Consider the following 568,245-nt stretch of genomic DNA (forward strand, 5'->3'; position numbering starts at 1 on the left):
CATGCTTTTTAAATTTTATTTATTGATGCATGTCAGATAGGCCATTATGATTTTAGATGGTAGTAGGAATATTAAAAACTACACATCAAAATGATATACAGTCACTTGTACCTGCTGACTTTATAGAAAAGTTGATTATATAAATGTGTGTATATATGTTATATATACATAGATTCAATACTGCTTTTTGTTTCTGTTTTGTTTTTATTTTGTCCACAGTATCAAAATGGGTTGGAGCGTGAGAAGAAGGATGTTGCCCCCCCAACACCCAATTAAGAGTTTTTGTTTCTGTTTTCTTTGTGTATCAGTGAACAGTGTAAGACTCAGTCTGTTTTTGAAGAAAAAGCAATATTCCTTGGAAAGCAAGGACTGAAGGATTATGTTTGCAGTGAGGAAATAGATTTTCACAACTAGTTTGTTTTGTACTTTGAAGGTTGCCATCTTTGTGGGCCTTATATACTCGAAAACGAACTTAGTCACCTTGGTGCTTACGGGCCATTACTTGACCTATGAATCTTTAAGGCACAATCAGTTGTACTTTACATTTAAAGATCACTTAAGTGATGGCCCCCTTTCCCTCCGACCCGCCCCTTCCCCACACCTGCCAGGATTAGCTGAGCCCTCGAGTGTGTGTAACCTCCCTTCACCCTCCTCGTTGCCATCGTAGGTCATGTTAGGGGTCTCGCCCTCCAGGTGATTTGGAAGTGGAGTCACATGGCAGCCCTCACGCAGGTCGCAGTACCCTGTACTGCTGCTTCACCAAGTGTGTGTGACTCTCCAAGAGAGCCCTGCTGCCTGCTGAAGTGAACCAGTACCCAGGAAGGAGACTGTGAGCCATCTTAGTTTTCACTCACTGTTCAGCTAAGCTCTTCGGCCATGAAAGGGGGGTTCCCAAACCTCTGGTTATATCAGAGTTCATGAGAAAGGAAACACTCAGTCAAGCCAAATCAAACAAATTGAGTTTTATTTTTTATAATGAGCTTCTGAGAGCTAATTAAGATTTGAAAGATGTCTGAATCAAAGTATTTGGCAGCAAAATTGCTACAGGGAATGGCTTTGATAAACCATTTTCAGAAAGGATTTATAAAGAGGCTGAACAGCAGGTCTGTGACAGAAATGGACCTGTTTTCAGACCAAACTGCCCAGCCAAACATCTGGACACAGACACTACTCTGGGCTTGGTATACTTGCTGGAGTCCATGAAAATCTGTTTGTTTTACAAAACACTTTCCTCCCCAATCAGTGGGGTAAGACAAGAAGAGAGAAAAGTCAGCTGCTTTTCTCGCATTTTATTGTGTGTGTGTGAGGGCTGAGATGCATGATTTTTCTTTCTCGAGGATCATGGCGGGATCACAGAACTCTTTTATACAAGTGAGATCCAGGTCTCTGAATATCTTTTTGTAAATAATAATAATAAATAATAATAATAAAAAGCTCCTCACCAAATTCAAGCTTGTACATTATATTTTCTTTCAATGTTTTTAAATTTAAGTTTTATTGTTTTGTATGTAAATATGTGGACCCAGGAACTGTTATTAATGAGCAAAAAGTTACTGTTCAGGGCAGTGATTCTGTTTAATAATCAGACAAAATGTAGACGAGCTTTTTAAAGCCATATAGTTTTAACTCTGTACAGTAGGTACCGGCCTGTATTATTGTAACAATAACTCTAGCAATGTATAGTGTATCTATATAGTTTGGAGTGCCTTCGCTGCCATGTGTTTGTTTTTTTTGTTGTTGTTTTTCATTTTTAAAATTTTAATTGGTTTCTCTATCCATGTCTCCCGGTCCCACCCTTTTCCCTTTGAAATAATAGCTCACTCATCACGCGGTGTCTGTGCCCCTTCATAGTGAATTTCAATAATACCGTGCTCAGGAGTGGAAAGAGGAAACCATGTTCATAATCTCGTTTCATTCAAGCCCTGCCTTTGTTTTGGTTCTGAGCATCTGTTTCCTCCTCAGAAGCAGTGACCGGTTTCATTTCGGACGTAGGCCACCCAGGGACTTAGCTGGTGCCAGGGAGCCCTAGAGCTGGAGGATACCAACAGGTTCGATTTTGCTCGTCTCTTCCCCAAACCCTAACCATGGGTCTTACACACAGCAGATTCCATGCTTGCTTTCTCTCCTCGTCGCCTTCCCTCACAAATGAGAGAGAGAAAAAGAGAGAGAATTGGCTCTTATAAATCAAAGTTTCTTCCTAGTTCCAGGTTTTGGTTATCAGGGAGCTAACCTGCTTTAGTGCATCCCTGGCAGTGGCCGCGGGTAGTGCTGGGGTGGTGCTGCCGCGCGCCGGCTGCTGTTCCCACGGGGGAGCTCTTAGCCCATCCCCTCCCTCCTGCCTCCTCTGCCCATGTTCAAGGAAACAGCATTTTCATTTCTTTTTCAAAATCAGTTTAATTCTCACTATGTGCCCATCATGAAGGCCTTTTTTGAAAGAAAAAAAAATCAAAATCATTTGTTTTGCCTCCAAGTACTCCATGTAAGATGTCTTTGAGTAGAAGAAAACAAACTTTACCAAACCAAAGGTTGCTATTTTTGAAACATCACGTGTTCATTCCAGCAAGGCAGAAGACTGCACCCACCTTCTTTCCAGTGACGTGTCATCTTTTTTAAGTCCTCTTAATTTTTAGATACATATTTTTGGTTTGTGTTTTAACAAAGCCTACCTAACCAGTCATCTTGTCTGCACCAATGCAAAGGTTTCTGAGAGGACTATTGTATTTCTCTATCCCTGTGGATATAAAGACACTGGCATTTCATTTCTTTTTCCCTTCCTTTTTAAGGGATTTAACTTTGGAGTCTTCCAAAGGAAGTTTGGCCAATGCCAGATCCCCAGGAGTCTGGGGTTTTCTCTTTGTTTTAAACCAAAATTGTATCTGATTCCTGTTGTCATGTTAGAGATCATGTAATCACAGAGCCGAACACTTTCTCCCCTATATAGAAAAATAAACTAAGCATGCTTTACAAGAAAATCTGTCTTTTCTGGTAGAAACCTGAGCCACTGAAAATAAGAGAGACAACTAGAAGCAGAGTAGAGTCCCAGACAGGTCTACGTTTGAGAGGCTTTGAAAGTAATCCCTAGGATTTGGGTTATTTTCACAAGGGTGATAACGTATTCAAGTTTGTTGCTCCATTTTGCACCTCTGCAATAAACGCAAAAGGACAACCAGTGCATAAGGAGTTAGCTTGACAAAGTAGACTTCCTTGTGTTCATTTTTTAAGTTTTTTTTCTTACTATATCTGTCTACAGGCAGATACAGATAGATGTATGAAAATGTGCTTGCCTGTAAAATTTGCATTTATAAATGTGTTGCCGATGGATCACTTGGGCCTGTACACATACCAATTAGCGTGACCACTTCCATCTCAAAAACAAATCTAAAAATTTATTATATATATATATATATATATATAAAGGACTGTGGGTTGTAAACAAACTATTGCAAACACTTGTGCAAATCTGTCTTGATATAAAGGAAAAGCAAAATCTGTATAACATTATTACTACTTGAATGCCTCTGTGACTGATTTTTTTTTTTTTCATTTTAAATATAAACTTTTTTGTGAAAAGTATGCTCAATGTTTTTTTTTTCCCCTTTCCCCACTCCCTTGTAAATACATTTCGTTCTATGTGACTTGGTTTGGAAATAGTTAACTGGTACTGTAATTTGCATTAAATAAAAAGTAGGTTAGCCTGGAAATGAAATAAAAATTCACAAGTGTGTGGTCTTTATTTCAGTACCCCACCCTCTTTTTTCTTCACCCTACCTACTTTGTCACTGCAATATGTAGTCACGTCACCATCACCGTTCCTCCAATTAAAGAAACATGGATCTTTGTTACAAAAATCAAAATATGAACATTAGTTCTCGTTCTTTCAAATGATCTTTTTACATTGTGTAGCCCCAAGAGGTGCAGCTTCCGTCTCGGAAACCTTTGGATTTGATGTAGAGGAAGCTTTGCAGGCACTGCTTTGAAAAGAAAGCAAGCATCCCTGGAAGGGACAAGTTTTTTAAAAGTGTATAAGCTGCTGTCTTTGATTACTGTGTTCATGGTTTGGTGTAGCTGTATTTTCTTTTATCTTTCAACCCATTAGTAATGGTCTTTGGGAGTATCTGTAAAATATATGAACACCACAAACAGTGGGGCTGTACCTCCCAGGTAACCAACACATGTTGTATTTGAGTCTGCTCATTTCCAATACTGGATGATGTATGTAAACATGTAATGTCTCTTAGTGCAAAAAGAAACCTTTTTTTAGGGCTGGCTCACTCTGTCAGGCCTAATCTAAAGACTAGATATAAAGTCATGTGACTGCTGCTTCAATAAAAACAAATTTATATTGGATAACATCTGGTCCTCTTTTTTTATTTCTTTGTGGTGGGGTGTTGGCTAATGTAAAATAGAGACATTTGCCAGTTGCAGAGGGGAATAAGCACAAACACGAGGTGTCACTTGTGGGATGGGCCTCTTGATGGCATTGAAGTGCATTTGTTTGGGATTTACTAATATCTTATTTCCTGCTCTGTTTGAATTGGGTTTGAGCAAGATATCCTTTTAACTTAAAATACTGGAAGACAGCATTTTAAATTTCTAAGGTCTTCCAAAAAGCACTGACCAGCCAGTGCTTTGGGATCTGTAGCTGTACGAGCACTTTGGTACATCTATCCTTGAATATTAACTTGGACTACAAGTTATAATACATATTATAATACGTAAGTCATGTTCATATCAACTCAATCTTTGGGGAACTGCCCAGGTATTTTTAAATCAACACTGGGAGATGGGAGTTTACAGCCCATCTTAATCTCAACTTGCCCTCACCTTACTCTAGCCCACACTTAACCATTTCAGGCTTTTGAATGAATTTCAGGAGAGGGGTGACAGTGGATGCCATTTTAGATGTTCTAAAAGGGTAGTGATGAGAGGGCGAGATCAGGTTGCAGGTCCCATTCACAGAGAAGTTTGTGAAAGGAAGAGAACAAAAGTGATGGGGTGGTCGCCCATTTCTCAGGTGTAGGAATATTTCACTTACTACCACCTTCAGATGTAGGAGAGTGTGGGTATGTTAAGGGACCGTGTCCAGGGCAAAACAAGGTGTGGGGGAAGATGGCACGATGAGGCCGGCAAGTGGTCAGAAGCTGGGAAGGGATGGTCAAATGTATGTTTCTCTTTACATCCTGTTTTCTCCAGAAAGGAGAAGCCACCCTGGGCCTCCCCACAAGAAGACTTGATGTCAAGGCTTTAATTGGATCCTTAAAGTCTGGGCCTGCTAGGGATTGGCTGCTGAGTGGCTCCAACTAATGCGTGAGCCAGAGGGTAAACACTCAGAAGATCTTTTCTCCTGAGCTTGGAGACTAACTCCATCCTTGAATGACAGAGGCAAGACCTAGAAAAAGAACGGTGGCCACAGGGATGCCTAGAAACTAATGTTTAGTTCTACATGCTCCAAACCTCTGGGAAGGGAGCAATAGGGAAACCCAACCGCTTGAGAGTAGGAGAGTGGAATCTAGCTCATAGTCCTATAAACTGGAGGTCCACAAAGCTGCTGAAAGGAGGTAGTATCCTGTATGAGCACTTTGGGGTGTCTAACCTTGAATCTTAACTACACTTGGACTACACTTAGTTTTTAATAATACATAAATCATACAAGGCAGACAATTAAGTTTGAGAACTCATCTCCGAAAAAGTGCTACACACCTCTGCTGAATATCATACAGTCACTTCCCCACTTGGGAAGCTATGCACCGACGCCAGCCCTTATTCCACCCTTCAAAGCAATTTTGGGACTCTTTTTCTGGAATGGCCTTTAGAGCTGTCGTCGTATTACCCTTGATGTCCTGAATGTCATCAAAATGTCTTCTTTCAATATTTCCTTTATTTTCAGGTAAAGAAGTCATTGGGGGCCAGATCAGGTGAGTAGGGAGGGTGTTCCAATACAGTTATTTATTTACTGGCTAAAAACTCACAAACAGTGCTGCGTGAGCTGGTGCATTGTTGTGATGCAAGAGCCATGAATTGTTGGTGAAATGTTTTGGTTGTTTTAATCTAACTTTCATGCTACCTTTTCAGCACTTCCAAATAGTAAACTTGGTTAAGTGTTTGTCCACTTGGTACAAATTAATAACGAATAATCCCTCTGATATCAAAAAAGGTTAGCAACATCGTTGCAACGAGTTCGCAAACTTAATTGTCAGACTTCATCTGTAAGTATTAATTCAATGTTTGGGGACCTGCTGGGTATTTTTTTAAATCAACACTGGGAGATGAGAGTTTATATCCCATCTTAATCTCATCTTGCCCTCACCTTACTCGGCCTACACTTAACCATTTCAGGCTCTTGAATGAATAGCACACACAAAATCATTCCAATGGGGAAGAAAGAGATACATATGATTTATGAATACAGTTGAATGAAATTTATATTTCCAAATGAGACAAATTCCTTGGAGGCAAAATCTGTATTCACTATATTTGCAGAGAGGAGCATTTATTCCACCTCAGTTTCTTTTCTAAAAATAAGTTTGTTCTATAGCTCCTTGATGCAGAAGAGCCTGGTAAATCTGGAGGGAAAGCAGGAAATAGGTTTGCTTGCTTTGCTATATGGTATTGATGATTTCTTATGTTCTCCAAGTTTGGCCTGCTTCCTGTAAAATGGTAAAAGCTAAGCGAGTATCTGTTTTTTAAAAGTCAGTTAACTTGTAGCTTCATTTGCATCAAAATATTAGACTTTTAAAAGTAATTCAATTACAACATTTTAAATTATGGGATAATATATAAGTTTTATAATAGATGAAACAATCATTTTATGGGAAAACCAAGTGAATGCATTTTTATGTCCTTGCACCAACAGTCTTCAGCTGTATAATGGGCAATAGTAAAGTAAGTAGTAAAAAAAAAGAAATTTATTATGTATATGACATTTCTATTTTCCCACCCCCATGTCTTCTTCCCCTGAGAAGAAGGCAAGAAAAGGTTTAAACCTCTAGTGGAAAGTTACTTAAGTCCTCTTGCCTTGATATGACATTAAATCTAGGAACAGATTTGCTAAGCTTAGTTCTTACCTGGGGAATGCCTTGTGTAAAATTAGTTAAAATGTAATTGACAGAAAAAGCAAAAACGTTTTTACTCAAAATGGTACAAACAGAGCAGACACTTCCATACTTTTTAGCTTTGAAAATAGACGTGTAAATGGGAACATACGTACATGCCGATGGAGCACGTTTATTAACAGCCTGTCAATGTAGCCTCGTCACAACGCACCAGTGTTCCAGCCTCAGGAGCAAACCCGAGCCCCAGGGCAGACGAGTAGACCCACACCAAGTCACACACATGTGCACACAGCCAGTCAGTGCCTTCCTCCCGCAAACACACGTCCCAAGGACCCCTCACTTGGGTCCCCGGGGGGAATGTAGAACCGCATAGCTTAGCGTCCACACAAAGAAATTTCTTCATAAGATTTCTTCACCTGTCGTTTCTCCTTTTGATTGAAGTCGTTTGTGTTTCTGCTTTGTTTTCTCTCCTGAACTATAAATTTTCCAAGGTCAGGATCCATGTGTGAGTTAGCGTGTATACCACACAGCAGGTCGCATATTGTTGGTACTTAATAATGTGTTTGAGTGGATGCAGACACACGGAATGAGGTGGCCAGAAGGAGGGAAGAATGGACATACAGAGTGGTCCTGACAAGCTCCTAACATGTGGTGCAGGCTTTCTGGCTTCTTTCTAGAAAACTCCGAGACACTAATGCACCTGCTGATTGACACAGGCCTGGAACTCACCCAGCAGCTCAGGAAACAAGGCTGCGAGTGAAAATGAGGGGGAAGCAGGAGATGGGAGCACCGGAAGTAACAGCAAAAAGACTCAAGAAGCTAATGAATTTGGGTGTGGGTACAGACTGTCCGATGGCACAGCCCCGGTCCCCCTTTCCCCTCTCCCACCACAACACGAAATCCCCAGACCACAGGGCCTTTTCTAAGGGAACAGTGGCCTTGCCTCTTCATGAACCTGACCCATTGGCCAGTGCACTCTCCATATAAGGATCTGTGGCTTTGCTCTCCACAGACTGAGCTGGGGGCTGGGGGCCCATGTCCCCTTCCTGCGGCTCACTAGCTAGTGTCGTCAGAGTGGTTGTGAATTCCCTGAGAAGGCAGGACCCATAGGACGCAGTCGGCTCTCAGCGACGTCCGTCAGTGTAGGCCCAGCAGCCGTGGCCCCCATGGCCCTGGCTGTGGCTGCCCCAGGGAGACGAGCCCCCGGGCAGGCGCTCAGCCATCCGAGATGCTGAACAACTCCCGCATGAGTGGCGTGGCGAAGGGGTGGATGTCCTGGATGCGCAGCAGCCGCCGGGTGTGCTGGGCGTTGATGCTGCGCAGCTCTGTGAGCATCGCCATGATCTTCAGGAACAGGAACCTGCAGGTGGGGTCACAGGAAAGGTTGGGGGCGGCCCCTTGTCCCCACCCACCAACCCTGGGCCCGCTCTGAAGCTGCACGAGTTTAGGGGGTGAGGTGTTAATCAGGACATCTCTGGTCAGCCAAGAGACAAGGCTCGGTTGAATTTCGTAAGCTTCTCGTTCAGCCTGCGACAAGGAGGACAGAACAGACGGGGACTGGAGGTGTGGACCGGCCCTGCCATCGCACCTCATCCTCTGGGCTCCAGTCCTTGCACACAGAGACTTCCATGAGAGCACCTAGGCACTGCAGATGCCAAGTGCATAGCTCAATTTTGGGGGAGAAGGCCACTGCCTTGGCTAATGGCTGGGGGTCAGGACTGAGTGGAGTGGTTGTGGAGGCAAGGGCTGCAAGCAGCAATCCCTTCCTGACTCTATCTCGGGATCTAGTGGAGGAGACACACCTCGTGCCTCAGTATCCCCATGATGCCGCCTGGCTCCATACCCGGGAGGACTGAGCAAATAAAGACACGGCCACCACAGCATCCCAGGATGCTGAGCTCAGAAGAAAGCTGCGGCAGGCCAAGTCGGGACTCGAGGCTTTAAGTTCACGTTACATGCCCAGTGCTGGCCTTCACCTCACGGCCCAGGCCTGTGCCCAGCAAAGGACGGAAGCCCCTGTCTAACCAAGCACTGAGCGGTCTTCCTCCGTTAGGGGGGTGACCAGAACAATCGAATGAACAAGCTCATTCCTGCCCCGTTTTGTCTTTGTTCTGGGAGGCGGTTAGGCAGTGCTCGGGAGGGAGGGCTGTGGGCTTGGTCAGCCTGGATTCACCTCCAGATCCCACCTGCCTGGCTGTGGGACAGTCAGGGGCAGTCGCCCTAAGCCCCAGGCCCCTGTGGGATGGTGGTGGCACCCACATGGTGGGGCTGTTTTCAAGACTAGTGGTGACAATACATATAAAGTGCTGGGCACCAGGGCTGCCACTTCTCGATACGTGGTAGCTATTACAGACTTATTTTTATCATCATTATTGCTATCTTTTTTATCATTATGATTATTGCTGGCTATTGCTAGAAGACCCTGTAGGAGCCTCAGGAGAATACCTGGCTGCTCTCACCCCCTGATGACAGATGCTCTGAAGGCCCTGGGCAGATGAGAGCTGTGCCTCAGGCAGCAAAGTCCCATGAGCTGGGCATGGCCTCAGGCCCTTTTCAGGTTTCTCCATTGTTGGGCTGGAGCTCAGGCTGACTGGGCAGGAGGCCTCAGTGGAGGTCATAGAAAAGGGCGCCAAAGCCCTGGTAATAATCAGAGGCTGCCCCAGGCGTGGTTCCATTCTGCTGTCCCACAGAGGCCCAGAGCAGGTGGGAGCTGGGAGGGCAGGGCTGCCAGGGGACCCCTCCCGCGCCTGCTGCCTGCTGCTCACCGGTGGGCGGGTTGGGGCCGATTGCACTCGATGTAGTCCTTCAGGGCGATGGCGAATCGTTCCTGCAGCTGGTCCACCACACCGCGCTGCACCACACCTGGCCGGTCTGGTGGGAAGAGGGAGGCAGGGTGGTGCCAGCAAGGCCATGGGGGCAAAGACACGCTCAGTCCAGCCCAGAGAGGGCACAGTGCCAGGCAACTACCTCCCAGGGCCAGAGACACCCAGGCAGGGAAATGAGGGGAGCACTGCATCACCCCACCGACCCAAGGAGAAAGTGGCGGAGTCCCCATCCCGGCTCTGCAGTGACTGCGGGTTGGGTTGAAGCCGCTGTTGGTTGGGACCTTCCCTGGGGCAGGCAGAGGAGGGGCTGATAGGAGCTGCACTAAAGTTGAGTGGGTGTGAGCAGGCGTGGGGCGGGGGCAGGACAGGTGGGTCCTCACCTGGGGAGAAAAGGGAGATGGCCTGCATCAGCACATACTCTTCCTTGTGCAGCTGCAGCTTCTTCAGCATGTAGTGGAATTTCAGCACAGGCTCTAGGAGAAGCTGCTGGAAGCCACCTGGGGGAGGAGGGAGAGGGGGAAAGAGGAACGGAGGAGGGGGGAGGGGCAAACTTGTCAGGAAGTGAGCCCAAGACCCAGACTCCCCTTATCAAGCTCTTTCTTCCCATCACCGAGGCTTCTGCCCCACAATCCCAGGGCAGGCACGTCCCAGTGGCTCCTGTCCTCCCTCCCCAGTTGTCTTTCCCTCCCTCTGCCAGGGCAGGAGGGCAGTCAGGCACCTGCAGGGTCTTCCAAGCAGTAGGACAGCCGGCCGCACTCCCAGGTCCCAGTCTCTGCATTGAACACCGTGTTGAACCTTAACTGGCACAGCTCAAAGGTGGCCCCCTTCAGCAGGGAGATCTGGTCCTCGATGGGCAAGTCCCTGGCAGCAAGGATGGGAGGGGATGCCAGCTTCCTGGGGAGCCTCACAGGCCAGCACCCACTCCCATAATCCAGAAATCGGGGGAGGGGGCAGGGAGGGAAGAGCAGGATGTGCTCCTACTGCAGGGGATTATGGCAGCTGCTGTTCATTGCTGCCACCCTCTCCCCCTCACAACCCAGCCAAGCACAGGACTCCCTGCCACCTTCCTCTAGTCTCCTGCTACCGTCAGGGACGCCCCTGCCGATGGAGCTTGGCGTCCAGCTCCCTCACAGCCTGGCCCCATTTCCTCCAACTCCCTGTACAGCCACTGACCCACAGCCGAGGCCTTGGCTCCTGGTCCCTGGCCTCAGCCTTGCTGCCTCAGTTTCCCCACTTGGAATGATTGCCCTGTTAGCTTCACTTAGGTAAATCCTGCTAGTCCTCAGGCCAAGTTGTCTTTGCGCCTCCTAGAAGTCTTTCCAGAGTACAGAGTCTTTCTATTGCTGCCCCTCCTTTAGTGTGAGTTCCATGCAGCAGGGGTATTTGTTTCCTGAGGTCTATTAGGGACATCAAGCCTGGATGCCTTGAGCCCCACTCCCAGCACTGCGCACAAGCCTAGCCACAGGAACTGCCCCTGCTATTCATGGTTAGATTGACACCCCTCCTAACCTGAGAGGCCCTCCGCTTTGCTCTCCTCGGAAATTTAGTCCCTTGTTTTCCTCACACCTCCCTTCTTTTAGATCCATAATACTGAGCTACACATGCCACAAAATTGATCTTATTCTCATCTCCCCAGTGCCCAGCCCAGCACCTGGCAGGTAGTGGCTCTGACATCTGTACTCTGTTCTTCCAATCTGGCCTCTCAATTTAACTGCGACCCATGCAAGTTCCTTAACCTCCTTAACCAATTTTCTTCCTGTAGATTGAAAGTGATAGTCATGTCCGTCTCCTGGGTGGTTGTGCTCAAAACTGTGGCCACAAGAAGCAGCAAGTGACCTCCCACCCTGGGGTTAAATTGTGGGTCATCAGATGTCAGTGGGGATGGCCAAGTGCCCCATGTGTAAGGAGGCCTCTCTCCCTGCTCCCTTGACCTAATGTGGCACAATCTGAACCCCACTCCAGCCTGTGGCCACCCTCCCCCCATTAAAGATGTCTTATGTGTGGGCTTCTGGAATATCAGCTGCCCTCTGTCTGCTGATGAAATCAGGGGCTCCTTGTATATGACTCAGCTCCGCCTGACCGGGCCTGGCAAGGCCAGGTGGCCAACCCCAGGACACATATGCCCAGGGCCATCTCCAGCCGTGACACACTACATATTATGGGGCTGTGGTTGCCACCACACCAAGAGGTTCCCGGGTTTCTCACTAAATGTTGTTCCATGGTTGTTGCCTGCATGCCTAGCTCTGGGGAGTCCCGACCCTTTTATTGTCAGGATCAGACCTCCTCCTCATGGCCTTCTCAACTTTCTCTTGGTGGCAGACTGCTGGAGACTGAGCGTCTGTTCCTGTCTCTTTCCTTCTTCTCCCTCTGCACCTCCTTCCCTTTTCTTCCAGCTCCTTCTTTGTGCTGGACTTATCAACTTGTGATTGCTGCCCTTTTGGCGGGAAATGGAGGAGGGAATTACTATCTCAATTTCTGTCATGTACGAGCTAGATGGTCTTCAGATATTTTCTTATTTCATATGACAGCCCTAAAAGATCGGAGTTCTTAGCTCCCTTCTAGCAGAGCAGACTGAGACACAGAGAGGTTTAATGGCAGGCCCACAGTCCCAAAGCTAAGGAGCCATGCAGCCAGGGCGCCATTCCCTAGAGGTTCCAGGTGGCCTTGGGGGCAGAGATAAAAGAGGGTCTTTGATTACCAACATCCTCCAACTTCACAGAGATCTACCCCAGACCCTTTGAACCTGTTGGCCATTTCCTGCTCCTTCGCATACCCATCCACCCAGCCCAGTGTCCTACCTGAAGTGGGAGATGACTTTAGCAAAGTTGATGATGCCTTTGAACATGTAGGTTGACATGTCAGCCATGTGGGGCAGCAGGGAAAAGATCTCTTTCCCGCTGCTGGCGGCTGGGGGTTTGTAGTTCCAGACGCTGCCATCTTCCCCCCGCAGCTGCAGAGAGACCTTCAGTGAGCACAGATCTTCCCTGATCTTGCTCCACTTGGCAGCTTCTTCCCCCAGTGGAGTCTGCAGAGACTCTGGGATCTCACGGCCACTGGTGAGCACCTCTGGCAGCTGGGGGAGAACGGGAGGTAGGACAGCATGTATTCTCCCAAACAGGCCCCAGATGGGTACCACACAGCCCCAGATGGGTACACACAGCCACAGCTGCAGCCTGAGAGGATGCACCATTGCACGCGCGCGCACACACACACACACACACACACACACACACACACAGAGAACACTTGTATCTGCTCTCTGCTCTCATATCAGGTGGTACACTTTCTAGATTTGTGAATTGGTCTTTCACATCCTCATCTGGGTTTGCTCCCTTCCCAGGGGAAGGTGAAGGGGCTCCGCCAATGGGTGTGTCCCAAGCATCTCAACCTTGTGCTCAGGAGACTCAGAGAGAAGGGTCTGGGAGCTGCAGATGGAAAGAAAAGGCTTCTGGCGCCATTGGCTACCAGTTCTATGAGCAGAGCAGGGCACCAGAGAACCTGTGAGCACAGGGTGGGAGGAGGGTGCAGGGATCTAACATGGCCGTCGGTGCCGAGATCACTAACGTTTCTTGGATCAGTAACAGCAGATCGCAAACATCATACCCGCAACAGGCCCTGACCCTGTGTGTCCTCATAAAGCCTTAGGCAACTCAGCTTCCCAAATGCCAGTTCCGGCTCAGACCCAATTCCTACCCGTGGTGCAAGAAGAGAGCAGAGATTCTCAAACCTGAGCATGCGTCAGAATCACCTGGGGGGGTCTTGTCTAAACACAGACTGCTGGGCCCACCCTCAGAGTTTCTAATTTTGAAGGTCTTCTGCATTTTTAACAAGTTCTAACAAGTTCCCAGGTGCTACTGCTGCTGGAGGTCCAGGGACCACTCTTTGAAGACCCCTGGAAGTGAGATTGGGGTTTTGAGGAGCTAGCATGGTTGCTGAGCCAACTCTAAAGCCTCATACCCGGAAATTCTTGAAGTGGGAGAAAGTAGTGTCAAAGGTTTTCATCTGAGCGTCCATCAGCTCCCTGATCATCATCTGCTGCTCTTCAGTCAGACCCTTGGCTCCGGGGGACTGCGTTCCGATCCGTTCTCGCTTCTTCCTCCTGATCAAGGCCCGCCTCTGCTCCACGGCTGCGTCCGACATGATCACTGCAGAGACAGCCAGGAGCAGGCTCAGGAGCCAGGCCACCCTCCTGTAACCCCTGGCAGCAGTAGGGGGCGTGTCGGTGACAAGAAACCCGTCCTTCTCTAGACTCCTCTGAAGAAACACTTGGGCAAGGACGGAGGGCTGTGCTGCCTCCAGCGGTGGGGTTTGTGATCATTTTGTGTAAGTGGAAAGAGCTTGGGCTTCACAATCAAAAGGTGCTGGGTTTGAATAACAGCCTTGCCGCCACCTAGCGGCAACCTTGAACAAATTCCTTAACCTCTCTGCCTTCAGTTTCCTTCTTTATAATAATGAGTGACAGTGCTCACCTCCTACTGCCGCGACAATGAGGCATTGCATGGAAGTGCGTAATATAGTTCCTGGCTATATCGTAACAAGACTTCTCAAAGTCCCCCAAGGTCTCTCGGTCTCCGAGCCCCTGGAAAGCTGGGGCTACTGCTTAGCAAGAAATATCGACTCAGCCAATTCCTGTGTAGCCTACAGCTTTAGGGCCTTCCATGCATTTCTGGAGCCTACTTGTAAATGCAGAGCGAAGCTATGGGATCCTTGGAGGGAAAAAGCAGGGATAACAGGTGAGGGCCTGGCCCTCTGCTCGTCAGCAGGAAAGGATCTCTGCCCACATGCCCGGGAACTTGTCCCTGGAAAAAGGCTGCCCACTCTGTGACTGATGGAGACAAATATGCACTTAAAATTTCCAGTCTTTTCCCAATGAACTTTAATCTCAGAGTGACCTGGGAGCACCGTTATACCAAAGATCGACAGGTAGAAGGAGACCACCCTATGTCACCTGTCTGCAAACAGGTCCTCTGTAGGATGCCCAGTCTGCAGCAGCTGAGGGGTCCTAGCCACTGGAAGATTGGGGGTCATATCACACCATGCGTCTCTGGCTTCCTGCTCCTAAATTCACCTCCCCCAATATGGCTGAAACAATATAAGAACATTATGAAAGAGACAAAAGGAATCATGTAAGGGCAACTAAGGGATGAGAGGGGCTCGGCCCTGGCCAGAGACGCCCACCACACCCAGAGCAGAAGATAAGATGCCCTCCGTCTGTCAGGTCCCCCAGGACAGGCTGTGGTGGTGCAGGCAGATGGGCTGCAAGCTCTGCTCCATGTTCCTGCTCGGTTGCACACAGTCCACACGCTGCCACGGGCACCTCTGCACATGCACACACGCGCTGCACACATGAGAATCCACATGCTCACGGCCCGTTCTTACTTGGCCCCGGGCACACCTGAATCAGGCTCCCAGCGCCTATGCACCCCACCCCCTGCCTGCCCAGGGCACATCACGCTGCTCACTCTCCTTCTTCATGCCGCTCTCCAGGCACTTGCGCAAGCGGCAGGCCTGGCATTGCCGCCGGGTCTTCCGTGTGATCTCACAGGTGCCCTTCCGGAAGGGGCACCTCAGCCGGGCGTTTCGTTTCATGGCCCTCCTGTGAGAGAACAAAGAGCAAATGGTAGGCCATGGGGAACAGGCCAGGGAGCTCTGGGCCACCCCTCTCTGTCTGCCTGTCCCTGCCTAATTCAAGGTGAGGGGACACTAGCCACACCCGCTGTGGGCTCTGCCTTTACCTCTGAGTTGAGACCGGTTCATAAGAAAGGACGTGGCAAGGGCTCCTCAAGCTTCTGGTCTGGAGTCTGGGTTGGGCTTCCGGGAGGCCCAGGAGGAGGTTGGGGGATGAGGTGGGGAGGAGGAAAGCTTTCCTGCAACATTCACCCTGTGCGGTGCTTTCAATAGCCCCCTCGCCCACCCCTGCAGCCAGAGCTGCTTTCTGGGATGCTTCAGCTCCAGGCTCAGGCCCAGCTCCCTCATCACCACAGCCTATCCCCTCATCCTTGTTACCAAGGACCTGTGGGATGTTTCCATGTAGGTGGCATCTTCCAGGATTGTGCTGAGATCTCTAAAAGGCATTGACCCCACTGCCCCAGACACAGCCGTGCAAGGGCCCATGCCTGCAGTGCCCACACACCCCACTATTACAGGGTGCTGAGCCGCTTTGCACCCTAGGCCAATCAGGAGAAGCCACTTCCAATGGGAAAGCCATTGTCCAGTGAGGTAGAAAGCCTCCCCAGATTTACTTGTCCCTCCAGCGACCCCAGGTCCCCCAGTCTAGAGTAAGGGCTGGGGAAGGGAGGGGGCTTTCTGCCTCCAGGCTGAACACTGTGCTCCCTGCCTGTGGCCCCAACACTATGCTGCCCCAAGCGGAGCAGGCTGAGGTCAGAGCTCTCATGTCGGTTGGCAGGAGAGAAAAGCGGACAGAACTGAGCTGCTGAACTCACCAACCCCGAAGCCTTCAGACTGCTAATCACAAGAGGTAACGTGTGCTCCTTATTGATAAACCCTTTTGAGTGGAGTGTTCTGTCACTTGTAACTAAATGCAGGCTGGTACTATCACTGTGTCTGGCCTCTGTTATAATCCACAAACACAGATATTCATTTCCTGCAGGAACGTTGGTGTCTTCGGACCTGTCCTAGGCCCACCTGACCTCGTGGGACCTGAGAATGGCTCAGGCTTGACCACATCAGACTGAAGCTGGGGTTTCTTCACTGGGCTGGAGGGCGCTGGGCTATGGGACAGTGAAATGCTGCGGTGCCTCCCTGAGCTGATCCCTGCCGGGAAGCCCTCCTGAGTTCTGGCCCCTGCCCCCCACACCCCCCAACACGCTAACTCGCAGCCCATCTTTGGGACTATAGGGTTGGCCCTGGCTCTAGGGTTCATTTCCATCTGCTTGTCCAGCCACCAGGAAGAACTCTGCAGAGGGCCCAGTCAGGCTGGCTGTCCTGAGAATGTATGCGAGTCCCAAGTGTGTCCCTGAGGTGGGAACTGCTCTGTCATACCTGGTCCTTCCTGAGAGCTGCCAGAGACCTTTCCTCACACAGTCCTTCCTCCTTTTCTGGCTGGCTTCTCTTTCTTTTGGTCTGAGCCCTGCATTGAGCTTTGTTCTTCTCTTTCTTCAGCTGGAAAACGTGAGCCTTTCTGTCCGGGCCTGTCTTGCTTTGAGCTGGAACTTTCTAGTCCTTCATTTTTTTGGACCTCCCTGTCTGCCTGTTTCTAGATGAGCTTGTTTTGTCATAGTCTTCATTTATGTTATACCATTCTTTATTTAACAACCACTCCCTGAGACGGATTTGAACACTTGCACTCTGGACTTTCAAATTCTTTCCTCTTTTATGAACTGATTTTTCTATTTTATTAAAGAATATGTAGAGGAACAACAAGGTATCTTAATGGAAGGAGACCTTTCTTGGGTAGGAAGACAGCAGATAAAGGATTCCTCTGAGAGATAAATGGCTTTCCTGAGACTAATGAAGGGGACTTTGAATGGGCCACTGGCCCACATTTTGAACCTTGGAGAAAGGTCGAGCTGAGGCCCTGAGATGGTACCCCATGGACTCATGGTAGAACCCTAGTTAGATGTGACCCAGTGTGTCAGAGGTGGCTAATAGGTGAAGGTTGACAGGTTACTCTACCTGAAAAAGCCCTTGCATCCTTCACATGTCATGACATTGAAGTGATAACCAGTGGCCTTATCCCCACATACACGGCAGATTTGGGGACCCCCATCTCCCTCCTTTGCATTGACTGTGGGCTTTCCAGGAGCGGAGGCTGCATCTCCGCGGTGCACGAGGTCAGCATGGTGCCAGCTTTCTTCATGTCTCACCTCCAGGTTTGCTTCTGGGCCTCGGGGACTAGAAGTAAAACAACCACAGGGAATTACAAGGGATATGCGAAGGCGTCCTCCCTGTGCGTCACTCACATTTGGTTCTGTGGACACAAGAGACGACCTATCATGGAAGAAGTGGGGGCAGGGTTGGAGTTGTCATAAAGAAAGATGAAACAATGTCATTGTATACACACTAATAGGGCCTTGGAGTAAAACCTGTGAATAAGAACATGGGAGAGAGAAACATAAGAGGAAGAAATGAGAAGTAAAAAGAAAAGGATATCTGAGTTAGATCGTAGAAGTAATTCTTGAATGGACTGAGATTAGGAGACCATGAGCTGGTCAAAGGCCTGAATAGGGAGCAGCCCATGAGACAAGCTTCTTGTTCAAAATGGCTTCTGTGACTGGGGAGAACCAGGAGGGGTGGCCCCTCAGGTGTGTTGTGGCCCCGTCTTCCAGAGAGAGCTGGAAAGGATGGGCAGAAAGATGATTTTCCATTGACCAGATGGGGAGAAACTAACCAGATGGGGAGAAACATAGAGAGGAGCCAGGTACAAGAGGCGGGAAGAGAATGGTCTGGGTGCCAGTCAAGCTGGGGTACGAGTGAATAACCACAGATTTTTTTAAAAAACAGGACTTTATTGGGAACAGTGTGTACTTCCAGGACTTTTTTCCAAGTCAAGTTGTTGTCCTTTCAATCTTAGTTGTGGAATTTGTACCTATTGATAGAGCTATCCTTAAGATGTTCACCAGGCAAATTTCACCTTGAGAAAGTGACCTAAATTCTACCTGGGATGGGCACTGAGAATGATGAGTAGAAATTGTGAACTGTCCTATTCACTACTCTTCCCAAAAGTATCTCTGGGCACTGATTGCAAAGGGCCACCATGCCACAAACGATGTAGCTTTTTCTAAAACCAAAATAAAACTTTTAGTAAAATTGCAACACAAAAATTTCTGTGTCTAATAGCATGACAGATGAAAGGTGACAGTTTTACCTGTAAGGATGAACTAGAAATTAATCTGTCCCCTGACGCTGACCCTCCAGAAAACTGCAAATAAAATAGGCTGACTGGGAACTTGAACTGAAGAGGTGTTGGGTGGGGGGGAATCTCCTCCGATTTTTCAAGTCATAATCCTGACCTCATATAGGTTTGCAGACAAAATGTATACTTCAGGTGTTCACAAAAACTCACGCCAAGAATTTGACTTAAAGTGTTCTTGGGGTGTAGTGCTCCCAGCCCCCCACAGAAGCAGACACATTCCTCCTTTCTACGTAACCTCACTTTCCACTTAGGCACAAAGACTCACACAAGCAATTTTCAAGAAATATGAGCAAAAACTCATAAATCGTGAATCAAAGATAACACAGTACCATGAGCAAGAACCAGCAAGCAAAAGCAACTTACCGAAGAATTAGACATGCAAAGACTCCTGAACTACTTAACACAGAATCTGTTTAAATAAATGGTAGAAGAGGTTGAAGAATTAAGAAAAGAGCCAGACTATAAAGCTGACCAAGCAGATTTGAAAAATGAATAAACATTGACCATAAAATCTGAACAAACTATCAATTTCTTGGGAGTTAGAAAGAGCAAAACACAACCGAAATGGCAATAACATGTAAGTCAGAAGATAGACGATCACAGTCAAAGTTTTCTAGGGTTAAAGGAGGAAAAATAGCAATAAATAATCCAGATTTTGATTAATAAAATATGCTTGTTAAAATATCTCGGTAACCCCTAAAAGTCTAGAAATAGAATGTATAACTTGGAAGTTAATAGAAAGGAAAGAAATGGAAGGAGAAAAAAAATATCCAACTAGAGATAAAAAGAAACTGAAAGAGTGAGACAAATAGGAAGCACAAGACAAGATGGTGGAAGTAGCAAATACATTGATAATTAAATGTAAATATATTAAATGCCCTGTGGTGACTGGGGTAATCTAAGGTTTGGGATTAGTATTTTGGGTGCAGACTTTGTGTCAAAAAGTAAGCGATGGTGATGGATGTTAACCAGACCTATTGTGGTGATTGTTTTGCAATATATGTATACAAATATTGAATCATTACATTGTATACTCAAAACTAATATAATGTTATATATCAATTAATACCTCAATAAAGAAAATAAGGGAGGTGGCTGGTTATCTCAGTTGGTTAGAGCACGGTGCTGGTACCCTGTCTCCCCAAAAATAAGACCTAGCTGGACAATCAGCTCTAATGCGTCTCTTGGAGCAAAAATTAATATAAGACCAGGTCTTATATAACATTATATAAGACCCGGTATTACATGATATGATGTGATATAATATGATATGATACGATACGATATGATATTATATAAGACCCGGTCTTGTATTATATAAGACCGGGTCTTATATTAATTTTTGCTCCAAAAGACTCATTAGAGCTGATTGTCCGGCTAGGTCTTATTTTCAGGGAAACATGGTAGCACCAAGGTTGCCGGTGCGATCCCCGCATGGGCCACTTTGAGCTGCGCCCTCCTTAAAAAGAAAAATAAAATAAAATAAAATAAAAGGAACAAAGTAGTCTTTAAAAAATAAAATTCCCTGGAAGTCATGTGCTGACCTCAGCACATTAGAAAAATATATTTGGGGCAGCAGGTTAGCTCAGTTGGTTAGAGCACGATGCTATTAACAAGGTTGCCAGTTCGATTCCCCACATGGGCCACTATGAGCTGCGCCCTCCACAACTAGATTGAAACAACTATTTGACTTGGAGCTGATGGGTCCTGGAAAAACACACTTAAATAAAAGTTTTAAAAAAAATAAAATAAATAATTTTTTAAAGGATGGGGTATATACTAAAGTGGTAATTAACAATTATTGAAATTCACAGTGTTATAGGTCCTTTGCAAAATGTTAATTCACTTATTCACCATCACAATTATTAGAACATTTATCATTTCATTCAACAAACGTGTGTTGAGCATCTATCACATCCTCTGTTATATTGGGTTCTTTTCCAGGTTCTGCAAAAGCTGGAAGTGACTGTTTTGGCAGAAATCCAAGGCCAGCCATAATACTTTCTAACTGCTAACAGTCAAAAAGACTGTTCCAAAATCAAAGGATACTGTGTTTCCCCGAAAATAAGACCTAACTGGAAAATAAGCCCTAGTGTGATTTTTCAGGGTGATATCGCCTGAATATAAGCCCTAATGTGTCTTTTGGAGCAAACCTTAATATAAGACCCGGTGTTATTTTTGGAGAAACATGGTATCACAGGAAGGGAAATTTTTATGTGAAGGTGTTGTTTCAGAGTGCACATTAGAGGAGAGCAAGCTTCCTTAAGTTCACAGCTTCATTCTAGAGCCATTGGGAATAGCAGAAACTGGGGCTATGCAGACGGATGGCAGAAATTCTGCACATAAATGATCAACTTTTGGCAAAGGAAGACAGTGGGATGGCACTCCCTCCGCCATCAGTATAAATGCTGTTCCCTAGTAGGGAAGCAAGACGTAATTACAACATGATGCGCGAATTACCTAAGAAGCTCAATAGATGACACACACCAAGATGAAAGAAATGTCTCCAAAGAGACAGAGGAGAGGCCTTTACTTCAACTGTGTCTGATTAATACACTCCCCAATTCTGTAATGAGGAGGTATTAGAATTAATGCCAGAATCCCACTCCCTAGCACTGGTACAACTTACTTTATTTTGCCAAGTTTTCTGCTGTTAAATAAACAGACGCTGGTACAATCCGTAGTCCGTTCTTTCCTATTCTTATGAAATCCCAGGTAGAGAACTATGGCAGCTGTTCTCCAGAGATGATCCCGGGATTCCCACCCTCGTGACAGCAACTCTCATGATGAATCTGGGATGGTCTGTGACTTGCTTTAAGCAATAGAATGTAGGGAAGTGACACTGTGCCTGTTCTGGGCCTGAACCTGAAGAAGGCCTGATAACTTCTGCGTTTGTGCTTTGGGGAGCCCTAAACCACCATGTGAGAAATTCTGCTGGCAAGGACAACACAAAACAAAGAGAACTACAGACCAATATCTCTGATGAATACAGATGGAAAATCCTAAACAAAAAAATTCTAGCAAATTGAATGCAAGAATGCATTAAAAAGATTATTCATCACGACCAAGTGGAGTTCATCCCAGGGGCACAAGGATGGTCCAACATCCGCAAATCCATCAATGTGATACATCACATAAACAAAATAAAGGACAAAAACCATAGGATTATATCAATTGAGGCAGAAAAAGCATTTGACAAGATGCAACATCTATTTATGATTAAAACACTTAATAAAATAGGTATAGAAGGAAAATACCTTAACATAATAAAGGCCATATATGACAAACCCTCAGCTAATCTCATAATTAACGGTGAAAAACTGAAGCCCTTTGCTCTATGTTCAGGAACACGACAGGGCTGTCCCCTATCACCTCTGCTTTTCAACAGTGTTGGACATCCTCGCCAGAGCAATCAGGCAACAGAAAGAAGTAAAAGACATCCAAATTGGGAATGAGGAAGTTAAATTGTCATTCTTTGCAGATGACATGATGTTGTATATAGAAAACCCTAAAGACTCCACCAAAAAACTACTAGAAACAATCAACGAATACAGTAATGTGGCCGGCTACAAAATCAATGTACAAAAGTTCATTGCATTCCTATATACTAACAATGAAATCTCAGAAAAAGAAATACAAAAAACAATTCCTTTTGCAATTGCAGCAAAAAGAATAAAATACCTAGGAATAAACTTAACCAATGATGTGAAAGACCTATATGCTGAAAACTACAAGACATTTTTAAAGGAAATTGAAGAAGACACAAAGAAATAGAAAAACATTCCGTGTTCATGGATTGGAAGAATCAACATAGTTAAAATGGCCATATTACCCAAAGCAATATACAGATTTAATGCAATCCCCATAAAAATCCCAATGGCATTTTTTAAAGAAATAGAACAAAAAATCATCAGATTTGTTTGGAACCACAAAAGACCCCGAATAGACAAAGCAGTCTTAAGAAAAAAGAACAATGATGCAGGTATCACACTCCCTGACTTTAGCTTGAATTACAGGGCAACAGTAATCAAAACAGCATGGTATTGGCAGAAAAACAGACACGGAGACCAATGGAATAGAATTGAAAACTCAGAAATAAAACCACATAAATATGGATAGATAATTTTTGACAAAGAAGCCAAAAACATACAATGGAGAAAAGACAGCCTCTTCAATAAATGGTGCTGGGAGAATTGGAAAGCCACATGCAAAAGAATGAAACTGAATTGCTATCTGTTGCCATGTGCCAAAATTAATTCAAAATGGATCAAAGAATCAAGCATAAGACCTGAAACAATAAACTGCATAGAAGAAAACATAGTTACTAAACTTATGGACCTTGGGTTCAAAGAGCATTTTAGGAATTTGACTCCAAAGGCAATGGAAGTAAAAGCTAAAATAAATCAATGGGACTTTATTAAACTTAAAAGCTTCTGCACAGCAAAAGAAACCATCAACAAAATAAAGAGGCAACCAACTGAATGGGAGAAGATTTTTGCAAACAGTGCCTCCGATAAGGGGCTAATATCCGAAATATACAAGGAACTCATGCAACTCAACAACAACAAAAAAACTGACCCAATTGAAAAATGGGCAGAATACCTGAAGAGACATTTCTCCAAAGAGTACATACAAATGGCAAATAGACATATGAAAAAATGCTCAACATCACTAATCATCAGAGAAATGCAAATCAAAACCACAATGAGATATCACCTCACCCCAGTTAGAATGGCTATCATCAATAAGACAAATAGTAACATGTGTTGGAGAGGCTGTGGAGAAAAAGGAACCCTCATACACTGTTGGTGGGAATGCAGACTGGTGCAGATGCTATGGAAGGCAGTGTGGAGATTCCTCAAAAAATTATGAATAGAATTACCGTATGACCCAGCAATCCCTCTCTTATTTGGGTATCTACCCAAAAAATCTGAAAACATTTATCCATAAAGACACGTGTGCTCCAATATTCATTGCAGCTTTATTTACGGTGGCCAAGACATGGAAACAACCAAAATGTCCTTCGATAGATGAATGGATAAAGAAGTTGTGGTATATATACACAATGGAATACTATTCAGCGGTAATAAAAGACGATATAGGAACATTTGTGACAACATGGTTGGATCTTGAGATTATAATGCTAAGTGAAATAAGTCAGACAGGAAAAGCAGAGACCCATATGATTTCACTGATATGTGGTATATAAACCAAAAACAACAAAAGAACAAGACAAACAAATGAGAAACAAAAACTCATAGACATAGAAAATAGTTTAGTGGTTACCGAGGGTGAGGGGTGGTAGATGAGGGTAAAAGGGGATCAAATGTATGGTGATGGACAGAGAACTGACTCTGGGTGGTGAACACATTATGTGATTTGTGATTTATAAATGATGTAAAATAGAATTGTACACCTGAAATCTATGTAACTTTGCTAACAGTTGTCACCCCAATAAACTTTAATTATAAAAAAATGAAATTCTGGCTACCCTGCTGGAGTGCCCATGCAGTGAGGCCATGTGAAGAGGGAGAACCCTGAGATGACATTGATGAGAGGGACCGAGCTGCCCCAGGCTTCCCGCCGTCCCCACCAAGCTCCAGACATGTGAGCAAGGCCTTTTGCACATCCCAGCCCAGGTAAGCATCCAGCTGATACCATGTGGAACAGAACTCCCAGCTGAGCCCTGTCAACACACAGAAAACCAAATGGTGGTTGGTTTAACCCAGTCAGTTTGGGAGAGGCCTGATAACATGGCAAGAGGTAATGGAAACGGAACGCTTGGAGCTTTGTTAGAAAGAGATCTGGACTCAGATGGGTTGGGCGTGCCAGCCGGCCCCTGGAGTCCTGACCCTATTCCACACTCACATCAGTCCTCCTTGTAGAACGGTGCCCGGTGGGCAGGGAACTGACAGTGACAGGAGACTGGTATGTGCCAGCCAGCTCTTTCTTTCATGTGAATTTAATAAGACCGATTAGACCTGCAGATTCAGTGGAAACCAGCTGCGTTTACCCGAGGCGTGGGGATGTGAGCAAGCCAGCCCGCCAGCAGAGGGCCGACATGATTGCCTCCCGTATTCTATGAAAGTGAAATCCTTCAGTGAGGCCTTTGCAAAAATAATTAATTGTAAAATCCAGTACATAGGCTGAATACCGAAGATAGGATATATTCTCAGCAAGGAGGAGCCACCAATGAAAGAATTATAAATTAGTGAATGTAGTGTTTTTACAAGACAGAGTCTTGCTGCGCGGAGCACACACATCCCACCCCTTCTCTGGGTGGGTGATCACCTCCTTACCTAGTAGGAGGTGGAAACAGAATTTAAATCCAGATCAGTCTGACTCCTAAACCTGTGTTCTTAATTCAAAGTTATGCCCATCCTTCACAGGATTTGTTTCTGAATGAGTGAGGCATTTATTAAACTTCCTTCATTTCTATGCAACATTTTCCTAGGCAGTGCATTGCAAACAGAGTCCTCCAAGGCATGTGGTTCCTTTGATGTAGCTCTCTGTTCTTGGGCAGAAAGTGATTCGCTAAGATCCTCAGTTCTCGCCGTCTCAATGCTGCTGATAGCAGAAGGGACCAAGGAACCTGGCTGCCACTCCTGCCACACCCAAAGGCATCTTGTCCCATGCCCTCTGAAGGGCTGAGGGTCCTCTCTTTCATGTCAGAGAAATATTCAAGGTCGTGATGCCCATCCACTGGATCTTGACCAGTTGCCAAGAGGCCCCATCTGTATTCCACATCCTTGGCTTTCTGAGGAGAGGTTCATGTAAGTGGCTGACCATGTGTCTAAAAGGACCTGCAGTTTTCTGGGGCTGAGGGGTGCCTGTTTTCTGCAGATTCAGTGGCTCTCAGCCTTCGGATTTTAGTCATTTATGTTGGAGGCTTTTTCTTTTGTTTCCCACTAGTCAGGCCTTTTACTAAGCTCTTAAAAATACCAGCTTGCCTTACTCACAAGAGACCTCTGAAGAGTTATGGGATGGGCCACACATTCAGATGGTCTCACAGGGTGCTGCCTAGCAAATCGCTAAAATTGCTGAAGGCTCAGTCGTGTGTGGGGGCAGCAGTGGCCTTTCCAGGTATGCAGTGATTTCCTTTGCTAAGTGCCCCAAATTCCCTATTAAATTAGGGAGGAGGGAGGGCTTCCATGAATGGACACATATACCCGTGGAAATACTAATTGTGACCAAAGAGGACACAGCTGTCCCACAGTCTCCTGGCAGTCAGAGGACTTTGTTGTTTGCTCCCTGAGGCTGGAGATGCAATGAGCACTGTCCTACTCTTATTGTTAAGAAGACCCATCCCCTGTCACTGACCTTGGACTAACTCGCTCTACTCACCAACTTCTCTGGTGCTTAGGATTCTCAGAAAGAAAATGGAAGCTGCTGAAGAGGCCAACGTGGCGTTGGGCATGAAGAGGACGAGCAGAGAGCCCTCAAGGGATCAGGGGGGATGTTGCCATAAGGGCAGATCTGACAGGGCAAGAAGTGAGGGGAGAGGAGGAAGTGTGGAGGCAGGGGCACGCAGAAGCCAGCCGGGGGGACCCCCCAGTGGTGAAGAGCATGCACTTCAGGGGAGACACATTTGGACTTGGGGAGAAAGAAAGGAAGGAGAGTGGTGCGGAGGGAAATTCTAAAGAAAACATAAATCCCATTTCTGCTCTAGGAGGAGCAAGGATCCCCGGGAAGAAGAAAAGAGGCAAGGAATGGGGGTCGGAGGGGGATGGGGGACAGCAGAGTAGCACAGATGTTGAAAGAGGACAAAGGGCTGAAAAGGGGAGCAAGGAAAGAACTGCAGAGACAGCGCTGACAGATGAGAACTAGATGGAACCCCATGGTGGGCTGGCACCAGCAGAGGACAATGGGTTACAGGAGGCTCCCACAAGGACGCTTGCAAAGTGCTGCTGCCATGGTGCTGGGAGAGGACTCGAAGCAATTTCAGGTTCCGAAATAAGGATGAATGAGACCCTGCTTCAGGTCCGCAGACTTGAGGTTTCCTGGTCAATGGGGATCAAGCTGTGAGACACAGCACACTCAGCGTGAATGTGTAAATGACCTGAGATGACTCAATGACACAGGCTAGATGGCTGATCATGACTACAAACTAGAAAAAAAATCAGAAAAATGAGTGAATATGTACACTCCTCCCCCTGCACAAGGAACATGTGAAAGGGAAGGACGAAAAGGGAAGGTGTGGGAAGCAATCAACTGGTAACCTTTGGAGTCAAATATTTAGAGACTGTGTGTGAGAACATGGGTGAGTGGTGCTCTGGGTAACCCAGGCCAACGGGTCAGAAATCAGAGACGTGGAAAGTGGTTGTCTTCACGTGCAAGAAAGGAGAAAACGCCCCGTAAGAGGTTCAAAATGATGCCTGTTAGGTTGCAAAGGTTAGCAGAGAGGTAGAGAGAAGGGGGAAATACTCACTAGAGCAGGAAAAGCAAAATGTTAGAAGAGGAATGATGAGCAGGAGAGAAGTCCTTGTCAAGGTGTTGGGATATAGTAGAGAAACAGAGAGAGAGAAAACTAAGGAGGGGAGAATAGGGGATTTTCGCTTAGAAATTGGCGAGAGCAGAGTGAAAGAAGTTCAAGCAAAAGTGAGGGACCAGCCTTGGCCAGCAGCACAGACGGTGGGAGGGGAGGCAGCATTAAGTGATAAAGATTGAGGACACAGAGAAACCACTGGTGATGGGTGTTTTCCTTATGGAGAAAAGCAGAGGGGCTGCTGGGTAATGCTGAGGCCAGAAAAGAATACTGGAGAGCAAGGCAGACAAGCTGCCATCTCGTAGCCATAAGCAAGGGCGAAAGAGTTGACTGTGTGAACAGAAGAGAATTGTGGCACTTCCCAAGGCAGATTTGTTAAGTTCCCAGTGTAACGGTTCAGGGGGTCACCCCTCTTCCTCACGACCCTCCCCCGCTTGTGAGCACACAAACCTCATCTGTTATTCAGGGCTCTGTGCTGCCCTTTGCTCACTAAGTGATGCTCTAACATCATAGACGGAAGGAGGGTTCCTGGTGAGGCACCAGTAGTCTCCACTTCCACACTAGTTTGGCTCCCTCGCTGACCTAGGCGCTGACCCACCAGCCAACAGCAGACTCTTCCCTGCTAGGGTGGGAGAAATTTCATCAAGCTCTCAGTTTAGTCAATGGGGGTGCAGTGGTGCCGTGCTGTTGGTCACCATTATATCGTGGTACATATAATGAAATACTTTCAGCCTTGCAAAGAAGGGTAATTCTGACACCAGCTACACCATGGATGAACCTCCAGGACATTCTGCTAACTGAAATAGGCCAGTCACAAAAAGATAAATATTATATGATTTCACTTACATGAGCTATCTAGAATAGCCAAACTCAAACAGAACGTAGAATACTGGCAATGCACAGCAAGATACCTATAGTGCATAATACAGTGTTAGATACTTGAAAGTTGCTAAAAGTAAATCTTAAGCATTCTCAACGCACACGCGCACGCACACACACATGAGTTCACTGTGTGAGGCGAAGGATGTGTTAATTATCATGACCCTGGTAATCATTCTACAATGTACATGTATATCAAGTCATGATGTGTACCCTTTACATATATACAATTATAGTTGCAATTATTCCTCAACAAAGTAAAAAAAAAAAAGAAAAGAAAAGAAAAGGTGCTTGCCAGGGTCTGTGGGAGGGAGGAATAGGGAGTTGTTTAATGGGTATAGAGTTTCAGTTTTACAAGATGTGAAAGGTCTGGAAATCAGCTGCACAACAATGTAAATACAAGTAACATTACTGAATTGAACATTTAAAAATGCTTAAGATGATAAATTTTTTGTTATGTATATTTTACTACAATTAAAAACCATAACATCACTTGTCACTAAATAAATGTTGGTCTACTATTTAAAGAACGTTCCAAGGGGAACCAAAATATGACTCATGTGAGTGTCCACGTGACTCAGTCTGGCCTTGTATAGGTGGCCCTTATACCAACAGAGAGAAGGCAGGACATGGAACCAGGAGAGCTATGAGGAAACAGAAGCTATGAGACAGAGAACAAGCAACAGTAATTAAAAGCACTACAGTGCGGAGTAAAAAGATGACCAGGTCAATTAAGCTGCATTTGATCCATAATGACCCTCGGTGTTTTTGTTTTGTTTCATTTGTTTTTAGTTTCAGCTGTACAAAACAATGTGATAGTTAGATATTTATACCCCTCACAAAAGAATAACCCTCCTCCCCCAATCTACTATCCCTCTGACATAGTATATAGCGGTTACAATGACCTTAGTTTTTGAACCATATCTGAATCTCTGTGAGGCCTGGGTCTGTGGCAGTTATGACTGCTGCCTCCCTTCTCGCCCACGTCTGTTTCAGAATCCCCACTGCTTAAGGTCACCTGTTGCTCACACTTATAAGCTAAGATAGTGATTCTCCAACTTTACTGTGCATACGAAGCACCTGGGGAGCTGGTGAAAATGCACATTCCAATCCAAGCCCTGGGGTGGGCCTGAGACCTCCTGCCTTTCTGACAGATGTAAAACTGTGGTCTGCAGGGCCAACCCGGTGGCTCAGGCGGTTAGAGCTCTGTGCTCCTAACTCCGAAGGCTGCCAGTTCGATTCCCACATGGGCCAGTGGGCTCTCAACCACAAGGTTGCCGGTAGACTCCTCAAGTCCCTCAAGGGATGGTGTGCAGCTCCCCCTGCAACTAAGATTGAACATGGCACCTTGAGCTGAGCTGCCATTGAGCTCCCGGATGGCTCAGTTGGTTGGAGTGCGTCCTCTCAACCACAAGGTTGCCGGTTCGACTGCCACAAGGGATGGTGGGCTGCGCCCCCTGCAACTAGCAGGCAACTGGACCTGGAGCTGAGCTGCGCCCTCCACAACTAAGACTGAAAGGACAACAACTTGAAACTGAACGGCACCCTCCACAAGTGAGATTGAACGAACAACAACTTGACTTGGAAAAAAGGCCTGGAAGTACACACTTTTCCCCAATAAAGTCCTGTTCCCCTTCCCCAATAAAATCTTAAAAAAAAAAAAAATTACAGGCTTATCTTTAAAAAAAAAAAAAAAAAGAAAGAAAGAAAGAACTGTGGTCTGCAGCGCACACTTGGAGTAACAAGGATCTAGAAATCCAACTAACCCAGATGGAAAACCAGCCGTGTAAACAAAAAAGACATGAGGGAGAAGATGACCAAATGGCAAGGAGGCTACGGCAAGAAAAACATCTGGAGGTTCTGAAAAACAGAGAAAGTGATTGTCATGCAGGGTCTCAGCTCCCGCTCCCCGCACAAGAACGCAGGATAAGGTGAGGCCAAAAAGGAACAACAACAGAGCCATAGACAGTGGAGTCATATTACTATATTCTCGAGGGCAGCTGGTCGAGACACAAAAGCAAACATCCACCAGTACCCCAACGAGGGGTCTTCCTGCACCCCAATCTCGCTGGTGGCCAGGCGAGACACAGGAAGTAGGATCAACACAATCTGCAATCCACCAACCACTTCTCTCCCAACCAACCAAACCCCTAGCGTAGCTACGGCAGTTATATCTGTGGCTAATAGCTAACCGGTAACTAGCTGTGGCCACTAGTCACAGCAGATGGCAATTTACTACCCAAGCCAGCACCTTTCCACGTGAGGCTGAGAGCCTGGAAACTGCTCTCTGGGACTCTGTCCCCACACTGATCAAACAAGCTTGTGAAAAGACTGGCATCATAAATTGTTATTTATTCAATATACATTTAGGGGTGAGAGAAACAGCCCCTTCCCAGGAAAAGGGTGTGTGGAAGCGATACAATAACATTTCATCTTCAAATGAGTCAAAGCAAAGGTTTTGGGACCAGATCACAGAGATTATGGGAAGGAAAGAGAGGGCAATAAGGACAGAGTGGGCAGAGTCTAAGTGAAAGAGGGAAAATGGTAAAAAAAAATCATGATCTTAGGGATAGAAATTATTGGAAAAAACAGGATTTTATATATATATATATATATATATATATATATATATATATATATATACCTAGATACATATATGTATATTTTATATATGTAAAATAATCCTGCTTTTTTATGTCTGTATGTCTTATGAGTGTATATATGTGTATATCTATATACACATACGTGTGTGTGTGTGTGTGTGTGTGTGTGTGTGTAGCAGAACTGGGCAGAAGATGAAGGGGAAAAAGCAGGTAAAAGGAAATTATATAAGAATTGAAATTCTAACAAGTCAACAGTGAAGCTTATAAAACTGTTGGCTTTGTTCAATGAAGGGAGAAGTTTGGTTAATTTATTAACTCACATTACACAGGTTTCGATGTTTACAAAATGATTTCAAAATCATCATCTCCTGTGAAGGTGCCTGTGAGATGAACAGAGCAGGTCTATCCCCAGTTAAGCAGGGCAGGGCAGGTCTTGTTATCCCTTTCACAAATGAGGAAATTGGGGCTTTGACATGTGTCAGAAAGGCAATAAGTGATAGAACTTCTTTTCCCTTTATTCTGATTCTTCCTGTAGTGCAAGTAGATACACTATGTAAATTCATTTTTGTCACAAAGCTCACGGGAATAAAATGAGATCATATATTTAATTTTTTTTTGATGGATCTAATATTGTGAACAAAAATCTACCCTCCCCTTCTTGGCCCTGGCATGGGCCGGCCACCCAGAGGGAACTCAGGTAGCAACAATCACATTGTATGAATTCACATATGAGCGGTCTGCTGCTATCTTCAGGTGGCCATCCATGAAAATTGGCCTTTGTGTTTCCCAGGACGCAGTCATCAGATCCAAGAGGTCAGAAGGTTCATTCCTAGACATGGATCATTAGTGAGAGCTGGCGTCAGCCCAAGTCAAAAGTACACTGCATACCCTCTTCCAATATTTAACAGGGTGCAAAGACCTCTGATTTAACTGCCTGTCTCTTACATGCATGTGTAGATTCCTCTTATTGCCTATGCTTTTATAGTTTGACTCTGTGTTTGGAATTCACAGAAACCCAGGAGAATTGTTCATATGTATCTCTTTATCTTAATTGTCAGTTGGATATTCAGTTTGTTATTTCAATGTTTCACAGAAGTTCAAGAGGTATGGCAGATGGATGAGCAGGTACTGGGTGGCAGGGAACACTTCTCAGTCCCCTTCATATCACACCACCTAGAACGCCCCTGTATGCAAGAACAGCCCCACACATAGTTCTATGTCCTGCCCAGGGTGTAACTAGAGCACAATCCCAAGCCTCAAAGAATCCTCAGAGGAGTCTTCAAGAAATATGAGCTTACAGCATGTAATAAAAATGGATTAAAATCAGGAACATGAGAAGACTACCTACGACGTCTAAATCTGAATGGTACCCCTTAGAACCGTGCAGTGCACAACCCACACGACTATACCTCAGCCCTGAGACTTTCCTCTCTCATGGCTATTACTCAGCATTGCGCTGGAAGGCCAAGAAAAGGAAATAAGAGCAAATATGTATATTAGGCTGTGTAAAGATTAGAAAAGAAGGAACAAAACTTTTGTTGTACATATATAACATTGTTTACCAAAAAATTCCAAAGGAATCAACTGATAAACTTCTACAACTATTAAGAAAATTCAGTAAGGTGACCAAAATATCAAAACATAAAATAGACTTTCTATATATCAATAAAAATCAATTAAAAACAGTAAAGCTACAATGGAAATTGGCTCAGGAATAGAAAATGAATACAAAGAGTAGAGTACCCAGCAACAGACATGTAAAAATGAGAATTTAGTACATGATAGAAGTGACGTTTCAAATGAAAAGGGAAAGAACAGACTTTTCAATAAATGCTCTTGGAATAATTCATAGAAATAAATTCCAGGTGGACCAAATAACTATTTTTAAAATAATGAAAGAATTAGAAGAAAGTATGCCAAAATATCATCATAAACTTGGAGGTTGAGAAGGCTTTTTAAAATAAGACCCAAAGAGCAAAATCCATAAAGGAGAAAATTAGTAACTTCAACTACATCAAAATAATGATAGCAGGACAATAATAGTAAATACTTCTGTTGACTAAAAACATCATGCAAACAAAGTTAAAAAACGAAATTACAGACTTAGAATATTTATTATACGTATATCAAAGAATTAGCATCATAAATAAATATTAGACTACTACTAGTAGAAAAAAAATCCCTATATAAAAGGAGTTAACAATATAACTAAGCAATTAAGAAGAATTATATTAAAAGATGGCCAAGAATTGAATAAAAAGATGGTTCACCTCACTAGTTGTTATAGGTTGACTTGTGTCCCCCAGTACCTCAGAATGTGACTATATTTGGAGATAGGGCCTTTAAAGAGGTAATTAACATCCAATAGGGTCGTTTGGGTGGCCCCTAATTCAATATGACTAGTGTCCTTGTAAGATGAGGAAATTGGAGCACAGAGACATCAGGAATGAACTCACACAGGATAAAGGCCATGTGAGGACACAGGGAGAAGACAGCCACCTGTAAGCCAAGGAGAGAGCCCTCAGGAGAAACTAAACCTGCTGACACTTTGATCTTGGACTTTTAGCCTCCAGAATTGTAAGAAAATAAATGTCTATCGTTGAAGCCATCCAGTCTCTGGTATTTTGTTATGGGTGCTATGGAAATCGAATACATTAGTAATCAGGGAAATTTAAATAATTTTTAAAATGGGTTACTATTTTCACTTAACCAATGGGAAAAGTAATAAAATGTTTAATGAATAGCAAGCATCAGGTGTGAAGGAGCACTAACGATTGCTCCCTGCTGGTGGGAGTATACATTGGTACAGACATTGTGCAGGGCGATGTGACAGTATCAAAAATTAAAATGCACATATTCTATGACATAGCAATTCAACTTCTCAGTATGTCCTCTGGTAAAATACCTGCACATGGGCACAAGGAGACATATACAGTGAAGGTCATTGTAGAATTTTGGTAAGAGTGGAAATTTAGAAACAGTTTACATATCTATCAAAAAAGAAATGGCTATAAATACAAGAATTGTACTCTGTGGAATACTATGTGGCAGTTAAAATTAATGAGGTGGAGACATATAGAGATCTGGAAAGTCTCCATATGGAATACACATATGGAAAGTTTGTTGAGTGGAAAAACAGAACGACAACAAATAGTTTATTAGTACATATATGTAGGTATAAATGCCAAGGAGACCATCTGGCAATAAATACATCAAGCTGGTTAGAGTAGTTACTTCTGGGGAAGAGGTTATTAGCATTGGCAGGATGGCTCAAGAAGAATTTAGCTTTAGCTATACTCCTTTTTCATTTTATAAGGAGCAAGTAATCATTTGTAATTTTAAAAAGCTATTACCTGCTAACAATAGTTTAGTTTTATGATTGTCCATTATGTTTATTCCATAATAATTGAGGAACAAGCTGATAACTTGAGACTAGGAGTTGGCAAACTTTTTCTGTAAAGAGCCAGAAAGATAATATTTTAGGCTTTGGGAGCTACACTGTCTCTTTTGCAACTACTCAATTCCACTGTTGTAGAGCAAAAGCAGCTATAGATAATACATAATGAATGAGCATTATGTATTCCAACAAAACTTTAAAGAAACTGTGTTCCAATAAAACTTTATTTACAAAAAATAGCTGCGGGCTCAGAACTGGCCTGTGAGCCATAGTTTGTAACCCCTGGTTTAGACTGTTTATATATAACTAAAGTTTTTAAAAGGTATTTATTTACTAAATATTTAATACTATTTTACTTATTTTATTTTTATTTTACATTATTATATTTATTTGTATTATTTAGTTATATAACTAAAGTATTTTAAGTAAGTATTTTTGGTAGATGGAAAAATTATCTTTCCTATTAACCAAATAATTAAATAAGTAGTAGCTTCTGGGGCCTTGCTTAGAATGTTTTAAACTCTGGTCATATCATTAGAGACCAAACACTCATCCCAGTGGAGATAATCCAGTCACCATGGCCATCTCGTTGGTGACCATTGACTTTCTCAGCAGCAGAGTTGCACAACCATGCATGTGGCGGGGGATGGCACCTGCCATGGCTGATTCACTGAGTCAAGGTTCAGTGACCTCAGAGGTGACTCCTGACCATCCGATGCGATGTGGAGTTGCCTGACAGCAAAGCCTCTGGCCACAGCCTCAGCCAAGCTGGGCTCTGCAGTGGGGAGCACAAGGGCAGAGCTCAGTTCTGGGGGATGAGGTGACTCCCCTCGCAGCTAGGGGTAGAAAACTCACTCGTCCAAAGCCAACTCAGCCCCAGGGGTGGCAGGGCCTCTGAGGGTCCCCTCTCTGAGGTGGTGAGGCGCTGTGACTGTCACGCTGCTGTCTCTTAGCCCTGGTTCCAGGGGCTGCTAACGCAAACCCAGCAGGCAGAGAGGAGCCAGGGCTGAGTCGTTCCCAGCTCCCACAGTCAGGAGACTCCAGCTCTGCAACAGAGAGGGGCTGATTGTATGTACAACTCATGGCGGCTCCTATGGGACTGAGGTTTCCACTGTGACTCTTTCTCGAGGAGGCAGGTACAGGATCAGAGAGCATCATTACTGGGACTCAATAGGAAGTGACTGTCTTCATGGTTTCTTCCAGCCTGAAATTGTGGAGAGCGACAGGCCAACATGACACACAACCCCTGTAATGCTGACCTCAAACATAAGAGACTGTGTTCCCTCACTTCTTTTGCATGGAGCTGGGGGGGGGGGGGGCAGTCTGCCCCCAGCAAAAGAGAAAGAAAGAAAATCCATACCTGCTGAGTGATAAATTCTTTGCTGTGACTTCTCCTTTGGGGTCCACTTTGAACAATCAGGAACAAAGGATCAATCAGAACATCAAGCCCCCCATTAGCTTAGGCACTGGCCTTTGAAGGTGAACACTTCCCTTGTAGGCAGAGCCTGAGGCAGTGCTTCCTCTTCCTCGTCTTAGAATAGGTTATTATTCCCCAGGATATGAGCCAATCTTGTCTCTCACCTACATTTCAGGCCAGGTCAGATGTCTTCTCTAAGTGGCCCCATCTGGCACTCCTAAGTCCCAAGTCCAGCACTCCAGTGAGCAAATGAACAGATTACCGTATTTACTCTTATTATGTGCCCCCACTTTTTTCTCTCAGACGGCTTCACTGAAAAACACAGAAGGGGAGGAATGTTGCTAGTATCTGCTTTGTCTCATTAGTTCTGAGCAAATTTCATGCTTCTGATGGTCTCTGTATTTTAGCCACTGGGGCAAACTTAATTTAAATTTAGATCTTTCAGCTTTTTTCCTTTGTCTAAGCCACCTGCCTGGATAGTGTTACTTGATGTGAAAGCCAGTCAAGTATTGGATTCTGTGAGGCCCACATGTTTATGTAACAGAAAAACAGGCACAGAGGAGTTGGGAGAGTGTGAGATGAGGGGACTGAGCTCGGTTCACAGGCGTGTGACCTGTGGCTCCACCTCAGGGCAGCTGGCTGACCAGGAACAAGGAGAATGGACCTCGGGGAAAGGTTCTAAGGGTTCTTTCCTCTTCCAGGCCCTGCCAGGAGCCAGCAGCTCCTCACTCCTTAGCCTGATCCTTCGTGTTCCCCAGCAGTAGCTGCGGATGGCTGTTCTAGATCCTAAGGGAAAAAAATAGACAAAGGACAAAAGCAGTAGGTTTCGCAGGATATATTTCTTCTACTTGCTTTGTTGTAAAGGATGCTTTATGACAGATGGGGGCAGTGGACTAGCCATACTTCAGACAACAGCAAACAGGGTCATCAGCCACATGGGGAAATGGGAGAGGGAGACTCACCAATTAGACAGGAAGGGAAGAAAACCAGGGATTTCCAAAAATCACAGCGATCTTCATGTGAAAATTTGGACTTCCTTACACTTATTTCCTGATTTAAGCTGTTTTTATTTTGAATTACATATCTGAATCCAGCCCTCCTGAGGAAAAAAGCAAGTCTGATTTTTTGTTTTTTAATTAAATTGGCTTCTTCTCTTCCACTTAATTTGCCTCTACCAGGGGGTGAGGAACATTTAAGTCTGGAATTTCCTAGGGTCAACATTTCTCAAGTGGTTGCTTGCTTGCTCTTCCCAACCAAATACAGAAAATAAGACAGTCCACACAGCTCACTGCCAGCAGTGGTGAGCGGGACCCAAGGTCCTGGGCCTTCTTTCTTTCAGTCAACTTTCTGACTGTCCACAAGGAATTCTGCTAGGGCTGGAGGCACTGGATTATAAACCATACTGGTTGGGAGGTTGGCTTGGGCCTTTGGCAGGGAAGACCTAGAATAAATGAAATACTGGATTCAGGTCCCAGTGGAAGCAGCCTGTCCAGTGTTCCCTGGGGACTATCTGAGGGTCCTGGTGGCACCTTTAGGACCCTGGAAGCTATGAGCAGAAGGCCATGACCACAGTCACAGGAGGTGGAAAGACTGAAGAGGGTTAGGAACTCACCCCAGGAAACTTTTGTTTCTAAGACTAAAAATAGGCCTTTCTGGGAGCATAGAAAATTTTTAGGACAGTGAAAATATTCTTGCATGATGTTATAATGGTAGATACATGTCATTATACATTTTTCCCAGCCCATAAATTATATAACACTAAGAGTGAACTGTAACATAAACTACGAACTTTGGGTGATTATAATGTGTCGGTGTGGGTTCATCAATTATAACACAGGTACCACTTTGGAGGGAGATGCTGATAATGAGGGAGCTATGCCTGGGGTGGGTGTGAGGGCAGGGAACATATGGAATCTCTATACCTTCCTCTCAATTTTGCTGTGAACCTAAAATTGTTCTTACAAAAAAAAAAAAAAAAAAGTCTTAAAAAAGAAAAAGGTAGGCGTTTTTGTAAAGACAGGCATTTCTATGTCCAGGAAAAAAAGGCAAGCTCAGGGAGGGCAGCTTGCCAGAAGTCCTTGGGTTATGGGTAAAATACACAGCTTTCGTCATCTCTCAAATCTCTCCTGGCGCACAAAGGCCTGGCCTTATCTCTCTTATAAAAATGGTGAATTATTTACAGCAGAAACACGGAACTAAGAACAGGTTATTAAGTCACTAAGACAAAGAAAATATTCTCAGGTTTTTGCAGGAATCTTCTGGATTCCCTGTCCTCTGCTGTGCGGTGTCATGGACCAGAAGGCTTTAGGACTGCCAGGCCTCTGGAGTCCATAAGGGCAGTTTTAACATTAGGCATGGCTCTGAGGTAAGAAAACACCTGGAAAATACCCTGCAGTTATTACGGACAGCATACTGATGCCCCCGGATGAGGGTCTGGGTCAACCTCAAGCACAGCTGGGAAATGGGAGAAACTTGAGTCCTTTCACGATTTGTCTATTGCAGCAACCTGAAATGTGTTGCTCCCAAGCCACTCATAAGAGAAAAGTTCTGATAAGCATAGAGTTTCCTTAATAGGAATTCATTTCATGTTTTACCTCCCTCCAAGGAATATTTCCGTTTAAAAAGAACCGAGTCGACAAAAGGAGTGATGCACTAACAATGGAATAAATTCAGACAGACCCTGAGGAAAACAGATGTTTCTCAACCAGTCAGGTGGTCTTTCTCAAAATCTCTTAGGAATCCTCTAGGCTCAGGTATGCCTGGAAAAGGGGTCAGGGCAGCATATGAAGGTGAAGCCCCGGTCCCATGAGGTGACCTTGAAGGAAGCCTTTCCCTTTTGTTCTTGGGTGGAGTCAGTAGAAAGCTGTCCAAGAAGATGAGGAATAGAAACCTTGTCTTTGGAAGTGGTCCCGTTTTATCACAAATGGAAGCAGTGACAAGAATTTTCCCATCCTAGAAATGGCAGGTTCCAATAATTGAGGGAGCTACTACAATTGAGCTTCTGCTATCCCAGATCCTATAATTGCTTCAGGACCCCATCAAACCTACCTGTGGTATTTGGATCCCCAATCTGTCTCTCCTCAGACTCTTGAAACACTTTCTATTTTAATTATACTGCGGAATGTGATACCTGTGTCTTACTCCCCAGTAGGTTACGTCTCCCTTAGGGCAGAGGGCCTTACCTGTCTTTATATACCACCTTGTACCAAATTCATTGGGTGGCTGCTCAGGTTGGTTCAATCATTCTTTTAAAGATGGTCTTTCCTAACACTGCTTTAATTAGTGTCCTGCTTTTATTGAAAAGGAGAAAAAAAATCAGCTCACAACCGCCTTGAGAGAAACTTCCCTGCTGCTTATGCTACCATTAAATGAAACCCATGCTTACTATTAGTTTATTTTTAAATGAATTAACTCTTAAATGAGTAAAACCTCTTAAATTTTAATTTGTAAAATTTAAACACATGATGATGGCAAATGTCATGATGAGATAAATTATATTTTGATAGCAAAGAGATAATTGGGTTTTAATAAATATGGAATTATCTAAAAACTAAGAATTTGGAATTTCATATTTTTGATAAAACACTATAACGTATAGATAATAATATGATCATTACCTTCGCTCATAGCTGTAGCTGTTAAATTCCTTTGCTCCACAATATTGCATGAGACTCTTGAATGAAATGTAAATTTAGGGGTCAGATGGAGAACACCTTTGACCCAGCAGTTGGCTCATCTCCTGGAAAAACTGTGCCTATTCCATGGATAGATAACCAAATACTGATCATATTTACAATTGAGGTTGCTTAGCCAGTCAACCTCAGCCAGTCAGTTGCTTAGACCTGTTTTGTCTCTGTAAAATGAGCTGTAACACTATTCCCTAAAGTAGGAATTGAAGAAATTCATTCTAGTATTTAAAATTGCCAGGTACTATTATTTTTAATTTATTAATTTTATTTTTACATTTTTATGAAGTATAATTTATGTCTTTAAATTGTTTTTATTATGGTGATATATAGATCTATAGATGATAAAATTAGTGAGGTTAAGTAACTCGTGGGAGGACACAGTGTCATTGGCCTGGGATTTCAATCCGGACCATCTGGCTCCAGCGCCTGCTCTTATAGCCTCCGTGCTGCTGCACTTCTAGGCTGCTAGCTTGGCTTTGTTCCACAGTTGGAGGCCATTCGCTGTCACTCATGTGCTCACTGGTGTTCTCCATTCTGCTGGTAACTGGGTCTATGGGCCTCCATGCGGCTTGCTGCATAAAAATACTCCAAGTTTTCTGAGTAGATGCAACTCTACTCCCAAGCGGGTACCGTAATCCAGAATTAAGGAGGGGAATGAGAGTTAGTAATGGGAGCTTCCCCTGAACTAAAATATACGCAGGCTTTAATATAAAATATTTGTCTGGGATGTCTGCACTTCAGGAATTTGGAATCTCCAACAATTTTGTACTAACAGTTTCTCATCCCAAAGAGATCCTTTACTCCCACTACACATGTCTTCCTTGGATTTCACCTTGCCTGTTCTTAAGCATTTTGAAGCTATGCCTTTGTTAACTGGCACAAGGGTTCATGATATCTGATTATGCATCCATGAAAACCGTTTTCTATCTCAGGAATCAGTTTATTGTGATTTTGTACTGCTTTTGACTGTATTATCAATAGTTTAGTCTCAATCCACTATGTGGCTCTACTTGCCATGATAACATGGCTTTAAACATAAATTTTGCTCATCACTCAAGGTGTTTTATTTTCAATGGCAAAGGTTATTAAAGTTGAAGTGTTTAAATTTAAGCTATTATAATTAGAAGGTAGCCAGTACCAGAAAATTTTTTTCCTCTCCTGGTAAACTTCAATTAGCTAATGGGAATTCTGTAGTACTTTGTAGTTTCCTTTTTGTCTAAATACAAAGCTTTTTTTTGAAGACTACATAAGGATAAAATTTTTTAGAAAATACTCTAAGTTTCATTATATGTTCTCTATAGAAGACATTTAAAATCCTTCTTCAAAGTAGGTATTGAGGTTAACTTTAGTTCATTGCTATATAGCAGGGATGGGCAAACTATAGCCCATGGGCCAACTGCTGTCTGCTGCCAGTTTTTGTAAACAAAATTTTATTGGAACACAGCTACATTCATTCATTTATTTGTTATTCATGGCTCTTCTCACCCTACAACAGCAAAGTTGAGTAGCTGCAACAGAGACCGTCTGGCCTGCAAAGCCTAAAATAGTTGCTTTCTGGCTCTTTACAGAAAAAGTCTGCTGTTCTCTGCTGTACAGCATGACTCCTCTTTCCTTCCATTCCATCATTCCTAACTCACTTCTCATTTTGTGGTCCTGATTTTTTACTTCACCAGTAAATAATACAACCTTTTCCTACTTCAGGTTAGCATTTTGAAAGGAATAAAACAAAATTCAATTGCCTCCTTACTTGTGCAATACTTTTCTGTCAGTCAGTGATCATCAAGAAAACTAAGTTGCCCAACTTTAGTTTTCCTAGGACAAGGTAAACCCTTTCAAGTTTGCATCATCATATATTTTTTTCAGCTCAGAAAATTTTTTATTATAACTTTGATTATTGTTTCTATTTTACTTGTTTTGGTTTCTTCTTTAAGCATTCCTGTTGTGTATTTCCGGTTAAGATGGCAGAGTAGGTAAATGCCTGCTTCTTCTCCCAACAACATCAAAATTACAACTAAAGTACAGAACAACCATCATTGAGAATCACCTGAAGTCTAGCTGAACCAAGGCCCTACAACTACGGACATACAGAAGAAGCCACCTCAAGACTGGCAGGTGAGGAGACACGAAATGAACTGGTCCACACTTGCTTGTAACCATTAAAAAACTGGGAGAGCTATCTCAACTGTGGAGGTCCCCCTTGAGGAGCGAGGGGTCCCAGTCCTACACCAGACTCCTCAGCCCAGGGTTCCAGTGCTGGGCAGAGAAGTCCCCATAACTTCTGGCTGTGAGAGGCAACAAAGATTTTGGCTGAGTGAGACAGAGAGAGGCTGGACTCCCAAGCACTCCTCTTAAAGGGCCCACACACTGATGGACTCACTTGCTCTGAGCTCCAGCGCTGAGGCAGCAGCTCCAAAGGCACCAGGGACTTACGGGAAGGAACTGAGTTGTCTGGCCTCAGAATGAGGGCTGGATGGGCAGCTTTATCCCAGATGGCAGAGCTGGCAGAAGCCAGTTTCTTTGTTGAGCCCTTCCGCCTCCTAGCGTGCAGACACAGGTGGCTGCCATATTTGAGTCTCCATCAATTGCCCTGCCCTGGTGATTCCCTGAGGCCCTGCCCAATCCAACTTTTGGGCACACCCAAGCCACTCCAGTGGCTTCTCCATACAAAGAACCTGTTTTCATTCATGTTGTGGCCTTTCCTAAAATCTCTCAAAGGTTCACAAAACCCAGACAAGCAGCATCTGGCTTCAGTGTGTCCTGTACCTCTTGCTGAATATCCCTAAGCCTGACATTAGCGAGAGCCAGCCTCATTCACGGCTTGGCCTCCTGAGGCACCTCCAAGCCCAGCACCAGTGGCAGCCATCTGCTGAGTGCTTTGTGGTTCATGCCAGGTGGCCCCAGGCAGGGCACAGGCTGCAGCTACATTTGGCCTGTGGTGGGGCCCCTTCCAGTGGACCCTGGGGCTGGAATGCCCAGTGGCCAGCTTTAGACCAAGCCAGAGCATCACTCAGCCACTTCTGGGAAAGGACACACCCAAAGGGCAGACTGGGCAGGCACTGGAGCCCTGCTAAAGTGAATCCTGCTCCACAGGGTCAGCCTCTGCACCACAGCTCCTCCACTGTAGTCACAGCCAGTCCTCACAACCAATCAGCTCGAGGGTCAATTGCTTCCACTGCCGTGAAGAAAGCAACAGGGCTCAATTACAACAGGAGGGCACACACAACCCACACAAGGGACACACCTGGAGCACACGGCTCAGGTGACCAAGAAGACTGCAACAGTGGGCCCCACAGCACACCTACTACATAAGGCCAAAAGAATAAGGATAGTTTAAGGGGCCTCTGGGACAGTATCAAGCGCATCAACACTCACATCACAGGGATACCAGAAAGAGGAGAGAGAGCAAGGAACTGAAAACCTATTTGAAGAAATAATGACAGTAAGCTTCCCTAACCTAGTGGAAATAGACATACAAGCCCAGGAAGAGCAGAGAGTCCTAAACAAGATGAACCCAAAGAGGCCCACACCAAGACACATCATAATTAAAATGCCAAAGGCTAAAGACAAAGAAAGAATCTTAAAAGCAGCAAGAGAAAAGCAGTTAGTTACCTACAAGGGAGCTCCCTTTAGAACATCAGCTGATTTCTCAATAGAAACTTTGCAGGCCAGAAGGGATTGGCAGAAAATATTCAAAGTGATGAAAAGCGAGGAACTACGACCAAGGTTACTCTACCCAGCAAAGCTATCATTTAAAATTGAAGGACAGATAAAAGAGCTTCCCAGACAGGGAAAAGCTAAGGAGTTCATCACCACAAACCAGTATTACAAGAAGTCTTAGAGGAACTTCTTCAAGATGGAAAAAAAAAAAAAAAAGATAAAAAATATGAATGAAAAAATGTCAATAACTATGTATCTATCAGCAATTACTTTAAATGTAAATGGATTAAATGCTCCAATCAAAAGATAGAGTGGTTGAATGAATAAGAAAACAAGACCCTTACATATGCTGCCTACAAGAGACTCACTTCAGATTAAAAGACACAGACTGAAAGTAAAAGGATGGAAAAGGAAATTTCATGAAAATGGAAACAACAACAATAAAAAAATCTAGGGCAGCAATACTTATATCAGTCAAAATAGACGTTAAAACAAAGGCTATAACAAGAGACAAAGAAGGACCCAGTAATCCCTCTTCTGGGTATTTATCCGAAGAAAGCCCAAACACTACTTCAAGGGGATGTGTGCATCCACATGTTCACTGCAGCCGTGTTTACAAGGGCAACCTGGGTCCATTGATGGATGAATGGATAAAGAGGAGGAAGTACATATATACAATGGAATATTGCTTGGCCAGGGAAGGGAATGGGCTCTTTCCATCTGCGGTGGCCTGGATGGAGCTGGAGGGTATTGTGCTGAGTGGAGTATGTCAGACAGAGAAAGACAGATGCAATGTGATTTTGCTTATATGTGGAATCTAAAGAACAAAATAAAGAAACAAACAAAACAGAAACAAATTCATAGATATAGAGAACATTTTGCTGGTTCCCCAGATGAGAAGGGGGTTAGGGAGATGCAAAAGGGAAAGAGAAGTACAAATTGGCAGTTACAAAATATTCACCGGGATGTAATGTAAAGCACAGGGAATACAGTCGATAATATTGTAATAACTATGTATAGTGCCAGGTGGGTACTAAACTAGTCAGGGGGATCACTTCTTAAATGTCTAACCACTATGTTATACACCTGAAATTAATATAAAATAATATTGAATGTCAACTGTAATTGAAAAATGTAAAAAGGGAAGGAAGGTACAGGGGAATAAGAGGTAAAATTTTCAGGTATAAAACAAGTAAGTCATAAGGATGTAATGCATCGCATTGGGAATATAGTCAATAATACTGTGATAGCGTGGTACAGTGTCAGATGGTTGCTGAACTTATCATGGTGATCACTTCTTTAGGTATATAAATGTTTAATAAATGTACACCTGAAACTAATATAATATTTTGTTGGCTGTATTTTAATAAAAATCTTTAAAACAAGAAACTTACAAAAATACCCCAAACTCCTATTGCTCATAGGATTGGTCATCCAGAGCTAACCTCTTTGTCATTTTCATCTTTTTGCTCTTTCCTTCCCATCCTATACTAGGTGACTTAACACATTGTCAGCAGCATACGAATTTTATTCTCTGCTGTGAGATTTCTGTTCTTTTACCTGCACCCAAATGAATGTCACTGTATTTTTAATCTTTTTGTGTATTTCTTTTCATGTTAGCCAGCTTAGCTTTTCTTTTCAGCCAGCATCTGTCTGGTTTTTGGCCTCTGTCTGTTCTTATTATTCCCTGCTTCAGTTTCTTAGAGGCCATTTCTTTTCTGTCTTCTATTAAAAACACCAAGCAGATACTTTCTGAAGCTTTTCTTGCTTCCTATAGTGAGGTAATATACATTTTCAGAGCAACGTACATTATCTTTTGTAAATTCTTTACATTGGTCTCATGTTAATTTGTTGTTCATACTTTTGTTTATTGTTTTTCCTATTTACTAATCTTTAAATGAGGAAGGATCCATTCAGCAATGATTCTTGTCAACACACAGGATGGGCAGACTGCCCTCCAGCATCACCCTCTTCTTAAAGGTAAAGCTCACTGGTGAGTTGATGTGCCACTGCATTGATATGCTAAAATTTATTTTTCCATTCCAATGTAGATGGATATTTCGATTTCCAGTTTGGGGGCTATCATGAAAAATACTACTATGAACATGCCTTTTCGTATACATACTCATGCATTTTTATTGGGTATGTATCTAGGAGATGAAATGCTGGGTCATGGGATATGCATATTTACAACCTTAGTAGATAATGTTAATGTGCTATGAATAGCAAACTAAAACTGCTCAAGAAATATCCAATAACATTGCTTTTTGTTTGATTCCATAGCTAGCATAGCCTCGTAGTCAATAAATGTTGAAATGAGACATGACAAAACTTTCTCTTGAAGTAGAGCACTTAGAAAACACTAAAGAGAATAAACCTCCTTCATTTGATTATTATTATTACTGAAAATCATTTTAAAGTATCGGGAGTTTAAGAAACAGAAATCTCTTTCCTCATGACACATTGACAAGCCTATAAGAGGTGCACATCGTGGGAGAAGCAGAGACTACTGGAATTCTTTATGATGATTTGTACAGCTTCTTTAAAAAAAAAGATCATAATCTGTAAAAAAAAAAAAAAAACACAAATGGTTATGACTATGTCATCTTTTTAGAAACAATCATTATCAGATCAATACATCCAAAAAATTACTGTGATACAATTACACTGAGGGTGGTTTTGAAGTCAGACAGCCCCAGACAGCCCAGCTCTGCCACTTAATGAGCCCTACGAGTCAAACCTTTCTTAACACACAGGGTCTCCAAATTCTAGCACTTAAAAAAACAACCTTTACAGTAACTAGGTCATAATTGAAAACTTAGTCTGTGTACACCATAAAAATATTCAAATTACAAAAGGATACAAGCATGAGCAAAGTCTCTTTTCCCTCAGTCTGACCTCCAGTCTCCAGTTTCCGTGCCTAGCGACAACTACTTATCAATTTCTTGTCGATCTTTCCAGGAATAGTCTGTGTATACTGTTTGCATAATGAATGTATATACATGTTTGTGAATATACATACATATTTCTAACTTTTAATTATGGACTATGACACATATAGGAAAATATAGAAAATATGTGCAGCTTAATGAATTCATGTATTCATCTGTGTAAATACCACCCAGATCAAGAAATCCTAGAAGCTCCCACTTACTCCTTCCCAATCACAATCCTCTCCCTGCCTTCTAAAAATAATCTATTCTTATTTTTATTTGATTTTTCCAGTAATCACTTCCTTGCTTTTCTTTATATCTTTACTTCCTAATTATACATTCCTAAACACCATAGTTGAATGCTAATTTTGAACTTTATATAGACTCATGCTGCAGATTTTTTTTTGTATTTGGCTTCTTTTGATCCTTATTTTATCTGTGAGATTCATCCATGTTGTATTTACTTCTACTTCATTCATTTTCAACTGCTGTAGAGCAGGAAATGACATAGTTTTTCTGCAGAGGGTCTGATAGCAAATATTTCAGCTTTGTGGGCCAAAAGACAAAATCAAGGATATTATGTCGGTACTCAAATAAAAAGAGAAAACAAATTGTCACAATTTTTTATTGATAAGATTCAAAAGATAGCAACAATGATTGACTACTGTTCTAATACAGGTCTACTAATGAGAAGAATGGAACTTTTATTTAAGGGATACCATTTTGCTTAATTGAGGTTCAAATCATCAAAATTGACTGCAGATATTCATGTGTTAATGGTGATGTGTAATGAGGCATCACCCACCTCAGCTTTGAAAATGTCTCTCACACAGATATGTGCTGCCAATACGGATATTAATCCATGAGCTTATGCTTTTAATTGTGCATATTTATTACTTAGAAGCTTTTTCGAATTCCAGTAGATTTTTCTCAATATTTGCCTTTTAGCATGTCATTGCAATGAAATGACTTCTGATTGAAGGTTAGGCAGATATGCCCCCATTGCACAGTTTAAACAGATTTTGAAGTATGGACATTTCTTTTGCACTTGTTTCAGGGTCCATAAGACACTCCTGGAAGTGCAGTTTTAAATTCAGAAAATGTATTCACTGCAAATATGTGTGGGAATTGCAATCTTGCTTCTTGTTTTAACTTTTGGCAGCACAGGAAGTATATAAAGCAGCTTACATTCCCCTCATAATGTCCCTGTGCCTTTGGCAAGCCTGAATCTTAGCTTGTGCCCAGAGTTGGCCAGTGCCCCAGGGGAAGAAAATGGGCAGTGATCTCAGATCACTTAGGAAGGACTCTTTCCCCTCTATCATTATAGTTCATATAGTCCCCTTTGTTTCCACAACTTTCCAATGTCTTTAAAAATATGACATTTACAGTACAACCATTATTTTCTCTAATTGTTGCAGCTGCCTACTACAGCCTACCTAAAATCAGAAGACATATCTATTTTCCCTTTTATTGATTTCTTTTATTTTTATTTTATTATTTCCTTCCTTTTACTTTTTTGCATCTAATTTGCCGTTATTTTTCTAATTTATTGAAAAGGATGCTTAATCCTATTTTCACCTTTTCTAATAAATGCCTTTAAGACTACAATTTTCCATCTAGTGCGACATTAGCAGCATTCCACAAGTTTGATAAATACATAACATTTTGTTATTTTTCAGTTCAAAATATTTTCTAGTTTCTATTCTGATACTTTCTTTGATGAACATTTATTTACAACTGTATTTCTTAATTTCCAAACATTCTAGAATTACCTTGTCATTGATTTCTAATTTCATTATATTTTTATCAGAGAACATACTACACGATTTAAACTCTGAAACAGCTAACACTTGCTTTATGACACATTTTGTAGACGGCTGCCTTCTAGCTATGTCCTCACATGTGAGGGAAAGACAGAGAGAGCAAGCTCTCTGGTACCTCTGATGATAAGGGTACTATTCCCATCATGAGGGACCCACTCTCATGACCTCATCTAATTTTAATTACCTCCCACAGTCCTCATCTCCAAATGCCAACATATTGGAAGTTAGGGCTTCAATATACAAATTTTAGGGTGACACGATTCAGTCCAGAGCATTCCACACCGACCCCAACTTCCAGATTCATGTCCTTCTCACATGAAAAACACATTCATTCCATCCCAACAGCTCCAAAAGTCTTAACTCATTTGAACATTAACTCTAAAGTTTAAAGTCCAAAATCTGATCTAAATATCATCTAAATCAGATACGGGTGAGACCCAAGGTATGACTCATCCTGAGGCAACATTCCTCTCCAGCTGTGAACCAGACAAGTTATGTGCTTCCAAAATACAATGGCGGGACAAGCGCAGAATAGATATTTCTATTCCAAATGGGAGAAATCAGAAGGAAGAAAGGAGTAATAGATCCCAAGCAAGTCCAAAGCCTAGCCAAATGCTATTGGATCTTAAAGCTTGAGATTAATCCTCTTTGGCTCAATGTCCTGCCTTCCAGGTCACTGGGATGGCAGCATTACTCCCATGGCCCTGCGGGGTGGCCCCCCTCTCAGGTCTGCTGTGCTCCATCCCCATGGCTCTCAGTAGGGGTCCCGACACTGAAGCTCTGCCAGGGTAGGGTCCTATGTGTGGTCCCACCCTTAAGGTTCTAGGCAGAGGCCATCTGAGGCAGTGGCCCTGGTAATCTGAATCGTCTTCAGTTATTTTTCCCTCTTCTTGAAGAATTTTGCACATTAGCAGCATAATAGCTCTATCCTCTCATCCTGTCAAATCCAAGAAGTCTGACAGGCTTCCTTCATTTCATCTCATCTCCATCCCTTTCAGTTCAAATTGGCAGTGCTGCTACTCTTATAATCCCCATAAACTCTTCATCAAATAGCTGCTCAGCCACATTCTTAGTGTTTTTTCTAGAACACATTTTCTCATTCTTTGAAATAATGGATAGGCTAAGAATCTTCAAGTTCTTCTTCCTTTTGGCTTAACAATTATTTCTTCAATTCATCTCTCTGCTTTCACGTTTTACTATAAGCAATCAGAAGGAACCAAGTCACTCCTTCAACACTTTACTTAGAAATCTTCTCAGCTAAATATCCAATTTCATTGCTTGAAAGTTCTACTTTCCATAAAACAGTAGAACAAAATTCAGCCAAGTTCTTTGCCGCTTTATAACATGGATTGCCTTTGTTCCAGTTTCCAATAACACATTCCACATTTCTGTCTGAGACCTCACCAGAATTGCCCGTAACATCCGTATATATTTTTAACATGCACCCCAAAAATCTTCTCACCTGTACTTATTATCTAGTTCCAAAGCTGCTTCCACATGTTTAGGTATTTGTTAGAGCAACTCCACTCCTGGTACCAAAATCTGTCTTAGTCAGATCGGGTTGCCATCACAAAATACCACAGAGTGGGTGGTTTTAAACAATTGAAATTTATTTTCTCACTATTCTGGAGGCTAGCTGTTCAAAGCAGTAAATATAGTTATTTTAAAATTTATGTTTAATAATTCCAATATTTTATATCCCTTTAGTCTGTTTTCATTATCTGTAACTTCTGCTGCTGTTTTTTTAAGTTGTTGTGCCTCCTCATAAGCTTGGATATCCTTGATTGTATTCTGGAAACCATACTTGAAAAATTGTTTGTGAAAATAAACTGAGGTCTAAAACTAAGCTGTCAAGTTTCTCCAAAGAGAATTTGTTTTCTGACAAATTCTTTCAGGCAATAGGAATCAAGGATCTACAATTCAATTTCTGGGATTCAGATTTTTTTATTTTTTTTTTTTTTATCATTCAGGTGATCAGATGCTAAACTGCAGTCTATGCGAGGGACTGTTTACTTCCAATTAACCCTTACAACTAGGGCATAGCCTTTTGGAGTCCCAACCCAAATGGAGGAGATTTGCCAGGGCCTCAACCTTGACTCCACTTTTTGTCCCCCTGGTTTTACAAAGCTGGTAAAAGCACTGCTCAGCCATTCAGCCACATTTTCTAGAATTTGCATATTCGCTCAGGGAAAAAAAAAAAGTGGCTCCGAATGCCAGACCCAACGCTCTGAATTTGTCTTTTCCTAGATTTTTGCCCAGAAATTCCTCACTATTTTATTAGCTTTCCTTGTCTTAAAGCTGATTAAAAAGTTTTGTTTTTAAATCAATGTCCATGCCTCCTGCCCCTTTCCCTAAGCATTATTAAATAATCTCACATCTGTCCTTCCCTCTGAGAGAAGGAAGAGGGAGTAATATATATGTGGGGGCCACTAAACATCATGTTCCAGTCATTTAATAAAGTATTAAAAAGATACTTTATGAATTTATTGGTTGCTCTTCCTTGCTGGGTGTCTGTAGTTAGCCTGCCAACTAGAATTTTTAAAAACTATATTTCAGAACTACAATATGCTTTACAGTTTTAATGAAATGTATTTTATTTCACTAAGTACAAAAGAGAAAATCATTTTAATACTCTTCTGACTTGATTTCACAGCTCACCATAGATGTCATAGAACAGGTGTTAAACTCAGAAGGAAATGCAGATATATTTAGTTCAATCTATATAAATTATTACTCTTATTAAATTTGCTAAGAAAAATGACTACCCCAACATCAAAGCTGATTTTTATCACAGTAACAAGACAGGCAAAATGCTTTGGTCTTTGAATTTCTGTTATACAGATAGTATATAACGTTATGTGTAAATACATGGTTTACATCTTCAATGATTTCAGAGGTTATTTCATTGTTAATTTAAAACAAAAGACTTTCTGCTGTGATTTATAGCCACAGCTTCATATTTAAGAGTCCTTTATCAGTTTTCTGTCTGCTCTCTTTCTTAATTTCCCCCTCCTTTCAACCATCCTTCCATGATCCTCTTTTATTGAGAATTAAGGTCCCCATAGATTCCCCTGCAGAGGGTCTCTTGGTCACATGTGCATGGACAAGCATCTAGGGAAATTATTCATATAAAATTATACAGTTAGTGGCAGACAGAGCTGGCCAATACTCAGACCTTCTAAATGCCAGGCTCAAATTTCCCCCGAAGTCTTGGTGCCTTCCCTTACCTGGTAGCACACCCTCAGGCCAAAATAGCGGATGATATTCCTCTACCATGGGAGGGCTGAGGGAAAAGGTACAGGCAAAGGGTTCACTCCTTTCCCCGTCTCATGAGATTTGTACTTTCAATTGACTCTCTAGCTCTGTTCTTCTAGTAATCTGATAGGTGGTATATGTCAACTACGTTACTAAGAAATACCACTGAAGGTAAAAATGACCCCTGATTAGGATCTAGCATGTGACTGGGAGGCATTTTAAATGAATTATTAATACCAAATAGGAAACCGTAGCTTTGAGCTTTGCTGAGTGTGCTGACTTTGGTCACTGGGAAAACCAATTAGGGAGACACTGGAAACTTTGCCTATGGAATTATTACAAGAGATACTGGTCCAGGGACATGAAAACCAGGCCAGCTCCCACACCCACCCAATGTGAATCTCTTCCCTGTGCCTGAGCTTCGTCACCCATGGGCAAAAGAAAATAGATCTAGGTCCTCTGTGTGGATATGGCAAGAGCTCCCACAGGAGGAGAAACACCTGATTCTGCCCTGCTGGACACTGTGGTTCCTGTCTTATCATATCTTTCTGAGTAGAATGATACTCAAATCCCATTAAATGTGGTCTCTGTTAGTCTCGTGAGTATGAGTTGAGGCTGAGACCAATCCCTCGTGGGCATTGCAGAAGGTCTGGGCTAGCACCAGGCAGGCTGTGTCTCGTGCTATGTGTAAAACTAGCACAACGTGATAGGGTACCTCGTGCACCTCCATAAGAACAAGGTTTTTTTTTAATATATAATCACATTGACACATTTTGTAGCTTTATTTGCAATGGAATATTGTCACATGCTAAAAGAAACCATAAAAATAATCTGGAGTCCCGTTTTCTGGTCACAAGAGTCCAATTGCTATAATATCAACCCTATTCTCTAATAATTTCAATAGTACATTCCATAACCTAGATGAAATGTGCCAATTTAAATGGGAGGGCTTCATTTTCTTAAACAACAGACAATCTTTTCACATGATGATTGTGAGAGTGTAGCACAAAGCTGAATGAGGCTACTTTTCGTCCTCTCTCTACTTCCTTTCAGATGAAAAATCAAACTCACCTTAGCTGTCTTTCTCCTTTTGAGTTTCTTCCTTAAGTAACTTGTCAGTGTTTGAGACCTCATCTTGCTGTTGCTCAGCAAAATTCCTTAGGAGCATGGATTCTGTGTGCCTGTGGACGAGCTGATGGGCTGCTAGAATATGCTTCCGCTGTGCGTTCCTCACTGTGCCAAAGTGACAGAAGAATGTTTACTCTGAAAGTCTGAATGAAATTACTCCCAAAGGTTTTTCAAGAGAGTAGTGATAGAAATGATAATTTTGCATTATAACGCAAATGTCATGATGCAAAGATCATATATGACTTAAAGGTAAGGTGTGTCATATTTCTCTTTGAGCCTTAGTTCCTAATACGGAGGGTACTAGTTGATTGGTAATGAGTTTCTGAGCTCACATCTTTAGAAAGTGGTCCTAGCTCCATACCCTAAGAATGTTTATTATCAAGGCTTAGTATGTGAAGCATCCCACATCCCTTGGAAAGGAGTGATGATGATAATGATGACGATGATGATATGTTAGCAGTCAGCATCTGTCCTTACTTTGTGCCAGGTATTGTTTTAAGCAGTTGGCATATAATTATTCATTTAAACCACCCCACAACCCTAAAAGAGAGTATTATTAATATCCCCATTTTCAGATGAGGAAACTGAAACACAGAGATTAGGTAATTTGTCCAAAGTCATCCAGCTAGTAAAGGACAGTAGGAAGTCCTGGGGATTACATTTTGTGCTACTTAGGTGTCAGCTGGTTTATATAGGGTAAATCACACAGGAACCTATAGCACTTCACAATAGCATGGTCGACTTTGGAGCCTCACAGACCATGTTTCAAATCTGCAAGTCGTATAATGTCTCTAAGCACTAATTTCCTTAAATGAAAAATGAGAAAACACCCACCGCTGTTGTAAGAAATTGAGATAAAGTACTTTTCTTAAATGTTTAGTACCTGGTCTGGAACTTAGTATGCATTTAAAATTTGGTAGTTACTGTTATTTTGTATGTATATACAGGTCTCTTCAAGGTCTTTCCAATCTATGAGCTTTTTATAAAAAAGATATCTGGAAACTGTCTGTATATAATATTATCTTAATTGGGGGTAAAGAGTATATATAGTACATATGGTTCTCTTATTTGAAAAGAGAAACAAAAGGCCCCTATCCATTCAGTATGTGTGTAAAGGGAAGAGGTAAGGACCTGCCCAGCTTACCCACAGACCAGTCCCACTGGATTTCTTCAGCTCAAGTCCCCCCCTCCAGCTCCTTCCCCTCAGAGCCAGGAGAAGCTGGGGGAAATGGGGGGGGCGGGTCACAGACTAGTAACTATTCAACATACTATTTCCCCTTTTCCTTCAATTCCCTCAGGTGGAATTGATCTGAAGCTGACCTCACTTGGGACCTAGGAGAAGTAGAAAGGAGTTGCATATATTCTTAAGGATCCAGATAACACAAGATCCCTCTTACAGTATAAGATGACACAGAAATAGTTATTATTTGATCTGAAAATCAAATTTTGTTGCTGTAGGCACTATCACACACTGTTGATGGGAGTATGAATTAGAACAATATTTTTGTGGTGGCAATTGGGTACTACCTACCAAAATGTATAATGCACATACCCTACTTTTAGCATTACACTGCTAGGAATTTACTCTTAAAAGTATGACCAGGATATGTGTAAAATATACCGATTGCAGCACCAGTAGTTATAGGAACACACAGGAAACAAACTAAACACTTATTGCTAGAGGGTACTGTTTTAAAAATTACAGTTCAATCAGACAATGAGAAAATAAGATATTTTTTTGTTCTCTTGAAATGCGTGTGAACTCCAATCATTCCTTTATCCCTGGTTACGTGATTGGAAATCACTTTTACACTTCTCTTAAACCTGTCTAGAATCCCCCTGCATAACTCTGAAACCTTCTGAGATATTATTTCATTTAAATATTGCACCCCTCCCTCTGGAATCAGGACTGAAAGCTCCAGAAGAATATTCTTTTTTTTTAAGACATGTTTGTTTGTTTGTTTCTCCTTCTCTATTGACTGAAAGCATCAATCTTTAAAAACATGCCACTTCTGACGAGTGACATATGAGGATATTTATACTTAGATACAGTCCTGGAAGAAACACAAGGTATTTGTGACACAGACAGAGCACAGAGTCAATTTAAGCCTTTGACGGCATCCCAGTTTTTCAACACCCACCTTGCATGTGCCCTGCTTAACAAAAGGACGCTATAGTTTGAAAATCTTGCACATTTTCGACATTTGCTTTAAGTTTAAAAAAATAATCAAGTCCCAAAATACACCTCTTCTGGGAACTTGGGAACTTCCTGTTAAAGAAGGTTTGGATTTTGATACTCTGTCAAACTTATTAGAACTATACTCCATTTGTACTAGAGGTAATTATACTCTGGAATCAGATGGTGTGAAGAGAACTTGACGTAACTCTGAAATAAAAAAGCTCAGTGGTTCTTCTTCAGAAATTTCTGCAAATCTCTGGGATAGTGAAAATCATTCATATCTTTAAAAAATCATAAAGTGCAGCATTTACATTGGCTTACCTTTTTCTTTGACAAAGTCCCTTTGCACCTCTGGGATCAGGAAACTATAAACCAATTCAGCAACAATTTCCTCTGACTGAAGCTGAGTTCGACTGAAAAAAAAAATTAAACTATTTTCTTTGTTGCTTAACTTGAGCTGCCTATTTATACTGAGATCCTCCTCACTTGTGTAAGGAACTCCACTGCTCAAATCCCGCCATAGCCTTTTCCTGGATTAAGTGATCTGAAATATTATATTCCTGCTGAGCTTGGTTAACTCCATGAAAAATTACTATTTAACCCTGTCCTTTGTTTGTCCTGTCTGCCTGGAAGGGAATGTTAGAGATACAACTTATACCTGGAAGCCAAACACCTTGGGGTGAAGTCCAGGTAGTGTTGCACCTACTTACTCACATAGCTTTCATGCTTGTAGTGTCTAAAAGCAAGTAATATGAAAGTGATCCAGACCGCACAGGATAACTGAAAATTCTATTCCCAGTGCTCCTACCGTACAAAGGTATAAGCGTGTTAGCTTCCAAAGAGTTATGCAAACCAAGCAATGGACAGTGAAGTATGGTGTTCTTGGTGGTAACATCTTCAGCTCTTAACGATGCATATAAGTTACGGTGAATGGGCTGTCCATCCTACCATCCACTCTCTTGGTACATACCGGCTCTCCATTTCGTAAGCAATGTCATTGATTTTCTTAGCCATCTCCTCAATTTCGGCCCTGGCTTGTTCTTCTGCAGTATTCTCTTCAGTGTTCAGTATTATGTCTTCCAGATAGGAAGTTATAGTACTTTGGTGAACTTTAACCACCTGCAAAAACGCCAAATAACCCCAGTTACTGAGAACAGGGATCCTACTATTAACAAGACAAGAAAAATGCACAAACATTGGTTGACTTTTTTTTTTTAGCACATCTATTTCCTTCATTAATTTGATAGTCACCTCACTGACCATTCCTTTTCTTTACTATCTAGTCAGTCTGTTTCCAATCCACTTGCCCACCCATTCTGGGGTAGGCAGCCTCTTCCCTACCCATTTTAGAATCATGGGTCTTACTTGCAGGTGGGCAATATAACAATTCAGAAAGGTCATGGGCTTCACAGTCAATAATGCTGTTTTGGATCCTAGCTTTGTTCTTACCAGCAAGGTGACTTGGCCAAACTACCTAACTATGGCAGAGACTTAGAGGTATTTCCCAATGTCCTTTCTCTCCTTCCCCTTAAATAATAAAGCCCCTGGATTTTAGCTGAGCCAAAGGTCCCTAGAACAAAGACTATATTTCCTAACATCCATAGTTCTGGCCAACGGAATACATACAGAAGTGATCTGAGCACCTTCCAGAAAGGATTCTTAAAGGAGAAGATCTAACTTACTTTTTTTCCTTTCTCATTTCATAGGGACCCAATGCTGGAGCATTAGAAGTCATCTTAAACTGCTATGCGGTCCATGCCTTAGGGACAGAAATGCAGAAAGCTAGAGGGACCCTGGGTCTCTAATGAATTTTTTTCAACTATCACGTCAGCTGAGCCCTGCACTGCTTCTTTTTTAAGCTTTCTTGAAACTGTGAAATATGATACATATTTAGAGAAGTGCAGAGTGCGTAAATGTAGAGCATGATGAATTAGAGTAAAGCCAGGACCCACGCAGCTACTGCTAGTAACCCAGAAGACCGCTTTGGGCTCTTCCTGACCACAGCCCTTTTCCAATATCATGATTTTATAGTGAACACTTCCTTTTCTTTATAGATTTGCTCCCTAAGTATACAACCATAATAAGACAGTTAAGTTTTGCCCATTTTACAGGTAGACACACAGGAAGAATCAAACACGGCACACTTAGTTTTGTATGGATTCTGTCCCCTCATCATATTTTGAGCTTCTTGGGTGAAGGCACTTTTCTATTTCATATCTGAATATTTCTTTGTGTCTGAGATAATACCTGGGTACCTGTTTCCTGACTGGCACTGCAGCAGGACTCTGAGTATGTAATGTTTACTGGGTATCTACCTGGAAACACCAAGTCCATAACTTTGAATTCCTTTGCCTTTCCTATGGGAGAGACCAAATGACCAGTTTAATACAGCATCAACCAAGCAAGCAGGCAACCAAAATACATTTGCTCCATATCTGTTCTATGCAGGCATCTAGGCCGGTGCTATAGAAGCCACCAAGGCCTATACAACACGCCTGCTCCAGGAGCCCTGTCTCACTCAGGAAGCAAGTCACACTTATATGGGGCGATTAGACAGCTGAGTCTTGTAATAGTTCAGAGGTGGGAAGTTTCAGAGGGTTCACTGCAGCAACATACGTATTTGTGTGTTTCTGTATATCTTTACACATATGTGAGTTTCCGGATACATTTGTGCGTGTATGTGCATGAGTGACTAAGGAACCATACAGGTGGCTATATGTGTGTCTCCGCGTGTCCCTCCATGTCTGGGATAATGAGCACACTGGATTATATTTGTGAATATGTATTTGTGTATGTGCCTGCAAAAGTGTGTATGTTTAAATATGAGTCTATATTCCTCAGTATTTATGTTATTTCTCTGAAAATATACTTAATGTAAACATACTCTGTTTTGGTATATTTATGTGCCAGTATATTTATCTTTAACAGGGCTGTATGAAGGGAGATTGAGAATTTAAATGGCAAATGGTATTTGAATAGGGGTCAACAGATGGATACATTCTTTACATAAATGATCCTTAAATCAGGTGCATGGATCATCTTAACCCTTTCTTGCCTTCCTACACATGGCTGACATTTCCTGGCATCATTCCTATTTAGGAGATACCTTCTCAGAAGCCTTTTACCAGCTTCTTCTTTTCTGTGTTTTTGAGCATAGTGGTTCCTCTGTTCCTTTCCTTTTTATTCTCACTCCCAGTTGGATACTCCCATTCTAGCTGTTTTTTTCTTAGTGATATAAGGTAGGGGATAGTAAGTTCTGATTTCTTAATTTCTAAATATCAGTAACTCTTTTTGAAGCTAAATGTGTTAGGATGGTAGGAAGCTAGAAAATGAATTATTGTATAGTTAAAAAGCTGAATTTGACAATATAGAACTCCAAACTTAAGCTGTATAAAGGAAGGACAATCTGTTTTGTTTCAATCAATTTTGTAATTAAGAAAAACATACACCAAATACTATTCATGGATCAATCCTAATTCCATGGGAATTGGGTAAATCCTTAAAAATCTCAAATCAAATATGAAGACTCCAAATTGATGTAGCAGTTTTTTCTTTCTGTTTTTAACTGAGAAGCTCAAAAGTATCCACATATACAATTCAGACAGTCATCTTGGACAAGAATTATTTTAAGTTCCAGATTGGCTCTTTCCTTCCCATGTGGCCCACATCTGGTCCAAGGGAAACTCTCACACAGTCTCACACAAGTCTTTGCCTTGACATATTCTGGGTGTGCCGGCCACCCATACAGCCTCTTCTGTGCCCACCTCCAAAGCAGCCAGCGTGCCCAGCTTCCCTCCTCTCCATTCCTAGGGGGTCTGACACCCTAACTGAAAGAATACATATCAAGTTCTCCAATGAGTACAGGAAAGGGAAGTACCACCCCCATCCTCTGGAGTTTTTTGAGGGGAGTATTAGTCACAGCATTAGTCACCCCTTTATAGAAATCTTCCTCACCAATCCCTCCAATTTCAACACTTGACCTTTTATATTCTCAATACTTGACCTTTCATATTCTCAAGAATGCTTTGAGATATTACTGGTTCCTCAAATTTCCTCTGAATTTGCATCTTGGTCACTTTGGAATTTCACATCCATTGTGTCTTGGTCAGAATTCTAATTTACCAATCGCCTGGTACCCTAAGTCTCAAGTTCATACTTTAGCCAAAATCTCTCTTCTAATTCTATCTTGGATATCTATCTGCTGAAATGACAACTCTAGTTAAGCTGTCTTAAACTTAATATAAATCAAATTCCTGCTAACCCATGCCCCAAACCTATTCCACTATCAGCTTTCCTTCCTCAGAAAATAGTACAATCATCTTCCCAGTTGCTTAAGCTGGAAACTGGACATTATAAGTGACTTCTCCAGTTTCTCTGGCCTAAACTACTTCGACAGCTTCCTTTCTGGACTCCCCATTTCCACTCTGTCCTTCCTCCAACCTGTTCTCCATAGAGAAAGCATAATAACGTGTCACTGGGCCCCATTTGTTTCCTTCATGAAACTTACTACATTTTCTAGTTCTACACTTACTTGCATGTTATGTAGTAAGCTCCAAAGTATCCACAATGCCTTTGCACATAGGAACTCAATACATATTTGTTGAATACAATGAAAAATAAAAAACAAATGCCATGTCCTATTATGAGTTTCCTTTGGCTTGACTCGGCTCCTTACAGACAGTTTCCAGACATCCCGCTGCCCCCACTTGCCTCCTTAAATATCTGGTCCTCCTCCCGCAGGCGCCTTTGCTCCACCTGGCGCCGACCACTCTCTTCGGCTTCCCGCATCCTCCGCTGTCGTTCAGCCAGCATGGCAAAGGCATGGATTCTCCTCTCTTCCTGTAGTCTCACCAGCTCTTTGGACAGGAAGTCAAACATGTCTGCCAGCGCCCTTCCTTCCAGTCCAGCCAAATGGTTTTCAACTACTGACACCTTAAAAATAACACAATTTTAAGGATGCAAATTCTGCTAAGAATGGTGATTTATAAAGAAGGTTGCTGGATTACCCAACACTCTGACAGTCACTACATGTTCAGAATGCACTTTGTTTTTATTAGTTATATTACCTCTTGACTGGCCCCATCCCAAGAGTTTTTACTAGGAAAACTTAAGACACAAACTTAGACATGAGAAAGTGGATTGCTCAGTCACTAGTAGATTGTAGTCCTCAAATTATAAGGACAATTTAGCAACACATTTCTGTTAATGTCCACACAGACTGTATTTTTTAGTTTCAAATTTATCCAGAAGGTAGGGTGCTATGTCTTCCCAATATTGAAGGGAAATGTCAAGGGTTTTATTAAAATATAATATTAGAATTTAATAAAATAGAATCTCCTAGAAATTCACTCATGATACCTTTTAATTTTTTAATGCTTGATCCTTTAACACAAGTTTGGGGAATTTTAAGATCTTGAATAACATGAAAGTAGAAAACCCATGGTACTTTTTACTCCTTTTTTTTTTGTTTTTAATTTTTATTTATTTTAAGTGTGTTTTTCCAGGACCCATCAGCTCCAAGTCAAGTAGTTGTTTCAATCTAGCAATCTAGTTGTGCAGGGCGCAGCCCATAGTGGCCCATGTGGGGATTGAACCCGCAACCTTGTTGTTAAGAGCACTGCGTTCTAACCAACTGAGCTAACCGCCCACCCCTTTTTATTCTTTTAAATAACTTCAACGTCATTAACAACTATCTTTGAAACAGAGCAGGAAAAATACACGTCTATGTGATCACTGAGGTAAAACAGAGGTCTGGAGCTCTTCACAAGGAATGAGCCACAATATCTATTTATGGATCCCTGTGTCCCGGCTTTGACACCTGGAGAGTAAATGTGTCTAAGAAGATTGTATCCTTTGAAACTTCACCCTGTTCCCTCTCCCATCCTCAACTATAAAGAAGAACAGCTCTCCTCCCAGTCACATGCTACTTTAACATTGACAGTTCTGCCACTGTGCTCAGTTCCCCTCTCGTTTGTATCTGAAAGGGAGGAAATCCACACAGGTATCAAAGGTGACATGGCTACTGGGTGAGACTGTCATTCGGGTGTTACTCACCCTCCTCCTTACCCACTGCCTAGCCCAACATACCTTCTAACCACAAAGTCCAGCTTTACCTCCAGGGAGAGGTGGAAAGAAAGGGAAAGACCTACATTTATACACCGTGGTCATTCAGCCCAGAGATCACAGATTTTCTCATGCCCAGGGATCACAGCCCCCTCACTTGGGGGGCAGACGCAATCCTTAAAATCCTGAGATGGCTACCTGTTCATGTTTAGCTTCCTCACTCAGCAAGAACTGGGGTTATGCTCAAATAGTGCAATTTAATTTGAAAATTAAGTAAAATATTCAGTGAGGTGATTCGGCTGCAGTCACATCAGGTAATGCATTATGTAATTGGGAACTGTGCATTTTCTGGATTGTTTTCCACAGAAAATATAGGACAAGGAGGAAGGAGAAGACCGGCATTGCCGCAGGCACCCGTGAGGGGCCTGTTCCCTCGGCCCCTGCCCAACACTGGTGTATGTAAGCACAGCTGCAAGTCAGCAGGGTGAGTCCTTGGCTACTATCGCTCTTCCCATTAACTCCTCCCTTAGCTCTTAGCTGACATGATACCAGTCAGGTATTTGTCCACTACATGGCATGGGTGAGTGGAAAAGCCTAGATTGGCTTAGCTGTACCTGCCAGGGTCTATAATCAGAAACCTCACAGGGCCCCGGAGGGCATTTGCCTATCCAGGTCCTGGGACCTGGTGCTTCCAGGGCATTCCGTTCCCCATCTGAACGGAAGTGCAGCCCTGCCTCCATCATTTCCAGGACTCTCAGACTCTAGATTCAGAGACTCCAGTGTCCACATTTTCTTCTTCTTTCTATGGTCCTTCTGCTGGGTCTCACAGCCCCAACCTATCTTCCTGCCTCCCCCACACTCAGGGACCATCCAGTCCTGCTGTCATGTAAAAGGAAAAACGCTGCGCTCGTTTCCGAGCTGCTTATCATTTGTGCCTAGTTCCATGCAGCACAAGAGTTACGGGTGTTACTAAAGGTGGGTCATATTAACTCTACTATAGGTTTACTTTCTTAGAACACTACAGTCTGTGCCAATTGATTCTTTGTCACATTGATTTACAGATCAGCGGGAGAGGTAGTAAAAGTGCTGCACTGCAGTCAACAACATTACAAACTGTGTGTATAGAGACGAACACCAGAAAAGAACAGGAAAACATTTACAGTTGTTGGGTTAGAGCTGCGATTACCAGCTGTTGTCTGGTGAGCAAGGCGCAGGTCGTGACAAAAGTCACAAAATAGCATGAGATAGTAACATATTTAATATGCAGTATAACCAGCATGAGCTACGTAGAGCTCCAAAGGTCATACATAGTGCTGATATTTAAAAATAAATCTCATTTTTCACTTGTTTCTTATTGCTTTTTTTACTTATTCATTCTGCTAAGCTCCCACTAACTGAGATATACACGTAGTAGAGTTGCCAAATATTTAAGAAAAATGGGAAGGGAAAAACCTTTTAAAATTGTAGTTTATTTTTTTTTAATCTTTTTCCTTTTTTGTGTGTGTGCAAATAATGAAAATAAGCCCATCTTCAATTCACTGAGGGCAATTTGAATGGGGATTCAAATTATGGACTACAGCAGCATTGTTTAAAAATGCTGACTGTGATAGAGCGATGGGATTGTGGGGGAATGTTTCTGTCTCAACATTTTGTTTATCATCATGATAATGTTGCTCATGCAATAATAAAAAGCAGGGAAGAAAACGTAACAAGAAAGTTATCAAGAAAGAAAAGGTAAGAACCTTGTGTTGGTACAAGTGCCTCTGCCGCTGTAAGGCCAAGGTGACTTGCTTCTCAGCTTTCTTCACCAGCCTGTCATCTTCTTGCAGTGCATGGGTGGTACGCAGCTCTTGGATCAATTCCAGTCGCTTTTCTTTCCCTTCAAACATCTGTATCAAATCAAATCAAAGAGAGACTTGCAAATTAGCATCCCTTGCAGCACGTACAAGGACTCACACGCAATGATTTGCGAACAGTGGGTTCTCTCCAGCCTTTGGGGATGACAGAGCAGGTGTGTTCCACAGAGCAAGTTCAGCCCTCTTTTCTACACCTGCAGCTGCTCAGGCAGAAAAGGAGCTTAGTTAAGAATGAGTTGTTTACTCAATTTCTTAAAATGCCTTGCAAAGACAAGGTGACAACTTAGGGTCATATTAAGAACCTTGAACCTTCCCCTCATTTCCTGTGCCGCTTCCCTAAGAAACCTGAGGATGGTATATTTCGTGGCCATATGTTTTTTCCCCCAATAGATCTGCCCCTGGTTTGTAAGATACAATGTGCTGTCTGAACTGTGGCATTTCTCCTGGGGAAATACTGAAAGGAGAGTAAAGAAGAATGCGGAACCCAAGCTGCACGCCCAGCTTTCCTGGACTTATTCTTCAAACCTGAGTCTCTTAAAAGTTATAACTGTCTAGGGACAAGAAAATGTTTGTAGCTGGGGCTTCATATCAGTCCATTTTTAAATTGAGTGCCTGCTCTGGCAGCACAAATGATCTGGCTAAGGCTTTACAGTTAGGGAGACCAGAGGTGAATTTGCTGGCAATTAACATCATCGCTCTCAGACTCACATTACTTGCCTGTAAAAGGGGGTAATGGATAGAAAAAAGGAGATGATATAGAGAAAGCAAAGAATATATAATGTGAGCATATAGCAGGGATTCAAAACTGTAGTTATTATGTAGCTATTTCATTTATTATTCAGGTATTGTTAGCTATATGCAAACTCAAATAATTATACTATGACTTTGTCAAAAATTAGGAAATCCACTTGGTTTGTGATGCTTTAATGGTCAAAATTCAGGTAAGAAAATTGCTGTATTTAGCAGTCCCAAGGAAGGCAGACCTTACTTTCACACTGCCTTGGTTACAACTGTGACAAACAGCAGGCGGGTCCTTGCCGTCCTTGACACAGTGTCCTTGACAGTGGACAATCCATAGCAGTAGAGGGAATGGTAATTCAAGGGTATAGTTCCACAGGACAGCAGGGTGCAAGAGGGAAGTCACCCAGAGAAACCAAGCACATACGCATTCTCTAAATCTATTTTCAAAGCAGAAGCATAGGGCCAGCGGTTGGACCCTACACACCATGTTCTGAACGACTCTGCCCCGGAGTAACTTTTGAAGGCAGATAACAGCCATTTCTTTATCTTCTTCTTCCTAAAAGAACAAAGGGAGAACCAAGCAGTTTGAGAAGAGCAGTCAGCATCAAATAGTTTTTGAAGAATCGTATCAAACAAAAGAGACTGTGCTCAATGACAAAAGGATGTAAAGAAAAAAAAACATGGTTCCTACCCTCATTGAACATATAGCATTTTAAATGTTACTGTATTTTTAAAAATCCATTATTATTTTTTCATTATAAATATCATTAATGAATCATATTCAAAAGCAAAAAGTTCACCCACTGTGTCATGCTATCACTATAAATTAAGCCATTTTGATTTTTCTATACTCCTTTCCAGCAAAATCTTTCTTGAAGTAACAAGTATCGTTGATAACATCTATTTTGCAATAGTTTTTTCATGTTTGACCACGAGTAGAAAGAAGAATACAGCTAGTCTACATCTGGGGTGCTTTTCACAAGAATTTATTATAGCTACACTGGTAAAATCAGAATATAATGTACAAAGTTAGCGATCTACAAAAATCACCTTAAATAACTGTGTCAAAGCAGGAAGAGCAGAGTCTACAAATCTAATTAAGGCACCTCTGACTGCAGAAGAAAGCAACAGCAAAATCAATGGCATTTAACACACATGAAAGTCCACGTGTTAACCAGAGGCAGTGGCTAGCACAAAGTCAAGAAAATGGGGTGCTGTCCAGAAGCATCTCCTGGCCGGTCAGTGGGAGCATTCCAGTCCCACCACAGAGCTGACCCATCAGGGGTGCTAGCGGCTCTCCTGTCCACTCCCCACCCTCTGAAGCACAGCAACCTGAATACAATCTGGCTTCTTGTGAGAATTGCCCTACACAGGGAGAGAGTGGGTTGACCTGCCAGGAGGGACATCTGAGTCACCAGGCAGTTATATTTCTCTCTGTAAAATTCTAAACTTACATTGTGACATTGCTAGCAGTTTCTTGTGGGTTTGTTTAGTTTGAGTCGGTCCTTTAAATCCTAACCAACTCTGTACCTTGCTCAAATTAAGTAGAGTGATGTACAAAGCTGAGGTATCATTCTGATCAGAGTGAACTCTGCGTCAGTCCTATCCCAGAAGCCAGCCTGTCGGGATGGCTTCCTGGCAAGTCATTCCTCTCTGCTTCCAGCTGTCATCAGCCACCTCCCAACGTGGGAAAATAGTTATAGTAACTGATCATCACTTTAACATTTTTTATTTGACATACATGAGGACTTCCCTTCTGATGCCTATTTGTCTTGGGAAATCTTTTTATTCTTTGTGTTTTCACTCTTAGGTTTCATTTCATTTCATTTTACTTGCTTTTATGTATGTTTGATGTTTGAAAGAAACATAAGGAAAAAAGGCAACATAGGTCAGTTCTTGGGAAATCAACACTCTTAAATTATTTGTTTTTAATCCAGACTATCCTAAGAATAAATGGGCAGCAGTGCTGAATCTAGCATTTCAAATAAAAAAGTTTCCAACTTACAGTGGAAGTCATTTCCAAGGTTGGAGTTGGAAGCCGAGGTTGAGGTACGGGCTTTCTTTGGAGAAAAAGCAGAGGTTTCTTTGGTTCAAGAACCTTATTCTTCTTATCTAGTAGTGCCTGAAATAACATAAACCACTGTCATTTCTTACCTTTGTATTTTCTTCCAACACCAGATCTAGGTCAAAGATCTGAATAGCAATCAGAAATAATCTTCTCTATGGCTATGCTAGGACAGTTGGAGAAAGTCCAAAGCAGGGTGCTGTATCTCCCAAGGGACGCTATGCTATTCCTAAGGAAAAATTAACCACTGAAAAAACATGGCACATATTCTAGGTGTATCCTTTTTAATCAAAGATTTCAGGGACTTACATTTTTATTTATTTTATTTTATTTTTTTGAGTTTTTAAAAGGTTCTGTCATGTGTGTATGCAAGCAAAACCCCTAACGCCTATTCTTCCACATAAGCTAGTTTGCTCTTTTAAATGACTGCCTGGACAATAGAAAATTTTCCTGTGCAGTAAGTGACTGAAATGTTTGGCATATTTTGCTGTTAGGGGGGAGCTGAGGAGCATTATATGGCAATTGTCTTAAAGTGAGAGAGAGCTTTACTTTAGCCTTAAAAGCCTGCATGCCAAGCTTTTTGAAAATGAACTTGTTTCCTTATAAAAAAGTGTGTCTGTTTCTGTTTCAATATACATTTTTTTTTTTACTTTTGATCACCAAAAGTCCTGCCAAAATTATACATAAGATTTTATTCATTCATTGGTTCCATTTTCAGCCATAGGAGGATTCTTTAACTTAAAAATATCAAAAGTTCTGATCTCTATGATTTTTAAGATCCTACTTTAGTGACTTTTTCATCAAATAATAATTTTTATATTATTTTTCCCACAAAAAACAGATAAGTGGTAAAACAACAGACGCTAAGCCAAAAGTTAAAATTAATAAGAATATGCAAATTATGAGTAAAATTGGGAACCATATGAAATTACTGTGGTTGGAATAGAGCCTCTGAGTTTCTTCAAAATAAAACTGACAGCAAATATATAATAGCTCTATGATAATCACAACTAATGAATCAATAGAAAGCAGGAGCAATCTAAAAGTAACTAATAATTCTAAATTCTGACATGTCCTTAGTGAAATGCCCTGAGCAATATCACATGAAACTATTTTAGAAACAATCATTCTCAAATATTTTTGTTGATTTTATTATGCTTTGCATTGGACTTCTTGACCTACTATTTTTCTTTTTTTTTTAAAACTAAAGTTTATTGGGGTAACAATTGTTAGTAAAGTTACATAGATTTCAGGTGTACAATTCTGTATTACATCATCTATAAATCCCATTGTGTGTTTACCACCCAGTCAGTTCTCCTTCCATCACCATATATTTGATCCCCTTTACCCTCATCTACCACCCCCCACCCCTCTTACCCTCTGGTAACCACTAAACTATTGTCTGTGTCTATGAGTTTTTGTTTCTCATTTGTTTGTCTTGTTCTTTTGTTGTTTTTGGTTTATATACCACATATCAGTGAAATCATATGGGTCTCTGCTTTTTCTGTCTGACTTATTTTGCTTAGCATTATAATCTTAAGATCCATCCATGTTGTCACAAATGTTCCTATATCATCTTTTCTTACTGCCGAATAGTATTCCATTGTGTATACATACCACAACTCTTTATCCATTCATCTATCGAAGGACATTTTAGTTGTTTCCATGTCTTGGCCACCGTAAACAAAGCTGCAGTGAACATTGGAGCACACGTGTCTTTATGGATAAATGTTTTCAGATTTTTTGGGTAGATACCCAGGAAAGGGATTGCTGGATCATACGGTAATTCTTCCTTCCTTCCTTCCTTCCTTCCTTCCTTCCTTCCTTCCTTCCTTCCTTCCTTCCTTCCTTTCTTCCTTCCTTCCTTTCTTTCTTTTTTTTCCATTTTTAAGAGTTTATTTGAGCAAAAATCTATTTGAATTGGGCAGTATCCAATCACTAGAAATGAGTTCCAAGGAACTGTACTAAATGAAAGACTCTTATAGGGAGCAGAAATAAGGAAGTTATACTGGGAAAAAAGCGGGTTGGTTATTGCAAAGTTCCTTTCCTTCAGGGAATGGCCGGGATCAGGCAGATTCTCTAGTCTGATCAGGTGAGTCCTGATTGACAAGTTTAAAATTCCATTTCTGGGAGAACCGAAACTGTAATTAAGTTTCAGTTTGGTGAGATGGGCCTTAGTATAAGCAACTCCATTTTGGGCCTGTTGTCTTGTTTTTAACACTCTCCATTCCTGCCCTCCCCCAGTCCTGGCAACCACCATTCTACTTTCTATTTCTATGAATCTGACTACTCTAAAGCATCTTATTAAGTGGAATCATGCAATTTTTGTCTTTTTGTGACTGGTTTATTTCACTTATCATGTCCTCAAGGTTTACTGATGTGAATGTTAGAATTTCCTTCCTTGTTAAGACTGAATAATATTCCATTACATATCTACCATATAAGGGCTTATCAATTCATCTATCAATGGATACTTGGGTTGCTTCCGAGTCTTAGCTACTATGACTAATGTTGCTCTGAGCATGGGTGTACAAATATCTCTCTGAGACCCTGCTTTCGATTCTTTGGTGTGTCATACGGTAATTCTATTCGTAATTTTTTGAGGAACCTCCACACTGCCTTCCATAACAGCTGCACCAGTCTGCATTCCCACCAACAGTATATGAGGGCTCCTTTTTCTCCACAGCCTCTCCAACACTTGTTACTATTTGTATTGTTGATGATAGCCATTCTAACTGGGGTGAGGTGATATCTCATTGTGGTTTTGATTTGCATTTCTCTGATGATTAGTGATGTTGAGCATTTTTTCATATGTCTATTTGCCATTTGTATGTCCTCTTTGGAGAAATGTCTCTTCAGGTCCTCTGCCCATTTTTCAATTGGGTTGTTTGTTTTTTTTGTTGTTGAGTTGCATGAGTTCTTGTATATTTTGGATATTAGCCCTTTATCGGAGGCACTGTTTGCAAAAATCTTCTCCCATTCAGTTGGTTGTCTCTTTATTTTGTCGATGGTTTCTTTCCTTGTGCAGAAGCTTTTAAGTTTGATATAGTCCCATTGATTTATTTTAGCTTTTACTTCCGTTTCCTTTGGAGTCAAATTCCTAAAATGCTCTTTGAACCCAAGGTCCATAAGTTTAGTAACTATGTTTTCTTCTATGCAGTTTATTGTTTCAGGTCTTATGCTTAAGTCTTTGATCCATTTTGAATTGATTTTGGTACATGGCAACAGATAGCAGTCCAGTTTCATTCTTTTGCACGTGGCTTTCCAATTCTCCCAGCACCATTTATTGAAGAGGCTGTCTTTTCTCCATTGTATGTTTTTTGCTTCTTTGTCAAAAATTATCTGTCCATATTTATGTGGTTTTATTTCTGAGTTCTCAATTCTATTCCATTGGTCTCCGTGTCTGTTTTTCTGCCAATACCATGCTGTTTTGATTACTGTTGCCCTGTAGTACAAGCTAAAGTCAGGGAGTGTGATACTCCAGCATTGTTCTTTTTTCTTAAGATTGCTTTGGATATTCAGGGTCTTTTGTGGTTCCAAACAAATCTGGTGAATTTCTGTTCTATTTCTTTTAAAAATGCCATTGGGATTTTGATGGGGATTGCATGAACTCTGTATATTGCTTTGGATAATACGGCCATTTTAACTATGTTGATTCTTTCAATTCATGAGCACGGAATGTTTTTCCATTTCTTTGTTTCTTTTCCAATTTCTTTTAAAAATGTCTTATAGTTTTCAGTATACACGTCTTTCACATCCTTGGTTAAGTTTATTCCTAGGTATTTTATTCTTTTTGCTGCAATTGCAAAAGGAATTGTTTGGTTTTTTTTATTTCTTTTTCTGAGATTTCATTGTTAGTATATAGGAATGCAATGGAATTTTGTATGTTGATTTTGTAGCCGGCAACTTTACTGTATTTGTTGATTGTTTCTAACAGCTTTTTGGTGGAGTCTTTAGGGTTTTCTATATATAGCATCATGTCATCTGCAAAGAGTGACAATTTAACTTCTTCATTCCCAGTTTGGATGCCTTTTGTTTCTTTCTCTTGCCTGATTGCTCTGGCGAGGACTTCCAACACTATACTGAAAAGCAGAGGTGATAGGGGACCCTGTCGTGTTCCTGAACGTAGAGCAAAGGGTTTCAGTTTTTCACCATTAATTATGAGATTAGCTGAGGGTTTGTCATATATTGCCTTTATTATGTTAAGGTATTTTCCTTCTATACCTATTTTATTAAGTGTTTTAATCATAAATGGATGTTGTATCTTGTCAAATGCTTTTTCTGCATCAATTGATATAATCATATGATTTTTGTCCTTTATTTTGTTTTTGTGATGTATCACATTGATGGATTTGCATGTGTTGAACCATCCTTGTGTCCCTGGGATGAATCCCTACTTGGTCATGATAAACTATTTTTCTTTAAATTGTGAAAATTTAATGATTTTTCTTCAAAGTTTGAATTACTTTTTTCAGATTGTTTGGTAAGGTTGTTGGAAAACAGGTACTCTCACACATTACAGAAATTAGTACATCATTGCTATAAGAAAATTTAGCAATATCCACCAAAATAATAGATGCGTGTATATTGCGGGCCAGCAATTCCATGTTTAGAAATTTAATTCTAGATTGTTCACACGTGTATCAAATTATATGCAAACAAGTTTATTCATTGCAGCATTGTTTTTAATACTAAGAAGTTGAGAACATTATAAATATCCATCAAAAGGGGACTAGTTAAATATATTATGATACATTTATACAATGATATATCATGCAAAAAATAATAAGAAAGTTTTTTTGGTAACATTGATATGGAATGATCTCCAAGCTATATTAAGCAAAAAGGGCAGAGGCAGAACAGTGTGTATGATATACTAACATTTATGTAAAAAATAATTTAAAAATATAGAACATATTTATATGTATTTGCTTACATATTTATAAATACACACATGCATGTATATATTTACACATACACATATATTTGCTTATATAAAATATCTCTGGAAGGATAGATATGAAACTAAAGACACCAGTTGCTGCGAAAAAGGAACTGCATAGCTGAGAGACAGGAATAGAAGGGAAACATTTCATTTAATACTTTTATATAAGTCATGAATTTTGAACTATGTGGATATATTTTCCAGTCAATAAACAATTTACAAATACAAGAAACAAAAAAGAAAAAAAAAAACCTTCAAACTTCGAAGGAAAAAATCATTAGATTTTCTTAAAAGAAAAATGTTAGGTCAAGAAGTCCAATGAAAAGCATTATAAAACCAACAAAAATATTTGAGAATTTCTTCAATCTCAGTCTCACCATTGCCTTGAAAGGTAAAGCTTGTGGGGTGTGGGGGGGGGAAGAAGGGGGAGGATATGAACGACTATGAGAATATTAGGGAAATGCTCTTATCAAACAGTACATTTTAATATGTTCAAAAGGCAAACTTAAACAACAGGTTAGGCAACTAAGTTTAATTCATGGTTTTCGTAATAGAAGAAAAGATTGATTGGCAGACTCTTTTAGCCTACTTTATGACATATGCAATTTGACAAGGTATCAAAGATATATTTCAACCTAAATTTCTACCAAGAACAGCCTGAAAATATTGTACTGTGGAAATTCTTTTATGCCATTCTAGACATTTCTCCTTGATGATAACTATGACATAGTTCATAAAGTCTTTTCTTAAAATCTTATACCACCCATACCTTCATATTTCTATGACTCTGAATTCTCAAAATAACGTAACCATGAGACTAAGAAGATACATTGCCTTGACATAAACCTGATATTTACTGAATCCCTTCAATTCAAACTAATATTTCAAACTGATAGACTTCATTTAACGGCATCTCATCCCAAAGCCAGGAGGGGTGATAAAAACAAGGGCAATAAAAGAAATGTGAATCCTCTGGTACCATTAGCTACAACAAACATGAAACACAGTCCAACTCCTAGCCAGATTAATATAACTCTACACCACAGCCTAATTACCTCACTTCCTATTACTTGATAACAGATGTTAGGCTATCAACAAAAAAATCAAAGTGAAGAAAACCAAAGACAGAAAAAATGTTGAAAGTAGCAAGAGGGAAAACATACCTTAGCTACTAGAAACAAAGATAAGCATTATACCAAAGTTCTAATGAGAAACCATGCCTGCAAGCAGAGAATGGAGTGAAACCTTTGAAGTGGTGAAAGAAAAAACCCACCAGCTAGAATTCTACTCCTAGTAAAATTATTGTTCAAGAGTGAAAAGAGCAAAGTTAAAAACTTTTGTTCTTCAAAAGATACTATCAAGAAAGTAAAAAGACATCCCACAGAATGGGAGAAAAACTTGCAAATCATATATCTGATCAAGGTATAGTCTCCAGAATATATATAGAACTCTTACAAATGAACAATAGACATTAAAAATAATGACTATAATAAGCAATAAAAAGACAACTTAATTAAAAAATGAGCAAAGGATCTGAATAGGCATTTCTCCAAAACAGACATACAAATAACCAATAGTACATAAAAAAATGCTAAAACTCATTAATCATTAGACAAACGCATGTCAAAACCACAATGATATACTACCTCACACACAGTAGGATGTCAATAAAAAAAGGATGATAACAAGTGATGGCAAAGATATGGAGAAATTGGAACCCTCAAACATTGCTGGTGGGAATGTAAAATAGTGTAGCCACTTTGAAACAGTCTGGCAGGTCCACAGAAAGTAAAACATAGTTACCATGTGACCCAGCAATTCCACTCCTACATATAGACTCAAGAGAACCGAAAAACACACGTTCACACAAAAATCTGTACATGAATTGTACATAGCAGCATTATTTATAACAGACAAAAAGTAGGAACAACTCAAATAGATACACAAAATGTGGTATATCCATGAAAGAGAATATTATGCAGCCACAAAAAGTAATGAAGTACTGAGACATGCTAGAACATGGATGAACTTTGAAAACATCACGTGGTATGAAAGAAGACAGACACAAAAGGCCATACATTGTATGATATCATGTATATATTATGTCCAGAATAGTCAGATCCAAAAAAAAGAAAGTAGATGAGTACATTCCATGGGCTGGGGAAAAGGGTAATTGGGAATGACTGCTAATGGGTACGGGGTTTCTTTTGGGGATGATGAGAATGTTCTGGAATTACACAGCGGTGATGGTTGAACAATCTTATAAGCACAGTAAAAACAACTGAATCGTATCCTTTAAAAGAGTGAATTTTATGGTATGTAAATTATATCTAAAAAAAAAAAAAAAAAAGGAAAGGAAAGGAAAAATAAAGACTTCCTGAGACAAACAAAAACTAAAGAAGTCCACTGCCGTCAGAACTGCCCTACAATAAATGGTAAAACAAGTTCTTCAAGCAGGAGAAAAATGACATAGGCCAGAAATTTGGATTATTATAGACAGAAAGAGTGGTGAAGAAAGAATAAGTGCGGTAAAATAAAATCTTTTTTCTTATTTTAAATTGATCTGAAAGATAACTGTCAAAGCAATACTAGCAGAAATGTACTGGGTGATTATAGCATATGGGTCAGAGAGATGAATGACAGCAATGTCACAGGGACAGTATGGAGGAACTGGGAATAATCTGCTAGAAGGTACCTGCACTACATGTGAAGTTACAGTATTATTTGAAGGTCGACTTCGATTACATTCTATGTAACATATATACTAGTTCACAAAGTAAGCCTCACTAAATTTTAAAAAATAGTACCATACAGACTAGGATCCCTGAACATACAGCAATTGAGTTAGAAGTTAATTAGAAAATGAGTTGAAATTCCTGCATATTTGGAAATTTTAAAACACAGTTAAACACTCACAGGTTCAAAAACCGTAATGGATGTTTTAAAAAATTAGATCTTAACAACAATGATAAATACTATACATCAAAACTAATGGAATGTATCAAAATTAGTGTTTTGAAGGAAATATTTAGCTTTAAATACTTATATAAAACTGATGAGTACCTGAAAGTTAATGAGCTATGTGTCCACTTTAAGTTAGGAAAAAAACTACAAAACAACTCCCCCCAAAAGTAAAAAGAAAGATATAGTAAATATGAGTGGGAATTAATGCAACTGAAAAATATGTGTATAATAGAGAAAATCAACAAAGTCAAAAGTTCATTGTTTGGAAAAACAATAACAAGAAAATAAACAAGCATCCAGTAAAACTAATTAAGGAAAAAGAATTAAAGCACACCTCAATAATATTATGTGCTATTGTACACTTAATATACTACAGTATTGTATAAAAAAATAATATTATGAATGAAATGAATATGCATGATTATAGATAAAATAAATACTAAAAAGATCATAAAATAATACTGTCAACAACCATATGCCAAAACATTTGAAAAGTTAGGTGAAATTGTATATGCAAAGAAATTGTAATTTACCAAAACAATGCAGAAAGTTCTGAAGGTTGTAAGGAAACTGCAGGAGTGGTTGGTTAAAATTTTTCCCATGAAGAAAACATCAGTCTCAGATAATTTTATGTGAATATTCTACCAAGCTGAAAAAACAGATCATCTCAAACTTATTTAAACTCTTTTCAAAAGTAGAAAAGAAGGAATACTCCCAGTTCATTTCAGAAAACCTGCATAACTCTGACACCAATGTCATATATAGTCAAAATGAGAAAGAAAAATAAGAAGGCCAGTTCACTCATGAATATAGAATCAAACTTCTGACCAACATATTAGTAAATCAAATAGAACAATGTATTAAAAATAAGATAACATACCTTGACAAAGTTAGGTTCATCCCAAGTATGCAAGGATAGATTAATATTTGTTTTTAAAAAACCAAAAACCTATAAATGTTCCTTAATACAATCATTTTAAAAAGAAAAATGTATAGTTACCTCAATAGATACAGACAACACATTTGATAAAATTCAACACAAACACATGATTAAAAGCTTCAGAAAAATCAGAATAGAAGAGAACTTCCATACCTTAATAAAGAATATCTACAAAAAACTCTTACAGAATGTGAGAGAATGATGAACACAGAGTTCAGAATGGGTAAATGGAGACAGGGGAATGAGGTAGGAAAGAACCTCATAGATGGATGTAAATGATTGTCAAGGTACCGATTTTTATCATGAGTAGGGGCTCCCACGGATTCTTATTTTATTATTAAAACCAACTGAACAAACATGCATGAATCAGTGATGAGAGTATGTCACAAATCAGTGAGTCAAAGTGTTGTTCCGACAGCATCAGCATCACCTGGAAACTTGTAAAAAATGCGAGTACTCCAGCCCCAGCCCAGACCTGCTGAATCAGGAACTTTGGGGGGTGGAACCCAGCAACATGTGTTTTTACAAGCCCTCCAGGCGATTCTGATGCATGCTAAAGATTGGGTACCACTATCACAAACCACGAAGTCTATACACCTATTGTCCAATGAACAAAAGAGAAAGCCCAGCTGGTGGAGGCAGTGTAGGTGGTTCACGGGGATGACCATCAGACTTTCTCATTTAGTTGCGTTTTAAAGTAGATGATAGAGTTTTAAAGTAGATGACTCCCTTTCTTGATGATGCCCTGGCAACAAATCTACAAGGGAGAAAAAGAGGCCTATTACACTATTAAAACCAACAGTAATTCCTAACACTAGAAACTTGCTACACCTTCATGGAGTGTCAAATTTTATTATGTAGATCCAAAATCAGAACCACTTTTAGAAAGTAGCATTCTTCCCATTTGCTGAAGAATAACCTCCAAGGGTTTTCCTACAGTTTCATATGAGGGGGAAAAAACCCATTGGTTCAGCACAGCACAAGCAACCTTCAGTAGAGAAAAATCTAGAGAGGATAAAGAATGAAAGGTGGTGTGTTGAAAACTACTGGGCACTGCTGCCCAAGACAAAGTGCTATTTTTGGAGTGCAGTATTTCTCTGCAAAGGTCCTACCAGAAGCATCTTGTCTTCCAGATAAGGGTTATACCTTATGAATCTCCTCCAACTCATGGTCCATCCTTGCTGCCCTCTTTAGAAAACCAGCTTTGGTGGTAATGACTTTAGGTTTTGGAGGCCGGATTCGGGGTTGTGTCACAAAATCTGGGAGACACGACTCAAGTTCGACTAACCCTAGGGGAAGGAAGTACATGTTTTTAGTATCCGGTGCTTAAATTTAGCATTTTGAAAGCCTATTGTTAATTTTAGTAGCTGTTTGCCAAGTCGTCTCATTTAGAATTATTGATAAGTAGTATCTCATATAATTGAATTGTCCCCCAAGTGTAAAGCAAATTTCTATATAGTTAACTCATGTTCTTTGTGACTTAGACTGTAAAATGAGAAGTGACTTCTAAGATGAAAACACTGCCTTACAAAAAATAAATTCCACAATAAGAATCCACAGAAAATGAATGATCATATGATACACGGCACCACCAGTAAAAAGCAGATGTACATCAAGTCATCACACTCTGCCCTGGAGACGGTCACCAGGGCTACATGTTCAACAGTGTAAGAATCAACTCTTGGTCTAGGCCATGTGATGTTTCAACTTGTCAACTGAAATTTAAATAATTTCAATAAGCCTCACTTGAAATTTACAACAGGGATAGCCCTCTTCATGAATTATCTCCTTGGCCACTAGTTTTCTGCCATTTCTTCTTAAAGGACTGATTTCATTATTTATTTCTTGTTTGCTTCATAACCCAGTATAGAAGCTTTTTCTATTTCATTTTTTATAGAACTTTGATTGTTAGTGACCTTAAACATATTTAACTGTGTATTATCTATTTGACTTGACTCCTTGATAAACTGTTGTATAGTGCATCCATTTATTTATTTGGCTCTTAATAGTTTTTACTTGTTTGTATCAACTCATATAAATAAAATTAAATCTGTTAATTGATATTTCTTGCAAATATTTTTATTTGTTGTTTAGCTTTTAATCTAAATTACTGTATTTTACATATTTAATTTACATTTCTTTTGTTTTCACCACTGTTGAATTATGTACTCTTATATTTGTTTAGCTAATCTTACTGAGGTATATTTTGTTACCAATTGCTAATTCTCAATACGTAATCTTAATCACTAGTATAAAAGATGTAAAGTACTGCTCATATCAAGGTCCATATAGGAAGACTCTCCTCCCCAGGATATATATAAAGTATATATTTAATTTGTATTTCTAAGATAACCCTCTTATACTAGACTTGTAATGATGTAAATTACTTACCTTCATAGGTATTGAGATAGTGGTTTTTTACTACAAAGTCCTCTGAGTTGTTGTCTGGGAAACGACCAAGGCGAGATAGAGGTCCATAGACCTGTGATGCATAATCAGAATAATCCTTGATGATATTTCTTCTCTCCAACTTCCCTTCTACATTCTTTCTCTTTCCCACAAGTTTTCTGATTGCTAAAATACAACATACCTCGATGACTATCTCCAAAATATTGTTCTGAATGATCCAAATGCAGAATAGTGGACCAATCCTAATTTTATTCCCAGGGAAGCTACTGAACTGAATAAATTTCCTGAAGACCACTCAATGCAGCCCTAATGTAACACTAAAAACAAAGTCTATCATGGGTGTAACCCAGATGGCCATGAGACAGACGCGAGTGACAGAAGCTGCATCAACTAGTGTCCTCAATGGGTACTCATCAAAAATCCTATATAAAAGCATTTCAGGTTCTGGGCCAAGAGGAGATAGTCAATAAAAATTTGTTAAGTGAATGAAAGAGACTCAAAGTAACTGAAGAAATACAAGTTCAATGGAGTCTAAGGGACTTACTCTCTCCTAGGAGAATAATTAAAAGAGAGGGAAGACTACAGGTTCTTCAACAATCTCTGTCCATCTTGGCTAACCCCAGAATAAATTAGAATATGTCAAGTATTGAAAAGAAAAAAAATGCTGACAATATCTAAATGCCTACCTATAAGCTATTAAAAGTTATTTTCTCACATCAAAAGAGAAAAGAAAACGAAAAAGTTAAAAGTTCAGTTCAGTAAAAATAATTTTTAAGGAATTAATTTTTTGTAATTGTTTGACTTTTGCTAGAAAAATGACAATTTTGAATTATTTTTAAATGTGATTATATTTCTATTATTATGTCTATAGATTTCTAATTTACATACATAATTGATACATTACAATTTTATAAGTAAATAAATTACATTAAAAGTTACTCAACACACTTGTCTCATTAGGGAGACCACCTCAGGGATGATGTAGATGCCTAATCACTGCACTGTACACCTGAAGCTGAAGCTGAACAATAATGAATGTCAACTACAAGTTTATATATATATACACATATATGTATATGTGTATATATATATAAAAACATATATAAACATATATATGTATATACTTACAAGAAGCGTTGTACAGCATTAGGAATAGAGACAGTGGAAATGTAATGGCTGTGTGCGATGTCAGAGGGGTAGTGGATGGGGGGGAGGGGGTTGGCACAGTGTGAGGGATATACATGATAAATGTCTAAGTATTACTTTGTTTTGTGCAGCTAAAACTAATAAAAATAAAAATAAAGTTATTCAACAAATTAACTATAAAATTAAGTGACATGGTAATAAGTTAAAACTTTTTATTTTAAATTTTAATTTAAAATTTTTATTGACATTTTTAATCTTCCACTGACTCATCTTTTAATGTATAAAGTACAGATACACTTGCAGTAAATAAACAGATATATAGTATGTCTGGTATTAAAACTTCATGGGAAAGGGCGAGTAGGAAAAACAATGTCTCACTGTCTCTTCTGGGGGCAATAATGAAAAAAAGGTTGAAAAACAGGACTCTCTATCCAGGGCGTCAGTCCATGAAAATGGGAGCCAAACACCTACCCCCACACACACATACCCCATAATGTCAATAACTTGACTACCTGTTAGAACATCATTACTTGATTTTCTTGGTGAGGAATTTTCCTCCACTCTCCTACTATTAAGAAATAATTCATCTCCTGTCCCTTGCCTTTTTAATAACACTAGGACCAAAAAAGAATTATATCATAGTTAAATCAGGTTTGGTGAAAGAACCAAAGCAAGGCCAACTTTTCCATTCTCTTCATTGTTCATGCCACACTAGTACCTGATACATGTGCACGTCGAATTTGTGCCAATTTTGCCTCCTTTGCTTCCTGCAGTTTAGACCATTGGGCATTCAAGTGCCTCATGTTCACTTCATTTTGATTCTCGTTACGTTTCTTCAGCAGCTCTTTTAGAACTTCCAGGCGAATTTCCTGCAGTCTTCAAATAAACGATAAAATATAAGTGTGTGGTATCTCAAACAGGGTGTTCTACTAGAAAGGGAACAACTACCATAAACAGGATCTTCTTTTTAGGTTGGTATCATATTCATGTATTCTAAAAAGACCACCCTGGCAAAAGTGTGACAAATGGGGGCCGGCGGGGAGCAACTTAATAGTGAGTCTAAATGATAGGAATAAGTATGGGTGTAGTTCTGATGGACAAAGAAGAGCGTGCCAGGTGATGGGCCAAATAAGGGCTCTCTAGGCAGATGGGCCTAAATGAACAACAAGATGTCCGTGCACAGTTCCAGGCTGAGTGGTTGCTGGAGGGCTAAATATAATAACAGAAGGAGTGAAGAGAAAAGGAGGTTGAGGCATGTCATCTTACGTAGTGAAATGTGCAAACGCCAGTGTCTGGCACATATAGGTATTCAGTCAACTTTTGTTTCCCTTCCCCTTACCTTTATTTTGTTCTCCCAGGGTTACCTTGCTCATGTGTATACAACTATACACTAATGACTTTAAAATCTTTACCTCCAGCCCAGATATTTCTGAACCAGACTTTCTGTCTATTTGAATCTCCAGGTATCCCCTGGAAACCTCAAAAACACCCACTCACTTTGGTCCCCCATAAATCCACGTGTCCTGTTACATCTTCTTCCCTCCTCTAAGGATTCCTCTTCTAAAACCCTTCTTGCATCCACTCCCTAGCTTATGTTTTTATCATCTCTCTCCTAACTTGGAATATAGTTGCTAGTCTAGTTTCTCCTTCTAATCTTTGTTCCACATAGCTGTCAAGATTTTCCCTCCTAAAATAGATATTTGAACATTTTACACCTACCTCAAAATTCACACAGTAATTTAGTCAGTCATTCATTTGCCAAATATTTATTAAGTGCTCACCATATGCCACACAGGGAACCAACAATGATGAACAAGATAAAATGCCTCCTTTCCAGAAGCACTGTTGCAGTGGAGTAGGCATATAAACCAACATTTACAACACAAGGAGATAAATAATAGACCAGAAGAATGAAAAGACTTCTATGGGAAAAAGAAACGACAGAGCATCTATGTGTAGTGCTAGTCCCAGTTGGTCAGCGGGGAGGAACGGGTTGGTGGGGAGGGCTTTCTTAGAGAAGCCATTAACTCAGCTGACTGGAGGATAAACAAGGATTGAGATTTGTCAGGATGACAACAGAGAAGTGAGGCCTCAGCAGAGGGAGACGAATGTTCGACTCAAAAGGACTAGAGACAGAGCTCCGCTGCTGGGGCTTCTCAAACTGAATATGCATGGCGGGTGGGGAAATAGTGACAAGTGAATACGGCAAGCCGAGCATTTGTTAAAAATAAGCCACACAGCAACAGTCACCTTTCTCTCTAGAGTTAGAAATCTTAGGTTCAGTTCTCAGCTTCATCACTTACCTCAATTTCATGTCATGAAATGGACATAATAATAGTATCCATCCCGCTAGGTTGTTGTAAGCATTAAATAATTTAATGTATACAACGTGCAAGAACAGTAGTTCTTGAACTTGGCGCATGTATCACATAATCGGAGGGTTGTTACGACAGATTGCTGTGCCCGAGGCCTGATTCAGCAGGTCTGGGATGGAGCCTGAGAATTCGCATTTCTAACAAGTTCCCAGATAATGCTGATGCTGCTGGTCTTTGGACCACACTTTGAGAATTACTGAAACTTGGTTCCAGCACATAGTAAGCACTCTATATGTGTTACATGCTATATGAATATCATCATCATCATCACTGATATTATCACATTATCTGTGAAACCTGATGGTTTCTTACTTACTCTGCAACACCCAGCTCAGAGGCTACCTTCTCTCAGTAGTTTTCCCAAATCTCCGAGCACCTCAAACAGAACTGATTATTCCCTCTCCTGGGTTCCCCTAGCGCTTTGTGGATAGAGCAGCACACCACCTGACAGACCCTTCCTGAGAGTTGTTGCTGTGAAGGTCTTTTGCATCATGCCCACCCAACCTCCCTTCCCCCACCCCAGTGGACCATAAGGAGCCACGTCAGGGAATACATAGCAGTTTCCTATTCATCCCAGTTTCCCCAACTCACAGCACAGAGCCTGGCACAGAGGAGGGACTCAAAACACGTTTATTAAAATTACCCTCAGTTGAACAAAAGTACTCACTTTCTCAGATAATGTCTTCAGTCTGGCCAGATTTATTTTTGATATTTTTGATGTCCTTCTGACAAGAATATACTTCTCCAAATTGCAGCAATAAATTTAAATTTCTGCAGACAGGATTGAATATCTGATACCTACTTTGCTTCAAACACTATTTTCTATAAAATTGCAAGTTTTTACCGAAACACCACACAGTCCCGATTCAGAGCTCATCAGAAGGTGTTGCAAAAAGATAAACATACTTTGAATTCAGAACCACACTGAGTCCCTGACCCTCTTTGTCCCTAACATTCTTGTATGTAAGCAACACCGTTAGCAACCTCGGCAGCTTTGCTCCCAGCACCAAAGTGCCTCTGCCGGGCTTGGAACAAAGGACAACCTCCGCGAGATCTCTTCCCTTCTCTCCTGCTAGGAAGTTGTCATTTTTTGGTTCTCATCATTTCTACATATTCCAGAGACAACCTCAATTACTGAAAATACATCAGTGAACGTGACTGAAAATGCAACCAGAAGTACCTAAGCAGACGGTTATTTATGAGCCGTGAGCTCATCTCTTAATTGAAAAATTCCACAATTTGGCTTTTAAATAGAAAATGCCTCAATAGCTGTAGCGAGAACTCCAGGTGTCCTTACTGTGACTCGGGTACCAGGGGAATAAGAGAGGATCAGCTAGGAGGCTGTTTGATGCCTGTAAAGAAGGCCAAGGCCCAGGGATAGTGGCACTGGGAAGGAACAGCAAGGGACAGTTTGAAAGACAGTTTGCAAAACTCAGTGGGATTCTGTGACAGTCTAGACCAGATACTAAAGAAAAAAGGGAAGAGAAGAATCAGAGGTGCATTGAGGGAATTGCTCAGATCTGGGTTCCACGCTGAACTTCACACACAAAGAGGGCACTATACATTTTTATATTAATGGAGAGAAAATTACAGTGTCATTATTCCTGAAAGAGCCAGAAACCCAATTTCCTATCTCTATAGGCTGAGGATTATTTTTAAACCTATACATTTGGTAAAATGCTTTACAGATACAAAGTGTTAACATTACTTCCATTGTGCAGGAACAGTTGTCTGGGTGATGGAGAACCTACTTTTCAATCTCCTGCTCTCTGAAGGCCCACTCCTTCCTCTCCATTGCATTTATCATCCTTCTCCTCTTCTCAGCCTGGGAGGCGTCACTCAGAGAGGGAAGAGTGGCTTCCCAAGCTCTCTTCTCCCGGGCACGTTCTATCATCTCTACCTCAGCTTGTCCTGCTGGGAGACCTCGACCTGGAGGATGAAGCAAAATACTTTAGAAAAACATGGACAAACTCATTTACTCCCTCTCAGTTCCTGTCCTCTTTAAATTCAAGGTTATGACAAGACGGAATGGTACCGGGAAATATCCTCCAGATGTGCCTCACAGCTGTAACCCTGCACTGCTTCTTGTTAATTTAGCTAGAAGACATTCTAGTTGCGTGTAAGATGCTAGAAAGTATTTGAAGAATATTATGGGACTACTGAATAATCACAGCTGGAAATGCCCTATCTTGGACAAATCTAAATTTTGAAATACAGAGAAATGTCAAAGTAACTTGCAGAAGGTCACCATTTATATCTTTTTCCATAAACACCTTGCACATGTTTTCATTAAGTGGTTACCCAGGTACTTTGCTGCTTGTTGGCATTAAAAACTATTTTTTTCAATATTTCTAATTAGATATTGCTCATCTATAGGAAATCTACTGAACGTTATATGCTGATTTCATAATCAGCTACCTTGTCGAACTCAAGTTCTTCTGATCATTTATTTTATTTGAATTTCTAAATGAGCACATTGTCTGTAACTAAAGATAGTTTTCCTTCTTGCTAATCCTCAAACCTCATTTTTTTCTCTTATCTTACTGCACTGACTCAGTATTTCTAACCGGAGCGCTATTATTGCCATATTGGACAGTTATTTGGTTTATGGGCTGCCTCCCCCCCCCCAGGACAGGATGTTTAACATCCATGCCTGCCTATCCCTTAAACCCCACCCACGTACTAAATGCCAGGAGCCCTTCCTAATCATTACCACATACAAAAATGTCCCTGAGGGAGAGGGGTCATAGCCTAACTTAATACGCTCTGGGCTGGGATCTTCTCTGCATTGCTGAATAATAGTGGTGATGAAGGGATCATTGTCGTTTCCTTCATGGATAAAAGCTTCTCAAGTTTCACCTTTAGTATTATGTTTATTGAAGGCTGTGGTAGATACCTTTTATTAAGTTACTCACATTTCCTTCAGATCCCAGAGTTTACATCATGAATGAGTCCTGAATGTTATCAAACACTTTTTCCACATCTATTGAAGCATTTTTTCTATATTTTCTGTTAAAATGGTGAATTACATCGGTTTATTTTCTGATATTGTATTAAACTTGAATTTATGTGACTAAACCACTTGTTATGACAAGTTATCCTTTTTAAGTACTGAAAGATTTGATTGCTGGTATTTTACTTAGAATTTTTGCATTTTCTTCATATGTGAGACGGCCCTGTAATTTTCCTTTCTAGTATTATCTTTATTCAGTTTTCAAATCAAGGTTATACTAGCTTCATAAAATGAATAAATTAACTTTTATTTTCTCTTTCTTTTTTCTGGAACAATTTGTATAAAACAAAGCTTATGTATTCCTTAAAGGAGTGGTAAACTTACCTTTAAAACTGTTAAGGCCTGGTGCTCTTAAAAGGACTTTTTTTTTTTTTTTTTTACCAACTCAATTTCTATAGTTATTCTATTCAGGTTTGCTATATCTTCTTGAAACCAACTTAAATTAATATATATTATCTTCAAAATTTTTATAATTTATCTAAGTTTTAAAATATAGGGCAAAATATGTATAGTCTTCTCTTATAGTTCTTAAATAATTTACTCTGTAGTTATGTCCCTCTTCCAATCCTAATACTGTTTATTAGCATCTTCCATCTTTTGTCTTAATGTTTCTTATAAGAGGTTTAGCTATATTATTAATCTTTATTCAAAAAGTTCCTTTATGGTCCTAATGACCATTTCTTTTGCCTTTTCAAAGCTCTATAGTATTAATTTCTGATTTAAATTTCATTATTCAATTAAGAAGATTAAATAAGTTAATCTTCATTAAAAATGTACAGCACTTGGAACAGTTCTTGGCACATAGTAAACACTTAATACTTTTTTTCTTAGTGCTTATAGTGTCAACCTTTTCCACTATCACTATTTTTCACTTATTTTCATGTACACATTTTATTAATGTATAACATACATGCAGAAAGGTACACAAATAAACATTCCACATAACCAGATCAAGGAACAGAATATTACTAGAACCTTAGATTGCCCATCATACTACCTCCCATCTCTTCCTGCCTCAAGCATGTCGCATCCCGCGCGATGAGAGTTGTGGGGAGCAAGGAGGGCTGCGCAGGGTTAAGAAAAGTCAGTAGCCATGAGTAGAATTTAAGCTAAAGCTCGGCCAAGGGACGTGCAGCCTCAAGGACTGGACGCGCCTAATTGGGCCAGAGCATTAGCTTTTATTAATTAGGTGGGGAAGTAAAGGAGATAAAGCTTGTCAGTCTCAAGATCTGTGAATCCTATATATTATAATAGGAAACTGATTCAAGCCAATCACCCTTGCCTGCAGGTGATGTCTGTACTTCCCCAAGGGACAAAACCTATATGCATATGAATAGATGGCGAGCACACCATTGAATCTCTTCCCTTGCAGGTTTTGGGAAGGAATGCAGCCACGGAGGCTGAGGCTTTCCTTAGCCAGGGGAAGGTGGGGGGGGGGCTGTGCCCACCTCTGTGAACCCCGTGAGTTCTCCAGTGGGTCCCTACTTGACTGCCCCGGTCTTAGGTTGCTTTCCACATAGAAAGTCGTACCCGTCTTTGACTGTCCAGTCATCTTTGGGGCCAAACAGGGAGACATAAGGTACAAGCACAAAGGTGAAGCAAAGTCCCTGAAAGGATCCGTCTCACAGACTCTCCTTTCTTTAAGGGCAGGTACATGGAGACAGACCGGTAGGCTGCTGCGTGGCAACACAAGCATAACCACCATCCTGATTCCTAACATATTAATTTAGTTCTGATAGGTTTTGAGCTCTATATAAATAGAATCAAAGTGTACATACTCTTTTTTATCTTACTTCTTTTGCTCAGCATTACATATGTGAGATTCACCCATCTGGTTACATGTAGTTTGTACTTTCATTACCATTGTTATTATATATAGTATTCCATTATGTGAATATGCTGTATTTTATTCATCCATTCTATGGTTGACGGATATTTGGGTTGTTTTTAGTTTGGAGTTATTATGAATAGTGCTGCTATGAATTTTCTCGCACTTGGGTTTTGGTGAATATTCACATGCATTTCTGTTAGTAGAACTAAGTACTCGCTTCTCTTTGGTATATAGCTAGGAATGAAATTCCTGGGTCAGAGGTATGAGTGTTCAGCTTTAGAAGATACGACCAATTTTCAAAAACATGGTTGTAATATATACATGCAGTATATGAAATTGTCTTTGCTACAAATCCTTATCACCACTTGGTAATGTCAATCTTTTCAATATTAGCTTTTCTGGTATGTGTGTAGTAGTATCACCTCAGGGTTTTAATGTGCATTTCCCTGATGCAACTAATCAAGTCGAACATTGTTTCATATGTTAACTGGCAATTTGAAAATCCTTTTGAATTAAGTGCCTGCTCACATCACTTGCTCATTTTTCTATTGGGTTGTCTTTTTCTTATTGATTTTTAGGATTTCTTTATGTGTTCTAGTTATGAGTCTTCTGTCATATACAGCTATTGCAAATATCTTCTCCCAATCTGTGGCTTGCCTTTTCACTATCTTAATGTGTGTTTTGTTGACTAGAAGCTCTTAATTTTAATGTGATCTAATTTCTCATTTTTCCCTGTATGGTTAGCATTTTTCGTCCTATGTAACAAAATCATTGTCTACCCAAGGTCATGAAAATATTCTCTTAAGTTTCCTTCTAAAAGTGTTATTGTGTCATCTTTCACATTTAACATCTTGATTTTGGTTTGTGGTGTGAAGTAAGAATCGAGTCACTTTTTTCAAGATGATCTAATTGACTCAGTATCATGCATTGAAAAGATCATTTTTTCCCCAATTGCACTGCAGTGTCCTCTTTGTCTTAAGTCAGATGATATTTATCTGCGAGTTAATTTCTGGACTCTATTCTGTAACAATGATCTATTCATCTATCTTTGAGAATATGCCACACTCTTTAATTATTACAGCTTCATAGTAGTTTACATCTGGAAGTATATATTGCTCTGTTTCTTTACATTTGCCGTGGCTAATTCTGAAACTTTCACATTTCCATATTAATTTTAGAATCAGGTTATCAATTTACACACACGCGCGCACACACACACACACACACACACACACACACACACCCTGTTGGGTTCTTTACAGGAACTGCATCGAAGTAGGAATCAGAATTAAAGTTTGGTTTTTTTGCACATGAATATCTAATTGTTTCATCACCATTTATTGAAAAGACCTCCTTTGTCCGACTGAATTACAGTGGCGTCTTTCTCATAAGTCAAATGACTATAAATGTAGAGTGAGGAATCTGCCAGGTCAAAGGAGCCCAGAACCATTATTATTTCCTTGCAATGCTACAGTCAAGTATTTCTACATTCAATTCCTTAATGCATTGCCAGATCTACAGCAGGTCTGGCCATGGCCTACCACACACAAATTCTTTTATGTGACGCACTTTAATCATCTTGTTCAAATTGCTTAAACTTTACAGACTTTTGACAGCTTCATCTGAAAACGACCATTAAAATCCATATGAATAGGGATTTGTCCATTTCTCCTTGTGATTCAGTCAATTTTTGCTTTATATATTTGAGTCTATGTAGGGTACGTACAAGTTCATGACAAATACATCTTCTAGTAGATGACTCCTTTTATAACTATTTCATGTCCTTCATTTTCCCTTTTAGTGTTTTTCTGATTAACTTTGGTCTAATATTAATACTATGACATCAACTTTCCGTGGGTGAGCTATCAGTACATTTTTCCACCTATTTATTTTCAAAGTTTCAGTGCTATTTTATAAATAGCAAGCTGTTTTTGCTGGGTTTTTATTAATCCAACCCAAGAATGTTTTTTAATAGGCAAGTTTAAGTCACAATTTCTAAAGGTCCCTCTTATTAATTTTTATTGTTTCACATAATATAGGTTTAGGCCAGATTTTATTACATTATAAAAGTGACTTTCTAAGAGCTGAGAGATATCAGCATTTCAGAGATAAAATCAAAGATATCCAAATCATCCGATAAGCTATGCAAGAGAGCTTTGATAAATTCCAAGTTAATCTGGCAGAGTAAGATAATATTATACATATGTTGAAAAATGCATTCTGTAATACACTCAAAAAAGGTTTATGTATAAAGAAGGAGTATGGATTGCTTAATGAAAAGGAATTGATTCAGTGGGAGAAACGGTGAGAGTAGGAAAGTGAGTAGTCAGCAAAGCAACCACAAAATTAAACCGACTGACCAATTTCACTTAACATAATACTCTCAAGATCCACCCAGGTTGTCACAAATGGCAATATTCCCTCTTTTTTATGGCTAAGTAGTATTCCAGTGTGTGTGTGTGTGTGTGTGTGTGTGTGTGTGTGTGTGTGTGACATCTTTTTTATACAATCATCCATCAATGGACACTTTGGTTGTTTCCATGTCTTGGCTATAGTAAATAATGTTGCAATGAACATAGGAGTACATATATCTTTATGAATAAGTGTTTTCATATATATATGTAAAAGCAAGAAGACGAATTGCTGGATTATATAGCATTTCTATTCTTAATTTTTTTTTAGGAACCTCCATACTGTTTTCCATAGTGGCTTTACTATTCCCACTAACAGTGTATGAGGGTTCCTTTTTCATATGTGGAATATAAAACAAAAAGTAACAAACAAACTAATGAAACAAACAAAAACAAACTCATATATACAGACAACAGAAAGGTGGTTACCAGAGAAAAAAAGGGGTAGGAGGAGGGAGAAGTGGGTAAAGAAGATCAAATATATGGCAACGGAAGGAAACTAGACTTTTATAATTAGACACAGATGTCGGATTATAATCTTGTATACCTGAAAATTATATAATGTATTAACCAATGTTACCCCCATACATTTAATTAAAAATAAGGAATATGGATTGGGAAAACAGCTCAGCCAAAATATAACTTCAGCTTCAGGGGTCACACGCAATAAGCCTCCTTACAATGAAAAGGGTGCAGCTCTCTTTGAACAAAAGTAGCAGAAAAAGTATGAGTCTATGAAGTAGCTCTACTGAGCAAGATACTTTAAACAGCAAAATTTTAAACCATAGTTGTCTCTATGTGCTCTCGATTTCCTGGAACTCAATAGCCAGCATGGTTATCAGGATTGTCATCTGCAAATATTCAAGAGAATTACCAACTCACCCCAAGTCAGAGTAGCCAGGGTCAAGAGTTCAGGGATTGAATCCTGACACACTACATATTCTGGAGAATACGGATCTGTTTGAACTTCGGCATCACGATAATCAGTCTGGGTGCCCACGGTGTACTTCGAAAAGATGGGTGGGTACTTAGCAGAAGAAGGAGGAAATGTGTATGGCTCCATCCTAAAAGGGAAAATTATTTCAAAAATAAAAACCTCATACAATCACTTATACCATATAATCAAATAAAATTAAATTATTGAACTTCACTAAATCCTTTCTCCCCTTAAACATTGACAGGCACAATGTTATGAATCTAGTGTAACCAGGATTACGCCCCGTAATCTTGAGAGAATCACCTTGTTATTCTCACCTCTGCCAAGAAACGGAAGGGGTATAAAAACCTAGGTCTATACACAAAAGTGCCTATATATCTGCACATCCTTGGGCAGGGCTGTAGTACAGACTATAAAAAAGGTAGATTCTAGGATGTCCTGAGTTACTTCTGAGTCTATTCAGAATTGCTACTTCTCTGTTTTCTTTCTTCTTTGCTTTTAGTTACACAGCCAATTTTAGCTGTTTCCCTTCAGAGATACAAATATAGGAGCAGGAAAAAGAGAAGAAAACTTCATTCCTTGCACAAAAATTAATTCCAGATAATTTAAAGCATTTAATGTAAAAACAAGACTATAAAAGTACTAATAGGAAGCATAAGTAAATAAATCATCTTTGAGTGAAAAGTCTTTTTAAGCATGGCTCAAAAGCCAGAAACTATAAAAGGAAATGATCGATAGAATTAAGTTTCAGTTGAAACTTCTATACCTCAAATTACATAAACAAATTTAAAATGTGAATGGTACACTTGGAAATAGATTTTACAATATACATGATAAAAATTAAACAGCCTCTCTCTATAAAAAAGCCCTTGGTAACCAACAAGACAGTTAAATACCCACAGAAAACCAGGTAAAGGACAATTCACAAAATAGAAAGTAAAACTTCTAAAAAAAACATATGAAAAGATAATGACATAACTAGCAAGCAAAGAAAAGTAAATTAAAACAGCAAGATGCTATTTTATTATATCACATAAGCAAAGATTTAAAAGATTGAAAGTACCTAGCGTTGATGAAGTTTTAAAGAAACAGGCATTCTCATAAACTGTTCATGGAAATACGAACAGGTACAACCCAACTAACAGGGAAATGAGAAATATATATCAAACCCTTAAAATACCTTTTTGCCCCAGCAATTGTACTCCTAGGAATTTATTCTAGGAAATAATTGGACAAGTGTACAAAGACATATGAAAATATGTTCATAAAGTCTCATAAGAGTAAAAATTGCGAATGTAAATGATCAGCATCAATAGAACTGGTTAAAATAACAATTGTTAAACAGTAACAAAGTAATCTATATTTATGAACATACAAAAATGTCCATGATTCCATGCAAAGTAGAAAAAAAGGGACACTCTATACAGCAGTATGCATAGAAGTACATTTTTATGTTTTTAAAAACTGTTTTTGTGCATAAAAAAATGCCTAGATGGTATACAATAAAATAATCACAGCAATTATTTCTGGATAGTAGGATAACAGAGAGAATGTTTTTTTCATATTTATAATTGTCTGAATTTTACTTTTTTTTTTAACCTGAACATGTACTACTTTTAAAATAAGAGGTATACTTCCATTTAAAAGAAAATATTTTTTCTAGTTGGTAGAAGAACTGGTTAAATTACATGAACAATAAACAACTAAATATAATGGCAAAAAAAGAGATTTCCATTTTGAAAACTAGTCAAAGATAATGGGAGATGCTGATATATGAGCACAGCAATCATAGTTTAGCTCTAAGAAAAATGCACCCCAAGCCAGCTAGAAAGAAACACCTATTTGGAGGTTCTACCTGTGCTGGAACAGTACGTTAAATTCTTTTTAATGCTGAATTCTAATGGATATTGAAATAATTTTTCAGCAGTTGCTATGAATTTCTAACATATGTAGACAACATCGTATTTATAGTTTCTTGTGTTTTCAGCAGAAATTATTCTATTACAAAAGTTCTACTTAAGGAAATAACTTCAAATCAGCTTTATATCATTCCAGACCATATGAATATTATTACAACACCATTAGCTCAAGTCAAGAGAATAAATTCTTGTTTTCCAAATTAAATAATTACACATTTGAACCATCATATCAAATGTGCTTAGATTACAATAAAGTCTAATGACTCCTTCTGACTAAGCTTTCTAATGACTTAGAATCCTTCCAGGTCAGTCCGAATAGAGGATGTGAAGGAGAAATGCTAATTTCACAGAAGTCCTATGGTAACTTAATACAGTTTCTTTCCTATCTAATTGGATATTTTTCCCCCAACCTATGCTTTTTTCTCCGTTCCAGTTGGATGAGGGAAGAGTAAAATGTGAAGAAGAAAGGGCAGTGAATGATTTCTTTCCCACCTCTCCCCAACCTCAATCAGGACCCAAAACCTTCTGACCCCACATCTGATCCCTCTTGGGCGTGAGCCCTGCTTCGTCCTGGATCCTGTCCGGAGGCTCATTCACTCTGGCTCTGGTGTCCTTACAGGTGCCACGGCTTCTCCATTCCCTCAACACAGGCCCTTCCTCCTCCACTACCACCCCAGGCACCAGGACCATGCACTATAAGCTACAACCATAGTCTTCTAAATTTCCCCTTCCAACTCCAACAAAACTACACACAAAGAGGGGCTGGCTACACAAAGCTAACAAATACTGTTCTGTTAGTATGCACACCACTGAACGTTTGTATTTTTTTAAAGACAATTTAAATTTTTACTTCTCTCTCTTCTTGCTTGCATGATTTCTGAAAAGATGTAATTCTTACCTTTGTTTCTTTATAGATAAGGTATTCTTGTTCTCTGGCTTCTGTTGGAAATTTATCTTTGATTTTCATTAGTTTGAATATAGTATGCCTTGGCATAGTTTTCTTTTTTGGCATTTATCCTGCTTTGTGTTCTCTGAGCTTACTGACTCTGTAGTTTGGTGTCTGACATTAATTTGGGGAAATTCTCAGTCATTATTGTTTCAAATATTTCTTCTGTTCCTTTCTCTCTTTCCTTTCCTGGTATTCCCATTACACATGTTACACCTTTGTAGTTGTTCACAGTTCTTGGATATTCTGTACATTTTTTTTCAGTCTTTGCTATCTTTGTTCCCTTTGCTTTTCAGTTTTAGAGGTTTCTATGAATATACCCTCTATCTCAGAGATTTTTTTTCCTCAGCCATGTCCAGTCTATAATGAGCCCATCAAAGGCATTCTTCATTTCTGTTACAGTGTTTTTTATCTCTAGCTTCTTTTTTTCAGTTCTTTCTTAGGATTTTCATCTCTCTGTTTATATTGCCTATCTGATCTTGCATGCTGTATACCTTATCCATCTGAGGAGCCCTTAGCATGTTAATCATAGTTGTTTCAAATCCCTGGTTTGATCATTCTAACATCCCTGCCATGTGTGGTTCGTATGCTTATGCTAATTCTTCAAATTATGTTTTTTGCTTTTCAGTATGCCTTGTAATTACTTGACAGCTAGACACGATGTGTTAGGCAAGAAGAACTACTGTAAATAGGCCTTTAGTAATATGGTAGTAAGGTGTAGGGGGAGGGGAAGCATTATATTGTCCTATAATTGGGTCTCAGTCTTTTAGTGAGCCTGTGCCTCTGGACTGTGAACTTCATAATTGTTTCTCAGTTTTTTTTCTTCCCCATTAGGTAAGGCAGATGGCTAGAGGGAGCTGGAGTTGGTTATTTCCCTTCCTCCAGGTCAGTTAGGCTCTGGTAATACCACAGGAGGTTAGGCTCAGGTTAACTAATTTTTACTGAGGGCTAACCTTGTTAAGAAGAACAGAATACTCTGGCATATTTCAAAATGGTTTCTTTTCCTTTTCCCCTGCCAGAAGCATGAGAGGATTTTTCTCTAATATTCATTATAAGAATGTGGTTGAACTCCTGGAAGTAAATCTCACAAGGTTGTGGGAACTCCCTATGACTGGGTCTCCCTCGAGTTTTTGATTCTCAGAATTTTCCACACTGAGCCTCCAGCAATTTGTCAATTATAGTTCAGGTTTTCCTACCTGGGACTGGTTCCCAGGGCAGTTTCCATTCATGAATCTCTGTTCTGAGAAGCTATTACTCCCCGTATTTGCCGGTCTGTCTCTCTGACCTTGGAGCAGCTGTTTGCCCTTCATCCTACTCTCTCTTATGGATCCAAGAAAAATTACTAATTTTTCCATTTTTTCAGCTTTTTTACTTGTTGTTAGGACAGAGTGGCAACTTCTAAGCTCCTTACATGTGGAACTGGAAACCACCATTGAACTTTTAAAAAAATATTAGCTTTTTATCCTCTTCTCCCAGAGGATCCAAAGAATCCAAAGTTATGACTCCATGAAAAGGGTGTGGCTAGAGAAGTGGTCCCCAGCGGGCCCCCAGACAAGCGCATCCCTGCTAACATAAGGTGAAATTATCCTCACTTCTCAGACACTCAACCCTGCCAGAATTCCAGAGTTAACTTCACTCAGGGATACTGATTCATTCTTTAGACATGTCTAAGAAAGATAGAGACTATCCAGAGTGGCAACTGGTTTAACTCTCAGAGGGAATCTATATCCCTTATGTCACAGTTATTTATGAAGGAGAGGGAGGGTCCAAAGTTCATCACTGTAGACCTCAGAACTCCCCACAATTAACTGAACAACTTTTAGACCTGATGTAATTAAGACCTCCAAAGCAGGTGATTCAGTGAGCCTGCTTTTAAAGAATTACCCAAGGTATCTATAGGGATCCACTTATCTCATAGCTCCCACTTTGCTCATACAAAGCATTTTATGGGAAACAAGTCTGCAGCTATTCCCAGGTAAACTGACACCACACGAAGATGCTCTGTCTAGGGGGAGAGCAGGCAATCTATTCTCCATCTATGGAAGCGCCAAAGGTGTCCATATAGTTTTAAAAATCCAAGGAGAATTGGGATCATAATTGGCAGTTATCTTGAGGATCACAGACATCTTATAACATATACCCTATTCATAAGATGATATATCATTAGGAGTAACCATATCCCTTAAATGCTTGTTTGAAAGCCAAGCCCTATTTATGCCCCCAATCAGGGAGCACCGAAATACACCAAGCAACTACTAACAGAACTAAAGGGAGAAATTGACCAAAACACAATTATACTAGGGGACTTAAATACATCATTGACAGCTATGGATAGATCATCCAAACAGAAAATAAATAACGAAATAGTAGCCTTAAATGACACATTAGATGAAATGGACATAATTGACATTTATAGAGCACTTCATCCTAAAACATCAGACTATACATTCTTTTCTAGTGTACACGGAACATTCTCAAGGATAGACCATATATTGGGACATAAAATCAGTCTCAACAAATTTAAGAAGATTGAAATCATACCATGCATATTCTCTGATCACAAGGCTTTGAAATTGGATATCAACTATTAGAAGAGGAAGAGACACCATGTACACACATACAGAGAAGACCATGTGAGGACACAGCAGAAGGCAGCCATCTACAAGCCAAAGACAGAGGCCTCAGAAGAAACCAACCCTCTGGCACCTTGACCCTGGACTTCCAGCTTCCAGAACTGTGAGAAAATAAATTTCTGTTCTTTAAAAAAAAAAAAAAAAAAAGAAAGCCAAGCCCTGTCTAAATTTCTATTGAGAAATTTGAGATCTTAGAAAAGGTTTCTTTTCTTGATCGTTTCATGAATAACTATGTTTGGTTTTTTCTCTTACAGAAATATTAAGTTTTGACACAGGAAAGAGTACAGCAAAACTTAGATTTTTAATGGGACATTCTACCTAACCTTCTGCATTATCCTAAAACAAAAGACTGGGGAACTGCAGATTAATCCCAGATTCAGCCCTTGTCCGTTGCTGCCTTCTCACCCTGGTTTACTTCCTTGTGGGACAGAAACCATGTTTTATTTATCTTTGTATACCACATTGACTTGTACATAGGTTAGGTAATTGATTATTAAATTATAAAATTCTACTATTCAAAAAATATTTCATGACTGATTAGTTTTCTTGATAAAATGTTTAAAAAAACGTGTTATGTTAAATGTGAAAAAACTAAGTGTGTGTTTCAGGGAAGCAAAAGAGAACATTAAAGGATTTTTCACCTTTTATTTTTATCATAACTCATAATAAGAAATACATTGAACATCATAACCATTATATATATGTATATATCTATCCAAAACAAATATAAATACAAAACAACTTATCTTCAATATGTCTGATGCTTTTGGTTATTTTCAATTCTATTTCATTTTTCAAAATGCTGCTCGTGACCCACTAGCAGATTTCATGACATTCTAATGGTTTGTGATTCAAAGTTTGAAAAATGTTGATTTAGAAAGCTATCTTCTGGAAACAAATATGGAAACAAACAATAAAAAAATGAACTAGAAAAAAACAGTTTTAAAATAATGGTTACTTACTTGGTTGTTGCAAAAACAACATTGAGTGGCACCTGTTGGTAGAATGGAAGGAAAGGCCTGGGGGAGAAAGGAAAACACAAACATGTAGGACTTTTGAATTATGTGCACTCTGAGCTTTCTTCCAATTTTAATACTTATCCCTTAAAATCAGTGAATTTGAATATCCTGTATATCAGTAACCCTTAAACTTTTGACACATACAAAATCATTGAGAAACAGGAACATTCTTGTTTAAAATGCAAATTCCCAAGTCTAGCCCATGAGAATCAGTGGCTATAAGAGCCAGTGAAATCTGCACTTTTAATAAACATTCCAGTGTTTTCTCTACAGATGGTAAACAAGATACACTTGGAGAAGCAGTGCCTTATAGTCGGTTGGGCTTCAGCTGGTCATTAGCTAGCTCCCAGCAACTTCTCAAGTTCCCTAAGGCATTCTGAAATTCCCAATGATTTAGTTTTTAAAAAATTCCTCCAAAACGTCTAGGAGTTGAGTTTACTATGTAAAGAATTTAACATTTCTCTGAAAAAGTCAGCATCATAAAATTTCCGTAAGGAGTTTGTTCATAAATAATAACGTGGATTACAAATTTACTTTCTCAAGGAAGCTTGTATAGATCAAGACTTTTTTCTAACTCAGATAAGACCTACAGGGAAATCCTCATCTTATTTTAATTTGATCTGAGAATATGATAATCTCGTGAGTATTAATCACAAAATGAAACAAAGTGAATGTTTTGACCGCGTTGGTTTTGACAACATTCACAGAAAGAGCAATGTCATCTATTTGCTCACATTTAACAATTTTCCCTGCATTATGACTCTCATGGTGTCTCAACTATATCACTTCATACGATGCCTTCATTTTGTTCTCAAATATATATTCTTATTTGCAATTTAGTACCTCTGAAGTCAGGCAGTTGGAATTCCAGCTCTGCTACTTGCTAACTTACATGAGCTTGAACAATTTATTGCTCCTGTCTTGGTTTCAGCTTCCTTACTGCTAAATGAGGATAATATATCTCATACTACATTCTGTTGTGAAAATTAATAATATGTTGCCTGGCACAATGCACGCACTTAAAAATGCTAGCTGTTATCATTAGCATAAAGAGGTTCTCTAATAATATCAGGGTTCATATTCATTAGTAATTACTTTTTACCTTTCAAAATACTTATAGCGATTCTTTCCAGTAACATCAGGATCTTCATAAACTTCTTTAGGAATCTTAAAAGAAGCATCAGTTCTAAAACGAAGCAGGAAAACATTCAAGTCTAACATATAATTGCCAAATATAATTTCTATTTAATATTTCCATCTCTATAAATTAGGAGATACAAGGGTATCTCGGATTGAGAGCAAAATCTTCTATAACACGTATCTGACTGATCTATATCTCAGACGAGATACAATTACTTTCCCTGAGCCAGGAAACCAGAAGCTAACAAGAAGTGAAGAAAAAAGCCAATTTATGAAATTCTACATTAAAAAAAGAAATGCCCACTTTTAATTAATAGCACATGAGAATAACAAAGTTTTAAAAGGCAACTTTTTATGTCTAGGCTGAAGGGTAGAATTTTTGTTTAATTTACTAGGTATAACTTGTAAATATAATTAAAAGAATAAGGAATTCAAGAGACTTGTCTCTGAAGGTGCTTTGGCTACAAGTCTCCAAAAAACACATTTAGATACTAGCAGAAAAGTACACTTGCAATTTCTAAGAGGGACCAAAGGAATAACAAATTCAGTCACCTCAATCTTTGGTGGCAAGATGTCATTTAATATATGTATATATTAAATCACGCCAACCTTCTGAGAACATCTACTAACCAATAAACCTATAACCATTGCTCCTGAATCAGGCTTGTTTCGGTCAAAGGGGTTAAGGGAGAGAATTTGGGGTCAATGGCCTAGGTATAACATTACAATTGTACATTTTAAAATAATGCAGAATAAATAAGTATTTTAATAAGAAAAATGCATTCATGAAGAACATAAAGCAGCAGTTGAAGCTACTTGACACTTACGCGACAAGTTGCCGGAGGACTTCTCTATGTTTCTCCCCATGTCCTTTCCATTCCCGGCTGATGAACGATGGCACGGGATCTGCCTTGCTCCAATATAGAGAATATCGTGGATGATGGATCAGATTACTGAACATGGTTCTAAATCTGGGAACTTTTTTCTAATGTTAGGACGGAGAGGCAAGGAGAAAAAGGACAAAATTATACCATCAGATTTTCTAAAATATTTTACTTATATGGTAAACATTTTTTTTTAATTGGGGAAGGGGAACAGGACTTTATTGGGGAACAGTGTGTACTTCCAGGCTTTTTTTTTTTTCCAAGTCAAGTTTTTGTCCTTTCAATCTTAGTTATGGAGGGTGCCGTTCAGCTTCAAGTTGTTGTCCTTTCAGTCTTAGCTGTGGAGGGCACAGCTTAGCTCCAGGTCCAGTTGCCATTTTCTAGTTGCAGGGGGCACAGCCCACCATCCCTTGCGGGAGTTGAGGAATCGAACTGGCAGGTTGCCAACCTTGTGGTTGAGAGCCGGGGGCTCCAACCAACTGAGCCATCTGGGAGCTCAGTGGTAGATCAGCTCAAGGTGCCGTGTTCAATCTTAGTTGCAGGGGGCGCTGCCCACCATCCCTTGGGGGACTCGAGGAATTGAACTGGCAACCTTGTGGTTGAGAGCCCAATTGAACCGGCAGCCTTCCGCGTTAGGAGCACGGAGCTCTAACCGCCTGAGCCACAGGGCCGGCCCCCTGTAAACATTTTTAAAAGGTACAAAAGAGTGTATATGGTACAGAAAGGAGGGTTATTGGTATACGCATAGAATATCTCCAGAAGGATACCCCAAAAACTGATGACAACAGATGATTTTATGAAGGGGGCAGGGGGTTAGAATTTACTTCATACTGTATACGCTTTTGTACTTCTTGAATTGTTTTAATACAGACATATATTACTTTTCCCATTGAAATAAATTAGGCTAAAATGAGTCCTTTATTCAATACCAATTAATTAATCCTCAGTTTGGCCACAAGTATCAAGATACCTTATCTCCTAGTAATCATGGCAAAGTAATTTCTGCAGAATATAAAATCCAGTGGAGATTGTTGATAAGTCAATCTCACAAGTGCAGTTAGCCAAACTAGATGGTTCCGATTCATTAGGCTGCCTTAGTGGAGGAATTAGACCTACCAGTCTGCTGCGACTCAGGATGGCTTGCATATTTGCCTGTGCCTGGTCTTTCTCACTTGACACAATAAATAATGGATCTGCAAAATAAACAATAAGGTATTATGAAGAATAGAACATATCTACTCATAGGCTGAGAATAATGACAAAGCAAGGTAATTTGTTAATTGGGAAACAAATTTAAAAATGTAGATATTGGCTAACTCTGCAACAGCTCGTAGCCTTGTTACTCTACCACCAGTGAGAGTCTCTTAGATGCATTTCTTTTCTATGTATCCCAAAGTCGGTTTACAGAACTGGAATGCAAAAAGGGCCTAACATAGTCTCAAATACCACAGCCTAAACATGCTTTCTTCTATTTTATGAACAAGTCACCTTCTGGGTCTGGGTCTGGGTCTGGGTCACCCAGAAAATAGTCCAAGAGGAAAGCACTATGCCCATTTGCAAGTAAAAAAACAATAAATTTGGACACTACCTCCCATATTCAGTACACAGAGAAGATACAAACTCTTAACAGCATGTCATCTCCGAACTGGTAGACATGGTAAGAAAATATTATTCTCTAATAAGAGATAAAATAAAATCAGCTATCTTCAGAATTCACCCCTTAAGTTTATAAGCATGTTAATGATGGGACAAAGTTATTTCTCCAAAGAAACAAAAGACTGTCCTGCTGTAATAATTATCTGCTTATTAGGTATATCTTTAAAGTGAAGACGCATATTCATGATTTTCTACCGTCCCTTAAAACCAGATAATTTAACATTAAATTCATAAGCAACCTTCAGATATAAACTTGATTTCCCAAGTAGACATCTATTAAGAAACAAATACCCTGACCAACTAGTCTAGATGACTTGGTAACATATATTTCTCCACAGAAATGAATAAATTAGTATTGTGAATTAGAAATAACTCTCTTTTGAATTTCGATAATGTGAGTCAATTCTTAGGGCTTAATAACTCCTTGGTTACCCAACAGAAAAGATTTATTGGATGCAGAAAATTTGATATTCCCACCAAGGCTGAAAAGCCACAAGAGGCTCAGGTTCTCTTTACTCTTTCATTCAAGAAATATTTATTGACTGGCTACTGTGTTCTAGGTGCTTGGAACACATCAATGACAAGGTAAAGATCCCTGACTTCATGGGAGAAAGGCAATAAACAACAACACAAGAAATTAGCAAATTATATAACAGAGTTAGAGGGTAACAAGTGCTACTGAAAAAAAAGGAGAGCAGTGTGAGGGAGACTGAGTTGCATTTTTGCATAGGGTGGTGAGAGCGGGCCTCATTCAGAAGGTGATATTCAAGGAGACTTGAAAGTGAGGTTAGAGTTGTTATCTGGAGGAAGAGCATTCTAGAGGAAAAAACTAGAACAAAAGCCCTAGGATGGTGGCATGCCTGATATGTTTGAAGAACAGCAAACAGACCAATAGGATTAAAACAGTGAGAGAGAGGAAAAACTAATGGATAAAAAGGTCAGAGAAGTTACAAGGGGCCTAGATCATAGGGCTTTGTAGGCCACTAAAACGACTTTGGCATTTAATCTGAGTAACAAGGGGAACCATTGCAAGATTTGGATGCAAGGACTGACAAAATCTGACATATGTTTAAATATTCATTGTGGCTGCCCAGTTAAGAACAGACTGTAGAGAAGCAATGGAATAGGTAGGGAGAAAACTATTAGGAAGCTCATGCAGTAATCTAGAAGAGACGATGGTGGTTTGCACCACGGCGGGAGCAAGAGAAGTGATGAAAGTGGCAGGATTCTAGACATATTTTTAAGTTAGAGCAGAAGGGACTTGTTAACGGGTTGGAATGGTGTGAGAAAGACAGAGGAGGCAATGATGGCTTCAAGATATTTGGACTCAGCAACTAAAGGATGGTGCTGGCTTCCATTGATATAGGAAAGCCTGTGGAGGAGCAGGTTTGTGGGGAGAACATCAGGAAAGCATGTCTAGTATATGTCCAAGTGGAGATAGAAAGTCAGCAATTCGATATACAAGTCTAGAGTTTGGGAGGTAAGTCCAAACTGGTGAAATAAATTAGGGTATCATCGATCTTTAGATATATTCTTTAGCTGCATCACCCAAATCCATATCTACCATTCAGGTTGGGAAGTGATGGAAAGTGGGCTGATTAGCAGTGAAGAGTCCAGATTTTAGGGCCTCAAATGACAGGCTAGTGAATTTGAAGGCAGAATGAATGCACCTGTTTGAAGAGAAAGACGAATATAGCTTCAACATCTCTGATATACTGGGAATAGTAAGCAATAAAGGGAAATTTCTATTCATACTCTTGTTTTAAGTATTTTAAAAGATATGGGCCTATGTTTGCAATTGTGTTATGCATCTGACATTAGTTTAGTGTGCATTTTCCCGGAGTCTGAATAATAAATAATAAACCATTTTACTCTTATTCCCATAAGGCGTGTGAAGACATGCTATTTATAGAAACATTCTTGCCCTTTATAGATGATAATGACACAACACTGTATGATTTGTGACTACACATTCTGCAACAGATCCTACAACTGTGATCATAATCAGTGCTGAAAAGGCAGCAGAAAGGTCTGTGAGATGCCCAAGTAAAGCAGTCACCAGGTATCGCCTGCTTACTTTTAGACAGGTAGTAAGTGCTTTATATGCAATATTCCATTTCATCCTCACAAAAACACAATTAGGTAGATACTAGGCATCCATTTTATAGGTGAGAAAACTGAGGCTTCAAGAAGTTAGCAACTCACTGATTGGCAGGATTTGAACGCCAATCCTTCTGTCCCCCAGACCTAATGAATTTTTTTAATGTTTAAATTAAAAGATTAAAAGCCCATTAATTTTATGGGGGAAATTTTCCCATGGAAATCGTGAGAGAGCCCCTCAGCCAATCTACGGGTATTGTAGAAACAGTTCTAACAAGCCCAGGAAGTTGTCACAACCAAGTAATGGTGAGAGAAAGTGTTTCAAACCCCAAGACATAATGATTACTTTTAGGGAAAAGTATAATAAATTGCAGATTTTAGTGGGAAAGAAAGAAGAAAGGAACTCATGATAAACCCAAAAAGTATTTTAAAATATTTTTAGAAGCTAGGAAAAATATATCATATTTTTAAAAGACTTGAATTATCAGGGCAGTAGTGTAGCTACTAATCCATCAACAAATATTCAGATTCAGGGAAGTGACAAAGCATGGTGAGCACTTCAAGAGAGATATTTGATATACAGCATTCACAAAAAAGTGGAGTGAAATGCAAAATGGTACATAAATGAGGTAAGATTGATAAAAGAATGATGTTAACTGTAAAGTACTATGTAAATGTAAGGTATCTGCATCTATCTTAATTGCTACGGTGATCAGAAGAGTAAAACATTTAGTGAAGATATCCAAGCAAAGCTTCCTAGAGGAGCAAAGCTTTGCATGGATAATTAACTACACTGAAAGGCCATTGGGTTTGAGGGGTGGGGGGTCAGGGGAAGGGTGACAGAGCTTGGAAAGGTGTTCGTATTTGTACCAGTGACTCCTACATCCACCCCATCACAGTTCTTTCTGCCACGATGGAAATATGACCCAAACCAGTCAACTCATAGGCTGGTCAACAATCTATCCTATTTATCTCTTCAATTTTCAGCTAAGACACATAAGAACTCTCTACAATTGGTGGTGAGCTTAAGGTTAAGAAGTCATGTAGAGTGCCACCCCAGTCCCTGTCATAGTAAAAGAAAGCATACACAAGGCTTTCTGTCAGATGGAAGAAGGACGCATATACACAGAAGGAAGCAGGATAAAATATAGGATGCCCAGTTAAATTTGAATTTCAGATAAACAACGAATAACTTTTTATATAAATATGTCCCAAATATTGCATGGGACTGAAAATTTGTATTAAAATAGTGTTCGTTATTTATCTCAAATTCACATTTAACTGGGCATCCTGTACTTTTGTGTGCTAAATCTGCCAACCCTAACAGGGTGAAAGACCGTAAGGTCCAAGAAATCAAGCAGGAGGGCACGGCACCTTAGTTCTGATCTTCCCTGTCCTGGCTATATTATGCTTCCTGTCCATGAACAGTTGTAAAACTGCCTGTTTTATTGGAAAAATCCAAACTTTCATTTGGCCTATTCCGAGTGGATTTCTGTTCTTTACAAGGGACATGGAAACATTTAGCAATCCCTCTGCAAAAACAAAAAATACTTTTAGGGATAAAAGAAACTTTTTAGGGATAAAAGGTACTTTTAGGGATAAAAGAAACACGGACCTTAAATTCTTTGCCTGTCTTTACTGAAGATGTCTGTCCTCATTCCCAAATTACCTTTGAACATACATGGTGATGTGTTTAGAGGAGTTTACTAGATTTATTTTATAAGATGAAACCAAAAATGAATAAAGAAACCCACTGGCCAGAATATAAACAATCATTACATAGCTCTTATACCAGGAAATGGGTACTCTATAGGATTCCTATCCAAAGGAAACCCTGGGAATCCCAGAGGAGATAGACATGATTAAAGGCAAGGCAAGGTTCAGGTGAAGAGCCTGGGACTACTGAGTCAAAATTGGGGGGGAATCATGCTTAACTGCTTAAGTTTTGTAAATTCAATAATTTAATAAACATTTAGGAAGCACCCAGCATACGTACCAGCACTGGAATAGGTGCTGAGAAGGCTACAAAAATGTATAGAACAAGACTTAAAAAACTCAAGAGACTTAAGGTCCAGTAGAAGAGGCAGAAGATAAATGGACAATCAGGGCATTAAAATAAACGGGCTTTATTGGCCCAAAAGGACCCAGTGGACCTAGTTTATAAGCAGTGCTTTCATGGATAAGAATAAGTTTAAAGAGAAAACGAAAAACAAAGGTGAGATAAACTCGCACTTCTTCACTGAGAATGCCAAATTTGGAGGTGCCAGAGAATGGGAGCGGGAAGGTTATTCTTGTTGGGCATTTTATACAGTTTGAACGTGGGGAGTGTTAAGTGACTCTCCAAATCTGAAAATCATTGCATACTTTTGTGGACACTAAAACTCCCGTAATAGGTTTCAGTAAAATCGCCTAGGGATGTGCAAATTATCAGAAGAAGAGAGTGGCAAAGAGTAAGGCGGCGCCGTGCTCAGAGACGCAGAGCCGCTTCCGAGGCGCCCGGGACAGCGCCGCCACGCGGACGGCTCGGAGCTGCCCCCAACCAATGAAAGGACAACTGCGGGCCAGGGATCGGTCCTGAGGCTTGTCTTTGGTTCTCGTTTTCCTGGCCAGGTCCCACCGTCTCGAAGCCCATCTGTCCCAGGAGTAGACAACTCAGGAAGGAGGTCTGGAGCCGCCCTTACCGTACAGGAAATCATATGTTCGACTGGAGGAGACTTTGCCCCAGTCCCCCGGCCTCTCCCCGCACCGGGTTTGAGACACCTGCGGCTTGGCCTGGGGCTCCTCGATGGTCACTACGTGGCTCATGGTGCCTCCTCGTTCCTCCGGCCAGCGGGGTAACAACTAGGTAGGCCTAGCTGTGGCGTTCATCGTAGCTATGGTAACCCCCGCGGGAACTCTAGGGTGAGGGGCGGGGCGAGGATGAGGGGCGGGGTTGGCGTGTGGGAGAAGTAGGGTGAGGATTCGCCAGCGGTGGGGCGAGGCACCGGAGAGGAAGGATGGGGGAAAGGGATGCTAGTGGCAGGGAGCGGAGGGGAAGAAAGGACGGAAGCAGGGCAGCTTTGGGGAGAGGAGAGAACGGGTGGGGAAGAGGAAGAGTCAGCCTCACTTCCCACTACATTCCCGAGACAGATCCTCGAGCTTTCATCCGCCCACCCAGGGTTAACGCCGCAGGGCCCGAGGCTGAGGAATAGGCTGCTACTCAAATCTAGCGATTTGCCATTTACACGCTGTATCTTCCTTCGGAAATCCCTGCAAAATCTCAGAACGTTTTGGAATATGTGGGGGCTTTCATTTCGGACATCCCCTTTCCGCGGGGCTACTGCGAGGTGAGGTATCCAAGCTCCTGAACACTGGGCCTTGGCTCACTGAACTCGGGCTCCACCGGCATCAGCGAAGGTGGGCTCGGTAATTAGTCACTGTTGATCGGCAGGCTGCTACCGCTTACTGAGAGCCCTAGGCATCAAAGCAACTGAAGATTACTTGGTGTAGGCACTAGCTCTGCTTTTTAAAACTTTTATTATGGAAATTTTTAAACATAGGGAAAAATGAATCCACTTTCAGTAATGAACCCTTATGTACCCATCACCAAGAGTCAACAGTTATCAACATTTTGCCAATCTTTTTTTATATATCCCCTCCTCTCTTTTTGCTTGAATATTTTAAAACAAATCCCAGCTATTACTTTACCCTTGAATTAATCTGCATCTCAAACTGATACGGATTTTTTTTAAAAAAGTTTAACCACCAATGTCACATCTAACAAAATTAATAATTCCTTCGTATCATCTAATACCCAATACATATTCAGATTCCCCTGGTTGAGTCCAAGATGTCATTTAATAGTTGGTTTGTTCTGAATGAAAGATACAGAAAAAGTCACATTGCATTTTGGTATGCCTCAAGTTTTTTATCCTAGAAAAATGATTTTAATACTTTCAATAATTTTCTTTATACCTGGGGTTCTTCTATTTAAAAGAAATACTTTCAGCAACAACTCATTGGTTACCCTGAAATACAGGGATCTTAGAGGAAAGATTGGAAAAATACTGGATTCTTTCACTTTATTATCAGATTTCAGAGAAATAAGTTGGTGCCCTAGCAACCTCCAATGTTAAACAATAAGGGTTTGTTTGTTTAGTATCATTATGAATGTGTGCATTTTTACATATGTGATGTTTAATCCATTATGAGCATTTTTTATGATGCTCAAATTATCCCGTCAGGCTAGTGGCACACCATAGAGTTGGCCTCTTCATCCTTTTGATGTGACCCACAGACACACTACTTAAATTAGCCTCCCAACCTGCTGTTCCTCTTTCCACACGTACACCTGGTTTTATTTTCTCTATTCCTACATGTCTGGGGTTTTTTGCAAACCAGCCTTATACCTTGTCACCTCCAAGCATGTATTTGCTCAAGCTGATTCCTTTGCCTAAAATGGCTTTTCCTATTTATTCCCCCAACTACTTTAGGTATCCTTCAAGACTCAGCGCTAATTCTGCACCTTTATGCGGTTTCCCCAAATTCCCCCGAGTGAGGCTTCATTGTTTCTTCCAATGCTGTCTAGCACCAAAAGCATCGACCCCCTTGTATTAGTAACAGTTTTCAATTCTGCTCTCCACAACTGGGAGATCACTGAGGGCATAGGTCTTCATCCTTTTGTATGTCTGAAGTAACTGCTACATGAAAGAAAGCTTAATAAAATGATTCCTAAATGAATAAACCCATCTGTTTGTTAAACAAATTTACTGTCTACTATGAAATAGGTATTAAAGATTTTGAGATAATTTGTACAACTCATTGGATAATGGAGAAAACAGACACAAACAAAATACAGTGTTATAATGGTGTAATATTTTTCTGTCTCTGGGTATAGCTACATTTCTCACTTTCTGTTCCTTCTCCCCAGAAAGCTCCTCACCCTGCCTCTCCCATTTTCTCACTGCTGACTCCTCATCATTTGAGGTCTCAGCTAAAATGTCTCCTCAGAAAGACTTTTCTTCATTCTATCAGACAAATTATCTGAAGTAGCCAATAACCAGCCCCCTACATAAACACATCAGAAGACACTAACCAATAGAATATGTAAACCGTAATAGGATATATGTGACTATGTAATTATCTTTCATAGACAGAAGAAGGGGGGAAAAATAAAATGAGGAGAAAAAAAGATGTACAAAGGTGCATTACCACTAGTTTGGGGTAATATTGTTACCCAGCAAGAAATGACTAACATGCAATCTTTATGAAATTAGGTTCTTTTAGTTTACAGTATAGCAGAAACTTTGATATTGGGGAGGGGTACTAATAATAAAATGTCATTAAAATGAACATTACACTTTGCCATATTGGGAGACAGTTCGTGGGTCTCTCATGTATCCGTTTGTCTTAAATAAGCAAGCAAAAAAAAGGGAGGGGAGAACTATTTGCCTTTTTTCCTTTGTTTGTGTAGGAGACAGCTTGCTTGAACAATAGAAACAGTGTCTGCCTCCAAAACAAAGGGTAAATTTGTTTACAGCCTTAGAAGTCAAGGATAGTGTCTTCCTTTGAACAAAGGGCAGGCGCTCTAACTGCCCATTATTAAAGACTTGGGTTTCCTAAGCTCACTGTTCCTTTCTTGTGATGCAACCCAGTGTGTAAGCAGATGTCATCTAGCCTTCTTCACATCACTCTGTGGGAACTGGGGCTCAGGAAACTGGCACAAAAATGCTGATACTTTGCTGCTACTGCTTTGAGTAATAAATTATCCTTCATCTCTGATCCAGCAGTTTTCTGGCTTCTACCACCATTCATGGAACTGTCACAGGCTAATAGGGCAAAACTTCTCGAAAAACTATAGAGAATTATGTATAGCACGTACTTACCTGTGGATATTGGAAAGCATATTTTTGTAGACGCAGAAATGTAAATACTATGTAAAATTACCTCTGAACCTAGTAACCAGGCAAGTGAGAATTCAAGTCTTCTAATTCTTCTCTCTCAGCATATGGTGTTACTCCTTCTCTACCAACTTTCACTACCCACCCTTATTTGATAAAGTCTCCACACCTGGGATTAATTAGGCATGAAAAATAGCTCAGAACACCTTTATCACGGAGGAATTTTAGAAAGTATTTCCTTAGTTGTTGCTTGTTACAGTACCAGGGCTGTCATCCCATCCACAGACTGAGTACTTGGTGCCATTCATAGCTAATGTCCACCTTCAGTACCATACAATAACATATTGTACAAAGAAAAAGTCCATTATACTCACCATTTCATTTCTTGCTGCCTACTGTATTAGCAATTATAGCAATAACAAAGAGCCCCAATGGCTTAAAATAGTAGAATATTGCTGGTTAAAATCAGAATTAGGGAGTGAGAACTTAATAAAAAAAGGTACTAATCAAACTAAACTCAGGGTTGCCTCTGTAAAACAGATGGTTGAATCCAATCTTTTATTAGTCTCTACATGCCACCTACTCTCAATTTAATCTATAATTGCAGCTCTAAAAATTGTGTTTTGAGGGGGGAGTAGGTTATTGAAATTTTTCATAAGGTAGAATGGGAAATACTGAATTTCATTGCGTTATACTCCTACTTTTCCTTTAATACTAAGACCATCCGACAAGTCTAAAGACATTTAGGCTGGGTAATAAAAGTAAAGCATGACTGTTAATGTAAAAATCAATAATTGACCTTAAAGCTTACTTATTCATAAATTAAAAGGCAAAAGAAAAAGTAACCCACATGTGTGGGTTAGCTGTACCATTCTGAAACGAGGAGAGTTAAGTAGCTGGATATAAGTGACTAAATATTTTACTTTGGAGAACATCCTTTGGTCTTTTCTTTCAAAGGCAGAAGAGTATTCCATCCCTAAGAAGCAGTTGTTTAAAGAGTTTAAGAGACACAGTGCTCAGGGAGGAAACCAAGAGGTCTTGAATAATATGTTGAACACAATAGGTTAAAAGAAGTAGGGGGGGTTGGGGGGAACTGTGGGCAAGGAGCTGTTACCCAACTTCTCTGCCTGAGGCCTGCCAATACTAGCTGACCCTGAGGAAGTCACGGAGAGTGTCGTCACTACAAGTACCCTCTCTTTACTGAAGCAGGGAAGGAGAGTGGGACATTTTTTCAGTTGCAGAAAATCTGTTTCAGTCTTTTGGTTTATAATCTGTGTCTACAGTTCATCTCAAGTTTCTTAACTCCCTAAACTTAGCTATTTCTTTCTCTTACTTGTTCATTTTCTAGATACAAAAATTAGAAGTGCAATTCAATACAGATTAATGATTAATTTTTAAATAGGTTAATATTCACCTTGCATTTAGACAAATTAAGTGGGATAGTAGATAGAACACAGACCTTAGAGGGCATGGGGTTATAAAGCATAGAGCATATAGTCAACAATATGGTAATAACTGTGTATAGTGCCAGGTGGGTAATAGAGTAGTTAGGGGGATCATTTCTTAAATTATATAAATGTCTAACCACTATGCTGTACACCTGAAATTAATATAAAATAATATTGAATGTCAACTGTAATTGAAAAATTTAAAAGGGGAGGGGAAAGTGAAGGGAAATAAGAGGTTCAAATTTCCAGGTTTAAAACAAATAAGTCATGGGGATGTAATGTACAGCATAGGGAATACAGCCCATAATACTGTGATAGCGTGGTACAGTGTCAGATGGTTGTTGGACTTGTCATGGTGATCACTTCTGTAGGTATACAAGTGTTAAATAACCATGGTGTACACCTGAAACTAATATAATATATATTAGCTATATTTTAATAAAAATCTTTAAAAATAAAAATAAACTGTACTTTTAGCCCGCCTCCCTGTTCCTGCGCAGAGGTGCCCTCTATTGTCTCATTTGGCCTCCTCTGCGCAGGCGCTCTTTCTCTCCTCGCTCACGCCCTTCCGTCTGAGAGAGGCAGAACTTCCTGTCCTTTCCGGAGCGACTGCCGGAAGTGATTGGGGGCAAATTAGCTTTTGCGGTGGCTGGGAGAGTTGAGGGTGTCTGTGCTAATTGCTGCTTTGGGCTTGAAAGATGCCGGGTGTGGTGGCCGCAAGCCCTCTGCCGTCTCAGACGCAAGAGAAGAAGCCACTGAAGCCCTGCTGCGCCTGCCCGGAGACCAAGAAGGCGCGCGATGCGTGGTCAGTGCGCAGCCTGGGAGGGGTGCTCCGCTGGGCCCCTCGCCGCTTTCCGGTGCTTCCGCTCTCAGCCGTTCCTTGGGCTAGTGGTGGCCATCGCTTTGCTGGGGGGGGCGCTCTTTGGGGTTATATGGCCCAGTAGGCTTCTTGTCGGCTGTCTTATGGATGGTGCGAGCTCGGCCCCGGAAACGGATGAGAGGCTAGGACAGAGGTCAGAATGAGCCGGCCCGCTTCACACACGCATTCCTTACTGGGAAGGGTTTTTGATCATGTGTTATGTGTCAAGCACTGCCTTTGGTCGGAAGATGTAGAAATGGATAAACTTGCTCCTTGATTTAAAAGAGCTTAAAGTTAATGGACACATATACCAGTGATTGCTGTACCACGTGGTATGGACTATGATAGAAGGTTTGGCAAGGCCAAAGAGTAAAATTTTTCCGGTAATTTCTCCCAAAATTTAGACATGGTAGGGCACAAGGCACATTTCTGAAAACACTCAAGTTCCGCTTATTTACCCTATCCCTCCCACTGCCCCGCCCCATTTTAGGTAGATAATTTAAAAAATCAGTCCCTGACTATGTGGCATAGTGTGCAGAATTAGTAATCTAGATTACCATCAGTCTACGAAAGCTGTTGTTTTCATTTTATGTAGCCTCTATTGTGGAACAAATCATATCAGCAGGAATTCTCAGATAATGTGAATGTACACCTCTCCAGCCCCTTTTTTGTCCTCGCATAAAGAAATAACTGGCATAGTGGGGGTAGTAAGAGTTGTAGGAGCTCAGTGCTTTTTCTTACTACTTAGTACTTTGCAGATAATACTGTGGAGAGAGAATTGAAAGATTACAATCTGATAACAGAAATTGTTTACACAGTAATATTTGAATTCTGGTCCACCAACTTTGACCTTGAGCAAATTATTTAACATATCTGTCTAATGTATCTGTGAAATGGGCCTAATGAAAGTATCTGCCTCCAAGATTAAGGGTTAATGATATAAGCCACATCAAGCATCTAGCACAGTATTTACAGCATGCAATAAATGGTCAGGGAATGCTAGCTACTATCTTCATAAGGAGCCCGCCATTTGCAGGCAGCCCTCGAGCTGTTGAAGAATGTATAGGATTTAGATGGAAGGAGAACCTCCCCTTCTTTAAATTCCTTTGGCATCAATTGTCTCAGACCACTATGGCTTCTCTCCAAATATCTATAGTCAAGAGTCAATTTTTTCTCATAATTGAATTTGGCGTAACTTGATTCTTGGCTAAAATTACATTTTCAGGCCCTAGAAAATAAGCTGTGTGGTCCTGTTCTTTACTTTGTGAATTTTACAAGTAAAAAGTTCTTCGATCGTTATGAGGTGGTCACATCACACTGTTCTCGGCTGCCAAATCTTGTTTGCTGTTTATGTTGTTAGGTGGCTTGTGATTAGAAGTAGATTTATTTGGGTATACTTGCATATAGGGCAGAATCAAAAATTTAACGCCTCTGTGATAGCAGGTAAAAAAATTAACCTCTCCTTTAAACATTTTATTCAGGCAGTTTATTTCATTATAGAGCAGTATTCCTTGGATATGGATGAGAAGCAATATTTGATATGCATACTTATTTCTTCTAATCAAATTCCCCCGAAATACTAGTTATGTATGGAACATCTTTATGGGCATGGAAATACCACAAGAGCCAATAAAAACAAAACCATTTGGTGTAATAGCATTTTTTAAAAACTTCAGCTACATGCCGTCAGATCCATGTTCTCTGCCTCACTTCCCATCACTGATATGCCTGCTTATTTACTACTATGTGCTTGATGCTCACTTTGTTAGATAACTAGTATATTTCGTTTTGTAGCATCCTTGAGAAAGGAGAAGAGCACTGCGGACACCTAATTGAGGCCCACAAGGAGTGCATGAGAGCCCTGGGATTTAAGATATGAAATGAAATGGTGAGCATTGTACTTCTAATTAGGAAGGTAACAACACTGAGGCTCATTACTTCACATATCAGTATTGCTTTACAGACTTAGCAGTCATTGGGCAGCATTCTCTCTGAAAGGTGGTTCACCTGGTGAATCTAATACGCTGAAGTATCACTAAAACATAACTTGCCAGTTTCTAATGTAGGGAATAAATGATTCTAATAAATTGAGAGGCATTCAGTGGATTTGGGAAGGGGAGAATTAATTTTCAAGAAAGGGCTCGACAAAAGCCTTTAGTTATGTCAGAGTCAGAAAGAATCATGGCTTAGGAAGTTCAAAATGCTCCGTTGTCTAACTTAAAGGAACTAAAAGGAAAATGTTCTCTACTCCTTGCTTCTAATGTTGTGAGTCTTTAATAATTCCTTTTAAATAGGGAGAAGGCAACAAATTGTTGCTATTTCTTTTGTACTGTTCTTTATTCTAATAAAACTAAAACCTCAGACTGTTCGTTGAAGAACTTGAAATCAAATTTTAATGCTGAAAGGGACCTTCAGTGGTGTGTATACAACAATACCCCAAATAAATGATTTTCTTTCGTTTGGAAGCTCTTCCTTGAACTCACGCCCACTCTTCATTCACGTCTGTTCAAAACTCTCCTTATTAGAGAGGCTTTCCCTCAACATTTCATCTAAAGTAGCATCCCGCCCCCATCACTATCCCAGCTCTGTTCCATAGAACTTTCTGTGATAATGAAAATGTGCTATACCTACACTCTCCAGTATTGTAGCCACTAGTCATAGGTAGCTGTTGAGCCGTTGAAATGTGGCTAGTAAAACTGAGGGACTGTCTTTTTATTTATCATTTGGATGGCTTTAGTCCAACTAGAATGGTAGTTCTGAGAGAGTAGGATTTTCTGTTTCATTCACTGTCATATCCCCAGGACCTCAAACAGTACTGGGTACATAGTAGATGCTCAATAGAAGATTGTTAATTAAATGAATCAATAAATGAGGAAGCTAAGTCCTATAGGAGTGAAATGACTCTTGAGGTGGGTCAGCAGGATCAGAACTGCAACCTCTGTCTGTCTCCAGGCAGACTCCCTCTGCTTTGTGCCAGCCCTTGCATCTACACCACACGTCTACTTTTAATTTAATAATAGCTGAGAGATAATGCCAAAGCCACATACCAATATCACAGTAATAGAGCGCCTGGGCTTCTTTTCCTTTCACCTCTTTCCTGCCTCTTTGGAATTTCATATATGGCCAGTGTTCCTCATTGAGCTGGGAAAAAGGAGGGGTAAGGAACCTGTCCCAAGCTGATAAGAGGTATCACGTTGTAATGGAAAATAGTCTAGGCTGAAAGCCCTGAAGTCTCCTGATGTCTAGCTTAGCATGTGTTTTACTTCAGCTACATTTAATGTTCATTAAGGCATTAATCCTCTCTGGGTTTTACTGTTTTCATTTATAAAAAGAACCACAGTAAATTTTGTGATTTTTATATATAATATGTATATCTACTCTGTGTACACATGATATACTTAAGTGACTTTTAGAATAGATGGTCATTTAAAGAAACCCCATGAATCATTTTGTAAAATAAGTAAATTTGGATAGGTGGTGTTCTTACAAAGCACAAATATACCTATTAATTGTTTTTAAAGACATGCAATCTCAACATTTCTACATGATTTTCATGTTCTTAGTACACAGCCCCTGGGGAAAGCCCTGAGACTGAAAATCTGCCTCGCTAAATGGAGAGCAGGGAAAGACCAAAGAAAGAGGCTGGCCACCCCAGTGTGGTAATGGAGTAAATTTATTATGGTTCTCTTTATATAAATGAAAACAGTAAAATCCAGAGAGGATGAATGTCCTGAAGAACGTTAATGGAGTTTATTAAGGGACACTTCCATACGAGGCCTGTTTTGGGTGGCTATCAGATGAAATGGATCCCCGCACCGCTTGACAGGCGCCAGAGAATTATATAGGGTAAAGGGGAGGAATAGTCATGGGTGCTAGTATGTGAAGGCTGCCAGATACAGGAAATAACTACATGCTTGACCAGGTCGAGACGACGGCCTGTTCCAGGAACCAGCACATAGCAGGAGGCAAGGGAAGGGTGCTGACTGATGTCAGAATGCACAGCAGTTATAATTAGACAATCTGTAAGGCGGGTTTGCAGAAAGCAACCTCTGTTCTGGCCCGGGTCCAGCTTGTGGGACAGACGGGTCCCGTCATGGAACTGTCTCCTCCGCACTTGTTCATAATCTAACTGTCTTCCTAGTCAGTTGTGTAAGCTGTTGGCTAGTGCTGAGCCTGCCTTGATAAAAAGGGTGATTTTTAAAAATGCTAATTTTAGGAACGTCAGAAGCTTCTCTTGGACTTAATGTGGACCACAAAGATAGTACAATTGTTATAAGTAGCACGTATGCATAAGGACCAGAAGATAATAGTTTTCTTATGTTATTAGGACAGAGAGAGAGAGTAATTCCTATGTATTTCATTTGTGTCTAAAAGAAAACACAAGAGCTTTGGATGTAGAAGACCTGATGTGTAATTGTGTGGTCTTGGGCAAATCCTTAACTTTCTGAACCTTAGTTTCTTCATCTGTAAAGGAGAGGTGATACATGACCGAACTACTTCATAGAGTCGTTGTGATGATTAAATGACATGTGTATGAATAGACTTTGTAAGCTGTCAGTAGAAACCAGAAAGGAATATACCGTATCTTGGGACTTGTGGATAGCTGACATTCAGTTGAGGTCTGTTGAATGTATGACCTAATAATGTCTTTTTGAATTCTGGTTAAAGAACAACAGTCTGAATCAATATAGGGCCTTTCTAAGAATTCAAAATGTCATGTTTTCATTTTCAGTGAAATGATACTTTTGGAAGAGGAATAGGTGTTTGGATCCCTATTGGTCCCAGCTGTCCTATTTCCCTAACCCCCATGGGAAAATGGAGAAACAGTGAAGTCAAAAAAGACTTGCTCAAGTTAAGAGGAGATAGGTGGTGGAATTAAAACAATAGTCTAGGTCTTTTATGTTCCCCAAATCACAGGCACTTTACACTTCACTCCTTGCACTTAATGCGGTTTTATTGCCAACATACTCATTTTTAGGATTGCACATAGCCTTGATCATCAATCCTAAAACTTTACTATGAATACCCATTAGAAAGCCCTGTTGTTGAAATGCATCAGTGTATATAACTCAGTAACTAGGTCATTGGCTATAGGGTAAATCCAACACTACTATCTGCACTGTTATAAGATAAACTTAACTAAATTGATGTATCTTAGACTATTAGACCACATTTTTCTGAGAACACCTTCAAAGGAAAAATAGTTTCTAAACTTAGGTCTTCCCAGTAATGATTATGAAAGTTCCGTAGTTCAAAAACCTTTGTAGACGTTAATGTTATTTCCTAAATAAGTCTTGGTTGTACCTTGAAATCAGTAGGTTGGGACTTAATATAAAAGTAGGCTACATTCAGCCAGACGTGTACCTTACAATCACCTGAGGAGTATTTTCCAAAATTCTCAAGCCTGGGCCCCCATCTGCACCTGTTGACTCAGAAACTCCTGGATAATTTTCAAGTGTTCTCCCCTTTAAGAACCACTGGCTTAAACTGAAGAAGTAGAAGGGATAATGCTAAATATAAACTATCTAAACACTCAATAGTAGCAAAGGCAGAGACTTGAAAACTCTGAAGGAAAAATAGGTGTGTGATGTGATGATTCCAAACACTTTCTTCTGTCTTATGACTGCTGCTTTCACTGAAAAAGAAAGGGGAACTGAGAGCCTGCTTAGAAATGTAAGAGGAAATGGCAGCTACGTAGTAGCTTTCAGCCTGTAGGAGTCAGAAGGAACTTGGAGAACTCAGTTTGGGGGCTAAAATCTTGAAAGAAATTAGAGAACTAGCCCTGAGTGGTGGTTTAACTGAACTTCATTTTTATTTATCTTTCCTGCTGAAACTTTTCCTTAACTGTATTCTTCCTTTGAGCCTTTTAGAAAAGAGAGTTTAGATGTTTTATTGTTGATGAGGCTGATCTTTTCTAAACCAAACTAAATAGCTAGATGAGGGGAGCACTTGCATTAATTAGACTTGAATACCTGGCTAGCTCAAATTGCTTACCTTTTTAACATTGTTCTCTGTCATCTGGAATAAGGACTGGGGGTGGCAGTGGAGGTGGGTAGGAGCTGTCTGGAGAGAAGCCTGGTACTCACTGACTAGATCCGCAACCCTATCCTTTGCTACTCTCCCTTTTTGATCTTTCCAAGTGGATTTCAAAAGGGTTACCCTTATGTTGCCCTTGGGATTAAGTGAGTAACTTTCCACAGGAAGTGGCTTGTATACAGAGCTGACCTTCTGCCTTCCACTTCATGTATCTTTGCCACACATATTTGAATCAGCAAGGAGTTTGCAAATCTCTTCTTTTGCGTATCTGTAAAAATAAACTGCCTTAGCCTTTTTGGGATGTTTTTTAGAAAATAAATACATACTTTTTACTTCAACAAAGACTTCTAAAGACTAAACAATGTAATGAACAGTTTCAATGATGTTTTTAGTTAGGCAAAACTAGACTTAAAATGTGAATCTTTTATTTCATGCCTGGTTTAGAATAATTGTGGCAGTTAGTTAAAATGTAGTACTTGGCTGAGGAACTCATTTATAGTCGTCTTAATTCCTTAACTCCATAGATCTGGCATGATGTTTGAAATCTGACTTTCTAAAATATTTTTCTGTAGGTGATCTGCTCTGTGAATAAATAATTCTTGAAGAATGAAGATGACTTAATAAATTGAAGAGTTTTTTGATGAATGTTGATAAATGGAAAAAGTATTTGTAATTTATTAAAAAAAATAGGAAAAAAACTATCCCTTGTGAAAAATCTTCAGGTGTGTTTCTTTCTGTGTTCCTCACATCCTCACATGGCATTTATTTATTTATTTTTCTTAAAGGATATAGAATAAACAAATCTTGTAATATAAATTTCTCATGTTGTTGTGTCATTCAGGGAACTCTAGGTATTTGTTGTAAGGAGAAAACAGATACTGATCTCATCCAGTGACATCTCCAAAATCAGGCGCATAGAAGTGAGAATATAACCCTTTACCAATTTGGAATGAATGTGGTCGCCATGTCCTCTCATTCAAGGTTTTATTTTTCATTTAACTTAAAGTCAAGAACTGGACAAGCCTTCAGTCTTAACATTTTAAATCTTTATTGTTGTTCTTTACTACTACTCTCTTTTGGAGAAGCAATTAGTTTAGATTTTGAACCACATTAGAGTGCCTTGGCTTGGAAGATCTCAGCTGTTTGACACAATCTGAACTGGCTAGTTATATTGTAGGATAGACTAAGATCATAAGTTTAATGCCCAGGGGCCAGAGAGAGTTGTCTCTTATTAGTTAGAAATTGGCCCAAGCCAGAGGCTGAATTGGTACAAATAAGTCACTAATGAAATAGCCCTATGCTACGCGGTGGTGATACCTGGAGTAGAACACAGTGTATTTTGCTTACTATAGCAACCCTGTGGTCCTGTTAGTTGCTTAAGGGCTAATGAAACAATTGGTCATCTTCTGTCTTTTAAGTAAATTGAGTTTCAAATCTCAACAAAAGATTCTGAGGAACATAAGAATACATAGTGTTCAATGTCATTGTGTGATGAGAAAATTGCCCCTTATATGAGATAAAGCAGCGGAATTAAATTATTCCTTAGGATTCCTTCCTAGTTAATTAAGAGCATGGCTTTGAAGTGTGATAGCCTTAGTTTCAACAGGTGGCTATGTGACCTCAAGCAAGTCATCACCTCTTTGAGTCTGTTTTCCCATCTAAAAGAAAAAAAAGCAGGAATAGTAGTAATACCTAATTTACAAGATTGCAAGTATTAATTAAAATAGTGTATATAAAACATTTGGCACAGTATCTAGCATTTAGTGTTATTAACATTCTCTGATTATATATTCATATTTTCACGTGAATATTTGGATATAATTATTTTAATACACACTTTATAGTTTGGGGAGCATTCTTCTAGGTCAAGAATAGAATCTTGGGGCCGGCCCAGTGTCTCAGGCATTTAGAGCTCCGTGCTCCTAACGCGGAAGGCTGCCGGTTGAATTGGGCTCTCAACTACAAGGTTGCCAGTTCAATTCCTCGAGTCCCACAAGGGATGGTGGGCAGCTCCCCCTGCAACTAAAATTGAACATGGCACCTTGAGCTGAGCTGCTGCTGAGCTCCTGAATGGCTTGGTTGGAGCGCATCCTCTCAACCACAAGGTTGCCAGTTCGATTCCTCGACTTCCGCAAGGGTTGGTGGGCTGTGCCCTGCAACTAGCAATGGCAACTGGACCTGGAGCTGAGCTGTGCCCTCCAAAACTAAGACTGAAAGGACAACTTGAAGCTGAACGGCACCCTCCACAACTAAGATTGAAAGGACAACAACTTGACTTGGAAAAAAGTCCTGGAAGTACACACTGTTCCCCAATAAAGTCCTGTTCCCCTTCCCCAATAAAATCTTAAAAAAAAAAAAAAAAAAAAAAAAAAAAAAGAAATAGAATCTTGGACTGCTAAGACAGCTATGAACCAACTTTTCATCTAATACAGATCCCTGGTAGATAGTTATCCAAACGCTGCTTGAATATATCCTGGGACTGCAAAAAGGAAAAACAAATTTCATAACCTTATCACCCAATGTTAATTTTTGATGTATGCTATTCCAGATTTTTCATAGGCATTTATACATTTTTAAAACAAAAAGATCATTTTTCTATGCTACATATTTTTAATGAGTTCATAATATTAATTGCCTTTTTCCTTAATATGTTTTACCATCAATGAGTATAGTTCTACAATGTGATTCGTGTTGGCTATGTATAAATCTGCTCTGTGGCTTACCATAATTTAACCAATTCCCTATTTGTACATTTATTCATTAAACAAGTGTTTTATAGCATGCCTACTGTATGTCATATACCATTCTAGGAATTGGACCTTATTCTTGTATAAAGTACATACCAGGTAACCTAATTCTGATTTTTTGGGAGGAGGCAGGGGATATTTTGTTTGTTGGTTTTATGGAAACATAAGGAAGAAATCTGAAATCCCACCAGTCTACAATAGAGCCACTACCTGTGACCTTCGTGGCATTCATCTCTTTCTGCATGTATGCACTCTTTGTACTTTTTTTTTTTTTTTTACTCCATAATACTGCAGTGGAAGTTTCATAGGAAAGTCTTTACAAGCATCCGTTACTAATCACTAGCTAAGGATGGGCCAGAGGCTATGTTGCTTTCAAGGCGTTGGATGAGTACTGCCTGACTCATCTCCAGAAAGGGGGTACCCTTTGTGTGTTAGTATCTGAGGGTGCCTATTTCCCTAAACTCTTAGCAAGGTTATTTTTTTTCAACCTTTGCCAGTTTGATATGCTCACCTGATTTGTAAAGGAACTAACGCACCCTTCTTTTCATCTGCCAGAGTTAATGATACATCTCATGAGACCTGCCCATCCTTCCCTAGTGCTTACGTCTTCCCAAAGATCATGTGCATCATTTTGGTACTGATGATAAGAGATGTCACCACCATAAATTGGAAAATGAAAAACTTAGCTTCCCAGCAGGTGACCACCACATTCTGACATACTTCTGTGCTAAGCCTCTGCTATTCACAATAATTCCCCAATTCTTAAAGATACATTTACACTATTCTCTCTAATTGGTTCCCTTTGTCTAAACTTGAACTGTTTGATGAAGGTTGATGAGAACAGGATCGTGTCCCTAGGCAAGGCCTACCTTAGGATAACTATACCTTCCGTAAGTCTGATGGAAAAACTATAACCCCCATTTTACAGAAATTCAGGTAAGTACAGACATTCAGAGAGTTTAGAAAGTTGCTCTGGTCAAATAGCTTGTGATCTGGGATGTGAGCTCTGGTCATTAGAATTCAGGCCCAATGTTCTTTCCTGTATCAGGTGTCTAATATAAACATCATGTGTCATAAGTTCATTTCTTCAGTACATAATCATTAAAGGAGCTGCCCTGGGTGTTGAGTATCCATGTGTGAATCAGACATCTTGTCCTCAACGAGATGGGAAGACTCAACATTTGACTCAACATTTACTGAGGACATACATACATTATGCCAATTATGTGCTAAGTGATGAACAAAGCTTAGTAACACATGGACCCTGCTCTCAAAGAGCTTATAGCCTAGTGGGCATATTTATATAAGCTATAAAAATATAAAGTTGAATTCTCAGGGCTATGAATGTGTGACTATATCCAGTGTTTATTGAACTATTAAAAACTGCTAGATTATAGTTCCATCTGTGTTGATGATGGAGCTTTTGACAGCAAGTAACAGGAAATCCTCAGCAAGGAAAGTTAGGCCAAGCTCTGTGTGCAATAACAGGCTCAGTGATGCTATGACTCAAGTTATTTTCATCTCAGAGCTCTTACTTACAGGACTGATGAAGGCAATCACATATGTTATTGTTCAAGTCTTGCAGAAGAAAAACGATTCCCCAGGTATGAGTTCTCTTTTTTAGTCTGATTGAGCCAAATTAGGGTATATGTATTTTTATGGACCAATAATAGTCAGCAGAATGTCATCTAATTGGCTTAAACAGGACCCCCCACCCCCCCGGGATCCATGTGTAAGTTAGTTAAAGCAAAACTAATTCTGTTACAAGGAGGAAGAGAAAAATGGATATTGAGTAGGTGACCAGTTTACCACTAACCCATTTTGTTCCCTTAACAACCAAGTCATCCTGAGTTTAGAGGAGCAATTCCTCCCATAGTTCACTCAACCTTTTGGGAGAAAATTATTGGTAAAACGTTAAGTAGTCTGATGTTCAGTTTTCATAAACTAGACAACTGTTCTGTTCAGAGAACTGTTCTATGAAAAGTAGTCCTTAGGGAGATCAGGGACATCTGAATCTGGATGCATTCAACCGCAAGTACCAAATACCAGCTGCAGTGGTTTAAGAAATAAATATATTTCCTGTCTTGAAGTCTGGAGGTTGAAAGGTCAAGGTTTGAGACAATGGCTCAATAATGCTCTGAAGAACTGAGGCTCGTTCTGTTTTTCTGCTCTTTACCCTTCTCATCCTTAGGCATATCGTGTCATGGCTATGGTAGCTTCTAACGTCACACTATCGCACAACTGTATTCAAGCCCGGAAGCACCTCCCGACTGTGTGAGGAACTGTGTATACTTTTTCCCAGAAGCTCCCACACACTTCCTCATATCTCGTTGGTGACATGCCCACCCTTAAACTTTTTGCCATCAATGGGAATGGGATCTCATGCTTGTCTTTGACCAGTCTTATTTCTAAACTAAGGAAACGAAGGTTGCTATAGGATAGGCAACCTGTAGTGGCTGCCTGAGGCCAACTTGGCAGTATGTGTCTGGAGCCTCCGTTCTAATGTCTATACAGGAGAGCATTAATCTCAAGCCCAGAGTTTAAATTATATGTGGTGAAGAGCCAGCTTCATTTTTTTCCAATTCACAGACAGAGACTAGGAAAAATTTATACATATATAAATTTATATATATAAATTTTTTAAAGACACGATAAAAGCCCAAAGTTTTCATTAAATTCAAAGACCATAAGTTTCTCTGTCAAATTGCTATAAAAATGTCTAACTGCTCTTAATTTCTGCCCTTATTTCATCATAGACCAGTAACAGTTCACAGACCACTATGGTTCATGACCACACTTGGCAAGGCACTGTTTAGCTAGATGACTTCGTAATCAGGCCCCAGCCTGCTTCTCCTGCCTCATGTCCGGCTGCTCCCTTTGATTCACCTACAGCAAGCTGTTCTCTTACCAGAATATGCCATATAGTTTTGTTTTACTTCTGGACTTGACTTCACATTCTGTTCTCCCTTTCTGGAATGCCCTTCCCTAGCTGGGAAACACCTACTCATCTTTTTAGACCAGCTTAAATGTCACCTTCCCTGCAGTGGTTTCCTGAATTCTTTGCTCCCCCATCAGTGCTTCCTTTGAGTCCCAAGTATACTTACTTTACTGGATAATAGTTATTTCTGGGTCAGCTTCCCTCACTAGGTCAAAAGTTCCTTGAAGGTGATAATCGTCTTGCTCATCTTTATATCCCCTATTCTTGGAGCACACACTTTGCCCTAAATAAATGCTTATTGAATTGAGTAGACTCAACAAATGAGACCTCTGTTTATTTCCTTTTATTCTCCCCCAGATACTGTGCTTCTGCCTGCATGTTTGTGGATTTCCTTATAAGAACATACCATTGTGACACAAATTTTTCTTTCCTCTTCTATCGAGTCTGTATTTAAAAACAAGATACAACTTTCCGTTGTTGTGTTCCCATCATAGGTTCTATCCTACAAGCATCTGTGTCACCATCACTGCAGGCAGCAGGTGGGGTTTACGAACCCATGATGCCACCCCAGCAACATGTTCAAATCCCCTGTAACAATAAATGAGCTTGTCTATGGATACATATAAATTCCCAAAAGTACCTAGCAAGGTGGCACAGCACAAAGAATTTAGAATCACAGTGGCCTAGGCTTTAGTCCTTAGCTCTGTGACCTTGGACAAGTTCCTTACCCTCCCTGAGCCTGTTTCTTCCATTAAAAAAACGGTATCATGGGATGACACGAGGAAACAATAATTGCTTGATAAATGTTAGTATTGTGCTCAGAGGAGCACATGTGTGGATTGACAAGGAAAGCAGGCTGAGAACAGTAGTCAATGGGTCTGCCTGTCTCTTTAAAGGGTCAAGGCCAGCCCATTCTTCAGGCTTCCTGAGAAAGATGACCTGCTTTGAAATCCTATCTTGGGTAAGCCTTGGTTGCTTCTCTGTTCCTGTGCTTCTGATTTCCTTGCTCGCAGCTGGCAGGGACAGCGGCATTGGCAGCACAAGGGGTGCATGACTAAGGTGGAGGGATGAGCAGCTGCTGCTCGTTAAAGTGGGTGGTTTGTCTGGGAGGCAGGCAGGTGACATGAAAGCAGCATATGGAAATCCCCAAACTGCACTGCTGAAAGGACATCACAGATCCAAACCGTCGCTGTGAAGGAGGCTCCAGGGGAGGCCTTTCCTTCTCCAGGCACTCTAGCTTTTCTCCTTTACCACTGAATTTCCCTCCCTCTTAACTTTAGAAAGGAGGGAACAAGATGCACATTTGTTGATTTTAATTAAATAAGAAAAAATCTGGCTTCCTTCAACTTGCCATGCGTTTTCACACCTCTGTGCCTCATTTCTGCTTCTCTCACCACTAGAAATGATCTTCTTGCTCTACCTACCTGATTAATTCAACCCCTACCCCTTGAATCAAATGTTAGCTCTTAAATCTTCCTTCCTTTATGCCACCCTTTCTTCCAGGCTGCCTCCTGTCTTTAAACTTAACCCAGCTGTCACGCATCCACACTGAATTGCCCTTGGTTTTTGACATATTTTTCCCTTGATAGAGTGAAAGCTCTTGGGAATCTTTGATTCTCTAAGTGCTTGGCTTATCATAAGAACTCAATAAATATTTGTTGAGTTGAAAGCCTCTACTCGGCATATTTGACAATTTCTCACTAATTACAGTTAGGTTATTAGCAGTATAATAAAAGTCCCTATGGATTGAGCACTTGAATAGTTCCGGAATATAATTGGGTGCCCCCCACTTTCTGTACCTCAGGGGCAACAGGAGTAATGGTAGTGAGAGCTAAACAGTAGCAAGGAAAAAAATATGAAGAAATCATTTGGAAGTCAGAGGGACATGTCTTAGTTTGATGTTTGCATATTTCAGGTTTATTTCTTCATGACTCAATGTAGACCCGAGGTTCATCCAGAAGTTCCTTGGACGTCATCATTCTTCTGCGGGCAGGGGGAGGGAGATGAATTGGGATTCATGGATCTAGTCCTGTATTTCCACTTACTGTGCAAACTACTTGGGACACAGCAGTAAGTCTTGGGTTCAAATCCTGACTCTGCCATTTACACTACCTGTGGGAACTTGTTACCGCTCTATGCCTCAGTTTCTTTCATATCTAGAAGGAAGACAATATTTATTTGGAAGGGTTGTTGTGATGACTAACTGATATGTGTATGAAGTACCTAATCTAGGTCTGGCACTCCGTAAGTATTTAATAGGCGGTAGTTATTATACATTGCCACTACTGCGGTGGACAGGGTGATGGTATTACCATTGCATTAACTATTACTCGATCCAGATATATGCAAGGGGAAGTCAGCTTAGAATGCAAAAAGCTGCTTTCCATAGCTATTTTTTTTAATGGATGTCAAATAAATGCCTAGTGATATTCACAATGAGATTTAATAAAGGCCTCCGAGAGGTTTTCTAGTTCTCACTGTTAGGGTTTTTTCTGATAAGAGTCCCATACTTTCCTACTTCGATGTGTCCTCCCTGAGGAGATCCCCAGCCCTCCACACAGGGAGCCCTGGACAGCGTGTTGTCCTGAGGTGTTGTAAATTCTGTGCTCACTTTTCCGTTGCCCCCTCCACCTACCTCTCTTGCCCTGAGGCCTTATCTTGTCCTCTGGGGAGCTATGTTAAGTGCTCTGCCAGCCTGTCTGTGTGCCTGGCCTGTTTTTTCTCACTGCCAGTACCTCTTGGATTCCAATTCCAAACATGGTATCCATCTGGGGTCACCCTTTCTTCCGGTGCCAAGAGAAACGCATTCCAAATAGAACACAAGTGTGCCTCCCGTGCTGAGCTCTCCTCATTCTGTTTGAGGACAACAGAGAGCAGGATGTGGCCCCTTTATTATCCTTCACTGCTGACATTTTCAGGTGCCTAGTCCTAGCCTTTCTTCGGGACAACTTTGGTTTTCTGCTAAGAGCCAAATGAGAAGACTGGCTTAAGTATCCTGGAGCCAAGGAAGCGCGCCAGACCTCTGCCGGCAGTGCCAGAGCCTTGCTGAGGGAGAGAGGAAAAAATAGTTTTTAAATTCTCCATGAAGTGTATACCATGTTCTGCCATTCATTACCAAAGCTGCTGGAAGCATTCCTCTCAGGAAAGGTGGAGCTGGTGGTGAGAAGCCGGAGGTGAGAAGACACCTGGCAGGACAGACTAATCCATTTCCTGCATTTCCTATGCAAGGACAGTGTTAGAGCCGGCAGGGCTGTGAGACGCCCTGGAGATGAGCACCGACAGTAGCACGGTGGGCCAGCTCCTCTGGCAGGGGCCCGTGTGCGCTGGCTGGAAGCAGGATGTGGAAGGAGCTGTCTACCATCTGGCGAACTGCTTCTTGCTCCTGGGCTTCATGGGGGGGAGTGGGGTATATGGATGCTTCTACCTCTTTGGCTTTCTGGGCACAGGCTACCTGTGCTGTGTGCTATGGGGCTGGTTTGATGCCTGTGGCCTGGACATTGTCCTCTGGAGTTTACTGCTGACAACAGCCTGCCTGCTCCAGCTGGCACATCTGGTATTCCGCCTGCACGAGGACACCCTTCCTGAGGAGTTCGCTCTCCTCTACAGGACACTGTACCTGCCCCTGCAGGTGCCCTTGCAGGCGTACAAGGAGATTGTTCACTGCTGCGAGGAGCAGGTCTTAACTCTGGCCACTGAGCAGACCTATGCCGTGGAGGGCGAGACGCCCATCAATCGCCTGTCCCTGCTGCTCTCTGGCCGGTAAGCTACTGTTCACTGCTCAGAACTTCTTCCTCTGCCCACGCTTCTCAGTGAGTGCCTTTCCATTGAGTGTCCCCTCCCACTGAGGGAAGGATGTGGCAAATTAAACAAACCAAATGGATTTTTCTAAGCATGGCTTTACTTCCTCTTTCTTAGTATTTTCCCACAGGAAACTAGATCATGACGCATCTTCTTCGTTGACCCAAAGGACTGTATGTGCCCCTGCAGCTGGGAGGTGTGCAGTGAGTACTTTTTGAGCCTGGGTCTGAAATGACCACCACACACACACACACACACACACACACACACATACACACACACACACACACACACAGCCGCATGTCATGCCTAAGCTGCAGCAACAGCTTTGTAAGCTTTGGAAAACCGAACATTTCAATAAGATTAATTTGTTCCCTCCATATGCATTCGACATTTGCTAAGTGCCAACTACGTGCAGGGACCAGTGCCAAAACAGAGGGGGTTTCCTGTAATCCCTGTTCCCTGCCAGGGCATGTTGGGGAGACCCTGTACAGACTCTGTGGTAAAGCCATGCTGTATAAACCCAGGTATAGAGAGGGAATTCCCCTTGTCTACTTTTCCATTCCCAGTTGCTCTATTGAGCTTCTTACTGGCCAAGAAGTCAGATACTGTAAATCTGAGGGCCAGACAGTGAGGGAAGAGTAGGGATGCCCACACGTGTCTCTCTGAGGATTTGGTGGAGACACCTGGCTGACTCCTTTTAAGAAGGCTGACAGTCAGACATGAGCAGAAATGGTCTTAGTCAGGATCAGTGTATCCTCAGTCAGCCTGCGTGGAGTGCTAGCCATTGGCCAGTATCTCCTGAATAAACACCACGGGGCTCTGTGCTGCATATTCGGTAGGCAACTGTGGATGCTTTGAAATAGTGCCTTAGGGACTCGATGTTAGGGCTGAGCAACAAACAGTAAACATCTTAGCCTTGTGCACTTGGGCTGACTCTGAGGAAGGCCAGCAAAGTATTTCAAAAGCTTTGTCTTCAATTTCCTACCCTGCTTTCTTGAGACCAAAAGAAAGAATGCAGTAGAAAAAAATAAAATCGTAATCAGAATGCTCTGATTCCAAAGTGGAGAAGAATGAAACCAGGTAAAACCGCCAAATACACAGTGGGGAAAAAAATGAGTTTGACGATCATGATGGTACTGCATTTATGTATTAATGTATAGAATCGAAAGTGCTATGTATACATATTTTTATTTTGTTTGGACTCAAAGGTTCTGGGTTGCAAAAACTACGTTTTTGTGGGGAGAAATTTTATTTTATTATGAGTGAATTGAAGTGTAAACAAATGCAATGATTTGTAAACAAAAACATGTATAAATACAAATACATTATGACTATGGACAACGTGTTTGCCACTTACAGTTCCATGCTTAAAATAAAAACAATTTAGGAAACGTACTCATTCATGAAATCCATGATATTATTTGTTTGCTCCTTGTAGCTCCTCTGTTCAAAGGAGGGGATTGAGATTGGTGGGAGAAATATCCACTCCACATGTATGGTGCTCATTTATGGAAATACGTTATGATTCAGGTATCTTTTATATGACAGATTTACCATGAACTTGTATAAGCCCACTTCCCTGTGAAAGGGAGAGGGTGGCTGGCTCCCTCAGCGTGGCTTTTCCTAGCATCAAAAACCCAAGTCAGAAATTAGACTTTTGATTTTTTTTTCTCTTGCTTTTCAAGGTTTGGAGTAAGAGTTTTTGTTTTGTTATCTTTCAATGTCATCCTGTTTCAACTTTGCTAAGTTAATAGCTTCTGGTCTATGACCAGGCTCCAGTTTTAAAGGAGAATCAGTGTACATTTGGCTGGTTATAGTGAGGTACCGAACACCTCGAAGCAGCAGACAAAAACCCCTTGCCGGGAAGCGGGGGCTTTTTGTGCAGCTCTCCCACCTCATGTGCAGACTCTCATCTGGAGCCCTTTGCTGAAACTTCAGATATCCTTTTTGGTTTATTCTAATAAAGAACTCAGGAGTGACTTCCTCAAAGTTTATCAAAGGGCGCCTGTTAAGCTGTGCTTACTATTAGACAGTTTCTCTCATATATTATTCAAAGCATGAATTCCCTCATACACTGCCTCCTGAGCATGCAACTAACTGTCTAAGCTATTCACATAGGAGGAAATTGCTTGTCCATCCAGGAGCTCAAGAAGGAAGAAGAGACTCACATGACAAAGGATGTAGTATACCAATTTAAATAGCTTCCAGGAGCCGTGCCAGCTCATCAGGTGTTACTCATACTTTGAAATGGCACTCCTTGGTGGCTTACTTGAGTGGCTAGATTCCTTGCTTCAGGAGATGATGTGAGGATCTAATGTATGCTGCAGCAGCCTCATTCTCTCCAGTTGTCTTTCTTCCTTTATTCGAGAAGCTTTTTCTTGAAATTTTGGTCCTCTTTTATGGTGGCACGAGTCAATTTGTTCAATCCTTCATTCCTTCTTTCTTCCATCCTTCTGACCCTCTCTTCTTCCCTCCCTCCCTTCCTTCCTTTCTTCCTTCCCCTCTTCCAAAAATATTTATTAAGAGTGCTAGGGACTAGGGATTCAGTGTTAAAATATAGAAGGTGCCAAAGAAATGTATACACATTTTCAAAAAGGAAAAAGCTGTATTAAAATTACACGGATGGTAACCACTTTGAGCACCTCTTATAATTGCAGAAGTCAACCGTGACTTGTATTCATCTTTTGTTATTGGTATATATTGAGCATTACAATTTTAATAGTTTTTCCCTTTCTTAAAATGTGTGTACATATTTTTGGCTCCCTCTGTATGTAAAATATTGTCATTATACTCATGGATCTTACAGTCTATCAAGAAAGTCAACAATTAATGTTTGACATAGTGGTGACTAATAGACACAATATTTCCAAGGAGAATTGCAAAGGGCAATGAGAATGCGTAACCAGTAGAATCTAACTTTTCTGGGGACGTCCAACAAGACTTCCTGGAAGAGGGAGTGTTTAAGCTGAGACCTGAGGAGAAGGTGGGGCTTGGGAAGAAGTCCATCTAGAAGGAACAGAATATGTGAAGACATTCTATTCCACAATAGCACACACTAACTTGCAGCTGATTATTTATGTGCCTGTGACTTCCACTAAATTGTGAAATCCTTAGAGGCAAGGATCACATCATACCCATTTCCAAATATCCAGGAACAAAGGAGGTGCTCCATGAGGTAGGAGACCATGGCACTTCATTTTCTCTTGTATCCTTTTATTACTCAGGGAAATTCTGCCTGGCTATCTAAATATATATATTACCTGGTCTTGTAGGAGCAAGTGTGTTCCTGCCATCAGAGACTATGGGCTGACACCATATCCTTGGCTTGGCTTGAGATCTACATTCCTTTCTGTCTTCCATCTTTAGGTTGTCAGAATAGGCAATAGCTTATTAATTGATGATGATCTTTAGGAATTTGTATGCACACATATATAACTAGGCATTCATTAGGAGCCAGACTTGGAGTACTAATATCTTATTGGCCAGAACTTAATCACATAGCTGTACCTAGCTGCAAGGGAGGTAGGGAAATGTAGTCCAGCTGGGCAGCCATGAACCCGGCTAAAACCAGTTGTATGGAGGAAGGGAAAAAGTAGATCTTGGAAAACAGACTGCACACTGGATTTCCCAGTTGTCCATCCATCTCCATCCTGATTTGCTTCTCAGTTTCCTATTGATCTTTCAAAACAGCTGAAACGTCATCGTTGAGAACTCTGCCGCTTGAAGATAACTAATTGCTGTCCCTCCTCCATTCTGTTCCACAATAGCACACATTGACTTGCAGCCAGTTATTTATGGGCCTGTGACTTCCACTAAATAGTGAAATCCTCAAAAGCTAGGATCACATCTCTGCATTGCCAGACCTCCAGGAACACAGGAGGTACTGTGTTTAGTACAATAAAGCTCCCAAAAAGATGGAACAATAGCTCCTTCCGAATAGACAGGATGAATCTTGGAGATCTTTTTGTCTGAGACCCTGGCCTGATAGAGATCCCTTCTTCCCTGGTGTAACTCACGTTAGAAGAGAGGTTGAAGCTAAAACTTTGAGTTTTCTGGGGAAAAGAGGGAAAACCCATACTGGATGCTAATCATTTTCCATTTTTTAGTATGTGATTTGGACTTTGAAGAGGACTTGGGTAGCCATTCCCCTTTTCCCACACGGTCTCTTCTCTCCCTTTCCCAGGGTTCGTGTGAGCCAGGATGGGCAGTTTCTGCACTACATCTTTCCTTACCAGTTCATGGACTCTCCTGAGTGGGAATCGCTGCAGCCCTCTGAGGAGGGGGTGTTCCAGGTAACAGGGAACGCCATGGCGGTACCCCCCATCCCATCCCACTGTAACTCAGCAATATCCCCCTACCCCCATCTTTCCTCTCGGATATTCTGTCCTTGAAACCACAGCCGATATGATGCTATGGTGGGAGCACTCTCCTTCTGTGGAAAGAATGCCTGGGCTCCTGGAAAAGGTGGGGTGGAGTAGGGAGGTACTGACCCCTGATTAGTGGGCCATGACTCTCCTATGCCCAAAACTCTTCCAGAAGACTCCAGTGACTACAAGGTAAAAACACACATTCCTTAGAGAGTAACTTAAGACCTTTAGTGATATGCAGCCATATCTCCAGCCCCTCCCCCCTCACACCTTTTGCTCATATCAGCCATACTGAACCAGTAGTATTTCTCTAAACACAACACATTGTTTTGCAATGGCCATGCTGTGGCCCTGCTGTCCCTTCCATCAGAAATATATTTCCCTGTTCTAGATGAAGCTATGGCATCTCACTTCCTCTGAAGCCTGCCCAGATTGGCCTTTCCAGCTTCCTTACAGCTTATTATTCCTGCCTGTGTGCCTTTTCTGTTCCTTCTACTTATGCTGACTGGTGCACATATTGGTCTCTGCTCTGATGATCTGGTTTCCTTTCTGTCTTCCACACAATGAACTCTTTGAGATAGAAATCTGGGCTTCTCTTTCTCTCTATCTCCAGGCTCCAAAGGACAGTACCTTGAATATAGTAGGTGTATAATAAAGGTTGGCTGAACTGGCTAGGCAATGGGCAGTTGGTGTCTCAGAGGACTCCACTAGGCATTCACATACACACTCCAAGGTGGAAGCCTGGCTGCTCGACCCCTACTCTCTTCCCTGCCAATCCTTCAGACTTCAGCTACCTTCTTTGTAGTTCTCACTTACTGAATGGCTAACATGTGGCAAGAACTACATATTATATTGTCTTATTGATTCTCATAACGATCCTCTGGGTTGGACATTATTACTACCCCATTTTGCAGATGAGGAAACTGTGGCTGAAAAACATCAAGTAATTTGCCCAAGTTCTTGATCTAGAAAATGGCAAAGCCAACTTGCCTGGCTCTACTATTTATGTTCTTTTTTAAAATGGCAGGATCCCCAGGAGAGTGGAGTTTACACACACATGGACACTGTTACAGGGGCTCCCCTGTCCAGATAGTTCATCAGTACTGGGTTCCATCTGTCTCCTACCTCTCTCTTCTATCAGGAAGGGAGTTCCTCAGGCTAGCATATGAGCCAACCCCAGAATAGACACATGTCACGCAGTGCCATCTGGCTTGGCCTGCTTCTGTTCCACCCTGACTTTTGGCTCTGTGAGGACATAGGCTGATAGGCAATTCTGATCCCACTGCCAGGACCACTAGCCATAGACTCCCTCTGATCAAGCTGCTATCTTAACACACACACACACACACACACACACACACACACACACACCCCTCTCCAACCAATCTACCAGTTCCTTTGAGAACTCCCAGGTCTGTAAGAACCTCCAGGAGGCCTGATTCAGATCCTGAGACAGCAGGCCCAGGCTCTGTTTCTGACAGTGACACTGAGGAACAGGTGGTGGGTAAGCTGGGTGTCCTCCCCTAAGTTATGCTCGAAAGGAAGGGCTATAACCCGAGATGGCCTCTCAGCCTGGAATGTAGTTACTGTCATATTCCCCCCATTTATATTTTTAGTGTGCACTTCATTTGGGAGCAATGAGATCCACACTTTTGCTATTGGCTGTGAAAAGTCCCATTTCCTCTTTGCAAATGTCAAGTGTCATGAGTTATAGTTCATCTTGTCCTTGCCTTTTGCAATTACGTAGTCTTTGTTGACTAAGGGCAATCTTCAGTGACTGCTTGAATCATAATTCTTATTGTGTTTACCACAAATGACTCAACATTCCATCACACTTCTCAATTTTACTGTACCTAAGTCTGCTTTACATATGTAATCTCATTTAATCCATTCAATCAAACTGAGAATCAAAGAAAAAGCTTGTCAAACATACAGACATGTACATACTATGTATGTGGGAACCAGTCAATAAACAGGTTTACTAAAGACGTTTGGGGAAGGATTTTATATACAGGACATGAGAAAGTGACACTAGGTTGTTTAACAACATACAGAATGGATGGTCTTCACTTGATTCAGTCATTCACTTCAGTAATATTTATTTACCAGGTACTGTTAAAGATGCTTGGACTATATCAGTGAACAGAACGGATGAAGGTCCCTGCCTTCAGGCAATTTACATTTTAGTAGGAGAGACAAAAAATAAGCCATAGACATAATGAATAAGTAAATAATGTAATATGTTAAAATATCATAACTGCTATTTTAAAAAATAGAATAGTGTAAGGGAGATAAAGTTGCACTTTTAAATAGGGTCATGGATGTCTTTGTAGAGCAGGTGACATTTGAGGAAAGACGTGAGGGAAGTGACAGTGTGAGCTCTGTGAATATCTGGGGGAAGAGCGTGTCAGAGAGAGGGAAGAGCCAGTGCAAAGGCCCGGTGGTGGGAGGGGCTAGCATGTTTGATGTACAGAAAGGAGGCCAGTGTGGCTGGGACAGAGACAGGGTGGGGACAGAATAGCAGTTGAGGAAGCCAGAGAGATGACAAGAAGCCACATCATGTAGAGCCAGAGCATATATTTTCTAGATAGAGCTAAAGTGATTTCCTAATACATTGGATGGAGTGTGTGACAGAAAGAGGATCAAGGAAAACTCTCAGGCTTTTGCCCTGAGCAACTGGAAGGATGAAGCTGCTATCAGCTGAGATGAGAAAGGCTGTCAGTAGAGTCGTTTTGGGGGGAAGAGAGGAAGTTCAATTTGGGATATATTAGATTTGCTTCATCTATGGACATTCAAATGGAGGTGCTACACAAGCAGTTAGATACCTGAGTGTCTGGAAGTAAGGAATGAGGCCTAAGCTTGAGACATCAATTTGGGAGTTGTTGGCATACCGATGGTATTTAAAGTCATTGGGTTGGATGAGATCAGCACGTGAGTGAGTTTAGACAGAGGAGGGCCTTCAAGAACCAAGCCCTGGGATATTCTAGTGTCTAGAAGTTGGAGAGAAAAAGAGGAAGCAGCAAAGGAAGCTGAAAAGGAGTAATCAGGAGATTGTACCAGGAGAGTATTGTATCCTGGGAACCAAGTAAAGAAAGTGTATCAAAGAGGAGGGAGTGGTCACAGTATTAAACACCATGAAAACGGACGCTGTTCCTTAGAGGTCATTGGTCACCTTACCAGGGACAGAGTTTGTGGATTGCTAGGGGCAACCCCTTCCCGGTTTAACAGAGGGGAAGAAGAAAGGAGTTGGAGATAGCAAGTAGAGACAACGTTTTCATGGCGTTTTGCTGAAAAGGAGAGCAAACTGATGGAGTGATAGCTAAACAAGGAAGTGAGGTGAAGAAAAGGATTCTCACTTTTTATTTTGATTTATTTTGAGATGGAAGAAGTAGCAGCATGTTCCTAAGAATGCCTGTGGTCTTTCTGCTCAGCTCTAAGGATGTTGTTTCTGTCCAGATTAGCTCTTACACACACCCGCCTCATGTTCAGTACTCCGATGTGTTGTTTGGGAATTGTTAGTACGCGCCTCTGAAGTACCAGGTATGGCAGAGAGTGACCACCACTCGCTAAACTGTTAGTAATGGACAGATCATGTGTACTTACTACTTTCAGAACTCTTTCTCATGATGCAACATACTCAGAGAGATTAAGTAATTTATGTCTGATGTCATGCAGCTGGTAAAGGGGTAAGCTGGAGCTTTAAACTAGCTTCTGGCCTTGATGAGGTGATTTAAAGCCTTGTCTTCAGTGCTGATGATTAGGCAGGGAGATGTGGAGAGGAGGACATGAGTGAAGAAAATGGATGAGCGTTACGGCAGAGGGGAAGGGAAAGGAGAGGAGACTATGGGAGACCTGGTAGGTAACACAGGAACTAAAAGGATTGTATAGCATCTGTAACAAAGAATGTTTGTAAAGTCAACTCTACCTTTAATTAGATAATCCACATAAAGAACACAATGCCTGGCAATTGAGTCACTTCTCAATAAGTATTAGCTGCTATCATCATCATCATTTCCACTGTCTCCATTCACACATCTTCATCATGAACTCTGCCGCCCATCTCACTTCACAAGTATTTTGGCCAATTAGATTATCAAAAATTGTGTGATTCTATACCCTTTTCCTTTACTATCTTAAGCATGTTTCCATTTTAACTCTAGCTTTACCACTCATCATTGTTTTAACAAGGACTTATCAAGCATCCCCTGGGTGCTGGGCCCACATTACTTACCCTGCAGGTGTAACTGAGCTTTGCATCATGGGAACATAGAGTGCTCAGAAATTCCTAGATGACTAAATCAATGGGGGTGTGGGGTGCCCTTCGACTTTGTTCTTTGAAGAGTTCCTCTTTCTGAATGGCTTTTTTCTGACGTTAATCAGATCTGTCTGGTTACTTGTGGTCAGGCCAAGAGCAACTTCACGGACCTGAATCCTAGGCCAGCGCTCTGTCTACTTGCTGCAGTTTGGCGTATCGGATCAGAAGCTCTTCTCTAACTGGAATGCTTTCCTACTCTTTTTGCATCCCTACTTACCCTTCTTTATTCTTAAAACAAGCTGTCCTCACAATTCTGACCAGAGCACTAGGAGGCACCTTCTTTCTCTTGAAATCACAGCAGACTCAGACCCTTCTGCACGCATTAGAGTTATCAGCCATGGGACCATAGATTATGAAATGAGACCAGATGGGGAAACTGAGGGTCCAAAGTATGAGGGCCCAGTGAGTGAATGGCTGATCCCAGGGCTCCTGACAAGGACCCCACACACACACACATCAGTGCACACAAGTCAGTCATTGCTGGACCTCCTCCAGGCAAGGCCATGGGGGTGCAGGGGGAACTCCCCCAGCTTCTTCAATGTAAGTGCAGCCTTTTGACAAGTAACTGTATGTTTCTCTGCTAAACATGGACACATTTTTTAAATTTAAACCTTCACTCTCCGCTCATGACCCCTCTCAGGTCACTCTGACTGCCGAGACCGCATGCAGCTACATTTCCTGGCCCCGAAAAAGTCTCCACCTTCTTCTGGCCAAAGAGCGATACATCTCCCGCCTCTTCTCGGCCCTGCTGGGCTATGACATCTCGGAGAAACTCTACGGCCTCAATGACAAGCTCTTCGCTAAGTTTGGGCTGCGCTTTGACATCCGTCTCCCCAGCCTCTACCACGTCCTGGGTCCAGCTGCCCCAGATCCAGGGCCGGAGTCCACCGAAGAGGATGAGGACGTCCCGGAGGCAGCTGGGGCCCCCCCGCGGGCCACGCCCACAAATGTCCGGCCAGCGCCCCCTTGCTCTCCCACTCCAGCTGCCGCCGACCCTCCTGCGCCTCCTTCCCGGGCCAGAATGTCCCGGCCCGACAGCGGCATCCTGGGTGAGGACTCCAGCAGTCTGGTGCTGGAGGATTTTGAGGAGGTGTCAGGATCAGAATCGCTCATGGATTATAGGAGTGATGGGGAGTACATGAGGTGAGGGGAGAACTAACATGGGCGCGGCCACGCTCAGGATCCCGTGTAAGTACTCAGAGGGCCTCGGCCACACCTTCCTCCCCACAGGTGGCCTTAACTCAGCTTGTAAGGACAGAAAAAAATTTCACGGCGCCTGTCCTCTCAGAGGACGCCCAGAAAGTCGCACTAATCAAACCTTGATAGCAACTCACTGCAGGTGCATGCGAGGCATGAGGGGGTTTTAAAATGCATTCCTTACTAAGTGTGATTGCATTTTGGAAAGTGGCCTGGTTGACATTTTGAGCAAGCAGATGGGTTGCTAAATGTTTCGCAAGACTGAGCTAATAGCTAAGGCCACATTTTGTGCTAAAGGGGTTTTATTTGTGGCATGCGTTTTAAAGGGGAAAACAAAGCTGGCATGATGCTACTTCCAATTGGTTCTTCCTGACATAAAGTCAGCTCTGGAAAACAGTTTTTATTTAGCCTGAATTGTGCAATTACTTGTTAAAATTGCGTATTTCAAAGAGGCTTGTGATACAGGCTAATAACCCTGGGAGGAAAAGGTCCCCACCTTGCTCTCCTCACACCCGGTGGAGAGTACTGATGGTTCAGGCAGAGAACTGAATGCTGCTCTGACTGAATGTGACTCATTGGATGGGTATACAGTGGTCTGGTTTTCCTTGCAAAGCACACCTGTGTAAGGTGGGGTGGGCACGAATCTGGGTGGGCCTAGTGGTACATGCAGGATTTCCCCCATAGATCAGATGAGTTTACAAGAAAGGCTGTACTGAGTAGTTCTGGGAAATTGCTTTCATGTTCCCCCTCCCTGCTGTCACATGCTGTGACATTTTCCTCTGGGACTCCACACAGCCATGGTGGAGGCCTGGTTTATCCTGAGGAAAATCCCACGGTTTTCAATTTGGAAGGCATTTCCAAGTGTGTGTGTGTGGGGGGGGGGACAAGGAAGGGGGGACGGGCAGGCCCTAAGAGACCCATTGTTCTTCGGGAAGCACTGACAAATTTCCTGAGGAACTAGCATGGTGAGGAAGGTTTCCAGGCTACACGAGGTGAATGACTGAATGTATATTTTGAAACACAAGTAATATAAATGATAAAGCAGGTAAAAGAGGTGAGCGACAAGAGGTTAGATATTTGTTTTCATAGATGTGGAATGTATCATGTCCTGTGGTGCCAGTGCCCCTAGAACCATAGGTGAGCTAATTCTGGGGTCATTCCAAGGATCTATCTAGCACCCGACTTCACTTTGTTGACCTCCTCCATTTGCATTGTCCACTCTCATCGTCTCTTTCCCATTGTGCGGATCTTCACCTCCCTATTCATCCAGCACCCTTCCAGACGGGAGGATTATCCCTCTCTTTCTCCAATTCACCTACTTTTAACTCATATCAGCTCTCAGTGTTCTCATGTTCTTCCTGGTTTCCTTCTCTTTTCCTGATTCTATCTGTTGTTTTCTTTCTTCCTTCTTTCTGCCTTCTGCTCAGTCCCTGGTTGCCTCAGTTGCTGCTCCTAAAAAGAAAAATGTCTTTTGCTTCTTCTTCTCACTTAATTTCCCCTCTTTATATTTGTCCTCTGTATCTTCTCCTTTTTATTGTTCGTGTATTTAACAATTACCTTCTTTTCCTTTTTCCCCACTTTCCTGCCATGCTCTATCTATTCTTCCTCCTAAACCATCCTGTACCCCTAATGTAGTTTTTAATCCTGACTCTTCTAAGAGCAGTACCCCTCACTCTGCCTGTTAACAAAACTATTCAAAGGGAAGGTATGAAAATTCCCAACTGTAGGTGGCTACACATGTCAGGCATGAGTTTCCCCAAATATTAGGAGGCAGGCAGCATGGTAAATGAGAAAGAGACCCAGACAGGGAGCCCAAAGTCCTGGCTTCTATGTCTGTTTTCTGCTACTGTTTGCAAACCACACAACCTCACTGAACCTCACTTACTTCATTTGCGTGTGTTGGACCAGTTGGCCCCCAAAGGCCCTCTTGGGTTTATGAAAGAAGGCCAAGGATGAATTGCTCAGAGGAGGAAGGGGAAGCAGTCAGTGGGCGGTGTGATGGGACTGGGACACAGGAGTGTCTTTCAGCAAGAACTCTCTGCTACATTTCCCTGCGATTTCTCATGTGACCTCACACTGTCTTCCTCCTTGCGGGGTGGTGGGCTCTGCTTGACTCAAAGTTCCCTCCATTCTGTACCTGTGAACAGAGTTTGTCACCTACCATGTGATGACAGTGCAGATGTTGCTCTATGTGACAGGAGGTCACAGCTCAGTCTCCATGGTCCTCCACCATTAACATTGTCATATGAAATGCCCCTTTCCAAACTCAGTCATTTCTGACACTCAAGATGAGAAAACTGCTAATATAATTCACTTGCGAAAGCACTGATATGTGCAATAGAAACAGAGTAGGTTTTTAAATGTTTGTTTGTTTAAGCAATAGAAAAGAAAAAACATATTGTTTACTTCCAAACCACAGAGTTTTCAGAACAACTTGAAAACATGATCACATTTGCCAAATTTCAGGTGCTTTTCAATTTGGTCTGTGATAATGGGATAATTTAAGCCAGAGATCCCTTCCTGGAATGGTGTTTTTGGGTGTTTGGTTTGACTTATTTGCCATCAAACTCCTTCGAGGGTTATTACTGTGATAATAAGCATAGTCCCTTGCGATTGGTAGCAATTCACTATTGTTTCCTTTATGAAGTAAAGCATGATTCACCATCATCTATTCCTTGGCTCTTTGGTTACCCAACTTGTAAACTCATTGCTATTCATCCCGGCATAGCACTTAGATAAGAGGCAGGAAGCTGGCTGAATTCTGCATCATTGAAAATGACACAGCTTCATTATACTGACACCAGTGCTTGCCCCTCATGCCAATCCAATTTAACACCCACTAAAAATAGACCTTCCACTGCAGCTCTTTTTTGAAGCGAGTACACTGTTTAGTCTTGAGGTGCCCAGAACTGAACTACAAATGAGGGCTACTTCTTTTAACAAGTAAAGCAGTACTGATGGGTAGTGTATTCATGCAGGTCGTGCAGCTAGACCCCACGTTAACCCTGCCTTCATGAGAAGTTTCCCATTTTATTCTACGGACACTCTCCACAGTGTTCCTTTTTGTGTCTTACTTATAGGAGCTGCTCAATGAATGCATCTCTGAAGTGGTCAGTTAAGTCCGATAATGAGTCCACTATCACAAAGTAATTGAAAGCTGTCTGAAATTTGGCCAATTTTGATTATGCGTTTAATTTGTTCTGAAAACTCTGTGGTTGAAAGTAAAAACTATATATTGTTTCGCTCTATTTTTTAAATAAACAAATAAATAAAAGATTACAACATGGAAGCTAATAGTGGTTAGGAAAGGAAGTCAGAAACAGGACATACCGTGTTTCCCCGAAAATAAGGCCTAACCGGAAATAAGCCCTAGCATGATTTTTCAGGATGCTCGTAATATAAAATAAGCCCTACCGTATTTCCCTGAAAATAAGACCGGGTCTTATATTAATTTTTGCTCCAAAAGACGCATTAGGGCTTATTTTATATTACGAGCATCCTGCAAATCATGCTAGTGCTTATTTTCCAGTTAGGTCTTATTTTCGGGGAAACACGGTAGTACCAAGGGCCAGAGAACCAATTCAACAAACGTTTACTGAGTATCTACTATATATTTCAGGCATTGTGCCAGGTAATCACATCATGAATAATCATGAGTAAAAGTTGAAAGAATTGAAGATGTTTAATCTGCAAGAGATGGGCAAGAGTAATACCGTGTTTTCCCGAAAATAAGACCTAGCCGGACCATCAGCACTAATGCATCTTTTGGAGCAAAAATTAATATAAGACCCGGTCTTATTTTAATATAAGACTGGGTGTAATATAATATAATGTAATATAACAATATAATATAATATAATACTGGGTATAATATAATATAATATAATATAATATAATATAATATAATACCGGGTATAATATAATATAATATCAGATCTTTTATTAATTTTTGCTCCAAGCTACGCATTAGAGCTGATGGTCCAGCTAGGTCTTATTTTCAGGAAAACACGGTATCTTCAAAAAAAATTTTTTTTATAAATTTTATTGGGAAATATTGGGGAACAGTGTGTTTTTTCCGGGGCCCATCAGCTCCAACTCAAGTCATCCTTCAGTCTAGTTGTGGAGGGCGCAGCTCAGCTCCAAGTCCAGTGGCCATTTTCAATCTTTAGTTGCAGGGGCTGCAGCCCACCATCCCATGAGGGAATTGAACCTGCAACCTTCTTGAGAGCTCGGGCTCTAACCAACTGAGCCCTCCAGCTGCCCCTCCGGAAGCTCAGCTGCAGCTCTCTGTCTTCAGTGCAGTTGTCGAAGGCACAGCTCACTGGCCTATTTGGGAATCGAACTGGCAACCCTGTTCAGAGCTAGCCCGTTGTTCAGAGCTCTCGCTCTAACCAATTGAGCCATCCAGCCACCCCACAGTATCTTCAAATTTTAAAAAGAGGGAAGTTAGAATTAGCCTTAGTGTGGTGTAGTTCTTAAAAACAGAAATGCATTAAAGGCTGAAAGCTATAAGAAGAATTTCAACTCAGTAGTTATAATGGATTGCCTTACAGAGTGGAGAGTTACTTATCATTAGAAGAGTTCAGGCAGGGACCAGAAGAAGTCATCTCAGAGATTTTTAAAAGTGATTCAGGCTCTGAGAGAAGGATGCCTTAGGCCTTTGCAATTAAGGTGCCTTCTAACCCTGTGATGCTGATTCTATGATTCTGAGATCTGACTCTAGTCCTGCCACGCAACCACCATCAACAACAGCTCCTCATCTGCAGAACAGGCCTAATACTCTAATAAGTAATGAATACCTACTAATAGGTAGACATGCCACCTCTGTCTACCTTACCAGGTTTCTGTGTGGGAGTAATTGAGATAAAATATATAAAGGCAGTTTGTAAGTTGCAAAGCACTAGTTTAATGTATAAGGTATTTATTTTATATGTGTGTAGAATTATTTAGCAATCTCTCTCTCTCTCTCTCTCTCTCTCTCTCTCTCTCTCTCTCTCTCTCTCTCTCTCTCTCTCTCCTTGTCAGAGATACATGATTTTCCCTTTTATTTTCCTCAGTCTAGCTTTCCAGGGAAGGTGGCAATTGGCAGGATCCTCTGACAACAAAAGGAACAGCAAAAATGTGTAGGCCCAAAGAAAACCCACACTAGCTCCTCACCCCCAAATAAGTAAGCCATGGCCAGACCTTCATCTGTTTTCCTTTATTTGCTCAAGAGGAGACAGATCACCACACTAGATTCAGTCTCTTTCCCTCTCAAATGGCTGTAAGGTGCTTTGGAAGCTGCCAGTGTTGTTAAACAGCATTTTTCTCACAGAACCTATAAAGATTCTTGGGGCAGAAAACTTGCCGTTGAAGGTGGCAAGGCAGGAGATGCCTGGAATCTCGGGTTCTGGGTCCCTAGAGGGTGGTAACACCTTTGACCTGCCAAACCTCCACATTCAGTCGGGTAATTAGAGACAGCAGCTCGCCCCTGCCCTCTGGCTCCCAGCAGCCTGTAACTGTTCTCACTCCCAGGTTATTCTTATGTGTTACAGGCCTCGTTTACCTACCCCTAGCTTTGTAAACATAAAAAACAGGGGTCTTATAAAGCTCGCCATTTTTCTATACAGTGTTTTTAAAAACTCATTCAGTAATGTTAAATAAGAAGTAGAGTTCTATAGATTCTTCATAGGAAGCAACAGAAGTTGATCTCCTGGTCTCTTTGCCTATAAAATACAAGGATTGAACTATATAACTTCATAGGTGACCTGTCCTAAAACTCTAGAATGAAATGATTCAAAGATACACTGCCCCTAATGGTGTTAGGCATTGGATACAGTTAAAACATTGGGAATTGGTAGAGGTGAAAAAATAATAGTAAATAAGAGAACTCTGTGAAGTTAGGCAAGCTATCGGGAGCCATAGTGCTGAAATCCTCCCTTTTTTTCTTTCCACAGCTTCTAGAACTCCTCCCCAGAGCTGCTCTCAAGTTACGTCGATGGGACAGGCCCCCTTGGCTCCAGTCCACACTCCTGAACTTTGAGGATCAGTGGACCATCCACAGTGTAGAATATTAAACATCCAGTGAATAAATTCAATGTATGTATAGTACCAGGAAGGATATTCATGATATATCGTTAAATGACAAAGGAAAATTGTAGAGTTATATGTGTGCTATGGTTTCATTTTTGTTAAAAAACCATTTCATGTATATATATTTGTATTAACTTGGAGAAATGTGTGGAAGGACATACACCGAGCTGTTAACATGGATTACCTCAGGGCTATGGCAACTATAAGTCTATAGTTTGACTTGTTACAATGAACATGTATTGCTTTTGTAATTTTTAAAACATATATAGTAAGGTGGGGTGGATTTGGTGGGAGGAATTAATATGAAGACCAAGATTGAGAAGAAATCACCAATCTGCTTTAAATGAATCCTGATACCCAGACTCTGAATCACTGTCATGCTTTAGAAAGACCTTGTGGGATGACGGGGTCTTTGTTCAATAATTACGAAATAATCCCAAAGAGAAGAGAGTTAGGAGCTGATGAGTACATTTGCTCCACCAACCAAAAAGAGAAAGCAGAGATTCCTAAAATTAGAGATCAGGAAGTCTGATGCTGATTCCCAGCAAAGTCCAGGAACAAATTATTAAAATTGTGGCTTGTATATACTTAGGAAATAAAGTAGCAATTCCTAGGAGCCTGCCTGGGTTCCTGGGAATCAAGTCATGCTAAAGTTAAATTAATCATATTCTCTCTTAAATCAGGGGATCATTATAAATATAAAGTATTGAAACTTTTCTCATAATATGTAAGTATTCAAGATTAACATGAGTTAGAAATATATGTGAAGGTTCATCTGCAGAGCACTGATTAATCTTAAGGATGTTTCTGAAGGTAGGACTCCACCCTTGACCTTCTTCTCCGTTCAAGTTCTTCGCTATAGATGTAGAAAAGAAGTCTATAAAAGTGTCATATATAAATATACGTATATATTATATATGTAATAAAATGTAAATAATATAAAAATTACATAAAGCTTGGAGGGAGAGATCGACATTCTTGAGGATAAAATCAGGATATGAAAAATTCCTGACAACTTGGAGAGACTACAACAATAATATGTAATAAAATTGGGTTACATGGAAAGTTAAATCAGGTTCAAACAAAAATCAACTCCCCAAGAAAGATTTCAAGCTGGATTAAGAAGAATACAATTTTTTAAAAGAGTTGTAGTTCATCTAAAGTGACTCTTGGGCTGGATGAGTGGAGAATGACAATGAAGAACAAGTGAAAATGTCCTCCTGCTATGCTCTGTGGGGCGACGGCTGTCTGTCACCTGGAATACTGAGCCCAGTCCTGGGCTGTGGTACGAACTGAACATCTTCAGATTAGAGAGAACCGAGGGAAGAAGGCTCTGGAAATCCTACTGGTCCTGCCACTTGAGAGCAGGAGCTGAGTCTCTTGTTCATTATTTTTCCTTCTTTCCTGGAATGCTTAGCACAATGGCTTACACATGGTGGTGAATCTATTGAATTACTTCTGTAATTGTCTCTGTTCATAAAAAGATCTCAGCAGAGGTCGCGAGTGACGTGGGTGTGACACCCACACTCTGCCTTTGCTCTGCCATCAAGCAGAGTTTCTTGTTAGCATCTCCCTTTTTCCTATCCCTACACGTATCCCACCGACCTAAAGCCAGGTTTCCCAAAGTGTGGGCGGTGTACCCCACATTGGGCAAGGTGGTTTTAAGGCATTACATGGGGCGATTGATATCCATGTTTTGTCTTTCAACCCACTGATTACATAGAGAAGAAAGTCTCTGGTATTGATAAGTTTCTGACATCTCTCTCATACTTGCTAATCTTCCCTTCTTAATAAGAACAAGACAGGCCTAGGGCATTGAGCCTTCAGCAAGCCACAACATCCAGTTGAAAGTTTAAACAGTGTTCTCATGGTACTTATTTTTAGGATTAATATATGATAAGGGAAACTGGTTTTCCATTTATGGTAATATCTAAATTTTCGGATGGAAAGCGAAATAAAATGTAAGAGTCTGAAAGCTCTTTCAAGTATGCATATACTGACCCAAAGCAACACCAGGTCATGCCCGAAAGCAAAACTGGGAAAACAGCAGGTCACCTCAGTGCAACGCCAACCCGCATGAAAGACCATCATATTGACCACAGAAGCACAATATAATTTACATGCCCTTTGAAACAACGAGCAGCGGGGAAAGCTAAGGAAGAACAGTGTGCTGAGCAATGTCTCACAGGCTGACAAACATGAAGCCGAAGGAACGGGACATGCAGCCTAATACAGCTCAGGGTAAGACTGTCTCACTGGGAACCCGGGCGGAGTAAAGGGAGGGAGTAAAGAAAAGAGGGGTTTGGGTTTTGAAAAAATAAAACAGAGCTCCACGCCTGCCTATTGGGGGACATCTAGGTTCTTCAGGCATGTCATTCTCCTACTGACTGTGGTGGACAGAGCAGAACGTAAAGCATGGATGTGAGTATTGTGAAAAAGAATATAAATGGAGCCACTTTAAAATGGAGTCAGAGCTGCCATCCCAAGGAACTGAACTGAACTCTGCACACCTGATGCCTCAAGACTTTGGAATGTTAGAACTGGGCAAAATAGCATTTGGACTGGGCCTAAAACAACATCGGATCCCAAACAACTGTTTGGAAACACAGTAAGAAAGCAGGCATTATGACTACCACACAAATTATTAAAGACATTCTTTAGAATTAGCATCACTATGTGAGCTTATCTGCATTTATAGAAATTCCTTGCTTCCATTCATGTAATTTTCCCCCTTCCTTTTATCATAAATACTTCTTGCCTTCATTTCCTCATTGAAACACTATTTGACTTTCTGCCTGAATCACTGCTTCCCAAATAGCTATTCTTTTGGGTCTCAAATAAATGCTTGTTGCCTGTCACTTTGGCTTTTATTTTTAGGTTAACAGTATTCACATTGCATCACCTGTCCCTTTGGTTGCATTTCCACACCCTGGACAAAGGCCAAAGCTCTCTTTCCCGGTCACCTGGGTGACTGGGCCCAAACGGAGAAATTGCCTTTACGGTGGAGAGTGAATCAGCAAGTCAGCAGTTCTTTTTCAAAGCACATTTATCTAGGTTTTTTAAAAAAAAGTCTTTAACAGATATTTGCACACCCGTATTCACAGAAGCATTGTTTTCTATAGCTAAAAGGTGGAAGCAACCCAAGTGGCCATTGGTGGATGAATCAATAAACAAAATGTAGCTTATGGACATTATTGCCCCTTAAGAAGGAAGGAAATTCCGATACATGCTACAACATGGATGAACCTTGAAAACATTATGCTAAGTGAAATAAGCCAGTCACAAAGGGACAAATATTGTATGAGTGCATGAGGTACCTAGAATAGTAGAATGCACAGAGATAGAAAGTAGAATAGTGGTTATCAGGGGCTGGGTGGAGGGCAAGTGGGGAGTTATCATTTAATGGGTACTGAGTTTCAGTTTGGGATGATGACGAGTTCTAGAGGTGGATGGTGGTGATGGCTGCACAGCAATGTGAGTGTACTTAACCATGTTTCCCCAAAAATAAGACCTAGCTGGACCATCAGCTTTAATGTGTCTTTTAGAGCAAAAATTAACATAAGACCTGGTCTTATATTATATAAGACTGGTATTTTATATTATGTTATGTTATATTATATTAAGACCCAGTCTTATATTATACAAGACCGGGTATTATATTATATTGTATTATATTATATTATATACCTGGTCTTATATTAAAATAAGACCGGGTCTTATATTAATTTTTGCTCCAAAAGACACATTAGAGCTGATGGTCCGGCTAGGTCTTATTTTCGGGGAAACACAGTAATACTACTGAACTGTATACTTATTAGTGATTTAAATGACTTTTAAAAGTTAATTGAAAGAAGACCATTAAGCATAGAAGACTCCAGGGGGTACCTGGCTGTGCAGAAAGTGGTGAAGGTATGGGCCATACCTCTCTGTTCCCCACCCCATCCCATGCCTTGTCCACCCTTCTGTGCCCTGCTTTATGCCCCAGGCCACATCAGTGTACCTCTTGCCTCCCAGTTTCTGGCTGGAATCAGTGGGAAGCAGTAGCAGGACAATGAGGGAGGACAGAAGAGTGAGGCTGGAGACTCTCCCTGGCTCCCTCCCTGCAATATTGCCGCCTGGCTGCTGTGTCCCATGGCTGAGGTTCCCACAGCCCGCTCTGGCTCCAGGTACTGGGGCTCCTTCCTCTTGCCTCCTCAGAGCCAGGGCAGTGGCAGCTCCCTCTGCCACTAGCCCTATGGAATTATACCGCCCTGTGTGGTTTCCCCTCTCTCCACTAAGACCTTGTAACAATCCTTTTATAAATTCCCCTCAAATTCCCCAATTTGAGTGTACCATCTGTCTCTGGTTGGACTGTAGCTAATACAAGGTTATTTACAGAGATCAAAGTTTGGGAAACACTGACCCAAAGAAAATCTACCTATGTTCCCAAGAGATCTGTCTGATACCCCCAAACTGTCTAGATATCCAGAGAGAGAGCAGTGGTAAGGGATGGTGAATGGTGCCATCTTCCACCCCGCCCTCCATCCCCTCTCTTATTCCAAGCACTTCTTTCCAATTTTCATACAGAGAATACAGCATCTACTGTTTTCTCCAATCCCACAGACTGTAAGTCACATTTTTTTTTGCACGTAACAATTCCATTCCAATAAAACAATAAATGATTCAGATATTCCATGGGGTTTTATTTTTTAAAAAGCATTTTCCCTGTATATATTTCTATTGAATCCTAGGTACAGATGCCCAAGGGTGTGGGGGTAATTGCTCTGAAGTATGACTAGGAAAGCTGAAAGGGTATCCATGGAAGGCTCTTCAAATTGGCAATGGAGATAAAGCTCTGTAAAATGAACTGTCTCTCCCCTCTAACGTGTTGAATTATGGGGAAAATAAACAAGCGCTTTGCCTTCCTTCTTAGTAATAATGGCCTAGAATAAGTTGCCCCCCCACTCCCCCCCAACCCCCGAAATCCAGAGAAATGCATCCTGCCCAGGCTTATACTACACACATGTTATTTTCAGGTCACGACAAACAGTCACATCTGCTTGTAAGTTCACTGGCTCAGGCAAGCAGACCATCTTTTTACTGAAAGAAAAGAGCAACAAGAGGGTATGTGCTCAGGGCGGGTTCCTTTTGGTCAGGAGAGAGGCCTAGGAGTTGTATGCTCGTGTATTTCCATGATGTCGGGTGAAAGAAGTCTCCAGTCGTCTGCTATAGGAGCCTACTCCTGTCCCCCAAGGGCCGGGTAAGACTCATACTACAAATGCCTGCTAGAAGCAGGGTAAAGGGGCGTGGCAATGTGACCAGTGGAAGCTAAGGAGGAGGGGAAATGCAATTAGAAATCTTTATTCCAATGAAATCTTATATAGAAACCAAATAAATATATTAAAATGGAGTTCCTTATATTGAAAAAGGGAGGAGGATTTAAAGTCCACCCTCTTTGGCTTCCTAACATCCCCAACCTAAGATGGCCCTGCTGGAGTTTCAGGAAAACCCTGGGTCTTTGTCATCTTTGCATCGAAGAAGCTAATCACCGTGATGAAATGACAGCTCAACAAGCATCACATCTAAGGTCCTGATTGGTCGTCGTGGGTGTGCCTGGGGCGGGATGGGTGCTGGGCTTACTTGTCATGGACAGGCAAAGGAGCAGTGCAGAACTTCCCAGCAATGGTCGTCCGGTCTTTTCTCCAAACCCGATGGGAAGCCTGCAACTTGAGGTTCACTTGGTGTATCTGGCACTGAGGGTCAGGGTGAGCGAGGACTCCTTTCCCCTGCAGTTGCTGCTTAGGTCTGCAAGGAAAAAGGGGAGTCAGTTGCATAGCATTTTTGGTCTTTGCTTCCCCTGGGCTCCGATGGGGCTTTGCTGTTAGCTGGAAGAGTTAGCTCCTGGAAGGTGGGGACCACAGTCCTTTGTATCTTCCCCCACCAGCCCCTTTGCCCACACACCCACAGCTTTGAACATTACTCAGAAGATATCTGTTGACTTTTGAAAGGAAACAAGTGGACACTGCAGCAAAATAGTAGCTCTGGGGTTTTCACGTCTAAGAAAAGGTCCCTCATTCTTAGATACCTAGTTGGAAAAGATCCTCACTTTCAAATCCCCCAGCCTGGAAATGGAGCCCTCTTTTAGGGCATTCAGAGAATTTTGTGTGAGGACTACTCTATTTTAGATTGAGCATGAATGTGTGGATGGGGAAAAAACAAACAACAGGTCTTGAAGCCAGACAGAGCTCGGGGTGGAATCCAGGTTTTGTTTCTTCCTAGCTGTGTGACTTTGAACTCTCACAGCCCTAAGTCTAAACCCCAGCCTTCCCCATGCTAGCTATGAGCTTGAATCACCAGATTTGGTCATGTTGATTAAGCCTGGGGGCCCAGAGTGGAAACAGAATCCAGGTCTCTCTTAACCCATCACCTTGACCTTGCCCCTCCGAATCCCCACTTGTTTGCAAGATGTAGGCGCCGCTTTGGACTCATGCCCTTTGGAGACAAAGATGGAGGAAGGAGTATGAAGTGATCAACCTAGACACTGCGGATTCCTAGACAAAGGCAAGACTCAGTGTAGAAGAAAGAGGCCTGCCAAGGGCGTCGCCAAGCTTGGTACCGACCAGGCCCACCTCACAAGCCTTGAGGGCGTTCTGTGGGGGAGCAGGGAAGGGATTTGCCCCCAGTGCCCTGGTCTGTCTGCCAACCCTTTCCAGTCCTCTCTGGACTCAGAGACAGCAGGGATTGTGCGAAAGAGGGAGAGGGGGCGTGGCTCGGGCAGCATGGTGTCCCTTTCCGTTTTGGCCTCCGCAGTGATGAAATGTCTTCTCTATGTATTTTTTAACCCAGGGTTAATCATATAGTTTTTCCCTTTTGAGGAAGGTCCTGCCATATCACTTTGTTTAAATCTCTTTTGAGGAAGAGCCTGTAAAACTTTGTTTAAAAAGCTGTTCCTTTTATTATACATTTCAGAAGTGTTTTGAAATATTTCAGAGGAAAAAAATAAGAAAATTGCTCACTCTGAGAAGTTGCTTGGATTGGAGGAGCTTGCAAACTAGTAGTATGAGGGATGTTGTGAGTGCCCAGGTAAGTTTTCTAATTAGAAGGAAATCTTGGGGTTTCACGAAGTTGTAGAAAGTAGGGGAAAGACTACACACACAAACCCCCTCTCCCTTCCCCCCCCCCATTTCTGTTCTTCAAGAGATAAAAAACCCCAAGGAATTGAAGATAACCATGTTCTGAGAGCCTTTTTCAAAAGAGAAATACAAATCTCTTGGGAGAGGGAAGAAGGAATCTGAGGCTGTCCATTCACATCACTCAGGGAGCCTTTACAAGTATAGCTGTTCCCATCTAGCAACCCTCAGTTTTTCCTCTAAGCTGAAGCTGAACAACAATGAATGTCAACTACAATTTTATATACACATATAGTTACAAGAAGCAGAGCACAGCATTAGGAATAGAGACAGTGGGAATGTAATGGCTGTGTGCGATGTCAGAGGGGTAGTTGATGGGGGAAGGGGGTTGACACAGTGTGAGGGATATAAATGATAAATGTCTAACTATTACATTGTTTTGTGCACCTGAAACTTATTTTAAAAATGGCAACAACAACAAAAAAAGTATAGCTGTTGAAGCAATGCCCAGAAACTCGTCAGTGATTGGTCTGGGGTGGGGCTTGGTGGCAGTTTTCAAATCTCTCCAGGTGATACTAACAACCATCCAGAGTAGTGTGTCACTGTCATGACCCCTGCCAGTCTTGGCTTATCTACCAATGAGCTGGAGAGGTGATGAAAACACCTTTGTAGGAGTAGTACGACCTTGAAGTGATCTAAGCAAAATGATTTAGCTAGAATCTGCAGGGCTCATGCAGGCATCTGAAGATCTGTGTTGGGGTCCCCTGCGCCTGTGAGCCTCGCTGTGTGGCCTTGGTGCGGGACCCCTTGCTGGAGGCAAGGCGTCTGGGAGCCAAGGTTAGTGCTCCTCCCAGCAGGATCTTGTCTTCCCTGACAGCACAGTTAGTGTGTGCAGCCTGAGAAACGTTTCCAAACCCAAATCCGACCGGGTCACCCCTAACTGCTCTCAGGATAAAACCCAAAACCCCTAACCTGCCCTTCAAGGCCCGGCTTGGTCTGGCCCCAACGTGCCCCTCCAGCCTCCTCTCACCAGGCCTCCCTCCCCGGCTGCCTGCTCCCGGTGTCCTATTCTCACTAACCCCTGGCTTGGGTCACTCCTGCGTATCCTTAAATCTCTACTCAAGCATCATTTCCTTGTGCTCGGTCAGGCTCCTTCATCCATGTTGTCAGAGCACCTGCCACTGTTGACCATTGTGCATTTGTCTCTGAGCACACTGGTTATTTTCCTGTTTATGCTCCATGCATTCTCCTGCAAATCACATTTTTCAGGCTTCCCGCCAGCAGTTTCCAGAGAGGTGTGCACCAGAGGCACACATAGGTGGGAGACATTGGGCAGTGATTCCGGAGGGGCTGCATTTCGTCCCCGCCCCCAACTCCTGCCAGGTCTGTTCTGTGCTCTGTCAACACTCCCCCACCCCAACCCCCTTCTGTCCGTCTAGGCCTGGGTTGGGAGTGGCTCCTCCTGTGGTTCATTTCTACATTGTCTCCCCCATCCTCCTTTTGGGTTTTCAGCTCTCCCAAGATATTTGTAATTACTTCCCTGAGTTAAATTCCTTCTATTGGTCTACCTGGCCTGGGCTCCAGTTTCCAGTCTGGACTCTGACTGAGACAATGACTTACCTAATTAGTCTATTTATTAGTAACTAACCAATTGCTTTTTAAAGAAACATGCACTGCTCAGTTCCTCTCCCTTGCCGTGCCAGGCTTGTGATGCTCTAGAGTTGAGGTTCTCTGCCCTCCCACATCGAGTCTGGTCCCAACCAGCTGCTAGACCCAGTGTGACCCAACAAGGCTCAGACCCAGTTCCAGAAACTGGCACCACCCAGCCTCAAGCCTACTGGCCCTCACCTTGCACTCATTTGCTGACTGACACTGCCTGTTCTTCTATCTGGTGACTCACCTAGTACTGCCCCTCTGCCCAGGTGTGGGTGCTTCCCAGGCTCGGGCCAGCCCTCCCTGGGCTGGTGGCTGAGGCTCTCCCACATGCTGGCTTCCCTGATTCCCCCTGCCTGGATTCCTGAGCACTGCTTCCTATCACAGACCCAATTCATGTGTTCTTACCACCTGTTGAGACACCCCATCACTGCTGCCTGCCTGCCTCATCTGCTTTTGTCTGAATACACTATGCTTGGACCCTGAACCTGGGACAGTTCTCCAGCATGTGTGTGTAGGTGCATCTGTGGTAGGGTCTGCCTCACCCCCACCCCCAGCCCAGTGGGCTAGGCTCACCCATCAGTGGTGACACAGTTCCTGTTCTGGTGTGTGCGCGCGTGTGTGTGTGTGTGCTCATGTGTGTGCATGTGTGTACGTGTGCTCACGTGTGTGCATGTGCATGTGTGTGCACATGTGCACGCATGTGTGCATGTGTGCTCGCATGTGTGCATGTGTGTGCATGTCTGCGTGTGTGTATGTGTGTGCATGTGTGCTCGCATGTGTGCATGTGTGTGTGCATGTGTGTGCTTTGTGTGCGTGTGTGTGTGCGTCTGTGTATGTGCGTGTGTGTGCGTGTGTGTGTGTGTGCGTGTGCATGTGTGCGTGTGTATGTGATGAAAAGGCAACTATGTCCTAAGGAGAGGCCACTCATGAGGGACCCCTACTTACATGGTGATCTTGACTGAAGAGGTGACATTGCTGCTAAGGAAGGTGACCACGATCCTGGTGTCCTTGTTTCTCGGCTCCTGCAAGTGAAACTCCACGAGCCTATGATGCACTAGGAAACCAAAGCAGAGCGGGCGACTAGGCCAGAAGTCGGTGAGTGCAGTCCCCAAGAAGCCCCAAAGAGCAGCAGTGTAATTAGGAATCTTGGCTCTCCCTCTTAGTAGCTGTGTGACCTAGAACAGATTACCTGTCATGGCAGATCCTCAACTTCCTCAAGTGTAAACTGGGGGAAATGAAAATTGATCCTCCACAGGTCTCAATGAAAATGAAATGAGTTACTACATAGAAAATCCTTAGGGCCTGTGCCTAGGAAGCATTCAATGCGTGTTAGTTTTTATTGGTATTTGTAATGCTAGCTGTCCCGCTCCTCCTTGTTTGGTGACATTATCTTGGTGGTGTGATTTTGAAAAAACCCAAACGGATCTGTTATACTAAATAATTGACTCACAAAACATAGCAACCACTGCTATCATAGACAGTGTCAGGGAACCCACTAGTGTGCCGGACAGGACTGGTCCCCTGCCTGTGGCAGCTGGGTACCTTATAGCCTCTCCACCCTCCTGGGCAGCAGCGTGGACACTGGGGCTGTCAGAGCCGCTGTCATCAACGTGGACTGGGTGAGCAGCCTAGCTCACAGTGATACCCCTGGGAACTGCTGTCCCTCTGGCAAGAGAGGTTAAGGAGCACAGCCTCCCTACACCCCATCTTTTCCTTATGAAGGAAACATACCCCTTCCGTCTCTCTTTCTCAGTGGTTTACTATGGGATATAGATTGTTATGGTGATGGGCAAGGCTGAACCGAATGGGTAACTACAGTGTGGAAAAAAGGCTAACTTACATAAGCTTTAGGAATTTCATTCTCTGGGCTGACTTTGATATATTATATCGTTTCTTCATTGATCAAGAAAGTTTCCTAAGGTTCTGTTTCCTTCTCTACATTATCTGGAAGCCCCAGGAGGGCCACGTCTGCCAACACTGGGTTGGTGGGAACTGGGAGTGAAATCCAATTTGTGCAGCAGTATGACATGGGAAGCAGCACACAGAGCCCTGGACGTTTGAACACGAGACCTGGATCCAAGGCCCAACCCTGCTGCTGACCTGCTGTGTTGCCTTGCCTAAATCACTGAAACTCTCTGTGCCTCAGTTCCTTCATTTGTAAACAATAACCCTGACATTACCTCATAGAACATGGCAAGGATTAAATGAGGTACTAGAGAGAAAAACGATTTGTGTGAAACATTGTTCTACAAGGGAAAAGTAATATTGTTAGAAAAATTATTATTTGGAGAAGTTTCTCCGCCATGCTGGTGAATGCCTGGCAGAGGTCAACGGCAGCCATTGTCTTGTAAGCACAGCTGAGGCCCCACCCAGAGCCATGATGGCCTGGGAGTCGGTGAGAGCAGAGAGCTGCCAGCTGCTGGCACCACCTGAACTACCAGGGGAAGGTCATACCGCCGGGGCAACTTGGATGTTCAGAACAGAAAGCTCAAAGCATACAAGTAGACACGTATTCGCACTGGCTTGTTTCTTTCTGTGCCCCTCCGAGGTTTTTGAACAGAAAGGACCATGCTTCTGGGGGCAAGGGAGGGGGGTCTCCCAACAAACACAAAACAGTTGGAAAAATTGTGGCTGCATGAATCTATCTCGGCAGAGACCTTAAAATGCCTGTAACTTTCAAGTGCTCCCCAGGCTCCCTGCAGCACGTGTTTCTAGCTGTGCAAACAGGAAGGAGCCAGTTCAGGTTGCCGCGAAGAATCAAATCCAGGTCTGTGTGACCACAGAGTCTGAGCTTTGGGCTCCTTATCACACTGCACCAGGCCTTCTAGTATCAGGAAGGTATGGCCACAAAGATCCCTTCACCAACCAGACACATGCGGATCAGAAAATCAGTGAGAATTAGCGTGGTCGTATCATTTATCATCCTAACCAGCATGCTTTTGTCCTGTACACACAATAACAGACAGGATCCCAGGATAACAAGCATAATCCAAGAAGTAGAGTCACTCTAGTTAAGGAACAAATATTAGGTTGGTGTAAAAGTAATTGCGGTTTTTGCAATTATTTTTAACCTTTTAAACTGCAATTACTTTTGTACCAACCTAATAGCATAGGAAAGATGATGGTTCAGCCAGTACTGCACTTCACAGATTCTAAGACACATTTTTCTCTCACTTTTAACATCTTTCACAATCACTGGCACCTTAGCTTCAATGAAATGCAGTGGTTAGAAGCAACAGTGAACAGATGGAATATATATGTGAAGGCAGAGAGTATTCCTCAGGGACCCTCACCTACGAGGGCTGCCAGGGTGGGAGACACATAGGATGGGCAGCAAGGAGGGGAGAAAAAAGTATGCAGGAAGGAGGAAGCCGGAGGTACTCCCAAATAGCACTCTAGAGAACCCACACTGGAAGGCAGATTTCCACGGTGGGTGGGGAGGAACGAGGATCAGTATATAGACAGGAAGATGCTCCCGTGTCCTCACCCATAGTAGAGTCATGGACTGAACTAGCTTTGAAGGTTCTGGTTCTATCTGAGACCAGTAGCAGCTCTGCCCCACCCATCCCATGACATCTATGCCCCAGTCCTTCACCTCCCACCTTGGCTACCACGCTGGGCTGCACACAGCCTGGGCTGGAACCTGGACTCTGCTGGACTCAGCAGAGATGAGCCATTCACTTTTCCCCAGACTCACCACAGTATGGAGTCCTCGAAGTGGTCAGGAGATAAACTCTCACTTCCTTGGGAAGTGGCTCTATCTTGACACCACCTTGTTCCACCCGGCCTAGAAGTCAGAAGGCAAAGACAGTCGAGCTCTGAGGAGGCCGTTTCAGGGTCCCCTGGCACCCAGCCAGGTATTGATTAATTAATGCACCCATTCATTCTACAAACAACTGCACTGTGTGCTCATTATGTGCCATGTCCTATGGTGAGTCCCAGGGTACCTGCAGCTCAGTCCAGGAGGGATAAACACACAAGTAAACAGGAAGTACAGTGTTCAGATCATCTGGCCTAGTCTTAGGAGGTATTACTAAGAAATTTGAAATTATACCTCCAACTTGCAAAACAATCTACATGCCAGTTGTTTTAATGGCATTTGTGTCCTGTGTAGTAGATGCATAGGGAAGTGTTTGACCTGAAGAACAGTGGCTGACAAGTTGGTGAAGGGCATTTTGGGCAGAGAGTACAGTTTGGGCAAAGGCACACCAGGGGAGGAAACATGAAATACGCTTGGGAGTACAAGGAGTTAGCATCGCTGGGGTGTTCAGTGCCAGGGAAAGGGTAGTGAGACGAGGCTGGGCACTGTGTGAAGTGGATGTTATACCAGGCGGTCCCATGTGGGGGAAACCGTGACGTACGCCCAATGAGTAGGAAGTAATGTTGGTTTGCTTTCTTTTGGGAAGCTAGCCCGACCATTTTGTCAAGCTGGTTTCCATTTCATTCATAGAAGGTAATGACAAGCTGCTGCAGCTCTGAGTGGCAGTCTGGGGTGGGAAAGTGGAGGGGAAGGAAACATTTACACGTCCCAGAGGTTTTTCTGGAGCCTTTCATCCTGGAAAACCCCAGGGTGTTCCCAGCAATGATCTGCCCAGGTGAGTGGAGGCCAGATCCTTCATCCTTCCCAGAGCCCTTCTCCCCAGACTGGCTTGGATCATCTACGAATGTGCCTAAGCCGACCGGCAATTGGGCACCTCTCCAGCTGGCACCTGGCCACCGCAGCGTCACACCTCTAAAGCGGGCCATGTGTGCCATTCTTGGGGACTCCCCCACAACACCTTGATTTAGGGTCTATCAGGAGACTGAGGATGGCTGTCCAAGCTAGAAAGGCCTATATCGAGCATCCAGTCTGCAAGGTGGAGCAGGGGCTCGCGACTATCCCAATGTTTCTGAAGCTGGGGAGGCACTTCGTGTGCAAAGAGTGTGTGCAGAGCAAGTATGGCACCAGGCAGCAATACAAAGGGTGAAGGGTGGGACATAGAGGGCCCAATGCCATCTTCCAGGTGAGAAGAGGCTGAACAACTCAGCGGTTAAATTTTCTTTACCCTAGTTAGGTACATTTCTTGACCATACGAGATCAGGAATTGAAGAGGTGACCACTAGCAAGACTTGAACTTTTGGCAAATTGTCTAAGAAAGCCAAAGGGGTAGAATTTACCGATCTGTGGACAGGAAAGCAGAAAAGGATTAAAACAATCCAGACAGTGTCCAGCAAGGAAGGCCTTGTAGCTGGTACAGGGAAAGGCCATCAACGGACAGGAATTCTCCAGGGCGCTGATATAAAGGTACACAGCCCTCATGTGATCACAGATCAGATAACTGTAGCCTGAGAAAAAAGAAACAAACACAACCAAGGTTTCATTTCAAGCCAAATGGAAACTCCCTCATGCTACTTACTGTAAACCCATTGAATTTTATATTCCAGCAGGCTGTAAGTACATGGGACGTCCCCTGAGCCACATTTAAAGAACATTAATGGAAGGAAGACCCTCTGTGGCCCCCACTGGCTGAGTCAACATGAAGGCTGATGGTGAATTCTGGTCTCTGGAGAAGTGAAATTCAAACTCTGTCTGGCTTTCTCACCTGCATGAAGAAAGCTGGGACAGCCAGGTTGGTCCTGGCCTCCGTTGACGTAGTAGTCCACGTGTCCGACAGGAATCCGAATGCCCAAATCTGAAAGGAGGCAGAACCCCGTCACCTTCTTACTCCGGGGGCGTATTGTCCAGGTTCCATAGCACAGTCCACTGGCAGCACAGCCTGAGGTGTGCCCTTGGGAACCTACCCACTCTCTGTGCTGAATGGGTGCCCACCTCACTCCTAAGTGCTGTGAGACTGCAGAACTAGCCTTTGGTTTTCTAAAGGGGGTTTCCCACACTGAAAGGAAGCAAAGAAGAAGAAAGTCATAGAGGACGCCATATTTGCCTAATAAAATCAAGAAAAATATCCCTTAACATAAGTTTCAGTAAATCAATACATGTCATAAGCTTGGTAAATTTCTCTGTGGAACAGTTTCTCTTTTGCTTCAAGTAATAGTTTAGATATATATGTTTGGAGCCACATTTCCACATTCGACTACATATTTTTGTGCTGTCCTGACTGAGCAGAAATGTGACCTGGCTACAAAAAGATGAGTTTGAGAGACTATATATTTCATTTTCTCATTGTGACTATATCTGACCCCACAGACTGGGTCAGATTCAGTTGCCAAAGACGCTGATTTTCTCCTTCATATCATCTATCATTACTGCAAGCAATTTATTGTGTATTATTTGTTTAATGTCCTCTATCCAGGGGTTAAGCAATAACCTGGAAGTTATCCTTGACCAATCACCTGTCAGGTCAGCTCTACTTCCAAAATATATTTTTAATCTTTTTACTTGTGTCTCTACTGCCACCACCCTTGCCTAAGCCACCACCATCTCTCACCCAGACTCTTACTGCAAACACCTCCTAATGTACCTCCAGGATTGCCTTAGTGCCCTCCTGAAGTCCATTCTCTGCATAGCAACAACAGTAATCTTTTAAGGAAATCCAGATCACTACCCTGTTGTCATTGACTGCACAATAAAATTTAAAGTCCTATGAGTTTCTGTTTCTTTATTTCTTTGTCTTGTTCTTTTGTTACTTTCAGTTTTATATCCCCCATATCAGTGAAGTTATATGGTTCTCAACAGACAATAGTTTAGTGGTTACCAGAGGATAAAGGGGGAGGGGGGTGCTGGAAGCAGGTAAACAAGGTCAAATGTATGGTGATGGAAGGAGAACTGACTCTGGGTGGTGAACACACAATGTGATATATAGATGATGTATTACAGAATTGTACATTTGAAACCTATGTAGTTTTACTAACCATTGTCACCCCCAATAAATTTTAATTTAAAAAAAAAATTTAAGCTCCTTGCCAGGGCCAGTCTAGTCCTGCTCCCTCTTCTTCAAATGCACTCAGTGCCTCACTCACTGCACTCTGTCCTGTCCCCACCCATGTCTGGGCTTTCATCTTGACTGTCTTCTCCAGCGAGGCCCCACCACTTCCGGCTGTCTTTTTGGCTGTGCTCACCACCTAGAATGTTTTCTGTCAGCTCTTCTCACGGTTGACTCAGTCACATCTGTAAAGTCTCATTTCAAATATCATGTCTTTGGACAGATTGTCTTCAATAATCCTATGTGCAGTAGACCCCCTACCCTCTATCTCATATCCTTTATATACATAATCACAGTGTATAATTATTTTGTCTGTTTACTTGTATATAAGGTCCACAAAAGCAAGGCCTTTACCTGTCTTTTTTCTGCTATATTGCCAATAGCAGCACAGTATCTGGCACATGTGAGTGCCCAATACATATTTATTAAAGGAATAAATGAATGAACGCTTGCCCAACTAGCCTGTAAGTTCCAAGTGGGCAAGGACCTTATTTGATGCCTTGTTTACTGCGGTATTCTCAGTGCCTACTAGCTCAATAAAGATTAATTGCATAAACAGAATCATTCTTTTTGCCTTTGGCCACATTAAGAAGAGGCTCCAACTTTGAAGGGCACTGAGAGGCCTAATTCAGGTAAATGGGGACCTAATTAGCAACCTATTTAACAAATTTAGGGACGAAGGAGTTAATCTTATTAATTAACATGGTTAATTAACCCAGCACCTAAGCAGAGGCCTATGGGCTTTGGTTTCCTATCTGTGAGATTAAGGTGGGAAAGGGGGTTAAACAATATGACTGCTTGAGTTTCTTCCAGAATCATGAATCTGTGAGTGTCGGATGCTGAAAGAAGGCTTCTGACCAAAGGGAATGAGACATGGACATCTCTCACTTGAACTTCTGATAGGGACAGATGTTATTTCTTCTCACATCCACCACGCTGAGCATGGGCCTGGCACAGACTCATGGGCATTTGATATGCAGTCAAAATGAGGAGGAATGACCACTCCTTTTCCCTGCTGGTCAGAAGAACTTAATTTGATCATAATGGATTTAGAGTTGGGGGGTCTTTCCTGTGCCTGTCACTACTGGAGAGAGGAATTCTCATTCTTCGCTGGACTGAAGGGCTGGGCTCATTCCCCTGGAGGCCTAAGAATCTTCCCCAGGAGTAGAATGCCCCAATTCCCTGGGGCCAGGCACATTCACCCTGAAAAAGCAGTATGACTTTCTCATATGTCAGCCAGCAGCAGTGCCCACCCTGGCATTCCCTAAGCATAAGGTTTAGTGTTGAATCAGAGAATGAGACTTTGGTCCACAAATGAGAAATCTCCTGCCTGCTGCTGGCTAAAAATTGAACCACTCATCTCAATGGTCAGAAAATGACAGAACTGGAGGAGACCAGCAAGATGCCGGGAAATTCCTCATTATGCAACAGAAGCTCAGAGGGAGAGGGAATCTGCAGAGTCACATAGCTATATGCCAGCTCCCTATCCCCTGCCCTGTGTGTATTCCCCCAGGAAGGTCCCCCCAGCTCACTGTCAGTGTCTGTGTGGATGGCTTCCACGAAGAGGGCGTCTCCAGGGTCTAGGCGCTCCTCCAGGCTGGCTCTGGTGTACTCTGGTCCAGCGGGGTCCAGGCCTGCAAGGACAGACTGATGTGAAACCCTGTCTTCTCAGCCACAGGAACCTTCACAGGTCCATTGCACACCTACTCTGGAAGCCCTTCCAGTTCAGAATTCCCCCCAAAGGGCCCAAGGATGGTGAATTAGCTCAAGACCCCCATACCTAGAACTCCCATTTTGTTGTCTGTAACTTCCCAATGACGCAGGTTCGCTGGCTCTAAAATGAGCTTGATAACACCAACCATTTGGTAAGGGTTAATGTGAGTAATACCTGTATTAATCCTCATGTAGTAATAACAATAGCTATAATTTTCTGAGCAGTTACTATGTGCCAGGCCTTATCCTGGGCAGTTTTACACACTCTAGCGCTCACAAGAACACACAGCAGTAAGTATTACTATCCCCATGTCTTTGTTGGATCCCTTCCCTTCCTCCCAAAAAGCTGACCCAGAGACAAGGATTTAAAATGCAAGGGGCTTATTTGGAAGATCACAGGAAGTATGCTGAGGGAGTGGGAAAATGAGTCATAGAATGAAGGAAAATTTTGATGAATGGATTTCATCACTTTGGGCAAGTGGGTCCCTTCCCACTGGAGCCCCTCGGAGAGACTCTGTAGAACACGACTCAGAATTGTCCTATTGGAGGCTATTTGCCACACAAATCTAGCCCATTGCTGACTGAGGGTAGCTCCTGAAAAAAAGCATACTGTGCTTTTGCAAGTATTTAGCACACTGTTCAAAAGTGATTTCCAAGGAGGGCCAAGGAGATATAAGCTATTACAACCCATCTTACCTTTAACCTAAAAATAAAAGGCCTTTCAAAGTGAGAGACAACAAGCATTTATTTGAGATCGAAAAGAATAGCTAACCAGGATTTTCTGGTCAAGACTACAGAGGACGTGAGTAAAGTGCTCGCATCCTCTCACAACCACATCAAAGTTACACCAACCTACAGAACAACCATTATGGAGAATCGCCTGAAGTCCAGCTGAACAGAAGTCCTACAACTGAGGACATCAGTCTGGTAGTTATAATATCTACAAATTTCTCGTTATCTTGGTAGACAGTTCTTGGGGACACAATGTTGCTTTAGGCCCAGTCCAAAGGTTGTTTTGCCCCATTTTAACATTCCAAGGTTTGAAGCATAAGATGTGCAAGGCAGTTCTTCTGGGATGGCAGCTCAGACTCCATTTTAAAGTGACTCCATCTATTATTTTTTTATATTATAGATGTAGAAACTGAGGCATAGAAAGATCTTCATGGCCTCTTACACTGACATTAGAGATCATACATTAATAACACAATACCATTTTATGCAAAAGGACCACAGTAGCTAAATTTTAGTGGTCACAGATGATTCGATCATAACACCAAAGGCTCCACACTCCCCTCTGCTTGCCTCAGCAAAGGCATTCCAGGGTATTCTCTCTCTATCTCTAAGCCTAGGAGGATAGACAGAGAAGAAAGAGTGTTACCTGTAATCCATCCCAACTGGCCTTTGTAGAAATGTCCCACCATGCCCCCAACGTGGGCCCCCAGGCTAACACCAATGATGTGGACCGAGGACTCCGACACACCCAGCGCCTACAAAGGGCATTGACAGTGAATTGCATTTGGGCTTCACAGGGTCACACTTTCCCCTGAGGCTTTAGCAGCAAAGGCCCCTGGGTATGACATACCCACCATACATGCTTGGCAGGGAGGGTAGATTTTTCATCTCGATAATCCCTTGCCTTCTTCCTGGGCTCCCCACCTTGAAAATCCCCTCACTTTCCCTTTTAGTGCCCAGTGTGTGAGTCACGACCACAGCCATTCCTTCTGAGGGAAGACTAAAGCCGACCACTGGCACACCCCCTCTGACATACGGAGCACAAGTGACAGAGGAGGCGCGGGACATTAAGAGCGGTTCCGTGATCTGCCCAAAGTCAGCACTGGAAGTGGCAGAGCTGAGATCTGAACCAAAGGCCGGCGAGCCACTGGGGTGGCTCTGCTTCCGCCTTAACGCTTCCCCTCATGTGTCGCTTTTTTCCTTTTGACCCCTCTCCCCTCCATAAGCAGCCAAAAATCACCCTGGGCTTTTCTGCGCCTACCAGGAGTTTACTGAGGAAACGGGAGATCTCAATTCCCAGCTTAACCACGTTTTCCACGGCTGAGTAGTAGACACCGGAAGCCCCATACACCCAGTCCACGGCAATCACGTTAGCATCTGCTGACCGCAGAAGGGCGCCGATGAATTTCCCAATCCAGGAAGGCTTTGTTCCTAAAGCCCTAGACACCGGGCCAAGAAAGTATAGGAAAATGATCTGCCAAATCCATTGCCATTGCCATGGAAATCTCTGTTAACAGAATCAACTCAAAAAAAAAAAAAAAATTCAAAACTAGGGAAAGGAAATGGATCTATGGGCAGTAAATCACGCAGCACTCTGAGTATAGGGAGGACATAATCCCAAAGTGAGGCCGGCTCCTGCCTGCACACATGGAGCCTTTGTGTAAATTACAACTGGGGTGCCTTTTGTCCAGGTGGGTGCATCCTTATGCCAGGGCTGAGAGCTCAGGCTGACGTCAGCCCCACCAGCCCTCAGGCAGGCACCTCTGTGTGGTGCACAGCTGGACACATGGGCACCAACCCTGCTTCTGCTACTTGTGGGAAAGAAAAGAGAGCTTTGTATGATAGAGTTAAGATTTGCCATCTTAATTCTCATTCTAGAATATAGGCACTTTCCTTGAGCCTGTTTTCATTTATTTGTGCATTTGTTCACTGTTTCATCCATTCAACAACATGGGAAAGGCAGTATGCTAGGTGCTTTGCGAGAAATAAACAAAACTAAGACATAGTCCCTATCCTTTTGGAACTTACAGTATAACAGCACTTTTCTAGAAAAATGAGAATGTTTAAAAAAAATGTTTTAGAAAATTTTCTTCCCTAGCGATTGGGATTAGGAAAGAAGTTTTCTCAATGGCACATAGTGCAGAAACAATGACAGCATGCTTATAGGGACAGAGGAGCACAGAGTGGGCATGCGCCATGAAATGTGGCTGTGGGGGATCTAGGAGCACACAGAGTGATGAGCTCCCAGCTCTCTTAGCTATCACTGGGTTGGAGGTACACACTCAGCCTTGGATAGAGGCTAAATGTAAGACTTGCTAGGGGAGAGACTTTGGCACAAGAGTGGGGAGGGAGCCTAAGGAAAGAGTGGTTGGGTCCCCAGAGTGTAGGGATTTGAGAAACAGAGAACACAGAGATGAGGAAATGGCGATCCTCTGGGCAGTGCCTCTGTGCCCACCTCCATCGAGTGCCCCGACTCTAGTTGTCTACAGTGCTATTTCACCGCATGCTCTCCCTCTTTCCTCCAGGCAACCTTTCTGTTTCTGGCCTTGTCAGTGGGCTTTGGAGAGAAGATACTGGAAGGAAGGATGGGGATTAAATTGAGACTTAGTGACTATTCATCACAACAAAATTTGGACTATAGGGCATCAAAGAAATTGAAGAAGGGAAGTGCCTAGCTCCTGAGAAACATTAGCCTCGGTGTATGATGGAAGTAGCACCCATAAGCAGAAGTTTCTTAGATCATAAAATCAGGGGGAAAAAGGAAAGAAAAGGAAATAAAATCCTAGATAAAAATGCCATGTTATTACTCCTGAGTGATGGTGCAAAGCCTATGACTTCATTGACTGAGATGAATCATACAACCCCATGCTTCAGGAAAGAAAGGATCACTGAGACCATCTCTACAACCTCCCTTGTATTCCAGTATGGGAACCATGTCTCTGTGTGCTGGAGTGATTTTTCCAGATCACATATATTTACTGTTTGAGAGTTTGTGGGTGAGGACTGAGAGGAAGAATAACATATGTGATCAACAAGAATGAACAGCATAACATGTGTTCATGTTGATAGGAGACACCTTCAAAGACAGCAGGAAGTGAGGGATGGGACATGGGACAGTCGGTAGATCCATTTCTCCTCTGACTGCCCCACTAACTTCCAAAGGTTACTTTCTAGTTCTCAGCGGAGGCGATTCTATTGATTGGTTAGCTCCCACCTGAATCCATGGATAATTAGTTTGGTTCCCCGAGTGGCATTGAACCCAGAGCGTTGGATGTCACTACTTTCTTCAACTAGCTTCCCACAGCTAGGATCCAAATGGGTGAAGAGGAGAAACTGGACTTTGAGATTGGTGCCTTGGAGGAGATTGGCATTCTGGAAGTCAGTGCACTTCGGCTGTTGGGTAGGAGATGTATCTCCTGCAGGAAAACAAAACAAAACAAAACAAGAAAGATCCAAGGTGAAGTCATTTTTTCTTAGAAGGAAGAAAGGTGTTCTTGAAAAGAAGAAAGAAACGGGGGCTTACAGGCATTATAAATCAGCCTAGTGCAATAATCAGACTCATTTATTAAAAGCTGCATCATTTCTAAAACAAAAATCTGTGAATATTTTTCATATCTAAAGATAAAATACAGAGATAAATATGAATATTGCTCAACTAGAGAAGTTTAAAGGCCATGGTGAAATGGATATTGTTATGGGCTAAACTGAGTCCTCCCCATAAATGCGTGTGTTGAAGTCCTAACCCCCAGTACTTCAGAACATTGCTGTATTTGAACATAGGGTCTTCACAGAGGTAATTACATTAAAATGAGGCCATTAAAATGGACCTTTATCCAATAGGACCGGTGTATTTATAAGAAGTAGAAATTTGAACACAGGCACAGAAGAAAGATGATGTGAAGACACATGAAGTCGATGGTCATGTATAAGCCAAGGAGAAAGGCCTGGAACAGATCCTTCCCTCACAGCCCTCAGAAGGAATCCACCCGACTGCCACCTTGATCTCAGAGTTCTAGCCTCCAGAACGGTGCGTGGATACGCTTCTGTTGTTTAATCCACCCAGTCTGTGGCAGTTTGTTATGGTAGCTCTAGTAAAAAAACATTCATTTCTAAAAAGAACCCTGGGCAACAAAATGAGCAGTTGCTCTGGGACTAGGCTCACTCTGGTCTGAGTATCCCAGTCCAGCCTCATCACTTCTTGTCCTTATGAGCAATCCAGAGCCACTCCAGGGCCTCCCATGCCCAGTCCATGGCTGCCTAGCCAGATGCCAGAGAAGAAGCTTAACAAGCTCTACCTACTCTACAGCACTCCACAATATATACCTTTAAACAGAATGTTTTACGGTCAAAGTCATTGAAGGGCCTTTTACAATAATGAACCTAAAAAGGCGGCGTGAAACTCCTACTTTCCAGAGAGCTGAAAACCTGGCCCATCTTCAATACCTAGCATCCCACCCCCATGTCCGCATCTTGGTAAACAGGTATGGCACCTGATTCCCAGCACAGCTCACAAGGAGGGACCAATATGAGCAACAGACACACACTAACCCATGATACACGGCCTAGCCATGGTGCTATTAGCTGCTACCTCACATTACTGCCATGGGACAAAGCCACTTACAGAATCAGAGGACAGGTCCAGAATGCAGACTTTGGTCTGCATGAAGAAGACAGCAATTTTAGTTTTCTGGAATGGTAACCTGCCTTCAGAGTTACCTGGAGAGCACACATACAAAAGGCACATGGGTCTGGGGTGCACTGGGATGTGATACCATGAGTGGATTGTGAGAACCCCACCCTTGGAAAGTACTGAGGTACACCAGTGGTGAGCCCCAGACATGGTACCCAAGCCCCTTTGCATGTCCCTTCTGAACAGCTAGGTCATGAAGCCCAGTCTGAGAGTGCAGCCCCTGTGCTCCTCATCCTACAACTTGAGCTCCCACAGTACACAAGAGAGAAAGATGTCTGACTCTCCTACCTCATCTGCCTTCCCCAGCTGCTGGCTTTTTAAAGAAAAGATAAAAGGACTCTGCCCGAGAATGAGACTTGAATCACAGAAATGAATAAATTTGCTATATTGGTCATATAGGGAAGCCTGCATCCATCACACAGAGAGTTAAGGCTCCTTTTAAATGAGCGTTGTATGTCAGAATGCAAGGCCCAACAAATACCAAAGAATCAATATCATCCAGACATTATCTAAATAAAATGTAATCGAATTATTTTAAAATGCATTTGGAGATTTTCAAAACCCCTCTTGGGTTAAACAACAATCACAATGGAGACTAGAGAATACAAAAAACCAAATGACAATAAAACAATTCATATAAAAACTTGAGTAAAGTAGCTAAAACAGCGCTGGGGGGATATGCATAACCTTAAATGCAAGTATTAGGAGAATAAAGAGAAAGATATAAATTAGGTAAATTAGTCTTATAATTCAGAAAGTTTAAAAAGCACAATGCAACAACTCCAAATAAAATATATGGGAAAAACTGCAAAGGAAATAGTTGAAATTAAAGAAAATGAAGAAAATGACATTGTTAGCAACACAATCAGTGTAGTTACTCAGGCCCATCTTCTTGGAGACCTCTCTGACTCTTCCCTGTCTCTCATACCCCATATACAAATGGTGAGTGAATCCTAGTGGCTCTCTCCTCAGAACAAGATATTCAAAATTAAACCATTCTTACTACCTATACCAGTTTTTCCCCTTCTACAAGGGATATGTTCCAAGACCCCCAGTGGATGCCTGAAACCATGGATAGTACCGAACCCTATATATACTGTTTTCTCCTATACATACATTACTATGATAAAGTTTAATTTATAAATTAGGCACAGTAAGAGACTAACAAACCATAACTGACAATAAAATAGGACAATTATGACTATAGGACAATATACTATAATAAAAGTTATGTGAATGTGCTCTCTCTTTCTCTCTCTCTCTCGCTCTCTCTCAAAATATCTTTATTTTATTTTATTTATTTATTTATTTTTAATTTATTGGGGTGACAATTGTTAGTAAAATTCCATAGATTTCAGGTGTACAATTCTGTATTACATCATCTATAAATCCCATTGTGTGTTCACCACCCAGAGTCAGTTCTCCTTCCATCACCATATATTTGTCTCTCTCTCAAAATATCTTAATGTACTTTACTCACCCTTCTTGTGATGATGTGAAATGATACAATGTCTATGTGATGAGATGAAGTGAGGGACTCAGAACAACATGCAATTTAAAACCTATGAATTGTTTATTTATGGAGTTTTCCATTTAATATTTTCTGATCGTAGTTGACCATGAGTTACTGAAACCATGGATAAGGGAAACTACTGTACACTGTTACCGCCTGGTCCACGCCACCATCATCTTTCAAAATTATTGCCATGGTCTATAGTAACTACTTTTCTTGCCATCACTCTTGGCTCCCTTCAGTCTATTTGTGACACAGTAGCCAAAAAGTAAGTCCAATCATATCACACCTCAGTGCAAAGGCCTCCAAGGCATTCCATTTAGAATCAAATCCAAAGTCCTAACAATGGACTAACACCCTAAGTGGAGTAAACCTCTCCCTCCAATAGCCCTTTGCCAGTCTGACTGCTGCCTCCTCTGTGTCCTCTTGGCTCTTCCTCACTCTAGAAAGGCTCCCACCTTAGGTGTTTGCGCTGGCTGTCCCTTCTGCCTGGAGTGTCTCTCCCCAGACATCCACATGGATAATTCTTTCCCCTCTTCCAAGCTGTTGCTCGTCAAATGTCATCTTCTCTCCTCTAATCACTCTATTTAAATTGCAACCTGCCTATAGTCCTCACCCCAGTTCTCTCAGTCTGCCTTACCTTGATCTATTTATTTTTATCTCAGTCATCACACTCTAATCTACTATGAAATTTATTAGTTTCTTGTAAAACTTCTTGTATATTGACTTCCTTACATTAGAATATACTTTCAGAGGGGGCAGAAATTTTTATCCATTTTCTTCACTCTACTGCCTAGAATAGTACCTGCCACACACAATAAAAACCAAAAGCTAGTTCTTAGGAAAGAATAATAAAAACTAGATGTACTTTTGATAAGACAGAGTAAGAAAAAAAGAGGAAAATCACAAGTAAACAATATAGAGTACAAAAAGGGAATATATTTACAGTACATTTTTTAAACCATAAAAAGCATGTTTATACCCACCCAAAAGTTAAATATGCAGATATTTTTCTGAAAATGGATGAGGCCCTAGAAAAATATAGCTTACTGAAACTTAGTCAAGACGCAAAAAATGAAAATCAAATTTGAAACTGCAGCATAAAGGAATTAAAACAGTACTTTCAAATCTATTCATCAAAGAACTCCATCAGGCCAGACAGTCTTAGAAACATTCTCCCAATCCTTTAATTATCTTACATATACTGTTTCAGAAAATAGAAAGGGGAAGAGAGAATGCAAACTCATTCTATAAAAATAACCAAAATATCAAAACTGGACAAAGATAGAAGGAGAAAGGAAAACTAAAGGCCAACTTTACTATTAAACATAGACATAAAAACCCTAGATAAGATATCAGAAAATCTAAATCCATCAAAGATAACAAGAAAAAAAATCATGGCCAAGAGGAGTTTAATCCAAGGAATGAAAAGGTGGTTTAACATTAGAAAAAGTACTAATGTGATTCACATGTAAGCAAATGAAAGAAAAAATAAAACTATGTGCTCATCTCAATTGATGCAGGACAAAAAAAAAGACTATGATAAAATTCAGTACCCAACACTGCTTAACATAAGGGTATCTAGCAAAAGCCTACAGCAATGATTATATTTATTGGTGAAACATTAGATACATTCCATTTAGAACTGGAAACAAATGAGAATGACTGCTATCACTACTTCTATGAAATATTGTACTGGAAGTCCTAGTCCTAGCCAGTGAAAACAAAACAATAAAATGGGATACAGTTTAAAAAGAAAAAATTAAATTTATAAAGAAAAGGGAGAGAAAAAGTTGCCAATATTTGCAGATGATAAAACTGTCAGTCATTTAGGAGTATGGAACATGGCACAATGAATTCTGCTCACATACCCACTGCCCTCAACCACCACTCTAACCAAACAGTAATGACACATGAATAGCAAAAAAGAAAAAAAATCTTAGACAATTTCAAATAGAAAAATAACATCTCCATGAATAAGAACAGAAATTCAAAATGGCGCTGGGTTCCAGGTTTGGGAGAAGGCAGTTATAAGAATTCACCTCTGTGAAGTAAGTGGGATCCAAAGATGCTCCCTGTCCAGTGTGGAAGAGCAGCACCAGGCCCACCTGTGGTAGCCAGTGGTGGAGAGGGACTCCCCAACTCAGGAAACAAAGCTAAAAACCAAAACAATACACACACAAAATAGCTATTGACTTTTTACCTGGGGCTATAGCTTTTTTTAGGGAGGCGGGATGGAAAGACATGACTTCACTAACAGTAGCTGAGACACTCACCTAACTGGAGGAGAGAGCCTGAAGATTGGGGGATTAGGGGGAGATAGAGAGACAGAGACAGAGAGAGGCCAAACACAGACTTTTCATTGAAAATTAAAATAACACTAATTTATGTTGTTAGAAGTCAGATAATAGTGATCTTCGGGGAGGTAGCGACTAAGAGGGGATACAGAGAATGGGTTTTATGATGCTGGTAATTTTTAATTTGTTGGTCTGGATGATGGTTACACAGGTGAATTCACTCTGAAAATTAATTAATCTGTGTATGAATAATCTGTGTATTTTCCTGTGTTGTACTTAACCTGTGTTGTGCTTTAATAAAAAGTTTACTTTCTAAAAGCCTGCAGATAAAGTGTTTAAATATATAAAGAAATCAAATGTTTACAAAGATAGTCAATATAACCAGTAAGTGAATCATGAATTCATTGCAGGTAAAATAACATTTTTTTAAATCTTTTGACATAGACTTTAAAATAAGTATGCTGAGAATACACAAAGATAAAAATAAAGACAGAGCATAAAGAAATTATGAAATAAAAACAGGCATAAACTATACAATAAGATATATAGGAAACAGTTAATTAGAAAATTGGAAATAAAAAAGAAAGTCATTAAAAAAGAAACCAATACTATAATGTCTAGTATAGACATAAAAAATAACTTTTTAAATATAAAAGTGCAGTTAAAAAGTACAGACAATAGATGGAGAGGCTCCAACATTTATCTAGCAGTTGTTCTTTAAAGGAAGAAAATGGAAGAATGTTCCATAACAAAGAAAAAGATATGAGGTCTCTAATCAAAAATTATACTCAAGGTAATAAACAAGATAAAAAAAATAAATCTATACTATGCAGATTATAGTATAATTGCAGAACATCAAGGATAAAAAGATATACTTAAAAATTCCCAGACAAGAACTGACTCGGTAGTAAACACACAATGTGATAGATGATGTAATACAGAATTGTACACTTAAAACCCATGTAACTTTATTAACCATTGTCACCCCAATAAACTTTAATTAAAAAAAAAATTCCCCGACAAATGCATTGGAAAACTTAAAAGAAATAGATAATTTTCTAGAAAAATATAATTTACTAAAATTGACTCAAGAAGAAATAGAAAACTCAAATAAATCAACTAGCATTCAAAAACTGAATTGGTAATCAAGAGTCTTCTCTGGCCCTAAAATACATTAGAGCCACATGGTTTTATTTGAAAGCTCCACCAAACCTTTAAAATACAGATAATCCTTATCTTATATAAACTGTTTCATAGAAGAAACTTATTCTATAAGATTATAATAATCTTAGTATCAAAACCGGACAAGGGCAAAACAAGAAAGAAAATGATAGATAATTTTCCTTTATGCACATATATGCAAAATAATAAATATAAAAAGAAATGTTGACAAATTACAGCCAACATTGTATTAAAAAAAAAAAAACTACCATGACCAAAGGATTTGTCCCTGGTGATTTTAGTCTGATTGGGCTAGTTTGTAGGGTTTAGAAAAAAATATGAGAGATTATCTTTACAGGAAAATTGCTTAAACAAGACACCAGAAGCAGAAATGATAATAAGAAATAAGAATTAAGACAACAACATAATATTATACTGTTTTTCCTATTGATTGAATATGAAAAACATTTGATATTACAGTGTTGGCAGAGAGGTAGAGAAATGGCTATGCTTACAATGGTTATAACTTCTTTGCAGGGTAATTTTTCTCACATCTATCAAAAATATAGAAGATATAAATCCTTTCAGATCTAGTAGATAATGTATAAACAGCCATTAAAAAAAACCTGCTCTGTATGTTGATAAGGAAGGATATCTCTGTCTCTCCCCCCCCCCTCACACATACACACACACCACACACACAAATATACTGGGGGTGCCAAAACAATGTATACACATTTTAAGAGATGTTATCTATGCTCAAGCAGTAGTTCGCCGTAATCAGAAGTGTCTGGACGCTGATGGTAACCACTTTGAGCACCACTTGTAATTGCAGAAGTCAAACGTGACTTGTATTCATCTTTTGTTATCAGTATGTATCAAGTATTACAGTTAATACAGTTTTTTCCTTTCTTAAAATGTGTATGCATTTTTTTGGCACCGTGTGTGTGTATGTGTGCGTTTCTATTTATATCTTTATATGGAGGTCATTTTATACATACACACAAATAAATGACACATGAATCTAGGCAGCACCTTTTAAAAGCAACCCATTAATGTCGGTCGTGAACACATATATGCAAACTTAACTGGAGCAGGGAAGGGGTGCTGAGTAAAGGAATGATGTGTTGGAAAGGAAGGTCTGAATCATGGAAGCCCTCTTGGAAGATGTGAAGAGCTAACGAAAAGGTAATATGAGCTACTCCAGGCAGAAGGAATGACACGGTCTAACGCTGGGGAACGAGACTAAATATCTTGTGGAGATAATAGAAGAGCAGTCTGCTGTTGGGACCTGGGGGAAGGGAACTTTCCAAGGGTGGGGCCACTGCGGTGGGGGGCAGGGCAGTGGGTATCTTCACTAGTCAGAGAATCTCAGTTCCACAGGAGGGTTTAGATTTGCTATGTTAAGCAAGCGGAAGCGGTGGGTGGGGGTTTTAATGGGAAAGGTACAATTCAAATAGCATCTGAGGGAGGGTGTTTTAACCATCATTAGCGGTTAGCAGGGACTAGGTTATCAGTGTCCTGCCAGGAGGGTTGACAAACCTGAACTTGAGTTGGGTCAGCAACAGTAGAAAGGACATCTAACAATCTCGATGACAAAATCATTGTTAGTTTGGAAAATTTAAATTAAAAAAATTTTTAAATGAAAAATATATCTTGGAACAGTGGTATTTACAGGGTGAAAATGAATCACATTTTGGAGTTAATCAAATCTTATTTTCTCATAGTCATCCTGGCTTGTGCAAAGTGAAAAGGAATAATGAGGATTTTAGAAAAATGAGTAAAACAACTAGAGAAAGTTCAATTTTTCTGATGTAAGAAAGTGCCCTGGAGTACCATCATTCCCATTATGATTGTAGGGCTGTTTCTCCCTCTTATAAATTCATCTCAGAAGAGAGAGGGTTTTTAGGGGACCTTCCAACGGTTACTGCATAAGTAATGGTTTGAGAGAGAATCATTCCACCCAAGGCGGGAGCCCCCTTCTTACCTGCACTCCCAACACTGAGCCACAAAAGGAGCCCCCACAACCAGAAGCATCGCTCCCAGAGGTCTGAGTACATCGCTGAGCTGAATGTCTCCGAGCTGAGGTGAAGCCGACCCCAGTGCCAAAAAGATCACATAATCCAGCCTTTCAGAGTTTTGAACATCAAACACCCACTTGGTTTTCACTCCTACTAATCATTAACTGGCTTCATGACCTGTAAAAGAAAAAATAAACTCTCCCTATTTGTTTAACCACCACAGTTGTTCAGTTTCTTATTTTCAGTTGAAAATACTTTTCTTTCTTCTTCTTTTTTTTAAAGCAGGGGACATTGGAACACATTGTCCTTCCTCTCTGAGCCAAGCATCATCAGGAAACTATTTCCTGTACTTCTCCCACTTCCCATTATAAACTTCGTAAAAACCAAAGCAGAAGTCTTTCATCTCTGTGTGATCACAAAACCCTTATTGTACTGGAATTATCTGTGGACATGTTTGTCTCCCTAGGAAGACAGTGATTTGCGGGCAAAGACCTTCTCTTTTCATTTTTGAATCCCCAGTGACTAGCAAAGAGCTGAGCCAATAATAATACATGTTTAGTGTACATTTAATAGGCAGAATGGAAGAAGATGAAGTTTGTCCCTGGAGAGCTCTAGCCTGTCATATTATCGTGGGGCTAGACGTGAAGTCAACCTCTAAGAAGAGATGTTCAGTTTCTTAAATTCACAAAGAAACAGAGTGGTACAGAAAGAAAATGACCTACAGAGACCCTGTTCCTAGAAGTGGCAGAGCTGGCTTGGAACCAGGGCGTTTCCAGTGTACCTTGTAGCCTCTTCACCGAAAGGAGTGGCAGAAACCACAGAGAGCTAGTTCTAGGAAGGTGGCGGGGCTGGCAGAGGGTAGGATACTTGCTGCCCAGCTCCTTAAATTGTGATACAAGGCTATGAGGAAGAAAACTTTCCAGCAGGGCCAGTATCAAACTTTCTGGGTAATAGCTCTATGAAGTGAGTACTGCCTACATATGTGTTTCGCACGGCTTTAGGGCATAGAGAGGTTAAGTAACTTGTACAAGTTCATGCAGAGTTGAGATGTGAAGCTGGAAAAGCTAGCCCCAGAGGCCATGCTCTGAGCCACTGAAGCCGACAGCAGCAACCGCTGAAGAGAAATCGGTACCGTGCCAATGTGGTTGTGTCAGACCTGTCGAAGATGAGGATAAAATGATTTTGGAGGGACCAGCTCTTCTCCTCACGCATGTGATCCCACTGATAAAGCATTGCTGCCATCAGGAAGGAACATGGCAATAAACAGGGCACTACTGAAGACTATTCTGATATCAGAGACCAAGTGAGGTGCAGTAATTAGTTCAGTTCCTCGGAGAAGAAACTGCCAGGATGGCACGAGGGAATTATTAGGGATAGTACTCGTGAATAAGGGAAGCTAAAGATGGAGAGGAGAACATTTAGACTGTGATGCAGACCAGACACCTGTGAAGGAGGGGAAAGGAAAGAAAATTACAGAGGAAGAGACTACCCCAGCCCCACCCTGCTTAGTCATTAGCTGGGGTCAGTCTCAACACAAAGACCGAGGGAAGATACAGAAGGGCAGCAACTGGGACCATGAAACAGGTTCCCCACAGCAGGAGACTGAGGGCTGCATTTTCATGGCCATGCACACCAAGGCCAGAGCTGGTCCACCAAGCCAGTTATTCCAGTATTCTTTGCACGTGGCTTTAATGCCCTTTCCCTTTCACATTCATCATCTAGTCAATGCTCTCCAGCTCGGGTTGAAGTGGTCCGATCCAGCACCATCTGCCTCAGAAGCACCCAAGGAACTTAGGACGGATTATTGGGCCCAAACTAGACACACTGAATGAGAATCTTTGGGCTGGGCCCAGGACTCGGCAGTTCCAGCAGGCTACACAAGGGTTGTATGCATGCCAGAACCACTAGTCTACTCTAAATTCTTACTATAGCCAACCCCATTTTACCAGTGAGGAAACTGAAGCTTAGACAGGCCAGTGGCCTGGGTAGCACTGCTTAAGGGGTGATATATTTTAGAAGGTGAGAATAGAGAGCTTTCTACCAGAAGACAATGAGGGAATACCAATTTATATTCAGTGTATGTGGTATGTCTCCCCCAAGGAGAATGTCACCCTCAGGGGGGCAAAATTCTGATCTGGTTGGCTCACCCCCAGCGCCTAGCACAGTGCCTGTCACATAGCTGTTGCTCAATAAATATTTGCTAGTCTCCTGGATTCAGGGCTGGTGTGGAGTAAGAGACACTGGGAAGTCTGCCTCCATTAGAGCGGCCTCCAGGGGAAATCATCCTGCTGGAGATTCATGTTTGCTCAAGGTCATGTATCCCAGTTTCATTCATTCAGGTTCTACCTTCCCTACTCCTGCCATATTCACTTACCACCTGCACTAATACTTATTTCAAGTTTTCATTTATTTAACTTCCACGTGCTGGCCTTGACAATGGGAGATGATTGTCCCTATACCATTCAAAATGACAGGAAACACTGGTTTGAAGCATGGCCCTCTATTTAAAGTACAAACCTCTATTCACAGCTCTATAGATCAGGAGAAACCAAAGGTCTCTTTGGTTGATTCTGTCCCCGTCTCTGGACTTCATTTTAGACTCATGCTCTTTAGATGTTATAGTTGAAGGTCCATGGGCTCCAAGCCCAGAGACCCGGGGCAGGGGTTGGGGGGCACTTGCCTGAGACCACTATGCTAGTACAGATGATGATACCAGGGCCCAAAAGGGTGAAGTAGGAACCTTAAGTGGGGCAGGTATAACTAAGCAGAGTAGAGAGAAGTCCACATTGTGACCCAGGCGTTGAGTGGGGTCTCCTTGGTGGCAGAGGAGGAGGCTCTTTGAGGAGGGAAGAGAGTACAGATACCCTGTCCATTTCAGTTTTATTAGCTGGGCTCAGCTCTGCCCCCTCCCTACCCTTGTCCCACATATGGCAAGCTAGCCCGCAACTAGCGTGCCTCTTGACTCTACCTCACACTTGTGGGAAGGTGAAGGTAGGCTGCTGCCATCTCACTCCTGGGTTTCATTTTGGCTTTATCTAAAGAAAAAAAATTCTAATTATAGCTAACAATTAGAAGGTGTGCAAAGACAAAAGGCTTTGGAGACAAAATCCTTGGTTTAAACCCCAGCTCCATCTCATCCTAGCTGCTGACTTTAGACAAATGGTGACTTCTCTAAGCCTGATTTCTTCCTCTGTTAATGGGTTATGGTGAACTGCCTGACACACAGCAACTCTTTCTTCCTTTTTCCTTCCCCAAATGGAGTCTCACTTATTCTTTAGATGGCACTTTCCCAACCCCCAACCCCTAAGAGGAAAGAATGATGGCAAAGCTATCCCCATGCCCTGTCTCCATGATCTCTGAATCCTTAATCAGACCCCAGCAGCCATTCCTTGAGGAGCTAACCCAGTAGGCTGGTTGACTGTGAAATCATCAGTCTCCATTCCTTACCCCACACTCCCAGTAGTTCTGTTTAAAAAAGAAAAAAAAGTCTACGTGCCCTGGAAAGATAAAGAATAATAAATGGAGAATGTGTTGGTTGAGGAAGCCAATGCTAATTTTGCAGATCTTAAAAATATATATATATTGCCAAGGCTTCTAGATGACAACATCTAGCAATCTTAGGCAACAAAGCAAACAAAGCACCATCACATAGCGGGTGAAAAAAATATAATTAATCTCTGTAATATTACACATGACCTGTTTTTTTCAGTTTACGTAAATTAACTTGACAAGCACGACAAATTCATACTGAGTGTCAGATCATTTTTATTGATATCTATAACATAGTGCATATAATTATCTTTTCCTGTTCATGCTCACCCTCCCTTTCTCTCTCCTACCCTCCCCCACCACACACACAGACACAACACAGACACATAAACAGACACACTAGCACTCATAGTCGGGAGAGAAGCCGGAGACCGTGAGCCCAGATGCAGGTGGATGGGCAGAGGTAGTGATGGGAACATGCAATTATTCTCTTCTGACTGCTTCTCTTTTCTCAGAGAAATGGAAAGCAAAGTCGCCAGCTGAGTTTGGGAAGGAAGTTTAGAGGTTTGAAAAATGGAGTCTGAAAGTCTAAACTCTTTTGAAGTGTACCTGTGATGAAGAGTGAGAATCTGCCAAGCAACTATAATAGAATCTCTAGAGTCTTTCTCTGTTGTCTCCAGTTGTGGCTGAAGTCCTACACCATCAAACAACAAACTCAAAGTCCCCACACTCCTCCCCCCCCCAACCCCCCACACCCCCGTTTTACTAGGAGGGAGCAGAGCTCCTGTGACCAGACCTCCCTTCCCCACCTCCACCAGCTGAAAACCAGGGACTGAAAGGAAAAATCATGAGTCCTAGTTCTGTGGGGTTTTCCCTTCCCTTACTGAATCGGGAGGGAAGGTGGTGCTCTTCCTTACCCGTCACAAGCGAATGAGGGAGGGCCTCCAGCTGATAAAGACAGTGCAGCGTGTGTCTGACCTGTGCACTCCAAGCTTAGAAGAGTCCCATGCTTGCTCTTCTCAATAATTTGTGAAGAAAGCCCTCACCTTTTCAATGTAATGGCCCTGAACACCAAGGAGGCAGACAGTTGAATCCAATTTCTCAATGGTTGAAAGTAAACCTTTATTTGAATTGGAAAGTACCGTAGGAAGTTGCAGGGATGCAGAAGGAAAAGAACACATAAAACTGCACGTCTTTCTTCCTTGGTCTCCTTCTTTGTTTTTATTATAGAATAAGTTCACTCATTTCCTTTTCTTATGTTAATCTCCCATTTTCCTTACTCCCATTATACTAAATAAATTTTATAAGAATTATATTTCAAAAAAAAAAAAAAAAGACAGTGCAGCGGCAGGTGGGGAAGCCTGCACTGCCATGGGAGAATGTGAGCAGGAAGGGTTTCCCTTAGGCCCAGTGGCCCCCTCAGAAGATGGCTGGCTTGAGCCTTTCCTGCCAGCGCTCCACCCGTGAGGTTGGTCTCAGGGCCAACACTGGAGAGGAGCCAGGAGCCCCAGAAGAGGGAGGGGAGGAAGGGAAGAGGCGTCCATGTCCCCATTTCTCCTCTAAGTCTCGGGCCCAGGACCGACTGTGAAGCGGAGGGAGGGCCTGACATTAAAGTTTTAGAATTGATTAAACTGGCCTGACATTCCCACTTCCGGGTATTTATCCAAAGGAAAATGAAAACAGGATCTTGAAGAGATATTCGCACCCTGTTCATTGCAGCATTTTCACAATAGCCAAGATATGGAAACAACCCAAGTGTCTGTCAACAGATGAATGGATAAAATAGAAGAATATATATACATTCTCCTACTTTACTTATCCATTCATCTATATATAATGACATATTATTCAGCCATGAGAAAGAAGGAAATCCCACCATTTTCAACAACATGGATGGATTTTGAGGTCATTATGATAAGATATGCAAGACAAGAAAGACAAACACTGCATGGTATCATTAATAGGTGGAATTTTTTTAAAGTCGAACTCATAGAAAAAGAGTAAAGTGGTCACCAGGGGCTGGGGGAAATAGGGAGAGGTTGGCAAAAGTATACAAATTTTCAGCTATAAGATAAGTAAGTCTAAGGATCTGATGTAAAATGTGACTATAACTGATAACACTATATTGTATAACTGCAATTTGCTGAGAGTAGAACTAAATGTTCTAATACACACATAAATAAGATAAATAGGTGAAGTGATGGATGTGTTAATTAACTAGATGGAGGAAATCCTTTCACAATGTACACATTTATCAAACCACCACAATGTAGACTTTAAATTTTTGTCTATGTCAATATACCTCAATAAAGCTGAAATTTTAAAAACTAGACTGGGATAGACTGGGTTATTAATACTGCCTCCCCCCGCCAAAGACCAAAAAAACTATGTGATCTTCCCATGATGATTCTAAGGGACAGGAAAAGACTATGTATGAAGGCAGTAAATAAAAATAAAATCATTTCATGTTTGCTTCTCACTAAATTGAGACCATTCACCAAACCAGTTACACAGCGGTCATGCCTCAGATTCCACCTGTTAAAATACTCTTCTGCCCTTTTCCATATTGTAAGATCCAAGCATCTCAGGTCTGCTGTTTAGTCAGTATTAGTAGAATTCTAGTGCTCTGCCTTGAAACTGCAGGCATTCCTAACTACTGGTAAAAGAAACCTCAGCAAGACGAAGAGAAAATGTTTTCTCTTCTTCTATAGCTACAGAAAAGCACATTCTATTCTACATTATGAACTCAGTTCTTACCAAGTGGGAAATTGAAAACAGTCCTGCCCAATATTCTCCATCTTAATCTTCTGCTTAGGAATCTTGTGTTAAAATGTATATACTGTTTTCTATTATTCCAAAACTGTCCTCAAACTATGTATGCAAAGGAGTCTTTTAAGACATCTGAATTTAAGAGATTACTATGTTCTGTGAATTGTAACCCACTACCCCTAAAAGTCTACAATTTTGATTGGTTGCCCCACTGAAGCATCTGTTGTCCTACATAGTTGTAATATATAAAATGACATGTCTGTTTTCTGAAATATATAAATACACATGAGAGTTTTTTGAGCCAGAAAAACAGACATGGTTTTACATACAAAAGAATTGGAAATCCCAGGCCTTTGCTGGAGTCCTACTTCAAATACAGAGTTGAGAGCCTTGTCTCATTTCAGTCAGCACATAGGCATGGTTAAGACATCAAACTCTTCATTTCTTACAGTGCATCTTGGCCAGGTTGCTCCGGCAATCATTAAAAAGAGGACATAGGAAAGAGGTGGAACTGCCTGTTGACAGCATTCACATCAATACAACTTGGACTTCCGGAGTAAACATTTGTTGAATGTCTCTCAGGCGCCAGGTAGAGAAGCCACAAAGAGAATGAGGCACAATCCTCCATCACAAGGAGCCTGAGGGTGCCATAGAAGACACAAAATCACCATACAACAGGATAGTGCAGTGACAGCGAGGAACAGAGGGCTGTGAGCACAGTGAAGAGAAAGCAGACACATGCCTGAGCAACCAGAGCAGGTTTCATCCAGGAGGTTCTACCTGAGCTGGGGCTTGCAGGATAAGTACGAACTTACCAGGAGAAAAAGGAGAGGGAAGGGCATCAAGAAATAAAGAAAGGGGGTGATGTAGTCATTGAACACGATTAGAAGTTCAGCACGATCCATTTTTTATTTGTAAAGATAACTCTGGAGGGCAACGAAGAAGGCAAGACTAGAGTTAGAAGCACCAGCTAGGAGGTTAATCAACAACATTCATTTAATATATACTGATTAGGTATCTCCTGTGTGCTAGGTTCTGCCTAGAGGAGAATAAAGACAAGCAAATAGGCAACAACAACCTAATGACACGTTAAGTGCCATGTCCAGTAAGTAGAGCGCGCTAGGAGAAGCATCTCCCCAGACCTGAGTATCCTGGATTGCAGAAATCCAGATGAAAAATACTTGGTGCAAGAAGGTAAAAGGGTGACAGATTTAAAGGATGTTTAGGAGGTAGAAACATGTAGCAGATGCTGTTGGGACCCTACATATACTGCTCGCTGTTCCCATGCTCCCTGTGGCTTGCTACTGCAAGCATCTCTGAGTCTTTACTTGAAGACATTCATGTTTGGCTTGCACAAGAGACAGGCTTAGGAGCGCCAGGGACTTAGCACTGAGGACTACCGATATCTGATGGACGACAGTGGATATAAATACCCCAGTTCGCGTGTCCCTCAGGTGGGACAGCCATGAGGAGTGCCTTACAAAGAGGACCCAGTTGCCGACAGTGGTAACCTGCTCATGAAGGCACCTTGTGGAAGGGAAGGAACGCTCCTCTTCCTTCCCTGTCTCACTTCCCCACGCTCCTCCCAGTACTCCCTGGAATCGCCTCCCAAATAAACCACTTGTGCTCAAATCATTGTGAGTCTACATTTGAAACAACAGAAAAAACTTCCTGAAAGATTAGCTGATGAAAACGAAGACTCAAACAGGAGGCCATGAGATTTCTAGCTTGGGAGACACTGACCCCATCCACTGAGATAAGGACTCTTCAGGATAAGAAGATGGAGAGATTCAGGGAGAACAGGATGAGCCTGGAAAGACTGAGCTTCAGGTGCCCAAGGGATTTATTATCTCAAAAGTCCCTGAATACGAAGTTAAGACTCTTGCCTTTGGAAGAAGTGAAAAGAAACTGAGGAGAAAAGGGACTACACAAGAGGAGAAACCACCAGAATTGAACATCACATCTTCCTAAAGGGCAATTACAGTATCTTCCTTTGACCCAAGAGAATATAAAGCCCTAGCTGTCACTTCCAGCCGGTTTCTGTATTCTAGTTTCTCGTAGTTGGAGGGATTCACGCCTTTAAAACCATACATAACTCCCCACCAGCAGCCAGCAATGGCAGCTGTAGAATCACTGTCTCCACCATGGAAAAAGGCTCGGTGGGCCAGCTCCTTCCAGGAGTCTCCTGCAGCCAAGATGGCATCGTAGGCAATCATGGGGGCATCGTGTCCACTACTGCCACCCCAGCCGTGGTAGCTCACGGAGGTGTAGAACTGATCCCTCTCCTTCACACCGTAGGGCTTGGGGAAGGTAGGGGCTGATTTGCCATCCAAAATCCCCCTAAGTTTTAGGTACTTTTCCCATTGATCTTGGAAGTAGGACCTGGAGGAAGGAAAAAAATCTACAGTCAATTAAAAAAATAAAGTCAATAACCATAAGGAAAGGTATCAGATGGATGTGTGAACAGGGAAAATTCCAAGATGCTTCAAGTTCTTGTATTAATATCATAAACAATATAAAAAAATCAAAATGAGCTCTAACATTCATTCAATAAATTTTTGCTAAGAATTGATATAAACAAGGTACTGATGCCTGTTGCTAAATAAACAAGATACAAAGCCAAAGGTGAGAAGTAAAAGTCTGTTTTTCCTGAGTTGAGAATAATGTGTCACCTTTCAAGGGGGGATTTTATTTAGTCTGTCATTATGTATTTTATTTTATAATTTATTTTATTTTATTAGTAAAAATTGTATATATTTAAGGTACACAACATGATGATTTGATATACATACACATGGTGAAATGATTTCTACAGGCAAGCTAATTAACACATCATCTCCTTATAGAGTCACTTTTTCTTTTCAAAGGGAACTTTGAAAATCATGACCATAGGTGATTTCAGCAGAAATCCTCTGGACCTTTTGTTTCCAAAAAAGGCAATGTGAAGTGAACTCAGAAAAAGGGAAAGGTGTAACAAATATTGGTAAGGATGTGGAGAAAAGGGAACCCTTATGCACTATTGGTGGGATTATAAATTGGCACAGCCACTGTGGAAAACAGTTTGGAAGTTCCTAAAAAAATTAAAAATAAAACTACCATACAATTCATCAATTCCAATTCTGGGTATTTATCCTAAAAAAATAAAATAAAACAATACAAAAAAACTAATTTGAAAAGATATCTGCACCCCTATGGTCATTGCAGCATTATTTACCATAGCAACAAACTAGGTGTCCATTGATAGATGAATTGATAAAGAAGATGCAGTACATATATACAATGGAATATTACTCAGCCATAAAAAAAGAATGAAATCTTGCCATTTGTGAAAATATAGATGGACCTACAGAGCATTATGCTAAGTGAAATAAGTCAGAGGAAGACAAATACTGTATCATTTCACATATATGTGGAATCCAAAAACTAAATGAATGAAACAAAACAAAGAGATATAGATATAGAGAACAAACTGATAGTTGCCAGAGGGTTGGGTGGTGGGGGATGAGCAAAAAAAGGTGAAGGGGATTCAGAGGTACAAACTTATAACACAAGTTAAGTCACGGGATGTAATGTAGAGCATAGGGAATACAGTCAATATCGCAATAGCTTTATAAGGTGATAGATGGTTGCTAGACTTCTCGTGTTGATCGCTTCCTAACATATATAGGTATCAAATCACTACATTGTACACCTGAAACTAATATAATATTGTATGTCAATCACACTTTAAATTAAAAAGAGCTTTATTAATATATTCCAGAAAAAAAGGAGAAGATGTGGTTTTACCACTTAGTAATCAGCTAGCAAGAACCTATCTCTGGGGCATTCTAAGAAAAGATTTCAAAATATTGTATGTCAAGACAACATAGAAAAACAAGTTCCAGGAGAGAAACAGGAAAGTTCATCTCAGTACAGGATAGCCACAGAAACTACAGGAAGGTGGGATGCAGAACAGCATCCCGGTAAGAGGGCAGCCCTGCAGCTGCCCTATTCACTGAGGTCTTCACTTGGCTACTTGGTGGCAACCACTGCTGGAACTGCACCTGAAATCCTTAGCAGGTAGGCAGGGAGGGGGCTGGATGCAGTGGATGACAACACTGGATGGTGAGAACAGTTGCTATGATCTAGGAGTTCTGGGCATACACATGCATGTGTGCACACAGACTCAACCATGTTCTAGCAGGAGCCTGCACCTACAAACTTACCAGTGTTGGAGGTTCTTCTCCACGAAGTAGCCTGATTGCTCAATGTACTTTTTAGCTTCTGGTAGCACCTCCATCAGTCCTTTTCCCCACTGCAAAGGAGACTTGCCATTCACAGCATAGGCTGTAAAAAGAGCAGACACAAGGGCTCCCAGGTAGCCTGTGGGGTGGTGGTGGGTCATCCGGCCGCTCTCAATGCTAACACGGATCAGTGTATCCAGCTGACTGTGATGAGGGAACCTGAGACCGATGCACATGGCCCGCATAGCAGCCCCGCAGCCGCCCTCATGGCTGTTAAAGGGAACCCTCCAGCCCTCGGCTTGGTCTGGCTTCAGCAGCATGGCGTTATGCATGCAGGTGTCACCTGTGGAAAACGTGGGTAGGGGACAGGGTCAGTGTAACCAAAGCAAAGGCTCCAGAGGGAGGAAAGAACCAAACTCTGCCTCCAAGTGTCTTTGATGGGAAGGGTAAGCCAACACTGCCTCCCTTAATATATACCCCTTAGCATGATAAGATTTAAGAAGTAGATTCATATACAGAGCCTTGGAATTTTTGCCAGTTATTACTGAGACATCACAATAACTCAAAAAGGTAGGTATAACATATTCTTTTTTAAATAAACAAGCTAAGGCTCAGAGCTTAAGAACCTTTTTCAAAATCACATAACCAGCTAGTGAGCAGCTCATCATGCTTCATAGCCATCGTGCTCCAAGCCCAAGCCCTTAAAGAACCCAATGAGAATCTGACAACTGAAATTCCCCAATGTCAGGAAGGGGCCACAGTTCTAGAGTAAAAAGTGCTGGGCTCAGAGATGGAACAATGGGTTCAGAGCAACAATGTGCCCATGGGTGCCCTTGGTTTTCTCCTAGGTGAGAGCAGCATAATCCAGTCTTGTCCCATCTCACTATCCTGGGAATTCTGAATGCACACACATAACCCAAGCAGTGGAAGTAACATACTGTGGGGTGTGGTATTACTGTCCCCTTATACTCAGTTTATTCACAACTATGCCATAGAAGGCACAGATGGACAAAGAATACTTTGCACTTGTTAAACTGATGAGATATCAGATGTTGAGAAAGGATGAACAGAGGCTGGCTTCTAAGCCCAATCCTTGGGGTCACCAGCAACCCTGGGTGCGTGTGTGGGATGGGAGCTTTTCAACAAGAGGTGCTTTCCATCAGCTAAACTGAATTGTGTGCCCCAAAATCTGTGTGTTGAAGCCCTAACCCCTAGCACCTCAGAATGTGATTGTATTTAGATATAGGGCCTTTAAAGAGGTGACGAAGTTAAAACAAGAACGTTACGATGGGCCCTCATATAATCTAACTGGTATCCTAATAAGAAGAGGAAATTTGGACACACAAGACACCAGGTATGTGCAGTGTGAGAGGACACAGGTATAAAGAAGTCGTCTGGAAGATAAAGGCCTCAGAGAAAGACAAACCTTCTGACGCCTTGATCTCAAACTTTTAGCCTCCGAAACAGTAAGAAAATAAATGTCTGTTCTTTAAGACACCGGTCTGTGGCATTTTGTTATGGCAGCTCAAAGTGACTAATACAGGAGAAGAGGCAGGTCAGATGGGCTAGGGAAAAGGTGATTCAAATCACCTGGTGGCCCAAGTGCCTGTAACAATTTCCCAAAGTGGGCAAGAACCATTTGTGAGCAGACCTGGAAACAAAAGGAATCTCTTCAAGACCTTTCCATTCTCCTTTAAAAAGAAAAATATGTTTTTCTTATACTTGTTCATTACAGAAAACTTAGAAAATACCAATAAACAAGAAAATAAGAAACTATAAATACTTCATTAACCAGATACAATTATGAACATCTGTATATATTCTTCCAGGCTTCTCCCAACAGGTATACATTATACTTTTAATGACTGTGGCTTTATAAGATACATCCTGTTGTGTAACCTACTTACCTTTCACTTAATATATAACGTCTTTCTAGATCAGTAAATATTTATCTGTATAATTTTAAATGGCTGCAAATGTATCACCATAATTAAATAAATTTTGGACATTTAGGTTGTTTCTATTTTTATCACAACTATAAAAACTACTGTCTCCTTGATATTTAAATCTCGATCAACATTTTTGATGACTTCCTTGGGCCTGTTTTATTCTCCCCCTGCCCAGGACCTCTACTGGCTACAGTCACCTGGTGCCCGGCCGTCCATGTCTCCCATGCAGTATTGGTAATGCTTAGCAAGGAGGGCATACAGTCGAGCCAAGTCCAAGACTTTCCCAGCTTCCACGAGAGCTTCTGCAGTGGCCAGGTGCATCACTGTGTCATCGCTGACTCTCCACTTCTCCACATCTATGGCGTCCAAGCCACCAAGCTGGCCCAGCTGCTGGTGAATCCTCTCTCCATCCCTGAGGAACTCCCACTTCCCGTTGAAGAACCCCAAGGCATCTCCAGCTGCACTCAGCACCATGGCAGCCACATACCTCTCGATCAATCCCCCACACATGGTGAGGCTGTCTTTGGGGGGAAATTAAGACACACAGGGGAGCAGGAGAAAAGAAAAATTAGAAAAAACAAGAGCCTTATCTGCATTTTAATTGAGTACTCACTACTTGTACGTGTTGCATTAAGTGCATCTCATTTAATCCTCATAACTGCTCTACGAGGGATGTGTTATTGGGCCCATTTTAAAGGTAAATAAAATGAGGATTAGAGAGGTAACAGTTTCAGAAATGTTAAGTGACTTGTCTTAGGTCACAGAGCTAATTGGCATGGCTAGGATTCCATCTGACTCCAAGGCCCACAATTTTAACGACAACTCTGCAAATGGCAAGCCCATTACATTCCGCAAGTCAAACCAAGCTTATCATTTTCTCTTTTTAGTTGAGATTTGGCTTTGGAAGTGCATCCCTCCTTTACTTAAACAGTACTTTCTATTACAACGCCCAGTTCACAAGGCGCCTGCACATTCTCTGTGTCATTAGTAAGCAGGGATTATAGTATGCATTTCACAGATAAGAAACTGGGGCTCAGAGAGGGTAATTTCACACAGTCAGTGAGTAGAGGCACTGGGACTGGAATCTTCTGATTCCAGGCCACTAATCTCAGTGCAAACCTACTTACCTTAGGCAACCTCTTGTGCCACAGCCTCTACATCTCTAAAATGGTGATAAAAACAGTAACAATCTCTTGGGTTTGTTGTGAGGAGTAAATGAATCAATCTCCCCTCGGCTCAAGCTCTTTTCACACTCAATGTCCCGGTCCTCCCTTCACTGACCTAAACCCAATGACTCAGGGTTTAGTGTAAGTCCTAGGGCTTCCAGGAGTCCTTCCCTAGTTGCACTGCTGTTGGCTGGGGAATGCAGGCTGGCAAGAACCAGAACAGTAAATGAAGAAGGATTGAGCATTCCAATACTGATCATGCTTAATTTCTTAGCTCACAAGATACTTGTAAAGCGTTATGTACATGTTTCCTTATTTATAAATGATGCCTACGAAGTGCAGCTCTGGGCTACTACACCTGACTCTGCCAATAACGTTGTGTGATTGCGGACAAGCCACCCACCCTGGATCTGGATTTTCGCTTTTAATTGGAGTGGGGGAGGAGGCGGTCTATAGGTGCTCCCGGGGTCCGGTCCTGTGCAGAGAGCTTCAGAGGACCAACTTTTAGTCCTCCGGTACCTGCTCTCCAAATGCCCTAAGCTTCCTTTCCGTATATTCCTTCTGGCTCCACCGAATACATGATTTGCGAGTTGCACTCACAAGGCCGGGGGTAGGGGATGATGACCATCTCTTTCCGTTGGAAATTCTTTTTAACTTTCACACGTATTGCTCTAGCCTCCGCTTTCAGAACGCTGCTATTCCTTAAACTCCTTTGAACTTTTCCAGTTTACATGCTCGCTCCCGAACAATAAATTCAAAACTAAGGTTGGACAGCTGCTTCCAGACAGACCTCCGCTCCTTTTCTGGGGGGGTGAGAGGGAGGGCGCCGAGACCGGGATGGGGCACCAGGTCACTGCTGGGGAAGGAGGGCGAGGTGAGAGGCAGGGGGTGGGGGGAGGGAGGTCGGGAGATCGCACACCCCGGACAGGGCCTAGGAAAGAAGGGAGGGGGGCAGAGCGGGCGGGGCCAGGAGAGGAGCGCCTGCGGGGGGTGCGGGAGGACAGCAGGGTGGGGTACCTGGTGGCCGCGACGAGTGGTGCACGTGGGACTTGGGCTGGGCCGGGCGCGGGGTCTTCAGGGTGTGGGGAGAGGCCTGGCTGCACACGGCGTGCAGGAGGTACGTTGCAGACCCCGCCAGAGCCCAGCTTTGCGCAAGACAGGGGTGGAGTCGTGTCGTCTCGCTTGGGGACCGCGCCCAGATTCAACCGCCGCAGGAGTGCCCTGCCGCCTTCCGCTTGGCCAACTCCGTGCGACTTCTGTGGTCTCGCGAGCGGCTTCCGGGCCCTGCGGCGGCCTCCTGTGCCGGAATGAGCGGGGCCGCGGGCTCAGAAGGGCCCCGAGGAGCTCCTCGCCTCTCAGTGTGTCCGGACTCCGGAACCCGGAAGTTCTCATTTGGTGACTCAAGTGTCTCTTCTGTGTTGTTGTAAACCAGTAACGATACAAACGCCGGGAAAAGGGTACTACTAAGTGCGAGACCTTTGTCACCTTCCTGAGCCCCTCACCCATAATAGGGACCCATACAAATACTTCTTAGGGTGGCTGTTAGAATTAATTTTAACTCTTGTCACTTACTTGGCAGCAGAATAAATTTTCATCCTGACAGTAAATAAAAGCAAAGAAAAACTAAGAGTATTTTTTTCTGAATAATAGTGTCACTTTTTAAAAGAATTAAATCAATAACTAAAGAAGAGGTTCAGGCTATAATAAAGAACAAAAAAGCATTTATGAGCAAAAGGAGAGAGACACAGATCCAAGGAGGAACGCAAACTGCATTCCATAGTGAACAAAGAAAGGATTTTTGAAGGCAAAAAACACGAAGTGTAATTCTTTCATGCAAATGAAGGAGTGTTGGCTAGGTTAACAGGAATTGGTTAGTCCCAATGTTACCGGAGAGTGGGCCTTTCACGGTGAGAAGTCCCGGCTTGGCTCCCACACCCCGGAGTCAAACCCGGGCCTCAGGGAGAAACACTGGGAAGCTTAGCCTCTCTGTTACGTGAGGATGGGCCCATCTTGACGCAGTATCCAGGTTTTTGGTGTCTTGAACAAAGAATTGAATGAGATACCGAGGTAAAGTAGTGAAAAAGCAGTTTATTAGAAGAAAAAGTACACTTCAAAGAAGTAGAAGCAGGAGCAGGCCCGAGCAGAAAGCAATGGCTCAAAGGCCATTATTAAAAGGGACAGTACACTCCCAAGGAAAGGCAGGGATTATAGTATGCATTTCACAGATAAGGGAGCAAAGTCCTAAAGGTGACATTATTAGGAGAAAAAGTACACTCCAAAAGGTTTGGAGCGGGACCCCGAGCAAAAGCGAGGCTCAAAAAGGCAAAGGGCCAAAGGAGCTTGGGGGTTTTATCTGCAATGGGGTGTTCCTCTCCAGGTTTGGGACCTCTTGATTGACACCTGTGATTAACATGTCCATCTCTTCAGACTGCACATGTTCTCTACAGTTTGAAATTGTTAACTGCAAGCTGATTGGCCCTTCCCTGTACCTGGGCAGTTAATCTTGGTGGGCTCTGCAGCTTGAATGGCTTTGTTACAAACTCAGCAGCAACTAGATTACACCCTGATATTTGGATCTCACTTATATGTGGAATCAAAAGCATCTAGGGGCAGCTGGATGGCTCAGTTGGTTAGAGCATGAGCTCTGAAAAACACAGTTGCCAGTTTGATTCCCATATGGGTCAGTGAGCTGCGCCCTCCACAAATAGACTGAAGACAAGGAGCTGTCCCTGAGCTGCCAGAGGGGCGGCCAAAGGCTCAGTTGGTTAGAGCGCAAGCTCTCAACAACAAGGTGGCTGGTTCAATTCCCGCATAGGATGGTGGGCTGTGCCCCCTGCAACTAAAGATTGAAAATGGCGACTGGACTTGGAGCTGAGCTGTGCCCTCCACAACTAGATTGAAACACACTGTTCCCCAATATTCCCCAATAAAAAATTTTAAAAAAAAGAATGTAATAAATGAGCAAACAAAACAGAAATAAACACATAACTACAGAACAACCTGATGGTTGCTAGACCTGAGGGTTGCTAGATGGGAGAGGGTTGGGGGATGGGAGAGAAAGGTGAGGGGATTAGGAAGTACAAATTGCAGGTCACAAAATAGTCACAGGGATGTGAAGTACAGCATGGGGAATATAATCAATAATGTTGTAAAGATTATGTAGGGTGTCAGATGAGTACTGGACTTACTGGGGTGATCACTCCATAGATTATATAAATGCCTAACCACTGTGTTGCACACCTGAAACTAATATAAAATAATATTGAATGTCAACTATAATTAAATATATATATATATATATATATATATATATATATATATATATATATATGGTCACGGGATGTAAAGTCAATGGTATTAGAATAGTTATGTAGTAGGCTTGGTGGGGTCATCACTTTGTGAGGGGTGTAAATGTCTAATCATTATGTTGTTTTGTACACCTGAAACTAATGAAAAAAGTTCAGAAAACACTAATCAATACAAAAGCAAATATAAGATCATGTGAGTGATTTAATAAGCTATACCTGAAATCCTGCCTATGACCAAACACCACTCACTAGGACATGGATGACATGAAGAAGCATCAAGTGGTACAAAGTGATGGCGTATAGATGGGCACAATGGTCTCCAGATTCATCTGAGTGCTTTATTTGTCCTTCACTTAAAGAATGAGCGTGCAATTCAGACTCAGCAGCAACTAGATTACACCCTGATATTTGGAGTTTTTTGTCTGAACTGTTAGCATTTGAATTTTGTATTCATTCATTCACTCATTCATTCATTCTTTCAGAAAATATTTCTCAAGTGATTATACTGTGCCAGGAACTGTAGAGGCAATGAGGATACTGAGAGCTTATATTCCTCTTTGCCTTTACCACTTGATCGCCCACATACATAGAACTACTGGATTTTAAATGCAATTTTGGAGACCTAATGTTTAAAATGCAAGGCACAACAAAAAATTTATTACACAGCCTTAGCTAAGAAAGTTTTTCTATTTGTTGGAAAATGACAGAGAGAAATACTTTCTGCAATTTGGAGTCAATAGCTTTAGTTTAGTCATCTTCCCAAGAAAGAGGTGATAAAAGACCATCTTTCCTCATTTTTCTCATGTATATAAATGTTGCATTAATTATAATTTTTATCCACATGGAATTTTATTTTAAAATATTTCACTTATGCAACATTCAAATATTCCTTGCTTGTCTTGCTTTTCACTTTTTCCAGTTTAATTGTATGTGTACTTCAACATCTTTTTTTAAATCTAGTCTTAATCTGATTCTTATTTTAAATTGCATAGAAACCATAAAGATGAACCAGTTAGAAGTGAAGACTATAATAACTGAAATGAAGACTGCACTACAAGGAATCACCAGCAGAGAGATGAAGCAGAAGATTGAATCAGCGATTTGGAAGACAAGCTAGCATAAAACACCCAATCGGGAGAGTGAAAAGAAAAAATAATTTTTAAAAATGAGGATATTTTAAGAGATCTCTGGGACAACATCAAGCATAATATTTGCATCATAGGGGTACCAGAAGGAGAAGAGAGAAATCAAGGAATTGAGAACCTATTTGAAAATAATGACAGAAAACTTTTCTAACCTGGTGAAGGAAATAGGCACACAAGCCTAGAAAGAGCAGAAAGTACCAAAAAGATGAACCCAAACAGGCCCACACCAAGACACATTATAATTAAAATGGCAAATGTTAAAGACAGAGTCCTAAAAGCAGCAAGAAAAAGGCAGTTAGTTACCTACAAGAGAGCTCCCATATGATTGGTAGCTGATTTCTCAACAGAAACTTTGCTGGCAAGAAAGAATTGGCACAAAATATTCAAAGTGATGAAGAGTAAGGACCTACAACCAAGATTACTTTACCAAGCAAAGCTATCATTTAGAATTGAGGGACAAATAAAGAGCTTTCCAGACAAGAAAAGCTAAAGGAGTTCATTATCCCCAAACTAGTATTTCAAGAAATTCTTCCTCCCCCCCACTTCCTCTTAAAGAAGTCCCTTTAATTTTCTTCTTAAAGAAGTCCCTTTAAGAAGAAGTGTGTGTGGGGGGAGAACATAAATATGAATAACAAAATGGCAATAATACCTATCAATAATCACTTTAAATATAAATGGATTAAATGCTCCAATCAAAAGACATAGGGTGGCAGAATGGATAAGAAAACATGACCCATACATATACTGTCCACAAGAGACCCACTTCAGGTCAAAAAACACACACAGACTGAAAGTAAAGGGACAGAAAAAGATATTTCATGTGAATGGAAATTTTTTAAAAAGACTGGGATAGCAATGCTTATATCAGAGAAAATAGACGTTAAAACAAAGGCGATAATAAGAGACAAAGGGGAACATTACATAATGATAAAGCGATCAATCTATCAAGAGGATATAATCCTTATAAACACTTATGCACCCAACATAGGAATATGTAAATATATAAAGCAAATATTGACTGACTAAAAAGAAGAGATTGACAATAATACAATCATAGTAGGGGACTTTAACACCCCATTGACACCAATGGACAGATATTCCAGACAGAAAATTAACAAGGAAACAGTGGCCTTAAATAACACACTAACACAGATGGATTTATTTGATATTTTTAGAGCATTTCATCCAAAAGCAGCAGAGTATACATTCTTTAAGTGCTCATGGAACATTTTCCAAGATAGATCACATGTTATGCCACAAAACAAGTCTCAATAAATTTAAGAAGACTGAAATCATATCAAGTATCTTCTCTGACCATAATGGTATGAAACTAGAAGTAAATTACAAGAAAAAAACTGAAAAACACACAAACACATGGAGGCTGAATAACATGCTACTAAACAGTGAATGGGTTAAAAATGAGATCAAGGAAGAAATCAAAAGATACCTTGAGACAAATAAAAACAAAATGACCCAAAATCTATGGGACACAGCAAAAGCAGTCGTAAGAGTGAAATTCATAGCAATGCAGGCCAACCTAAAGAAACGAGAAAAATCTCAAATAAAAAATATAACCTTACACTTAAAGGAACTAGAAAAAGTTCAGCAAACAAAGCCCAAAGTGAGTAGAAGGAAGGGAATAATAAAAATCAGAGTAGAACTAAACTGAATAGAGTCTAAAAAAACAATACAAAAGATAAACAAAACTAAATGCTGGTTCTTTGAAAAGATAAACAAAATTGATAAACCATTAGCCAGACTCATCAAGAAAAAAGAGAGAGGACCCAAATAAAGAAAATCAGAAATGAAGGAGAAGTGACAACTGACACTACATAAATACAAAGGAGCATAAGAAAATATTATGAACAATTATATGCCAACAAATAGACAATCTGGAAGAAATGGATAAATTCCCAGAAACATACAAATTTCCAAGACCAAATCAAGAAAAAACAGAAAATCTGAACCAACTGATTACTACTAATGATATCGATACAGTAATCAAAAAACTCTCAATAAACAAAAGTCCTGGGCCAGGTGGCTTCACAGGTGAATTTTACCAAACATTCAAAGAAGAATTAACACCTATCCTTCTCAAACTATTCCAAAAAATTCAAGAGGAGGGAAGAAGTTGAAGAAGATACAAATAAATAGAAGCATATACTGTGCTCATGGATAGGAAGAATTAACATTGTTAAAATGTCCATAATACCCAAAGCAATCTGTAGATTAATGCAATCCCTAGCAAAATACCAATGGCATATTCCACAGAACTAGAACAAATAATCTTAAATTTTGTATGGAACCACAAAAGACCACTAATAGCCAAAGCAATCTTGAGAAACAAGAACAAAATTGGAGTTATCTCTCTGCCCGATATTAAACTATACTTCAAGGCTATAGTAATCAAAACAGCATGATACTGGCATAAAAACAGATACATATGAGTAAATCAATCTAACAGAATAGAGAACCCAGGAATAAACCCACGCCTATATGGTCATTTAATCTATGACTAAGGAGGCAAGAATATACAATTGGGTAGACATTCTCTTCAACAAATGGTGTTGGGAAAACTGGACAGATACATGTAGAAAAGTGAAACTGGACTACCTTCTTACACCATATACAAGAATAAACTCAAAATGAATTAAATGCTTAAATGTAAGACCTGAAACCATAAAACTCATAAAAGAAAATATAGGCAGTAAACTCTCTGATATTGTCCTTAGTGATATTTTTGTATCTCTTTGGGCAAGGGGAATAAAAGAAAAACATGAATAAATGGGACTACATCTAACTAAAATGTTTTTGCACAGCAAGGGAAACTATCAACAAAACAAAAAGACAACTTCCTGAATGGGAGAAGGAATTTGCCAATGATGCATCTGATAAGGGACTAATATCCAAAATTTATAAAAACCTCATACAACTTAACACTAAAAAAACCAAACAATCCAATTGAAAAATTGGCAGTGGACCTGAATAGACATTTCTCCAAAGAAGACATACACATGGCCAACAGACATATGAAAAGATGCTCAACATCACTAATCACCAGAAAAATGCCAATTAAAACCACAGTGAGGTAGCACCTCACACCTGTCAGGTTGGCTACCATCAATAAATCAACAAGTGTTGGGAGGATGTACAGAAAAAGGAACCCTCATGAACTGTTGTTGGTGAAATTGCAAATTGGTGCAGCCACTGTGGAAAACGGCGTAGAGGTTCCTCAAAAGATTAAAAATTAAAAATTATGACACAGCAATTCTACTTCTGAGTATTTATCTGAAGAAATCGAAAACACTAATTCGAAAAGATATATGCACCCCTATGTTTATTGCAGCACTATTTACAATAGCGAAGATATGGAAGCAACCTAAGTGCCCATCAATAGACGATTGGATAAAGAGGAGATGGTACATATATACCATGCAATATTACTCAGCCCTGAAAAAATTGAAATCTTACCATTTACAACATTATGCTAAGTGAAATAAGTCACACTGAGAAAGACAAACACCAAATGATCTCACTTATATGTGGATAAACAACAAAATAAATGAACAAACAAAATGGAAACAGACTCATAGATACAGAGAACAAACTGATGGTTGCCAGAGGGGTGGGGGTTCGGGGAGCTGGGTGAAAAAGATGAAGGGATTAAGAAATACAAATTGGTAGTTACAAAATAGTCACGGGAATGTAAAGTATAGCATAGAAAATATAGTCATTAATGTTGCAACAACTATGTATAGTGCCATGGGACTACTAATCAGGGGAATCACTGCATAAATTATATAAATGTCTAACCACTATGCTGTACAACTGAAACGAATATAAAATGATACTGAATGATAACTTAACTGAAAAAAATTCAAAAAAAAAAAAAGAGGAAGTTGAAAGGGGAATGCCACCTCTGTGATATATTACGCGAGCAATTTGCCATTATTTTGGAGAAAGCCAGAAAGGAACATCTTAGAAGTGTGGCCTCCTACTTTGATTTTTAACACAAGAGAAGAAACAGTAATTGTTCTTCAGCAAGTAAGTACATTTACCATTATCTTAATATGGGATAGCTTGGTAGAACTAGTTACCAACAACTTGACTGCTTTTTAAACAAACTTATGATCAAGCCTACCTCCAAGACCTATACTAGCCCTCCAAGGGGCCCTCTCAGGGATTTTATTCCCACAGGAGGCTATGGCTTCTCAAGACAATTGGACAATCATCATCAGAGCTATTATTTTCTTTATTTTTCAGGTTGTTAAAGTAAATCCAGTATCTTTCATATTCAGGAGTTTGGAGACTTACGTACACCATCAGCTTCTCTTCGGTGTGTTTTGCAAACATAACGGGAAAACCCTCTGTGTGGGCAACTGAACTGTCTTCTGCCCCAGCCCGGTGCATGCTGGAAGGCGCGCAGGTCTCACGTGGTGTGAAAGTGTTTGCTTTCGTTTTCCATTGTGAGCAGCAGCCGCCATGGATCAAACACTAAAACCACCCCAGGGCTCATACCTCAAGTTCTTTCAGCTATTGGTGCTGGCTGGTCTTCTTCACTACTGTTCAGGTAAGCAAGATCCAGGAATTTGACTGAGTTTCAGGGTTTAGAGAAAGGAGATGGTTCTCTCAGTGCTGCCCCCTTTTGTCATCCTGCCAGCGGGAAGTGACCTTAGGAATATTTCCATCCATTTTATGGAGGAGAAAGCAGGTCCAAGAGATTAAAGAACCTGCCCTGGATAGCACAGCAAGTCAAGTTAGCTCCAGAATCCAGACCTTAATGGGAAGGTGGGACAGTGTTGTTTCAGAAATCCAGCTTAGAACTGTGGTCTCTTCCATGAACACTGGATGCTCGTTTACATTTTGTAATGTGCGAAGGGCGTTGGCCTAAGGCTCTGATTCCCAGACTAGATCTCTATGAGACATTACAGCTAAAGTGCTCTGCTTCTAAAATTAAGCATTGATGATCTTTCAAATTTGACAGGAGAAAAGAAAATGGGTGAGACATATAATCTTCTTAATGTTAGGTTTTTCTCTTAATAGTTATCTTTATGCTTTAGGCACTGGTGCCCTTGGCCAACACTGGCATCTGACATTTAGTGGAATCAGATTTAACACAAAATTACATTTTCAGTTATTTTTAACTTACTAAAACATAGGTATTTCATATGTGTTCTGACTTCCGGAGGCTTTTATTTCAGCTCAGGGGCTGGACTTAAGGGGCTATGAGGAAGGGTGGGGTCCATCCTGCCAATAGAATGGTTCTGACTATATTTTTAAAACCAAAACAAAAGATTTGCTTTCTGCTGAGCAGTATAGGATTGGTTTCTTTACAATAAAGAGAAGGCTTTGGCTCTAGCACAGTTTGCCAGTCTACAAAGAGCCAAATATTAAAGGCCCTTGTCTTAAGAGCTGCTTATTTACAAATGTCTGCACTGCAGGCATTGCCCAAAATATCTAAGGTGTAGGGAAGGAGGTAGAGAGAATGGAAGAGGAGTTGGGGCGCACAGATGACTTGACTATTTTGTATATCTTTGACAGTTATATTACATTTCTAACAGTTGTAATTTTCTTCTGGGAAGTTGGGGGCGCACTCTCAAACTTCTTCTGGTGAGTCTAAATGAGTTTAAAAATATTTAGAAGGAAATTAATACAGGCTTCCTGGAAGAGTGTGTGTGTGTGTGTGTGTGTGTGTGTGTGTGTGTGTATTAGAGAGAGACAGAGAGAGAGAGATAAAGAACCAAGGCTTTATGCCAGAAAATTAGTCATAGGCAAATGGAAGATGATATTTTGAGCTAAAGATATTTGGGAAAGCACTTTGTTCTATAGCTACATCTAGATTTTATTGTTGCTGGACTAAGTCACAAATGAACCCATGAGCTTATGTCTGAATTGTGCACTGGGTGGCCCTTAAAAACTGAGCCTGGGATTCCTGCCCTCAAAAAGCTTTGAATATGTTAGTTGGAGAAGGCAAAACTAATTCACAAGCAAGTGAAGAGCAGTGAAGTACCCGTAAGAGTCCAAGACCTGGGAAGGCGGACTAGGGTTGGCTGGGGCAGCTGGATAGGCTTTATGGTAGAGGATGGGTGATGGCAAGAGAATCCTGGGTGGGACAACAGTGTGGACAAAGGCACAAAGGTAAGGATGAATCTGGCACAAGTGTTCATTCTTTTGTTTAATCATTTATTAATTCAACAAACATTGAGCATCTCCTATGTACAAGACACTTTTTTTGGTCCTGGGGACAAGTTGTGAGCAAAATTGACATGGCTTTGCCTTCATGGAGTTTATGGTTGTTAGGAAGAAGATAAAAATTAATCAAGTAATCACACAATTGAATGTATGACCAACAAACATTGTCTTTTCCTGCCAGAGGGGAAAGTGGTGAGAGTGAACTGGGAAAAGGTGAAAGGAGCAGCATGTGAGAGAAACCAGGGAGCAAGGAAGTGAAGATGGGGGAGGAGGCAAGGACCAGACTCCATAAAGGCTTAAAAACCACAGGCAGGAATCTGCATATTATTTGGAGGGAACTGAGAAGCCATGGAAGGGTTTTAAACAGGGGAATGACATGACCTATACCAGTGCTGGTCACACTTTAATTTTACATACAAGTTACGTGGGGCCTCATTAAAATCCAGTCTCTAGCGCAGGGGCCTAAGTATGGAAGCCAGTCCCAGTGGGAATTTCCAAATTGCCCAGAAGATTTTTGGTTCCTCTTTTCAGTCTCATTCTTCCTCAGCATGAAGGGGACCTCACAAAGTGTGTCACTGATGTTCAGAGACACCTACGCTTCTCCTCTGATAGCTGGACAAAAATTCCTTCAGAATCATCACTGAAATGAACTCACTCTGGTGACATCAGCATCATGGCAGAGTGAGAAGATCCCTTCATTTCTCACCTTAAATGTACAAGTCAGACAATTAAAACTCAACAAAGGATCCCCTGCTCAACACAAAGTCACTTGAGAGATCCACGCATCTGACAGTGGGTGTATTGGAATGAATAGGAAAGGTGGGGTGGGGGAAAGACAGGAACAGTGGCTGAAGACGCAGTTCAGCATCCCTCCCCCCCACACACACACAGCTCCAGCGAGCCTTGTAATGGTGGAAAAGTCGGTCTGCAGCCCTCATACTGCAGCCTGGCTAATACGAAGGGCAGAGGCAGTGGCCCTCCCTGTGAGGGCAGCTCTGTTTCCCCATCCTCACCACAGTAGAGTCCAGTAGAGGTGGATGGGATGCTTAAACAGCACAGTAGTGTGAGCAGCCATTGACAGGAAGGCAGAGCTGCAAATCATGAGCTTGTCTCCCTTGCCTCACCCATAACCACAGAGCCCAGCAGAGGTAGTGGAGAGTGCTCCAACAACACAGTGGAGCCAGGCCGTTAGTAACAAGGAGGCAGCACTGGGTACTTGAAAAACTGGTTCTCTACTACCCACCATAATCCCCCACCTGGTGGTGGTACCCTGTAACTGAGATGAGCTGGTCACAGAGGGGGACACCAGCACTCCAGTGGGCAAGTGGCATTTTCCTCAACCTAAGTGATGCCAAGGGTAAGAGAACAAAAACTTACATTATAACACCATCTACTGGAAAAGAAAAGAAAGTAACCTACCTATCAACCTACTGAACTGTTAAGAGCAAAACAGTATCTAAACAAGAAAAGCATTCACTTTCTCAGAAGCACAGGTAGAGAAACAATCCACCGAGTACCATGAACAACCAAGATAATATGGGCTCATAGAAAGAAAATGAAAGTCTCCAGAAACCAAACTCAAAGTCATAGAAGACTCAATTTAAATGACAGAGAATTTAAGATTGCAGTTATAAAGAAATTCAATGAAATATAAGAAATCTCAGAAAGGTTGTTCAGTGAACTCAGTGACAAAATTAATGAACAAAAGGAGCACTTTACCAAAATTTGAAATTGAAACTATAAAAAAGAACCAAACAGAAATATTGAGCTGAAGAACTCAATAAATGAGAAGAGGAAAGCATCACAGAGCATCAGAAATAGAGCATATAGATGGAAGAGAGACTTACTGAGCTCGAAGACAGAAATGTAGAAATGTTCCAGAAGGAGAAGAAAGAGGACAAAGAGCTACCATATGATCCAGCAATCTCTCTTCTGGGAATCTACCCTAAAAATTTGAAAACACTTATTTGTAAAGATATGCGTACCTCTATGTTCATTGCAGCATTATTTACAATAGCTAAGACATGGAAACAACCTAAGTGCTCATCAACAGATGACTGGATATATACAATGGAAATATTGCCATTTGCAACAACATGAATGAATTTTGAGATTATTATGCTAAGTGAAATAAGTCAGATGGAAAAGGACAAGAATCCTATTTCATTCATATGTGGGATATAAAAAAAAAAAAAAAACCCACAAATGAACAAACAACAGAAATACAGACAACAGAATGGCAGTTACCAGAGGGGAAGAGAGATCGGGGGAGGATGAAGAGGGTAAAGGGGGTCAAATATATAGTGACAGAAGGAGACTAGACTTTGGGTGGTGAGTACACAATAGAGTGTACAGCTGTGGTATTATAAAGTTGTCCACCTGAAATTTATATAATGTTATTAACCAATGTTACCTCAATAAATTTAATTTTAAAAAGTTAACTCACTTTCAGTTAAGATTTCTCTTTTGCCACATCAAAATCCATTAGAAATATTGGGGTTTTTTTTGGTTGGAACAAACAGATCATAGGGAAAGACCCTATTATCTAGAAACCTGAATGAGTGAGCTGCTTTCTGTCATGATGTCTGTCTGGTGCGTAACAAGACCAGAGTCCTCTGTATCTAACATAACACCTGAGTGAGATGAAAGGGACCAGAGGGTAGGAGCTGGAGGGAGAGAAGGGGGAGAGAGAGAGAGAGAGAGAGAGAGAAGGAAACTCTTACAGAAGCTCTGCTATGTACTAGGGACTTTTCCATTTATATCATTTAATTGAGTTTGATTTTACAATGATCCTGAGAGGTAGGCATCATACTCTTTCTACAGATAAGGAAACAGATTAATCAGCAAATGGCTGAGCTGGGTCTAAAACTCAAGGCAGTTGGAATCCATAATATGCGCTCTTTCTAAAAGAGAGTTCTGGTTATTTAGTTATTATATGTTCCCCTCAAGTATATCTTTTCATTTCTTTCCCCTTTTCACTTATAGCCCCTAAATCTGGGATTGGCAATATTCCTCACAATTGCCTAAAAAGGTGCCTTAGATCATTCTGAGTTACCTCACACTGCTACAAAAATACCCACCATCACAAAACTCTCTTCCTAAATGCTGTGGTGGGGCCATAGGCAGTCTGATGGAGGCCTGAAGAAGGAAGGGTTGGTGGGATGGATGGTGCTAGTGCCCCATGATCCTGCTGTCCAAGAAGAGAGAGGGCCTGGAAATGAAACCCCTAGACACGGGCCTCCCCCAGGGACTCTGTGTGGGTCCAGGGGCTATTGGGTGGGGAAGGCACAGCATGGTAGCATTGACATGGGGAGCCGTTGTGAAAGAGCTTAGGGCTCTTTTTAAATTTTTTTTAAAGTTTTTTTTTTAAGTTTTTTTTTTTAAATTCAGGTTTATTGGGGTGTGAATGGTTAGTAAAATTACATAGGTTTCAGGTGTACAATTCTGTATTAAATAATCTATATATCACATTGTGTGTTCACCACCCAGAGGGATTCTGCTTTTAGGTGAAGCACAGCACAGGAAAAGTGACCATGACTTCTGAATGAAAAATCAGAAAATATAGTCTGACAAGGGATTTTGGTGCAACTGATCAGTGCTCAGGAGATAACAAAAAGATGGAGTTTAGATGCTGAAATGTTGGTATTTCTAGTATATGCTGATGGAAAAATGCGCAGAATGTTTTAAATGGGTGCCCTTCAGGAAAACTAGGTTGTAGGGCAACTGTTGTGTGGATTGCAGACGACTAAGAGGGATAAAGAGAGGACACAGATCTGTTTAGGGTAGCTGAAAAGGGAAGACATGGTCCAGAAGCATAACAGAGGCCTTATCTGAGGGGGATGAGGGGGGTCATTTCAGTCTAAAGTCATGGGGTCAATCCAGCCTGGAAGGAAAAGGACTGTTTCTCAAAGCAAAAGAGCTCAGTGATGGGGCTTGGCTGGGGTGCGGGCACTGTTCTCTTACCCTAGAACTGGGGCCTAACATTGGGGAAATCAGTAAATAAGAAGAGTGGCCTGTAAAGCTTGGGCTAGAAAGTATAAAACTGGGGCAGTTTCCTTTCCGCAGCCTGGTTTCCTCATCTGTAGAATAAGACAATCTGTAAAAATGAATGATCATGAAAATCCCTTCAAGATCTCACATTTCTTAACTGTGACTTCCATACTCCCGTGGGGTTGAGTACATGTCTAACCCACAGCTGGAGCGCATATGCGAGGTCTCCTAAAGTCCTTCTTGTAGGACTCGTGGACCTTCCCCCTCATTGTCTGTAAAGAGATGAATGGATAAAGAAAATATCATACACACACACACACACACACACACACACACACACACACACGGTGCCAAAAAAAAAAGTATATACATTTTAAGGAAGGAAAACTGTATTAAAATTGTAATACTCAATATATACGAATAACAAAAGGTGAATACAAGTCACATTTGACTTCTGCAATTACAAGAGGTGCTCAAAGTGGTCACCATCAGCGTCCAGACACTTCTGATTTGGGTAAACTACTGCTTGAGCAACGGTGACCAAAGTGTCCACTTGTATACATTTTTTTGACATCCCCAGTATATAGGTGTGTGTGTGTGTGTGTGTATGTATATATACACACACACACATACATACATACACATATATGTATGTATATATATATATGTATTATATATGTATATACACACGCACACAATAGACTATTATTCATTATAATCATCATTCCTTAAATAGGAAGGAAATTCTGAGACATGCTAAAACATAGATGAAACTTGGGGATGATAATGCTAAGTGAAATAAGCCAGTCACCAAAAAACAAATACTGCATGATTCCACTTATATGCAGTATCTAAAGTAGTCAAATGCATAGAAACAGAACATTGAGTGGTGGTTACCAGGGTAGAACAAGGGGAGTTGTTTAATATGCACAGAGTTCCAGATTTGCAAGATGAAGAAGTTCTGGAGATCTGTTTCACAACAATGCGAATATACTTAACATGTCTGAACTGTACACTTAAAAATAATTAAGGTGGGGGAAATGGCCGGTGGCTCAGGCGGTTAGAGCTCCATGCTCCTAACTCTGAAGGCTGCCGGTTCGATTCCCACATGGGCCAGTGGGCTCTCAACCACAAGGTTGCCAGTTCGATTCCTCGACTCCCACAAGGGATGGTGGGCAGCGCCCCCTGCAACTAAAATTGAACACGGCACCTTGAGCTGAGCTGCCTCCCAGATGGCTCAGTTGGTCGGAATGCGTCCTCTCAACCACAAGGTTGCCGGTTCAACTCCCGCAAGGGATGGTGGGCTGTGCCCCCTGCAACTAGCAACGGCAACTGGACCTGGAGCTGAGCTGCGCCCTCCACAACTAAGACTGCAAGGACAACAACTTGACATGGAAAAAACTCCTGGAAGTACACACTGTTCACCAATAAAGTCCTGTTCCCCTTTCCCAATAAAATCTTAAAAAAAAAAAAAAAAAGTTAAGGTGGTAAATTTTATGCCATCAGCACATGGCAGCTCAGCTCCAGGGAGAGCTGTTGTTCACAATCTTAGCTGTAGAGGGCACAAGTCACTGGCCCATGTGGGAATCAAACCAGCGACCTTAGCATTAGGAGCACAGCGCTCCAACCACCTGAGCCACCCAGCTGGCCCAACCACATTTTTTAAATGAAGGCAAAAGAAAGCACTGGAGATCAAAACCATCAAAACCAAACTGAATTTTCTGATTATGCTTAGTCACTAGATACAGTGCTCTGAGTTCTGTCAGCTCCCAATTCCTACTTGTGCAGGAATCTATATTTAATAAACATAAACTCTTGTTCTGTCTGACTCTCCTTAGGCACTACCAAGGTGACCAAGTCAGTGAAAGATGTAGCCGTACTGTCCTGTGGTTACAACATTTCAACCGGTGAACTGATGAAAGCTCGCATCTACTGGCAAAAACATACTGAAATGGTGCTGGCTGTCATATCTGGAAAGGTGAAAGTGTGGCCCAAGTATGAGAACCGCACCTTCACTGACATCTCTAATAACCTTTCCATTGTGATCCTGGCTCTGCGCCTGTCGGACAGTGGCGAATACACCTGTGTCGTTCAGAAGAATAAAACAGGGTCTTACAAAAAGGAGCACCTGAGTTCCGTGATGTTGTCAGTTAGAGGTGGGTGGAATTTTCTGACTTACTATAAGCCTGCAGATTCTGATGCCCTTAAAAATATACTCCTGTTGATTTAAGTGAAAATTTTTCTGAAGAGGGATGTATCTCATTTTATTTCTTAGGGTTAAGTGAATCTCTAATTTTACAATAAGCCCTAATTGATTTCTCACGATGTCCTGGAACTATCTAGTAGTGTGCATTTCTTGCACTTTGACAATCTAAGTTTATGACAATCATCCTGGGGCACTACAATGACCTGAAGTGTCTTCTGAAGCATTAGGGAACATCTTTGATTTGATGTAGCTATACTAGTAACTGCCCTTGATCCAGTAATAGTGTATTCTTGCGAAAATATATTGAAAGGTATGAGAACAATGCAGACATAAACATTTTTCAAATACTGGGGGTGCCAAAAAAATGTATACAAGTGGACACTTTGGTCAACGTTGCTCAAGCAGTAGTTCGCTGTAATCAGAAGTGTCTGGACGCTGATGGTAACCACTTGGAGCACCTCTTGTGATTGCAGAAGTTAAGCATGACTTGTATTCATCTTGTGTTATTGGTATATATTGAGTATTACAATTTTAATACAGTTTTCCTTTCTTAAAATGTGTATTCGTTTTTTTGGCACCCTTTGTAGTATTTGAATGTCTATTATTATGGCTATTATACTATTATATGTATTGTATATTTGAAGTTTCATCCAACAATCATTCCTATAAAGTTAGATGTTACAGAACTAAATGCATAATTTATGTCTGCCACAGGAAAAAAAATTAGTTCATGAATCAAAGCCCAATTTATACATCTATTGTGAAGGGCAAGCATTTCTTGTGTAGAAAGGAACTTTGACTTACTCACAGGTGATAGTACTAGAAGATACTGATGTAGCCTGAACCCTTATTGAGAAATTACAGCACTGGGCCAGTCCCTCACACTTGAAGTTCAAAAACATTTCTTTTCCCCCTGGGTACTTGAGCCTTTAATGGAAACCAAACCTCTTAATAAAAGATAATACTGTAATAACTATGTATGGTGCTAAATGAGTACTAGACTCATCGAGGGGATCACTTCATATGAAGCAGGAAATTAAACAATTTCTCAGTTGGCTAGGCTGACCAACTGCCCCGTGTTTCCCAGGACTGAAGGGTTTCCTTAGACACAATGTTTTCAGTGCTAAAACTGGGAAGATCTCAGGCTAAATGGGGCAAATTGGTTTCTCTACATTTGCCCAAGATTGCAAAATGATATATCAGCATAGCAATATATGAAAGCCTCCATTAACAAGTACATTTGAGGAACTAGTGATACTAGTTAATAGATTAACTAGGTTAATTGATATTTTCCTTTTGTGTACCTCTTCCTTTCCTAATAAAATATTCCCCCCCCCGTTCATTAAGAGTGGTGAAAATTTGGGTTAGTTGATTAAAATGAGATACAAAGGAGCAATTATTTGATGGTTCACAGTCTTGTAAGGCCTTAGGATCTGTTACTTTAAACAGATCACCTTATAGAAGGGATAGAAGACAGAGCTGAAGCTGTTTAAGCCAAGTCAGACTTTGAAAAGATGATGTTTTTAATGCAATCCCTGGTATTAGTGGTATTCTTGTGGTTTAGCTATTTCTCAGAGAAACGAAGTGCAGAAATGGACAAGAATCATAATTTAGGATATGAGTTACTTGGAAATGTTATTCTAGGTTATAATAAATGACATACTGATAATACAAGAAACAAAGGGACTATTCTTAATGTTGGCTACCAGTATAATGATTTAATCTTACAGGATAAATTGCAAGAATAGGAAATAATAATATCAACTAAAAATGGCTGTAATGCAGGGTCTCTGGTCCCACTCTCCGCACCAGAACGCAGGGTATGGTGAGGCCAAAAAGGAACACCCACGGAGCCATAGATAGGGGAGTCATACCACCGTATTCTCGCTGGCGGCTGGGTTGGAGACACAGGAAGTGGGAGCCGCAATCTGCGCCAACCAATCAACTAACCAACCCCACTTGCTAACTGCAATCCGCGTTTGCTAGCTTAGCCATGGTAGTTATATTATTGACTAATGGCTCACTGGTTACAGCTGATGGCCAGCTAGTCACAGCTGATGGCCATCTACTACCTGAGCCAGCACCTTTCCACATGAGGCTGAGAGCCTGGAAACTGCTCTCTGGGACTCTGTCCCCACAGTGGCTCAGGAAAAATGGCAGAATTTAGGAAAAGGGTTAATCCAAAAAAGAAAGGTGACTTACTTCCAACCAAATCCAAGTTTTTCCTTCTTGGCAATTGTAATCACTTGTCATAACTTCCCCTTTACTTTATTATTCACAGTACTACCAGGCAGTCCTGGAACTTTCACCTGCCAACATGATTTAAATAAGGGAACTCATCTAAGAGTGGTCAAATTTAAGACCCACATAAATCAGTCTATTAACTAACTTCCTTTGTGTCAGGCTCTGTGCTCCATAGTTTATATTAATGATGTCATTTAATTCTTACAACCTTGGAAGGTAGGTATTGTTATCCCCATCTCACAGTTGAGTAACCTAAGACTGCAAGTGATTAAGTAATTGGCCCAGGATTAAAAGGCAAACCTGGTTTTAAAACCTACTCTTGACGACCACTTTGCTATATTACATCTCTTTTTGGAACTCAGAATTCTAAAAAGAAAACTAACTGGAATGAAGTATAGGGGGGTTGGCTCCCCATATTCATGCTGAGAAGTATAAACTCTTCAAGGCTAAGAACGTGTGAGGAAGAGGTAAGGAGAACTTTCTCCTGTGTTCTCTGCAGTCATTTCACTATGCTTTGTTTGGTGTTTAGGTTGGTGCAAAAGTAATTGTGGTTTAACAGGTTAAAAACTGCAAAAACCGCAATTACTTTTGCACCAACCTCATATTTTACTCTCTTGTTAGGGCTCAAACATACAAAAGAAAGGGTGCCTGAAGTATGTAGGAGAAATCCCAGGAAGGCCTCTGTCCTATGAAGGCATATCAGAACAGCAAGGAGAGCAGTAAAGGATAGTGATTGAGATTACAGGCTCAAAAATGTACAATTTGGACAGAGGTTTACCTGATAGAAAGACGACTTTTGAAAACGCAAAGGCGTGCTAAACAAAAGTTAGGGCTGGGGTTACCTCAGGTATGGGAAGTAGGAGACAAGTTGGTGAGACCATACAAGTAAATTTCCAGAAGTTACTGTCAACGTTCTGGTTCTCAAATCGGATGGAGGGTTCATAGATGTTCATTATAATAGGAATTAATAAATAGATAAGTAAAAGAAAGCCACTTTGTGTACTTTAAATATCAGGAAGAAAGGAAAGAAAACAAAGTAAAAGAAAGGAAGGCAAGGGAAGGGAAGCCTTTGGTATCTGAAACACTTGAATTCAAATGCCAGTTCTGTCACTTATTGGTTGTGATCCAACCTCAACTTGGATATTGATAAAATGGAAATTGTATTAAATTAAATGATATGACATTACTGATATTTGATCTTTTTTTAGTCTACAACCTACCTCCTAGGGTTGTTGTAAAGACAAAATGAGGCAATGTACAGACCTAACAAACATTAAGAGCTCAATAAATATTGTGTATTATTTTTCTCTTCACCTCTTACAAATGCAAGTACTGTGTCAATATTTATTCACATGAAACTACTTCTTTTCTCTAATAATTGCCCTCCTACCTCTATCAAAAGTGATGAAAAATTGCTATAACGAATTCAAATCAAAGTTAGTCTTTGGATTATACACAACTACTAATGACATGGAAAGTTATAAATTATATCTCATTTTCGCATTCTTATTAAAACTAGAAACTTTGTTAAAAATATACCCCCTCCACACACATAGATGTATAATGATATGTACTTATATCCTTGTTCTTTCTTCAGCTGATTTCCCTGTCCCTAGTATAACTGACCTTGGAAATCCATCTCCTAATATCAAAAGGATAATTTGCTCAACCTCTGGAGGTTTTCCAAAGCCTTGCCTCTCCTGGTTGGAAAATGGAAAAGAATTAAATGTGAACAACACATCAGTCTCCCAAGATCCTGAAACTGAGCTCTACACTATTAGTGGTGAACTGGATTTTAATGTGAAAAACAACCACAGCTTCATGTGTCTTGTCAAGTATGGAGACTTAACAGTGTCACAGATCTTCAACTGGAAAGAATGTAAGTGACGTTGTTCTGGGGAGTTTCTACCATGGAGAATCTAAAAAGAAAATAACTGCTAGATACATTTTAGAATAATGCATGTCGACTTTGTATTTTTGTAGTATTTTTTAGACACACAAATAAAATTATGATAAAATGTTATTGTGACTTATTAAGGTCATTGTACAAGGTGTGACTATAATGTCACTAGACTTTTTTAAAAAAACATTCTAAAATTTGGAGTTCAAATAAATGCTATCCATCAAAAAGTCATCTTAGGAAGTTATTTTTAGAATATTGTTCTTATTGAAAACACTAATATTTGACCTTCTTTGAAAGTGCCCTCAGGGCTTTGGCAGTTTCTTTTGGGCATCCCCTCTCTATGGTCCCATGGTATTAAATCATTGTCCTTTGTGGGTGACATTGCCTTTAAAGAATTACTGGTTCATTCAGAGCCACGTCTGATGAAGAAGGTGAATAACAAGCTACTTGCCTGAAAAAATGCCTGAAAAAAGATGTCAATTTTGAGCAAATACCGTGACCAAATACTTTACCCTACAGGCAGTAAAATGATAGGATTCTCTTTCCCCAAGAAGTGAAATCATCTGAAAATATAAAATGGAAAAGTTTGAGTTTATGTAAATTTATGCATGTCATAATAGGTTATTATAGGAGAACTCAGTTACTTGAAATACATGTCTAACTTTCATGGCTGATGATATGGAGAACCACCAGGCCTCTTCCCCACCCGCCAGCCAGTCCCACTCCTAACAATATATTTTGTGACTACATAGTAAGAAACAATATACTGAGTTTGGTATACAGTGGTGTGTAAGTGTAGAGTATAATATATGCACATAAGGTATATAGCATGTCTTATGTCTTCCTCTTGTCTTTACCTGTAGTAGAGGAGACAATTTAGATACTCTAGCAGTTCATTCTAGTGAATGATTTACTCTAGATCTTTCTGTCTTGAGGTGGTTCTTTAATTATTTCCCTCAATAGGTAATGAGATAAAATTTCCTGGGAAAATTAATTCAAATATAAACCAAATGTTGATGATTTTATCAATAGTCCAAAAGTCCTATCATCTTTATGTATTCTCAAAATTTTATAAAAATGAGTCTTGACTCATATAATAAAGATAGTGCATTAATTCAGCATTACTTTTCACTTAATGTGTCATTATTTAACCAATTTTAGATGCTCATGTTTAAGTTGGGGAGCAGTCCACAGTAATAGCAGCTTCAATCATATTTTATTTTGGATATTATTTATATTTGGGATATGGGTATATATGATGTAGGACAGAGGTTGGCAAAACCTTTCGGAAGAGGGCCAGAGAATAAATACTTTAGTCTTGTTGGTCATTTGGTCTCTCGCAACAACTCAGTTCTGCTCTGAGAGCATGAAAGCAGCCACAGACAAGACATCAAATGAAGGACATGGCTGTGTTCCAAGAAAATTTTATTTAAAAAAATAGGTTCAACCCCTGTAGTGTAGTTTGCTAACTTATAGGAAATATAACATAGCCCTTTAAATAAAAAGATGGAGCTATTATTTAAAGATGACTGCCCAGCTTTATCAACTTTTCCCTAATTTGCCTTCTCTCAAATCTTCATTTATGCAAAGGGTGAGCAGAATCCCTTTTCAGTCTAATTCAAACTACTAGCTCTTTGACGTATTTGGTCTACATTCACAGTGATTAATGAGGAGATGATTAAGTGTATGTGTTTATTCGTTCCTTCATTCAATCTTTAATTAAGTAGTTATCACATGGTTAGCATCCTGCGAGGTGCTAGTGTTGTCTCTATGGTTGGAGAGCTTTAGTGTATAAATACTTCAAATCTCATTGATTGGACTGCAGAAATCATCTAGAGTCAAAGCAAGTAAGGCAGTTGTGGGTGGTCAAGGGCTGACTGCTTAAGCAAACATAAATTAGGTGTATAGTTTATAGAAAAGTTCCAAGTCAGTGTAAGTAAAGCTTTACTGTATAAATACCCACTCTAAAAAGAACCCCAAATTTATTAATAGATTGATCTATGATTCTTTTAGTGTCAGCCTGCCAAATGTGTTAACCTTTGATGTACTGGAAGGCATATGTGTGTGCAGAAGGCTGTAAATCAGGGAGAACCACTCATGGTGTCTAAGAAGCTGTATGTGCTGACGTCCTTATATAACTATGCACTTGGATTCTGGGTCTCTTCCCTGTAGCGCATTACCAGGCTCATAATAGGCATTATGACAGAGCCAGTTTGCTGTTCCTGGTTCCTTCTTCTTTCCCTTAAATACACATCCTCTCTCTAGGCTGAGTGAGGCTTGAGGATGGATGGGAGTGGCCTCTCAGAGGAAGCCAGGTGTGGGTCGGAACCTGTGAAACTTCTAGACTCCCAGGATGATAGCAAGAGCTTCTTTGTTATTTGGGATGTCATTCTGGTCTATAGAGGCCAACCCTGGTAATCACCTGATGTCTCCATGTAATCTGGTGTTTTAGAGAAAAAGAGAAAAACAACTTGCCCTAGTGTCTAAGTGATAGGTGCACTGTGACTAAATGTGCATTTTAGAATGGATACTATAGCAAACCGTGTAGAAATTATTAGAGCCTAGGAAACCTGAGGCAAAGAGACCACTACAGAGGCTACTAGATAGGAGATGAAAAAAACCTGAACTAAGGCAGTTGCTGATTTGGGGGAGAGATATTCTGCAGAGATATTCTGAATATGGAATAGAAAGTCCATGGGAGCCTAATGGGCACAAACGCAAGCCTTCACTCTTACTTAGATAACTACTGGTATTGCCATTCACTGAAATGTGAGGACGTAAGTGGTAGATCTGCTTTGGAAGGAATATAGTGAATTCCGTTTTAAGCAAGTGGAGATGCTGGCATCCAACCTTCTAGTTGGCAGCTGGAAATGCAAATCTGGAGCTCAGAAATGAGATGAGAAATATGATATACAGATTTAGAAATCAGATAGTGTTTCAAACCTTGGGTGTGGATGAGATCACCCAGGAGGACTGGGACTAGTGAGAAAAGAAGGGGATTGCTAATGGAACCATGGGGCACAACAACATTTAAAGGACAAGAAGAGGAAGAAGAGCCTACAAAGAAAACTGAGTCACAACAAACAGAAACAGAAGAATGTGGTATCATAGAACTCCAAGAAGAAGAAGGTTTCAGCTTTCAAAATTTATCCACAAGCCTTGGTAATCAGTAAAATGAAAAACAGTAAGTTCATGAATGTTCAATATTTATTGTAAGGTAGTCCAGAGAAATCAGAATAGGATGAGCTACTAATATTCCTTTTAGTTTGTGTTCCTGTCCTTTCTCCAGACGTTGTTGCTAACTATTCCTCAAACTGGTGGAAGAATAAATGACGTTCCTGAGCAGGAGAGACAGAGAGCAGTCCCCCACACACCTGTCTCCTCCCCACCTGCACCCTTCCTAGTGTCCCCGAGTTCTCTCCGTTCCCTGTGTTGTACAGCCGATAGCCAGTTTGCAGAGCTCTCCTCCAGGATGATCCAAGCCACAGGACTAATACCAAGCCACATCCACTCTTAGCCTTTGCTGGGCCTCTTCTACCCTCCCAGAAACTCTAGGCTGGGTGGTGGAAAATGTGTACCTGAAAATGAATGCAAAACATCTCCTGTAGCTTTAAGCACTACTGGGCGAGGGGTGTGTGTGTGTGTGTGTAAGGGAACATGCTTAGTGAAAGGAAGAAGGCATGACAGAGCTGGATAAGAAAAAATAAGGCATTTCTAGAGCATGACATCAACTAATTATTAGTAGTAATACATAGTAATATCAACTATAAAATGAGAATATGAAGACATGATGGCTTTTAAAATACCTCCTTAAAGTCCTTTTTATGCCAACTTAGTAAATGCAAAAGTCCAAAATTTGTTTTTCACATTCAGTATCTGATATCTGGATATGAGTTGCCCACAAGTATGTGTCTGATTGAAGAGTTATGCAAGAAAATGCTATCAGCTGCATATTGGAGAGCTGACCAGTAAAAGAAGTGAAAAATACTCTTCACAGTTGTGTCAATATAAGAAGCATACAATCGGTATCAGGCCGTCAGAGACACATTAGAGCTGACGCTATTCTTTTTCCTCCACAGTTGAGCCACACTCTTCTTTTCTTAATCTGCCCTGGCCCTGGCTTGTTATCTTAATGGCTGCGATTATGGCCGCTGTAGGAATCTACAAACGCCTACAAAGTAAGTGCTATCGTACTATCATCCTGGAAGCCCAAACTCTATTAGTATGGTTTAGCATCTCTCCAAGATTTTTGGAAGTCGATGAAAATTTTAGGGTCTCCTTTACTTGCCTCAGCAAGTTCTGTTCATTCACTGGACATACATTTCTTGGATACTTATTATGTGCCTGACATTCTACTAGGCACTGGAGTTACAGAGATAAGAAATCACTCCCCTGAAGACACATTCTAATTTAGTCCTTTTATTTTCCCCCTAACTTTATAATATTTTCTTGGAGACACTGAGGCTTGCTGACTAATATGAAAACATTTCTGATGCAAAGTGATATTCTAATCTTTAATTTGGAATTGGGGAAAGTCATAAATGATGAGATGGGGGGCAAGAATCACTTTCTTAGAGGAGGGTAAGATGTACTAATAACGTTGAGAAACTACATGGCTACAAATGATTTTACCAACTCTCAGTTCTTCAGAATACATATTTGGATGAGAGATCAGGAGTGGTTGAGGAAAAAGGAGATCTCTAGGATATTTTTCCCTATGAGTTTAAAATTTTGGCCTTACACAAATGCTACCCTCAATCTCTACATGAAATGAAGAGAAACTGATAGGCCAGAGCTAAGGCCATAGTCACCATGAAGGAGCCAATCTTTCTTGCAGTAGAAATCTTGTACACTGAGCAGAGAAAACTGGAACACCAACATCTGCTGATTTTCCCAACCTTAAGCATAAAAATTGTCAAAACTCAGGGAAATCACTAGAGACTCTTTGCTATGAACAACTCACCTGATGGGTAGGATAAAAATGTCTGCATGGCTCAAGGATGTTCCTAATACAGAGTGCCCAGCCATACCCCTCAGGGTTCCGGTTTCTCATCCTTAGTACTAGGATCATTTGGGGCTGAATAGTTATTTTAGGGTGTCATTCGGTGCGTTGTAGGATGTTTAGCAGCATCTCTCGCTCTACTCACTTTATGCCAATAGCACCCTTGCCCCAGTAGTGACAACCAAAACTGTCTTCAAGCATTGAAAATGTGCCATGTTGGGAAGTGGGGGGTTGAATATCACCCCCAGTTTAAGAACCGCTGCTCTTATTCTAAGCTAATCGCAATGCTTGCTGAAATACATGAGCACAATTTAAGGGAAACTCACCTGTCTAAATTTTTATTGTTTGTCTTCAAGGACTTGCTGCAAGAAGGAGAGAAAACAGGAGGAATGGGGAGAGCCTGGAAATGGAAGAGATCCCCCCATCTCCATAGGCTCTGCAGAAGCATCCGGCTAAACAGGACACCTGGAGGTAGCCTCTTTTAGCTCTTCTCTACCAATGTGGGACAGAGACAGCATGTGCATCAGGAGGCACAGGCTTTTCTTCCCCTTGGTACCAAATTTAAGATCTTCTACTCCTCCTCCTTCTCAAAAACCTCATTCAGTTTTCTCTAAACAGATGATTGACATGTCTCTCCTCTACCCACATACCGTTTGCTTACTAACCTCTCCTTTGCTGTGCTATTCTGCCAATTCCGTGTCTCTCACTGTCTACAAAACACTACTTTAAGTTCAACTTGAACTAATATTCCCGGCCTAACTCCTTATTCTAATCATCCCTTTTCCCCTGTAAGCCTCAGGACTGATGGGCACAGATTCACTCTGTACTAACTCTGTAACATCCTCCCTGTAACAGCCTCTGCTTCTGAGTAACAGAATCATCCTACTGACCCAATCACAGAGCCAAATGTCAGGAAGAATTCCTTCTCTATGTCACTTTCCCACTCAGAAACTCAGAAAAGCCCCCACTGCCTACAAGAAAATCTTAAAAACTTTTAACTTTCCACATTCCAGTTGATCTCGTCAGTCTAAACATTCTCAGTTCTTTCCATTGTTCTTCAAATGGAAGTTTCCAGAAGCTACAGGTAAAACACTATGTATCAATGGAGTCCAAAACTTTAATGTGCTCTGACTGATTCTACATACAATGGGATAATTACTATTTGGGGTCTGGAATGTTTTTTTTTCTGTTAGGGGAGCCTAACACAGCATCAGCTTTTGTGAGTCACATTGTTAACATATCAATTTTGTGTTATCCTAAAACCCTCAGGTCTTTTCATATAGGAGAAACATTGGAACACTGGACTCCAAGAGACTGATATCAGGTACAGGGTGGTTTACAGTCTCCATGAACAGTTCAATTTTGACTTGCAGAGCTATCTTGAAAAACAAAAGATAAAATATAACACCTGAGAATTATGTAACAGCTTATGTTTTGCAAAAGCATTAATTCATTTTAGTCTCATAAAAATGTCTTTGAACAAGATCTTTCTATCTTGACTTTACGGGAGAGGGACCCACGGCTCCCAGAGGTTAAGTGATTTGTTAAGGTCAGACAGATGAGGAACAAAACCAGGACTTAAACTGGACATCAAGCTCAGGTCTCTTTGACGACACTTTGGCAGCCTTAACATATTTTCCCCACAGCAAACTCTCAGTTTCCTATCCTGTTTTCTTTTCATTTCAAATACTTACTCACTGTACTAAATGATTAAGCCCTGAATCCAGTCTTTTACACAGAGCTTTCTGTGGCTGTCTTGTCCAGTTAAAGCAGTTCTCCCTCTGAACTGCTGTGGCAATGGTGTCTCCAGCATACCACATTCCAGCTTGGGTTTACATTCATGTGCCATGTCTTATATTCTTTACTGACTTGAAGGCTTATTGAGGAGAAGAGCAGCCATAAATGATACATCTTTGTTTGTCCCACACATAGAAGAGTGCCTTGATCAATAACGTTTGATTGTTTGGTGATAGCTGGTGTTTAATATTTGCTTGATATTTCATGTACAAAAAATGGTCAGACTTGCCCTAAATTCTCTCTTAATTTGGACTTTCTTTTATATTTTTTAGCCATCAAGATGACTGCCCAAAATGTTACCTCAAGTTGGGAATATCCTTTTGATAAAATATATAAAATTAAAAAAAATGGTTTCCACTTTTGGGAATTTAGGGTTTGAAATACTCACCTGTATCTCAGATCCAACGCTTCTTGGAACTTCCTCAGATGGCCAGGATTATCCCACCTTGTCCTTCATATGTGAACCCCCAACAATTAAGTCCATGAACTCATCCTAGAAAAACTGCTACACACCTCACTGCTACAGTCACCTCTGAAGTACTCCCCTTGGGAAGCTACGCACTGATGCCAGCACCTAGTCCATCCTTCAAAGCAATTTTGGAACCTTTTCTGGAATGGCCATCAGAGCTGTCATCATATCATCCTTGATGTCCTGAATGTCATCCAAATGTCTTCAATATTTTCTTTATCTTCAGGTAAAGAAGTCACTGGGAGCCAGATCAGGTGAGTAGAGAGGGTGTTCCAATATAGTTATTTGTTTCCTGGCTAAAAACTCCCTCACAGACAGTGCCGTGTGAGCTGGTGCAGTGTCGTGATGCAAGAGCTCCTTCGGGACCATTTTTGCACACACCTTTCTCATGCCAAGATTTTCAGTTAAGATTTTCCTGACTGTTTCTCTATCGATGTTTACTTGTTCTGCTATGCTTCTCACAATAAGGCAATGATTGTGACGCACAATTTGGCAAATGTTAGCAATGTTTTTGTCAGTTCTGCTTGTTACTGGCCGCCCTGACCTCTCTCCCTCAATGACGCGTTCTCTCCCCTCAGAAAAGCATTTAATCCATTTGTACACTACAATTTTCTTCATGGCATTATCCCCATAAACTTGGACTAACATGTACCTGATTTCACTTCCACTCTTGCCAAGTTTAACAAGAAACTTAATGTTTGTTCGTTGCTCTAATTCAAGCTCAGAGATTCTTGTGATGGCACACCTAAACATTCAACAACAATAATGAACGTCACTCAGCAAGATATCGCTACATGTCGATATGAACACGGCTGTGACACACTGATATACCAAGGTTATAAAACCTTACTGAGCTGCTTGTACAGCGCTGCCAATGTAAGTGCACGGTGCCAAGTTCACTAACGTAGTTGTCAGGCCTTGTACCTATTCTCTAGGAGCCTCTTTTTTTTTTTTTTTTTTATTAGTTTCAAGTGTACAAAGCAACATAATAGTTAGACATTTAAACCCCTCATAAGCTGATAAACCAACCACCCCCTAAGCTACATCTCTTCTGACAACTTACATAGCTGCTACAATACCATTGACTATCTTTCCTATGTTGTTTTCCTCGTCCTGTGACTATGTATACCTATATATTTAATTATAGTTGACATTCAGTATTATTCTACTTTAGCATCAGGTGTACAGAGCATTTAACAGTCTATGAAGTGATCCCCCTGGTAAGTCCAGTGCCCATCTGGCACCTTACATGATCTTTACAGCATTGTTGATTATATTCCCCATACTGTATTAACTACCAATTTGTATTTCTTAATACCTTCACCTTTTTCATCCTGCCCCAACCCCATCCCGTTCTGTCACCCTGATAGATCTAATACCTATCTGGGCACCATACCTAGTTATTACAATATTATTGACTATATTCCTTATGTTGTACCCTACATTCCCATGACTACTGTGTAACAACCAATTTGTACTTCTTAATCCTTTCCCGTTTCACCCATCTTTAACCCCACCCCATCTTAAAGAAGTCCCTCTAAGATTGTGTACTACTGATTTGGTGGTGATGAACTCCTTCAACTTTTTCTTGTCAGAGAAACTCCTTACCTGTCCTTCAATTCTAGATGATAGCTTTGCTGCATAGAGTAATCTTGGTTTTATGTCATCACTTGTTTGCTTTTCATCACTTGGAATATTTTCTGCCACTCGCTTCTTGCCTGCAAAGATTCTGTTGAGAAATCAGCTGCCAGTCTTATGGGGGCTCCCTTGTAAGTAACTAACTGCTTTTCTCTTGCTGCTTTTTTAAAAAAATTTTTTTTTTATTGGGGAACAGTATGTTTTTCCAGGACCCATCAGCTGCAAGTCAAGTCATTGTTGTTTTCTCAATCTAGTTATGGAAGGCACAGCTCAGCTCCAAGTCAAGTTGTTGTTTTCAATCTAGTTGTGAAGGGCGCAGCTCACTGGCCCATGTGGGGATCAAACTGGCAACCTGGGTGTTATGAGCACTGCAGTACTGTGCTCTAACTTTCTTGCTGCTATTAAGATTCTCTCTGTCTTTAACCTTTAGCATTTTAATTATGATATGTCTTGGTGTTGGCCTCTTTGGGTTTATCTTGTTTGGGACTCTCTGTGCTACCTGGGCTTGTATGTCTATTTATTTCACCAGGTTAGGGAAGTTTTCTGTCATTATTTCTTGCTTTCTCTCTTCTCCTTCTGGTACCCCTATAATGAGAATGTTGGTATGCTTGATATTGTCCGTGAGGCCCCTTAAACTCTTATCAACTTTTTGGATTCTTTTTTCTTTTTGCTGTTCTAGTGGGTGTTTTCTGCTAACTTATCTTCCACATTGCTGGTTGGATCCTCTGCCTCATCTAATCTACTGTTGATTCCCTGTAATATATTCATTTCCATTATTGTATCCTTTATTTCTGACTGGGTCTTTTTTCATGGTTTCCATCTCCATTTTTATGCTTCCTATCTCTCTGTTGAAGTTCTCCCTGAGATCAGTGCGCATCCTTGTAAACAGTGTTTGGAACTCTATGTCTGATAGATTGCTTATCTCCATTTCACTTAGTTCTTTTTCTGAAGCTTTGTTCTGTTCTTTAATTTGGGACATGTTTCTTTGTCTCCCCATTTTGGCTGCCTCCCTCTAGGAGCCTCTTCATTTCAGTAGCTTTGCAGAAAGTGACTAGAGGAATATGGTGGGGACAGAAGTAGCTCTGGTGACCTTGATCAAGGAATTCAGAAACACAGAATTCTTTAGGGCTGGAGGAGACATTAGAGAAAACAATTTCCATTAATGACAAGACCATCGAGGCCCAGGGAGGTGACCTGAATTATAAAGTCCAGAGCCCGTATTTCCTCCTGTCTCTGGTGCTCTTTTCCATTATTAATCTACCTCTGTGCTATTAATGTGCGCGCGCTCACACACACACACACATGCACACACACACACACACACACACACACACACACACACACACACTCTCCTTACTTAAGGTTACAATAGGTTCATGATTTATGGTCAATTTTACATAGACTAACTGACATAAACAATAGTTAACTTCCCATTGTTAACTTGTAAAATATTCATAAAATATTTATGAGAAAGTTCTAATTTAAAATACGATAGGATTTTTTATGTATTCAGGCATACCTCATTTTATTGCACTTTGCTTTATTGTACTTCAGAGATGTTGCATTTTTAAAATTTTTCAATTAGAGTTGACATTCAATATTATTTTATATTAGTTTCACCTGTACAGCATAGTGGTTAAACATTTATATAATTTATGAAGTGATTCCCCCAGATTAGTTTAATACCCACCTATATATATAGCTAAGCATCTTTTCATGTCTATTGGCCACGTGTATGTCCTCTTTGGAGAAATGTCTATTCAGGTCCACTGCCAATTTTTCACTTGGATTGTTTGGATTTTTTGGTGTTGAGTTGTATGAGTTCTTCATAAATTTTGGATATTAACCCCTTATCAGATGCATCATTGGCAGATATCTTCTCCCATTCAGGAGGCTGTCTTTTCATTTTGTTGTTTGTTTTCATTGCTCTGCAAAAAATTTTTAGTTCAATGTAGACCCATTTGCTTATTTTTTCTTTTGTTTCCCTTGCCTGAGGAGATATATCAGAGAAAATATCACTAAGAATAATAGAGTTTACTGCCTATATTTTCTTCTAGGAGTTTTACAGTTTCAGCTTTTATATTTAAGTCTAATCCATTTTGAGTTTATTCTTGTATATGGTGTAAGAAGGCAGTCCAGTTTCATTTTTTTTGCATGTATCTGTCCAGTTTTCCCAACACCGTTTATTGAAGATGATGTTTTTACCTTATAGTCTTGCCTCCTTTGTCATAGATTAAATGACCATATAGGCGTGGGTTTATTCCTGGGTTCTCTATTCTGTTCTATTGATTTACCTATCTGTTTTTATGCCAGTACCATGTTGTTTTGATTGCTATAACCTTGTAGTATAGTTTCGTATCAGGAATGAGATACCTGCAATTTTGTTCTTTCTCAAGATTGTTTTGACTATTAGTGGTCTTTTGTGGTTCCATTCAAATTTTAAGATGATTTGTTCTAGTTCTGTGAAAAATGCCATTGGTATTTTGCTAGGGATTGCATTGAATTTATAGATTGCTTTGGACATTTTAATAAAGTTAATTCTTTCTATCCATGAGCACGATATTGCTTCTATTTGTTTGTATCTTCTTCAACTTCTTTCTTCAGTGTCTTATAGTTTTCCAAGTACAGGTCTTATACCTCCTTGGTTAAATTTATTTATTTTTTTAAATGCCATTGTAAATGGGATTGTTTTCTTAATTTTTCTTTCTGACAGTTCGTTATTGGTGTATAAAAATGCAACCAATTACTGAATATTAATTTTGTATCCTGCTACTTTATTCACTTACCAGTTCTAACAGGTTCTTGGTGGAATCTTTGTGGTTCTCTACATATAATGTCATGTCATCCAAAAATAATAAGTTTTACTTCTTCCTTTCCAATTTGGATGCCTTTTATTTCTTTTACTTGTCTGATTGCTGTGGCTAGGACTTCCAATACTAATTTGAATAAAAGTGACAAAAGTCGGCATCCTTGTCTTGTTCCTGATCTTAAGGAGAATGCTTTTAACTTTTCCCCACTGAATATGATGTTAGCTATGGGTTTCTCGTATATGGCCATTATTATGTTGAGGTATGTTCCCTCTATTCCTACTTTGTTTTTGTTTTTTATCATAAATGGATGCTGGATTTTGTCAAATGTTTTTTCTGCATCTATTGATATGGTCATATGATTTTTATCTTTCAATTTTTTCACGTGATGTATCACATTAATTTTCAGATACTCAACCAACCTTGCATCCTAAGAACAAATCCCACTTGATCATAGTGTATGATCTTTCTTTTATTTTTTAACCTGTTGGGGTAGATTTTTTTTTTTTATTGGGGAACAGTGTGTTTTTCCAGGACCCATCAGCTCCAGGTCAAGTCATTGTTTTCAATGTAGTTGTGGCGGGCGCAGCTCACTTGCCCATGTGGGAATCGAACCGGCGACCTTGGTGTTATGAGCACTGTGCTCTAACCAACTGAGCCAACCGGACACCCCATTGTATGATCTTTTTAATGTACTGCTGAATTTTATTTGGTAATATTTTGTTGAGGATTTTTGCATCTATGTTCATTAGGAATATTGGTCTACAGTTGTTTTTTTGTTTTTTTTGGTAATGTTTTCTTAGTATAGCCTTTGTTTTAAAGTCTGTTTTGTCTCATATAACTATTGCTGCCTCAGCTTTTTAAAATTTCTATTTGCATGAAACATCTTTTTCCATCCCTTTACTTTCAGTCTGTATGTGTGTGTCTTGTAGACAGCATATGTATGGGTCATGTTTTCTTATTCATTCAGCTACCCTGTCTTTTGATTGGAGCATTTAATCTATTTACACTGAAAGTGATTATTGATATTTCTTTTTTAAAGATTTTTTTTTTTTTTATTGGGGAAGGGGAAGAGGACTTTATTGGGGAACAGTGTGTACTTCCACGACTTTTTTCCAAGTCAAGTTGTTGTCCTTTCAATCTTAGTTGTGGAGGGTGCCATTCAGCTCCAGGTCCAGTTGCCATTGTTAGTTGCAGGGGGCACAGCCCACCATCCCTTGCGGGAGTCGAACCGGCAACCTTCTGGTTGAGAGGACACGCTCCAACCAACTGAGCCATCCTGGTGCTCAGCAGCAGCTCAGCTCAAGGTGCCTTGTTCACTCTTAGTTGCAGGGGGCGCTGCCAACCATCTCTTGCAGGACTCGAGTTGTTGAACCGGCAACCTTGTGGTTGAGATTCCACTGGCCCATGTGGGAATCGAACTGGCAGCCTTCGGAGTTAGGAGCATGGAGCTCTAACCACCTGAGCCATCGGGCCGGCCCAGTGATTATTGATATTTTATTATTCATATTGGTGTGTGGTTTTTTTCCCCTTCATCTTAAAGAAGTCTAATACTGGCTTGGTGGTGATGAATTCCTTTAGCTTTTTCTTGTCCGGGAAGCCCTTTATCTTACGTTCAATTTTAATTGATAGCCTTGCTATGTAGTATTGGTTGTAGGTCCTTGCTTTTCATCACTTTGAATATTTCCTGCCAATCCCTTCTGGGCTACAAAATTTCTGTTGAGAAATCATCTGACAGTCTTATGGGATCTCCCTTGTAAGTTCCTAGTTGCCTTTCTCTTGCTGCTTTTAGGTTTCTCTCTTTATCTTTAATATTTGCCATTTTCATTATAATGTGTCTTGGTGTGGGCCTCATCTTGTTTGGGACTCTCTGTGCTTCCTGGACTTGTATGTCTATTCCCTTTGCCAGGTTAGAATAGTTTTCAGTCATTATTTCTTCAAATACGTTCGCCATCCCTTGATTTCCCTCTTATCCTTCTGGTGCCCCTATGATGTAATGTTGTTATGCTTGATGTTGTCCCAGAGGTTCCTTACACTATCCCCCCCATTTTTTCTTTTTTAATGCTTCTATCTTTTTTCTTTTCCAATGGGTGTTTTATGCTTCCTTGTCTTCCAAATCGCTGATTTGATCCTCTGTTTCATCTAGTCTGCTGGTTATTCCTTCTAGGGCATTCTTCATTTCAGTTATTGTATTCTTCACTTCTGGCTGATTCTTCTTTATGGTTTCTATGTCCTTTTTTATGCTTGCTATCTCTGTTGAATTTCTCACTAAGTTCTTTAAGCATTCTTATAACCATCATTTTGAATTCTGTATCTGGTAGGTTGCTTGTCTCCATTTTGTTTAGTTCTTTTTCTAGAGTTTTCTCCTGTTCTTTCATTTGAGACATATTTGTTTACTCACATTGGCTGCCTCTTTGTGTTTGTTTCTATGTATTAAGCAGATCTGCTATGCCTTCCAGTCTTAGGTAGGTGGCCTTATGTAGTAGGTGCCCTGTGTGGCCCAGTGGCACAGTCTCCCTGCTCACCTCTGCTGGGTGTTTCAGGACTGTCCCTTGTGTGGGTTGTGTGGGCCTTCCTGTTATAGTTGAGCCTTAATTGCCATTGGTATATCAGTGAGTGAGAATGACTCTCAGGCTGACCATGAGGATTGTCCATAACTAGTGTATGAGCTACTGTGTGGGGACTGACCCCAAGAAGTGGGCTTTGCCCCAGAATGCTGATGTGCCTAAGATCACTCTTTGGGTGTGCCAACTGTGGGGTTAATCAGGTAGTTTTCTGCTGTGGTCTGAAGGCGACCTCCAGGTATGTTGGTTCTGGAGCCTCTTGGGAGGGGCTCCAGTGCAGGCCCAGATCAGCTTCTGCCTGTGACGGGCTCAGGGCTACCTAGTAAGAGCTACACAGTGATTCGTTGTTGGTTGCTACTTGTGCTGGACCAGAAGGTGCATGGGAAAGTCCACATTGTGAACCAAGGCTGGCTGTCACCAGTACTGGGCCTGGGGCAGCTCAGCAAAAGACCAGGGTACCCCAAGGCCTGAGGCTACCTTCTGGCTCCCCGTAAGGCTCAGCTGCTGAAGGAGACTTGGGCTATACACTACTTGGATCAGGCAGGGTCCCAGGGAGTCACCAGAGTGAGGTGAGCTGGAGTCACCAGGCCAATGCAGATTCAGATTGGCCTTTTGGGGAGAAGAGCTCAACACAAGAAAGAACAACACTTGCCTGTAGACTACACGGATAGGAGGGTTTAACACAGGGATAATGGAGGCTCTCCCTCCACCCCTTGCCTTGAACCACAGAACTCAGTTTTTCCCTGTATGTCTCTGGTGTCTCCCAAGTTACTGTCCCTGTGCCAGAGCCCAGGGCGAGTGCCTGTAAGTGAGTCTGTGTGCAGGACCTTGAAGAGGACGTCTAGATTTTCAGCCTTCGTCCATCTCACCTAGATGGTCAGAATCCCTGCTGATTTTCACAGCTAGATGCTGTGGGGACTCCTATTCCTGGAGGACTCTGGGTTAGGGAGCTTGGTGTGGGGTTGGGGCTCCTCGCTCATAGGGGGGAACCTCCACAGCTGAGATATTTCTCCCAATTCTCAACCACCATACACGGGTGTGTGGCCAGCCCATTTCGTGTCTCCACCCCTCCTACCAGTCTCAACATGGCTTATTTATATTCTTAGTTATAGGAGTTCTGTTCAGTTAGTCTTCAGAGGGCTCTCCAGGTTGATTGTTCTATAATTTAATTGTAATTTTAATGTGCTTATGGGAGGAGGCAAGCACAGCATTTACCTACTCCACCATTTTGACTGGAATCTCAGATGTTGCACTTTTTACAAATTGAAGGTGCAAGACTCTCCATCAGCAAAAAGATTATACTCACTTTATTGCCATACTTGTTTTATCATGCTTGGCTAGAACCAAACCTGCAACACCTCTGAGGTATGCCTGTATGGTAAACAGTAAGCTGTCTTTAGTAGTTGATTGATGTAATGAAAATAACACTCCATGGGGCTTCCTTAGATCCCTAAAGTGGCTTTTCCTTGGTATTTCTGGGGTCTTCTAATATTAGCAGATAACTGAAAAAGAAAGAAGCAGTTAACTGCTGTCCCTATATTATTTACTCATGACTCTACTTTCTCTGAAATTGCCTTCCACAGCTCATTGGACCAGGAGTAGACTGACTTAGCTGGGGAAATCAGACATTCCTATCTGAAATTTTGTGGCTGGACAGCAAGAATCGACCAAATTTCTCAAATATGGCTGGATTTAAAATGTTTAATTCTATAAAGGGACTAGATTATGCTACATAGTCAAAGGAACAGAACTACTTTTAAATAATTGCTCTGAGAACAAAATCACTGAAGAAAATAAAGATAGTGGACTGATAAGAACTTAAAGAAGCAAACAAAAAAAAATAGGAGTTGCTGCATTTAGTTAAGACTTATAATCCTTAGACATGATCAAAAGTTCTCAAGAAATAATTAGCCATAAAACAGAAAAACCTAAGAGACAGCTTATTTATATTCAAATAAATTATATTAAATTATTGCTTATTCCATTTCATAAATGTATTAGTACTATTTTTTCAGAGTTGTATTTTTATTTTATTATTCTGATATTTTTGTGATATGAATAAAATTAGTTTTAAAAGCAATCATCTAATTTTATATTTTCTAGTTCAAAAGTTTAATCTAAATGTGGGTGTGAATAAAACTGAGCAGACTGACTACCAAATTGTCAGAAACTAGGATAATTGAAATGGGATAATTGAAAAAACATGCTTTACAGAGTGTGGTAATAATATGTAAATCACTGGTGCAGACGTTCTCATATTCTCATAACTATTTGTTGCTATAGAATGTCCTGTGTGCCAGCACATTGTGCTATGCTTTACATGGATCATTTCATTTAATACCCATTCTGAGGTAGAAACGATTTCATCATGAGAATACTGCGACTTAAATTTAAATGACTTTGCTACATTACAAGGCTATGAAGCCACATAGCCGGGATTCCAAGCCTACAGAGCCAGGGGTTTTAGCCACCATACTAGCTGCTTCATAACCTTGCTCCTGTGAACAACAGTATTTTCGTAGTAGCAGTTAAGAGGTCTAACATCAAAACAAAGCATTAGCAGTGTTTTCCCTTCAGTACACTTAATTCAGTCATCCCCCAATTAGTAAAAGTTACAGTCTACAGCTGTAGATTCCTAGGCAGCAAGCTCCTAGAGTGTACAGACTGTATATATTCCAAGTAACTCTTTCGTAACACAGTGTAGATACTTTGTCAGCAATACTGAGAGAAGAAACAAAGTCCTCCTGTTTCTGTAATGCTTATCTACTTCCTTTTTGTTAAATTTGTATTTTTTCAAATGGTATAGAGATCATCATTCACTTTTATTAAAACAAAACAAAACACGACTACACATTTAGGCCCATACTGATTCTAGGACCCAAGGCCATTTGCCTTACCTTGTTCTTTTCTCTCCTCCTCCTCCTAGTGATTCCTAGAGTACCCCTTTAAAGGGCTACAAGAATATATACAACCTGTAGAATTCAACTCTAATCTTCTGTGAAATTTTTTTCACAAAATTTTAATTTACTATTGTAAAATCCAGAAAAATATACGAGGTTGGACAATTAAGTTCGCGAACTCATCCTAGAAAAAGTGCTACATACCTCATTGCTGAATATCACTATGGTCACCTTCAAAGTACTCCCCTTGGGAAGCCAGTGCTTAGTCTACCCTTCAAAGCAATTTTGGAACTCTTTTTCTGGAATAGCCATCAGAGCTGTCGTCATATTACTTGATGTCCTGAATGTCATCGAATGTCTTCCTTTTAATATTTCCTTTATCTTTGTGTAAAGAAAGAAGTCATTGGGGGCCAGATCAGGTGAGAAGGGAGAGTGTCCCAATACAGTTATTTGTTTACTGGCTGAAAACTCCCTCACAGAGAGTGCCACATGAGCTGGTGCACTGTCGTGCTGCAAGAGCCATGAATTGTTGGTGACAAGTCCAGGTCATCTAACTTTTTCATGTAGCCTTTTCAGCACTTCCAAATAGTAAACTTGGTTAACGATTTGTCCAATTGGTACAAATTCATAATGAACAATCCCTCTGATATCAAAAAAGGATAATAACATGGTTGGAAGAAGTTCGTGAATTTAATTTTCTGACCTTGGGTGTGTGTGTGTATCAATCAATCTAGATATAATATCAAATGTACAGATTGATCAATATAGATACAAGTATGTATTTAAATTTAAGGATAAGTAAAGTGAGAGTACAATAGCCCAATTCTTGGTTTAAAAAAAATGAAGAGCAAGTCACTGCCACTGCAGGTGCCAGTGTTTACAACTGTCAGCAGGCTAAGCAAGGAGTAGCCTGACAGCTGGCATTCAGTGGACATGGCAACATCGAACCCTTCAATTCTCCAATGAGTTTCAAGTCCAGAACACTTTCAGTTCTTGTCTTGCTTATCTGTTGGTAAGGGGTTTCTAGGAAGATTTAGCAGTGCTTCAATTTTCTTAGCATCATCCGTGGATTGATTTTTCTGTAGGCTACTTTCAATTTCTTCAGGAATGAGCTCAGTAAGTTGTAGTCTAGCTTTCCTGTAATCAGAGAACAAAAAGGATACATCAAGTACTGCTCCATTTCTTTAATTCTTAGATTTTTTTTTTTTTAAATACCACTTGTCTCATTCTCCCTGCAACTTATAAGCAAACACTGCTCCTTGCACTTCAAATACAATGACTTTCTTCTCTCTACTAACCTGTCCCATTCACAAGCCAACTAGAATTCTCATATTACCAAAATGAACATTGCCTTGGCTGCAGCTCTGATCCGTAACATATTCCAGAGACCTTGCAGGGGTGACAAGCAGGAGTTGAAGCACCCTGAGCTAAGGTGTGAGCCTTGTAACCTGGCTGTCCTTTTGCCCTCAGGGTCCAGAGGATGTGAGCCCCCTGCCACTCTGTTAAACTCTGTTGCCAGACCTTGTAGGAACCACACAGAGGCTATAACAATGGTAATCTTGATACCAAAAAATCAAATGGGACAACACTATAGCTGTATATTTAGAAGGATTTAAAATCTAATTTCTAAATAACAGATCAGTTCTTTTTTCTAAATCAAGTGTTACTGTTTTCCTTTAAGTGATTATCAGAATCACCTATGACTTTCTTCTCAACTCTTCACAACCAGATTTGACCGTTTCTTCTTCCATATCTCTGTAGCCGGTTTTCTACATTTTCTGCTCACTGAGACAATTTTTTAAACTCACATTTTGATTTCCCTATAGTTAGTTATTTTCAAGCAAAAAGCAGACAGATAAAAGGTTCTTAACTATTAATTCTCCTTATAAATATCATATATATATATTTATATCCTATACATTGTTGGTACTAGTTCCTTCTTCCAAAGTATTTTCATTACTATAATTTTTATTTTTATTTTTACCCATTCTTGAGGTTTCTCCATCTCCAAATAACTGATCGACTTCTGTAGTTTTCTTTTTCTGCTTTCTTTTTTAAAAATTATTTGTTCATATTTTCTTAATGTTAATTCTCCATAACTTCCTATATCATATTCAAACAGCCAATATACTTTCCTTACTTTTCTAACTCTTTTCTCAAAGTTTCCTTATTAAAAAAGAAGTCTTTTATGATACCTAAGAACTAGAAATAATAATGCTTTCATGCTTTTAATTCTCCATAATATTAAAATTTATGCTGGTATTCAGAATTTTAAGTACTTTTTCCTAGAATGTACATAACTTCATATCCCATCCACCCTCTTAGAATGGAGAAGAGAAAGGAATGAAACAAACATATACTGAGCATGATGGTGTGATTTCCGCCTTTAGGATGGCTGAGAAACTGAGGGCTTAAAGTTAAGAAAAATATCTACGGTCATAGAACTAATTAATAGTCTAGCTAGTATTTAAGCCTTGTTTTCAAGGTTTCATGAGCTCCAAAATCAATGCTTTTTCTTCTATAGCACCTAAGTCTTTGGACAACAGATTTATAGACACTAAGAATTTGCGTGTGTGCGTGTGTGTGTATGTGTACCAGAAATCGATGTTTCAAATAAAAACCTAGAATAAAATGACTGCTTATCTATTCAACTACCAATGCAGCAGCTGCAGCAGATGTCATTTTAGGTAGCCAGGAAACTGAACCATGAGGATCACTTGTACCAGGAGTGACAGATGGCAGCCTGTTATGTTGATCTTACAAAGAATCAGCATGAAGTCTGGTATCAGTCTGACTAATGTACCCCAGGGGAAGACTCGGTGAAACAGGTGAAAGTTCTCATCCCCCTCAGTGGCTTCCAGTCCATGCACAGCCACTATAGCTACCTAATTCCTCTGCACCCACAGCAAGAAGTAGAATCTTTGAATGTGGAGTCGGAACATGTCCCATATTGTTGATAGATGTACGTGTAAACCGGGACATCACCTTCCAAAGACAGCCAGTAAATCTCACTCATTGCTGTGCATTTTCTTTCCATAATTTCCATATGCAGTAAAACAAAACAACAGAAAAAGAAAAAGAAAAAATATGCAACCAAATGTAATTTACAATTTAAGTTTTCAAAAAAAATTGTATCCTGGGCCAGCTCGGTGGCTCAGGTGATTGGAGGGCCCTGTTCCTAAAGCTGAGGTTGCCAGTTCGATTCCCACATGGGCCAGTGAGCTGCGCCCTCTACAGCTAAGATTGTGAACAACAACTCTTCTGGAGCTGGGCTGCCGTGAGGTTGGTGTGAGCTGCTGTGTGCTGTCGTGGGCTACCGTGTGCTGCCAGGAGCGGCTGGTGGCCAGTGTGAGCGGCCGGCAGCCTTCACGTGTGGCCGGCGAGAGCTGCCGTGAGCTGCCCACCAGGCCGACCGAAGACTGGAGGCCGACTACCTCAGCCCAGGGGAGCGTAAGGCTCATAAAACCAGCATGGGCCAGGGAGCTGTGTCCTACACAACTAGACTGAGAAATAATAGCTTGAACCGGAGTGGTGGGGGAGAAGGGGGGAAAAAAAGATCCTCATCAGATTAAAAATAAAATTAGCCTTTTATTTTCCCATTCTACTTAATTAAAAAGATGAAAGACCAGGTAGGGTACAAATTGAAGGACTCAGTAAAAATGAACTCTTCTTTGAATTGAGTGGCAGTTTAGAGTACTTGGGTTAAGAGAGCACCACTATCTAAGGCCTGCTGCTAGGAGAGTCGAATGTCCTAGTCTTAACCTGTTTCTTACCATTCTTCCAGTTTCAGCTCCTGGAGTGCTTTTCGATCCTTCTGTTTTCTCTCCTGAACGGTCTCACCATAGTACTTTTGAAGTGCCATCAACAGGCTTCCTATAGGAGTGCTGAGGAGGAAGCAGAGGGAAAGCTTGGGAAAATGGAACCATCAGACCACACATCGTGTGACCGTCTCTGCTAGGACATGAGCAACACCAACTGAACCACCTGGTCACTGACAGGTACAGGAACATGACAATTAATGCATCATTGTGGAACAAAGAAAAAAAAAATGTAATTTCCTACCTGGTCTCAATAATAAGAGAAAAACAATCGTTGCAATTTCCTAAAATTAACTGATATAAATTGGCTGTTTTTTAACCAAAAACTTAACCAGGAAAATATATATTTATGACAAGTTCTAGTAAGTAGCTTTATATTGAAGGTTTCTCAGAAATAAAATTAACTGCAGAAATGGTACCAGACGCCCTAGGAGGCAGGAACTATGGAAGGCATTTTTGGTTGGGTGAAGAATGCTACTGGCTTTTGGGGGTGGAGCCACCAAACATCCTAAAATTCAAAAGTCTGGCACAACAGTCTCACCCACATGCCAACAGTTACCTGTTAAGAAACTGATTTAGATAATTATAGTCATGAAGAGGGTTTCATTCTTATGTTCTCAAAGAAAAGGAGTTTTTGACTCTGATATAACTTAAATTTCCTCTGGCTACAACTTCAATAATTTCATTTAAAAATTGTTTCTGCTAAGTGGAAATGTCCATCGACAGATGAATGATAAAGAAAACATGATATATACATTGGAATATTATGCAGCCTTAAAAAAAGAGATGCTGACACATGCTACAACATGGATGAACCTTGAGAGTATGATACTAAAAAAAATAAGCCAGTTACAAATGGACAAATATTATTTATGATTCCACTTACATGAAGTACCTAAAGTGGTCAAAATCAGAGAAACAGAAAATAGAAAGGTGGTTGCTAAGGGCTGAAGGGCAAGGAGAGAGAGAATTAGGGTTCAATGAGTACAGAGTTTCAGTTTTGCAAAATGAAAAAGTTCTAGAGATCCATTGCAAAACAATGTGAATATACTTAACACCTCTGAACTGTACACTTAAAAATGGTTAAGATAGTAATCTTTATGTTGCATGATGGTGTGGAGAGCCAGCCACAAGGTAACACTGAAGACACATATCTTGCAAATGTTGTATGTGTGTTTTTCTTTGAATATAATTGGTGAAAAGTGTTGATTTTTAAAAAGCAGCAGTGATTGGATTTTGTTTGGTTTTTGTTGTTTTGGTTTTGGTTTTTGCTATTTCATTCCATCCTTGACCAAAGCTTCTTTCAGTAGTTTATTATGGAAAACTGTCACACTAACTTAAAAGAAAGGTTGGAGAGATATGTAAATTGCTAAAAAAAAATTTAAATAAAAATACTGAAATGTGGGGGAAAAAGGTTAAGATAGTAATTTTTATGGTTTTTTTTACCACAATGAAAAAAATTATTTTTGCTAACTTCAATAATTTTTCCCTTCAAACCAAGCTGGTACATTAACAACACAACAAAAATAATGTCAGAAATGGATTAGGACAAGCTGAATTAAGAAAAATGGAGAAGGGAGAACTCTTCTATTCAGTTGAATGCCAACTAGTAAGAACAGAAGAAATGACAGAAGTAGCAAATCAGTGTTTTGCAATCACCTTTGTAGTAACTGATTATAGCAGGGATCATTAAAATCACTAGAAGCTAGCTGGAAAGCAGGCTATTCACATAGTCACACACCACAGATTACTTATTAATCACAATAGGAAAAGATGACTCTGCAGTGGAGAAATTTATGCAGAATTCTAAAATGGCCCCCCAAATTGTCCTGCCCTAATATCTTAACTGTGACTATGATGAGATATTATGCCCATGATTATATTATATTATGTGGCAAATTGATTTTACAGATGTAATTAAGGTTACTAATCAGTTCAATCAAAAAGATTATCTGGGTGAACCCTTTACAAGCAGAGAATTTTCTCTTGCTGGTGCTAGAGTGGAAGTCAGAGAGATTTGAAGTATGAGAAGGATTCAAATGCTAGTTGCTGGTTGCTGTTTTGAACATGGAGGGATATTGTGAGGTGGAATGTGGATGCCTCTAGGAACAGTGATGCCTGGCTGACAGCCACCCAGGAAACGGGGACCTATAGCCACAAGGCTTTTGTCAACAACCTGAATGGGTCTGAAAAGAGATTCTTCCCCAGAGCCTCCAGATAAAAGCATGCCTGGCCAACACCTCAATTTTGGCTTTGTGAAACCTTGAGCAGAGAACCCATTTGAGACTACCCAAGACTTCTGACCTACAGAACTGTGATATAATAAATGGGTGGTGTTTCAAATTGCTAAGTTTGTGGTAATTTGTTACATAGCAATATAAAACTAATACACCAAGTAATTAAAGTTAACATCACTTATAATGCGTGATATAATATGATACACTGAGAACAAAACTTCACCCATGTTGTATTCCTGATAAAAACATTGAACCTAAATCTAATCATGAATAGATAATCAAAAAATTGAGAAATATTCTGGGGGAAAAAAGGCAGCAGTGGAAGTGTTCTAGATTAAAGGACTCAAAAGACACATGACAACTAAATGTAACATACAATTGGACCCTGGGTTTTAAAAAAAATTTACACACATACATTGTTGTAATAATGGAAGATTTTAGAATATAGACCTATCTTAGATAGCTGTATTGAATCAATGCCAAATTATTTATTGTGATAATTGTATTGTGATACCATTGGGCAATGTTCTTTATCCTGGGAGATACACACTGATATATTTAGGGGTACAGAGTTATAAGGTCTCAGACGGTTTAACCAAAATGAAAAAAGAGGAAAGAAATATACACACATCCCATATACAAAAAGACAGAAAACAAATATGGCAAAATGTTAACAATTGGTGAATCTAAGTGAAAGGTATATGGATATTCAATGTACTAACTCATTCTACTTTTCTGTAGGTTCAGAATTCCTCAAAGTAAAAAGTTAGGGAAGAAAAAAGGATTTTTTAATTTATGAAATTAAATAAAATTGAAACAAATTTTTTTTTTTACAGAATGTACTTCTTAACTGCTTTTTGCTCCTTTCCCCTGCTACTTATAAGTACTTTTGTTCAAGTTACAAATAGTTTCAAGGGTTAGTGATTGAAACAGTTTTTACCCAGTGAAAACTGGAAGTATTAGGTTGGTGCAAAAGTAATTGCACCTCAATTTTGGCCTTGTGAAACCTTGAGCAAAGAACCCATTTGAGACTACCCAAGACTTCTGACCTACAGAACTGTGATATAATAAATGGGTGGTGTTTCCCCATTTAATCTTTTATTTAAAGATTAAAAATAATTGCAAGAACCACAATTACTTTTGCACCAATCTAATAAATCAGCAATTGGGCTAGAATTAGACTTGGATAGTCAAAGCTACTACCAATACAAGACTAGAGATCTTTTATAGGCTCTAAGTATTAAATTTGTTCTTCAGAAATGAATGAGATATTTAAAAGACAACGCATGAATGAAAGTTGGTTAATTTAGAATCTGACCATGTTAACACTTACCCTAGCAAGGCTCCAATTATGCCACCAGCCACCAGGCCATGCAGGCCTAAGTTTATCCTAAAAAGACTTCCTGTGACAGCTATTTAAAAACGAACACAGAAAAAAGGCAGTATTAAATCATCTTTAAGTACCAGAATTCCATTAAAAAAATTTCCTTCTATAAAAAGGACATAAATACCTAAGTAAGCTTTCTGAACCCAACATTAATATATCCACATAACCTAGATGTCCTGGATCTAAAATGCCAACACAGCTACCTTCTCTTCCATTCTGCAGGTTCAAAGGAAGAAATGTCCCTTTTACGAACCTAATTCCTCCATCCATTCTATGGATCCAACGTCTTTTCATTCTGCTTCATTTTTGCCTACCTCCCCTTAAAAATATGTAATTTCTTCACTTCCACCTCTTTCATTCCTTCCTTCTTCAAGGAAAGCCTCCCCCAAATAAACAACAAAACCCCGTTTATGCCTTCCACCAGCCCCGCCCTTTCAGTACTGCTATACTACACCTCAAGCAGGCCAGAAAGCGGGCAGCAGTTGGCTTACAGTGCCACCTAGTGGCAGGTGCATGGGTCCTCTTTCCCTCCCACTGGGACTCTACATCCATGATGGTCATTCATTTTCTTCTTTTACTACGGTATGCACAACACAACAAATGCCATCTCAGGTAGTAACATTTAAAAGAAAAAAAATAACATCTGAAGTTTATAGTTCTAATTTAAGTACTATATATTCATTTTTTTACATTTTCTAAAACGTTTAACAAGAACAAAAATCACCTTTAATTTCATTACTCAGAGACAGTAATAAATTTGGTCTTTTTTTTTTTTTTTTTTCTGAGTCTCTTCTTCCAAATAAAACATTTTTTAAAAAAAAACTATTACAATAGCCAAAATCTGGAACACTGACACCGCAGAAACTCTCATTCATTCCTGGTGGAAATGCAAAACGGTACAGCCACACTGAAAGACAGTTTGGAAAGTTTCTTATAAAACTAAACATACTCTTACCATACGGTCCAGCAATCACACTCTGTAGTATTTACCCAAAAGAGTTAAAAACTTATGTCCACACAAAAACCTACACACAGATGTTTACAGAAGCTTTGTTCATAATTGTCAAAGTTTGGAATCAACCAAGATGTCCTTCAGTAGGTATGGAGACATAAGCTGTGGAACGTCAGACAATGGAATGATTCAGTGCTAAAAAGAAATGAGCTATCAACTCATGAAAAGACATGAGGAACCTTAAATGTGGATTATAAAGTGAAAGACAATTTGAAAAAGCTACATACTGTATGACTCATACTATATAACATTCTGAAAAAGGCATAATTATGGAGACAGTACAAAGATTAGTGGTTGCAGGGGCAGGGTGGAGTGGGGGGATAAATAGGCAGAGCACAGCTTTTTAGGCCAGTGAAAATACTCTTTATGACACCGTGATGATGGATATATATCATACATTTGTCCAAAACCATAGAATGTACAACACCAAGAGTGAACCCTAAGATAAACTATGGACTTTGGATGATAATGATGTGTCAATGTAGGTTCTTCAATTGTCACAAATGTACCATTCTGGTGAGGGATGTTGATAGCAGAAGAGGCTTGTATATGTGGGAGGGGAGAAAGTATATGGAAAATCTTTTTATCTTCTGCCCAATTTTGCTATGAACCTAAAACTGTTCTAAAAACTAAAGGCTATTTTTAAAAAGGGGGAAAGGGAGGGAAGGAGGATTGGTAGGATTCAGAAGCTGTTGGCAGCCAAACATCAAAAATAGTCAGACTCTTTATTACACCAGATCATGTTTTCCATGAATAAAGACAGTTGACTTCTTTTTCAATTTGGATGCTTTTTCTTTTTGTTGCCTGAATGCACTAGCTAAAGCTTCCGGTATAATGCCAAATACAAGTGTATTCATATCAAGCATATGCTTGAATACAAATGTATACATCTTTGCCTTGTTCTTAGTATTAGGAGAAAATCATTTCAGTCTTTCACCATTTTAAATATGACATTAGCTGTAGATTTTTTATAGATAATCTTTTTCAGGTTAAAGAAGTTCCCTTTCATTCCTAGTTGAAAGTTTTTATCATGAATCTTAGATTTTTGTCAGATGCTTTTTCTTTTACACTAACCTGGAATTCCTTGGATAAATTCCACTTGGTCATGGTGTATAATCCTTATTTGTTGCTGGATTTTGTTCACTACTATTTTGTTAAGGTTTTTTTGTGTATATACTCTTGAGGGACAGTGTTCTATTGTTTCATTTGTTATCTTCATCTGGCTTTGGTAACAGGATAATACTGGCCTAGTAGAATAAGGTGGGAAGTCTTCTAGTTTCTGGAGGAGTTTGTGAAAGAAACTTCTCAAATGGCCAGGGAGGCCATTTGGTCCTGAGCTTTTCTTTGTGAAAAGATTTTAAAATTAATTTGTTATAGGGCTATTTAGATTTTTCTATTAATTCTTGAGTGAATTTTGGTAATTTGTGCCCTTTTTTTTCTCGTTTGGTCTTGCCAAAAAATTGTCTACTTTGTTGATCTTTTCGAAGAACCAACTTTTGGTTTCATTGATTTTCTCTATTGTTTTCTTTCAATTTCATTGAATTTTCTCTAATTCTACTATTTTCTTCTGTCTGCTTACTTTAGATTTTGCTCTTCATTTTCTAGTTTTTAAGGGTGGAAGCTATATTATTCATTTGGTATCTTTCTTTTTTTAAAATACAGGTTTTGAGAAGTGGCCTTGTTCTCTATCTTTTTTCCTTCCTGTGTGTGCTGACGCCGCCCTGCTCTCGTCAGCTTACGGACCACTGTCTCCTTGAGACCAAGCTTCATGCCTTCAATTAACTTGCAGAGTTCTGATGGAGAGATAGCTGAAGTTGATGTTGAAATTGCCAAACCATCTGTGACTATCAAGACCATACTGGAAAATTTTGGAATGGATGATGAAGGCGATGATGACCCAGTTCCTCTACCGAATGTTAATGCAGCAATATTAAAAAAGGTCATTCAGAACTCATAGACACAGACAATAGTTTAGTGGTTACCAGAGGGTAAGGGGCGTGGGGGGTGGGGGGTGGGAGATGAAGGTAAGGGGGATCAAATATATGGTGATGGAAGGAGAACTGACTCTGGGTGCTGAACACACAATGGGATTTATAGATGATATAATACAGAATTGTACACCTGAAATCTATGTAATTTTACTAACAATTGTCACCCCAATAAATTAAAAAAAAAAAAAAAAAGTCATTCAGTGGTGCACTCCCCACAAGGATAACCCTCTACCTCCTGAGGATGATGAGAACCAAGAAAAGCACAGATGATATCCCTGTTTGGGATATAGAATTCCTGAAAGTTGACTAAGTGTTGCCTTACAGCTGCCAAACCGTTTGTTTCCCCGTGCTCTTCCCGGAATTTCACAAGGGAGTGCCTCAGCAAACTGAGGCCTGATGGAGATATCAGAAAAGCTCCTTTGAGGGGAAGTCTCAGCAAACTGAGACCCGATGGAATTATATCGGTCCCTCCCCTTCAATGGATTCCTTGGAGATGTGCGTGTGTGTGAAGGCAAAGTACAAGCTGGAACACAATGGGAACTTTCGGAGAGACAGGCAGCAGGATACTAATACACAGACCTTGAGATTAACAATCTTTTACCTCTTTAGAAGTTTACTAATAAAAACTATGCGTTGGCCCGATTCGGAGCCAGTCCTTGAGGCTGCAGCCCCTTAGCCCTGCTTGCACTCTATTCATGGCTACTGTCTTTTCTTAGCCCTGCACGGCCCTTCTCCCTCCCCACAACCCTCGTGCTGGACGCTACAACCAAGGAACACTTTTTGAGCTTATTCTGACTGCAAACTACTTAGACATCAAAGGTTTGCTTGATGTTACATGCAAGACTGTTGCCAATATAATCAAGGGGAAAACTGAGGAGATTCACAAGACCTTCAATATCAAAAATGACTATACTTCAGACAGAAAAGCAGAGAACCATATGATTTCACTGATATGTGGTATGTAAACCAAAAACAATAAAAGAACTACACAACCAAATGAGAAACAAAAACTCATACACACAGACAATAAATAGTTTAGTGGTTACCAGAGGGTAAGGGGGAGGGGGGTGGTAGATGAGGGTAAAGGGGATCAAATATATGGTGATGGAAGGAGAACTGACTCTGGGTGGTGAACACAATGGGATTTATAGATGATGTGATACAGAATTGTACACCTGAAATCTATGTAACTTTAGTAACAATTGTCACCCCAATAAACTTTAATTTAAAAAAAACAACAACTTTACTGAAGAAGCGGAAGCCCAGGTACACAAAGAGAACCAGTGGTGTGAAGAGAAGTGAAATGTTGTGCCTGACACTGTAACACTGTAAGGATTGTTCCAAATACTAGTTGCACTGCTCTGTTTATAATTGTTAATATTAAATAAACAGTAGACAAATGCAGCAGCAAATCAATTGTATTAGCAGAATGTTGTCCTGATTACATGTGTAGTTTGGGTACAGATTCCAAAACTATGTCTGGCTGAGTTTCTTCCAGTATGATCAAAGTTTTCTTTTTTCTTTGCTCTGAATAAAACTGAACTGTGGGTTCTCTATAGGAAGTGGCACTTTGGGCTTTCCCTCTTTCTGTAAAGCAATTTCTGCCTAGTTTATTGTCTAGTTAACTTTAGTTTAGTGACCTTTTAAAAGTTGGCATTGTAAATAAAACAACTTGCAAAAGTTTTCTGAAATAGAATTAACAACATATTATCTTTATTCATGAGTTTGGAAGCTGGAAGAAACCTCCTTGAGATAAATGTTCTGAGGGGGGGTTATTAGGATGTCATCCAGCTTCCTGGAGTCAGGGAGCACCACTGGTATTGGTTAGCCTGTATGTAGTAGGACTCCCTTAATTGGACCTGAGGACTTGTTTTTGCATTTTTAATTCTCTCAGCTTTGAATATGTTGGCTAGAGTCTCAGTTACTACTCAGTTTGTGGTTTAGGGGGAAATATAACTAGACAGTTAGCTTTTCAATTAAAAAAAGACAACCCTTGTGGTATGTCATCTTTTTATAATTGGTGATCCCATGTGGGGAAAACCATTTACACCACTTGCATGAAAAGAAAATTTAACTTTTAACATTAAAATGTTGCAAAACCCAGAAAGCATCCATCATGAATGCAAGATACTTTCAATAAAAAGTAAGTTACATAGTAGGTAGTAAACGGAAAAAAATAAATAAATAAAAATTTAAAAAAATTTTTTTAATAAAATAAGGTATTGGGGTGGCCGGATGACTCAGTTGGTTAGAGCGCAAGCTCTCAACAACAAAGTTGCCAGTTCAATTCTCACATGGGATGGTGGGCTGTGCCCCCTGCAACTAAAGATTGAAAACGGCGACTGGACTTGGAGCTGAGCTGCGTCCTCCACAACTAGACTGAAATACGACTTGCAGCTGATGGGCCCTGGAGAAACATACTGTTCCCCAATAAAAAATTATTTTTAAAAAAAGTCCTCTTTTGTCTCTAACATTCTGTCTTAAAGTATATTTTGTCATATTAGTATAGTCACTCAAGCTCTTTTTCTGTTTCCATTGTATATCTTTTCCCATGTTTTTACTTTCAACTTCTTTATTTCTTTGAACCTAAAGTATGTCTCTTATAGACAGCATATAGCTGAATGTTTTAAAATATAGTTGGACAATCTCTGATTACTGATGGAGATATTTAATCCATTCATATTTAACGTTATTATTGGTATTGTTGGATTTAGGTCTGCCATTGCTATTTGTTTTCTATATATCTTATTTAATTCCTTTTTGACCTTGTCGCTACTTTTAAAAGTTACTTCCTTATTACTTGCTTTAGGGATTACACTATGCATCTTAATTTATCACAGTCTACTTCAGGTCAGTACTAATTTAATTCCAGTAAAATGCAGAAACATTGTTTCAATATAGCTCCACTCTTCCCTCATCCCTCATGTTGTGCTATATTTTCATTTGATATGTATATGTTTCAAAACAACGATACAATGATATTATTTTACACAACTATATGTATTTTTTAAAGTTAAGGGGAAAACAGTTCAGAAAAGAAAGGAGAAACAACAGATTTACAAATTATTTTATATATATTAACCTACATATTTACAATTTCTAGTACTTTTCATTTCTTCCTGTGGAATCAAGTTACTATTTCCTTGCTCCAATATATCTCCATTTCTTCCTTCTCTTTTGTGCTATTAATGTCATATATAGCTTTATATGTTATATGCCCAACACTTCAATTTTATTACTTTACATAACTGTTTTTTAGATAAGAAAATATGTTTATGCTGCCTTTAATAATTATTTATATAATTATCTTTATCAATGATCTTTAATTCTTCATGTAGATCCCAATTACCATCTGATATCACTTCCTTTCAGCCTGAAGAAATTCCTTTAGTATTTCTGTAAGGCAGGTCTGCTATCAACAAATTCTCTTTGTTTATCTGACAACGACTTTATTTTTGCCTTCAATTTTGTAGGATGGTTTGCTACATATAGAGTTCTTGATTGAAGCTTCTTCTTTTCAGCACTTTGTCAATCTACTGCTTCTGGCTTCCACTATTCTCATGAGAAGTCAGCTGTTAATCTTACTGGATATTCCTTGTATGAGTTATTTCTTTTTTCTTGCTGCTTTCAAGATTTTCTCTTTATCCTTCAACAGTGTAACTATTATGTGTCTAGATGTGAATCTCTTCATGCTTATTCTTCTTGGAGTTTGTTGGATATGTGAATTAATGTTTTTCATCAAATTTGGGAAGTTTATGGCCAAAATTTCTTAAAAGACTTTTTCTGCCCCTTTCTCTCTATCAAGTACTCCAATCACATGTATGTTGGCATTCTTGATGGTGTTCCATAGATCTCTTAGGTTTTATCCATTTCTCTTCATTTTTTAAATGCTGCCCTTCAGAAGACACAATCCATATTGATCTATCTTCAAGTTCACTGATTCTCTTATGCTATCTCAAATCTGATGCTGAGTTCCTCTTCTCCAGTGAATTTATCATTTCCATTATTGTATTTATCAACTCTAGAATTTTCATTTTACTATTTTTTATAATATCTATCTTTATTGGTATTCTCTATTTGATGAGTCATTGTCATACTTTAATTCTTTAAAAATGGCTTGAAGTCTTTTGTCTGCTATGTCTAACAGATGGGCCCTGTCAGACACATTCCCAATGATTGCTTTTTTTATGCTGTTTTTGCATGTCTTGTGACTTTGTTGTTGTTGTTGAAAACTGGTCATTTTAGGTAATAAATTATAGCAACTATGGATTTGAAACATCCCCATACCCAGGGCATGGCTATGATTCTTTGTTTATGTAATGACTTGCCTGAACCAATTCTATAGAATATTTTTTTCTATCAAGTGCAGCCACTGATGTCTCTACTCAGGTTTATTTTTATGTCTGGCTTCCTAGGAATCACACCAGCTTAGCATCAGCCAATGATTTGTCAGAGGTTATGCTTAAACATCTTAAGCCAGTAAGGCTTCCACCTTTTATCAATGGATCTGTCTGTGGCTTGAAGAATGCATTCAAAGTTTAAGCAATTTATAAATCTTTTCTGGCTTTTACTTTCTGTATTCGCAAGATCTCACAATTAACCAAAGATAAGTAGCTTGCCAGGGCTCTTATCAGACTCTCCTGAGTGTGCATGGATAGTTACACATGTGCACAACTTGCCAGTGTTCTAGAGGTTAGTAGAATCTTACTAAAGTTCTCTTACCTGTCTTGTTCCCTGGATATCCCTGTTAAAATTCTGCCTCATCTACCAGTCTATTGCTTGCCCCAAACAGTATCAAAAATCTCAGATTAGCTGTGTGGTAGTGTCCTTCCCTGACTGTTTATAATTGTTTTCAGCAACACCTATACGCATGGTGCTCTGCTCCAAATAAGGTCAGCCACCGCAAGCAGCAGGACTATTGGTCCTCCCAGCCTGCAGCCTGCTCTGCCCTCGTGGAACTTCTACATAATGGAGCTGCGTATTAGGAGGTGGGAGCAGCCCCAGGCTGAAACACTGCTGACTCCCATTGTTCTTACTGAGATTCAATAGAAATTCTTGAATAAATGCTTTTCAATTTGTTGTGACCGTGGTCAACTTAAAGCATCTTTGAATGGTTGTTTTTGATAATTTTGTCCAGTTTTATTGTTACTTTTGGGGGAGAGAATTTGCCAAGCTCCTTATTCAAACATTCGAGATGTCAAAAATACTTTTATGAATGTCCAGACCAATGCCAAATAATAATGGTAAAGGGAGACATCCTTGACCTGATTCTGACTTCAGAGCTATAACTTTAGTATTATACCATTAAGTTCAATGTTGGTTGCTGGTTTGAAATAAAATTATATATCGTATGAGGTACATTTTTCTATTATTATTTTACTAATATTTATATTTAATCAAGAGACATGTATTCTATTTCACTATATGTTAAACAATTATGATATAAAAGGCAAACAGTTTCTCTGAATTCAAGTAAATCATCTAATAGGGAATCAAAACAGGTAAACAGCTACAACAGAGTGCTTTGATAAAACTGTTTATAGTGAATTATGGGAACACAGGGTAAAGACACCTAAACAGACCTCCAGATAGGAAAAATGGGAGCTAGGGAGGACTCTCTAGAGAAGCTGAAACTGACAGATAAGGTGAACCTTGAAAGACAGGTTAAGTAGTTGAACAAAATTAGTTATGGGAGTGGGAAGACGGGTTCAGGAAGAGGGACAAATACATATAAAGCAAGAGATATGCTGGGTTTGAGAAATCCAAGTACATTCCAGAGGCTGGAGCAAGAATGCATGGGGCCAGATCAAGAACCAACATTAGAGTGATAGGAAACCATAGAAGAATCTCAAGCTGAAAAGTACTATAATCATATTCATATTTCAAAAAAGTTACTAAGACAACAGTGGAGGTGGAAAGAACCAAGATTAGAAACAGGGAAGACCTGACAGTAGCAGTGAGAACAAAGAGGACGTAAGAGAGCCCATATACATTTTAAGAATATAACTGATAGGACTAGAAGGTTGGACAGAGGGAAATAAAGGAAAGAACTACATCATTATTTGGTTTCTAGTTTTGGAATTTAACAGGGTAGACGACAGAGAACCTAACAGCATGAACAAGTATGGAACTAGGGGGAGGAAGAGTTTGGTTTGGATACAGGCACTTGAACCTACAGAATACCCATATAAAAATGTTCTCAGGTTTCAAAAGGGCAAGTTCTAGCTGTAGCTGCTTCAGTGCTATTAATATCTATTTCTAGTTTTATATTTAGAATTTTTTTGTTAAAATGTTAAATTCAAATCATGTATATTTATGTTTGTCTGTGCATGTGTACATATACATAGAGTGTACCCCAAATATAGCACAAGTGACGGAGCAAATGGGCTAAAATATTAATAGCTGAATCTCTGTATTAAATGGTGTTCCTTGAATCACTTTTATTTTTGCAACTTTCTTTAACCTTGAAATTATTTCTAAATAAAAAGTTTAGGGCTGGCCCAGTGGCTCAGGTGGTTGGAGCACTGTGCTCCTAACACCGAGGTCACCGGCTCGATTCCCACATGGGCCAGTGAGCTGCGCCATCTACAGCTAAGATTGTGAACAACAACTGGCCGACCAATGACTGGCGACTGACTGCCTCAGCCAGGGGGAGCACAGGCTCATAATACCAGCATGGGCCAGGGAGCTGTGTCCTACACAACTAGACTGAGAAACAACAGCTTGAACTGGAGTGGGGTGGGGTGGGGTGCAGGGGTGAGAGGCAGAAGAAGGGGGGATAAAAAAATTATAAAAATAAATAGTTAAAAAATTTTATGTGCAGTATATGTGTTTTTATGTGTGAGAGAATGTACATGAGTCAGTGAGTGTTTGAGTGTATATGGCAGTTAACTTCAACTACATTTCTGAAAACAATACTTTAATACAGCAAGCTCTCCATCTGTGGACTCAACCAACTATGGATCGAAAATATTTTGGGGGAAAAAAAATCCCAAAAAGTTCCCAAAAGCAAAACTTGAATTTGCCATGCGCTGAGCCCTATTCTGAATCCATGCAAATGAAGTGATGTATGTGTAGGCACACCTCGCTGTAGCCTATATGCAAACACTATGTCATTTTATATAAGGGACTTGAGCATTTGTGGATTTTGGCACCCGACGGGGGTGGGGAGCTTAAGGAGGGTGATGTCCTGGAACAAACCCCCCACGGATACTGAGGGACAGCTATACTTTTTTTTTTATGTTCACTTTAAATATCTACCATAGGCATAGGGTTTTAAAATAAAATCCAAACTCTTACCATGAAAAATCTGGCCGCTTTCTACTTCACTTCACCAATCTCATCTTAAGCCACTCTCCCTCGTTCACTATGCTCCAGCTATATTATCCTGCTTTTGAAAAAATGTCTTCCCTAAGAGTCTTCGCCCTTGACGTTTCCTCTGCCTAGGTTACTCATCTTTGCAAGGCTTGCTCTCTTACATTCTTCATGTATCAGCTTAAATGTCACTTGGTCAGAAAGGCCTTCCTTCTCTGATCACCCTGTCCACACTAAATCCCATTGTCCCACCTATTTGGTTCTTTCAGCCATAGCAACCTGTTTATTCCCCATCCACATTATATTGTAAAACTCCATGAATTCAAAGACCTTTTCTGTTTTGTTCCCCAAGTATACCAAGGCCCAAATACAATGCTCTCCATACATTTTGCATGAATGTTGAATAAGATGTGATATCAGTAGCTATGACCTATAGGTTCTTACATATTTCCTAAACCATATTTGAGACTGAAAAACAAAAACAAGAACAAAAATGTCTTACCTCCTGCAATAACAAAATGGCTTAGGGCATTTTTATTTCGGTATACATTTAGACCAGTGTGCACTGTGCTGGGAAGAAGGGAGGAGAAGGAAAACATAAAATTTAAAGCATATCCCATTTACTTTCTTGATTTCAACTTTTACTAAAGAGATACATTAGTATAGAAAAGGCTACTTTGTCATCCCTGGTCCTAGTCTAGGGCGCTTCAATGTGTTTCAGATTGCTAATATGCCTATGGGCTTCTAGGTGGATCTTGTTCTAATAAACGAACCAAAACCCAATCACATTTCTGGAATAAATATTCACTTAAAAATAGAAACATAAAGAAGAGTTTTATAGAATTACTCATATTTAGAAACCTTGTATGGACTTTGACACTAGTTGGTAGGCCTCCATTCATGAATGCAAAACTTCAACTGGACCGATCTTTTACACAGATAGGTAACAGTTCTTAAGAAAAAGGTAGTATGAATCACTTTCATGTGGGTGTTCAGTTTTCACAATCCCACTTGCTCAAAAGATGTGCTCATAAAAGAATACCAAGACCCTTTGTCACCATTCAGAGAGAACTTACTTGAATATAGTCACAAACACTGCAGTTCTCCAGCTCCAGCGCCAGCCATACCGGATGAAGCCTCGCATGGCAGCACGATGTGCTGATTGCTAAAGTTAATAAAAAGGCTGTGAGGTTCCAAGACAGCTTAATCCTCTCATTATCCTAAAACCGTGGTGGGGGGGATGTCAGCTATGTATTAGGCAGGGACACCTAAACAGATAGAAACAACAAAAAATCTCTAGAAATATCATTCCTGAAGTATTGAAGCTTAAGCAAAAGTCCCATGTGCATTCTATTCTATCAAGGAGATGGAAAAAGAACGAAAAATTGCCAGTGTCAAGCAAGTAATAAATAAATTAAGTATCAACTGAGAATCTATATGGCAAATACTATGACAGATATAAAATCAGTATTAGACATGATTTTTTTCTTTTTTTCCAAGAAATCTTGGGAAAAAGAAAAACTGAGTAAATGATAAAGGGTAAGGATTTTTCTTCCTCTGCTCCTTTCCTAGGATGTGTAGGAAAGGAGCAAAGAAAGAAAAAACCTAATCTTTACTGACCACCTTTTTTGTAAAACTTGAGTTAATATATTACCTCATTTAATCTTTACAATAGTTTCTTCAGACAGGTGTTTTAGTTTTAACTAAAGCATAGAGAGGAAGTTTCCAACCAAGATCATTCAGCTAATATGGAATAAAGAATTGGAAGGTAGGTTGTCTGTCTCCGCAGCCCATTTTCACTAGGCCACCATGAAAGCAAGTCTGGTATAATATTGTGAGGGTAAAGTCTGGATTTTGAAAGACTGAAAAATCCCAAACTGGATCCTTAACTATTATATGGTGTTGGGCAAGTCAAAACCCTGAAAGGTATCAGTATGAACTCATGGCTTTTAATAAATAGGTAGACAAATATAGAAATAGATACAGATGTGTGTAGGAATGTGTATATGAATATAAATCACTCACACACTCACACACACACACACACACACACACACACACACACACACACTTTTCCTAACTGTCTGCTTAACTGGGCCTCAAAGCCATGATACCCCAGCAGCAATGCACATACATAGCACCAGATCTTGGTTTTTAAATACCATTTTCCACTAAAAGAAACTAGAGCTCCTTGGTGAAATGGCTCATTCCCCTTGAAAAGTAAAATATAACCCAGGAACACCTTGCTGTGCTAAAAAGTAAAGGTGCTGAAACAATGATTGGGACATATCAAAAGGACACAATGAGCTAAAAGGGGCTCCAACTGTCCACATGTAGGCCAATTTGAGTATCAAAATTGATGATAATAATGGATTATAAACCTACAGACTAAGAATCCATGAGTCCTTACTGAATAAATTATAAATAGATAAATAAATAGAGAGGAAGTGAAAGCTCTTCCTTATAGCAGAATACTAACTAATAAATGTAAATGGAATGACAGAATTAGAAAATGGCCATTTGGCAACCACCAGAGTAAAAACTGTTCCAGGCAAGAATCATAGTTGAATGCTAAAACTAGAGGGTAGAAATTTGATGAAAAATAGGTTATTTGCATAGTCCCAAAGTATCAAATAAATATCCATAAGATAACATGGGGGAAAACAGTAACTTTACAGCGGATAAACCTTGCAGAGACCACATTAACCAAGTGAATAAAGTAAACATTACCAGTTAAGGGACAAATAGGTATCATGGGCTTCCATGATACCGATATAATTCCATTACATCCGATATAATGTAATGAGAAGGATCCAACATCAATTCTAGGGTATCCCTGCTAAAACACGTAACTAAAATCTAATCATAAAAATACATCAAACAAATCCAAATTGAGGGATATTCTACAAAATAAATGGCCCACAGTATTCAAAAATGTGAAGGTCAAGAAAGTCAAAGAAAGACACAGAAACTGTTCCAGATTAAAGGAGACTAGAGGGGCATGACAGGCAAATTTGACATCTGATCCCATATTAGATCCAGGACCAGAAATAAAAAATTTTTAATTTATTTATTTTTACCACAGATGATACTGGTGGGACGACTAGAAAAATTTACATAAGGTCTACAGATAACAGTACTCTATCTGTTAATTTCCTGATCTATATAATTATATTGTGATCATATGAGAATGTCCTTGTTCTTAGGAAATATACGCTGAAGTATGCATCATGTCTATAACTCTCTCAAGCAGTTCACAAACAAATACTACTATCTATTATACAGAGAAAGAATGATAAAGCAAATGTGGTAAAATGTTAACATTTGGAGAATCTGGGTAAAACGTATATAGGAATTCTTTGTACTACTTTTGCAACTTCTTTAAGTCTGACATAATTTTTAAATAGAAAACAAAAACGCTCTAAGCTGTAACTCCCTCACTAATACAACAGCACTGATGAACAGATCTAAGATATAACAAATGAGTTAGCGCTCTATAAACTGTACAGATTATAAATGTTAATTATTGTTTTAGTATTAGCTAGTATACTCCATGGAGGCTTTGTGAATGGGGTAAATATGCCACAGGGGAGCCTTGATGATTTAGCAGATTTGAAATATTTTTCAGGAAATAGAGCTCTAATGGTGATCCCTTCTGAAGATAAGTGGTCTGACAAGCTGTGTATATACACCTTAGCATTATTACTTTCATTGTTACTAAGTACAGGCTTGGTTTCTTTACATCCTAAACCCTCCCAACCCACCACTTCACTGAATGATTAAGTGTAAAGTGAATTGCTAAATTGGTTGTGCCCTCAGATACTTTTAGAACACCAGTACGTACCACAGCATCAAACCGGTTATGATAAATTTCTGCTTGGCTCTGCTCAATGTAGCGCTGTTTAGCATGAATAAAAGCTGGTATTCCCCCATATGCCCAGCCAATGATGCCTGCTGAAATAGCCGCCCTATAAATATTCTGAAGTTCCTCTGAAGTTCTCTGCTGTTCACTAAAACATCAAAAAGACAATATTGTTTGGGATTAGTATATGTATATTGTTCTCCAAAAGACAGTATGATCAAAATTATCCCAAATGCTAACATGACTACATTTTTCATTATGGGGGAAAACCAATATCTTCTGATGAATTAAATAGTGCAGTTATATTACAAGTAACTCAAATTTCAGCCAAAACTAATCTATGCTGTTAGAAATTAGTCTAGTGTTTGGTTACTCTTGGGAAGGCAGTGCCTGGAAGGGGCAGAGAGGAGCTTCAGGGATGTTGGTAACTATCTCTTGGTGTTGGTTACACAGTTATGTTTAGTTTATGGAAATCCACTGATCAGTATATTTATGTACATTTTTCTAGACGCATCTTATACCCCAATAAAAAGGCTTTTCTTAAAGGTGTTTTTATTTGATGATCATAACTACACTGTATCCTTGGAAACAGGAAGAATTTGTGAGTTGGACGTAGAGATCGATATATCCTTTTTTGAATTTTAAGCCAACTTTTGAAAATTACACACACTTACAGGATTTTAGGGCAATGTACGCAAGAATGAAATCTTAGATGTAAAAAAAAGAAATCAAAACCCTATCTTTTTTAATACTTTTAATTTTTATGTCATGCTTAGATGGGCCTATACTATAAAAAGTATTGAATGAGAACTCTCATGATGCACTGGGCAGTACAGACCAACTTAAAAAACATGGAAAAACTACTGTTTAATTCAATTTATTACTCTCAAAAGCATAAGAAACTACAACCACTAATGTAGCTTGTAAGTATTAAGTTACTACAAATAATGACCCTACTAGATAAGTAATTTACTAAGTGTTAATTATTTACATTATTAACTTGCTTTCTTCACAAACTGTATTAAGTGTTTATCTAATTCTGATTGCCAATAACCACATTTCTGAAATCAGAATCAATGAGTCTTTACAGTTTCTGCCTCTACCAAAGAGAAATCTCAATAAAATCTCTTAGAAAACTGTAATTCTTCAAATATATGGTGATGGAAGGAGAACCGACTCTGGGTGGTGAACACACAATGTGAGATATAGATGATGTATTATAGAATTGTACACCTGAAATCTATGTAACTTTACTAACAATTGTCACCCCAATAAACTTTAATTTTAAAAAAACACACTAATTCTTATACTTATTTCAACAGGAAAAAAAAATAATTTGAACTTTATATTTTATCTTTTATAGTAAGATCAAAAACATTTACAGAAAATACAGGTCTATGATAGAACTCGGGAAAGAAAAAAATGTAAAAACAGCTTAAGATTTAACAAACAGGAGATGTATATGCTTGATCTCCTTTTCATCTGAAAAATTCTATGACGTAAGTGATATTTATCTCCATTTTAATGATATGGAAATAGGAGCTCTAAGAAATTATATGGTTGGCCCAAACAGCTAATAAATGATGGAGAAGAAACAAGGCACAGTGGTGGAAAGGTCCTCGATTCTGAATAACAGTGGGTTGTGATTCTGATTCTGTCACCCACTGCTAAGTGACCTGCAGCCAGATCACAATCTCTAGGAACCTTGGCCCATCCATAATGGAGGGAAGAATGAAAGTTACACTAGATTATCTTTCAAATTTCTTTCAGCTACAACATTCTGTGGTTTATAAAACTGATCAAAATAACTCTTCTGTTATATATTGCATAGGCTCTTTCACAAGCATCTCAAGTAAATATTGGAAGAACCAATGAGAAATCTAATTCGTTCTCTTTAAAATAAAGATGAACTCTAAATAAAGTAATTAAATACAATTCTGCAAACTCCCTTGCCCCAACTATTTCAGCAACATAATAAAGTTTCAAAATTAATTTCACCACTTGATAACACAATGTAGTATGGTAAAGTACTTCATGAAAGGGCAAACTTTGCCCCAGTAATTAATGAATAGATGAAATGAATCAATGAATGAATGAAATATCTTGAGTTTTTCATTAAAGCTAGTTCGAAAGATTATCCTTTATTCTGAAATATCCTTATTTGTTAATCCAGCTAATATCTTTTCTAACATGAGACAAAAGGTGCTACTTTTTATATAGTATTCCTTACTTGGCAGAATAAAAATTTTACAACAATCTCTGCCATCTCTCCAATTTCCATTTCTTTGGAGGGGAGGGGGGCTAATAGTCATGAATTATCAAAGTTTGGGATCAAGTGAAACACGAAAAAGAATACCAGAGTGGGATCCTGCACATGTGGGTTCCAGGTCAATTCTGACAATTAGCTCTGTCCAATTCTTCTATCTAAAATCAAGGGATTACACTAAAACTATCTTCTCTAAATAGCCCTAAAAGCTCTGACTTAATGAGTTTCACCCTTACCATTTAAAAGCCGTCTCATCAACACAACTACCAAACGGTACTGTTAGTATGCAAGCTTGGGTGCAAATATAAGAACCCCAAACCCCATTTAAAAACAAACCACACCACCCTGGGGTCCTTCACCCCAGGATGTCCCAGGGTGCAGGACACTTCCTTCGCAGCCCCTCCCCACAGACCCTAGGTATTTTTACTCTTTGACAAACAGCATCCGGAGGCGGTCCCATCCGGATTCCAGGTATTGGGGCTCTGGGACGTAGGAAGGCATCTTCTGGTCCTCCACAAGGACCTTCGCTTCGGCGGCCGCAGAATCGGCGGCCACAACTTCGGCAGCAAAGACCCGAGGGAAAGGACCCAGCGCCCTGCAGAGGAAGCGCCGCGGCGCCGGCGGCCGCACCTCCATGGCCCTCACGGAACCTGCAGACAGACACACGCTTGGGTTCTCGGGGCACCAAAGCCTCCCGGAGACGCCGTGGGAGTAACTGCAAGTAAGGGTAACTGCAAGAACGAGCAGGTGAATACCGGGGCACTAGGTCCGAACTAATCCGTGGCCACAGGTCTTGACACCTCTGCCCTCAGTAACCAGCCTCACTTTGGAGGTCCTTGAATACACGAGACAGGAAGTCCCACCCCAACCAGGGCAAAGACAAAAAGGCGGGGCAAATGGCGGAGCCTGAGTTTAAAGAACTTCCGGTTGGAGGCGGGACGCATGACAGCGGTCCGGAAGTGAGTTAACAGCGGGTAGCCAAACTCAGCTCCGTCTGGCCCCGCCTCCTGGACCACGTAAATCGGTCTTGGGCAGGTTCCAGGCGGTACGATTTGGTCACAGGCTGGAGTAGTTTAGTGTATTTAAAACGTCAGAAACCTCACATAGATGAATAAGAAAGTGCAGTATTCAATACCAGTGGAGTAGGGAGAGAAAGGCAATTTGTGCAAATACAAGCCCAATCCACCGTATCACGGCAGGAGGAGCCTCCTGGGCTGGCCAGGACCCGTTAGTACTCGCTCAGTTCTGGCTTCCGGAAAGAACCGAGGCGTTCAGGATGGATCTCGGTGCCAGATACGCTGAGATTTCCAGAACACTGTTTTGAAGAATCAGCTTTGGGCAGTTCTTCACAAGGTGGATTTTACCTACTGTTTCTCAAAACACAAAAGACTTTTTGGAATTTCTAGCAAGTGTCTGATAGTCCAGCAATAATTTCCCGTCAGTGCAGCCTCTGCTAACATAGGCTTTGAGGTATAGTTTTTATTAAAATGAATGAATTTAAAATACTCTCAAACTGGTTTGTGTAATTTCATCAAATCTTTGCTACCAAACATAACCCCTTGTATGTGCCAGTTCCTACCCCTCTAGATGTAGTTCAAAACTTTTTAGTAGAATATAGTAAATAGAATTCTGAATTTGATAGCTGGAATTTTATAGATAAGGCAAGCGAAGTGACTGCCTTAGTGACTTAGCTGAGATAGTGGCAGTGCTAGGAAGATTTCTGGTGACTGGGAGACAGGATTAGATTCAGCTCCCATCATAACACTCACTACGTTGCATCACAACTTCCTCTTTGCGGCTGTCTCACTAGGCCAGCTTTGATAGCAGAAACGATGTACATATACAGGACCTAGCAGAGTCTATCTAGCATGAAGGTTGTGGGAGAATTCAGACACTGACTCTTGACTCTGCTTCCAACTTGCCACTTATCCAATATAGGCACAGGTGGGCACCTGGACAAAGTCCTAAGACCTGAAAGCCCAAGAAAATGGCTGTGGAGTCTGTCTAGTCTACACATAGAAAATGCTAAATGCTTGAGATTACCCAAGAATCATTCTGGGATGGGGAAGGATCTGAAATTATAGGGCGGGAGTGTTGGGCAGATACTAATGAAGTATAATAATTTATACACAGCTCAAATGTGACCAGGACTCACTACCCTGTGGATACAATGGTCATATTAACAGGCAAATTATACTAACTCCATAGCTGCCTTCTCCTTTAGGTAACTGGAGCTTCATCTGTGAGGTTCCCTTTGCCATTTAGTACCTCAAGAAGTCCCCGGACCGTTGGCTACTGCTCACTGTCGGTCTATTCCATTCCGACTCCTCAGCCTCTACCTGTCACCCTCCCACACTCCTGCTTCTGCAAGCCCCTGGGTCTTTACCTTCTTTTACCATGAGGGAAATACTCTTCCTCCTCTATGGTTTGCCTTTTGAAGTCTCAGAGCAATGGTAAGCCAAAAGATGTTATGAGTTTTACTTAGGCCACTGTGTTTCACACACAGCTCTCTCCTCCCCAGGATGTGCATTTGCTACCAGAGTAAAGGTATCAGGGAAGGATTTCCGTAGTCACACCATGCTTCGAATGACCATTCTCCTACTCTCAGCCCTGATTGCTGAGTTCAGCTCATAGAACTCAATAGAATCTTCCCCATCGTGAATTTTCTCCCAGGGGTCAAAAGTTTTCCTTTCCCAGCCAGGTACACCAGGTACTGCCCTTGTCACATATATTTCAGTTTATTGTATGACTGTTTATTATAAAAAACTGGTTCCGTTCCACAGGTAGAATGAATTCTGAGAATCACCATGTCACTTCATTTACCCATCCCTCAAAGCGTAGCTCAATTTTTACCTTCATTAAATTTCCCATCTACACCAGATGAAAATTGTTCTAAACTCCAAATCCACTGTCTTTATGAATAACTGGCTTTATAAATAACTGGCCTCATGTCATTTTAATCATCTTCTACCTATGATGCCTTATATTGTTAGCTACAGAGCTCCTTCATGCTAAGGAGCCTGTTGTAAACATTCTTAGCTCCCACTATTGGTGCACAGCAGTTGCTCAAAAAGTATTTAATATTAAATGATATTAAATGAGTAATTGTAATTGTACCCCTCTGCCTCACTTACACCTTACCTCTAGATGCAGTATCTTAAGTGAAAGCATGTTTAGATGCATGCGAAGATGGGTTTTTATGTATCTTGCATGTTCTTGTTCCTAGTCACTGTAGGGGTAAAGGGTAGGGAACCATCCTCTTCGGAGCTGACCCAAAGGAGCCTATTAATTTTTTTTATCTTGGGAATATTTGGCAATCTCTGGAAATGAACACAGCAGCATTCTAGAGACAGTCTAAAACTCTCACTGAGATTCCTGGAGTTGCCCTGCTTCCTACCCTTCCAAATGTTATGCAACTTGTTTAAATTCCTTGAGATGTCTTCATATACTTCTAGTAAGTTATTTTGCTTAATCTAGCAAGAAGCAGTTTCTGTTCTTAGCAACTAGGGGAACCTGACCTAACACAGTCGAATAAGGTGGGACAGTGATATCACACAGCTGATACTTGCCAAATAAAGGAAAGCATTCCTTGTGTTACCTAAGTATCCCACTTCATTCAAATAAACGAAATTGTTCTCTTTCCTTGAAGAAAAGCGTGGCCTTTAGCTCTCTGAGGATGAAAAGTAAGTTTGGGACCCAGTTAGTATTAACAACAACAAACAACAACTTTCAAAAGTTATGGAGATAAAAATTATTTTCAAAAACATAACATTTTACATATTGTCATACACCATCCTCAGACCATCTACACTGAGGTAAAAGGTAAATATAAAATCTGAATAATATCTGCTATATTTAAATACAAAGATGCCCTTATTGACTCTGCAAAGGAAAGATGAGAATTTGCATTGTTCCAATTGTTAGTCTTGTCCAGTCCCCCTTGGAGCCAAGGGCTAGGCGATCTGTAAATAGGATTTAGTTAGGCCAACTGTCTCCATCCACCTATCCATCTAACCATCCATCCTTCCAACAACACTTTAGTATCTATTCTGTGAGGCATTGTATTAGATAATGGAGATACCGAGATAAGTAAGACATTATTCCCACCCATCGAAAAGCTCGCAGAACTGTAGAAGAGATAGTCAAAGAACTGCAGTGCAATGGGATGTCATACAATACAGGCATGAGCGAAGTGTTATGAGCCCAATGGAATGAAGAAAGGCTTCAGAGAGAAGGTGATGCTTGAACTGGAACGTGAAGCAAAATGGGAAACACTCCCAGGGAAATGTAGTTTCAACTCCTAAACCAAATGATAGAACATTTTGTTCCTAGTTTAGTGAGAAGGAAATAAAATACAGAGAGAATGCTAACATCTACTAGGACCTCATATTGACAAGGCAAAACCATAGTACAACTCAGAAATCTGGATTGCTTATCGCTACACTTATAGCATCTAGACACCATCACCATGAATTTTTAATACTCAAAAACAAAAATTCAACTTTAAATGTCTGCCTTATTCCATGCAATGATCTCACCAGGGATATTCAACTCCTCTAAAAAGGTCCTTAGGCTTAAAGTTTTGTGGGCGTTTAAAAGGCCAAATACATTTCTCACAAATGGAATAAAATCCTAATTTTATGTGACTGATTCTCACATTTATGAATTTTGAAACCAATTAATACCAAACAGTTCTTAGGAGTCAAAGGGAAAGAACTGATTCCTCTGTGAAAAGGTTGGGCTTAAGGAACAAGGATGGTTCTGAGTCATCAGACTACATAGTTTTAACCTAACAATTTTTCTTCATTTTTAAATATGTTAGCAAGATCATCCTGAGCGATTAAACTATGCTATCCGAATGTATTTTTTAAAAAAGGAAAAGGAGGTCCCTTTCTTGCTTCTCAAAATCCACACATTGAGAGTGTGGATTGTTGCCAATTTCAGGAGGAAAAATATTTAGTGCAAACAGTAAAGAGTTGCTGTTCTACGCATAGCATAGTTCCTTTAAAGAGTGAGAACTACTTCCTAAATTTATTAAGAGGTTTTTGTCTTTTTTTTGAAGAGACCATAAAAAGGGTGTGAAGGCACAAAAAGGGAACTTGAGATCCAATTGCAATAATTACTCATGCAACTGGCCCCTTTGTATGTGGCATTATAGAAACTTCCTGAGTACCAAAGAGTTTATGGTTTTACAAAAGAGAACTACGTCATTGCATGGCACAACTACTGCTTCCTTAGACCTTTCAGGAAATGACCCCCAAGTATTTTTCACAAACTGTATAGGAATTCCTACATTAAAATATAGTAACAAAACTCAAGCCTAGAGTAAATTCAGAATTGCGGTGGTGAGTTGTACTAGTTCCAAATAATTGATTTTCTGCTCCAAACACTGGGACAAGACATCATCCCATGGACACAGTCAGTTTCACAGTGATGGACATATATATGTGGATGATCTGAGGCACAAGCTGTGACTGGTCCTAAGAAAACGAAAGGTAGAATCGGATTCAATATCCACATCTCATGATTTCTGGTCCTTATTCAGCCAAGCGTTGAGCTGCTTCATCTGTATTATACACAGTTTGGATCTTTCTTGAGAGTTGCTCTGAGTGTAGCACGGTAAGGAAAGCCAGATATTTGGCTTGATAACAGTATTCAAGGTATAGGCGCCACACTCACGGTAAGCTTCCCACCACAGAATTTCTGAGATCTGCTGCCATAGAGAGGACTATGGTCCAATGATGACTATTAGAGTTCAGTTTTCAAAATTTTGGGAACAATCTGATCATAGCCTTTCCTTCTTGTTACATTATAGGACAGAAATTTAGAGTATTCAGTCAAGAGGTTCTCCCAGTAACAGGTGATATCATCCATCTGCAAGTGGTTCATAATAAATTGGCTTCCCCTAGAGACAATAGTAACAAGAACATTTAAAGCACAGCATTTAATAACATTAATAGCTTAAAATGAATGATTACCTTGTGCCAAGCACTGTTAAGAATACTTTATATGAATTAACTTTTGATCCTCAGAACTAACCCTCTAGCCATCATATCTACACACGTGTGCTTAGCAATAGAACTTAATTTTTTTCTTAAAAACAAACATGTAAACAGCCAATGCTCAGAAATGTTTAGTTACTTCAAAGATTTCAGTCTACTTCTATAAAGGATGGGCTTGGGGCAGGTGTCAATGTGTGTTTTTCCCCCAGGAGAGGTTTAATTCTGATTAACTCTGTATAATAAAGATGAAATCCAGATATCACCATGGTAACGATATTCATATTCTTTTAGCTAGGGCAAAATAGGGATGATAAAGTAGAAAATGAAAAATGAACAGAACTTACCTTTCAGCAATTCCTTGAGCTATGTCATCATTTGCTTTTACAAATTGCAACAGCTCCCTAAATTGGAAAGAATTATTAGACTCTGAAATATAGACCAAGCTCATTAGTCCTAAGTCAGAAAGATCATAGATGGAGGTCTATGATTAACCTCTGGGTATATGGATGGTGGATAATTTCCTTTTTAAAGGAAAGATATCAGAGTCTTCACAGGAACAAAATAAAAACAACAAAAAAGTCCCCACACAAGCTAAAGGCAACCTGTTGTAGCTTGGGGACATATTTGAGAAAAATAGAGAAAGGTTCAATGATACACATCAAAAATTAATAGTGAAGAAAAAATCTCCCTCCTGTTTCCTGCTCTGGCCTCTCTCCCTACCGACCTCTTCCTAGCTTCCATCATGAGAGGAAACGTGCTTCAGCGTCACTGGGGTTGATTCTCACAATGTATTTGAAAGTTCCTTTGACAATATAATAAGATCCAATATAGCTATCTTTAGTGTTTGAGAGATTAGATCTTTTTCACTGCCTACTGCCTGAATATTACATTTTGAACTAGCACTGGAGCACTGTTTCAAATTAAATCCCACTTATAGCCCAGTTGGATAATAATGCAATTAATATCTATGTGAACAAAAAATTTTAAAAAAGCTTTCCATGGAAAAAGTCATCAGGAGGACAAGCCTGAAACGGCTGGGGACTTAGAGGTAGATTGTGGGACTCATTAGAAACTCTGCTTGAGAGGGAGTGGCTTACTGGACATTGGAGAGATCTGTTTTGACTGGGATATAGTGAATCCATGGCTTCAGTTGTGGATAGAAGAATTCCAGCCACTCATCACCGACATGGAAAACAAGTGAACCACACAGGAAGAGGTGTTTGAACCGGAAACTTGCAGCTACACCTCGAAAATTAAACAGATACCTGGGAAAGAGCAAAATATACTTGATATTATATCCTATTATATGCCTATTTGTGCCTATGCACAAATATGACCTTTTTTCCTTAATCCCTTCTCTTCTCTCCTTGTATGACCCCTCTTTCTTCCCTTTCCATTTTCGTTTTTTAAGGACACATCAGCATGGCCCTGTGATTTCAATAAACTCCTTCCTTTTAGCAGGGGCTATAGCTTATTCCTGTGAATGACAGGATGAGGTAAGGGGGATACTTTCTGCAGGCAAAGCTAGATAGGGGCAGGAGCTGGGTGCTGGGTAGAGAGGACAAAAGGCTCAGATGGAAATGATACCTCACCCTTTCCTACAAGCTATTCTAAGCCTAATGTCTCTAACTCATCATGCCCCACCCCCAGCCTTGTTTTTCCCATAGTGTACCCCATCTGGTCAAAGTCATCCTGTGTTCCCTCTTTTTCTGAAGTCTGGAGAGGACAATCAGACATACCTAATCAACCTTCAAAGAAATACCTCCTAGAAAAAAGCTATCTTAGAAAGAACATTTTCTTTTCAACATTTCTCATGCATGCACCATTTCTCATGTCTCCAACCAGAGTTGCTTCTATCCTATAGTTCCCATTGTATAGCGTAATCAGCATTCATCTCTCTGAACCTCCCCACTATGCCCTCCTGACCTGTTCGTCTAATTCTTAGTCCTGGCATTTAAATAAAATATTTCAGTTACAGATGCTTTATTCATGTTGAACCTTCAACTGTTTTATCAACCTGATAAATACTTCATCTAACTTCAGCTATTGGCTGGGTGGGGTGTGGAGAGAGGGAATCCCATCACTTTGATTATTAGCACACAGCTATATAGAAGCAGGGACCATATTTCTTTGTCTCTGCAGTTCCCACTGAACTCAGGCCAGAGCCTCATGCACAGCAGGCTGTCAGTAAATGACAGCTAAAGGAATTATTGTGACTTTCATAAATGCCAGCTGGGTGCTGGTATGAAAGTTTTCACCCTGGTATTAAAGTTCCCTATTGCTATTCCAAAAGCAACAGGGAAACCAAGAGTCAGGAGTCCGGGAAGTCTTACTTGTATTTGCAGTGATCCACAAGATGGACATCCTTAGCAGCTGGCTTTCCCAAGGTATCCTTCGAGTGGAAAGAAAGTTATTACTATTAGCAGTAGTAGCATTTATGGAAGACCATTGTGCAGCAAGCATTGTAAACATTTCATCAACATGACCTCATTTAAGTCTCATAATAAACGTAGTCGGGAAGCATTATTACCCCATTTTACAGATGAAGAAGCCAAGGCTTCAAGATGATAGGAGACTTGTTCAGGGTCACGTGGCCCTAAGTTGTAGAAGAACTAGGGTTTTAACCTGGCTCTGATTTTAGAGTTTAAGCTCCTCTTAAGCCATATGAACTCAGAGGTCAATGCCTGCAGCACATTTCACTTTATGCAGCTGGTGGGCTTAGAGGTGTAGCCCACACACAAATGTTGTTGGCCATGCAAAGTATTTGGAATAAATATTCAACCCATTGCCAACACCTATAGCTGGTAGGATATTTCTAACAAAAATACAGATTTCCAACTTTTCTTATAAAAAGAAAGAGGAAAGTCTGGTAAACCAGGCTCCTGTCTCCCTTGGCAGCAGTGAGTGGACCTTTAGCACTCTCTCCTGTTCATGCTTGTAGCCCCGGGGTTACTTGAGTTTGAGACCCCCATCTAAGCATACTCCAGCCACATCAGCAGATGGTAAACTCCAATAAAGGGAAAAAATCTTGCTTGCTTTTCAATCTCCCACAGGAGATGTTCTGCTAAACGGATACATTTTTTCATATTTTAACTTTTTAACAAAGTTTCTTAAACTTTATTTGCTCCTATTTGATTAAAACTATCCAATAATAAATACATACATTTCAAATATACACTTAGTTTTTCCCACCAGGAGTTTAAAATATTTTTTTATATTATCCTATATGGAATATGGAAATTTCAAATGAGTACGTTTCAGGCTTAACGTTCTTTGAATAAGGTGAAAAGTCACAGAGTTAAAAGGACAGAGATGCATTCCAAACCAAAGAAGCCAATCATTGTTGGCTTCACCTTACAATCACTTGGGGGGGCGGGGGGGGGTTAAACAAATGAAGATGCCTGGACCTCTTCCCCAGAGAGTCTGATTCTTTTGATTCATTTTTAAATACTCTGGTTGGATTGCATAGTCAGGATTGAGAACCCCAGGGGCTGGCAAACTACAGCCCATAGACCAAATCCAGCCCCCTGCTTGTATTTGTATACAATCCATAAGTTAACAATATTTTTACCTTTCAAATGGTTACAAAAAATCCAAAGAAGAATATTTTATGATACATGAAAATTATATGAAATTCAAATTTCAGTGCCATGAATAGTTTTGTTAGAACACAGCCATGCTCGTATGTTTACATATTATCTATGGCTGCTTTCGCGCTGTGGTGGCAGAATTGAGTAACTATAACAGAGACTTCACGGTCCACAAAGCCTAAAATATTTACCATCTGGTCCTTTATATAAAAAGTTGGTAATCTCTGGTTTAAATCTTCAAAGTAGTATAAAGTACTACTGAGAATGTGGGCCAGAAAAGCAATGAGTTTGAAAAAGAATAATTTACATGAATGCTAATACTAGTTTATGGAACCTTCGCTACATTTATCCCACCACTGACAGGTAGGATAAATCTGAAATTCTACCCAGGTGGCAATGTTCTCTGAGTGAGAATTTTCACTGCCGTAGTTTCTATTCAGATGATTGGTGATTACTTTCATAGATTTCCAGGCCTGGTTTTTGGTGTATTCTGCATCAACAAGTTTTGGGTTTTTCCGAGATAGAAGAATGAGAGGATCTCGTTCTGGACTTGTCCTATAAAAGAAATACATGACATAAAATTATGTGCCCTAAATCATGCTTCCCAATCTTTGGAAGGTAAGCAGTAATCAGACCCAATGCAGTGACAGTACACACAGATGGACAACTCATTGGTTACTTTAATAGTAGAAGAGGGGGATACTGGCTACTGCAGCATCTAGGTGGTCCTGGGCTGTCCCCACTTTACCCTTCAGGGATGGGGAGTATTTGGCCCTTCTTTGCTTGCATCTAGTCTTTAAGATTGTTCTGGTCACTACAGCCATATCCTAGGAAATGATTTCCCTTTTAGGAGGGTTTGTGTCGCCTCTATAATTACTAATACCCATAGCTGTGTGACTAGGTAATCACCACTCACCGAAATAGCTACATGATTTTGTTGTGTATGTTCTGTAAAGTCCAGTATAACGTTTAAATTAAAAAGAAAGCTAAAAGACTCTGTGGAGAACAAGTCCTAGCTATGGTCCAAGTAGCAGATGGTCTTGACATATGAAGGGTCACGGAACCCCTGAGAATCTGAAGAGAACTATGAGCCCCTCCTCTAGAAAAATGCACATCCCTCTATAACTTCAAGGAAGTCCTAAAACCCTTGAAGTCTACGCAAGGATCCCAAGTTAAGAATCTATGATCTCAAGGTTTGAGCATCAGAGAAGTTGGTAAGTTATAATAAGCACTGGCTGATCGGCCCGTCTGTACTTTAAAGTCCACTGCCCATGTAAATAGAGGGTGAGATCTCTGAAAAGGACTCATCAAGAAAACTACAGAACCCTTCTCTCTTTACAGTGTCTTTTATATTCATCTGTTCAATGCACAGTCATTGTGTATTGATGTGGCTGCTACTGTCCTTGCCACTGGGGATACGGAGCTGAACAACACAGAAAGGGGCCTTCCTCAACCATTTCCCTTTCTTCTTCCTCTCTTGCTTCCCTCTCCATTTTCAGCAGCCTCAGTCTGTGCTCTCTACCACTATTGGGCGGCCACACGGTCTGGTGAAACAGGTGATCTATTGATGGTTCCTGCTCTACAATGGTAGTGACTGGGCAAGATCATAAGCTATTCCTAGGAAACTGTAAACTCCTAGGCAAGAGGGCAACTCATCTGTTCTGTTCAGTGTTACATACTCAATGCCCGTCACACTCACGGCACTCTGTAAATATCTGCTGAATTACTGGATGAACTTTACTGTTTTGAATTTTAGTTAAGAGTGATTTGGGCAAATAATTTGCGTTTTTCTCTAGTGTAAAATTCTGTGGTTCCATTTTTTCTTCTTAGTTATCTTGGTTTTCTTTTTGAACTAGAGTTTGTTACATCCTCAAAATTACTTATATTTTACACATTAACTGGAAGAATATTTTGTAAAATGTTAGAAAGTATAATCACCTTGATCCTCGGAAATATGCTGTGGAATTTTTCTTTTTCCATGGCCACTGTGCTGCTGACCTAAAAATAGATTTTGATTAGTTTCTATGTTTTTTCTTAACTTATATAAGGATGTGTTTTAACCATTTCTGAGGATTAGTTCAGAGCTTTACATAAGTCTGAGCAAGGCTATTCAAAAGAAAAAGGCCTGGAATACATTTCGTTCCCTTTTGTTATTATTTCATTCCTCTGGTGATGCTAGCCAGTGACATCTACAAATTGTTAAAAGAAATATTCCCAAACACTACATGACATGCTTAAGCTATTTAATTCTGTGAGTATTTAATACAATGAGTATTTCTTCTCTATTTCAAGTAGAGTGCTATTGATAAAATTAATATGCGAAGAGATCCACAGAAAATATCAGAAATTGAATTAAAGAAAATAAATCACTCCCTGACTTCATGTTTTGGATACGTAGGAGGATCATCATATTTAATGTGATTTTGCAAAGCACCCTGGTTTTCTTGAAACTGTACTAGTGAAGCAGAGCCTGGATGGCACCCCCACAGTAGAGCCCTCTCCGGCTTGAGCTCGAAATATCCCATCCCACCAATTCTGTTTTAAAAAATTCCCCTGAAACTTATGATTAATACCCTTAGGTTTATTGATGACAATCTCTAGCATTCTTTCCAGGTTAATCCTATCATTGTTCCTGGGTTGCTGACTCCACCATAAAATCACATGGCCAGAGGGAAGACTCCATGCAGACTCCCACGTATGTAGCCTCTGGAGGAACGCCCAGATTTCCCCTTAAAAACCCCAAGCCAGTCTGAGAATGTCAAGGCAGTTTTTGGAGGTGTTAACCTGCTTCTAGTAAGTGCCAATGTTCTTTAAATCATTCATGTAAAATGTAACTAGGTTAAGAAACATCTGCAGCTTGGATGACCTGAACAATCTAAATTCTGAAATGACGGAAGGATGGAGTCAACAGGCCAAGGCATGTCTCAGTTATGTATCAGAAAGGATCTGGAGCAAGCTTGTCCTTGAGATACATCTGGGACATTTATGCCCACCCCACCCTCACCTAAAGGACTTAGCTCTAAATTATAAAGTATAGTTATGTTCCTCCAAGTAATGTTCTATCCTCCCCCACAACGTAGTCATTCTTTTTTTTTTTCTAGTTTTGAAAGTAATTCACTCTTATTTAGAGAATCTTAAAAGCACAGAAAAAGTTAAAGAAGAAAAGAAAGGCTCCTATAATCCCTCCCACAGAAGCACTGCTGATACTTTAGGGTAGGTTCTTCTGTTCTTTTCCTATGGATATATAAGTATTTTTATACACATAAAAAATTGTTTGTGCTATGTACAGTTTTTTTGTCTTTCATTTTTAACTTAAAGTTAGTCATTTTAAAGGAAGTAATTGTTTATACTCTACCGTTTATTTCAAGAAGACCCACAAAGAGGGACAAATAAAACCCCTCTAAAGAACCTACCTTAATAGATCTTCTCTGAAGAGGTCCCACCGTCCAAGACCCGTAGGATAAATTGGCCAAACAGCAGGTCCCCCTTCCCAAAATGTCCAAGCAGGATACATGATATCATGGTACTCTGATGTCTTCGACAGAAACAAAAGGTTGCTCCAAATCAGTCTCAGAAGAGAGGGAGAAGCAGCACTAAGACCCGGTCTTAGTTTATTATAATACAGGACCGGGTCTTATATAATATAATAATAATATAATATAATATAGTATGATATAATACCGGGTCTTATATTAATTTTTGCTCCAAAAGACGCATTAGAGCTGATTGTTGGGCTAGGTCTTATTTTCAGGGAAACAAGGTGTTTCTTTCATTGGAATTGTACATGCAATATACTATCTGCCTTCTCTCAAATACTTAAAAAATGATGTGTGATTTATCAGGAAGCTCAGACATAACAGCTGCTCGTAGAAGCTGCACAATTACTATAAAATCCCTCCTTTGGAAACTAAGAGGTACTGGTTAAACAAAGAAAGGAAAGAAAAAACCAGAGGGAAGTAAAGATGAAAAGAAAGTTAGTATACCGATGGTCATACTTTATTATCCACAGACACAACAGATAAGTAACGAACAAAGTCCTTACTGACTTACATGGGAGCCTCTATCTGTTCTTCTGGAAGGGTTTCATGACAAACAATGGGACCAAGCATTTTTGAGAAATGAGGCAAACCCATGGTAAAAGCAACACAAATGTAGCCTCAGCCCACTTGCAATACAGGAAATAGAGAAGTCCAGAGAGACAGTAAACTGTGATAAAGAAAAAGTAGGGATAAAATGTCCCTCTGCTTTGGAAAAACCAAATCAGAGATGATGTTCCTGTTCTCAAAGTCCATAGGGTTTTCCCAAACCCATTCTTCCCCCATAGGACCTTTGTCCACTCTCTTCTAGCCTCCCCCACCCCCACCCCCAAATGTGTTCATAACTAGTCTCTAGGGAACCAAGGCCCATCCCTGCCAATATGCCATTGATAAGAACCTGGGCACTGGCAAGATATTAATTGTCCTAAGTACTCCAAGACCACAGACGTGCCCTAGTACTCCTGTCCCTGCATAACTGGGCCCAAAGATCACCCCCTCACAAATCCCTCTTGGATATCCCAGGCCTAGTCCCTCAATGTGCTGCTTGGGCACAAGCTGTGCGGAGTTACCTAACACCTTTGATTTCACTGTTAGCCATGCTGGGTCCCTGAGATACAGTGACAGATAGGCCAGACGATACTCATTACTGTGGCTGATGTATATATTGTAGGAGCTCAGCAAATATTTTTTAAGGCATTCCCCAATTCCCAGCCCATAAGCTTTCTTGAGTCTCTCTCTCCCAAGGATCTCAGAATCCCACCTCAAATGTCCTACAGGTTCCTCGGGCCTCTGTCATTCTGTGCCCTCCATCCTTAGCCCTGTGAACACTTAAGCAATCTCACATTGCTTACAGGTCCTCAACCCCATCTCCTCAGTCTTATTACTCAAGTACTGTGAAGCTCACAGGAACACAGATTCATTCCTGGATCTCAGGCCTCATCCTCACCATTACCCACTAGACTCTATCCCAGGACAATCATCTCCTGCTCATACCCCAGAGGACCACCCTGCATCGCCTCATATGGCTCGTCCTATACTTACCTTACTGAAGGAGAAGACTGGAATAGCAGGCTCCATCCACTTAGGAACCTGAGGATAATCTCGTACATTGATCACCATCTCCATGTCAGGGAGGCGTCCAATAACTTCCAAAATAAAGTGTTCAACACCACTACACCTGTCAACCAGAAATACCACAGATTTACCAGAGCACTCACCTAGTGCCTGCTCTAGGACAAGGCAGGGTCCCATGGACACTTTTAAAGTAAGACAATCCCATTGTAATAGCTATGTACGAACAATGTCAGATGGGTAGTAGACTTGGTGGGGTTATCACTTTGTGAGGGGTGTAAATGTCTAATAACCCCATTGTTTTGTACACCTAAAACTAAATAATAATAATAATAATGATAAAGACAAGCCAGTGATCAGATCATCGGCCTACTGCAAAGTCTCCTGAAAGCAATGCTCCACTCTTTCATATTGTACAAGCTCTCTTTCCTAGCTACACTGCTCCAGCTTCCAATACTAAATAAAAATGTCCAACTGAATCACCAGAAGTTTGAAGGGAGTATTATTGCAACTCCTACCACTAATTTTCTATTCATTCCCAGTGTCTTTATTTCCCCTATAAAGAATACTTTAATTAGTAAGCCAGAGACAAATTCTGATGGGAACTGGAAAGGCTAATTTTCTAATTGTGTCCCTTAGGCTTGCTTGTCACAAGTCATTATTTTAATTTCCACTATAATTAAATCTCACAGTTTATGTGGAAAGATAGGAAAGCTTTCATTATCTTCAACCTGAAATACAGAACACTATCAAAATCAGTTTTGCAAGCCAGAAAGAGTGTTATGTACACAATCACGAAAACTATAATACAGCATTCTGACTGAACTCCTGGACAATCCTCAGAGGATTTCTGGGAAGAAAGAGAGGACACACGAACAGCTTAGCTTCTGCCCCATTCTTTGAGGTCCTGACCAGCACTATACTGTATTCCAAGGCTTGACCAAAATTTTCTGGCAGCATGGAAACAAATTATTTAAAACACTGATTTACATATAGGGAGATTAACTGTAAAAAATATCAATGGTCCATAAACATAAGAAGAGATGTTAAACAGTATTAATAATAAAGAAACGCTCAAAAGTGAAACTTGTACAAATAGAGAATAAAATGGTGGTTTCCAGGAGATCAGGGGTGGGGAACAGGACAGATGTTGTCTAAGGGTCCAAACTTACAATGAGTAGTAAATAAGCCCTAGAGGTCTAATGCACAGTACAGTAAGTCCTCACTTATCACCGACAGGGTCTGCAACATTGAGCAGAATGATGTGTATCAAAACCAATTTTACCATGGGCTAATTTTAATTGATATAACTTAACTCCCACCTACATCAGTGTTATTGTGAAATGACATTGAGTGAAACGACGATATTCATAGACCTGCTGTGTAGTGAATGTAGACAACAGTATTACATTATGATCATCAAACTTGCTAAGAGACTAGAACTTAATTATCCCAACTACTAAAAAGAAAGGATAATTACGTAACATGATAGAGGTGCTAATTATCCTACGATGGCAATCAGATTACAATATGTATCAATATGTATCAAAGCAACATGTACATCTTAAATTTACACAATGTTGTATGTCAAATATATTTCAACCAAAAAAATACATAAATACAGTATCACCATGACAAAAAAAAGGAAAGGAAAAAAATCTAGTGAAGCTAGGTGCCAGTTTTCACCAATCAGATTGGCAAAGATCAAAGAGTCAGATAACAGTGCTAGTGCGGGTGTCAGGTGTATTCTGCGCCTGTGATCCAGGATGGTGAAAGTGTAAATAGGCATAACCTCTTTGGAGGACCATTTGCTTCTATTTACAAAGATTTAAAAAACACATTAATTGATTAATTCTACTTGTAGGCATTAACCTGCCGATATATTTACATGAGGCTCAAAGGTGTACACGCAAGGATGTTTACTGCTGCACTGTTGGCGTTAGTCAGAAATCAAAGGGGAGTGCTAAGGAATAATTTCACTGTCCGCTGATAGAAGACTAGAGAAATCCATACAATGGATTATTATGCAGCTATGAAATAGGTGCTCTCCACGTACTCTTATGGAACAATTTCAAAACCTGTTGTTACATGAAAAAGAAAAGTAAGTTGCAGAACATAAGATATAGCATGTTCTAATTTATTGATGAGTCTAGATAATTGTATACGCATACACTATTTCTGGCTGGATATACAAGAAACCTGTAATTGTGGTTGTCTCTTGAGAGGAGGACTAGCAGTCTGGAATCTAAGTGAGTAGAGAAACTTCCCTTTCATTGTACACCTTTCTGAGTTATCGAAATACTTTGCCACGTGCACGTAACACTACTTCGATACTAAAAAAATAAAACTAGTTTAAAAGTTTAAAAAATATACTATTGCAGTACATATATATGTAACAGCTAAAACATTTATTTTCTTTCACATTTGGCTTTGAAAACAGCATTCTCTCATGTATTGTATGATTCCATTTATACAAAACACTTGGAAATAGTCTATAATGAGAGGAAGCAGACCAATGGATGCCTGAGGATGGGGGTAGGGGGTTCAGGGGTGGGGGCTGAGGAAGGGAGGGGTGTGAGAGAGGCAGAGGTACAAGGACACTTGCGGGAGGGATAGATACCATTATTTTGGTATATATTTACATCAATACATCAAATTGTACACTTTAAATGTACGCAATTTATGTCAACCATATCTCACTAAAGGTATTATTTTTAAAAATGCCATTATTCTTCATCTCTGAAGGGATGCACCTCGTGTTAATAAGATAGGGCTCTGGTTCCTCAGCAAAATCTCTCAGCTCATCTTGAAAATTGAGTTTATATTTTATTTTGCCCATAACTGAATTTTTAAAATGCCATACAGGTTTCTGAAACTGGGTGAATTAAAAGTTTCTAGACCTAGAAAGATATTATTGTTGGCTAGATGGAAATCTGAGATATTACACAACAGTGTCCATTTCATTTAAGAGCACTGGTCTGAATATTTCATTCTATTTCTGTTCTGTCCAACTACATTTTCCTTAGTAATGTGTGTAGTTGGGATAAGGAACTTTCCATGCACTTGAAATATAGACTATTTCATTGTCAATAAAAGGTCCTGTACTTCCTTAAGAACATTTCTAAGAGCTCCTGATCCCAAACGAAATGCTCTGAGGTCTGGAATAAGAGGTATGAGGCTTTCAGAAACTTTGAAAGTATTTAATTTCATCTGTAAATAGTTCACTAATTGTTAAACATTGGGTAAGCTTTCAAAGTCCAATAATATCTATAGTCATATTTTCTTTCTCATTTGTAGAAAGTAGAAATTCCTCTATGTTCATAATTTTTACTTAAAGTCTCTATTATTGTCCCATGTAATGAAACAAATGTCTGTTTAAAATACCTCAATGATTTTCCCCACTACCACTTTATTTTCCCGTGACATTCGATAACTACAAGGTAACTGTGATTACCTACCTCAGTGTAGTGGGATGTGAAGTGATCTTTATTTTCCTTTTTGTTGCTGCTTTTATATACTTTTGTGAAAAAAATGTATTAATTTGTAATGAAGTTATTAAGAAAAAATATATAAATCCTTATGTCAAAATGGATGCATGTTTTTTATAATACTGTTCATTTATTTTACTTTTAATGACAGCATAGACATTGTTTAGAAAGAGGATCTTAGCTAAAAGAAGGTCATGCACTCTGAGTTTTGTACTTTATAATTTTATAAAGATCTGAGTTTTCTTAAAAAAAAAAAAAAAAAAAAAAAAAAGACTCCTAAAAGGGAGATTTATCGTGTGTTGTATATAATGCTGCCTAAACCCAACTCCCAAGTTCAGTCTTGGACCCTCCCTGCTCGCGGCCCCCAGGCCTCAGCCCACTGATTTGTTACCTTAAGTCCTGGCTATTGCAGCCTGAGTAATTGGCAGCCCAAGTCCCTCTTGACTTCCCCCCACTATTTGGTATCTAGAACAATACTTAGCCCTTGACAGACACTCAGTCAGTGCTCCTCCTCCTCCTTCAGCCCAGCTCACTCCTGTTAGGCCTCATGAGCCTGTATCCTGCAGCTACTACGTATATCCCAGGAAGGATGAGAAGGGGCAGAGCCACAGCCAGTACAACCAACAATATGTCCAAGCCTCAGGAAGAGAGGAAACAGACTTTAATATAGGAGAAAGGAGGACAGGAGTAGGTAAGAAAAATTCCCAGGAATGAAGAGCTTATTGTTATTTTGCAATCCTCTGAAATGTGAGGAGGACTTTGCCTATGGGTCCCTTGAATTGACTTCTCTATAAGAACAGTATCAAGTAAGCCCATGTATAATAAGGTCAGAACATATATTTATGTCATAATTCTTACCTTGAGGGAAACATGCAGTCATTTTCTCGGTATAATCTGTTCTTAATGATCTGGTAGTGAGTTCCTAGCTTCCGTCTGACTACCTCCGCCATCATCTTCCTTGAGATACCTCCTCGGAAAGGAGTCAGATCCTCTTCTATGACACTAGGGGAGAATGGAAATCATCAAGGAAAGCAGGTCAAGAGAGTGGTACCATTCCACCTACTTCCTTTCTGTTGGTTTAGGTTTAGTATTAGAGAACACAGGAAATTGAGGGAAAGAATAGAGAGAATGAATGAGTACCCTTTCCCCCAGAAGCACCATAGGGAATCCAAAACATCGTCAACAACAAAGCCACAAAAAGGAAAAAAACAGTCAATTTCTTTTCCTCCTTCCTCTATCTGATTGCCCGTCCCTTGCCTGATACATGTTCCACCTTTCCTACCCATGCCAGTCACCGCAATCCCACTCACCTTCCCTTCACTGAATCCCACAGAAGGTATGATTTACGCTTTGCAGTCTGACACTGTCTGAGTCCCTTGTTCTGGTCTGTCTGGCCCCCACCCACCCCATGCTCTAGCAGCCTAACAGCAATAACCAAAAATTACACTGTTGTGTATCCCTTTTAAAGTTCAGTACATAGCAAGTTTTCAATAAGTATCATAAGCATCAGGTGAACTTTTTGAGGAGTCATGGAATAACCTGATGAGGCGCTTAAAGGACCCTGATATTTAGCTGATGGGGAATCTGAGACCCAGGGAAGTTAAGTGGCTTGCCATGGGGATGATTAGTAGATGTGGGACTAGAACTTGATTATTGTTTTTGAAATCATCTTTCTTCCATGCCACACTCCAGCCCTAATGTGCATACTTTAAAAATAACCAACAGAAAAAATATGATTAGAGTCGCTTAAAAACATGTTCACTCCTTCAACAATATTTATTAGTACTTACTGATAGCTAGCACCAGGGATACAACAGTGAATAAGACATAGACCTGGATCTCAAAAAGCTTTCCGGCCGGTGAGGAAAACAAACAAGTACATTTGCTAGTTCCCGCAGAGAGTTAGTTAGGTGGCGATGCGGAGACCACCTGTGTCTCTCCTACTCCAGGGCATTTTTATTCCCCAGAAATAGGAAACCCACTTCGAGAAACCGATCTGCTTTCAAAATATGCTTGGCTCTTTGACAACTGCAACCAAGGTCTCTTGGGGATCTTAGGGGACTTCATTGTGATGAGAACTAAATTCTCAAAGACAAATCAAAGAACTCACCCGTGGTAGCAGCTGCAGTTTGGACTTGAACATGGTTCATAATTCTCCAAAGACCTGTTAATTTGGTCAATAAATACTTTCCATTTTGAACCTTCAAAAAGTGAAGTAAATGAAGGTTAACAAAATACGCCTGAGCATTCTCCTTTGCTAGAAGCAGGCAGGCAGAACCAACAGAAGGCAGAAAGACTTAGACACCCCCTTCCCACCCCACTGGTAGAAAAGAATGCCAGGAAGGATTCATTCTGTAACTCGCCAGCCCTCATGTGAAATCTGCTTCTCTACTCCGGTTGTCAAGAAATTGGAAATTTCTTAATGCCTGACACTTCCAAGGCTACGGATAAACTGGTGAATGGCATGGTTCTCTACCTTGTGCTAATCAAATTGAGTCCAATAAAGAGAATCAATTGAAAGTCACAGACATTAACCTTCCCTTAAACTCTTCCGGCAATAGCCTAAGAACTCTCTCTCTCTCTCACACACACACACACACACACACACATGCAGGGCAACCACGAATTATCCCACACTGTGTTTTAGGGAGGTGCAGAGTTGCCAAGCGCGGGAGATGCCCGCTATGGGTGAGCTGGGGAATTCCCTCTCCTCCCCTCCATCACTCCGGATTCCGGAGGACAGGTTACTCTCCAGGGTCCTGGGCAGAAGCCGCAGCGCCAGACACCCAGACACTAACTCTCCGCTCCAAGGCGCCCCTCCCCCGTGCCCTCTGCCCAGCTCTGCGTTACAGCGGCCACAACATCAACCGGGTGCGGGTCGCCCGGGGGAGCGAGGGGGGCGGGAGAGCGCCTCTGGACGGAGCCCGAGACCCAGCGACAGGCTCGGCCCCGCCCAGAGCCCACCTGACTCCTTCTGGCGGCCCGGCACTGGGGACAGGAGTAGCAACAGCAACCACAGCCCAAGCTGGGAGCGCGCCCACTGCGCCATCGCCAGCCGAGCCCCTGCGGAGTGCCCCACTGCGGCGCTGGCGGAAGCACCGCCCCGCACAAACATGGCCGTGGGGGCCGCACCACGTGGGCGGACGGCCGCCCCACACAGAGATGGCGAGTGGCTGCTCCGCATCCCGCGCCCCCAAGTCCCAGCCTGTGGTTCAGTTTCCCTGGGTATGCTCGCCAGGAAGGAGGGCTTCCCATTCCGCCGTTGTTAAGGCGGTGTTCCGGGAGGGCGCGCTTGTTTAGAGCCAAGCTGTTTGGTTAGCTATTGAAGGGAACCAGAAGTTTTGCCTTTTGAGAGATTGATTTTTATTAAGCTGTTTATTAAGAAAAAAAAAAGACTCGGAAAGAACCTTTGGTTCTCCCCCTTGCTGCCTGAGAGAGTCAGATGGAAAGGCCTACTCCAGGAAGGGGATTTTAGGATGTTTGCCTTAGCCTAATTTGAATTAAGTATGGTAAGTAGGAAGGCATCAGGCAGGAGCCTGTTACCTAGCTAGATATGCGGCGGGTCCCATTGTTGCCGAATTGCCTAGCAAGAATTTGCAGGCCTTGTGTGTTCCCCTCTTCCTCAACTACCTGTAAATCGCCCATTCTCACTTCTAAAATCTAAGACCCCGTTCCCCTCTTTTTCTCCTTTGTCCAAATGTCCAACATATACCCAACGTTGTCTGCCTTTGGAATTTTCATACTTGTGTGAATTAAAATTTGAAATTCCCCATTTGACTTTCTCCTGTTAATCTGTTAATTATTAGCCCAGCTAGAAGAATTTAGAAGGTGAGAGGAAAAGTAGTATTATTTTTTTAGACCCCACACTGTAGTGTATAGCACTGTTAGACCTCAAGGGCTTGCAAATAGTATAGCACAGGTCTCTTTGTAATAGGAATTTACAACAATTGGGGTGACTTAGGCATGGAAAAATATCAGTGGACAACATTCTACTGGACAGTATAGATATATAGTCCATATAGGTATGTATAATGATCATACAACTACAATCACCTATCCATTGTACAAAATGTGCATAATGACATCTGTGGAAATACATGGAAAAGATGAGATCTGTGTCCTTGACGAGTTTAGAACCAGTGGGAAGAAAAATATGCTTCCCCAAAGATAATTTACAATTTAAGGCAACATGTAAACGCTTCTGGTTTCAGTGGAGGCAAAGATCAATATTAACTGGAAATCTGGGGAAGGGTAAGAAGGGTGTATTCCAGGCTGAAAAAGGAAATGTTGCGATGAAGGAATATTGTGCTGGAGTCACTAAAAAAAGGGGAAGCCATAATTTGCAGAAGGTGGGGGGTAAAACTTGAGGCTATGGTAGTGGAGGGTAGAATTTAGGATGCATGTTGAGAAATGGTGTAAGATAAAATAATGTTGGTTAATTTAGGAATGGGCCATATCACTCACTCTAGGTGAGCAGGCAAGGCAAGAGGAGAAAATGGATCTCCAACATTATATCATACAAGACTTCTTCCGGATTTCAAATTGTGGACAGAAAAGGGGACACAGGTTAAACCCCACAAGCTCAGGGGACTGAAAATAACCACATAGGATGGCATGTACCTAAAAATCCCTAAGGTGGGCCATGGCGGGAAGTCACATCTTTAATCTGTAGCTTCCTTGACAAAAGCCAATCTTTACCTTAAATTAGCCTATCGTTTTTTTGCATCTAGGATAACACGGCCTTGGAATGTCAGTAATCCCTTTTTCCGGACCAAAGCAGGAAACTATAGAGTCCCTCTTTATTATTCTTGTCCGCTGATTACCATCTCTTTGTGCTGTAAAAAGTGAGCTATTAACTATCCTGTACCCACCTATGTAAAATAAGTGCCTGTCTCTCCAATTTACTTTTATCCAATTCCAGAGATTTCCCCACTTTGCTTTCTCCCACCTCTTAACCTACCACCAATGGATTTCATATAACCCTCCTGCTTTGATTCTACATATAAAATAAACTGCAAACCGCCATTTTGCTGAACATTTTCTCAATCTGTTGAGATTTTGCTTCCTGCAATTGTCGTTAATTTGGCTTAAGTCAACTCTTTTAAGCTTTCTTTCAGGCTGGATGTCTTTTCGTCGACAAAATGAAAACTTCAGTCAAAGTTTCTTTTATTTCCAGGAAGGTGTGCAGTACTTCAAAATGAATGTTCAAAAGTACACAACAAAGCAGTGCACTACATAGATGAACAGCACAATAACTCTCGTTTTCAAAGTTAGTCTAAAATAAATATAGTGGTGAATAATTTTTAAGACTTTAATGATAAAAACTTTTTCTACATTTCATTTTCTGTGATCAGAAGAAAACGGAAATCATCTTGCATTATAATGTCTTTGAAATGAAAACAAATACGTATTTTCTGCAATTTTGCAATGTTTACCGTGTGGAAGAAGAGCGGTGAGATTGAGAGTTAAGTGGATCCTATACACAGGAGGAATAAAGAGCATGTGAATCCAAATAAGTTTCATTTCCTCAACAGGTGACGTGTTTTATTCCAGTAATTTCTATGTGTGAATAGTGCCAGAATCCTGGAGCTTATGAAAACTACAGATTTCTAAGTCCTATGCCAGCCACTAACTTAAAATGCAAACACTGGTTTAAAAGATGCTCCATGTTCAAGCTCCTGGTTGTGTTTTCAAATTCACTTCATGCCACTGACAAGAAAAACCATCCTGAGATGTTCTAAATTAAAATTACAGTGGTGGGAGAGTGTGAGACAGAACAGTTACCTTGTTCATAGCTGTGGATCAGCTCTGACAAGAGTGCTCACATCCCAGTATATCTGTTGGAATTTAGGATTAATTTCCAGGCGGCTATTTCCACAATTATCCATTTCTTATTAGTGCATAAAATTTCCTGCCTGCTGCTGGAACAGGGCCCAGTTGGGACCCCCAAAAAAGAGGCCTGGCCTCTCCCTGCCCTAGATCTTAACAATTGATCAACACCCTCCCTGCAGTTTGAGCTTGGAATGTCCCCTGTCCCAGTTCCTGAGCTTAGGATGTCCTCTGTCCCAGTTTCTGAGCTTAGGATGTCCCCTGTCCCAGTTCCCTGCTTTAGATAATTATCCTGAAACTTACGCTTGCTTACTAGTCACAACACCCCCTCCCCCGTCCCTCTCCCCCGTGCTTGCTGGTTACAATCTCTATGGCCTAGCATTCTCTCCAGGTTACTGTCATCTCTGCTCCTGGGTTGGTGAGCATGTTGGAGAGCCACATCGCCAGAGGGGAGGCTCCATGCAAACCTCTAGAACCATCATGTAGCCTCTGGAGGAAGGCCCAGATTTTCCCTTAAATTTCCCAGACTAGTCTGAGAATGTTAAGGCAGTTTTTGGAGGTGTTAACCCACTGCCTTCTCAGATCATCGGTGCTCTGATAATAAACGATTATTAAATGACCCAACTCTTGTGTCGGTCTACTGGTTGAACGGTGCAAGCAGCACAAGCCCTGGACTCATTTGGCCTCCGGTTTAACTGCCCACAGCTAATCCACAGGAGCAGACACTTCTTCCTGGTGGACTCTGCTAAGCCTATCCCAGAACTAACCCCCTTCACCTTCTCCCATCCCCTTTATGTATAGTTAATGCAAACCCTTTCAGAAGGGCTTACATCTTTCTCCCCCACTTGACGTATAACTTGCAAAACTCTAGTATGATGGACATGTATGTCTTTTCCACCTAGCCAAACTGCTGGTGGTTTGGACTTCATGCCCCAAGCCGGTCTTCTTTTTGGCTAGCATTTTTGGCTCCATAAAACCTTTCTTAATAAAAGACTTTCAGCCATGGAAGTTGGAATTTTTCTTAACACCATATTCCCCTTTGCTCATCACGATCTAGCTATACAGCTTTGTATTAAGTTTCTTAAACATGCCAAGCTCTTACCCACCTTAGAGTCTCTGCATAAGTTTTATTTTCTATCTGGACTGCTTTTCGTTCCCATCTTTACATCTCTGGTTCTTTCCCAACATTCAGGTTTCTGCTAAAATGTCATTACCTCAGACATATATATCCCTCCCCCCCAAAAGAGCAGTCTCCTTATCATCTACCTTATCCCCTTATTTGTCTTCTTCATAATACAATCTGTAATTATTTTATTTATTAAATGAATGTTTCCCTCATTAGAATATAAGCTCCGGGAGGCCAAAGACATATCTGTCTTGTTTACTAACACTGTGCCTGGTACACAGTAGTCACTAAATAAATAACTGCTGAATGAAAGATGGATGCTGAAGAGCCAACAGAAAAGTGGTAAAGGAGTTTCAATGTAGCAAGCTAGGAAACAGTTGACAGAGCAAATATGACAATAAATGTGCAAAATTCCTTACGCCTACAGGTGAAAACAATGAAAATATTCAATGATCTGTGTTCAATTTTATATGTTCATGAATGAAAGTGTTGAATTGTATCTATTCATGAATGAAAGTTCTGTGTGGTACGTTAGGACAGTAAGACTATTTGGGAATATTACTAACTTTTGTGGTTTTGATATTGGTCATTCCAGCTCTAAATTCTGTGTTAATTTTCAACACATTATTGAATGTCTCTTAGTTTCACTTTCCTCTGTAAAATAGGAACAATGGTAATATCGAAATATTATGAGATTTAGATGAAATATATAAAGCTACTTAGTCTAGTATCTGGTACTACAAAAAACTCAGTAACAGTTAACTAATACTGTTAGCTAATAACTAACTACACTTGATACAAAGGGCTTTCTCTTAAGGTGCTTAAAATCTCTGGAATAAGAAATATCATACTCCTTTTGATACTTTTACTTTTCTTCTAACACCAAACTATTGGCAGTTTCTGAATTCATCATGATGTTGTCCACCTCCTTACCTTCTTATCTGCTACTTCCTTTACTAGAAAGCCATTCTCCCGCGAACACCTATTCATTCTTGGAGTCCTGGCTTTAAACCCCAAGCTCTCTGTGAAGCTTTTCTTGATATTGACACCACTACCACTCCACAGAATTTATTACGCTGTCTTGCATGCTATCTCCGGACCTTGGGCAGAATTTTAAAGTTGCATTTATTGTAATAAATTGTAATTACTGTTTTCCTGGTGTCTTGTCTCTCCCACTAGACTGTGAGCTCTTTGTGACAGTCATTTTTGTAACTCCAGCATCTGTCTAGCCCTTCCCGTTACAGTAAGTGCACTATTGGATGCTAAACTGAAGCAAGACTGCGCGACTCGGCTCCTTAGCAGTGACGTGACCTTAGATGACGTCTCCCAACCTCCCCCATCTGTAAAATGGAAGACATAATTTGCACACCGTTGTTACTTGGAATCCATGAAATAACAAGAGCCCTTCCTTACAGGCTGGGTGACCCAGGCCCGAGGAGGAAATACGTTAGCCAGCGCTGGCCGGGCAGACAGAGCCATGAGCCCAGCAGAGAGGGCGCATCCCACTGCGCAGGTGCACGCAGGAGGGGTTTGGGTGCCCGCTCCCGGAGCTGCCTGTGCAGTTCCGGGGGCCACCTCGCCGCTGGGGCTCTGGACCGTCGCGGAGATGACGTCATCGCCGTGCGCTGCCACGTCTGCTCTGCTCCGCGGTAATGGAGGCTAAGGATGAGTGCTGACGGGGTCGGGATCTGCTTCTAGCTTCAGCTCAGGCTCTGACTGGCACTGACTCAGGGTCTGGGTCTAGGTCTGGGTCCGACAGCGCGAAGTTTGGACACCGATTTTCGACTCTCTGGGCGGGAACAGCCTGCGGACAAGCAGCTGGTGTGGAGCGCCTCAACGCGGGGAGGGAGTTCACTTGCCTGGGGTCCCGCCTGTAAAGCTGCCGCTTCCTCCCAGCGATCCAGCCCCACCGGCGGGGTCTCCTCCATGCGTGAGTATCACTGAGCTGCCGCGGGGTCCGTCTGTCCTGGGCCTGCTTCGGCCCCCCGGGTTGCGCAGCGGGGACTGCTTTGTCTTCCCCCTTGGGGCCAGTCTATTCAAGTTTGTAGTCTCTCGCCAGCCACCCACCCCCACCCCATCCTCTCGCTTCTTTCATCCCAATGCTTTTGCTCCGTTTTCTTTCCTTTTGCTCGTCAGCTCCTGCCGACATCCAGCGGTTTGAATGCTTTGTCTCACCTGGCGTTTGTTAAAATCCACAACCGAAAGCTGTAGGAATAGGGAACATCGGAACAGTCTACAGTAACGTTTTGAAAGCCAGGGTTTTTATTTTGTTTTGTTTTGCCTTTTTTTTTTTTTTTAAACAGTATGTCATTCTTTAGTTTTTAAGTTGTATTTGTTTAGGAAACATTTTGGTATCCATATTGGGGGAAACGTGGTTTTGTCATGGAAAACACAGTTTACTCTTTTCAGTGAGGGTCTTTATCTGTTTCTTCTCTTTTAATCCTGCAGTTTCTTTAATTTGTAAATGCTTTTACAGCAGTTTTTCTGGAGTGGGCATCCACTTGAGATCCTTTCAATGTTTTCACTCTAACATAGGGAGATACCACTTGAACAGTTTCAAAGAGTTAAAAGCCCTGCTAATGTACTTCTGTCGATCATTGTCATTCCTGACAACAACCTCTGTAGGACAGGGAACACTTTTTTTTTGCTGATAAAGAAAGAAACTCAGATATAGTCAGATAATATGTGACACATCTGATGTCAGAACCAGGTCCCCTAACAAAACCTAAGAATTGGACAGTGCTGATTCTCCTCTATTTCAGGTGGCTTACTGTGAAATATTACATTTGAATTGGAAATGCTTATATCAGATGTTTCTTGTAAACGTCTACCTGATTGTAATATCTTTCATATGCTATAAGTCAACTGACAAAATACACAAACTGTGGCTTCCCTAATGCTGACCAGAGCTTAGATCAGAACTTAGGCTTCTGACCTGACCCAATAGAGTCTGAATAGTCCTTTCATTAGTATAAAGTAATAGGCACTGAGAGCATTTGCTTGAAAATCTGGTTTTACAAGTCCTGCTTTCTCAGTTTTTCTGGTTGTTTTGTGACATTGCCTAGTTTAAAAATAGTAAACTGATATGTAAATTTTCATTTGTGTTTTTTTTTTGTTTTGTTATTGTTCAGAGTTGAAACAGGTTGACCACCATTAACCTGGGTTGCAACTACAGGTGGCACTGGAAGCAGACTGGTTCCCGGACATGCCCGGTGGAAGGAGGGGCCCTAGTCGGCAGCAGCTAAGCCGTTCAGCTTTACCTTCTTTACAGACTTTGGTTGGTGGGGGCTGTGGCAATGGAACAGGCCTTAGAAACAGGTAAAGAAGAAATAAGACTATCCATAATTTTTTATATCCTGTGATCAGTAAGATTAACATAGAAGTCATCATGCTGTTTAGGTATTTGTTTATGAAGATGACTTCTTGACACTGAAGTAGAAATCCTGCCCTTGAAGACTGAAAGCTCAGTATTCCAGAATACTTGGGAGGTAGAAGTTGTGGTATAGGACCTACAAAATGAGAGCAGTCCAATTCTTACTTGTGGCTCATAACCCAAATTCTAGTCATCACCTTTTTATTAATAGCTATTAAAAGAAGGGAGGAGTGAATTAAAGTACAAGGCAAATGTAATGATTTAATCACCAGCATTCTTTTTTGTTGTTCAAAAAATTGTTTGAAATTAATAAACTGTCAGCTGTAACCTAAACATCTTAAGATTTTTATGTCATGCTGTATGAGAATAAAGAATTTGATTTTTTTAATGGAAATTTATCTCTGTTCCTAATTTTTAAAAGTTAGGGTGAATTATTTCTAATCAAGGATAACTAACTTCAAAAAAAAAAAGAAAAAAAAGGGTAACTAACTTCATCAGGAGATTCAATCATGTAGAGATGGAAAGAGTTGGCTTTTGATTAGGGTAATTTTTGCCAGCTAATTTGTGCTCCCTCCGTGAACAGTTTTCTCTTGCTTTGATGCTAATTTTCAAATCTAGCAATCCCTACTGCTGCTGTCTTTTTAGGCCCTACTTATATTATTTGTGCACTTCTCTCTTCCTGGTCTGCTCTCCCTCTTTCTGACTTTCCAACCCAAGTTCTCCTGTGTCCTCAAAATCAGTTCTGAATTTGTCATTTCATTGGGGGTTGTCCCTGAAATTCCAATTTGGAGGGATTTTTCCAGTTTCTGAGTCTCATTATACTAATTTTTCTATCCAAATTTTATGTTTATATATGTGTACAGATTACAGAGTATTATTTTTCACTCTGCTCTTTGGATTTTCTCCCTTTCAAAACGATGATACTATCTGCTTCATAGCAGGATGTGAAAATAAAAGAAATAGCTTTGAAGTAACTTTTTAAAACTTTACCCTGAATTTTCCAAAATTTCTACAACATGTATTATTTTATATTTTTAAAAATAAAGAAAAATAAAAAGTTAGAATATGTGAAAATGCTTTTGAAGAAAGGTACTGTCTAATATACCGGGGTGCCAAAAAAATGTATACACGTGACTTGTATTCATCTTTTGTTATTGGTATATGTTGAGTATTATCTTAATACCAATATACCAATAACAAAACAATTTTAATACAGTTTTTTCCTTTCTTAAAATGTGTATATATATTTTTTGCACCCTCTGTAGATATTGAAGTGAAGGATGTTTTCTATTTGAAGCATATGTATGCCTTAAGTTTACTAATATATACTGTCAACTTAGTGATTCAGTACTTTCAAATTACAATGGAAAATCGTAGCTGTGCCTAGCTAGGATTCTATCTAGCTAAACAATTCTAGATCTGCCTCTGTATTAACTCCAGCAGTTCTTTGTTCACTTTCTTCTACTTGGGCTTTGAGGATTCCCCTAGGTAATAAAGTTCTCAGACGGAACTACAGACTCCCTCCTCAGTGTCCTGGGGGCTATTATAGGAGCGCTTAGAAGGAAGAAAGAGGCAGGCAGGCCTGGCTGTCCAGGCTTCACGTTTCCTAGTCCTCCCTTAATCAGACTAATGCTATGTGTTTTAAATATTGGAATACCATGTAAAATATCTTTTGGGGGACGAAAAATGAAGTGTTCTGCTATTAAAAAAAGAGCTGAACACGACATTCTTAGATGATCCTGCTTGCACTTGAACTCTGCAACTAGAGTACTGGGAAGAACTAGGAACATTTGGAAAATATCTCTGCTCTTAGGTGGGTTTAGATCATGTATTCTTTTCTCTGCCTTCTTTGTAGCTCTTCTGTCCTGGCTTTCAAGGGTTCCCATCATGGTTGTCTTAATCGACCATTCTTTACCTACTTTCCTCCTTGAATATATATGTCTTTAGCATTTAATTGGGTGGTGGGGAGAAAAACATATTTTTCAACAGATTAGAATAAAGATGGAAGGTCATATTGTTCATCGTTTGAAAAGTCACTGTTATTAAATGACTATCTTGTGACATTTTTACCTAAAGAGGTTATTTTGGGAGATGTTTCTATATTTGTTTCTTGATGGGAAAGAAGCAGTCTAGAATAGGGTATTAAAAAAGACCTGGGATAGGGGTATTAAAAAATATGGAAAAAACCCAGTGATAAATCGCCTAAAATATAGTTTTAGGAAGGATGTGTATGTGTACAAAGAAAGTGTCCAGACGAGGAGAACTCACTTCTGGAGTGTCTGTAAAGAGAGAAACATAATTGCTTAAGTGTGATATTATTTTGGATGATATATTTGATTCCGCAAGACAGGTCAGCTGGAGAAGAGAGCATTTACGCCTGTTTGGTAGGTGTTTGTGGCCCGATTGGTGAAGTTAAACTTGAGAATGTCAAAGAGCTAGTTTGGTAACACAGTCAAGATTGAAATCCATAGTTCTCTGTCCCATTTTCTACCTGTGGGGAGCAGGAATTTGTTCTTGGGACAGTGTGCTTAGGTGATTGCCTTCTAAAGGAGGGGGATATACTGTGAATTTTTGAGTTTCCTAGAGAGCTTTTAGTTGAGAATCTTATTTGAGAAGGACTAAGCGGGAGTGTTTCTTTGTTTTGTCCTTGCAGGTACTTTATTAATAATATCACCTGAGCATGTCCAAATGATCACTGCTTTATTCCTTCTTATTCTTCTTTATTCCTTTGAAGCTTTCTTACTTGATCCATTTGCTTAGATTGTGCTGCTTGCTGGCTCCATAAAAGCCAATCTTAGGCCTGCTATGCTAAGTCTTTCCTGCACACAAACTTTACATGCAAAGACAAAGCAGATGTTCAGCATAAACCACATTGTTTGCGCAAATGGTTTAGGCACAATGAGCCACTCTTATTATTCAGGGAAACTCTTCTATCAGTTTCCAGTCAAGTTCCCAGATGCCAGCCTTGCAAGCAGCCCTTTCTTAGGTTAGCTATGCTGAACACCTGCTTTCCTTTTGGGAGTCTGGAATTTCGGTACTGCTAGGCAGAGAGTGTTTCCATGGCTAGCCCCCAGTAAAAACCTTGGGCACTGACTAATGAGCCTTCCTGGTAGACAGTACTTCACACGTGTTGTCAAGAGTAGTTGCTGAAGAGTTAAGTGCATCCTATGTGACTCCACTGAGAAAGCCCTCTTAGTTTGCACCTGGTTTTCTCCAGACTTTGCCCCATCTACTCGTAGTTTTCCTCTGCTGACTGATTTGTATCCTTTTGCTATGATAAATCTGAGTTGTGAACATGACTGTATGCCGAGTCCTATGAGTGCTCCTAGCAAATCATCAAGTCTGGGCTTGGTCTTGGGGACCTGCAGCGCAGTTTGAAAGAGAATATTCAGTGTTAACATTGAGATGCGTTCTTTAAAGAGAATCTATTCCAACCCTTGTATTATAGATGAAGAAACTGAGGCTCAGGGATATACAGTTACTTTCTCAAAGACCACAGCGGGTTAGTGGAAAATCTGGGACTAGAACTTGCCCACATTGTATTTCAAACATTTGTGTCACTTTGCTTTTCTTGAATCTAATTTTATATCCTGTTAGAGGAATAATACTTTTGTTTTCTCTAAATAACACCACTGTAACTAATTTTCTGAGATTATTGACCAAGTCTGTTTATTTAAGCTTTTTTTTTTATGTGGGGTGTGTTAAGAACTTTGATCATATCTCTTCTCGAGCTTTCAACTTAACAGGAATACTAGCTCTTTCCCATTGATGCTCTGGATCACTTTATTTGACCTTTGTCTCTGTTTTCTCTTGAAGTATAATAGCCCCCATATGTAGACTACCACAAGTGTAGATTTTTTTTCCTTCGTTTCGAATATCTTTCTTGAGGCCCAGCATGTTATTGACTTTGTTAACTGCAGAGGCACCTTAGTCTTCACTTGGGAAAAAATTCTGTAAGAACCTTTTTAACCTTCAAATCATAACAAATAATTTAGCATGCTTTCCCCCTTGGTGTATTTTTGACTGAGAGGGATTAGAATTTCTATTTTGTTCTAGAATAGAGAGCTCCTAACCTTGTAACTTCTCGTCAGAGTTTTTTTATTTCCTATCTTATGATTAACTGGAGTGAGGGAATGGATCGGCTGCTGGCATTAATCCCCTCCATTCAAGTTCACCAAATTGTACAACTCCAGAGGGCACTTCTCACGTTGCACTCTGTGTGAATGTTGTCTCCTGGGGTTGTGCAGCGCTGTGGCCCATCTCCCATGTGGATCAGAGGGCTGTGGTGTGTTAATAATTGGTTTATGATTGAGCAGGTAAGGTTGTGAGACCTGATAGATCACAACCTACTCCTTGGTAAGCTTGTTCTATTGAAGAATGAGAGGAAGAAACTTCTAAAATTTTTTCTGACACCCCCACCCCACCCCCACCCCTATACCTATTCTTCCCTTCTAGCTCCTCTAAGTTTCTGCCATGGTATTCTTTTTTTTTTCCAATTTTTTTCTTAGGATTTTTTTTTTTTTTTTTTTTAAATTGGGGAACAGTATGTTTTTCCAGGGCCCATCAGCTCCAAGTCGTCCTTCAATCTAGTTGTGGAGGGCACAGCTCAGCTCCAAGTCCGGTCACCATTTTCAATCTTAGTTGCAGGGGGCACAGCCCACCATCCCATGGGGGATTGAACCGGCAATCTTGTTGAGAGCTCGCGCTCTAACCAACTGAGCCATCTGGCCGCCCTGCCATGGTATTCCTCACTGTGCAGAATGAGCACAGTTCATATTCCCGTGAGTCACAGAAAGTGTTGTGAATGTCACATACTAATGCTAGATTTCTATATTTGGAAATTTTAGAGTTGAATGGTAATGTTAATATTGTTCCTTCCCTGGAATCTTCTTTGAAAGTATCTAAACCAAGCCTCTTTTCCTTGTTCTGTAAGCCATAGTACACTCTTAGATCTCTATGACTAATTCCAGGTATATAAATACTGGGAAGTTTTATTCCCTTCCTCCATCTTGTCATTTTAGATAGCCCAGCTATTTCTGACCTATAAAATAGCTTGGAAGAAAGAACAACAAGAAGGTAGGGATTAAAACCTGTATATTTTAATTTGTGTTTTAAGAGATTGCGCTATGTTTTATGACTGTATTGGTCTGCTGTCTTCTCAACCTAAAGGTATATATTTGCAGTGAACTAGGAAAAGTACAGTCTCTATCCCTAAGATTGTGGTCTGATAGACAAGACATAGATATATACAAAAAAATTATATAATAGTATGAAAAGTACATATAATAAAGGCATATGTTATATGCCATTGAGTCAGCTCCTACTCCTCGCAAGCCTATGAGTGAGTGATGTCCACAGTGTCCTATACTCAACAGGACAGCTCCTGCAGACTCATGCCTATGCTGCTTTTATGGAGTCCGTCCATCTCACATATGGCCTTCCTCTTTTCCTGCTGTCTTCTGTTTTTCCCTGCATAAAGGCATAGTTCAGGTGTAATGGAAGTACAGAGGAGCGATGAACGAGTTTTAATGGAGTGAGTCAGAGTAAGCTTCTTGTAGGATATGCTTGATCATTTTAAGTCTTGAAGGATTTTGTCAGTAAGTGTATGTGAGAAGTTAAGGAAGGTGGTTTTGGAGGGTATTGCCGGTAAAAGGAATGGTGTGTACAAAAGAATAGGGCGCATGTAGAATAGTGATAAGAGATGGAGCTGGTCTGGTAAGCAGAGGGATTCATGGGACATACTAAAAATTTTTGGATATTAATTATCCTATCAGCAGTGCAAAGTCATTAAAGGGGTTTAGGCAGGAGAGTAACACTATCTGAGTTTCACTTTAGAAAGATCTCTGAAGGCAGATTGGAGGATTTGGTGAAAGTGGAGTTGAATTTAGGGAAATTACTGCAGTAGTTTAGATGAAAAATAGTAACTGCTTGAACTAAGGCAATGGGGTTTAGAGAAGAGGGTACAGTTTGCAAAAAGTTTTATAAGTGGAATATATAAGATTTAGAGAGTGATTGGATGTGGTGAGTTAGAAGCGAAGTTCTCATGTGACCCCCAGGTTTCTGGTGTGGGCAGCTAACTGGGTGGGACATGAACTAGGGTCAGGACTGCAGGAGGAGAACACAGAGATGTCCAGTACACAGCTTGATAACAGGGTCCAGAACTCAGCAGCAATCTCTATGGAAAGAAATTTTCGTTTTCTGCATGTAGGCGGTAATGGAAGTCATGGCTGCATAGGAAGTCACTGAGAAAGAGTGTGTAGAGGGAGAAGACACGGGCCAAAGATCCTAGGACAGAGTTGTGGGGAAAGCCAACAGGGAAAGGGTAGGTGGAGAGGGAAGCAGCGGCCCCGTGCCCTGTGACACCGCAGGGCATCACTACTGGAGTTAACGCTCGTTTTCTCTTTCAGGAATGGTAGTGCTATTGGCCTTCCGGTCCCACCTATCACAGCCTTAATCACCCCAGGTCCTGTTCGTCATTGCCAAATTCCTGACTTGCCTGTGGATGGGAGCCTGCTCTTTGAATTTCTCTTTTTCATCTACCTGCTGGTGGCTCTGTTCATTCAGTACATCAACATCTATAAAACAGTGTGGTGGTATCCTTACAATCATCCTGCTTCTTGTACTTCTTTGGTAAGTCTTAATAAGCCTTTAAGTTCTTCATGTTACTTAGCCAAGAAACTGGTTGGAAAGCTATGTGCAGAAATTATTTTTCTGACTAATTTTTTTCCTCATAAAATGTTTTTCTATTACACTACACATTACTTTCAGAACTATAATGTCATAAGATTCAAATAATAAATATCTGGCTTCGGTCTGTGACTGGAGGAAAGAAAAACATAAATAAAAATGCATAAAACATTTAAATAATGTATTATAATATCACAGAAGGTTTTGATATTTAGCTTTCTCTATATACCATGTAATAATTGTTGGAAGTTTAAGGGGCCAATATGATTAAATTCCAGGAACTCTACCCTTTTATATCTGTATTAGGATAATGGTAGCTTCTATAACGTAAATAAACCCAAAATTGTATAATGCTTCAAACATACAACAGTTTGAGGCAGTTGCCCTGGTTGGCAGGACCTTTGGTCGATTAGGGGACCCAGGCTGATGGAGGCGGCCGTCTTCCAACGTGTGGCCTTCAAGTTGGCTGTGGTCCATCCCTGTCAGCCAGAAAGGGGAAAGAGCAAAGGGAATTAGAAAGGAGAGTTGCTTACAGGCCCGACACACATCATTTTACATGTGTCCACTCCTAACTGCAAGGGAGGCTGGAAAATATAGTTCTTTTACTGGGTTAATTGTTACCCTGAGTAAAATTGGACTGTTACAAAAATAAAATTGAGACAAAAACTAGCTGTCTTTGCTAAAGTACATCACAATATATTGTAGGTTTCTTCTACCTTCTTTCCAGTTGTTTCGGAGGGCTGTGATCATCTTGATACAGAGAAGGTTCTCCATAGGTGGGTGTATAAAATAACGGGTAAGGCTAGTCAGGTGATTTGACAGATAAGTGCTTGGCAGTGGCAGATTTGGATGGGTAATGGAGATACGCTCTAGGAGAAACATTGTCCTGGGTCGTTTTTGTGTCTGTGACTTATAAGTGATTAGAAAACTTCCCTGGCCTGGTGAACATAAAAAGGAAATGTGGACCAAAATTTTCAAGATAGTATGGAAAGGGAATAAACATTTTTCTTTTAAATATTTGTATCACTTGGTTGTTCCTGGAATTAACTGTTAAGAATTTTCTTTCCACATTGACCATCTATCGATTCAATATCAGGTGAAAAGAATTTTACTTTCTTCATTTAAGAATTATAGTGATTTAGTGCCAAATTGTGTGCTTTATTTTTAAGTCTTTCTTCCCCACCTGGATTATGAATTTATTGAGTGTGGGAACTGTACTTCATCCTTCTTTGGACACGGTGTTATAAAATGAAGAGGTTGGATCAGCTGATCTTTAAGTCTTCTTCCAGCTATGTAGCTCTAAATACCTCACTATCTTAACAGTGACATTGGCAAACACTTATTAAGGTACTTGCTGGTTATTTGCAGTTATTATCTCATTTACTCTTTGTAAAAATAGGTCGGTACTACTGTATGACTCCCATTTTATAAGTGAGAAATACAAGACCTAGAAATTATGCAACTAGCTTAAAATCACATAGTGACACAGTGAGCACTCAAATCTAGACCTATCTGCTATGCTTTACTTTCTGTATTTAATCTATGGTTACTCCATAATTACTTGTTGCGTAGGTCATTACACAATTTCCACTTTGACATCCTATGAAAACTTCTCACTTAATGAATTTTCAGGCTAATCAAAAAGCTCTTCTCCCACTCAGCCATTTCTTATGAAAGTTCTTTTAAAACTCCCCTACAGAAGATGTAGATGCCTGACAACTGCACTGTACACCTGAAGCCGAACAATAATGAATGTCAACTGCAAGTTTATATATATAGTTACAAGAAGCAGAGCACAGCATTAGGAATAGAGACAGTGGAAATGTAACGGCTGTGTGTGATGTCAGAGGGGTAGTGGATGGGGGAGGGGGGTTGACACAGTGTGAGGGATATAAATGATAAATGTCTAACTATTACTTTGTTTTGTGCACCTGAAACTAATTAAAAATAAATAAATAAATAAGTCCCCTACAAATGTTTCCTGGAAACGAAGGGAGCCAGCGCTCCTGTCAGTCAGGAGCTGCTGCTGCACTGCTGACTCCAGAATGATGCTTCCTTGGCACTGATGCACCACCATAAATGGGTGCCTTTCACTTGCCACTCTCCTCACTTCACTCAGTTCTCAGTTCAAGTTTTACGTGATACCTGTTTGGCAGAAACTAAATCAAATCGAGAACGTTCGTAGCTTTAGCTTTCTATTCTGTAGTAGAGGAAGGCACACTTAGAGGAGGTTATCATGCGGACTGGCTCGCGTATCTGCCACCCATGGCCCTTGCTCACACAAAGCTCACAGTTTAATTGTGGAGCTAAAAGTTACACATGTGGCATAGCAAATAAGGTAAGATTTTAGCCCATGAATCTGAAAGGGGCCTGAATCAGTGAGCTGCTCAAAGATAAATGGGCTGTGAGAGACCTAGATCCTTCGCATCACTGCCGGTGTTCAAGCATAGCAGGTGGCAGCCTGACTGGGACGTCTAGAAGGGACTCAGACCTCACCTGGTGAGCTGTCTCTTTTAAGTTCTGTCATGCATATCTGACTCAGAAATGAGTCACATTTATATATTAGGTTTTTTTTTTCCATTTCAAGATCTTAATAATTACCAAAAAGTACACCTGAATATGTACAGTATCATTCTAGCTGTCAAGCAGTTGGCTGAATGAGTCTTAACCCTAAGAAACATAAAAGCTAGAAGTAGTATGGTAAATTATTCAGAATAGTTAGGAGTGGAAGTCTCTGATTAATCAAATATTCCGGTTTATAGAGTTAATCATAAGTAGATAACCAGTTTTCAGTGATTTAGAATATAACAAAATTTGCTTACTAACAAGATGCTTTAGGCACTTACTTTTTTTTTTTTTTTTTTAAGATTTTATTGGGGAAGGGGAACCAGGACTCTATTGGGGAACAGTGTGTACTTCCAGGCCTTTTTTCCAAGTCAAATTGTCCTTTCAGTCTTAGTTTTGGAGGGCGCCGTTAAGCTTCAAGTTGTTGTCCTTTCTATCTTAGTTTTGGAGGGCGCAGCTGAGCTCCAGGTCCATTTGCTGTTGCTAGTTGCAGGGGGCAAAGCCCACCATCCCTTGCGGGAGTCGAATCAGCAACCTTGTGGTTGAGAGGACGCGCTCCAACCAACTGAGCCATCCAGGAGCTCAGCGGCAGCTCAGCTCAAGGTGCCGTGTTCAATCTTAGTTGCAGGGGGTGGAGCCCACCATCCCTTGCGGGCGTCGAGGAATTGAACTGGCAACCTTGTGGCTGAGAGCCCACTGGCCCATGTGGGAATCAAACCAGCAGCCTGGAGTTAGGAGCACGGAGCTCTAACCGCCTGAGCCACTAGACCGGCCCGGCACTTAAATCTTTTGATATTAAAAGAATGTCTTAGATGGACTGTTGATGCCTAAATAAAACCCTCAGGGAGTCGAGTGAATTTGCTTGCATTACTTTGGAGGAGTGGGGTGAGCAAGAAGGGCTTAAAACCAAGAAGGGCTAAATATTGTTAGAATCCAAAACAGATAGTGGGGGTGGGGGGGAATGACCTGAGGAGCGTATGGTCAGCCGCTCTCGTGACATTCTGCTGGCTGTTCCGCCTTTAAAATGTATCCCAAATCTGGCCACTGCATCTCCATTCCTACTCACCCTGTTCAATCCATAATCATTTCTCACCTGAGTCAAAAGCAATAGCTTCTTAATTGATCTTGCTCCACTATAATATTAATATATTCTCCATATAGCAATCAGTGTATTTAAAAATACAAATACAATCGTGGCACCCTTTACGTGAAACACTTTTATGACTTCCCATTACAGAAAAATATATATAACTCGATCTTTTGTTGCTCATTACCTCATTTCAGCCTTCTTGCTGATTTTCAAACATACGTCTATTTTCCTGCCTTTGGGGCTTTGTGATTTTTTTTTTCCTCTGCCTTAGGCACTGTGCCCCCAGATATTGCTGGTGTTTTTTTTATCATTTAGCTCTCAGCCCAAATACCATCTTCCCTAACAACCAATTTAAATTGGCTCTGCACCTCCTTTCCCAGTCGTTATTTATCAGTTTTACTTCTTGCCAGCAGTTACAACTATTTGAAGTGCTTTTACTTCTTAGCTTGTTTATTGTCATTAGCCTTCTCCCTTAAACAAATTTATTAAAGATAAGGGTTTAGCTACTGTAACAGGGTGGCTAAAAGAGAAAAGAAGCTTATTTCCCTACTAAATAAAAAGTAGGTAGGTGATATAAGGCCATTGTGGCAACTCTTTGTGTCTATTGTTCTGCCACCCCCAACATGCTTCTTCTCAACCATGGTCCAAGGTAAGCTACTCCAAGTCCTGTCATAATCTGGCTGACAGGAAGGAGGAACGGAGAAAGAGACAACCTTTAAGAGCATGCATGACTTGGAAGTTGTACACATCACTTCCTCTCACCTCCTTCATTTACAAGCAGTTTTTGCAAGGGAGGCTGGGAAATAATTCTGTAGTTAGCTGGGAGTCAGTGCCCAGTTAAATTCTGCTGTGATGGCAGAAGAGAACTAGTAAGCTCTGCCATCCCCTTGCCCTCGCACACCGCAGTAAAAAGTAAGATCCAGGATGGCAAGAACCCTGTCTATCATTCTTCAGCCCTGTACCCTCAGTATCAAGAATACTTGGCACGTCATGGGTGCCTAGTATATATTTGCTGAATGAATTAATTGAGAAATTCAACTTTTTATTCTGGAAGCAGAACTGTGAAAACCTACAGGCCTTTTGACCATCAAAATGAAAATACATCCCGATTTTGTTGGTTGCTAATGACTTCATTTTGTTTAGTATCACAGTTATACAGACTTTGAACTAGAAGGAACTGTGTTTAGCACGTAGGTAATGCTAGCATTTTATAGGAAGAAGAGATCAAATATAAGACATGTTTTTAAATCAAAGTAAGGAGAAGGACTGAATGTAATTGATGTTTCAGCGAGTAGGGAATTTAGGTTAGTAGATTACCAATGGATTGCATCAAGAGACACCAACAACAGCAATTCCTACAGACTGGCAGTTCCAACTGATCCATTAAATTTGACACTCATAAATACGGCATTTTAGATAAATTATTCTTGCCATAATCCTGCAGGTTATCACTTGTTAACCCAAAACTGTAATCTTTTCCTTTTAATACAGTAAACTTTACAAAAAGGAGAGGAATACATTTCCAGGTAGTTTAAAATAGTGTTTGAAAAGTTAAAGCAACTTGTCATGAAAGGAGAAGTAGAAGATAGGTGGTCTCTTCAAGATCTCTGAGATTCCCGTGGTCTGTAACTGTAAGGTACATCACCTAAGGAAGATCTTTTGAGGGGGCATACCTCTTCCTGTAATAGTTAAAACTGGATACATGTATATTTATTTCTGATGGTTATTTGTTTCTCTTACAGAATTTTCATCTCATTGATTACCACCTGGCAGCATTCATCACTGTGATGCTTGCAAGGAGGCTTGTATGGGCCCTCATCTCAGAGGTAACAGCTCATTCACTATATTCTGTCACTTGTAGCTAGAGTTAGATACTAGAATAGGCTCAGATTGAAAACATGAAGTGTCCAAATATAATTTGAATGCAATTATAAATTAGTTTCTTTATTTCTACATGAATCGTGCTAGTTCTTCTTAAAAGGCTTTCCTACAGTATATTTAAAGTTCAAGTGTGATATAACTCAAGAGAAATCTCATTTGGCAAGAGGTTATTTGTAGCTTCCAAGTTCTTAAGTACAATCTTTTCTAATTTTAATAGTTACAGTAAAAGTAAGGTGAATTTTAGGTGACTTGATATGAAGAGTTTTATGTAAATAAACAGTTGCATCTAAAACAATATTATTGTTTCAAGTAATATTCACTTGAAATTATTTGTATATCATTTGTGGAGTTGTTAGCAAGAGACATTTGTTTCAGTTCATTAAAATTTGGAATTTTAAAATGACAACATCCAAATTGGCATAGAACTAATCTTGAAGGTTAAAATCTAAGTTTAGTGCTCAGTGAAGGAAAGAGTTGGGACCTTATTAATATGATCTTTTTAAAAATTAAGTTGTTTATAGAATTGGCTGACGGTATAATGTATCCCAAATCTGGCCGCTTCATCTCCTTTGCTATTCCCCCTATTCAATCATTTCTCACCTGAGTCAAAAGCAATAGCTTTTTAATTGATCTTGCTCCACTATAATATTAATATATTCTCCATATAGCAATCAGTGTGAACATTTAAAAATACAAATACAATTGTGGCACCCTTTGCCTGAAACACTATATTTGTAAACTCCAGTGAGGGAGGAAGGTAAATGTATTTTCTTAAGATTTTGTTATCTTGTGCATTATAAATGATTATTATAACAACAAAAAAATGTTAGCTAAAATGGCTAATAATTTTAATCTTGGACTTTATAATTCATTGTGAAATTTTAAATGAATAGTTACTATAATCACAGATAACTGAGGGTCAACTTTTTTCTTCCAAAACATATAGGGAAAGTCTTTGTGTCTGTTAGCTCTAATTTTCAGGAATCTTCTTTCTACAAACACAGAGTGATTACAGATATTAAGTCATAATATGAAAGCCATTTGAAGTTAACTAAAAAACATTGGTAGTAGGATCATCTGTTTCTCACAGTGGGAAAGGCTGTCTATAACCTTTTCTCCCAGGTTCTTTATTTAGGTCATGAAAGTAGAAGCTTACTTTTGGATATATTGAGAACCTATGTTCTTTCTTTAGAGGAACTCAATGGAGTTTTATGTTTACATCTGTTAAAACAGCAGGGAATGATTGTGTTTCATCTCTTCAGTTGCTTAGAAATGGTACTGTGTATGTCATGTTAGTATATCCAGTTAGTGTGTAAATCCTTCATAACCTTGGAGCTACAAGGACTCTAACTTGAAGTACTCTGTTGTTTCTTTTACTAATGGTGTCACAATAGTTTAACAGCTTTTGCATAAGCTTAGTTGGAGAGTATATTAGCTGGGTTTTCTAAAGAAACCTGTAATTGTTATAGTACAAAATACTTAGGTTAATTTTAAACAGATTTCTAATCAAAGACTTGAATCTGTACCTTAATGTCCATCAGAAAGGGAATGTTTAAATAATTATGATATATCAACATAATGGAATAGCATGCAGCTGTTAAAAAGATGAAAATATCTTCACATCCTGACCTCTGAGATATTAAGTGAAAAAAGCAAAGTACAGAACAGTGTTTAAGGCAGGTGGAAGGAACAAAATATATTTGCTTATATATGAATAAATTATCTCTAGAAGGACATACAAACTAATAATGGGCTACCTAGTTGGTGGCTAGGAGATAGGACTAGTAGGAGGGAAACTTTACTACAAACACTGTTACACGTTTTGTATTTTAAGCAATGTGAATATGTTACCCATTCAGAAATTTAGAATAAGAGCTGTATAGTGATTCTCTTTCTAAAATATTTAAATTTGATGATAATACCCATCATAAATCATCTTTCCTTTGTTCTATTAAAATGTTTGCCTTTTTTTTTTTTTTTGCTTATATCACAGAAAAGATCCCTACTCTGAGAAAGACCAATCATTTTTAAGGAGAGGCTGGAGGTAATTAATTCAGAAAGCTAAATACTATTCCAGGAGGAATACCTCTCCAACTAGACAGGCTGTTTATTCACCTCCAGACCAACTCTACTTCTCTATTTGTTGCACAAAACCAAAAAGTTATTCAGCTATTGTTTCACCAACCTGAGGCAACTCTCTTTAGAAAATTGTTTTTCTAAATAGAAAAGTAGTACATTTTATTGAAGAAAACTTGGAAAACACTAAAATATAAGACATTTAAAAACATTATTTAGTACCCTATTATTGAGAAAATCACATTTTGGTAAATTTCCTTGTGCTCTTCATATGCATATAGAAAATACATATTTGGGGGAGCATTATCTGTATGCAGTTTTATATCCTGTATCTCTCACTCAACATAGTGTTAGGAATATTTTTCTACTTCTTACCTGGCTAATTCTTGCTTATCTTTTAGATCTCAGCTGAAATATCACTTCCTCAGGAAGCCTTCCCTAGGTTAGAGCTTCTTATTATTTGTTCTCCATAGCAGCTTACTCTTTTCTTGTAGCACATCATCAATTGTAAAAATAATTATTTGTGTAAATGTCTAAGTTTAATTATGTGTCTTTTTTGGTTGGGCAGCCTCATAAAGACAGAGGTCCTGTTCATCTTGCTTACCACTGTGTTCCCAGGACCTAGTATAGTATGTGTCACACAAGGCACAGTGGTTAAGAGCTTGGACTCTGGAATAAAGCAAAACTGATAAGTATACCAAAGCTGCTCTGGTGATATTGGGCAGAAGCAGCCTTTTTATTTCTAACTCTAAACTTTTGACACTGGAGGCAGTGGACTAATTCCAGTGGCTGAAATACCTTCCCTAGATTTTGAAACATGAGGTACATTGGCAAGAGGTATATTTCAGGGGAGTGATAGCAACTGTCTGCCCTGCTCTAGCTAAGAACAGCTTGAGCCTTTTTTATAGTTTAAGGCGTAAGCAGTTCTTGATGTTAATACAACTGTTTGCATTCATAAATAACTATAAATACATAGTATATATTGCATATATATATATATATATATATTACATATGCTACGTAGTATGTTGAGTAAACTAAGAAATGGATATATAGGAGGGACCTGGAAAGCTCCTTATCCCCTTTCATATGTTATTGACTCCAGAAAATTTTTTTTCCCCTTTCTGGGTTCTGATACTGCTGTTTTAGAGGTTATACTGTGTTTCCCCGAAAATAAGACCTAGTCGGAAAATCAGCTCTAATGAGTCTTTTGGAGCGAAAATTAATGTAAGACCTGGTCTTATTTGACTATAATATAAGACCCGGTCTTATATAATATAATATAGTATAAGACTGGGTCTTACATTAATTTTTGCTCCAAAAGACGCATTAGAGCTGATTGTCCAGCTAGGTCTTATTTTTGGGAAAACAAGGTAGGAGTCTATCATTTTCTCCTGTATTTTGCTTATTCTCTCCTTCCTAGTCCATTTTGAAAGAAAATGACATTGCAGAGCTTCATGTTCAGACAAGTATGTTGTCTTCCTATATTTAATCAGTTTTAAAGATTTGGAATTAAAGAATATTTGGACAGCTGTGATATAAAGAATTGGAAGTGATTATATGCTATTTCCATGTTTGCAGAAGTCAAAAAGGAAACTTTTATTTATATAGGGATTTGTCCAAGAAGATCTGATTATTTTTTGAAGCTTCAGTAAGTTACTAAGCATTAATTCAGCAAACGAATTTGAGGGAAGGATTCAAAGAAAAATAGAAACTGTTGCTACTGTTGATGCCATTATAACGTAGTCTGGAGTCAGATAAATTAGTGGCTAGCTATCTTTATGTACATAGAAATCATTTGGTGGGTTGTTAAAATACAGGTTCTTTGACTTGCAATTTTGTTCCCCGTATCTGGCGAGGGAAGACAGCAGGAATTTGCATGTTCAGTAAGCAGCCCGACTAATTCTGATGAATGTGGTTCATGGAGAAGCCTTTGAGAAGCCTTAATGTAAGAATGAAAATTAGATAATGTCATAAGAACTTAAAGGAGTTCTGTATGAGGCACTATGGGAATACAGGGAAGAAACAACTAACTGCCTGGAGATGTCTGAATCTTTAAGAATGAGGAAGGTAGGGTGGGGTGGGGCAGTTTTCCGTCCTTACTTGAGTCACATTGCTTTGGATAAGGTCATTTATAAAAGGTTCCTTTTGGTGCTTCCAAACTTGCAGGCCACTAAAGCGGGTGCCGCATCTATGATTCACTACATGGTTCTGATATCAGCTCGCTTGGTGCTACTCACTTTGTGCGGATGGGTCCTTTGTTGGACACTCGTCAATCTCTTCCGAAGCCATTCAGTCCTCAATCTCCTTTTCCTTGGCTACCCGTGAGTACTCCAGTTTTACCATTTTCTTGTAAGTCTTTAAAGGAATGATTTGGGTCATGCAAACGATAGTATAAAAGAGAGAGGAAAGTGAAATTCTTCAAATATAAACCAAGAGTTCAGAAAATTGGAAAAAGAAACAGTGGGTAGGGTGACCCTATAATTTATTTTCTAAACTGGAATACAATTGGACAATAGCATAAATCCAGACTGTCCTGGGAAATCTGAGAGGTACAGATCTCTTACCATTGGAGAATATATTTTAATTAGCTCTGTTCATCAAATAAAGGCCCCTTATACTAGCTGTATTGGCATAAATGGTGGTTAATGTTAGTTGAATGAACTGGATCAACCATTCTTACCCTTTTGGTCAAATTACTTTGCTCTTTGGGTTCATGTATGCCATATTTAAGTCCTATAAACTTATATACTTTTTTTGACCATTTTGTTTTGGAAACTTAAACACAAGGTTGAAAATTTTTTAGCAAACACCTGTGCAGTCCCCACCTACAGTCTGCCCATTAGTATTTTACTATAATTATATAATACGTGTCTGTTCATTCATTCCTCTATCCTTCCATCAAGCTGTCTTATTTTTGGTGCATTTCAAAGTTGAATCACAGACTTCAGTTTACTTCCCCAAAAATATGTCAGCATATACATATCAATAACTAGAATTTGATATTTGTTTACAGTTTTCTCTTTTGAAGTAGAATTCATATACAATAAAATTCACAAAATCTTGTGTACATTTATAAGCTTTGATAAATGCATATACCTGTGTAACTTAAACCACTATCCCAATATAGAACATCACCATTACTCCAAAAAGTTCCTTTGTGCCCCCTTTAATCAAACCCCACCCCCTGCCACCCAGAGGCAACCACTGTTTTGATTTTTTTCCCACCATAGATTAGTTTGCCTATTGTAGACTTTACTATAAATGGAATTATACAGTATGTACACTTTTGTGTAAGATATCTTTCACTCAGCCTATTGTTTTTGAGATTCATCCATGTGGTTGCATATGTCGGTAATATTCATTCTGTGAATATACCACAATTTATTTTCTTATTTTTGAATGCCTGGGTGGTTTCTAATTTGGGCTAGTATTAAAAATAAAACTGCAATGCACATTCTTAGATGAGCCTTTTTTTTTTTTAAAGATGTTTTCATTCTCTTGGGAGAAATATCTAGGAGTAGCCTTGCTAGGCCATAAGGTAGGAATATGTTTTATTTTATAAGACTCTACCAGACCTTTTCCCAAAGAAGTTGTATATATTTATCCTCCCACCAATTCTGTAAGAGTTCCAGTTGCTCCACATTTTTGTCAGCATCTGATGTTTTCCATTTTTTAAATTTTCGCCTATTTGATGAGTGTATAGGTATCTTATTATACATATTGGCTTATTAAACTAACTACTACTTTTGCATAGTTTAACTTGTATATATTTGGCTAATACTTTTTCATTGGATATTAATAGATAGCAAACATTTATTGAGCTTTTTTTATGTGCCAAGTGCTGGGCTACATGCTTATGAACATCACCTAATGAAATTATCACAGGAACCCAGGATGTAGTGTATTTAGTCTGCAATAACAGATCCAAGATAATAGTGGCTAAAAGGGTTCGAAGTTTATTCCTCTCTCCTATATAGTATGTGTGTTAGTCATCTTGAGTAGCCGTGGCAGCTCCATGGTATCTGGACCCAGGATCCTGCTATCTTTTTGCTCCCAAGCAGGACAGATTGTAAGGGAGGCTGGAAAATTAATTCTTTAATAGAGCAGCTGTATCTCAACTAAAAATTCTGTTGCTGTGGAAGAATGGAAGAACAGTGGCTATTGGCAGACAATTAGCAGCCTTTGCCACAGATAAAGACAGTTGAAGAGATTTAAAAACTTCCACATGGTCACTTACGTGAGAAGATCTTTTGGATTCCAGAGCCCTTGTGTGAACCATTACGTACTCTAATCGGTAGTCCTCAATGTGTGGTTCCCAGAACAGCAGCATCAGCCTCTCCTGGAAATTTGTTAGAAATAGAAATTCTCAGAATCTACCCCAAACCTGTTGAAACAGAAACTCTGGAAAGTAGGGCCAAGCAATTTGTCTTTTAACAAGCCCTCCAGATGATTCTAATGCCTGTTCAAGTTTGAGAATCATTGCTTTATACCATTTATGGTGCTGAAGTGTGAGCATGAATTTATATGGGTAGTCACAGAGTATAAAATCAAAACATAATCAGATTGTGCGGGCAAGGATGGCAGGAAGAGGCTTTGTATTGCTCGTCCTATGGGTAGGTCTAATTATATTGTTTAAACAATTATTTAAGGTACTTATCAGCTCAGTTGTGGAGCAACTGTTTCATTTAACTTTCTCCTATAAAGTGAATTTTCTATGTTATAAACAAATTTTCACGATTCAGATTTCTTATAAAGTATATTAAATGCTGCATCCGTTGTTTCAGTGTTTCTTGATTAATATTTCAGCTCCTTGAGTTGAAAACAAATGATTGTGGGCCGGCCTGGTGGCTCAGGTGGTTGGAGCGCCGTGCTCCTAACGCCAAGGCCGTCAGTTCGATTCCCACATGAGCCAGTGAGCTGCACCCTCTACAGCTAAGATTGTGAATAGCAGCTCTCCCTGGAGTTGGGCTGAGTTGAGCAGCTGGAGGTTGGTGTGAGCTGCCAGTGGGCTGCCGTGTGCCGTCATGAGTGGCCGGCAACTGGCGAGAGCTGCTGTGAGCGGCCGATCGATTACCGACTTCCTCAGCCTGGGGGAGTGCAAGGCTCATAATACCAGCCTGGGTCAGGGAGCTGTGTCCTACACAACTAGACTGAAAAACAATGGCTTGAACCGAAGGGGGGGGGGGGGGGCGGAAGAAAGGGGGGGAGAAAAAGAAAACAAGTGATTGTTATTCTATTACCAATAATAGCTGGTCGAATCATTTGGAAGGTTAACCATATCTGATTCAAAAGGCTAATTATGGATACGTCAAGGAATATTTTGGTCAGGTTTAAGAGGATTACCATCATCAAAAGGGCTAGCAAGCTTGCATTTCAGTTTAGGTATGTAAAGAAGCTTACTTATTCTTGGAGGCTTTCCACACCCCTATAAAACAATGAAATAAGTAATTTAAACAAATTTTAGGTTGGAATATATTTATCTTTACTTTTTAAAAGTTGTATAATCTAACTTTTATCTAACTTCAATTTAAAAATTAAGTATGAGGAACTTAAAATACTAGATAATGGCAATAACTACATCTTTATTTTCTTATTTATCCATAGGTTAAAGAAAGGGACTCTTCTGTCTCTGTCTTTTTTTTTTTTTCCTTTTTAAAAAATTTTATCTAAAATAGCTTCTCAATTTAGGATAAATTAGTCCAAAGACTAACAGTTTTAGCTCGTATGTTTATCTTATATCTGTCCACTGCTTGTAAAGCTCCACCTGGTCTTCTGGTAATCCGTTCTCGCACTCCATTCCATTTTTCATTGTAGCTGGAATGGTTTTCAAAATGGAAGTTGAATCATTTTACAAACGCTCTTTAAAATTCTTGAATGAATTATTTCCTCTGTCTTACAAAGCACTCCATGGTCTAAGCCTTTGATGCTACCTTTCCAGTTTCTCTCATTCTACGCTGTATCAGTTATCTATTGCCACAAAATTCTGAAACAACCACCAAGTCATGGTAGCATACTGCAATATGTATTTATTATGCATGTGTTGGGGTCAGCTGGAAGTCAGGAGACTTTCCTGATCTTAGCTGTGTTCAGTCACATATGTAGGATTGATTGGCTGTCAGTTTAGATAACTAGGACAACTCAGCTCTGCTCCACGTCTTTCATGCTCTGGCAGACTACCCTGGATGTGACCACATGAAATTGACAGTGGCAAGGAGCAAGCTCAGTATGCAAGTCCATTTCAAGCTTCTGATTACAGTATGTCTGTTACTATCCCATTGGCCAGAATACGTCACATTGTTGAGCCAACTTATAGCGATAGGGCAGGGTCACCTCACCCACAGAATGAGGGCTATGTATTTACGTGGTGACAGGTGAGACTACAAGGAAGGGTAAAGAAATGGGACCATTATTTCAATCTACCACACACCCCAGCCACATACCCCTACCCCTCCATGTGCAGTTTGTGTTTCAGCAATGTTGAACTTACAACCTTCTCTGGTCTTCACAATTTTGTACATGTGGGAATTCTTCTGCCCGACATGTCTACATTTTCCCCCTCCCACCCTGCTATCACAGGGCACATTCGCGGTAGACGTTGGAGCTGCTGCTAACCATTCTCTTACTTACTAATAAGCTCATCCTTTCTCCCTCTATAGAAAATATGAACAAGTGACATTTGTTAATTTTTTAAATAAAATGTATAACTAAATATATCTTTATTTGCTCTTTTTCATATCTGAATTTATGTCAGTGAAAGGACCATTTTATTTACAATGTGGAAGTTACTTAATGAGGACTTAGGGAAGTATTTAAAAAAAATTTTTAGGAACCAAAGGTTGGAGTAAGTACAAGAAGTTATGAAAAGTCTTGAAAATATTCAGTCCTTTAAGCAAGTAATTCTAATTGTAGAAATTTATTGTACTTCTGGAATCTTTTTCATTAGTCCGTCAGATATTTATTGAGTGCCTAGTATATTTCAGCCACTACTCTCTAGGCATCAAAGATACAGCAGTGAATTAAGCAGACTAAAATCTCTGGTTCATGGAGTTTACATTGTAGTCAGGGGAGGACAGACCAAGGGGAATAAAAACCCCAAATAAAAACCTAATAAACATGAAAAATGTATGGAGTGGTGAGAACTGTGGAGAAACGAGGGGAACTAGGAGAGCTTGTGGGAGTCAGGTGGGTGACATAGTAGAGAGACAGGGTAGCCCCTCACCAAACTGGACGTGAAGGGCAAGCCATTCGAAAATTATCTGATGTCCACAAAGATCTATGTAGGAAAGTGCTTATCCCATTGATATTTATGGTAGTGGAAAGTAAGAAACAGCCTAAGTTTCCAAAAAGAGAGAAATGGGTAAAATTATGGTACATCGGTATGAAAATACTATATCTTTAAAAATTGTTAAACAGAAAAATATTTAATAACAATAGAAAATGTCCAACACACCTAGTTAAAACAGCAGGTTACAAAACAGTTTATACTATATGAGGCTAAACATATAAAAAGAAAAACTATAGAGTTTATATACCCAATTCTAAAAATTATAAAAATAATTATTTCTAGGTGATTTATATCTTGTCATTTTGATTTTCTGTAGTTTCCCTTTATTCTACAACGAATGCATATTGCCTTTGTGGGAAGAAATTAGTTAAAGAGCTTCCCAAATAGTGAACTTACCATCAGCGAAGTCCCCATTTTGTTTCTGTTCACTCGAGTGAATCGTGACTGTTCGACTCACACAGTTACTAGATCGGATCTTAGGAGGCACCTGTGGTCTCATTCTCACATTTACCTTTTCTACAGGTTTGGTGTTTATGTTCCTCTGTGCTGTTTCCACCAAGACAGTAGAGCTCATCTTCTCCTCACAGACTATAACTACGTGGTGCAGCACCAGGCCGTAGAGGAAAGTGCCTCGGCTGTGGGGGGCTTGGCTAAATCCAGAGACTTCCTGTCCTTACTGCTGGAGTCTCTGAAAGAGCAGTTCAATAACACCACGCCCATCCCCACCCACAGCTGCCCCCTGTCTCCAGACCTCATCCGCAATGAAGTAGAATGTCTGAAAGCAGATTTCAACCACAGAATCAAGGAAGTTCTCTTCAACTCCCTCTTCAGTGCCTACTATGTTGCCTTTCTCCCCCTGTGTTTTGTGAAGGTAAGTGCTTACGTGCTTTCATGTGCTTCCTGGATTTGTGTGTGAATGGCATAAACTGGGCATTTCTTATTTAATCCCCCTTTTCTCTGTCTCCCCTTTGGCAGCCTGGATGGTGGAGTTCGGCTGCATCTGGAGTGCACTAATACCGCTCCTGGTTGGCGGATAGGTATTTCCGTACATGTGATGCACCCGTGGTGGCCCCTCTGTTTTTCTTTTCCTTTTTTTTTTTTTTTTTAAGTTTTCTTTTTCTAGTTTCCAGGGAGAATAAAACTTGTACTTACAATAGAATCAGTGTGGAGTAGTTTAAGAGGACCGAGGTTTCAGTAAAATTTAGCCTACTGTGATTGATCTTAACATGGTTGTCAGGAGTTGCCTTGATTTTCATCTAACCTTTATCTAAACTTTGGTTTACTTCAGTAGAAAAGACAAATGGTCCGGATGTCACTTGCGCCCAAAATCTTTTGGGACATTTTAGTGCCCTTCACCCACTGAGAAGCACATCTGCAGCCGGAGTGGTCGTTCCCAGAGAGCACTCACTTCTTCTAGAAAGGAAGCACTTAAAACATAATTGCCTCTCCCTCCTAGCCCTAACTCACACAGCCAGGAAGTCAGGTTGAAGGATTTGGAGGACTCTGCCCTTGAACTTTCTGCACGGACAGCAGGACAACCAGTGCATGTGTGACTCAGTATGGCATTTGTCTGCGGGGCATATGTACACACACCCATCTCTCCCTTCTCGCTCACCAGTGCATGGATCATTTGTCTCTCTTCTGATCTCTTCCAGAGTACCCAGTACTACGACATGCGCTGGTCGTGTGAGCACCTCATTATGGTGTGGATCAATGCTTTTGTCATGCTCACCACACAACTGCTGCCATCCAAATACTGTGATTTGCTGCATAAATCAGCTGCTCATCTGGGCAAGTGGCAGAAGCTCGAACATGGGTCCTACAGCAATGCTCCCCAGCACATGTGAGTAGGCTGGAGGGTAAAACCACACGACACCTTTCTCCATGCTGCTGGTCATGTTTATTTGCTTTGTATGCCATTCTTGTTCTTGGCTTTGAACATTTCAGTTGTCGTTTTTGTCTACATGGATTCTTATCACTAAACCGAACACAGGGGACATTAATTCATTTCCACCACCATCCCCAGTTTCTCCTAAATGCCTCCTACCTTTCAACTGCCCAGTCACTCTAGAGTGTCTGATTTGTTTCCCAAGCTATAATCTTGGAGTTTTCTTTCAGTCTTAACCCTTTGCCCAAATTCAAAGAATCATGATGTATTTTTAATTCTCTTTAGAAGACTGTAAAATTCATCTTCTCACTTCATTGCCAAAACTAAATAGTTGCTAGCTAATCATCTCACACTTAGGCAGCTGGAATTTGCTTCTCTCGTCTTTTATTTCTAATATATGGTCATGTGTTTTAGTGATTTTCCTTGCCTGCATTTTTAATTATTTTTTTCTTCTTAAACTCACTAATGGATGTTTCCTTGCTTTTCCCTTATTTAAATAAAAACTGTCCCTCATTGTTTCTCTCTGAGTATTCTTCTCATTGTGTCTGTCCCCTTAACAGTCATTTCTCTGCATGATCCCAAGATCCAACACGGCTCACGGTAGAATCCTTTTGTTCTCACTGCTGAACCCTTCATCATACCTTGCTCTCAGATCTGGACCTGTTCATCTTCCTCCCTTTTATAATTTGAACATTTCACAAATTTCATCACCTAGAAATTCTCTCCTAATTAAGTGGGACAGATTGAGGTGACCTTCCCTTCCCCTCTCCCTCTCAGAGTCCTCCCTTCAATTATCTGCCTTGATGTCTGATACAGATTAGCACAGGCCTTCAAGCCCAGGAACTGAAAGAGATTGGGCCAGGCTGAAAAGAAACCCGACTGTGGGCAAAGGACAAATTTCACTAAAAATTGAAAATACAATCCACAGTCCTAGTACTGTACATCTTCAGGCTCCTGATGGCACATGGCCATGAGGTGTATCGTCACTTTAATGCTGGTAAGTGTGAGCAGGGCCGACGGAACATTTTCTGAACTGGGAAAGCTTCAGGGTGCTAGAAGTTTTTTTTTTTTTTAACATATCTAAAATGCTGTCCCAGTTATTCCCTTAGGAAACTAACTTTTCCAAAATCAGGAAGAGATGAATTAACTTAGATTTAAAAAAAAAAAAAAAATTAACCTGAAAATTCCCACCCCCACCCCAACTCCATTACATTGGTGCTGGAAAGAATGAAGCTTCTTCCGTAGCTTCTTTTTCCTAGAAAAACCTCTATAAAAATTAAACCAAGAAATCGGTAAAAAAGAAGTCTGTGTCAGTACCTTGTGTGTCTCTGTGTTCTTTTGTGTAGCTTCTTACATATATGAAGCATTTGAAGTATGTAATAAATAAACTTATTTTCTGTATAGCTTTTTGGGATCTGATTTTACAGTAACCTGTTGTCTCCACTCCTCTTAGAGCCATCCACTTTCTCTTGTTTGCTCCCTCTAGCGTTTCCACCAATAGCCTCTGCTCACTTGGGATTGAGATGACAGTCCGCCTGCTTACACTTGATTTTCTGGCTCCTAGATGCCTTACTTACACATTTATTTTTGCTCATTCTCCTAAGCCTCTTAAGTCCTTTGCCACTGAGTTAACTGTATCACTTTGCATCCTCTCTTTACTGTATGCCAATGAAGTTATAATAACAAATCCTTTTTAACTCCTTCCAGTTTGACCATGGAATAACTATTTTCAGAATTCAGGCACATGAAGCCTTGAATATTTAATCCCTTCCATAGAAATATAGCTGGCCTTGCCAGACACTATCTTATCTGTAGTTACCAATTTGCTAACATTGCATTTCTTTCTCCCTTAGTTGGTCAGAAAATACAATATGGCCTCAAGGGGTACTGGTGCGACACAGCAGATGCTTATATAGAGCCATGGGGCCTTACAACGTCGCGGTGCCTTCAGACGTATCCCATGCCCGCTTTTATGCAAGTACCGCTTATTTCTTTTCAAACATAAGCTTAGGGGTGTTAGGAGGCAATTCTATGTGTAAGCGTCTAGCAGTGTGTAACACATACTAGGAAATTAGTACATGGTAATTATTGCTACTACTGTAACAATGGCTCTTGTCCTTTGAAAATGTCTTCTGAAAGGCAGTTTGAAGGTCAGATACCATTATCCCAACTTCATCAGCTTAGTTGGTTTCTCTAACTGCATTGGAATTTGTTGAATCTAATATTGCTTGAAACAAGTACACAATTATTGAAGACTTTCCCTTTTCATCTTGCAATGTTCTTGTAATAGTTTGGTTTAATGGTATTCTTATATTTGTGTATCCTTAAGCCATATTTAATATAGTAATATAATGGGGTATTTTTTTTTTTTGGTGTTGTCATATGTATCATCTCCTTAAAATACCTTGACTTCTCTGAAATTCGGACAGATGCCATAATCTGCAGCCTAACTTTTACCTTTTCCTAAATTTAAAAGGAAAAAGATTTAAAAGTTTAAAAGGAAAAAGCAATAGACACCCATTAACCCAGCTTCTGTCCCATTTGAGATTACACCTCGGATTATGTTCTATTTGATCTTTCAGTTTTCCAGAAATTCTGGTTTTAGAGGGCAGAAGTATTTCCTTATAAGAGAAAGACCAGCTGATTAATGGGAATGGGAATAAGAAGGTGCATGCAGGGATCGTTCTTAGTAAAAACGCCCATAGTGCAGAGCATTGCCTTTGAATGGAGGTCCTATTCTTAAAAAGATTTGGAGATCTTTTTTTGAGATAACCTGAATCCCTTTCTCCCATCCATCCCTCCATCATAGACTTACTGGTTCTGCAGGTGTTTGCTACTAAGGGCCTTTCAATTAAATACTGGGAACGTACATCAGGGCAGGATGCTTGTAAATACCATGGAGGTTGGAGCAGGGTGAGGGTTGGGAAGAGCATGGGAAGGATGAAAGACCCTTGAATGAGGAAACTGTAAGCATCTCTTAGACTCCTGTGAGATTGCCTTAAGATGGAGGAGTGGACTTAAGTTACAACAACTTAAGTATTTGGTTTCTATACAGAATATTTCATTCAGCCAGCTGAATTCCAGAGGCCATTAATTACTTCTGTTGGCCCTTGCGGTCCTCTGAAACCTACCATAATCAGATACTAGAATTTTCTGCTTGAAAAACAAGTATTTTCCTTGCTAGCACTGGTCAGCTGAAGAATCGGGTGGAATCCAAAGAAGAAGGATTAGGGAAGTTAACTTATTACTGATTGTGCATGACCAAGCAGGTAAATCATTGCTTCTCAAAGTGGTCCTTGGGCTACTTGGATATAAGTCACCTGGTTCACGCTTTATTAAAAACAGTGATTCAGGATCCCTGCCCCAGACTGCTGATTCAGAGTCTCTGAAGCATCCTAGGGATTCGCAGCATTTGCATGTTTGGAAATGATTCTAAGGCACACTGAAGTTTGAGAACACTCATTTAAAAGGTGCCTGTGACCTATAGTTGTTAGAATGTACAGCCTGTCCTTTCTACTCATTCAAGTTTATAGCTTACTAGCACGTTTAATTATAATTCTTATAATTGCCATAGAATCTGAAATTGCCCGAGTCCTTTCAGAATATTAATTCTGATGTTAGTGATGTTATTGGATATCATGTAATAAAACCCAGGTTAGATATTTTCTTCCTTCTGATGAAGGATCCTGAGAACCTGGCTACCTTTCAGAGCCGTCATGATAATTTGGCTTTATTCTCAGATTTGAGCCTTTAGGTCTAAATTAATTAATTAATTAATTAATTAATTAATTAGTTTTAATGAGCATGGCTGTATTCCAATAGAGCTTTATTTATGAACACTGACATTTTTTGTGTGTGGGGGGGGGGATGTTGGGGAACAGTGTGTTTCTCCAGGGCCCATCAGCTGCAAGTCATTGTCCTTCAATCTAGTTGTGGAGGGTGCAGCTCAGCTCCAAGTCCAGTCACCGTTTTCAATCTTCAGTTGCAGGGGGTGCAGCCCACTGGCCCATGTGGGAATCAAACTGGCAACCCTGTTGTTCAGAGCTCACACTGTAACCAACTGAGCCATCTGGCCGCCCCTAAATTAGTTATTTTAGGTGTGCTATACTACTGTTATCGCAGTTTATAACCTATGACCTCTATCTTTCTATGCATAATACATTTTTATTAGTAAACCAGGATTTAGCCTCTTAGAATGAAGAATTTCGTTAGAGTGAAAATGGTGAGCCCTGTTTTTAGCCAAACTCTAATTCTGACTGATTTTTCCTTCCTTCCTCATCCTGTCTCTGTACACCTCCTACTCAATATCCAGGAAAAAAAAGAAAGAAAACACCAGAAATATGTGGTGTAGAGGATTTGAGTTAGTGACCATGGTGTGTAAACAATTGAAAGAAAAATTGAGAAATTATTGTATTGATATTTCAATTTGTAATACCTCTCCTTCCCCCAGACTTGTCTAGTATAGGTGTTTATGTCTTAGACAAGCCCACAAACTAACAATGAGTTTTAAATGGTTATATCTTAAATACCCACAAAATAATATTCTCACTTTTTGCCTCTTGAGTTGCAAAGACTGAAATATTTCCCATTTGATCTTTATCCAGCCTGTCTTAAATAAATTTACTTTTGGCTATCTTAAATACATACCTAAGATATAATCTAAGAAAAAACCTTTAGAGGCAGAGTTCTTTTGGATATAATCCCCTTTCATATTTCACGGACATTGGGATAAAATTTATTTCCTTATTCCTTGAGCAAAAAAGGAAAGGGTTGGGTCTCTACAGCAAGAAATAGCCTGACTGATATTAAATAAGCAGATCTATTTGTTATTGCATATAGGAACCTATAAATATGAAATTATTTTAGAAAAAATACGAGAATAACTACAGACTTTTGTGTGAAATAACGTCTTGCTTTTTAACTTCCTTCCAGTTCCTATTTCATCGTCCATTAAGGCTGTTAAATCTGCTCATCCTCATTGAGGGCAGCGTCGTCTTGTACCAGCTCTATTCCTTGCTGCGGTCGGAGAAGTGGAACCACACACTCTCCATGGCTCTCATCCTCTTCTGCAACTACTATGTTTTATTTAAGCTCCTCCGGGACAGAATAGTATTAGGCAGAGCGTACTCCTACCCACTCAGCAGTTACGAACTCAAGGCCAACTAAGTGCCTCTCAACAATGAGGGAGAACTCAGATAAAAAATATTTTCATACGTTCTATTTTTTTCTTGCGATTTTTATAAATATTTAAGATATTTTATATTTTGTATACTATTATGTTTTGAAAGGTGGGAAGGGTAAGGGATATTAAATGTATCCGTAAACAAGGTGATGTGATCTTTCATGCGTTAGTCTATTTGAATAATATACAGTTGAGAGGTGTGCCTCTCCAGTAAAGAAATCGATTTGTTTGTATGGCTCCAGAAGAACTCATTCTTTATGAACACATCTCATACATCACTTGACACAGAACCGTTGGTGTGCCCTTTCAATCCCAGTTCTCGTTAGGCCTCCATGGGCCTTAGTGCTACAGAGGGCAGGTCAGAGGACTTGCCTGACAGCGCCCGTTCTCTTTTTATTCGACTGGCTAATACTGTTAGTATACATGGGGAGAGACGGGTTATAGTCCTGAGTGGGATTCCCTTTGTTGCCTACTGGCAGGAAGTACTTCTGAGACAAAAACTCAGTTTTCTCTCCTGCTATGTGACATTTAAATGTCCTTTTGAATAAGCCACTATCTGGAAACTCAGGATATTGCTGTCATTTTCCTGGTTTTATTTCTTTTGCCTCTAAAGATTTTCCCTTTAGCTGTGTTCAGTATTTGAAGTAATACTTTTTAAGACAGACAGTCTTTAGAATGCTCACACTCGTGAAGGAGATGGTGTGTGCCCGATCAGTGGGAAGTGATGAGTGCAAATGCCATGTGGGCTGAGCATGGGCAGAGTGAAGATTCTGAGTCACCGGAGGAATGGACGCTGTTTAGCAGCAGCCCACCCACAGTAGCACGTTAGGAGTTATGAGTGGCAGTAAATTACAAGAAGTTACCTCTTTCATACTGCAGAATGTTCACGTCTTTGAGCATTAAACCTTCTCAGTCCATGTTCTTGAGAGGATCTACTTAGTCAATCGATGTCACTAGTCATCTGAACTCCTGAGGCCTTCTCTTGCGAGCCTGAGATATATTAAGTTTTCTGTGCTCGGTTTGGCATTTTTACACTGAAGCTTTTGGTGAAACAATATGACTTATGAAGTAAAACGACCACTCATGTAATTCATAAACTGGCTCTGAAAACAAGTTTTGCAGAAGAGTTCCCAGCAGGTTTTTAGCAAAGGCAGCATTGGGAAGAGTAGGTGTGTATACAGCTATCCGAGGTGACTGCTGAAATGAAACAGTTTTTCCTTAAATATTTTGATGCATATACTTTTTTTTTTTTTTTGTTACACTATTTGGTATTCAGTCTGACTCTATTCAGTCATTCAACAAATATGTATTGACCACCAGGCACTATGTTAGTCATTGGGGATACAGCAGTGAATAAAAAATGCAAAGGCCCTACCCTTGTAGAGTTTACAGTGTTTGGTGGGGAGGGTGTAAATTGTGCCGTAAATAAATTTATATATAATATAATGTCTCCTGATGGTAGTAGTAAGTGGTAAAGAGAAAATAAGTCAGGTCAAGGACATAGAAAGTGCTAGTAATGGCATTGCTAGAACACATCTTTGAGATTATTTTTGAGCAAAGAGCAGGTGAAGCAATACTGAGCCATATAAATTGCTTTTGGGGAGAATTCTATGTTATAGTCACAGCAAGGGCAGTGCCCTGAGGTGGGAACAATTTTGGTATATTGGGGAAATAGTAAGATACCCAGTGTTTTGATTGTTTTGTAAAGTGGCTCAGCCTAAATATAGTGGTTCCTGGGGTGGGGGAGGGCAGGAAATATGCCATCTTTAATGCTTCTTTTGACTGTATATATTTTGATGAGATTATTTGACAGTTAAAAGCAAAATGGATGGCCTGGGCACAAAGAGCTCTCATCAAAATCGCTCCAAATTGGTTCTATTATTGAAAAGTAGCCCAGGTAACTTATTAGATATAATAGACTAGACTAGTAAGCTGTCATGATTCCCCTTTCTGGTTTAACCTGTCTTGGCCATATCCTAAAGGAATGGCACAGGAGCACCAGATGCCAGGCTAGCTGAATAAATGAGTGAATACAAGAAAGAAAGTTAATTTTGGCTAATGGAATTGCACAATGCCCCCCTCTCCTTCCAGATATGATAGCCTCAGGGAGATAAAATCCTTCAGTTCAACATGCTCCTACTCATTTCAGCTGCCCTTTGTAGGTGCCACATTTAGAAGGGGGAAAGAAAAATTACTAGTTACCTGTATGTCCTATCCATCTTTGCTTAGTGATAGTTGGAGATACATACCCATTAAAGAATAGCCTTTTTTGTCATTGTTTGTATGTTGGGAAATTAAATGGTATGTGGGAAAAAATGGTGTAGCAAAATACCTGGAAAGAAAAGATGCTTCATCAGTTGTCTGGGTGGCTTAAGGTAGGTAAATGTGTCAGAGTAGAGGAGGGGACTTCAGGCATGAGCAAGATGAAAACGTTCCTCAGTATCCTATTCACTGATTCCATGTTCTATTCCCTGAGCTGCTTTCCCTCCCTTCCCTATCAGTCACCACCACCACCCCCTCCTCCATTTCTATTACCAAGTAGTTGTGCCAGACCTGCTGGGTGCCAGAAATAGTGGTTTAGAGTTCATTAATAAAAGGCAGACAAGTCAATAAGTGGAATACAAAAGTGTTCAGTAAAGAATATACAGATACAGAGGTAATGCAGAAAAGGGCAATTAACTTCACTCGGAAGCTGCAGTGTCAGGGAAGGCTTCACGGCAGCAGTAACGATGCATTTTGGAGACAGGCTAGGAGTTTGCCACGTTTATAGGTGATTCATGCAGTGGGAACAGGATATCCACAAAGTTGCATGGGTTTGCACTGGGTTTTTAAATAGCTAGTTCAATAATGCTAGAGAGCTAGGCAAGGAAGAGATTACAGAGGGACTTGAATTCCTCTTTAAGGGGTTTGGATTTTTATCTTGTAGGTAACAAGTTCTCAGAGGGGTGATGTTTGGATACTGCACCAGACCTACGAAGTCAAAATCTTGAGGGTGAAGCCCAGTAATATACCCCTTTCACAAGTAATTCTTAACCAGACAAGTCTGGGAACTTTTGTAGACAAGACAGCTAGTGAAAGATTTTAAGCTGAGGACTTACGACTCAAAGGGGTCTCAGGTCCAGGGTTCTGCAAGTGTAATCTCTGGACCAGCAGCATCAGCATCACCTCATCAGGAACTTGTTAGAAACGGAAATTTTCAAGCACTATCCCAAACCTGAGTCAACTGGATGGAGCCTATAAGTCTGTTTAATGTGCTCTCCAGACGATTTTGATGAGAACCACTATCCTATCTTAGACAACTTTGGCAGCGATATGTAGGATAGGTTTGGAGAATGGGGGGATGTCAATGCGGCATTAGGGAGACCCGTTAACCGTTTAAAAAGTCCATCAAGAGAATGTGTGTGTGTGTGTGTGTGGGGGAGGGTCACCACTGTGTGGTAATAGAAAAAGCCATGAGCATGAATAAGATAATGTAGGGGAAATGTGTGGAGAGAAAAGAAGGAAGGACAGAATTGTGGTGAATAACGACATTTAAAGGTGGAGGACGAGGAAGCTTTCAAATGAACAAGACTAAGAAAATGGAAGTCCAAGACGTGCACTAGTGTTTCAAGAAAAGGAATGGTCACCAGCATCAAATATAAGGGCGGTCAAGAGACGGAACTGACTGTTGGATTTGGTGATTAGATCATTGGCAACTTTAGCAAGAGAAATTTCAATTGAGCAGTGGTGGTGGAGGTCAGGTTGCAGTTCCAGAGTAGTGAGTTGTAATGAAGTAATGAATTGGAGAAAAGGGTTCTTGGGAAGCGGAATAGCACGTCCTCCGAGCCAGAAGGGAGGTTAGGTACACACATGGATAAGGGGAAGTGGAGGTGGGAGGTAGAAGAAACCTGATAATGTAAACTGGTGAAGTAAGAAGCAGTTACCAATTTCGTGTGGGGGCGGTTCAGGTAGGAGGAGCTTGGAATAGAATAGCCTTTGTGAGTTTTGGGAATGAAGCCAATACTGAGGTGGTAAACCAAAAATTTCCAGAGGCTCATCAGGGTTTTATGATTTTCTCTGGTCTGACTCAAAAGACAGTACAAGAGTAGAGAAGAGGGGTGGTAAGGGGCCTGGTCCTAGTTTGGGGGTGTGCCTAGTTTGGGGGCTAAAGGACTTGTGGTCAAGAGAATGAATGGTGATGGTGAGAATAGTTGAGATGATGCACCTTGGGGTCTGGAAAGGCTAGAGAAGGAAGAATGAAGTCTGGTGGGGGTATTATCTGTCAGAAAGAGTAGGGGTGGGCCAGGCACTAGTAATCTTGAGAAAGTAGAAGGAATAAAGGAGCAAGGAGGGAAGTTCTGAGAATGGAATGGGAGTTTAGGATCACAGAGTTCTTTCTGGGTTGTGGAACAGCCTGCTGGGTAACTGTGGAAGAAACAGCTCAAATTGAGTAGAAGTAAAAGCTGTAAGCAATCGTGGCAAGGGTGTTGGGTGGGTTTTCCTCAGGATCACTGAAGTCATCCAGAATGATGGTGGGACACGAAGTAGAGGGGAATCCGGGAGCCTGGGGCCAAAGACTGGGAAATCTGGGACATTCACTGCATCGTGGCCATAAAGAATGGTAAAGGTTAAAATAGCTGGATGCCACAGTTTGGTAGTAAGAAATTTTTGTCTGAAATGGGAAGATGCATTAGTGCATAAGTGGGAAACTGGAGAACTTCTCAAGTTCTTTGCTGTGTAACCTGGGAGCAATTTGCAGCCTTTTTGTGCAGGGAAAGAAGTGTCCTCAGAGGGGTGTCAAGTTTTGTTGCAATCCAGGAAGCAGAGACAACACTCAGGGAAGAGAGACTGTAAGGAGAGAATGATTCCAGAGCAAGAGTGAGAATGATTAGGAGAGGGCAACTGTGTGTTGCCAGTTTGGGGGTGGGAAACATTCAGGAGAGAGAAACAGAGAAGAGCAGGGGTCTGGGAGTACATAGGAGAAAAAGCATGTAGAGCAGTGGTGAATGATGACAGCAGGCCTGAGCAGTGTACAGTTCTAAATAGAATATTGTTGCCAAAATGTTAGTATTTTTATTCCCTTGATGATATTTTTACCACAAATATCACTAGCTTAGGTTGCACGATTGCTTTTCTAAAGTCCTGTCATTTGGATCCATTCAGCACCCCCCTTTTTTGTGATAATATATGCCAAGACAAAAAACTTTTGCTTTCCTCCCGCCCAGTGCATCATTAAACACTCAAATAAGTCCCCCTTGATTGAGTCAGTAATAGAAAAATTGAGTTCACTTCTGTGTAGGTGGACCCACATAACCTCTTAAGCTGCAGAGTTTTGAGAAGCAATAGCTTCTAATTTTTCATTACAATATCCATTAATTTATACTGGGGATCTTGGGTGACGTGTGATTGCAACTGTAAGAAAGTGAAGTTGTAAATGTTTGACAGTTAAGAGGTAAAATAAAAACAAGAGAAAATTACTGAAGCAAATCATCAGGACTTTTGCTGTGAAACCAAACCTTGAAGTAACAAAAGATGACATCAAACAGAACAAACTAGAACAATGAGCCTGATGCATATATTTTTCCTGTTATGATGTTGATGACCCCGTGTCCTCCTCTAGTTCATAGTGCCATCATAAGCATTACATTTCATTACATTTATTAGAGTACATTTTAAAAGCATAATAATCTTTTAATTACACTTAAATGTCTATGGATAGGTTTAATATTTGTACTTTTTAATCAATAAACATTTTGATTACATCTTTGGAAACATTTGTCGAGCTCAACAGATGAAATCATGTGACATTCTAATAGACTCCTTTGAAAAAGTGCTTTACCTTGCAGAATTACAAGCCAGGAAGTACTATGGCATTAAGTTATTGCAAAGCATTGTACTCATCCAGTAAAATGGCATGGCTAATGTACTTCGTGGGTTTCTTATATTTAGTTATATCCTCCTTCATCCTCATAGAGAAGTGGTCCCTGCCTTGCTCACAAACCTCAAGGCTACTACAGGATTGGCTGTGTGCCAACCAATCTGGTGTTTCCCAATTTTATTCTATCTTTACTGACACTGATCTCAGGCAATCACCCTTCTGCCATCTCCCATTCCTCTTCGTGCTTGGGAAGTTGCTGGCTCCCTCTTCTGGCCTGGCTTTGCTAGAAAAGGTGTTGACAAGTCATGTTCTTTGTCCATGAGCTGCCCTTCCTGCTGCAAGTGCCTAAAATCATACTCCTGGCAACACATGAACCCCAGATTCATGCTGTCATCAGATAGCACGGGCCATGCTAGAATGTGCCCCTAATCAATTGGATCTATCCTGGATCTATCCTGAACCTCTCCCATTCCAATCCCAGACAAATGACTCTTAGGTTCCCCAGTACCTCTTCAGGCAGCACCCCAAGGTCTGTGTGGACAAATAACTCCCACCCAATTTTATTTAAATGTGATTATCATGTGCTAAACATTAGACATGAAAGTTACAGTTTATCTTGGACCTATGACTTCACTATCAACAGGAGTTAACCCATTTTGTGATGTTAGTCTCTAAAACACTCTCTTGAGAATGGAACACTGACATCACCTCACTCATTTGCAGAAATTCAACAGGACTTCACAACCAAACCAGTGAAGACGACGCAAAACCTCAGGACTGTTTATTCTGTTACTACTCTCTGATTTTTTTTTTTTTTTTTAATGATCAAAACAAAAATCTTAATGCCTGAGTGTCTCCCTAGTACTTTCTACTGGATTTGCCACTGTGTTTAATTTGATTAGTCAGTGGGTAACTTGAATACGATTAACAATCCTATTAAAAGATGCTAGTTGTTACATTCTTTCCCCCTCCGCTTTCATTTGGTTTCTTAATGGTTCTAAGTCTAGCTCCTGGTTGTTTATAGGCTGTTTCATTTGCTACCATCTCTTTCCCTTTTTTCATTAGACTCTTCAAGGATTTAAGAGTTCTAAACTACCCAGCGGAATAATACTACGCTCTTGGTAAATAGTATCTGTTGAGGAGGATGTTTACATTTTTAATTTCCCCAGAATCCAGAATTTTGACTTGGCCAATGTTTTTACTGTTAGGGCTTAGATTAAGCTAATAGTGTCTTAATGGGTTCTTGGTCCGGTCTCTTCATATTCCATATGAAGCAGAGAATAAAGACCAATTCCCTCTAGCTGGTCTATTTTGTCAAATAAACAAAAACAAAACAAAAAAAAGGTTGGCCTGAGAAGGTCATTTTGCCAATAAATACAGGTTATTATCTTCTTAAGCTAGCATTAACACTGAAAGAAAACACTTCAAATGCAACATTTAAAACCAGCCATCTTCATTTTGAGGATTGATAGCTGATTTGAAGTAGCCCTTTGAGAATTTGATTCTGCAGCCTTTTTGAAGGCACCATGTAGATCCTCCTAGAAACAGCTGGGCCTTGTTCTGTCCCTCCCCTGGATGGGAGCGGCCATCTGATCCCCATCCAGCCATTCTCAGGGGGTTCATTTCTCAGTCCCGAGTGACCAGATAGGTAATATCAGAGTATTTGGGGAACAACTTTAGGGGAAAATATAATGAGTTTGTTACAGAACGGAATTTCCTCAGTGCCAGGCTAGCCCCACCCCACAGGAAGTTTAGGAATATGCTTGTGACAGCTGACAGGCTAGGTGACAGCCAAAGGGGAAGTCCATACTTCAGCAGCAGGACAATGCCTGAGAAGGGAGTCCGCTTCCAAGGCCTCCTGGATTGAGTGGCTAGGAAAGGTCCCAGTAGGGAATATCTCCAGGTAGCTGTCATTGTGTCTCCTGATGATGTCCACGTACCCACCAGGCTCGTGAAGATGATGCTACAATTGCAAGATGTCAGTCTAAGGAACACGGCAGCCATTTAATAAATCAACATGGGTGCCTCCAATTGAACTCACTTGTTAATAGGTAAATAGTGGCTTCTCAGCCTATCCCCAAATATAGTCTCTTAAGTGTTACAAACAAGACTTTTAAATAATCACAAAATAGCTAAAATATTTCACTGCTCGGCTCAGAGTTCTGATGGTGGAGCAAAGTGCAGTTCCTTCTCTCTCTCACATTCTACCTGGAACATGGTCTTTATCAAAGTGTAGATGCCACAATGTGCTGAAGTGAATGGATACACAGCCTATCTGCTCACGTTTTCTGATAAGGCAGGAATGTGCTTTTCAAATCTCCTGAACATGGCCTTTCTCATCTGTCACCACTATATTTCTTCACCTTGCTTCCCTAGAAGAGGGGAAATGCTATACCCTAGGTCTTTTCTTATGGGTTGACATTTCATTGGCTGTTGGTCCAATGTCTTGTTCACCGAATGAGAATGCAAATGCACTCACCAAACGCCTGTTAGCCGCTCCCCTTGCTCACTCATCTCAGTGCCTCTGAAAGCAGAACTCATCAGCGGGCCTGCCAATGACCCCTGCCATAGACACTGGCTTAAAAGGTATAGGCTGAGACTTCAGAACTGCTTGTAAGGCTTTATCAGGGAAGGAGAGGGGAGTATGTATCTGCTGTAGGGCATCAGCTTCCAGTTTCTCACTGGAGGAGGTGAGATCATACCCTACCCAGCCCAGTACCAGTCTTGGTTGTGAGACCAGCCCAGAGGTACTGCTGGCCTAGATAAATTTCTGCAATGACTGAGCTTCTGGACAGAGTTCAGCCAGACTTGAACCTGAGAAGAGGTACACAGGGCTAAAAATCGGTCTCTTTTTCTGTTTCTCAAACAAGATAGTTGTCTTGGAATGTTTGAGAGTGTTGATACTTTGATGAGTTTTGCCTTGAGAAGGGCTCCTGTGAAGCCCTTTTCGGAGGAACACCAAAAATCTGCCACCAGGTTATATTAGTTCTTCTTCCTCTCTCCAGCTGAAAAGGAAAGAACCATTTGAAGTTCTAAATAACTGACATAAAATCAGATTGGTTTATTGCTTCTGCTTTTATATAGACAGGAGAAAGGCCAGTGTGAGTGCCTGGAATGGAGGGGATTACAGAAGGGTGCCTCAGATCTGTTCTTGAGCAGTGGAGAGCGGAGAAAGGAAGGCATCCACTGGCTGAAATGAAATATTTTCAGAAGGGCAGCTATCACCAAGCGGTGGTGATGGCCGCCCTGCCAGGGCTGTCCCCGCCACCCCCCGAGCTCCGCCTCACCTTCTGTCCTCCCGTCCCAGCCTAGTCTATAAGGAGAGGGAAGCTGAGCTAGAGGCGTTTTCTGCAAATGCCCCACCACTTTATACACATTCAGTTTGGAGTGTAGTTCTGCCTACACGTGAGGCTTTTTTCTCTATGCTGACATCTGTTCTTGAACTCTGATATTGGAATGAAAGCAGATGGCTTCACTACTACCTATCTAAATGAAGATTCAGCACATTTCACTGAAGTAACCCTCGGCTTAGCCCCCACCCTGCCCAGCTACTGGATTTATAAATCAGAGGTCAAGATAGCGGCAGTTGGAGTCTCAAATTAATAAAAGCCAGAGCCAGAAAGTCTTCTTAGATTGTGCCAGTCTCAGAGTTTGCTCCCGTACGGATTCTGGTTTTCTGTGCAGGTATATGGAGCCATCCTGGGCAGGTCTGCAGGAATTCCCGGGAAAGAGCAAGGGTAAATCCACCCACTTGGATATCTAAGTGTACGTTAGTTTGCTTTTCCAAATTTGCTCCTATTCTGGATAGTACACTTTAATAAAGCTCATCAGAAAACTGGTCTAAAAGAACACACGCTTTAAAGAACATTAAAAAGCATGAAGTCAAGAAGAGGCCTTCAAACCTCAGTAGCAACATTTTCCAACACAGACAAAGGGTTTCTCTTTCTTTCAAAAGTCATTATCACATCCAGCTCTCAACAGTAATAGATAATGGCAACAGGAGAGTAATGCAAATCACAAGCAAGCCCCAAATCTCACTGGAGGCAAGTGTTTCATCCTCTCCCATACCTGACATTTCCTGTCTGCTCATGTAGACTTATCTACATTTCATCTCTTGGTCCTTCCCTTGACCTCTCTTCTGACAAATGGACTAGTTAATAAATGGCCAAAAGGCTAAAGGAAGAGAAGAAGAGCCCAAAACAAGCACAAACTTGGATAACCTGTGTCTGCAATAATGACAAGTTGGCCCTGTAATAACTTCCAGATGAATCATGACATTTTTTCAGACACCAGCAGGTGAACTGATGTCATTCTATTTGCCTCCCACTTCTTCCATCCAGAATCACTGATCTGCGCTGCGGCTGGTAAAAACAGCTAGTTGAGGTCTCTAGTCTCTGGCCATTCTTAGGAATGGTCATTTTATTCCTAAGTGTAACCCCTTCTGGTGTGACCCACGTGTTTTCTGCCAACTCCCCGCAAAGAAGGCCCGGGGACACTGTCTGGGTGGGACTTCTGATAGGGGACAGCAGGACCTTGGAATCTGTCACTGTGGATGAAGGAGGTGGATGGTCCATAATGGGGAAAGGAGGACTGAATAAGATTAGGCTCTGAGGTCGTCCTGGCCTTGACCTGTGGAAAGGCTTAGAACCCCCTGATTGTCGTTCTATTTTTGAAGAAAGAAGGTTGTCCCCAGATGGTTCTGTCTCTGATGTGCGCTTTCTGCATTGCACTACTGCATCCTGGGTGGACAGCACGTTAGCTAAACCTGGTTCTGGAGAAAGGGTGGGTCCTTCGCACGTGTGGGATGCAGTGGCATCCATGGCTCCTGTGTCTTTCTTTGGTTTCTCTTCCTTTGGGCTTTCCGAGGAGGAGAGAGAATCATCTTTGGCAGATTTCTGAGCAGTCCCACCAGTGGAGATGGGTTCCTCTTGGCTCCTCTCCAGAGGCTGAGCCCCACTCTCCCCTGGGCTCTGAGAGGGCAGGGGCTGTGGGATCTGTGTGTACTGAATCTTGGGTGGGATGACCGGGACCGCCCTGGCCTGGCACATTTTGACCATGAAAGAGGTTCTCACAGCTGACACACTCACGGGAGCTGAATTACGGCGGCCTGTCAGGGCATGAGCAACAATGTCCAGGTCCTGAGGGTCATGGGAGTAAACCCTCCAGGGGTCTACCTGACAGTGAGCTGAGGTCATCCATGTGACCTTTGGGTCTTCTGGCTCAGAGAGCTGCGTTCCAGGTGAACCCAACGAGGCCACATTCTCAAACCGGAAGAGGTCAGTGATGGGAATGGCAGAGTCCAAGTTGAGGGAAGAAGGCCTATTTTTCCCTTTTGAGGGCCCACACTCAGTGCTCTTCAGCTGTAACTTTGGGGGATGCTCTCCAGACAAGGTGCTGTCCTGCGTACTAGGTGAACTCTCCTTGTTGCTCTCTGGCCCAGGAACACTACCTTGCTCAATCTGAGGGTTGCAGTGTCTCAGGTGTGTCCCCAGTTCCTTTCCCTCAGCTAGGCTTACAGGGTTGGTTTCTTCTGGTTTAGGCTGCAAATCACCTGGTCCCTTCTCGCTGGGAAGAGCCTCTGTGCCTTTCAGGCCCGAGAACTCTCTAAAGGATGTCAGGGTTTTCTCATCCCATCCAGTAACCTGTCTCCTGGGTGCCAGGGGCTGCAGAGGATCAGAATTCCTCTCTGCTTCAAGATTAGCACAGCTACTGGAAGAGGAACCCTCGAGAGTCCACTGGCTCTTAGCCGTGGTTTTGCTATCTAGAGAATGGCTCTGACGAAGGCTAGGCCTGTGGGAAAGTCTCTTTTCCAATCGGTGGGCCTGGAGGCCCTGAACCTGGGCCTCTTGAACATTTTTCAGGGTGGGGGAATGAAGGGGACTTGTCACCCACTGGTGCTCCTCCCAGGGCTCCACCATCTCCAGGCCATGCTGGGCAACGTCTGTCACAGTGTCGTCTTCGTCACAGTCTGAGGGCTCCTGTACTGAATGGGCGACATCCCCCTCTCCCTGTGGGGAAATCTCAACCTCCCTTGTTGGGCTTGGAAAACCAGAGTCTTTTCCTTCGGGAACAGCACTCTTTGACTTTTGCTTCTCACTTTGTCCTAGAGAGGCATCATCTCCCTGACAAAGACTGGGGATCCCAGGACTGTCTTTGGACTTCAGATGGTCTATATATGGATTTGTCCTCAAATTCCTTGATGAGTCTTCTCTCTCAGGGCCACCCTTTGATAGAGGAGGGGCCTCCTCCAGAGGAGTTGGAGGAGGTGGAGCAGGTGGGAGCAGAGGAGACAGATTCCCTGGGTCTCCCACCCCCACCTTTGCTTGTGGAGAAGCTGTCTCAAATGGAACAACTTCCAGAGGAGCCAAGCTGGTGGGGTCTGTGTGTGGGCCCTTTTCAGGCTCAGATCTATGGAGGTTGCTGGTTGTCTCCTGCTTTTCTCTATTGGCTGCCGTGGAAGCCCCCTGTATGCTCTGATTGGCTGGATTCCTAGTCCACTCTTCCAGAGGGGAGACTGGAGCTGGGGTGGAGCCACAAGGCAAGCTCCCAGGAGGCTCCAGGGAAGCAAAAGGCCTTGGACTTGACTCAAGAATGGGCTGAGTTGGGCTGATCTTTACCGCAGGTGGCGGTAATGTGGAGAGCTCTTCCTCAGATTCAATGATTTTCAGCTCCTGTTGAATTTCAGGCCAGATCAGGGCACTGGCCAGATCATCTTCATCCTGAAAAACAAGAAACTGATTATTTTAGAACCAAGGACTCTTGGTACTGACATCCGCACTGTCTGCCAGGACTGTGAAGTGATTGGAGCAGTGCCAAGCTGAGCTACCTCAGCAAATAAAGGATATAGCACTGATAATAACTGGATATTTATTTAGTGCTTACCATGTGTCATAACATACAGTGGGCCCTCTGTGTAGGGGTTCCTCACTCTCCCATTCAACCAAGCCCAGATCAAACATACGGAGGGGAAAAATGTGACCTTGTTGCTGATGGGTACTATGTAGTTAGGCCTATGATATCTGTAGTGAACACGTACAGACTTTTTTCCTGTCATTATTGCCTAAGCAATATACATATAACAACTGTTTACATAGCATTTACATTATATTATGTATTATAAGTAATCTAGAAATGATTTAAAGTATACAAGAGGACGTGCGTAGGTTAGCTACATGCAAATACGACGCCATTTATAAGAGACTTAAGCATTCTGAAGTTTGGTATGTATGGGATCCCCTCTCCCACCCCCCATAATGAGGGACGACTATATTTTAACTGCATTTTCTTGTTTAATTTTCCCAATAACCCTAAGAAATACCCACTATTATAATTACTTCTACTTTAGTGATGAGGAGACTTATGTTCAAATAGATTAAACAATGTACCTAAATCACACAGCAGACCAGGATTGAAATCCAGCTGTGTCTACATCAGAACATAAGCCTTTAATCCCTGTGTACTGTTGCCTTATAAAACAAACAAAATCCCTGGTCTTATTTAACCTCAGGTTTACCAGATGGCACACAAAACAAAATTCTTCCAGTGGGATGAAAATGTTAGCTCTTGCCCTGAAACCTGCTGGGCAAATAAATAAATATAGCTTTTTAAAATTATTAACAAAGAAATACATATTTCACATGGAAAAAATTAACACATTAAAAGAAAGAAGAATACAAATACAGCAAAATCTTTTATTTCTACTGCCCACAGATAACCACTGTTAATGTGACGGGATGCTTTCTCCTCCATCCTGGTTACTGTCCTTTTCTCCCTTCAAGTCCAGCTTCTCTTTGTCTGACTTCTCCCTTTCCTACACAAAGCCCAGGCTGCAGACATGAAAAGGATGAAGTTCCGTTCCTTCCATTTCTTGTCTCAAAGCCTAATTCTGTCCCAAGGAGAAGCAGCCTAGGGAGGCATCTCCATCTTGTGGGATATGGGCCTTTCTGAGAAGTCTGTCCTGGTGCCAATCTGACATGACTTCTCATTTAGGTCTGATCACGGGCCGTTTCGTATTACAGTTAATTTGATGCTTGTCTCATCTTTCCTAATGGACTGTAAGCTCCTAGAGGTCAGCGATTGTGTTCATCTGCCTTTGATTCCTCAAGGCCAAATGGTGCCTGGTATACTTGTGAGCAGCTGCGAGGGTCTGTTGAAATGAAATGCATTCAGTTGTGTTCTTTTGAGTTATTTCTTTCAAATAACTCTCTAGGATTGGATTACTTGGTCAAAAGATATGAATATTTTTGAGATCTGATTTTACTGTATTGCATTTATTTGCGTACATTTTTATTTTACCTACTAGCTTGTGCCCTCCTTCAGGGCAGGGGCAGCCTTTTCCTCATCTCGTTACTCTCCTCAGTACCTACATTAATTGATCTCTTGCTAAGAAATCAATAAACTTAGATGAATAAATGAACTTCTATGAAACTCTCCTCCACCCCACTCTGCCACCTCAGTAACTGAAGCATAGTGTATCTTTTTGCTCACATCAGAAACCCATGAGGTATCCTTGACTCTTTCTTCTTCATCACTCCTTATGCAATCCTTCACCAAGTCCTGTTCACTCTACCTTCGAAATAGCTCTTAAAGCCTTCCCCTTCTAGCCTGAATGCCCCACCCAGTCCAAGCCACCATCTTTTCTAACCTGGTCTGCACACCCGAGCCTCCCAGCTGACATCCTGCCTCTTCTCTTGCTCTTCTCCAAGCAGTTCTCCTCACAGAATAAAGTGCCCTTTAGGAGATCACATTCTAAACAAATCAGCAAAGTTTCCACTGCCCTTAGGTTAATCCCCAAATTCCTTTCAAGCTGCCCTGCCTGCCACCGCCTTTGTTTTACCCAGAGCCTTACTCTCTCTGGCCCACATTCCCACTCTCCAGCCTTCTTCCCATTTCTTAAATCTTTTGTGCTCTTTCCCACTTCAGACTCATGGCACATCTTACTCTTGCTGCCTGGAAGTCTCCCTTTCTATTCTTCCCCCTCCCCTTTTCTTCTAGCTAAATTCTCAATCTAAATATCTATTCTTCAGAGAAGACTTCCCTAACTCTTTCATACCCCTTCTCCCTCTGACTAGGCTGGGTCCTCCTGTGACATGCTCCAGCAAAACCCCATACTTCCATATAACTCTGAAAGGTACGTGTTTGGTGATCTTTCAACTACTAAGCTGTCAGCTCCAAGACGACAGGGATGGCGGTGACCTTCTTGTACACTGCAGTGATTCCAGTGCTCAACAGAGTGCCTGGAACAAAGCAGGTGTTGAACACATGTTTTTAAATGAATGAATGAATTGATAACTTCACTTGTTTCCATGAACCCAACCTAGTTCTTCTTGCAGTGCTATCTATTTCTTTTTTCCCCCCATTTTTCTTTTATTAGTTTCAGGTGTACAAAACAATGTAATAGTTAGACATTTCACCCCTCACAAAGTGATAACCCCCCTCCCCCAATCTATTGCCCCTCTGACATCGTATATGTCTATTACAATTCCATTGACTCTATTCCCTATGCTGTACTCCATACAGGTATCTGTTACTTAAAGCAATGCCACTCATACTTGATCCCTCCTAGAATTAAATCCCTATAATAATCTCTGCATCCTTCTTCTACAAATGCACGTATATATTACAGGAACCATTCATCAGCCTCCTAAGGCCATGTGGTGCCCCTACACGGCCTTAACTCCCAGCACATAGGTCTTTCATGCATGTCCTGGAAACCCAGTCCCTGGAAACAAGTGAAAAGGAAAGAGTTTCCTTTCCTCTTCTGGCACATTCCTCCAAGTCACAGAGCTGCCTCCCAAATGCAGGACTCCTCCATGGATGTCTCTGGAAAACCTCCCCACACCTTCACCTCATGCAAGGACATCCTGAAAAACTTTGGAAAATTCCATCTCTAAGAAGTGGAAGAGGTTTAGTAAACTCTGGCATCATGTTTTAACTTCTCTAGAAGCCACAAGAGGAAGGAATGGATTCTGGAAATCTTACAGAAGATTTTACAAACAAACACAGACAACTATCCATCTAGGATGTCTGTAAAAAGAGAGCTGGCTCTATGAATGGTCATCATATTTGGGACCAGGATATAATAAGCAGATTTTGTCCTGCTTCCAGGGTTGAATGTCATTATATTCTAAGGACATGTTACTGGTTTAAAGTGACGTCACGTCAGAAATATTTAGAATTGAGTCTGTCCTAGGGAATCTGAGCTGGACGGTTACTTCCCATCATTACAGGACATCTTGGGGGAAAAAAAAATCTCAGACCTGATTAGAAAGTAGTCTCCTAAAATCATGTTGGCAGAAACTGGTTCTTAAAAAAAAAACAATCGATTTAAGCTATACCAAGAGCCTTTGGGAAAGAGAGGACCCTACTGGCTGGACCGGACAGTAGATCCACCTTACCATCTCGGGGAGAAGCACTGCTGGAGCTCTGGCCCTGGGGCTCTCCTGCAGACCAATGGACTCCATCTGGCCAGCCTCTCGACCCTCCTCCACCACCTTCTCTGCATCCGGCCTCTTCTCCAATTCACTTGAATGTTGATTGCTCAGGGAAATTTCCGAGGTTTGCTTTTCCTCCAGTTGGGCTCCTGGCTCCAGGGAAAGGCCTTTGTTGCATTCCACTGTCCTCACTGCTTCCGGTCCTGGCTTGGCATCCTCAAGAGACATCTTCTTAGGTGCAGAAGCTGCAATGAGGATGAGAGTTATCAGTTGAAGGAGACGTCATTTTAAGCGAGGCTGTTCCCAGCACAGTCACTGTCCTGGACTAGTCCTGCTTCACCTGGACGGAGGGAATTCTCCCAGCTCACTGCTCCCTCACATTCTTTACCTTTTCCTCCCAGTAATGTCCTGTCCTCAGATCCCAGAGTAACTGACTATCCGAGTGGGAGGGACCCTGAAGATCATCTAGTCCAGTGGTTCTCAACTGGAGACCATTTTGCTCCTTCCTTCCCCAGGGGACATTTGGCAATGTCTGGAGACGTTTTCGGTTGTCACAAGTGCATGAGTAGAGTGGTGCCTGGCATCTAGTGGGTAGAAGCCAGGAATGTTGCTAAATATCCTACAAAGTACAGGAAAGTCCCCCACAATAAGGAATTGCCCAGCCCCAAATGTCAATAGTGCCGAGGTTGAGAAACCCTGCTTAACCCCATCTTTCACTTCAGACATAAGTAAATTCAGACCCCAAGAAGTCAAGCCTGTTGCCTAAGGTCACAGAAATCTGTTATTTACACCAGGCTACAAAGACAGATTATGATTATGATTGACAGCTTCTTGACAGGCAGTCTGGCTCAGAGCCCACAATTTTCACCACTTCACTACATGGTCTTGCAATGTTTCAGCAAGTTCAGGTCTGGATTAAAAACCATTGCAGTTTTTAATCTCTTGCAATGGCAAGACAGCAGCCTCTCCTGTCTGCTTTACCTGTAGAAGTCTCAGCTCCCACTGGCTTCTCTTCTTCAGGCCAACCTCCACTGTCTGAGCCCTGGAAAGAAAACTCTTCTAGGCTGGAAAGCGACTGCAGCTCCTTTGGGGGTGTTCTGCAGGGGGTGCTGTTGGTGCTGATGACAGCGGACACGCGGAGCGGCACAGACACGGCAAACGGCTCGGAGATGTTCAGGGCCTTGCGCTGGTGTCGGGGCGAGGGCTCCATCTGGAAGAGGCTGCTGGTGAACACAGATTTGCTGGGGCTGTCGTTCGAGGTGTAGAACATGCCCAGCATCTTCGGGGCTGTTTGCTCGCTCTCAGGATCTTCGATGGGCCGGAACACCTTCAGCTGCTCGGGTGGGGGCCGGGCCTGAGCGCCCTGGAGTTGGCTGCGGTCACTGCTCGTGTGGAAGCCCCCCTCAGCTCCTGCCAGCATCCCCTCCTGGCCCCACTCGCCCTCCTGCTTGCTGAGGTCACAGGAGCTGCCAGTGCTGGTCGCATGCATTTTCGCTGCTGGAATGAAAAAGCCACCAGTGGTGACTGTTCGGTTGAAATTTCCTTTGGTTTCTTTCCCTAACGAAAAAGCAAACAAGCACAGAGTCAGCAGCCTGGGCACATACACAACTGCACAGCCTTCCACCAAGGGAAGGCACACAACATTTGAATCCTGGAAAGGCATAGCATTCTAATAAGGGCACAGCTGCCCTAATGACAGGTATGCAACATTTAGGTGACAGGAGGAAGCATCTTCTCATGTGCACAGAATTTTGTCATGATGTCCCCGGATAGGACCTTTTGCTGTTGGGTCATATGTACCTGTTTTAAACTTTCCAGGTAGAGCAATTTCCAAAAGAAGGTCACTGCTAAGATTGCAAAACAGAGCAGTCATCCACCAAGCATTAAATGTAGAGCATGAAAAAATAAAGACAGATGGGAGATGATGTTTGCTCAAAGTGAAGGAGAAGACAAAAAGGGCAAAATAACAGAATCTTATTTTACTTTAAAACTTATTGTGTTAAGCCTCCTCTGGCAGATAGACCCAAACACGAGTTTGATTTCCAGGCAAGTGAACAAATGCTGTTCTGGCTAGACCTTTCTCCCTTTTCCCAGGCTTCTTCCTGCTGACTCAGAAGATGCAGCTAGAAATGGAAATTAACTCTCTTAGAAAGCCCAGTTGTGAGGAGCGAGTGCCTCCTGACTAACGTAGAAGTGAAGTCAAAGAAGAGAAAAATCTGTATGGGACATAAATAAACTGGGAGATGACAAGTGAGTTGCCCGGGACGTGGAAAATCATTCCCAACTAGATACTAAGTGCTCTGCTAGACATCTTATGTAACATTAGGCTTAAAATTCCCATGACCACTCTGTAAGGAAAGTATAATGATCTCCTTTAACACATGAGGAAACTGGGACTCCAGAGGTTAGATAACCTGCCCAACACCCATGGAAGCGGTAACCTAGATTTTGAAATATTCAATTCTGTAAAACTGGGCAAGACCTGCCTCAAGAGGTTTCAAAACTAAAAGGCAAGAAACCGCTAAAAGTATTGAGTCAGCTTAAAAAGAGTTCACAGAGTATTTTACAAGTTTAGAATTATTTTTAAAAGTCGTTCTAAAGATTTTCTATATTATTTCAGTTGCTTCATTTATCAAAGAGCAAAATGTTTTGTATTAAAGGGGTTGGAAAGCTGGGGTAAATACGGGGAGTTTAGCCTGCTGCTGTCCCTTGTAACTTGTAGCAGTGCTGTGGGCTGCTTAGCAGGAAGTGAGTTATAGGCCAGTCAGCCCTGAAGCTACAGCTGTTAAGAACCAACACGGTGAGGTGTTGCTTCATTGATAGGTGGTACCTTGCATGCAAGTGTATGCACAGCTACTACAACAAGGGATAACCAGCTACGTGCCGGGCCGGTGCCTATCAATGTTTATTGATGAATAAATGAATGAATGAATCTACCAACTCAAAATTGTGACTTGGCAAGTATGATGAAGCTAATACCTATAGAAACACGCAAATTCACAAAATTCTGAGCTATAAACCAGGGCTTAACTGTTCTTTATGCCTCTTCTGCCTTGGTTTTCAGGTGTTGCCCTTTTACCTGGTTCAGGTGTGAATGTAAAATAGTTGTTGTCTCCATGTGTGGTTAGAGGGAGGCTGGAGAAAGAGGATGGCCCTCTAGGCCTCGCCCCACATTGGAGTAGTGGAGGCTATTGCAAGGGCTATGTGAACCCCTTGAGTTCAAGAAGGGTGAGAGAGGGACTTGGGACTAGGGGATTGTACATGATTGTGACAGGGGATGAGCAAGCTTATGAAGGCAAGTCTGGTGGGGGACCTCCAGTCTCCCCGCTGTAATCCCCAGTTCCAAATACAACTATAAAATCTCACCTTCCACAGGCACTGAGCACAGCGAGTCCATGCTTTTAGCTGGTCGGATAGTAGCTTTTTCCACTAAAGACAAAAGAAAAAAATATCCCTGTTGAACATGCATAGTAAGAGGAAGCATTCAAAACAATAGGTCATGCTGTCAGTACACAAGAAAATTTTCTTTAGGAAAGTTTTTCAAGTATTTATAGTTTTCCCCTTTGGGAAACATTCCTCCACCCCACCCTAGATATTCCTACTGTCTTAATGGACTGACCTGATAAAAACAGGGAATCTGTAGATCAAAGTTTTATTAACATTTTGTAGGTAAATTACAATTTTGTCAAATACTAGCTGTTGGCAAATGAGGAGTCCTGAAACCAACTTTATTATACAAAAAAGATTCAAAGAATTCATCCATAGGGTAGAATCCATGAGACTCCAGGCAATTCTACTATTTGGCAGGCTGGAGAGCAGGATTCTTGGCTGCAGCCGTTATCTCTCAGCACCCAGGAATTTGGTACAACAGGTGAGAGGATCCAGGGGAAATGGAGTCACCTCTCTCCCATGTGTAGCTCTGCTCTTGGAGGTCTGCAGACTGGCCGTTTCCCCAAGGATCTCACCCACCAACCTCACTCTGGAGCAGATATCAAACAAACAAACCTTTTTTGAGCATCTGCTATGTGCCGGATGGACTCTATGCATCTCTGTAAGCCACCTAAGCAGGTTTTTTGGAAGAGTATGGCTTAAATAAGTAAAAAGTTATCCCAGTCACAGGATTAGGCCCTTTCACAAATACCATCTCTTTTCACGGAGCTGAATTAGCTGGAAGGTAGTTCCTTCTGGGTCAAGTTTGCTAGGAGGGGCAAGAGGGCAGTTTGGAAGCTAAGTGGGAGCCGCAGCACTTGTGGCTTTAAGGTAACTAGATTCAGACAGATCTGGCTTTGAATCTGAACTCTACCACATTTGGGCCGTGTGATCTTGGATAGGCAGCTTACTTTTCCTAAACTTTAGTTTTCTCACATGTAAAATGAGTAAAACACGAGCTGTTGTGAGGATTAAATTAATGCATATAAAATAAGTAAGTTGTATTAACCTAGGATAGGGTAAACACTCAATAAAAAGTTAACTATGAGTATTATTATAGTTGTTATTCGGGATAGACCAGGGCTCAGCAACAAAGGGAAACCCAGGAGATGATTCCAGAAGCAGTCTGAGTTGGCTTTAACCCACATGGGGCTGTTTTGTCCCTCTTTTAAAGTTCCCCCCCTATTCCTCCTGCTCCTTCTGAGAGGCTCTGAATTGGTCCCTTGGCCTCCCTGGCTTCGGGCTCTCTCTGCCTGGGGCCCGCTGTGCTGTGGGAGGACGCAGTCATCTTCACTCAAACCCTTGGGGATGGCAAGATTGCCTTCAACCTCCTTCCATGCAATAGTTAAGCCCGAATTCTTATTCTTTGAAGATCTGCTATTTCTACAAGTTTATAAACTGATTTATTATCCTAACTGCCTGGCCAGCATCCTTTCCATTCATGTATTCTAAAACAAGCTTTTCCCTTCGTTTTCTAGGACTGCTGGAATTCCTCCAGGTTTCCCGTGTCAGCCTTCTGGGGCAGTGACCACATGACCCTGAGTGTCATGGAGGGTGAACGACAGTTCTGCAGCGCCATCGGTGTTCACCTTCTGTGTTGGACTCTTTTTCATGGTGCAGCTCCGTGTGGCCTTGGTGACCACAGAAGCTGCTTTTGGGAACAGTCCCCAGGGATACCCTGAACCCTTTTCTGGATAGTAACTAACCACTCGGGGCTCCTTGGCCCATGACTATATTTAGATTATATTTTTCTGTCTGAGACCTTGGTCTCAGGGAGAAGCATCCGCCAGTTTTCTGGCGGTCTTTGGGTCCTTGAGTCCCCTCTCTTAGACTATTCCTATGGCTTTGGGATTTTCCTGCTCAAAGGAGTTCACTTTGGAGGGTTTCTTGGAATCTTTCTGTTTGATAATATACAAATTTCAATGCACCAGTATCTGGGAGACCCCAGAATTCATGCATCTTCATTTAGTGTTTTTTATCCTTCAGTTCTTATTTTAGTTCTATTTTCTAAATATGGATAAACACCCCTTCACCTGCAGCTCCCCCCGCCCCCCCAAATCCCCAATGCTACAATGGTGAGTCAATTTTTTAAAATGTCCTTAGTTATGAAATTTTTAAAAAAGATTTAAAAATTAGTCAAATACATCAATCCACTGATTCACTTTTTCTCACATGCATATTCCAACAAATAGTGAGTCCCTGTGCCACTTACAGAGACCACGCTGGTGGATTAGGACCATAAGCTCCCCCCCCCACACACACCCCAGTCGTTAGTTTCTAAGGTTCCAGCAACACTCTTCTGGTGAAAAGTGGCCACTCAGGCAATAAGCAAGGTCACAGACAGCCATTTCTATTGACACTGAAGGTTCTTTAATTTCACCCCTGCATCCCATCAAAATTCAACCAGTTTGCTGATCTATCTCTGATTAATTTGCTCATGAGATATTAGACCAGCAGTTTTCAACCCTGGCTGCATATCAGAATAACCTGCGGAGCTTTATAAGTGACCAGTACTTTGACTTCAGCACAGACCTCCTGAAGCAAAGCTGCTGTGGGTGTGAACCACTCTGGGCGAGCCGTGCTGAGAAGCAGCCCTGGCCGGGGACAGGCTGTGCACTCTGGGAATTTACCACCATTTGATCCAGGACCTTGGGCTTCTTCCTTCTGAAAACCACACAGCGGGTGGACATCTTCCCAAGTCAAGATCAAGGCAAATCATTTGTTTCATTTTTGCTTGATTGTCTTGTTCTGTCGTTTTTTACTTTTTGTTACTTCCCTTTCATCGTTATCACTGATTACGTAACTGAAATTCTCTTTGATGTGCTTAAGCAAATCTCTTATTAGATCAGGAGTTTCTTGCCAGGTACTCCTCCCCTCAGATTCTCCTCTAAGAATCCTAATTTCTGATTTGTATCTGATCTACCTGTGGCAACTTGCCCTTTTCACCTGCGCTATCTTTCCATTTTGTGCAAGACACAGACACATTTTCCTATATAATGCATATAGTAGATACCTACCCAGGATCCATTTCCTTTCCCCCTTCTCTCAGAGCCCTTGTACTTCTTGGGTGCATCTGACTGTAAGCCCATTCCTCATGCTAGTGATTGGTTCAGGAATACAGGCCCACACAATCAGCACAGGGCACTCCCTTGGCCATAGGGATTGATCCATGTGACTCAGTGAAGACAACTGAGATGTGGGAGAGGGAGGGGTGTAATAGGGGCTTCTGGGAAAAAGGGTGCCTGCTCTTAGAAACAAGGTACCATAAATGATGTTCTTTCTCCTTCTGCACATAGTGATAGTCCAAGGTGAAGCCTAGAACTACTACGATGTCAAAGGAAGCCAGTGTGGGCATGAAGCTGATGCACAGGGGAAGGCCCAGCTGAGGAAAACATGGAGAAGGAGACTGAGCCACCCCAAAGCCTCCCCTACATCTGGATGTCCCTATACATTCCCTCATTGTGTAAACCAATTGAGTTGGATCTGCTATTATTTACAATCTAAATCACGGTAATTGCTATGCCCTGTGTCATCCCTCATTACTCCAATAGGCAAACGTGAAGCTTTCTAACATCTCTACTTTATGATCTTTGGCACACAATGATCACTGGGATTGAGGAAAGTCCTTAAAAATATTCTCTCTTTTTACCTACAGGCATAGATTTCTCCCCCAAAAAAATCTTTATTATTAAAAACTTCAAATATTCAGAAAAGTTGAAGACCTGGTTGGTACCAAATACTGACATTTCGCCCTATGTTTGCATTATCTACCTACTTATCTATATTTTGCAGGATCGTTTGAAAGTGAGTTTCAATATTGTGACAATTCATCCTTAAACATTTCAACTTCAGCATATATCTCTGAAGGACCATTAGCACAGTCTGAAAATTTATAATTCTAATACCCAATGTATTCATCCCCAAAATTATCTTTTGCAGCCATTTTAAAAAAACAAAACAAAACTAGGATCCAATCAAGCTTTGCTCATTGCATTCGTACATTTACTTTTTATAACTTGTTTTTATAACTACTGTCCTCATTTAAAAAAATCATACCTTCAATCTATAATACTAAAGGTCATTGTGACAAATTTACTTGGTCTTCCCTTTCTGACTCAATATTCAGCAGGATTGGTTATATTCCCCATTGTAAGGTGGGTCCCTCAGTTCCTTCCTGCTTCAATTCTTATTCACTACTAAGATACAATTCCCACAGGGCAGCATCTCTTTAAAAATCATGACCCTGACTCGAGGGGAGAAGGGACAGATCTTCCTTATAGTAGAGTTCAATTAATGAATGTAGAAGGAATGATGGAAACAGAAAAAGACCCTTTGGCAAACACCACAGTAGTAACTGTTGCAGGCAGGAACCATTGATGGATGCTAAAATTCATGGATGGAAGTATGATGAGAAACAGGATATTTGCATAGTCTCAAAATATCTCCCACCACATACTTATTAATTGCAAAGGAAAAAAATAGTAACTTAACAGGAACAAAACCTTGTAGAACGCACTTTAACCAAGTGATCAAAGTTAACATCACCAGCCATAAGATACTGACATCATCTGCGTCCTGAGACGATACCCTGAGACAGACACAACATTCATAACCTGAATCTAATCGTGAGAAAACATCAGAAAAACCCAAACTGAGGTATATTCTACAAAATAAATGGTCAGAAAGACTGACAAACTGTCCTAGATTGGAGGAGATGAAGGAAGCATGACAGTGAAATGCAATGTGGGTTCCTGGACTGGATCCCGGACCAGAAAAAGGACACGAGTGGGACAATTGGCCAAATACGAATAAAGTCTATAATTTATTTAATAGTATTATATTGACATGAGTTTTCTGGCTTTGATTATTGTATGATGGTTATACAGTATGTTAAAATTTGGGGAGGCTGTGTGAAGAGTATACGAGTTCTCTGTGTACTACTCGTAGTTTTGCAACCTTTTTTGTAAGTCTAAAATTATCTAAAAACACCAGAAAGACTCAGTAGTTAATTTATCAGTTTCTCCTTCAGGGCTAGAGAGTTTAATGTGATCGAACCAAAGACTTAAGAAGCAGAATTAGGGGGAAGAAATATCTTGTAAACATAACTGTTGTTGATTCTTACCTGAGAGCCTCTGTCCTCTCACAAACACACTCCCATTTCTACTCAGCTTTGATTTGGAGTCTGATCCAGAACGTCCCAGATTAAATATTGATTTCCACTTCTTTGATTTACTGGAGAGCTTTCTTCTAAAAGAGCCAAGCCATACGGGGTTAGTTTGGTCACTAGTCATCTCAATAGGACTTTTAAATTGAGAAGGAATATCCCAATCACGTTCTAGTTATGTATGGCTCTGGCATGTCAGGAAATTCCTCTCTAAAATCCAAGTAGAGATGCCCTAGAGCAGGGGTGTCCAAACTGCGGCCCGCAGGCCGCAATCCATTGTTAACTGGCCCGCAGCAAATTCCAAAAATATATTTAGTTTACTTAAATAAACCAGGTGAGGCAATACGTACTTCACCTCGAGTGAGTGGCCAGGCTGGTTGTGTATTTTACTGCATATGGCCCTTCATGAAAAACGTTGAAAAAAGTTTGGACACCCCTGCCCTAGAGGATCAAGCTCCGCAGTCGCGCTTTCACGAGTCAGAGCAAAGGAACACATTCCCAGAACAAAGGCAGGGCTGGGGCAGACAGAAGCAGGGATGAGTGGGAGACTCAGAGGTCACAAGCAACCACACAGTTCTGGGAATTCTGGTAAGCACTTTAGCCCTTGGTTTTCAGAGGTACCTAGTTTTTACAGGAGTAAACACTAGACCTCAGTCCTGTTATGCTCCCTGCACTGTGGGCCACGCTGCTGTCACATCTGCAGGTGAGGAAAGGGCTAGAGAAGACTTTCGTGGACTGCAAAGGGGGTGTATGAGAAAGCAACTTGAAAAAGAGTCTGGCCTGGGAGAACTGAAGGCTGCTGGGTGAGGTCAGTGGTCACTGCAGAGAAATGCCCAGGGTAGGTAGTGGGTCTCTCATTTCCCTGATACCTGGGCACCAGGCTGCTTCAGTAAGAGGCCAGGAAAAGAGTGCTGGACTGATCTGGGGAGCCTGGCGCCACTAGGGGTCACCACCAGGGATCACCACAGAGGCCCAGCCCTCAGACTTCATCAAGTTCCAGGATGAAAGCCTGTAACTTCGGGTTTCCACGAAGAACTTTTTCTCCACAGCGGTCTCGTATAGCACCCAGATCTCAAGCCCAAGATGTTTTTACCATTAATCAGAGATAGATCTGTAGTGCTGGGTGGTTTTGGATCTGGCCTGTTTTTTTCAAGCACTTGGCCGTGGGGTGGATTTGACAGGATGGCATAAACTGGGGTATGGTGCAGCCCAGGTGTGGTTGAAGGCACAGGGAAAATGTACTTGGTGGTCCTACTGAGGTACTCTTCTCCCTAATTCCCGGGTGGAAGTCTTCTTCTCCAGGGATTTGGTGGGAGGAGCAGAGGGGCTCAATCTCTATAGAGCACTGTTCATGCACGCCAGGAAATGGAGGCTTTCTTTCCAGGTGAATTCCAGGTTTGCCATTCCCATAACATGCAGTATGACAGATACCCTCCCTGTCCGTCCCCCCCACCCCCCCACAGTTGTCCAATGTGGCAGTGCTCTTTCTCCAAAGGGAAACATCTCGGGGACGACACTGACGAGGTATGAGATGTCTGTTTTCATACCTCTTTGCACTGACCAAACAGCGAGCATGACAGAAATGGCAACGCAGATTGCCTTTCAGCCCCTCCACCTACTGTCTGCCTGGAACTTAGGACTCCTGCTTCAATTGCTGCCTCCTTTTTATAGTGGGTTATGAAGGAGATGGGCAGAGGGAAATGTGGAGAGCAGGATTGCAACAGAGGAAGTGAGAGGGAGAACTGAGGACAGAAAAGATCCTATGAATAAAAAGGATGTATTTTTGGAGGGGAGGGACAGCTCTGACAGGTATGAGAGGAAGAAGGGAAGCCAGAGATGGCATCTCCAAGTGCTGCACACCCATAGTTTCCAATCTACAGTGGCACTATTTGTCAACTTGTCCTCCATTCATCTCCGTGCCTTTTGTGATGTTCCGTGGAAGGGAAAGATGGGAGGAGGGAGTCAAGTTTTTCTTTTTAGCAAAGTGCTTTTTGAAAATGGCAAGCCTGTTTTGTCTAAACTAAGGAGTAAGGGATTTTAGTCGTGACTCTTTATATTAGGTTGGGGCAAAAGTAATTGCGGTTTTAAAGTACTAGCAAAAACCGCAATTACTTTTGCACCAACTAATACCTATGAGATCCACTCCCATCCTGGTTCTAGGGAATATCTGTTGGGAGATTGGGGTCTTGATAATTATGGGGCAGTGAGTGAAGGCAACAACCACTGGTGAGTGAGAGTTTTGGCGACAGATCTTTTCTCTTCTGGAATGTTTCCTTTCATCCCAACCCAGACTGCATCCCCAACCCATGCTGCCATCATGGCCCTGAGACCATGTTGCTCACTCTTCTGTCCCCCTCCATCCCAACATCTCCCAGAATTTCAAAGAATGCCACTTACTTGTTGTCTGGTAACTCCAGGACAGTGTGGAAGAGGGTGCCCATGGGAGGGACAATCTCAGGCAGGCTATTTTCCCTCCTTTCCTTCCGAGCAGGATGGTTAGTGGCCAGGCTCCGGGCCTGAGCTTCCTCCAGACTCACCAACTTCATGGGCAGGGAGAGGGCTGGCAAGGTCAGGCTCTTCATGATGGGCCGGTTTTCTGTAGAGTGGAGAGAAGAGCTCATGGACTCCTGGGAGGCCTTGGTCCAGCCAGATTCCCCAGCCACAGCCCCTCCCTTCCTGACCTGACAAGAAGCTCCTCTTGGGCTTGGTGGGGACTGGGGTAGAGTCTGCACACAGGACACTGACAGCCCTCCTGGCCAGAATAGCCAGAAGGCACACGGGTTTCAGGCGGTAAACTGCACTTACTGTACTTTCACAGAGGAACCATTCATTCATTCATTCATTCATTCATTCATATGGCAAATATTTATCGAGCACTTACTGTGGGCCATAGTAACCATCAGTGGGTCTTTAATCCTGGAAACTGCCTAGTGCTTTGGCCAGGTGGGAATGTCTGTCCAGCCACAGAGGTCCCTCCCTCAGCGAGGATAAGGCAGGAGTCCGCCCCTTGTCTCCGCAGCTGGAGAACAGAGGCTCCAAGACAATTTAAGGTTGGAGCCTGTACTTTCCCTAGATTACCCAGGCTTATATCTCTGCAGTAAAAAGACATTTTACAGCCCATACTGTTCTCTAAAAGATAAGAGGCTATTCACGTACTACCCAGTCATGTTCTAGTTTATACAAGCTAATCCTTTCCTTCTATAGATTTTTTTTAGAAATAGAAGTGATAATGAGAGATCACTGGTGTCCAGGGTTATCTCTTTCCTCCAAGTCAGTGGTTCTCAGCTTGGGGCAATTTTGCATCCCCTCCCTCCAGCCAGGGATATTTGGCAATGTCTGAAGACATTTTTCATTGTCACAAGTATATGTGGGAATGCTACTGGCGCTAGTGGGTAGAGGCCACAATGCATAGGACACTGCCCCACAACAAGGACTAACCAGCACTAAATGCCAATAGTGCCCAGGCTGAGAAACCCTGATCTAAGTGAAAAAAAAAGAGGTCTAAATTTGCCTCAATTTAGTCTTTTGGCAACCTTGCCAGTTTTCTGTAACTTTGGAAGGTGTGAAAAGACTCAGTGGTCACTTGGGCCCACTGAGGCTAGGATATCATTTTGGTATAGGATTCACCTCATTTTCAGGAAGGACCTTGATAGCACTATTTCTCTTTGCAGAGCATGACCCTCTCTGGGTAGAGGGAAATAAAATCACTGGAAAAGGGCCTTGTAGAAAACGGAGGCAGGCTGTGACCCTGGAGTGTTTTCAGGGAGGGTAGCGTGGCAGTCATTCAGCAGGATGGCAGTGAAGTGAATCTGGGATCCTAAAAACGTTTCAGTCAAGTTGGTGACTTCAACTCGGTTTTCCTACTTAATCCAAAGGAGGTTAAAATATTTCAATTTAACTTACTTTCAATATCTGCTCATAGATTGTAGATTTATTATTTTGTTTCTTAAAAAATTAAACCACTGTGGGAGCAACTGGGACGATGGAATAGCGTACACTGCAGGGTCAGGAGGCCTCAGTTCAGTGCCCACCTCTCCCCGTAGTTCTAGGCTCCGGTATCCTAAGGCCTACTCATCATCTCTGCGTAGATGTTTAATAGGCATCTCTAACCGTGCATTTCCTAACAGAGCTTGTGATTTCTGCTCTTCACCTCTACACTAGTATCTTCTCCTATCTTCTCCAAGTTGGTAAGGGGCACCATGGATCACCCACTTGCGTAAACCAAAACCTGGAGAAGCTATTTTTCACCCATTCCTTTCTTTGATGCACCCCCTCCTCCCACATCCAGCCTATAATCAAGTCCTATGACTCTACCTCCAAAATACCAGGGTGCCAAAAAAATGTATCCAAGTGGACACTTTGGTCAACGTTGCTCAAACAGTAGTTCGCCGTAATCAGAAGTGTCTGGACGCTGATGGTAACCACTTTGAGCACCTCTTTGTAACTGCAGAAGTCAAACGTGACTCGTATTCATCTTTTGTTATCGGTATATATTGAGTATTACAATTTTAATACAGTTTTTTCCTTTCTTAAAATGTGTATACAATTTTTTTGTGCCCTCTCTATATCCTAAAGCCAGTCACTTTCTTCCTTTCCACTGCTAACATGCTAGTCCAGGCCACCATGATTTCCCACCTGATTTCTGTCATAGCTACTTAACTTGTCTCCCTAAAAGGCTTATTGCCTTTGAGTCTGTCCTTCAGATCTGAGCCAGAATGCTCAGATCCTGCACTCCCTGCTCTAAATCCTCCAATGCTTTCACTGAGAACAAACCAAACACTTAGCAACACTTACAAGGACCTTCCATCTGCTTTTCCTCTCCTCTTTGCCCACTGACAAAGATCTACAGTAAAATTTTTGAACGTATACTCCCATTGTAAATACGTATATGTTTGTAAATTATACGTATTTACCACTGTATTAGTGTTATGTATACTAGGAAACATACAAAATCATAGAAATTATGAAGTTACAATAAAAATACATGAAAAAAATTATAATCATTTCTTTTAATACCCACACTTCAGTACTTTGGTCTCTGGTGCTCCCGAGGGTGGGACAGCCCACTTTGGAGACCGCAATGGCTTTGGCCACACTGGCCTACTTTCCCGCTCCACTGTGAGCCCCTTTCCACCTCTGAGCTTTTACACTCCCTGTTCTTTGTGTTTGGAACGTTGCTTATGTGACTGGTTCCTTTAATTATTCAGGTCTCAGTTCAAAGATCACTTCCTCAGAGACCATGGTCACTGTATCCAAATAACATCCCCAAGTCACTGACCATCCCATTACCCTGATGTCTTTTTTACCCTGATGTCATGGCATTTATGGCCTTTGAAGTTATAATGTACTTATTTGTAAACTTATTTATTGCCTGTCCTCCCAACCAGACCATAGCTCTAGGTTGGGCAGCGTCTTTGCTGTCTGTGTGATTACACCGTCCTCTGTATCTAGAACAGTGCCTGGTGCATAGGAGGTGCTTAATGCACACTTATGTTTTAATGAATCTTGGGTATATCACAATCTCTCTGGCCTCATTGCTTTCATTTATATATTAAAAGTATTGGATTCTATGACTTTTATAATCTTTTCTAGTTTGCAATAGAACCCTAGTTCCAAATCTTAAATTCCAGAGGGATGACTTATTCCATTTTGTGTAAATATTAAGTATGATACCTTACTAAACTCAATGCAAATTCATAACAACAACATTTAAATGAAATGCATTAAATAATAAGTATTGGAGGCAATCAAGAGTTAAAGTCTTAAGAGTAAATCGGTGGGGGCGGCCGGATGGCTCATTTGGTTAGAGCGCGAGCTCTGAACAACAAGGTTGCACGTTCAATTCCCCCATGGGATGGTGGGCTACGCCCCCTGCAACTAAGATCGAAAACGGTGACTGGACTTGGAGCTGAGCTGCGCCCTCCAAACCAGCTTGAAAGAACAACGACCTGGAGATGATGGGCCCTGGAGAAACAAACTGTTACCCAATGTTCCCCAATTAAAAAAAAAGTAAAAAAAAAGAGTAAATTGGATTTTGATATGCAAGACAAAAGATGATTAAGGTGATGGTCATAAAAAAAGCAGGTATTTCCAGGTTAGAATTAGGAACAATCTTAACACTAACAATCATGTCTGGGATTTGCTATCTAGAAGAACATTTCCCCAACGTCATTAATAATAAATAAAACACAATTGTTTATTTACCTATTTTCCTATTTTTTCCTCACAGAGTCAGTACAGAGTTAAGGAAAGAGCACAAGGTAGACGACCTTAGGTTCAATGTTAGGCAGTTACTAAGCTTTTCTGGTTCTCTGGTTCTTCACGTATAAAATAAAGTTGATACCAACTTTATGATGGTTGTTGTGATAAGTCAATGAGATGATGTATGTGGAGTGCTTGCAATAGTTCTTGGCATAGAATAAGTTCCCAATAAATTATTGGTTGACTCAAAAGGATGAATGAATGTATATTACTTCTTATTTACTTTCAAAAAAGATTTATATAGCTTACAATAAATAATACAGCTATAATGGGGAGTTAAAATAAAGATAAAATAAATGTCAACCACTCCTAGGTATATAACCAAAAGAATTGAAAACATATGTTCACAAAAATTTGTACATGAATGTTCATAGCCATATTACTCATAATAACCAAAAAATAGAAACAACCCAAATGTCCATCAACGGATGAATGATTGATAAACAAAATGCGGTGTATTCATACAATAGAATATTATTCAGTCATAAAAAGAAATGAAATACTAATACATGTGAAATATAGATGAACCTTGAGAACATACCATAAGTGAAAACAGTGAGTCGCAAAAGGCCATGTATTGTATGATTTCATTTACATGAAATGTCCAAAAGAGGTAAATCCATAAAAACAGAAAGTAGATGAGTGGTTGCCAGGCCCTAGGGGGAGGGGAACATATGGTATCACTGCTTCTTGGGCATGGGGTTTCTTTTTGGAGGGATGAAAATGCTCTGGAATCAGGTAGTGGGGATGATTGCACAATTCTCTGAATACATACAGTAAAAACCACCGAACTATACACTTTAAAATGATAAAATAGTGAAATTTATGTTATGTGAATTTTATCTCAATAAAAAAATTTTTTAAAGGAAAGTCATAAACCACAGAGGACAGAATGGGGTGGGAACAATTATACCAGGAATCAAAATTTGATAGTAATTGCAATTGATTATTCTGATGATTATACTTTTGTTTGTTTGTTTGTTTGTTTGTTTAAATATACTAGCTAAACTGGAAAAGAATGCTTTGATCAGCTAACACAAATGATTTGCAGACACCATTCTCATACACTACTGGTTCTCCAAATGTGGACCTGGCCTGCAGCAGCCGCATCACCTGGAAACTTGTTAGAAATGCCAATTCTCAGCAGCACGCCAGACATGCTGAATCAGAAACTCTAGGGATGAGGCCGAGGAGTTTGTGTTTTAACAAGCCTTCTGGGTGGTATGATGTGAGCTAATGTTTGAAAACCACTCTGACACCAATGGTAGTTGCCAGGCTTCTTGACCAACTGAATTCTGGTTTTTACAAATTAGGCTCACATGAGTTCAAACAGCATCACCCAAGTGACTCCTAGGATTATGCTGTTATAAGAGCTATAGGACTGAAATATAGTATCTTGCGTCCCATTAACATCCAGCCTGAAATAGTTCTGTCTTTGTCGCTAATATGGCTACAGTGGGTTCAATGCTAACTTGTCTCTGCATACGCATGCCCACAAACACACAAACACACACTCATTTTTGTGTGCATGTGTCTGGTACATGGCAGAGCAAAGTAAGCACTCGAGAAATGCTTGGGAAGAAAATGCATTCTGAATATACGTAGGAGTATGAACTCATTCACTTAAGACTTCCAGATAAAGACATAAGGATCTTCTGAAATATATTATACTGAAAGTAAAGATGAAATCTAATAGTTAAAGAGAAGAATGTTGCCAGTGCGTCTAGACAATAACTCAAAGAGTTTAAGGACACACTAAAACCAACAGAACAGGATTCCAGCTCACCAAGCCACATTCACGGGACAGGCCAGGTAAGCAACTGATCAGAAGCAATCCACAGCCACCCACAAATGCCTCACACTTTCGTTGTACACATACAGAGGTATATATGCCCAATCCCCAGACACTGACACACACACAGCCAATACTCAGAGCTAGAACCAAGGCCACCCTAACTTATTCTTGGGCCCCCTAACTAAGGCAAGAAATAAGGATGGACTGGTGGGACGTAAGCCAGGAGGAGCTTTTACCATCGTTTTCCAGAGACCCGGGTGCGCCATTGTTAAAGATTTGATCCACATGATTCAATATGAACTCAATCACCACCTGCTGGACTCGGACAGCGAGGAAGGCTGCATCTCCATTGCAACCAGTGGCTTCGATTTCTTTGGACCTAAATCATGGAAGGAAGACATTCGGTTGAGTGAGCCAGCCCTACAATCTGAAGCAGTAAGGGGAAGCCAGTGGGCCTTTTGTACAAGACCCATCTCCTCAACGTATATGGTTTGTTAATCTGTAGAATATTTTATCTATTTAAGACCAATTAGAGGGACTCTCCAAAGGCTATGAAGCCCAACACACTGAACAAATTTAAAACAATTACCAGGAATTGTGCATTGCAAGACTATAAACACCGTATTAGTGAATATATAGGAATTGATTTTTTTCTTCATAGGATCTCCTTCCACCCCCACCCAATTGTTCTGTGGGGCAGGTCATCATTTATGAAGTCATATGAAGCAGTTGATTCAGGTTATAAGCAGCTGTGAAACCAACAAAAACAACAAAAGCCAATCAGCCCCAGAGACAAGAAAGGCCTTTTCAAGAAATTATAACACACAGACCCATCACTTTAGCCACATCCTGGTATAGCCAGAAAATGCCGTTGGAACCCAGAGTTTCCAGGTTAGCAGGCAAAGAACTTAGGTTATTAAAATCACCTTTAATTCACATGTGCTACAAAAGACGGCTTAGCTACAGGTTTGTCTTCAAGGGGCTTTAATTTTGAAGATTCCAGTCTTCATAAGAATCAGTGGGCTGCTTGGAGCCCATGGGGGTGATGAGAAGGTGAGGTTACGGTGGTTACCTGAGGAGGTTTGGTGCCCACACCAGGGCCAGGTTCCTAGCGTGCATGTTGGTCTTGCTACTGAAGGAGGCGATGTGGGCCAGGTGTCGAATCAGGTATTCCAAGGTCCTGTAATGGTTCATTTAAAACAACAACAACAACAACAAAGTTAGAAACTTCAGGGCCTGTGTGAAGCCTGACATCTGGAGATAATTTCTAAGTTTGGATTTGAGAGACTCTAAATATTTCTATGTCATAAATTCTGGAGGGATATCAGGAAGTTATCAAGATTGATGGAAGTAATTTTCTTGGCCCTCAGCATACTGGCCTGGGGGTGGGTAAGGGGGATGGTCTTGTCAGAAGACAGCTAAGGTCCTTGGAGTGCCAGCCAGAGACAGAACTGGGAGATCCAGCCCCCAGAGCCTGAGAGTTCTTAGTGGCTCCCTGTTTCCGCTAATGCTCAGGGCAGTGTTGCTCCACACAGTTCTGAAACCAGCTCTTATCTCTTTTTGTAATTCTTCCAGCTACAGGTAACTTCATCCTTGTTAGGAGGTTCATTTGTGGATGAATGACATCTATTATTGCTAGAAGTTCTTTCTTACATCAAAATCTGCCCCTTTGTAAAAGACGGGCAGGCCTAGGGAACCCTGGGAAAGGTGTTAAGATTAGGGGCTACATTCTGAGAAGGAAATGAAAGGATGGGATGATACTGACGAGCGAACAGAGAGATCAGTCAGCCAAATGCTCAAGGGCTACAGTCAAATCCTGTTTAGAAATCATCTTTTGTTCCATAGATTTGGTTATGCTATGAATCTGGATAAGAACCTAGGATATCACTGTGAGGCTATTACTGCGTGATCATAATCAGGGTGGACTCTGAGGGGTACCCTAGGACACGGGCTGCCCCTTCCCTCCAATGTCCCTGTTCAGACACCAACTCACTCTGATAAAAGTGACCTGTTTATCCACCTCAAAATGCCCAAGAAAGCCACTGTCCACTGAATTTGTTCCCTTATATGTCAGCCTGCATCTGTGGTATTATACCACATTGAGAGGCTACAAATTTGTTTCACCAAGGATTCTTACCTATAATGGGACGGGGGAAGTTCCTGGATAACATTTTGGATTCGGGCCAATTGGCCTTCTTCTGGGCAATGCGACACGGCTTCCTGAAGAGAAGAACATAAGGAACCCAGTGAGAGCCCAAGAGGGTGGACACCCACCTGCGTCTGCTGGTTTTACTTAGGCTTCTGGTACATCAGGCTCTCAACCATGCTGAGAGATTATCCTTCTAAGAGGCATGCTTTTCTAGTAAAACCAAGCAACTAAAATCCTGTGGGTTGCTTGGGTCTACGTGGGGCCTCAGATGGGTATTAGGTATCCGGTAAAGAAGGTGTAGAAACTTGGGCGTGTCTTGTGTGGCAAAGTCATAGAGACACTGGGAGAGATTAAAGAGACAGAGACAGAGGGAGACAGGGTGAGACAGGGAGATGACAGAGTGGCTCCATGTTTACTCAGCCAGCTGTCTTCTTGGGTGCAAACAGCCACTCCCCACCTAGCCGGAGACTATTCCTTGACCTCGTTACTCAGCGCTGCCTGTCAGAGATGCTGGAAAGCAGGGAAGATGTGCCTTCTTAGCAGGATAAGAGCTTTGTCCCTGAGACCTAGCGGCTTTGCCGCTGGTTGTTCTCTGTGTTGCTCTCTGGTTGTTTCCTTTGTGGGGTATTTTGTTCCCCACCTCAACCCAGTGCCCTTTGGAGAGGCAGGGACATCAGTAAAGGCAGTGATCACAGGCTTGTCCGGGGCTTTCACACCATGCAGGTGTCACTGTGCAGACTCCCCTGCACCCCTGCAATCCTGAGACTCTCTCCTGCCGTTGCCCAGGCTCAAGGGCCCCTTCACAGTGCAGTGGCTGAGTGCTAGAGAATTGTCATCATGGGAGCAGTACCTAAGTTCAAGATCAGTAGTAATCACATCTTTGTTTATGGAAGTATAATTTACAAATATTTTAAAAATGTACAAATCTTAAGCTACAGTTCCATGAGTTCTTTCATATGCATGTAACTACATAACACTACCCAGATCAAGGTACAATTTAAAAGCAGCTCATGAGCTCACTCCAATCCTCATGGTCCTGAATCCATAGGCATATGTGACTTACAGTCTTTTATTTCCTCCTGGTGCTGGAAACTTGCTTGACATTTATATATAATGAAAAATATAATCATAAAATATATTCTTTAATTTGGTAAATACTGCCCCCTGCAATACTACCAAAATAGATCTTAATTGTGGGGTGGGGTTTTCTTATATTGTTTACCTCTGTTCAGTCTTTAGCTGTCATCTGCTCGCTTGTGTACAAAGGGTGAAGTCCAAACTCTGTTATGAGAATTTTTAGGCACAGAAAAGTGGAAGGATACCTTCTGGAAGGATAACTTCACTGGATACGTTCTGTTTGCCAGGCCCTATGACAGGCCACACTTGCTGTGTGTGGTCTGCTCTAACTGACTACTCTAAGGCACTGCCCCAGCCCGGACCTCCTAACCACCCTCGCTCGCCTCCATTTTTTCCCACAGCACTCACCACCATTCTGTAGTCTATATAATGTACTTATTTATTAGGCTTACTGTTTACTGTCTGTCCCCTCGCTACATGTAAGCTCGTTAAGTGCAGGGACATGATGAGTCTCTGTGCCTGGCACACAAATTTGTTGAATGACTATACTCCATGTCCCTACATGCCAGGGCTTTGTCTACTAAGATTTTTTTCTGTTGTTTTGTTTTTTGCCTTTTTTATTAATTGAAGTAAAATATATACACAGAAGCTTACCATTTTTAAAGGCAATCAAAACTCTCCGCATGGGAAAACTTTAGAGTTTGTTTCCAAAGCAGAACTGGGGAGGAAGGTGGGATGGGAGGGTCATGGTCACAAGTGTCCCCGTCTTCTGGTGGGTTTGCCAGCTGGAGAACAGAGCCAGCATAAGCACGATCTCTGCTGCAATCCTTATTTTTTGAGATGTGGTGAGGGTGAGGACATGAATGGGGCCGGAGTAAGCACACTGACACCTCTGCTGTCTTCCCGGGAGTGGTCATTTAGAAAACAAGATTTGTGAAGAGGACTCTGGCTGCCAGGGCAGGGAAAGCCTCACAAAGGGAGAAAGGGGAAAGAAGCTACAGGGGAAGGAGGGGCAGAGGAATGCAATGTGAACCATCCCACATTCTGTCCTGCAAAGGGGGAGGGGTGGGATCTCCCTGCAAAGCTAGGAGGAGCTCGGCCAAGCTTGCACATATACTCCACCCCACCGCATTCTAAAAATGTGTCTGGGGAATAAAGGTGTAGATGAATTTAACAGCCCACATGGAAAGTTCCTTTAATATTTTAGGAAGTTGTTAGTCATCTTTGTTCTCTGAGAGGCAGGGCAGGCTCATCCCCTGATGCCTGTAGGTCCCATTTGGGATTGGTGTTTATTTCATGATTCACAGCCTCTCCGCATCGCACCCCAATCCTATTCAGAAGCTCTCTAGGTCCTTGTTTCTCTCCTGGAACAGTGCAGTTATTTTTAGCCTAGGCAGCCCTGTCCACAGGGTGGACAAACAACCTGAGGCTCTCCCTTCCAACTGCACCCCAGCTGCAACTCAGCCCTCGCCCTTTATTTTGTATTACTTGTGTAAAAATTATATTTTTATTTTAAGTTATTTTGAGCAATTAGATAAAAAAGTAATTCATTCACATAATTTTTAAAATGCAAAGGACCCAAGGGACTACACAGAAGAAAGTTAGTCTTCCTTCCAACTGCAGACTCTCAGTCTCCAGAGGCAACCCACGGTCTTTATACCTATCCGTCTTCGTCTCCCGTGGAAGCAAGCCCATCTGCAAATGCCCCGTTTCCCATCATTTTCCTCCTTGCTTGCTCCATACCGGCCAAGCTGGCCTCCGCATATTCCCTCCATCAAGCTCAGGCAAGTCTTCCACTGGGGCCTTTGCACCTGTTGTTTCTTCGTAACACCCTCTTCCCCCAAATATTTGCACAACGTGTTCCCTCGCTTCACCCTTGTCTCTGTTCAAATATCACCTCATAGAGACTTTTGATTATCCTACCCAAAATAGCAGGCCCCATCATTCTCTTCCCCCATACTTGCATTAATTTTCCTCATGATACTTATCAACAGTTCTCCTTCTAGAGCTATGCTTTACATTTGTTTGTCATCTATCTCCTTCATTAAAACGTAAGTTTCATGAAAGCAAGGATTTTATCTGTCTTGCTTACCATGAAACTCCCAGCACCTAGAACTGTGCCTGCCATACACAGTATACATAGTAAGTGCCCAACAGACATTTGTTGAATGAAATGAGTAAGTGAATGAGTCCATGTTTTGCTTTGCATTTGAAAATGCCAAACAGCCATATTTGGGCCATACTTCCAGGCCATTACCATCTGAGGATCATACCTCCATTGTGGGAACACCATAGGTCTCCTTAAAAAGAGGAAGATTTGACAGAGACAGAAGAGAAGGCAACGGGACCACAGCTGTAGAGATAGGAGTGATGCGGCCACAAGCCAAGGAATGCCGACAGCCACTAGAAGTTGGAAGAGGCAAGAAATGGGTTTTCCCCCAGAGCCTCTGGAAAAAGCACAGCCCTAATGACACCTGATTTCAGACCAGTGAAACTGGTTTCAGACTTCTGGACTCTAGAACTGAGAGACTAAATTTCTGTTGTTTAAGGCACCAAGTTTATGGTAATTTGTTACAGCAGCCACATGAAACTAATAAACATGTACTCCAAATTTAAAAAAGAAATCTGAAGGAAAAAAAAATCACCTGCTATCCCACCATCCAGACGTAACTACTATTAACCCACTCACAGATGAAGCATAAAAGAAACAATGTGCCAGGCTTCCCAGCACCAAATATGAACACTGGGATCATTTCCGATTTAGTTGCATCTATGCTTTTTTCCATTTAACTTTATATTGTGGCCACTAAATACTCTTCAGAAATGTGACTTTTCACAGCTAAGATTTATTATCATTTATTTAGCCCATCCCTTCTTGTTAGACATGTAGATACTCCCAAAATTTTGATATTATAAATATTGCAATGAAATACTTGTAAATCAACTATTTTTTGCACATTTGACTATTGTCTTAGAATGGAGTCCTAGAAATAGTTACTGTATTAACAAAATATGAGCATTTTAGGAATTGTTGATAGTAATTTAAAATGACTTTCTGGGATGTCCCCCAATATATACTTCTAATAGAAAACTCTGAAAGAGCCACTCTCGACACAGTTATCCAATTTTCCTAACACTATTTGTTTACTGAATTATTCCTTCATTAGTTGGGGATGCTTTCTTAATCTCACATTAAGTTGTTCAATACCTGAGTCTATTTCACAGCTGTTAACTCTACTTAAAATAGTGTGGTAGTACTAAGACAGAATGGTAAGTCTTTACTTCCATTTACTAGCTCTACAACCCCAGCCAACAGCCTCAATTTACTTATCTGTAAGAGAGACAATAAAACCTACTTCACAGAGTTAGAGGATTAAATTAAATTAAATTTGTGAAAAGTTTATCATATAGTTAGCATTCAACAATTGGAAGCTACTATCATTATTATTATGCCATTAATATTTTTCTAGTTCTATTATTCCATCGAGATATTATTCTACCTTAGCTGTACAAGTGGGTTTAAATAAATCACTGTAAGAATGTGTAACAATGTAATAGAGCTATTTCAATGTCCTCGAAGAAGGTTTGCTTATATTATCCTAATTCATTACTGTGATCAAAGGAACCTATTACATGATAAATTCTACAACATAGTTAACTTCACTAGGTCTTACTTATGTAGAAGTCAGTTGTCACAACAAAACATTCTTATTTTATGTCTTAGTGTCAATTAACTATGTTTAAATACAATATCAGATTTCCTTGAAATCTGATGACAAGTTGACAATAAATAATACTGCTTCAGTATTTTTCTGTTGCTGTGGTAGATCAGAAAGATTAGCAATGTCAGGGAACAGAAGTGGGGACAGATAAATATGGGTTTTGCTCTGAGCCTATAAATAAGATCTGAGAAGAAACTATATTTCTGAAGTTTCTAGATAAGAATTCTTATCTATCCACAAGTATCACAGAATAAAATTTAGTTACAATAGAATCAATCAATTCTTTACACAAAGCTATTCTATTCTATCATTCTCAAGGATGATACTATTGTACCAAGACAATTAAAGCTATATAGAAAACAAAGTCTTACGCACAAATTAAAACAACAATAAGATATATTTTTGGTTGATTCAGATTGGCAAGTAATTTAACAAACTGAAAATATCTAGTGTTTGCAAGGTTGAAGGGAAAAGAGCACTCTTGTCTTTCTGTAGAACAATTTGGTAATATGTAACAAAATGTTAAATAAGAACTTTTTACTCAGTAAATCTATTTCAATGATTTTTCCCCAAAGATATAAACAAACAAAAGTATAAATATAAATATATAAATACAAATATATGTATAAAAGCAAAGCATTGACGGACAAAAATGCCTATCAGTTTGAAACTGGTTTCAGAAATCATTCCACATGAGTGAATACTCTGTAAAAATAGTGTCTTTATATTTGTTAATATGGAAAAATGGTCATGTTATTAAATTAGCAACGTTGCAAAAACAGCAATATATAGTCTGAGGAGTGAAGGTGAGGAGAGAGTTTGAGAGAGAGAGAGAGATATAAGGATGTCTACTAAAATGTTAATAGCAGATATGCCTGGGGTGGAGGATTTCGGGTGATGCATACTTTTTCCTTTATACTTTTCTGTATTACATTATCTTTTACAATAAAATTTTATTTTGATTTGGAAAAACAAAACACAACAAAAACACTATGCAAGGAGTAAAAGAATGAAGAAAATATCCAGATGTTAACTGTAGTTGTCTTTGGTCTTTAATAGGTGAGATCAAAGGTCCCTTTCTACTTTCCTCCATTTTCCAAATTTTCTTTTATTGAGTCGGACTACTTTAAATATGAGGAAATACTCATATATGCTGATGGTGATTATAATCTCTGGCAGACTCACGTGAGGCCCACAACCTGTCCTCCTGGTTCCTGGGAAAGACTCCTTTGTGGTCCAATGGTCAGATCCTACCATTATTTATGACAGCCACACAGAAGTTCATTTGCCTTCTGCCTTAGATTTCAAGGTCCTGTTAGATATCTTAGGGTCCCCTAACCGCTGGTGGGTACTTCCACCTCACCTGGTATATGTGGTCTTCTTTAGTGATCAACATTTATGTCCAAATTTTTTGTGTGTTTTGGCCTAATTATTTTCATTTAAAAAAATTAGTGTATTTTTAAAAAGATTTTTATTAAAAATATAGCTAACATGCACTATTGTATCAGGGGTACACCATAGTTAGTCAACATTTACAGACCTAAAGAAGTGATCACCATGACAAGTCCAGCAACCATCTGACACCTTACCAAGCAATCACAATATTATTGACTATATCCCCATGCTGTACCTTCCATCCCCATGACTTATTTGTTTTATACCTGGAAATTTGGATCTCTTATTCCCCTTCACCTTTTCCTTCCTTATTAAATTTTTCAATTACAATTGACATTCAATATTATTTTATATTAATCTCTTGTGTACAGCATAGTGGTTAGACATTTATATAATTTAAGAAGTGATTCCCCCTGACTAGTCTAGTACCCATCTGACATCATACATAGTTATTACAATATTATTGACTATATTCCTTAGGCTATACCCTACATCCCCATGACAATTTTGTAACAACCAATTTGTACTTCTAATCCCTTCCTCTTTTTCACCCATCCCCTCAAACTCCCCCCATCCCCAATCTAGCAACCATCAAAATGTTTTTTTGTATCTATAAGTTTGTTTCTGTTTTGTTTATTTTGTTCTTTAGATTCCATATATAAGCAAAATCACATTGCATGTGTCTTTCTCTGTCTGACACTCCACTCAGCACAATACCCTCCAGGTCCATCCATGCCACCGCAGATAGCATGCCCTCATTCCCTTCTATGGCTGAGCAATATTCCATTGTACATATGTACCACCTCCTCTTTATCCATTCTTTCATTGACAGACACCCAGGCTGCCTCCACATCTTGGCCATTGTAAACAATGCTGCAGTGAACATATGGATGCACATGTCCCCTCAAAATAGTGTTTTGGGTTTCTTTGGACAAATACCCAGAAGTGGGATTACTGGGTCCTTCATTGTCTCTTCTTACAGCCTTTGTTTTAAAGTCTATTTTATCTGGTATAAGTATTGCTACCACAGCTTTTTTTGTTTTTATTTTTTTGGGGCCTCTTTTTCATGAAATATTTTTTTTCCATCCCTTTGCTGTCTGTATGTGTGTGTCTTTAAATCTGAGGTGAATCTCTTGTAGGCAGCATGTGTGAGGGTTTTATTTTCTTATCCATTCAACCCTCCTATGTCTTTTGATTGGAACATTTAATTGATTTATACTGAAAGTAATTGTTGCTAGATATGTATCTATATAGCTATATGTAGGTATATTGCCATTTTATTATTCATAATTTTGATCTTTTTCTTTTTTCTCCATCTTAAAGACGTCCCGCTGAGATTCCTTGTAATACTGGTTTGGTGGTGATGAACCCCTTTAACTTGGTTTGGTGGTGATGAACCCCTTTAACTTGGTTTGGTGGTGATGAACCCCTTTAACTTGGTTTGGTGGTGATGAACCCCTTTAACTTGGTTTGGTGGTGATGAACCCCTTTAACTTGTCTGGGAAGCTCTTTATCTGTCCTTCGATTCTAAATGATAGCCTCGATGGGTAGAGTACCTTTGGTTGTAGGTCCTTGCTTTTCATAACATTGAATATTTTGTGTCAATCCGTTCTGGCCTGCAAATGTTCTGTTGAAAAAATCAGCTGACAATCTTATGGGGGCTCCCTTATTAGGTACTAGTTGCTTTTCTCTTGCTGCTTTTAGGATTCTCTCTTTGTCTTTAACCTTTGCCATTTTAATTGTAATGTGTCTTTGTATGGCCTGTTTGAGTTCATCCTATTTGGGACTCTCTGCACTTGTATGTCTATTTCCTTTGCCAGGTTAGGAACATTTTCAGTCATTATTTCTTCAGATATGGTCTCAATCACTTTTTTTCTCTCTTCTCTTTCTAATTCCCCTAGGAGGTGAATGTTGTTATGCTTGATGTTGTCCCAGAGGTCTCTTAAAACTATCCTCAGTTTTTTGGGGTTCTTTTTCCTTTTTGCTGCTCCAATTGGTGTTTTATGCTACCTTGTCTTCCAAATCACTAATTCAATCTTCTGCTTCATCTCTCTGCTGGTGATTCCTTGTAGTGCACTCTTCGTTTCAGTTATTGTATTCTTCATTTCTGACTGGTTCTTTTTTTATGATTTCTATGTCCTTTTTTATGCTTGCTATCTCTCTGTTGAAGTTCTCTCTAAGTTCCTTGAGCATCCTTATAACCATTGTTTTGAACTTTGTATCTGGGAGGTTGCTTGCCTCCATTTCGTTTTGTTCTTTTTCTGAAATTTTCTCCTGTTCTTTCATTTGGGATGTATTTCTTTGTTTCCTCATTTTGGCTGCCTCTCTGCTGTTTGTTTCGTTATGTTAGTTAGATCTGCTATATCTCCCAGTCTTGGCCAGGTGGCTTATGTAGTAGGTGCCCTATGGGGCCCTGGCACAGTCTCCCTGGTCACCTGCTCTGAAAAGTCCAGGAGTGTCCCTTGTGTGGGTTACGTGTTCCCTACTGTTATAGGTGAGCCTTGATTGCTATTGGCACATCAGTAAGACTGAACCTCAGGCTGACTGGCTGTGAGGTTTGGCCATGTCCACAGCTTATGGACTGCTTTACAGGTGGCTTACCCCACTGAGTGGGATTTGCCCCAGCAGGCTCTGGTGCCTGTTGAGACCGCCCTTTGTGTGTGCACCTTGTGGGGCTAATTGGGTGGTGCTCTGCTGTGGTCTGAAGACAACCTTCAAGTATGTTGGTTCTGGGGTCTCTTGGGAGGTTCCAATGCAGGCCCAGGTCACTCACTGTCTGTGACTGACCAGGTACAAAGTGATCCGCAGTTCGCTGCCTGTGCTAAACCTGAAGGCGCATGGGAGAGGCCATGCTGTAAACCGAGAAGGGCTGCCACCAGTACCATGGCTGGGGTAGCTCCACAAAAAGCCAGACACCTTGAGGCCTGCTGCCACCTGCTGGCTTCCTTAAGGTTCAGCTACTGATAAAGCCTCAAGCAATACACAAGTTGGGTGAGGGCAGGGTGTCAGGGAGTCACTAGAGTGAGAAGAGTTTTGTTCACTAGGTTAATGTAATGTTTTGGTGCCAGTGCTGAGCCTGGAACTACCTAGCAAAAGTCTCAAAGCACACGGAGCCCAGTCGCCACCCGCCTGGGTCCTGCAGACTCCAATAGTTTTCCAAGAAAGAGTGCAATGCAGATGGAGCTGGCTGCTCACAGAGAAAGTGCCTCTGGCACTTGGGGAGTTGAGTAGGGTCCCACAGAGTCACCAAGGTAAAGCAGTGGAGCTCACCAGACAGATTCAGATTTGGCAACGTAGGGGAGGGCCCCACACAGGAAAGATGGCACCTGCCTGCAGGCTGCACAGAAGGACCCCACACGGGGAAAATGGTGACTGTCCTCCAGTCCTCACTCTGAAGCTACACACCTCAGTCTGTCCTCTGTATGTCTGACGCACCCCAAGTCACTGTCGCTTCACCAGAGCCCAAGGGGAGTGCCTGCGAGTGAGTCTGTGCAGGAGCTGTTTAAGAGGACACCTGGGTTTCCTGCAGCCTTCTGTCCCACCAAGATGGTCAGAATACCCACTGTTTGTCAAAGTCAGATGTTGTGGGGGCTCCTCTTCCCAGCACCAGTACTCCAATCTGGGGAGCCTAGTTTGGGGCTGGGATCCCTTGCTCCTCCACGGGAACATCCACAGCTGAGATACCCCTCCTGAGTTTCAATCACCACATGGAGATTTAAGGTCAGCCCTTTTTGTGTTTCTGTTTTCCTACCTGATAGCAATTGCCAGGAAGCAAAATCTCAACAGATTAAGAAAATGCTCTTGAGAATGGTAGTTTTGCAGTTTATTTTATATATTAGAATCAAAGGAGGAGATGTAAGGAAATCCATTGGTGGTAGTTTAAGGCGATGGGAGAAAGCAAAGAGGGGAAATCTCTAGGATTGGATAAAAATTAAAATGGAGAGACAATACTTCTTTTACACTGGCGGGCACAGGATAGTTAACAATTAACATTTACAGCACATAGAGATTTGATGAATAAGATAAAAGTGAGTTCTGTAGTCTAGTGCTCTCATGTGATGGGTTGTGCCCTGAGGGGTCTGGAAAAAGAGATTACTCTGACATTCCAAGGGTATGTTATCTTAGATGCAAAAAGATAGTAGACAGGCTTACTTAAGGTAAAGATTGACCTTTGTCAAGGAAGCTTCAGGCCAAGGATGTGACTACTGGCTATGACCCATTTTTAGTTAGGAATTTTTATGTTCAGACCATCTTATGTGGTTAATTTTGGTTTCTGAGTTTGTAGGGCCTGCCATGCTAGCCTTCCTGAGTTTGTCAAGTTTAGTATGTGACCCCTTTTTCATCCACATTTCCCCCTTCTGGTCATAAATGAATCCAAAGGATGCACTGATGACCAACCTTTTGATTGGATACTGTGGTCCCATGGTGCTAGGAAGGCTCATTCCTAAGAAGTCTCAGTGTCATCATTTGTCTTACTGAAATGTGGATCATTGCGAATGGGGCAAGACCATAACCTTGCATGGCAGTCAAGGCTGAATTTTTTATTTTTTTCAAAAGGAAAGGTGGGTAAATGGGAGGTAGTTAGATCTCATGGGCCTTCACTAAGCAAAAAAGCACACTGGATCATTTGTAATCTATAAGCTATCATGACCCAAGTTTTGCTGTCTGTCTCACTTTTCTGTATTTTGCATCTAGTAGTATAATGTTTAGTTATAGTTTGAGGGCATACTGTATGCCTCTTCAGTTTTGACAATTTGACCATGAGATGGGTTCCATTTACTGTTGTTATTATTTGTTGTTGTTATTAGTATTATTGTTGTTGTTGTTATTATTTTAATATGGTCCATTTACTTCCCATTGGAATCACTCAAGTGTCATTCATTATTAACGTGATTCCTGCTAATTGTGTAAATGTCTTCTTCTTTATATCCTTAGTTACAAAACTTCTGTTCAGCTAGTCTTCAGATGGTTCCCCAGGTTGATTGTTCTGTAATATAGTTGTAATTTAAATGTGTTCACGGAAAGAAGCAGGCACATGTTTATCTACTCAACCATCTTGGATCTCCTCAAATTAATATATTTTTTGTAGGTAAGATTTTGAAAGTTAAAGTATAAGGAAGGAGGGAAAACTATCTGTAATCCCATTATTAAAATAAATGGTTATTAATCTTTTGAACGCCTTTCTTTGCAATCATGTCTTCATATACAACTGTGTATCTATGTCTTCCAATTACCATTATGAGTGTTTCCCTCTATCAACGAAAACTCTTAAATATATTGTAATGGCCCAAACCCAATTTAAAAAATACATTTCCTTATTCCTAGATCATTTCAAATTGAAGAATCTTTATATGCTCAAAATAAGTTTATTACAAAAGCCATGACAAAGATTCCTTCCCATGGTTATAGCCTCGATCCAGTCCTTACTATTAATTGCGACTCCTCCACTATCTTGTTTTCAAACATCCCCTCTGACCACACTCCACTCCAATAGGCTATTGACCACATTGGGATGAATAATCCATTGATCTACTTTTTCACTTACATACCTGCCGTATGCCCTCATTTCCTTTCTTATTCAGACAGAATTCCATGGTCAATTATTTCAATCACTCCTTGCATATTTCCTCATCTCCCTCACCCCTGTTTTGCTGACTGAACCTCAACCTTGGTTAAACTTAAATCTCCACTTACTCTGTACCTCCACTCCTGCCGCAAATATTCAAGCCCTATTTTTAATGCTATCTCTACAAACATCCTTTAAGCATTTATTCTCCTCTCCACTTTTCCTATGGGTGTACTATTTGGTGACAATACAGTTGCTACTATTTAGGTGTTCTGCTCTTGCCCATCCATCCTCCACCAACCCAGCTCACTGGCCCATCCCGCACTCCCTCTTGGCTTCTTTTACCAGATTCTTTTCTCTTCCCAGCTTTCTGACCTCTCTCGACTTCTGTTTGTTCTCCCTCCCTTCTCTACCCACCTACTTCTTTCCTGACCTCCACCCCCAAAGAAACACAGAAGGAATAGCCTGATAAAAATGAACTAGCAGTGGGTATAGCATCTAGAGTCTCAGGTTCCTGTCCTGCTGTGTGACCTTAGGCCAGCCATTCTACTCCTCTGGTTCTTAGTTTCCTCCCTACACAGTGAGGTACATTTGGTTAAGTAAACTTGGAGATAATTTAACCCAGCTCTGAACACAAACAAACGTGATTGTGAAAATTTAAGAAACATTTAGCAAGCAGTCCCACTACCCTACTTTCCTCAATATGCCATCTTATTTCCATCACCATGCTAAGACAATGTCAACCCTCTGGGAAGTATTACTGTTGTTATTTTAGTGCTGAAACTCTCTCTTTGGCCCATCCACGTGTGCCACCCAGGAACCATAATGAACATCCAAACACTTACCGTAAATTTCTCATAGAGCTCATAAGTCAGGAGGGGGTTGGGCAGCTCCCTAAAGTAGAGCTTGCAGAGCGAGCCCACACAGTGGATGTCCTGGAGGTACACTTCCCTTGTCAGATCTGGACATTGATCTGAGCCAAACTCTTGCCTGAAACAACACAGACAGAGACATAACAATCCCGGGAACATGTGTTCTCTGTCAGCAGCTGCTTGGCTGCTAAGGGGTAAAAAGACCCTAAACTGCTGATCTGACTATATTTTTGACCTTGATTCAACAAGACTTTCTATTCCAGGCACAAGAAAGCTACGAGAAGACTTCCACTTCAGGTCTGCATCTTCCCTGCCAAAGCAGCTGTAATTAGAAAGATAGAATGCCCATTTACAAATGGATTTCTCATGGCATTCTATCCACAGTCTCAGTTAGGAACAGTGGGGAAATATGAAAACAATTGCCAAAAAAGTCCTGTTGAGATCTCAGGTTTTCCAAAATATTATTTTACATGAAATTCTCTTTCTTGGAGGAGAGACCAAAACCAGGGTGAGTCAGATTCTTATCACTCATTTCCACATATTCATGTCAACAAACTTGTTTTATCTGGAGACTCAAACGCAAGGTTTGAGAACTTGAATCACGATCCTTTGATGCTGAATCGAACCTTTTAGGCTGCCTGATAGTGACTCCCACAGGATAGATGAACCTATAAATATCTTCTTAAACAATCTATAGTGGGGTGTTTGGGAACAACATCAGATTCCAGGCCTCGTTTCTAATTTAAAAACATATCCTAACAAGGCTACATGAACACATTGCTTCAAGGAACATATACTTAAAAGTTAAAAATCTGTTTAACAAAATGATAAATCTGAGTTTTAATATAGAATTTAGGTTTCTTGAGAGTATTCATTTGATCAAAGAAGTAGTGACAGTGTCAACGGGACTCCCAGAACCAGCATTTCAAAACGGCTCACCCATTCTCCTGTCGTCTGGTTCTGCCCCTTTAATGAGGAATAGGGAAATCCCTGATGCTGCCAGAACTCGAAAGGAACTGAGTGGGATCTTGAAAAGAAAACCATGCAATGGCCTCATATATTTATAAGCATGTGTTTTTCTAGAGGGTAGAACAATAATAATCTAGGCTTATTCATTTATTTAGCCCAAAATTTCCTTTGTCCAAGCTAAGGTCAGTCCTGAAATGAAAAAGAATTGCACCGCCCAAGTGTCCTTCCACGGTATCAACTACTGTAGTATATTTCAGAGCTAATATTTAGCTCTGAAAAAGTATTTGCTGGGGTGGCTGGATGGCTCAGTTGGTTAGAACATGAGCCCTTAACAAGGTTGCTGGTTCGATTCCCACATGGGCCAGTGAACTGCGCCCTCCACAACTAGATTGAAAAACAACGACTTGATTGAAAACAACGACTTGAGATGGAGCTGATGGGTCCTAGAAAAACACTGTTCCCCAATATTCCCCAATAATAATAATAATAAAAAAAAGTATTTGCTGTTGAAACTCTAAAAAAATGCCACATTAGTAAATTAGTGAAAGTATGTAAGCACATAGATTCGTTAAAATCTATGGCTGCTGCAATAAACCAGTTATTTTTTTAACAGCCATCACTTCTCAACGGTAAAAAGTAGGTTTTATTCCTTTGGTATAATTTTACTAAAATTGAGATTTGAGAAGGAAGGGCAGAAAACCAAATAGGAGAAGGAAGACAAAAAAATGAATTACCTGCACAATCTATTGACTTTTATATACTAAACCTGTCACAAGAATGTTTTTATTGTTTTAAGTCTACACTTATAATTAAAATTTGTAATAAATATATAAAAATAACACCTAATAAGTATGCTGTTTTTTGTGTCAAAGAACAATATTCAAAATGCATAACCTATTGTTTTAGTCCTAGAACAGTATATACAGAGGGTGCAAAAAATATATATACACATTTTAAGAAAGGAAAAAAAACTATTGAAATTAGTCAATAGTCAACATATACTGATAATAAATGATGAATACAAGTCATGTTTGACTTCTGCAATTACAAAACCATCAGCGTCCAGACACTTCTGATTAGTTGACCAAAGTGTTCACTCGTATATATTGTTTTGGCACTCCCTGTATATATATTGCATATATAGTGTATATGCTCTGTACACTACATATGTTTACCCTCTATATATACTGTATATTTATTTTATATATAATACATATAAAATACACACACACATATTCGTGTGGTCTTTTTAATCATTAGTTTCAGGTGTACAAAACAATGTAATAGTTAGACATTTTACCCCTCACAAAGTGATAATACCCCTCCCCCAATCTACTACCTCTCTGACTTCGTGTATAGCTGTTACAATTCCATTGATTCTATTCCCTATGGTGTATTCCATATCCTGCGACTACATATGTATTAAATTACAGTTGACATACAACATTATTCAACTTCAGCTTCAGGTGTACAGTGCAGTGGTCAAGCATCTACACCATCCATGAAGTGGTCTCCCTCGTAAGACATGTGCCCATCTGATACCCTACAAAATCTTTACAACATTATTGATTATATTCCCCAAACTGTCTTTCACATATTTGCATTTTGTGTGAAGGTTATTGTCCTCTAAATTCAATGTGATAGAAGTTTCTTCCAAAAAATTCTAGGATAAATTTTAGAATTGCTTCGGATAAATCCATAGAATTGGAAATCATTCATCTATCAATAATTTTTAAAATACCAGCATCAATTAGAGATATGCACAATCATGCAGACTTCTGAGTTCTCCACCAGATGAACTATCAAATGTTGAGTGTTTGCCAACAGAACAACTCACATCCATCTCCAAGTTCTGAACACTGTGTAACAGGATCTAACTGAGCTTTGGGCACGCAAGTGAATGATAATAAACCATGTTTCCTTAACTTGTAATTAAAATCATTTGAGTTCAACTGAATCCACCTAAAGAGGGTAAATCTAGTACAAGACAAAGAAACAGATTGAAAGCCCTCAGGAACTTTTGTTGGAAAGAATTACATCAGACTAAAGGACATCCTGGTTAGACTAAGAACAGGCATCTCAAAACATCAGCACCTGACTTCTTCCCTGCCACACTTCCCTCAGTCCCTTCAGGTTTTTAATACTTCCCACACCTGAGGACAGAGATATAGACAGAGAAAGGCTCATGGGAGAATTCTTCTGGGGGCTATTCTTTTAGCTTACCTTAGCCGTTGTATGTTTGAGGTGACTCCCGAAAGCCGATAAATTCCATCCACAATGCCATGAGTCTCTATAAATTCTGCACAGCTCTTCAACACATATGGAACTATGAAAAGGAAAATTTTTTTAAAAAATGAAGTATTAGATATAAGGCTGACTGTCCTTTAAAGAGATCCTTTTAAAAATCCAGGTAACTTCAAAAAGAACCGCATGGCAGTTACAAATGGAAACAATTACTTGTAAGTGGTAGATGTTCTTTGGTATTTTCTTAAAAAAAACACGGGGTTTTGTTAAAGTTCAGAAAACTCACATATTTTAAGAGTTAGGTGTGTTGTTGTTTTTTAAATTAAGAATTTGAAAAATACGCAAACACTTAGATTTTGTAAATAGTTGGAAATCCCACAACTTGATCTCTTCATTTCACTGATTCTCCAAGTGTGGTCTCTTAACCAGCAGCATCAGCAGCTCCTGGGAACTTGTTGGAAATACAAATTTCCAGGCCCCTCTCCAGACCCACTAAATCAGAAATTCTGGAGGTGGGGCCCAGCAGTCTGTCTTTTAAAAAGCCTTCCAGGTGACTGTTGTGTGATAAAATTGAAGAATCATTTCTTGTTCTACACATGAAGAAACCAAGGTGCAGATAAATTTATTTACCTCACTCAAGATTACTTGCTACTTATGAAAAGTAATTAACACATGGGACAATGCTTATGCTATAAGTAGGTAAAAGAAAAACAAGACCCCAAATCAAATACATATTGTGAATTCAGCTGTGTAAAAAAATATTGCAAAGGAAAAAAGCCTAGAAGAATATCTGCCAGAATGTTAAATGGGATTTAATGTTAAAGTGTTTTGTTTTGTTTCGTTTTGTTTTTTTAAGGTGAGAACCACCCGTCCCACCACCACCATCAAATGGGTCAATCCAGTAATTGATTGAATGCACCACATACGTAAAAGGGACCAACATGGCCTCTTGAATTTCTGCCACTCCAGACATTCAGGGCCCGGGTAGAAGAGTCTATGCTGTTCTCTCCTTGGCGGTGATAGTGACTGGCCCAGCTAGCTCAGTGACCCAGAATGACAGCCATAAGCCTTCTAGATGGCATGGAGAGAGTGGCAAGTCACTTGCCACTTTGGTCCTTGGGCAGAGCCACCTGTGGTCCCTCTGGAGAGTGCTATGGATGGTGGCATGGTATAAAACTACCCAAGCCCAGATGCTAAAGTCTTCAGGCATAGAGGTAGTGTGGAAACTGACTCCATAAACTAGTGCTTGAGTTAGCACTGTGCTCACTTCCCCAAAACATACCCAATCCATTAATGCCTTAGATTAGACTAATGCCAATCTATTAATGCTTAATGCACATAATCATGCTTGCATGCAATTCCAAACTGGACTGGATCTTTACATGGGTAGACACCAGGCATTCAGACTCAACATTCTTCCTGGATTTGCTATTACAATACTTTCTAATAACTCCCCATCATTTCCTTCAACTACTAATTATAATTTTAGGTGCTCAGTAAAATTTGTCACACTTAAAGTATTCTGCCCCTCTCTCAAAGGTCGTGCATCCTCAGAACCACTCCCGTCCAGGCCACATGTATGCTTTTGCACCTGTCTTTCAGGACTGGAACTAGGGAAAAGCTTCTTAGTTACCCCCAGGGAGTGGCCTTGGGATTGGAACTATTGAGGCCAAAGACCACAGAGGTGGATCCATTCCCTGTGAGTAAACATGGACTGGGCATGGGATGTGATGGAGGGGATGTGAGAGTGGGCAGGAGTCCAGAGCCTCTGCCTAGCTTCAACCAGAAGAGCTATACTTTGATCTGTTTTATAAAATAGGGTTCTTAGCTAGATTCCGTGTTTCCCCAAAAATAAGACCTAGCCAGACAATCAGCTCTAATGCATCTTTTGGAGTAAAAATTGATATATGACCTGGTCTTATTTTACTATAATATAAGACCGGGTCTATAATATGATATGATATGATATGATATGATATGATATGATATGATATGATATGATATGATATGATATGATATGATATAATATAATATAATATAATATATAATACCGGGTCTTATATAAATTTTTGCTCCAAAAGACGCATTAGAGCTGATTGTCTGGCTAGGTCTTATTTTTCGGGGAAACATGGCTTTTGTCTCATACCCTCATGTCCGTAAGTAAGTAAATAAGTAAGTAAATAAATAAATAAAATAAGCAAGCAAGCAGAGTGCCAACGTTTAAACAAAATTGTTTTTTGTTTTTTAAATCCCTGTTGTGCACAATAATGGTTGACTGTTTCCTTACCACACCAAGCTGTTGTTCTGTAACCTGCCACAAGAAGATTCACCTACTTTCTAACAACTCCCCATCATTTCCTTCAACTACTAATTATAATTTTAGGTGCTCAGTTGAGAGCACAGGTTAGGCTGCCAACCTGCCTTTGTAATCTTGGGCAAACTATGAAATAATTCTGTCCCTCAGCTCCCACATCTGTAAAATGAGGATAACAGTGACATTAATCTCATAGCTAGCGTTGAAGTAATACCTGTAAAAATTTAGCACAGAGCCTGGTGTATAACAAGCATTCTACAATGACAGTATTTCTATTTGAAGCTTATCTATGATGTAAATTTATAATTTGTGAGACGCAATCTTGGTGAAAACAGTTTGCCTCCTCTCATCCAATGGGCCACTGAGGTAGAGCTGACCAACCTGTTACCAGTCAACCCGCATGTCTATTATTCAGAATGGCTTTTGTGTCCTTCTTTGGTTAAATGTTTCTCTTTGTAGGTAATTTTGCTCGCCTGAGGTCTCCCTTCTATGCATTTAAGTGAATCTTCATAACACAAAGGCAGCAGGATCCTACAGTGTACTGAGTCTGAGTTAGCAGCCCTGGAGCTATGCTTGGCCTTGGTGTGTTTCACAGTGTGTGTCTGTGCCAGGGCATATGGCTGTTGTGCCGTGCAGGGCACAAGTGGACTCTGAGCATTCCCAAGGAGAACTCGAAGGCAAACGCCTCGGACTCGAAGGGACTTCATAAAGAACACTCCATGAAAGAGGCCGTTTGGGGTCACGAGCCTGTTCCATCCTGTTTCAGATAGGGACCTCCCATTCCATAGCTCTCAGCTGCAGCACCTCAGGCTCTGTTTGTTTTAAAGACGGGCAAAACAAATACCCAGATGGAGCCTCTGCCATAAATTTACTCTAGTTTTGGAACAGAGGCCCTAGGACCTCTGGTCCATGGCTCTGTTTAAACAGGAGCCAGTATTAAAACAACCCATGGGAAGAGGCATGGTCGCAGTCCCTAAAGAGTGTCAGCTTTCCTGGATTCTCATCTCAGGCTGAGATGGAAGGTATAGGAATTCCCCCATCATACTCAATAAATGGGAAAGGATCCACTTAATCTCTGCTAAGCCTACGTAGCTCTATAGCTCAGAGCAGTGGTTCTCAGACTGTGGTGCCTAAATCAGATCCAGAAGCAGCAGCTGCCTCCAGGAAATTCTGATGCACACCAAAGTTGAAGAACCACTATTCTAGACCAGAGCTTCTCATTCTTTAATGTGCGTACAAATTACTGGGATCTTGTTAACATGCAGATTGCAGTCGGGTGGGAGATGTCAAGAATGTGCATTTATAACAAATTCCCAGGTGATTAGGGATATTGCCATTGTGAACCCCACACTTAAGGTAGCAGGAGTCTAAAGGTAATACAGGTAGATGGTGTTGCAGGAGCTACTAACAGTTTACTGAAGTCTCAAAATGCTTTAGATTATTGTCCCTGGGGTCCAACCAAACCGGGGACACCCTAGGATTCTGAACAGGGTAGAAGCTTGATACAAAATAGCTGAGTAGTTATAGATGGAAAGAAAGCTTCCATTGTCAATTAGACATGAGAAGGAGTTACGTTGGGGTTGGAGTCACAGAGCTAGTTCTGTGAGAATTATCAAGGACCCAAAGAACTTTAAATCTCCTCCTACAGAGGTACACACAGTTGCTGATTATAATATCACATCATAACTTCTTTGAATTGTTTCACTGATGGCTCTCTAAGTCTCTTTTTTGTTTCGTTTTGTTTTTCCTGGATCAGCAATCTTAAACATTAAATTTTAATTTGAGCACAAAATAAATCTTGAGGTGGTTTCGGATGGAAAAGAAAACCTTGCCTTTGATTTACGCTTTACAGTTTACAAAACGCTTTAATGTCCTTTGTCTCATTTGATCCAACTTGGTACAACTAAAAGATCTTTTATACTTATAAATAGCGTGGGACCTTCTTTCCTCAATTCCGACCATTTTTCCCCAAAAAGAAGACCTAGCCGGATAATTGGTTCTAATGAGTCTTTTGGAGCAAAAATTAATATAAGAGGTCTTATTTTACTACAGTATAAGATTGGGTAATATAATATAATATAATATAATATAATATAATATAATATAATATAATATAATATGGGGTCTTGTATTAATTTTTGCTCCAAAAGAAGCCTTAGAGCTGATTGTCCGGTTAGGTCTTATTTTCAGGGAAACACGGTATCTTCTTCAAGGGTTTAGTGCAAAAAAAGCCAGAAGCTAAATCATTTGTCTGAGTCTCCCCCCCCTCCCCCCAGCACCACCGCCAGAAGTAAAATCTGCTAAGCTGCCCCAGTTCCCTGTGTGGCCGGAACCTGATCAGATCTGGAGATAGAGATTAGAACAAGCACAATTTTATTTGGTTATGTGGTCATGGCAGCTGAATTCTTTCACAGTGCAAACTGCATTTGTGTTTTAGGGAAATATGGCACCCCTCCCTCCCTATTTTGGATTTTGTCCTCTTTGGATTTCATCTACTCTGTGGGTCCTCATCTTCAAAGTAATGTCTAGTGGTGTATACACACAATGAAATACCACTCGGCAATAACAAGACATGATACATCACATGGCTGATAGAAGCCAGACTATAAAAGAGCACATAGAGTACGATTCCTTTAGACACTACAAAGTAATTTGCAGTGGGAGAAAGCAGGGAAGAGGCAGGAGGCAGGTATTGTGAAGAAGCCGAGGAAACATGGCCATGATAAATACATTCATCATTTTGACAGAAGTGAGAGAAAGGACAGAGAGCCACCTGTGGGTGAAGAAGAACTGATACTTGCGGGGAGATGAGCCACTACACAGGGAAGAAATCTTTTGAGAATCTGCTGCTGTGCACAGGAGAGAGATGAGGACTTAAGAAGCTTTGCTGTGCTGGGAATGAGCCTGCTCTATGGCATTCTTTTCAAGAGACGAAGTAAAGATTTCAATTACTTTTTCATTATTCTTGGTTGTCAGCAGAGAACCTCCTAACTTCCTCCCCCGGGAATCCAAGCACTGTCACTGTGGCTCCCATAATTTCTCTCCCCCTCTGCTAGTCCCTGCTCTTTATTTCTGTCCCACCCTTTCTCTGTCCTGCAACTGCATCTCTTTGTGTCATGCTCCGCTCCAGCCTCTAAGAGTCTCAGCTTGCCCAGACGTCGCCGTACCCCTACACCCCCATGTTTCCTTCTTTGATTCTTTCTCTTCCTTATTTTAACTTGTTTCTACCCTCTTCCTCCTGGCCTAATGTGGAATTAAAGAAAAGTTTGAAAGTTTGTGGTATTTATTTTTTAAAGTTTAATGTTCTCTGTTCTTTAAAAAAAGCAAATTAACTGCCTTTTAATTTTCTAAAGAAAAAAAGTAAATTTGTAATATGTTCAGGCTTTGGTCTGTCTTCCTTGGAGAGAAGTTTCTTTTTTTCCTTTCTTTCCATTTTTCCTTTTTTTTTTGGGGGGGGGGGTAACTTTTGACCTTTCAAAAAATTGAGATACAATTCAAATGCTGTAACACTCACTGTTTCAAAATATGCAATTAAGTGGTTTTTAGTACATTACAGAATTAAGCAACCATCACATTTCAGAACATTTTCACTACCGCAATTCTAGAACAGTTTCATATGTACAAGGTTATTCATTGCAGCAATTTTTGTAATAGCACAAGCTTGCCCATTGATGGGAAGCTGCCTATATAAGGAATGGAGCATGCACATAGTGGAATCCATATAATCATTAAAAAGAATGATGGCACTTTCATGTACTGATGCAGGGGCGTCTCTAAGGCATACTGTTAAACAAAAAGAACAAGGTGAAGACCGGCATAATATTAGGCTACCATCTGCTTTCTAAAATGAGAGCATAAAAGAATAGATATACAAGTCATTTGTATATGTTTTCAATATCTGTGGAAGGATACATAAGAAAGGGATAACTTTAGTTGCCTACAGGAAAAGGAACTGGGAGGCTGGGGCTAGGGCTATGAGAAAGAAGGAGATTGTATATTCTCCTTATATATTCTTTTGTATTTTTGAATTTTGAACAATAAAAATATATTACCTTTTCTACAATTTTTTTTAATCAAAAATTCAATTAAACAAATATTTATTGCAAGCCTCCAATAGGTGTTAAGTGCTGCCTGTATCTTTGTCATTGCCATTACTAAGTTGCGAGTTCCTTGGGGGCACTGAGGACAGTACTGGGTCTCATTCATCTAGAAGAGCCTTGAAAACACGAGCACTTGAAATGGTTTACTGAACAGGAGATTGGTCATTTTTCTCCAGATGGCCATTTTCCGTGTTCCATTGTTACCTGGGTCCCTCAACGAAGAAAACACTTACTACGTCTCAGACAGTGCATTAGGTGCTTTCTTAAAAAAAAGAAAAAGGTTTCTCCATTCTATACTCATAGCCAATCCACAAAACAGGTAAAATTCTCCATTTTGAAAATGTGAAAGCTGATTCTCAGAGAGGTTAGGTAAGCTGCCCAACACCATGCAGTATACTAGTAATGCCAGAGGTGGGAACCAAACCCAGGTTTGTCTGACTCTAAAGCCCACACTTTTTTTCATGGTACCACAATTGAGGAGGCATAGAAACAGCACCAAGCTACACAAAAAACCCTCCCCATCAGGAGTGCAGGTCTCACGAGTTGGTGGTCATGTATGGAGGCACCATTTGAGGAGAGCTAATTGTTTCCTTGCCGTTGACTACCCAAATGCCTGAAATTCTACCACTACAGCCTACCTTATGGTGGTGATGGCTTTCAGGTGTTCAACACCTAGTGGTTAATATCTATTTTTAAATTCCTTTTGAAAAAGTTACAAAAGCAATATATGTTGATTTTTATAAAAATGAAAAATATCTCTGACTTTGAGCTATACAATAAAGTGACAGTAATCAAAACGGTATGGTACTGGCATGAAAATGGACAAATAAATTAATGGAACAGAATTGAGAGCCCAGAAATGAACCCACACATATACAATCAACTAATATTTGACAAGATATCCAAGAACACTCAGTGGAGAAAAGACAGTCTCTTCAATAATGGTGCTGGGAAAATTGGATACTCACATGTAAAAGAATGAAACCTGACCCCTATCTTACACTACTTACAAAAATTAACTCAAAATGGGTTAAAGACTTAAATGTAAAACCTGAAACCATGAAACTCCTAGAAGAAAACATAGGAAAAAGCTCCTTGACATTGGTCTTGGTAGTGATTTTTTGGATGTGACATCTAAAGCACAAGCAACAAAATAAAAAAATAAACAAGTGGGACTACATCAAATGAAAAAGCTTCTGTACAGGAAAAGAAACAATCAACAAAGTGAAAAGGCAACCTATGGAATGGGAAAAAATATTTGCAAACCATTTATCTGATAAGGGGTTGATATCCAAAATATATAAAGAACTCATACCACTCAATATCAGAAAAACAAATAATTCAGTTTAAAAATGGGCAGAGGATCTGAATAGAAATTTCTCCAAGAAGATATATGAAAGGCCAACAGGTACGTGAAAAGATGCTCATATCATAGTCACTAGGGAGATCAAAACCACAATGAGGTATCACCTCACACCTGTTAGAATGGCCATGATCAAAAAGACAAGAAATAACAAATGCTGGCATGGGTGTGGGGAAAAGGGAACCGTTGTACATTGTTGGTGGGATTGTAAACTGGTATAGCCACTATGGAAAATTATATAGAGAATCATCAAAAATTAAAAATAGAATTACCATATACTCCAGCAAGTCCATTCTGGGAAAATATCCAAAGGAAATAAAAACAGTAACTATAAAAGACCCTGTTCATCGCATCATTATTTACAACAGCCAAGCATGGAAACCAGCTAAGTGTCCAGCAACAGATGGATGGATAAAGACGTTGTGGTACATATATATACCATTAAAAAATGAGGAAATTCTGCCATGTGGGACAACATGGATGGACCTTGAGGACATTATGCTAAGTGAAGTAAGTCAGAGAAAGACAAATACTGCATGATCTCATTTATATGTGCAATCTTAAACAACAACAACAACAAAAACTCACAGAAAAAGAGATCAGGTTTGTGGTTACCAGGGGAAAGAGGTAGAAGAGGGGGAGTTGGAGAAACGTGAGGAAAAGGTACAAACTTCCAGTGACAAGGTAAATAAGTACTAGGGACATAAAGTATGAGTATAGCGTAACTACAGCTCAAATCGCTGTCTGATATATGTAAAAGTTAAGAGAGTAAATCGTGTTTTCCCTGCAAAGAAAAACATTTTTGTTTCTTATTTTGCTTTCTCTTTTTATTGTATGAGTTCATGGATGCTAACTAAACTAACTGTGGAAATCATTTCACAATATATGTAAGTCAAACCAGTATTCTATACACTTTAAAATTACACAGTGACGGATGTCAACTGTATCTCAATAAGAGTAGAAAAAAAAATTTAAAGATTCAAAAATGAAAGAGATACACAAATATAAAGAGTATAGAGTGACTGTTTCTGTTTTATGCCATCCTTCCCAATATTTTAAATGCTAAAAATGACCACAGTGAAATGTTAATAGTGTGTGTAGTTAATAGACGTAGTTAACGTCTTGGTGGTAGAAAACAAATAATGTTTGCTTTTCTTTATTTTTCATTTTGCTTTTCTGAATTTTTTTTTGTAATGAGGATGTAGCACAAATAATTTTTTTTTAAAGAAAGAAATTGGTTTTTGAAAAACAAGTTTCATTAAAGAAGCCGGAGGGCTTTCTAGAGTGAGTGAGGCAATTTCTAAATGTTTGTTGAAGTTCTTTCCAACGACCCTGTTGCGGAAATTACTCCTTGTTAAATAGAAGTATTTGCCTAACCTGCTGGCCTGGTGTGGCCAAGGACTCGCTCTGCTTCGCTGCTGGACGAGGCTCCTGATGGCAGACTGCATCCTGGAGTCCCCTCTCCTCTTCACTTTCAGGGTCTCAGATAGATGCCACGTCAAGTCAGCTCTTCCCTGGGGAAGTGACCAGGTCCTCCCTTTGGTTCTAACCCTGACACATCCCAGCAGGGCCCTTAGGTCTCTACTATCAATACACCCACTCCTTCCCAATGGCAACTCCTTCCACCAAATCAGATGTATGGAGGGCCTATGTAGCTCCAGGGTTTACAAAAAAGTGAAAAAGATCTTTGTCCTCAAGAAGCCAAGAAGGGAATGGACAATTATTGTGCACCTGCTATGTGCCAATCCCTGAGTGCTACACTTTTGCCCATGATTTGTACCCACTGCAAGCCTCACAACCACCTTATGAGGAGGGTATTTATGCCTGCTTTATAAAGGAGGAAACTAAAGCTCAGAGGTATTAAGTAACTTCGCCCGTATGAAAATATCAAGCAAAATATGTGAAGGGCCTTAGAGAGGCACGAAAAATGTAACAGAAGTTCTTCTAAAAAGATTACACATGGTGGGGGAAGTCAGGCAGGGCTTTTAAGTGTTGAGCAAGAACAGACTGTGTGCATTTATAGAGAGCCAACTGTATGAGGGGCATGTGGTAGAGAATGCTGAGACAGGACCCTCCCCCTGAAAGGCTCACAATGTTGCGAGATACGTGGATAAAAATGGACAAATGAAGGCGATTTAATAAGAACTCTGACACTGGTTCATAGGGGTGATTTGAGAAGCTATGATGTGATATGACATGATACCTGTGACACAATAATACAATAGCCTGGCATCTAATAAAGCACTTAGTAAATGTCACCCACTGTCTGGTGGGGCCAGAGCAGGGAACGGTATAAACATGGAGGGATACCAAGAAATAATGTAATGCATTCCAGGAATGCTGATTAGACCAATCAGGGGGAAGAGAAACATCCAGATAAATTGGCGGAATTTTTAATGACAGCCTAGGTAGATTTCATTCTATCTTGATCTCTACTGCCAGACAAATCTTTCTAGAACACTACCTTGAAGATAAAACTCCCCTACTACAAATCATTCAGGAGGACTATGAGGAAAGACTTACCACAAATATATCACTCCAAAAATAAAAAATAAGGTGCCTCTTTAGGGTCAGTGGAAAGGACCTCATGCTTTGTCAAGAATGAAAAGGAGGAGAGAAGGATCTTATTTTTTTTTTTCTTTCCCTGAAATTTCTTTGAGGAAGATAAATGCCTTTCTGACTTCAAGATATGAGGCTGGTTGAGGGTGGTGAAATCTTTGGGACCACACATCAGTGAGTTAATGAGCAAATGGAAACAGCCTGGGAGGGTCTGTCACAGGGCTTCTGGGGGGGATGTGTTTGGGGTAGGCTGGTGATTGTGGCCTCAAGGAAGGGTGGTGCTGAGTAGAAAAAAGGGTGGGGTATGATGAGTGATGCAACGTCAAACTTAGAAAACAAGCCTCCCAAGAGCCCCCACGTGGCCTTGGGCTTAGAGGTGGCCCTGTTCACCTTGTACACAGGAACTGTGCTGAAGGATTTTGTCCCGTTGCTGAAAATGGAGGCTGCTAAGCTTTGCCTCATTTACAAAGACTTTTATGGCTCATCCTTCCCACTGGCTTTGTTCTCAGGAGATTTGTGGAATAGACATCACTCACCCTGTAGGACTGCTCACAGATGACAGAAAAATCTTTCAGGCATCCCCCAGCATATCCTCAGGCCCGGCTCATGGGCATCAGTTTCCTTTCCATCGTCAACAAATCACTTAAAACCTCAATTTAACTGCATAAAGATCACAGTCAGCTTGAATCACCCAATCAAGACTTTATTTTCTGGACTAGTAGTCTCTCTCTTTCTTACCACCTGCTTCTTGGGATGGCACGGATGGAGGCTCTTTCTTACTGATGGATAAAGAGGATGACCACACATGCCCCAGAGAAAGCAGCGGGAGAAGGGATGGGCGCTGAGCAGGTCAATGAGAGATAAACAGGGAAAATAAACCTGCTTCTTGAATTATATGTTCCACTAACACCAATCATCTTAAGAATGAGGACAATGTAAGTATTTATCTCACTGGAGTGTGTCCAGGCCACCTTTTCTTTCTTTCTTTTTTTTTTTTTTTTTGCATGCCTAGTGGGTGGTCATGGGATGCACTAACCAAATATTATGTGGCATCTCATGCTTAACAATCATTATTTCATTTAATTCTCACAACTGTGAAGTGCAGGTATTACTAGTCCCATTTTATAGATGGGAAACTAAGATGTGGTTGGACGACTTGTCCACGGCCCAACAGCTAATGGCAAAGCTGGGGTGCAATTACAAGCCTATCTGAATCTCAAGTTCATGCACTTTCCAGTACATTTTATAAGCATAACCTCCACACTAGGGAAACAGAGGTACACACCAGGTCTGGGAAAGACCAGAAAGCAGCAAAATTAGAGGTGATTTCATGTCTAAGAACAAGCTGATGAGGGAGAAAGACTTAAGACAAAAAGTTAAGAAACCGGGGTTCTAGTCCTGACCTCCAAGGTACTAGATTTCAGACCTCTGAGGAAAGTACTGTTCTCCTCTTTAAAGTCCCCCGGGCATCTCACAGGTATTAGGTGCTATGTACATATCATCTAAAGCCACCGGAACAAGCTGTGTCCTCCAGCAGAAAGTAGCCATTCCCAGCCTCAGACTTTTCATAAATCCAAGGAACAAGTTCTGGACCTAGATTATTGTTAATGTTTCTTCAGGCCTAACATCCCCTGACCTGTGAACCTCCTGGATGAAGCTGGGGAGAAGAATCTGGGCTAGAAACTAAGAAGGCAGATTTGACTTCTTCCTGCAATGTTCAGGCCCTCACTCCTACTGGTTTTGGTTTATGCCTAGGTTTTCTAGGGCAAGGCATTAGCATCATTCTCTGTTTGTTAGTTGTGTTTTTGTTTCTCACTTGTATTGTCAATGACTCCCCAACTTGCCCCACCCATCTAAATGGAAATTTGTGTTAAACAAATTCAATCTTCAGTCTCAGAAGGTTTATGCATACAAACCTCCTTTGGTATAGCTGGACTCCTATTAACCCCAATGCTATTTTTATTATTATGGAGGCTGGAGTTTTCCAGGGACTTAGCTTTAAATGGCGCTGAGGTCATCAGAAGGTCCCCTGACTGATGTGACTATGCCCTGAGAGCAAGAAATACCTTCTCTGGCTTATTGTACCTTCTGGTTTCCCAGGAGGCTCAGCTTCCTAATGGATTCCAGACCTATGGCACCATGGGTTCTTTTTCATTTCTGTTTTTTTTTAAATCAATTTTGCTGATGAAAGATGAGGAGCATTTAGAAAAAAACAACTTCATCAGTGGCCCGTTAGGTCTATGTGAAGAAGGGCCAGGTAGCGCTTATCAGCTCCTCCCTGCACACCCCCGCCTCCCAGCATCCTTTCATTTCCTGCCCAATATTCCTGAGCCACAGGCGGCCATTGTTTCCAGAACAGCTTTGCTTGGAGGGCTGGGTACTGTGGCCTCCAGTGCTTCCTGTTGTTACAAGGCCTCTCTTTCCTGCTGAAAACAACGGCACTTCCCTGCTGTATGTAACCCTTTTGGGGCAATACATTTCTTCCATGAGTTTGTTCAGTGCTTGCAAATACTAGGTGTTCATTAACTTTATTTTATTTAACTTTTGTTCTTATTATACAAATACTATAAGTAGAAAACATTTTAAATATAGATGAGCAAAAGGAAAAAAAAAATCAAATTGCATGCCCTTCTATTAGTACTTGAAACTTCCTTGGTGTTCATGCTTTACGACTCTGAATCTACAGAATTCACAGAATTTACCACGGGACTCAGGGCTTGGAGGGATGACCACATCCAATGGTTGAAACAGAGGCAGGGAAGCCTGCCTGGAAGCCAGCCTCCTGGAGGTGCTCGTACATTGGCGTGAAAAAGGCTTTCAGCAGCTTAAGTGCAGACTCCAGGAGAATCCCCTGTAAATTCTCAGGATTACCCTTGGAGAAACTCTGAAAAAGGTCCTCTTAAAAAAGTTTGTTGAAAGAATTTGGGAGGAGCTCATGGAGGCATTGAACATGAAAGGGTTGGGGAGATGGCAGAGCAGTAACATTGTTGGGAATTTTAGGGCTAGGAGTCTCCTCAATCTCTCACCCTGCCAGCTGCCAGAAGGAGCTTTCAAAAACACAGATCTGATTGTGTGAGTTCCTATAGTGAAGAACACACGGTCCATAGCAGGGCAGGCTGGATTCTTTGTGACCTTCCCCCAATACCACCCTCTCTAGTCTCATTCAATTCCCCAGTTCCCTGAAGACCACCCCTCATGCCTTTGCACTCTCCTACTTCTAAAACAAACTCCCCTCCACCCACCCACCCCCATGCTCCTGTATTCTTCAGAACCCAGCTAAGTCCTCTCTAGAGCCTTTCCGGTAACCTCAAATAGAACAAATCACCAAAACAGGACACAAATCTCTGCTGTGTTATCAAGAATTCTGGACGCTATTTGATGATGCAAATCAAGATACTCTAATTTCTATGAGTTTCTGTTTTGCGGCCCCAGGGAACATAGTTTCTTACCGGGATATGATATAGAGCATTTTGGAGACTAACAGTCCCCCCTTCCCAAACTTTCTCTTGGAATCTCTGACACATCCCAACAAAAAGTTCTGCTCCTGCAGAGACGTCACCTTTACCTTTGCAGGTAATGTAGTATCCTTTCCGTAAAAGAAGGCAAAAATTGGTAGTGAGCTGCGGTTCGTTAACACAGTAAGGGATAATAATATTCAAGCTTTTAGCCTGAGGTTTTGCAGCTCAAAAAGTACTTAGTATTCTCTGCAACGTCTCCTATGGAGAACCAGCTATTGCAGTCACGGAACCTGCTCACCCCTCGTCTTGCTCATGGTTGTTATACCCCTGCCCTCAACGCTGTCTTTAGAAGTAACATTCAGTAGGTATATTTAGGATGAAGGTTCAGTGCCGAAGACTGCACAAAGAAGGAGGAAGTCGTAAATAGTATATAAAGGATGTAGACAACTAGTAAAGAAAATGCTTGTTTACCACTCAGTCACATTTATTTCTAGAGTTAAAGGAGCTAGATAGCCAACAGATCTCTTTAATGTCTAACTTTTGTTCTCCTCACCCTTTCCTCTCCTCGCCCAGCTTCAGAATTGGAATTTCTTCTGTTTGCTGTTTGCAGTAGAAAATGTCAGCAGTCATATCCCATCCAACGGCAGCGCAGGAATGGGCAGCTTTTAAATGATAAAGCTCAGGTTCGGATCTCTTTTCTTGGGTACATGGAAGGGGTCAGGGATGCCTCTGGGGTGCTCTGGACATCACACGCCAACAGCCCATCCTGGGGACAACAGCCTAGATGAGGCTCTGACTGGAGACTCTCTCCTCAAACTTGCACACAAGGCAGCCACTGCAAGCTTTCATAAAGGAAATGATGGCAAGAAATCAATGTTTTCAAAGGTAGGGCAGGATCAATTATAGTGAGGAGAAACTAGAGGCAGAGAGACCTTCTGGGGAAAAATCCAGGCACTGTGTGACTCAGCTCTAGTTAGTTCCTCTGGGAAGCCATCCCTGATTCCCAAAAGGAGGGAGTACTTATTAGATAGTCTTAGAGTAACTGGTACACAATTCATACTTAATTGAGTGGTTGTTGTTTTTAAGTTGTTAAACATCTTTTTTTTCTATTCCATAAACTCCATGTAGAACTATGTCTATCTTACTCAACTTATACGAGATGGCCCATGACCTCTTGGTCTACTAATTGTCTTGTGCCTGCAGCAATAGCTGGAACAAGGCAGAGCATATACACAGACAAATAAGTGAAAGGAAAGACTGGGTCAGATGTATGGGCATCAGCTGGACCTCATGTAGGACACAACAAGAGGACATCATCTTAGGAAGGACCAGACGAGATGCAAAGCACTCCTTTATCTACAGTGCTTTTTCCCTCCCCAATTCCATATTTATTTTCTCCTTCCCAGCCACTTCACTCCCACCCCCAAGCATCTACTTCCTACTCAATTCCTGCTCTCCGACAGTTGATTAACTAGAATCCTGGAATTTTGAGATGTCAGAGTTAGAAGGGACGTTAAGACCACCTGTTGAACCTGCATGATTCAGTGACAGAAAAATGAGTTTATAGGAAGTTTGGGAACTTGCTTAACGCCACCAGATCCACTTGCTAAAGCCCTGGAGTTGGAAAGAGACTGAGGAAAGGGGACAGGAGTGTTAAAATTGATTAGGATTTCCTTTCTTTCCAATTTTGAGGATTACAGTTTAAGGGCCTGGTAGACCTCTCTCTGCCCCAGACTAACTAACCCTTTGGTGTCAGAAGTAATTTAGGGTATTTAAACTTAGGCGCCCTCTTAGCAACCAAACCGAATTAAGTATGTTTATTGGATGCCCACATGTAAAACACTGCGCCAGACTTTGGGGCTTCAAAGAAGTATCTTATACTTACAATACACGGCCCATGACCTCAGCTTACAGTCTAGTTAGTTCAATTACATGCAGTTAAATTGTGGGTAGAACAAAAATGTCAGGAAGAGCCCTTTCTTGTTCATTCTACAGCTGTCAGGCAGGAGTCAGTTGGGTTTAATGATAACTTTCTGGAGAGAGAGAAAAGGGAGTCAGCTGCCAGAAGCTGTCTCTCCCCGTCTACAAATTTGCTTTCCCTTCTTAAAAAGAGAGTAGCTGATCCTCAGCAAAGAGGAGGGGTTTGTTTATTGTTTTAAAAACCTCATGGTTCCTCTTTAAAGAGGGTATAGGCTTGCAATGGATTGTTCCAGGCTTAAACTCCCCGAAGAGAGAGGGAAGTGGCAGGCTCTGAGGGGCCTCTCAGAGTGGCTTGATGGTGTTAAAGGGTAGCCTCAGGCAAGGGGCTCTGGTGGGAACACAGAGGAAAGCAGGCCTGAGCTGGGTGAAGAGATCCAGGGATTTACTGGGAGTATCAGCTCTATATCGAGGACCAAGCAGCCCTGGTGCCACACGACCCAGTGGAGGGCAGTTGACGGGTCAGGACCCAGGTGATGTGATTAATTTTCAATCTGGGAGATCTGAAATGGACTGGAGAGAACAGGTAGTGGGCACCTGGCTGCTCACATAAAAGAGGTGGACAAGGGCTGACAGAGACCTTCATGACGTTGTCTTGAGTGCAGACTTCTCCTCGTTCATGTCCCAACATTTTGGTGTAGAATCACTTGCTTAGCTCACTTAGTGGCCCTCTCTCACTTATCCTCCCTCAAGCATCTGGGAAGAAGGACAGATCAAGGAAGAGAAAGGGCCCCTGCCCTAGTCCTTTCCATTATTCACGCTGTGCTCATGTCCCACCCTCTCCAGGAAGGCTTCCCAGATTCATTTGTCCATTAAGGAATTTTTGACACCCACTCTATGCCTGGGTACTGTTTACTAGGTGCCAAGGACACAATGGAAAGCAAAACAGGAGGCCCCATCTTGAGGGATCTGAGTCTACTGTGAGGGAATTCATCTACATGAACCTCCTCCTCCACTGTTCCTGGTTAAGGAGACAAGTTCTGGAGCCATTCTGCCTAGGTTCGAAACAGCCCACTGCCACTTTCTACCACTGAGACCTAGGCATCTCCTGTAAGTCAATGCCATAATCCTGGTGTCCTGGGTCAGTTCCAGTTTACGCCTGTGTTTTCTGTATAATTATGGATAGTAATCCCTTTCACTTAAAAATGTTTCCCAATTTGGGTAAAAAAAATTATATGGTTATCTTTCTTATAATGTTCAGTTTCCTTATTTATCAACTACAGTTAATAATAAAATCTACCTCATAGGGTAGATGTGAAATTTAAATAAAATAATCCGCAAAGTGCTTGGAACAATGTCTCAATAAACTCCCAATAAATATTGACCACTGCCGTTGTTAATTTTACTGTGATTGTTGTCCCATTGGACTTTGGTGCTCTAGAGTGAGTGGGTCCCTACACCAGGGACTGTTTTACTCATTTCTGTATTCCTAGCACCCAGCACCATGTCCTTGCACATGGAGATCTTGACTCAGTATCTACTCCAAGGCCCTGGACCACATCCTTCAGCAGGAGTGGGGTGCACAGGGAAATAGAGGATGTTCTCCTAATTCCTTTTCTGAGGTTGCCAGGGAAAATACACAGCAGCCAGTTAAATCTGAATTTCAGAGAGAGGAAAGGTCAGAACCTGCAAAGGGGAATGGAGAGAAGAAGCGTGCTGAAGAAAAAGGACTACGGTATATAGGAAACTTTCTTTTACTTAAACGTAATGGTAACCACTCAAACTTTGAATTTCAGATAAATAATGAATAATTTTTAGTGTAAGTATGTCCCCGATATTGTATGGTGCATATATTAAAACCTGATTTGTTGTTTACCTGAAATTCAAATTTGACTGTCTTGCATTTTATTTGCTAAATATGGCAACCTTATTTCTGAGTCCATCTCCCAGTCTTTGCTGCCTCCGGCTCTGCAACAGTGTTCCCTTTAAGCCTTATACTCACAGAGCCACAAGCACTATTCCCTGTCTCCTATTTGCCCTGTTGGCCAACCCTAGGCCTCTCCATGGGACATCTCTCACGATTTAGCTCCCTCCAACATGAGGAGGACCTGAGGAAGGGGTAAGGTAGCAGCAGGTCTGGATGTGTCAGGAAGGCAGAATCCTCAATGGCTCAGAGGCATCTGGATGTCCAAAAGTGTCTGTGGACTCCTCTCCCTGTAGAGAGAAGGGGTAGCTAATTGCCTGAGGTGGTCTCTGGGAGAAAAGGGAGAGAGAGCCTGGATGATGCCAGTCCTGGTATCTAATCAGGATTTCTCTTCCCATGGGTTTGTCTTCTACACCCAACTCTGCATATTCCCACCTCCTGGTGGCCTTTCCCCTTGGCTACCAAGTATATTTTTAATTGTATGAGTGTGTGGATGGGTGGGGGTATCTTTACAGCACTCTTTTATAAAAGGAGGGAGCAAGACCAGGGTATCTCTGAGTTTAGTGAGTATAAATTTTTGGAGTACCACCTTCCCCTTTTCCTTAGAACATTAATTGCACACCAGGCCTTGGGTTAAGTATCTCATTTATTTACTTCATTCAGTCCATTCAACTCTGCAAGCCAAGTAATAACGATCCCATTTTAGAGATTAGTTTGCATGTCATGAAGCTAGTATTTAAGCTGAGTCTCTCTGACCCTGAATCCCACTCTTAACCAGCCTATTACTCTGCTCCTTTTTTCAGAATTCAGCCTGGCACCTACAAGGTACTCGATAACAATTTCCTGAATGAATGCATGCTTGAATGCATAAATGAATGTAACTAGACCTGAGGAGTCACACTTAACCTCTGTAGACTCACCTGACAATGGTCATCAGGAGAATGATTTGTCATGATGTGTCTATATATTTTTGATTTTGAAAATTCATCAAAGTTAATTTGTAATCCAATACTTCATGACTGCTAATTTCATTACAATATTTTGTGTATTTGTTTTTAAATGAAAATGTTTTGGTTGAAGTTCCCATGTTCCATTGATCTTGATGCTCCTACTTATATTTTGCATTTATTACAGTGCTTTGGGGGAACATATTCCCTGTGTAATTCAGGATTCATCTGACTTTCTGGGAAATTATCTTTATGGGATTCTCAAATCATAGCCTCTGGCTGGTCCCTGCCTTTTTCAGAACTTTACTGAAACATGCTCTGACCTTCAATTTTATGTGAACCATCAGTAACTAATGCTCTCTGCATAGCTTTGAGTATTCCATTGAGAAATTTATTTTTCTTTTGATCTTGATGTACATTTGGTATTAATTTTTTTCTTGGTGTGTTTCCATTTACACATGAATGACCTCAGTCTGTTTTTAGAAGAGTACTGCTAGAGCTAGATAAAGATGAGGGCTTATTAGCAGAAAAATCCTTGAAGTTGTTGGCCTAGGATAGAACTACTTTTTCAAAGCACATAGAGCCATACTACACATTCTATTATACACACACACACACACACACACACACACACACACACACACAGAGTCATAGGAAATCAGGCTGTGAAACATAGAGACTCTACTATGAGGAATGTGACAATGAATATAAAAAAGTAAAACAATCAACATCATAAGAAAGTGGTGGGGACCAGGCTGTGCTAAACTGTGCTATGTGGGTTCTGGTATGGTTTAGATCAACATTCCAGGAGTGCCCAGAACTCTTAAGTCTCATGTCATAAAGTGAGAGAACATCTGGGAGACCCCTGAGAGGTAGCAGATTTCTGGTTATTACAGTGATGGGTTTTTCAACTGAGATACGTGCTTGGACAAGCATTAGCATATTAAGAGAAGAGCAAGGCAGCACAATAAATATGGGATTGTCTCAGATATTCTTGGCCATATGGTCAACAAAATTAAACTACTCCAGAGAAAGTCTCTTAAATTCCTCCTGGAGACTGCAGCTTTGGCTTGTGTACAGAAACAATATCCACACCCATGATGAGAACGAGGCTGGGTACCTCACATCCGCGAGTTTTGATCTAATCCTCACAATATCCTGTAAGGTAAGCATTATCGTTCTAATTTCCAGAGGAGGAACATGAGTCCCTTGTGACAAGAAAGAGGTCCCTTGTCACATCACATAGCTGGTCAGTGGTCTGGGCTCTGTGCTGATGGGGTCAAATGACGCCAATTTTCATAGACACTGGAGCTATTCCTCTAATTACTGTCTGAAGTCACTAAATCCCACTGGAATTGTATATGGCATTAGGGAGCAATGCCCTTGGAGAGCTTTGTGGATCTCCAAATTTGGGGATATCACTAGAACACTTAATGTATAGGATAAAATGAGGAGAACAAGTCACCTTAAGAGATGGCCACTGGCTCTGGAGTAGAAAGGCACTGAGACTCCCAAAGAAGAACTTTGTGGAGAAGAGCTTGAGGTCCACTACTTAGGCAGCAATACGTACGATGCACTTCTTTTGCCGGCTAAATTATTCATTTCTACACACCAGACCCTCAACATACACCATAAAAGTGTGGCTCAGCAAAGTTAGAAATGACTACATGACATGTATCTCATTGTGATTTTAATTTGCATTTCTCTAGTGGTTAATGATGGTGAACATCTTTTCATATGCTTATCCATCGATATGTTCCCTTCAGTGAAATGTTTGCTCATGTCTTTGGCCCATTTCCTAATTGGATCGTTTTTCGTTTTTTTTGTTACTGCTAAAGTTTAAGAGTTCTTGATACATTCTATATATAGTCCTTTGTCATATACGTAGTTAGCAAATATTTTCTCCCCTTCTGTAGGTTGTCTTTTTACCTCTTAACCAGGGTCTTCTGTAGAGAAAAGGTTTTTAATTTTGATGAGTTCCAATTGATCAACTTTTTCCTTTTATAAATCGTGCTTTTGGTGTCCAGTCTGAGAGTTCTTTGCCTAGTCCCAGATCCCAAAGATTTTCTTTAAATGTTTTTCTAAAAGTTTTATAGTTTTGCATTTTACATCTAAGTCCACGATCCATTTGTAGTTAACTTTTTATAAGGTTTAGGTCGAGGTTCATTGTTTGGCCTGTGACTACTCTAGCACCATTTTTTGAAAAAGCTATCCTTCCTACATTGCACTGTTTTTGTACCTTTGTCAAAAATCAGTTGGGTGTACTTGCATGGGGCTATTCCCGGTTCTCTATTCTGTTCCATTGGTGTGTGTCCATCTCTCCGCCAGTACCACACTGCTGTTATGGTGTAGCTCTGTACAAGGCCTTAACATTGGGTAGACTGAGTCTTCCCATTTTCTTCTTCTTCTAGCTATTTGAGAGCCTTCCATACACATTTTAGAAAAAGCTTGTCTATGTAAAAAACAAAACAAAACAACAACAACAATCTGGCTGAGATTTTGATAGGAATTGCATTAAGCCTGTAAGTTAATTTAAGGGGAAACTGACATCTTTTCTATGTTGAGTTTATAAGATCTTTTGATTTGTTCCTTCTCCATTCCCATAACTACCATCCAAAGAAGAATGTCATTAGTTCACGTCTGAATTACTTGACCAACCTTATAATTCACATTTTCATTGCGGTCTTCTGTTGTCCCCATTCATCCTGCATATTGCTGCCAAAATAATGAACCTCAAGCACTTCTCCACAAAGTTCTTGTTTGGGAGTCTCAGTGGCTTTGTACTCCAGACCCAGGCCCAGGTTTACCATCTTCTTCAAACTCCCCAACTTCCACTTCTCATTCACTCTTGATGTACCCAATAATTCATGACTCTGGACCTTTCTCTGTTTGCTGTGTGTTCTTCTCCCTCCACACCCTTCTCCTCCTGCATCCGTCTTCCCAATTCCTATCCCACTTGCAGTGCCACCAGCGCCACCTGAGAAGGACACATTTCCCCAGAGGTCCCCAGCCCTTTTCTGGCCTGGTCACCTGTCCTCCCACTACCCCACCTGTCCTGGAGGGGATTTTGCTTCCACTTTGAGGGTCAGGGTTAGGGTTCTTGAAAACCTGACTTGCCTCTGGCAATGTCGTAAGTGGTAGTCAGTACCTACATGGTATTACAAGTGCTATTTTTTAAAGGACTTTTATGTACATTATCTCCTATGATTCTTGTAATTTTTAGATGCTAGACATTTTCTCAATTTTCATGACAAACCTGAGCACAGAGAGGTTAAGTAACCTGCCCCAAGTCGTACAGCCAAAAAGTGAAAAAAAAAATGATACAAACCTAAGGTTTCTGCTTCCTATTCCAGTTTAGTATTACATAGAGAAGTAGACCACAGTGAAATTACAGTCTGCATAGACTTTTGTTGGTTGGTCTTTGAGCCTAACCACCATTTTAGACTTTTTTTTCTCCATGGGAAAATGCATTTCAAATTCCAAGCCACCAATGTACAAGTGTTCCTCTGGAACATAACTCATTTTTGATTTGGGGAATGTCTCTATAGTCTCTCCACCAAAGGTTTCATTTTTATTGATTCCATTATTAGACAGGTTGGGACCCAAAGGAGGGATTAAAAACAAAGGCTTTGGAGTCAGGCGTGGGTGTATCACTTATTAAAGGTAACCTTAAACAAATTATTTAACCTTTTTGAGCTTCTGTTTCCTCCTCTGCAAAGTGAGGGCACCATTTTATATATAAGATCACTGTAAGAATTAAATGAATACGGCAGGCATATAAAGTGCCGACTGTGGTGCTTGGTACGGAGTCTGTCTGCAGTAATGTGCAATTTTGTTGTTTTAAGGGGGGAGTCAGGCTGACAACAACTTGGAATACGTTCCCTTTGGCCAGGGGTGGCCCTTGTTTATCCTATTGTACAGGTGAAATTATTATTATTATTTTTTTAACTTTCAGAAACTATTTCCCATCGACTTTATTTCCATTTTGTTTAAGAGTTAGTGGAAGTTATTAATAGCACACTCTGTCACTTTTAAGGTGACCCAATATGTATAATAAATTATATGGTCACCCTACCTACAGATGGCTGGCTGGCAGGGCCCAGGAATTGTGACTTCAGGGGATCACACAGGCCCAAGGCCGAACCTCTCTAATTATAGGAAAGTCTGGCCTTTGTCAAGAACATCTCACCAGGGAGCTGAGAGCTACTGTTTGGATGTTTCCAGAAGCAGTGTCTGGGTTCCGTTGAGGGTCTAAAGCCAGGAAGAGAGCTTGCAGGGTTTAGGGAGCTCAGCCAAAGGAACCAACAGTCACGCAAGTGTCTGGTCAGCCAGGAGTCCTGCCAAAGAGCCAGGCCACAGGGCAGGAGCCAGGACACAGGCTGGAGAGGGGGCCAAGATGGCAAGCCAAACAGGAGGTGAGGGTGAGCCAGGAGACGAGGTGCCAGGGACACCAGTATGGGAGGTCAGCAAGGTGCCGGAAGGGCAATGGGACTCTGTGCATAGGAGGGGGTCTGGGCAGCAGTCCCCCCATGGTATCTGGCTCCATCCTTCCTCATCTTTAAGGGGGTTGAGGCACTGTCTAGAGCACATCCGGGTTGCACCCTCCACGATGCCACACATGTGCCAGCATTGATCAGCGACTCTGAGAAGACTACTGGTGATGACAAGGACCGGGCAGAATGTGGGTGGTGCCACTGCCACCTCCGGAGGCTGTGTTCCCTCCATCTGCACGTGTCAGTGTCATGTTCAGTACTAACTAGAATTGGAAGCTGATTTCACCTTTGCCTTAGTACTAACTTAACTTCTCACAAAGTAACTGTCATAAAACACTTCTCATAAGTGAGGTGTAGTGATCGAAAGCCCTATTAATCAAGAGGCACGCTGGCAAAAAGAAAGAAGCAACAGGATGAGAGTCTGAACTAGGTTCTCTCCTGGTTCTGCTTCTTGGTGACGCTGAACCTTAAGGTAAGTCACTTCACCTCCCTGAGCTCTTTTTCCTCAGCTGTCAGTGGCGATAATAATTGTTGTGAAGGTAAACAGAATACGCGTATGCAAGCATTAGACTGTGGAGTGCTACTACATAGATATAAGCCAGACAATAGCTCCAAGAAAATAGTAAGGTAGTAGTATTTTCTAAAACAAACATTTCTCATTTTTATTCAGAAAGAAGCTCAGAAAAATAACATTATTATTTTTAAAATAATATAGCTGGGGTAAATGTAAGAAATTCGAGTATATTAGAATCAGGACAACGGCAAACGCTAAAGAAAGGCTCCCTGACATACTTCTTGAATATGTTAGTGGCAGTTGCTAACGTTATTTCCTTCTGGATCATACAACAGTTAGAAAACATAAATATCTTCCCAAAAGTTTAGGACAGATATGGGGATCATAGGCCCATACTAGAATATTAATATTAATGGAAATTCAGAGTCCCCTTTTGAAGAAGGAAGGACAATCTTTTTTTTTCAACAACCTCTCCTGGTTTGAACAAGAATGCTGAGGTGGGCTGTGTTTCCAACAGATGGAACACACAGCACCTTTGATCAAGGCAGCCTAGTGTTACAGAAAAAGTGTGGGCTCTGGAATCCGACGAGCCTGGGCTCTTTTCCAAGCAGGCCCTTACTGCTTCTCTATGACTTTTGGCAAGTTACTCAGCCTCACCCGGCCTCAGTGCTCTCACTTAGAAAATGAAGATTAAGTTGCCATAATAATTGAATTAAATAATGCCTGCCACACTTCAACTGTAGTGCCTGGCACAAAGGAGGGGGCTAGTAAATGGAGTTTCTCATTGTCCCTATGAAAGCACCTTGACCTCTGCCTTGCACTGTCAGGACATCGGGGACAAAAACAATGGCAATTACTGCAACTAGTCAATGTGGGTGAGCAGTGAAACAAGGCTGCCAAGAAAGCTAACGCAGCCCAGGCCTTGTGAATGGAAGCAGAGGGTCTGGAACTTGTGTGTGTGTGTGTGTGTGTGTGTGTGTGAGAGAGAGAGAGAGAGAGAGAGAGAGAGAGAGAGAGAGAGAGAGAGAGAGAGAGAGAGAGAGACGGAATTCTACATGCATTCAGCTGTGGTTAGACTACATCTGTAGCTCTGGGTGTAGCTTGTGGAAACTCATCTTAAAATACAGGGAATCCAGAGGAAGCTAAAGAGGAGGCCAGCGGGCCTGAACGCTCCTTCACTTGCAGAGTGGTTGGAGGAACTGGGGGGTTAACCTGGCAGAGAGAAGTCTTAGGACAAAGTCAGAACTGTTTCCAAATGGTTGAAGGGTTTCATGTAGAAGTAGGTGAAAACATAGTCTTTGTGGCTCTAGAAGGCAAATCAGAACCCACAGATAGAAATGACTTAGCGCTGTTTGGCTCAACAGCAGGAAGGACTCCCCTCAGCCGAGTGGTGCTCTTCACAGAGGGGCATGTCACCACAAGCAACCTGGCTCTAGTCTTCCTGCCCTGGGTGGGGTGAGATTAGCTGCCCAGTGAGGTCCCTTCTGAGTCAAGGAACGCTTAATAGAGCCCTGTTATTTTAATCCTGGTATACATTTTTTATTCCTTATTAAATCACATTTTATAAATCTCAGTTTCTTCAAAATGGTTAACCAAGGTGATTGTGCCTGAAGACATATTAAAAGCCAGAGGAAACAGTGACTAGGTTAGAGCTGTTTTCCTTTTGTCATTAGATTCAGAATGCTTTTGACAATTTTCATTCCATTCTAGAATTAACGAATGCTTACTAAAGTTCCCAGTACCTTCCCTGACTACTCTTCCCACCCTCAAAATCCAACCTGGAATCAAAGAGTCCTACTTATTAGTGCTTTGTCCAAAAGTTAAAATATTTTTTAAAGTCTAAAGATAGTAAACATAACTTTCCCTAACCGCTTCCATTTTTATTTTTTCCTCTCAAATTGTCCTGAAGTTCAGAACATATTTGTGCAGAAATACTATACACACACATAGAAGGAAACTGATTAAAAGGCTGATATTATCTTCTTTTCTTTCCAAATACAACCATGTAAATTACATATTTATCTCGTCTCAAGCATGGAACACTACAGAAATGTGATTCAGTGCTCAAATAATGTTCAATTTTTCAGCATGCGGACCCTGGAGCTATAGGAGATTTGGGGACCCTAAGGTCTTAGCCAAGTGGCCCTTGGATTCATTTGACCAAGGGCAGACCATCAGAAGTGGATATTTGAAACATGTCAGCAGTTTCAGAGGAGCACCCCACGACATTTTATTCTGAAAAATTACAAACAACCTCACTCCCACCACCGGCCGTGCCACATCCTAAGGAATGTGCAGCCTGGTGGGTCTGAAGGACCCATTGATAAGCAGAGCAGCTTTAATGTGCCCTGGTGAGGCAAGCATTTGACAGCGGAGATTATTTTTGATGCTTTCAAAGGCGCGCACTTTATATATGTATTGCACGTATAGAGCATAGGTCTGTTTCCATGCCTGGCATGTATACATGACTGTCTATTTAAAAGCATTTCAAAGCTCATTTAGTAATGGCTTCTGCTAAGTGCTTTGGGGTGAAAGATAAAGAGATAAAGAGGCAAGTCCTCTCCTCACAGAACATAGGATGCCCTTTTTGACAGACACTTCCAGACTATCTCCATCTTCCTCATTTGACAGATGAGGTAACTGGGATTTCAAGAGGGGAGATGACTGGCTTTAGGTTTGTCAAAAAGTTAGGCCTAGAACCCAGGTTTCTCAATTCTAAAACTAGAGTTTATTATGTGATGGTGGAAAGAAAATATCCACACTGCAAACCACAAAACAGTTCTAAAGACTGGCAAAGTCACGAGGGGCTGGGAGCCTGGTTTTTATCCCAGCAAAGGAAGGCACACCCTGCCCCATTTTTTGGGCTGCTGCAACACACACCATGGGGGTGCTCACACTGGGTCACAGAACATTCCATCCTGGCATGGAATGCAAGATGGCTGGTCATTCCTATGAAGCCAGCAGGCTGAGGTGCTGGTATCAACGTTGCCTGCAAAGAGTAGAAGTAGCCATACCATGCTCCACCCCTGGTGCAGCCCTCATTCTCTGTAACTGCTGTTTCAATCCACTAAGGATATGAAGAGGCAAATGAGAAAATATACAAACCCCATTTTCTCCATATCCCCCATGTGTGGCTCTTAATCTTGAGCCTGGTCTGCCCTTTTCTTGAAGCCTCTGACCACATACTAATTGGGGCAATTCGATCAATTCAAATAATCAGTCAATTGAATGGAAATATCTACCACACCAGTTGGTTTTGTGAAGTTGCTGATGATAGTGGAAATGCCGCTCTACTTAGACATAGCCTCACTCTCCTCTCCACTGTGACTTCATCAGCGTCTCTGTTTACCCAGGCAGGGTCTTCCTTTACCCGTTTCTCAGCACCAGTGGGGACCCACATGACGAGGCTTGGCTAACACTGCGGTGGGGACACTACACACACGGCCTCTCAATACACTCATGGTTCAGTCACAGAACAGTCCAACCTTTCACTGGCCACTGTGGAATGAGCGCGAACTCTGTGAGCGGGCACGCAGGGCATCCTCTGTCCCAGAGCCAAGTTCTGTTTCCAAGTTCCCCACTGTAACCTTGGATACGGCTGGATGGGGGTGGGAAGTTCTGTGAGGGGCCTTTGTCTGTCACTGGAGCCTCTCTAGAAGGAGGGTGTGGATAACTGGGTTTCGGGGCTGGCCAAGAAGGAGGGGAAAAAACTGGAAAGAGGGAACAGAACTGCTACAGGCCCACCAGGAAACGATCCAGGCCAGGCCAGGCCAGGTCCACTGCAATAAGCTCTCCAGGTTTTCTAGCTCCCCTCCCAGGCCTCTTGAACGTTTCCTTTCAGCGGCTCCCACTCACACAGGCTGCAAGGACTTCACAAGGGGAGACCCGGGGCCTGCAGTGTTTACACCGCACATGCATGTGTTTCTGATCCTGCAATGGCACCACCAGGCAACCCTGGGTGACTTGATATAGGCTATGTTGACAGGTGGTTCCGGAGCAGAAGCAGCAGAGAAAGATGATAGTGGTGACTGTCTGCCACCTCGATCTAAAAGGCAGTAAAATGGCAGGGACCCTCACAGTCTCCAGCTCAGTGTAGCCTTCGGGGACTCTACCCGCTGGACTCACTTATATCCTCAGACAGATTTCCTTCCTGTAGGATTCTTAGATTCCTTCCAAGGGACGTGAGGTGGCAACATGATCGTGTCATGAAGGCCCACCACGGGTGATTTAATTGTCCAGTAGATATTTCTTGGAAGAATAATAACAATTATTATTTTTCCAGAAGCTATCATTTAAAGCATCTGTTATATGCGAGACGCCTACTTACATGATTTCATTTCTTCTCCCCAAGAATCCTGAAAAGGCTATTACTATCCCCTTTAATAAATGAGAACACAGAGGTTGCAAGGTTAAGGCTGCACAGCTAGGGAGGGGCAGCTTTCAAACCTAGGTCTGTTGGACCCCAAAGCTTGTATCTTTATAATAATAAATACAGATGGGAACGTAGTGAGCAAACACTGCATTCAATTTTTAAACATTTTATAAATTTCTTTATGCAGTACAAAATGCATTTAATTTTGAGTATCATTTCTCATCTCTGAGGGCACACTCATTGTTCTGATTACAGCAGACCAGAAGCATACTCTGTCCAAAGTGTGATGTGGCTGACAAGGGCACTGAACTATCTCAGGCTGCATTACCACAAGTACAGTCTAGAAAGAAAGAGAACACCACTCTGCATGCCTCACTTGATGCCTGGAATATTATGTCCTGTTCTTGGGAACACAGTGTAAGAGGGACACAGGCAAACTGGGACATATTCATTAGAGTCTGACCTTGAAGGCCAGTGGACCCTAAACAAAGTCCTATGCAGAAAAATTAAGGAACTGAGGTCATTTGGCTTGGAGAAGAGTTGGAATTTCTAGAGGCATGGAGGAGTTGGGGTGGTTGGGGAGGAGAAGGGATATAATAGATATCTTTCAAGTTTGAAATGCTGTTCAGAAGAAGAATGCCAGTCTCTAATGTGATGGTAATGAAAGTCCTACATAGTCATAAAACTAGTATAAGGATACCGTTAACTGCTCAACAGACGGAAGGGCTTTCCAGTACGTGGAACTGTTCACAGATGGAATAGTTTGCTTTGTGAGGTACTGAGTTTCCCATCACTGGACATATAGAAATAGAGACAGGACTTGGTGTTCTTGTGATAGAACAGAGTCAAACATCAAGACTCCACGACCTTTAAAGTCCCTTCCAACCCCCCCAAATCCCATAATTCATCAGATTTTTCTCAGATTCTATATTTCTCCTTCCTAGTATCTCTTGCATTTAATGTGCTGCATACTTGGTAGACTTTACATTTTTCCTTCACTGGAATTAATTCTATTTTAAAATACTCCAAAATTCAGTTAATCATTGATGGTTTTATGAAGTTTCTTTGAAGAATTTTTGTTGTTGTTCTTGATATTTTTGATCAGCCAAACATTTATCCTAGATTTCTACTATGGGACATTTAAAGCAAATCTCTTGTCCATGGGGGAGGACAATTTATTTCTATGAACACGTTTCTAAATTTCCCTACCTAGTAACCAAATACTGTCATCATTTCCTCTTCTTAAATGGAACAGTAGCAAGATGGATTCCTTCGGTTTCTCCTACCCTGGAATGTTGAATTAACTTGTGTTGGCCACAGCACTGTATATACATTCAATTCAGTTCATTCATTCACTCGATAAATATTGGTGGAGTGTTCGATATTGTTGTAGGCACTGGGGAAACAGCAGAGAATAACAGAAAATTATCTGCGCCTGGGAAGCTGCTGCCTTTTAATGGAGGAGACAGACTGTAAGCAAGATAAAAAAGTAAATATATATACAGGAGAAACTAAATATACATTAGATGGTGACTGGTACGAAAGAATAAAGCAGGAAGAAGTGTGTGACAGGGGTAGGGGAAAGAAAGAGGATGTTTCCATTGAAATAGGGTGGGCCAAGTCCCTTTACATTTTATTTAAATAGTGGGAGCTCCACAAAGATGACAGTTGAGTTTAAAGCCTCGAAGGAAGTAGAAGGAAGTAAGCAAGCAAGCGAGTGAGTAGGGTCAGTACCTGTCAGAGCACCCCAGGCAGAGCCATCAGCAGATGCAAATGCTGAGGGCCTAGCAACAGGTGTGACCCGAAGAAGTAAAAACAGGCCTCTGCACACAGGATCTTGAAGCGGAAAGAACACATCTGCACCCAAAACAATAGGCAGTCAACTGCCAAGTGCTAAGTTGTATATAGATCAGATCAATGAAAAACTTATCTTCTTTAGTTGTACTGGACCAGCCATTGTTCCCCAAAAAACACCTTGCATGTTCCCACCTCCAGGTCTCTGACTGTCCACCACGCAGGCCAGAGAGCTCTTCCCACACTTCTTGAGCATCAGATCTTAAGCAATCTTCCAAGTCCAGCCCAAACTTGTCCTCCCTCACGGAGCTCTTCCTGACCACCCAGCACACAGCGGCTCCTCAGTCTGAACCTAAAGAGTAGCAGGCCTCACCCTCGGCCTGCTGAATCAGAATCTTCTCAAGACCCATGGGTGATCTGTGTGCCCACTAAAGTTTGAGGAGCTCCAAGCAACTCATCTTCAAATGTGGCTGTATGCTGTAAAACTGTGGGCAGCCTTTAACAGTACAATGCCTAGTTCCACCGTTACAGATTCTGATCTAACCAGTATGAACTGAGTGGGTACTGAGGTTTTTTTCAAAACTTCCCAGGTGATTCTAATATGCGACAACAGTTTGAGAATTACTGGTAGCTCCTCTCTCGTTTCCCTCAAATTCCCCTCCCCACTGTTTTTCCCTAGCTGGCAAACAGCCTGCAGTCAGGCCTGGTCATTTTGTTCCTGAGGTCATTTTTTCTTCGGCATGTGGCAGCAGGAGAAGAGCTTTCCCTCCTTTCTTGTCCCCTGACTCTAGGACCCTGCACAGGGCCTCATGGAGGCCATCGTGGAGTGCAGACAGACAGTAGGAGTGAGAGGACTTACAGCAGATTCCCCACCCAGCAGTGTGGCCTTATGGTAGGCCACCCTTGCACAAGCCACTTAACTTCCTTCTCTGTAAAGGGAGAAAAACTATCTCTCCCATCTGCCACAAGGTCACAGGGTCTTGGGGAAGATCAACAGAGGTCATATGTGGAAGTGTTTTTAAAAGAGTAGAGTATTAATGTGCATGAAAGCTGGCATGGCTTTCTGTCCAGTAGTCCTGGAGTATTTGTTTCAAACTAAAAAATATTGCTTTCCCCTACTTCCCAAATCTAAGCAAGAATTTTAAGCAAAAGGGATGACTATGCCTGTGTACTGTCTATGTTGACACAGGTACGAGGCAGCCACAACAGCACAACTAAAGACACTCATGAAAGAGGACTTCCAAAACTGCTTCAGAAAGTGGCAAGAACAATGGGATAAGTGTGTTCGAAGTGAAAGGGGGTACTTTGAGGGGGATTAATGGCAATGTGCTTTTTCTGTAATAATTTTTTTTTTTAAATTTAAACATTCACTGTAGTTTTTCTATCACACCTCGTAGGTAGAATTCAATAGTTATACCTTGCTGTGCCATGGTTACCAGAAGGCAGTGATTCTCTGACTTGAGGATATTTTGATTAGCACCAAATACCCTGTGAATGTTCAATAAATACTAACCAATGAGGCTTAACTTAAGATGGTACCATGTAAGACCACACTATGCCACTATTGAAATGAGGAGGACTACTCATTGCTTACCCACACGACCTAATTTTCACCATGTAAGGAAAGGATAGCATCTTCATTTAGCCATTCTGCTGATCTGCAAACTGAAAGAGCAAAAGACTCCGGCTCATTCAAAATAGGTTCTCTGTTTTACTAAAAGGAGTAGTCCACTAAAAGTCATACTAACTGCCAAATGCCAGAAGTTAAGAACAGATACACAACTGTGCTGCCTTTTTCTAGACCAAGCGCTAGAGGTGAGAAGAGTATAGAAAGGCCCCTCTGCCAAAATACGTTTTTCCCACATCTCGCCTTAGGAATTTTTTGAGGTTCTCATATTGGCAGTTTCTTTGAATAAAGTCAAATGCTCTTCTTGTGAGGGGCAACTAGAAGGCCTTAGGACCTTGTTGTGAGCTAGATATTGAACAGAGCAACAACATCCAGAATTTTTGGAATTTGTAAGTCAATTTTAAAAGATTTGGGAGACTCACATAGGGTTACTAATTTTTTATTTTTCTCAGAGATGTTATCAACTAACAATAAGAACTGTTATCATATCATAATAGAATGGACAGTTCAAGATAAAGTTATAAAGAATATAATCTCAATAAAGGACTGTTCTTTTCAAGAAATGACAGCTGTAATCTTAAAATTGTGATGATATATACAGATAAATATTTTCCTATGGCTCTGCATATGTGAACCACTCTACTAGACAGCAAGGAGGATTTCAAGTGGAATTGAGAATGTTTAGTGTCCTGGAGATGGGTGGAGCTAAAGAAGATGGTATATTCTAAAAAAGAGGGGAAAGAAAGAACAGAGGCAAGCTCCACAGCAATAATTTTGCCTAGGATTACATGCAGATACAGATAACAGTGCCCTCCCCTGTTGGACCTAAAGGGAACTTCATCCCTTGGTTATAAAGCAGGAATGACGGGAGCCCCACCGGTTACATCTGAAGCAAGACTGCTCACAGTGACAAAGGGTCCCTGGTGCTAACCTTTCTTTTTCACTCATGAGTGTACCGTCTCTGTCTCTTTGGGGACCCCTCTCCCCTTTTCCTGGAGGGAAGGGTAAGGATGAAGAAGAAATGTGGGAACAGTATCAACAGACTGAACATAAACTAACTCAGATACAAGGAGGGGAGAACAAAAGAACTCTCCACTGTAGACGAAGGCCATCGCAATGAAACACATCCCACCCTTTGAAAGTAAGGATGTGAGCCACAAAAGTGATATCAGTATTTTCTGTTAAAGATTAGCTTATTTTCCCTGAGAACCTGCAGCTCAGAGGACCTGCCCAAGACCATCCAGCTGGTGCGATCCAGCGCTTAGCCCCAGCCCCAGAGGGCAAGGCCAGGTCTATGCCAGCCCCCACTGGTGTTTCCATAAGCTTTCCACTCCCAATTTATAGTGTGTCACATGAGGCAATTAAAACAATTTCCATAAGTTCTGATGTATCCTCTATTTCTTCCTTTTCTGTTATGAGACAGGTTTTCCTTCTTCCTGAATGTGGTTAAAAAACAACCCCCCTGTTGATGTTCAGGGACGCCCCTCCTGTCGGTTCCTGCTCCAGGACCGGCGGGTCTGCACCTTTCACCCTGGGGCGTGAGGCCCCCATCCTCTCGCAGGTGCTGGACCAACTGGAGCTGTGGTCGGGAGTCCGAGCCTTTGGTCGCCCCTGGGGAATTCCCCACTCCTGGGAAAGTTGGGTGAGCGGAGCCTTGCGGTGATGGTGGGTGACTCAGACCCGCCCGAGCCGTTCCGGGAAGCGGCGGTAGGCGCGCGGGGGTGCAGGGCTTTCCCTGCAGCCGCAGAGTGTCTGGTTCCCGACGCCGAAAGGGGGATCAGAAACCCGTGGGCGGAGTGGCGGGAGAGGAAGCCGAGGCGCACCGGGAAGAAAGCGCGGTTGTTTCTTTTGGGAGGAATGAGATGGACGTGGCCTTGACGTTATTAAAGCTGAGGATGCCTTCGCGAGGGCATAGCGCAAGGCCAGTGCGCACCCGAGGCCGGTTAGAAAGGATTCCTGGTCTCCCTGCTGGGAGGGAGGCCGCGGGAGGGGCAGGGGCCGGGCTGGGAGTGGACACGGGAAGGGAAGGAGGAAGGGAGTGGGCAGAGTGAAGGGGGCTGGTGTCGCGGGACCCCGCCACCTGGGCCCGGTAGGGCGTAAGCCCCTTTCTCCAGCCCACTCCGGACACGAAGCCTGACGCAGGGTCCGCCCTAAACCCAGGTCCCCGAGCAAATGACAGAGGAGCAGGCTGAGGATCACCCGGCCCCTGAGCTAGAAGGCTTCGAGGGGAAGGGGGTGAAGTGAGGAGGGCTCCGCGGAGGACGAGCCCCGCCCACTCCCCTCCTCAGCTCGTCCTTCCAAGACTAGCGGTTTCTCCATCAGAGATCCCTTTGTTTTCTACGTTGGCCTCTCCGCACTATGGTGGGCGGCTGGGGAGGGAGTCGGTCGGGCAGAGCAGTAGGAGTGGAAATAAAGATGGGGTGAGGGGTGGAGGAGCTCGCGGGTGGCTGCACGGGCGGCGGCACAACTGGGACATCCAAGACGAACCCGTTTGGAACACAAGCTGACCACAATGAGAAAAGGTGCCATGAGGAGTAATGGGGTGAAAAGCTCAATCACCAGGCAAGGCAAGTTCATGAACAAAATCTTGGCTCTAAAAGCTGACGTAAGATGGTGCAGGGTTGTCACTGTGGGTTAGGCGCTGTAACTGCATTATCTCTATTTTCATTTACGGTATCTCTGTAAGATAAATAAATGCTTTTACCCCATTCCAGAGGCAAGGCCAAATCACAAAGTTAAAATTCCAGCCTGAGGTCCCAGTTCCCCAAAGCCAGGCCCCTCCCCACAAGGTTTGCTTATAGGAATCAATAACCATTACCTCCTTTTTTTTCTTGTGTAGTTCCAGTTCCTTCACCTCCAACCAAAAAAAGTCTTGACTAATAGTACACCTTTTAATCCAGTAATTTTACTTCTGGGAGTCTAGTCCAAAGAAATATTATAACAAAAGAGCCATATACATCAAAATATTCACGGTGGCCTTCTTTATACTATTAAAATATTATAATCCAAATGTCCAATAATGGGAAAGAGTAAATAAACTGGTACATTTATATGATAAAATATTACAGGGCCTTAAAATAATATGAAATGTAAGGTGTGATAACATTCTAGTTAAGTGAGAAAGCAAGACAAGAATGTGTGTGTGTGTGTATAATATATAGTCACAATTATGTGGAAAATATACATACAAAAAAAAAAAAAAAAGAAAGAAAACACCTGGAAGTAAATTACATCTTTCTCTGGTAGAATTAATGCAAGCATGTTTTCTTTCTAAAACATTTACATAGTTTCCAATTTCGCTATGAGGATAAGCATGTATCTTTCCTAATGAGGATAAGCATGTATTATTAATTAAAATATTAAAATATTTATTTCAAAAAACTTTACATATATTATATATATTTATATATATGTATTCACAAAATATGTATATACACATACACCGTGTTTCCCTGAAAATAAGACCTAGCCGGACAATCAGCTCTAATGTGCCTTTTGGAGCAAAAATTAATATAAGACCCAGTCTTATTTTACTATAATACCAGGTATAATATAATATACAATACCAGGTATAATATATAATATAACATAATATAACATAATATAATATAATACTAGGTCTTATATTAATTTTTGCTCCAAAAGATGCATTAGAGCTGATTGTCCGGCTAGGTCTTATTTTCGGGGAAATAAGGTATATGAAATTGCTACTGAACAGGATGTCACCAGGCTTGGGTGAAAGATGCATTTGAGCAATTTTGCCATTAGTTGAAAAATTTTCCATAATTTAAAAGGGTATATATTAAAGGAAATGGGGTAATTTTTATATGTCCAAAACATTAACAAAAGGGATACACATGCCTCACTGGACCAGAGGAGGGACAATTATCTGAGCTTTGGGATACACAAAAAGAAAATGATGGGAATGATCCCTTGCTGATTGGCAAGGGCATACTGATTCGTGGGTGGAAGAGAAGAGACTGGAATGGAACTTTTAATGGCAAAGGTAAGAATATGTTCATAAACATAATTACTTAACAGGTTCGTGTTTGGGCCAAGGTTGTTGATACCAGTATTTTGCACCCCAAGAAGAAGACAATTATGCTCATTTGGGGTTGGAAAATGCCTAACCCTTATTTGGGGTCGATTCCTCTTCTATAGGGAGGGAAGGGGAGAAAATCAAGAAAGCCTCATATCTACCCGCTGTGTGTTCATGGAGCTCCTTATACAGCAGAAAATACACCAAAAAGCAGGTCTCCTCTGACTTGGGAACTGTCCAGGTTTATTTGAAGATCTGGTGGAATGAAGAATACAGCAGTATCCTTCACGTAATCTAATACTAGACACTGTATGAAACAACTGGTGGGATATAAACTATGTTGAGAACCTATGTTATGGTAGAAGCTCTTGTTCTCGGATCAAAATCTAGACTCCGTGGGTGATGAATGTGGAATTTACTAAACCATACACAGAAAGCCCTTTGTTTGGGCTTAAGGATGTCTTGAGTGGTTCCCCTCCCTGATTCTTCTCCTGCCTGGGAGATCCCTTGATGATCTCATCTCTCTTGCTGGTCTCACCATGTATGGACTTTTTCGCACTTTCCCTCCCCAACTTACTGAAAGCTGTACACCTTTCCCTGGAAATAAGGTGGCGGATCCGCTAGGTTGAGGGCTAGATCTTGGACCTTCGTGGATTCAATGCCTTCCTCTAACAACACTCTAGTCTCCCAACCTCATCACTGTTTTCCAATCACTGGAATAGATTATAAGGGGACAGGAGGAACCACTCATGGTTCTTTTCAGACTTTTACAATTAAAGGCTACTAGAGCCAGGAGATAGGATGTTTCAGCACTAGGACAATATTACAAATCCTAGTAGGTTAAATGAAGAAATTGGGAGCACGATGTTTGGGTTACATATGACTTTGTATTGGTACCTACATGGAAGGTGGGAACTATCTTGCTGATATCCTGCAACTCATGGAATGCAGCGAAATGTTATCTTCTTAAAGAGTCTTATGCTACAATACGCGGTGAGTTCTTAATACCTTCCATCAAAACCAAAGAGCGCAGCAGAGAAATCATGTCATTTAAAAATTACAATAGTGGAACAGAAAGCATATCTGTTTATTGTAACTAAAATCCAAACACCAAAAATGAGCATTTATATGACACTTGGGCTCACAAAACGGAAGAACTTTCTGATCCTTCCCTTGAAAAAAGAAAAGAAAGAAAAAAACCCACTACCCTCTTAGAGACTGTTTTATAAAAATATGTGATGAAATCCAGAAGGTGCTTTTATCTCATAACACCCATACCAGAAGATTAATCTCTGTGGTCGGTGTCTCGTTCTGGTTGGGGATATGTTTGAGCCCAGCTCTGGAATCTTCTCTAGTAAGAACATCTGTTCCACAGTTGTTAATGTTTGTTTGGTATTGCCCAAAAGAAGACTGCAGAAGGGAAGAATTTTTAACAATGAGTCCCAAGATAGACTAAATCAGCAGCATTGCTTATTTTGAAAAGGCATTCTTTTTTTGGTGCAATGTGACCTGTATGTAAAAAAATAAATAAATAAATAATGGACAGGTCGTTGGATAGATGTCCATCTAATACTGGAATGTAGTTTAGCTTGTGTTTATCATTTTTCAATTTTTCTCCCCAGACATATTTGTTCATTGAATTATTACTACATTCCACACTCGCTGAGCTTGGTTTTTGAATTTTTAGACAAGAAAGTTGAACGTTTAAGTCAAAATAATTATAACTGAGAGACTGATTCTACAGTATCAATTAGGAGTTATGCAAGAATAAAAAGGTTCTAGCTGTCTTAGGAAGTCTAAATAAAATATGTAAAGAGTCTATCATCATTTGGAAATTTGCTACCTTAGCCAAAAAAAAGAGGGAAGTATCATTTCTTTAGGCTCTGTGAAACTGCACTAAATTAGTTGACCAGCAAGTGAAGACTCTCCTTATTTTTTTCTAAGTAATGTGAGGTTCAAGAAAAATCAAGCAGACCTGCATTTACAGAGTGGCAAAAATCACATTTAAGGCAAAATTCAAATTATTAGACGATATTTTTAAAACAGAGATTAGAGCATAAGCTCTCTGTCATTAGTGCTATCTTTAAATTATTCTCATTATAAGAAGTTATTATTTAAGAGTTCCAGTGGGCATAATTTAAATGGATTCTGAATCTTACCCAGTGAAAAACCATTGAGACCTAGCATTTGAAAACTTGGTAGAAACAGCTGGGTTTAGTTTCAAAGCTCCAAAATTAAATTGAAAGAGGGAAAGACCCTAATCCCTCAAACCATCTGTTCAAAGAACAGAGAAAAAAAATGATGACAGTCTTCAGCTGGGGAAACAACCTTAAATCTCTAAGTTCCTTTCCTATTCACTATTTCAGCAGATCCTCACAACATTTTTGTGTGGTCTATGAAGCAAATATTTCTATTCTTACATTACAGGTAGGGAAATCGAGGCCTCTCACTCTATGTTGCACAAAGCATCCTTTGCAAAGGCTGTTCTTCCACCTACATTGGCAGCTTCCAAAAATCTAAAGTTACTTTTTGGTACCAGCTTCCAATTCCATTCTTCCTTCCTATCCCCCTTCCTTTCTTTTCCCTGTCTCTTCTTCTTTTTCCCTTTTCCTCCCACATTCATTAGGATGCATTGGTGGTGCCAGCAGTTATTCTATGTTGCTAGTGTTCACATAAGAAGCATTTACAGCCACAAAGGTAAAAAGACTAATAACTAGTCACCGAAATCCAAGAAGTGGCATTAATGCCCTTCATAATAAATTATGACCTTCATAATAAAGCCCTTCATCGCTGCCTTATTTCCTTACTGTTTCCATTAAAAATGGAAAGTTCACATATCATATAAAACATAAAATTACATATGAGTGCTGACCTTTTTTTTTTTTTGCCAAAGAATTGACCTTGCCTGTGTATTCTGCAGGCTCTCGGTGAAATATCTTATCCCCAAACAAAATAAAACACAAAATAAAACAACACCTGGAATGCCCCAAGGAAAGGTACTGAAGCAAATCTATGGACAACAGATCTCAGCAGGGAAGTATTAGGAGGAGGTGAGGAGGGGGAATGAGAGATCAATGTTTTTGGCTGGGTGCGTGACCCTCAGACAAAAAAGTTTTTCTGATTTGCAGATTTAAGCAGCAGTGGTTTTCAAACTTACTTTTTAAAGCATGTGATGCTTTGTTCAGATAAACTTCACCTGGAAGCATAAAAGAAATACTAGCACTAAAGAAAGAAGAGTGCTCTGGCTTAAGCAGGGTGGGGGCCCCTGGAGCCCTCCCTCTAAGCCTCTCTAGTGGCGTCTGCCATGGGAAAAGCAGAGTGCAGATTTAAGGTTATTTGAACTTAAATACCCATCAAAATAAGCAGACAAGCCCAATTTCTTAGGATTAAAATACGTGTCCCCAAGCAACTATTTCAGGAAGAGCCCCTAACTCAAGCTCACTCCGATTCAGGGGGCTTTAGCGAGAAAAGGCAGCTGGTCAGGGACACCTCTCTTTCCTGGAAACCTGATTACTTACTTACCTTCAAAGCTGAGAATCTACCCAAAGCAGGACAGGGGATGTGAACATAGAAGGTCTAGGTTCCTAGGGAACTGATTGAGGTTGCTGGATTGTTGTGGGCTGTATTAAGCTTACACAGTCCTAAAATAACAATTCTGTTTAAAGAAAGTTATTCTTAAACACATATTCCTCAGCATTGCACTGGGAAATTAATCATACTTTCTATTCCTTGAGCAATTCACTAATTTCAAAGCACACTATTTTTGTGTCCATTATCTTGTCAGATCCCCACACCATGAGGCAAACTAGACAGTTATTATTGTCCCCTTTTTACAGATGAGGAAGCTGAGGCTCAGAAAGATGAAAGGAATCCCACAAGGTCACATGACACATACATAGGTCTTCTGAGTCCCTAATCCAGAGCTGTAAACATGCAGGCTATATATACAAATCGTGCGTCCTAGCAAGTACTAGGCAAAGGCCACAGATTTAGTGTTACCAGTTCCTTGTCCTTGGGGAACATCAGCGTCCTCATATACAGCACGTGTAACAATTACCTGCTTCGTCTATGTCACAGGCTTGTGAAGGACAGATGAGATGATTTGGTGCAAGTACTTTGTGAGGTGCCATCTAAGGGTTAGTTACTCCACTCTCCTCTCTCCACAATCTTGGCAGGTTCTCTGTCCTTCTATTAACTTGGACCTCACTTTTACAAACCAAAATAAAATTTGTCTCACTCTCTGTTGGTATTGTGTAAGTCTCTTATGAATGTCAGCTGGTGGTGAGAGCAGCCAGCTAGACATACTTGTAGCACAACTTCAAATTCAAGTTCTCTCTTTCTCTCTCTCAGATTCAAGGATGTCATGCAGGGTCTCTGCTCCCGCTCTCCACACAAGAATACAGGGTATGGTGAGGCCAAAAAGGAACACCAGCGGAGCCATAGATAGGGGAGTCACACCACTATATTCTCACTGGCGGCTGGGTTGGAGACACAGGAAGCAGGCTCCACACGATGCACAATCTGCATTCCGCTTCTCTGCCAACAAACCCACCCCATTTGCTAGCTGCAATCCGTGCTTCTCTGCCAGCCAACAATCCCTTGCTCACTGCAATCCACTTGCTAACCACACTTGTTAGCCACGATCCGCCACCCGCTTCTCTGCCAGCCAACCAACCAACCCCCTAGCGTAGCCACGGCAGTTATATTAGTGGCTAATTGCTCACTGGTTACAGTTGATGGCCACCCAGCCACAGTGGATGGCCATCCGATTACAGCGGATGGCCACCTAAAAACCGAGCCAGCACCTTTCCATGGGAGGCCGAGAGCCTGGAAACTGCTCTCTGGGACTCTGTCCCCACAAGGATGCACTGCAAAAGGTTTCTAAGACTGCGTTACCCTGAACCACAGGTACTGGTCATTAAGACTGTGGGTCCAGCTGATGTCTTAGGGTGGGCTTCAAGGGGTGTGTGCATGAGGGAAGCTGGTGCTCTGTGTGGTCACTACAGGCCAGGGTCTGGGGTCTTTGTCAGCCCACAGAACCTGAATTTGGTAAGTTCATCTAAGAGTGATCTGTTCTCTGCAACCAAGTTCTGAGAGCATGACTTTGTAAAGTCAAGTAGCAATTTCATCATTTTTATAGGAATTCACAATTGGGTCTAGGCTCTATGTAGATGAGGGCCTGACTCAGGAGAGGAAGTTGCAGATGACAGAAGTTGTTTGAGGAAAACAAAATCAGAGCAAAGAAAGTTGGAATAATTTAGGGAATGTGTATGCTTTTTACAAAATGAAATTAACTTCTTGTCTTTTCAAAATGTGAACATTATACATGTTCGTCATTTTAAAAAAACTTCAGACAACACAGCAAAAGAAGAGAAAAGCATCCATCCAGAGAAAGCCATTGCTAATGTTTTGAGCATATTCCTCCAGATTTTGCTTACGGATGTAGTCACCAAAATAGAATTATACTGTATATGCTGTTTTGTAAACTTTTTAATGTTGCTGGGTCTCTTTCTATACCAGTAAATATGTCATAATTTTAACCAGCTGTAGAATAAAGGATATTTTTCTCAAGCTGTGAGGTAGTCCTAGGTATCCTGTTTCTCTCCTAAAAGCACCACCACCTGAGCCTCTTCTACCCTCTCAGGGCTCCCTGAGGCTGGATGGTTCTCAGAAACACACGGACCAGCTCCAACAAGCATCCAGAACACATCACTGGGCCAGCTGCATCTTCTCAGGCAAATTACTGTACTCTCCAGGGCCCCAGGTTTTCCGAGTCTTTAATGAAGTTTAGACAGCAATTTTCTAAGATTCTTTCAGCTATAACATGACACATTAGCTTCTAGTTCATTTATCTCTGTGTTTGTCTTGGCACAAGACGATCCTGGCACTGAGGGACAAGGGCACCTTGGGAGCCCCAGCTGTGCACCCACATGATGTACTTAAAGGCCCTGAGGAACCTCTGCTGGTAGTGGATGGTTGAAGTTGGCAGGGCTGGGGGAGGCACCAGAGTGTGTGGGAGGGTTATCTTAAGGAAACAGCTCTCTTGATTTCTTTCCAATATGGCAGTTGGTGATGTCTACAATGTAGCACCAAATTCACAGCCAATCAGTACACACAGCCTTTGAGGCAATTCAGCCCTTCTTGAGCACAGGTGTCTACACTGCAGGATAATTTCAGTATCTGTTTTCCATTTAAAAATTCCTTTTGCATATATTATCTCATATAATTCTCATTCCTGTCTTTTCGATGAGGAAATTGAGATTCAGAGAGTGTGAGGATTTGCCTAACACCAGACAATTATTTGCCCCATCCCATCCCACCACACAGGCCCAAGACATCATCATCTACCCTCGATCCATCTATTCATTCAATACATATTTAAAAGCATTGTGCGAGGCGCCGGTGATAAAATGATGAACAAGGAGACATGGTTCCTGATCTCACAAAGTGGATGCAGGGTCATCAAGAGTCTAGAATGGGGCAGCAATAGGGTGGGGGTGAGAGTGGTGCATTCAGTGTGATAAGAGCAGTACTGGGAGGTACAGGGTAGAGTGGGAGCACATAGAAGAGTCACCTAGGCCTTCCTCATGGGTCAGGGAGGGTCTCCTGGTGGAGGAGACATCCAAGCTGAGACCCAAAAGAGGGCTGGGGTTGGCAAGGCCCGAAGTGGAGCTAAAGAGAGAGTGGGACAGAGAGAAGCATGGACAAACACATTGAGGCAAGAGGAACACAGCACTTTTGAGGAATTATGAGAAGTACAGTGGGGCCAGGGTAATGTAAGAGTTTAAAGGTGTAACAACGAAAAAAGTCTTCCTCCTAACCCTCCTGTCCTCAGCCTCCATTTTCCTCAACCCAGAAGCAGCTAGGGTTAATTTTCCATAGATAATCTGTGCATGTACATCAGGTGGGGAGGTGGTGTCCATTGAAGCTGCAGAGGAGGCAGGTGCCTGAGTGTGATGGGTTGGTAAACCCTCTTGGTATGTATGGAGTTGATTTTGACTTGAGGGCAATGGGAAATCATTGAAGGGTTTAGTGACACTAGTGAAAAAGATCTTCTCCAGACATTTTCTTTGTCCACCATAAGAAGCTATGGTCCTAACTGACTTCCGATCTTAGTGTAAGATATACTCAGGCTACAGCTTCTGCAAAAATACAGATGTTCAACTTCAGGATACTTTTCCTGTTTAGGCTGCTTTGCCACTCATCCTGGGTCTCTGTGGTCTGTGCCAGGTTGGCTGAAATGACCAGAGCACTGTGACTGAGATGCGATGGATATGCCAGCGTGTGGACCAAACAGCTTCTAAATGTTCCCTGCTCCCAGGCTTAACCTGGATCCTACACTCTAGCTGACAGAATAGGGATTAACCAGCTAACGTGCCTCAGAAATACTGGAAAGCAAGATATAAAGTACGTGGGCTGACAAATTCCACCCTCATCATAAGCAAAGGGAAGCAGTATTAATATTCAATAGATAACAGAAATTGTCAACAAAAATGATGCATGGCTCATACAATATATTCAACAAACACTAAATCAATTGATCTGTATTTAGATGATAAGGAACTTGTAAAAAAGGTAATATTTCTATATAAAGAAATGGTTAAATTATAGTATTTTATAGAAAGTATATATATTTGCTTGTATATACAAAGATTATCTATGGAAAATTAACACTAGCTGTTTCTGGGTTGAGGAAAACGGAGACTGAGGACAGGAGGGATAGAAGGAAGATTTTTTTTTTTTTGTTATACCCTTTAAACTCTTACATTTTGAACCACGGGAATGTGCTATCTGATTTAAAAAATAAAATTAAACTTAAAAAACTATGCATTCAGCAGAATCCATGCAGTGATTAAAAAGAGTGAGATCGAGCTGTAATTACAAAAATGGATAGTTCTCCAAGAGCTACTGCTATTTAAAACAGCACATTTCAGAACATATGTACGTTGTAACTTTATCTTTGTGGGGAAAAAAAGAAAATCATTTGATGTGTGTATTTTTTAGTATATACACAGAGAAAGGTCTCTGTGCTGTTTAGCACAGTAGCCACTAGCCATGTGTGGCTATCCAAATTTAAATTAAATACAACTTAAATTTCAGTTCCTCAGTAGCACTAGCCACATTCAAGTGCCAACGGCCACATGTAGCTGGTGGCTGCCATCTTAGACAGTGCAAAGAGCAGATTTCCCTCATTGTAGAAAGTTCTGCCAAGAGAATTGGTCTAGATGAATCCAGCCCAGGCTGTTCACTAATGAATGGGACTGCGAGGACGTGAGAAGGGACTTTGTGTATCTCCTCATTGTTTGAATTTTTTTTTTTTACAATTACTTTTATAATTTTAGAAGGAAAGAGGATGGCTTGCACCTGTGGTAGGTGTTTATTACTCATTAAAATCACATCCTGTATTTTGTCATGACTCCTGCCATCTTACTCAGGAGTCAAGGGATGGCACAGCATTGCCAGAGGAGCTATTTTGGTGAGGGGTAAAGGACATGACCATTGTCCGGAGTGAACACAAGTCTGGGAGGAGCCCCTTAGGCAGTGGCTGACTATTGTGCCAGTCTTGCTCCCTTCTGGGCCTCTGCTTTTCAGTCACAGGGGACAAAATCAGTTTGAGTGCCTGCCAGCAGGAGAAGCAGAGCCGCAGTATTTTTAGTTCTTGGAGTCCTGGAATCTGGCAGGGGTGAGGCGGGCACTGGACATGGAGGCCCACCTCTAAGGGACCTTGAGGTCTCTCAGAGATGGGGACCTACGTGTATGAAGCTGGGGGAGGACAGGAGTCTGAGGGGATGGTCATCCCATAGTGAAATGGGAGCATACAGAGCAAGGCTCAAAATGGCACCTGGGAGTGGAATTGGTAAGAATGATGGATCTGATATCTGCTCCATGGTTTCTTAAAACTGGAGGAATGACAAGGATGAAGGGAAAACTAGAAGAAAAAGAGGTGCGATGGGGTGTGACCAATAGGCAGGTAGGAAGAAATGTTACAAAATTTTTCACCTTAATAAAACTTGGATTTGAAATGTTAAACGTCGCTCTGGTTTTCGTCCACAAGACAAAGAGAAATTAAATTTCCTCAGATTATAACTAGATGGAATAAACTCGGAAACTGCTTGGGACACCTCATTTTTCCTCCACCTGGAGGAAGTTTATTCCTAGACTGGGGCCCAATTCTTTCTCAACAGCAGTAAGAAAAATACCAAAAAGGACACAGTAGCTTTAAACATGGCTTGAGATTCTTCTTCCTTTATCAATCTGTTACTTAACTGGCACATTTGTTTTCATCATTTTTTTCCCTGCAAGATTTAAAATAAGCCATTTGTCCCCATAAACCTAGTGCAGGCATGTAGGTGGCTCACGTTTCACCCTTGTTCTCTTTGTTCTCCTTTTTAGAATGTGGGTCCTGCCATACTGTTTTACACCTCAGCACCTCTGCTTATATATTGCTCCCTCGGTCTGGATTATCTTCCCTTCATGCAGAGACTACTCAGATTCCATTCATTTTAGAAGAACCAGCTCCTCTGAGTCAGAGGTAACGTCATGCACTTCCTATCGTGGTTTGTGTGAGGAGAGTCAGTTAAGAATGTGTCCATCTCCTGCCTGGGACTGCAAGCCCCCACAGGGACAGGCCATGCCTGTTTATCCCTGTGTCTCAGCTGACCCAGTGCCTGGGGCGTGGTAAATGCTTCCTAAGTGCTGATGTCCATCTTTTCCTCCTCTCCCATAATCACCACCCTATTCCCTTTATTCACGTTATTAATATCTATTGAGCCAACCATGCACTGTGACGAAAACAGAGTGTGGTAGGTTGAGTAATGCCGCTCCAAAGCGGTCCATGTCCTTATTCCTGGAATCGGTGAATGTTGCTTTATATGGTTCAAGGGGATTTTGCAAACGTGGTGATCAAGCTAAGGATCATGAGATGAGATTGTCTCGGTTTTCTGGTGTAATCACAGGGTCTTTATAAGAGAGAGGCAAGAGATCAGAGAGAAGACCACGTGAGGATGGCGCAGAGAGCACAAAGGTAATGTGATAAGGGCCGTGAGCCAAAGAATGAGGGCCGCCTCTAGAAGCTGGAAAAGGCGAGGAAATGGATCCTCCCTGAGGCCCTCCAGATAGGAACCAGCCCTGCAGACACCTAGCACACAGATGAGCAGAGAATGGTCCCAGTCTTCAAGGAGCTCGTTTTCTTTCTACTCCAGGGAAGAGATAATGGAGGAACCTGTGACAGTGGTTGGGGGTGAAAGGTAATAAAGGACTTCACCATCCTGATCACCTTCCTAAATATGTCTATGCACAAGCTTCCATCTTCAAGTGGAGCATTGAGAAATGAACACAGACTCCGTACTGGGTTCAACCTGTGAGGAGTGCAGTGGGGATCCCTCGATTCGTTTCCTCTCTAGCCTAAGATTCTGTTCATACAGGCTAAGACTGAACCAGGTCTACCTCATTCAGTCAACTGTCAATTGTGGTGCAAAGAAATATGCCCATGGGAAATGTCATACAGCTAAAATCCAGGCCTTGCACTGTTCCATCAATGATGGAAGCAGGCTCATTTTCCAGATTTATAACTCTCCTGAAATACAGATGGAAACTAGAAGGTTGTCATTATGATTCTAGCCTTTTGCCATAAGCCTCGTTTTTTTCCTTTCTTTTCAGTTTTGTTTTCAGGTTATTTTCTTTTTCTGATTACTAATGAAATGTAAAATTTAGAAAGTTTGCCACAGACCCACGCCAGAAATATTTGTCAACAAATGAGAATCTCTAAACTATCATTTTTCTGCATTTAATCAAAGAAAATAAATAATAGGGTGTATATAAGAGAATTTTTTTAAAAAAGAACAAGCCCCTAAGGACATGTGGGCTCCTTGGGATATGTGTTCTCAGCTCTCTCAACTTCCACATCGTAGCATTATTCAGGAACCACATTCTGAGTAATGAGGCTGAAACAGGATAAGGTTTCTAATCACCTAGGAAATTATAACCATAGCTAACACTTATGGAAGGTTTACTAGATGCATTCAGTGCACTAGTTCATTTAATCCTCATAATGACCCTGTGCCAGAGGTACTGTTATTATCATAATTCCCTCTTTATAGATGAGGAAACTGAGGCACAGAGAGGTCTGGCAGCTTGTCCATGGTCACAAAGGTAGCATATGGTAGAGCTGGGACTTGAACCAAGGCAGACTATCAGCAAAAATCTGCACGCTAACCACATTACTATACTGCTTCTCAGAGGAGAGGATAGTTGCTTTCACTAAATTGCAGCTAAAAAGGCAGAAAAGCAAACTAACAGACTTTATGAAGATTTTTTTTAAAATAAGGATCAAAACAAAAGGGCTTTATGAAAAACGCAATGAATTAAGACACCCCATTCCCTAATGATTTTAACAGATTTTTTTTCCAATTTAAATAATAAAAATACATGTTCTCTGTTGAAAATTTGGGCAACCTAAATGTATAATGAAGAAAATAAAAATCGTGTGGTTTCACTTAGTTGCTTCTTTCTAGGGGCAAAATCAATATTTTTCAAAGTAAGCCAAAGATATCAGAATCACCTGGAGCTCATCTTAAAAAACGTGAATTCCTAGGCCCTACCTCAAACCTATGAAAGCAGAATCTCTGAGGGACTAACATGCAGCCACACTTCACAGCTTGCAGTCCTATCAACTGTGGAACTCATGCAGTGGACCCCCATGTTCTCCACAGATCCCTCCAAAAAAAGGACCTATGCAAATGCCCATTTGAAACTTTCGTTAGATGTTCCTTTTGTTTCAAGGAGACCGAAATGGAATTTAAAGAGTATGCCTAAGCCTTATAGTGTACTAACAGTGTACTAAATTTAACTAATATCTTTTACATTTTGAAATTAAAATTTAAAAGTAAAAACTACATTTTTAGTTATTATGCCCAGTAAAGATTGAGCATCTCTGCCCTAGGCTTAGAAAGAGCAGTCCAGAATCCTTGGATCCAGAATTTAAAACTCACTTTTTCCCCACCTCCAAGAGTGCCCCTCCCCTTTCCTTTTGGAAACCAAATTGTCTTTAGGGGCAGAAAAGAAAGAGGAACTGAGGAAATCATGTCCCATTTGAAAGTCAGGCTTGGGGTGAGGGAAACCAGATGACTCGATGGGTATATTTTCCTGGCTTCAGCTACAGGCTCTGTGCCCAGGGTCCAAACAGCTTTAACGCAGCCCCTGAGGGCCCCCCCACAGGGGTTGTGTCCTCAGCTGTGAGCCGGATTCAGAACCCTGCATCTAGCTTTGCTTTTCCAGAAAGCAAAATGGCTCCTCTCTACTAACACCAGGCCCATGTTCTAGCTATTAGCCAAACAAAGGATTTTCCAAATATGGACCCCTCCAAAAAAAGCATGTGCACTTTGAAGGCCACAAGGAAGCTTAAATAGCTAAAACTTATTAAAAAGAAAGCCAACAATTGACGCCAAAAGCGTGAGTCCTTAAAGAACAGAACAGCAAGACAAAAGCCAGAAAGAGGAACAAAAATATGCATTGTAGGGGAGGGGTAAGCAGGGAGGTGTAGATTTATATGGAAGAGTTGACATCATTGTTTCCCAATAATACTCAGCATGCAGGAAACAGATGGGAAAGAAGTGGTGGAAGGGGCTACTTATGGTAACAGGGCATGCTCTCTGTTTACTGCACTGCCATTTGGAACTTAAATGTTTTACTTTGAAACACTGGGGATGTGAACTCCATTGCCAGAAGTTTTATCAAAGTCTAACTAAATCCTGCTTAACTTAGCACCTTGGCAATGCATGGTAAAATGGAGCCATGCATATCAGACCCTGATGTACTTCCATGTAGCTCTTTGGGTCCAGAGGAGGCAAAGCCATGGAAAGGGAATTCAATGTCAGACAGACACCGTTTGAGTCCTGCTTCTCCCATTTCCTGGCTAGGCGACATTAGGCAAGTTACTTAACCTCTCTAAGTTGGTCTACATATATAAAATAGGGGGCCCAAACAGAACTTTCCTCAGTGGGGAGAGGTCGAGGTTTTCACATGTATAGCATACAGCTAGATTTCATCAAGAAACATAATTAGGGTCACCAGTTAACATCATTTAGAAAAGTTTTGACTTTGAACAGAATCCCTCATTGTCCTGCCCTTGGGTAGGGCACAGACACAGCCAAACCAATTGCCACTCTTGCTTTTATCAGCTATTCTGCCTTCTCCTGAGGGTAGGTTCACGCTCCTGCCACTGAAGACAGCTTCAGTCCCCCCACCCAGGGTCCCCCTAACCAAGCTTGGCCATTATAAGTCACTTTCAACTACCTTTTCCAGAGTTTAAGCGTCATCTCCACACCCCCAAACCACCACCCCTCCTCTGTGCAAGACGGTGTGACCAATTACAAGTGTCAGGCAAAACCATGTGGTTTCCTGTCTGCAAAAACCCTCCACCCCATCTTCTCATACCTCTGTCATTCCATTCACGGTTAGATATTTGTTTATCATTTTATTGACTTTCCCCCTTATAAACAGCCCATTGGCTGATGGTTCTTTTTCACTCAGCTGCCTGCCTCATGTGTTAATATCCTCCAAAGCCCTCATTTCATCCTTCCTCGTACTTCTATTTGTCTTACAACCCCAAGCTCACTAGGCTGAGAGCAGCTTGAGAGCATCTTGGTAACCCAACAGTGTCTAGCACATTAGTGTCCCATTAAATATTCGTTGCATTGAATTGACAGCCCTACACAGGATGGATTCTGAATAAAACATAAAAAGAGACAGGGAAAGAAATACGCATAATTACACAAATTAGCTCAACTGCGTTTCATGAAGGCTATAGATTTATGTATAGTTTGTCAGAATCCTACTTTATATGTCAAACTGTTTTCTGGTGTCTATAACAGCAAAAGCTGGTATATGTTGCCTTTTGGGTGGTAACATTCACCCCTCTCCCTCTGGGGATGGTGAGGAGGGGGCCTCCACAGGCATTTTGGGCCAGCATCAGGCCATGGGCGTGGTACCAGGATCTGGTATGCATCAGCCAGGCTTGCACTAAAACAGAGTGCCTGAGACTCAATCCCAGAAACTCAGTTGGTTCTGGGGCCCCGCCAAGAATGTGGCTCATTCCAAGGAGTGACTGGTGAGGCACTAGGAAAAGACAGTGTTTCTGGGGCGTCCTGTGCAAAGTCTAGCCTCAGTTTCTGTCTGGGAGTAGCTATGAGCCCTTGAGGGGAATCTTAAACAATCTTAGAGTACTGATATTCCAGCACATCAACAATGTCCCTGGTTCCAAGACTCCTAGAAGGTCTCTAACACTGGCTTCCTAAGCAGGCAATAGGGTCAATCAATCAACCGCTGTGGGTTGGCCATGGGGCTCACCCTGAGTCACACAGTGAGCTGCCAAATCTGTGTGAGCTGCCGAATGCCACCTGCCTTCGGTGGAGCTCATCATCCACTTGTGCACACAAAGCCACTTAGAAAACAGAGGAACAGGTAGAAGGAAGACCAAGTTGGGTGCCTCTGACTCTAAAGCAGCAGGTTTCCAGAGTGAAAGAGGATTGTGGCTGAAGTGGGCAGGGAGGGGCCTGGGAGGAAAAGGTGGGGTCTGGTTAGACTTGAAAGCTGGTAGGTTTAGAATTGGTGTGTGAAAAGCTCCTTGCAGAGGGTAAAATACTATGCAAATGTGAGTTGTTTTTACTACTATTAATTATCTAAGCTGGGGAAAGAACAAAGCAAAGGGAGAAAAAGCTATTTTTTGTAGAGATGGTTTTTTTGTGTGTGTGTTTTTGGGGGCAAACTGTAAAGTAAATGCTAAATCATGAAATATACTGGGTGATTGTGGTCATGCCTAAGACCATGGCCTTGATAGTCAGACAGACCTGGATTTGAATCCTACCTTTCCTATCTCTATAATCTTGGCAAGTGATTTCACTTCTTTCATCTCAGTTTTCTCCTCTGTAAAATGGGGATTAAAATGCCCCATTTTACAGATGTCAAAAATATTACTTTGTGTGTATAAAGTAGCTGGCACATAGTAAGCAACCAATGCAGTAGTAACTCTAACTACTAATAAAAACAATAAGCAGGTCTGATTTGGGCCTCAGCCTTTATTTTGGGGAAGTCCTCTTCCTCTTTCTTCCTTGAGCCATCCAACAGCCTAATGCTCTTACCAAAAGTTGTTCTTAGAAAAAAATCTAGTACCAGTATCTATGCTCCTCTGAATTGCAGTCAGTGTGTTTCCCCAGGGGTCTCTTATTTTTAAGCCTTAGCTAAAACTGCATCCTGGGGATGCTGAGAGGAACAAGGGTTGCTATCTGGGCCCCTGAAGTCCCATCAGGCTGTGATCCCACCTCAATCAGGATTTGAGGCCAGCCCTTTGAGGAAGGAACAGCAAGACCAGTTAAATAAACTCAAGCGTGGCATTTGTGTTGGGGCATAGAGAGAAATAGCTCAGAAAATTGGGTGGGACATTCACCCATAAGCAAAAAGAAAATGTGAAGGGTGGGACTAAGGAGGGAAATGCCAAATTAGCTTAAACACATGGAAAGCAATGAGTGAAAAACAAAACAAAGCAAAAAATAAAAAGCACAAGTAGATCCATGTTCCTGGGCCTCAAGACGGGTGTGAAGGAACCACACAGAGGGCAGGGGAGCCCGGAGACCCAAAGACCAGGCTGGGCCTGTACCTACGCTTGATCAGTCTGTTCTGGAGGGAATGAGTACCAGGTAGTCCCAACCAGAAGGGTCTGTCACTACTTTGTTTCAAAAAATAGCTAGTTACAATACGGATTGGAAAAGCAGTAGGGTGGTGCTTCTTATCCCTAGACTGGGTCCTGGATCTTTCAGCCCCGCCCCCTTCTTCCACTCACTGCTGCACAAACACACACCCACACACAGAAAACTCTGCAGTGAGGTGAATTCCCAGGAACAAGCAGTCCCCAGCAAGTGCTTCAGAACCGCCCTGGTCAATCCGCTTCTGAATTCACAATGTGTCCTCCCCTCCTCCCCACTCCCACAGAAAAAGGTTTCCAGGTTAGCCCACAGATGTCTAATAGATTTAGGAGTAAGAGAAAAAGAATGCATGAAAAACTACAGCTCTAACGGCATTCGGGAGCCTATCCACCACTGAAAGCATTGGCTATGGGAAAACGTGTTCCTAGTGTCAACATGTTTCCTTCTGCCCCAGGCCTCCAGCTCCCTCCTGCCTGAGCAGATGGCCCTCTTGGCTCCAGGGCAGGTCTGGGGTGACAGGAGAGTGGGCTTCCTCAGCAGCTCCAACATCTGGGCCTCCTGAGGCTGGAAAGCATCAGGTTAGCTGCCAGTGGGGGAGGGGAGGGCTGAAGGAAGGGCGAGGCTTTGCCTGTGTTCAAGGGGCTCTGGGCAGAGGTCTGGAGAGTGGGCAGGAGGGAGGAATTGGGTAGGTGGAAGGAGCGGCTTCTATCCTCTGGGTGGGTTGTCATGTCCAGACTACACAGAGTAAGTTACAGTTCGGCTTCAGTTTGCTCCAGGTTGAAAGTCTTAATTCTCCTCTTTTGTTTCTTCCTGTTTCACTCTTGGAGCCCAGATTTGGGGATGCCCCTCAGCCCACAAGGTTGCTGTAATGTCTCCGCAAACTCCACCTCCAGGCCTTGTCTATTCTTTCAGTTCCCTGTGGGTGCAGTAGTGATCAGGTGTCTTTCTCAGATCCTTCTGAGAGCCCTTCAGTTTCAGGTTGACATTTTGCTCTTCCACCACTGTACACTGCTGGCTTACTCCCTGGAAAGCCCTACATGAACTGGCCTCTCTATTCCATGGGGCAGCAATTCTCCTTCTCATCCCTCTTGCTGACTGATTAACTCATCTGACCATATCATTTACTCATCTCATTGGAGCCCTCATTCATTCAGTCATAGATGGTATATGGTGATGCCAGGGCAATTCTAGGGTGTTATGAGAGCAACAGCTACATTTATAGTTTATCATATGTATGCCCTCTGCTAAGTGCTTTGCCCATATTAATTCATTGATCTTCACATCAGTCCTCTTATCCACATTTCACATATAGGTAAACTGAGGCCAAGAGGGGTTAAGGAACTTGTTCCAGGGTCACTCAGCTGGGGACAGACAAAGTTGGGATTCAACCCCAGGCAGTAAGGTTCTGGAACTCCTAACAGGATCCCCCAGCAGGGGCAACTGACTTGGGAGGATCATGTAAGGTTTCCAGAAGCAGCTGAGACCCAAAGGATGAAGAGTTAGCCAGGAAAGGTATGATAGTCATGTGCCAGACAAGATCCTGGGACCGAAACAACTAAGCCGAAGAGAATATCTGGTCCTGGTTCACCATTTGTTAAATCTTACTGCGAACAAAAGAATATTTACCTTCCTTGCTAAGACTTTGCTCCTGTTTATATTTGGGTATCTCGTCTATTTAATTGTGGAACAAGCATTCACGTTTTTCTCCTTCAGTTTTCCTTTCAGGTATGACAGCCAACTTCAAAGCTTAATGGAGCCACTAGTTTCTGAAAGTTTGTTCACATACCTTAGACTGTGAATGTCTTGAGTCTGGGGAGCATGTTTCTTTCTCTCCCAGAGTACCTAGCACAGTGTCTTAATACATAGCTGTTAAGTGAATGAATAAACAAAGTGAAAGAATGACTTAGCCTCAGAAATGTACAACAGATACATGCGAAAGTGCTCATTGCCTTGTTCATGTTCTTTGAAATACTGGGGCTATCCTACTCTCGTCAAACTTAAAATTATATTACAATGGGCATTGATGTATTTTGTTATGAACCTTTTCCATTCCTCAAATCAAATACAAATCTTTTCTTTTTTTCTTTCCCTTTTCAGTCTGATAACTAGAAAAAAATCTTCAGGAATAAAAAGGCTCACAATTCTTATCAAACATGCAGTAGGTGCATTCTGAATGGTCTAGGCTGCAGTGGTTCTCAACTGGGCCTGCATTTCAGAATCATCTAGATTTCAAATCATCATACCCATGCCCGGGCACCAAAAGATTCTGCTTTAATTGGTCTGAGAGAGGCCTGGGCATCACCTTTTTTTTTTTTTTTTTTAAAGCTCCCCATGTGATTCCAGTGTGCCACCATCATGGTCAACCACTGGGCCAAAGCAATATCACTTTTTACTGGGAATTGAGTAAAATGACAAAGATTGTTTGGAAAGGTAAGAAAGTCCTCACTGCTTCGAGTAGGGCCAGCACAGAAGCAGAAGACAGCTTTCCTGACAATGCGCTCTGATTCGTCCCTTGCCATCTCCCAGCACTGTGGGAAGACCCAGTGCACTTGGGTCAGAGGGGAGAGGTAGGAAATGCTCATGGATGCAGTCTGGCCTCACAGGACTCATGCGCAGCCTCCCAGCCACAGGCGACAAAATGATGTGGTTTTCATTACATAGCTGCAAGCAAGGGCCTTTGTATACAGTGGTCAAAAAGAAAAAAAGGAAAAGTACTATTTTCAGCATTAGCGGTGAGGAAGGGATGATCTTCTCCCTCTATTCCAGACAGGAAGAGAAAGTTATCTGGTTCCCAGGGGAGAGCTGGGGGTTGGGGCAGCCGCCACTATGCTGCAGGGGAAGAGGAAGAGCCTCCGCCAAGTTGGCCAGGAGCAACTTCATGCCATTCTTGGGTGTTCTCACCAGGCAGGAGAAAAGTTAAAGAAGCAAAAGGGGAAAACTGCTCTTCACATGAGGCCTGTGTGCAGCAAGGGACGATCAACAGCAGGGTATGAATTTGGCATCTATGTGGATGCCTGCAGAAACTGTATACACAATTTGAGTGTGTGTGTTTTTCTAAGGGAAAGGGTTTCTGTTTTTCATCAGCTTCCAAAAGATTAAGGATGACAACTGGCCCTGAGCAACATCCGCTCCAAGCTGAACACCTATTTGTCACCCACACACCCTGCTCTGTCAGATTTGTCCAACTAAAAGTAGCAGGGCTGGGTCACAGCAAATTACAGAAGTAGATGACATTCATCCTCTGTGCTCAGCCTCAGGGGTATAGCTTCCCCATGTTCAGGGGGCCTAAGTATCGCTAATTGTCACCAGCTTTGTCCTCCACCCCAGCTCAGGGCTTTCCCTCCCTGTTCAAGCACAAGGGCTTGCTTGGTTTCCTTTTATCTCTGTTCTGTTCTGCCTTGTACTCCCAGACCTGAATCTATTTTTCTCTGTCTCTAGAGTCCATCACTCTACCCTTGTCCTCCAATGTTAAGTAACTGTGCTGTCCGTCTTCTAAAACCCTCCCCAGCCTCCTGGCTCCTAGTTACCACGCTGACTCATTACCCTCAGGATTCTGGGATGAACTTCCAAGGTCATGTGGGCAAAGGGGCTGTGCCCAGGTCAGCTTTTCCTCCGTGGAAGCAGAGTCTAGGCCTTGAACTTAATTGTCTATTAACCGATACATGTTTCAGAAAGTCCACAAAGAGGACACATTGTTTTAGGGAAAACAATTTAGTCATGCTACACTGTAACAAAAATAAGAAACAACGATCTAACTGTTTTTAGATGTGGGAAAAAAGAAATCGTAATTACTCTTATTTAAATAAGCTATTTATTTTGTGTGCCTAATTCCCACGTGGCACAAGAACTGTGCCTGGATCATTAAGTGGGTCAGCTTCCTTTCGTTTCAAACCTGAACCCAATTCAGGTATGTCAGTCAGTTTTGAAAGTTTGCTGATCCTGTGGCAGGGCTGTCTGCTTTCAATTTAGGGGGGAAAAAAATCATTAGAGGAGAATGTTGGCCTAAGCATGGAAGCCAGGGAGGGAGAGGAGCCTGAGAGGCCAAGGCCCTCCGCATCCTGCATGATTAACTGTGTGACCTTAGGCAGGTCCGCTTACCTCTGGGCTTCCTCCCCTCCTCCCCAGGGCAAGAAGCCTTGGGACTGATTGGTTTTCTATCTTTTTCTTTAAGCTGTAACCCCCTTCCTTTTTTTCCAAATGAAATATCTATATATATAATCTCAAAATATAAAGCAAATGAGAGAAAAGCTGCCTAAGGCTTCCTTTGAGGTGTCTTCACAGAACCCTGGGGTTCCTGGCTCATCCTACGACCTACAACATTGTAAGAATGGGGCAGGACTGGCCGACACCCCTTGCAATGCAACTCGCAGAGCTTTCGGAGGGAGGACCCAGAATAACACGCACGTGGTGGAAGGTGGAGTTCTAGGAGCGTTGGTAGTAGTGTCCCTGGATGGTAACCTGAAGGCTCCTCCACAAACAGGTGTTAAGGACATTTATTCTGAACTTCTGAGGGTACTGGTTAAGACGCATACTTGAATTCTCTCACCTTCAAAAAACCTCAATCTAAGCGATTTTACTTCAAATCTACCTCTCCATTTTGCTGGAGAGGATGAAATGAATTGACTCAGTGATGCCTCACTGTCAAAAGACGCAGTTTTGAAACCTGTGGTCCCCCTAGTTCTAAAATACTAAGCCATTTGTCCTAATGACACAGCAGACTCTGAACTCTAGAATACCACAGGAGTATCACACCACTGCAAATTACTAGGTGGTGCTCAGTCTCTAAAAAAAAAAAAAAAGGGAAAAAGAAAGAAGGAACTAAAACAAAAGCCTTGCACTGTTTTTGAGATACACAATTGATAGAAGCTAATCACATAGTTTTTGAGATTATTTTCCTGGAGGCAGAATTATTCCCAACAGTTAAACAGCCCTTCAGTTACCTCTTTTGTTGTATCTGTGTATCAACACACAGCCCATATAGTGGAGGACTTCTCGCTCACTGAAGTGTCTGAAGAAAAGGCCTTTTTGTCACGGGTAAATGCAAGGCCAGTCAACCTTACAAAAGGAGTCATTTAATGCTCATTTCCCTCAAGTTTCCTATGATTAAAAACTTCTTACCTCAAGTGCTGTTATTGTATTGTAGATTGTTTTCTTTCCCCCTCCCCCAACAAGTTTAAATTATCTCTACTCTGCAGGATTCCTTCTTTTTTTCCCATCTGACTTTGAAAACAGAGACCCTATCCTTTCCTTTCGCATACCCTCAACTATTTTAAAATCGAGGCCCTCTGACCTTTATACAGCTCTCTTCTTGTCTGACACGCCAAATGCTGATCGGAAAGTCAAGAGGAGGTAAAGGGTCTGGGGGTTGGGAAGGGGTGGGGGGAGGTACTATATAGTTGGCATCAGTTCAGAAATTCAGAAAATGTTTGTACAACCACTCCCCCAGCCAGGATCCACCGCACCCCCTGCCTTCCAGCACATTAATAAAAAAAGACGTGAGCGATGAAATTGGAGATCCGGGGAGGGACACCAAGGTGGTCATAATTGCGGACCCAGAGAAGGCCACTGATCACTACCCCACACGTCCAGCCCTCATCCCTCTTCCCCAATATCCAGTTTGCGATCAAGACCTCTGGAGCTCCCACCCCCACCCCCAGAGGTAGCCAGTTGTACTTGCAGCGGTACTGCCTATTAACGGCTTGTGTGAGACAAACGAAAGGATTGACCCCACCTCTGCACGTCGGGGGGGTGGCAGCGCTGTGCACCTTAAAAATCACATTGTTCTTTAAAAAAAAAAAAAAAAGGGAAACCCAGCACACAGGCCTGGAATACATTAACTTGTGAACTGAATCTAACACACCCCAGGAGAGTCCACCTCTCCCCTAAACAAAAAGAAGTTAAAAAAAAAAAAAAAAAAAAAGCGAAGGTACGTTACCATCTTGTCCGGAGCTTTCCAGATACTCGGTCAGGTCACAGCCAAAGGCACTGGCGGCTCCCTTTCGTTTCAGCTTCTGCTTGGCACCCTTGTTCTTCATGAGTTAGTCCCAAAGAGGTTGCCCCTCCGTCTCCCCCTCCCCTCTGCTTGGCACCGCGCCGAAGATGGTCTCGGGGGTTAGATCACCCGCTGCAGTGCGGCTCTGGGGGGCCGCATGGGCGTCCAGAAGAACTCTGGCCCGGGGCAGTGCGCATGGACCCCGCGCGGCGCGGAGCCTGAAATCCACGGCGCTCTCCTCCAGGGCCGCGGTGCCGGAGGCCGTGCAGAGATGGCAGCTGCGGGCCGGCTCGCTTGGGAGTGTCACTTCCTCACTTGTAGTCCCAGGGACTTTCACAGGCTCCTGCGGTGTCTTGAGGAGTTTTCCTCCGCTTGGAAGAGAGGGCGAGCTCGGCTTTCCGCCTTTCGAGACGCTCAGGGGAGGACGCGGGCGCGGGGAACGAGGCCGCCGCGGGAGGCGAGGAGACCGCGCCGGGCTGCGTGGGTCCTCTTCCCGGCGCCCTCGATCTTGCCTTCAGACGGCTTCAGTAAAACGAAAAGCAAGCATCCTGTCTCTCGCCCGCCCTCAATGCCTTCCTTTTTTTCCTCTCTTACAAATCCTAGGATCATCCAGCTCAGGAAATGCTGGAAGGAAGTTAGCGAGGGAGGGGGGCGGAGGGTGGAAATTTTTGGCAGCTCTGTGCTTGTGTGTGTATGGAGCGGAGGAAGTAGGTGGGTGGGTTGAGGAGTCCGGGGTGGGGGAGAGAACGCGCTCCCCGCCGAGCTGCTCGGCGACTGTGGAGATAACTGGGCAGCTCGGGAGGAAATCGCCGCTCTCCGAGGAGGACCCGCCGCCCGAGCCGCCCGCTTCCTGCCCCACCGACGGCGCTTTGATGAGGCCGGAGGAGGCTCGCAGGCTTTCTGGATGGAGGAGGCTAGGTGGGACTGAAAAAAAAGTTCTGCCTTGTTTTTATTCTCCTTGTCATCATCTCTTTGACACTTTCTATTTCGGTGCCTGCTTTCTTGAAGAGTAATGACAGTTACAAAAACAGGGGTTCCCGCAGAGAAACGTGACAGGGCGCGGTTTCCGCCGGCCACTCATCCTCGTCTCTGCGCACAGGTACCCCCAACCCAGCTAACGACCCTCCCACGCCGCGGGGAGGATAGAGGCTGTGGCTTTGTAACCACTGTCCAGGAAATCAGATTTCTGGTTACAAATTCAAGTTCTCTCTCTCTCTCTCTCTCTCTCTCTCTCTCTCTCTCTCTCTCTCTCTCTCTCTCTCTCTCTCATTACTGCAAAATTTGCTAAATGGAAGTGATGGGGGCAGGAATCCAGGATTTAAGGTGACTCTCATCTCTCATGTTCTAGCATAATGTGGAGAAAGCAGTCTCCCAGGTTGTTTCATAATTTGTCTAAAGTTTTCCAGAGGGCATATTTTTTCGTCCCCAGTTAGACTTGAAATTCCTTGACTTCTGTGTACTCAGCACACAGTAAGCACTCAAATTCTTGTGATTTAACCATTTGAGGTTTAAATTTCCCGTATAAATTCAAATCCATATATAGACTTGAAGGGTAGGGACATTCATACAGTTCAGATACCTGGCAAAAGCTTTACGTATACTATTTTAGTTACTAAATCCCTTTACACTTTCTTATCTCCCTATGTATCATCGTGACAGTTTATGAACTTTGACCCTTGACCGTCTCTCTTTGTCAGAGGTCACAGTTGATAGCCTGCCTGCTGAATCTGGCCAACAGATGTGTTTAGTTTGGCACATGCCATGCTTCAAAATTTTTTAAAAATTAATTGCCCACATTAAAGAGTTAAGAGATTTCACATAACAGATCTGGATTTTTGACTTCAGTTTGCAAAAATGGAAGATTTGGTAACACTGAAAGTGCATTCCCACAAGGCAAGGACTGCTGATGCCAACTTAATGTCAGCCCCGTTGGAGGAGTCACCCTCTTTAGAGAGAAGAGTCTTCCAGGTTCGCAGACCCCACAGCCCCTCTTTGCACCTGCATGGCCTGTGGAGCCTCTTGAGTTCTCAGCCCAAGCTCTATGTATGGTGTCTCCTTCCTTCCATTTTCCATCTGCCTCTCAGCGACACCACCACATTGCCTAGTCATCTTGGTGAGACATCTTCAAGTAACTTCTGACTCATTTCTTTCCTTCCTCCCCCACCTCCAGGCTAGTCCTGCCCAAATCCATGAGTCCTTCAAAATGACTGTCCTCCAGCTTTCTTCCTCTCAAGGCCCATTCAGTGAGACTGTTTACTCCTCAGTTATTAGACTAACTCCTGGTGGGGTTTGCTGAGTCTAGACTCTTCCCACTTCATCCACCCGATGTACTAGAGGCCTGATGAATCTTCCTGAGGGATTGTTGTTCTTATCTGCCTGTTTTGCTCAAAACCGTCAATGATTTTCTGCTTCCTACTGCCAGGACTGCAATTTCTAAGCACTTTGTAAGCTACTTGGAGAATATTGGTAGGGTACTTAGTATAATGGCTTGTTCCTCCCTTTATTTATAGAGAAGCATCTCCACATGAGACTGTAATTATTACCATTAACATTTGTTTAAGAGTTTACTATAGCCACAGCTTTCATTATTTCATCTGACCCACAGTGGATTTTATTACTTTGGCAGCAAAGGAGAGAGGCTGAAGAGGTACTTTTTTATGGGTCCAGCCCCCCCCCCCCCCCCCCCGTCACAAATTATGGGTAAACTGTCAAACCCTGGGAATTACCTTTTTAAATCTCTAAAAACATTTTTTTCCCCCCACATATCTTTTCATTAAATTAGTTTTAGGTGTACAAAACAATGTAGTGATTAGACATATACCTCACAAAGTGATAACCCCAATATTACCCATCTGACACTGTACATAGTTTAAAACATTCTTTTTATTTGGAAGTAATTTCAGCTTATACAAATTTTGCACACAAAAAGATACTCAAATAATTCCTATATGCCCTTCACCCATCTTTTCCAAATATTAATATTTTATGTAACCAGAATATAATTATCAAAATTAGGAAATTCATATTGATACAATAATATTAACTAATTAAATGACTTTATTCAAATACGAATTAATTTTTCACTACATACAATTTTTTTTAAAGATTTTATTGGGGAACGGGCACAGGACTTTATTGGGGAACAGTATGTACTTCCAGGATTTTTTCCAAGTCAAGTTGTTGTGCTTTCAATCGTAGTTGAGCTCCAGGTCCAGTTGCCATTGTTAGTTGCAGGGGGGCACAGCCCACCATCCCTTGCAGGAGTCAAACCAGCAACCTTGTGGTTGAGAGCCCACTGGCTCATGTGGGAATCTAACCAGCAGCCTTCCGCGTTAGGAGCATGGAGCTCCAACTGCCTGAGCCACCAGGCTGGCCCCTAATTACATTTTTTTACTAAATAATGGCCTTTCTCACATTAAAGTTCACCAGTTAAGTACAGAAACAGTCATTTACAGGGACTTCTCAAAACACTTCCCAGTAGAACATTAGCTATGTACTAGATCCCCTTAATCACCATCAAAACCCTATAGGTATAGATTGTCACACAACAGGACTGCCTAGGTGACTCAGTAAAGCTAGTGACCTATACACAGCCCTAATACTTTTCTATGCTTCACTGAGGATTCCCCATAGTGACTCTACAATCATAGAATTTTCAATCTGGAACAGCCTGAGACCTTTTGGTCCCTGATTCATGACAAGTTGGGTTCAAGTTATTTAGGGTTCATGGTTGAGATAATGCTGAGCACGGGGCAAGGCATCCATTATGCCTGGGCTGATTGAACAGACCTTATTCAAAATGTGTACATGGTGGTTCTTTTTCTCCAGTTGACGATGCTCAATTATCTACACTTTATGGTGAGAAGAACTCACAATTTATCGAGCCAGGTAGTGAAGCCAGACGGTGACAGACTGACTCAGGGAGCTGAAAAGCTGTCAGCCTCCGCATTTGCTCCCTGTCGGCTCTCATTTCTGAGCATGCCCTGTGATAGGTGCCAAACTTGAATCTTGTTCTGGATGCTCTTTTTCTACTTTTCTTTCTCTTTTCTTCCTCTACTTATTTCTTTCTCTTCCCATTTTTCTCTTTCTCCTTGCTTACTCTAAGATACGTACCTTTTCCTGGGTCTGTGAAAGAAAGTCAGGTTTGGGTTCCAAAGTGTTTTTCTGTTGGGCTCTGGATTTCCTAGGAAAGAGACGTTGGAGATAGAAATTGGAGACTGTTAACAGGAGGACTAATTAAGCTATTTGGTGATCATATAAATTATGCCTTTAGCAGAGTATCATGGTGTAAAAATTACTTCACTTACATGGAGCTCCCACACTAGAGTTCGCCCGTTGCCTGTGATTTATCTTATCTGCAACTGTTTAAGACTAATGTCTATCAAACTGTGCCCTCTGCTTCCTTTACTCACCAAGGATGGTAGAAATCTTCTCTCCTCTAAAGAAATAGATGCCGAAGACAGAGTGAGTATTGGGAGATTTTAATGTCACTGTGATCTAGCCTTTTTTTTTTTATATGGTTTGTCCATAAAACTAGAGTTAGCAATCAGCAGTTTTAGAGTTCCCTTCTCTCCTAACTAATTAAATACTCTTATATGATTCCTTGTCCATGGTCTGTGATTAATATGTTCTGAATTAGCTCATCTTCCTGTTGGGTACATTTTCTCTCCCCCTTTCCTCTCCCCTCCCTTTTCCCAGTTTAAAGAAGCTAGTTTGTCACTGATTGTTGGGTGTTATGGGATAAATTGTGCCTCCCCATACATATATTAAAGGCCTAACCCCTAGTACCTCAGAATCTGACTGTATTTGGAGAGACGGCCTTTAAAGAGGTGATTAAGTTAAAAATGAGGCTATTAGAATGGGCCCTAATCCAATCTGACTGGTGTCCTTGTGAGAAGAGGAGATTAGGACACAGAAGGACACCAGGGATGCGTACCACAGAGAAAAGGACATGTGAGGACACGTGAGAAGGTGGTCATCTGCCAGGCAAGGAGAGAGTCTTCAGGAGAAACCAAACCAGCTCACATCTGGATCTTGGACTTCCAGCATCCAAAACTATGAGAAAATAAATTTCTATTGTCTAAGCCATGTGACCTGTGGTATTTTGTTATGGCAGCTCTAGCAGACTAATATATTGGATAAGTCTCTTCTATAGGCGAGGCCTTATGCCCCTCCCCCATACTGAGCCCAGCACCAGTGCCCTGAGGGTATGAAACAGATAGCGGATGAGAATGTCCAGAGTAAAATGACTTCTAGAAAGTCATGTACCCCACACTCCATTATTGCATTTCCCTGTGCTGTGGACTCCCAGATTTAGGTTATGCTGTAAATTGTTGCTTGTAAGTGTCCAAATGTGGTGAATAAGCATGCCTAGCGGGGTTGGGGTGGTCCACATCACCAATCTCTTATCAAACAGAACAGAGTGGAAGGAAGATCAACTGGATGGGAGAGAAGGAACAAGAACCCTAACCAGTCTTCCAATCCTAGAACCTGGGATAACATTTAGCCTGCCAGCCATAGGTCCTGAAACTTGTCATCTGACCTTCCATTGCTCTACCACCTCTGCAACCATGAAAGCCACTTTTGCTTTTAAATGGACTTCTAAGAGCAAGCAGGTGTGGTGATGAAAATGGAGAAGGAAGAGGGCTTTAAAGGGTCCCACTCCCCACTTACGAGTTGAAGACAGACATAGTTATTATTATACACAATAAATCTCTGTCTCTCTCTGTTAAGCATTGTGTATGTCAGTTTCCTTTAAATTCCTTGAGTTATAAGACTGTGTTACTCTGGGAGAAAAGAGAGCATTGGGAAACACTACTTTACAGCCTCACTTTCCCAGCTGAGAATGTGATTTCTTTGCTTCACCATCAACTTGGCATTTGGGAGTCAAAAGGGTAGGAGGTAAGGGAATAGTAAGAAGGAAAAAGACTTGGTTACAAAAAAATGAAGTCTTACCAAACTTTTTTAATAAAATGGCATTGATCAGTGCCACCTATCTGCTAATTCAGAAACTCAAATTTTGTTTAAAAACTAGATGTAGGAGAGTTCAAGATGACTCCAAGTTTATAAGATTGGGGGCTGGTTAGGGTTGACTTTATTTTTTAGAGAAAGATAAAGTATACTTCTCTATACTTCAAGGGCCATGTGGGGACAGAGCCAGGAGTGCAGTTTCCAGGCTCCTGCCCTCACGTGGAAAGGGGCTCACTCGGGTAGTAAATGGCCGTCAACTGTGATTGGATGGCCATCAGCTGTGGCTAGTTGGCCATCAGCTGTAACCAGTGAGCCATTGGACTAGTATAACTGCTGTGGCTACGCTAGCAGCAAATGGGGGCTAGCAAGAAGATGGTGGCTGAACTAGCAAGCAGCAGAGTGTGGACTTCGGATTGCAGAGAGATGGATTGCAGTTAGCAAGTGAGGTTGGTTGGCAGAGACAAGTGGACGGCAGGTTGTGGATCGTGTGGCTCCTGCTTCCCGTGTCTCCAACCCAGCCTCCAGCGAGACTATAGTGGTATGACTCCCCTATCTGGGGCTCTGTAGGTGTTCCTTTTTGGCCTCACCATATCCTGCGTTCTTATGCGGGGAGCAGGAGCTGAGACCCCGCATGACACCCTGCATGACAGGCCATATCAGAGCCTTTAGGAGGAAATGCCCTTTGATAGTGTAAAATGCATGACAGGGTAGAAGTTGAGAGGTTAGGATTAAAGCTTAGGTGAGACATCTGCACACAGAGTTTGAAATTATTTCAGAAATACATTTTTCCCCGCCAATATTTCAGTTCTCTAATTTTTTTTGCATTGAATGTTGTTTAAAACCCAGAGGTTTGGAGATTTTGTGTGCTCTGCAGAGCGTTTTTTAAAAGCCGCAATGACCCTTGACCCCTATTGCAGTGTAACATTAAATGAATCGTCAGTGTTTCAAAAATGATGCACAAAGCAGGCAGCACAAGACCCCCTTATTCCACTCCACCTCGGGCACTGAACGTTGCCAAACAGCAGCGGGAAACTTCCTTCCTAGAATCACAGGCAGAGAAGAGACTTCACAAGGCCAGAGGGAGAGCCAAGTGCCCTGGGTTGAATCACTATTATACTGACATCTAAGTCTGTACAGGGTTTGCCTTAGCTTCCAAGTCTGATTTGGATCCATTTGGCTGGAGGCCTCTGTTTGGTGGCCCAAGGGGGAAAGATTCCAGGGGCTGTTCCTGTAAGTGGCAGCCCCCAGAGGCCTGGCTGGGTTTGTCCTGAAGACATAGCAGTAGGTACTGGGGTCCCTGTCAGCAGCTGGGTTTGGAATCACTTCTCTCACTCCCTGCTCTGTATCTTTATAATTGCCAAGCTGAACAGAAACTTTGGGAAGAAAAACCTGAATTCCTCACAGAATGTAGGCGTCCCCAGGATAGGGGAAGATGTGGCTATTTGACTGATTTCAATTACCTTGGTGTTTTGTTTTGTTTTGTAGCCTCTTATTCCTCCTCTGCTCCCAGTTTTACTCCATTCATCACCCCTTTGGGCATGTTGCCTTCTTTAAAAGAAGCAAAGGGGCGGTTCTGAGCTCCAGCTGTCTCGCCCAGGGTCTCTGAATACTGGAGCAAATGACTTTCTTAGGTGGGTGGGGATCTGTCCCCGCCCCGCTCATTGTGTTCCAGAGTTTCCTGTGCATTGCCTGTAACCCTTTACCAATCTGCCAGGCGCCTTTTAACACAAAAGGGAGGAGATGGGGGGAGGGAGGACTGAGGAAAAACATCCCTATAAATAGCCCTCTTGAACAAAATTGTTTTCCCAATACACAGTTGTTGTTAGGCCTTGATGCCCCGTAATCTACCTCCGCACTTCCCACCCCTGAACCCCCTCCAGCTCTTCTCAACTAGCCTGGAACTCCTGCTCAGTCACCTCTGAGACGGAGAAGTTGTAGGGGCACTTGATGGAAGCTAGGATCCCCACAGGCCCCTCACCAGCTCTGGGCTCACTGGCTGTGAGTTGACATGGGTGCCCTGCCTGCTTCTGCCGCTTAGTTGCCTGTCGACTTGCTTGGACAAATTACTTAGCTTCTTGGAGCCTCACTTACCCCACCTGTTATTAAATCAAGGTCAAAATACCTACCTTGTTGTTAGGATTAAATAAGATAAGGAAAACGCCTAGCACTTTGCCTGTACTCGGGTGGGTGCTCAATACATAAATGAGAGTATTTTTTATTTTCTTACCCAGCAATGCTTCTGTTTCCTCTATCATTATCCAATTTCTTGGGGTCCTTTTTTCCATTTCCCCATCGTGGTCCCTTGTCCCTTATAAAATACATTTATAAGACTGTAAACTTATTTTATTTTCATCTATTTATTTCTGTTATTCCCAGTTCCAACATGGTTTGAGATGATATATGTCACGCAGGGTGTCATGCAGGGTCTCAGCTCCCACTCCCCACACAAGAACATAAGATATGGTGAGGCCAAAAAGGAACACCCATGGAGCCATAGGTAGGGGAGTCATACCACTATAGTCTCACTAGGCTGGATTCACACGACGTGCGACCTGCTATGTGCTTTTCTGCCAACCGACCGACTCTCCTTTACTCCTCAACGTAGCCGCGGCAATTATATTACTGGCCAGTGGCTCAATGGTTACAGCTGACGGCCAACTAGCCACAGCTGACGGCCATCTACTACCTGAGCCAGCACCCCTCCACGTGAGGCCGAGAGCCTGGAAACTGCTCTCTGGGGCTCTGTCCCCACAATATACTTTTTATTTAAGTGCTTGGAACCTGGAAAACTTCAGAAAGGGTAAGTTTGCCGCTTGTGAAATAGTTTCCTAACACAGAAGATAGATTGCTTTTGGTGAGCTATTTAAGGAAGCGGTTCTGATTGCGGCTCACACTTTTCTTACATCCTTGGTGTCCCCAGACCTGTTTTTATTCCTATCTTTAAAAAAAAAAAAATTTTTTTATTGGGGAGTATTGTTGTCATGCAGGGTGTCAGGTGGGGTCTCTGGTCCCGCTCCCCACATAAGAACGCAGGATATGGTGAGGCCAAAAAGGAACACCCACAGAGCCATAGGTAGGGGAGTCAAACCACTATAGTCTCGCTGACGGCTGGGTTGGAGATACAGGAAACAGGAGCCACAGGATCCGCAACCCACTGTCCTAGCTGCAATCCGCGCTTGCCAGCCACCATCTTCTTGCTAGCCCTCCATTTTCTGCTAGTGTAGCCACAGCAGTTATATTAGTGGCCAATGGCTCACTGGTTACAGCTGACGGCCAACTAGCCACAGCTGATGGCCATCCAATCACAGTTGATGGCCATTTACTACCTGAGTGAGCACCTTTCCACGTGAGGCCGAGAGCCTGGAAACTGCACTCCTGGCTTTGTCCCCACAATTGTGTTTTTTCCAGGACCCCTCAGCTCCAAGACATGTTATTGTCCTTCAATCGAGTTGTGGAGGGCACAGCCCACCATCTCATGTGGGAATTAAACCGGCAACCTTATTGTTGAGAACTCACACTCTCTCCAACTGAGCCATCTGTCTGCCCCACTGGCAACTTAGCTGCAGCTCATTGTTTTCAATCTAGTTGTGGAGGGTGCAGCTCACTGACCCATGTGGGAATCAAACCAGCAACCCTGTTGTTAAGAGCTCGTGCTCTAACCAACTGAGCCACCCGGCCACCCTTTATTCTTATCTTGAGAACACTGTATGCAGAAATTAGTTTGAAGACAGGAATTACATTAATAATAGGTTACAGATATGTTACCCTCAGTATATAATTGTGCCCTTAAAATTGTGAACATTTTTAAGTTGGATAATATAGACCTGTTGTTTTTCATAATACCTGTTGGATATATGTTTCCAAGTTTGTGGGGGTTAGTGGTGATGGGGAAATGGTGCTATTAATAGTTTGTAATAAAAATTGCACTTGGAAAATCTTAACTATGTGTCAGGGAACATTCTGCCTTTTTCAATCCTCAATACACAAATATTTAGTTCTCCATATTGATCCTTAAAACAGCTAGTCAAATGCAAACAAATCTCATTTACTTGTGCACTTTTTCAAAGTAAGTGTGTGTGTGTGTGTGTGTGTGTGTGTGTGTTTGTATCTATCATCTATCTATCTCACACTGAATCGATTTCATGGGAAGTGCTCTCTGATTTCCTGGAACTTGATTATTTAAAGCAGCCACAGGATTTTGCTCTAATTCTAGGTATTTAGAAGAACTGCTTCAATTGTGTGTCTGCCTAGGGATGTTTAAAACCTTTCAAAGTAACATGTGTATGCCTGGCTTTACTCTTAAAAAGGATCCTCCCTAAGCCCCTGCATTTCTCAGACAGTCCTGGTTTCAAACATTCTGTCCTACTATTAAGCCAATGCACGTGTCCTGATTTTTGCTTTAGAAAATATGGCCGATGTTATGAGTTGAATGTATCCCCCTAAAATTCATATGTTGAAATTCTAACCCCCAGTATTTCAGAATGTGAAATTCTTGGAAATAGGGTATTTGTGATGTAATTGGTTAAGATGTGGTCAAACTGGAGTAAGATGAGTCCCTGATGAATAAGACGTGTCCTTATAAAAGGTAGAGTTTTGGTCACAGACATGCACACAGGGAGAATGTCATGTGATGATAAAGGCAGCGTTTGGAGTGAGGCTTCTATAAGCTAAGGAATGCCAAGGATTGTCAAGAAACCACCAGAAACTAGGGGAGAGGTGTGGAACAGATCCATTCTCACAACCCTTAGAAGGAACCAACCCTGCCAACACCTTGATTTTGACTTCCAGCATCCAGGATTGTGAGAGAATTAATTTCTGTTGTTTTAGCCACCCAGATTGTGGTACATAGTTTATTATGGCAGTCGTAGCAAACTAATACAGCCAACACAGTTAAGGAGCAGAGTTAACCCTCAGTCCTGCATTGGAACATGTTACTCTAATGATCAAATTAGTAACAGTTTAAGTAATCTCAGAAGAAATCTCTGGGTGGAGCTCCAGGAAATAAAATCTGTATCTCTACCTGGCATTGGCATTAATAATGCTCATTTCAGCAAGGAGCTCCAATAGAGGTCAAGGAGAATAGTTACAAAAACAGCCAGGGATTCACCTGAATGTAGAGGATGGTGTGCTGTGCGGGATGGGGGGACTCCTTTTCACAACACTTCAATGTTTTGAAGGCCTATTCTTGGGATGCCAGAGAAAGGAAGCTCTGTAGCCGCTCTGCAGCTTTCCTGAGTGGGCCTCTCTGGCCCTGGTCCCTTGCTCCTTCATCCCCTTCCACACCTCTGCAAGGGCTTCCATGGAGAAGTTATATCCCTTCCATATCCCAGGAACTAAAGGCTAGAGTTTTCTTTTTCTTTTTTTTTTTTTTTTAGGTATTTTATTCTTTTTGTTGCAATTGCAAAAGGAATTGTTTTTTATATTTCTTTTTCTGAGATTTCATTGTTAATATATAGGAATGCAATGGACTTTTGTACGTTGATTTTGTAGCCAGCAACTTTACTGTATTTGTTGATTGTTTCTAATAGCTTTTTGGTGGTCTTTAGGGTTTTCTATATATAGTATCATGTCATCTGCAAAGAGTGATAATTTAACTTCTTCATTCCCAATTTGGATGCCTTTTATTTCTTTCTCTTGCCTGATTGCTCTGGGAAGGACTTCCATCACTATGTTGAAAAGCAGAGGTGATAGGGAACAGCCCTGTCATGTTCCTGAACATAAAGCAAAGGGCTTCAGTTTTTCACCATTAATTATGAAATTAGCTGAGGGTTTGTCATATATGGCCTTTATTATGTTAAGGTATTTTCCTTCTATACCTATTTTATTAAGTGTTTTAATCATAAATGGATGTTGTATCTTGTCAAATGCTTTTTCTGCATCAATTGATATAATCATATGATTTTTGTGCTTTATTTTGTTTATGTGATGTATCACATTGATGGATTTGCGGATGTTGAACCATCCTTGTGCCCCTGGGATGAACTCCACTTGGTCGTGATGAATAATCTTTTTAATGCATTGTTGTATTCGATTTGCTAGAATTTTGTTTAGGATTTTTGCGTCTGTATTCATCAGAGATATTGGTCTATAGTTTTCTTTTTTTGTGTTGTCCTTACCCGGTTTTGGTATTAGTGTAATGTTGGCCTCATAAAATGAGTCAGGGAGTACTGTCTCTTCTTCAATTTTTTGGAAGAGTTTGAGCAGGATTGGTATTAGATCCTCTTTGAAAGTTTGGTAAAATTCACTAGTGAAGCCATCTGGTCCAGGACTTTTGCTTTTGTGAAGGTTTTGGATGACTGATTCAATTTCGTTACTTGTGATTGGTCTGTTTAGATTTTCCAGTTCTTCATGGTTCAGCCTTGGAAGGCTATATGTTTCTCAGAACTTGTCCATTTCTTCTAGGTTATTGAATTTGGTGGCATATAGTCCTTCATAGTATTCTTGGATGATCCTTTGTATTTCTGTGGTTTCCGTGATATCTTCCCCTTTTTCATTTCTGATTTTGTAAATTAGTGTCTTCTCTCTTTTTATCTTAGCACTTCATCCTAAAACATCAGACTATACATTTTTTTTCTAGTGTACATGGAACATTCTCAAGGATAGACCATATATTGGGACATAAAATCAGCCTCAGCAAATTTAAGAAGATTGAAATCATACCAAGCATATTCTCTGATCACAAGGCTTTGAAATTGGATATCAACTGAAAAAAGAAAGCAGGAAAATACACAAATACATGGAGATTAAACAACATACTTTTAAAGAACAACCTGGTCAAAGTAGAAATTAGAGGAGAGGTCAAAAGATACATAGAAACAAATGACAATGAAAATACATCCTACCAAAATTTTTTGGATGCAGTGAAAGCAGTTTTAAGAGGGAAATTTATCTCATTACAGGCCTATCTCAAGAAACAATAAAAATCCTAGATAAATAACCTCACGTTACACCTTAAAGAACTAGAAAAAGAAGAACAAATGAAACCCAAGGTCAACAGAAGAAAGGAAATAACAAAAATCAGAGCAGAGCTAAATGAAATAGAGAACAAAAAGACAACAGAAAAAATTAAAGTGACAAAGAGCTGGTTCTTTGAAAAGATTAACAAAAAATTTTTTTTTCTTAATAGGACTTTATTGGGGAACAGTGTGTACTTCCAGGACTTTTCCAAGTCAAGTTGTTGTCCTTTCAATCTTTGTGGAGGGCGCAGCTCAGCTCCAGGTCTAGTTGCCGTTGTTAGTTGCAGGGGGCACAGCTCACCATCCCTTGAGGGAGTTGAGGAGTGGAACCAGCAGCCCTGTGGTTGAGAGCCCACGCGCCAACCAACTGAGCCATCTGGTCATCTGGGAGCTCAGTGGCAGCTCATTGACTTTATTCTAGTTTCAGAGGGCACAGCTCGCTGACCCATGTGGGAATCGAACTGGCAGTCCTGTTGCCCAGAGTTTGCGCTCTAACCAACTGAGCTACCCCTCCGCCCCAAGGCTAGAGTTTTTAAGAGAGTCTGTAAAGTCTGACTATTTAAACTCAAATTTATTGTGTGTCTTCTATATGCCAGACACTGGGTTTGGTGCTGAGGACACTAAGTGAGAAAGTCAGCATCTCCATGCCCTCGTGGAGAGCCAGGTACACTGGCAATTGTCATATCATGAGGTAAATGGCATGCTGAGAGCATTGAAGTCGGAGTGCCTGATTGCCTGGCAAAGTCAGAGAGGGCATCTTAGAGGAGGTGACCACGGTGGAAATTTGAAGCATGACTAATTGCTCCTGCAGATAATAAGGAGAAGACTTTCTGGACAGCAAGAAGAGCGTTTCTAGAGACACAGAAATGTGTCTTGTTCAGGGAATGGAAAGCAAGAGACAGTGTTGGATGTGGGAGAGATTGGTGGCATGTCTAGTGTGTGCTAGTCCAGAGTTGATCCTGTAGTGGGGAACCATGGGAGAATTTTGAGCAGGGAGTCTGTGAAGTGTCAGCTAAGTCTGGCAGTGATGTGGGGTCAGGGGAGGGACAGAGGGAGGCTACAAAACCAGAGGAAGGGCACTGACAGTTCTCCTTACCTTCTACTCTAAGTGAGAGGTGGAAATGCATCCTGTTGAATGCCTAACTTCTGGAGTTAAACTCGTTGGGGTCAGAATCTGGCCCTGTCATGTACGTTAGTCCCACAGTTAATTTGTTGTGAAGCCTAAATATGAAATCAGAGGGTCTAGTAAGGTAATTTAATTTATCTGCATGAATACTATATTTTGCATGGAAAATAAGCCATCGTAGATTCTAGGAACTGTGGAGCTATAAGTTTAACCTCTATCCCTAGGAATTATTTGTAAGACCATCATCACAAAGTTGATTTGCATACTTCTTAAATTGTATGTAATATATTGGCCTTACAGGAATTTGGCTTGAATTATTAAAATGCCCAGAACAGGCAGCCCAGTAATCGTTAACATTTGAGATGTGGGTTTGCCATCTAGTGGGCATCTTGGAGTGTGTATGCATCACAGACACATACAGCGCGCATACACACCCACACAGTTTCCATCAATGGCTCTTAATCTTTCTCCCCCATCCTCAACACTTAAAGGTCAAAAGGTATTTTGGACACATCGTTATTTGTAAAACTGTCTTAGTTTATATGTGTTAGGGGTATGAGAATGCTTTATGATGTGTGTGCTTGCACACACAGTCAGGAATAGCATCACGTGGAGGGCTCTTTCAAACTACGTGTACTCCTCCACGTGTGTTTTCTTGCTCCCGTTTGAGAATTACTGTTCTAGAAAAGAAGGTAGAAAGATATATTGCCACCATGAAGGCACAGTGCCTGCTCCCTAGTAGACACTCAGTAAATATTTGTTTCTTACCTCTTCTTCTCCCTTACCCTCTCCCATAAAAGCTGAATTCCAAATTACCGTTCAGCAGTTCAATGTGTGTTTGGTGTGTGAAGCATTACTTCATGTGAAGCAAGTCGTTGGCTCAGCACGTACAAAGATGAATAAAACCTAGCTCCTGTCATTAATAAGATGCTTACAGCAGAGAAACTTAGAGCTTTGTAACTAATTCCAGCAGTATGTATCACCAATGTTCATTTGGGATAGATTTTTTTGGAAATTAGAATTTGTTTTTCTTTGAGAAATAACGTGACAATAATGTTAGCTCTCCCAGAATAAGAAGAAAGATCCTTGTGGTAAGGGATGAAATGAACATCAGGAGAAGCTTGATTTATATTTGAATGGGTGGAGACTTAGAAGAGGATATAGGCCCAGAAAGGGAAGGGAGGGAGGTAGAGAAAAGGAGATGAGAGTCCATGTGAGAGCTGTTTTGTGGAGGTTTGAAGAGAAGGACCGAGATTTGGGAGCAGCTACCTACCATATGGGATAAGATACTGAGAGAGGGTCAGGGATAGGAGGTTTTAAAAGGTTTTGTTATGTATTATGAGTGGAACCCCCTTTAGTGTTTTCATGACACTGCAGTAAGATTTAAACTGCCTCTGTTATTTTTGGATGTGGGTTTAGTGTTTCTTTGGAAAATAGACCGTGTGGAGACAGGCTGTGGAATTGGCTTAGCTTTCTTTATGTGGAAAATATAAACGTTCAGACCATAAAACTTAAAAAATAGATACATTATGTTTTCCTCATAGACTTTAAAACCCAAATTAACCAAAACTAAAATAACATTGTATAAGGAATACCTATTATAAAAGTAATACACTTGGTTAAAAAATTCATAAGGTATAGAATGGTGTTAAATGGAAAAAGAAAAAAGTTTCCTGCTTCATTCCTTAACCATCTCTTTCACCTCCTTGTTTTACCACCCATAGGTAAAACCTGTGAGAGTTCGTTTTTAATTCTTTTGGTGGTTAGTACTGTAATAATAAACTCTATGTTTACACCACTGTTTCTTGATTTATCTAGAGTCGTGCATCCTATTAATGAAGGGAACATGTTCTGAGAAAGTTAGCTGATTTCATCATTGTGCGAACATCATAGAGCACACTTACACAAAGCTATTGGGATAGCTTGCCACACACCTTGGCTGTATGTATAGCTCCTAGTCTACAAGCCTGTACAGCATGTTACTGTACTGAATACTGCAGGCAATTGTAACACAGTGGTAAGTATTTGTGTATCTAAACATATCTAATCATAGAAAAGGTACAGTAAAAATATGGTATAAAAGATAAAAAATGGTACACCTATATAGGTACCTGTGTAAGGCACTTGCCATGCGTGGAGCTTGCAGGACTGGAAGTAGCTCTGGGTAAATCAGTGAGTGGAGAGTGAATGTGAAGGCCTACTGTACACTACTGTAGACTTTGTAAACACTGTACACTCAGGCTACACTAAATTTATAAAACAATTTGAGACTAAATCAAGCACAGGAGAAAAGAATGCAATCAAGAGATGAGGTAAACACAGGGCAGCCGGTTAGCTCAGTTGGTTAGAACGCAGTGTTCTAACAACAAGGTCGCCCATTAGATCCCTACATGGGCCACTGCGAGCTGCACCCTCCACAACTAGATTGAAACAACTAGACTTGGAACTGATGGGAAAAACACACTTGAAAAAAAGAAAAAAGAAAAAAGAGATGAGGTAAACATGAGATGTGTGAGACTGCTGCAAACAGTAAAACACAGCATACTGTTTTACAGTAAACATTTTTTTTAATAAGTAGAAAGAGTACACTCTAACATAATGATAAAATGTGTAGTAAAGACATAAACCAGTAACATAGTCATTTATTACCATTATCAAGTATTATTTACTGTACATAATTGTACGTGCTGTACTTTCATACGACTGGCAGGGCCGTCAATTTGTTTACACCAGTATCACCACAAACACATGAGTAATGCGTTGAGCTACGATCTTAAACTAGCTACGACGTCACTAGGCAATAGAAATTTTTCAGCTCCATTCTAATTTATAGGACCACCATCATTTGTATATGTGGTCCATTGTTGACCAAAGTGTCGTTATGTGATGCATGACTATTTTATTCGGTGTCTGTTGACCCCATTCTATGAATGATGAGAAATACAGCTCACTGAGACTATACATTTTTTCCCGCTTCATGTGCTTTGTTAATTATATTATTTTCCATTTTTCTCTTAGTTATTATTATAAGTTTAAATACTATATTTAAACTTTGAATTCTTTGTTGATCTTTCTTACTGACTTGTAATTTTTTTACATCAGGGAATTTCATCCCATTTCTGTAATGTGAATTATAAATATTTCCTCCAAACTTATTTGTCTTTTGACTTTTTATATGCTTTTGCCATGCAATTTCTTTAATGTTTTGAATTTATCCATATATTCTTATTATAATTTCTGAGTATTGAATCATACTTATAAAGGTAACCCACCACACTTGTAGATAATAAAATATTCTCCCATGTTTTTCCGTAGTGTTATGCACAATTTGATAAGTTTTGGTTATATGTATAACATGTGAAATTATCATCACAATCAAGATATTGGACATGTCCACCACCCCTAAAATTTTCTCATACCTCTTTGTTATTCCTCCCTCTTGTATCTCTCAGGTCCTAACTGCAGGCAACTATTCTGTTTCCTATTTGATTTCTTTTCTTGCTGTAGATTAGTTTGCATTTTCTAGAGTTTTGTATAAATGGAATCACACAGTATGTGCTCTTTCTTTCCTGACTTCTTTTACTCAGTATAATTTTGAGTTCATCCATGTTGTTGCAGTTATCAATAGTTCATTTGTTTTTATTACTGAGTAGTATTCCATCATATGGATATAGCACAATTTGTTTGTTAATTAACCTTGATGGTCATTTGGGCTGTTTCCAGTTTTTGGTGATTCCAAATAAAGGTGTTAAGACCATTCATGTCCATCTTTGTATGGACATATATTTTCTTTTCTCTTGGATGAATATATAGGAATGAAATGGCTGGATCATATGGTAGGTGTATGTTTAATTTTTTAAGAACTTGTCAAACTGTTTTCCAAACGTGTTGCACCATTTTACATTCCTGTAAAAGTGTATGAGAGTCCCAGTGGCTCCATATCCTTGGGATGGTCAGCCTTGTTAATTTTAGCCATGCTAAATAGGTATCTAGTGATGGTTTTGATTTGTATATTTCTAATGACTAATGCTGTTGAGGATTTTTTCTTATGCTTATTTGCACTCCTATATCTTCTTTGGTGAAATGTCTGCTCCTATCTTTGCCCATTTTTAAAAACTTGGTTGTTTTCCTTGTTGTTGAGTTTTGAGAGTTCTTTATATATTTTGTATACAAATCCTTTATCAGACAAGTTTTTTGAAAAAAATTTCTCCCAGTCTGATTCATTCTTCCATTTTCTTAACAGAAGTTTTAGTTTTTAAGTCCAGTTTAAAAGATTTTTTTTCCTATGTTTTCTTCTAGACATTTTATAGGTTTTGGTTTTACATTTAGGTCTGTGGTTCATTTTGAGTTAAGTTTTGTAAATGGTGTGAGGTGAGATATGTTTTTTTAAGGGAGATCTAGTTGTTCCAGCACTATTTATTGAAAAGGCCATCCTTTCCTCACTGCATTGCATTTGTGCCTTTGTCAAAAACCCATATATGTATGGTTTCATTTCTGGAACCTTGATTATGTTCCACTAATCTGTCTATCTTTATGTTTATATCATACTGTTTTAATTATGGTAGCTTTATAGTAATTCTTGAAACAATGTTCTTTTTCAAGGTTGTTTTAAGGAATTCTAAGTCCTTTGTATTTCCATATGATTTTTAGAATCAATTTGTCAATTTCTGAAGAAAAACAACCTGCTGGGATTTTTTATTAAAAATACATTGAATCTACAGACCAATTTGGGGAAAATTGACATCTTGACAATATTGATTCTTCTGACCCATGAACAATGTATATATCTCTATTTAGATCTCTTGAATTTCTCTCAGCATTGTTTTGTCACTTTCAGTATAAGAGCTTTTACATTATTTGTCACATTTATCCCTAAGTCTTTCATATTTTTTGACGATATTTAAGTGGTATTTAAAATTTTCAATTTCCACTTGTTCATTGCTAATATATAGAAATTCAGTTCATTTTTTTATATTGATCTTATATCTTTCAATCTCACTAAATTCATTTATTAATTTTAGTAACATTTTTGTATATTGCGTTGGAATTTTTACAGAGAAAATCGTGTCATCTATGAATAAAGACAGTTTTTATTATTTCTTTCCAATCTGAATTCCTTTTATTTCTTTTTTAGAAATATGATTTCATCTGATTTTTCTTTTTAGTTACTAGTATGATTTTTGAATGTTAAACTAACACTTCGTTCTTGGAATGATTTCAACTTAGTCATGATGTATTATCCTTTTTTTATACTGTTGAATTTGATGTTAAAATTATACTGAGAGTTTTTGTATTTATGTATAATGTTTAATAGAAGTGGTGACAGAGGACATCCCTGTCTTGTTCCTGATATTAGTGGGAAAGCATTCAGTCTTTCACCATTGAAGACGATGTTAGCTCTAGGTTTTTCCTAAATGTCTTTTATCAGGTTGAAGAAGTTCCTTCACATTTCTAGTTTGCTAAGAATTATCGGGAATGGATATTGAATTTTGTGGATGCAATTTTTGGTAATTACATGTTTTTTTTCTCTTTTGGTTTTCTCTTTTGGTTCTCTTATGGTGAATTATTGTTTGATTTTTGAATGTTTGGCCAATCCTTCATTCTTAGGATAAACCCACCTTAGTTGGTCATGTTGTATTATCCTTTTTCACACTGTTGGATTCAATTTGCTAAAATTTTGTTTAGAATTTTTCTTCTATGTACATGAGCGATATTAATCTTAGTTTCATTTCTTGTAATATTTTATCTGGGTTTGGTATCAGGGTAATGCTGTACTCATAGACTGAGTTGGGAAGTATTTCTTCCTCTTCATTTTCATGGGGAAAATCTTGTTTAGAATTAGTATTATTACTTCCTTGTATAGAATTACTATTGGTACAAATACTAATTTGTATAGAATTAGTATTATTTCTAATCTTGTGTAGAATTAGTATTATTTCTACTAGACAGTGAATTACAGAATTCATTCGCTGTCTGAGCCTGGAGTTTTCGGTGTCAAAGAATTTTAATTACGAGTTATATGTGGATTTTCGACTGTGCAGGGGGTCAGCGCCCCTAACACCCTCATTGTTCAAAGATCAATTGTACAATTTCAATTTCATTAATAAATATAGTGCTGTTAAGGTTATCTAATTCTTCTTGTGTGAGGTGTGGTAATTTATGTTTTTCAAGGAATTTGTCCATTTTATCTAAGTTGTGAAATTTATTGGCATAAACTTATTCATAATAATCTTATTATCCTTTTAATACTGTGGAGATTCTAAGATACCTTAGAATCTGTGGAGATGTCACATTTCTAATTCTTGATATTGATAATTCTTTTCTGTTTTTCTTTTTCTCTGATTAGTCTAGCTGGAGCTTAATCCATTTTATTGATCCTCTTAAAGAATCAGCCTTTGCTTTACTTGATTCTCTCTATTGTTTTCTTCATTTCTATTTCATTGATTTCTACCTTTATCTTTATTATTTCCTTTCTTCTGCTTACTTTAATTTACTCTTTCTTTTCTAGTTTTTTAAGGTAGAAGCTGAGATCATGGATTTGAGAACTTTCTTTTCTAATATAGACATTTAGTGCTACAAATTTTCCCTTAAGTATTGTGTTAATGGCATTTACAAATTCTGACATGTTGTGTTTTCATTTTCATTCAGTTCAAAATACTTTTGAATTTCTCTTTTGATTTCTTCTTCCATTTCCCAGTTATTTAGAATAGTGTTGTTTATTTTTCTAATGCTTGGGGATTTTTCCAAGGATCTTTAGTTGTTGATTTTTAATTTATTAATAATTCCTCTGTGGTTAGAGAACATACTTTGTATAATTTGAATTCTATTGAATTTTATTAAGTCTTGTTTTGTGATTCAGAATAGTTATCTGTGCACTTGAGAAAAATGTGTATTGTGCTACTTTTGGGTAGTGTTCTATAAATGTCAATCAGGTCAGTGTTGTTTAAATCTTCTATATCCTCACTGATTTTGCACAGTTGGTCTAGCAGTTATTGAGAGAGGAGTACTGAAATCTCTGACTGTAATTGTTAATTTATCTATTTCTTTGTGCAGCTCTACCAGTTTTTATTTTACGTATTTTGAAGAACTGTTATTATGTTCATAATTGTTTAGAATTATTACTTCCACTTGATTAATTGATTCCTTTATCCTTATAATGATAAAATAACTCTTTATCCCTGGTAATATTCTTTGCTTTAATTTTAAAGTAGCTAATCTTTTTTCCTTTTGACTAGTATTAGCTTGGTATATCTCTTTTCGTTCTTTTACCTTTAATGTATTTGTTATATTATTTTTATATTTAAAGTGCACTTTTTGTAGGCAGCGTATAGTTGGGTATTGCTTTTTTATCCAATCTGATAATCTTTGCCTTTTAATTAGGGTATTTATACCATTCAAATTTAATGTGGTTATTAATGTGGTTAGGTTTGACTATATCATCTTACTATTTGCTTTCTGTTAATCTCATTTGTTTTATATTTTTTCCTTTTTCCTGTTTTACTACCTTCTTTTGGACTAATTGAATTTCTTTTTTTGGTTTGATTTTATCTTCTTTGATTCGTTATTAGTTATAATTCTTTATTTTGTTATTTTAATGATTGCTTAAGGGTTTATGATATACATATTGTTGAGCGGACAAATAATTCTCCAGGTAGTCCACCAGAAGAGTGGTTTATTCGGGAAGAGAAAAAGAAACAAAACCACCAAGGAAAGTGTGAATGCACATTTCCCAGCCAGTGTTTCAACTGGCTGCCCACGTTCAAAAAGAAAGAGAGCCTTCCCAAGGTGACCTCTATGTTTTATATGAATCCCTCCCCAAGAAGTTACCACAAAGTTTAATAGGAAGTCAGGACTAGAGTTAACAAAGGGCCCAGCTCTACCCATAGTCCTCCCAGCTCTATGGTTAATCATCTTAAGATGCCAGTTCACTTTTATCAATATTTGTCTGTCACAGTCTACCTTAAAGTGACATTATACAACTTCATGTGTAGTGTAAGAATCTTATAATAGAATTATTTCATTTGCCCCCTTCTGTCCTATAAGCTATTATTATCATGCACTTTATTTTTCATTTCTAAAACTTCAATTTGGGTCTTTATATCTTTGCTCTCTAACTTTTTAAATTTGTGGAATACTGTCATGATAACTGTCTTAATGTTCTTCTCTGTTAATTCTAACATCTATATCAGATCTAGATCACTTTTGACTGATTACTTGTCAGTGTGTTTTCCCTATCAGTAATGTCTTCCTGCCTCCTTGTATAACTAGCAATCTTTGTTTGGATGCCAGACATTGTGAATTTTACCTTGCTGAGTGCTGGACATTTTTGTAGCTCTATAAAGCTTCTTGAACTGGTTCTTGGAGACACTTAAGTTATTTGGACATAGTTTGGTCCTTTTGGGTCTTGTTTTTACAATATAGTAGGCAGATCTGGAGCAATGTTCTTTGTAACACTAATTTTTCTCTATTAGCAAGGCGAGACTTTCCTGAATATTTTACCCAGTGCATTGTGAATTATGACTTTTTCCAGTCTGGCTGGTGGAAACTGGCCCTATTCCCAACCCAGTGTGAATGACAAAAACTATTCCCTCTAATCCTCACAGATGGTGCTTGCCCTGGCCCAGGACAGTTTCCTTACGTGCATGCATTGATCATGACTACTTGAGGGGGACTCTCTCTGTAGATCTTTAGTATTCTATCTCTGTGCATCTGTCTTCTCTCTGTTATTCTGTCCTGTGAACTCTAGCTGCTTCGATCTCCTTGAACTCTATGTTCTGTCTCCTCAACTCAGGGAGTCTGCCAGGCTGTCTCACTTTCCCCTCTCTCTGCCATGGCTTGGAAACTCTCTCAAGGTAGTAAGCTGAAAAAACTATAGGACTCACCTTATTTGTTTTCTGTTTCTCAGAGATCACTGTCCTTTGTTGCCTGGTATAGAAAATCTTGAAAACTGTTGTTTTTCGTCTGTGTATTTTGTCTTCTTTTTTAGATTCTTTAGATGGGGTGGTACATGTGGTTCTTATTACTTCATCTTGGCCAGGATGGGTAGTCTAATCATTGCTTTTTCCTCTTTGAACTTTAATCCTTTTTCTTTTTTTAAATAACGGCTTAGACAAATTGTAAAAATTATTCAAGTAACACCTGTATACATTAGTCTAGAGTCACCAAATGTAAATGTTTTGCCACATTTGTGTGCTCTATCTCTCCTTCCCCACTTCTCTCTCTCTGTCTCTGTCTCTCTCCCTCCCCCTACACACACACACACACACACACACACACACACACACATTTTAACTGAGTCATTTGAGAGAAATTGCACACATCATGGTACTTCATTAAATAATTCTTAATGATAAGTCACTTTTGTATATAATCAATGCAATGATCAAATTCAAGAAATTTAACATTGATAGACTATTATCATATAATATATGGTCTGCTTTGATGATCTATTGCTATATAACAAATGACCTCAAACCTTAGAGACTTAAAACAACAATTTATTGCTATTATATCTCATGATTCTGTGGGTTAGGAATTCAAGTATGGCACAGTGGGGAGGGCTCATCTCTGCTCTGTGACGTCTGAAGCCTCAGCTGGGGGTGATTCTGGGGGTTGGAACAGTTGGAAGGTGGCTGGGCAACTCTTGGCTTTTCCACATGGCTAACGTGGTTTTTCTCACAGCATGGCAGCCTCAGGGTAGCTGGGCATCTTACATGTTGGCCAAGGTTCAAAGAACAAGTAATTCTAGAGATCACCAATAATATAAACTGGCATTTCACATGAGGTGATGCCCCAAGGGCATAATATCACCTTTATCACATTTCTGCCAAAAAAGCATAAGTGGAATTTAATCATGAGGAAACAATCAGACAAGCCCAAAGTAAGTAATATTCTATAAAACAACTGAGGTATTGAGTTAGGGATTTAACATATGAATTTTGGGCAGATATGATTCAGCTCATAATAGAGTCAAAGGAGACTCCTTTATGTGTGGTCCTCAACTAGAAAAACGTTGCTACAAAGTATATTATTGAGACAACTGGCAATGAATATGTACAGTGTGGTAGATTAAAAATAACCTCGAATTCTTCAATATTCCTTTTACTGAGACATGGGGATATATTTCCCCTGCATTTGAATCTGGGCTGCCCTGTGACTGCTTTGACAAAATAAAGTGGAAGAGGAGGCAGAAACTGCCTTTTAGATCTCGGGCTCAGAATTGGCATAGCTTCACTTCCACTCTACTTCATTTGTCAAAGCAGTCACAGGCCAGTCCAGGTTTAAACAAAGGGGAGACCTCTATTTCTCAGTGACAGGAATGTCAAATAATTCAAGGCTATTTTTATTTATTTATTTATTTTTAAAATATTTTATTGGGAAAGGGGAACAGGACTTTATTGGGGAACAGTGTGTACTTCCAGGACTTCTCCCAAGTCAAGTTGTTGTCCTTTCAATCTTATTTGTGGAGGATGCTGTTCAGCTCCAGGTCCAGTTGCCATTGTTAGTTGCAGGGGACAGTAACCCACCATCCCTTGCTGGAGTGGAGGAGTCCAACTCCGCAACCTTGTAGTTGATAGCCCACTGGCCCATGTGGGAATTGAACCAACAGACAGCCTGAGCCACCAGGCCACCCCTGAGGCTATTTTAAATCTACCGCACTACATATTCATTGCCAATTGTCTCAATAATATACTTTGTAGCATTTTCTTTCAGTCCAGGAATTTAGATGTCAAATCTCCTTAGTTTCCTTTAATCTAAAACAATTCCTCATCTTTCCTTGTCTTTCATGACATTGAAATTTTTGAAATGTACAGGCCAGTTGTGTTGTCGAATATTCCTTAATTTGGGTTTGTCTGATTGTTGCTCCATGGCTGTATTTTTGTCAGGGATACAATAAAGGTGAAGTCATGTCCTTAGAACATCACCCCGTGTGATGCCTAATTGCACTTCTGATGAAATTAACTTTGAGAACTTGGTTAAGGTGGTATCTGCCAGATTTCTCTAAGGTAATGGTACTTTATCCCCATTGTAATTGGTAATTTCTAGGGAATCCTTTTTTTTTTTTCTTTAAACATAAAAAATAAAACAAGCTTTTCTGTATTCTGTGTTAAATAATTCCACTATCTGCTGTCCTGGACGGGGGAAGGGGGCGGGTTCTAAATCCGTTGGGTATTAGTTCTGCTGTCACTTGTATGTGGCCGCCTGTGCTTGGTAATTAAAAAAAAAAAATTGTGAACTTGTATTTGCTTGAATCCTATGGGAATAAATGAACCATTCCTCCAGAATGGGTTTCCATCCTTTCTGCTTAGAATACGGGGCACCTGGAACTCTTCAGTGCTCTTCCGCGGTCTTGTCTTGACGCGGAAGGCTCAGGTTTGGCTCTTCTTTCCAAAGCTTAGCGAGCATTGATGGGGATTTAGGAAGCGCCCAGCACCTAGCGCAATACAGTCTCAAGGCTTTAAGATCATTTAAAGGACAAGCGGTCCACCGCTTTCCCCTCCGGCTACTTTTTCCATCCGCCAGCTGGATTCGGTCTGGCCCGCGGTGGAGCCGCAGGGCTTGCTAAGAGAGCTGCCGCTCCGCCTCCAGGGCAAGGCCGAGCCGACTGTCGGGGTGGGCCGGGGGCGGAGCCCGCGCGCGGGAGCCTCCTTTGGGCTGCGGGGCGGCCCCTGAGGCCTCTTCTCATCGCCTCCCTTTTCTCCCGGCGATGCTCGCCGCGGCGGGGCCTGGGGTGAGTAAGCCGGGCCTTGGCTCCACCGGCGGCCGGGAGGCGCAATTCCCTGCGCAGGGCGGTGGCGGGCTCCGCGTGGGGATCGCCAGGCGGCAGGCCCTGGGTCGTCCCGGGCTGAGTGGGCGCCCGTGGGCCGTCCTGCCTCACCCTAAGCCGAGGGGCCCGGCAGGGGGCCTGCGGAGGCCCAGCCGGGATGGAGGCACTCTGGCGCTCCCTCTGCCGCCGGCGGGGAGCCAGGTGAGATGCTGACAAGCAGGGAGCGATTCAAGGGTCCCACCCCATCCCCTGGCCCGGCGTCACGATCCTGGGGTCGCCCCCCAGAATCTTTCTTCCAGCCGGCGCATCAACGTGAAAAAGCCCCTTCCTTCTCAGAGCCTCTTTCTCCAGGGTTCCTACCAGGAAATTGACAGCTGATCCCAGCCTGGGGGCCTGCAGGGACAGAGGAGTTGTGCCTGTCGTCTGGATTTTAAAGTACTTGAGAGACACTTGCCCTTAGGGAGGCTCTGTGTCCATCCAGTGTCTGTTGATCGCTATCTGTTGATGTTTGGCTTTCCATTAGATAAGGATTAAACCTACGTTTGAAAAAAAATAGAGAAGTCCAGGAGGATTGGAATTGAGAAAAGGCCTTTGAGTTGGTAGCCTTATGCCAGCAGGGTGGGTGTGCACCGCGCTGAAAAGTGTTCAAGAAGGGTGAGGGATGAGGACGTGGGGGTGGCCAGGGCACAGGGAGACCTTTCCAGCCGTTTGGTGATGAAAAGGAGGAGGAACATTGTAATTTGAGGGTTGAGGAGAGTTTTGTTGTTGTTTAATTTTTAAATTTCTATTTTTTTAAAAAGGAAAATAACATTGAAAATGCAAGAAAATCAAGGAATTTTGAATAGGGACGAATAGGATTCAGGGTCCAGGTTGAGAAACTGGGTTTAAAAAGAGGGGTGGAAGGCTACTTAGGCACCAGGGCTGGGCGGGAGTGCTGGAATGTGTGTCTCTAGGGGTTGGAGATAATGCTTGACGGGACCATAGTTTATCTTTTTGGAGAAGAATTGGCAGTTAAACCCCATGAAATTGCAAAAACTTTTGTGATCCATGCTTTGATCAGATAAAAAACATCTGTTAAAGTACTGAACTGTTGGATTACAGAATTTTGGGGGGTGGGGATAAAACTAACTTGTTTCCCCGAAAATAAGACCGGGTCTTATATTAATTTTTGCTCCAAAAGACACGTTAAGGCTTATGTTCAGGGGATTTCATCCTGAAAAATCATGCTAGGGCTTATTTTCCAGACAACATGGTAGTTCTGTTATTACATTTTATATGCCACTTGAAGAATAAGTATTTAGTATCTACGTTATTGGGATAGTAATAAATAATGTGTGCTTTTCCCAGAGATTAATGTAACTGATTTGAGAACTAACCATCTCTTTGAAGATCTTTTATTCAAGTGGGAACATCCAAAGCAAATCTGTGGTGGTTTTCTTTTCTTTCTTTTTTCTTTTTCTAATTAAAGTTTATTGGGGTGACAATTGTTAGTAAAGTTACATAGATTTCAGGTGTACAATTCTGTATTACATCATCTGTAAATCCCATTGTGTGTTCACCACCCAGAGTCAGTTCTCCTTCCATCACCATATATTTGATCCCCTTAACCCTCATCTACCACCCCTTACCCTCTGGTAACCACTAAACTATTGTCTGTGTCTATGAGTTTTTGTTTCTCATTTGTTTGTCTTGTTCTTTTGTTGTTTTTGGTTTCTTTCTTTTTTTTTAAGCCATCAATGAACAAGGGTTTCTCAAACCTACCCCGGTTCTTGTTGAAAATATAGATTCCCTGGCCTCACCTCAGGCCTCTGAAATAAAAATCTCTGTGGGTGGAGTTTAAGAATAGTAATTTCAGAGACCAACGGATTCTCTGGCATTGAAAATTATTAGGGGTGGCCAGTTAGCTCAGTTGGTTAGAGCATGGTGCTAATAACACCAACGTTGCCAGTTCGATCCCCGTAAGGGCCTCTGTGAGCTGTGGCCTCCTTAAAAAAAAAAAAATTATTGGTAAGACTCAGGTTTTTCTTTGACATTTGGGTTTGTTGAGGCCTCTTTAGAACAGATCTCTTTGAGGGTTATATGAATGAATTGCTGCCAAACTTATGTAACTAAAAATTATAATCGGTTTCTATTGTGTCATCTCTAAATTTTAATATATTTTAAAGGAAAATTATGTAGTCATTTTACATGAAAAAACAACAACAAAAAAACCAACAGTGTTTCTGATCATAAAAACCCCATTTTAGAAAAATTAGAAGATACGGAAGAAACAAAATTTTCTATAATTAGGAAACAACCACCAGTGATTCTTTCTGGCATTTTATATATAAAAGACATGCACACCACACACATATATAGCATAATTGGGATTGTATTCTGTATATATTTTTATATTCTATTTTTTTATTGCTGAGCTATTATGAGCACTTTTCCACATAGTTAAGTTTTTTAAGCGCCATTTTAATGAAAGCATATGTTCTATCATATGGAGGTACGATCATTGATTAAATTAGCTCCCTTTTGCTAACACTAATTCTTTTCAATTTTTGGTTATTTTAGTAATGTTGGTTTAATATTGTAGTCTACTTGTCTCATATTTTCCTTAGAATAAATTTCTAAATGATGGAGGCAAAAGCTGAAATACATTTCACTGCATTTCCTCATCAGAAGGAAAATGAACGTTTCTGAGGGATCTATTGCATTCCAGATCCATTCTCTTATTTCAGTGGTTCTGAAACTTTAATTCATTATGAGAATCACCTGGGCAGCTTGTTAAAAATTGATTTTCCTGAGTCCTAGGCCCAGATGCTCTGACCCATTAGCTCTGGAGTAGGGCCCAAGAATCTGCAATTTTAATAAGTTCCCTTCTGTATTAGAAAATAAGCCCATTTGGAACCACACTTTGAAAAATGCTTTTTAAATAAATGGCAAAACAGACTCAGAAATTTAGGTCACTTGTCCAGAGCCATTCATGCATCTGGTAACAAGATTTAAACTCAGCTCTTCATGACTTCAGAACCCTTGTTTTTTCCATTACCTAAGACTTTCTCAAACCTTCTCATTGGTGTGTCTTTAATGACTGCAGAAAGGGAAGTTCCATCGAGCCCACTGCAGGGTTATCTGTGATAGCTGGAAATGACATATAAGTGTGCATTGACCATCCGTTAAAATCCCCCCTCAGAAATTCTTATGACTTCTGTTATGCTGCATAACATATACTGTATAAAACTGTTTTAGTTCTTTGCTAGTTAAATTTACTTCGTGTTTCCTGACCGTTACATGACAACTCTTGCTGTAAAGTGGTTGATGCAGGACCATCTGGTCACTCTTGCCCAGAGGTGGGGATACTGCTCCATTATGCTCTATGGGTTCAGGGAGGAAGGGTAATCGAAAGCAGCAGCTCCTCTTGGAGTCTGGAAAGAGGGGCGCTGCTTTGGAGTACTCAATGGCCGAGGAGCAGAAGGCGGGCATGACCAAGAGAACAGTACTACTATTGGAGATAGGGTCCTCTGACTTTCCCCCTTCTTTATTAAGCTTTATTTTTCCTTCTTTTTGCCATCTCATCCATTTTAGTAGTAGCCTGGGATTATGGTGCGTCCGTATGTATTTCAACTGGTATATCCTAGGAAGTCATTTATTATTTAACAAATCAAGCACCTGCTATGTCAGGTAAGTTTGAGGTAATAGGAATACAAAAATCAATGATTCTCCTTGAGAATTAAGTTAATTTGACTGCCATATGTTGGGTTATACTCAGTTTCCAACTTTTTTTAATTTTTAATTTTTAACTAATTTTAGACTTAGAGCAAAGTTGCAAAAATGGTTTAGAGAATTCACTCAACTTTCCCTACTATTAGCCCCTTACATAACCATGGTTCAGTTATCAATGCAATTAGCTACAGACCTTATTTGAATTTCATGTTTTCCTGCTAACCATTTTTTTCTTCTTAGCGTCATATTATCACTGATTCAGGAGATTGAGAGGTCTTATCACTGGTGATACTAACCTTGATCACTTGCTTAAGGTGATATCTGCTAGGTTTCTCCACTATAAAGTTACTGGTTTTTTTTTCTTTGTAGCTAATAATTTGCCTGAGGGAGATACTTTGAGACTATGCAAATGCTGTTTATCGTCAAAGTTCACCCACTCAGTTTTGTACCTATTGGTGGATCTCATCTGCAACAATTATTACGGTGGTGTTTGCCTAGTGGTGATTTTTTTCATCTTCTGCTTCCTTATCAATTGGAAGTTTGCTGTAGGAAAGAACTACCCTTTCTCACCCTTGTGTTTAGTTGATCATTTGTATCAGTGTGGACTCATGGATATTCATTTTATTCTGTAGGTCAAATGCAATGCCATTGTCGACGTAAGAAACATCCAAACCTGTAGAGAATTTGTATAAGAATTTGTTATCTGAGCCAAACTGACAGTTTCTGGGAAGCAAGATCTCAAATGCTTTGAAGAGTAACAATTTTGCAGTTTTTTTTTTTTTTTTTTTAATGCATTTGAAATTGAGGAAGGAATGTAAGGAAGATTACATGAAAGTGGGAGAAAGCCAGGTGGGATTGGATTATAGGGTGTTAAGATTATGTGCTCTCTTTTTTTTTAAGTTTTTTTTTTTTTTTCAATCTTGTTGGGGGATATTGGGGAACAGTGTGTTTTTCTAGGGCCCATCAGCTCCAAGTAGTTGTCCTTCAATCTACTTGTGGAGGGCGCAGCTCAGCTCCAAGCCCAGTCGCCGTTTTCTTTTTTTCTTTTTATTAGTTTCAGGTGCACAAAACAATGTAATAGACATTTTTCAGTTATATCCTTCACACAGTGACAAACCCCTTCCCCCCATCCACTATCCCTCTGACATCACACACACAGCCATTATATTTCCACTGTCTCTATTCCTAATGCTGTACTCCTCTTCTTGTAAATATATATATATATATATATATATTTATATTTATATTTATATTTATATTTATATTTATATTTATAGTATATAAATATTTACATATATATATATATAAAATTGTAGTTGGCATTCATTATTGTTCAGCTTCAGCTTCAGGTGTACAGTGCAGTGATCAGGCATCTACATCATCTCTGAGGTGGTCTCCCTAACCAGTCGCCATTTTCAATCTTTAGTTGTAGGGAGCACAGCCCACATATCCGATGTGGGAAATGAACCGGCAACCTTGTTGTTGAGAGCTCACGCTCTAACCAAGTGAGCCATCAGGCTGCCCCTTATGTGCTCTCTTGAGGGTGATTATGCCTTCCAGGGGTGTTACTTCTGGCATTTCAAAGGTATGTTAACCTAGATGCACAAGAACAATGGACAGGGCTTGTTTAAAACCTTTCACTAAAGAAGTTAGAAGCCTGGGGCATGACTGCCCACCATGACCTGCCCAGTTAGAACTTTTTGACTTCTTACAACACACCTTTTTCATCCACACCATCCTTATTTTCTTGCTGAAATGCTTCTAGTTTTAGCCTGTAGGAGCTCAGTCTTTGAGTTCAGATGATTTGTGCACGTAAATGGCTACTATCATTTCTATCCCACCCTTGCCCCTGCCCAGGGAACCATTGATTCTTTAAGGTCTGGGCAATGATCACCCAGGAGGCGGATAAAGGAGCTATAATGAGGAGAATGAATACGAGAGGCCCAAGGAAGGTAGGAGAACATGTGTGCAAAAAGTCAGCTCTTAGGAATTCTGTAGGAGTAACAGGAGTAGCAAATTATCAGCCTTTCCACTGGTGCTACTCCAGAGAGGGCCAAGTGAATAGGACCATGTGCCTGGGACCACATCATGCCCACTCTGAGATGCCGTGTCTTCAAGATTACCAGATGGATTTAGAAATGTCAGAATGCTTGTTTTGGCACCCTGGACTGCTGAATGAACACCACATCCTTTCTTCCTGGTGGATAAGTGCTTAGTAAATATTTATGGAGATGGAGTTGACACCTGGTGTTCCCTGCCCCCCATGGTGGTGCAAACATGTGCATGTAGAGATTCTCCCAAGAATGTGATATTTAGAATTCATGCCGATTTACCTCTTGCTATAGCTTGTCTTCCTTACTAGATTTTTTCTTTTATTATTATGGAAAATTTCAATTTCAAGCATACCCAAAAGTAGAGAGAAAAAGAAAATAAGCCCTCAGTTTCCTATCACCTAGCTTTAGTACTTCTCAATTTTTTGCCACTCTTATTTCATCTATGCCCCCGTTGTTGGAGGTGGGACTGACCTATTTGAAAACAAATTACAGACGGTAAAATCTAAGAAAGGATTGAAATAAACTCTGAGTATAAGGACTACCTCAATCCCCTTTGTGCCTAGCACTATGCCTGAAAATAACTCCTGAAAATAGCAAGTGCTCAGAGAAGACTGGTTGAATTGCGAAGAGGGAAAACAAAACTATGAAAACATCATCATTTTGAACTAACTCTAGGGTAGACTTCTAGAAAGGAAAAGGGTGGTGAGTGTTGCCCTAAAATAACTTCTTTCATGTTACCTGTATTTGTTCTCTATAGCTGTGATTCCCCTGTCACTTCAAGACAGTCTTCATTGAAAAAAATCTCTTTTCAGAGAGAGTACAGGGCCTCTCAGTTTTTTAAATATTATTGTAAATAAATCCAACCTGATGACGTTTTCCCAAACACCAACCACATCCTTTCTTCCTGGTGGATAAGTGCTTAGTAAATATTAGGGAAGTTACCTGCCCTAAAAGAGAACTTTCTTTTAAAATATCATGATTTTTTCATTATAAAAGTAATACAGAGGGTGCCAAAAAATGTATACACATTTTAAGAAAGCAAAAACTATATTAAAATTGTAACACTCAGTATATACTGATAATAAAAAATGAATATAAGTCGTGCATACATTTTTTTTTTGGCACCCTTGGTATATATTCATTGAAAGAAAAATAGGAAATTACAGAGAAATAGAAAATCAAAATCATCTGTATTTCAGTATGTAATTCCAGGGATAACATTATTTTGGTTAGCATTCTGATAAAATCAGAGTCAATAAATATTTACTATGTTCCTGAGAATGTGCCAGTTATGTTTGGGTCTATAATCAGTAAATTCTTAGATCAACAATGTAAAATAAGTTTTTTTTTTTGTTTTTTTTTTTAACTTGTTTTCTAGCCGGGGAAACATGCAATTGCCTTCAGTCATTTAACTGACAAAACAGGCTGGGCAGGAGATCTCTCTTGATAGATATCACACCCGGATATTCACTCACAGGACCAAAGAGACCTCACACTTGAACTTCCTTTTCCTTCACTCTGGCTCTCTGAGGAGAGCACTAAGACTAGAACAAGTGTGACGTGATTATTTCTAACTGGATCTCACACAGTCTCAGTAATTGGAGTTAGCAATGAAGAGCTAATTATTAACTAATCATTAAGAATGGCTCCTTGCTTTTATCATAAAATTTTTTGGACCAATTTCTCAGGCAATATTAGTCCATGATTATTCCCAGCTCACTGCTTATTGGGTAGGTTTTTAAATCTCTCATTTATACTTCCTCCCTATGTAAAATGAGGGTGCCAGATGTGTGTGCTTTCTGGTCCTTTGTGCTTCTAACACTGCAGTACTCCTATGATCAGAAGTCCCTTCAGGCAGGTGAGTTTCCCTATGAGGGGACCATCCCTCTATAAACAGCTCTGAGAAAAACAGTGTTCCCAGTCGAAGTTTCCCAAGATTGAGATTTTTTAAAATCAAAAACTATTGCCAGGGGCCGGCCCGGTGGCTCAGGCGGTTAGAGCTCCATGCTCCTAACTCCAAAGGCTGCCAGTTCGATTCCCACATGGGCCAGTGGGCTCTCAACCACAAGGTTGCCAGTTCAACTCCTCGAGTCCCGCAAGGGATGGTGGGCTCCACCCCCTGCAACTAAGATTGAACACGGCACCTTGAGCTGAGCTGCCGCTGAGCTCCCGGATGGCTCAGTTGGTTGGAGCGCATCCTCTCAACCACAAGGTTGCCTGTTCGACTCCCGCAAGGGATGGTGGGCTGTGCCCCCTGCAACTAGCAACGGCAACTGGACCTGGAGCTGAGCTGTGCCCTCCACAACTAAGACTGAAAGAACAACAACTTGAAGCTGAACAGCACCCTCCACAACTGAGATTGAAAGGACAACAACTTGACTTGGGAAAAAAAGGCCTGGAAGTACACAGTGTTCCCCAATAAAGTCCTGTTTCCCTTCCCCAATAAAATCTTAAAAAAAAAAAAAAAAAGCTATTGCCAATCCTAGCATTTAAGCTTCCTGCAATTAAGTCCACAAGACTTGTCTGGCCCCAGGAACCTACAGACTTATTTTTACTTGGAGGGAAGAGAAAAGGCCTCCAGGAAGCCATTTGAACAGGGAGGAAGGGAGGAAGATATGGGAGCGAAGGCTGCCAAAGAAACTCAGCATATTTCAAGGGTTTGTGGTGGGTGCCCCCAGGCACCATGGGGAGGAAAGATTGAAATGTCCATGTGAAGGATATGGCAAAAGCTCAAGTTTGGAGCTGACCACGTGGGCTCAGGCCCCAGCTCACCACTTACTAGTGATGTAGTCTTGGTCAAGTTCTTTAATTTCTCTAAATCTTCATTTCTCTATAAAATGAGGAGACTAATAATTCTTACCTCACAAGCTTGAAATGTGAATTAAGGCAATATAAGTGATTTAACCCCAGTGCATGGCACAAGTAAATGCACAAATAAATCGGTCTTCTAATTTATCTGTTATAACTGCCTCTAGCATCAATTTCTTTGTGATACCTTCATACGACTAAATATAGGCCATACTGTTTGTTTGATTCCTGGGTCAAATCTTTTTCTTTTCCCTTTTTTTATTGTTTTCTAGCTGCGGAAACATGTCTAGAGGGGTTGCTTCAGTCACTTAAATGACAAAGCAGGCTGAGGCAGGAGATCTCTCGAACCTGCTGTGATAAACTGAACCTGACTTCGGTTTATAACATTGTATCTAGAGAGAAATGCTTTCTAAGTTTCCTTCAAACTAACCTAGAGGTAATTTTTTGGTATATTACCCTTCAGTAAGTATGAGGCTATCGTGAAAGTTGTTAAGATTATTTTGTTTTCACAGTAAATTACCACATCCTCACATTTTATTAAAAAAAACAAACACAACAACAAACAAAACCACAACAACTTTGTTTTCATTATAAAAGGACAAAAGTATATTATACAAAATTCTGAAAGAGATAACACCCCTGGCTAATCCTATGCTCCTGATACAATTATTGCTAGCTCGTAGCTATGTTTCTTTTTAGAGTTTTCTTATGTCTATAGTTTTAGTGGTAATCACACACAAATACAGAATTTGTTTTCTGTTTTTCTTTTTATTGCTTAAGATTTAATCATAAGTGTTTCTGCGTTATCACTTGGTCTCCATTCTGTCCATTTAATTGAGGATATGTTTAGCTATAGAGATTATCAGTGCCCTGGCTTTAACATTTCTGTAGTCTTCTGATAACACGTTGAGAATGTGAGGAGAGATGTGGTTTTGGCAATGCAGAATAGGATGTACGGGGTATTGCTACTCACCAAGGGGCCTTCATCACTTTAGTGCACTCACCATAGTCTGGGATGGGCCCTGGGCAACTGGATTTTTGTCAATAACTAAGAGCATAGGTGAATTCATACTGAAGTATGAAATCAGAATGACAATTCAACTGACAGTGAGAAATATAGTACAATAAACTAGCAGTTCTGGCAGCCACCAGTGTGGCTGCCTGTTGGTCATTCCTAGTCCAGAGTTAAAGTAATAGAACAATATCAACATTGATGGTCACCGCGTAGTAAGTGCTTACTCTGCATCAGGAGATAGGCTGGCACTTGATATATGAGTACATTAGGGCATCCAGTCCAACAATAACCTCTCTGGGTAGATACTGTATTTATCCCCATTGTACAGATAAGGAGACCAAGGCTCACCGAAGCGATTGGTTTGAGGTTTCATGGCTGATATATGGTGGAGCTGTAGTTTCTGTCTGAATCAAAACCTCTGACCTTAAACACAGCTGTAGTTCTACCTGTTGTTCTTACAGACGATTGACCTCATGTGTTGGTGTTCTCTTGTGTTTCTTGTCCTCTGCCCTATTTGGTGGGATGTACCCCTTACCACTGCCGTGTTGTGAAAATAAAAATTTAGAAAAAGATTCTTAATTATTCATTCCCTGTAGTTGAGGAACATGTTTTCCTCGCTCTCACAGAGAAGAGCTTTTGTCTTTTCCCTCATTTTCTCTTTGGGTCAATATACTCTTTGTAATAGGATTTCGCATGTTAATCTTTTCTTAAAGCTGTGCCAGGAAAGGACAGTTAAGGCTGTATTTTAGGCTGTGGCCAGCTCAGAACTGAGGAGCCATTTACAGTCTTGTGTTTGCCTTCTCCACCTGTGTAATATCTGAACATGGCTTTTCTCCAGGTGACAGGCAGCCTGGGTGATAACCCAGAGAGAACTCGTGTGATGTACACATGCTCGGAATCTTTTACCTCTAAAATCTCTGATTTTCTGATCTCTTAACCCTAGCAGGAGAACTTCCGTTACTGTTAGTCAAGATCCTCTGGGGATAGGTTTTCAGGTTGTGCTGACGTGAATCATTTCGGGATCGGATTTCCATTTGAAACATGTCTTTGTGATTGCCTTCTAGAGATTGTTGGAGGGGAACGACTGAGCAGAAGCAGGCCTTGCATCTTCAGTTGTCATCGAGTTTGCAATCAGATTGGAAAAGTGGACCTTGAAGTCTCCTGCGTGCAGTGAGACAGAGTGACCCATATTGCTCACATCACAAAAAACATGGGCTTCCACATGACTTTCTACCTTTCCTACAAATTCCGATTACTGTTGCTTTTTACTTTATGTCTGACAGTGGTTGGGTGGGCCACCAGTAACTATTTTGTGGGTGCTATTCAAGAGATTCCTAAAGCAAAAGAGTTCATTGCTAATTTCAACAAGGCCATAGTTTTGGGAAAGAAAGAAACTCTGACTAATGAAGCATCTGTGAAAAAACCAGACCTCGACAACTGCCCTTCTATGTCACCCTACCTCAGTAAGTATGTTTTTTTTCCTTACAAATGCTATGTAAACTTTTTTATTAGATAATGTGTACAGAAAAGTACAAAAACCAGAAGTGTACAGCTCGGTTAAGTATCACAAAATGAGTACACCTGTGTAGCCAGTATGTAAATTAAGAAATGAAATCTTTCCAGAACCCCAGAAGTTCATATTTCTTTCAGTCACTACCCTTACTTCAGTATTCTAACACCATCCATACATTTGTCCTGTTTACGAACTTTATATAATTGGAAGCATACACTCTATACTCTTTTGTGTCTGGCTTCCATTGTCCAACATTATGTTTGTGAGCTGTAATCCATATTGCTGATGCAGAGTCTTCCATTATATGAACATACCCAATTTCATTATCCAGCTACAAAAGTCTTAGCAGCATACGTCAACAGGCATTATTTAGCTCACAAGTCTGTGGGATGAGCTTGGGGTCAGTTGATCTAGGCTGGTGGCCCTTCTCATGTCTCTCATCCTTCCCCTGGCATCTGCAGAGCACAAGTGCAGAAATGCAGGCACATTCTACCCTCCACTTGTGTCACATCTGTTAGCATCCCGTTGGCCAAAAGTATGGAGTCGAGGCAGGATTGAGTATATTCTTCAATGTTGTCTTTAGTGTTTATTTCTTAAATGTGTTGTTTTGATTCCCTTTTGATGTCTTGCCTTTCAATTCAAATGGACAGTGAATTGGTTTTAGTGAACACATGAATTAGAGAGGAAAAACTCCGCTGCGATATTATACATAACCCACGAAAGTTCTATCAAACCTCAGATTTTTCCAGAACATCAAAGTGATTATAGTTCTCCAGATACTCCTCTGAGCCTTACATTGTTCCCTCTTTCCAGAATGCCTTTTCTCAATCTATGTCTGCCTGGCGGCTTCCTGTTTATTCATCAAAAATCCAGTTTAATCCAGTTTACTCCAGAGTTAATCTTATGCTCCCTGGGTGCCTGCTTATATTTCTATTGTTGTGCAGACCACAGTGTGTTTTTCATGTGTTTGCCTTTCTTTCCCAGGACACAGCGTGCAGGCAGGATGAAGGCAGGGTGGGCCTTTCCAGCTCTGCAAAGTCCAGTGCCCCTCACGGGTCCTACAGGTGGCTCTCTGCATACACTGTTAGCTCTCTGTGGGGGTGGCCTGGGCTCTTCAGAGTCCTCTTGCTTTTAGCTTAACAAAACCCTACAGAGCCACTCTCCTAATGGAATCACAGTCTTCTACTCTATTCATAACTGCTGCTTCTCTTTACTCAGTCATGGTGAAGCCAAAACGTTATTCCTGATTGTGTGAGGGAAATTCTTCTGCTCACACATTACACAATTTGAGATAGGAAAATGAGTTATTAAAATACAAATCTGACTGTACTATCCCCTTGTTTAAAATCCTCACAACATATTTAAGCAATAAAGGCATTCATAAGAATAGTCATTATGGCAGTGACACAATACCGAGCAAGTACCTGGATTAAGAGGGTGACATAGTAGTATTGAATGCAGATGGGCCATTAGTGACCCAAGAAGGAACCAAACTTGGGAGGATGTCATGGGGTGGTAGGGAGACTGATAAGAGTAGGTGGAAGCAAGTACTAGACATTTGGTGTTAATGTTTATTGAGGGCCCATCAAAGTTATGACTTTGAGAAAGTGAGCAAGTGGATTAATTGGTATCAGACCTGTTGCTTGGGGCTTTTTCAGGGGCCAAGAACAGAGACATGACCAGGTTAACTTGGATGATGGGGTTTATTAACAGTCCACACGGGAAACCATCTCAACAGCCACACCATTTCCCAGCAGCTCTGTGGCCCAGCACCAGCTCTCGTAGCTTACCTTTCCTGTAACTTCTATTCTTACTGTTTGCTTTTAGGGCATTACTACTTGGCCGACCCTGTCTCGCATGCAGACCCTTCAGGAAAGGCTCTTTCTTATAGGCCAGTTATTATCTCTAGGTGGCTGGAAGCAGTTATTTGTCCTTGGTGCTGCTGGACAGTCTTTTAACAACTTCATGGACACTAGAGCCTGGTCCCAGCTGCCCTGGTCAGGGTAGGGGATGGTTACCTGGAGCAAGGCACCATGACTTGTCCATAGGCAGGACCTGGGACTGCATTTCTCAGAAGAGGATGCAACAACTTGCAAGCATCTTTAGGTTTTACAATCTGATCAGTGCATATGGAGTTTTAAAAAAGCGTGGCTCAGTTCCCGAGCCAGAGGTCTGCCTCCTCTGTTCTCTGTCGGTATTCCCTGTCAATTCAGATCAAAGAGGAGGGTCCTTGGCTTCAGCCTGATCTTTAAAGCCTAAGATTGGTTACTGTGGGTGCCTCTTAGGTTTCATCCAGTCAGGCTGCTTCCAGACTTGCTGAGCAAATGCTCCACTGGGGTGTCTGCTACTATGGCAGAGCGGGAGAATTCTGGGACGTAGTCCCTGTTGCATACACCTGTGGCACATACCTGTGAACGCTGCGTTAGAGAGCAAAGCTAGTTTCTACCTCTGCTGTTTTACCTTCAGGGAGCTAGGAGAGCTCCTAGGAACTTGGAAGGAGTGGGGAAGAGGGCTTTGTCCATGAGCTTGATTCCATGGAATGCCCTTGATTTTTAAGAGATTTCACCTTTCTTTGGAATTTTGAGAAGGAAAAGCGAAGAGAGCAAATCTGAAGTTTATTTAGCCCTGACCGCTGCTCTTCACCAGGGTCATCGGGACAGAATGCATTTCATGTTTAAGGGTGAATCACAGCCAGAGTTGGTTATCGAGACACTAGGGAATGTTCTTATATGTCAGTTACATGCTTTTGCAGCCAATAACCTGAGTCACATGATTCTGTGATTGTAGTTCATGACCAAATGAGGCTTTAAAGTAGTCATAATAAAAGCTAACACTTATATAGTGCTTGCTGAGTGCCAGGCAGAGTTCTAAGTGCTTTACATGTACTAGCTCATGTAAGCCTATCAACACTCTTGAGGAGATAGTGTGTTTCCTGTGTTCTGTTTTAATTGTAGGAGGTCAAGACAAGCTCATTTTCAAACCAGATCTTACTCTGGAAGAAATTCAAGCAGAAAATCCCAAAGTGCACAGAGGCCGGTATCACCCTGAAGAATGTAAGGCTTTACAGCGGGTCGCCATCCTCATTCCACACCGGAACAGAGAGAAACACCTGATGTACCTGCTAGAACACCTTCATCCCTTCTTGCAGAGACAGCAGCTGGACTATGGCATCTATACCATCCACCAGGTAAGTGTGGGGCGGACCAGGGCTCTGCCTTCAGATTCTCCTCTCTCTGAGGGACTTGGCCGTTTGTCTATCTTGGTTAAAAGGAGCATCAAACTATCATCAAAGGAGAGGTCTCTTACCTTGTTTATTCTTGAAAGGAGTAAAGGAAATTCTTGTCCCAGAGTGTGGAGTAATGGGACTATGTGCTGGGAAATTTTACTGCCTCTTCAGTGAACCTCTCGAGGAAGACTGTTTTGTTGTGAGCCCGTCTATGTTAGCCAATGACTGCCCGATGATTTTTCCCTGTGATTTACCTATGTTTCCCTCTGCATTTGTTGGACACTCCACGATGAGGTGCTGGATCTGTGTTATTGAGCATGACTGTTAGTTGGGCATCTAGACAAAGGATCTGACAGACTACTGTGTGTTAGCCACCATGGGGCTCTATGACCGTCTCCACCATCCTGCCTTTAACTTTGCCCTTATTTATTCTGTAAGACATGTTTAGTTTTTCCCTTCTTGGTTCACTTGTTTGGCTTCCAGAAGCATGATTTAGTAGGCACACAGTAAGTGTAAGCGTGGGCTGCTATTGAAGAGTTTAGCTCAAAATGGAGTGCGTGATTCAAGATGCATTTATTTGGTGTTAATGTTTATTGAGAGAAAAAGAAGGCATCAACTTAAATATCCATGTCTAGCTTTTGAAAATTATCCTGGGCCATCCAAATATTCCCCCCTCTGTTCCTTACAAATGCTAAAAATGCAAGCAAAATCATTAATTACATGCTTACTATTGGTTATAATGAGTGATATTTGTTTTAGGAAAATTTTTCACAAATCAGAGGATATATGAAAATCAATGTATGTATATAATACATATTGCCCCCCCCCCTTTTTTTTTCAGTATTTGGAACAAAATTTTGCTGTTAGGTTGGTGCAAAAGAAATTATGGTTTAAAAGGTTAAAAATAATTGCAAAAACTGCAATTACTTTTGCACCAGTCTAATATTATTATACTGTGTTATAATCAGTTTTGTTTTTACCTTTGTTAGTCATTCTGAATTCTTACTCAGAACAGCCACTCCCAATGTAGAATATTTTTATGAATAGGAAAATACGTCTGCTTTGTGTTATTCTGTTCAGGAAAGCACTATGGTAACTTTTGTGAATTGCCTGTACTTTTGTTATGATAAACTCTTTATTGAACTAGAATTTATTCTGAAGGAAATTGATCCAAACAGCCAAGAAAAAAATGAATACTGTAAAATCTTTTTTCATACTACAGCTCTGGTCTTATTACTGGTCGAATGCTGTTCTTTCCGTTCTCAGTGATGAGTCCCATCTGTAAGGCTTCCACCATTAAGTGTGAAAACAGGATTCTCTTACAGTGATTCCAAGAGACTTTTAAGTAGCTTATAAATATTGGCAATAACCTTCTCTGTTTATAGGTCAAGAATTCTTGATCCTTTCTGGCAAGGTATATCTCTTGGAAGCTTTGTGTAAATTTGTTCAATAGGGTAAGATTGGGATGAGCTGAGAGTTGAACAGTGAAACAGTGTTACTTATTGGCATGACTAGTACGTAAGAAAGGTTTTATAGTTTTACATTGGATAAAGGCATATTAAGAAATATTTTGAGTTCTTTTTATTTGTATTTAAAAACTGGGTTTTAAAAAATAGTGGTAAAATAACAATATTTACCGTCTTAACCATTTTTAAGTGTACGGTTCAGTAGTGTTAAGTATATTCATATTGTTGTATAACTAATCTCTAGAACTTTTTCATCTTGCAAAACTGAGACTCTAGAACCATTAAATGACAGCTCCCCATTTCAAGGTGTGTTTTTAAGTTATATAATTTAAGTGTGTATGAAATGTAAAGAAACAGTTTTTTACTGTTATTGCATCTACTTTGTCAGATCTCCATGTCACACACATAATTGTGTAATACCAGCCCCGGCTCTGAACTGAAGGGGGCACAGTGTGAAACCTTGTCTCAGGAGCGTTTCAACTTGTCATTTCTGTGTCTGTAGGCGGGAAGTAAAAAGTTTAATCGAGCCAAACTCTTGAATGTGGGCTACCTAGAAGCTCTCAAGGATGAAAATTGGGACTGCTTTATATTCCATGACGTGGACCTGGTGCCTGAGAACGACTTGAACCTTTACAAGTGTGAGGACCAGCCCAAGCACCTGGTTGTGGGCAGGAACAGCACTGGCTACAGGTAAGGCGGCCCTTACCTGGCTGGCTGGGGTGAGAAGCCTGCCTGGGGTCGTAGGGCACAGTGTGGCTGAGGAAAATGAGAAATAGGGAAAATGGCACAGGACATATCACTTAAAGTTCAAAACAGGAATTAGAGTAATTAGGTGTTTCCTTACTAGGAAAAAGCCCGGCAAGGGCCTTGGCAGAAGACCAGAAAGACAAAAAAGGAAAGAACAGGAGAGGAGAAATAATCCCGGCAGTGCAGAGGATGGCCAGACTCACCTGGAGCACCCACATGGTGGAACTTCTGCAAGCTGTCCCTCACTGTGTAGCCCTCAAGTAACTTCCCCTTCTGTCCCTGACTTCCCCCTCCAGAAGGCAACGAGAGCATGCCCCTTATGTTCAACCTATTAGGCCTTTGTTGTGAGACGGTGACATTTTTTTCTAGACTGTGGCATCTTTCCAGTGTTCTGAGGGAGAGTGGGGAGGGCCATATCCACCGAGTCGTCTGCTCAGGAGCCAGAATGCCCAGCAAAAGTTCCTTTCTCTCAAAGCCCCTGTGGGCAGTGCCCACTATATCTGTCTTCGTTCCCCATCCCTTGTGCCCCCCAGAAGAGGCATATCTGCTTATTTTATACCAGCTTCTATTTAAGCACAACCAAAGGGGAAATGGTGACCAAGAAAATTCTCTACAGATGAAGCTAGATTCACGTGTGTGTGTGCACACTTACCTAACAGCTTCCCCAAGCCCTGCCACGCTCATGTCTGTGGTGCTCACTGCACCGGTAGCCAGGAGACCAATTTGAATAAGGTCCAGTGTCTGCTTTCAAGGAGCTCCCTATTGGGTGCTGGTGTGGGGAGACAGCTACGGTGGAGTTGCGTCAATTTTGCGTTTAACCTTTGCAGATTCTACCCTAAGCACTTGGTAATAAGGGAGAAGGGAGAGGAAACAAAGCTGAGGGGATAGATGCCACTAGGGCAGAGGCAGTGGGGCCTCAGGGCACAGGAGGGTTCCGGAAGAGAATCACAGGTGTTTTTCCTTTGGGAACTTGATCTTTGGATCTGAGTCACATTATCTGGAGGTTTTGCTTTCTGGTCTCTGGGTCACCTCTGCATTGAGGAAAGCAGCGTATCATGGCTGGGCACCGTGGTATTTTCAGAAGCATGTCAAACCATCTGTTCATTTATTAATAAGATATCACTGTCTACAGCACGGGAATACCTGTCCTTTAGACCCTTGACACAGATGATGACATCCCATTGCCCACTTCTAAGTGATTGTGGTGAGAGATTACAGTCACATAGCATTTTTGTTTTTGTTTCGTTTTGTTTTGGAGTTCAGATACATAGGACTGTTTTAAGGGCAGGCTTTTTTTTCAATTCTAGATTTTTATCTTTGTATTAAGGTGGACAATAGAAAACTCAGTTCTTGGGTATTCCTGCTGGGAATTGATTTTGAGTAAAAACTTGGGTGTCACAATCGTAGATTTCATCAGAGGCTCCTCACTCTAACAACAGCCCCTTGTATGAATCTTGCTGTTTTAACTTTGCTGTTGTAATTGGCCATACATTTATATTATGACTAGCCATCAGAAAGCCTTTGTCTTCCTTAAGTGACAGGTTTTCTTAATGTGAATCAGGTGATCGAGTGTGTCCCCTCTTTTATCTGGGTGCAAGAAGCTCTGAGCCAAATGCATGGCTTTCTTTTTGAAGCTGAAAGGAATCTTATTTGCAGATCACAGTTCTAACATATTTCCTATTTTAATCTTCTATTCTGATATAAGTTAGATTCCTCTGGTCCCGGTTTGTCATTTTGTCATCTATGTTTTTCTACTTTATTATATGTATCATGTAAACTGCCTCATCTTCTGTGGCCAGAGAGGCGGGAGTAAGTAATGTAGGAGTTGCCCTCTGTCTATCCCCTACCCCCATCTCACCCCTACCCCCACCTCCCACGTCTTACCTTTGCTATTTTAGGTGGAATCCCTCTTGTTGCTGGCAGCTGCAGTTGCAGGCAGCTAAATGTCTGCTCCCTGCTGGTAACTGTGTGTCCCTATGCCACAGAGTTGAAATCTGCACACGCTTTATTCATCATCACAGTAGCCCCAGGAGTGTAAGTGCAAGAAATGTTTTCCCTTTACACACATGCAGGAGGAAGACATTAAAGTAACTTGCCCCAACTGTCTCGGACTCTGATGAAGCCAGAAATAAATCTTGTTTATCCCACAGACTATGGGTCAGTGGTACAGCTTTGGACCAGTCTTTAGCAGATTTTATTGCCAAGAATTCATTTGGTACCTGCCTGCTTTCTACAAAGACTCTACCGTTATTTTATGACTACATTTTACCCACCTTACAGCCCTGTAAAAAGAAATAAAACTGTTCCAGGGCCAATTAAATATTTGTGCTTTTCCCAATAAGAAGAAAAACCAAAAGCACATATCAATAAACACATAGTCATTTGCGATCTAAGAGGCCACTGAGAAACAGAGTTCTTTAACCTTTCTTTCCAACTGGTCTCCTGCACCTCCCAGAGCTGTACTGGTCTCCAGGTGCTCCTCAGATGGCCTGCACTTTTCTCCGTTTTCACTTTTCGTTATGGCCACCAAGAGTTCTGGCCACCAAGAGTTCCCCCATTTTCCTACGTATCTGAATCCTCCGATATGTGGCATCTCCTTCCTCAGAACCCTGATGACGCTCACCTTTCTTGTTAGACTATAAACTTTTGAGGGCAGGGCCCAGGAATTACAGTGTTTAGCTAGCTGTCTTGCACCTGGTGGGTAGTGGTTACTCAATAGATCACAACCAGACCATCCATGCGGTTCTGTCAGTGGTGTTTGGCAGGCTGTGCCCGGGCAGGAGTTCCATTCAGTGTGCTTTGATGAAGCTGCTGGTCTTCAGGTAGTTAAGAATCCCTTCCCAGTCAGAGTCCGTTAGCCATGGCAACAGTGTAGCCATGGCAACAGGTCACTGCAGTAGAAGTCTTGGGTAGTAGTAGCTGCCTTCTGAGAACTTTATTTCCTTTTGTTTGTTTTAGGTTATAAGAATACCATTTTCCAGAATGTTAGGTTGGGAGTATATAAGGAAATCTGCTTCTACTATGAGTTAAACAGGGTCCTTCCCACCTGTCCTCAGAACATAGAAACAAACAGCTGGACTACATATTAGCTTTTGGGACTCCACCTGTTAGATGGCAAATGTCTGTGTGTTTATTGATCTCTCCTTTTGGTTTTTCTTCTTATCTGGAAAAGAAGAACTATTTCACTGGCCCTGGAACACTATGGACTGAAGTTAATTAAAGTTAGAAATCCTCCATATATTCACATCTTTTATTTAGTAACATCCATGTTATTAAGCTGCCTTCATGTGCATTTCTGCATTGTTACAGGTGTCTGAAGGGGTATCTTTTTTCCTCAGATTTGCTAATTGGTCCACCAGTAGTCGTAAGATCCTATGTGACTGGGAGGTACCCTCTGACGGGTCCCTCTTGATCTCTTCTCTTTCCCCTTTTTCTTATGGTGTCTCGAGGCTCCACCCTCTGTCCTCTTTTCTTCTCATCTACTACATTGTCCTTGGACAGTGTATTTCTCCTACTCCCGCACCTCCAAGTACCACCTCTTGACAGCTTATTTCCAAAGCCATATCTATAGCCACTCCTCTTTTTTGAGCTTGGACCCCGTATCCTTTTGACCACTGGCAAAAGCCTAGGGGAATTCTCAAATTCAGCTTATCCAAAACATAATTTACTGTCTTCCTCTCAAAACCTAATTATTGTCTGCATACTTTATTTTTGTGAAAGACATTATCACCTACCTAGTTGCCCAAGCCAGAAACCCCAGGGTTGTTGAGGTGCTTTGGGTTCTCAGGAAGCAGACACCGAGATGGAGATTTGCATGCACAGATGTAGAGATTTGCACACAAAGTGTGTGCAGGAGCTGTCTCCTGATCTTCACCCTCTCGCCTCAAAAAAGTAAAGGTAAAAAACCAGTATATTTTCTGTGACACTTATTCATGCTGAACATGGATGCAACCTCAGAATCCTTCTTAACCCAGTAACCTTGGTGGCCACTAGTATTCATTGGATCGGCACGGGGGATGAAATCTGTCATCCAGATCTGATATTAATGGTGCACAATTCCAGGTACCTCTATGGACATCTGCATACAAACATTAGCAATAACAGATGGGTGGCACCTTGCTTAGTGAGCAGATGTGAGCACTTGTCCAGACTCAGGAGGGAAGGCCAGACAGGGAGGCCAGGAACATGAGGAGGTGGGTGCCAAGCAGGAGTGGATGGGTGAAGTACATGGTCTTCAAGATGTCCCTAGAATGCCAGTCCTGAATCAGAGACTTCTCAAGTGTCTGCGGAGAACAAAAAGGCTTTGTGCTAATGTCCGTATCTTTTCTCTCCTCTCTTCTGCTCCAGGTTACGTTACAATGGATATTTTGGGGGTGTTACAGCCCTAAGCAGAGAACAGTTTTTCAAGGTGAATGGATTCTCTAACAACTACTGGGGATGGGGAGGCGAAGACGATGACCTCAGACTCAGGTGAACAACAGAGACAGGTCCTCTTCACCGGGCTCTGCTATCAGTGGTCGTTCTGGAAACCTACGTTTTATAGTTCCTATAGATGCCAGTCCAGCAGGTCACAAGGCCACAGATTTGGGCTTAAAGGGGGCCAGGGGGCAGAGGAAGGGCAGGGTGGCCCGAATTGGTCTTTGTCACTGGCAGTTGAGAAACGATGCAGGGTGGCCTGTTTCTGGATCATGGTAGTTTGGGGTCCAGAGGTGTTGATGGTGGTCTCTGTGGACTTGTCAGTGGGTAGTACTTACTGAGAAGGGTCTCACCAGTGAATGAAAAGTCCCAAACTGCAGAGAGTCTGCAAAGCTGCAATTTGAGGAAAGTGGCCAGAGGGCCTGCTATAAACCTATGCTTTCTCCCAGACCACAGGGGTCTGGGCACAGTTCCCAGTGCCCAGAGCAGGGAGTGCCAACAGCCTGTGATGAGCTGCACACCCTGAAGCAGACAAGGATGTGCTGTCCTCTCACGCATTAGCTAGCCTCACACACTGTGGGAGCAGCTGCTGGCCGGACCCCCAGATTGGACTCTTTGGCCTACGGGCATTACCCTCAGATTCTCTTGTACTACTTTCTTCTCTGAGGGATTCAGAGGGAATATATCTGGCCCCCTCTCTCAGCTCCCTCTCCTGAACTTGGGTTTTATGGCCAGAAAGTTATGGGTATCCCTGTCTCCCAGAAAGTAATTATTCGAGAGCCTGGAGCCAGTATCTTCAGATTTATAAAATTAGGGTCCTTCTGGCTATCAGGAGCCCCACCCCCCTTTCCTCCTGCTATTGTCTCTTGGAAAGGAATTTTCTCAGCTGGGGTTCTGAATTAATGTGTGACTGCCAGAAATGTTCCCTTGCTTCAGTGTAAAGAAATCAGGGCTCCTTGCTGGTCTTGTTCCCATGCCCAGGCTGAGAGTCTCTGGGATGTTTCTGGCAGGAGGGAGTGGATTTCCCCGACCAAAGGCTCCATAAGAACAGCTGTAGTGATGGGCAACAGCTCCTCATGGCCCAGCCCATCACCAGTGTGTGTGCGTGGCTTATGAAGTGGACAGAAGGTGTCTGTTAGATTTCAGGGCAAGAGAAGCAAAGGCTAGATGTAAACAATATCCATCATCTTCCCAATATTCATTTCACTGCCCAGATGGGATGGTTAGTAGAATTTTGCATTGACCATGTATTGTCACTGTCTTTTTTCCTGTTGCTCCCCAGCTTCAAGGTCAAGGGGAGCCCCCAAGTTTTTTTTCATTTGATAGAAACATCGTGGCTTCCAGAATGGTTCTTGACTAATGCTACGTATGGATAAACCAAATGATTTGAACATACAAGTTGGTTGAGGTTTATTTACTAAATATTTATGTAATAAATGCAGCAGGCACCACCCTTCTTTGCATTTATATGATATATTACATAACAAATGAGATTGTATTATCTCATTGGAGCCCGTCTGATCAACTCTATAACACCATTGGCATTTATAGATGGGAACGAAGACCTGGAACAATGAACCACTGTGTAAATAACAGCATCTCAATTTGAACCTAGGTTTGTGGGCTTTAAAGCTTGTGACCTTAAATGATCATTACTTTCTTTGTTAAAAGAAGGAAACAACTAAGTAAATTAAGGATCCTAAGAGACTCGATTCTCTTATACCTCATGATGTTTTAGTTGTTTTTAGAAAATGACAAACTATGAATTGACACATGTCCTTTGTACTCCAAAAGTAAATGTTAAATCTGATTCTTTTATGGACTTACTGCCTAAGGCCCAACATTATAAGAAAATTCTTTTTTGTTAATATCCAAATAATCAAGCTCTGTGTGACTGTGTGTGTGTGCACATGTGTGTAAACTCTTGCAATGATTCTTTTAAAGTGCCTAGTGGTAGATAAGTGGGATGGAATATTAGAAAAACAAAACAAAACATCTCTGCTATTTTTCTAGGGTTGAGCTTCATAGAATGAAAATAATCCGGCCAATGCCTGAAGTGGGTAAATATACAATGATCTTCCACACTAGAGACCGAGGCAATGAGGTGAATATAGAACGGTAAGTCCTCACGTGCCTGGCAAGCTGCCTACTTAGTCTTGCCTGTCAGTAAGGACTCTGCTGAATCTGATTGGATGAGCCAGTTTACTGTGTTCAAAGCTTTTTATTAAGGTAATTTTCACGACAGAAGTAGAGGAAATGGTATGTTGCACCCTCATGTACCCCATACCCAGTTTCAACAATTATCAATTTGTGGCCGATCTTCTTTCTCACACTTTTTTCCTCCTCTTCCACTGGATTATGTAGAAGCAGGTCACATATCACAGCATTTCATGGGTAAATACTTTAGTATGTATCTTTCACATATAAGAAGGCTTTAAAAGAGAGCCACTATACCTAAAATTAACAATACTTAGTATCACGAAATATCCCATCAGTGTTCAGATTTCCCTGATTATCTCACAAATGCTTTTTAAAAAAACACTTGTTTTATTTGGATTAGGGTCTCGGCAAGGTCCGTTTGGATGATCTCTCTGAAATCTCTTTCAGTCTGTAGGTTCCCTTTCCCCTCTTTTTTTTTTTTTTTTAACTTCTTGCAATTTATTTGTTGAACAAACCATGTCATTTGTCTGATGGAATTTCCTACATTGGGGATTTTGCCAGTTGCATCCCAGTGGTAAAAAGTAATATGTGCCTCTGACCTCTGCATTTCTTTGTGAACAAGGAGTTAGATCTTGAGGCCTGAACAGATTCCTGTACTATTTTGGGGCAGGAACACTTCATGGGTGGTGTCATGTATCTCCTTCTGCGCCACGGTAGGAGGACACGATGTCTGGCTGTGTCCCTGAGATATCAGACATTGTCAGCCTCGTCCCCACTGTGAGGTTTCCCATCAGTTTTTCACTTAATGATTTTAGTAGCCAGTGCTGATTGTCACCTAAATTTATGACGCAATTAGGGATTGCGAAATTCTGATATTCTGTCATTCCTTCTGCATCTATTAGGTAGCTATTTGTACAAAGAAGGACTTGGCCTCTACATATATTTGAGTACCTTTGGGTATGGTTTTTATGGAAAAGGCAGAATAGTAAAGGGAAAGAATCAGCATTGCTTTTTCATTTTTCAAAATGATGAGTTGATATTCTCTAGCGTCCTTCAGGATGCAGTTAACATCTTTTCGATGTTCAGCTAGTTTCATCTTTGGCAAATGGGATCTTCTTCATATTGACTCCTGAATCTTTAGGCATGACTACACTGGTTTTGAGAGCTTCCCTCCCTGTGCTTCCAGTGGGATGAGCTGTTCTAGGCTCATCTAGTACTTCTGTCCCAGGAATTGGCCCTTTCACCAAGGATTCTTGACAGATAAGCCAATTCTGTATGGGACTATGATGCAAAAATCTACATTTCTCTGTTCTGTTTCTTTTTCCCTAATTTTTAAGACAGCGTTTAAAGGACTTTTGGCCCTTTTGTTAAACTCTACATTTTAAAACAATATTAATGGGCTTTATGCCCAATATTACAGAGCTTTGTTAGAGTTTGTGTTTTAAAACAATATTAGGGGGCCGGCCTGGTGGCTTAGGTGGTTAGAGCTCCATGCTCCTAACTCCGAAGGTTGCCGGTTTGATTCCCACATGGGCCAGTGGGCTCTCAACCACAAGGTTGCCAGTTCGATTCCTGCAAGGGATGGTGGGCTGTGCCCCCTGCAACTAGAAACGGCAACTGGACCTGGAGCTGAGCTGCGCCCTCCACAACTAAGAATGAAAGGACAACAACTTGAAGCTGAACGGCACCCTCCACAACTAAGATTGAAAGGACAACTTGACTTGGAAAAAAAAAAAAGTCCTGGAAGTACACACTGTTCCCCAATAAAGTCCTGTTTCCCTCCCCCAATAAAAAAAGAATCTTGAAAAAAACCAGAAACAACAACAACAACAACAAAAAACAATATTAGAAGGCGTTTTTTGCTTTTTTAAGTATCTCTCACTATAATGAAACAGCCATGTCTATTTTCTATGTGTCCTTCCGGTCTCTGTTCATAAGCATGCATTTTTCTCTTTAAGTTGTATCCCTATACAAAAGATTGTTTAGTTTGCATGTTTTTCAATTTTATATAAATTAAATCATACTGTATTACTTTCCTCTGACTTTATTTGGCTCCACATTATGTTTCTGTTCCCCATCTACGTTGTTACTGTAACTGAAATGGATTGATTTTCACTGCTAAGCGTCTAGAGACCAACTCAGTTCATTACCTGCTCCTCTCCCACATCCCAGGGCTCCAGCCACACAGTTACTTATTCTTCAAATACATCCTGCTTTTTTGCATGTCTCTGCATCTTGCACTGGGTGGTCTTTCTTCCTGGGTGTCTTATTCCTAACTTTCTTCACTTAGTGAATTTCTCCTCTTTTAAGCATCAAATTTTCCTTCTCTATGACCCCTCCCCAGACTCCCTCACGAAGGTCAGTGCCCCTTGATTCATCCTTTTCTGCATACGTTCTAACTTTGAGACTGTCATGAAAGCTATGTACCCTCCCTGCCTACAAACACAAAATTTCCCTAACCACATTGGAGGATTCATAGATCCCCTGAAGCTTATCTAAGGACCTGTTAGCAGTGGATGACACGATAACACATTGTATCAATGTTACCTGTACATCCTTCTGTCCTGGAGGTTCACTGCATGTAGTGACTCTTTTTATCATTGGTCTCCGGGGTCTTACATGGGGTCTGACACATGGCTATCATTGGTGTCTGTTACCTTAGATGGGGAAAATAAACATTTTTCTGTCGTAGGAAACCCGACAGGTATACTAATTTTCAAAGATGCTTTTGCCAAATTTTGTGCCAAAGCAAAAATGATGGAAATACTATGCTAAATTGTTGTCTTACCATTCACTTTTTTTTTTTTTTTAATCTTTAGGATGAAGCTCTTACATCAGGTGTCAAGAGTCTGGAGAACAGATGGGTTGAACAGTTGTGTTTATAAATTACTGTCTGTGGATTACAATCCTTTGTATATCAACATCACAGTAGATTTCTGGTCTAGCCCATGAATCTGGATTGTCTGGTGATGTTCGGAAGAATTGAATATTTGATTACAATAATTTTGGCCTTAGAGACTTCCCCTAGTAGCACACATTAAGAATTTGTTACAGCTAATTATCTAGCTGAATTTTTCCTTTTTGTATTTTCTTAGCAGAGCTCCTGGTGAGGTGGAATGTAAAACAATTGTAACAAAACAACTTGCTTAGTTGTTTTGATCATGTGGGTTAAAATATTGTAATTCCGGTACTTGAAGGACTAAGTGTAAAAGGACTAATCAAAAGGTATCATGCGGGCTACTTGAGAACTCTAATTGAAGGAGATTTATTTAAGTTTGAAGTGCTACATTGTGAGATATAAAAAGCCTACAGGAAATAAGATTGTTGAATGTCCCAGAGAACCAGGATTATTCTCGTCTGAGAGAGAAAGGTACGAAGATCTATTTCTGTTACTTATATTTCCTGCATGGTCATCTATGAAGAGGTGGGTCCCAGGTGGGATGAAGGCTGCAGAAGAGGGGAGAAAGGTGAAGAACCAAGATGCTGTGAATTTCGGAATGAAGAGGTGGCCGGAGGACAGTGTCAAACGGAGAGGAAGACACGGCTGTGCTCGCTGCTACTGCTATTGGGCAGGTGGTGTTGCCTCCTTGAATACACCTTCCAGTAAGAGCCCAGCAGAAAACACATTATCTACTAGTTTTTAAAGCATTTTTGTAAAGTGATTTTGTACATGTAGGATCTGAATTAGTAGTTTACAAATGACATATTGACTAATAATACATGGAAAATACCTCTGCAGTAAAATATAAAAAAGCTTTGGGTGCTCCATCTTGTTTTTTACTGTTGTGTGAGGCCTGTAGATGTATTCATTTCAGTATCCATAATCCTAAACAGCTTAAAAACAAAGCGAATGAGACCAAACCCTCCCACTCCCTCTCTTCTCCATCCTTCTGTTCCTCTCTCCTGTTCTTCCTGTGTACAGCCTCCTTGTACAACCAGCTTCAGGCCTGTGGCAGGTGCCTCTGCGTCTAGTTTCCTGGGCCACAACATGGTTTTGTTCACTTCATCCTCCTGTGTCTGCTCCTTTTTCATGATCAATAATGGCCTAAGGGGCACACCTGGTTGGTTATAGGACAGGAAGGGGTGGAGCCTGAAGCTTAGAAAGCCTTTCATTTGGAAGGAAGGTGGGGTCATGACTCGGACTTGAGTAGTGGCAGTGATTTGGCAGAGAAGCCACCACACTGCTGAACTTCCTGGGGAGGGTGCAGGGACATGGGAGGATAATCTAAGGAAGGTAATAGGAGATGGATACTGAGTCAGAACAGAAAGAAAAATATTTTGTTGGCCTAGGTAAATGGATGCACTAATAATGTAGATGTGGGTGTTCTTAAGCAAGTATTACACAACTGTGCCTCAGGGTCTCTCAATCTATCATTATTATATGACACTTTAATTGTTGAACTTTAACATGAATGAGTGCCTGGCAAAAAGTGTAAATAATATCCTTCCCAAACGGAGAGGGAGGGAGGATTGGGGGCTCCCAAGAAAGACAGCAGTCACTGCCCAAGTGAGGAAGGAGAATTCCAAAGTGTTAACTGGGAAATGACATTGTACCTCGGCTCTTCTTGAAGGAAAGACTTCAATCAAGAGACAGAATTTTGTGCAGAATAAACAACAGAAGTTTATTAGTAAAAGAAAGTACACTCCGAGATAGGGAGCAGGCTGATCGAAGAGAGGGAAACAGCCTCGCCTTACATTGCATGAAGGTTTTTATTTCTATGGGTAGAATTGCCTCCCCCTCTTACTTCTCTTATCTCTCTTTCTCCACCTGAGGTGCCTAGTCTTCCCTTCTCTGGCATTCAACAATACATTTCTTTGATTTCAGGGCATGTGTAAACACACCCCTTTGATTTAGAGGTGTGTGTAAACCTGGAATCCTGTTGGGCTAGTAAGGTATTGGTGGTCCTGACAAACAGGATGTGTTCCTCCCTTCTCTGACTTTTAACAACAAACCTCTTTGATTTAGACGTGTGTAAACCTGGAGTCCTACTGGGCAGCTGCAAGGGGTCTTCACCCAAGTAGGAGCTGCAGCAAGGGGCTATTCCGTTGGTGCAAAAGTAATCGCGTTTTTGCAATTATATTTTTAACCTTTTAAAACGCAATTACTTTTGCACCAACCTAATAACTGGGGCTAAGTTTCTCCTTCTTCTGCTCATTTCTATCTACCTATCCTATCAAAAGGAAAATGCATTTTAAAGACAGGAACTTTACCTAGGGTTGGTCTGGTTTAACTTGAATTCAAGTGATAGCTGTATTTTTTTTTCTCTCTCTTTATCTAGCACAGAAAGAATGCTGGTTTTCGTATTTCTCCCCCTCTTGCTCTTCTCTCTTTTCTGCAGAATCTTTTGGTAGTCTTCTGTTCCAATTTTCTTAATTATAATCATATACAGACTGAACTATGTAATAGCTAATAGCTTATGCCAGGGTCCCTGGTCATGGTTGGGAGGGTAAAGGAAGAGAACAATGTGTACAAGGAACTTGAAGATCCATATTTGAGAACTCAATTTCTCATGCAATGGAAACAAAATAGTTAGTACCATGTGGAATCTTCCTGTGTATTTTCAGCTATTAAGGCATCTGCGTTTTAAAAAATGTTAGTCATCACTGTACTATGCCTATTACTCTTCTTCAGATAATTCTTTCAACCAAGATAATGTACAAGTCATTTAAATGACTCATTATCAGGAGGAAGATCATTGTTTAAGACCTTTATTTCCCCACTGTGCACTGGGACGTGAAATCTTGTGGCTGGCTGGACGCATGTGGCTGCTTGCTTGGTCTTTGCTGCCATCCTCCTGCTCTTCCGTCATAGCTGGGCAGGGGAGTTGGTCTCCAAGGAACTGAGCTTTCCCCTAATTCCTGACCTGGGTATTTCTCATTGTCAATGGCCATAAAGAGGCCAAGTATTTTTAGTACTGTAGATATGCCTCCCATAATTGCGAAGGATTGTATGGGTACAGTCTATTTGGACGTCACAAATGCTTACTTAGCATGAAGACTGTGCCCCTTAAAAGTTTTTTGCTGTTTTCTCATACTACCACTCATATTTATAGCCCTTTACAATTTGCAGTGTTTTTACACACACTTTATTGATCCTGTTGACTCTTGAGATAAGTAGGGTAGATGAAGAAATGGAATTTCCAAATAGGTGGGGGACTTGCCAGAAGTCCCACAGCTAGTAAGTGGCAGACTCAGGGCGCAGACTCAGGCCTTCTGACTTTAAGACGGTTATACTATGATGCCTTTATCTGGGCTTGTCTCATTCTTTGAGAGGTTGTGTTCCTGAATCTATATCCGTGCCTCTGCTCCTAGAGAATTTCGGTATCTTCTGCACCCTAAAGAGTATGTTCCGCTCTCATTTGGTCTCTTTGAACTTTTTTCCAGACTCCCTCCCTGGTTTTTCTGCCATTAGCACCTTCACTTTGACTCAAGCTCCTATCAGAGCTTGGGGACGCCAAAATGCTCCTGGGAGAGATGAGACATTTTCTGCCAGACTCAAAACCTCCACTTTCCCCAAGTCCTATACATATACAGTCCCTGTCAAAAGCCATTAACGTGTCCCACAAGATGGAGCGGATTCACATACATTTCACAACTTGTGCGAACCACATTCCAATATCTTTTTAAAATTCTATTCCTGAGTACCTTATATATTTAAGCTATTGCCTCCTTGGTTGGTTTTAAGTACCTTGAAGACCATATTATACCTGCTGAGAGGTCTCAAAAGTATTCACAAAAATGTTGCTGAGGGGCCCCACTCACAGGATGGACACCTGTACAGGCAGAGGATCCATTGTGCCATTGACAATTGCTGAAGTTGAAAACTCAAATAAAATTGATATTTATGTACATGTGTGGGGTGTGTGTGTATGTAATTTTGGGCCTTGGGAGAGAGGTTGGTGAAGGGTGGGGCATAACAATAACTGAATGCTTGCTTCCTACTAGTCAATTTCCCTGTGTTTTTTTTAATTTTATCTTTCCAATAGCCCTGTAGGTATATACGTATACTGCACAGGGAAAACAGATTCAAAGTAAGTAACTTCCCAAGGTTGGTAAGAGGAAGAGATAAGATTTGAGCTCAGGTCTCTCTTGACTCCAACACCTTCCACCGCGCCCCCCCACCCCCTTCCCCGCCATAGAATATCACATTGTCAGGGGATTATGAGATTTTTCTGTGAGGGCAGCATGGACAGACATCTAATTTGTAGCTAGGATTCTAGAAATAATAAACAGAACTTGAGATGTAGCCATTAAAATGCCTTATTTTGGTGACCCTAGGACATTCTTCCACTATCGAGTATGAATTTTGCTAAAAAAGCTATTACTCATAGCTGTTGTTTGAGAGCCAGTTAATCTGCACGAGTACATTTTGTCATTAAGCTTATTGCAATAAATTGAAGCAAGATGACATTAGTTGGCATGTTCCCCAGGATTATGGGCCAAGCAGAGTTCTTCAGACCAGATTTATGGTATTGAGATAGAAAAACCATAGGCAGTCATGGACATGGCCACGGTGAACGAGATTAAGGCTGAGACCATAACAAAGCCAGAGGAAATAACTTTAATAGCTAACAAAATAGATTCAAGCTGCAGAGCCCACCAAAACTATCAGCTCAGGTGGAGTGGGGAAGGGCCAATCAGCTTGGAGTTAACAATTTCAAACTGCAGAGAACATGTGCAGTCTGAAGAGATACGGTAATAGCCCCTTGTCAATCACAGGTGTCAATCAAGTGGTCCCACACCTGGAGAGGAACAGCTCATCCCAGACAAAACCCCCTCTTGAGCCATGCCTTTGCTCAGGGCCCACTCCAAACCCTTTGGAGTGTACTTTCTCTTCTAATAATGGCCCTTGAGCCAGTCTCCACTGCTCGGGTCCGCGGGTCCGCTTCTACCTCTTTGAAGTTTGACGTGTACTTTTTCTTCTAATAAACTGCTCTTTACTACTTTACCTCAGTATCTCGTTCAATTCTTTGCTTGAGACGCCAAGAACCTGGATATCGCGCCGAGAAGGGCCCACTCTCTAGTAACAGTATGACTTCCTGTTGGTATCTCTTCCAGGCTGTTAGTCATTCTAATGCACTCTTTGCATGTCTTACTGAATTCTCCCAGTCCCGTGTGAGGATAGACCTGATGGCTCAGTTTCCAAAGCAGTTTCTGAGAGGCAAAGTGACTTGCCAAAGTCATGCAGAACTGGGATTTGGAGCCAGGTGTTTCACTCTAAAGCACCTGTTCTTAACTACTTCATAATAACAGACAACAAATACACAAAGAGAGGTAATAGGATGGGCAGCTATTTGGAGAGCTTCATGCCCTTTAACCAAAGACCCCTAGGAACACATCTGTGATAATTAAATTGAGATTGTGACTCACTGCAGTGAATGAGAATACACCATGGGGAACCACGAGGTGTCTCAAGAAAAGGGAATTAGAAAGAACCTATCACAGCATTTGCGTTTGGGTTGGGTTATTTTGGGAGGGTCTAAGGAAGCAGGGTGCGCTCTATATGGGATACTGTCAGAAAGCCGGGATGATTCTATGACTGTGCATCTCAATACGTCTTATCCAGAGGGAGGGGCTAGCAGGCGGAGAGCTACAATAGGAAACACAAGTAGCCACTCATTTTAGACAAGAAAGTCTGTGTTTGGTATTTTGTGGTGGTGCTGTGACCTTGTTTTTGTCTGTGCTGAGACAGAATTATGAAGTGGACTTGTGTGGGGACAGAGCACCAGAGAGCAGTTTCCAGGCTCTCGGCCTCACGTGGAAAGGTGCTGGCTCAGGTAGTAGATGGCCATCAGCTGTGGCCCTTGAGCCATTGGCCACTAATATAACTGCCGCGGCTATGTTAGGGAGTGGAGTCGAGTGAAGTCGAGGAGAGTCGGTCAGTTGGCAGAAAGCGGACAGCATGTCGCATGTCGTGTGAATCCAGCCTCCAGTGAGACTATAGTGGTATGACTCCCCTACCTATGGCTCCATGGGTGTTCCTTTTCGGCCTCACCATATCCTGCGTTCTTATGTGGGGAGCGGGACCAGAGGCCCGGCAGGCCGCCCCGCACGACACCTTGCTTTGTCTCATTTTACCTTAGTCACAGAGTAACCTTATATGAGGTTGGTATTGTATGAGATTATTTACGTCTAACAGCCTAACAGGATGGCCTAGTTAGGCTAGCTTCTATATGTCAGGGGCAGGTCTTTTTTCTTTTTCAAGAGGAATGCAGTGTAGAAGCATAGGGCATGAAGTTACCATTTCTCCTTAAATCTAGGATTTGGCTATTCGTTTCCTTCGAGTGTGTGTGTGTGTGTGTGTGTGTGTGTGTGTGTGTGTGTGTGTTGGGAGTTGGTTGGGACTGGTGGGAGGGTTGGTTGTGAAGGGTCTGGGAACCATGAATTTCTCAGGAATGGTACCTTTTTCCAAGGTGTTTTTGGATCTCCTCATTGGATGTGGCCACTTGAGCCTTATAACAAAAATATCACCCATGAAAGCAAACGCAATAGCTCACAACTAACCTCCTCTGGGTTTCTTCTTTGATTTAGTCTCATGTATAGGATGTGATAAGAATCTGGGTGAGGTTAAACAGGAAGAAAAACTAGAGGAAATACTAGCTGTAGAGAAAGAAAGGAAATTGTTCAGTCAACAGAAATGAGAAACTGGCTCAGTTTCCAATTCCTCACCCACAGCCCAGCATGTCAATCAGATTGGTTGGGGGTGGGGATGGGGAAGAGAGGAGATAAGATTTTCAAATTCAGGTGATTATTATTATTCCTCTTTTCTTTGTGAGTATCTAGAAAGTACCTGATCTGTCACTTAGAATAGAAGCAGTTCCTATTTATTCCAGCTGATATAGAAGAAAAGCTACAGATCGGATAATACGAGCTGTGGGCTTTCTACCATGCAGTGTAAATATCCCACCAGGATCCTGAGCAGCAATCTGCAGAGGAAACAGCCAAAGAGAGCGCGTGATGACCCGTCTGGTGTTGCAATCAGGTAAAACCTACCCCAGAGTTAGTCTGACGTATTTCTAGTGTTACATAATAATTGTTCTTTGCCCACCTACTAAGTAGGTGGACAGACTGTTGAAGTGGGAACATGGCTTTGTCTGAATGTCTCTCAAGCCCAGCAAGCTAGCAGCAAGCACGCTCTCCTGCTCTCCTTCCCCTCCCCGGTCTGGTGAGGCTGGGTCTGGGCCTCCCTCTAAACTGTGGCTTGGATCTCACTGTGAGCCGCCCTTCCAATCTCAGAAGCCAGAAGGAAGAGGGGGGAAGCTGGGCTTCCAGCGAAGGCGGAGGGGTATGGAAGCAGGAACTGGGCAGAGCAGAAACTGCCCTGAGGTTCAACTGAGGGCTCTGTAGCGGGAAGCACACGAGTCCTGAGTGGCTGGACTCTGCAGGGGATTCCTCAGGTCTGGGTCTGTCTCAGCTGAAAAGTGTGTCCTCCCCAAGTGTTGGGCCCCTGGACATAGTACCTGCATTCAGGCCTTATTTGGTTTTGGAACAAGCAGAGCTTGTCCACACATACAGTGTAATTTGCATCTTCTATGAAGGATGAGGCTGAGGCTCTAGGTAGGAAGCTAGCTGGAGGGGGTAGGGACAGCTGCAAACTGAAAATTCATTCTCTTTCTAGTTACTTCTTGGTAGAGAAGGCAGGTGGTAAGATTTAAGGAGCAGCAGGTGGGCCATGTTGCCCTACAATAGCTCTTTCTGCTCCCATTGCTCCCTAGGATTTCACTAACCAAAGATCAATTTCAGTTGTCAAGGAAAAACCTGCAGAGAAGATTCAGAGGGTGGGGACTAACTGTCAGTCAGTCCTTGGTATGAGATAGTTTTCAAAAAAGCTTTCCTGTAACCTAGTTGAGATCAAATCAAAAGGAGAATGGAATTTTGTATGTGGAGTGAATTTGGGAGCTCAAAGCCCTGGAAGGGAAGGCAGGTGTGGTTTTGCTCAGCCCGTGGAGGGCATGAGGGCACAGGAAAACCTAACTAGCAGTGAAGGAAAAAGGCACCAGAACACAGAGTATGTGAGTATGGAAAGGAACACAGAGACTATGGATAGGAAGAGGCATTTCAAAGCTTTGCCCAAAGTTCCTTCTCTCTCCTCTCCTCGTCTAAAAGACCACAGACAGTGCCTTCTCAGACAAGTGCATGTTGGCATTTATCTTGATACCTAAGCCCTATCCTGGAGAGATAGATAAGGCAGGGGCGGCAAGCTGGTTGTGTGTTGGGACATGAACCTGTGGCCCCCTCCTGGGAATCAGGGATCAGGCTGCTACCCTGGCCTTATCCCCAGGTGCCTGGCAGAGTGTGGGGACAGAGCAGTGTCCAGGCTCTCGGCCTCACGTGGAAAGGTGCTGGCGTAGGTAGTAGGTGGCCATCAGCTCTGGCTAGTTGGCCATCAGCTGTAACCAGTGAGCCATTGGCCACTAATATAACTGCTGTGGCTACGCTAGCAGAAAATGGGGGCTAGCAAGAAGATGGTGGCTGGCAAGTGCGGATTGCAGTTAGCACGGAGGAATGTGGCAGTGTGGATTGTGGATTCCGTGGCTCCTGCCTCCTGTGTCTCCAACCCAGCCACCAGTGAAACTATAGTGATATGACTCCCCTACTTATGGCTCCATGGATGTTCCTTTTTGGCCTCATCATATCCTGCGTTCTTATGTGGGGAGCGGGAGCTGAGACCCCACAGGCCGCCCCGTGTGACACAGAGACCCTCTGCTTCTCTCCTGTCCCAGGGCTCAGCCTCACTCATAGGAACCTGGTCGGGAATGTGGGATGAGTACTCCTTGTGACTGAGTCAGCTGGGAGTGGGACCCTGAAGTGACGGCTATGTTTTCTTCATAGGAGACACAGTTTGGTAGCTGGGGTCATAGATGCTTCCATTGTTTCCAAGGGCAGGAGGAGAAGGATTTGAGGAGCAGCAACTCCATCACCACATCTGGGCTTAAGTGTAGCAGGAGCAAAAAGTAAAAGTAAACATAGAAGTTCCAACCAGTTACAAGGAGTACTCATCCCACATTCCCACATGTACAGCAGGGCTACTGGTGTCCATCAGGAAACCACACCCTGTTGCACTTTCATCTCTTAAACCTGAATTCCCATGAACTCAATAAGCTCTTCTGTTGGAAAACCCACTTTGTTAGACTCATTTATGACCAATTAGGACACTGGTAAAAACAAAAGAAAGTGAACATATTAAAAGTCTTCTTTATAAGAGTAGACAAATGTTGGGTTATAAGAACTTCCTTCAGGACCACAGGTGGAAACAGTTCAGAAGAGAAATATTTTGACAGCAAACAAAAACCACCATAAATCACCCATCTAATAGCTGGCTTCCTCCCCTGCTTGAAAGGTGTTTCCAGTTGAGACTGGTAAATAGATAACAGACCTCTACTTTCTCCCCAAAAGTCCACATACTTTTAATTAATGCAAGATTGAGGTTATTAAACCATATTGCTCTATAACGTCCAAGAGGAAATTTCAGCCCTTGTTAACTCAAGATCATATATTGTTCTGGAGAATAAAATTATCCCAAGGTGACATTAAAAGAATCACCTGAGTCTCCGTAGATGGAAGCCACCAGAGAACAAAAGGCAAAAGATGTATTTCAGCACCTTTTCCTTAGTTCTCTCACCTGGCCAATACTGAGATGACTGAAAGCCTTTGAAGATCTTTTAGAAAGTCCTGAGAAATATAGGCAGATTTGCTGTCCAAATATAAACTTGGCTGTCGGTGATAACACACATCCCTGTGAATGTTTTTATGCCTCCAAATTAAAAATAAACAGGTACAAGAGTAGTTATTATATAACTTCCAAATTCTCCCTTTCCTACAGTCTATAAAAATGTTGCAGAATCATAGACCTAGTAGTGGAGAGAATTTCAGGAGCCTGAGAGCCTAAAGGAACTCAATACCAGCTGACTCGGCAACTTGAGTGAGAATGCAGGTGTACCTGTGGGGCACACAGGTGGAATATTAGGAGAGAACAGGTCCAGCAGCAAATCCAGAGTCCTTGGGGAAAGGTGGTACTAGGGGGACACTGAATTCTTAATATTCAATTCTGCTCCAGTAGAACATGGCACCCAGGAGAACCCAAAACTGGAATACAAAGGGAAAAATAAAACAAGGAAAAATTAATAAGGAATTGTTTTAGAAACTTCTCATACTTGGGGAAAAAATCATGTTAGGTTCATTCAGGTTTCGGCGACACGGGCTATTTAAGGGCAATCTTGCCTTTAAGTAACATCAGTTAAACTAGTTTCCTGGGGGAAATTCTTTCTTATTCTCATCAAGGCTTATGACCCTCCAGTGGATTCCTACTTCTAGCGTGTACCATTTTGGAATATGAGTTTCTGGCTTCTAGTATGAACCTCTCTTCCCAGGGCACTCTCTCTTTTTCCAAAAATGCTTGTGACCTGGAACATCTGTCCCCAAAGAATTTAAGATATTCACCTCAGGCAAGGGATTAGAATTATCTAGGTTCTGTTGCAGACCTATCAGTCACTCCCTATATCTATAAAATAATGATAATAATGTCTTGTTCACCTGTCCCAGAGTTAGAAGATTGAACTGGGTAATGAAAGAATAATAATAATAGTGTCTAGTGTTTATTGATAACATACTATACATCCGGCACTATTCTAAGTGCTACACTTATAACTCAGGTTAATGCTTCCAAAACCCTATGGACAAACTGAGGCACAGAGAAGATAAGTAACTTCCCAAGGTCATAGAACTAGTAGGTGGTAAAGCTTGGGTTCAAATCTAGGCAGTTGTCTTCAGAGTTTATCTGATTAACCACTACGGAATAGCCCACTATGAGCAATAATGAACTGGACATGCCCAAGAACCCTTCTTAAGCACGATTCTCAAGAATGCTGTTGAATTTCTCTATTCCATGTAAGATGGGAGTCTGGCTACCTACCTAGCTACTGTTGTGGGATTTAACCTTAAAAGTATTTGACATGATGACTTGTCCATAGCAGGCCTCCAATATATCCAGTTCCCTTCCTTATTTTGAATTTCAAGGGGACTTACTAGATCCGGAGTCTAGTCCATTTGATGCTTGTAGAAATATCAAATGTTCAACTGGTCTAGAATTCTAAGATCCTCAAAAGCCTTTAAACATTACGCAATAGTTCCTGCTAGCATAGCACAACAGAAACTTCACAGCTATCATTTTTCATGCATTCAACAAGTTTTCAAGCACTTACTACGTGCTCTGCTAGGCCCTGGGGATACAAAGGGCAGCTGGTTGCTTTGGGCAGAGATAATACATCACAGAGGAGTGGTTCCCAGCTAGAGGTATGTGCAGGGTATGGTGGGAGTTTCTAAGAAGGTGGATTAAGGGATCATAGGAGTTCTCTCAAAGAAGTTGATTTTCCTTTCCTTTTTCCTCACTCAGTTTCTCACCCGAAACCCAACGTTTCTTAAAGTGTGATGCACAGACACCTGATGAATGATGTCAAGAGTATTTACATAATAATATTAGGGTTTTATTTGCCCTTTTCACTGTTTTCACATTTGCACTGATGGTGCAAAGGCAGTGGAAGGTAAAACCGCTGTTATTTTAGCAAGATTCAAGGCAGAGACACTAAACTGTATCAGTAGTCATAATCTTCACTGCTATGGAATTGAAGTAAAAAAAAAAAAAAGCCAGTTTTACTGGAGATTGTCCTTGATGAGGCAATAGAATCACAAATTTTCATAAATGTTCACCTTTGAGAACATATCTTTTTACTATTCTGTATGACAGAAAGGAAGTATGCATAAAGCAGTTTTGTGGTATATGGAAATATGATGGTTATCTTGAGGTATAGCATTTGGGTGATTGAATTATGCACAGAACTAGTCTTTTTTTTTTTAACAAAACACCATTTTTACTTGAAAAAAATGACTAACAGATGAGTTCTTGTTGTTCAGAGTTGGGTGTTTGGCAGACATTTTCTGGAAAATTTACAAAGTAAAGTAAGTCTGTCACTTCAAGGAAAACAACTGACAGTATTTGTTGCCAATGGTAAATTTGAGCTTTTAAGCAAAAATCATAAAACTTGTATTTGTCACCACGAGCTTGATAGCATCCAATGCTTAAGTTCTTTTCCAAATTGGCAGTATCAATGAATGTAATTTCTTGGTATTGCATAAAGAAATTGGCTAACATTTGGAAGATCTGCATAACACAGTGAACCAATATTTTCCCAAATAACAAATGCATGATGCTATAGAATCATGAGTGGGTAAAAGATTTATGCCAAGTGCAAGACAAACCAATGTAATGTATTGTAATGTAACAGAGTCTGAATAGGTCATTGACCTAGTTTCACATTCCATATTGCAACTAGCCCTCTTAAGAATACGACTTGTCAAGTTTTGTGTGGTATAAAAGAAGAATATTAACTCATCTTTAGATATAAGTCTATTAAAACGTTCCTATTTTTTTCAACTACATATCTCTGTGAAGATGGATTTTCTTCAAATTCTCCAACCTAAGCAATGTAGTACAACAGATTAAAACAAATCTGAGAATCCAGTTGTCTTCTATTAAGCAACACATTGAACAAGCTTTTAAAAATGTAAAACAGTGCCATTTTTCTCACTATTTTTTTGAAAATAGTCACTATTTTCCCACAAAAATATATTGTTAATGCTAACATCTCATTGGTTTGTTATTATTATTTTAAAATGAATTAACGAGTATTTAAAAACGTTCTATGTTGATTTCTAATAGGGTAAATATCAATAGCTGTAGCCCCCAAGACAAAAGCTTTTTTGGAGTCCTCAACAATTTTTGAGAGACAAAAGGGGTCCTGAAACCAAATGCTTGGGACTGCTTCCCTAATGCGATGGCTCTCAAGCCTGACAGCAAATTAGAATCATCTGGAAAATTAAAAAAAAAAAAAAAGTGCTGGCCCAGTGGCTCAGGTGGTTAGTGCTCCATGCTCCTAACTCCGAAGGCTGCCGGTTCGATTTCCACATGGACCAGTGGGCTGTCAACCACAAGGTTGCCAGTTCAATTCCTTGTGTCCCGCAAGGGATGGTGGGCTCTGCCCCCTGCAAATAAGATTGAACAGGGCACCTTGAGCTGAGCTGCCACTGAGCTCCTGGATGGCTCAGTTGGTTGGAGCACGTCCTCTCAACCACAAGGTTGCTGGTTCGACTCCCGCAAGGGATGGTGGGCTGCGTGCCCCCTGCAACTAGCAACGGCAACTGGCCCTGGAGCTGAGCTGCGCCCTCCACAACTAAGACTGAAAGGACAACAACTTGACTTGGAAAAAAAAAAGTCCTGGAAGTACACACTGTTCCCCTTCCCCAATAAAATCTTAAAAAAAAAACCACAAAAAAAAACAAAGGCCTTCCCTTAAATCAACTGAATCAGAATTTCGGAGGTTGGGATCCAGGCATGCTTTCTTTTTTCAAGCTGTCCCAGGAAGTTTTAATTCACAGCCAGGCCTGAGAACCACCAGTCTACCCTCTTGCTGCTGTGCATCCAATAACATGGGTAGTAGGACAGGTGGCAGAGGCAGCTATTTGGGAGGAGCTAGGCAGATGAGTGTCCAGCAGGAGTCGTCTAGATAGATGGCAGTCTTTGATATCTCACTATAATTAATTAATTGGATTTGGAGAGCTGGAGGAGCAGGCAAGTGCATCCCAGTCACCCACAAGAAGGAGGATCTGGTTAGCAGGGCACATCCTTTCCCTGGTAGAGGAAGGTAACTCCCCATCTCCCAGGGGAATCAGCCACTGTCCTTGCTCAGATGCCAGCAGCTTTCTGACTAGCCCGCAGGTTTGGTATTTTGTTTCCAGACAGTCTAGTGTGCTTGAGCTAACAGGGGCAATCGCAAAGCCTCTCCTTATCATTGTCCTTTCAGAAAGAAGACGTGTGCCAGGAAATACTCACAGTCCAGCAGAGAATGGCAAATCCAAACCAGGCAACTCCCCAGGCATGTCGGTTCATTGGTCCAGAGATCAGTTCATAGCAGCCCTGGAGGAGAGGGTTGTTCCACATCAGTGGAGAGGAACCAGAAAGAAAGACATCAGAGATGGGTGAATCAATGCTGCACCAAAGTGCAGTTTAACATAGCGAGGCTACTTCCACATCCACAGGGACAGCCAGTTATTAACAGTGCTTTGCCCAGGAATAGAATAACACTGCTATATCACATTTATTTGTGTCTTTAATTCAAACTAACAAAGGTACTGCTATTTTTTTTTGTAATTACCTCCGATTAAAGTTTTTTTTTTTCTTTTTAAAAAGGTGCTGCTATTTTAGCCTCACATTCCCCCCCCCCCATATTTAATATGTGGGCAATGTAAAATATTCTTAATAAAATTTGAATTTTTTCTGTTCCAAAAGATTTTATTGATGATTTGTTTGAGGGCAGAGTTAGTTTTTGATTTGTTTGTCTTTAAATAAAAATGCTTCTCCATTGAAGTCATCAAAATGGTGGCGTGAGGTGAGCCTCTGTAAAGCTCCCCTGGAATCTACAACTAATCGAACAACTATAACTCCGCAAAGGACTCCCTGCACAGCAGACAGGCAAGACAAAGAGGCCCACTACTGAATTCACCTAAAGGTGGGCGAGTCGCGTGAGTGGGGGAGGAGGGAAGGAAGAAGTATGAAGACAGAGCCGCGTGGGCACAGGACACAGACCTAGCTCAGTGCTCTGAGCTCGCTGCATCCTGGAACTACTGCAGCTGCGGGAGAGGGAAGAACTCGGACTGCTAGGGCTCCATTATGGCCCACAGGGCTGAGGGGGCAGCATATAACACGGCTGAACCCAATGCTCACGGCAGAGACCTCGGAGAAAAGACTGAGGGAAGAAGGCTGAAAACAGTGGTTTAAGCCCTCACTGTGGAGCAGAGAACGGAAGCCTTAGGCACTGAGACTAACTGCTGTCTCCCTACCCTCCCAAAGCTCGCCCCACCCCCACCTGCCCGGTGCTAGAAGCAGAACAGTAGCAGTGTCAGGTCAAAAGAACAGAATATTTGCTGTCCTGAGAACTGTGGACAGCAGACACAGATTTGCAGCCCAACTAGTTCTGGCAAAGGGGAGGGAGCTGTGGAAGCAGGACCGGCTGTGGTGGTGGTCACTGCCATTGCTCTGGACCACCTCACACAACTCACCCTGCCCCTGGCCCCACCTATCTGGGTGGATTCCTGTAGGAGTAAACAGAACTGCTGAAACATATGGGCTCTGAATCTGGTGTAGGAAGAGCTTTGGAACTTCAAAAGCTCCCCGCATACCCACACGGACACTGCGCCCTGTGACCCAGGTGAACTATTAACAGAGGAGAAGCCCATCTCCCAGGGAATCCCCCCATTGTGTGAGAAGCTGGAATAGTGCAGAGAAAATATAGCACTACCGTGTGAGAGAGAAAAAAAAGGCTGCAGTCGGAGAGAAAATAAAACATTCTACCAAAAAGTACTGGAAAACAAAAGAAAGACCTCTTCCTATCACCTGTTGCAGAAGCCACTCCTGTAGATGTTGAGGAAGAGAAATAATAAATCAGTAATTGCCATGAATAACCAAGGTAACAAGACAGCTCAAGAAGAAAATGAAAAGTCTCCAGAAAGTGAATTTAAAGACATGGAAATATGTGACTTAAATGACAGAGAATTCAAGATTGCAGTTCTGAAAAAACTCAACGAGATGCAAGAAAACACAGAAAGGCAGTTTAATGAACTCAGAAACACAAAGAACAGCATGAGCATTTTACGAAAGAGATTGAAATTTTAAAAAAGAAGTGCAAATAGAATTTCTGGAGATTAAGAACTCAATAGAAGAAATTAATAATGAAATAGCCAGCTTAGGTAGTAGAGTTGACCAGATGGAGGAAAGAATCAGTGACATCGAAGATAGAAACCTGGAAATGACACGGATGGAAGAAGAAAGAGACTTGAGACTTAAAAGAAATGAAAGAACTCTACAAGAACTTTCTGACTCCATCAGAAAGAGCAATATAAGAATAATGGGCATACAAGAAGGAGAAGAAAGAGAGAAGGGAACAGAGAATATATTCAAACAAATTGTCGATGAGAACTTCCCAAACTTGTGGACAGAACTGGACCCTCGAATCCAAGAAGCAAATAGAACACCTAATTACCTCAATCCCAACAGGCCTTCTCCAAGGCACATTGTATTGAAGCTGTCTAAAATCAATGAGAAAGAAAGAATCCTCAAGGCAGTCAGGAAAAAGAAGATGGTAACCTACAAAGGAAAGCCCATTAGATTATCATCAGATTTTTCAGCAGAAACTCTACAAGCCAGGAGGGAGTGGAACCAAATATTCAAACTATTGAAAGAGAGAAATTATGAGCCAAGAATAATATATCCAGCAAAGATATCCTTTAGATATGAAGGAGGAATAAAGACCTTTCCAGACATACAGAACCTGAGGGAATTTTCTAATACACGACCTGCCCTACAAGAAATACTAAAGGAGGCTATTCGGCCACCATCAACAGGGACAATTTGTGGCAACCAAAACATAAAAAGGGGGAGAGCAAAGGCCAGAACCGGAATATGGGAATGGAGAAAGTAAGCGTGCTGAAGAAAATGGAATACTCTAAATATCAAACTTTCTTTTACATAAACTTAAGGGTAACCACTCAAATAAAATCCAGAACTGAAATATATACTGTAATAAAAGAAGAAACAGAGGGAAACATCACAGAATACCACCACACAGAAATAATAGACAACAACAAAATGGCAAAGAAACAATGGAGACACAGCCTTATCAGAAAACTAAAGATAGAATGACAGGAAATCCTCACATATCAATAATCACCCTAAATGTAAATGGACTGAACTCACCAATAAAAAGTCACAGAGTAGCAGATTGGATCAAAAACTAAACCCAACCATATGTTGTCTCCAAGAGACACATCTCAGCTACAAGGACAAGCATAGACTCAAAGTGAAAGGGTGGAAATTGACACTCCAAGCAAATGGTATCTAGAGAAAATCAGGTGTAGCTATACTGATATCAGATGAAACAGACTTTAGGGTGAAAAAGATAACAAGAGACAAAGATGGACATTTCACAATAGTAAAGGGGACTATACAACAAGAAGACATAACAATCATCAATATTTATGCCCCCAATCAGGGAGCACCGAAATACACCAAGCAACTACTAACAGAACTAAAGGGAGAAATTGACCAAAACACAATTATACTAGGGGACTTAAATACATCATTGACAGCTATGGATAGATCATCCAAACAGAAAATAACGAAATAGCACCCCTAAATGACACATTAGAAGAAATGGACATAATTGACATATATAGAGCACTTCATCCTAAAACATCAGACTATACATTCTTTTCTGGTATACATGGAACATTCACAAGGATAGACCATATATTGGAACATAAAATCAGCCTCAGCAAATTTAAGAAGATTGAAATCATACTAAGCATATTCTCTGATCACGAGGCTTTGAAATTGGATATCAACTGCAAAAAGAAAGCAGGAAAAAACACAAATACATGGAGATTAAACAACATACTTTCAAAGAATGACTGGGTCAAAGAAGAAATTAGAGGAGAGATCAAAAGATACATAGAAACAAATGACAATGAAAATACGTCCTACCAAAATTTTTTGGACGCAGCGAAAGCAGTTTTAAGAGAGAAATTTATATCATTACAGGCCTATTTCAAGAAACAAGAAAAATCCCAAGTAAATAACCTCATGTTACACCTTAAAGAACTAGAAAAAGAAGAACAAGTGAAACCCAAGGTCAGCAGAAGAAAGGAAATAACAAAAATCAGAGCAGAACTAAATGAAATAGAGAACAAAAAGACAATAGAATTTTGTTAGCATTCATTTATACAAGGTTGATCTTGAAAAGCTACAATATGGACGTGAAAACGAGAACCATTCACCTCTTAATTCGTCCACCCACCAAACATGTATCGGTGCCTGCTTTGTGCCAGGCATTATGCTAAGCATTGAAGTTAGAGAACTGAATGATGCATGGCCTTCAAGAAGACCCATAGAAAAAGACTTGCAAACAAATAATTCTAATATAGTTCAATGTGTCAACAGTAATAATAGAAGTGAAGTGTATGAGGTACTGGGGTGGCCTATTTTGCTTTGTGGAAAAGGATTGCTGTAGGAGAATTAGCAAGACCTATAACTCAGAAAGAATAGTAGTGTGTGAGAATCTGGGGAAAGGGATGGGGAGAATTAGAGAAGATTAATAGATAAGAGATTATATTGAGGCTGAAGAATGAGTGAGATTGAGAACGCAGGATAGAGAGAGGAATTTCGGGATCAGGAATTTGGTTGGGGGGTAGCACTGAGTGGTTGTGGTGTCTGGTGGGTAGTGAAAGTGGAAAAGTTAAGGAGAAGGTGGGGTCAAGGACCCGTAAGGGTGAGTGCTAGAAGAGTTGTCAAAACAGGTGTGTGGTCCCACATTACTAGAATGTCATAGTGTGGCTGTGAGAGAAAGTGATTATCTGAAGGCAGACATCGTTTTTTGTGCCTTTCAAAGAATGATACAGTTTGTATGCAATTACAGTCCAGTCAAGATATGTCAGCATGGGCCAGTTCCATGGTTGAATTATTGAAAGCGTTCTGTGACTCCTGAGAGTGATAATTATCTTGCATATTATGATTACAGGCAATACATTTTATTTTTATAGCAGTCTGAATATAACTGATTAAAACGGTGCCAAAATAATGTTGCTGAAAAGCGAAATGAGCCTGGCTTTGAACGACTCTGTAGAATAATCTGTGTCACTCCCCTGTCCTTTTCTGGATTAATGCAACCAGTCCTAGTCCAGGCACCATTCCAGGTGTGGCCAAATGATCAGCAGTGCTCTGTCCTTCATTCTGAATGTGCACTTTGTATTATCTACTCCAAGACTAAAGAACCTGACATTTCTCAATTATTTAATGAACTGGCACACAACTAGCTTTCCTCAAAGTGGTTACTTGCAAAGCCGTGCACAGCATTTCAGAGGCTGACCATAAGTGTGTGAGGATTCTCCTCAGGGGTTTTTGGGACTATTTCCAAGTTCTTTCTTGGCTTAGAGTCTGTGCTCTGGAGCCAGACTGCAAGCGTTTGAATCCTGACTCTACCGTTTACTAGATGCATGACTTTGGGCGAGGGACTTATTGGAATCTCTGTATTTCAGTTCCTCATCCATAAAATAGGGATGATACTGGCACCTACTGTTAAACATTAAATGAGTTAATACATGTATGGCACTTGGGACGGTGTCTGGCATTTAGCAAGTACTCGATAAATGTTAGTTTCCATCATCATATTAGGCTAGAGACACTTTTTCAAAAACCATCGGTATGGCAATTATCTTCTACCCAAATCGCCAATCTAATATTTTATTAAGACTATCCTATATTACTGCTTAGTAAGGAATGTGGATGTATAATTACTGCATTTACCCTCAGCAACTGCCATTGCTTTAGAACTGGCAAAACATTCTTTTTGCATATCATCTCTTCCAATTTACATTTTGCAAAAATAGAGCAAATCTTTGTTTCATGAAGTTTTTGAAATCCCATTCTCTATATTGTACAAATAGTTTTCATTTAAACAAAGTTGGATTTTGCTATTGCAATTCTCATGTTCTGTGAATTTTATTAAAATGTAGAATTTTCCAGATCAGCCCTAGATTAGCATTCACTTTTTTTTGGGTCTTTTTGTGTCTGTTTTATTTCACTTCGTATAATGTCCTCAAGGTTCATTCATGTTGTCCCATGTGTCAGTACTTCATTCATTTTGTTATTTTCAATTCCAGTTGACATTCATTATTATTTTATATTAGTTGCAGGTGTACAGCGTAGTGGTTAGACATTTATATAATTTATGCAGTGATTCCCCTGATAAGTGTAGTACCCACCAGGCACCATACATAGTTATAACAATATTATTGACTACATTTCTTATGCTATATTTTACATTCCCATGACTATTTTGTGACTACCAATTTGTACTTCTTAATCCCTTCACCCTTTCCACCCAGCCCCCCAACCCTGCTCCCATCTGGCAACCATCAGTTTGTTCTCTGTATCTGTGTGTCTGTTTCTGTTTTGTTTGTTCATTTATTTTGCTCTTTAGATTCCACATATAAGTAAAATCATGGAAATAGTTCACCTGAAGTTCAGGAAACAGGATGCAGATTCCTTACTGAGAGACTATTACCTACAGCGAACCACTATTTTCCTCATGAAGAGCAGAAGAACCTTCTGGCAGGTGTTAGGGGGAGAAAGGACTCACCTGACTGTGATAATAACCAGGCACTCCTAGTTTGCAGGCATCCAGGTTGAGAGGTTCTTTCAGCTTGTTCATCACACAGCACTGACGAGGCCAGGGGTAGTCAGCATCGTTGTTTTCAGCCCGGAAGGCAGACGTGTATTTCTGCCAGTCTGATGGACCATTCACACCACAGCAGTTGTCCTGTCAGCAGACGACAAGGACAGAATTCTCTTCCATGGTTCTTGCTACAGACACCAGTGTAGCAACTGAGGTGTTATGGAGAATGAAGATATGAAAAGTGCACCATATTTTATATTTACTAAAAATTCCTCACGAGGCCTGAAGGTATTGATAACTTCTATTTTAGAGTTTGCAAAATACTTTTACATTTATTACTTTACTAGCCATTAATGAGCTCTGCAACCTTTTACAAGTCATTTAAAGTTGCCAAATCTCAATTTCCTTAACTGTAAAACAGGGGTAAATGAAATACCTATCTCATAGAGTTGTTGTGAGGATTAAATTAGTTCATGCCTGGTTCATAGTAAAGCCTCAATAAATACTAATACTTAAGAAGTACTAATGACTTCATACAACAATGCGAGAGAGGTATAAGTATTCTCATATTACATATGAGCAAACTGGGAATCAGGAAATTAAAATTTCTAGTGGTGAAGAAATTATGAGTAATTCATTTTGTTTTACTTTTCTATATTTTAAACATTTTCTAGAGCTACTTTTTATATTGCATTTTTGTATTACTTTTATAATGGGAGAAAATAAACTGGAAAAGATAATATAAACTTGGTGACACACAGCTATGCCTCTATATAGGAAAGAAAGAAACGATTAACACATAGCTAATATCCACTCTGGATAGAACGGAGGATAGAGGATAAAGCAAAATTCATATTGCTTTTCTTCCTTTTCATAAATCCTGCTGGAATTTTTTTTAAAAGAAATTAAAACTACAAGCATCTCTCAACTTTTAGAATAAACATATCCAAGCACACTTGATGATAAATCAACCATCTTTAAAGCATTTCCTATTTTGCCACTGGATTGTGGACGATACCTTACCAAAGAAAATAATCATCCTGTATTTTGACCTGAGCATGTTGGGGAAAGATGGTTATGTTTGACCCAAGCTTATTTCAAACTGGGCTTTAAAACTTTGGTAAGTGGGTTTTTGAAATGTGTGAGCATTCTCATTTTCATTTGAAGAGCTTAGTTCTTGCTAACAGAGTGGAAAAATATAGATTTAGGGGTCCCATTGAGTCATGGGTACAACTCCTTTCCCCTGCTGGTAAATAAGAGCAGTAGATGAACTTGCCTATGTTCATCTTAGAGGCTGTGGTCCCCACCCTTTGTGTTCTGTCCCAATCATACATATACTTCTGGATACTAGTTTAGGTACAAAATGTCGTCTCCCCATGAACACAGATGTTACCTGGAGCATGAACCTGTCCCAGGTTTTGGTGACTCCATTGTTTTTCCATTGGTCATCATTGTTTGGAGGGCTATTGTTTTGGTACCTCTCCAGCATCTGCTTCAGGAATAGGTTGGGTGTGAACTATGAAGGGAGGAGGCAACACAAGAGGGAGTGTTAGCACACTAACACCCAAGGAGGAAAAAATGATTTGCTCGGCCCATTGCTGGGGGCACTGATCAAGCTCCTGGAGTAAAACTGTGCTCAGAGGCACTGAGTAGGGAAGCAGTCAGTGGCTGTGAGGCTGCTCTGTGTGGCTGAAGTCCCTGTGTAGGGAGAAATCCCCATTTTCAAAGAAATCCCAGTGAGACCAGGGTGGATAGGCACTGTAGGGTGGCTTTGGCTGGGGATTGGAGGAAAGGAGAAAAATGCTGACTTGAGAGGAGATCTTGGATATGTGGACTATTGACCATCCTACTGGGGGCCAATGGCCGTGGCAGAGTGGTGAAGGGCATAGGGGAGACAAGCTTGGGCCCCAGGAGTCACGCTGCCTGGACTTGGGATTCTTCCCTTTCACTTACCAGCTGTGTAACCTTGGACATGTTACTGTACCTTCTTAAGTCTCATTTTTTTCATCTATAAAATAATAGTAGTGATAATACTTATTTTGTAGGGTTATTGTGAGTGAAATTACATATTTTTTTATGAATGTGCTTATTAGAGAGCATGGTGTGGAGTAAGAACTTAATACAGGTCACATATTATCGTCTGATGATAATGATGATTGTCACAATCATTTTGCTCTGTGCTTTTTGAGATTGTACTCACAAAGTCTCGCTGTGTCGCTGCTGTGATACAAGATGCCACTTCAAAGCCGTATACAATAAACATCAGAATGAAATACTGGAAGGGAAATAGATTTTTTTTTTTTAAAAAAAGAGTTACATTTGCCTCCAAAGAAAGACTTTTTTTAAACAAATAATTTTTATATATTTTTTCAGTATATTCATATAAATATAATCATCCAATCATTTTCATAGTTATTCAACAAACCCTCACTGATCAGCTGCTTGGAGCAAGACTTGGTGCCAGCTGCTAATCAGCTCAATTCTCTCCTTTTCCCCAGAGAATTGATGCCCATTGAATACAGAGCTTTCTCAGTCCAGTATCCTGCATTTCTATTTTAACTAAGAAAAACAAGTACAAGAGAATAAACTGTTTGTGCACACACGATGCCCTCATACCACATTGTCCCTATTTATGGTTGGAAAATATCTGAACAAAAAATGACCCCTGAATCTGGGACAAGGACTTTGTAAGAGTTCTGTCTGTGCTTTCCTCAGCTTTGCACACACGAGGGCAGACAATTAAGTTCGCAAACTCATTCTAGAAAAAGTCCTACATACCTCATTGCTGAATATCACTACGGTCACCTTCCAAGTACTCCCCTTGGGAAGCTATGCACTGACTCCAGTGCCTAGTCCACCCTTCAAAACAATTTTGGACTCTTTCTGGAATGGCCGTCAGAGCTGTCATTGTATTACCCTTGATGTCCTTAATGTCATTAAAATGTCTTCCTTTCAATATTTCCTTTATCTCCAGGTAAAGAAAGAAGTCATTGGGGACCAGATCAGGTGAGTAGGGAGGATGTTCCAATACAGTTATTTGTTTACTGGCTAAACACTCCCTCACAGATAGTGCCTTGTGAGGTGGTGCGTTGTCGTGATGCAAGAGCCATGAATTGTTGGTGAAAAGTTTAGGTCCTTTTCAGCTAACTTTTTCACTCAGCCTTTTCAGCACTTCCAAATAGTAAACTTGATTAACTGTTTGTCTAGTTGGTACAAATTCATAATGAACAATCCCTCTGGTATCAAAAAAAAGGTTAGCAACATCGTTGCAACAAGTTCGTGAACTTAATTTTCAGACCTTGTATGCTTTTGGTCCTTGTGTTCTTCTGGGGAAGGAGCACTGTGGTCAGTGTTGGTGGGGGTGGGGTGCAGGGAAAACTATTCTTCCTCCCTGGGCAGGGGAGGCTCTGTTGCCCCAACAACTTGTCCCAGAGAACAACTTTGGCTGGAGAGTAAAGAGCAGAAGTACCTTCAGAGGCCTCATAGCATTTCCCCACCTGTATTAGCTGCTGCCTTGCTCTTTTTCAAGGGGTTGGCCATCTCCCCTTCAGAGCCTTAGAACCCCCTTAGAGATACTCCAGAAAGGAGGCACGGGATGCAGGTGTTTTCTCCATCAGCCCGTTGGAGGGTGTCCTGCTCCTCTTTTTGGTGCATGGTAAAGAATGTTCGCTCCCAGCTGATCTTCTGGCTGCATCAGGCACACATGACTGGCCCAAACTGAGACTGAGATGCAGCGGAAGCTTGTCTCTAGGGACATCTGCCCTTCCTCTCCCTTTCCCTGCATTCTTTTCCCCACCCTCCAAGAGTGGGTGCTTTTGCCCTGGAACTAACTGATACTAAGGAACCAGAGAATGTAAATGGTCTACATTCCCTGGGTGCCAGGACAATGTCAGATCACAGGAAAAGTGAACTAACAAGCACTGGTTAGTTGCTGGACTGGTTCCATAAAGGTGGAACTCGGGTTTTGCAGCATTTGGTCGGTGGAGAATTATTTCAGGGAGGGGCGGGGGGCTGGTCCCCATCACAGTGTGAGAAACTGCTGTCTCGAACCCTGGGGCAGAGAGTAGATGACTCGACTTAATACCGAGGTTTCTTAGTTCTGACGATTTTTGCAAAATATCTCAAATTTACTCCTTCTGCAAAGGCAGGGTACAACCTTCCTGTCTGTGGTTTGGGGCCAAACTGTCTCTGTGGGTGCACAGAATTAGAGCCTCCACAGGCAGGTGGGAGCTGAGGCTGTAGTCTACAGCATGCATCAAGCTTCTTGAGGGTCCCTGAAAAGCAGTGTGAATGTATAATATGGGGAGTGTAGGCCATCACACAAAGTCATCAGCCTTGAGCTCGAAAATGTCTAAAAAGGTCATGCTTTCCCTTAATAATGCATGCATGTTTTGTATTTCATATCCTGATATATCAAAATCTGATTAATACTTTAAACTATTCATTGTCAAGAGAAAAAAAATCTAATTATAAAGTTCTCACTCTGTCTCTCCTTTGGCCTAAGTAGCTCCTGGCTGTACCAGTTCTAGTTGGATGCATGAAGATACCAGTTAGAGAAACACAGATCTGAAAAATATTCAACAGGGTCACCTTCAGGTGTCTTCCCTTTGGGTTCTTTTCACTGGAATCTTCTGGACTTGCAAGAGCAGAGGGCATCCTTGCCCTCACTTGGACAAGCTTCACTGCAGGGAGCGTCTCCTCCTCCTTCTCCCATGACACTCTGTGTTCCCCTTTCCCCACTAAAGGTCAAGGCATTGTGCTCAGGGAAGAAGAAACAATCCATCAAAATTGGTCCAGGAGACAACTGTAGAGCTTTATGGTCTTACCGCCAGAAGAAGTTTCCTGCTGGACCTCATGATGCCTACAATGCCTAGAACTGACAGGCAGAAGAGGCAGATGCCGACAAACATGCCGATCCAGGCAGCTCCGTAGATGTCGTCATTGTCCGTGGCTTCCAGCAGCGGGTAGAGGCTGTGCTGGTCAGACACAAAGAAGATGCACTCTGCGGTCAGCGCGATGCCACACATCTGGGGGCAAAGGGACTTCTGTCAGACTGGCGGCCAGTAGACCAGTGTTGAGAAAAGGGTGGAGAAGTGGGGGTGCGTGAGTAAGAGAGACTAACTCTGTTTGCTGCATAGGCTTTAAGCAACTGACTCAAACTCTTCTCTTCCAGGAAATCAAACAGCTGCTTCCATCCTACTCATTGGTGGCATGCCTCTGTCCGCATGTCGTTCTGTCTTTTTGCTATTTGGGAAAAACCAACTTTCAGACAATCTATAAAGTTCTTGGGGCATGAACCACTCAAACAACATCTTCTTGTATGATGATAATCTCCCACCCCCCATTCCCAGTGCCCATCACCCAAATTCCTGGATCGTAATATTGGAACTGGTCCTGGTCATATTTATTAGTGCCAGAGAACCACTGCAGGTTCTAAGTGGAAGGAACCTTGGTCATTATCTTTTACATGCCCTGTACTTTATAGATGAGGGGTCTTGGCCCTTAAAGGCAAAGACCTGTCCAGAGTCACACAGAGTCAGAAGCGAGGCCGGACCAAGGGCAGGGATCCTGAGTCCTCAGAGCTCTCCCATCACACCGTGTCCCAACCTCCCACCCCAGCTTGGCCTCTGAGCTCCTCTCACATCCTGGTACTGGCCTCTGTATGACGAGAACAAGAAGACACAAACATCTGCCCTCAACAATCTTCATAGCAGAGCCCCATGGAAATCAAACCAAGGTGAAATAGGAAAAAACATCAGAGCGTGTGTGTGGTGGGAGTGTTTGGACACTGACTGTGGTTGACATGGCTCCTCTTAGGTTCTTGTGTTTTAAACTTGGGAAGGAAATATCTATTTTTTTAACCATGGTCTTTTAATATATTATGTAGTTATATATGATTATTTATGTAGTTAGATTCTAGCTAGCATATTTTAGCAACACAGTTCTTAAAATGAAGAAAAGATGTAGGGAGCCAGTGGTTATATCATTATTTTCCTTTAAACTCTCACTTTTGGTTGATAAAATCATGATTACAGGAAGAGCAAGATTGCCTGAAAAATACTCATTACTTACACCAACAATGACATTTCCAAAAATCAGCAGGCCCTGGAAGCAACGAACAGTGGCGTCATCTTTGGCCATCTCCAGGATTTGCCACAAGCTGAAAACACAGTTGAAAACATTACAACTTAATAGGAGCAGGCAACACATACTGCGGCAAGTTCCATAACATGACTACGTCACACCATGGTGTTTTGCCTTCTCGTTCCAACACATCCAAACCAAAGTCATAAGATCATTTAGCAGTGGAGGAAATTTGGTTACTCAGCTCAGTAATCACTGTCATTTTAAAAAGAAGAAAAAAAAAAGTAAATTTGCCAGAGTCTGATCAAAAACTTTCAGGAGTTCTTTAAGACATGGAATATATAAACTGTCTACTTCTGAGTGATGAGTTGAGGTCCTGCAAGTCAGCAAGGGCAGACCTGTGGTGGTGACGACTGGGCAGGGCTGAAGCTCACCGAGGGTCCTTGGTATGCAACCCAAAGGGTAAACCCATGGTCAGAGTGGGCAGCGGGTTCCCAGAGGGATTATGGGCAGCTGTTAAAAACGATCATTCTCAGAATATTTTGTTATCTTCGAAAATAGTTGGCATTTGTTCTCTGGATCTATGAGTTTGTTTTGTTTGTTCAATTGTTTCGGTTTTTTTAGAATCCACATATGAGTGAAATCAGAGAACCAATTTTTGGTTGCCAGAGGGGAGGAGGCAGGGACAGAAAAGGGAAGGAGATTAAGAACTACAAACTTTCAGGTATAAAATAAATCATGGGGATGTAATGTACAGCACAGGGAATAGAGTTCATAACATTGTAATAACTATGTATGGTGACCAACGGTTACTAGACTTATTGTGGTGATCACTTTGCAAGGTATGTAAATGTGGAATCGCTATGTTGTACACCTGAAACTAATATAATGCTGTATGTCAATTATAATTAAAAATAAATTAGTGAAGTTGGGACCCCGAGTTCCCGACAGGTGGGAAGGGTGGAGGGAGGTGAGAAAAAAAAATAAATTAATGAAAGATAGTTAGCAAATAAAAAAGTACACTGTCATACAGAGAGCGAGTGGTAAAAAAGAGAGACTAACATTTAGTTCCTTCTGCGTGCCACTCCACTAGGTAGTACTTTACACACACACATCTAATTCTTATAACCCAATTAGGTAGAAAAAGGAAAACACTGAGGAAGCTTATTTTGCAAATAAGGAAACGAAAGCTTTAATTTAGGTAAATTAAGTTCTCTTGGGGAGGGGGGGGTCATACAACCAGGAAGTGGAAGAGCTAGGCTGGAGATTTGGGTCTGTGTGACTCAAGGCCAAGCTCCACCCCCAGCCAACACTGGCTGCCAGAAGTTACTTACAATGTTTAGTGCTCTGTATGTAAGCCCACTGAAAAGTAGCGGGCTTCTCCCTCCCTGAGCACCCTGTGGAATGAACACGAGGGTAAGTGTTTGGGTCACTTTGTCTTTTGCACTTGAGTCACCTTGAGAAAAGCCATCCACTCCTCTCAGTGTTTAATTAATAATTAATTAATCACTTCATGCATTCATGCTCTAAATCAAACTGTATTAAAGGATACAATTTGCATTTGAGGTATAAAAAGATATGCAAGGAGATTGTTATCATGTTTCTAAATAGTTCTAATACATCTAGGGGCTTCAGAAGAGGGAAGACGTAAGCCTTGCAGAATAGGCATGGTTTTGTTAAGTAGACTAGGGGTGGGTGGGTAGGGGAGGAAGGTGAGGTGGGTGACATTCCAGGTGAAGGGAAAGGAAAGTGAGGGACTAGAGCGCTGGAAGAGCCGGCAGCCCATGAGATAACAAACTAGCCCGTTTGGCTGTAGTCGGGATTTGTGTGGGGAGCAGTGGGAGGCAACCCTTCTGTCTGAGTCAGACCTTGCTAAACTTTAACTGCATTGTTACACTCTAATGTAAATATTAACAACCTTCCAAGTAATCTTAAACATCTCTAAACATTTTCCCTTTCCGATTCACTTCAGTAGCTGTGGGAATTGAAGGAGTTAAAATTTATAAGTGTTTTTGGCCCAGAATTAAGCACATAGTGGGTTCTCCTTCAAAGTTTGCTGAATGAATAGAAGAATCTGGGCCATTGTGACAAGATCTCTAAGGGTAGTTTCTGCTTAGAAATGCCATTCATTTCTTTCTGCTTGGCAATGTCATGTCATGCTTAGAAACGTCATTCATTCTTTCCAGAGATTATTATGCGCTAGACTGAGAGGAGCCCGAGTGTCCTGAATGAGTTAATGCACAAACTCCCCCAAGGGGAACCTTACTCGAGTAGCTGGGTCGGTCACATTGTAAAATCCCTGACTGGTATGCACAGACATTACTCCTGACCAGGTGGGTTACCATCTAAACTTGAAACACAAGTAAATAGACCGTGAAAGGTAGAAGTTCAGACAACACAAGTACAGAGAGTAAAGGGCAAAAATCTGGAGAGGTCAAATGCAGTACCATTATCGGGCACTACAGATGAGGCACCCATTGGTCAGGTAGCAGCCTATTTGGGGTGGTTCGTTGGGCCTAAAGAACACACGAAACACACTTTGTGCTTCCATGGAATTTAAAGTGTGACTACAACAACATGGATTCAATCAACGATGACCAGACATTATAGAATAAAGAGGGAGATAGGGCCTTGGAGAAAAGGAAGAAGGTAGGCAGGCCCCAAAAGAGGGGCTTTATTGGTCCAGAAAGGAGCTGAAGGGACCCTGAAAAGGGGCTTGGCCCCAGGGACCCAATTATGTCCCATAAAATACATATTTTCCCAAAGACAACCTTGCCACACAGAGTTTTAAAAAGCAGGGATAGACAAATGAGTATTCTGTGGGAGAACTGCAAGTCAGAATCAGGGTGGAAAAATGCAGACGAAAGTGGGAGAAAAGAAGGAAAGAGGCAGATAGAGTTTGAGCAAAAAGAAGAGTGAATGAAGAAATCTAGACAAGCATGTGGTAGAAAATGCCAGGAAGCAGCCTGGCTGTGGGTTGATATATGGATGGCAGGAGTAGATTGATGGACAAGATAGTCTGAAGTTGCTGACCACTAGGCCCCTGGCATCAGTGGCACATACTAACGTAGAAAGTCACTCCTGTCTTTCATCATCAAAATGATGATGGAAGCTGTCATTTAATGAGCACTTATGATGTTCTCAGCACATTGCTAGGCACTTATGTTCATCCTCTCAATAGACCTGAGAGATGGTATTTTGACCAAAATCATTATTCGCATCCTATTGCGGCTGTAACAAATTACCACAAACTTAGTGGCTTAAAACAACACAAATGAAAGTTATCCTCTTACAGGTTTGGAGGTCAGAAGTGTGAAATGGGTCTAACGGGGTTAAAATCAAGGTGTCAGCAGAGCTGCCTCTTCCTAGAGGATCTAGGGGAGACTCTGTTTTCTTGTCATTTTGCAGATGGAGACAAGGAGGCGTATAGAGATGAATTACTTTGCCCAAGGGCACACGGCTAGAAAATGCAAAAGCTAAGATTCTGACCCAGGTCTGCCTGGCTCCAGATCATTTACTTAACACTCTGCAGTTTATACAGTCATGCCTCATGTCTAATGCTTTCAGAAGAAAAAGAAACACCTGGCTCACTTCTTTGCCAACCCCTGGAGCAGAGACAGCAGACACGTTTTCCCTGCTCAGACGATCCTGTCTTTACAAAGGTCAGAATCACTGGGACTCCCTTCACTCGCTTTTCCAGGTTCTTGTCTCCTTAGCCCCTTGACACCACACTAACATTTGCACATTTCCCCCAAATCCAGTGCTGCACACACATGTTTTTCTTTTTTTCTTTTCTTTTTTTAATTTATTGGGGTGACAATTGTTAGTTAAATTACATAGATTTCAGGTGTACAATTCTGTATTACATTATCTAACATGTTTTTCTAGAAAACCTGTCTCGATGTATCCCAAACCTGCAGCTTCTCACCTACCCCTCGGGACTGAAACTTTTAGAAGTGAGAGGTGCGGATGTACAGATGAATGTGAGAGTCTGCATTTCATAGCCTCCCTTTGTCCACTTGTATTTAGACTACAGCGGTGTGTAGAGGACCTAAAACTTTTGTTGCAGCCTCCCAAAAAGTCACAAATGTCAAGAGGGATGGCAGTTAGGGAGCCAAGTGTAGGCTTCTGGTGGCTGGCTCACAGTGTGGTCTCGAGGCTGTGGTCCAATGGTGAGCACACTGGACCTGATGTCAGAATGCCAGGGTTCAAACCCCAGTCTGGCCTGTCCTTACTGTGTAATCCTGGGCAATGCCACTCAGTGTCTCCTTCTGCCTTTATAAAATGGGCGAAACCCAACTTGTTTGATGAGGTTGCTGTGATCACTAAGGTAAAAGATGCAGAAGTGTTTGGCAAACACCGAAATTGTTTACAAATATATGAAATTATGAATGATAACCAGGGGCATATTTAGGAAGAGTAGGATATTGGGTATGGTTTTGTTGTACGTACCAGTGACTCCTGGAGGCTTGAAGGGGAGTTCTAGGACACTGGTCCCGCAGCCAAGGGCTCCCAGGCTGAGGTGAAGCAGCCCCTTCCAACTTCTTCTCCCCGCCCAGGGGTTGCTCTGTTGGAGAGGCCTGGAGGCCTTGCCCATGCGTGCCTTTTATTTTCCATGGGAGGATTCATGGGGGAAAATTTTTGGTTGCGGGGGAGAGGAACAAAAGCTTCCCACTTATGCTTGGGCTGTGGCCAGAGTCAGGTACCAGGCAGCGCGTCCAGAGGGGAGGGCCCTTCTGTGCATTCCACCAGCATTCCTGAACAGTGAACACCTACCGCTGGGCCTCAACCCTCTGGCTTTGGCCAGCTCTGGGGCCTCTGCTCCAGACTGCGAGCTGACGTGGAGATTACTTAGGCAGGACTCTGTTCTGATCCCCTTGTGCCTTCTTTCCTCCCACATCAACCTATGCAGGCCATCTGCACTTTACTGCAAGAGTCTCCAAAGAAGAAGGTACTGGGACCCTGTTTCATTTGCCTCTCTAGGTCCAAGGTGGCACAATGTTTGACACATAATAGGCGCTCAAATAATTATTTCGCTAAATAAAAGGGCAGATAAAATAAAATTTAAAAAGTGTATATTTCAGTGAATGAATGAATATGAATGAATTATTTGCCTAGACCTTTATTGCAGAACAGGTTCGAGAGTATGGTGAACTAGAAAGAACATGGGCTTTGGACAGACCTGGGTTTGCATCTTAGCTTTATCATGTAGCAGTTTTGTGACCTCAGGTAGTTACTTAGTTCTGTTGAGCTTTATCTCTAAGTCAGTATTGTAATGCTTAACTTAAAGGGTTACTGTGAAAATGAAATGAGACTATATGTGAAGTTCTAACACAATATTAGTTACCCGACCAATATTAATTTTCTTAACTTTTGCCTCAGTTACTTGAGGCAAACAGGCCAGAGCTAATAGACTAGTTAATGGTGAAGGCACCTAAAACTAGTGATTTAATTCTCTTTTAAAACATAGCCACATTTTCAAAGGAAATATGATTTCAATATGGAACTCCAATATATAAAAACAGATAAATTTTGACTGAAATAAGAGAAGGGAGTCTGGGCCTCACAGAGCTTCCCTTTATTAGCTCCAAACTTCCTAACCATATGGCTAACCCCACAGTGGTTAGAAACCACTAATCTAAAATTAACAGTAAAGAAACCTGTAGGCAAATTACTGAGCTCAGAAGGCAGTGACCCAAGAAGTTTAGAAGATACTCAAGAGTAAAGTTGGAAAACCCTGGTTGAAATGTGTAAATTGATATTACGTAGTTTCTACATCAAAGAGATCCCCATTCAGTGGAAAACTTGTAGGAAAGTCCCCTGGAAAACTGAGGCAGGTGAGCTTACTTCCATAATAGACAAGCTGGAGGAATCACTTGCATTCCTGGTACCCTTAGAGGAAAGGCAATGTGATTTCTATGAAAGAAAACCATCAGGTCTGGCGAATCTTTTAAGGCTACTATATATGTCTGTGCATAAGGGCAGACTAATGAACTTATACTGGTTAAAAAAGAAGAAAACTTGGACAAAGTTCTACACCAACGGCTATTTAAAAACAAGCAAACATTATGAATTTGTTGACCTTTCCAGAGAGGACAGGCATGGAGAAAGGACAAAAGAGAAGGACAAATGAGCCCTTCTCTACACAGAGAATAGAAACTGGTGTTCTCTGGAGCCTGTAGTAGTTGTGCCTTAGAAGTTAATAACTTCTTGAGTTTTTTCTCTGCCTGCCTGGTAAGGAAGCATGGAAAATGCCTGATAAGGAAGTATTGAAATGAAGACTGTGATTGTTAATTTTATACATTAATTTGACTAGGGTATGGTGCCCAGTTGTTTGGTCAAATACCAGTTTGGATATTGCTGTGAAGATATATTTTTCAGATGTGATTAACGTTTAAATTGGTAGACTTTGATTAAAGCAGATTACTCCCCATAAAGTGGGTGGATGTCATCCAATCAAAAGTCAAAAGGCTTAAGAGCAAAGACTAAGGTTTCCTGAAAAAGGAGCAATTCTGCCTCAAGATTGCAACATAGACACCCTGTCTGAGTTTGCAGTCTGCAGATTTCAGACTCAAGACTGCAACATCAACTTCATACCTGAATTTTCCGGCTGCTGGCCTGTTCTACAGATTTTGCCAGCCCCCAACAAGCATGCAAGCCGATTCCTTGAAGTAAATGATCATTTCTTGACGTTTCCTAAGACCATTTTATTCTTTCCTTCCAATTCCCACCACCAGTCCCTAATTCAGATGAATTCAATAGATTCTATTTTCATTGCACACAGTGCTTTCAGAGCGAACTTCTCAACTAGAGTTTCTCAAATGAGCCTACAGAGCACAGATGTTCCACCTACTGGGGCGACATGTTTTGATGCCAGAATTGAGTAATTGCAATCATTTCCTAATTTGAAGAAAAAATAATGATCAATATTTGTCATTTTAAGCATTTTTCTCTCACAAATGTTTCTTAAGTGTTGTGTGCTTGCTACCACCTCTCAAGCTAGAATCTAGTTTGTAGTATGAATCTAGGCCAAAATGATCTACTTAATTATTTTAAATTTAACATATCAACACTTTGTGGTGTTCTGCAGAGATAAAAATGCCTTCTAAGTACCAGCCGCTTAATCAGTCTTAAGATCCTCTTATCTTAAAACACAGCTCTCATTTTGTATCCCTCCCCTGCTTAAACACCTATAAAAGCTCCCTATAGCCTCCATTCAAAGGAAAGCCCTAGATAGCACTCGCTGCCCCAAGCTCTGCCACAGACTCCTTCTGACTTCCTATTGCCAGATGACTCCAATTGTCCAACCATTCTCTCTTGCTGATCAACTTCTTCAAATACAGATTTCTCTTGTTCTACTGTGCTGCAGTGAAATTTGAAAACTTTTGGGCTTTTCAGCTCTTGGAGACAGTATTTGTCCAGACCCCACCATTTCATTCTCCTTCTAGCCTGTGGAAGAGAGTTTGGATAACCTAAGAGACAAAGCACAAGCTCCTTAGCTTGTATTCAAGACAGTACCAACCAGGTTTCAAATGCCCTGCTGCTTATCTTTCTCTGCTCCCCTGAGAGTCTTGGTCATGTGACCAGGTTGTGCTCAGGTTGCCTTTCCTTTTGGGATCCCCTCTCTCCTTTCTCCCTATTGAAGTCTTTATCATCTTCTGAAGCTCAGCTGAAACCTTTTCTTTCCCCAACTACCCCTGCTCAGAATTATCCTTTCTTTCCTCTGTCCCTCTTTCGGCCCTAAGCAAACAGCTCTTCAAGGGAGCTCAAATCACTTCCTGTTTGGTGGTTATGTGTGTGTGGCTTTTCTTTCCTACTACCCTCTTCCATGGCAATCCAGCCTGGTGTTTTGTTACCTCTTTTCTTTACCCAAGTTTGTCTAATGAGTTATTCTGAACCCACAAAGGAATAGGTTGCTGTACATTTAAAAAAAAAAAAAGTCAATTTGACAAATAATTTCACTAAAGAAGCAAAATTATACTTTCAAGTTAACTGGTGAGCACACCTAGAAATCAATGACTACACTCTTGGTAGTTTTCGTCTTCCGAGAAATGTATGTGATTAGGGAGAAATTAAAGTGTCATTTATTCTCGTGCCATTGTTGGCCATGTGCCCATTCATATCATGATAGACGATCAGCTCTGACAGACCGGGAATTTAGAGGCTTGGTAGTCAGCCCCCTCATTGTTCAGATGAGGAAACTAAAGCTCCAAGAAGGGCAGTGACTGTCTCAAGACCATCGATGTGTCATTGCAGAGTCAAAATTTGAGTTCTGATCTCCTGATTCTTAAGCCAGCCTTATGTTGAATTTGTTGCTAATCATTTTTTCTTTTTAAGGTAGGGGGATACTACCTCCCTTTATATTTCTTTAAAGTTAAGAGAAACTCCCAGCGCCCTGCTCTTGAGCCTGCCCTTTCCCCTTACAAGTTCAGCCACAAGGGGAGTCACATAACAAAGCTGGCAAGGAGAGAGCCTTCTCTCGCCCTCCATTCAAAATTTTCTTCACTCTTCACCCTAATTGACAAAATCTCACAACTAGAGAATCACTCTATACTGTTTCTGATTAGAATTCAGATACTACATGTAAAAGAGGCACATTGAGTGTCATGAGCCATCAATGTCAATGCCTCATTGTAAAGGATGTAATTAGATCCCATCCTCATATTTCCAAAGGGAGAGGAATTCCTCCATGAGAAGGAAAGAGAACCAAGGAGAAGATAGAACCTAAAATGGCAAACCTCCTTCCTAATTCATGATTTGGGGCTTGGGCGATCTCTGGATAGAGACTGACTCTTGATAGTTGGATGTATCTTCCTTTCTTCCCCTGCTTTTGGGACCCCAAATATGGGGTCTACTGAAAATTTCTTGTGTGATTTCAAAGTAGCACTTCCCTCATATGTATTAGATTTTTTTTTTTTTTTTTTTTTTTTTTTTTTTTTTTTTAAACTGGCAGGGCTAGAAAGAATACAAATAGAATGGGGGACGTTTTAAAAAGTGGTATTGGTAGAGGGCAGAGTAGCAGCTATCCACTCGGGAACGATATTGACCCTGACTGAAAGAGGGCAGCTCACCTCAAAATGTTTTCCACAGAAGGAACAACACCTGTGAGCCCCACCCTGGCACCACGATAATTTCCTCGAATTGCTCAACATCCTGGGAGTTCTTTTGCTCTGAGGAGTGGAGATATTTTAAAAGGCTAGAGTTTTATTTCTTTTTTTTTCTTGTGCCTTCATTCTTATAAATATTATTCATATTCATAGTGTTGATGTTTCCAGACACATTGAGTAGGTCTGAAAACCATTGACTGCTCACTAAACAAATCAATTTTCAAAGCAGAAGAACAAGAAGTGAAACTCACCCAACAAGCATGAGATCATTTTTTTCAAGTTCGTTACCTCTTTTCCTCACCCAAGTTTGTTAGAGCAAATAACACAAACCACACCTCAAACTCTAGCTCATGTTAGAGAAATGTGGATTAACAAAAGAAAATGGAAGGAGAAATAGGAGAGGAAGAAACAAGGAACACAATATGCTGTTGCTTTAACCCTGACCCTGAAACCCAGAACAAGAGTAGATAATTGTGTGACTTAAGAGGTTGAGAATAACGATGGGTGTGGAGGTTTTCCAATCAGGACAATTGCTATTCTACTTAAATTTAGGGTAGGATGAGTCTCTGGGAATGATAAAAAGAGGAACTTTTTCCCATGGACATGTTACCCACAGATCACAGCACCCACTAGTTTGTCTTGCTTTAAAGCTCTAAACCTGCTCTAACTAAAATGGTAACTAGTAGCTACATGTAGCTATTTAAATCCAAATTACTTCCATTAAATACAAATTCCGTTCTTTAGTTATGCTAGCTACATCTCAAGTGCTCAACAGCCACATGTGGTTAGTGGCTATTGTATAGAACATTTCCATCCTCACAGAACTTTCTATGGGATAGCACTGCTCTAGACTTCTTCTTCTTTTTTTTTAAAAAATTAGTTTCAGGTGTACAAAACAATGCAACAGTTAGACATTTATCATTTATATCCCTCACACAATGATAATCCTCTTCCCCCAATGTACTACCCCTCTGACATCACACACAGCCATTGCATTTCCACTGTCTCTATTCCTAATGCTGTATTCCACTTCTTGTTTCTTGTAACCATACATATATACATACATATAGATATAGATATATATACATATTGTAGTTGACATTCATTATTGTTCAGCTTCATCTGCAGGTGTACAGTGCAGTGATCAGGCAGATGGACCTAGAGAACATTATGCTAAGTGAAATAAGTCAGACCAAGAAAGACAAATACCATTTGATCTCACGTATATGTGGAATCTAAAGAAAAGAACAAATGAAGGAACTAATCAGAAACAGTCTCAGAGATATAGAGGAAAAACAGAGGTGCTAGATGGGAGGGGTGGTGGGGATAAGGTGGAAGGTGAGGGGATTAGAAAGCACAATGGGTAACCACAAGATTGCCACGGGGATAGAAAGTCAATTTGGGGAATGTAATCAATGACGTAGATGCTCTAGACTTCTGATGCTAGCTGTGATGATCTCGGAGTCATTCACCCATTTGAAATCAAGGGCTAAGATGAGCAATGGCTCAGGCCCTCTCAGCTAAGTGAGGACCTAAGGCATGGGCCATGCCAGGGGGATGTCCAGCCCCAAGGCAGCAATACTACAGAGAGTCCTTGGAGGATGTGAGGTCAGGGTACCTCCTCATGAATTTGGTCTCTGCCCCAGTTAGGGAACAGTAGCCCTTCAGGGATGTGGCAGCCTGCACGGCCATGAGGTCCAGATTCCAGCCACAGGGTATAGCATATTCTAGAGCTGATCGGTGTTTGCTCTGGGTAAGAAGGTAAGAGGCGAGATCAAAAAAGAAATTCTGAGATTTCAGTTTTGTTTTTCTTGACTAAGATGGTGTCTAAGGTCCCCTTTGCATCTAAAAGTCTATGATTCTTTCCAGGTAGTTAAAAAAAAGAGGTGAGTTGATTTTTAAGCCTATTGTAGCAGAAAGCAAAAAAAAAAAGAAAATTTTCTCCTCATAGAGAAGAGTTAATCAAAAGAAAAACCATTTCTTTACAAAGTTTGAAAACTATGTAACTAAAGTTACATATGTATCTGAAATATGTATATATATATATAATCTAAGTGAGTGCTTTCGTCTAGTCAGGAAAGAAATGGTCAATAAACATTGTCTTTGATTAAAAATGACATTAAAATTAATGAAAATGCAAAAATCATAAAAATATTTAAAGCTAGTTATAGCTGGGGTTTTAAACTTATAAACATAAAATAATACCAGCATTACTCGAAACTTAATTTGTGTTATGTGCAGAAATGTTAGAACAAAAGCTGTACTTTGGACCTGCAGCTCTTGGTGGATAAACCAATTGGTGAAGAATAAAAATAAATTATGTAACAATAACGATGTATAGGTAAAGCTAATTTGTTGACTTATTTTAAGTGAGACATTTATTAAGTAGAACTGTTTGCAGAGAAGAACCCTGAGTAAATTGCCTCATAAATCCCTTTATGAGTTGGCAGGACGAAATGATTTCTGACCAGGAGACCAGAAAACTTTCTTTCTGCTAGGCTGAGACAGATTATTAGGAAAGAACATGACCGGTTTCCTTAAAATTTCTTTTGCTTTTCTGACTTCACAAGGAAACTAGGGGTCCACAAAGGTAATCTGAGATTTAATCCTGAGATACAGGTTTTCCCAGGGTTCTTGGATTTTTCTTGGTCTTCCTGTGAGGAAATTTGAGGTAGAAATCAGGATGGATGAGTAATACTCTCAGCAGAATTTTCATCTCAGTTCTGAGAACTGGATAATATCAAAGGGTTGAAGAACGCAATTTGTACAAAGTAAAAGAGAACAGAACAATCACAATGTCCTAAATTACAAAAAAACGGCAGGAAATTAACTTCTTCCCCTTTTCCTGTCAGACTGCTCACTCCCCTCCCTAGAAAGTAACCCAAACTCAGAGTGAAATGAGTCTACTCACGGAGCCTGCTCTTTCTCCTCCTGGTGCTGTGGTGGCCCACTCTGCAAGCCGAGCTAGCCTGCAATGCTTTTCTACCCTTCGGGAATTCTGTGAACTTTCAGGACCAGGGAAGGGGGGGGTCTGTGATTGGGAGGAGGCATCTCACATGGGCTGGGCCTGATGCTGTCTGAGCCTGCCTCCGGAGGTCAGCAGTAACAGGAAGTTTTCTGTCAGTGACCCTCTGCTGCTTTGGAATGTGTGATTCTGACAGATGGAAACACCTTGACATACAGGGCTCAGTTCATCACTCCTCTGGATTCCTCCTTGATCTGGGCTTTCCTTGAACACACTCTCAGGGCTTTTGCTTTTATTTTGGTTGGATTTGCTTTTATGAGTGTGGTTGTGATCCTTTATTCTGCTTTTGTGCATTTAAAAGGCCTGTCTATTGTTCTGACTGTAAATAGTCATGCTGGTTCATGTTTATCTGTTCAACATCATGTCTGATTTCAGTTTTCATAACTTGCGTATGCTACCTTTATGGGCATAGTCATTACCCAAGTAATGCTCACACTGAGGGGGTCCATAGATGAATAATAAGGGGCAAGAGATCTGGAAACAGATTGGGAGAAATTCAGTCATAGTGACAGGCCTCAAGTAATAATTATTTCTCTCCTCCTCTCGCCCCCCTGCCCTTCTCTCTTCTCCCCTCTCCTTCCACTTTCTTTCCTGCCTTTTTCTGGAGCCATCGCGTGTCATACAGAGCACCAACACTATTTCAACAAAAAAAGCCACATTTCTTTCAATGGCTACGTAACATCTCCTGGTAGACATGCACCGGTTTATTTTGCCTGGTTTTAGTGATGGGTAATGGCAGTAATGTTAACATTCACTGGGTGCTTTCATCAACAGACTCAGAACTCTCATGGGTGAGGACCATCTTTGTAACAGGTTAGGTTTTTCAGGACATCAATTCTGAAACAGAGTTTAGCGTGCAGTATATTTACTAGGGATTAAACACCCATTGAAGGGAGATGGAAGAAATAGGCTTGGGCAGAGAGAGAAGTTGAGCTGCCTTGCAGGTGGGACAGCCTTGGGTAGCACCCCTTCCCCCAGCTCCAGGAAACATCGGAGGATGGCCTGCCACAGTTGTTCCGCATCAGCCCCCTGTGATCAGTCCTCAGATGTGGGTCGCCCTGGAAAGTGGCTTTCTGTGGCAGACACAATCCCTGAAGGGTCTGACAGTGGAGGCTGGAGCTGCCAGTACTCCCAGCAGCTGGGCAGCACGTCCCCCCTTGAGGTGCCTGCATGGCCATCTCTGTGTCCATCACACTCCTTGTGCCCCCTTAGCTCTCCAGGGCCTGCTTAGGTCCAGCATGATAATTCACACAATGCAATTCTATGCAATTGTGATGAAAAAAAGAGGCCACCAAAAAATGTTTAATGACACGAAAATATGTTCATTTATTCGACAAGTATTTATTGAGAAATTATGATTACCAAGTACTCTTCTAAGTGCTAAAAGTGAAAAAAGGTTACAAAATAGTTTGGACAATTTGACACACTTTATTTTTTTAAAAGTGTATATATGAGTTAGAAAGAATGTAAAGTAAGTATTAACAGGGTTATAGCTGGATAATGCGGTGTGAAAGACTTTTTTTTGAGTCCACATGTTTACAAAGCATCTATATTACAATTATAAAAAAGGAACATGTAAGTTATTAAAAACATGTGCTGTTCTGGAAATCTTTGTGATAAAGTAGCAAGAAAGCAAACAAGGGCATGTCTTCATTTATATCTTAGGCATTTATGTTCTATTACTAGGATTCTGTGGGGAAAATAAACATGAATCTTTTCATAATAGATAATGTGAACACAAAACCCATAAAAAGAAACAAGAGACTAGGTAAGAAAAAGAATAATAATTTTCAGACAATAACTGCAACTTACTAGATGAGGAATTTCAGGTCCTTAATGCACAAGTCTGATTTATTTTTCCAGTAACTGTTTTATGACCATGTTCTGCTAATCTTTCCTTTTTTCTTAACCACATCTTAACCCAATCCCAAAGCTTATCAGTGAATTCTCATTACTAAGAATTTCAGTTCAGTTAGAAAGACTTAGATATTTTCTTCCTAACACTATAATTTAGCCTTGAGACTCCAGTGGTTTGGGAGCCTGGGGGAGGTCGGAAGGGATCTTTTCCCCAATAATCCCCCTCCCAATTCTCTGGATACACTCTTCTGAGAGTGAAGCAATGTTATCTCAGGTGACTGGCCCAGGAGAGGCTGCTGTCCCTTCCTCTTGGTCTTCTCCACCACCTACCATCGGGCTCACTGCCAGCAGCCTCACCCAACCCTAGTCAACTCTCCTAAGCAACATAGGGTGTTCTTCATTGGTTTGCAGCCAGTTTGCATCCTCCAAAATCATCTACACTCCAGGATCCAAGTTCTCAAGGTGGGATCCATCTTCAGTATGTTTCAGGAACTTGGCAGTGGAGGGAGGTAGACTTGTTCCCTCTCTGGCTGGCCCTATCAGTGCACCATCACCCCCCAGTGCTTTTCCTTTTCTGTGGTCATTCCAAGGCAATTTAACAAGCCTGGCAATGAGTGTGATTTCTAACCAGGCTCCAAGATGTTGGTCCTATACACATCCTCAAACTTTCCAACTCTTATGGGACTTTTCTCTCTCATCTCTGGAACAAGAAACCCCTGGAATGTTTCTATTCACAAACACTGCACTCCCTACACAGACCCCTCACTTAAAATCCACTTTTTTTTGGTGGGAGAGGAAGGGAGTTGTAGTGTCAATTAGGTGGAAAAGAGACTGGCCCTATATGTAAGCTCTCTTAGAAATGTAGTTTACATAATCCAGTTTGCTCCCTGGTTTCAGGAAAAAAGACTTCTCAAACCATGATGTTGTACTTACTATTTAGTAAGTCCTGTATTTTCAGTACTTACTAAAAGTCTCAGGCATTGTCAAATTTACTTTTCACAGCAGCCCTGTGAAGCATATATTATTATCACTCCCCATTTTACAGATGAGGGAGCTGGAGGTTGAAGGGGTTAACTTGGCCAGGTCACAGAGCTATTTAGAGATAAAGACTCTGGCTGGTCTTTCCTTGCAGCCTGCCTGCACTCTTAACTATAGGCTACGCTGCTTGAGTATAGTTAAGACAATCAGTGTAGCTTTCTAAATGCTATTAAACCTCAGCTTCCATATTAAAAACAACTGAGCCAAACTTGAATACTATGCTCCTGAAGTGCTCAGGTCTGCCCAATTCTCTAGTGCCTCTGAAAATTGCTTTTTCTCCAGCAGGGCTTGTCTCTTTTTGCAAATTTTACTAAAATGTGTAAATTAAGGCTTTTTGACCTTTAATGGGTCCTCTCTCTTACTCAGCAATCTTTTTGCTCAACATTAATTAACATTCTCATATCCCCTTCAGTTCCTGTGGATGATAAATGCTTAACTTAGTTCATATTTTTTCGAACTAAGTTAAGCATTAGGATTACCACCATTGAAAGATGAAAGCAAGCCTAGCCCTCTCCCAGGAAAGGGAGTATTCATAGACACTTACAATTGGAAGGGCTTTAGCCTATTTCATTAACCATTTATGGTTATTATGCCTATAATATATGGAATTATTACATGAAATAACCATATTTCAAATAAAATAATCAGTTAGCCCAATTTTTCACCCAGTGACGAAAAGCCTATATATCATACAAGGCATGACAATTAAGTTCACAAACTCATCCTAGAAAAAGTGCTACATACCTCATTGATGAACATCACTATGGTCACCTTCGAAGTACTCCCCTTGGGAAGCTATGCACTGATGCCAGCCCCTAGTCCACCCTTCAAAGAAATTTTGGAACTCTTTTTCTGGAATGGCCATCAGAACCAATACCCTTGGTTGTATTACCCTTGATGTCCTGAATGACATCAAAATGTCTTCCTTTCAATGTTTCCTTTATCTTCAGGTAAAGAAAGAAGTCAGTGGAGGCCAGTTCAGGTGAGTAGGGAGGATGTTCCAATACAGTTATTTTGTTTACTGGCTAAAAACTCCCTCACAGACAGTGCTGTGTGAGCTGGTGCATTGTCGTGATGCAAGAGCCATGAACTGTTGGTGAAAAGTTCAGGTCATTTTTGTCTAACTTTTTCATGCAGCCTTTTCAGCACTTCCAAAGAGTAAACTTGGTTAACTGTTTGTCCAGTTGGTACAAATTCATAATGAATAATCCCTCTGATGTAAAAAAAGGTTAGCAACATCGTTTTGACTCTTGAGTTGGATTGATGGAACTTTTTCTTTTTCAGTCGTGGAGAATTGGCTGACTTCCATTGTATACTTGAGTGCTTTGTTTCAGGGTTGTATTGGTACACCCATGTTTCATCACCAGTGGTAACATGGCACAAAACATCGTCTTGCCTCTCCAAAGGCCTTGGCAAACTTCGACTCTCCTTTGCTTTTGTTCATCAGTGAGCTCCTTCGGGACCATTTTTACGTAGACGTTTCTCATGCCAAGATTTTCAGTTAAGATTTTCCTAACTGTTTCTCTATCTATATTTACTTGGTCTGCTATGCTTCTCACAATCAGCCGAAGATTTTGACACAGAATTCAGTGAAATTTTGCAGTGTTTTCATCAGTTCTGCTCCTTACTGGCCGCCCTGACCTCTCTTCATCACTGACGCATTCTCTCCCCTCAGAAAAATGTTTAATCCATTTGTACACTGCCGTTTCTTCATGGCATTATCCCCATAAACTTGGACTAACATGTCCCTGATTTCATTTTCACACTTGCCAAGTTTAACAAGAAATTTAATATTTGTTTGTTGCTCTAATTCAAACTCAGATATTCTCTCAACGGCACACAAAAACATGCAACAACAATAATGAACGGCACTCAGCAAGACACCGCCACACATTGACACAAACACAGCTGTGAGACACTGATATACCAAGATTATGAAACTTTACCGAGCTGTTTGTACAGTGCTGCCAATGTAGGCGCACGGTGGCAAGTTCACAAACTTATTTGTCAGTCCTCATATATCTTGGATGTCGAACATTAAGGGGCAAGTCTATGAATCTTGTGTTTATTGCAGAGATATTGTTGAGAAATGTCATGCCCAATCTTATATGTTGGGTGTAAGAGGTCCCAGTGGAAAACATGATGTCTGGTCTAAGTGTCTGGAACAATTATACTTTTCCTAATCAACCAGTTTGTTTTTATCTATTAGACACTATAAAACCTTCAACCAAATTCGATCTTGCCTCCATTCTTACCACTCCATTGAAACTGCTTGGCAAGTTACAAACAAGCTCTACGTTGCCAAATTCAGGGAACACGTCTTTATCTTCAGTTTATTCAGTCACTTGGCAGCAACTGATACAGCTGAGGACTCCATCCTTCTTATACTGCTTTCTTCTTCTGGCTTCCCTAATGCTACGAGCTCTTAGTGATTCTCCTGTTTTCTGGTAGTTCCTTCTCTCTTACTTCTCCCCTCTGCTGTCTCCTCCTTGGCCTGGCCGATTATGTTAGAAGACTCCATGGCTTAGATCCAGCACTCAATTCGGAATCGAGCCCTGAAGGTGCACTTCCATCAGGAGCCAGCCCACACTTTCTGGTTAGAAGTCCAAAAAGATAAAGCAACTCTGTCTGGATTCAAGGACATGCTGGTTTTAAAGTTTTTGGATTCATGTGGTCAAATTGTATTCCAGAGAAGTTGTAAGTGTCTATTTCTTATGACAGTGTAAGAAAGTGCCCATTTCTCTGCACTTTCAGCCAGGTTAGGGACCATCTTTAAACATTTTTGTCTATGAAAGATATTTAATTGGTATCTAATTTTTGTTTTAATGTATACTTCTTTGGTTATTCACATATTTTCCTCAATAAGTTTCCCATTCATTTTCTTGGCCCTCTTCTTTAATTGGGGGTATTAATGGTTTTTAAAATTGATTTGTAAGTACTTGTTACAGATGTAGGATATTGATCTGCCACGTTCATTACAACTATTCCTCTCAGTTAATCATTTGTCTTCTTCCTAACATTTTAAAAATATGTTTTTTCAATACATTTTTAAAATATAAAATACATTTCATGTCAATTGTATAAATATTTTCCTTAATGACTTCTGTCTTCAGCATAATGCTTAAAAAGGGCTTTCCAAGATTTCACATTTTCCTATTCTTTATTTCTTTAAGTCTTTCTCTTTCTGTAGTTAACTCTTTTAACGTATTCGTATATTGTTATATACGTATATGTGTGTTGTTTTATGATATGGGGTAGATCCAACTATATGCATCCAAATAATTAAACAATGACTAAAGTAACATGAATTGGATGCATGAAATTTCATTGCATGGATATGTCACAATTTATTTGATCAATCTGTGGTTGAACAATTTTGTGGTTGGACTATTATCCCACTTTTTTCTTGTTATACAAATTTATCACAAAGCTTCTCTTTAAAATTCTCCAGGTATAGTGGAAATATAATCTGTCTATAGGAATGATTCATTGTGGGGTAGTTTGGGTGATGACAAGGTGTGGCTCTTGTGGTAGGTGACTAAAATAGAATGTAAAGTTCGTTAGAAAGGAGTGGTCTTTTGTTACTCACAGCTCTCTCCTTTCCCCTGTAACTACCCACACTGACCTTGGAGCCGTTTGAGGCTCTGCCTGGAAAAACATCTTCTCCCTTCACTTAGCCACATTTGTGGGTTCTGAGGTGGTTTATCTGTTGTTGCTATCCCATCTGCTTTCTGTTTTCAGAAATCATAAAAATCACTGGTCTCTCTCCCTTCTGCTTTGAGTATTACAATGCATTTACTTCTTTTTGTAAATATTTACTGTATTTTTAATGGAGTTTGAGGACGACTGCTTTTTCTTAAGAAAAAAGAAAATTAAACCCAGAACTAGGCAAACAACTCAACTCTGCCTACTGGAATCCTATCTGTTCATAATAATGGGCCATATTTCTACTCTCTAATGTTAGCTTGTTGCAAATTCTGCGAACACCATAAGAAAAAACATAGTCTTTTGAGAACCTAATAAGGCACCAGGAGACTAATATTGTTTGCCCCTCATAAAAACATAAGTATCTCTGTCTGAGTTTTAGCCTTACAATGATATAAAGATTCAAGCATAGGTACACAGCCAACTGGAACCCGATTTTCACCTTTAGTGTTTGCTCCTGGCCTGGGACTACATCCTATCACTTAAGGACTAAAGAACTGAGTATAAGTACTTGTAGTTGATTGGTCTTCTATACTAGACAGCTCTTATAGTAGAGAGCCTGACTCACTGAAAGTGAGGCTTGATCTCCTTTGCCCCCTTCTCCTTTCACTCAAATGTTTAGACGGGATCACTGAACCATACCAAGCCCGTGCCTCTGGTCCACTGCCTCACTGTGAAAGGTCATAATGGTAATTGTGAAATGTATCACAGAAAGCCAATGAGAAGGGCTGAGGTAGCTGTTGTGGTCTGATATGAGGTGTTCTGCTTTAATACACATACGAGTATTAATGCTGTCTGATCTTAGGGCTGAAACCAGTGAACTAAATTCAGTACTTAATTTCAGTTGTTATTGATAACATCCAAGTTTTTAATCACTAATAATATTGTTGGCCTTTCAATCTCTGGGTTATTTTGTTCAACCCACTGATTAATTGTATTCTTATTCACGTCACTTAAAACTTTTCCCATAGGTTCCTTGCAAATTTATCAGCTTTCACCTAGTTTTGTCAGCTCCCAGTCAACACATAAGCCACCTATCCAAGTGGATAACATTTATTGAGTCTGACCACATGCACATTTTGTGGATAATTGAAAGAAATACTATATAAACTTTGAAGTTATAAGTAGGGAATTTATTTTGGTACAATTACTAGAAATAAAATTCAGGTATAAAAACAAGATTTGTGCATGATTATTCAAGCAGAAACTTAATTCATTATAATGCAAACACATAATCACACCAAGTCACCAATTAAATAATATAAAGAATCAAGTCTGCTTTAATGTCCAAATAGAAATTAAATGAAAGATTCAACTCACAAAAGTATAACAGTATCAGATGATCATCTCAGTTATGATTGCTGGGCAGATACTCTCATACCAGACAGATCTTATTAAGGCTTTTTGTTTTTAAATACCAGTTCAACTGGTTATACATGCCACATGATGTAGATACTATTCAGGGGATAAAGGTAATGAGAAAGTGATATTCTGCCTCTCCCACAGGTGTGTACAGAGTAGTATACTTGTTTGAATGTTGTAGTTTAAAAGTCAGAAGGGAGCTGTCCCTAGGAATAGACTAAATTACATCCGCTAGTGGCAGAACACTTGTATAACAGGCATGGTCAAAGAGGAAAATTGTAAACATATATTGGAGGTATGAAGAACCAAGAAAAGAGTTATTACAATGATGATCTTCCATTAAGAGAGAAAAAAAACTGTTGTTCAAATTATTTTCCACACATTTTCTGGTTGAAAATTTTATAAGCAGATTGGAGACATGATAGATTTAAATGCTTTAGGAGAATTGCATACAAATTGCTAATATTCTTTTCTCGATCCTCTTTGGGATTTGTGAACTTGTCATTGTTCAGTACTTTGGAGGAATGAGTAGGTTTTTTTTTTTTGGGGGAAATTAGACAGAGACACTTTACTTCCAGTTGCTTATTGGACATCTTCAATCAATACCAACGATCAATTATACACCTTTGCTGCTAAGATCACTAATAAAATGCAGTTGACTCATACTCAGCAGTCTAGGGTAATGCACAGATGTAACAGTAACCTGTAGCTGCTCAATTCCCAAATCACTTCTTTAAACAGATATTAGAAAGAAGCTACTGTAATCCTTCATGTACCAAATTGGATTGGTTCCACTAAGGAGGAATGAGTATTGAAATATCAATGCATGGATAAGTATAACGTGTATATTTTCGTATGTTTAGCTAGAGGTATCTGTAACTGTTACGTGAATTTTAGAAAGATACCCTATTGATTTTTACTTAAAAATTAAGAACACATTTAGGCAGAGTCATTACTAATGACCATTCAAAAACCATTTTTCAGAGTGGGACACAGAACACAGTGTTGACATTGATGGCTGTAAATAATATTGAGGAGCGCTTCATTCTTTGTAGGTCTCTCTCTTATCTCTGTCCTTTATCATTTCTTGTACCTGAGGAGAATGAGAGAGAATTTTTTTCCACTTACAATTTTGGTATACTTGGAATTATCATGTCTTGTGATGTTAAAATACATACAAATTTAGAATACAGAAGTCCTTGTACTGAACTCTTACAAATAATTTAGACTTCGATAAGTCATGAATACGTGTTGTAATCTCTAGAGGAACCAGAGGATATTAGGGCAGTGACCCTATTCTGTGTGATACTATAGTTATAGATATAGTAAGTATAGATATCATATACATTTTTCAAAACCTATAGAATGTACAACACAAAGAGAGAACCCTATGTAAACCATGGCCTTTAGTTACTAATGTATCAATATTGGTTCATTGACTGTAACAAATTTGCCACACTAATGCAGGATGTTATTAACAGAGGAAACGAGGTGTAGGGAATAGGAGAATGGGAAAGTAGTAAATGGGAACTCATTACACTTTCTGCTTAATTTTTCTGTAAACCTAAAACTACTCTAACAATAAAGTCATTAATTTTAAAAAGTCACCCCAGTGTGAAACCCCTCCCCACAAAATTAAGAGAGTACAACTTCTAAGCTTATAGAAAAATGGAGTGATAAAAGAAGGCAAAAAATAGAGGGAAAAAGACAGAACATTTAGGACAGAGATAGCATATGGTAGGACAGTAGATGTAAACAAATACACCTTTAATAACATCAAAAACAAGTGGACTAAATGCTGCAATTAAAAGCTTGTCAGATTTGCATAATGTTAAAAATTATATGCTACTTACTAGAAAGACATCTAAAACTTACAGAGAGAGTAAAGTTAAAAGGAACAAAAATAGAAACATACACATTTAAACACTCTAAAATAAATCTGGTATAGCTATAAAAATACTGAACAGAGTTGTTAGAGTTTATGTTATACCTCTTAATGACAAAAAGTTCAATTTACCAGAAAGGTATAAGAATTCTAAATTAACATGCACCTAATAACATAGCCTCAGCTACCTAGACACAGCATAAATAGACAGAACAATAAGGGATTAGGCAAATCCACAAGCACATTGGAAGACTTGATCAACATATTTAGCAAATTTGACCTAATGGATATATTTAGAACACTTTCCAATAATTGCAGGATAAATCTTTTCTTCAACCCCAATTAATTCATTCACAGCAATTAACCATATGCTGCATCATAAAACAAGGCAACACATTTAGAAGATTTGAAGTCTTGTTCTATGAGTAAAGTGCAATTGACAGAAATCATTAACCAAAGGGAACTAGAAAATCCGATATTTGATGATTTATATAAATATTCTAATGTTCAAAACTCCAGGAGTTGAAGAAGAAATCATAATGAAAATTAGAAACTATTTTTAAATTACATACAGTGAAAGTGCTACATACTTAAATTTATGTAATAAAACCTTAAATGCATATATTATATATAGAAAGATCTGCTTCCTATATGCAAGAGTAAGCATTTGAAAAATAAATCCTGCAAATAACAACTGTGTAATATGGGCAAAATACAATCCCCCCTTCCTCCTTGCCCCCCCCCAAAAAAAACCCCAACTAAACCAATAATCAAATCAAAACAAAAATATCCCACAACAACCAGAAGGTTTTGGAACTAAGGAAAGACAGGCAGATTTTGGAGGCGAGTCTAAAATTGGAGCAACTTACCAACATGGGATGAATTCCTCATTTTTTGCAACTGACCCAATGGTAGTCATAGCCACAGCTGTGCCTAAAACTCACAGAAACACCTAAAACTCTGACAGAAAGCCCACTCTTTCTGGATGAAGAATCAAGAGAACTAGCCTGGTCAAGTATGGCCAGATGCTGAAGAGTGAGGGGAAACCTAGAAAGGGAAGGAGATTCTCCAATTCTGTGTATGAACCTTGCATAAGACTCAGGCTGAGACCTGAATCGTGCACTCACAAGACAGATTCAAAGTAGTGCAGCAAAGGCTTCAAGAGTTGACCTGAGCTATGACCCAGCAATCACAGAAGGCAAGAGTGCTTACAGATTGAATCTAACCATGTTAACTGCCGGCTAAAACAAAAACATCAACCTTCAGCAGAGGAATATGACAGAACTAAGTCTATACAACATTATATTCACAATGTCCAGGATACAATCTAAAATTATTTTTCCATCTATATTCATCAGGAATATTAGTCTGACTTTTTCTTGTGTTTTTGTCTGGTTTTGGTAATGCTGGCCTCACACAATGAGTTTGGAAGTGTTCCTTCCCCTTCAGTTTTTTGGAAGAGTATGAGAATAATTGATGTAAATTCTCCTTTAAATCTGTGAGAGCTCACTATGAAGCCATCTGGTCCTGGGCTTTTCTTTGTTGGAGGGTCTTTGATTATGATTCAATTGCCATGATAGTTATAGGTCTCTTCAGTCTTTCTATTTCTTCATGACTAAGTCTTGGTAGGTTGTATGTTTCTAGGATTTTATCCATTTCCTCTTGGTTATCCAATTTGTTGTCATTTAATGAATTGTAAATAGTATCATATGATCCTTTTTATTTCCATGGCATCCATTGTAATGTCTCTTCTTTTACATCTAATTTTATTTGAGTCTTCTCTCTTTTTGTCTTAGTCTAACTAAGGGCCTGCAAATTTTATCTTTTTTTTTTTAAACCGAACATTTAGTTTCACCTTCCTATTGCTTTTCTATTTTTTATTTTATTTATCTGTGCTCCAATCTTTGTTATTTCCTTCCTTTTGCTAACTTTGGGTTTAGTTTGTTCATTTTCCAGCTCCTTCAGGTAAAAATTAGGTTGTTTATTTGAAATTTTTCTTCTTTTTTTAATGTTGTTTATTACAATGAACTTCCCGCTTAAAGCTTTTTTTTTCTGCATTCAATAAATTTTGGTATATTGTGTTCTCATTTTCATTTGTCTTGAGGTATTTTCTAATTTCCTTTTTGGTTTCTTCTTTGACCCAATTGTTATTTAAAATTGGAAAAGAAGAAGTAAAATTGTCCCTGTTTGCAGATGATCTTATAGAAAGCCCTACATACTAATAAATGAATTAGGTAAAGTTATAGAACACAAAATCAACATACAAAAATCAGTTGCATTTCTATACACTAATAACAAACTATCCAAAAAGGAAGTTAGGAAAACAATCCCACTTACAATAGCAAAAAGAATAAAATATTTAGGAATAGACTTAACCAAGGAAGTGAAAGATTTGTATATTGAAAACTATAAAATATTTTTGAAAGAAATTATATAAGAAACAAACAAATGGAAAGACAGCCCGTGTTCATGGATTGGAAGAATTAACTTTGTTAAAATGCTCATATTACTCAAAGCAATCTACAAATTTCGTACAATCCCTGACATCCCAATAGCACTTTTTTTTTAACAAAAGTAGAAAAAAATTGTAAAATTCATATGGAATCACAAAAGACTCTGAATATCCAAATTAAGCTGGAGAAAGAACAAAGATGGAGACATATACTTCCATATTTCAAAATATATTACAAAGCTATAGTAATCAAATTAGTATTGTATTGGCATAAAGACAGACATATAGACCAATGGAACACAATAGAGAGCTCAGAAATAAATCCATATATATATATATTCAACTGATCTTCAACAAGGTGCCAAGAATACACAAGAGGGAAAGGATAGTCTCTGTAACAAATGGTGCTGGGAAAACTCTATATCTACCAGCAAAAGAATAAAATTTAGACCCTTAGCTTATGCCATACACAAAAATCAGCAAAATGGATTAACTTAAATGTAAGACCGAAATGTAAAATTGCCAGAAAAATAACATAGGGGAAAATTTTCATAACATTGGTCTTGGCAATGATTTCATGGATGTGACACCAAAAGCACAGGCAACAAAAATAAATAAATAAACAAGTGGGACTATGTCAGACTAAAAAGCTTCTGCACAGCAAAGGAAACAATTAACAGAATGTACAAGCTACATACAGAATGGGAGAAGATATTTGCAAACCTTATATTTGATGGGGGTTATTCTCCAAAATATATGAGGAACTCTTACCAAAAAAAATACAAAACAAAACAAGTAATAATTTAAAAGTGGGCTAAGGACTTGAATAGACATTTCCCCAAAGAAGACACACAAATGGACAACAGATACATGAAAAAATGCTCAATGTCACTAATCATCAGGAAATAAGCCAGTCATAGAAAGACAAATATCACATCATTTCACTTACGTATGTGAGGTATCTAAAATGTAAATTAATAGAATCAAAGAGTGGAATGGCAGTTGCCAGGAGCTAGGGGGAGGAAGAAATAGGGAGTTACTAGTTAACGGGTATGAAATTTCAGTTAAGCAGGATGAATAAGGTCTACAGATCTACTGTACAACATGTACCTATAGTCAACAGTAATGTACACTTACAAATTTGTTAAGAGGGTAGACATCAGGGTAAATGTTCTTACCACAATACATTTTAAAAAATAAATGTGTACAGTGCAGTGGTCAGGCATCTACACAATCTATGAAGTGATCCCTATGGTAAGTCCAGTACCCATTTGGCACCCTGCATAATCTATACAACATTATTGGTTATATTCCCCATAGGGTATTTCATATCCCCATGACTATTTTGTGACTACCAATTTGTACTTTCTAATCTGTTCACCTTCTCCATTTCCCAACCCCCTCCCATCTAACAACCATCAGTTTTTTTTCTCTGTATCTCTGTATCTATTTGTTTTGTTTGCTCATTTATTCTGTTTTCTAGAATCCACATATAAGTGAGATCATAAGTTATTTGTCTTTCTCTGTCTGACTTATTTCACTTAGCATGATATTTTCTAGGTCCATTCATGTTGTTACAAATGGTAAGATTTCATTCTTTTTTATGTCAGAGTAATATTCCATTGTATAAACGTACCACAATTTCTTTATCCAATTATCTATTGATATACATATAATTATTTAAAGTCAAAATATTTTTTCTGAAAGTGCTGGATAATACATATTTTAGGTGTTACAAGACACTATCTGTGTTGCTGCTGTTGAATCCCCCTTCCCTTTCCCTTCTTTCTCTTCTCTTTCTTCCTCTTTTTCTTCTTCCCCTTCTTCCTCCTTTCCTCCTTCTCCTTCCCTCTCTTCCTCTTCCTTCTTCAATCGCTTAAAAAATGTAAATTCTTTCTTAGCTTGTGGGCTGTTAAAATCAGATGGTCCATAGTTTGCCAATGCCTGGTGTATATTGTTCAATTAAAAAGCAAAGATTGTCAGAAAAGATAATGAAAATATAACATATCAAAATTTGTGAGATGCAATTAAAGCAGATGCAACTAAAGAAGAGGGAAACATGTTTTAAATGTCTATATTAGAAAAGGAGAAAAGTCTAAAATCAATGATCTAAGGTTTTGCCTCATGAAGATGAAAAGAAAGAGTAAAGTAAACCAAAATTAGGGAGAGGAAAGGAGATAATAAGGATAAGTGCAAAACAGAAATTGAAAACATAAACAATAGGGAATATCAACAAAGACAAAAGCTGTTTTTTTTTTTTTAAAGATCAACAAAATTGATTAATCTCTAGCTAGATTGATTAAGAGAACACAACCTGATTACTGATTTGATTTTGTTATTAGTTATCAGTCTGTTCAGATTTTCTGTTTCTTTCTGATTCAATCTTGGAAGATTTTATGTCTCTAGGAATGCATCCATTTCTTCCAGGTTGTTCAATTTGTTGGCATATCATTGTTTATAGTATTTTCTTATAATTCTATGTATTTCTGTGGTGTCAGTTGTCACTTCTCTTTCACTTTTGATTTTACTTATTTGGGCCTTCTCCCTTTTTTTCTTGATGAGCTTGGCTGAAGGTTTATCAATTTTATTTGATCTTTTCAAAGAACTAGCTCTTGGTTTCATTGATCTTTTTATTTTTATTTTTTTAAGTCTATGTATTTCATTTATTTTCACTGATCTTTATTATTTCCTTCCTTCTACTCACTTTTGGATTTGTTATTCTTTCTCTAGTTCTTTTAGGTGTAAGGTTAGATTGGTTATTTGAGTTTTTGTTGTTTTGTTTTTTTTGAGGTAGGCCTATATTGCTATGAATTTCTCTCTTAGAGTTGCTTTGCCTGTGTCCCATAGATTTTTGGGTTGTTGTGTTTTCATTTTCATTTGATTCAAAACATCTTTTGATTTCCTCCTTGATCTCTTTGTTGACCCAGTCATGGTTTAATAGCATGTTGTTTAGCCTCCATGTGTTTGTGTGTTTTTCAGTTTTCTCCTTGTTATTGACTTCTAGTTTCATACCATTATGATTGGAGAAGATACTTGATATAATTTCAGTCTTCTTAAATTTATTGAGACTTCTTTTCTGGCCTAACACTTGGTCTATTCTGGAAAATGTTTAATGTGCCCTTGAAATGAATCTCTATTCTGCTGCTTTGAATGAAATGTTGTAAAAATATCTACTAAGTTCATCTGGTCTAATATGTCACTTATTGATTTTCTGTCTGATTTATCCATTGATGTCAGTGGAGTATTAAAGTCCCCTAGTATTACTGTTGTTCGCTCCCTCCCTTTATGTCTGTCAATATTTACTTTATATATTTAGGTGTTCCTATGTTGAGTATAGATATTTACAAGATTTATAGCCTCTTGTTGAATTGATCAGTTTATCATTATATATAATGCCCTTCTTTGTCTCTTGTTTCAGTCTTTATTTTAAAGTCTATTTTGTCTGATATAAATACTCCTACCCCAGTGATTTTTGTTTCTATTTGCATGAAATATCTTTTTCTATCCTTTACTTTTAGTCTGTGTGTGTCTTTTGATCTGAAATGGGTTTCTTGCAGGCAGCATATGCTGGGTCTTATTTTGTATCCATTCAGCCACCCTATGTTTTTTGGTTGGAGCATTTAGTCTATTTGCATTTAAACTAATTATTGATAGGTATATAGTTATTGCCATTTTAGTTGTTTTCTGTTTTTGTCGTTCTTCTCTGTTCCTTTCTTATTCTCTTGCTCTCTTCTCTTGTATATTGATGACTTCCTAAAGTGTTATGTTTTTTTTCTTTTCTCTTTAGTTCTTGTATATCTTGTTTTTTGGTTTGTGGTTACCACATGCTTCATGTATACTAAGCTATGTTTATAGCAGTCTATTCCAAGGTGATGGTTGCTTAAGTTCAAATGCATTCTAAAATCATTACATTTTTTTACTCACCTCTCCAATTTTTAAGTTTTTGTCATTATTTTTATCTTCTTTCTGTGTATATTTGTGTATATCCCTTAACTTATCGTTGCATTTACACAAACTCTTCCTACTTTTATCTTTTAACCTTTGTACTAGCTTTGTAATTGGTTGATCCACTGCTTTTACTAAGTGTTTGCCTTTATCAGGGAGACTTTTTTCTTTCCTATATTTTCTTATTTTAATTTTTGATCTTTTCTTTCTACTTAAATAAGTCCCTTTATTATTTCCTGTAATACTGGTTTACAGCAGTTTGCTTATCTGGGACACTATCTTTCCTTTGATTCTAAATGATAACGCTGCTGGGTAGAGTAATCTTGGTTGTAGGTTTTTACCTTTCATCGCTTTTAATATTGCTTGCCAATTCCTTCTGGTCTGCACAGTTTCTATTGAAAAATCTGCTGATTGTCTTACAGCAATGCCCTTCTACATAACTAACTGCTTTTCTCTTGCTACTTTTAAGAGTTTTTGTCTTTAATTTTTGGCATTTAATTATGATGTGTCTTGGTGAGGGCATCTTTGGTTTCATCTTGTTTGGGATCTCTGTGCTTCCTTTACTTGTATGTCTATTTCCTTTGCCAGGTTAGGGGAGTTTTCAGTCATTAGTTTTTCAAAGGTTTGAAGATTGAAAAAGGTTTTCAGTCCCTTTTTTCCCCTCTCTTCTCCTTCTGGGACCACTATGATGAAAATGTTTGTATGTATGAGGATCTCCTTAAACTATCCTCATTTTTAAAAATTCTTTTTTCTTTTTGCTGTTCTGACTGGGTGTTTTCCATAACCTTGTCTTCCAGATTGCTGATTCGATTCCCTGCTTTATCTAATCTGCTGTTGATTTCTTCTATTGTATTCTTCATTTTAGTTGTTGTATTCTTGCTGGTTCAGTTATTGAGTTCTTACTGGTTCTTTTTTATGTTTTCTCCCTCTTCGTTGAAGTTCTCACTGAGTTCATGTATTCTCCCAAATTCATTGAGCATCCTTACAACTAGAGTTTTGAATTTTGTATCTGGTAGATAGATTGCTTGTCTCCATTTTGTTTAGTTCTTTTTCTGGAGTTTTGTCCTGTTCTTTCATTTCTGTAATTTGACAAATTATTCTAAATACTGATATGGAAATGCACAGGCCTAAGAACATCCAAAATATTTTTAAAGAAGAATAAGATGTGAAGACTTACTCTGATAGATATTAAGACTTATTATAAGGCATACTAATTGACACAGTCTCATATTAGAGTAATGATAGAGAAATATACCATAGGAATCAAATAAAGAGCAGTGTGTAGAAGGTACAGTGTTTTTTATAGTAAGTGCTTGGTCAGTTGGATGTCTGCTTGAAAAAAAATGAAACTTGACATGACCTCACAACCTATACAAAATCAATTATAGATCAATTGGATATAAATGTAAAAGGCAACAAACAAACAAAATTTAACACCTTTCCCCACCAAAAAACCCCACAAAGAAATTTCTACAAGAAATATAGGGGATTATAGTCTGGAGCTTGGGGAAGGAGAGACTTCTAAAACAGGATCGAATAAGTACTAATCATAAATTAAAAGACTGTTAAACTTGACTATATAAAAATTAAGAATTTCTGTTTATCAAAAGATTCCTTTAAGAGATAAAAAGGGAACGCAGAGAGTGGAATGAGATACTTGTAACAAACACAGTCAACAAAGAGCTCACAACCAGAATATGTAGAAAATTGTTACAAATGAATAAAAAAGACAAACAATACAATTTTAAAAAGTATTTCTAAAAGGCCAATAAACAAATGAAAAGTGTGCAACTGCTTTAGTAATCAGGAAAAAGAAAATTGAAACTGCAATGATTTATAACTAACCGCCATCAAAATGGCTAATGCTAAAATGACTGTAAAACTAAGTGTTAGATGTAAGTAGTAAAAGTGTAAAACAACTGGAATTCTAAGACACATTGCTGCTAGGAGTGTAAATTGGCACAATCATGTAGGCAAACTGTTTGAAATAATCTACCAGAGCTGAGCAAATACATACTTTGTGATCCAGCAATGACTTTCTGGGTATGTATGTAAGAGAAACATGTGCATATGTGCACCAAGAGAAATGTACACAAATGTTTATTGGAAAAATTTTGCAATAGTTCCAAGCCAGAAATAATGTGAATATCCACAATCATCATAGAATGGATAAATCGTGACATTTCACACAATGAATACTACATAGCAATGAAAATGAACTATAGCTACACACAATAGCATGGATTAATCTCACAGTCATATTTTTGAGCAAAAGAAATCAGATACAAATGAATAGCTACTATGTGGTTCCCTTTATAGAAAGTTGAAAAAGTTGATGAATTTAAACAAGAGTGTTTCATGATTCATGATTAGTATAAAATTATAAAGATAACTGAACTGAGGAAGTCATTATCATAAATGTCAGAATAATAGTCTCTTTGTGGGGAGTAATAACTGAGGGAAAGTCCTTCTGAGATTGCTGACAATGTTTTAATTTTTAAAACTTGAATGGTAGTTACAGGTTTGCTTACTTCATAATAATTCACTGAATTGTACATATTTTGTTTTATATAATTGTATGTGTGCTATATTTACACTAAACAGAACAAAAATACTGTTCTTTTTCTCCTATCCCATACCTGAAACAGCATAAAACTCAGGGGGTCCTCTGGCCTTTCATAGACTAAGTTTTCAGTGATCTGCTGAGAGAGAGCATAGGGCATTGCATTATGGTTCTGAGCTATAGTTATGTGGTTGGGTTATATCTGGAGCGATCATTTGCACTAATGTAACATGCATCCTAGCACTTAAAAAAAATTCATATATCTCTACAAAGTGTCAAATTAATTTCTCACTACTGATAAAATTAGGCAAATTAAGGTAATATTTAAAGGAATAAAAATTTAGTAATACTGGGTTTCCCCCAAAATATGACCAGGTCTTATATTAATTTTTGCTCCAAAAGACGCATTAGGGCTTATGTTCAGGGGACGTGATCCTGAAAAATCATGCTAGGTCTTATTTTCTGCTTAGGTCTTATTTTGGGGGAAACACGGTAAGCAGCAATGGATATTTTTCTAGTTTCCAAGATCAAACAGGTAGTGAGAAAGTTTTAGAGAAAGTTTTTGTTTTGAGTATGGTGATTTTGCTAGCCTGAGAAATTAACATTATTTGCTTTGAAGGATAGTTAGAGAAAAGTATTTTGAGTAAAATTTTAAAAAGACTATATGATTTTACATAGAATCTTCCTTCTGAGGCATTTGATTCTAAAATGATGTTAATTGTAATAATAAATGAGAAAGGATATATAAAACTTCAGAGATTCACTACTATACTTTTTTTGTTGTTGAATAACCCCCAAAATTATAATAAAGTAAGCACAATTCTCATTTGTAAGGAATAACAATAGGACAAATTTTAGGTATAAAATATTCAAGATCTGTTTAATGTACCCATGCCCATTATGTGTTTCATATATATTTCTATTGAATACATATAAGGTAACTAATTTTTCTTATAATAGCATTGAATGCATAAGTATTTTTTTTTTCTTGACAGATGAAGAAATTTACTTATAGAATGATTAGAATTCTACTTTCTTCAACAGCTTTCATCCTTCAGCTCTTCTTTGATTAAAGCCACGAAACCCAGCCGTTAGTGCTCGCCCATAAAAATAACATTTTGAGAAAGAAAAGGCATAGAGCAGTTAACGGAGTAAATATCACTTATTCTTATTTCATATTTGGAAACCGAGATTCACAGAAGTTACATAATTTTCTCCAAATAACAAAGGTGAAAAGTGGCAAAGTTAGGTCGGAGCATTAGACTAAATTTGTAAAGTTTGTGCTCTTTCTACTTTACCCTACTTCTTGAAACTTAAACTTTTCCAGTTTAAATGTTTTCATTTGAGGTGGGTCATTCTTATTTTACACCTTTTTAACTATAAAGTTACTTCATGTACTCATGTATTATGTACAAATATGTACCTTGCTGGGTAATAATATTAACGTAAAAATAAATATGTCAGAAAAACAAAAACAACCCACCAAACAACAAACATTTTATAAATGTGATAATCTCTTGTAATTCTATATAGCCAAGGATGTTGTATTTTAAAGAAGATTCCAGCCCCATATCCTAAGGTCAATAAAATTTGTAATTTCAAGAATTAGAAGCAACTCTTAATTACTATTCTCCCCAAAGAATATGGTTTGTTAGTTAGTCACAGGTTGATTATCTTCTGAAAGTTTTATATTCCATCTGGAAAGTCTTTTTCTCTCTTTTTCAATTGCCAGTATTTTGTTCTTCCTTCTAGTCTGGCTCAAACTTTAGCCTTTGGCCCAATTTTTCTCTATAACCAACTTATCTGATCCCTCTGAATGGCTTCATATCATGGTATCACTCATTTGGTATTTATCATTTACTACTTTTGGTTAATACCATATTTTGCTGTGTATAATGTGCACCCATGTTTCCGGCCCAAACTTTCAAGGAAAAAAATCTTTCGTTTTAATTTTTTAATTCAAATTTTTATTTATTTACATTTAGGTACTTGTTTTTTGTATTATAAAGGAATTTTAGCATTTATTTTTTTAACATATTATGCTACAAGAAATTTTATGTTACAAATAATTATAAAAGACAAGAACAGATGCAAAGTACAAAACATTTTATGTACCATTAACAAATTTACGGTATTTACCCATCATAGGAGGCCAAGAACTCTTTGTTGTTACAAGTTCATTGTAAGTTCAATAAAACCGATTATCATATTCCAGGGTATTATTTTGCATATGGATATCGTTATTGATTTCTAGAGTTACACTTTTAACTCATAAGCATAAATAAAAGAATTAAAAACATTTATAAAGACATGGAATTAGTACTACCCATGTATAATGCGCATCCTTATTTTTCCCTCACCAATTTGGGCAAAAAAGTGCACATTATACGTGGCAAAATATGGTAATCTTAATGCACTTACTGACTTCTCAATAAGATTATATCCCTTTTATAGCAAAGGCCCTTTTTTGTACCTCTTGACAGCCAGGTCAAAGTTTGTTTTTCACATTATAATTACCTAAAAACTCACAATTAAAGTAAAGGAACAAGAAGTTTACCTGGAATATTTGCAGAATGTGGTGTTTCTCCATGTATTGTAGTGAAATTTGATAAGGATCTTGATATACTATAGAAGGGAATCGTCTCCTATAAGTTTCGTTGTGTGCATGAGAACTCTCTCCTTCTTGGTATTCTGAAATATCATCCTGAAATGGAAATACCCACCCCCCCAACCAAAGAGTCTTTAATAAATCAAAAAGCCCCATGAAGTTTTGTTCTTATTTTTGTCATTATCAGTGGAATCTGGTATTGATGGGATCTGAACACCAGGAGTTGAAGACACATTATTAGGAGAGACCTGGCTGACCCTCCAGGCAATACAATGCACCTCAAGTCCTGGCAGATATCTTAGGCTTCTCCAACCTACTTCAAAAAATTCTCCCTTCACAGGGATCTCCAGTTGACTCCAAATTTCTTTCCTTTGGTAGAAGCCCAGAGAGGAGAAATGACTTAGTGTCCTAGAGTTAGCAGCAGAACCAGGACTTAAAACCCAGCTCTTCTGAATTGATCCTTCCTGAATGGCCTTAAGGTAGCAGAGAAAGCAACACGTCTCTTTATTCCCACCCTTCTCCTGTCCTACCTGAATCCTACAGGTCACACATATCACAACATGTAGGTTTATTTCCTCATCCTTGATCCAATAAGTACCCCTCCAACTCCCCCCCCGCCCCCCACTTCCAACATCACAGGCCTCCAACCTCCCAGGAAGGTATCAAATGCCCCTTTAACCTACAGGCTTGGTTTCTGTGACTTGAATTTTTTCTTGATTGATGATATAGTCCAAGTTGGTTGATAAGGAAGGGTATCTTGGAGAAACACCTGGTTCTGGTGCTTGGAAATTACTTATGAATTTGGTATCCAATGAGTTCAATGTGTGCAGAAAGTTTCCACTTTCAGTGTCAGTTGTACTCGAAACCTTGGAAATGCTGAGGTCTGTTTGGCTAACTTCAAATTTGCAGGGTTGTATTCTGAAGTCAGCATTTCTGTTCTCCTTGCTGGTAAATATTCTGCCACCATACTGGTCACGTTCTCCATAATCAAACCAGCGGTCTTTTGTGTCATAAGCCTTGTTGTACATTAAGTGGTCAGCCTGGGCATATTCACTGTACTCAAATGTAAGCTGATGGGCACTGCTGTCAGTTTGGTCAGCAGCCTGCTGTTCCGCTTGTTCAGAAGCTTGGTCATGCACTATGTGATGAGTCTTTGCAAGTGTTTTGTAACCAGTTTGATCAGATAATCTTTCGTTGAAAAGTTGATCATAAGTTTTTTGTTCAATCAGGCTGGACAATCTGCTGTCAATCTGTTCAGAAGTTCTTCGTTGAGCCTGGCCAGGTATTCTGTAGTCTGTCTGTTCAGAGGCTCTTCGGGCAGAGGAGGTAGACAATCTACTGTCAATCTGTTTATAAGCTCTGCTCTCAGCTGGGCTGGACATCCTGCGGACAAACTGCCCGGAAGCTCTTTCATCCTGGTTAGACAATCTTTGTCCAGAAGTTCTTTGTTCGTATAGGACAGGCGTCTGGCTGTCAGTCTGTTCAGACTCTACATGATCAGCTTGGTGAGATGACTTGTTGTCCATCTGTTCAGACATTGTTTGGTCAACCCAATAAGCAGTTCTATGATCAGCAACATCATCATGGTGGGATGGTTGGAGGTCAGTCTCATCAGATGTTCTGTGCGCAGTGCGTTCAGATAATTTGTGGTCGGTTTGGCCAAATATGTTGGGTACAGCCTCGCTGGACACTCTTCCATCGGCCTGGTTAGCTGTTCTGTGATCACTCTGGTTATCTGCCTCTTTTTTGTCCAGGTTCTGCCAGTTGTCCTCCTGGCGATCTGTGTGGCTGTTATTTGAGGGCTTGGCTGTGCTTTCAGGTCCCAAGGATTCCGGTGGAGCCTCACCTGGAGGCTTTATCATTTTCTGCCTGTCCCTGACTAGCCTAGGTTGCCAGACGCTGTGGGTGGTGCCAGGCTGGGTTGTCTAGGTGACCTTCTGGGAACCACGACAACGATACCCACAGGCTTTGTGCGGGCTTCTGCGCATGAATTCTTGGCACATGAGTGGACGCCTGGGCGTGAGCCGAGCACCGGGGCTGCCGCGGGAAGGGCTGCCTTCAGCTCTGGGCACAGTCTAGAGAGGGCTTCTACCAACGCGCGGTGTGGTCGTGAGCAAGGGCGGATACTCTTCTCCTGAGAACAGGTGATGACCACACGCTGGCATCGCCACCGCCCAGAGGCTGGGCAGCAGGCCTCTGTGAATGGTGCCTTAGAACAGTACCCTTCTCATTTTCCTGCGGAGGTTCACAGCGCTGTGTGTGAAATCGAATCGTTCAGGTACCACCACTCCTCTACTCAGCAAAACGGTAGCCGATGAAAACAGGAGGGCCGCATACCTGAACAGAGGTAGCTGTTGCCATTACATCACATCCGCGTGTCATCCACCACTGACGGGTCTAATCACAATTGTCTCTCGCACAATAAGAGTGTGTTAGTGCTGGGCGCTGTGCTAGTAAATGGTCCTGCTGAATGTTCTTCCTTCAACTCTAATCGGTATTGGGGTGACAAGGTCAAATTATGTATTTTTACTTTTAGTTTTTTTTAAACATTTTTACATTTCTGCCGTTATAAACAGTGCTGGGGCTGTTTTTCGTGGTACCAAAAAGAGTTTAGTCCTCCTAACACTCATGTTACCAAAGTCTTACGGATCTTTCCTCACAATAAGAGTGCAGAGAGGAGAGTTTTGCTGTCTCCCAGGCCAACAGCAATTCATGGCTGTAAGAGCTGCTCTTCTCTCTCTCAAGAGAAGGGTGAAACGTTTTTTCCCATCCCCTCTGGGAAGAGCTGTCTTGGCTGTGGAAACTCAAGCCCCAAGGTGTTTTCTTGTTGAATTAAACATATATAGCTGGAGGGCTAGAGGGAGGAGAGGGGATCTAGTGAGAATGGGTTCTAAAATCACACTCCCCAATAATCTTATAACAGAAGAGAGGGTTAGGGAATTAGAGTTCCAGAAAGAAAGAGAGTAAGGAAGGTGGGGGAAAAATAGGAGAAGGAATATTTAACAAGTGGGGGAATTTGCACTTGACGATGGTGGCCAGTGGGGTCCAGGTTTTGAGATCTGGCCTTCCCTGTCTGAAATGAACCTTAAGAGTCCACTTCAGACCTGCATGGTCTCTAATTTCCAGAGTAAGGCAGTACAGAGGTGGTGGTTGATGAGACTTTTGATTGACTCTGGAAAGCCTAAAATCTCTGAGGCAGGCCAAGGATTGGCAGTATGATGCCAGATAGTCCTTTAATATGGGTTTAATTGCATTCAATAATTTGAGCTAAGACTTAAAATCCAAACGCAAATAGTTTTGATTAAAGTTTGAGAAGGAAAGCGGGTACCCTTGGTGCCATATTTAGAAGCAGAGAAGAGAATGAAGGTGCACTGAAGTAAAGTCATTTATTTAACAGGACCTAGAACACTGTTGGTGCTCAAGACATGCTTGTTGAGTATAAATGTATGAATCACCTGCTTTATTTATTTAAAGATGAGTGGAGCAAATGGACAGTGCATTTGGAGTAAAATAGATGACAGCTATGGTTTACAGTTTCAAAGAGGCATTGGTTTTGTTGATTTTTTTTTCATTTGTAAGTTAAATGTTATCATTGTAGAAAAGTAAGAAAAATAAGCAGAAAGAAAAAAATTCCCAAGTCACATCTGAGTTATAACCTTTATTAGCATTTTGATTTATATTCTTCTAGAATATTCCCCATGCAAATCTGTATGTCTACTATCTATAGGTATGTGTATACTTCACAAAATAGAATCAAACTGTGCAACTGTTCTATAAAGTGCATTTTCTTTTTCTCTTTTTTTAAAATTTATTTAAGTGTGTTTTTCCAGGACCCAACAGCTCCAAGTCAAGTAGTTGTTTCAATCTAGTTGTGGAGGGCACAGCTCACAGTGGCCCATATGGGGATCGAACAGGAAACCTTGTTGTTAAGAGCACTGCATTCTAACCAATTGAGCTAACTGCCCCACCCCTACATTTTCTTTTAAAAAAATTTAAAAAATGTTTTTTAAAAATTATGGTTGACATACAATATTATGTTAGTTTCAGGTGTACACCATAGTAATTAGACATTTGTGTACCTTATGAAGTGACCACCAATAAGTCTAGTACCTATCTCACACCATACATAGTTATTAAAATATTATTGACTATATTCCCTAAGCTGTACTTCACATACGCATGACAATTTTATTGTTGGCAATTTGTATTTCTCAATTCCTTTCACCTTTTTCACTCATCCTCCTAATCCTCCTCCCTCCTGGTGACCAAACTATAAACTGCATTTTCATTTAACACTATGGTATAAAATCTTCTTTTTTGCCATTAAATGTAATCTAAATTAAAGAACACTAGCTTTTGGAGTCAGCCCAAATTTGCTCTAATTCTGTATCTGCCACTTACTAGATTGTTGAGCTTGGGCAAATCTCATTATTTCTCTGACCTTCAATTTTCTTATCTGCAGATGAAAATGAGAATAATATAATAGTTCGCAGAGTTCTTGTGACAACTAAATTATATAATATATATAATTAGCTCATATGTGCTTCATAAACAGTAACTATTTTAAAATTTACATGTAATCTATTATATTAATCTATTTCATTGCTTTTAACAGTGATGCATTGACCATTGTTGTACTAACATTTTACAAGCTTGTCGTATTTTTTTCTTTAAAATAAATTTTTGGTTGTGGAATTGCTTGGTTAAGGAAATATCTCATTTTGGTTTTTGAAAGTAGTATATTTAAAAAGTTGAGCTAATTTATAGCTACACCAATAATATATGAGAGTGCTGTTTCCCTAAACCAAAACCAATTCTGTGTATATTTTTCATTTTTGCCTATTGATAAGTGAAAACTAGCATCTTGTTTTAATTTGTATTCTTTTTTTTAATATGTTTAATGGCTATTTGTATTTATTTTTTGTGGATGTCCTTGTCATGCTCCTGTCTTTTCCTTATTGATTTGTGAGAGTTTCCAATGTAAATTGCAAACAATTTTTCCTGGCTTGTTTGCCATGTAGAAGTTTTATTTTTTATTTTTTATTTTTATGAAGTTAAATTTATTTTTCTCTGTGCAGTTTCTGTCTTTGAAGTCATGCTTAAGAAGCCCTTCCTGGTTGCTTAAGATTATACAAATATTCCTCACATAATTTTTAGTATTTTTGGTATGTGTATTCCTTTTTTTCTTACATAGAGTTAAAACTTAAGTGTGTAGCTTGATGAATTTTTCCGTATGTATACATTTATGTATACACCCCCCAGATCAAGATGTAGAATGTTTCCAAACTTGAGCAGGTTCCCCATGTCCCCACCCAATGAATATCCTACCCCAAAATTAAGTAATGTTCTGATCACTGTTTCCATAACTCAGTTTTTCTGGCTTTTGAACATCACACATTTCATGACTCTTGTTGTGACTGCTTTTATTTCACATGATGCCTGTGAAATTCACTCATATACTTACATGTAGAAGTAGATAATTATTTTCCATTGCGGTGCAGTATTCCATTGTAGTATACCACATACTGTCAGTTCTGATGTTGACTGCCATTGGTTTGTTTACTGTGTGAAACTATTAAGAACTTTCTTGGACATGTCTTTTGGTGGACATAAGTGCTCATTTCTCTTGGGATATATCAGATTGTGGGATTCCTGGATCACAGGACAGGCTTATATTTGGATTTAGCAAGTGCTGCCAGACAGTTTTCCAAAATGGTAGTACCAACTTACACTTACCAGCAGTGTGTAAAAGAGGTCCACGTGCTTGCCTTTTACTGTTGGTTGTTCTGTTGTGTTGGTTTCACTGGGGTTTTCATTTGTATTTCCCTTGTGACTAATGATGTGGAACACCTTTATAGATGCTTATTGGCCATATGGATATCCTTTTATATGAACTACCATTCACATCTTTTGCCGATTTTTGTATTGGTTTGTCTTATTGATTTGTATATCTTCTTTATGTAGTCTGATTGTGTGTATGTGTTTTTAAAAACATTTAAAGCTTTAATATTTCTGCATTTTATTTTGATATATGGTGTGAACTATGAATCTAACCTAATCTTATTTTTAAAAGGTTAACTAGATATTCCAATGCTATTTAAAAAAATGATTATTTCTCCACTGATTTAAAAATACTAGCTTTTCCATATACCAGTCTCTAATATATACGTAAGTCTGTTTATGGATATTTCACTCCTGTTTCATCAATAAAAAATTATCTGCTCTGGTGTCTTTTTTATTGTTGTACTTTCATAATACACATTAATATGTTATAGAGCATATCCCTTTCATTATTTTTCTTTAAAAATAATTTGTGACTGCTTCACATATTTGTTCTTCCAAGTGAACTTGGCTTACGACAACATACATTTATTTTCTTCCAGTTCTGAAGACTACAAGTCCAAGATCAAAGTGTCAGCAGGTTTAGTTTATCCTGAGGATTGTCTCCTTGGCTTGCAGATCGCCATCTTCTGGCTGTGTTCTCACATGGCCTGTCGTCTGTGTGGGTGCATCCCTGGTGTCTCTGTCTGTATGTCCTATTCTGCTCTTCTTATAAGGACCCCAGTCAGATTGGATCAGGGCTCACTCCAACGGCCTCATTTTTATTTAATTACCTCTTGGCCTGATCTCCAAATACAGTCATACTCTGAGGTACTAGGGGTTAGAGCCTCAACATAAGAAATTGAAGGGTACACAATTTAGTTCATTACAGCCATAGATGTGAGGGTTTATTTCTAGACTGTCAATTCTATTCCACTGGTATATGTCTGTCCTTATGCTAGTACCATACTGTTTTAATTCCTGTTGTTTTATAGTAAGTTTTGAAATTGAGAAGTGTGAGTTCTCCAATTTTGTTTTTCTTTTTTCAATATCGTTTTAAATATTTAGGGCCTCTTGAAGTCCCATATGAATTCTAGGACTGGTTTTTCCATTTCTGCAAAAAGCCTCTTGGAATTTTGATAGGGAAAGCATTGAATCTGTAGATTGCTTTGGGTTAGTATTGCCATTTTAAGACTAGTAAGTGTTATAATTTATGAATGTGGGATATTTGTCCATTTATTTATGTCCTGTTTAATTTCTTTCAGCAATGTTTTGTAGTTCTTAGTGTACAAGTTTTTTACTACCACCCCCTTTGGTTGAATTTATTCCTAGGTATTTTATTTTTTTGGATGCTGTTATAAATGAAATTGTTTCCTTAATTTTATTTTTGGATCGTTTATTGGTAGTATATAGAAATATAGATGATTTGTGTGAGTTGATTTTGTATCCTGCAACTCTGCTGAATTTACTTATTATTTCTAATAGGTTTTTTGTTTTCGTGGTTTTTAAAGGATTTTTCTATACATAAGATCATGTCATCTGTGAATAAGGATGGTTTTAATCTTTTCCAATTGGATGCCTTTTATTTATTTTTCTTGCATAATTACTCTTATTAGAAATTCCAGGACAATGGTGAATTAAAGTGGTAAAAGTGGGCGTTCTTGTTTTGTTCCTGATCATAAGAGGAAAGCTTTCCTTATGGAGTACAATATGCTTTTTTTCATTAAAGCCCTTTATCAGATTGAGAAAGTGGCCTTCTAGTTCTTGTTTTCTGTGTGTGTTTTATCATGGAAAGATGTTGGATTTAAAAAAATTGCTCTTTATGCATCAACTGAGATGATTATGTGGTTTTTCCTCCTTTATTAATGTGGTGTATTATACTGATTGACTTTTGTGTGGTGAACCATGCTGATATTCTTGGGATAAATCCTACTTGGTCATGGAGTGTGATGCTTTTAATATGCTCTTGCTTTGCTTAGCTAGTATTTTGTTGAGGATTTTTGCATCTATATTCATAAGAGATGTTACTTGATTGGTTCCTTCACCCATTTTAATTTTCAATCTCTTTAGTATTACATAGTGACTAAAAGCCCAGGTCTTGGGCCAGACAAAACTGGACTTGAATATTGTCCTCACCATTTAAAGGCTGGATGTCCTTAGGCAAGTGATCTGTCCTTTGTGATCTTTAGTGTCTTCACTTGTAAATGAAGATAAACAAAACTACTGAACTAAGTTGTTGAGATGAGTAAATGATATAACATTTATAAAGAATTCAGTCCCATGCTTAACATTCAGCAAATAAATAGTAGTTGTTACAAGTATTCATGTAAATTTATTGGTCATCTTTTACGTCCCTCAGTAATGTTTGGAATTTTTTTTTAATATGCTGAGTATATTTGTTAAAAAATGTTATTCTTAGTTAATTTATGTTTTATTATTGTCAATTGGATTTTTTTCTAATATATTTTCTAAATGGCTCATGCTAATATGTAGGAAAGATAATAATTTCTGTTTCTTTTTTATCCTGTCATTTTTTTAACTTTCTTATTAGATTAGATATATTCTCAGATTAGTTGATTTTTCTTAATAGACAATGGCAATGATAATTTTTCCTCCTCCTTTATAATATTCATACTTCTAGTTCTTTTTCTTTTCTAATATTGAATAGGATGCCAAACATTGTTTAACAATTATGAAGATTATGGATGTCTTCATTTTATTCCTGAATATAATGGGAATGTTTCATTAAGTGCAATGCTTAACTTTGTTTTCTGCAATATATGTAAGAAAAAAATATAAATAACTTTCTTTCTATCTGTTTTACAAAGGGTTTTAATTCCTTTTTGAATTTATCAAATAATTTATAACACCTATTGAAATAATCTCATGATTGTCTCCATTAATTTATTCATGTTAGTTGAAATAATCATGATTCTGTCCATTAATTTATTCATGTTAGTTACATCAACAGATTTTTTAATGTTCATGGAATAAACCTTAACTTGGCCATCCTATATTTGTCTCTTAATACAATTCTGGAATCAGTTGCTAATATTTTATTTAGGATGTTTGTATTTTATTAATCAATGAGATCGAACTGTTGTTATCTTTCCTTGTTTTATGAGGTGTGATAAAAAATATAGTGAATGTTTAAATTAAAAAAAAAAAAGTATTACAGTGAAAAACACATTGCTATTAATCCTCCTCAAAATACTCCCCCTCACTTCAAACACACTTATGCCATCGCTCTTGCCACTTTCTGAAGTGGTTCTGGAAGTCCTCTTTCATGAGTGTCTCTAGTTGTGCTGTCATGGCTGCCTTAATGTCCTGAATTGATTCAAAATGTTTTCCTCTCATGGTCATTTTGACTTTGGGGATAAGCCAGAAGTTGCACAGTGCCAGATCTGGTGAATAAGGTAGATGAGGACACACCGTAATGTTTTTTTTTGACAGAAATTGCCATATCAGAAGTGATGTGTGGCATGCAGCATTGTCACGATGGAGGATAAAGTAAAGACACTCACGAAAGAGGACTTCCAGAACTGCTTTAGAAAGTGCCAAGAATGATGGGATAAGTGTGTTTGAAGCTAGGGGGATTAATGGCAATGTGTCTTTTACTGTAATAATTTTTTTAAAAATAAATATTCACCATATTTTTTAATCACACCTCGTATATTCTAGATCTAAATCTGTTATGAAACATATGTTTTGCAAATATTTTCTCCCATGCTTTGTGCTGTATTTTCACTTTCTTGATAGTATCCTTTGAAATACAAAAGTTTTAAACTTTAATGAAGTCCAGTTTAGTTTTTCTTTTGTAGCATGCACTTTTGGTATCATGTTTAGGAAACCGTGTCTAATCCTAGATCACAGAAATTTTGATCTATTGATGAAAACCAGTAAATGCTATCTTTCAAGTCAAAAGAGTTAATGTATCTGTGGTTTCCTAATCTGCAAAGAGCTTGTAACATTTAACTCCTTACTGATTATGATAGAGGAGCCATAATTTACTCATGAAGATTGGATGAGTGGAAGAGTGTTAACTCTTCCTGATAACTTGTTGAAATTGATGAAGTTGACTTACCAGAAAGAGTAATACAAGAGAGAAGGAAAATCAGAGCTCCTGGATGGTGGCAGCTATGACAGAGAAGTAGAATCAATGCTATTACCCTGATCTATGTTGGGACAATTGTAGGTGATTTTAATACAAATCTAAATTGGGTTAGCTTTAGGTAATCCATTCCTTTTTAAAGGTTTCAGTGTAATTAAGTAGTCAAATGAAATGGTTCCCCTCCTAATGTTTTTTATTCAAATCATGTATCCAAAGAGGTCTTTCTAAAAGCAACTATTTACAAATCTCTTCTCCCATTCACTTGGTTGCCTCTTTGTTTTGGCTTCTTTTGCTGTGCAGAAGCTTTTTAGTTTGATACAGTCAAACTTTCATTTATTTTTGCTTTTACTTCCTTTGCCTTTGAGGTCAAATTCATAAAATCCTCTCTAAGAATAAGGTCCATAAGTTTAGTACCTAAGTTTTCTTCTATGCAATTTATTGTCTCAGGCCTTATATTTAGGTCTTTGATCTATTTTGAGTTAATTTTGGTACATGGCGACAGACAGCAGTCTAGTTTCATTCTTTTGCATGTGGCTTTCCAGTTTTTCCAGCACCATTTATTGAAGAGGCTTTCTTTTCTCCATTGCATGTTTTTGGCTCCTTTGTTGGAAATTATTTGCCAGTATATATGTGGGTTTATTTCTGGTTTCTCACATCTATTCCATTGGTCTCTGTGTTGAAATATCCAGAATATATAAAGAACTCATACAACTCAACAACAGAAAAAACCAAACAATCCAATTAAAAAATGGGCAGAGGACATGAACAGACACTTTCCCCAAGAAGACATACAAATGGCCAACACATATTTGAAAAGATGCTCAACTTCATTAGCTATTAGGGAAATGCAAATCAAAACCATAATGAGATATAACCTCACACCTGTTAGAATCACTATTAACAAGACAAGTAATAACAAGTGTTGCAGAGGTTGTGGAGAAAAAGAACCCTCATACACTGCTTGTGGAAATGTAAATTGGTACAGCTACTATGGAAAACAGTATGGAGGCTCCTCAAAAAATTAAAAATAGAATTACCATATGGCTCAGCAATCCCTCTTCTGGGTATATACCCCCCAAAAAACTGTAAACATTTATCCATAAAGATATATGTACCCCTATGTTCATTGCAGCATTATTTACAGTGGCCAAGACATGGAAACAACCAAAGTGTCCTTCCATAGATGATTGGATAAAGATCTCTCTCTCGCTCGCTCTCTCTCTCTCTCTGTCTCTCTCTCTCTCTCTCTCTCTCTCTCTCTCTCACACACACACACACACACACTGGAATATTATTTAGCCATAAAGAAGATGAAATACTGCCACTCGTGACAACATGGATGGATCTTGAGATTATGCTATGTGAAATAAGGCAGAAAAAGCCGAGAACTGTATAATTTCACTCATATGTGGGATATAAAACTGAAAGCAACAAATGAACAAGACAAAGAAACAAAAAAAATCATAGATACTGACAACAGTTTAGTGGGTTACCCGAACGTAAGGGGGGAGGGGAGAGGTATAAAAGGGTAAAGGGGGGTCAATATATGGTGATAGGAGATGTGACTTTGGGTGGTGAATATACAATGCAATATATAGGTGATGTATTATAATTGTACACTTGAAACCTATATATAATTTTATTAACCAATGTCACCCCAATAAATTTAATTAAGAAATAAAATAAAAGCAACTCTTTAAAAATTTTTAAATATGAAATTTACCTATTATAATGTTCTTACAACATAGAATCTTCCTTTCTCTTTTTTCTCACCTCTCAGGTAAGAAGAAGAGATGTCTCTGTTGGGACTTTTGCTCTGCTGGGACTACTCTAATACTGGTGAGTGACTTGGCATTGATGACGTTTTAATACTATTAGCAGTTCTTACCTCTGATGACCTCACTGAAGGAAGGGCTTTTTATGAGAGTGACCGCTTCTCACATTCTCCTACTCTTTAAAAAAATCTCCCATTTCTCCATCTTGGGAAAAATAATTTTCATTTCAAAAAATATTTATTCAGCATTTGGTATGTGTCAGGCAATGTGGATACAATAAAAAACAGACAGATACAGTTTTTTTTAAATCAGAAAACTTATATTCTAGAAGGGATCTCTGACAAGAAAATAAGCAATTATAATCCAATGTGTAAGAACTCTGATGGGAGAAGTACCAACAGCTGTTGGTGTATACAGGTGAGGCACTTAACCCAAAGTTGAGGGGTGAGGAGCAGTGACATAAAAGTAGGGTACTGTTAAGTCAGTTTGTTGTTGTAAGAGCTTTGTAGTGCTAGAGTCCAGCTGTAGCTCTAACATCTAGTAGCTCTGGTGCCATGGACAAATTTCTTCATTGTTACCACCTTCAGTTTTCTCATATTTAAAATGGGAACAATCATAATACTCATTTCATAGGTTTTCATAAAAATAAATGAGTTACTACATATAAATGTCTTAGCCTTCGTGCCTTAGTAAACAATAAAAATGACAACTCATTAGTATTATGCTGAGGGCTGAAGGGTTATTAAGAGTTAGGAAGTAAATGGAGTGGTCAGTGTCAGGAGAAGAATATTCCAGGCAGAGAAGAGTGCATTGCTTGCCGGGAGGCAAAAGCAATCATGAAGAGTTTGAATAAGTAAAAGAAATTAAATATGCTATAATGCTGAGTCTGAGGGGACTGGAAGAAAATAGGTGAAGCAGGAAAGGTAGACTGGGGCCAGATCATAGAGCTGTGTGGCCTTTGTTCCAAGGATGCAGAGTCGTGAAAGGTTTTTTTTTGCAGGGCACTGACATGATCAGATTTGCATTTTAGATCATGCTTATTGTAATTGAAAAATGGATTGAAGGAGAAGATTGGAGGTAGGGAGACTAATAAAACCCTATTATAGTCACTTCCATTTTTAAAATGGCCAAGTAGAGATGGCACTCCAGTCTTTTCTCAGAAATCAATGTGCGATAAGACGAACAAGAAACAAAAAAATGCAAATTCAGTCTAGGATGAATTCTATAACCTTGAACCACAATATTTGAGGATGGGTTACTGAGAGCAGCGATAGTCAAACAGGAGTGTGAGCAGATACATAAAGATACTGTTTGCAGAGAATAGTTCACCAGAAGACATACTACACCCTGATGGGACAAAAATCAACATTTTCTCATTTGAAATACTTGGAATGTGCCAGTGGGAGCATCCCGAAACCTAGTTCGTACCAGTGAAAAGCAGAATCAGTAAGAACGAAAGGAGAATCACACTGGTAAACCATATCTGAATTTTATTTTATTTTATAGGTGAGATAGAATAGAGGAGAGAGATTTTATTGGTGAGAGAGGGCAGAGAAGAGGGATGCTGCATGGGATGCAGCCCTATAGCAACTGATCTTTGTTGACATAAAAACACAAACAACTTAAATACATAAGCCTGTGTTGTGAGGAGCAGTGTTGTGGACCAGGAAGGATGCCTGCTAGTCTAGAACACGGCCTTGGCTCCTTTCTCTTATAACTATCCCACTAACAGTGACCACATACAGAGCTCACACCAATCATATATGAGCAGTAATCAACAAGGAACCAGCACAGGATCCATGTAAAGATACCCCCCCCCACACACACACAAAGTGTGGGTGGTGGGGAGGACAGGAGTAACAAGCAGGCAAAACAAGTGGAGAAAAAAATTCTTGTCAGGAAAAAAATTACAATGGACCAGATAAAAATTTTGACCAAGCGTGTTGCCATGAATTAAAAGAGAAAACAAAACAACAACAAACGTCAGTCATGCACTTTCTCTATAAATAATAACTCAAAACAGAGTGTTCCAAGGACTCAGGGTAGATATACTGAGACCACAGAATTGAAAAAGGAACTCAGAGAAGAAATTGGAAACTATTATAAAATAAAGGTCTCACTGGAAGTAGCCCGAAGGAGAGTATATACATATAACTGAAAATACTTTGAAGACCTGGTGGATAGATGGAATTAAGAAAAGCAAGAAACAATCCAATTAAAAAATGGATAGAGGACCTAAATAGACATTTCTCCAAAGAGGACATACAGATAGCTACTAGACATATGATGCTCAATGTCCCTAAATATCAGAGAAATGCAAATTAAAACCACAGGAGATATCACCTCACACATGTCAGAATGACTATCATGAATAAATCAGCAAACAACAAGTATTGGCAAGGATGTGGAGAAAAGGGAACCCTTGTGCACTGTTGGTGGGATTGCAAATTGAAGCAGCCGCTATGGAAAACAGTATGGAGTTTTCTCAGAAAATTAAAAATAGAGCTACCTTATGATCCAGCAATTCCACTTCTAGGTATTTATCCAAAGAAATCCAAAATACTAATCTGAAAAAATATATACACCCCTATGTTCACTGCAGCACTATTTACAATAGCCAAGATACAGAAGCAACGCAAATGCCCACCAACAGATGATTGGATAAAGAAGATGTGGTACATATATACAATGGAATATTACTTGGCCATAAAAAATGAAATCTTACCATTTGTGACAATAAGGATGGACCTAGAGATATTGTGCGAAGTGAAATAAGTCGACTGAGAAAGACAAATAGCATGTAATCTTACTTATATGTAGAGTCTAAAGCACAAAATAAATGAACAAACAAAACAGGAAAAGACTCGTAGTTACAGAAAACAAACCAATGGTTACCAGACGGGACAGGGCTTGGGGAGCTGAAAAAGGTGAAGGGATTTAAGAAATACAAATTGGTAGTTACAAAATAGTCACAGAGATGTAAATTACAGCATAGAGCATATAGTCAATAATGTTGCAACAACTATGTATAGTGCCAGGTGGGAACGAGACTAATCAGGGGGATCACTGCCTAGATTATAAAATGTCTAGCCACTATGCTGCATACCTGAAACTAATATAAAGTAATAGTCAATGTCAACTAACTGAAAAAAAAATTTAAAAAGTAAATAAAAGAAAAGCAAGAAAAATGAGACAGAATCCATTAAAGTTTTAAAGAAATTGGGAACAAAATAATTGATAGGGAAGAAGATCCAACATACATTGAAGGGTATAGATTCAATGGAATAGATCAACATTGAAATATATAATTCAAGAATATTTTTCTAGAAACAAAAGAAGTCTTGGCCCTATTTATAGAAAAGTCATACTGTGTTTAGGAAAACTTGACACAGAATGGTCAACACAGGTATCATATTCTAACAAAATGACTGGACCTCAGTGATTAAGTCTCCTTTATGCAGGTAGGCACACAAATTAAATTTCATGTAAGGAAAAAAGACCAGGCTGGCTCAGACTTCTCCACAGCAACAATCAATACTAGAAAACAGTGGAACAATGCTTAAAATTCCTGAAGGAAAGGAAATAGAGACTTAAGGAAGATATTCCCAGCCAAATCATCATTCTAAAATAAAAACAGCAGATATCTTTGAACGTTCAAAAACCCAGAGAATATAATTTTCTACTAGTCTTTATAGCAGATGTTTTTCTTGAAGATTCTAAAGGGAAAACTTCAACAACCAATAGATGAACAGAAAAACTATGACAAAAGGAGTTGCAGTGAGTCACCAGTATGATTAAATGTATGATCAAGTTGGAAATAAAATGGGTTTATGATTAGAATATTTTATAAACTCAGACAAGGTGGAAGTGATAAAACAAACAAAAGGTAATAAGGAGCAGGAGAAAAAATGGGAAGTGGTATAAACACCTTTTATAATTGAAAGCCAAAAGTTATTTAAAGCTGATAAATGAAGTAATAGAAGTATAAATATATTTAAAATTTTAAAGATGAGTACTACGAAAAATCTTATAATGCATGAAAATTAGGTGTTAGAGTGAGGAGGGGAGTGGGATGGAAATGAAATACACTAATTCAATCATTGTTGATAATACATATTCTATAATAAATACTGCCCAATGAAATGGAGGATTAAGTATATAGAAGCTGGGAGGGAAATGTTTACCGTACACCCTATGGTAATTCGTGAATTTTTACTATTATTTTAAAAAATGACTTATTTTTCTTAAAAAGAGACTATTTAAGCCACTTATGTAAAATATGATGGTGGCCTGCATTAGAGAAATGGCAGTGGGGAGAAAAGTGGATGGCTTATCAGTTGGAATGATAGGTAGTGAGGAAGAAGGAATCAAAGGTGGTATCGAGGTCTCTCCTGGCTTGGGTACCTGGATATGTGGTTGTGTCATTCCACAGGATAGGGTACTCAAATTCCATAAAGATCTGGCCGTAGGCTTTGTCCCTTATCTTTCTTTGTAGAATTCTGTTGTCCTATGCCTTTCTTCCTTTCCATGACTTCAGTTTTTACAGCTTTGTGGATAGTTTCCATATTCTTATAAGCTCAAGGTTACCTGGGTTATCAGGTGCCTACTAGACATCAACTCAAACATATCCTTAACTAATCACAGGCAGCATTAAAGAATCATAAAATTTAGACCTAACATGGACCTTAGAAATTTGTCATGGTAATTTTATTTTACCAATGAAGACCCTAAGGCACAGAGGCATTGTGTGACTTTTATTTTTGCTAAAAACTTACAGAAGCTGGAGCATTGGACTTACATTTATTTTTTTATCTCCCCGCTCTCCCTTTATTTAAATGATAAATTATAACCTTTCTAAGCGGTGGATACTAGAACAACTTTGTCTTCTAACTACATGTGGCAAATAGACAACATACGGGAATTCATGTCAAATTATCTCCTCTGTGATCTCTACCTCATTGGTTTCAATGTCTTTCTAGCTGCTGAGACTCAAGAGCTCAGAGACCTCTTTATTCCCTTATTTTCATTACTCTCCCTTATCCCACATCTTGCATCAATCCTCTGATGAATGACTCATTTTCCTTCTGAAACATCTTATGTTGGTGTCTTTTTCTCTATTGCATTTATTATAGCTAGAGTTCAGATTCTGTTGCCTGGACCATTGCAGTGGCCTTCAAACTGATCTCTTTACTTTAGGTTTTCCCTTTTTTGATGTCTCTTCTGAATTACATACAGCAAAATGTTGTTGTTTTTTTTTCTAAAAATGAGGATCTTATTTTGACCTCTTGTAAAATTTTCAATAACTGTTCAAGGCAGATAGATCAAAGTCCAGATTTCTTTTCTTTTTCTTTTTTTTAATTAAAATTTATTCGGGTGCCAATGGATAGTAAAGTTACATAGGTTTCAAGTGAAGATTTCTATAATACATCATCTATATATCACATTGTGTGTTCACCACCCTGAATCAGTTCTCTTTCCATCACTATATATTTGACCGTGTTTACCCTCATCTACTATCCCCCTCCCCCTTTACCCTCTGGTAACCACCAAACTGTTGTCTGTGTCTATGAGTTTTTCTTTCTTTAATTGTTTGTCTTGTTCCTTTCTTGCTTTCAGTTTTATATCCCACATATCAGTGAAGGCACATGGTTCTTGGCTTTTTCTGTCTGAAAGTCCAGATTTCTTGGCTGGCATTCAAAGCCTCCATGATTGGTAACTAGCCTTTATTTCTGATTTCATTTCTGAATATACCTGCCGCTGTGGCCATACCTGAATAGTCATCTTTTCCAAAATTCAATCTGTACTTTTTGAATCATGTGTATTATTAATTCACCTTTCCCCCTCTATCTGAGGTAATTTCTCCCATGTTTATTTTTGTAGAAGATTCATCCATTCTTCAAGAGACCATATATTTCACACCTACTTTAGGAAGCTTTTCTAGAGCAAACCTTCTCCATTACTCCCACATCTTTGAATTTGTGCCACCAATGAAACAATATTCTGACAGCTTGCTTTCCATTTTACTTAATGGTTTTTGTGTCCGTGTACCTTTCTCTTTACATGCAGAGATCGTAGCTTTTTAATTTTGGTATACTTCACCAACCTTCTCTTTCCCAACTTTTGCACATTCTAGATGCTCAGAAAAAAATTGGATTTAATTGAGGACTCTTTTGACTCCTCTGAAAAACTTCAGCAATCTAAAACTGAATTGAAAACCGAAGTTAGAAACAAGAGGGATTAACCACAAATATTTGAGTTAATAGTGGAACTGAACTACCCTTGAGACTTGTTATAATTCGAAATGGCATTCTTCACTTATGACTCTTTTTAGTTACAATTTTCACACATCTATTTTGCAGTTTATTACAATTGATGCAAAATTTAAAAAGTAAAATATAATTAATATGACTGATTTCCCAAAGGGACTCGATTATGAATGCAAATAATTTTTTAACCTGATGTTAATGAAAATTTTAAAACTTGTTTGGAAAATGTATGACTATCTGGAAAAAATATTTTGGTAGAAAAATTGTTTCATTTTTTAAGAAGTCAATCAACTAAGGGTATCACCTTTATGTGCACTACTCGATTTTACCCACTAGATGGCAGCAATGCCCCATGATTTCATCAGGCAATAGTAAAATGCTTGGAGATTATCCTTGAATATAGTTTCCAATGCAAAATTGGACAAAATGCATTTGCCATTAATTTAAAAAACATATTTGTTTGACTTTCTGGCCTAGTGGAAATTAAGCCTTAGTATAAGCTTTCAAGTTCAGTAAAACAGATTGTGCTATGTGGCAGAACAATTTTTAGTTTTTAATTTCATTTCTCATTTCATTTGTTCACGCAGCAAACATGCCTTAAGCTCTGTTCTGTGGTAGGCACTGTACTTTCCCTGGGACTACAAAGGTGAACGAGGCATAGGCCTTGCTGCAGAGAACCCTGTTTCATTTAAAAAATTTTATTTCAGTATTCCTATAAGGTGGTCTCTTGAACAACACAGATTTGAACTGCAGGGGCCCACTTATATGTGTACTTTTTTTTTTTTTATTGTTTGCTCCTTTCATTTTTGTTTAAATTAAATTTATTGGGGTGACAATTGTTAGTAAAATTACATAGATTTCAGGTGTACAATTCTGTATTACATCATCTATAAATCCCATTGTGTGTTCATCACCCAGAGTCAGTTCTCCTTCCATCACCATATGTTTGATCCCCCTTACCTTCATCTCCCACCCCCCACCCCTCACCCCCCTTACCCTCTGGTAACCACTAAACTATTGTCTGTGTCCATGAGTTTCTGTTTCTCATTTGTTTGTCTTGTTCTTTTGTTGTTTTTGGTTTATATACCACATATCAGTGAAATCGCATGGTTCTCTGCTTTTTCTGTCTGACTTATTTCGCTCAGCATTACACTCTCAAGATCCATCCATGTTGTCACAAATGTTCCTATATCATCTTTTCTTACCGCCGAATAGTATTCCATTGTGTATTTTTCTTTCAATAAATACTGTAAATGTGTTTTCTCTTCCATATGATTTTCTTAACATTTTCTTTTTTCTAGTTTACTTTATTGTAAGAAGACAGTATGTGATACATATAACATACAAAATATGTATTAATTGACTATTTACTGGTCAACAGTAGTCTATTACCGGTTTCCCCAAAAATAAGACCTAGCTAGACCATCAGCTCTACTGCATCTTTTGGAGCTAAAATTAATATAAGACCCGGTATTATATTATATTAATTATGTCATATTATATTATATTACATTATTATATTATATTATATTATATTATATTATATTATATTAACCAGGTCTTATAATAAAACAAGACAGGGCCTTATATTGATTTTTGCTCCAAAAGACGCAGTAGAGCTGATGGTCCGGCTAGGTCTTATTTTCGGGGAAACATGGTAGTAGTTAAGTTTGGGGGGAGTTGAAAGTTATTCATGGATTTCCGTGGTGTTTGGTGCCCCTAACCCCCAAGTTGTTCAAAGGTCAACTGTACTAAATACAAGCAGGGGTACAAATGTGTCTAAGACATAATAATACATGGCATGCCCGGAATGCTTACAACGTGGAAAGGCGACTGTTCTAAGTGCTTTACTTCTATGATCGCACTACTCACAACAACTCTAAAAAGTGGGCACGAATATTCCTTTTGTACAGGTGGGGAAATGGAGGCACAAAGAGGTTAAGTCCCTCGCCAAGCGTCACACAGCATGAAGTGGTGGAGCCACCACTGGAAGCCAGGCAGTCGTAATACCACACCCGCACTCCTAATCACTATGCTGTACACAGTTTCCCACATAAGCTCTGTCCTCAAAAACAGAAAACCAAAACAGTCACTTACGGAGAAATGAGACATCTGGGAAATGAATAGCATCACACGAATTAAGTGTCTCCTCTTGTGGTCTATGGTGGAGTCTGAATAAAGGTACTCCTCTTTCTCACCTCGATTCTGAACAGTTTGAGAAAAACAAAGGAGTTGGGAGATGGGACCAAAACATCCCCTTTGTTATCAATAGCACCAAATCTTCTGATTTGGCTCTAGACCTGTTAGCCAAATGGGTTACCCCACTCACCCCCGACGAAGGGAAGCCCAGGACTTACCCCCAGCCCTCCCTCCAGTACTGGCTCCTAACAGGGGCAGAGTGCCTGGAGGAGGAGAGAAATGAATGCCCTCTATAAGCCCCTCAATCCCAAAAGGAAGAAGGGACTTCTGAGCCAAGCAGACACAATTTGTTCTCCCCACATTTACTACTCAGATAAATCACTCCCTCTCTTCTGAGCAGAGAGAAGCCTGTAATTACATGGACTGAGCTCCTTCTGGGAAGGAACTATCAGATGTGGTGGAGATACATACCTTCCTAATTTTTCTAGCTCCTGCCAGCTATTTACTAGTTAATTTTTTTTGAGAAATCCACTGTGGAAGATAGAATAATGGTCCGCAAACGTGTCTACATATATCCCAATCCCGCAACCTGTGATAGTTCACATATCAAAGGGGAATTAAGATTGCAGATAGAATTGTTTGCTAATCAGGTGACTTTAAAATGGGAGATTGTCCTGGATTATTCAGGCGTGTTGTGGATTGAATGTTTATGTCCCCCCAAAATTCGTATGTTGAAACCTTAAGCCCTAACGTGATGGTATTTGGACACTGGGACTTCCGGAGGTAATTGGGTTTGGGTTAGGTCATGAGGGCAAGGCCTTCATGATGGGATTAGTGCCCTTATAAGAAGAAGAGAGAGAAATATCGCTTTCTGTATGAGCATGCACACAGGAAAGGCCAGTGGTCACAGTGAGAAGGTAGCTATCCACGCGCCAGGAAGAGAGATCACATGAGAATTCCACCAACTTGACCATGCTGGGACCCTCATCTTGGACTTCCAGCCTCCAGACTGTGAGAAAGTAAATGTCTGTTGTGTAAGCCACTCGGTCTGTGCTCTTTTGTTATAGCAGCCTGAACTGACGAAGAGAAGGTAGGCACAATGGAATCACCTTAAAAAGTGGAAGGAGAGGGATGTAGAAGTCACAGCGACAGCAGTGTGACAAGGATTTGGCTCCAAAAATGTGAGAAAACAGACCGTGTGACAACATGGTGTCTAACAGATGTGGGACTCCTGGGCCAGAAGAGGGTGTTGTGTGGATAGGAAGGAGTAAAAAGCTCAGTGAATTAAAAAGAGGAGCCCACAGCCACTCCCCTGGCGTCAGGCCCCATGAGGTGAAACAGGGTCTGTGTGTGAGAGCGTTTGATCTTGTATAAGCCAATCGATGCCTATGTGACTCTCTCTGTTTCCCTTTTGATAAGCCTTGGCATTTAATAAAGGCATGAATGTCCAGTCTTTCCCGTCCATGCTGCTGGACATAAAGCAAAGACACATTTGCATAGCGTGAGGGAGAGGTTAATGCAAAGTAGTGCAGATAAAGGTGATTATAAGAGGCAGTCTTCCATGGGCCCTGAGAATCACTGTGTGCTCCTTCTGGGTATGCTCTGGGGAAACGAACTAAGACTTGAAGAATGAAATGGATTTTCTAGGCTGACAAGAATTTCCTGTATGTCAGATAACAGTGAATCAGGCAAGGCTGTCCTAGGAAGACTTTCTCAATCTTGATTCCGACCCTTATAGATCTACTCGGTTCAGGGGTTCGTTTCTTGGAAAAATTAAGTATGTACTCGTATATTCTCGTTGCAGTAGATCTTTAATAATTCATGGTTCTTAGTGCAAAGGAGAGGGCACAGCAAAAAAAGGTTACACATTCTCAGACTTGAGCATGAACCATAATATGAAGTTGTGTGTGTGTGTGTTTCAGCTTTTTACTGTCAGTTTTAAATAATAACTTTGTTTGGGTTTTGACTTTGATACTTTTCCTTAGCTCAGTTTTCTTTCTTTCTGTCTTTTTTTTTTTTTCATTAGTTTCAGGTGTACAAAATAACATAATGGTCAGACATTTACACCCGTCGCAAAGTGATAACCCCACCCCCAAGTCTACTACCCCTCTGACATCGTACATCCTTAGCTCATTTTTATGTGAAATTTTCCTGAACTTTTAGAAATGAGGTGGGTTTCAGGAAAGTTTTTTGTTTGTGTTTAAATTTCACAGATCCTTATTTTATTGGTGTTTGTTAAAAATATGGTGACTTGCTTTCTGGCTTTATTTATTTATACTACTTTGGTCTAGATAGTCTTGTCCTTTTTTCCCTATTCCGCTCAATTTTGATTGTGTTCCCAGTACTTTCTCCCCATTGTTTTTCCATGTCCTAGTACTCCTAACTCTATATCAGCGTCTCATTCCTGGAGGACCTGAACTGATAAAGGGATTTCCCCCCCCCTCAAATCCACCCAAAGCTGGCTAATTGCTGCTTTATTATTTTTCTACCAAATGGACATCAATGCCATGTAAGTTTTGTGGCTCTTAGGGGTCCACCTGCACCAATTTGTATTTGGTGGTTTATAAGCATACTTTGCAATCCAGTTTTTAAATAAATATTGTTCATGGGTTTTGACTTTTTTAATATGGTTGCTCTTCCTGTTTTTATGTGAGGATTTGGAAAAATGGAAAAATTATGCTGCCACTGCCCCCATCTTCTTGGAATCCATATTAAAATTCTTATCAAATATCATTAGTTTGGCCAGTGTATTCCTGCCCCATGATATACCTGATGAGGTGATTTACAAGCTTTATAAAAGTATCCCTTAATGTCTTATGACCATCTCCCTTACTGTATCTAGGCTATCTTCTGACTTTAATTTGATTTCTCCCTTAGAAGCAATTATGTTGATTAGCTGAGATGATGAAATACTGTTGGTTGTTCGATTGCTCATGAGAAATTATTTATATATTCAGCTTACGTGAGCCCTATTTTGGGCCTATTACTTGTGCCAGGCACTATGAATTAGGTACAAGAGTGCTGAATAAGACAGAGACCCTACACTGAAGGAGCTCACAGTCAAATAAATTTGTTGGTTTTCATGATCTATCCTTACCTCAGAATATGTCAGGCCCCTCAAAACAACCTCTGATGAAGAGAAGGAATTTGGACTCTCTATCAAAGCCTTATGAAAGAACCAGTAAAATTTCTGGGAGGTAGAAAGAAACAGAAACTGCAACTGAGTCACAAATTAATGCTTTGAGTATGATTTTGAAGGTTCCTCCTTGTGGTTGTTATGATTTGTTATTTCAAAAACGTGGGTAGATTCCTTTAATGACCCAAGTTTTTTCTGACACGTGGTGTCAGCCAGAGTAATTTTAGCAGTCTGACAAAAAAAGGCCTCAGAAACCCAAATATATGAGTGGCCAACAGCTTCTGCAGGGAGCGATCCACAGTACAGTGTTTGGGTGTGTCTGAGCTCACTCCATTGACACAGAACTGATGCAGTGGAATCGCTGGGAGGAAGTGTACCAAAAAGTACAGTGCTGGTGACTGAAAGTGAGCTGGATGAGCTTTGCAGGCAGAGGTGGTGCAGCAATTTTCTATTTCTTGTATAACACTAAGATATTTAGTGTTGAATTGTATGATAGAGCATATTCATTATTTACATTTTTAATATATCTTTGTGATATTATATATTTATATGTATATAGATATACGAGGTGTGATAAAAAAAACTATAGTGAATGTTTAAATTAAAAAAAACATACAACTTATTGCAGTAGAAGACACATTGCCATTAATCCTCCTCAAACTTCTCCCCCTTACTACAAATACACTTATCCCATCTTTCTTGCCACTTTCTGAAGCAGTTCTGGAAGTCCTCTTTCGTGAGTGTCTCTAGTTGTGCTGTCGTGGCTGCCTCGATGTCCTGAATCGATTTAAAACATTTACGTTTCATGTTCATTTTGACTTTGGGGAAGAGCCAGAAGTCGCATGGTGCCAGATCTAGTGAATAATGTGGATGAGGACACACAGTAATGTTTTTATTTGACAGAAATTGCCGTACCAGAAACAATGTGTGATATGGAGCCTTTCTGTTATGATCACAAAATATGGTGAATGCTGCTGCTGAGTGCCATCCAATGCAATAGCAGGGATCTTCAATATGGGAAGCAGTGTGTCAGACCTTAGTAACAGTGTGTGACAAGTTTCAACTTGTTTGGTGCAGTCAGTCGGGTGTGAGCTATGTTTGAGAGAAAGTGTGTCGTAAATCATCCTCCATCATGACAATGCTCTGTGTCATACATAACTTCTGGTATATGGCAATTTCTGTCAAATAAAAACATTACGGTGTGTCCTCATCTACCTAATTCACAGATCTGGCACAGTGCGACTTCTGGCTCTTCCCCAAAGTCAAAATGATTCAAGATATATATACATATATATAAAATTTTTGTGGTAAGAAAGAGTGCTTGTGGTAGAGATTAGATCAGTTATTCCTAAGAGAGCTAGGAAAAGAATTGGGAATAAACTCTAGAAATTGTCCACGAAACTAGGGGCAATCAATGAAATAATTCACAGCTTATAGTGCTACAATTGTATTTAAATCATTAATTTAGGCTGTTTGGTTATGGCTATGTCTTAAAACATAACCCTAACAATTGGTTTTGAAGCTGTATAATCCTTACCTGGTATTATTCTTTTTACACCCCCTTTGAGACAGGACAGTTTTGTTTGTTTTATGTCTGAAAACCTTGCTTTTCTTTGCCCTTTTGGTCCCAGAAGCATGCTAAATTGACTTTTTCAGAGAAAGTTTGTCATGTTACCAGATTCTCCTCTTAGGATTTCAGTAAAATTTGTTTTTTAAAAATAAATATTTGAATTTCTACACTCTGAAGACAACGTAGATGAGAAGAATTTCATGTTGTAATCAATGAAACAGAGTGATATCAATTAATCTGACATGTTTTATAATGAGCATGACTACTATTGTGCTTCTTGAAATTTAAGGATAAATGGTAAGCACTGAACTCTGGCACTACAGTGTTTATCTACTGAAGGATAGTATAGACATAATCCCATAAAACACGTTATTAATTAATTGTAAGAATACTATTGAGAATATGATTTAATACATTATGTACTACTTTCTACATGAATACTTATGGAATAAATTTCTCTCTGTTCTTGGTGCCAGAACAGTTTTGCTGCTCCTAAACTATTGTTTTATTTACCCTTTAAAGGCCCTGTCTCATATAAGTGATTATATTCCTCTTTCCATTGCCTGCCAGGAAGCTCAGAGCCAAACTTATGGCTGACCTATGGGTTATAAGTTTGGAGGCTACTTACTATGGCGTACATGATTTGTCCTCGCTTCACATTTCATTTTATTTTGCCATTATTTATTACCTTTTAATTTTTGTTATAGCTTATTAACTTATTGTTTTTATTTTTTGGCAAGCCTATAGATTTTAATTAAGAGGGTTGAATAAAGTGAGTAGCTTATATAAATAATTACAGGTGGTAATTATAATAATAATTATAGTCAAAATCCACTGTCCAAAGTTGGTGCTGAATGTGGGCAAACTGGATGAAGCAGGAAATTGCTCTGCACGCTACGAGATGATCTCAGGACCCATAATGTAGGTGGAAGTAGGAAGTCAGGCTTTACAATTTCTCTCCTTGGAGCTGCCCACATCTCAGGTGTTCTGGGGACTGTGACCTCAAACTCTCTCCTTTTTCTTCCCTATCCTTCATTTTCAGTGCTTGTGTTAGCAGCACAGACAAAAAGTACGTTACAAGCGGAGGCTTCTTGTCCCGTAATATCTTCCCTTGCTGGCTAAAATTCCACCAGACCTACCGTGTTTCCCCGAAAATAAGACCTAGCAGGACAATCAACTCTTACGCATCTTTTGGAGCAAAAATAATATAAGACCCGGTCTTATTTTACTATAAGACCAGGTCTATAACATAATATAATAATATAATATAATATAATATAATATAATATAATATAATATAATATAATATAATATAATATAATATAATATAATACTGGGTCTTATATTAATTTTTGCTCCAGAAGACACATTAGAGCCGATTGTCTGGCTAGGTCTTATTTTCGGGGAAACACCGTAGATTTATTTGGACCAACAAGCAAATGCCTAGAAAGGATCCAAAAGAATTGGCTCCTCTTATTTCCTTCCCTAAGTAGGTGTGGGTAAATGACAGCATTATAAACCTGAAACTTTCAAGAGTCCAAACAAGTTTCCTTTCCTAAAGGAAGAGATTGAGGCTCCCTGAGGTCATGTGATTTCCTCTATGGCACACAGTTTATGAATATTAAAAACCAATACTAGAACTCCTGACTCTGCACCCAGTATCTATTAGGAAATAGACTTTTAAAACTGTATGGAATGGTACAGTTCTTTATATACACATTTAGTACATAGTTAGTATATAGAAAACACTCTCCGGAAGGAGTGTCACCTTAGGAGCTGGCAGGGGAGCACCCAGCTCTCGTGGGTTCAGTATTCACGCAGGCATCACTGTCCTGATAATGAGAATAGAGATGGAGCAGAGCATGAAGAGACAGACTGGGGAAAAGAATACATGAGAACAAGTAGCCATACAATGTAGAGGGAAAAGAGGTAAAGGGTAAGATTATGAGGACAAGCAGAAGCAGATGGGAAAGATAGAGACAAAAATAGAAGTGAGGGAGACAGGAAAAGGAGAACTGAAATGAGCAAAATAAAAACAAATGAAAAAGAGGACTAAGAGGATGAAAAGTGAGTAAGACAGACAGGAAAGGATAAGAAATGAGAGCGATAAGGAACGCTCCAAGGGCAGTCAAATGCTCAGTCAGGTGTTGTTAAGTAGCAGGGGGAACCACACATTGGTTATTGTTTAAAGGAATGGCGTATTCATGTTACTTTCAAGTTGTTGAGAGCCACTGATATATTGCCCTCAAATAAAAATTAATACATTTCAAAAAGGAAAGCCGATAAATAAAACCCAAAACTTCCTGGGTAAAATTTTAGTAGGAAATTCATTAACATACTAATAGATTTTTGGTCTGCAGGGAATTAATTAAACTGGGATAAAAAAACAACTGTCACCCTAGGTATGGTCTATCTTTTTTAAAGATGCAAATTAAGCACGGACTCTCAAATGTTACTTAGGATAGGAAAGTTACAATTAGCTGCTATAATAATGTGCTCTTTGGTTCTTGCTTTGTTTCATGGTGGCTTTAATTAAAGGCCCCGTGATGTGGGAAAGTCACATTAATTATTCATCTGCAAACATTTACATAAACTTCCCTGTTCCTCTTCAATAAATTATCAACTTTACATCTACATAATTTAATCAAATGACTAAAAATACACCATCCTCAGCTTCTGCTCCTCCTCTCTGGGCTTTTTCTCTTCAGTGTTATTTGTTACTGGAGAAGATGTCCCACTGTTCTTAAGAAAGAAAAGAAGAAAATCTGTCTGCTGAAATTGTGTAGATAGTGTTTACTTTTTTCCACACTGTCATATTGATTGGTATAAAGCTGTGGTTTGCAAATGTCCATAACTTTTTTGGAGCAAGATAAGAGGTACCATAGAATCCTGCTATTATTAGAAAGCCAACATGATACTGGGATATATTAATAGAGCATAATATTCAAGAATAAAGCAGCAATTTCTCCCATAATCCTCAGAGTGTGAAGAATGAAAGCTTCAACCACCAAGCATAGAAAAATCACAAAAAAGGGAAACTTCCAGAGGTTACAGCTGAAACACAAGAATAAGCATAGTTAGAGAGCCAAGTGCAAAATGAGAAATGCCATTTAAAAAAAATTATTCAAGAAGGCAGATTGGCAATTTGATAAGTCCTTACTTAGTAGGTCTGCAATTTGGCCTAATTCTTAAAGGTACATTGGCAAATAGTTAAATTCAAGGACTGATAAAGGATGATAATGGGAAAAAATGTACTTCGGAGTCAGCCGGACCTGAGTTCAAATCTCAAGTTTGCTACTTACTAGTGCTCTGATTTTCAGACAGTTTCTGAACTTTCAGAGTCTTCGTAATTTGGATAATGTCTTAGTTCACTATCATTTGATTACAAGGAGCAAAACCCTTTCAAGCCGGATGAAGCAAGCAGGTTTACTATAAGGCAATAAACGAATCTCATGGAACACATGTACACAAAATATAGCCAAGTTTTATGGAAATTGGAATGTTTTTAGGCAGCTTTTCCTTTCTTTGAGTGATCAAGAGTCTCTTATTTATGATTCTTGCAAAATATTTTTATTTTCTGGAGTAATTAAAGAGGACCTAAATAAATGGATGAACATGCCATGTCCATGGATTTAAAAAATTAATATTGTTAAGATAGCCATACTCTTCAAATTGATCTAGAGATTCAACACGGTCTCTATCGAAATTCCAGCTGTTTTTTTTTTTTTTTTTGTTTGTTTGTTTTGCAGAAATTGCCAAACTGATCCTAAAATTCATATAGCAATCCCACAGACCCGGGATAGACAAAGTTGTAAGACTTACACTTTCTGATTTCAAAACTTACTACAAAGCTATAGGAATCAAGACAGCGTGGTTCTGGCATGAGAATAAACCTACATACATTCAATGGAATATAATTGAGAGTCCAGAAATCAATCCATAAGTATATGGTCAATTTATTTTCAACAAAGATGCCAGAATATCCAACGGGAAAAGAGTAGTCTTTTCAACAAGTAGTGCTGGCACAACTGGATATCCATAAGCAAAAGAATGAAGTTCGACCTGTACCTCATACCTCATACAAAAATTAACTCAAAATGAAGGAAAGACATAAATGCAAAAGCTAAAACTATAAAACTCTCAGAAAGAAAAATAGCTCTAAATCTTCATCATCTTGAAGTAGGGAATGGTTACTTAAATATGACACCAAAAGCAAAGGAAACAAAAGAAAAAAAACCAGATAAATTGGACATCAAAACTAAAAATACTTGCACATCAAATAACACAATCAAAAGACTGCAAGACAACCCCACAGAATGGGAGAAAATATTTGCAAATAATTTATCTGATAAGAGTCTAATATACAGAATATATAAAGGACTTCTACAACTCAACAAGATAAAAAGTTCTCAAAAAGACAAACAATCCAATTTAAAAATAGGCAAATGACTTGAATAGACATTTCTCCAAAAACATACAAATAGCCAGTAAGCACATGAAAAAATGCTCAACATCATTAGGAGTCAGGGAAACACAAGTCAAAACTACAGTGAAATACCACTTCACATCTACTAGGATAGCTGTAATCAAAAAGAGTTAATAACAGGTGTTGGTCAGGATGTGGAGACATTGGAATATTCAAACACTGCTACAGGTAATGTGAACGGTATAGTCACTTTAAAAACAGTGTGGCAGTTCCTCAAAGGGTTAAACATAGGGTTACTATATGAATCAGCAATTCTACTACCAGGTGTATAACAAAGAAAAATGAAAACATATGTCCACACAGAAACTTGTACATGAATGTTCATAGCAGCATTATTGATAATAAAGTGGAAACTGCCCACATGTCCATCAACTGATGAATGGATAAACCAAACATTGTATATCCATACAATGAAATACTATTTAGCCATAAAAGGAATGAACTTCTGATATATATTACGACATGAATGAACCTTGAAAAAATGATATTAAGTGAAAGAAAACTGTCACAAAAGATCACAGGTTATATGATTCCACACATATGAAATGTCCAGTGTAGGAAAATACATAGAGACAGAAAGGAGATTAGTGGTTGACTAGGGATGGGAAGGGGTTGGGGGAGGTGGGAAATGGGGTGTGACTGCAAAAAACTTTCTTTTGGGGTGATGAAAATGTTCTAAAATGTATTGTGGTGATGGTTGTATAACTCTGACTGTATTAAAGACCATTGAACCGTACACTTTAAATGGGTGAATTGTATAATTAGATGAATTATGTCTCCAGAAAGCTGTTTTTTTTTTTTTTTTTAATTCATATTTTCTGACTTGTGGTGACTCTGGCTTCCTTATTGGGGGTGGCAGGGAGGGATTTAATGTAATACCTAAGTCTCCCAAACTGGGCCACAGCTTCTTAAACATGGAGTGTGAGAGAATCTGATCTGATGGTTAGCTCTAATGCAACAATATTATATATACCTCAAAATTGGAAGGATTCAATGAGACAATATGTAAAGCACCAAGAAAAGTACCTACCTAGGTTCCCCTTTACCATTTTGATTCTTTTTGATGCTTTTACTTCTTGTCAGAGTGAAACAACCATTATTACTTGTAATTTGTTGTGGTACGGTCTCCCAGAAATGCCAGGAAAGTGGGGTACTTCGTGCAGCCTGGCAATAATCTGTTACTGAGGTTGAGGATTCATCCTGATAAGTCTGTGTTCTGGGCTTTTAAAAATCCTCTAGAATATTTGGCCTTGACAAGGTGTTAGGTTCAGCCTTTTCCACATCTTCTGGGCCTGGGAAAGTTTCCTATCCAGAGACTGAAAGGACGCGATGATAAATTGGAACCCTGAGTGACTCTTGGTGGTTGTTAGCCCCTTGAGTGTCTCAGAATCTGATGCAGTTCAGGCCTGTACTGTGGGCTTTCTGGAAAACCAGGACAAGTCTCTCCAGCCACCTCAGTTTAAATGCATACTATAAGGTTTTCTTGGGGGACACGTACCTCTCAAAAACAAGGAAATGTCTACAGCTGTCATTACTCTTCCATGCAGGCAAGTCAAATCTATAAGTGACAAGTTAGCCTATGGCAAACGGTTTATAAATTTTGTATTCTTAGTTTTGAACTTTTGATAGGAGGCGAACTACTCAGTTTGTGTAGTTGAATTCTTTCTTTTTTTTCTTAAGATTTTATTTTTTAGAGGAGTTATAGGTTTACAGAAAAATTGAGCAGTAGGTACAGAGAGTTCCTAGATAAACCCCTCCACACACATGGTTTCGCCGATAACATCTTGCGTTAGCACAGTACGTTTATTATAACGGATTAACTTGATACTCTGGATTTCTAATAAAACTTTTGCCACGTGAGTGTGATTTCTCAGATAAGGGTTGGTCCATGTCCTCAGGCTTAACCAGATTTCTCATTAGACTGTGGCGCTGTGCTACCATGTTTCCTTGTATGCTTCCTTAGAGAGAGCAGCCGCAAGTAGGTAGAAGCTCCCATATGATCACATCAAGGAATTCTGATTATGTTTCTCAAAAGTATGGAAATTTATTTTAATACTGGTTTCTTATATCCCTGGACAGTGTAAACTAGATTGACGCAGATCAGATCTTATTTAGCTATGCAGTTTTGTGTGGCTCCATTGGTGATCAAGAACAGAGCACACAGGAACCTATTGTTTTGACAGGGCTGAATGTGGAGGTATCTCTGAATCGTACGTAATTCCTCAGAATATATATAGTTGCTTAATAGCTTTGACAGTCAGGCCCCAGATGGTATCAAGCACTTTTGCAGTAAATATAGAGCAGTACTACTGGTGTTTCTGCATCTGTAGTATACGTGGTTTACTTTGGGTAGGCTGCTTTCAGACTACATGTTATAACAACTTCATGTCACAATAGGTAGTATGGGAGAGTGGAAAGAGGACTGAATTTGTAGTTAGACAGACTTGTATCAATTCCCCATTATTTCGACAAATAGGAATTGTGTCCCTCGTGTATGTCACTTAACCTTTGTACAATGACCACAATTCTTCTTACTAAGCTGTGGTGAGGAATAAATGGTGTGTATAAAACCATACAACACCGTGCCTGGCACAAAGAAGGAGGACTCACTGAATAGTGGTTTGAATCTGAATTCACCTGTCTGGGGAACCTAATCTGTAAGCCCCAGCTGACATTGTTATCTCTTCTCCAAGACTTTCCTGACTCTCTCCATGTTCTTGACAATGTAATTGTAATTGGTCCTTTGTGCTTCCTTAGTCTTTTTAGACCTCTGTGGTAGCAATTTTCTCATGGTTTAAAAGCATTACCAGAAGACTGTGAGTATTGGCAATTTTCCTTGTGACTTAGGCCCAACCTCCTACATGCAATCTAAAAATTCAAAACTCAAAAGCAAAACCAAAACCAGAAAAACAATCCCTGTACCTTAAAATGCACATATGCTCTAATGATAGGTACTTGGATGCTACCCTACACTTCAGAAGTTCTGATTCTTTGCTGTCCAGGTAAGATAACCTGGTACAATTAAAAAAAAAAAAATCATCCTAAAATAGTTAAATTTTGAGTCTATTAAAATATCATCAATCAGTTGTTTTTTGGGTATTGCTTTATCAACTCCCATCACTTCATATTTTTCCCATAAGTCCTCCAAATATGTGTTAGATCCATATTGCAATATATTATTTCATACAGATATAAATACCAGCAATCCTGTATGTTGAATCCCAGGGAAAGAGGTAAGTAAGCTCTTTCTGATGGAGATCAGTTTGTTTTTGCTTTCTATTTTCAAAAGAATTAGAAAAACACATTTGAATTTCTTGCTGAGGGCCTAGCATTAAAAGTTATAGTCTCTGCTTTTTTTGGTCCGGAAGAACTGTGACACGTGGGATGTAGCATGAGTTCTAAAGTCAGGAACATCCGAATTCTAACTTCAATACTTGCATATTCTTGGTTGAGGTGCTTTGTGGATCTCAGTTTCCTCCTTTGTAAATTGAAGATACTTCCCAGTATTTGTGTCAGGATTAAGCGAGGTAATGCACAGTGCCTCGCACCTAGTAGGGGCTCAACAATTGTTACTTCCTTTTACCCAATGCCTTCTTTTCCCAAGTTGTCTCACACTTCAGCGAATCATTGTTACATAAATTTCAGAGCTGGGAAGAAATAGATCTCAATTTTCATTGCCATGACGACGGAATCAGAGAAGTGAAAAATTTCCTCCCAGAAACAGTTAACTGCTAACAAAGTAGCACCTTTTAATTGGCGGCAAGTATATGATTTCCTTCCTCGTGTTACCCCTTTTGCGTCGACTACTTTCTCTAACCCTATTTATGTACTCTAAAAGGACCAAAAGGAGAAGTTGGTGATTGATTTTCCGCTTACGGAGAAAACATTAGCAATGATATCTAGTGCTTTTATATCACCTACCTTCTAACTGCTGCCTGCAGAATATCATGAATGGCACCTGGGGTGTTATTATTATCTGAAATTACTTGTTTCATAATCAATATCTGCGTTTTCAGATGTTTTAAAGCTACACTTATATTTTATTCATAAAATCTCAAGGAGTTACAATGGTCATCTAGTTTTTCTTTCACTTTCTAAATAGGAGCACTTCTAAAAGGAATTTTTATGCTTTTTGTTTTGACATGCCTAAAGTTGACTCAGTTAATTTCCATGGTAACATATTTCATCCCTTCATAATTTTTGGGTTTTAACTACCAAGCTAATCTACCAAAACTTAAGCCTCTTTTCTCTCTTATAAAAGATATAGAAATAATCATTGTAATTAATATTCTTTATATACTCTAATTAAGAAAACCCAAGTTATGACCTCTTTGTGACAAATAAACTGTTGTCTTTTTATCACATGATAGAATACAAAGCTATTTTAAAATAACATGTTCCATTTAAAAAACATGTTTTAAAAGTTGCTTTGAAAGCTTGATTTCTTTTTTTATTAGTTTCACGTGTACAAAACAATGTAATAGACATTTATCATTTATATCCCTCACACAGTGATAACCGCCCTCCCCCATCCACTACCCCTCTGACATCGCATACAGACATTACAGTTCCACTGTCTATTCCTAATGCTGTACTCCACTTCTTGTAACTATATACATATATATATATATAAAATTGTAGTTGACATTCACTATTGTTCAGGAAAGCCTGATTTCTTAAAAGTGGTTTGGCAGAGCTCAGTAACCAAAGTCAGGTTTCAGAGACCAGTGAAGAAGTCATTTACTGAAAATTTCTTATTTGAGAGAAGAAATGAGTGTCATAGGAAAACATTGACAGTAGAATTTTTTTTCTCATTGATAAAGGATCACTATGGATATAGCAGTCATGATTCTTGCCTGGAAATATGAAATGGCAGCACTCTCTGGGCTTTTGCTAAAGTATTTGGAGCAGAAAATAAATTTTCTCCGGTGCAATTATAGAGAGGAATTTATTAGTTAGATAAGAAGCTAAAAGAAGTGCTAAGAATGGAACTATAGCAGAGGTTGCTAGCTACCCACCTAATATCCATTCTCTCATTTTTCCTTACTAAGGGAAGCACAATTTTCTTGGAGGCAATGTTGTATTTAGGTTAACAAATGTTACATTTCCCAGTCTTCCTTATAATAGAGGTAGGCAACTGATAAAGGTCGGGTCAATGATGTATAAGTGGAAGTTTAAGGTTAAAACTTCTGGGAATACTACCTAAAAGTGAGTGATGCGTGGCTCGTATGCATTTTCTTCTCTATGGACTTTTCCTTTTTTCCTCCATGAAACGTGAAAGGCATAATAGATGAGAGTCCATTTATCCTGCAGAGATGAGGGAAAGCCAGACCTCAATCTTGTAATAGTTTCTTTGATGAGTTCAGTGTTGCTTAAGATTGTCCACTTATCAGATCCACCTGAGGATATTATGAAAAACTAAGGACTTCTAATAGGTAGGATGTAGTAGACAGTGGGAGGCCAGTGTTCCTATTGCAAAACCAAGACAAATTGTGAATATATTTCTAAAGGTATCAGAGAGCTGTAAAAGCATTTATGATACTAAAATTCGAGAGAGAGAGAACTCTTCTCAGGTAGGTGGATGAACAGCAGCTACTTCTCTCCCTGGGGTCATTTGCTAATTTGGGGCATGGGCTGGGGATCTGAGATGGCCTAGGTGGAAGGACTCCACTGAGAGAAAGAGGAACGTGTAAAATTTTGAGTGGTCATGCAGGGCTGGAGTGAAAAAAAAAGGAAACTTGAAGCACTTCAAATGCATGTTTGGTTTCCTCCCCAGAACATTAGTCCAGTTTTGGTGTTGCACAGGTGGCTGAGGAGTTAAGTTGAAGGCTTCTCAAAGGCAGAGTGAAGTTCTCTGCAGTCTCATGCTAGTTAGGAAACAAAGAGCTGTCAAGTGAGGGGATGTGCTGCAAACACACAGCTGGTTTCTCCTTCAAGACATTTGCTAGATTTTAAAACATAGGGGCAAGAGAATGAAGAACTGGGCTGAGAACTTTGGAAAGGTAGATCTGGATCTTCCACAGATTGTCATAGCTGAAAAGATAGAAAGCCAGCAGGCTCTCAACAAATGTGCAGGAGAACCTGAGGAAAACAGGTGAACCAGAGGCATTCTTGGGTCTCATCAAAACTAAAACTCAGCCCCAATCCAGTTAGTACTGAATTGCACTGAGGTTATCAGCCTCTCATCCTGTATGCTAGTAGAGGACAGGACAAGCTCTCTTTGGTGAAATATAACATTATTTGGAGATTTTTCTTTTTAATAAGTAGAGTTTGGCATACAATAAAAACTACTAGACATATAATGAGACAAGACAAATAGAATCTATAATTAAGAGAGAAATAAGAAAATTGAGTAGGGCCACAGATGGTCTAGATATTGAAGTGTACAGACAAGGAATTTAAAATAAGTATGATTAATAAACTTAAGAAAATTAAGAAAAACATGGCTAAGTAGATGAAATGATGGAAAATCTCACCAGAGAATTGGATTCTATAAAAAAGTGAAATGGACATATACAACTAAAACTATAACGTCTGAAATTAAGAACTCAATAGGTGGGTTTTATGAGGCTGGACACAAATGAACACGGACTTACTAAACTAGAAGACAATTCAAGAGAAAATATCCAAGTTGAAGCATACAGAAACAAAAGGATGGAAAGAACAAAATAGAGTATAATAAATGTGTATAGTAATGGGATATCACAAAATACCTGATGTTTAACAATTGACTGGCAAGCTGGTACAAGCTGGCTCCAAGTTGTGTGAATCATGCTCAGAAAGTCTAAAATATGTTAATTAGAGACCCAGAAAGAGAGAAGAGAATGGGGTAGAAGCAACATTTGAAGTGATGATAGCTGAGAATATTCCAAAACTTTTAAAATAAATCAAGCCATGGGTTAAAGAACTCAGGCAACTAAAGGCATGATAAAAACAAAGAACACTACACCTAGGCACATCACTGTAAAACTGTTGCAAACTAAGGTGCAATGGGCTGGATGGTGATGCCCAAAATGGTATCTCATGTCCTAATCCCCGGAACCTGTGAATGTTACCTTGTTTGGAAAAGGGGTTGTTTTTTCTTTTCTTTCTTTCTTTCTTTTTTTTTTAAAGTTTATTGGGGTGACAATTGTTAGTAAAGTTACATAGATTTCAGGTGTACAATTCTATAATACATCATCTCTATATATCACCCTGTGTGTTCACCACCCAGAGTTAGTTCTCTTTCCATCACCATATATTTGATCCCCTTTAGAAAAAGGGTCTTTATAGGTATAATTAGGATTTTGAAATGAGGAGATTATCCTGTTATTTTATCCTGATGAATCTTAACTATTATCCTATTCTTGTTTCACCATTGTAACAAATTACCTGTACCAGCTATAGAAAAGGAGACATTACTGTGAATTTTACAGACATCAAAAATACACATTATTATGAACAATTTTACACCAATAAATTTGGATGAAATGGATAGACTTTTGAAAAATACAACTAATCAAAGCTGACAGAAGAAGACATAGAAAACCTGAATAGTGTTATGTTTGTTAAAAAGGTTGTTCGTTAAAAAAAAATTTCCATAATGAAAACTCCAGGTTTCATGGATACATAAGTGAATTCTTACAAGTATTTATGGAAGAATTAAGACAAAATTTTCACAAATTCATTTGTAAAACAAAAGAAGGAATACTTCTTTACTTTTTATGAGGCCAGTATAAACTTGATTCTAAAACTTGACAAGGAAATTACAAGAAAATTTCAGACGAATCTCTCTCATGAAAGTAGATGCAAAAATTCTTAATAAAGCATTAAAAAAATTCAGTTATATGTAAAAAGAATATGATATCATTACCAGTGGGATTTATTTCACACAGTGAAATTAGTGTTCAAAACTCAACAAAAGTAATTTATACATTATTAAGAAAAGAGAAAGGAATAAACTTTGCAACAAATACAAAGAAAGCATTTGAGAAAATCTGAGACATTAATTTTTAAAAATATCTTGGCAAACTTGGAATAAAATATAATTTTCTTAGTTTGATAAATATATTTATTAAAAACCTATAGGAGACATCATGTTAAATAATAAAAACCTCATAACTTTCCCTTTGATATTGGATTTGAAAAAAGGAAGTCTGCTACCAACACTTCTATTCAACATTTTCTGGAGATCGTAGAAAGTGCAATAAGGCAAGAAAAGTAAATAAAGATCGAAAAGGAAGAAATAAGCTTATTATTTCAGATGGCATGATTGTGTATGTATACCATTCAAAACAATCTACAAACCATTAGAATCAATATATGAATTTAAATGGACAAGGGTTAATTTTTTTTCTACATGCCATCAAAAACCAAATAGAAAATGAAATTTGAAAAATGATACCATTTACAACAGGATTAAATAATTAAATTTAACCAAATGTAAGAATAAATTTAGGGATAAATTGAATTAAAAATGGACATGAAACTATTAAACATTGTGAGAAATGAAAGAACTCTAAATACATTGCTTGATATGCCATGTCCTTGGTTTGGAAGACCTAATATTATAAAGATATAATTTTTCCTAAATTAATCTATAGTTTCAACAAAATCCCAATAAAAACCCCAGGAGATTTTATTGTGGAAATTGAGGTGCTGATTCTAAAATTCAGAATGCAAAGGACTAAGAGCAGCGAAGGCAATCTGAAGAAGGAGAACAAAGCTGGAGGATTTATACTACCAGATATCAAGACTATTAGACACCTATAGTAATTAAGACAGTGTGTTGTTGGTGCTAGGATAGAAAAATTGATCAATGAGAACAGAATAGAGGAACAAAACCCTACACGTATTCAATCATCTTGTTTCTGACAAGGGCTACACTGCAGTTCAGTAAGAAAAGGCTGGCCTTTACAATTAATGGTGCTGGGTTAACAGGCTATCTCTACCTCACACCATCCACAAAAATAAAATCCACATGGATTTCAGATATAAATGTGAACACTTTTAGAAGAAAATGTATAACATCTTTCTGACTTTATAGTCCTTCACCTGTGGTCATTTCATTCCAACTTTAGGGTTCCTCTGGCTCACCAGTTTTCTTGACATCCCAGAGTGTTTCCTTTTTCTCAATCAGGAACACAATACCTCTCGTCTGTCCTTCCTCACCACTGTAATGGAGTATGTGCAGCTCTGGGAGACCATCTCTGACCTGCCCATCAAGACTTTTTCCCCAGCCATTGTTCTTCCACCACCCATTTTCTAAATTGCAGTAGTGCCTCCTTGAACTGCTACACAGTACAGGGAAAGTGAGGACACTTAGATTTGACTTCTGGCCTTCTCTCTCTTCCTCTGTCTTGGTTCGCCTTTAAAAGTTTCCTTATCTTTCTTGCTAAGGTGGGCAACTCGTTTATGTAATAACCTCTGAACTATCTTCAGGATGACTTAACAGTAGAATGCTTTTGTTTGAATCCATCTGACTTGTTTCTTGATACTTAAAAAGGAGCTATTGGAATGACAAACAAACAAAACTACAAACAATAATGACAAGAACAACAACAAAAGCAGATTAGAACTTTTCCCTCTCTTGAAGCCTGGCTAAAGAAAGTGGTCTAAACATGGACTCAAAAAAGTAACCATCATTCTCAAAAGCAGAAGAATGACCTTTTTTTCCCCCCTCTAGGTGTCTGTTCTGTCATTTTCTGCACACAACAAAATTCATAGCTTGATCTAAAAGGGTGAAAACTGTAGGAAAACATGATTTACAAAGGGAAATTGAGAATGTGTAAAATTAATTGTTTCAAAATATCTCCATTACACATTTTGTTGCCTGTGCCAGAAATGATCTACTTCTCCATTGCCTAGTCAACCATCAGTCCTTGCAGATGAATCATTTCTTCAGGGACATCTTCCCAGATTGCTTTATGTTAAATTCTGCTATAGGCCTGAATAACACCCAACCTCTGTGCTTCATACCACAGTCACATTTGTTTGTAGGATTATGTGATAAATTTCTCCATTTTCCATTAAGCTGAAGGTTTCATAAGAGCAGAGACTTTTCAATTGTTGCTACTAATGTATTACCAATCCCATGGGCAGAGCCTGGGATATGGTATACTCTCAACAAATACCCTATTATAATATGCCCCATCAGTAATGAGAATTCACATCTAATGAAATTGACAATTAATTCCTGTTATATGGTCAGCTGTTTTCATATGGGGGGGTAGAGGGTAGGGGAAGGGGTGGAGGATAAAGTACTTTCTAAGGGAGGATGTGGGCAGAGGGTGAGTGAATTTAGAAGATTATAAGACAGGCAGTTCTATCTTAGGAAGCAGTGGGTGTGTCCTTGTATATTATGGCCAAGTATTCTTGCATCAAGCTGATGAAACACATGCCAACTCACCATACCTGGAATCACTGATGCTGCCCTGAAGTGGATCAATCAATAACGGGACCCAGAAACAGTCCCATCAATAGCTAAGCTTTATTTTGAAGTGCCACCAGGTGGCGCTAAACCACAGCTAGGACAGGACTAGATATGAATCCAGTGATAGAACCTCTGGAACTCCTGGGCAGCTAGCCAATTTGTTAACCCAGTCATTTTCTTAACTATGCATTTTACATGATATAATTATTTAGTTGACACTTAATACATCATAGTGGGATTTTTCTATATTTGTTGAGTTGATGAACGTCAGCATGAGACCTGCGTACATTCAGTAACAGTGGACAGAAAGGGTAGGGTTGTTTATTTGGCAAAGGTATGTATTTTGTTAAAGCAATGCCTTGAAATCTCTGGCTTCAAAGATCCACGCAGAGATCTTCTCAGTTTATTCTGGGGAGTTATCTTGGTTCTGGGCATTAAATGAATTCAAATTTTTATTTTATGGCTACCAAATACAATGCAATAAAACATTTTTGGTGGGATATCAAGTCCACAACATGGATATTTTATCCCCATGATAGCAGGCTTTCAAACAAAATAATTAATATATAAATAATAAAATCAATGATCTACTAATAATGGTAATAATAAGGTAATAATAACTGTGGCTAACTTTACTTGTCGGGCTGATTATCTGTCAGGAAATGTAAATGGGCATTTTCATATATTTTACCTCATTGAATCCTTATCAAAAAGTGTGAGGTAAGTATTATATTCCATTTTTATAAAGGTGATAGTTCAGGCATAGAGAGGGTAAGTGACTTTCTAAAGGTTATTAAAAATATAGCAGAGTTGAAATTGAGCAAACCTTTTATAATTTAGAAATTCAAATGCAAAAACTATATTTTGTATTTACCTTATTTGATTCCAGTTATCAAGAAAGATATATTATAGAGACTCGCCAAAATCTCTAGGACAAGAAGTATAGTTTTGATGTATAATTTGAAAAGAGCTGGCTATTAAAAAAAAAAAAACTATAGTAGAATCTTAGAACCATATACACAGGTATATAGAATCTACTTAAGGGAAGGAAGGTCTCTTGCCCTGGGGTTCCCCTGAAAGTTTACCCTGAGTCAGAGGCTTATGTAAAGTTAGTTTATTTAAGAAATAATTTTAGGGAGCAGTGTTAATTGATGAGGGAGGAAAAGCCAGTCGAGGATGTACTTTTTGTTGCTGGATGTTATCGGTTGGTTACTGTTAATCATGCCAGGACCATCTGAGGAGCTCAATGAACTAAAAACTGCCCACTTGGAGAATGCAAGGGAATAGGGTTTCCGTTGGCTCCCATCCCACGTTAATCAAGAGTGGCTCCATAAGTGTTGGCATCCCTGTGTTTCCAGGTTGCACACATCAGAGCCACCAGATTCCTGCTGGAGTCCCAGGTAGCAATGTCAGAGAAGCTCCTGGGCAGAGAGAGGTACTTGGTTAGGACAGTGATGCAAGTTACTGTCAGGTTGTACCTGTGAGAAGCTAGGCTTGCAGCAGAAGCTGGAATAAGAGGTAGGGCTGAGAAGATCTGAAATACTGTGCAAGAAGGTTCTAATACTGTAGTACTCTTCCTTTAGGAATACATGGTATTAATCTATGGATTTTGGTAATAATAATAATTATATATATATATATATATATATATATATATATATATATGGATTTTTCTAAAATGTTATGAAAACTGTGAACCAATTTATGGGAATTAAAATAACTTTTGGCCATCTGAATTTTTTCTCATTGTGTTACCATAGAAACAAAGCATGGCTCACTATTTTTGAGTTTCAATTTTTATGGGTTATTACTGATTTTATTATTAATAGCACATAAAATCCAGATATTATTTAATCTTTCAAGCTCACTAATATAAAAATCTAGATTAATTTTTAAGGGTGTTGACATTCATTTACTTGTGTAAGTCTATATCTTTTAAGGAAGACTATTAATTAACAAATTCAATAGATAGGCTAAAATATGAACAATTATTTAGTGTTACAAATTAGCAGAAATTTTACCAGTTCAAAATTGTCAATCAGGTTGCTATTTCAAATAGAGATATCAGGGTATAGTGGAAAAAATACTGGGCTTGGAGTCCGAAATGTTGGGTTTTACTGTTTGGGTTTTACTATTTAAGAGTTGTATGTTCTTGACCAAGCAGTTTAAAGTTTCTCTGAATCTCACTTTTGTCCATCTGGGAAATTATGGTAAATCTACTTATCTTACAGTGGTGTTTTGAGGATTTAAATGTGACTATGTATATGAAAAAGCACATAGCATGGTGCATGGCACATATTAAATATAGTGAGAGCACAGTCAGTGAGGGGAAAGCAGAAGAAGCAATTAGATAGATAATGGGGAAATAGATCAAGTTGGGCCTTGTGGTAAGCGGAATTATGTCCCCCCCCCCCAATGCCCACTTCCTAATCCCTAGAATGTGTGAATGGCAAAGGTTGTAGATGGAATTAAGGTCACCCTTCAGATGAGATGAGACCTGGAGATGAGATTATCCTGGATTATCCAAATGGGCCCATTGTAATCACAAGAATCCTTAACTATGGAAGAAGAGGCAGGAGAGAGTCAGAGAATGGCAGTGTGAGAAGGACTTGGCCTAATGTTTATGGCTTTGAAGATGGAGGAAGGCGGCCATGAGCCAAGGAAAGTTGGTGGACTCTAGAAGCTGGAGAAGATAAGGAAAGAGACCGTCTGGAAAGGAATGCAGCCTTGCAGCCATCTTGATTTTAGCCCAATGAGACCCATTTTGGGACTTCTGATCTCAGAGTTGTTTTACACCACTGAGTTTGCAGTAACTTTTTTTTTTTTTTTATTGGGGAAGGGGAACAGGACTTTATTGGGGAACAGTGTGTACTTCCAGGACTTTTTTTTCCCAAGTCAAGTTGTTGTCCTTTCAATCTTATTTGTGGAGGGTGCCGTTCAGCTTCAAGTTGTTGTCCATTCAGTCTTAGTTGTGGAGGGCGCAGCTCAGCTCCAGGTCCAGTTGCTGTTGCTAGTTGCAGGGGCACGGCCCACCATCCCTTCTGGAGTCGAGGAATTGAACTGGCAACCTTGTGGTTGAGAGGATGCGCTCCAACCCACTGAGCCATCCGGGAGGCAGCTCAGCTCAAGGTGTTGTGTTCAATCTTAGTTGCAGGGGACGCTGCCCACCATCCCTTGCAGGACTCGAGGAATTGAACCAGCAACCTTGTGGTTGAGAGCCCACTGGCCCATGTGGGAATCAAACCGGCAGCCTTTGGAGTTAGGAGCATGGAGCTCTAACCACCTGAGCCACTGGGCCGGCCTGCAGTAAATTTTTACAGCAGCCATAGAAATCTAACACGAGCCCTGTGGTTTAGAGTAAGGACTTTTACTTTCACTCTGAGACGGGAAGCCATTGGACAGATTTGGTCAGAGGAATGATTTAATCTGACCTAACAGGGTTGCTTTGATGCTGTGTTGACAATAGACTGTTGAAGGATTCCTTCCTTCATCTAGCTTTTAGCTTGACTTCCATATTTATTGAGAGATCGTCAATTCATTTAACATTTTAAAAAAAATATGATTTCACATTTTTTTGTAAGTCAAGGTCTCTAATCTGTTTTGTTGCAGAAAGTCTGAACTACACTTTAAACTTCTATGAAAAACTTATCACAATTTGAAAAATCTGAGTTAACTGATTGCTAGTACCCCAATATATAAAGTCAAATGACAGAGTTTCAAGCAGATTAGATTAGTGAATACTGGTAAAGAAACTTTGAAGAATTTTTGAGAGTTATTTTATAAGAAAGAGAATACGAAACATTTTCAGGGGACATAAAACGTTTCTTATGCTATTGCCTTTTTCAAGTCCAAAGAACATAGTGGTGCCTTTTAAAATTTCCCGTTAGAATGGATTCAATAGTACATTGTTGCAATGGACTCTGCTCAGAGAGTAACTTTGCCTGGAAATAAATGTGTTCACAATAAAAGGATTTCAAGGAAAAGAGCCAACTTTTCCCAAAATGAAGATGTGGAACTTTGCTGCAGCAATATTCACAATGGTGATAGGGACTCAGCTATTGCGAAGGAAGATGGAGATGCCACTTACCTTTGTGTAAATCCTATCTAGCAAGAGTTCAGAGGATTGGGCACAAACAGGTATAAGAAAGACTAAGCTGTCGATATATATAGGTTGCAAATCGATCCCAAATGTGAGAAGGATGTTTTAAAATATTAAATGGCCTATTTATGTCTTAACATACAATAAACACTTATTGGCTTGTTAATTACTCTAGGGATCTCACTATTATCTTCTCCACTCCCTTATTATTATTTTAGAGACTTTATTGTATCTTCACAAAGGGGAAGAGGGAAGAATTCCTCTCAAATTTTACTTTACTAAAGAAATGACTATAAGTCATAGTGTCTTAAAACCATCTGTGGGGAGCACTGCAGTTGTCTTCCCAACATTTATCCCACCTCCACACACCATCATCCCTACGAACACCACCACTTCCACCCCACCCGTGAGTAGCTGTAGAATTTGGATGAGATTGCCACCCATCCCCCACCCCTTTAGGGGAGGTCTGACCAAGGAAGAAATGGAGAGGTTGTGGATGTTGTCTACTCCAGGGCAAGTAGCTCTCTTTCCTTATCTTCTCTAGCTTCTAGAATCCACCTACTTACCTTGGCTCATGGCTTTAAGACACTATGACTTATATTCATTTCTTTCGATGTTGGTCTATAAAAAGATAAAAGAAAAAGACTTTGTGATGTTGTCATGCAGGGCGGCATGCTGAGTCTCTGGTCCCGCTCCCCACATAAGAACACAGGATATGGTGAGGCCAAAAAGCCTCCATGGGTGTTGAAAAAGGAACACCCACGGAGCCACAGATATGGGAGTCATACTACTATATTCTTGCTGGCGCCTGGGTTGGAGAAACAGGAAGCAGGAGCCACACTGTTTGCAACCCTCATTGTACCGTTTGCAAGCTCAGCCACCATCTTCTTGCTAGCCCCCATTTTCTGTTAGCGAAGCCATGGCAGTTATATTAGTGGCCAATGGCTCACTGGTTACAGCTGACGGCCAACTAGCCACAGCTGATGGCCATCCAATCACAGTTGATGGCCATTTACTACCTGAGCCAGCACCTTTCTATGTGAGGCTGAGAGCCTGGCAACTGCTTTCTGGGGCTCTGTCCCCAAAGATGTGGTAGAAGAACTACACGGTGAATGCAGAAGAACTTGGTTCCAGTTCTGCTCTGGGTATTTGCAATCCCTGAGGTGTCCGTCGAATCTTTTTGAGGCTCAGTGTCTTACTGTGTGAAGAGGGGGTGATATTATCTGCTTTACCTACCCCCTGGGGTTGCTATGAAGATCAGATTAGATAATACATGTAAAAGTACTTTGAAATTTATAAAGTATTATGCAAATGTAAGATGTTGTCTGTTGTTTAGCAATCAGAATACTTAAGAGATTTAAAGAGATCCTACTGTGAACATGAAGCAGATTAGGATAAAAGCACTGATGAAACTCATTATTACTAATAAAAATTTACTCAAAATACATGCCAATGGTATTATCTTTGTGAATTAAAAAGCACATTTTTTTGTTGTTGTTGTTCCTGTGAGGGTGTCCTTTTGGAAGTCTCTGTGTACAGCACTTGGAGTTTTCAGTTCTCCCGATCTGCTTCCTTTGAGTCCACCATCTACCATCTGCCCACCCGTGCTTCTGGGCAGCCAGATTGCCTCCTGAAATCTGATCGTCCCCATTCTCCCTTCAGAAGCCACACTTCTTTTTCTAATTCAAGGGCTTCTCCACCGAACTGTGAGCACTCTGTCCTCTTAGTAAGTTCCCAGCTCCTGTCGGGCAAGGCAGAAGTACACTATGGTGACAGAGGCAGGAGAGCTCTCTGCTCTTCTGATTCATGACAGTGCAGCTATATCCCATGTACAATTACAAGTTATTTAAGGGCGGGGATTATATTTTACACTTTGTTTAACCTTCAACCTAGTGCCTGATGTAGTGTAGATACTCAGTAAATATTTGCTGAACTGATGTGCTAAGAAGTGTATCAGGTAGCTTGCTTTTATCAGGGCTTTGCAGCCTAGATTATTCAGTTATTTATTTAATTAAATAATAAATAGTCTGTTTCTGTACTTAAATCTGGGATTATGGTGAA

The 568,245-nt window shown here is 40.5% G+C and overlaps 14 protein-coding genes and 1 long non-coding RNA gene across 30 annotated transcripts; 6 read left to right on the top strand and 9 right to left on the bottom strand.

The window, feature by feature from the left end:
• Positions 1 to 7,101: 7,101 nt before the first annotated feature.
• On the bottom strand, positions 7,102 to 35,773 carry NR1I2 (nuclear receptor subfamily 1 group I member 2). 3 transcript variants are annotated; one of them, XM_019729657.3, is made up of 9 exons: positions 35,477 to 35,773; positions 17,513 to 17,731; positions 15,340 to 15,473; positions 13,835 to 14,022; positions 12,676 to 12,950; positions 10,596 to 10,738; positions 10,258 to 10,374; positions 9,818 to 9,923; positions 7,102 to 8,412 (listed from the first exon to the last, which is right to left on the bottom strand). In XM_019729657.3, exons 2-9 carry the CDS (start codon positions 17,542 to 17,544, stop codon positions 8,268 to 8,270), a joined length of 1,140 nt encoding a protein of 379 aa, XP_019585216.2. In that variant the 5' UTR covers positions 17,545 to 17,731; positions 35,477 to 35,773; the 3' UTR covers positions 7,102 to 8,267. The 3 variants fall into 3 exon arrangements, with proteins under 3 accessions (XP_019585216.2, XP_019585215.2, XP_074187600.1); XM_019729656.3 differs by having other exon boundaries at positions 7,218 to 8,412; positions 10,596 to 10,649; positions 35,477 to 35,734; XM_074331499.2 differs by lacking the exons at positions 15,340 to 15,473; positions 17,513 to 17,731; positions 35,477 to 35,773 and adding an exon at positions 14,826 to 14,963 and having other exon boundaries at positions 7,218 to 8,412; positions 10,596 to 10,649.
• Positions 35,774 to 44,989: 9,216 nt separating this feature from the next.
• Positions 44,990 to 103,087, bottom strand: CFAP91 (cilia and flagella associated protein 91). The gene is made up of 18 exons (XM_019729664.3): positions 102,872 to 103,087; positions 97,551 to 97,627; positions 96,378 to 96,535; positions 95,513 to 95,596; positions 94,354 to 94,410; positions 87,839 to 88,020; positions 81,453 to 81,630; positions 78,045 to 78,202; positions 76,163 to 76,345; positions 74,918 to 75,060; positions 64,863 to 64,979; positions 63,342 to 63,413; positions 62,003 to 62,149; positions 58,908 to 59,129; positions 55,168 to 55,316; positions 54,519 to 54,610; positions 51,962 to 52,123; positions 44,990 to 45,441 (listed from the first exon to the last, which is right to left on the bottom strand). The coding sequence occupies exons 1-17, from the start codon at positions 102,993 to 102,995 to the stop codon at positions 51,963 to 51,965; spliced, it is 2,304 nt and encodes a 767-aa protein (XP_019585223.2). The 5' UTR covers positions 102,996 to 103,087; the 3' UTR covers positions 44,990 to 45,441; position 51,962.
• A 5,020-nt stretch (positions 103,088 to 108,107) lies between these two features.
• COX17 (cytochrome c oxidase copper chaperone COX17) lies at positions 108,108 to 115,113 on the top strand. The gene is made up of 3 exons (XM_019729663.3): positions 108,108 to 108,322; positions 110,171 to 110,264; positions 114,985 to 115,113. Exons 1-2 carry the CDS (start codon positions 108,216 to 108,218, stop codon positions 110,253 to 110,255), a joined length of 192 nt encoding a protein of 63 aa, XP_019585222.1. The 5' UTR covers positions 108,108 to 108,215; the 3' UTR covers positions 110,256 to 110,264; positions 114,985 to 115,113.
• A 7,798-nt stretch (positions 115,114 to 122,911) lies between these two features.
• On the top strand, positions 122,912 to 142,707 carry POPDC2 (popeye domain cAMP effector 2). 2 transcript variants are annotated; one of them, XM_019729665.3, is made up of 4 exons: positions 122,912 to 123,856; positions 128,082 to 128,190; positions 133,221 to 133,768; positions 139,714 to 142,707. In XM_019729665.3, exons 1-3 carry the CDS (start codon positions 123,366 to 123,368, stop codon positions 133,725 to 133,727), a joined length of 1,107 nt encoding a protein of 368 aa, XP_019585224.3. In that variant the 5' UTR covers positions 122,912 to 123,365; the 3' UTR covers positions 133,728 to 133,768; positions 139,714 to 142,707. The 2 variants fall into 2 exon arrangements, with proteins under 2 accessions (XP_019585224.3, XP_019585225.3); XM_019729666.3 differs by having other exon boundaries at positions 122,915 to 123,856; positions 133,221 to 133,629.
• PLA1A (phospholipase A1 member A) lies at positions 134,897 to 169,972 on the bottom strand. Of its 5 annotated transcripts, none has more exons than XM_088794178.1 (12): positions 169,628 to 169,964; positions 166,225 to 166,338; positions 161,194 to 161,395; positions 159,241 to 159,418; positions 158,626 to 158,734; positions 157,067 to 157,168; positions 154,197 to 154,286; positions 153,772 to 153,939; positions 152,312 to 152,401; positions 149,560 to 149,668; positions 145,469 to 145,633; positions 134,897 to 135,229 (listed from the first exon to the last, which is right to left on the bottom strand). In XM_088794178.1, the coding sequence occupies exons 1-12, from the start codon at positions 169,698 to 169,700 to the stop codon at positions 135,217 to 135,219; spliced, it is 1,413 nt and encodes a 470-aa protein (XP_088650304.1). In that variant the 5' UTR covers positions 169,701 to 169,964; the 3' UTR covers positions 134,897 to 135,216. The 5 variants fall into 5 exon arrangements, with proteins under 5 accessions (XP_088650304.1, XP_019585228.3, XP_019585229.2 ...); XM_019729669.3 differs by lacking the exon at positions 134,897 to 135,229 and adding an exon at positions 144,511 to 144,928 and having other exon boundaries at positions 169,628 to 169,962; XM_088794177.1 differs by lacking the exon at positions 134,897 to 135,229 and adding an exon at positions 144,939 to 145,156 and having other exon boundaries at positions 169,628 to 169,965.
• Positions 169,973 to 175,102: 5,130 nt separating this feature from the next.
• ADPRH (ADP-ribosylarginine hydrolase) lies at positions 175,103 to 184,630 on the bottom strand. Its single transcript, XM_019729672.3, has 4 exons — positions 184,275 to 184,630; positions 182,289 to 182,612; positions 180,125 to 180,485; positions 175,103 to 178,301 (listed from the first exon to the last, which is right to left on the bottom strand). Exons 2-4 carry the CDS (start codon positions 182,599 to 182,601, stop codon positions 177,887 to 177,889), a joined length of 1,089 nt encoding a protein of 362 aa, XP_019585231.3. The 5' UTR covers positions 182,602 to 182,612; positions 184,275 to 184,630; the 3' UTR covers positions 175,103 to 177,886.
• Positions 184,631 to 188,413: 3,783 nt separating this feature from the next.
• Positions 188,414 to 225,343, top strand: CD80 (CD80 molecule). The gene is given in 9 exon segments (XM_088794250.1): positions 188,414 to 191,754; positions 191,974 to 192,280; positions 199,731 to 200,048; positions 203,940 to 204,221; positions 208,325 to 208,423; positions 209,604 to 209,663; positions 209,666 to 210,571; positions 211,317 to 211,767; positions 225,207 to 225,343. Coding segments are annotated over 6 exon segments (885 nt in total). The 5' UTR covers positions 188,414 to 191,754; positions 191,974 to 192,192; the 3' UTR covers positions 209,704 to 210,571; positions 211,317 to 211,767; positions 225,207 to 225,343.
• On the bottom strand, positions 220,838 to 246,194 carry TIMMDC1 (translocase of inner mitochondrial membrane domain containing 1). Of its 2 annotated transcripts, XM_088794251.1 has the most exons (8): positions 246,065 to 246,194; positions 245,737 to 245,959; positions 243,026 to 243,191; positions 240,258 to 240,346; positions 239,684 to 239,751; positions 228,811 to 228,889; positions 225,196 to 225,306; positions 220,838 to 222,559 (listed from the first exon to the last, which is right to left on the bottom strand). In XM_088794251.1, exons 2-8 carry the CDS (start codon positions 245,943 to 245,945, stop codon positions 222,409 to 222,411), a joined length of 873 nt encoding a protein of 290 aa, XP_088650377.1. In that variant the 5' UTR covers positions 245,946 to 245,959; positions 246,065 to 246,194; the 3' UTR covers positions 220,838 to 222,408. The 2 variants fall into 2 exon arrangements, with proteins under 2 accessions (XP_088650377.1, XP_074187624.2); XM_074331523.2 differs by having other exon boundaries at positions 245,737 to 246,188.
• A 2,851-nt stretch (positions 246,195 to 249,045) lies between these two features.
• Positions 249,046 to 266,694, bottom strand: POGLUT1 (protein O-glucosyltransferase 1). Its single transcript, XM_019729675.3, has 11 exons — positions 266,462 to 266,694; positions 265,608 to 265,698; positions 264,356 to 264,499; positions 259,980 to 260,115; positions 258,315 to 258,436; positions 256,840 to 256,899; positions 255,357 to 255,456; positions 253,645 to 253,703; positions 252,409 to 252,576; positions 251,656 to 251,712; positions 249,046 to 251,214 (listed from the first exon to the last, which is right to left on the bottom strand). Exons 1-11 carry the CDS (start codon positions 266,679 to 266,681, stop codon positions 251,058 to 251,060), a joined length of 1,314 nt encoding a protein of 437 aa, XP_019585234.3. The 5' UTR covers positions 266,682 to 266,694; the 3' UTR covers positions 249,046 to 251,057.
• Positions 266,695 to 272,059: 5,365 nt separating this feature from the next.
• On the top strand, positions 272,060 to 302,711 carry TMEM39A (transmembrane protein 39A). Its single transcript, XM_019729676.3, has 9 exons — positions 272,060 to 272,382; positions 273,584 to 273,770; positions 280,233 to 280,455; positions 285,910 to 285,993; positions 290,294 to 290,448; positions 295,935 to 296,283; positions 297,068 to 297,255; positions 299,154 to 299,274; positions 302,233 to 302,711. The coding sequence occupies exons 2-9, from the start codon at positions 273,658 to 273,660 to the stop codon at positions 302,464 to 302,466; spliced, it is 1,467 nt and encodes a 488-aa protein (XP_019585235.1). The 5' UTR covers positions 272,060 to 272,382; positions 273,584 to 273,657; the 3' UTR covers positions 302,467 to 302,711.
• Positions 302,712 to 308,102: 5,391 nt separating this feature from the next.
• On the bottom strand, positions 308,103 to 411,411 carry ARHGAP31 (Rho GTPase activating protein 31). Of its 2 annotated transcripts, none has more exons than XM_019729678.3 (12): positions 410,470 to 411,411; positions 353,395 to 353,497; positions 350,176 to 350,320; positions 337,559 to 337,641; positions 336,494 to 336,601; positions 335,658 to 335,800; positions 329,763 to 329,961; positions 327,324 to 327,448; positions 322,139 to 322,201; positions 319,754 to 320,269; positions 318,737 to 319,017; positions 308,103 to 315,058 (listed from the first exon to the last, which is right to left on the bottom strand). In XM_019729678.3, exons 1-12 carry the CDS (start codon positions 410,567 to 410,569, stop codon positions 312,647 to 312,649), a joined length of 4,278 nt encoding a protein of 1,425 aa, XP_019585237.3. In that variant the 5' UTR covers positions 410,570 to 411,411; the 3' UTR covers positions 308,103 to 312,646. The 2 variants fall into 2 exon arrangements, with proteins under 2 accessions (XP_019585237.3, XP_019585236.3); XM_019729677.3 differs by having other exon boundaries at positions 319,754 to 320,329; positions 410,470 to 411,410.
• Positions 376,753 to 410,433, top strand: LOC148754808 (uncharacterized). The gene is made up of 3 exons (XR_016019863.1): positions 376,753 to 376,962; positions 398,230 to 398,368; positions 398,793 to 410,433. It is a non-coding gene; the product is annotated as an uncharacterized LOC148754808 (long non-coding RNA).
• Positions 411,412 to 435,976: 24,565 nt separating the features above from the next.
• On the top strand, positions 435,977 to 463,216 carry B4GALT4 (beta-1,4-galactosyltransferase 4). 4 transcript variants are annotated; one of them, XR_016019862.1, is made up of 8 exons: positions 435,977 to 436,309; positions 446,998 to 447,396; positions 450,401 to 450,633; positions 452,641 to 452,828; positions 452,986 to 453,145; positions 457,233 to 457,293; positions 459,315 to 459,419; positions 462,281 to 462,419. XR_016019862.1 is itself a non-coding variant. In XM_074331561.2 (7 exons), the coding sequence occupies exons 2-6, from the start codon at positions 447,144 to 447,146 to the stop codon at positions 457,308 to 457,310; spliced, it is 912 nt and encodes a 303-aa protein (XP_074187662.2). In that variant the 5' UTR covers positions 435,978 to 436,309; positions 446,998 to 447,143; the 3' UTR covers positions 457,311 to 457,355; positions 459,315 to 459,419. The 4 variants fall into 4 exon arrangements, 3 of the variants coding, with proteins under 3 accessions (XP_074187662.2, XP_019585239.2, XP_019585240.2); XM_074331561.2 differs by lacking the exon at positions 462,281 to 462,419 and having other exon boundaries at positions 435,978 to 436,309; positions 457,233 to 457,355; XM_019729680.3 differs by lacking the exon at positions 452,986 to 453,145 and having other exon boundaries at positions 435,988 to 436,309; positions 457,233 to 457,355; positions 462,281 to 463,216.
• An 8,420-nt stretch (positions 463,217 to 471,636) lies between these two features.
• On the bottom strand, positions 471,637 to 501,001 carry UPK1B (uroplakin 1B). Of its 4 annotated transcripts, none has more exons than XM_019729693.3 (8): positions 500,843 to 501,000; positions 488,813 to 488,900; positions 487,567 to 487,767; positions 484,941 to 485,015; positions 484,134 to 484,256; positions 482,705 to 482,884; positions 476,347 to 476,430; positions 471,637 to 472,547 (listed from the first exon to the last, which is right to left on the bottom strand). In XM_019729693.3, the coding sequence occupies exons 2-8, from the start codon at positions 488,879 to 488,881 to the stop codon at positions 472,497 to 472,499; spliced, it is 783 nt and encodes a 260-aa protein (XP_019585252.1). In that variant the 5' UTR covers positions 488,882 to 488,900; positions 500,843 to 501,000; the 3' UTR covers positions 471,637 to 472,496. The 4 variants fall into 4 exon arrangements, with proteins under 4 accessions (XP_019585252.1, XP_088650731.1, XP_074187670.2 ...); XM_088794605.1 differs by lacking the exon at positions 500,843 to 501,000 and adding an exon at positions 493,277 to 493,339; XM_074331569.2 differs by lacking the exons at positions 471,637 to 472,547; positions 500,843 to 501,000 and adding exons at positions 473,693 to 475,499; positions 493,277 to 493,405.
• An 8,465-nt stretch (positions 501,002 to 509,466) lies between these two features.
• On the bottom strand, positions 509,467 to 524,233 carry TEX55 (testis expressed 55). Its single transcript, XM_074340632.2, has 4 exons — positions 523,055 to 524,233; positions 522,321 to 522,467; positions 519,840 to 519,902; positions 509,467 to 510,011 (listed from the first exon to the last, which is right to left on the bottom strand). The coding sequence occupies exons 1-4, from the start codon at positions 524,231 to 524,233 to the stop codon at positions 509,961 to 509,963; spliced, it is 1,440 nt and encodes a 479-aa protein (XP_074196733.2). The 3' UTR covers positions 509,467 to 509,960.
• Between the last annotated feature and the right edge of the window lie 44,012 nt (positions 524,234 to 568,245).

This window comes from Rhinolophus sinicus, chromosome 17 (genome assembly GCF_057876585.1).
Source record: "Rhinolophus sinicus isolate RSI-liver-muscle chromosome 17, RSI-T2T, whole genome shotgun sequence".
In the NCBI taxonomy this organism is placed as follows: domain Eukaryota; kingdom Metazoa; phylum Chordata; class Mammalia; order Chiroptera; family Rhinolophidae; genus Rhinolophus; species Rhinolophus sinicus.

Excerpts from the sequence above, each read along its gene's own strand:
- POGLUT1 (XM_019729675.3), bottom strand. The coding sequence starts at position 266,681 with ATGCGGAGCAGCCACTCGCCATCTCTGTGTGGGGCGGCCGTCCGCCCA. Across the intron at positions 251,713-252,408 it reads ACAGATCTCTCCAATGTCCA|GGAGCTGTTGCAATTTGTAA; the intron begins GTAAGCCACTCC and ends TTTCCAATTTAG. Across the intron at positions 251,215-251,655 it reads GCTCAAGGAATTGCTGAAAG|GGGAAGCCAATTTATTATGA; the intron begins GTAAGTTCTGTT and ends TATTGTCTCTAG.
- NR1I2 (XM_019729656.3), bottom strand. The coding sequence starts at position 17,544 with ATGACATGTGAAGGATGCAAGGGCTTTTTCAG. Across the intron at positions 14,023-15,339 it reads GAGCGGCATGAAGAAGGAGA|TGATCATGTCGGACGCAGCC; the intron begins GTGAGCAGCGTG and ends CTGTCTCTGCAG. Across the intron at positions 10,375-10,595 it reads CTGCTTGGAAGACCCTGCAG|GTGGCTTCCAGCAGCTTCTC; the intron begins GTGCCTGACTGC and ends CTCCTCCCCCAG.
- TMEM39A (XM_019729676.3), top strand. The coding sequence starts at position 273,658 with ATGCCCGGTGGAAGGAGGGGCCCTAGTCGGCAGCAGCTAAGCCGTTCA. Across the intron at positions 285,994-290,293 it reads TATGGGCCCTCATCTCAGAG|GCCACTAAAGCGGGTGCCGC; the intron begins GTAACAGCTCAT and ends CCAAACTTGCAG. Across the intron at positions 299,275-302,232 it reads TATCCCATGCCCGCTTTTAT|TTCCTATTTCATCGTCCATT; the intron begins GCAAGTACCGCT and ends ACTTCCTTCCAG.
- ARHGAP31 (XM_019729677.3), bottom strand. The coding sequence starts at position 410,569 with ATGAAGAACAAGGGTGCCAAGCAGAAGCTGAAACGAAAGGGAGCCGCC. Across the intron at positions 335,801-336,493 it reads TGGGCACCAAACCTCCTCAG|GTCCAAAGAAATCGAAGCCA; the intron begins GTAACCACCGTA and ends TCCATGATTTAG. Across the intron at positions 315,059-318,736 it reads CAGTGCTTCTCCCCGAGATG|GATGAAGATGATCTGGCCAG; the intron begins GTAAGGTGGATC and ends CTTGTTTTTCAG.
- TEX55 (XM_074340632.2), bottom strand. The coding sequence starts at position 524,233 with ATGATAAAGCCTCCAGGTGAGGCTCCACCGGAATCCTTGGGACCTGAA. Across the intron at positions 522,468-523,054 it reads AAGTCACAGAAACCAAGCCT|GATGATATTTCAGAATACCA; the intron begins GTAGGTTAAAGG and ends TTTCCATTTCAG. Across the intron at positions 519,903-522,320 it reads ACATTCTGCAAATATTCCAG|CAGATCACTGAAAACTTAGT; the intron begins GTAAACTTCTTG and ends GCTCTCTCTCAG.
- UPK1B (XM_074331569.2), bottom strand. The coding sequence starts at position 488,881 with ATGGCCAAAGATGACGCCACTGTTCGTTGCTTCCAGGGCCTGCTGATT. Across the intron at positions 476,431-482,704 it reads CTGGTTATTATCACAGTCAG|GGCTGCTATGAACTGATCTC; the intron begins GTGAGTCCTTTC and ends CCTCTCCTCCAG. Across the intron at positions 475,500-476,346 it reads TTGCCATTCTCTGCTGGACT|GGGGCAGAGCCCACCATCCC; the intron begins GTGAGTATTTCC and ends TCTTATTTGCAG.
- TIMMDC1 (XM_088794251.1), bottom strand. The coding sequence starts at position 245,945 with ATGGAGGTGCGGCCGCCGGCGCCGCGGCGCTTCCTCTGCAGGGCGCTG. Across the intron at positions 240,347-243,025 it reads ATAACCGGTTTGATGCTGTG|CAATCAGCACATCGTGCTGC; the intron begins GTACGTACTGGT and ends TATTAACTTTAG. Across the intron at positions 222,560-225,195 it reads GAGCTGAAACTGGAAGAATG|GAAAGCTAGACTACAACTTA; the intron begins GTAAGAAACAGG and ends CTCTGATTACAG.
- CFAP91 (XM_019729664.3), bottom strand. The coding sequence starts at position 102,995 with ATGAGCCACGTAGTGACCATCGAGGAGCCCCAGGCCAAGCCGCAGGTG. Across the intron at positions 76,346-78,044 it reads TCGACGTGCACATGTATCAG|CAATCAGAAAACTTGTGGGA; the intron begins GTACTAGTGTGG and ends GTTGTATTTTAG. Across the intron at positions 54,611-55,167 it reads GCTTACGAAATGGAGAGCCG|TCGAACTCAGCTTCAGTCAG; the intron begins GTATGTACCAAG and ends TTTTTTTTTCAG.
- B4GALT4 (XM_019729680.3), top strand. The coding sequence starts at position 447,144 with ATGGGCTTCCACATGACTTTCTACCTTTCCTACAAATTCCGATTACTG. Across the intron at positions 450,634-452,640 it reads GCATCTATACCATCCACCAG|GCGGGAAGTAAAAAGTTTAA; the intron begins GTAAGTGTGGGG and ends CTGTGTCTGTAG. Across the intron at positions 457,356-459,314 it reads GACGATGACCTCAGACTCAG|GGTTGAGCTTCATAGAATGA; the intron begins GTGAACAACAGA and ends CTATTTTTCTAG.
- POPDC2 (XM_019729665.3), top strand. The coding sequence starts at position 123,366 with ATGAGCACCGACAGTAGCACGGTGGGCCAGCTCCTCTGGCAGGGGCCC. Across the intron at positions 123,857-128,081 it reads TCCCTGCTGCTCTCTGGCCG|GGTTCGTGTGAGCCAGGATG; the intron begins GTAAGCTACTGT and ends TCCCTTTCCCAG. Across the intron at positions 128,191-133,220 it reads CTGAGGAGGGGGTGTTCCAG|GTCACTCTGACTGCCGAGAC; the intron begins GTAACAGGGAAC and ends GACCCCTCTCAG.
- PLA1A (XM_019729669.3), bottom strand. The coding sequence starts at position 169,700 with ATGTACTCAGACCTCTGGGAGCGATGCTTCTGGTTGTGGGGGCTCCTT. Across the intron at positions 166,339-169,627 it reads GCTCAGTGTTGGGAGTGCAG|CTTTGTTTCCTGAGTTGGGG; the intron begins GTAAGAAGGGGG and ends TTTGGTTTTTAG. Across the intron at positions 149,669-152,311 it reads TTCGAGGACTCCATACTGTG|TGCATCATAGGCTCGTGGAG; the intron begins GTGAGTCTGGGG and ends TTGGTTTCCTAG.
- COX17 (XM_019729663.3), top strand. The coding sequence starts at position 108,216 with ATGCCGGGTGTGGTGGCCGCAAGCCCTCTGCCGTCTCAGACGCAAGAG. Across the intron at positions 108,323-110,170 it reads AAGAAGGCGCGCGATGCGTG|CATCCTTGAGAAAGGAGAAG; the intron begins GTCAGTGCGCAG and ends TTCGTTTTGTAG.
- ADPRH (XM_019729672.3), bottom strand. The coding sequence starts at position 182,601 with ATGTGTGGGGGATTGATCGAGAGGTATGTGGCTGCCATGGTGCTGAGT. Across the intron at positions 180,486-182,288 it reads CATGGACGGCCGGGCACCAG|GTGACACCTGCATGCATAAC; the intron begins GTGACTGTAGCC and ends CGTTTTCCACAG. Across the intron at positions 178,302-180,124 it reads GAGAAGAACCTCCAACACTG|GTCCTACTTCCAAGATCAAT; the intron begins GTAAGTTTGTAG and ends TCCTTCCTCCAG.